The sequence below is a fragment of the Phocoena sinus genome, chromosome X, assembly GCF_008692025.1.
Source record: "Phocoena sinus isolate mPhoSin1 chromosome X, mPhoSin1.pri, whole genome shotgun sequence".
In the NCBI taxonomy this organism is placed as follows: domain Eukaryota; kingdom Metazoa; phylum Chordata; class Mammalia; order Artiodactyla; family Phocoenidae; genus Phocoena; species Phocoena sinus.
The window spans coordinates 130,674,629-131,251,344 of record NC_045784.1 but is presented as its reverse complement, the minus strand read 5'-3'; the positions used below and the strand labels follow the sequence as shown (position 1 = coordinate 131,251,344).

Below are 576,716 nucleotides of genomic sequence, written 5' to 3'. Positions count from 1 at the left end.
CCCCCAGGGCACTCTTTGGATTTAATAGGTACCAAATTATTTGATTCAGAGTTTAAAATTTCTCCTTCATCTTTGAAAGACATTTTTTTCTGGACATAGAACTCATCGTTAAAAGTCTTTTTCTTCTAGCACTTTAAATATGTCATCCCACTGCCTTCTAGCCTCAATGGTTTATGATGGGAAATCAGCTGTTAAAATTATTGAGGATCCTATGTACATTATGAGTCACTTCTCATTTGCAGGTTTCAAGATTCTTTTCATCTTAAACTTTCAACAGTTTTGTTATGATATGTCTAGGTATGAATCTCTGAGTTTTGTAACTTCTTAGAGTTTGGTGAGTTTCTTGGGGGCACTTCCTTTTGTTTAGAAAGCTCTGGCTTTTCCCTTCCTACACTTTAATTCCTATTCTTATGTTTTAAATTCACCAATAAAGAGTGAACCTGTGAAACTCTAGGCACGCTACCTTCAATCCCAATAAAGGCAGAACCCCACATCCTCTCTCTCAGTCTCTACCTGGGACCTCACTGTGTGGCCCCAGGCATGCTGTGTAGCATCCAGGATCTATAAATAATAAAACTTGCTTTGATTTTTCTCAACGTTCCCTGATGTTTGTTGTTGAAGTGTGTCTCTCAATCATAATAACCACAAGGGCTGGTCCAGCCACAACATTGGCTCTGAAAGGGGAAATGTCTTTAGGAGCTCACTACGAATATTACAGGTCCAAGTGAGTGCCTCTAGATATTTCTAGCTGATGACATCACTATCAATAGTCTGAGACCAGCACAAAACATCACCAGATATTCCAGGTTTTTACCATGAATTGCTGCTTCCCATAAAAGCATTATACATCCCTTTCCTATTGAACCCAGCATGGCCATGTGACTTGCTTTGATCAATGAAATGTTCAAAAAATATTTATTACCCACCTCTGATTGCTAGGTACTTTACTGCTGGTGACACAATAAAGATGAATGAAGTCTTTGCCCTCAGAAAGCATACAGTCTCCTCAATAGATGGACCTATGACACTCAGCCTTCTTGCTACCCCATCCCCGAAGATTCTCAGTAAGATGTGTAAAAGAAACACAAATATGTTTCCAATAAAAAGCTCTGAAAAGTTAATCTTTAACAAAGTCCTACAGAAGCTTGAAAAGGAGTTTTAAAGAAACGTTGCTATGGTCTACATATACCCTTTCAAGATATTAAGAAATGAAAGTAAAGAACTTTATCTCTTTTAAAAATATATTCAGCAATTGAACTGTGCTTCTTAGACATGACACTGTTCACAGACTAAAGTACATCAGTTTTATGTGTTACACACCACACAGAACAAAATTTGTTTTAAACCCACTTATGTATCTCTCAGTCTAAAGCTCTAATCATTTCAACAGCTGCTCCCTCAAGTAGCCTTATGCCTTATCTTAGAAGGTGATTGTGATGAAAACTTTACATTAAATTTTTTGCCACTGAGCACAAAAAATTAGAATACACTATAAAAATGGATAATAGAATAGGAATTTTCCTGCCACAGAATTGCTGTTGAGAACAATAGGTCCAAGTACCTCCACATTAAAGAGAGGTAGTTGACCATTTATCTGAGCAGGACTTATAAAGGGCTGACTCCGAAACAGTTTTGTGACTTCTAGCTCGTAATCATCCATCTCCAGGCTATATAAAAGAATGAGAGTGCTTGTGGAAAGAGGCTGGTAGCACAAATTTCTTTGAAGCATCTTCCATCAGGTGAAAGTGTGTGGAGTGCTGTTTCCCCTCCCTGGTTAAGTGCTTTTCATACACTATCCTTTTTCACATGAGGAAATTTTTACCCTCATAAAGTATGGATGTGTCACCTCAAACCCCACATCATCCCTGCTGGATGTGCTGAGATAAAAAGTTTACAGGCCTACCTTCTACTACTACTGAAGTAAAACATTTAAGAGAATTTTGGAGCAAGCTTTATCTGTATCCCCTGGAGTTTGAAGGACACAGAAATTGGTAATGGGCTCTTTTTAAAAAGAAGTCCAGAAACAAGAGGCTAGCTGGAGTTGTTTGAAATAACAAAGCAGAGATACAGTTGGTGATGAGCAGCCTTCAGTGCCCAAGTTTTGGTTGAAAGATAAACTGTATTGCTTCCGTTGGGCCAGAGCGGACATCAGAGAATGTGACTAGGACATAAACAGATGGAGAGGTATACCATGTTCTTGGATTGGAAGAATCAATATTGTGAAAATGACTATACTACCCAAGGCAATCTACAGATTCAATGCAATCTTTATCAAATTACCAATGGCATTTTTCACAGAACTAGAACAAAAATTTTACAAGTTGTATGGAAACACAAATGACCCCAAATAACCAAAGCAATATTGAGAAAGAAAAACGGAGCTGGAGGAATCAGGCTCCCTGACTTCAGACTATACTACAAAGCACAGTAATCAAGACAGTATGGTACTGGCACAAAAACAGAAATATAGATCAATGGAACAGGATAGAAATCCCAAAGATAAACCCACACACGTATGATCACCTAATTTATGACAAAGGAGGCAAGGATATACAATGGAGAAAAGACAGGCTCTTCCATAAGTGGCGCTGGGAAAACTGGACAGCTACATGTAAAAGAATGAAATTAGAACACTACCTAACACCATAGACAAAAATAAACTCAGAATGGATTAAAGACCTAAATGTAAGGCCAGACACTATAAAACTCTTAGAGGAAAACATAGGCAGAACACTCTTTGACATAAATCACAGCAAGATCTTTTTTGACCCACCTCCTACAGTAATGAGAATAAAAAGAAAAATAAACAAATGGGACCTAATGAAACTTAAAAGCTGTGTAGGTTCATGAGAGGTAAGACAAAGAGTACATCATTATGTCCGGAAAGAGTGCAGTATTGAACATCCCAAAAGGATCCCCAAAGGGAAACAACCAACATTAGGACACCTGCCACCTACAGGACACTAATACCATATTACAATAGCACTATTCAGTTAAAACCATTTTGTCTCCTTCTCTCTCATACTCCAACCTACTCCTAATTCCTGAAGGATCCAGAAGCAGTATAGTGATTTGGAGCATAAGGAATTATCAGGAACACTATATAAAATAACATTGTTTAATATATTTTATGTAAATAAGAGATTGAAAATATGCATATAAAGCAAAAACCATAAAAATGACCCAGTAGATTTGAAGAAGAACCAAAAGGAATTCTGTAAATAAAAATATAATAATTTTAATTAAAATTAATCTGATAGGTTTAATGGCAGATCAGATACAGCTGAATTTAGAGCACTGGAAGATAAACCAGAAGAAATTATTTGGAATGCAGCAGAGAGATAAAAATTAAATACAAGAGATAAAAACATGAAGGATAGAGTATGAAACTTTACTATATGATTAATCAGAGGCTTAGAAGGAGAGGAGAGGAAAACTGAGCAGAGGTAATATATGAAGTTATAAAGGCTTACATTTTCTAGAACTGATGAAATCCACAGATTCAGTAATTCCAATGAATGCCAATCAGGGTGAATAAAAAGAAGTCCACATCTAGACACTGCATTTAAAAACCAATGAAAGAAAAAAAAACAATGAAAGTATCTTAATAAATGAGGAGAAAGGAAACCTCTTTTTAAAAATGAATTACAACTGGGCTTCCCTGGTGGCGCAGTGGTTGAGAGTTCGCCTGCCAATGCAGGGGACGCGGGTTCGTGCCCCGGTCCAGGAAGATCCCACATGCTGCAGAGCGGCTGGGCCTGTGAGCCATGGCCGCTGAGCCTGCGCGTCCGGAGCCTGTGCTCCACAACGGGAGAGGCCACAACAGTGAGAGGCCCGCATACCGCAAAAAAAAAAGAATTACAACTAATAAATGTAGAAGAAATGAGAATTGGAAAATCACTATTTTGCAACCAAAATAATAATTCTTTCAGGCAAAAATCACTGATAGTGAGTGAAAGTTTGTTGAGGAACAAGACATTCATATAAAGCATCCCCCTACAAGATATGTACTACTTACAAAGGGAAAATTTATTTACAGTAAAGAAAACTGGGACCCATGACCTTAACCAAGTTTTCAAAGATCAGTAATGGAACAAATACATCACTTCTACGGTATTTCTGCCAAAAGTGCATAACATGAATCTAATCATGAGGAAACACTAGACAAATCTGAACTTATGGACATTCTACAAAACAGTGGGTCTATGCCTCTTCAAAAATGTCAAGATCATGAGAGAAAAGACCAAGGAACTGTTACAGATTGTAAGAGACTACATGAAACTAAAAACATGAAACGTAAATGCAACATATGATCATGTATTGAATCCTAGATCAGAAAAAAAATATAGTTATAAAGAGCATTATTGAAACAACTGGAAATTTTTGAAAAGGGTATCTGGATTAAATGGTGTTTTTTGTCAGTGTTAATTCCCAGATTTCAAGGGTTTTATGGATATACAATTGTTTGTATGTATGTCTTTGTATGGATTAATGGTTATGGTTTTTGCTCCATGCTTATGAATGAGAGATGCTTGTAGTTTTAAAGATATACACTGAACTACTTTAGAATACTGGGACATCAAATCTACAACATATCCTCAATGTGTTCAGAAAAATAGTATTATGGATATATACCCAGAGATAGATGGTTAGGTGATATAATAACAAAGCAAATGTGATTTAAAAAAATTTTTTTTGCCACACAGCCTGTGGGATCTTAGTCCCCTGACCAGGGATTGAACTCATGCCCCCTGCAGTGGAAGCCCAGAGTCTTAACCACTGGACTGTCAGGGAAGTCCCTGCATGATGTACAAAAAATATTTTTAAATGGAGAACCTAGGTGAGTTCTTTGTACTATTCTTAAAAGTTTTCTATATGTTTGAAGTTATTTCAAAATTAAAAGTTTAAAAGTTCTATGTGAGTCTACTTTGCTCAACTCTATGCAAATAAATTTGAAAATCAGAATAAAATGAAAATATGCCAATCCTGAAATGTAGAAAGCAATAGGAACTTTAAAGCTATAACAGGAAAATGCAAACCACAAAATGTTGGTGCAACTATATTAACATCAAACACAATAGACGTTAGGGTAATAAAACTTACTGAAGACTTAAAAGGTCACTACATACAAATAAAAGGTCAATACACCAGGATGATGTAATATCTTAGGCAAGTGATAACATAGCCTCAACGTCCATAATCAAAAACTTACAGGGCTTCCCTGGTGGCGCAGTGGTTGAGGATCTGCCTGCCAATGCAGGGGACACGGGTTCGAGCCCTGCTCCGGGAAGATCCCACATGCCACGGAGCAACTAGGCCCGTGGGCCGCAACTACTGAGCCTGTGCATCTGGAGCCTGTGCTCCACAACAAGAGAGGCCGCGATAGTGAGAGGCCTGCGCACTGCAATGAAGAGTGGCCCCTGCTCGCCACAACTAGAGAAAGCCCTCACACAGAAATGAAGACCCAACATAGCCAAGAATAAATATAAAAATAAATAAATAAATTTAAAAAAAAACTTACAGGAGTAAAGGAGGGATGTGAAAACTCAACACAATTAATAATATTGATCTAGTAGTCACAAACAGAACACTTCACTCATTACTACAGAAAAGAAAATTGTCATCCATGTGCCAGAGATCTCAAGGAATGAAGATGCATGCATGTTTGTGAGAGTAATTTGTATAAGATGGAGCAGGGATACTTCTTTTCCTGACGACCATATAGGAAGTGAGTCAACCCTATGAGAAATGTGTCTCAAGGGAGTGGTAACCTATTCTGTCTCCCCAGTTTGTTGGCCAGCTTTGGGTATGTTGGAGTGGCAGAGTCATCTAGGAGCATCTATAAGGGACCTGCTCAAAAATTCACCCTTCTACATATACTTTCACCAAAAAGGTCTATGGCGTTTGACATCATTTGAAAACTGCATTGGACTGCTAATATATCAGTATTCTTAACTATTTTTGAGTCAATAGGTCTCTTGGGAATCCAATATAAGCTGCTACTGGGTACAGGATTTCTTTTAGGGGTAATAAAATGTTCTAAAATGCGACCGTGGTAATGGTTACACAACTCTGTGCATATACTAAAGATCACTAATTGTATGCTTAATATGGGTGAATTTTATGGTATGTAAATTATACCTCCAAAAATCTGCAAAAAATGAAATAAAAGAAAACTTTTTGGAGGAAGTTTGCCATTTGAGAATGAGTCAAATATTAATGAAGTTTGGACTAATCACCTTAGACTCTGCTATTATATATTAACTCTATAATTTAAATATCTAATTATGATATAACATCTGAGTCCCAGAGATTGTTTGTATGGAAGGGATCTACTGTATGGAAGAAGCTCTCCACTGTCAGACATTCTAGGCAAGATTTCCAATAGTTAGACAATAAAGTACCATTTCAAATATTAAATTCTATTTTTACAAGGCTTTATTTTTGCACTTAAGACTCTAGATTAGATTAAATTCCCATGACTGTGTCAGAATGGAAGAGATATTTTATAGGAAGCCATTCTGCAGAGATCAGTTTGGATCCAAGTTTTTTAAGGGGGGAAAGGATAAAGAAAAGAAAATTTTGTATTAAATAAAACTATTTAGCTATTCCATTTCTAATCATTCACTTGTAGGCAGTCCTACTATGCAGAATGTCTTCTGATACTTACCATATATATAATCAGACAGTGTAAATGGGTCCAGTGAGCTATGGTCCATTTGTTGCAGCAACTTTATAGGCACTGAAATGCAAAACATCAAGGAGTAGAAAATTTGGCATGGGAATTGCAGCTACTGTTCATATAGTGGGGATGGATAGAAAGTTTATATGTGGCAGACATTCATTAAAAAAATAATATATTGTGAGAGACTAAATTAGTGTTAAACCTGAATTTTAAATGACAGCATTAACAAACCTATTTATTTCCATGGAATAAATTCTAAGCATTGAATCAGGTAATAGTCTAGGCATTGTCACAGAACAGAGGAAGAAATAAATGTACTAATGAAATTTCAAAGCACAGAAGTAAGGAGTGTACACTGAGTACTAAGGACTCTTGAACTGGAAAGTAGTGAAGAGTTTGGACTGAAGCAATTTCAAAATGAGGATTTGCCAAAAACCAAAGATGAGGCCATTGTTTTGATGTATGGAATGGCTCCTTCCTCTCAGTTTAGAAAAATGTTGACATATTTTAAATAAAAATTTCTCTGATCTCACATCCCCTTAGAGCTATCTATCTCTAAGTTTTCATCTCACTGTCCCTCTTAACATTATAGGCACAGTTGATTACTTCTTCCTTTCCATCAGTCACCCTTTATGCTTTCACATCACATTCTTCTCATCTTCTTCATACTTTACTTATCTCTTCTTAGACCCCTTTGAAATCTCTTTTTCTCTGCAAATATCTTAAGGCTAATATTCCTTTGGACTTTGTTCTAGCCCCTCTTCTCTTCAAACTATACACAACAGTTATCATGCTAGATCACCTTATTGTTTGGAGATTTCTCCGTTCTATAAATATTAGTAGGATAAATATCATTAACCTTTTAAGGAGAATGTAAGCATATTTTAAGATATATGAGTGATAGCTATGTTAACCGCTTTGGCTACTCAAAGCCTTAACCCCTTTCTATGACTGCAATATTAACTCACATTATGGGTTTTTGTGCAGAGAAAAATCTACCTCCTGTCACAGGAGATGAAAATTCTAGATACTGACTTTCCCAATCTCCCTTACAACTAGGGATTTGTAACATGACCTAGGCTCCCCCAATCAGATGTGTCTATGCCAGATTGACTTGGAAGCTAGAGACATAAGTTTTCTCTCTTTGGTGGCAGCAGCTGTTTAGTGGAATAAGCATCTTTCTTACCAGAAAGTTCCAAAGTACAGTTTGGGGCATTTTTCTTTGGTGTATAGCTGAGCCAGGTTATACATCCTTCTCAATAACTGCTTTGAGACACCCACTGCCCTTTTAATAAACTCTTTTTCTGCTCAATCAGCTTACGTTGACCTCTACCGCTTGTACCTAAGCATCCCCAAAAGATACATCTCCTAATACCTTCAGTACTGGCCTCACCCTCAGATCCATATGCATATATATACCTGCTTACTTATAATTTTCTCCTGAGTATCTCACAGGTACGGAATCAAAGTCACTTAATAACTGTATAACCTTGAACATGTTACTTCTTCTTTCTGAACCTCTGTTTGCTTTTCTATAGAATGGGAATAATACATACCTACCTCACAGGATTATTGTAATGATCAAGTGAGAAACATGGATGTCAAAAAAATTTTAAACTGAAAAGTGCTATACAGATTTTAGCTGTTATTGTAATTGTAAAATATAACTTATAATACTGTAGCTTTCTCACAGTAATTTATTAAGTGATAGAGATACCCTGTTTTTCTTACCACATATGTAGGAAACTTGCAGCTGTTTCTTCACTCCTGGGAAACAAGGTTCACCAAAAGTAGCTGTATCTGCAAACAATGTACAGTTTTCTCTCTTTTGGCACTGTCTCAAGACTCTATGTAGAGCATCAGGAGCTAAGCACTCTGTTGGTTATGATTCAAACAAACAAATAATTTGAGAGTTGGAAAGAAAAAAAGACATAGAATGCATAGGAGAACAAGAATAGGTATTTCTGCAATGCAGGCTTGAGAGTGTTTTTTTTTAAAAACATGCAAAATATTTTGAGGTCTCAAGGAAACAGAACTAAAAGAATGGTCTTGCAGTCAAAACAGTCTATTCAGGATATCACCACTGGGGTAAATGAATCTGGATACTGTTATCCTCTTTGTCACTTTACTTGAGATACAAATGATCATGGAAAGAATATCTACTGGATTGGCCTGACTTGGCTAGCATGCCCACTCCTTGGCTAGCAAATAGTATTGTCCCATTAGACTATAGTCGTTGTTAATAATTTCCTAATAGGAAATTCAGGATGTTGGTAGGACGGGAAAATAGATGCTGGGCAACAGCAACAAATGCCCATTATTCTTGGATGGAAAGAGTAATCTTGATTTTTTTTCTCTGTCACATCATACTGCCAGGCTTTAACACAACACCAGGTCCAGAATTGTCTTTTGGCTTAGAGAGAAGCCAGCATCTTGGCTTATCTTCCCTAGGAAGCAAAACCATAGGACCTCCCAGGTTCTTGGAAAATATCAAATAGTGCCTAGTCTTAGGTTTTCTCTCCTCTGAAATGCATGAAAGAAACTCTTGTGATTTTTGTACTTGAAAACATGCAATACAATTTTTGTTTGCCAAGGGTTTTAAAGATTCTAATTTTCTCCAAGCTCCTACCAGCTCAAATTCTTTTTACTGCTCTGAATATAGAGTTTGCAGTGTATTATTTTAGATTTTCAGTATCTATATGTATTTAGCAATTAAAGATATTAGTACTGACTAGTGACTTGGAAAATGCTTGTGGCTAAAATTTTTAAATATTAATTTTCTTCTGTCTCTTACGGAAGAAGGAATTGAAGTGTAGATGAGGGAGCCAGGTCAGAGGTATCTTATGCTCTATCACTAGAGCAGAGTTTCTCAACCTTGGGACTATTGACTTTTAGGGCTGGATAATTCTTAGTTGTAGGGGGCTGTCTTGTGCATTGTACAATGTTTAACAGCATCCTTGACCTCTACCCACCAGATGTCAGTAACAACTGCCCCCAGTTGTGAGAACCAAACATGTTTCCAGACACAGTGTCTTTGGGAAAGAGGTTAAAATCACCTCTGATTGAGAATCGCTGGACCAGAGGTAAACTAAATAATCCTGTGCATAATCCTGTGTAATAGGGAAAAGGTTTATGAAGATTTTGCCCTGAACTATGCCAAGGTTTATGCAAATCAACAAAGGTTATTCAAAGCTTTTTGACCTGAAGCATTCAAGAAACATGCCTTCTACAGAACCATGAATATACCAGGAAGCAACACAATGCAACAATAATCACAGAGCAGCATCACTGAAAATGAGAGCAGTATAGGCCAAAGACAGAAATTATGGCACTGGAAGTTGCACACAGACCCTATTTATTGATACTAAAGTTTCAGCACACTTCAGCAATAATGTGATACAATGTTGCATTATTAACTGAGAATGTCAATGTAACTGGGCTTTCCAATTAAATTCTTAAGAATGTTAATTTTTTCTATGGCATACACTTCAGAATAAATTGGAGTAGGCAGAGGCTACTGAGTTTGCACATTTTAAAACTAAGCATTGTCTTACACCCACACTGTCTCTGCAAAACATATAAGGCATAGCTTTCAAAACCAACATTTCTGTGGCCCTGAACTAGCTGATCAAGATTATACTCTTGCTCATAATATAGTTTTGAACCAGCTGAGAATGTACATGTTATATATTCAATGCTAGTCTCATAACATTGCTTATATGTTGGATACCGTAGTGATCTGGAATATATTAGTCCATTATTTAAAGTTCAGTAAGTCACTAATGTCGAACAGAGAATTTGGAAAAGTCTGTTGTAGATTTGTGTGTCTTCTATTTCCAACATACCTATGACAGGTCCATTTTTATTCATTACATCACATTCTTGTTTTCCTTCCATGAATTTGCCATAATTTGCAGAGAAAATTGTCAAGACAGATTTATTTCTGCACCAAAGCCTCAGCGTCCCATTCTCACATACTGTCTTTATTCGGTAGTTCACTAGGAAACAAGGTTGATACTTTAGATTCCCTTTCAAATTCAGTATTACATTCCAACATTTATATTTTTAAACTGTTTTGAAGCATTGATAGTTTAAGCCTCCTTAAAATGAGGAGAAATATATAATAGAGTCATCTGAACTTGTAGAAATCAGCTATCAGAAGGATTACAACCCAAATTTGGGATTTCATGAAAAATTTTTAAATAAGAGGAGGGTTAAAGCTCTTACTTTTAGGTAAATTTCAAATCTTTCTTTAATTATAAAATAGAAGTAAGCCTCTGTCACCAAGAAGTATTTTGTGTTTCTGGGTTATACAGCTTAAGGTATTATGCAGTGCTTTTTAAATTGCTAAGCATGAAAACAGAAACTGCACTTAGAAATGAGCCCACAAACTATGTAGGTCCCATCCTTTTTGGTAAATTCCCTCTTGATTTTAAATACCGCTGTGAAACTTGCCTGGTCTACATTTATAAGATACTACAAGATACTTGTATGTGCCAGGACATGGATCTTGTCCAAACATTTGACTATTCACAGATATCTGACACCAGTGTTGGTCTTTGCACTCATCCAGGAGTTTCTTGTGAGGAAGGAAAAGAGAGAGAAATTACTGAATAAAAGTTCACATCAATGTGTTATTTCCACTAATGAATTTTACAAAATTTCAAAAAGTTAAATTCTTTAACTTTCCAATAAAATGTTTCTTCTTCCCCTGACATCTAGACATTCTATTTACTGAACTCTGAGAAGAGAATGTATATATAGTTATGGATTAGACATAAACACTAAGGCCTTGAATTACAGCTCTGTTACTTACTTGTTATGTGATTATCAACAAATTGCCTCTGTGAAATTGTATTTCTTTGTATGTTAAATAGAGATACGAATTCCTGGCACAAGTTAAGCAAAAGGCTATTTTCAGATCTAATTTATACAGAAATGAAAGCTTTTAATATATGGACAAGTTGAATACTCTCTGGTTCTGGAAATGGTTAAAAACACCAGGTAGCCGAACAATTATTGTGGTTAGTTAAAATGGGAATGAGAGAGGCAGCACTTAAAGGTGAGAAAAAAAACAAGAGAGCATGGTATCATGAGAACCAAAGGAACTGAGTGTTTAAAGAAAGGTGGAATGGTAGACTATGTCAAATGACACCAAGAAGTCACATTAGATTAAAACGTAAAAGTATCCATCAAAGGTAACTTCATGAGGATTAATAGTGACTTCAGTGGAGTTAGTGGTGGCAGGAATAAGATTAAGTGAATTGCTACCAAGAAAGTAAAGATGGAGAGTGTATTCTCTCAAGCAGATAAGGATTAAATGATGTCAGTCAGGAAGCTGCTTATATATTAGCCTCTAGGGAGAACTATAATGTTCTCAATTGATTCCAGGTATATTTTAGCTTCTATTAGATACTGCGCTCCTAGGAAGCTTCCCAAATGATAGATACCTTAATCCAGCTCTATCTAGGTCACCAATAACCTCTATCACTGAATAGCTGTGTAACCTTGGGAGAATCAGTTCGCCTATCTGATCATCAGTTTCCTCATCTATAAAATGATATTTAAAGATAGTTCCTACTTCACGTCGTTATGTGTATTAAAGGAGAGAATTCATGTACTGTGCCAAACAACATGCCTAGCACATAGTTAGTACTCAAAAATGTCAGCTATTATTATATGAGAGAGGAAGGGAAATGGTCAAATTAAGATTATGTAACTAAAATCAAAACTCTTCTAATCTAAATGGTGTAGTCAAGCCATCTATGATTAATTTCTTTCTTTTCCATTTTACTCACATTTCCCTGGTAATTACATATCTAATCTACTATTTTCTCAAATAAAATTAGATAGGTTTCCTTTTGCATGCAAAGTTACCGGGGCCCTTGCTTTCTGAGAAGTTGGATCTTACCTGTCTAGCTGTGACTGACTCACAGGTGGCATTTTCACTGGTCTTACCAGTTAGAGTTGGACAAAAGTTTTCACCAGGGACTTTACGACCATAAAAAGCAGAAAGGATGCTGATAGATGTCTTTTGTGGGCAAGTGATTCCCAGTTTCTCTCCTTCACAGGCATGAGCTGTATGGTTCTTCAGGACTTTCTTTAGGTAGCCTGAGGGAACTTTAGAGATATAGACAATGGAGCAAAATACTGTGTAAATCCCAAACGATTTTGTGTAGGGTGAAGGACCTCCAATTTCATCTTGGCTAGCCCGCCACACAGTCCCTGAATATCTTTTACAGAATCCCAGCAATTGGTCCTCTGGCATCTGCTTAAACACCTTTTAGTAACAGGGAATTTGAAACATGGTTGTTGGATAGTTCTGTTAAAGTGTTTTCGCATGTTGACTGAAACCCTGGCCTGCCTGCTGCAACTTCTATTTAATGATCCTACTTCTATTACGTGGAGTTACATAGAACAGGACTGAACCCGCTTTCCCGTGATGCTTCCTTAGATGTTTAAGCACAGTGACTTTCTTGGACTTTCTTGGATCACAAACCAAATTTTCTCAACTTTTCTTCTTTCTAAATGGTTTTCAAACTCCTCACCATACGTGGAAATCTCTTATGAATCCTGTCTAGTTTGACAATAAACTTCTTAAGGTGCTGGAAACAATATCAGATGAGTCTGAACAAAATAGAGTACAATGTAGTTTCTGGCAGTTACTCTTTTCTTCTATTTTGAAACCCAGGATACTATTCCATGATCTCAAGTCTTATCAGCCTGCATCAGACACTTTTAATGAAATACACAGTATTTATTTCTCCCTTTATTTACTAACAGCAGCCCCATTTTTTGTGTGTGAGTGGCAGCAGTTTTCCCAACCCCAAGTGAGATATTTCCATTTCTTTGAATCATCTTCAATTTCCTTTATCAATGTTTTATACTTCTCAGTGTAAAGGTCTTTCACTGCCTTGGTTAGGTTTATTCTTAAGTATTTTATTTTCTTGTACGTGTTTTTTTGGGGGTTTTTTTGTTTGTGTTTGTTTTTGTTTTTTTTTTTGCGGTACATGGACTCTCACTGTTGTGGCCTCTCCCGTTGCGGAGCACAGGCTCCGGACGCACAGGCTCAGCGGCCATGGCTCACGGGCCCAGCCACCCCGCGGCATGTGGGATCTTCCCGGACCGGGGCATGAACTCGTGTCCCCTGCATCGGCAGGCGGACTCAACCACTGCGCCACCAGGGAAGCCCTGTACGTGTTTTTAAATGAAATTGTTTTTTTACTTTTTATTTCTATTTCATTATTAAAGAAATGCAAGAGATTTTTGTACATTAATCTTGTATCCTGCTACCTTGTTGAATTCATTTATTAGTTCTAACAGTTTTTGTGTGGCTACTTCAGGGTTCTCTATATGCAGTATCATGTCATTTGCAAATAATGACATTTTTACTTCTTCCCTTCCAATTTGGATAACTTTAATTTCTTTTTCTTGTCTGATTGCTTGTCTAAGGCTTCAAATGCTATGTTGAATAGAAGTGGTGAGAGTGGGCATCCTTGTCTTATTCCTGAATTTAGCGGGAAGGCTTTCAGCTTTTCCCCATGGAGTATTATGTGGGGCTGTCATAAATGCCTTTTGTTATGTTGAGATATGTTCCCTCTATACCCACTTTGGTGAGAGTTTTTTTTTTTTATCATGAATGGATGTTGAATTTTGTCAAATGCTTTTTCTGGGTCTATTGAGTTGATCGTGTGGCTTTTGTCTTCCCTTTTGTTAATGTGGTGTATCACACTATTTGATTTCTATATGTTGAACCATCCTTGTGACCATGGAATGAATCCAACTTGATCATGTTGTATGATCCTTATATATCTCCTTGGATTCAGTTTGCTAATACTTTGTTGAGGATTTTTGCATCTATATTCATCAAAGATATTTGTCTGTAATTTTCTTATTTGGTAATGCCTTTGTCTGATCTTGGTATCAGGATGATGGTGGCTTCATAGAATGAATTTGGGAGTGTGCCCTACTCTTCCATTTTTTTGGAATAGTTTGAGAAGGATGGGTGTAAATTCTTTGTATGTTTGGTAGAATTCTCCAGTGAAGACATTCGGTCCTGGACTTTTGTCCAGGATAAAGCAGTCATATCAGTAGTGTAGAGTAATGTGAACTGAAAACTGTTAGAATTCTAGTCAAGCTAAAATATCACTGTAGATATCAAAAGTAGAGTAGACTAAGATGCAAGCAGACATAGAGCAGAACTAAAGGTAGTTAACTCACTCTAGCTAAAGACAATCAGGACAAATCTCAATATTTCCTGAAATTGAACAAAGAAAAAAGCAACTAATGTGAAGTTTAAGTTAAAAATTAATGAAGAACAAAGAAAGGAAGAGCAGCTAGTTAACTCAGAAAAAGAGCATATCTTACAAAGTAATCTACATGGGCTTCCCTGGTGGTGCAGTGGTTGAGAGTCCGCCTGCCCATGCGGGGGGGCGCGGGTTCGTGCCCCGGTCCAGGAGGATCCCACGTGCCACGGAGTGGCTGGGCCCGTGGGCCGTGGCTCCTGGGCCTGCGCGTCCGGAGCCTGTGCTCCGTGGCGGGAGAGGCCACAGCAGTGAGAGGCCCGCATACCGCAAAAAAATAATAATAATCTAAAAAATACAGAATAAACTTTCTGAGTTTTTTTTTCCACAAAAGGGTCCTGTTTACAATAGTTGTAGGACATCACAAGGAGAGAACAAAGTTGGGTGGAAAGGAGATTCATAAAATAAGGTTGGTATAATATCTACTTTATGGATGAAAAAAATGAGTCTTAAATAATTCAAGAACAATGCATTGGTGTATAAAATCAAATTGTTGATAAAGATGAACTAGATAATCTTTTGCAGACAATGGTAAGCTAATATGTTGATATTTGATGTTTTTTGAGGAGTAGCCTACTATTGAACAAGCAGAAGAAATAAACAAATTTAAAGCTGGAAGAAAAATGTTCCTGAGCTGATGAAAGACATGCACATGAGAATGCACAAATTAAAAATGGAGCAAATAAGAAAGTTAAGAAACTAAGAAGTAAATGGATTAGGGAGAGAAGGTAAGGAAAGAAGATGATTACAGATTAAACCAACATAAGCAGCAAAGATAAGTCATCATTACAGAAAATCACATATATTACAAGAAGGACTAGTATGAGAAATACTTTCAGAATACAGAGAGAATCAACAGGTGAAATTGATAAGAAATAAAAAAATATGTTATGGAGCTAGAACTCAAATCTAGGCTTTTGACTTTACACTGTTGCCTTCTGCTCTTGGATTCATGCACAACCACTCATCTTCAACTTTTATTGGTACATTTAGCTTATTTTAATTTCCTGTTACACTCTACACACCTATACCCATTCAAATGACCAGAACATAAATACTCTGATGAAGATCAGATCATATAATGTAGGGATCTTAGAATCACCTGTCATTAAAGCCAATTCTGATATATGATCTAATAGGAAAGGTATCAGCCTATGACTTAATGGGAAAGGTATACAAGTTCACAGAATCTCATACCCTACCTAAAATCTGTTCCAGAGTACAATGAAGCCTTTTACTGAGAAAATATGGAAAATAGTTCATCTATGACCTACCCAACAGGGAGGGCCTGAGGGGAGAAGGTGGAATCCCACACAGGCATGGAATCTAACAATCCTGCCCTTGCAAAATGTAAACAACTCCCCAGTCAGAAGAGACAGAAGCTTTCAATTCCTCACATCCTCTTTGGTGAACTGGTACCCTCCATCCTTTGTGCTCTCTACCTTTTGACCAATTTCTGAACTTCTCAGGTGCAGAACCCTCAACTCATCTCTTATTTATACCCTGATGCCCCCTCCTCACATCTGCTACTTGGTACTAGATCTTGAGCACTGACCTCCTCTTTCCTTTCTCCCTCAATTACTTAATCTCTCTCTGTCTGAAGTTACTCTTCTACGAAAAGGTAATAATAAGTATGAGTTTGGCTCTGGATCCTAGTGGCTTTGAGTTACGATCGTATTTTCTAGAGTTGGAACAAGAACCTTATTATACTTTCAATGACAACAAAAATACAATCCTCAAAAATGAAACAAATTTAAAAAGATAGTAGCATTAAATTTGGCATTTAAACTCTTGACTCAACTAAATAATAGTAACAATAAGTTTCCAACATTAAATCATGAGCCACCATCTTGCTTCAGAATAAACTGAAGAACAGTTAACAATTTAGTTATCTCACAAGCTCTAGTGATGCTGTGAATAATACAAATCATCATATTGTTTAAAAGAGTGGATTTGGCTTTTCCACTTACTTGTTCCCAGAGTCAACCACAGTTTCCCTATCTATATAGCAAGGAAAGAATACATTTTCCTGACACTTAGGCCACGGCTGATGTTCACCAGTGTCACTTTATGTAATGTCCCCAAGAGTCCTCTGGAGGGAAGCAGAGGGAAGGGCTGTCAAGAGCTGTGGCTACATAAACCAAATGGAAAGGTATATTTGTAGTGAATTTTGTTAATATAGGCATAAAATCCTCCAAATCTGATACAGTCTGTCTCCCGCTGACAAGACATCTGGCCTAAATCATTAAGGTAATTGTGTTAAGGATCTACTTTGCTCTGCTGGTGAAGAATCCATTTTTCTGTTCTCCAGGAAAGTATTTAATCTTGAACCCATTTCTTTCTCTGAAGTAATTTTTCTATAACCTGGGCTCTGGGGATAGTTTCAGTATCAACAGGAAGAAGCCTAACTCTGAAACATTCACAAAAGCCAAATAATATTCAGACCTCTGCAGAAAAGAGGTATTTGGTATCTCTCTCAGAAGACTTCATAGGCCATTCATTCTTGACTTCCTTTTCTTGCTTTAGCAGTTCCCTGACAGCATACAATTTCCTTCTGCATATAAACACAAGGCTCTCATGTCCGCAGAACAGCAAGAAATGCTTGGGAAAGTGGAGTTTTTTTCAAGTGCATCTCTTGGGTTTATAATGAGGAACATCTCATCTTCTATCTTCTCACATCAATTTTCTTATTCTCCCTTACATTTCACTCCAAAATCAGCTTCATTCTCTGTGCTCTAAGAATACTTTGGCTCAGTGCAGCTCCCTTCCTCTTCACTGGTGCTGATCAGATGATATTAGGATGTATCAACTCACAGATGTTTTCTATACTCATTCCACAACAGTAATGAGTAATACCAAAATAACTAAATGTAATAACTAGTAACAGTAATAACTAAACGTGTGGTGGGTAGGGATGGAGACTGTCCTAGTACCAAAAGAAAAGAGAGCATCAGAAAGTATCAACTCACCTGAAAATTCTGGGACTGCTTCCAGCACAACTGCCAAATAGAGACAACTCAGCACTGATCGAAAATGCAAGCCTGTGCATCTCAGAAATTGTCCTAGAATAGCCATTTGGTGCCGTGTTTCCTCACTTGCCTGCATCTAGCTCACGATGGCACTGGGATTCAGAATCACTAGCCTCAAACTTCTAAAAGACCCTCATTGTCTATAAACAGAGTCCACTCTTTGTCTCTTGTGTGTGTGTGTGTGTGTGTGTGTGTGTGTGTGTGTGTGTGTGTGAGAGAGAGAGAGCGAGAGAGAGATCCATACCCAGAGAGAAAAAAGGAAAGATAAGAAGAAAAAGCAAAAAGAAAGACTATTTCTCACAGTTATGCAAAATGCATCATTTTAACTGATCATCTGAAGGGCCAACAGAGCCTAAGTAGGTATTATGCATTGAACTAGTTTATGGTTTTGGCTTTCACTAGAAAAATGAGGTCAGTTAAGAATATTGTAGTGACTTCCCTGGTGGCGCACTGGTTAAGAATCCGCCTGCCAATGCAGGGGTCACGGGTTCGAGCCCTGGTCCGGGAAGATCCCACATGCCACGGAGCAACTAAGCCCGTGCGCCACAACTACTGAGCCCACACGCCACAACTACTGAAGCCCATGTGCCTAGAGCCCGTGCTCCGCAATGAGAGGCCACCACAACGAAGAGTAGCCCCCGCTCGCAGCAACTAGAGAAAGCCCGCACACAACAACTAAGACCCAATGCAGCCAAAAATAAATAAATTTATATTAAAAATGAATTAACATTGTAGTGACAAAAAAAGGGAAATAATGTACTTCTCTGCCTGCCTTAATCCCATCCACTTAATGTACTATAAGGTAGGTTTGATATGTAATGCAAAATTCTTGTCTATAGCCTAATGTTGTAGTACTGCAGCCGATGAAGTCAAACCATTACCTGTAGAGGGAACATATACACAAAGAATATCCAAGAACTCACCTCCAGTTCAAGGGTCCCATACAAATATTACTTGAGTTTGTATTGCTGTGTGTGAAAATCTTTTTTTATAAAATAGAAACTAGGAAGTTGTTTGTATGTGTATAGATTATTAGTTCCTCATTATAAAATGTCTAAAATGATGATAAAGAAAAGTATTAACTAAAAATGTTAAATATAAATTAGGGGCTGAGGAAAATCCCTGAGTAAAAATAGTCTGTAACGTTAAATAAACATGATCAGAGAAGATAGAGATGGGAAAATATAAGATGTGACCATCTACCCTACTCAGTGAGTATTCAGCAGAAAGACTGATAGTCCAAGCCTCTACATATGACAGTACCAATCTGATGGTCTGAAAACCTTGAGAAAGTTGCTAAAAAAGGAAGCAAATTCTTGGCCTTTTACAAAGAACCCTCATCTCTATCTTTGGCTCTGGAATCCTAGGTAGGCCTGGAGAAACACTGTTAATTTTTTTAAACATTAAAGAGTTTAATTAAGATTTTTAAATTCCATAAATCATTGTACATATAAAAGAAATATATCTGGAGCAAGAAGTGGAATGGGGAATTAGATGCTGAGTTCTCATTCCCAATACATGAGCATGTGGAAACCTATTATACAAAGGCCACCAAGGAAAGAGGAGCAAAGAGTATTTTGAAACTGAATTCCAACTAAAACATGGTTCCAACATCTTTAAAATATTGATAGGACTTACTTTCAGCTCTGGCAACATAGCAGACTAATATGATGATCATACTGTGTATAAAAGCAACACATGACTATATGCTGGCTATAAGAAATGCTCCTTAACAATACAGATGAAGCTTGAGGACATTATGCTAAGTGAAATAAGACAGTCAGAAAGACAAATATGGCATGATTACACTTATACAAGGTATCTAAAGTAGTCAAATTTGTAGAATCAAAGAGTGCAATGGTAGTTGCCAAGTACTAAGGGGAGGGGGATATGGAGAGTTACTAATCAATGGGCATTGTTTCAGATAAGCAAGATGAATTAGTTCAAGATCTGCTGTATAACATTGTATCTATAATCAATGATAATATATTGTACAGTAAAAATGTATTGAGGATAGATCTCATTTTAAGGGTTATCACAATAAAATAAAAATTTAAAAAGAGACGCTTTCTAAATATGAGGACAAAGAAAGACTGAAAGTAAAAGTATAAATATGTACCATACAAACAAGGCCTAAGAAAACTGGGATGGTTATTTAGATATGAGAAAAATTACAATTATGTTGGAGATTTTAATATCTCTCTATTGGCAAATTGAAAATATGCTCAACATCGTTAGTCGTTAGGTAATTGCAACTTAAAGCCACCATGAGATATCACTGTACATCCACCAGAATGGCTGAAACTAACCAGCTGACAACATCAAATTTTGGCAAGGAAAAATGAATGACCGGAACCCTCATACATAGTGAGAGTGTAAAATGGTACAAACACTTTGGAAAATAGCTTATCCGGTTTTTTTTTTACATCTTTATTGGAGTGTAATTGCTTTACAATGGTGTGTTAGTTTCTGCTCTATAACAAAGTGAATCAGTCATACATATGTTCCCATATCTCTTCCCTCTCGGGTCTCCCTCCCTCCCACCCTCCCTATCCCACCCCTCTAGGCGGTCACAAAGCACCGAGTTGATCTCCCTGTGCTATGCGGCTGCTTCCCACTAGCTATCTATTTTACGTTTGGTAGTGTATATATGTCCATGCCTCTCTCTCGCTTTGTCACAGCTTCCCCTTCCCCCTCCCCATATCCTCAAGTCCATTCTCTAGTAGGTCTGTGTCTTTATTCCTGTCTTACCCCTAGGTTCTTCATGACATTTTTTCCCTTAAATTCCACATATATGTGTTAGCATATGGTACTTGTCTTTCTCTTTCTGACTTACTTCACTCTGTATGACAGACTCTAGGTCCATTCACCTCATTACAAATAGCTCAATTTCGTTTCTTTTTCTGGTTGAGTAATATTCCATTGTATATATGTGCCACATCTTCTTTATCCATTCATCCGATGATGGACACTTAGGTTGTTTCCATCTCCTGGCTATTGTAAATAGAGCTGCAATGAACATTGTGGTACATGACTCTTTTTGAATTATGGCTTTCTCAGGGTATATGCCCAGTAGTGGGATTGCTCTGTCATATGGTAGTTCTATTTGTAGTTTTTTAAGGAACCTCCATACTGTTCTCCATAGTGGCTGTACCAATTCACATTCCCACCAGCCGTGCAAGAGGGTTCCCTTTTCTCCACACCCTCTCCAGCATTTATTGTTTCTAGATTTTTTGATGATGGCCATTCTGACTGGTGTGAGATGATATCTCATTGTAGTTTTGATTTGCATTTCTCTAATGATTAATGATGTTGAGCGTTCTTTCAGGTGTTTGTTGGCAGTCTGTATATCTTCTTTGGAGAAATGTCTATTTAGGTCTTCTACCCATTTTTGGATTGGGCTGTTTGTTTTTTTGTTATTGAGCTGCATGAGCTGCTTGTAAATTTTGGAGATTAATCCTTTGTCAGTTGCTTCATTTCCAAATATTTTCTCCAATTCTGAGGGTTGTCTTTTGGTCTTGTTTATGGTTTCCTTTGCCATGCAAAAGCTTGAAGTTTCATTAGGTCCCATTTGTTTATTTTTGTTTTTATTTCCAATTCTCTAGGGGGTGGGTGAAAAAGAATCTTGCTGTGATTTATATCATAGAGTGTTCTGCCTATGTTTTACTCTAAGAGTTTGATAGTTTCTGGTCTTACATTTAGATCTTTAATCCATTTTGAGCTTATTTTTATGTGTGGTGTTAGGGAGCAATCTAATCTCATACTTTTACATGTACCTGTCCAGTTTTCCCAGCACCACTTATTGAAGAGGCTGTCCTTTCTCCAGTGTACATTCCTGCCTCCTTTATCAAAGATAAGGTGACCATATGTGCGTGGGTTTATCTCTGGGCTTTCTATCCTCTTCCATTGATCTATATTTCTGTTTTTGTGCCAGTACATTACTGTCTTGATTACTGTAGCTTTGTAGTATAGTCTGAAGTCAGGGAGCCTGATTCCTCCAGCTTCATTTTTCATTCTTAAGATTGCTTTGGCTATTCGGGGTCTTTTGTGTTTCCGTACAAATTGTGAAATTTTTTGTTCTAGTTCTGTGAAAAATGCCATTGGTAGTTTGATAGGGATTGCATTGAATCTGTAGATTGCTTTGGGTAGTAGAGTCATTTTCACAATGTTGATTCTTCCAATCCAAGAACATGGTATTTCCCTCCATCTATTTGTATCATCTTTAATTTCTTTCATCAGTGTGATAATTTTCTGCATACAGGTCTTTTGTCTCCTTAGGTAGGTTTATTCCTAGATATATTATTCTTTTTGTTGCAGTGGTAAATGGGAGTGTTTTCTTGATTTCAATTTCAGATTTTTCAGCATTAGTGTAAAGGAATGCGAGAAATTTCTGTGCATTAATTTTGTATCCTGCTACTTTACCAAATTCATTGATTAGCTCTAGTAGTTTTCTGGTAGCATCTTTAGGACTCTCTATGTATAGTGTCATGTCATCTGCAAACAGTGACAGCTTTACTTCTTCTTTTCTGATTTGTATTCCTTTTATTTCCTTTTCTTCTCTGATTGCTGTGGCTAAAACTTCCAAAGCTATGTTGAATAAGAGTGCTCAGCGTGGGCAACCTTATCTTCTTCCTGATCTTAGTGGAAAGGCTTTCAGTTTTTCACCATTGAGGACGATGTTGGCTGTGGGTTTGTCATATATGGCTTTTATTACGTTGAGGAAAGTTCCCTCTATGCCTACTTTCCTGCAGCTTTTTTATCATAAATGGGTATTGAATTTTGTCGAAAACTTTCTCTGCATCTATTGAGATGATCATATGGTTTTCCTCCTTCAATCTGTTAATATAGTGTATCACATTGATTGATTTGCATAGATTGAAGAATCCTTGCCTTCCTGGAATAAACCCCACTTGATCATGGTGTATGATCCTTTTAATGTGCTGTTGGATTCTGTTTGCTAGTATTTTGTTGCGGATTTTTGCATCTATGTTCATCAGTGATATTGGTCTGTTGTTTTCTTTCTTTGTGACATCTTTGTCTGGTTTTGGTATCAGAGTGATTGTGGCCTCGTAGAATGAGTTTGGAAGTGTTCCTCTCTCTGCTATATTTTGGAAGAGTTTGAGAAGGATAGGTGTTAGCTCTTCTCTAAATGTTTGATAGAATTCGCCTGTGAAGCCATCTGGTCCTGGGCTTTTGTTTGTTGGAAGATTTTTAATCACAGTTTCAATTTCAGTGCTTGTGATTGGTCTGTTCATATTTTCTATTTCTTCCTGATTCAGTCTTGGTAGTTTGTGCATTTCTAAGAATTTGTCCATTTCTTCCAGGTTGTCCATTTTATTGGCATAGAGTTGCTTGTAGTAATTTCTCTTGATCTTTTGTATTTCTGCAGTGTCAGTTGTTACTTCTCCTTTTTCATTTCTAATTTTATTGATTTGAGTCTTCTCCCTTTTTTTCTTGATGAATCTAGCTAATGGTTTATCAATTTTGTTTATCTTCTCAAAGAACCAGCTTTTAGTTTTATTGATCTTTGTTATCGTTTCCTTCATTTCTTTGTCATTTATTTCTGATCTGATTTTTATGATTTCTTTCCTTCTGCTAACTTTGGTTTTTTTTTGTTCTTCTTTCTCTAATTGCTTTAGGTGCAAGGTTAGGTTGTTTATTCGAGATGTTTCCTGTTTCTTAAAGTAGGATTGTATTGCTATAAACTTCCCTCTTAGAACTGCTTTTGCTGCATCCCATAGGTTTTGGGTTGTCGTGTGTCCATTGTCATTTGTTTCTAGGTATTTTTTGATTTCCTCTTTGATTTCTTCAGTGATCACTTCGTTATTAAGTAGTGTATTGTTTAGTCCCCATGTGTTTGTATTTTTTACAAATCTCTTCCTGTAGCTGATATCTAGTCTCATAGCGTTGTGGTCGGAAAAGATACTTGATACAATTTCAATTTTCTTAAATTTACCAAGGCTTGATTTTTGACCCAAGATATGATCTATCCTAGAGAATGTTCCACGAGAACTTGAGGAAAATGTCTATTCTGTTGTTTTCGGATGGAATGTCCTATAAATATCAATTAAGTCTATTTTGTTTAATGTATCATTTAAAGCTTGTGTTTCCTGATTTATTTTCATTTTGGATAATCTGTCCATTGGTGAAAGTGGGGTGTTAAAGTCCCCTACTATGAATGTGTTACTGTTGATTTCCCCTTTTATGGCTGTTAGTATTTGCCTTATGTATTGAGGTGCTCCTATGTTGGATGCATAAATATTTACAATTGTTATATCCTCTTCTTGGATCGATCCCTTGATCATTATGTAGTGTCCTTCTTTGTCTCTTGTAATAGTCTTTATTTTAAAGTCTATTTTGTCTGATATGAGAATTGCTACTCCAGCTTTCTTTTGGTTTCCATTTGCATGGAATATCTTTTCCCATCCCCTTACTTTCAGTCTGTATGTGTCTCTAGGTCTGAAGTGGGTCTCTTGTAGACAGCATATATATGGGTCTTGTTTTTGTATCCATTCAGCCAATCTGCGTCTTTTGGTGGGAGAATTTAGTCCATTTATATTTAAGGTAATTATCGATATGTATGTTCCCATTCCCATTTTCTTAATTGTTTTGGGTTTGTTATTATAGGTCTTTTCCTTGTCTTGTGTTTCTTGCCTAGAGAAGTTCCTTTAGCATTTGTTGTAAAGCTGGTTTGGTGTTGCTGAACTCTCTCAGCTTTTGCTTGTCTGTAAAGGTTTTAATTTCTCCATCAAATCTGAGTGAGATCCTTGCTGGGTAGAGTAATCTTGGTTGCAGGTTTTTCTCCTTCATCACTTTAAATATGTCCTGCCACTCCCTTCTGGTTTGCAGAGTTTCTGCTCAAAGATCAGCTGTTAACCTTATGCGGATTCCCTTGTGTATTATTTGTTGTTTTTCCCTTGCTGCTTTTAATATGTTTTCTTTGTATTTAAGTTTGATTAATATATGTCTTGGCATATTTCTCCTAGGACTTATCCTGTATGGGACTCTCTGTGCTTCCGGGACTTGATTAACTATTTCCTTTCCCATATTAGGGAAGTTTTCAACTATAATCTCTTCAAATATTTTCTCAGTCCCTTTCTTTTTCTCTTCTTCTTCTGGAACCCCTATAATTCGAATGTTGGTGTGTTTAATGTTGTCCCAGAGGTCTGTGAGACTGTTCTCAGTTCTTTTCATTCTTTTTTCTGTATTCTGCTCTGCAGTAGTTATTCCCGCTCTTTTAACTTCCAGGTCACTTATCCGTTCTTCTGCCTCAGTTATTCTGCTATTGATCCCATCTAAAGTATTTTTAATTCCATTTATTGTGTTGTTCATCGTTGCTTGTTTCATCTTTAGTTCTTCTAGGTCCTTGTTAAACGTTTCTTGCATTTTGTCTATTCTACTTCCAAGATTTTGGATCATCTTTACTATCATTATTCTGAATTCTTTTTCAGGTAGACTGCCTATTTCCTCTTCATTTGTTAGGCCTGGTGGGTTTTTATCTTGCTCCTTCATCTGCTGTGTGTTTTTCTGTCTTCTCATTTTGCTTATCTTACTGTGTTTGGGGTCTCCTTTTTGCAGGCTGCAGGTTCGTAGTTCCGGTTGTTTTTGGTGTCTGTCCCCAGTGGCTAAAGTTTGTTCAGTGGGCTGTGTAGGCTTCCTGGTGGAGGGGACTAGTGCCTGTGTTCTGGTGGATGAGGCTGGATCTTGTCTTTCTGGTGGGCAGGTCCACATCTGGTGGTGTGTTTTGGTGTGTCTGTGGCCTTATTATGATTTTAGGCAGCCTCTCTGCTAATGGGTGGGGTTGTGTTCCTGTCTTGGTAGTTGTTTGGCATAGTGTGTCCAGCACTGTAGCTTGCTGGTCGTTGAGTTAAGCTGTTTGCTGGTGTTGAGATGGAGATCTCTGGGAGATTTTCGCCATTTGATATTACGTGGAGTTGGGAGGTCTCTTGTGGACCAGTGTCCTGAAGTTGGCTCTCCCACCTCAGAGGCAAAGCACTGACTCCTGGCTGCAGTGCCAAGAGCCTTTCATCTACACAGTTCAGATTAAAAGGGAGAAAAAGCAGAAAGAAAGAAAGAAAGAAAGAAAGAAAGAAAGAAAGAAAGAAAGAAAGAAAGAAAGAAAGGAAGGAAGGAAGGAAGGAAGGAAGGAAGGAAGGAAGAAAGGAAAGAAAGAAGGAAGGGAGGGAGGGGGAGGGTGGAGGAAGGAAGGAAGGAAGGAGGGTAGGAAGGAAAGAAAGAAAGAAAGAAGGAAAGAAAGAAGATAAAATAAAGTAAGATAAAATAAATTAAAGTTATTAAAATAAAAAATGATTAAGAAAAAAAAATTTTTTAAAGAAAAGCAAAAACAAAAAACGGATGGATAGAACCCTAGGACAAATGGGGAAAGCAAAGCTATACAGACAAAATCTCACACAGAAGCATACACATACACACTCACAAAGAGGAAAAGGGGAAAATATCATAAATCTTGCTCTCAAAGTCCACCTCCTCAATTTGGGATGATTCGTTGTCTATTCACGTATTCCGCAGATGAAGGGTACATCAAGTTGACTGTGGAGCTTTAATCCACTGCTCCTGAGGCTGCTGGGAGAGATTTCCCTTTCTCTTCTTTGTTCGCACAGCTCCCGGGGCTCAGCTTTGGATATGGCCCCGCCTCTGCATGTAGGTCACCGGAGGGCGTCTGTTCTTTGCTCAGACTGGGTGGGGTTAAAGGAGCCGCTGATTCGGGGACTCTGGCTCACTCAGGCCGGGGGGAGGTAGGGGCACGGAGTGCAGGGCGGGCCTGTGGCGGCAGAGGCCGGCGTGACGTTGCACCAGCCTGAGGCGCGCTGTGCGTTATCCCGGGGGAGTTGTCCCTGGATCCCGGGACCCTGGCTGTGGCGGGCTGCACAGGCTTCCCGGAAGTGGGGTGTGGATAGTGACCTGTGCTCACACACAGGCTTCTTGGTGGCGGCAGCAGCAGCCTTAGCATCTCATGCCCGTCTCTGGGGTCCGCGCTGTTAGCCGCGGCTCGCGCCGTCTCTGGAGCTCCTTTAAGCGGTGCTCTTAATCTCCTCTCCTCACGCACCAGGAAACAGAGAGGGAAGAACAAGTCTCTTGCCTCTTTGGCAGGTGCAGACTTTTCCCTGGACTCCCTGCTGGCTAGCCATGGTGCACTAATCCCCTGCAGGCTGTGTTCACGCCGCCAACCCCAGTCCTCTCCCTGCGCTCCGACCGAAGCCCGAGCCTCAGCTCCCAGACCCGCCCGCCCCAGCGGGGGAGCAGACAAGCCTCTCGGGCTGGTGAGTGCCGGTCGGCACCGATCCTCTGTGCGGGAATCTCTCCGCTTTGCCCCCCGCACCCCTGTGGCTGTGCTCTCCTCCGTGGCTCCGAAGCTTCCCTCCCCGCCACCCGCAGCCTCCGCCTGCGAAGGGGCTTCTAGTGTGTGGAAACCTTTCCTCCACGGCTCCCTCCCAGTGGTGTAGGTGCCGTCCCTATTCTTTTGTCTCTGTTTATTCTTTTTTATTTTGCCCTACCCAGGTACGTGGGGGGTTTCTTGCCTTTTGGGAGGTCTGAGGTCTTCTGCCAGCATTCAGTAGGTGTTCTGTCAGAGCTGTTCCACGTGTAGATGTATTTCTGGTGTATCTGTGGGGAGGAAGGTGATCTCCGCATCTTACTCTTCCGCCATCTTCCCCTCTAGTATCTTTATCAGTTTTTCATAAAGCTAGATATACACCTAACCTATTACACAAACACTTTCACTTTTAGGAATTATCCAAGGAAAATGAAAAGATAAGTGTACACAGTAACATCAACACAGATGCTTATAGCAGCTTCTTTCATAATAATAAAGAACTGAAAACAGGCCAGATGTCCATCAACTGTTGAACGTATAAATCAAGTGTAGTTTACCAATATAGCTAAATAACACTAGGTGATAAAAAGGAATGAATCATTGATGCACACAGCCAACATAAGTGGATCTCAAAAGAGGCTTCATTGAAAGTATTTACATGTATGATTCCATTATTTGAAGTTCTAAAACAGACAAAAGCAATATGTGGTGAAAAAAATAAGAACAGTGGTTGCCCCTAGGGGATGAGGATGAGGCTAATTGGGAAGAGACCTGAGGAGCCTTTTCATATGACCCAGCAGTCCAGCTCCTGGGTATTTACCTGAGAGAAATGAAAATTTAAGTTCATACAAAAACTTATCCATGAATGTTCATATCAGCTTTATTAAAAATTTGCAAAACCTGGAAACAACCAAAATGTCCTACAATAGGCCAACGGGTAAACAAACTGTGGTACATGCACACAATGGAATACTACTCAACAATAGAACATAACTATTGATACACATAACAATCTAGATGAACCTCGAAAGCAGTATGTTTAGTGATAGGAGCCAACCTCAATAGCTGACACACTTTATGGATCCATTTGCAAGACATATGGGAAAGGCAGTTTTTTAGAGATGGAGAACAGAGCAGTGGTTGTCAAGGGTTAGGTCTGAAGAAAGAGTTTGACAACTGTTGAGAGTTTAGTTAAACTACTCCATAATATTGCAGCCTCTGCATTCTTTTTGTGGGGCTAAGGGGCCTGCAGGGGCCTTGGGTGCACTGAAACCTAACCTCAAGGGCATGCCCTGGATGGCAGCCAGCTAAGTCACAAGAAAGTGTAACTGATATGAGTTCCCCAAAGCCCCTGGTGATAAAAGAGTCTCTTCCGCCTCCCAGCTCCTTCCCCTTGTGGGTCCCTTAGATAGGACTCCAACAGAGCTTACGAAAACCCTGCTCTTTTTATGGTTTTGAATTGCCAGTCTGGCCTTATCCAGGGAACCTCAGAAACACATCACCTATGGACCCTAATAAAGGCATAAGCTGCATGTCCTGCTGCTTGCCCTCTGCCTGTACCCTGCCTTGACCGCCTGTGTGGCCCTCCAGGTGTGCTGTGTACCTCATCCAGGACCTGTGAGTACAGTAATAAACTTCTCTATTTCACTTTCCCTTGTGGTCTTTGTTGAATCTTGGCTCACCATCCAACTCCCCACCCAGGACTCTACGTAACAAACGTTATTTTAGCAAAACTCAAGCACTTAAATGGGGCCAGCAGACCAGGGACTTTCCTGGGTTGCTGGAGCTGTTCCATATCCTGAATGTGGTGGTGGATACACACATATATACATGTGCTAAATTCGTAGAACTGGGCTCCAAAAGAGGGTGATATTATTGCATAATATTAAAAAAAAATAACAGAGTGCCATGGACTGCATGCAGTACTATCCCCACTACTTGGTAAATTCTTATTTTAGCACAACTATATTTTTATATATTTTAAAAATATATTTTATGTTATATATTATATATCAGGTTTATATATCAAATATATGTAATTTCTCTCTAACTCTTCTAACCACTATTCTGAAATGGTGGGCAGGTATTACACTCTCATTATTAAAAATGAAGAAATTAAATTTCATTAAAAGGCTAGTACGCTATCAGGGAAGCAGTAGGCATAAAGTTTCTCACTAATCAAAAATACGTAAGGCATAAACATATAGAATTAATTTTAAAACGTGGGTCTCACACGTGGTTACTACTCTAGCTTTCTATGCTAAACCGCCATTTCCACGGTGACATGCAAATTGAGTGATCGGAGGTGGAGCCTGGTCCAGCAAAAGTCACATATGCAAATTGAGATTTTGGGAGAAAAGCCTTTCCAGTGTCAAGATTCATATGCAGGAATCTTGAGGGTAGGGGCTGTGCCTGGTGCAAGCTTCGTATGCAAACAAGGGGTGCTGGGGTGGGGCCTGGCCGGGCGCCCGCCCACTGTTGCTAGGTTACAGCTTGTTCACGCAGGTTGCCAAGCAGGGCATCTCTTGGCATCTCTAGGGGAACACAACCAAAAACTCTTGACCCTGCATGACCCTAATTCCGACTTTGCCTATGTGTTGATTGTGTCCCGCCCACCCCAATCCCGATCACACCTCAATCTTCCCGTCAAAGCCCCTGCCCCATGGGATTCCATGCCAAGTGCTCTGTCCACCCACCCCTGCCTCCCGCACCCAGGGCAGTCAGTCGCCTTGACACCTTCACCCTATCACGACACCGCCCTCGCGGTGTCGAGCGCCGCCGCAAGGAACCCTGTCCCTCTGGGAACTTTGACCTGGCTCCAACTTGCTCAGAGCCAGTGGGGGAGCCTTCTGTTGTCCGGCCTCACCCCAGGCCCCAGTCCGCCCCCAGCCCCGCCGCAGCCAGCCTCTCCCACCCAGGGCCACCCCATACACTGTCACCGTGGGAGACCGCTCCTCTCTGTGATCCCCGACTCCACGGCCCCCACCCCCCAACTCCGGCCAGACCCCCGCCCCCATCCCTCCGACGAGGGGTGTCCCACCACCACCACCTCCCACTCCAAGTGAGTGAAGCATGCACAGGGGGTCTCTTGAAACACTTTATTGACTCGCAGTGACTGTGCCCAAGGCGGCGGGCAGGCCGGGGCCGCCCGGGCTGTGTGGTCGGTCGGTGAGCGGGCCTGGCGCCTGATGGCCGTGCCCCTGGGGGCCGGGGACCCAGGTGTCGTTGGGCAGCTAGGGCTGGGCCGGGGCCACCTGGGAGATGGTGTTATAGTCCTGAACAAGTCGCTGAGCAGCGTATTGCTGTGGGCCGCCAAGTCCACCAGCTCCGGAGTGAGGCGCCTCCTGCCGCTGTTCTGGGCCTCATGGCACACCAGCTCCAGGACCCTGGCCGCCAGGTACTGGATGATGGCCACTAGGTAGACGGGTGCGGACGAGCTCAGGCACTGGGCATAGTGGCCCTCCCGCAGGAGGTGCTCCATGTGGCTCATGGAGAAGGACAGCTCGGCTTGGGCGGTGCAGGAGTGGTGACCGGGTGACCCTCGACGGCCCCTCTTCCCCAGCATGCTGGCCATTGGGTGCGCTTTCTGCGACGGCCTCGCTCTGCGGTGTGCTGGGCGGCAGTGCAGCGGGATGAGGGGCGGTCGGTTGTGCCTGCTGGTCCCAACATCTCAAGACAACCGGTGTTCTCAGGCCCCTCCTCCATCTCGTAGCAACCATAGGCTGGGCCCTCATTGGTCGGGGAGCACCCTGTGAGGTCACTGCTTTCCCATAACCCCTCCCCCACCCCCACCTCACCCCGCCCCCACCCCCTCCACCAGGGTCCTGGGCCTGGAAAGAAATGACGCCGGCAGGATCCTGCTCGCTGTGCTCGCTGGACCCTCTCTTTGGTGGAACTCTCACTGTCCACCAGACGGGAACTTTGTACAGAGAAGGCAGCTAATGGCGACCATCCAGGGGCACCAAGTATACACTGGCGGTGCTGGGCCACCATCACGACTATATATCTGCTTCCAAATGAATAATATTCCTGGCTGAATAATATTCAGCAGGCTGAATAACATTGCAATGCGTGGCTAGACCACACATGTTGTGTATCCGCTCAGCAGCTGATGTACATTTGGGTGACTTCCACCTTGTGCCCGTCGGGCATAGTGCTCTGGTGAACATTCCTGGGCAGGGTTCTGTTTGAACACCTGTTTTCAATTCAGTTGGGTTTACAACCCATGGGATAGATCTATGGGTTTATTTCTGGACTCCACTGATCTATGTGTCTATCCTTATGCTAGTAGCACATAGTTTTGATAACTGAAGCTTTGGACTAAGTTTTGAAATAGGGAAGTGTGAGTCCTCCAACTTTTTTCTTCTTTTCCAAGATTATTTTGGCTATTCAAGGTCACTTGAAATTCCGTATGCATTTAGGATTGGCTTTTACATTTCTGTAAAACAGAGCGTTGTGATTTCCATAGGGATTTCATTAAATCTCTAGACAACTTTGGGTGGGATTGCCATCTTAAAAGTATTAAGTCTTCCCGTCCACAAAATCTGCTGTCTTTCCCCCTTTCTTTTTAAGGTCATCATTAATTTCTTTCAGCAGTGCTTTGTAGTTTTCAGTGCACAAGACTTGTACCTCCTTGGCTAAATTTATCTCTGTGTGTTTTATTCCTTTTGATGTTGTGTGAAATAGAACTGTTGTCAATTTCATTTTGGATTATTTTTTCATTGCTAGGATATGGAAACACAACAGATTTTTGTGTGTTGATCTTGTATACTGCAACTTGGTTGAATTCGTTTGTTAACTCTGATAGTGTTTTGTGGATTCTTTAGGGTTTCCTGTACAGAAGAGCATGTCATCTGAGAATAGAAGTAGTTTAACTTCCTTTCCAACTTCGATGCTTTTCATTTCTTTTTCTTGCCTCATTGCTCTGACTAGGACTTCCGTTACAGTCTTGAGTAGAAGCACTGAAAGCAAGCATTCTTCTCTTGTTCCTAATGTTAGGGGAAATGCTTCCAGTCTTCCACCATTGAGTATGACATTAGCTAGGGTATTTCATAAAAGCCTTTTATTTTGTTGAGGAATTTCCCTTCTATTCTTAGTTTGCTGGGTGTTTTTTGTTTATTTGTGTTTTAATCATGAAAGTTGTTAGATTTTGTTGAATGCTTTTTCTGCATCAACTAAGATGATCATGAGGGTGTTTTCCCCCTTCATTTTATCAATGTGGTTTTGACTAATCAGTTTTCTTATGTTGAGCCATCCTTGCATTCCTGGGATAATTCCTATTTGGACATGGAATGTAATATTTATAATATGCTGCTGGATTCAGCTTGCTAGAATTCTTCCGAGGATTTTTGCATCGATATTCATAAAAGCTATTGGTCTGTAATTTTTCGTATATCTAAGAGTAGAATTGCAGTGTCATATGGTAATTCTATGTTTAACTTATTGAGGAACAACCACCCTACTGATTTCCACAGCAGCTCTACCATTTTTTCATTCCCAACAAGCAGTGTATGTGTGTCCCAATTTCTCCACATCTTCTCCAAAACTTGTTATTTTCTGGGGGTGTTTTTGCTTCGTTTTGCTTGTATTAGCTATCCTAGTGGGTGTGAACTGGTATCTCACAGTGATTTTGATTTGCATTTCTCTAATGGCTAAATACGTTGAGCATCCTTTCCTGTGCCTCTTCGGCATTTGTACATCTGCTTTGGAGGAATGCCTATTCAAGTCCTTTGCCCATTGTTTAACTGGGTTGCTTATCTTTTTGTTGTTGACTTGTAAGGTTTCTTTATGCGTTCTGGAAAATAGACCTTTCTCAGATATATGATTTGCAAATGTTTCTGCCATCCTATGGGTTGGGCTTCAAAGTGGCTCAGTAGTTGTGGTGCACGGGCTTAGTTGCTCCGCGGCATGTGTGATCTTCCCGGACCCGGACCAGGGCTTGAACCCGTGTCTCCTCTGCATTTGCAGGCGGATTCTTAACCACTGTGCCACGAGGGAAGCCCATTTCTTTTTAAACCAACGTTTAGACAGTGTCATTAGATAAACATCCTTTTCAATGCTAAAACCCGAGTCACTTGTGGCCTTTTCCTGGAAGAGATTTTTGCTGCTGTCAGGTTACAAGAACAGCATAAGAGGCCATTTTCTGGGCATGGAGCCCAGGATTCAAAGGGAAGCTCTAGAGAACATCTGGTCTGCTTGATATATCGAAACTGCCTGTGTGTGTTTGTGTGTATGTGTTTCTCTCTGCTGACTCATAGCATTGAAGCCTCTTTGGAAACTTCCCCACCCTTCTAGCCAGCCAGTTTATACACACGCCATCGGCTCCTCCTTGATTCAAATGTTAGGTCAAGAGGAAGAAAGAGAACAAATTCAAGAGTTACTCTCAAGCGTCTAGAATTTTCTGCACCTCTCGAAGAGATACTAGCCCAGCTCTGACTATTACAAGCTGGACTTTCCTCTTAAAGCACAACCTTCATTTAAGCCTTTGGATAAAACTGGAAGAAAAGAATCTGTGAGTACTGTGGACTGCACAGAAGGCAGGGGGCTGAAAACTGGCAATAAAAACAGAAAGATGGCAGACCTGAGGCCCAGCAGTCAAACAGACCCTGAAATTGAGCTTTTTGTGAAGGTAAGTTTTCTAGCTATAATGAGAGCATACAGAATGTATTATTCCTTGACACTGGACCTCAGCTTTTTTTTTTAAGTCAACATTTCAGCTAGAGATAGGAAATAATTTTGTAATTTTATACCTACTCTGAGTCCTAGAAGAATACCTGGGTGTTTGGCTGCTCTTATATAACAATAGAAAAACACCCCATCTGAAAAAAGCAAGAAGATATGGTAGAAAGACAACTAGACTGGCTGGTAGTTAGAACAAGTAAATTGTATTATTAGTGACTTCCTATGTAACCTTGGACAAATCCCTCCCTCCCTCTTTGTTTTTCCATCTGTACAATAAAGGAGCCTGACAAAATGATCCTTAAGGGCTTTCCAGTTCTCATAATCTGTGTTTTATGAGATATGTTTTGGAAGGCCTGAATGTGGGGAGGAGAGGGCCAAGAACGGCCTGAGAGCCTCATTCCCACACATGGTCCAAATAGAGCTTTCAAAAATTCTCCCACAATGGATGAACATCACAGCAGGGTCAAACGGACACTAGAGGAGAAAAAAGCCAGGAGTCTGTGTGCCTGTTATATGAGTAGGAGGTTTTTTGCCTTGGCTTTTTTTTTTTTTTTTTAATGTCTTAACATTTCAGAAAAGCCCTTTGGAAAACCCCTAAAACAGGAGAAAGGAACATGTGTTTCTAAATTAGCTCATCAAGAAAAAGAAACAATTTTGTACGGGTTATTCCAAGTAGAAATTACATAGTTTCCTAAATCCTTGCTTATATTAACTATTTTTCTCTATATTTTCATTGACTATTGGAAGTATTGAGGATGGTAATAATAAAAACAAACTCTTATATCATGCTTAACCTTTTTCTAACACTTTATGTATATTATCTCATTTAGTCCTAACAACTTAGAAGATAGGTTAATAGTAGTAAAGTAGTATCATCAGTAGCAGTGGTGGTAATAGTACTCAAAACTTTAGTAATATTGTCCTCATGATTTCTAGGTAAGTAAGATAAGGAAATAAGGTTTAAGTAACTTGCCTCTAAAACTACATCACCTCTTGATGGCCTACAAAGGCATAAAATAAGGTGTGCTTACCAAATTTTAGGTTAAACATCTGTTGGCCAAAGTAATACTTTTACAATAATTTTAAAATATTTGACAACTGGTCACATATATACATCAAGGACATAATTAACCAGCCTTTACAAAATTATAGGCGACTCTTGAATTCCTGCATAGCAAAACAATCCAAGTAAGTGTTTGCTTGACTGTGGGGCATAAGAGCTACTTCTCCTATCTCTGGATTCTAGCAAAACATGTCACTGCTCAGACGCAACATAAGTAAGCCTTAACTTCCTAACTGACTTTTTATAACTACCAATTCCAAACCAGAGGTAATAAGTCTCTTCATAGGGTAACTAGTTTCTTTTGTCTAAACTTGTTTATTCAATCCAATCAAACTCCTGTAACCAGTTGTTGGCATTGATCTGTGTGTTTATCTTCATAGACTTCCCATAATTTGGATGGTAATCTAGACAGGGGAAGTTAGGAAATCACACGTTGGATGAGAAAATGTTAAATTAAATAATAACTTTCAGGTTAAAAACCTAATCATTTATTGAGTACTTATGGCAGGGGCTGTGCTAAGTGGTTTATTATTAACCCTATTTTATGGTTACAGAAACTAAAGCAAAAAGTAGCTAAGTAGCTTTGCATAAGGTCACATAGCTAGTAAATGGCAGGGTCAAGATTCCAGTCCCTTAAAATAGCTGTGCATAATTTTAATTCATTGTTTTCAACTTGGCACACTTTTTAGTAACATTTCCCAGAATTTCATTAGATGAAATCCTCTAGATGTTAGCTTATCTAATGACATTGATACAAGCCACAGATTTTCTGGAAGAACCTTTAGTATCATCTGATCTGGGTTTTTGTTTTGCTTTGCTTTGAGATGGATTCCAAAGATCTCTAGAAGTTTCATAGAAGAGGGGGAATAGGGGCTGAGAGGGGTGAAAATGTTAATGAGAAAATTTAAAAAGCACTACTGTTTACCAGTTGTATCTCCCTTATAATGTGGTATCTTTCTAAAGATTAAATGAGTCTGTAATTTCCCCAGCTATGTCTGGGGACCCTACCACAATTTCCCAATGCCACTGATGGGATCCCTACAAGAAAGTAAGTCCTTTCCTGACACAATTAAGAATTTATATCACACCCCCCCATGTGTTCCATGGAGTGAGTGAAAACATTGCCTTTCAACTCTGAATGATTTGGGCAAGATTTATATCCAGGAACTAAGAACAAAGGATTTTCTAAAAGAACACATTTTGTTTTCTCTAAATGCAGAGTTTATCTTATTGGTTTGTTGTTCATTGATAAATGGAGTTTTTGTGTTCTCTACCAGTCTAAAATTAAGTTTTCATAGATTTGTACATAACATTATAGACTCTAACATTTGGACCAAAATCCTGAATGTAATATTTTTGTCTTTATTGATAAATGTAAAATAGAAAAAGAGATGATACTCTTCTCTGAATGTTCAGACTATTTTCAAATTATCTTAGAACTATCATAAAGACTATTATAAAGACTGATTAATAAAAAATCCAATAAAACTATTAGATGGGAGAAAGCAGTGTTTAAGGAGTGTGGATTGTGGAGTAGACAGTCCTGGATTAGCTACATGAGAAGAGTGTATGGGTCATCAACTCTTGTCTAGCTGAGTGTACTTGAGCAAGTCAGCTTCTCTGTACTTCAATTTCCTCATCTGTAAAACAAGAGTAATGACAGAACCTACCTCACAGGATCATCTTCATTATAAGCATTAAATAAAATAAATTTTTAAGACACAGTAGTTGTTAACATAGCAAACATTCAATAAATGTCAGATGTTCCAGCCGTTACTATTTTTCATGTTTAGAAACATAGATCACAAACACAAAGAGAAAAAGTTGTTTTGGTGAATGACCACATCGTGGTAGTTTTCACATCCATTTCTCCAGGTGGTGGGTCAAAAAGATCTTGCTGTGATTTTTGTCATAGAGTGTTCTGCCTATGTTTTCCTCTAAGAGTTTTATAGTGTCTGGCCTTACATTTAGGTCTTTAATCCATTTTGAGTTTATTTTTGTGTATGGTGTTAGGGAGTGTTCTAATTTCATTCTTTTACGTGTAGCTGTCCAGTTTTCCCAGCACCACTTATGGAAGAGCCTGTCTTTTTTCCATTGTATATTCATACATTTTGTGTAGTGGCACTTTAAATCAGCATTATTATAAACAGAAAAAAATTCAGTTTTCCTGTAAAATTGTGCTACATTTCCCCCACACCTCACTGTTTCGCTTTTCCTTTTGCCAAAGGCAACCCACCCTTCCTGCTGTATCTATTATCAGACTTCATTCTTCTTCCTGCCTAATCAAGTTTCCATTCACTAACCCCAGTTATGATTGGATCTTTAGCTTGACTTCTGTTACAAAAGAAATTCAGCTGCCAAGGTGGTTGCCTCTTCCCATACCTCTTCACTCCCTGACGCCACAAAAGAGCAACAATAAACATTATTTCCTCTGTTGTACTCACTGCCAGGAAAAGGAAAATTTACCAAAAAATAAGAATTATGTCCAAGATCAAGGTGTCAGTATGGTCAGTTTCTGGTGAGAACTCTCTTCCTGGTTTATTATAGATAGGTGCCTTCTTGCTGTGACCTTATATGCATAGTTGTTGGGGGAAATGAAGAAAGAGAGAAAGAAAAAGGGAGAGAGAGCTCTGGTTTCTTCTTATAAGGGCATTAATCCCATCACAAGGGTTCTACCCTCATGACCTCATCTAAACCAATCACTTCCCAAACACCTCACCTCCAACTACCATCACGTTGGGGGACAGGGATTCGACATTTTAATTTGGGGGGAACACAATTCACAAATCCAAAGTAGATAGCAGTGCACTTCACAGGATTAGGAACTCTAAAGAGTAGGTAAGTGTGTGGAGTAAAGAAAAGGGAAAGAATTCACTTTGGGACATGTTGAGATTGAGGTGTCTAAAACTTGGATCTCCCCTCAGGAGACAACATCAGCTATAGCCTTCTCAAGGAGAGGCTCCCCTTTCTTCCTCATTTCTGTTACCACTGAGGGTGGCGATAAGGTAGATGTCTTTAGATGTCCTTGCTCCTCATTCTTGTTTCCAGACCATTCTATCTCTCCCATCCAGAGAAATATCTCGGTTGTCTCATAATATCAGACTAAACCAACCACTACCCCTCCTTGTTATAGTAGTCTTCCCAATCCCAGGTCACTTTCCCTTACTTCTTAAGGATTTTATTTCCCAGATCATTGTCACACTCTTCAAGACTATGCCTATCATAATTCTTGGTGATTTTAATATCTACACAAATGACCCTTCCAACACTCTGTCCTCTCACATCCTTGGCTTTCTGTCCTCCAGTGACCTTGTTCTTCATAATCTCTCAGGCACTCCCTTCCATGGTTATACCCTTACCTTTGTCATTGCAACGTCTGCAATCGCTAAATAATATCATTTATTTGAGGGGTTTTTTGTTCTTCTTTTTGAACTTTTCCATTTTAATACACTTTATTGAGGTATAATTTACATAAAGTAAGATGTGCTCATTTTTCACTGAAGTGTCTCTGATTTACAATGTTGTGTTAATTTCTGCTGTACAGCAAAGTGATTCAATTACATATATATATATATATATATATATATATATATATATATATATATACATACAAATCCTTTTTCATATTCTTTTCCATTATGGTTTATCACAGGATATTGAATATAGTTCCCTATGCTTTACAGTAGAACCTTGTTGTTTATCCATTCTCTACATACTAGTTTGCATCTGCTAATCCCAAACTCCCAATCCATCCCTCCCCCACCCTCTTTCCCCTTGGCAACCACAAGTCTCTTCTCTATGTCTGTGACTCTGTTTCTGTTTCATAGCTATGTTCATTTGTGTCGTATTTTAGATTCCACATATGAGTGATATCATACGGTATTTGTCTTTCTCTTTCTGACTTACTTTGCTTAGTATGATAATCTCTAGGTCAATCCATGTTGCTGCAAATGGCATTATTTCATTTTTTATGGCTGAGTAGTGTTCCATCATATATATATATATGGTATATACTATATATATACCATTCCATTATATATGTATATTATATATACCATTCCATTATATATATAATGGATATATATATACATATATATATATATATATATCACATCTTCTTAATCCATTCATCTGTCAATGGACACTTAAGTTGCTTCCATGTCTTGGCTATTCTAAATAGTGCTGCTATGAGCATACAGGTGCATTTTCAAATTATAGTTTTGTCTGGATACATGCCCAGGAGTAGGATTGCTGTATCATATGGTAACTCTGTTTAAATTTTTTAAGGAACCTCCATACTGTTCTCCATAGTGACTGCACCAATTTACGTTCCCACCAGCAGTGTAGGAGGGTTCCCTTTTCTCCACACCCTCTCCAGCATTTATTATTTGTAGACTTTTAATGATGGCCATTCTGACCAGTATGAGGTGGTACCTCATTGTAGTTTTGATTTGCCTTTCTCTAACAATTTGCTATGTTGAGCAAAAGATGAATTTTTAAATGAGTGGTGTTAAGACAACTATTAACTATTTGTAAAATAATAAAATAAAAATAATAAATCTGGAGTCCCAATACATTCCTTATGCCAAAATAAATTCTAAATAGATGAAACAAATGCAAAAATGAAACCGTAAAGTTACTAGAAGAAAACATGAGGGAACATCTTTATAGTAAAACAAAATAAGAAAGTAATTTTTTTCTTTGCAATCTTGATGTACATAACAGCTGTGTAAGCAGATCAGGAAAACCAGATTTCATAAAGGAAAACAATATAAGATTTTATGTAAAATTTTAATTTTACATAGGCATTGTTTAAAAATTACATGTAACTTTATCAAAAAGAGTTAGTGGCTTTAGTATACAAGTAATTTTTCCAAAGTAATAAGGAAAAGGTCATCACCTTAATAGATAAATATAAAATTGTCATGAACAAACAAGTCACAGAATAAGGAAATCAAAGTTCCAATGAAAATACTGAATATACCTTTCAAGAAGTAAATTTGGCAGGATCTATGAAAATGGAAAATGAACATAGTCTTTAGTCAGCATTCTGTTGTTATGTACTCATCACTCTGGTAATTTTACATACAATGAAATTATTTGCTTCATTATCTCTCTCTGCCCACAGATGGTAGAATTCATGAGATTAAGGACTACCAACTTTGTCTCTAGCAACTAGTTTATTTCCCAGCAGGCACTCAATACATACTTATTGAGCAAATGAATGAATGAAGCCTTTCTTTATCTTAATAGGCTGGAAGTGATGGGGAGAGTATTGGAAACTGTCCCTTTTGCCAACGCCTTTTTATGATCCTCTGGCTTAAAGGAGTTAAATTCAATGTGACTACTGTTGACATGACCAGGTAAGACAAATCAGGACATGTTTCATTCTGGGGATTAAAATCAGTAGACACCAATACAATGTTGGTGTTTGCATAATGTGTACTTTATCTAGAGGCCTAACTCTGCTTATTTTCAATAATCATAGAAAGCCTGAAGAGCTGAAGGACTTAGCCCCAGGCACAAATCCTCCCTTCCTGATATATAACAAGGAGTTGAAAACAGACTTCATTAAAATTGAGGAGTTCCTAGAGCACACACTGGCTCCTCCAAGGTACAACATTTTTACAGGATATTATTGTTCTTGAGATAATCTATTTTATTGTCTTATTTATTGCAGATTGAGGATTCTTCTAAACATCTAACTCTTTTTCAATTTCAGACTTCTCTTTTGCTATCTTTCTAGAAAAGTTTGCAAAGATCCCCTGATCACTCCATGTATGATTAGAAAACTTTACTACATAATTATTTATTTAACATATGTAAAGCTATTAAAACTTTATGTGATGCAAGTAGTATATCAGGAATGGGCAAAGGATAGACTTGGAAATTTAGGAAGGACAAGTAAATTTAGGCCACATTTAATTTTATCCATGTTATTTGATCCATAATGAAGTTTGGGGACATTTATACTGACAGAAGTCAGACTTATTTTATTGTAGAACCCTCAGAAGATCTACAATTTTGAAACAGCCTTTAATTCAGTCTGATCTCTTAGCTCTACAGGTTGAGAAATATTATGTCTATCACACATAAACTTCCCCCCTTCAACTTCAAATACACAGACAGTCAATATAATATTTCAAATTATTTTTAAAATGCATAGCTTGCTTAAAATAAGAAAGTAAATTCTCTGTAGTCTAGAAATAGAGAAGAAACCTATGGTGGGTTAGCAGCGAGGGCATGGGGTAATAGCACTGTATAGTCCATGAGGACTGGTCAGGACTAGTCCATTATACCACTGATGGCATGAAGATAGAACATACCCAACACAAGAAAACCAAGAAACAGGTCTCTCACAGTTAGCCAGAGGCCATAACTGCACTGACTACACTTGAATGACAGCTGTATGTCTCTGCCCACCCAGGATAGTATTTGGAAACAATAAGCCTACTGTATTCATTTTTTATTTCTGTGCAACAAACTCAGTGTCTTAAAACGTCACTCATTTATTATCCCACAGTTTTCACTGGTCAGAAGTCTGGCTGTAAACTTAAAACTGCTCTAAAAACTAACGTCTTATCATTACACATACATATGATAAATAAAAGGTTCTATCAGTCCAAAATTCTTCCTACCTAAGAAATTAGGGATACTATTTTAGATTCTTTTCTGTGTACCTATACTATGTCTCTTTCATTCATTATTGGTGGCTTCCTATATTTTAAGCACCAGCTCCAAGTGTTGAGTCTTATTTTGTTCTTTTCTCCTCATCCATCCTCCTCTACTACTGCCTCCCCTCAAACCATCTCTCCAACCTTTTCTTGCTCCCAAAGGTTAACTAGTGAAAAAATCTATTGTGTTATCTTTCCATACCCGTTTTTATGTTCATATAAGCACAATAACAAATTCCCTTTCCTTCCAGTTTTTTACCACTACAAACAGTGCTATAAATAACATCCTTGCTCATATGTCCTTATGTACTGGTGTTTTTATTCCCGTGGAATAGATTTCCAGCAGTAAAATTCAAATGGTATATATCTTTTAAAATTTTTACTGCTTTATCCATCAGTGTATAAGTATACACTTTTCCCACATATCTGTAGTATTATGCGTTATCACTCTTTTAAAATTCATGGCAAGCTGACGGGTGTAGTGATATCTCACTGATACTTTAGTTTGCATTTCCCTGAATAATAGGTGAATTAGAACATCTTTACACATGTTGGTTGAGCATTTGGTTTTGTTCTGTGAATTACCTTGTCAAATTCTTCTGATTTTCTCTTAGCTTATGTATCATTTAGGGATTGCATTCAACTCTAACTAGTGGCCCAAAAAGTAGTGGTTTAGATAAATATGGGTTTTATTTTTCTTACATAATAAGACACCAAGAATGAGGCATTGTAAGGATAGAATGACAGCTCCATAATTTCACTGGCGACCCAGGCTCTATCTAATATTTCTTCTCTGCCATTCTTCAGGTGAGTTTTCCAGTCTTAAGTTTAATTCACGGTGACAATATGTCTGCTGGAATTCCAGGCAACAGATCTAACTCCCACACAGGAAGAAGGAGAAGGGCAAAGGGCAAAAGATGCAAGTCAGCTTTAAGGAGCTTTCACAGAAGCCACATTCAACAAGTTCCATTAACATCTCATTATTCAGAAGTAATTCACATAGTCATACCTAAATACAAAGGGAAGCTAGGAAACATAGTTTTCATCCATGTTTATTGCCATCCCTAATAAAATAAGATTCAGTTAATGAGAGACAGAGAGAGAGGGAGAGAGGGAGAGGGAGAAAGTGGTACATAACTGTGTTATCTTCCATATTCTGTCCCTCTGACCATCCAAATAAATGTGTGTATCCTTATTCCCATACGTGGAACACACTTACTCCCAAGAGAGATAACTCCCAAGTCCCCTACAGTTACTGCATCCAGTTCAAAGTCCAGGATCTTTGAGCGATGCGCAACATCTCTCTTAGATATTAATGGTCGAACAGTCAAATAAATTAAAAGACAAGTTCTTTCCACCTTCTGCTTGACACACGCAATAGTCAGTGGTGGAGCAGGAATTGGATAACTGGAATAAAATCTTCCATTTTTAAAAGGAAATATAGGATAACACATAAAAATCCCTGGTTCATAATAGTTACCATTGTTGGAGAAAACAGCTGGAAGATATTTTCCAAGTTTTGGTGTTACAAACAATGCTAAAATGAACTTTCTTTTGACATGGTCCTCCAGAGTGGTTATTTAGTCTGCCACATTGCTGAATACAAGAGCTCTTCCATATAATCTTTGTTTCATCTAAAAATTTAAAACCTGTTAGATACCCACATCAATGAAAATGGTGGAGTAGGGAACTCCAAAATGTCATCCCTCCATAATAACAATTAATAGCCCAGCAAAAGCTGTCAGAATCAACTTTGCCAGAACTCTGGAATCTAACCAAAAATTTACAAGCAGCCTGGGGTTTCTTAATGAAGAATAAAGAAGCAAAATTTCAGTGATAGAGCCCTGTGGCATTTTAGGTTACCCTGTTACCATCCTCAACTACCCAGTTCTTTAGAAGCCTTAAAGAGAGCAGTCCACATTGCAGAAACAGGTTGCTTGTACCAGAGGACAGGATATGGACCTTATTCTCAAATAACTGTGGTTGTGTGGTTTGACCTGGTGGCACCTCGAGGGATTGACTCAAGGGTTTGCCTTTTTTTCACCTACTTTGGAGCTTCCTCAGGGTTGAGGCAGCTTCCCTGTTGGCACTCATGGAAGGCGTTTAGAAGCAAATGTATTAGCCACTGCCACATGGGACAAGGAATAAAACTTGGAGAAAGCAATAGACAAACTGAAAAGTCTGCAAAAAAAAGAGGCTGAGATGGGACTTCCCTGGTGGTGCAGTGGTTAAGAATCTGCCTGCCAATGTAGGGGCCACAGGTTCAAGCCCTGGTCCAGGAAGATTCCACATGCCATGGAGCAACTAAGCCCATGTGCCACAACTACTGAGCCCACGTGCCAAAACTACTGAGCTCGCGAGCCATAACTACTGAAGTCCACGCACCTAGAGCCCATGCTGCACAACAAGAGAAGCCACTACAATGAGAACCCCATGCACCGCAATGAAGAGTAGCCCCCGCTTGCTGCAACTAGAGAAAGCCTGCGTGCAGAAATGAAGACCCAACGCAGCCAAAAATAAATAAATAAATTTATTTTTTTTAAAATAAAGAGGCTGAGACACTTGGAAGATAGTGGAATAAGGGCTTTAAATTAATGTATTCTAGGGAATCTAGAAGTCCAAGCACATGCCCAAGTCTCGACCTATGCGCAGAAAAAACAACCTGAGAAGACTTTAAGCTTTCACTTCTGGCTAAATTCAGGCACCGCATAAGTAGAAAAGTGAAGGCTAAGGCAGAATTATAAACTGCATACCTAAGCATTGAAGGAGTACCCAAACACAGAGCCAGCTTACAAACACCAGGAGAGCTTTTTATCCCTTGGTTTGTTGTTTGTTTGTTTGTATCTTTGTTTGTTTTGCTTCCAGGAGTTTAAGGAAATCTCTGTCAAATCAATAACTGACCAAAGATAATGAGAAAAAGATTTCAGTGGCCACACACAAGAAAGAACAGACTTTACAAAAATACTTCAGAAAATTCACTAAACAAATAAACAACAACACCCAAAAAAAGCAACAACAAACCCTATTTGTTGGAAGCGAAGGGAAGAATCTGTTTTCCAGAGTTTCCACATTATAATATTAAAGTGTCCTGTTTTCAAAATATATATATAAGGTATGTCAAAAAAAAGGGGGGGGGGCTTCCCTGGGGGCACAGTGGTTGAGAATCTGCCTGCTAATTCAGGGGACATGGGTTCGAGCCCTGGTCTGGGAGGATCCCACATGCCGCGGAGCAACTAGACCCATGAGCCACAACTACAGAGCCTGTGCGTCTGGAGCCTGTGCTCTGCAACAAGAAAGGCTGCAATAGTGAGAGGCCCACGCACCACGATGAAGAGTGGCCCCTGCTTGCCACAACTAGAGATAGCCCTCACACAGAAACAAAGACCCAACACAGCAAAAATAAATAAATTAATTAATAAACTCCTACCCCCAACATCTTCTTAAAAAAAAAAAAAACAAGAATGTGTGGCCCATTCACAGAAAAAAAGAAATTAATAGAAATTGTCCCTGAGGAAACCCAGACCCTGATTTAATAGACAGATTTTAAATCAACTGTCTTAAATATGTTTAGGTAGCTAAAGAAAACCATGGACAAAGAATTAAAGGAAATCAAGAAAACAATGTCTCAATAAAGAGAGAATATCAATAAAAAATATAAATAATAAAAAGGAATCAAATAGACATTCTGGAGTTGAAAAGTACAATAACTAAAATGAACAATTCACTAGAGGGTTCAACAGCAGATTTGAACAGACAGAAGAAAGAATCTGCAAAACTGAGCATAAGTTAATTGAGAGTATCCAGTCTAAGGAAAAGGAAGAAAATTAACAGAGCCTAACAGACCTGTTGGATACCATAAGATGTACAAAGATACACATGATAGGGAAGAGATGGCAGAGAGAAAGAGGCAGAAAGAATATCTGAGGAAACAATGGCTGAAGACTTCCCAAGTTTAATGAAAGACACAAACCTATAAATCCAAGAAGGTCAACAAACTCCAAGTGGAATAAACTTAAAGAGATCAACACCAAGATACATTATTATAAAATTATCTAAAGCCAAAGACATAATCTTGAAAGCATCAAGAAATAAATGACTCATCATGTAGAGGGGATTCTCAATAAGATTAACAGATAAGTTTCATCAGAAATCATGGAGGCCAGAAGGCAGAGAGATGATATATATATTTAAAGTGCTGAGAGAGAAAATATCAACCAAGAATTCAATATCTGGCAAAAATATCCTTCAAAAATGAAAGAGAACTTAAGACATTCCACATGAACGAAAACTGAGGGATTTTGTTGCTAGTAGGCCTGCTCTGCAAGAAATGCTATCAGAAGTCCTTCAGGCAGAAATGAGAGGCCATTAGAAAGTAATTCAAAATCATATAAGAAATAAAAGAGCACCAGTAAAGGAAAAATAACACACATGATCATCTCAGTTGACACAGAAAAAGCATTTGACAAAATCCAACACCATGTTATGATAATACTCAACAAACTAGGACTAAAAGGGAGCTTCCTTAACCTGATAAAGGGAATCTATGAAAAACCCATGGATAACATCATACTTAAAAGTGAAGGATTGAAAACTTTCTCCCTAAGATCAGAAACAAGACAAATATGCCATTTTTGCCACTTCTACTCAACATTGTACTGAAAGTTCTAGCCAGAGCAATTATGCAAGAAAAAGAAACAAAAGTCATCCAAATTGGAAAGGAAAAAGTAAAATGATATTGACAGATATGATCTTTTACGTAGAAAATCCTTTAAAGTCCACTGAAATACTATTAGAACTAATAAAAATTCAGCACAGTTGCAAGATACAGATCAAAATACAATAAATAATTTTATTTCTATATACTGTCAATGAATCATCCAAAAAGTAAATTAGGAAAACAATTCCATTTTCAGTAGCATCAAAAATAATAAACTACTTAGAAATAAATTTAACCAAGGAAGAGAAAGACTTGTACATGAAGACTACAAACAATTGCTAAAATAACCTCCTAGCTTCTCATGGTTTTCCAGCAATCATTACCTTATATATACATAACTCCAACCCTCCATCTTCACACAGCATTCTCCCTGTGTCTCTGTCTCTTCATAAAGTGTTCTTTTTTAAGGACACCAGTCATATTGGATTAACGGGCCCACCTTACTCCATATGGCCTCATCTTAACTATTACAGCTGTAACAATCCTATTTCAAAATAAGGTTACATTATGAAGTATTGGAGTTTATGACTTCAACATACCTTTTTGGGGGGACACAATTCAACCTATACAAATATCCCATGTTCATGGATTAGAAGACCTAATATATTAATGTAGAAATATTCCCCAAAGTGATCTATTAATTCAATGCAATACCACCCAAAATTCCAATGGTGTTTTTACAGAAATGAAAAAGCCAATCCTCAAATTCATATGGAATTGCAAGAGATCACAAATAGCTAAAATAGTCTTTGATAAAGACAAAAAATTGGAGGACTCATGCTTCCTGATTTCAAAACTTACTACACAGCTACAGTAATCAAAACAATCAGTACTTGCATAATAATATACCATTGGAATAGAATTGAAAGTCCAAAAATAAACCCATACATCTGTGGTCAATTGATTTTCAAGAGTGCCAAAACCATTCAATGGTGAAAGAATAGTCTCTCCAACAAGTGGTGCTGGGACAGCTAGATATTCACATTGGCATGCCAAAGAATAAAGTTATACCCTTACCTCACATCATATACCAAAATCAACTTAAAATATATCAGACCTAATGTGTGGATTAAAACTATAATACTTTTAGAAGAAAATATAGAGGTAAATCTTCAAGACCTTGTATTCGGCAATGGATTCTTAGATATAACACCAAAAGCACATACAGCAAAAGAAGAAAATAGAAAAGTTAGATGATCTGGAAGATAGAATAATGGAAATAACCCAATCAGAACAGTAGAAAGAATTTTTTTTTTAAATGAGGAACGTTTAAGAGACCTCTGAGACAACATCAAGTGTACTAATATTCACATTATAGGGATCCCCAAAGGAGAAAAGAGAGAAAGGGATAGAAAGGTATTTGATGAAATCATGGCTGAAAATTTCCTAAAGCTGATGAAGGAAAAAGATTTCCAGGTACAGGAAGCACAGAGACTCCCAAACAAGATAAACCCAAAGAGACCCACACCAACACATATCATAGTTAAAATGGCAAAATTTAAAGATAAAGAGAGAATTCTAAAGGCAGCAAGAGAAAAAGAATATTTTTTTTCCACTTAGAAAAGACGCTTTAACACTTCTTTTAGGGTTGGTTTAGTATTGATGAGCTTTTTTAGTTTTTTCTTGTCTGAGAAGTTCTTTACCTCTCCTTCAATTCTGAATGATAACTTTGCTGGGTAGAGTATCCTAGGTTGTAGGTTTTCCCTTTCAGAACTTTAAATATATCATGTCACTCCCTTCTGGCCTGCAAAGTTTCTGCAGAAAAATAAGCTGATAGCCTTATGGCAGTTCCCTTGTATGTGACTAGTATCCAAAATATATAAAAGAACTCTTACAACTCAATAACAGAAAACAAACAACCTAATTTTAAAATGGAAAGAGGATTTGAGTAGACAATTCTCCAGAGAATATATACAAGTGGCTAATAAGTACTTGCAAAGATACTTAATGTCATTAGTCATTATAGAAATGAAAATCAAAACCACAATGCCCATTTTTTTCACACACACACACACACACACACACACTGTATTTTATTTTTACAAGCGATAAATAAACTGACACCAAGCATTGTAAATGGATGACCACAGCGATGATTGCAATTACCAAACACAAAACACACTCATACTATGTCATAATATTGACATTCAGTCCAGTAATCCTCCACTGTAACAACTCCTTTACTTTGCAGTGAAAATTGATTGTTATATTTTTTGCCTCTGAGTCCTTGTGGGATTTTTAAAAATTCAAACAGAAAGTCACAAAAATTATAATCATCCTCATCAGGTCACTCAGTCCCATGTAATTAATTTTTTTTCATCTTGATCTTTTGTTAGCACTTTTATGAATTCACTAGTTTTCCATTAGCGTTCTGAAAATGCTTATTCATTCAGTTCAGCAGTATAGTCAGTTACCAGAAATCTGTACTTGTCAGAGTCTTTTCCATGAATGCCTTGAAGATGAAACCCTTTTATAGGAACATTTCTGCATTTACAGAGAGTACACCCAGAACTGTCTGCAAATGACAAAAGACTTAAAAATTACCACAGTTAAAGATTTGATGATGGACTTCCCTGGTGGCACAGTGGTTGAGAGTCTGCCTCCTGATGCAGGGGACACGGGTTCGTGCACTGGTCTGGAAAGATCCCACATGCCATGGAGCAGCTGGGCCCATGAGCCATGGCCGCTGAGCCTGCACATCCAGAGCCTGTGCTCCACAACGGGAGAGGCCACAACAGTGAGAGGCCCACATACCGCAAAAAAAAAAAAAAAAAGATTTGATGAAAGTTCATAATAATTCAATTGACAAGGACATTTAATTATTTCTGAGATATACATTTTAAAGTCATAACTAGAATTATGACTTATAACATTATACCAGAACATATAAGATTTTTAGAAATTTCATGAAATGTCTAAAATATTTATATTAACATATTTCCATACAAATAACCCAAAAGAAAGTTTAGTATTAGTTGTTTTGTTTGTTTGTTTGTTCGTTTTTTTTTTGTACTGCAGGTTCTTATCAGCCATCAATTTTATACACATCAGTGTATACATGTCAATCCCAATCGCCCAATTCGGCACACCACCATCCCCACCCCACCGCGGTTTTCCCCCCTTGGTGTCCATATGTTTGTTCTCTACATCTGTGTCTCAGCTTCTGCCCTGAAAACTGGTTCATCTGAACCATTTTTCTAGGTTCCACATACATGCATTACTATACGATATTTCTTTTTCTCTTTCTGACTTACTTCACTCTGTATGACAGTCTCTAGATCCATCCACGTCTCAACAAATGACTCAGTTTTGTTCCTTTTTATGGCTGAGTAATATTCCATTGTATATATGTACCACAACTTCTTTATCCATTCATCTGTTGATGGGCATTTAGGTTGCTTCCATGACCTGGCTATTGTAAGTAGTGCTGCAATGAACATTGGGGTGCATGTATCTTTTGGAATTATGGTTTTCTCTGGGTAGATGCTCAGTAGTTGGATTGCTGGATCATATGGTAAATCTATTTTTAGTTTTTTAAGGAACCCCCATACTGTTCTCCATAGTGGCTGTATCAATTTACATTCCCACCAACAGTGCAAGAGGGTTCCCTTTTGTCCACACCCTCTCCAGCATTTGTTGTTTGTATATTTTCTGATGATGCCCATTCTAACTGGTGTGAGGCGATACCTCATTGTAGTTTTGATTTGCATTTCTCTAATAATTAGTGATGTTGAGCAGCTTTTCATGTGCTTCTTGGCCATCTGTATGTCTTCTTTGGAGAAATGTCTATTTAGGTCTGCTGCCCATTTTTGGATTTGGTTGTTTGTTTCTTTAATATTGAGCTGCATGAGCTGTTTATATATTTTGGAGATTAATCCTTTGTCCATTGATTCGTTTGCAAATATTTTCTCCCATTCTGAGGGTTGTCTTTTCGTCTTGTTTATGGTTTCATTTGCTGTGCAAAAGCTTTGAAGTTTCCTTAGGTCCCCTTTGTTTATTTTTGTTTTTATTTCCATTACTCTAGGAGGTGGATCCAAAAAGATCTTGCTGTGATTTATGTCAAAGAGTGTTCTTCCTATATTTTCCTCTAAGAGTTTTATAGTGTCTGGTCTTACATTTAGGTCTCTAATCCATTTTGAGTTTACTGTTGTGTATGCTGTCAGGGAGTGTTCTAATTTCATTCTTTTACATATAGCTGTCCAGTTTCCCAGCACCACTTATTGAAGAGACTGTCTTTTCTCCATTGTGTATCTTTGCATCTTTTGTCATAGATTAGTTGACCATAGGTGCGTGGGTTTACCTCTGGGCTTTCTATCTTGTTCCATTGATCTGTTTCTGTTTTTATGCCAGTACCATATTGCCTTGATTACTGTAGCTTTGTAGTATAGTCTGAAGTCAGGGAGTCTGATTACTCCAGCTCCGTTTTTTTCCCTTAAGACTGCTTTGGCTATTCGGAGTCTTTTGTGTCTCCATACAAATTTTAAGATGATTTGTTCTAGTTCTGTAAAAAAATGCCATTGGTAATTTGATAGGGATTGCATTGAATCTGTAGATTGCTTTGGGTAGTATAGTCATTTTCACAATATTGATTTTTCCAATCCAAGAACATGGTATATCTCTGCATCTATTTGTATCATCTTTAATTTCTTTCATCAGTGTCTTATAATTTTCTGCATACAGGTCTTTTGTCTCCTTAGGTAGGTTTATTCCTAGGTATTTTATTCTTTTTGTTGCAATGGTAAATGGGAGTGTTTTCTTGATTTCACTTTCAGATTTTTCAACATTAGTGTATAGGAATGCCAGGGATTTCTGTGCATTAATTTTGTATCCTGATACTTTACCAAATTTGTTGATTAGCTCTAGTAGTTTTCTGGTAGCATCTTTAGGATTCTCTATGTATAGTATCTTGTCATCTGCAAACAGTGACAGCTTTACTTCTTCTTTTCTGATTTGGATTCCTTTTATTTCTTTTTCTTCTCTGATTGCTGTGGCTAAGACTTCCAAAACTATGTTGAATAATAGTGGTGAGAGTGGGCAACCTTGTCTTGTTCCTGATCTTAGTGGAAATGGTTTCAGTTTTTCACCATTGAGGATGATATTAGCTGTAGGTTTGTCATATATGGCCTTTATCATGTTGAGATAATTTCCCTCTATGTCTACTTTCTGGAGGGTTTTTTATCATAAATGGGTATTGAATTTTGTTGATATATGGCCTTTATCATGTTGAGATAATTTCCCTCTATGTCTACTTTCTGGAGGGTTTTTTATCATAAATGGGTATTGAATTTTGTTGATATATGGCCTTTATCATGTTGAGATAATTTCCCTCTATGTCTACTTTCTGGAGGGTTTTTTATCATAAATGGGTATTGAATTTTGTCAAAAGCTTTCTCTGCATCTATTGAGGTGATCATATGGTTTTTCTCCTTCAATTCGTTAACATGGTGTATCACATTGATTGATTTGTGTGTATTGAAGAATCCTTGCATTCCTGGGATAAACCCCACTTGATCATGGTGTATGATCCTTTTAATGTGCTGTTGGATTCTGTTTGCTAGTATTTTATTGAGGATTTTTGCATCTATGTTCATCAGTGACATTGGCCTGTAGTTTTCTTTCTTTGTGACCACTTATCGAAGACACTGTCTTTTCTCTATTGTATATTTTTGTCTCCTTTGTTGTAGATTATTTGACCATATGTGTGTGGGTTTATTTCTTGGTTCTCTATTCTATTCCACTGATTTATGTCTGTTTTTGTTCCAGTACCACACTGTTTTGATTACTGTAGCTTTGTAGTATAGTCTGATGTCAGAGACTGTGATACCTCCAGCTTTGTTCTTTTCTTTCTCAAGATTGTTTTGGTATTTGGGGGTCTTTTGTGGTTCCATATAAATTTTAGGATTATTTGTTCTTAGTTCTGTGGAAAATGTCAGGGTATTTTGATAGGGATTGCATTAAAACTGTAGATTGCTTGGGTAGTGTGGACATTTTAACAATAGTAATTCTTCCAATCCAAGAACACAAGATGTTTTTCCATTTCTTTGCATCATTTTCAAATTCCCTCATCAATGTTTATAGTTTTTAGAGTATAGGTGTTTCACCTCCTTGGTTAATTTTTTCTGAGGTATTTTATTCTTTTTGACATACCTGTAAGTTGGATTGTTTCCTTAATTTCTCTTTCTAATAGTTCTTTATTAGAGTATAGAAAAGCAACAGATTTCTGTATATTAATCATGTATCCTGCAACTTTAGTGTATTCATTTCTTAGTTCTAATACATATTCAAACAGAAACACATTCACAAATGTTCATAGCAACAGTATTCGCACTAGATAAAAGCTGAAAACAAAACAAATGTCCATCAACTGATTACCAGATAAACAAAATGTGGTATATCCATACAATGAAATATTATTCATCCATAAAAAGGAATGAAGTGCTGATACATACTAGAATAAGGATGAGCCTTGAAGCATTATACTAAGTGAAAGAAGCCAAACACAAAAGGCCATGCATTTTATGATTCCATTTACGTGAAATGTCCAGTATAAACAAGTCCATAGAGACAGAAAGATTAGTGATTCTAGGAGTGAATGGGGAGTAACTGCTTAATGGGGACACAGCTTCCTTTTTGAGTGATGAAAATGTTCTGGAACTAGATAGGGGTGATGGGTGCACAACACTGTGAATGTACTAAAAATCTCAATGAATTGTACACTTTAAAATGGTTTAAATGGTGAGTTTCATGTTATGTGAATTTTACCTCAATTTAAAAAATACTATTGGGTTTTAATTGAAATTACATTTAATTTGTATTACTATTTATACAAATTTCATTTTTATTATGTGACTTCTTCCCATCAGAGGACATGTTTTGAGTATTTGTTTGGGTATCATCTTATGTTCTTTTTTAAAAATCGAGGTATAGGGCTTCCCTGGTGGCACAGTGGTTGAGAGTCCGCCTGCCGATGCAGGGGACACGGGTTCGCACCCCGGTCCAGGAAGATCCCACGTGCCGCGGAGTGGCTGGGCCCGTGAGCCATGGCTGCTGAGCCTGCGCGTCCGGAGCCTGTGCTCCGCAACGGGAGAGGTCACAACAGTGAGAGGCCCGCGTACCGAAAAAAAAATATTGAGGTATAATTGTCATATAACATTGTGTAAGTTTAAGGTATACAACAAATTGATTCGATACATTTATATAGTGCAAAATGATCACCACCATAGCATCAGCTAACACCTCTATTCCATCACATAATTATCATCTATTTTTAGTCGTGATAATGGTTAAGATCTAGTCTATTAGCAACTTTGAAGTTTATAATATAGTATTGTTGACTATAATCACTATGCAGCGGATTCGACTTCTTGGATTTATTTACTAGTTGAAAGTTTTTACTCTTAAATAACATCTCCCCAATTCCTCCAGCCCCCAGCATTCTACTCTCTATATTTATGAGTTTGGCTTTTTTAGAGTGAACATATAAGTGATTCATACAGTATTTGTCTTTCTCTGTCCGACTTCACTTACTACAGTGCTCTCAAGATCCATTCATGTCAGCACAAATGGCAGGATTTCCTTCTTTCTCATGGCTAATATTCCATTTTGTGTGTGTGTGTGTGTGTGTGTGTAAAACCACATCTTCTTTATCTATTCATCCACTGATGGACACTTAGGTTATGAACCTAAATGTCTGTTTTATGTTCTTTGATGAGATTTTGTAGTGTTTTTTTTTATATTGATTCTATACCTTTTGCATTAAATTATTTCTAAATATTTTATACTTCTGTCACTATTGTAAGTGGAATATGCTACTAATATCCATTTCGTTCTGGTTATTGCTAACATAGAAAAGCTATTTCTTTAATGTTTGATTTGTATTTAGCCGTCTTACCAAAATAGCTCATTAATTCTAGTAATTGTTTTTCTATACTTTCTTGGTTTTTCTAAGTATACAATTATATTGTTACTTCTCTTACAATAATTACACTGATTGCTTTATGTTGTTGTCTTCCTCCACTTGCTAAATCCTCAAAAAACTGTCAACTATAATAGTAATTGTAGGCATTTCTGTCTTGTTCCTAAACTTAATGTAAAAACTGTAGAGTCACCATTTAGAATGATGTTTTTTCTTGTCTTACTGATCAGTACATTCAGCACAATGTTGAAGTGCAGTAGTGATCATGATTATCTTCATACTTTACTGATTTTAAAGGAAATAGTGCTAACATTTCACCATTTAAAATGATGCTTGCTGAAAATTTTTGATGGATACTTTTGACCAAGTTAAAGAAATTAATAAATTCATTTAACAAATATTTACTGAATACTTAATAAGTGTCAGGTACTATTCTAGGCACTTGGGACACATCAGTGAATAAAATGGGCAAAAGCTCTCTGCCCTAGCAGAGCTTACATTTTAGTTAAGGAAGACAGCAAATAAGCAAGATAAAAAGCAAAATATAAACTATTTTAGATGATGATAAATACTAAGAAAAAGTAAAGCAAGGGAGGGAAGTAGTGAGTGTTAGGGCCAGGGGAGAGGTTGCAATGTCCGATAAGGTGGCCAGAGAAAGTCCTCACTTAGGAGGATATATCAGATTAAAATACCTGAAAGAAGAGGGGGAGAGGGCCATGTGCATAAATGAGGGAAAGCACTTTATTTAGGGGCAGACCAAGTGAAAAGGACCTGGGGTGGGAGCTTGTCAGGCCTATTTGAAGAAGAGCAAGGAGGTCAGTGTGAAGTGAAGTAAGGAAGAGAGTAGGAAGAGATGAGAGCAGAAGGTAAGCTTGGGTCAGATCACACTGGCCCTTGTAGACCACTGTGAAGACTTGGGCTCTGAGTCTGAATGATATGGAGACATTGCAAGGTAATGAGTAGGAAAGAGACATGATATGACTTAAGTTTTAACGTGACTGCTCTGGCAGCAGGTGGAGAATATCCTGGGAGTGTGAGGGATAAGCATGGGAGAGGGGGAATAATCAAAAAGTGTTGCAGTAATATAGGCTTTGGACCAGGCAGGGAGCAGTGGAGGTGGTGAGTAGTGGACAGATTCTGGATACATTTTGAAAGGTAGTCTGGCTGGAGTTGCTAATGGATCAAATGTGGGCATGGAGAGAAAGAGGGATCAAAGAAGATGGCTAAGTGTTTGGCTCAACCACTTCTAGTTGCTAGTGTGGGGTTTTATGAATAGGAATTGATTTTCACTGAACACTTTTGGGACATCTATTCATGATCATACGGTTTTCCTTATTTAATTTGTGAATGTGGTAAATTACATTATTACATTACTTTAATTTATTATGCTAAATTAACTGTGTATTACTAAGAGGAGGACATCTTGGCTACTTTTCCCCCATCCTCTCCATCCTCTTTATTCTTTTATGTATTTTGTTATTTGAAGCCACGTTTTTTCCTACTACTTATCTTTGAAAATGTATTACCACCATATCTTCTGCCAAACAGGCTTTTAGGAGCAAGTATGGGGACCCAACAGCCATTTGAAACATTGTTTCTATAGATAAATGAGCTTTGAATTCCAAACAGCTGGCTTCCCTGTGAACTTCAGAAGCTAAAGTATTCTCAGAGTGGGAAAAAAACATATTTCCAATGAAAGGTTTCTCAGCACCTTCAGTTTCCGGCACAATTTTCCAAAACTTCTCTCAGTAGAGTGCAACAAAGACACCAGGTCTATGTCTTGTTATGGGTGAATGTTATGTGCAGTGATGTTTCTTTTTAAGGTATCCTCACCTGAGTCCCAAGAACAAGGAGTCTTTTGATGTGGGCTGTAACCTCTTTGCCAAGTTTTCTGCATACATTAAGAACGCACAAAAGGAGGCAAACAAGAGTAAGATACCTTTCTTTAAGTCTTTTCGTTTTTCTCACTCACATGCTCACTCTCATATTCTGCCTCAACTAAAATAGGGCTTTCCTGAATATATAGTATATATTGGGGAATACTCTTCATCTCACTCTCTGTTCTCTCTTCTGAAATTCCTTGCATGAAGTTTTATTGGATTTAGAATCTAATATTCAATATAGGAATCACCAACTTAGCTCTATTAGAACACTGACATGCCAGGGGTGAACTAACTGCTGGACTGTATTTCTTAACCCCCCCAACTTTCTCAGTCTTGTGTACCTTTAAGGTTTCTTAAACCATAGCACCTACCATTTCTCACAAACACTCTCGAATAGGTTTACTATTCTCTGAATCATGAGAGCTATTAGTCTCTGATTCCACTTTCTGACTCTTCTTGAGTGATAATATATATTACCTTTCTTTTTCTTTGACTCTCCTCCCAATTTACCTCCTCAAGAAGAGTCCAAAAATATGTCTACTCACCGTTTGATTAAACATCTGATTCTGTCTTATCAGTGGGTAGTTGAGCATTCTAGTTAAGTATATAGAGATGTCTAAATGTGTGAAAAGCATATTGGGAATGTATTTAGTCATGAAGACTGCACATTTATAAGTAACCCTTTGACTTCATTGCCTCAGATTTTGAAAAATCTCTGCTCAAAGAATTTAAGCGTCTGGATGACTACTTGAACACCCCACTTCTAGATGAAATTGATCCAGACAGTGCTGAGGAACTCACAGTTTCCAGAAGATTGTTCTTGGATGGGGATCAGCTGACACTGGCTGACTGCAGTTTGTTACCCAAACTGAACATTATTAAGGTAAGTCTTCATAGGGCAGGCTGAATGATTGAGAGGAGTTTGGGAGTTGCCAACAGGAAGCACAGTGACCATTCAGTGTGAGTTTTTATATGAGGGCTTTGTCATCATCATTATGCATAGGGTATGTCTCCTTTTTCTCCTCAGAGGAAAAATCCATAATGATCTTCTCTGGGAAGCATAAAAACTTCTTGTTTCTTTCTTCCTAAATCAGAAGGTGTTTCCCACTGTCTTGTCTATAAAACAAGGGTAATAGTACCCATTTCACAGAACTGTTGAGAAAATTAAATTAAGGCATATGGAATATTAGAAAAGTGTCTGGATCATAACAAGTGATAATAAAGTGAGCTATTAATATTATTATTAACTAATCGTTCATTTAACAAGTTTTTATTGAACAGACCTTATTTTATCTCAGGTCCTATGCCAGACACAAAGAATACATAAAGAAGTAAGACACTGTCGAACCCTAAACAGTGAAAAGATCTGTGCTCTTTTTCTGTGCTTCCTTCTTCTAAACATTCATAATTAAATACACCATAAATATAATAAAAATGATTACAAGCACGGAGTTTTGTCTACATTTGTAGACAAAACATTAAAATAGTAAATCCAAGATTCTTTAAGTTTATTTTGTAGTACTTTTTGTGTAGGTAACACGTCCTCAATGATCCTAATTTTTGACATATGTTTTTACACACTAGGCATTTTACTGACGCCCCTCACTACCGATTGCTTTTTCCTCTTTTTTTCCAAAACCCTAGGTTGCTGCAAAGAAATACCGTGATTTTGACATTCCAGGAGAATTCTCAGGAGTCTGGCGCTATCTCCACAATGCCTATGCCCGTGAAGAATTTACCCACACGTGTCCTGAAGACAAAGAAATTGAAAATACCTATGCAAGTGTGGCTAAGCAAAAGAGTTAGGACAGCTCTTTCAGTAGAAAAACCTCTCTTTTCACTTGTTATCATATTAGAAAATCTTTTGGAAATAAGAATATGGAAAATATGGTTTCCTCTATCCAACTTTCTTATGAAAAAGAATGCTATATTTTCTGTATCTAGTTAATCCAAACTATCTGCTCACTGTGTATTTTAAAGGTCTTCATATTTTCATTTCGCCTTTTAATTCCCATGGCACAACCACTGCGATCTTAAGTGATATGGAAAGTATCAATATCTTTTGCTAGAATGCATCATGTGTGCAAGCTCAACAGATGGCTGAAGTTACAAATGACATACAGTCACAGTCTCAAACTGTTCCTTAGAAATATTTACATCTAAATCATTAAAACAATTTTACTAAGAAATTTGACTGACCAAAAGTTCTTGTTGCTGTCCATTAAAGGGTTAAGTAAACCATTCTTAAAGGATAATCACAAATCTTTCTACAGAATTTAAAATGTTCCATTACTATATGTACTCAAATATACATGTTAAAATACAATCAAATCACTCAAATCTGAAAACAAAAACTGAACTTTACTTTAGCTCCTTCAAAAGAGAAACAAAGTTCAGCCTCAAAAAAGAGAGATAGGTGTTTTTAGAGGTCTTGGTGGGATTTACATAAAATTTATTTATTTATTTTCTGGCCATGCTGCGGGGCATGTGGGTTTTAGTTCCCCAACCAGGGATGGAACCCATGCCCCCTGCAGTGGAAGCTCAGAGTCTTAACCACTGGACCACCAGGGAAGTCCCTAGATAAAATTTAAATAAAGCAGTGTTTTCATAGGTTCAAAGAAAAGTAAGGCAATGAGTAAAGAGTTAACAGGCCTGGAACAGGCACACGAAAAAATGCTCATCATCGCTAATTATTAGAGAAATGCAAATCAAAACTACAATGAGGTACCAGCTCACACTGGTCAGAATGGCCATCATTAAAAAGTCTACAAATAAATGCTGGAGAGGGTGTGGAGGAAAGGGAACTCTCCTACACTGTTGGTGGGAATATAAGTTGGTACAGCTACTATGGAAAACAGTATGGAGGTTCCTCAAAAAAACTAAAAACAGAGTTGCCATATGATCCAGCAATCCCATTCCTGGGCATATACCCAGACAGAACTTTAATTTGAAAAGATACATGCACCCCTATTTTCATAGCAACACTATTCACAATAGCCAAGACATGGAAACAACCTAAATGTCCATCAACAGATGAATGGATAAAGAAGATGTGGTGTGTGTGTGTGTATAGATATAGATATAGATAGATAGATATAGTGGAATATTACTCAGCCATAAAAAAGAATGAACTAATGTCACTTGCAGCAATGTGGATGGACCTAGAGATTGTCATACTAAGCGAAGTAAGTCAGAAAGAGAAAGACAAATATCATATGATATCACTTATATGTGGAATCTAAAATACGACATAAATCAACATATCTACGAAACAGACTCACAGACATAGGCAACAGACTTGTGGTTGCCAAAGGGGGGCTTGGGAGGGAATGATTGGGAGTGTGAAATTAGCAGAGGCAAACTATTATATATCAGATGGATGGATAAACAACAAGGTCCTACTGTATATAGCTCAGGGAAGTATATTCAATATCCTTTGATAAACCATAATGCAAAAGAATATGTATATACGTGTATGTATAACTGAGTCACTATGATGTACAGCAGAAATTAGCACAGCATTGTAAATCAACTATACTTCAATAAAATTAAAAAACAAAAAGAGTTAACAGGCCTGGGTATAGAAAGGGCTCAATGCACTGTCCTTGGAGCCAGAGTTAAGATAAATACATAATGTTGTGTCCCCTCTTTGATGGAAGACCCTGATCTGAGACAATTGTACCTGGACGAGATGGCAAGGTTGTGACTTCTCTGAACATCTCAGATCCTTTTATTCTCACTGATAGGATTTCAAAGAGTCAAGTTTTTTGAGATCTATGATTTTAAAGAACAAAGTTTCTCGGGACTTCCCTGGCGGTCCAGTGGTTAAGACTCCCTGCTTCCACTGCAGGGGGCACAGGTTCAACCCTGCTTGGGGAACTAAGATCCCACATGCCCCCCAGTGTGGAAAAAGAAAGAAACAAAGAAAGAAACAAAGTTTCTCAGTACCATGCCCTTAAACTCATTAATAGAAGCAGTGTTTTACAGATTACACCATACTTAAAAGTGTATTCATGTCATTGCAAAGCTGCAAGTAAGTCTTATCCAACTTCATAGGTACTGATACAGCTCAGAATTACCCTCCTAGACGAAAGGATTATTATCTTCTTAGATGACATTAATACAATTCAATTCAGTAACTACTTATTGAATACCTACTATGTTATTATTATTTAGTTATTTAATCTTCACAACAACTTCATGCCAAAGGAACAGTCCCTATTCTCATGAAACACACACTTCAATAATGGAGACAGGCAATTAGACGAGCAATTACAATACGTATGTGTTATGAAAAGAGTAAGCACAAGGCTACATAACAGAAGTACATCCTTATGTGTTCCCCCAGCCTGACCTCAAACAAGTTCCACTTGGTCATATAGCCTTTGCATAGCACAACCTCTGTGAAAATTCTTAGAGATGTGTTTTTATGAGAAGTTAAACTTTTTTCCCACTTGGGCAGACACATGACTCCAAAGCATGGTCCTGGATGAACGTAGCATCAACAACCTGTTCCCCTACTGACGTAAATTACCTAATATGAGAAAGGGAATTTTTATTCATTAGTGTCAAACTTTTAAAAATAAAAAGGAAAATTTTTTCTAATTGTGAAAGCATTACATGTTGGTGCAGACATAGATAGTAGTGGAATAGAGATTCTAAACATAGAGAGATGTATGAAAACTTACTATCTGATAATGTGGCATTTCTGATCAGTGGTGAAACACTAGAACACAATTCAGCTGTGTTTTTTGACACTTTATGAAAAGGATGGCCTTTCCTCCAGTGTCCCATAACATGTTCCTCATTTCTTTGTGAGAGCTCACCAGAAGCACCTTTAGCATTCATATTTCTAGTGACATTCTTGTCACGATGATATGTGTATTCTCCAAGATGACAGAATATTTCTCTACTGCTCTTCTCTCTTCTTTCTGAGCCCAGCCCTCGCCAGAATCACCTATAATGTCCATATTTCTAGCATGCACCTCAAAACTCTTCCAGCCTCTATACATTGCCCACTTACAAAGTTGCTTCCACATGCTTAGCTATTTGTTAGGGCAGCGCCCCACTTCTCAGTACCAAAATTTGTCTTAGTCTGCTCAGGCTGCCATAACAAAATACCATAAACTGGCTGGCTTAAATAACAGACATTTATTTTTCATAATTCTGGAGGCAGAAGTCTGAGATCAGAGTGCCAACATGGTCAGATTCTGGCAAGAACTCTCACCCTGGTTTGCAGACAGCTGCCTTCTCACTGTATCCTCACATGGTGGAGAGAGAGAGGAAGCAAGCTCTCTGTTGTCTCCACCTTCATGACCTCATCTAACCCTAATTATCTCCCAAAGGCCCCATCTCCAGATACAGTCACATTGGGGGGTTAGTGTTTCAACATATGAGTTCTGGTGGAGGGGGCACAATTTTAAAACAAGGCTGCCATTTATAATAAAGAAGTAGTTAAGTGTATAGCAGCCAAGCGTCTGGGGATAGGCTTTCTTTTATACAAGTTACAAACCTAAGATCACCTCCAAGATATGCTTTGTGATCAACACAGCTGGAAGGGCCTTGAGGTAAGGAACAAAATACCTTGTGAATTCAGCAGAGTAGGGGATGGTAGATTTGGTTTTCATAAGTTAGGAAACTTCAAAAAGACTATTCAATAAGACTTCCAGTTGCTGAAGGCAATGGTGGCTGCCTTGGTCTATGTCTCCCAATATTTCCTTCAAAAACAATACAGAATAACAAGAACACATTTTAAAAGGCACTAAAACCACATGGTAAACACAACTTGAAGACAGAAAAATACCCAAACCTCAATATAACTCTAAGTTAAAAGAAAAAAAAAAGAAAAAAATACCAAATCCCAGCAAGGACTTGATTCAGACTTCCAAAAAATTGATTAAAAAATGGAGAAAATTACTCAAACTATGAAAATAAATGGAAGAAAAAGATAAAATTATCTCAGAACTGAGGATAAATTAAAAGGTTCCCAAGCAAAAATGGACTCAAGAAAATTTAATAACATGCATGGAAAAAGGCAGGAAAATAACTGAGAAAATGACATTTAGAACGAAGTAAAAAGGATCAGAAAGACAAGCAAAAAAGGAATAGCAGTTGTAAAATTGGAATCACTGGGAAAGAAAAGCAAAACAATGGAACAGAATTAATATTTAAAAGATTTAAACCTATAATCCAAGAAAACTTTCCAAAATTAAAGACCTCAGTCCACACATTGAAAGGTCTCACTGGGTTCCTAGGAAAATTAAACAAACTGATCAATCCAAGGCATATCCTAGTAAAACTATTAGACATGAAAGATAAAGAAAATATATCCTTAAGACCTCTAAGCAAAAAGATCAAATAACCTGTGAAGGTAAATTAATTAACCTGGTGCCAGGCTTTCCAACACAACATACAAAGCAAGGAAGGCAACAAAGAAGTAGCATTTTCAAGAAACTTAGGAAAGAGAGTGTGAGCCAAGAATTTTATATCCAGTGAAACTAGTCTTTAAATATCAAGGTTACGGAAAAAGAAAAAGTTTTAAACAAACCAGGACTTAGATAATGCTGTGTCAATGTGCCCATAAGCAATTTTTAAAAGGTATAGGTACTAACATTATGCAAACATTACTGTTTAGGGAAGTTATGTGATGGGTAAAATACTGTACTGTTTTTGAAACTTCTTTTGATTCTGTAATTACTTCAAAATAAAAAGTTTCAAAAAGGTATAAGTACAAAGGTACTTGTAGAAAAACTACAAACCTCTTTGAATGCTAAAATAAATAAGTAAATTTAAAAAGTAAGCATAGAAAGCACATCTTGTAGAGAAGGGAACATAAAATATAACATTGTACACATAATTGTAAGTTATGACTAAATTGAGGCAAGCATGTCAGTTAGATCAATAAATGTGAATGGGCTTAATTTATCCATTAAAAGAAGAAACTTTTCAATTTGACTCACAAAGCAAGAACCAATCATATGCTGCAGGCAACAGACCACAGAGAGCAAAATGATTGAAAAAAGCCAAAAATAAAAGAAGGGATAAAGACTTACAAGGCAAATGGAAACAATAAGAAATCGGGAGAGGGGTAGTGTTTCTTATATCAGACAAAGCAGAATTCAAGCCAAACATTGAATGTGACAAAGAAGGGTGCTTTTTGACACTAAAATCTGCAATTCAATATGAATCATATAACATAGTAACTAGATTTATGAAGCAAAAAATATAGAAGATGTATAGAATCAGAGATAAAAACACACTAAAGATAGGAGACTTGAATATACCACTCTAAGTTCAAGTAGGCAAAAATTAAGTAATAACATAGAGGACCTAGACAACATAAAAATGTGGATCTTATGCATTGCATACACAGTATTAAAGAATACATCTTCTCAGGTGTCCACATCACAGAAATTGATTATGTTAGGTCACAAAGATCAATAATTTCATAAAGTACAAATATTGCAAACAACACTGTCTGATCACAATAAAATAAAACTAGAAAGTATTAAAACATTTTTAAAAGGGCCTTCTGCCTGGGAATTTTATTTATTTATTTATTTTGATGTGGACCTTTTTAAAAATTTATTTATTTATTTATGGTTGCGTTGGGTCTTCATTGCTGTGCACAGACTTTCTCTAGTTGCGGTGCACATGCTTCACATTGTGGTGGCTTCTCTTGTTGCAGAGCATGGGCTCTAGGCATACGGGCTCAGTAGTTGTGGCTCGCAGGCTCTAGAGCGCAGGCTCAGTAGTTGTGGTGCACGGGTTTGGTTGCTCCGTGGCATGTGGGATCTTCCCAGACCAGGGCTCGAACCTGTGTCCCTTGCATTGGCAGGCGGATTCTTAACCACTGCACCACCAGGGAAGTCCCTGGGAATTATTTTTAAGACCTTTAGTTAAACAACTCTTGGTTGAAAGAAAAAATGCAAATTAAAATTACAGCATTTCTAAAACAAATGATGATATAAACATATCAGAATCTATGGGATGCATTTAAAGCAGTGATCAGAGGAAATGTTATAGCACTAATCACTGTTATCAGTAAAAAATGGAAGACTGAAAATAAATTATCAGTTCAACCCCCCCAAAATTTGCACAACAATGTGAGTATACTTAATAGCCCTGAACTGTACATTTAAAGATAGTCAAAATGGTGCGTTTTCGGCTTCCCTGGGGGCGCAGTGGTTGAGAGTCCGCCTGCCGATGCAGGGGACACGGGTTCGTGACCCGGTCCGGGAAGATCCCACATGCCGCGGAGTGGCTGGGCCCGTGAGCCATGGCCGCTGAGCCTGCGCGTCTGGAGCCTGTGCTCCGCAGCGGGAGAGGCCACAACAGTGAGAGGCCCGCATACCGCAAAGAAAAAAAAAATGGCACGTGAGGGCAGCGTCGTGATAGGGTGAAGGTGCCAAGGTGACCGACTGCCCTGGGTTTGGGAGGCAGGGGTAGGTGGACAGAGCGCTTGGCATGGACTCCCATGGGGTAGGGGCTTGACGGGAAGATTGAGGCTTGATCCGGATTGGGGTGGGTAGGACACAATCAACACATAGGCAAAGTCGGAATTAGGGTCACGCAGGGTCAAGAGTTTTTGGTTGTGTTCCCCTAGAGATGCCAAGAGATGCCCTGCTTGGCAACCTGCATAAACAAGCTGTCAGCTACCGGTTGGAGCCCAGTTCTGGGTAGATCCCAAATGCCGCGGAGCAAGGTAGGCCGTGCGCCACAACTACTGAGCCTGTGCTCTAGAGCCCGAGAGCCACAACTACTGAAGCCCGCTCACCTAGAAGCCATGATCCACAACAAGAGAAGCCACCGCAATGAGAAGCCCGCGCACCGCAAGGAAGAGTAGCCCCCGCTCGCCGAAACTAGAGAAAGCCCCTACACAGCAACAAAGACCCAACACTGCCAAAAATAAATAAATTAAATACATAAATTTTTTAAAAAATATGTCACCTAGCAACAGGGGGCGCCCAGCCAGGCCCCGCCCCAGCACCATTGGTCCGCTCACAGAACCCCGGACAGCGGGCCAGGCCCCGCCCCAGGGCCCCCGATTTGCATACGCCACCCGCAGCCTGTCCCAGCCGGGCCTCCGTGCTTGCTATTTTGCATATCACCAGGGCGACGAGAGCTCCCGGCGGCCGAGCCGGCGCGGTCGCGTGGTGGGCCGGAGCCCGACGCAGGGCACGTCTCAGCCCGCCGCCGTCGCCCCGCACGTGCGCCCACTTGCGTCAGTGCGCCCGGAAGTGCAGAAGCGGCGATCATGGCGGCTTCCGCGGCCGGCCTGGGTGGCGGTGCGGGCCCCGGGCCTGAGGCCGGGGACTTCCTGGCGCGCTACCGCCAGGTGTGCAACAAGCTGAAGAAGCGGTTCCTGCGGAAGCCGAATGTGGCGGAGGCCGGCGAGCAGTTCGGCCAGCTGGGTCGCGAGCTGCGCGCACAGGAGTGCCTGCCGTACGCGGCCTGGTGCCAGCTGGCCGTGGCCCGCTGCCAGCAGGCGCTCTTCCACGGGCCCGGGGAGGCGCTGGCGCTGACGGAGGCCGCGCGCCTCTTCCTGCGGCAGGAGCGCGACGCGCGCCAGCGCTTGGCCTGCCCCGCCGCCTACGGGGAGCCGCTGCAGGCCGCTGCCGCCGCCCTGGGCGCCGCCGTGCGCCTGCACCTGGAGCTAGGCCAGCCGGCTGCCGCCGCCGCGCTCTGCCTCGAGCTGGCGGCCGCCCTGCGCGACCTGGGCCAGCCGGCCGCCGCCGCCGGCCACTTCCAACGCGCCGCGCAGCTGCAGCTGCCCCAGCTGCCCCTGGCCGCCCTGCAGGCGCTCGGCGACGCCGCGTCCTGCCAGCTGCTGGCGCGCGACTACAGCGGCGCCCTGGCGCTCTTCACGCGCATGCAGCTCCTGGCGCGGGAGCACGGCGGCCACCCGGTGCCGCCGCCGGGGCCGCAGCCCCCGCCGCAGCTGCAGCCCAAGCCGCCGGCGCCGCAGCCCGGGGCCGGCGCGGCCTCCGCCCCACCGCTCGCGCTGCTCCCGCCCGGCGCGGGGTCCACGGCCGCGGCCGCGCCCTCCCCCGCCGCGCTGGGCGCCTTCGCCGACGTGCTGGTCCGCTGCGAGGTGTCCCGCGTGCTGCTGCTGCTGCTGCTGCAGCCGCCGCCCGCCAAGCTCCTGCTGGAGCACGCGCACACCCTGGAGAAGTACTCCTGGGAGGCCTTCGACGGCCACGGGCAGGACAGCAGCGGCCCGCTTCCCGAGGAGCTCTTCCTGCTGCTGCAGTCCTTGGTCATGGCCACCCACGAGAAGGACACGGAAGCCGTCAAGTCGCTGCAGGTGGAGCTGTGGCCCCTGTTGAGCGCCGAGCAGAACCACCTCCTGCACCTCATTCTGCAGGAAACCATCTCCCCGTCGGGCCAGGGGATCTGACGAGTCCCTCCCAGCGACTCTGTGCCTGTCCCCGAGCCTCACGCACCCGCCTGCACGTTTACGGGGACACAAGAGGCGTTGACCCGGCGCTTCTGCCTTTGCAGTGTATCTTACCCCTGTTGCCACCAGGGGAATGTGGTTGACTACAAGTTATGTTGTTTCCACAATAGCGGCAGAAAAAAAACCATATGGTAGAATCGGAGTAGGGTCTCCGATTCTCTTCCCCAGAAACTGCAACAGAACCATGAGAGTCCCTTCCGCCCTCTTTTCTCTTCTGTTTTCACCCAACTGTCCCCACCCACCCCTCTTCCCCCGCAAGGCTCCCCTCCCCCCGCGTCCTTCTTTCCGACTGAGGGCTAATTTGCACAGCTCTGGCTCGCTACTTAAGCTGCATGATTTTTTCATGGTGACTCTGATTGCTTAGCGTATTTCCATGTCCGCCTGCATGATCGCCCAGTTCCCCCTGTGTTTCATGCGCCCCGTACGTGTTCGTGGGAATCATTGGATTCAATACTACGCTGTTGTCGCTACAGCCCTCAGTCCATGATAAAGCCATTCTGACCCTCCTAGCTTGTGGTTCGTATTTACCTTATCTGTAAAGTGGGAATAGCTTATCTACCTGGCAGGAGGCGGCAAGCAGAAGCAGATAGCTCCCTTTTAGCTCCAAGATGGATTCGTTCATTCGAAATGGACAGTGTGCCTGTGAATCTACAGAGATCATTTGCGATGTGGTCCTTTCTCGGCTGCAGTGCGAATGTGTTCGGTGCAGAGCGGGGTGGGAGTGGGGGTGAGGGTGTGGGCGGGGTGGGCTCCAGAGCAGAGGTGTCAGACGTGCATTGGAGTTTTCAGTTCTGGCTCCATTTCGAGAGGTACGGGTAATCCACGTGGCAGCTTTTATTTGTAGTGCGGATCCTTCTACAAATCTCAGTTAACTCAAATATGTAAAATCAGCATGCTGCTTTGGTACTGTGTGATCGTGTGTATGCCAGACTGTGCCCTTGTTCCCCAAAAGCAGGATGGCGTTCCATTTTTAAACACTAAATTTCCAAGGCTTTTTGGTCCAAACGTTGCATGCAAACCGACTTAGCTGTTTTCTCAAATTCAATTTTATTTCCTTTAGTGTTGAGAGTGATGGTAGGAACTCTTCAGAATATAATCTCATTCATTCGGCTTGGGAAAACGCATCCTTTGGGCTGAAGTTGTAGACAGCACTAATCTTTTGAGGTGAGATTTAAGGACACAGTTTGGGAACAGATCTTGGTTTTGCGTGTTTGGGGGGGGAGGGGGAATATGTGGAGTGTTGTCACTATGAGTTAAGTGTCCCAAAGTAGATGGGGCTTTTAGGGTATTCCTTTCTACTTCTATTTCAGCAGTGTGGAAGCAGTGGCTAAGGAAATGTAGGGGAGGCCCATTTGAGACAGATTCAGCCACCCTTCCTGTGCTCTCACTTGGCTGCCCGAAGGGTCTTTCCGAGCCCTAAAAGCCTAGTCCAGCTTGTTGCCAAAGTGGTAAGGGTGCGTGTTCCCTTGTGCTCTTGCTTTTGCTGGTACACTCTTGTCAGCCTGGGCTGCAGCTCTGGCCTCCTTCCTATTGTCCTTATGACAAGAATGCTTAGGAATTATGGACCGTGACTGGTGACAGCATTTGGGTTTGGGCGCAAGGAGAAGCCTCCTTAGACCTCTGGTCTAAACTCCTTGCTTTGAGGAGGTGGGGGGAGGGATTACCAGAGAGCCTGGTATTGGGTATACAAGCAGTATTAGAGTTCTCCAGAGAAACAAAAACAACAGAATCAATCTCTCTCTTTCTCTCTCTGTCTCTCCTCCTTCCTTCCTTTTCTCTCTCTCTCTCTCTCTCTCTCTCCATATATATATATATGTAATCATTCCATGATGTCAGTGTTTAACAATACCTATCTGTTTTAAAAGGTATATTTAAAAAATGAAGTATATAGAATCTCATTACAGATCAGCATTAACAGATGAACATTTGGATTGATTTTAATGGTAGGGAACACTAACTTTGAACCACAGTTAAGTAAAATGTTGTCCCCCCAAAATAACTGTAATCTTCACATGAATAGACCTGTATTACAAAAACATTATTATTATATTTTGAATTTCATCAATTTGTGGAAATTTTTAAATTCTCTTTTTGTATAGATACCTACATGATATTCTCAGTTTTTCCTCTTGGCCCATCAAGTTTTAAATATTTACTTCTTACCTCTTTGCAGAAGATTGCCAACCCTGACAGAATTGGCAACCCCTAGAGAGTGAATACTAAAAATACCTCCAGAAAATCCCAGAATTCAGTAAAGTTACAGGATATAAATCTAACAGAAATCAGTAGCCTTCATATATATACACAATAACCAGTTAGAGGACATGATGGTAGAGAAAATGACCATTTACAATAGCAGCAAGGAAGATGAAATATTTAGGAATAAACAACAAGAAATGTTCAAACCTGTACTAGAAAAAGCTTAAACACTCCTGAAAGACACAGATGAAAACTTCAACATACAGAAAGGCCTCCCTTGTTCTTGTTTAGGATGACTCAACACCATAAACATGTTAGTTCTCCATAAAGTAACTTATAAGTATATTGCAATTCCAGTAAAAGTTCCAACAAGCTTTTTGAGGGACCTAGACATATTGATACTAAGTTCATATGAAAAAGCAAACAAGAAAGAATAGCCAGGAAAACACTAAAAAGGAAAAACTACGAGGGAAGAGTAGACTGACAAGATATTAAAGTATATAATAAAGCATCCTTAAGTAAAACAGTGGGGTAGTGGTGTAGGAATAGGCAAACAGACCTGTGAAGTGAATAAAATGTCCTAAAATAGAGCCAGATAAATATGAAAATTTAGTGTAAGGTAAAGATAGCATCTCAAGTATCTAGAGAAAAGATGGACATTTTAATAAATGGTTCTGGGGGGCTTCCCTGGTGGCGCAATGGTTGAGAGTCCGCCTGCCGATGCAGGGGACACGGGATCGTGCCCCGGTCCGGGAAGACCCCACATGCCACGGAGCGGCTGGGCCCGTGAGCCATGGCCGCTGAGCCTGCGCGTCCGGAGCCTGTGCACCGCAACGGGAGAGGCCACAAGAGTGAGAGGCCCGCGTACCGCAAAAAAAAAAAAAAAAAACCAAACAAACCAATAAATGGTTCTGGGACAACTGGAAAGCTATTGAGAAAAAAAGATCCATATCTCACACCACACACAAAAATAAACTAGATATATAGGGGTCTAAATACTTAAAAATATACCGTACAAGTATCAGAAGGAAATATTACAAAATTTTTCTTTAGCCTTAGTGAAGGGAAATACTTTCTAACTATGACTTAAAATCAGATGCCGCAAAATTAAAAATTGGTAAATTTGACTTCATAAAATTTTTTTTTATGACAAACCTTTACATGGTTAAAAAAACAAAAAAGACAAACTGGGAAAAATATTTACAGCATATATTACAAATTAATAGCTAATATTTCTAATTTATGAATATATATTCATTTATATCTTTTACACATTTTTCCATTAAGATTTTGATCCTTTGTCCCATATATGTATATATGTGTGTGTGTGTGTATATATATATATATATATATACACACACACACACACACACACACACACATATATATGCTTATCTCTACAGAAGAAACACAGAAAGGTAAACAAGAAGCAAATAAAATTGGTTAGCTACAAGGGGTGAAAAGAAATTTTTTATAGTGTTGACTTTTGTAATCATGTTAATGTTCTACATAGTAAAAAGATAAAGTAAAATCAACAATGATAGGAGAACAATAATCGTAAAACAAACCAAAAAGATGAACTCAACTATACTTCAAATAATTAACAAACACTTTCAAGGAAAAAAGAAAAAAAACTCATGCCAGTATTTTTTTAATGCAATTCTTTGCCTATATAGTCTCAACCTGAAAAGAACTCAGAACATCAGTAATATCTTGAACCATTCTTAGCAGGCTTGCTTTATGAAGGGATATGGGAATAGCAATTCTGAAACATTCGTGTTTTTTTTTTAATTGTGAAGAAAAAAAGACTGTACTGATGAACATATTTGAAGTTGGGCACGGTAGTTGCCAAGGGAAAAAAGTGGAAGTGTATAAACAAGTCACAGTATAGTTTTCAAGAGTAATACATTAAAATTTCTTAGTGAGATTTGAAACTTTTAGAATATGTGAAATGAATGTCTACTGCAAACAGAGAAACACCTATCAAGAAAATTATAAAAATTTTATAAAGCAGAAATCTGTAGTATTTGAACCAAGACCACTCCCTCCCTTCCCACCCACCCCCAACCCCACTCATCGCTCCACTCCAGACTGCTGTAGCTTTCTCTTCCCTCCAGAGGGCTTTCTTCCTGGGAGGAGCAGTATATCAACATTTCTCATCCTGACCCCAACTATGTGTTGCTGAGGCTGAATCCCAGGCAAGTGCGGTTGAGAAGTGGCAGTTCTCCTCTTCCACTCAGCCCCCACTTACCAGACTGAGGCTCTACATTGGGTGCAGTGTGCTGAGAAGACTGGGGTCCTGATCATCTTGCTCTCTCCCTGGCTTATGAGTTGGTGGTTCCACTTCAGGCTGATGCCCCCTTCCAAATGTTCAACTCCTAGAGCAGGAGTGTCACTCAGAAAGAAGCTGGCCATTGTCCCCAATCCCAGTTCCAGAGCCCTGGCTCAGAGATTTTGCCCAGAGGGAGGAGCAGACCATAAAACAGCTAGCTCCTAATGTCTTCCCAAAGGAACTGATTTTATTTACAAGAGAGCATGGAGAAGCTCAAACCTAAGGACACCCTCAAGAACAGCGGCGGTTGTAGTGAAAGGCACTGGGTAGAAACTTGTGGATTCAATGAAAATACAGACTATCAGCCAGGTAGGAACCTTCCTGGGGTCAGAACAAATATCAAGCATGAACCTCAGAAACTATTCTTCAAAGGAGCTGCGATGTGATGATTGAATTAGTTTGAAGACCAATTTATGCTCCCAAGGCTTTGATGAAAACAATATATTATCAGCTGGCAATTTGTGGAGTTAAAGAAAGTCCTGCCAAAATCACTGTCATTCCAGGGTAAAACATCATCATGGGGGCGAGGGGACAGACTTCACTAATAATACAGGCCAGCTAGTCACTAAAGAAGAAGAAGAAGAAATTAACAATAACCAACCCTGGGGCGGGGAGTGGACCAACAGTCAGACTTACTACAATATATTGTCTAAAATATCTAGTTTCCAACAAAAAAAATTATGAGACATGCAAAGAAACAAAGTATGATTCATACACTGGGGGCGGGGAAGTAGGCAACAGAAACTGCCTGTGATAGCAAGTAGCTGTCAGATTTAACAGAAAAAGACTTCAAAGTAGTCATTACAAATATGTTCACAGAACTAAAGGAAAGCATGGTTTAAAAAGTAAAGGTCCATACGATGGCAATGTCACATCAAATATAGAATATCAATACAGGGATAGAAAAAAGAACCAAAAGGAAATTCTGGAGTTGAAAAGTACAATAACTGAAATAAATAATTCACTAGAGGGGTTCAACAGATTTCAACTAGCAGAAGAAAGAATTAGCAAATTTGAAGACAGTTCAATAGAGAGTATTGCAAGCTGAAAATGAGACAGAAAAAGAATGAAGAAAAATGAACAGAGTCTCAGAGAAATGTGGGACACCATCAAGTGCACCGACATAGGCGTAATGAGAATACCAGAAGAGAGAGAAGAGTAGAAAAAATGTCCCAAAAAATATCAGAAAACGTCCTAAATTTATTGAAAAACAATAACCCACACATCCCAAGAAACTCAATGAACTTCTAGTAGCATAAAGATAATGAGATTCACAAATAGATACATCATAGTAAAAATTCTGAAAATCAAAGAAATGATTAAAGTCAAAGAGAAAATCTTGAATGTAACAAGAAAAAAAATGACTCATCACTTAAAGGGGAACACCAACAAGATTAACAGTCAAGGACTTCCCTGGTGGTGTAGTGGTTAAGAATCTGCCTGCCAATGCAGGGGACATGGGTTCGATCCCTGGTCCGGGAAGATCCCACATGCCGCAGAGCAACTAAGCCCATGTGCCACAACTACTGAGCCTGCGCTCTAGAGCCTGCGAGCCACAACTACTAAAGCCCACGAGCTCTAAGGCCCGCATGCCACGAGAGAGGCCAACGCAATGAGAAGCCCACGCACCACAACAAAGAGTAGGCCCCGCTCGCCGCAACTAGAGAAAGCCCGTGCACAGCAACGAAGACCCAAAGCAGCCAAAAAATAATAAAATTAATTAATTGATTTTTAAAAAGATTAACAGTCAACTTCTCAAAAGAAATAATGCAGGGGAGGGGCAAGATAGGAGTAGGGGATTAAGAGGTACAAACTACTATGTATAAAATAAGTAAGCTACAAGGATATATTATACAACACAGGGAATATAGCCAAAATTTTATGATAACTATAGATAGAATATAATCTTTAAAAATTGTGAAGCACTGTGTTGTACACCTGGAACTTATATAATACTGTACATCAACTATACCTCAATAAAATAAAGAACAAAAATGGTAAAAGAAGAAAATGCATTGGGATAACATATTCAAAGCGATAAAGAAAAACCATAAACCAAGAATCCTATATTCAGCAAATCTTTCAAAAAAGGAAAGGAGATAAAGACATTACAAGATAAACGAACAAGCAGTGACTGAATTTGTTGCAGACCTGCCTTACAAGAAGTACTGAAGGAAGTTCTTCAAGCTGAAAGCGACTGCAGATGGCAATTCAAACAAACACACACACACAGACACACCCAAAAAAACAGCACCAGTAAAGTGTTTATGTAATTACAAAAGACTGCATAAATGTATATTTTTCTCCTTTTTTTTGAACTGACTTTTTTTAATGTACAAAATAATACGTATATGGTGTGCTGTTGGGCCTATAACATAAAATGTAATATACTTGCCAAAAGTGGTGCAAAAGAAGTGACTGGGAGTCGAGCTATATTGGCCTAAGGAAATGACTACAGATGGCAAAGCAATAATTACAACAATGTATTGTTGGATTTGTAATATTAATGGACATAATAGGTGTAATAGTAATATTAAAAGGGGGAAAAGGGTATGGAGCTCTATAGGAGTAATGTTTCTATATATTATATAGAATATATATATATGGAATAAGGTAGTATACATCTGAAGGTGATTCTGATAAATTAAGAAATATTTGGTAAACCCTAGAGCAACCACCAAAAAAACCCTCAAAAATATATCTTAAAAAATCATTTAAAAACTTCAAATGCCGCATTATAAAATATTCACTTAATGCAAAAATAAGGTAATAAGAAATAGAGGAACAAAAAACCCCATAAGTTATATAAAAAGGAAAGAAATAAAATGGCAGATGTAAATCAACTATAGCAATGATAACAATAATACCAATCCAGGAAAAAAGCAGAGATTCTGAGATTGGATAAAATAACATGATAAACTATATGCTGTCTACAGGAGACATACTTAATATTCCACAATACAAATTGATTGAAAGTAAAAATATGGAAATATATTATGCAAACAGCAACCACAAGAAAGCTGAAGTGGCTATACTAATACCAGACAAAATAGACTTCAAAACAAGAAAAGTTACTGGAGACAAAGAAGAACATTTCATAATGATAAAAGGGTCAATTCATTCTTATTACAAATATATGTGCATTGAAAAACAGAAATCCAAAATATACAGGGCAAAAACTGATAGAATTGAAGTGAGAAATAGTTGTACAATAATAGTTGAAGACTTTATACTACACTTTCATTAATGGATAGGACAACTATACAGAAGATCAACAAGAAAATAGGAGACTTGGACCACACTAAAAACCAACTAGACCTGATACATATATATAGAACACTCCACCCAAAAGCAGAATATACATTTTTCTCAAGTGCACATGGAGCATTCTCCGAAATAGACTATATACTATGCCATAAAGCAAACCTTAAGAATTTTTAAAAGGTACAAATGATACAAAGAAGGCTCTCTGACCACAAGAAATAAAATTACAAGTAAATAGCAGGAAAAATGTGGAAAACTCACAAATATATAGAAATTAAACAAAACACTCCTAAGTAACAAATGGGTCAAAGGAGAAATCATAAAATAATTTGAGGTAAATGAAAATGAAGACCAATATCAAAACTTATGGGATGCAGATAAAGCAGTGCTCAACGTAAATGCCTATATTTAGAGAAAAGGAAGATATCAAATTGATAACCTAACTTTACACCTTAAGGAACTGGAAAAAGATGAACAAACTAAATCATACAGAAGGAATGAAATACTTAAGATTAGAGCAGAGATAAATGGAGAGCAAATAAAAAAATAGAATAAACAAAACCAAAAGTTGGTTCTTTGAAAACAAAATTGACAACTCTTTAGCTAGATTGACCAAGAAGAAAAAGAGAGAAGACTCAAATCACTAGAATCATAAATGAAAGAAGGGACATTACTACTGACCTTACAAAATTTAAAAGGAATTCATAGTATTCCTTTATAAGGAATACTATGAACAATTGTATGCCAACAAATTGGATAACTTAGATGAAATGGAGACATTTCTACCAAGATACAAACTACTGAAACTGACTCAAGAAGAAACAGACAATTTGAATAGAGCTATAACAAGTGAAGAAAGTGAATTAGTAATCAAAACACTACCCACAGAGAAAAGCCCAGACCCAGATGGCTTCACTGCTAAGTTCTAGCAGACATTTAAAGAAGAATTAATACCAGTTCTTCACAAACTCTTACAAAAAGCAGAAAAGGAAGGAATGCTTCTCAGCTCATTTTATGAGGCCAACATTACCCTGATACTAAAACCAGAAGAGGACATTGCAATAAAAGAAAACTATAGACCAATAAATGTCATGCATATGAATGAAAATATCCTCAAAAATACTAGAAATCAAATCCAAAAACATATTTTTAAAATTATACACCATGATCAAGTAGGATTTATATCAGGAATGCAAGGTTAACTCAATATCCAAAAATCAATTAATATAATACATTATACCAAATAGAATAAAAACAAATCACATGATCATCTCGAAGATGCAGAAAAACCATTTGACCAAACCATAAAGAATACACTAAAAAAACTGGGAATTCCCTGGTGGTCCAGTGGTTAGGACTCAGCACTTTCACTTCCAGGGCCCGGGTTTGATCCCTGGTTGGGGAACTAAGATCCTGCAAAGCTGCATGGTGCGGCCAAAAAAAAAAAAAAAGTTGAAAAATATAAAATCAATTATATTTTTATACACTTGCAATGAACAATCTGAAAATGAAATTAAGAAAACAATTCACTCAAAATAGCATCAAAAATAATAAAATATTAGGAGTAACTTAGCTAAAGAAGTGTAAGACTTGTAAACTGAAAACTACAAAGCATTGTTGAAAGAAATTTTAAAAGACCTAAATATATGGAAAGATATTCTATGTTCAAGGATTTGAAGACTTAATTTTGTTCAGATGGCAGTATTCCCCACATTGATCTACAGATTTAATGAAATCTCAATCAACATCATAGCTGCCTTATATGCAGAAATTAACAAGCAGATCTTAAAATTCATATGAAATTGAAAGGGGCCCCAAGTAGCCAAAAACAATCTTGGAAAAAGAGAGCACAGTGGGAGGACTCATGCCTCCCGATTTCTAAACTTACTACAAAGCTACAACAGTCAAGAGAATGTGGTACTGGCAGAAGACTAGACATAGACCAATGGAATAAAATTGAGTCCAGAATTAAACCAGTCTATGGTCAACTGATTTTCAACAAGGGTGCCAAAATCATTCAATGGGGAAAGAGGGACTTCCCTGGTGGTCCGGTCGTTAAGAATCCGCCTTCCAATGCAGGGGATGCAGGTTCGATCCTTGGTCAGGGAACTAAGATCCCACATGCCACGGGGCAACTAAGCCCACCCACCGCAACTACTGAGCACATGGGTCACAACTAGAGAGAAGCCTGCGTGCAGCAAGGAGGAGCCTGCAGGCCGCAACGAAGATCCCGAGTGCCACAACTAAGACCCGACGCAGCCAAAAATAAGATAAATAAATATATTTTTTTTAATGGGAAAAGAATAGTCTCTCCAACAAATGGTGCTTGAACAAGTAGATATCCACATGCAAAAGAAGGCAGCTGGACCCCTACCTCACAGCATATATAAAAATTAACATAAAATGAATCACAGACCTAAATGTATGAGCTAAAACTACAAAACTCTTAGAAGAATGCTTAGGAGTAAATCTTCATGAACTTGAATTTGGCAAAGTATTCTTAGACGTGACACCAGAAGCACAAGCAACAAAAGCAAAAACAGACAATCTTTACTTCATCAAAATTTAAAACTCTGCACTTCAAAGGACACCCTTAAGAAAGTTCAAAAAGGACACACAGAATGGGAGGAAATATTTACAAGCCACATAACTGATAAGAGACTTGCACCTACAATATGTAAAGAACTCTTACAACTCAATAACAAAAGCACAAATAATCCAGTTTTTAAATGGACAAAGGGGGAATTCCCTGGTGATCCAGTGGTTAGAACTCCGAGCTCTCACTGCCAGGGGCCCAGGTTCAATCAATCCCTGGTCGGGGAACTAAGATCCCAAAAGCTGCTCGGGGGGCCAAAAAAAAAGGCAAAGGATCTGAGCCTACCTTTCTCCAAGGAAAATATGCAAATGGCCAAAAAGAATGTGAAAATATGCACATTGTCATTAGTCATCAGGGAAATGCAAATCAAAACCACAGTGAGATACCACTTCATACCCACTAGGATGTCTAGAATCAAAGAGTCAGAAAATAACAAGTGTTGGAAAAGATATGGAGAAATCAGAACCCTCATACACTGCTGGTAGGAATGTAAAATGGTGCAGCCACTGTGGGAAACAGTCTGGAATTTCTTCAAAGGATGTAACATATAGTTACCATAGGTCACAGGAATTCTACTCCTAGGTTTAAACCCAAAAGAGTTTGAACACAAACAAAAACTTGTTCAAACAAAACTTGTACAAACAAAAACTTGTACATGAATGTTCATAGCAGCATTATTCATAATAGCCAAAAGACGGAAACAACCCAAATGTCCATCAACAGATAAATGGATAAACAAAATGTGTCATGTCACCCAATGGAATAGTATTCAGTTATATAAAGGAATGAAGTCCTGATACATGTTACAATGTGGATGAACTCTAAAACATCATGGTAAGTGAAAGAAGCCAGTTACAAAAGTCTACATATTCTATGATTCCATTTATTTTTAATGACATCAGATTGGCAAGATTTAAGAAAGAATATCATATATGATGCTTGAAGTAATGCCAAAAAATGGTCTTTTCACAACTTGCCGACTAGCATTTAAATTGCTCGGTATGTTTGCAAAGTATAATGCCCATATACACAACATTTAAAATATTCATACTCTTTGACTTCCTGGTCTTTCTTATTAAGACTCTATTTCATAGAAATAATGTACGTGTGACTATACTTAAGAGAATATTGAAGCATTGTTATGGCAAAAGGAAAATAGTTAGAAATGGAGAGATGCCAATGATTCTTTATTAATTGCAAAAAGCAAGTGTCAGAGTAATGGTCCAGTTCGATCAAATTTTTGTAAAATCAAACAGCAATAAATATGTATATGTATATATATTTTCATAGAAATACACGTGGAAGAATATATAACAAACTGTTAATATCTTGGGGAAGTAGGGGGCAGTAGACTCCCTTTTTGTATATTTTTGTATTGTTTCGTTAGTTTTAATGAAGAGGTGTTACTTTTGCTATTTGAGAGATAGAGAAAATTTTTAATTAAGAAGAGGAATTAGAAAGGAAGGGAACGAGCTGTTTTCCCGGCCATTTCTGTGTGCGCTCCTCTTACAGACAGTGCGGTCCTGGGCGTCGCCGCTACGTGGAGGATTACAGTAACCCTGTAGTCGGTGATGAGTCAGAGTGCGTGGTGCTGATGCTGCTGCCATTTCATCACCTCTGCGAGCGCAGCATCCATCCCTCCTCTCTCCCTGCGCCTGGGCCTACCTCGCCTCAGGCTGCCAGGCCAACGATGCGCCCGTGGCCGATCTAGATCAGGACCGAGTCGCGCTCTCTGAGGTCTCGGCCGGGCGCCCCCATCTCGCCGCCCACGGCCTGGGCCAAGGAGACCTGCCGAGCCCCGGCCATGGAGGCCATCTGGCTGTACCAGTTCCGGCTCATTGTCATCGGGGATTCCACGGTGGGCAAGTCCTGTCTGATCCGCCGCTTCACCGAGGGCCGCTTTGCCCAGGTTTCGGACCCCACGGTGGGGGTGGATTTTTTCTCCCGTCTGGTGGAGATCGAGCCAGGAAAACGCATCAAGCTCCAGATCTGGGATACCGCGGGTCAAGAGAGGTTCAGGTGGGAGCGCAGCCCGGGCCCGCGAGCAGTGGGAGGGTCTTTGGGGCTTGCACCGTCCCTGGGGAAAGAGGACTTCCTGGTCCTGGTCGCCGCCCTTAGGGAAGGTAGCGAGGGTCTGAGAGTTTCTGCTCAAGCCCACCTTCAGGTAGCTGGGAGTTCAGTGCAGGGAAAGATGCACCCTGGCTGGGAAGGCCAGCCAATAATACATACTGCTCGCACCACAACTGCACCAACCTGCCCCTTGGTGGCTAATAAACTAGAGGGAGTTGATCACTGTAATTCATCAATTTCAGTCCCTATACTACATTTCGAAAATGTTCCCAGGTCATCCTAATGTAACTGACAGATATAGATAGATGATGTAGAGATAGAGATAAAGATAGCTAGATATAGATATAAACATAGATACTATATAGAAATATATATATATATGAAATAGACACTGATGATTGACGCCTCCTTGCAACCAGCAGACATTGAATGATTATCCACTATATGCCAGACACTGCACTGTTTCTGGGAAAACAGCCTGAGGAAACTCCTGCAAGGGGATGCCATGCAAACAAAACAGACATAGGCATTTCCCTCTTAGAATGTCTGTGCTAGCATACTGGGGGCAAAATAGACCAGCAATTACACAAAAGAGTGCCTTGTTCATATTTGTATGCCCACTGCCTACCAGAACGCTTAGCACATATTGAGTACTCAATGAACAGGTTTAATTTTCTCCTACAACCCTTTGGTGGCCCTTGTAGTATGTATCATCTGTAATTGTATGCATGAACACAGATGAGGGAAGGCTAAGTGGAGAAGATGAGGCCTGATGGGTGTGATACCCAAGCAAAACAGGAAAAGCCCAGGGCAAGGAAGCAGTGCGTATGAAGACAGAAGTGAGAGAGAGCAGTGTACACAGAAAACTTTGAGCCACAGTCATGCCGAGCGGCAGGAACTAGATCGAGAGGGCTCGATAGCTCATGTTTAGGATCGTTTCTTCATTTAGCTATCGAACACTAATCAGGCGTAGAAGATGCTGCTTAGGTGGTTGAAGAGGGGTGGGGAGAAGAGAAAATTTCAAATATCCTTGTTCAGGTTCACTTTGAACTTGTGATTGCATTTCTCATATTATAATAGAAGAAAGGTATCTTTTATGCTTATTGGAATTTCTTTCTGCGTGAACATCCTTTTCCTATCCACTGATTATTATTTATTGGGTGATAGTGATTTCTAACAGCTCTTTATATATTAAGAACATTAATCCTTTTCTGTCATGGATATTGTAAACTATTTTCCCAGTTTTTCATTTGTCTTTTAACTTTCTTTAAGAACATTTTTGGATGTATGGGAGGTTTTAATTTTTATGTAGCCTTGTGTTGTATTTATAAAGAAAGGGCTTTGCTACTTTCTAAATAGTCACGAACCATTAATGTAATAATGTACTTTAGAGTTTTGACTACAGCTTGCCTATTGATTACTTGAACCAAGCTGTCCATGAATCACGATCTTTGTTCATGTTGAATTTTCTGGTACACCTACCATTCTCCATGAATCTTCAAACATAAGGGAATTAGAAATGCTTTCAGTCCTTATGGCTGATTTGCCTGGTTCTGGAGGCAAAATCAATTTGTAAGGTTTGTCCTTACCATCCTCTAGCTTGGACTTTAATTCCCTGGAAATTGTTTATTCTGTTACCACTGGGCCATTTGTCCTAAGCCTTAAGCTATTGAGTCCCTCATTGTTTATCTTCATCCAAGGAGACAGAAAAACTAAAAATAAACATAGATCAAAAATCACAGTAGTAAAAAAGAAAAAAAAGCACAGTAGTCTAAAGCAAGTGATTGTACGAGCAAGTAGTTCTACAATGTCTAATACGCTCTGAGAAAAGTACCATAATGCATGTTGAAAATGAAGCTCCTCAAATCAAGAAGCGAAAATGCATGAGGTTTCTTCTGCTGAAGAAGTAAAGAAAATGTATAATAGGTTTTAGAAACATCCTAAAGCATTCTACAACGCTTTAAATAAATCATATTATTTTAAGGGGAAGCTTTGGCTATTTGGGCAGCTTTTCCCAGCTTGTGGCTCCCGAGTCAGCCTCTTCAAAATGTGTCAGGAAGTGGGGCCAGCAGACACTTGGCTCAAGGCCTTTGCAGACCATCCCTCTTTTTCCTATTCCCGCATGGCCTGGAAAATAAAAAACAAAATTATGCTCCTCCTCACAGGAGAGATTGAGGACCCCTGTTAGATTAAAATAAAAATATAATAATAGACAAACATGGTAATGATAAATGGGAAAAAATGGAGTGTATTGTAATATACCTATATACTTATAAGCATCTTCTGTCAACTATCGTAAATTCACTCTTACTTTTTAGAAAATCCTTTTCCAACTACTATAATCTGTCACGAGTTCTCCAGGTCACAGAATACTTTAACACCCATTATTCCATTTGCCTCATGATAACCTGTTACTTAAGTATCCCACTGAACAGAAGAGGAAGCCTCATTCAGCTATTCAGACGTGGGCGTGGAGAGTTCACTGTGGCTCTTGCCTAAACCAAGGGAAAGTGCCTGTATGTCCATGAGCATTCGTTTCTGAAGATTCCATCTCGAAGTTTTGCTCAATTGAGAATTCATATATCGTTATTATTATGGAATGACATTTGTATTGCTTTGTTTAAAAAAAGAGAACAATTTTCACCAAAGGACTGTGTCACTAACCAGAGACAACAGAATACACTGAGTTCATTGAAGTGCAGGAGTTTGGGCATGGCCTTCATTCTTTACTTCTTTCTTGTGTTGTAGATCCATCACTCGTGCCTACTACAGGAACTCAGTAGGTGGTCTGCTCTTATTTGACATTACCAACCGCAGGTCCTTCCAGAATGTCCATGAGTGGTTAGAAGAGACCAAAGTACACGTTCAGCCCTACCAAATTGTATTTGTTCTCGTGGGTCACAAGTGTGACCTGGATACACAGAGGCAAGTGACTCGCCACGAGGCAGAGAAACTGGCTGCTGCATACGGCATGAAGTACATTGAGACGTCAGCCCGAGATGCCATTAATGTGGAGAAAGCCTTCACAGACCTGACAAGAGACATATATGAGCTGGTTAAAAGGGGGGATATTACCATCCAGGAGGGCTGGGAAGGGGTGAAGAGTGGATTTGTACCAAACGTGGTTCACTCTTCAGAAGAGGTTGTCAAATCAGAGAGAAGATGTTTGTGCTAGTCAGCCCTTTTATCTCCAAAACATGCTCTCCCACCTGAACTTAAAAGTGATCAAAATGAATAGAATCATCGAGTGACTGAAGAGAACTTAACCTCCATATTGGATCCCAAGTGAGCCTCCTCCCCAAGGGGCCCTTGGACAGGTGATGGGCGGGCGGGCGGGCGGGTGGGGGAGCCTGGGTGCTGGAACTGGCACTTTTTTGTGGCCCATGCTGGGCAGTGGCCGCTCTGTGTGTCCTTTGTGGACCGCATGTCAAGGAGCTGAGGTCTGGGGAGCTAGGCCCCAGAAAAGTACACCCACAGTCAGGACAACTATTTCTTGGTATTTCAGCTCATTCATAGGTCACGATCATAAAGAAATACGTAAAGGGGAGAAAAGTATCACATTGGGAACAACTAGCCAACCTAAAAAAGAGTATGAGATCCGCTCGATCAGTGAGAATATCCTGCACTAAACATATGTGCTGGGTTTGGTTACAAGGTACCAATTAGCTTCTAAACAGCTCATCTGTAAAATGAGGGGTGTGGACCAGCCTTTTACTGAGACCCTTTCAAGGCCTGGAGTTCTAGTGAAAACGGTGTGAATGTGAAAAAGGGAGGCTATTTACACACTATTACTGTCACACTTGAAAACACGTACAGCCTTGTGAAAGAATAACCAGCTGTGTGTAAGAAATTGCCCCACGCAAATTATCGTGTAAGTAGAAGAGAGAAATACTGTAACTCCAATGCCCTCTTTCCCCTCTGACCACGCCTGGGGTTCACTGCGTCGGCGACTGCAATCTGAAGGTAAACACCTGCTCAACAGGAGGTGCCGTAAGCCTTCCAGACACGTCACAGTTCATTGACTTACTTATTTGAGCATCGTAACAAGCCGTTAGGTTTCTTCCCCAGTTTACGAAAAAATTAACTGAGGGGCAGGAGAGTCACTTGACCCCTGGTTCTTGTTTCACTGCATCATCCTGCTGTCAGATGAATAAACTGTTATTGTTTGCTTTGGAAGAGACATGACTGTAAATAAATATTCTCTACATGTTAGGATATGTTTCCTTATTGATTACAACTCAGCTATAATCCTGAGGGAACCCGGGCATGAGTCAAAGGTAAAGCCCATTCAGGTATTATTGACAAGAGGATTTTACACAAGTGAATAACTGCACAGTGAAAACACGTTAGAACTGTTCGGGCTGTAAATGTTCTTATCACTGAAACACAGTGGATATATTATTGAAAGGAACCAAATACAGCAATGGGGAGTGGGATGGGGATAAAACACTCACCTCACAATGACCTTGGCCACTTGTTTGCCTTATGCCTACCCTGGGTTCCTGTCTACCCTAGAAAGTCAGCTCTCAGTTCTCAGGTGAACAGACAGCTAACTGCATCAGAAACTTGGAATGGTTGACTTGAGGTTCCATTATCTTCTTGCAGAGACGTGATGCTTTAAATGATTTTTTTGAATTGTAGCCAGTTCAGCTAGGCAAAAGCCATACTTTTCACAGTAAGAGAATAATTCTGATTAGACTCACCTTTCTCATATCCATTGTGATAGGAAAGCCTGAGGATGGTAAATTGCTTTGAAATATGGTACTGAACTTCAGGATGGATGTAACCAAATCTGAAATTTGGGGGATTTACTTCAGTCGGAATAAAGAAGTCAAATCATGAAAATCATGGAAACAAACCACCTTGGACCTACGTGCAGCATCAACCCCAAGTGACCCAATCATCATCTCTTCCTTCGTTTAGCATGACCTGGCTTGGGTGGAGTAATTAAGTTGCCAGCTTTGTGGTTGTAGAAGACAAACAAGATAGTAAATTGGGTTAACACAAAGTTTCATCAACTACTATACTTAATTATGTTTAGAAGATTCTGAAAGCAAGATTATCCAGTGGATAGATGAGAGTTGACTGTATTCTGTCAGTTCAAAAAAAAAGGTACAAACAAAACTCTCTACCGTTTTCTTGACTTTAAAACATCATATGTATACTTTTCCCATTCCTTTCATTTTTTAGGCAGGTTTAAAAACTCTCAGCATAGATCCAGCAGAAGTGGCTGAGCTTAATTGCTTAAACAAGTCCTCGAACTTTAAAAATCATTTTAGTAGAATTCAGTGCTGTTGTCACTGCGATAACTGGGTTTTAGAAAATGTGTGAAAAAATCAGGTGTTAACACAATATTAAGGATAAAGCTTTAGAAGCTATTTTATTACATAGGTGAAGACAAGATAAACTAACTTGTAACAAAGACCACAACTGCATGTTGGATTAGATCGTCTCATATTCCAGAATAAAATGTACTGTATACTTTTCTTCACTTTGTTGTGTACTGTAATGAAATGTGAAAAAGATGTTTTCTTTAGCTGTATGTGAATGAAAATATGCTTGTATTTAGTAAAATGGTTGATTATGTGACTGTGGGATTCTAAGTGTGTGTTGTAGCTGTTTCCAGAGGAGTCTGTCACTAGTGTAGCAACCACTACAAAGAACATCAGTTAGCTGTGACATATGCTATGCACGACAGTATCTTAAAGCCAGAAAGTTATATGATCATCACGCTGAAAGTCACAGAGACCTCACTAATGCCTGGAAATCCCATACCACTTTTGGAAACATCAGTTCTGTCAAGCCTAAATCTGAATCGTTGCAATTTTTAGTCAAGGATCTTTTTGTTTAAATTTTAACCATTTTCAAAATTAAATTTATGGATTTATTTATTTTTATTATTTAAAATTTTTGGCAGCGTTGGGTCTTCGTTGCTGCACGCAGGCTTTCTCTAGTTGCAGTGAGCGGGAGCTACTCTTCGTTGCGGTGCGTGGGCTTCTCACTGCGGTGGCTTCTCTTGTTGCAGAGCATGGGCTCTAGGCACGTGGGCTTCAATAGTTGTGGCTCACGGGCTCAGTAGTTGTGGCACGTGGGCTCAGTAGTTGTGGCTCACGGGCTCTAGGCGCACAGGCTTCAGTAGTTGTGGCACGTGGGCCTAGCAGTTGTGGGTCGTGGCTCTAGAGCACAGGCTCAGTAGTTGTGGTGCACGGGCTTAGTTGCTCCGCGGCATGTGGGATCTTCCTGGACCAGGGCTCGAACCTGTGTCCCCTGCACTGGCAGGCAGATTCTTAACCACTGTGCCACCCGGGAAGCCCTTAACCATTTTTATTAAATAGCTCCTAAATTTTTTTTTGTTTCTTAATTGAAGTATAGTTAATTTACAATATACTCATTTCAGATGTACAAAATAGTGATTCAGTATTTTTATAAATTATACTCCATTTAAAGTTATTCCAAAATATTGGCTGTATTCCCTGTGCTGTACAATATATCCTTGTAGCTACTTTATTTTATACATAGTAGTTTGTACCTCTTAATCCTCTACCTCTATCTTGCCCCTCCCCCTTCCCTGTCCTCATTGCTAACCACTGGTTTGTTCTCCATATCTGTGAGTCTGCTTCTGTTTTGTCATATTCAGCAGTTTATTGTATTTCTTAGATTCCATATATAGGTGATGTAATATTTGTCTTTCTCTGTCTGACTTACTTCACTTAGTATGATAATCTCTAGGTCCATCCATGCTCCTGCAAATGACAATATTTCATTTTTTATGGCCAAGTAATATTCCATTATATATATATACATATATATATACATATATATACATTATGTATATACATATATATTCCATTATATATATATACCACATTTTATATATATATATATATATATATATATATATACACACACACACACCCCATTGTATATATACACACACACACACACGCATGCACATCTTTATCCATTCATCTGTTGATGGACTTTTAGGTTGCTTCCATGTTTGACTATTGTAAATAGTGCTGCTGTGAACACTGGGTGCATGTATATTTTTGAATTAGAGTTTTTGTTTTCTTCAGACAGAGGCCAGGTAGCTTATTACAATTGTTGTCTTCCCTGGAAAGTCTTCTTTTCTCCAGGCTAAATTGCCTCAGTCTTTTCAAGTCCTACTAAGGTGTGCTCTTTGTGTCAGGATGACTTGGAGCATATAAACATTGCCTGGGGTTTATAGTACATATTTGGGGGAGGGTAATAAAAAAAGGGGAAGATGTTTGATTCTGAGTCTGGGCATAGGTATGCTGAGTTCTGTGCAGCTTTATCACTTTTATAATCATGGGTGAATGAGGGAGGGAGGGAGGGAGGGAGGGAGGAAGGGAGGGGGGGAAAAAGAGGGAGGGAGGGAAGGAAGGACCGACAATGCAACAGCGTTTAACATAGTTTATCACTCTGCAGGGCTTGATTATCTTTTCTTCAGTTATATTAAGTCCCTTGGTGACCTCATTCAGTCCCATGGCTGTAACTACCAAGGAGTCCTGAATTTCTATCTCCAGCTCGTATCTTTCCCATGGACTCTGGACCTTTAGAAGCAGCTGCGTAGCCAATATCTCCATCTGAGAGTCTATTAGGATCAGAAATGTAACATGTCACACCGTCATTTGTTGCCTGAGTTACTGTGAGAGCTGATTTCACTGCTTCCACTCTTTGCCCCACACTCTATTCTCCACACAGAAGAAGACTAAATAGTCAGACTCTATGTTGAGCTGTCAGGAACAACTTCTGCAGCCACATCTTCTCTAGGATCAGGAAGCTGCTTGCAGATTTTGGAAGCCGTTGGTTTCAGAACTTGATGGAGGTGAGGGAGAAATCCATGCAGACATCTTAAGATAGAGAATTCCAGATTGAGTGAAGGGCAAGTACAAAGGCCCTGAGGTGTGAAGGTGCTGGGTGCGTTTGATGAACAGGAAAGAAAACTGTGTAGCTGGAGTAGAATGATCAACAGGTCAGAAGTAAGAAACAAGGTTACACGGGTGATGGGATGGGGATGGACTTCATTTTTAAGGGTTCTTCCGAAGGCCATTGGAAGGACTTTGGGTTTTCAGCTGACTAAAATGGATAACCACTGGGGAATTATGAGTAGATGATTATTCCCTGGGGAACAACAAAATTTAGGGAAAGGGAACTTAGAAGGAGAGAATGGAAAACCTGGAGAGCACAGTGTCACAGGAAGGAGTAGACAATAGTATCACCATGCAGCAATGGGTTCAGAAAGACGAGGACTAAAATATATCCATAGCATTTGAGGGAGTCATGCACGACCTTTGCCGGCACAGTGCTGGTGGAATGATTTCTGCCTGCACCAAGCCTCTCAGGAAGTCAGTGTTCTTAGTTCTGTGGGAGGCCCAATTCTTTCCTCGTTCTCCATCCTCTCTTCTCCCTAGACAATCTTACCTACTCTCATGACTTCAGTTATTGTCTTTGCATTGAAGACTCCCAAATGAAGGACTTCAGCCCACTGAGCATTGTACCAATACAACCACCTTGCCTACTAAACACATCCACAAATTCCTCAAGTTTCACCTATCCAGTATGAGATCAACATTTATCAAAATGTGCTCCTTCAACCCCAGTCTTTCTTATCTCTATAAATGACACCACCATCTACCCCCTTGTTCAACACAGAAACTTAAGAGTTATTCTTAATTCCTCACTTCCCCTCACCTCCCATATTAAATTAATCATCAAGCCCTATCAGCTCTATCTTCAAAATATATCCAAGTCTGCCATTTTCTCCATCTCCATTGCTATCACGTTTGTCTAAGCCACTATCAACTCTTTGCTGAACTACTTAATATCTTCCTAAGCGGTCTCCCTACTTCTGCTCTTATTCCCATGACACATTCTCAACGTAACGGCTAGAATGATCTTTTCAAAATGCAAGTCAGACCAAGTCATTCACCTGCTTAAAACCCACCAGTGGTTTCTCATCACATTTAGAACAAAATCCAAGCAAACCTTACATTTCTTAACATGGCTACAAGGCCTTGCATGATCTGGCCTCTTGACTACTCTAAATATAAGGTCCATGAAAGTAAGAACCTTATTCATCTTGTTCACCAGTATTTTCACAACCTGTACCATAGATATAGGCTTGAATCATCAATAAATATTTGAATGAATGATATTTTTCTTGCCCTACTTCAATCCAATGACCTTGACTGTTACTTCACTTCCATAAAATACACACATGGCCCCATCCTAAAGCATTACAGAATTTTATACAACCTCTGGAATTCCTCCCCGATTACAAGCTCTGATTGTCCACTCTATCCCTTGAATCCTGTTTTAAACTTCTTTAGAACCTTCAGGCAATCAGTCACTGCCCATTGCCAGTCTATCAATCAAGGTACCCCTTGACTTTGTTTCTCTCCCTCCGTCTCCTGGCTCTTCTGGTCAACTGCATTCAAGTCATCAGTTCCTAAAGAAAATGGTTGTTAAAAGTTTGATCTATTTCCTTCTAGATTTTTTTCATTTTACTTTTCAAAAGGTTATTTAACAGAGTGGTTAAAAGTGTGGATTTTGGAGTAAGACAAACATGGGTTCAAATTCTGACTCTACAAGTCTCGATTTTCACATATATTAAATTGGATAATAATAGTATTTAATCTATAAGGTTGTTGTGAGGATGAAATGAAATGATCTACATAAAATACTTAGCAAAAGCCCTGGCACTTGCTGAACGTCACATAGTAAACATACTCAGTTTATGTATTATGTTTGCACCTAAATGAATCTTTTTCATAAATGGTATCATGCAACACATACTGTGCTGTTACCTTTTTCACATACAGTATATTTTCTGTGAATGCATGATGGCAGTAGCTATTTTTGCTCATATGATAATATTTCTACAGTCAATCAGTGCCTAGTACATTTTTTTTTTTTTTTTTGGCTGTGCTGCGCGGCTTGTGGGATCTTAGTTCCCCGACCAGGGATTGAACCCGGGCACGTGGCAGTGAAAGCATCGAGTCCTAACCACTGGACCGCCAGGGAATTCCCCATATTTGTTGAATGTGATCAGAAGGAATTAGCTGACATATTGAAGATGACGAAGCAGACGTAGAAGAAAGCTGGGTCCTTCATGACGCCACTGAGCTACAGATTTAACTATCCTGAAGCCACTCTATATTAAGACGTCTTATTACAAGAGACAGTAAATCCCCTTTTAGTTTATGCCATTTTTTTCCACTTGTAGCTGAAAGACTCCTAACTAATACAACAGAATTCTATTATACGTATGTACATACAGTAAGTTACTTAATCAATTCTCTTTGGTGAACATTAGGTTATGTACAATGTTTTGCTATTACAAACCAATTCCTCAATACGTACATATCTTTGTGCATCTGACCAATTATGTCCTCAAGTCAAAGGCATAAATGTGACCAATTTATGAATCAAATAATATACACATTTAAAATTTTGATATAATTAACCAGATTGCTCTCCAGAAAGGTTTAACTGAATGCCCATGAACAGTGTATAATAATGCCTATACTGAGTATTATTGTGAATCTTTTAACTCTTTGCAAATCTGAGAGGTGAACATATATAAATATTTTTAAATTTGCATACCTTTGGTTATTCGTTTTCTGTTCCTTGCTGCTGAAAATAGTCCTAACTAATAAAAAACGTGCTTTGGGGCTTCCCTGGTGGCGCAGTGGTTGAGAGTCTGCCGATGCAGGGGACGCGGGTTCGTGCCCCGGTCTGGGAAGGTCACATGCCGCGGAGCGTCTGGGCTCGTGTGCCGTGGCCACTGAGCCCGCGCGTCCACAGCCTGTGCTCCGCAACGGGAGAGGCCACAACAGTGAGAGGCCCGCGTACCGCAAAAAATAAAAATAAAATTAAAAAGGTGCTGGCTTTTATCTTATTAATTAGTAAGATCTTATATATGGAAAACAATTCTTTTTTTTTTTAGAGGTTTTAATTTTTTATATATATATTTATTTATTTATTTTTGGCTGCTTTGGGTCTTTGCTGCTGTGCACGGGCTTTCTCTAGTTGTGGCGAGCGGGGGCTACTCTCCCTTGTGGTGCATGGGCTTCTCATTGCAGTGGCTTCTTGTTGCGGAGCACAGGCTCTAGGTGTGCGGGCTTCAGTAGTTGTGGCTCACGGGCTCTAGAGCGCAAGCTCAGTAGTTGTGGTGCACGGGCTTAGTTGCTCCGCGGCATGTGGGGTCTTCCCGGACTGGGGCTCAAACCCGTGTTCCCTGCATTGGCAGGCGGATTCTTAACCACTACACCACCAGGGAAGTCCTGGAAAACAATTCTTTATCCATCACATATGTTACAATATTTTTTCATGTTTTTCTGACTTTTTACTTATGGTGTTTGGTAATACAGAAGTCTTTAATATTTAATAATAAATAATATCACTTATTATTACTAAATAATTTAATACTAAATAATATTTAGTATTTATTATTTAATAATTATTTAATATGTTGTCTCCAAGAAACTGGAAACAGCTGTCTCAGAGTTGGGGAACTGGGTGGCTGGGGGGCAGTTGTGATTTCTGTACCATGTACCTTGTTATTTTTCTTATATGGCCTCTTTTGTTAATGCTTTCTGGCAGTAATGGTAGATTCAGATAGACCTTCTCCACCCAAATACTAGAAAAACATTTTCCTATGATTTCCTATAATGGATTTAGGGTTCCTTTAGGAATTGACTTATGTATAGAATGTGGAGGTAGGGATAACTATTTTTCCCAAATGCCTAGCTTTTTAACCCATACTATCCACAGAATACTCCATTCTATATTTTACCCCTTTCGAACATTAAGTTTGAATATCAAATATATATATATATGAGGGGGGTCTGTTTTTGGACTCCTGTATTATAGTTCATTAATCTGCCTATTCCTGTCCTAATACTACATTGTTTTAGTTATGATAACTCCATAATATGTATTTATGATCTCTTTTGCCTTCAAAATTTTCTGATATTCTCCTGCAGTATATTAGAACTTAAGAATAAATGTGTCAGTTTCTTTATCTATTCATATGTTGAAAAAGCCAGACACAGAAAGAAAACAAGTACATGATCTCACTTGTATGTGGAATCTGAAAACCTCAAATACATAGAAGCAGGCACAGGGGGGCGGGGGAAATGGGGAGATGCTGGAAAAAGTGTACAAAGCTGTAGTTATGTAAGATGAATAGGTTCTGGACATCTACTGTACTGAACACTGGAAATTTGCTAAGAGACTAGGTTTCAGGTGCTCTCACCACACACACAAAAAACAGTAACTATGTGAGGAGATGGATGTGTTAATTAGCTTGACTGCAGTAATCATTTCACTATGCATATGTATATCAAGCCATCACATTGTACACCTTAAATGTATACAATTTTATTTTAAAAATAAAATAAGTATAAATGTGTCATGACTCCCCTCAGGTAGGGTTAGGATTTTGATTGCATTAATTTACTGACACTGATAGAATATGTCATTCCATTCATTTAATCCTTAATTTAATATTTATATATCATAAATAGGTTTTTTTCTCATTACATGTTCTAGTTGGTTATTTCTACTGTGTAGGAAATCTGTGGATTTGTGTATGCTTACATCTTGTAAACAGACACATTACTAAATTCTCATTAGTTTTTCAATTGATCTCTTCTGTTTTCTAGGTAGACATTATAGTCTACAAATAATGATAATTTTCTCTCTTCCTTTCTAATGTTTACTATTATTATTATTATTTTGGTCTTCTTTCACTGGCCAGAGCCTGGAGCAAAATGATGAATAACAACAGGGATGGTGTGCATCTTTGTCTTGCTCCTGCTAGAAGAATTTTAACTTTAAATTATCTTTATTAGGTTATAGAACTTCTCACTGCGTTCCTATTTTACTAAGAGCTTTGAGAAAGAGTGTATGTTGAGTTTTTCAAATGTCTTTCTTGTACCCATTGAAATAATCAAATGGTTTTCTTCCCTCAGCCTATAATTAGTTGTATTAGTAAATCTGTTAATGTTTAACAATGTTGCTTAACATTCTTAGCATAAACTCTACTTGTTCATGGTGTTATTTTTTAAACACTGCTTGATTTAATTTACTAATATTTTATTAGCATCTTTGCATCTATATTCATGTTTGAGATTGGTTCATAAGAGTATTTCCAAAAAAGTAGTCCGCAGGGATTAAGAAGAATTGGGTTGGGGTGGGGGGAGGAACATACAGTCAAATAAATTTGGAAAATTGTGGATTAAACAAAGCAAAATAGTATTCTGTAGGACTACACTATTACATATAGGGGCTCTCCTCAACCCATATGACAAAAAAATTCACTTTCTCAAGGATTTTAAAGAATTACTATTCAGTGGGAAACACATTGGAAAATGTTGATCTTTGGTGCTGTCAGGTGTGGCATCGTGGTTATTCTGGCCCTATGAATTCATGAAATGGTTGGGAATCTGTCTTTTTGTATACCTTAGAATAGTTTAATCCATCAGCCTGGATTCCAGAGTGAAGTGGCCCCAGGGATTGGGATTGGGATTGGGATTGACTAACGTAGCATCGCACAGCCTGTCCAGATTAACACATGCATCCTTGTGGGTAAATGTTGGTAATTTATATTTTCCTTGAAAGTTGTATTTTCTATCTAGAATTTCAAATGCACTGGCATACAGTTGTGCTTGGTATAATTTAAAATATCTGTATTGGTGGTTAGAAACCTTTCATTTATAATGTTCTATGTTTCTGTGCTTTATTATTCAGAGGAGTTATTAGAGGTTTGTCTATTTTTATCGGTATTTTCAAAGAACCAGTTCTGTTCTTGGTTTTATCAATTTGACCTTTTCTGCATTGTAATATATTAATTTCTATGTTATCTACATAAATCTATACTTTTTGTTTTTTCGGGTGAGTGGATACTTCTCTGGTTCTTGAATGTTATGTGACTCTGGGTCTTGTTTAAATTCTATGGCGAACACAGATATTTTTGTTTTAGCAGACAATTTATCTGGATGGGTTAAGGTCTCACATTCCAAACTGGTCTCTGTGGGCTGTTTTTCCCAATGCCAGTTGTTCTCAAAACTTTTGCTGAGCCACTGAGATCTTTCCTGTGTTCGCACAGCACTCAGCGGACCGTCCAGAAACTGGGCAGTGAACTATCCTTTTGCTCAGTTTTGGAAGTCTCTGGTGTGTTGATTAGGAATACCCATGGAACTCACAGGTTCGCTTTCCTAAGCTCCTCCCTATGTTTCTCACTCCAGGACAATCCAGTTCCCTGGGCCTTCCCTTTTCTGTGCTCCAGTCAGAAATCACAACCAAGCTGAGACAGCATTGAAAGTAGAAGGGGGAGCTAGAAACAGGGTGTTAACTGACTGCTCTACAATAGGTATAAACCAGGGCTGTCCCTAGTAAGCCATGGCATACGCACTAGACTTAAGTACTGATGGGGAAATAGCAAAGAAGAGGGATAAGGACACACTTTTACGTGTTTTGCGGGGGCTACTCATTTCAAATGTGTATATGGTGGCAACATGAAGCTTATTTATGAAGTTATATTTGAGTGGAGGGGTAAGCCACGTAGATATCTGTAGATTCCTGGGGAAGCACTTTTCAGGAAGACAGAACAACAAGCGGAAAAGTCCTGAAGTAGGAACAAAATGAGTCCATTCCAGGAACAGGAAAGAGACAGGTGTGCGAGAGCAGAAGGCACAAGGGGAAGGGTAGGAGGTAAATGAAAAGACAGAGTGGAAGCTAATCTCATGTCAGTGAACTGAGACCACTGTCAGGATGCTGGCTTTGCCCTGAAGAGAGGCAAGGGTGGAAGCAGAGAGTTCACTCCGGAGGCTGTGGCGATGATGCAGATGCTGCCGACTTCGTCCACGTTGGAGATAAAAATCTGAGCATCGCCAGTGCAGAGGCAGTATTTTCCAGCACAAGGCGGAATGAAGTCCAGGCGTCTAGGAGGTAGAAGCATCAGCACATGAAACTGAGAAGCAGCAGGCAGAGAGGGGACGAAGACCAGGCAGGGACCATAGAAACCAGGGAGGGAATGTTCGGAGGAGAGAGGAATCTTCTGTGTCAAATGCACCTGACAGATAACAGCAGAGAAACAACGGAGATTGTGAGTACAGACAACACTTTCGAGACAACACTTTCTGTGAAGGGAAGAGAAATGAGGATGACAACTTGGGGGAAGTCAGGCCAAGAGAGAATTTTTTTTAAGTTAAGAAAGCTTCAGTGGAGAAGACCGAGGATGCAGGAGAGAGGGGAACTGGGGGAGGGGAAGTGCAGCAAGGACAGTTGTCCTGCTGTGGACCACAGTGCAATGCACGCACTCCTGACATTTCAACATTGTGCAAAGCCGCACACCAACAGTTATGGGTTGAATCATGTCCCCCCAAAAAGATATGTTGAGGTTAACACTCAGTACCTGTGAATTTGACCTTATTTGGAGATGGAGTCGTCAGATGCAATTAGTTGAGGTCATCCTGGAAGAGGATGGGCCCCTGATCCAACATGACTGGTGTCCTTATAAAAGGGGGACATTCAGACACAGACATGCACACAGGAAGAATGCCACGTGAAAACTGGAGGGATCCCGCCCCAGTGCCTTCAGAGGGGTGGCAGAGCGCCACAGGCTGGGGCTGCACTCGGGAAGGGGCCTCCCATACAAAAGTTTCTTTTGTCGTTTGGTTTTTCCTTGTTTTTGTTTTTTAGTGAGTGAAGTGACAGCAAAGGCTTATAAATATCGGCAGTTGGTGGGCAGATCCATGTGGGGGGCGGGGGGGCCACGCACCGATCCCTCCCACTATCAGCTGAGATGAAGAACAGGAACGTGGAAGCGTGAACGATGACCGCGCAGCACCACCACCCTCTAAGGCTTGCAGCCACAACTTTAAAGTGCTGGAAACCCGCAGAGTCAGACTGGACAAGACACTGACTTAGCCAGGCCGGGCCAGCAAAGCAGCAGTGGGACAAGAGCATTAGTGGTATGCACAAGGAAGAGAGCAAGACAGACCATGAAAGAAGTCAAGATGTTGCAGGCAGTGTAAACCTCAATGGCTTGAGGTTGAGATTAGGAAGGGGCTGCGGTGATTGGTAATGACAAGGTCCCAGGTGTGACTGTGGCTGAGGGATGGGGAGAAGGTCAAGGTCAAGACCACCAGAGGGAGATGGTCAAGCAGAAGGAGCCGTATTACCTTAAGGGACACATGGAGGCAACAAAAGTTAGTGTGTTGGATATTTATTTTTATTCTTTTGAGTTCATATTTTCATCTGAATCCTCTGTTCCTAAGTGTTCTCACTGCACTAAATTCTACAGGAAGCCCAAAAAATTGATTCTCCAAAACATCCCACTGCCGTCTCATTTGAAGTGTTCAAAACATTTTTTAAAAGTATGTTACTCTGAAAACTTGTATTAATGGCAATTCCATAACCAGTGTTCAGTATACTCCACCACTTCTAAGCTTCATATTAAATATTGGTATCTATTTGCCATTTTCCAGCAATCTGAATAATTCTGTCTCATGACATATGTGGAGTCATACATGAAAAGTCTGAGCTGTACAAAGGCACTCTGACCATATACTCCTTCCCTCTCAAAAACCCTTCCAAGCTTTGTTCTTATTATCTGCTTTTAAAATGTCCCTTTCCTTGGTCTTTACTATGGGTGAACAGTTTTCCCTCCAGTTACTGGTTATACGGATTTCTCCCAGAACCATGTTGGGCCCGATCTGCTTTCAGAAGTTTCAGGTATAACCAACTGAATACCTATGGGATAGGGGGAGGGTCAAGTACAGGGTATGACAGGGAGCCGGGAGGAAGGGAAGGGAGTCCAGGCTTACTTCCCAACTTGCCCACCTCTGTATTGCCAGGGCCAAATTCCCTTGGTCTTCCTGCCCTTCGTCTTCCAGGATCATCTTTGTCTCGGACCAATCCTTCTCTGGGATAAAACTTTTTTTCTCCAGCACCTTCTTTTTCATCTGACCTGCACAGACTCTGTCCAGAAAGCCAAGGTCAGTCCTAGACCTTGGTCATCTCTCAGGCAGCTGCGGACCAATGGAGTAGACAAGTGCGACCACAGCCCACTTTTAACTGAACACTGCAGTCACAGTGTGATGCCAAGTCGATACTGAAAAGCTAACACTGTCACTTTGTGCTGGTATTGCAACCAACAGTGATAGTAAAGTTGAAAATTAAATGTCTAGGGTCAGTTAAAATTTAACTCTTAAGCTGCCTCTGGACCACCTGACTGAGAATAAACTATTGCCCAATCCACTCCGAACAGGGACTTAGTAGGCAAAGATGTTAAGTATTGAGGAAAAGGAAGAGATTGTTATCCCCTGACCTTTTGCTTTTTAAATTTTTGTATATTTCACTCTCTAGAATCCACAGGTCTGATCTGGGGAAAATAAGCTGACTCAGTTTTAGATGGGTTTATTTGGGGAGCTAAAAGATCCAGAAAAACATTCATGGCCTACCTCTGAATAAAGAATCCCCTAAAGGCAAAACAGAGTTGTAACACCATCAACTGAACATAAACCACGGCCAGGAGACATGATCCTTTATACACAAACTGCTCAAATATACTGAGCACACAAGAAAGGGATACAAACAAAAGTAAATTCTTCAGCTGAACTTTGAAGCACCATCCACACCTGAGTTTTCAGCTAGAACCCTGGGCCATGTCCTGCTAATAACTCAAAGAAGAAAAGCAGTTCTGCGCACATAATACACTAACCAACTCTTCCAACACTGGTGCCTTTCAGAACTGGTTGTGTAAACAGTACTCACTGCATACAGAAGAGTATTAATATAGAGAAAACATGGTGAATTAGCAGGCCTGTCTTCTATGATACTGGTTGTGGTTATAGAATTTCAAAATAAAAACTGAAAAAGTCTATCAATGAATTTTGGCCACAAGACTAAAAAGTCACTCTGCGATGAGTGCATAAAGCTTCAATAAATTTATGGCGTCACTTGGGGCAAGGAGAAAAAAGCCCTCCAATCCATCATGCAATCGTAAAACTTCAGACCTCCCACCTGATGCTTCCATCTGGCTCTTTAAAATATTTGAACTATTATTACCTTTTTTGCAGAGGCAGATATTAGCTAAGCAGCCTTATGAAAGGAACTGGAAAAGGAAGTAAGCCATTGTCAAAAACTGGCCATGATCACGCAAGATCCAACAGGCTGAGTGAGGTGTTCAAAACCCCTTTCTCCCTCGAGGTGAGGCACTGACCTTGGATTCACTTTCTAGTTTGGTTGCCCTGGAAACCTGATGAAGGTGGATGGTCAGCTGTGGGATGGGCGGTCCTGCTTCCGGCACAATGTCCCAGGAGGTACCCTGCGCCTGGTCTGGGAGGGCTGCGACTGCACATCAACACCTGCTGGGAGTCACAGCTCAGCGTCCCTGAGTGCAGTGGGCCTATCGTTCCTGGGCCCTGACCCTGGCTGTTACAAGACAGAGTGCTCTCTGATGGCTTCTAAGCCAGGGTGGCTCCTGTGGCCACCTGTGGGGATATTAGAATTGTGCCTAAAGCTGCCCCCTGGCATGGTGCCCACGGTGTCTTGCCTGTCCTGTGTCCTTCAGAGTAAAGTGGTGTCAGACATGGCCTATCCGGGTCTTGTGAGTCTAACGAGCAGTCAAACCCAACACCAGCTATGGTGAGTGCTGTACATGCTATCGGCAGAGTCTGCAGAACCAACCAAGACGAACCTTTAAGAAATGGTTCAATACCCTTAAAGGTATCATGAGGTTTAGGGCAGAGAATAGCAAACACACAAAGAAAGGAAGAGTATGCATTCATTAAGGGACTGAACTTAATGAATTATTAGGTATTTCTAAATAAGAGCAAGGCACCATGGTACAGAGGGAAGGGAATTCACCCGGGAACCAGATCTGGGTTTCACTCTGGCTACGCAGCTGTGGTGGTCAGCGTCTACAGGGGCAGCAAGGATGATCAACTGTGCTTCCCATCATCCCCTGCTGTTGCTACTGACCAAACCACTCTCAGTTAACCCCAGAAAATAAAATGCTATAATCTTTGACTCCATAATTCCATTTTTGGTAATCTAATCTCAGGAAAAATCCTAAATAAAAGAAAAATCCTTCTGTAAACATGCAAACTGCTGAGTTATTTCCTACTTAAGAGAAAAAAATTTTAAAACAACCAATTGTCTGTGAATCACAGTTTACTAGAGTTTACCTATTAGAATACTATGAAACCAGTAAAATAATGTTAATTTAAAAGCAGTATATAATAAGCAAATTCCATAATAAGTAAAGAAAGTAGGATAAAAATTATACAGACAAAATTATTTCAATTGTGTTTTTAAAAAACCTATGCATAGAAAAAGAAATGGAAGCCACAGAACCATTAAGAGGGACTGCAAGTGGAACTTAAATGCCTTTTTTCCTATTTTCTAAACTTTCTCAAATGAACATGTTTACAATGGAAAACTAGTTAAATTTCAGTTGCCTTTCCAACACATTTGTTACTCAGTATCACTTTTTGTAGTCAATCTTGTGCTCATTATCTTTCCGGGTTTACTATCCTAATATTAAGCTTGAGGACTTCCCTGGTGGTGCAGTGGTTGAGAGTCCGCCTGCCGATGCAGGGGACATGGGTTCGTGCCCCGGTCCGGGGGGATCCCACATGCCGCAGAGCGGCTGGGCCCGTGGGCCATGGCCGCTGGGCCTGTGCTCCGCAGCGGGAGAGGCCACAGCAGTGAGAGGCCCGCGTGCCGCAAAAAAAAAAAAAAAAAAAAAAAAAAATTAAGCTTGAAAATGCCATGTCAAATCAGGATGGTTATGTTATTCTGAAAATGTAGACAGCTATAAGAGAAGCTTTCTGGCAAAGGCAAGATTTAAATATCTTTTATTTAATTAACAGAGCCTAATACTGTTTCTGACACATACTGGGTGCTTATGTATATTTGTTGAATAATTAACTTAATTTTTGCTCTTTAATTCACACCTCTAAAGAGCTGTTTCCTCATATTGCCTGGAATACCTAAAAATTCGTATTTAGATTTTTATGGACTTAAATTAAGACAAAATTAAGATCTTCTGAGCAAATCATTCCTATCCTAATATTAACAGGGACATTTTATACCAATTTATTTACCATAATAAAGTTTGGGGAAAAGTAGCACTTAAAATACATCAAGACGATTACAAACCTCAAATTCTAAAATATGGAAATTCAAAAGTATGAAAGAAAAATTGACAAGGAACTCTGCTATCTTTCAGATTTAACTTCTCAATTGTTTGCTTATCTATATTCCTTCCAAAGGGATCTTATGTTGTTTCTACAAACATAAGAGGTTCTTGGGACACGGCTAGTTATGGTGTAAGTAAATAAACTTTACGAGTATGTGAAAAGACCCATGTTAATTTTAGAAAGTATAACATAAAAAAAGGTACTGTGCCACAGTTTTAACTTCACTGTTTTAATATCATGAAATACAAGTACAAAACATTGTACAAGTATACTCTTTACTACATGGAGATGGAATAATACATTTGTGTTTTTACCAGAATCTGTATCACCCAGTACTAGCCACTGTACCAATGGCTTTCCATAGGGATCTTCTAACACTCTTACGAAGTTTTATCATGAATAAAAAAGCTCACAACTCCGTTAAACCATCACAGATTTATATTTATCTTAATATTCCTGTTCAGCTGCTTTGGGGAACCGTTAAGAAGTACAAAATCGCCTCAGGCAAGAGTTTTCAGTGCGTAATTTTGTTATTTCATGTTGGCCAAGATCTCCTTTATGTTAGCATTGCAAAGGCTCTAGGCTCTGTACACTTATATCGGGTTAGAAAGCGTTGTCTCAATAGCCCTCTTACTGTTTAGGAATGCAAATTACCACTTCCTGAAAAGTACAGAATATTATAATAGTTATTGGCTAAGCAGTAATTCATGAAACTGCATTTACATAGGACAAATAACAGCAATAGAGGACCATAAAGCCCCATGTGTGCTAAAGAAAAACAATTTTTCAAATATTCAAACTGTTTTTCCTACCTCTAAACTGGTTTTAACCACATCACAAGTGAGAGTAACACCAGCCAATAAAGAAAAAAGTAAAGTGTGCTAAACTGTCCAAAAAGTCCGCTTCTATAGCATATCTCACAGTTTTCAGCCATTTCAGCTAAGACTTTTCTTATAACAAACAAACAAACAAAATGATGAAAGCAGCATTTACTTTGTTGGAAATGCAAAAAATAAAAATAAAAATACTGCAAATTTTATAAAATATTTGAAATTAATTCTGTTTTTATAAATAAATAAAGTGGTGTTTATCTTTTTTTAAAGTTTTAATCATCATTCTTGCTGTTAAAAATTATTTAAAGTTATGGCAACTTTTAAGGATAAACTTTGGGGTATTTAAAATCCATGTTTGGAAAATTGAACCACATTTTTAATTGCCAGCATTATGCTTTGTTCTTGGTAGAATCATCTTTGTTTCTTCTTTTTACGTCCCAATTATAAACCCTGGCCATATCTGCAAGAATTGTCAAAGAAAATGCAAATGCAATTCTAAAGAGAACATTCAATGACTAAGTATCCATTCACACACTGAATCAAAGACAGAAATCACACACAAAAAATACTAGTGACTATAGCAAGGTGTAGTATCATCTGGCAAAAAAGGGAACAAAATTACACCAAAATCAAGTCAAGGCCTCAAATCAATAATTGTTTAGCATATCTAGTCAACTATGGTATTATATTTAACAAATATGTGCTTGATACTGTCAACAGTTTTACAGAGAGCCCTTCATCCATGATATTTCAAAGGTAGTTCAAAGCATACACTGACATGTAATGTTTAAATTATTACAATTATCAATCACTTTATCTCTTACCCTCTGTTTGGCTAACAGGACACTCACCCAATTTATTAAGCATCTACATCTTTTCCTTTCCACAAACACCACCCTGCGTAGGCCTTCACATATCGATTATTTGTTTCATGGATCATGCCTTTGGTGGTATATCCAAAATGCCACCATTGTACTGAAGGTCATCTAGATTTTCTCCAATGTTATCTTCTGGGAATGTTATAGTTTTGTTTTTTTTGTGTGTGTGAATGAAGTCTCCACATTACCAGTCACGTGCCAACTCCTGCTCTAGGCCTCAAACAGGCCTGCCTTCCCTCACCAACCACTCAACACCTGTCATGTGCTACGTGCTGTGGAGGAGAGAAAGTGGAGCTCCTACACTTGAAGAGCTCCCAGTCTGGAATGAAAAATAAATAAAGCACTACGTGCAAAGTGCACTGGGAGCCACAGAGGAACAACAAAACACCCTGAGAGGACTGGAAAATGTCCAGAAATGTTCTGCTGCTTGAGCCGACATATGATAGACAAAACAGAGGAACCCAGGTAAACAGGGGGAAATGAGTCTAGCTACGAGGAACCAAGTGTGGACAAAGGACACAGCACATATGGGGGCTGAGAAAAACCGATCGGGGTTATTTGGAACTTGGGTGCACTGGGAGAGGGCCAAGGCAGGAAGCAGTCAGTGGCATGAGGTAAGACTGGCAGGAAGCACCTCACAGGGCGCCCACGTGCATACCTTACATGTAACAAAGAACACTGAAGCATTATAACCAGAGGAATAAAAAGAAGTGTGACTCAGTGAATTCATGGTGGAGACAGTGTAAAGGACAGATGTGAGGAAACCAGACTAGAAAACTACTGAGTCTAGCTTCTAGAAGGCCAAAATGAGAGTAACAGCAATGGACAGAGAGATTTACAAGGGAAAGCTGACAAGAATCTGGTGATTAGTCGGCTTCTGGTGATGAAAGAGAGAGGAGCGAAGGTCAACTCCCACGTTTCTGTGCTGGGTGACCGTGCGGGGCTGACGACTAGGCTAGGCGACAGGAGCGCGCGAGCAGCTGGGTCAACATGCGAGCCCTCCCCCTCGAGCAGAATACCTGCCGCCGCCTGTTCTCTCTGCCTTAAATACAGTCTCAGTCCTATCTTCTCAAAGCCTGCTCTGAGCTAATTCCAGCCCACACCTATCTTTCCCTAACTTTAAACTGCCTTGGTGTTGAGTACATGAAGTGAACTCACTTATATTTTGCTGTGAGACGATCATTCAGCAGGTTCACACGCGCAGTTGTAACAGAGCAAGACTTCGCCACTCTTCTTGTCATGCACTGATCCTCTCACCAGCCCATGCCCCATACAGCTTAGCACAGTTGCAGGGACACAGGAGACCCTTAATAAATACACTACTTGACTAGCTATGAAGATGTCTCGGGAAAATATTTGAAAGAAAAATACTCATTTGCTAAATCGACTTGCTGTTTCCACACTTCAAATTCAGATTAGTCTATCTATAAAGTTATTAAATATTAGTTCCAAGTATGTCATTTACTACTCTCATAAAATCTGCAACTTAACATCAGTCTAAGAATAAGGACATTCTTTTCATTAAAGCAATGCATGTAAGAACGTTGAAAGCATCTTTCTCCTTTCCCCCCTTTGCCTTTTTTCAGGAAAGGATACTGACTTCTGTGGTAGTAAACTGATCTCGAAGAAAGTCGAGGTCTTCCTCAAGAGAATCAAGATTCTTTGTGGCAGTCGATAAATTCTTTTCCAACAATGCCTGAGCTTCATCAATATCATATTCAAGCATTACATTTGCCTGAAGAGAGAAAAGCATGACAATGTCCGCACACTTACCCAGTGCTTTACAGGTTAGAACGGGGGCTGGCAAACTACAGCCCTTGGGCCAAATCCGGCCGGCTGCCTTTTGTCCTAAGTTTTATTGAAACCCAGCCATTCTTTATTCACTTAGACTTGCATGCTACAGTGGCAAAGCTAAGTACTACTTGTGACAGAGACCGTGTGGTCTGCAAAACCAAAAATATTTACCCTCTGGCCCTTAACAGAACATTTACTGACCCCTGGGTTAGAGAATATATTCACACACATTTTATCATTTACTCGTCATAACAACCCTGGAGAGGCAAGTTACCTTCTCTACAGTTAAGAAAACAGAGGCTCCGAGAGGTCAGGTTACCTACGCTTTCGGGGATACTACATAAATGGAAGAATTACCATAAGAACCAGTATCTTTAGTTACCAAATCCTATCTTTCTACTAGCTCTATTGTGACACCAAATAGTACTACATTCAGATCAACTGAAATAGTTGTTTCTGAGCTTAAGATACCAAAAGTTTTCAAAAACATACATATTATCTACATTTGATCCACTGAGAGAAACAGCTGGCTTTTACTGCCCCCTTCCTACCTCCAGAGTAAATGCTGACACAGGGGGAACCATACTCCTAGCACCTGACTTAACACCGGGCATTTCCTGAACCACTTTCCTTATCTGGCAAATGGAATTTGAAAATTACCCAAAGGATTGTTGGAAGAATTAAATGAGACAACATGAAAGTGCTTAGCACAAAGTAGGTGCTACATTCTTATTGACTGAATATGCCAATCCATGATAATCAGAAAACTGTATAAAAATTCAGATAGGACTAAAAATATTCAGTGCACAGTAAATGCCTCTCTAAAACCCAGACCCACAATCTCATTTCTCAATGACTGATGCTTCTTATTATTCTTTTCCAGAAAATTTCTAGACTTTGCTTACTTTTAACAAGAGAAAATCGAATACATTTAAAAACACTTCATTCATGTCAAAAAACATCAATCATTCATTCAGGAAGTACCCTGTGCCAAGTATATCTCCTTAGTTGATTCACCTCTCAACTACTGCCTGATCGGCCTCTCTATTTGACGGTCTAATAGTCACCTCAAGACTGACATGCCCAAAACACAACTCCAAGTCGCCCTGCAAACCTGTCAGTCCTTTGCCTGTGATATGAGTTACAAATATTTTTCCTGTTGATTGTCTTTTGACTTTGCTCATGGTTTCTGAATTTTGAGGCCTGAAAAACCATCCTTATTTCAGGGCTCTAAATAAGTTATCTGTGACTTGGCCTACAATTTTGATGGTGTCAGTATTTCATCACACATTTCAAATGTGATCCACTTGGAATTCACCATCGTGTAAGGTGGGCTCCAGCCGTAATTCTCTCTCTTGAGAGAGAGAGAGAGAGAGAGAGAGAGAGAGAGCTCCCTGTTGTCCCAGTCTAGTTTATGAAATCACCTTATCCCCACTTGCTGATTAAATGTGTGCCAAGGGAAAGAGAAACAAAGGACAATAACCCTTAGAATTTGGGCTACTGGGTGGACAGCTGTTCCATTTACAGAACTAAAGCTAAACAAGTACGGGAATTATGCTTGTAGAAATAAATGTACAAACTCTGAAAAGATTACAGCTAACAGAAATCAGGAGGAGGAACTAAGGGACAGAGAAGTGAGTTTCCATGTACGAATCTGCCTATCTTTCATGGCACGAGACTGCCTCTCAGGGATGACTCTACAGGATAGCAAGCGGAAATCCTCCCAGCTGGGAGAGCTGAGAGCAGTATTGACTGGCTGCTTTGTATGGGAACTTGCCTGAGGTAACAAGACCTATGGATAGCTAGCTGGACAGTCAGGAATGGCTTGGCTGGTCGATCATGGGACTGAGAGGAGTAAAATAGGAAAAAATCACAGAGAAGGTCTGTGAAATCATCAAAATTGAAATATATGATTTTTAAAAATGGGTTCTAACCTCAAGGTTTTTGTAATAATCCTTGCCCCCTCAAATTTAGAGAGATCTTTCTAGAACTAACAAAATCTGATGATGAAGAAACATCTATCTAAGGTTCAACAGCACCTTCTGTTACATTTAAGAGCTAAAGCATTAGTTGGAGGGGAAGCAGGGTTTTGGTCCGTTTTGTTTTGATTGAGAGAGACTCGAGCATGTTTCTGCGGCAATCTTCCTCACACTCCCGATCCCCCTGAATGCCACCCCTTCATTCCTTCCACAGCTTCAACAATAATGCTTTACAAATGTCAGCCAAGGAAGTTGTGGCTATTACATTTACTTACCCCCAACCACAAACACACTTTATCGGTAGGAGGAACTGAAGCTTTGCAATACAGGTTATCTGCCAGTAAGAACCTGGTCTCCAGTGAATTGGTGGACTCCTTCAAAAAAAATGACAGTACTGTAAACAGTCCATTTTCACACCAAGGTTATAAGGAAGAGATCACAGAACTGAACCTAAGCCATTTAAAACAGTCCTATCACACAGACTAAGTAGAGTGGTAAAGAAAGGAATGCTGGAGCCAGATGGATGGGCAGGGAGGCTCGTGCATCCTGGCTCAGCTACTTACTATAGCTCTGAAGGCTGTGGCAAGCAGAGTTCTCACACACTCACACCGCCCCCCCCACACACACCCCAGTCTCACACCCCTCCCCGCCCCCACACACACCCCAGTGCCTGGCACAGAGTAAGCACTAGACAAGCGCTATTATTACTTCATCAGTGCTTCGTGCTCAACAACCAATTTTCTGAAGCCTCTTGTTAAGTTCATGACATAAAAAACATACTAGAAACGTAGTTATTCTACCAGTCAAGTAATAAATCATATATACATACACATACTATTTTAAATACAATATACTTATGACATTTAATTTTTACAGCCTGCTTATGTAACAAATATTGGATGAGGACTTGGAAGAGTCTCAAATCCAGTTCTGCCAGGAACTAGCTATGTAACAGTGCTCAAGTGTAGCCTCTTTGCAAATGTTGCCTCAGCTGTGAAATGAGAACCTGAAACGTCATTTCTAAAATTTTTTCCAGCTCTGTAAGTACTGGACTCACTCCTTATTCTTAGAGAGAACAATAACAATAACAACAGAAACTATTAGATGCTGCTCAAAATGACATTTTCTTTTTGTACTTAAAAGAATTTCAAATTGCATTTAAGTTCTGCAGATACTACATATAAGTAAAATACCCCAAGAAGTGTGGGTCCTAGAATTAAACCTGACTTTTGGCGGAAAGCCACATGTCTCACTGTCTGTGATGTCAGTACACATGCTCAGGACTGGTTCAAATACCAGTGACCAAGGAGTCAAGGAACACATGTCTCTGCTGAAGTATCCTGGTTTGCTCCTGTTTACAAAGAAAACTGCACTTACTTTTTTCTTCTGCATGTACTTTAGAATTTCTAAAGTCTGCTTAATTTCAGGAATCTGACCTTTTAGCCTGTGAATAAGAAAAAGGTTAACTTAGTATTTGGCACCAGGACACAGTCTTACTAGCTTTGCATTTTCTACTGATACGTTTTGAGGACAACTTATATATATGAAATATTTAAGATAGTTTATCTGTAAGATATTTAATAAATTTTGTTTATTAAAATATTTAAGATATTTCAGACATAAATATTTATTAAAATATTTAGATATAATAGCAAATATTTACGGAATGACTACTGTGCACAGAGTCCTATTCTATACGTCAAACCCCCCATCATTAGTTAACATTTCTAGAGAAAATCATATTCCACAGAGGTGATTCAGAGGTTCTACATTTAATTAGAATTGCATTTTAAATACTCATTTTTAAAATAACATGCATTCAAATATTATATTCTAAATTGAAAACCACCAACTCCCTCCGTCATAGGCAGCTCAGCACCAGCAAGTGCAGGGACAGCTTCTCAGGGCCTGCGCTTCCCACACTGTAAAAGCACTTGAATGCCTAACACACCACAGTAAGATATAGTACAACTTTGCGATTCTTTTAAGCTTTGGGTAATTTTTCTTTAACTTTTATGTTGAAAAATACTTTCTTTTCAAGTTAGTTAACAACTGTTCTTAAAATTATAAATGGATCACTGTTTGAACACACGAAAAAACTTAAGAAAACGATGGACATGATGAGACTCATCAGACTCAGCAGTAAAGTTATATTACAGCTACTAGAAAAGCAACTAGCCTGGAACAACTGGACATCCACACATAAAAAACATGAATCTAGACACAGACACTACACATTTCACAAAACTTAAGTTCACATGAATCACATACCTAAAGGTACAATGCAAAACTATAAAGCTCCTAGAAGATAACACAGGAGAAAACCTAAATGACCTTGGGTATGGTGATGACTTTTTAGATACAACACCAAAGGCACAATCCATGAAAGAAATAATTGACATGCTGGACTTTATTAAAATTAACAACTTCCACTCTGCACAAGACCCTGTCAAGAGAACAAAAAGACAAGCCACAGACTGTGGGAAAATATTTGCAAAAGACACATTTGATAAAGGACTGGTATCCAAAATACCCAAAGAACTCTCAAAACTCAACAATAAGAAAATGAACAACTGGATTAAAAAAATGGAACAGGGGCTTCCCTGGTGGCGCAGTGGTTGAGAGTCCACCTGCCGATGCAGGGGACACGGGTTCGTGCCCCGGTCTGGGAAGATCCCACATGCGGCGGAGCGGCTGGGGCCGTGAGCCATAGCCGCTGAGCCTGCACGTCCGCAGCCTGTGCTCCGCAATGGGAGAGGCCACAGCGGTGAGAGGCCAGTGTACCGTAAAAAAAAAAAAAAAAAAATGGACCAAAGCCTTTAACAGATACCCTACCAAAGATATACACATAGCAAATAAGCATATGAAAAGATGCTCCACATCATATGTCATCAGAGGATTGCAAATTAAAATAACGAGATACCACTACACACCTATTACAATGGCCAAAATCCAGAATACTGACAAGTCCGGATGTTGGTGAGGAGGTGGAGCAACAGCCCCTTTGGAAGACAGTGTGTCAGGTTCTTACAAAATAAAAGTACTCTTACCATATGATACAGCAATCGTGCTCCTTGGTATTTACCCAAAGGAGCTGAAAACTTAGGTCCACACCAAAACTGCACACAAATGCTTATGGAAGCTTTATTCATAATTGCCCAAACTTGGAAGCAACCAAGATGACCTTGGTAGGCAAATGGAGACATAAACTGTGGTCCATCCAGACAATGGAACAGTATTCACTGCTAACAAGAAATGATCTATCAAGCCACGAAAAGCCATGGGGGAACCTTGAATGCATATGACTAAGTGAAGGACGCCAACCTGAAAAGGCTGCAGACTGTATGATTCCAGCTATAAGACACTCTGGAAAAGACAAAACTATGGAGACAGTAAAAGGATCAGTGGTTGCCAGGGGTTTAGGAGGGGGAGGGAGGGATGAACATGCTGAGCACAGAGCATTCTTAGGGCAGTGAAACTACTCTGTATGATGCTATAATGGTGGATACATCACATGGTGCATGTGTCCAAACCCACAGAATGTACAACACGAGGGTGAACACTAACGCAAACTACGGACTTTAGCTAATAATAACATATCGATCTTGGCTCATCAATTGTAACAAATGTTCCATCCGGTGAAGGGTGTTGATAATGGAGAGGCTATGTGTGTGTGGGGGCAGGGGCTATACAGGAAATCTCTGCATCTTCTGCTCAAGTTTGCTATGAAACTAAAACTGGCCTAAAAAATAAAGCGTATTAAAAATAATTTTTAAAAACTACTAGCAACTAATTCCCAAATGAAATCAATCTCACTGACAAGAAAATAAGAGATAAAAATATGCTGAAAACACTCAAAGTCAAACTTAGAGAAGAAAGAATGAAACATATTTAGCTCTTTTTTTGGATTAAAGCTGCCCAAGGCTTTAAAGTGTTTTGCATGGAAAAATGTGCAAAACAGTTCTGGGAGTCCTGTCAGATCACAATGTAATCTGTAAGAAAACAGACTAAGGATACAAAAACAAAGCTGTGGTTCTTTCAAAATACATTTAACAAAATATTAGAGATCACCATGTAAACAAAATTTAAATATGATAATGAAAATGTACTTCGTGAATTATATAAAGGAAGTCACATCATGTGTGAAGAAGGTTAGCACAGCAAACTTTCTTACAGCGTGTGCTACTGACCCGGCAAATATGTCAGATAAGCCTGCTGCTTAAAAAATAGTATCACTGGGGCTTCCCTGGTGGCGCAGTGGTTGAGAGTCCGCCTGCCGATGCAGGGGACACGGGTTCGTGCCCGGTCCAGGAAGATCCCACATGCCGCGGAGCGGCTGGGCCCGTGAGCCATGGCCGCTGAGCCTGCGCGTCCGGATGTGGTGGTTTCTCTCGTTGCGGAGCACGGGCTCTAGGAGTGCGGGCTCTGTAGCTGGGGCTCGTGGGCTGTAGAGCGCAGGCCACTGTGCAAGTCTGAGCAATACACCCTCCCCACCCTGCTCTGTCCCAAAAGATAGCAGCTCTCCTGAACTGTGTGTTTACAGTCCCTTTTTTACTTTTTCAAATAGTTTCATCACATTTATGTGTATCCCTGAACAATATATTCTTTGCTAGTTTCTTAGCTTAATACAAATGGTCTCATGTTGTATGCATTTTTCTGGGGTTTTGCTTTATAACTCAATTAAGTTCCTAAGATTTGTTCATTCATTTTCACTGCTGTGTAATATCCATTTAAAAATATAACACAACTTGTTTATCCACTTCCTATCAACAGACACTTGGATCAGTTCCAGATCTTTGTTATTCCATGAACAATGGAAATCTCTAGGTTCTGGGAGTGGGTAGGGAAGTGAGAGGGAAGACAGCAGCTTAGAAGGGAAGTGGATCAAGTCTTCAAAGGGGGAATTTAAGGCTAAAGGGTAGGTGTTTTTCCTCCCTCTAAATTGCTGTGGGTGAATCACAGTACCTACCCCATCACTGCTACAGGGCAGAAAAACAGCAGAATTGGCCAAAGGCAGGGAGAAGGTCAGGCTGAGGAGCTGAGAATAGACGTACTGGCCCCCAGCAGTTCCCCTTGCCCACTCCCCCTCCCAGGGGAGATGCCAAAGACAGAGGAATGGAAAGAATGTCCCAGAGGCCCAGAGGCCAAGGCACCTGGTAGGGGAGAAACAGCATTTTTCCAATGGCTGTGCTGCAGAGTGTAAACCCCACCCACCAGGAGGGACCTGAATTACTCCTGTTCCCACACACATTAATGGCCAAAGGAACTGATAACCCTGAGGGAATATGAGCTGATGGGGGAAAAAATGGTAATCTGATAAACTCAGCTACAAAATAAAATAAAGACAATAAATTCGACAACCTGTACCAGATGAAACAAAATCAAATTCTACAAGATTATACAGTAAGTATTTAAAAATACTTCAAAGAGAAAAGACAGAATATTGCTAATATGAAGAAGAAACAAGTAGCTGTAAGAAGGACCAAAAATACTACGTATAAAAAGTGTAATGGTTGAAATAAGGAACTCACAGATATCCATTTAATTGCCAAAAGACAAATTACCAAAATAGCAGAAGACAGGAAATAATAAAGAGACAGGGAAGGCAGAATTAGAAGAGTCAACATCCATATTAACAGGAATCCCAGAAGGAGAGAAGGAAAAAAATTAACAGATGACAGAAAAAAATGAAAAAATGATAATCACAAAATTTCCAGTTAGAGAAAGATAAAGCACATATAATTCATGTGTTAAAGAGTTCACCACAAGACAATGAAATACTAAGTAACTTTTTAATATACCTATCAATAATTACTTTATGTATATATTTTTTAAATAGATCTTTATTGGAGTATAATTGCTTCACAATACCGTGTCAGTTTCTGCTGTACAACAAAGTGAATCAGCCATATGCATACACATGTCCCCATATCCCCTCCCTCTTGAGCCTCACTCCCACCCTCCCTATCCCACCCCTCTAGGTCATGGCCAAGCACCAAGCCAATCTCCCTGTGCTACGCTACTGCTTCCTATACAGCTGAAGGAAAAGGTTAAATGACAGGCTGCAACAAAAGATTTACAACACCTGTAAAGAAAAGGTTAGTATCCAAACTACACAGCCGTCTGCTGCAAAACAACTCAGTCAAGCACAGAAACAGTTTTCGTTGCACAGCTGGTATCACAGAGGTGAGGGAACTTTCAGAAAAAATAAAAGGGGATAAAATTGGAAAAGGCTTTGAGTTGAGCAGTGAGGACTAGAGAAAAGCAGGCATCTCAAGGCAGGTGACAATACCAGCTATAGACCTGAGCCTGGGCCCCCGACACTCGGCTCAACGGGGGAGCTCACATATTAAGTGCAAGAACTTGGAACAGGGCTCAAGCAGTCCAAGGCTGATGAAGACCCACAGCTCCTGCAAAAGCAAAATCGTCTATAGATAAAAGCAATCCACACAGGTATCCATGGTTACAGGAAGCTGACATATAGTCAGTTAAGGAAGAATTTAAGAAAGATATCCTCACAGGGCTTCCCTGGTGGCGCAGTGGTTGAGAATCCGCCTGCTGATGCAGGGGACGTGGGGTCGTGAGCTATGGCCGCTGAGCCTGCGCGTCTGGAGCCTGTGCTCCGCAACGGGAGAGGCCACAACAGTGAGAGGCCTGCGTACCACAAAAAAAAAAAAAAAAAAAAAAAAAGAAAGATATCCTCACAAAGACAAATTATAGTCAGATAAAACAAAAGAGATGACAACCTTGAAAGTATCCAAAAAGAAAAATTAGTTTATCTAAAAAGATTTAAAATAATAACCATATATTGTTTACATGGAACACCCTTAAATATAAATAAGCTGAAAGAAAAGGGATTGGAAAATATACACCAGGAAAATGTTAGCCACCACTCCTGGGTATGTATCTGGAGAAAACTATAATTCGAAAAGATACATGCACCCCACTGTTCATTGTAGCACTATTTACAATAGCCAAGACATGGAAGCAACCTAAATGTCCATCGACAGATGAATCGATAAATAAGACGTGTTACATGTATACAATGGAATATTACTCAGCCATAAAAAAGAACGAAATAATGCCATTTGCAGCAACATGGATGGACCCAGAGATTGTCATATTGAGTGAAGTAACTCAGACGAAAAAGACAAATATCATATGATATTGCTTATATGTGGAAGCTAAAAAAAATGGTACAAATGAACTTATTTAGAAAACAGAAATCGAGTCACAGATGTAGAAAACAAACTTATGGTTACCAAAGGGGGAAGGGGGGAGGGATAAATTGGGAGCTTGGGATTGACATATACATACTATACATAAAATAGATAACTAATAAGAACCTACTGTATAGCACAGGGAACTCTACTCAATACACTGTAATGACCTATATGGGAAAATAATCTAAAAAAGAATGGATATATGTATGTGTATAACTGATTCACTTTACTGTACACCTGAAACCAACACATTGTAAATCAACTGTACTCTAATAAATTTTTTTTTAAATGTTAGCCAAAAGAAAGCCGGAGTAGCTCTAAGTGTCCAACAAAACTGACTAAAACAATAAGCATTATTTTACATAGGGTTAAATTCACCAAGAAGACTTCGTAATTCTCAAATTGCATGCACCTAATAGAATAGACTAAAAAGCTTTAAAAAAAAAAAGGATAGAAAATTGTTTCAGGTTAAGATGGCAGCAGACTAGCACTTGCACCTTTAACTGTTCACGTAGCAGAGAGCTGTTGAGATGATAGGAGCTACAGGGCTATTCCTGCAAGGGAACGAAGTGACAGGTGAGTTGATTTCCTGCAGCCACTTTTTACCAAAGAGTACATGAAGGGACATTTCTCTTTACAGAAATATGCCAGCTTATTAATAAATAAAAAATAAATAACTGAATTAGAACATCATCATTTTGCAACTCATAATTAATGGATCTAGGAATTCAGTATCATTCTAAGAAACAACTAGATACTATCTGCCTCTTAATGGAGAAACAATACACAAACCTATGAAGGAGTGTTGCCAAAAAACAAAAAAAGAAAAAAAAAGAGAAGAAAAACCTGACTATGAACAAGACTGCATATACAACTATCAACTTATAATAAACAGAAAGGGCAAAGAAACATGCTTGAAAATCCCACAACTGCTTTGAAATTTAGCAACATACTTCTGAATAACCCATAGATTATGAATCTAAATGTGAAAGATAAAACAATAAAGCTTTGAGAATAAAACATTAAGAGAATATCTTCATGAACTTGGGATATTTCTTAAATAGGACACAAAAAGTACTAACCACTAAGGAAAAATTCTTAAATCAAACTACATTAAAAATAAAGGGTGATGTATATATGTCCATGCCACAGGTGTGATAGGGAGGGTTGGGTGGGAGGGAGGCAGACACAAGAGGGAAGAGATATGGGAACATATGTATATGTATAACTGATTCACTTTGTTATAAAGCAGAAACTAACACACCATTGTAAAGCAATTATACTCCAATAAGATGTAAAAAAAAAATAAAGGGTGATGACTCAAACAGTATATCCACAGTGCTTCCAATTAAAAAAAGAAATCGGAAGCCTACCATATACCACACATAAAAATAAACTTCTGATGGATTAAGAAGTTAGATATGAAAATGAAAAAAATTAAGACTTTAAGAAGAACACTTAGGAGTATGTCTTTTTGAACATGGAATACAAAATAGGATTTCTTAAACAATACACAAAAAGCACTAACTATTAAGAGAACTTTTGACTTAAAACATTTAAATTAAGAACTACTCATCAAAAGAAATCATAAGGGGGAAAAAAAGAAAAATTACAAAAGCAAGAAAAATTTCTCACATATAACCTAAAAGGACTAGTATCCAATATATAAAGAATTCCTACAAATAAAAAAAGACAACCAACCCATTATTAAATGAATAAAACTCTTCAAAAAAGTTTTCCACATTTGCTGTCTCCATCATTCTCCTTTGAACCACTGGGCCAACACTGTTCCCATCCAGAATACCAATGACTTCCACTTTGCTAAGTCCAAGTCCATTCTCAGTCCTTATCCCACTTGGGTGAGCCATCTGCAGCATTTGACACAGGTGATCATTCCCTCCTCCATGATACATTTTCTTAGCTAGGCTTCCAGAACCCCATGATCTCCCAGTTTTCCTGACCTCACTTAAAGTTTCTTTTCAGCCTTTTTTGCTGGTGTTCCCTCTTCTCCCTAACTTCTTACTGTCGCAATGTCCAGATCTTTGATCTTCTCTTCACTTGCATGCACTCTCTTGGTGATGGACCTCATTCAGTCCCCTGGCTTTAAATGACTCCCAAATTTTTATCTCCAACCCAGATCGCTCCCAAAATTCACATTCATATATTTAACTGTCTACCTAACACCTCCACCTGGATGTCCAAATGATGTCCAAGGCATCTCAAGTGTGTCCAGAATTGAACTCCTCCTGATCTTCCCCCAAACCTGCTCCACCCACAGTCTTCTCAGATGTTGGTAACTCTCCCTTCCAGTTGCTCAGACCTGGGAGCCATCCCACATGCCGCCACAGTACTAGAGTTACCAAGGTAACTATGACACACGGATTCCCTCCGCTTCCCCAAGGCTTGGTCCTGAGGTCCATTTTCTTCTCTATCTGTAACCTCCGTGCAAATGACCTCAAAGCCAATGGCTTTATGCTTCTTTTTCAAATAAAAATAAACTTTTATTATAAAAGCAATAAATGTACATTGCAGAAAATTAAGAATACAGGTAAGCAAAATAAGAAAAATGCTATTTCCCACCACCCAAAGATTACCACTGTCAATATAACATTAGTGTCAATTCTTCCAGGTATTTCTGTGCACATAGTGTTTTCTATCTTTTTTCCTATTAACACCCCTCATCTGTCCATGTTGATGACTTTTCATATCATCTAACACCTAGCCCTATTCAAATTTCCTCAGTTGTCACCAAAATCAAATGAGAAAATATATCTAAAAACAAACTTTTGGTTTGTTTTTTTCTTTTTTTTTTGGTCGTGCCGCATGGCTTGTGGGATCTTAGTTCCCTGACCAGGGATTGAACCCACACCCTCGGCAGTGAAAGCACGGAGTCCTAACCACTGGACCACCAGGGAATTCTCAACTAAAGACAAACTTTCGTATTTTTGCGTAAGTGGTACCCTCACGCCCAGACTACCCTTCCTCACTGGAGCCTGCTTCCAAACTCATAACCAGGCTTCAAAATTCTACATAGCCATCTGCTTCTCTTGGAAGTTTTCCCTGAATCCCTGTATCCCCCTTCAGATCACCCGTTCCCCTATGCTAACTCATTACTGTGCACCATAACTCCTTGACTGCTATACTCTGTACTTATTTAAATATCTATTATGCCCCTAGGCCATAACCCTGTTGAAAGCAGATACTGGACCTTACTTCACCCAAAACAGTATCTGGCACCTATGAGGAATTCCATAAACATTCAACTGACAGAAGAATGCTGTCACATGTGTATAGCAGGTATCCGTAGGTACTTATTACTGTGGATTGATTTTGTAAGCTACTATGAACATACAGGGGAATAAAGGATCGAGAGCAAGAATACTTCTGCCCTATCACTTATGAAGTCCTGGCAAAGTCACAACTTCTGTGGGTTTCTCATCTCATCGGCAAAATGAAAAGAATGAACTAGACATTTAAGATGTTACGATCCTAGAAGCTTTGGAATAAGGACTTCAATATTCATTCTATTACGTTTTCAAAAGCATCTTTAGACTGACAATACCAAAGTGCTGGTGAGTATGAAGAACAACTGGAACTCCCAATACATTGCTGGTGGCAGTGTAATATGCTAAAGCCACCTAGGAGGACTTTTGGCAGTTTCTCATAAAATTAAACATACACTTACCATACAAGTCAGCAATTCTACCCCTTGGATAATTACCCAGGAGAAATGAAAACATGTCCACCCAAAGACTTAAAACCAAATGGGGAAACAAACCAAATGTCCATTGACAAGCAAATAGATAAAAATAGACAAAAACTGTGGTACATCCACATACAATGGAAAATGACTCAGCACTAAAAAGAAACTAATTTACTGATACACACAACACCAGGGATGACTCTCAAAAAGCATTATACTAAGTGTAATAAGCCTGACGTAAAACAGTAGTTACTATATGCTTCCATTTATATGAAGTTCAAGAACAGACAAAACTAATTTATGGTGAAAATAATCAGAACAGTGGCTGTCTCTGGGAGTGTGCAGGGTTGGGCGTAAAGGGGCAGGAGGAAACTTCCTGAGGTAACAGAAATGTTCCATGTATTGATCTGGGCAATGGTTACAGAAGTGGATACATTTATCAAAACTCATCAAACTGAACATTCAACGCATAGACATTTTATCTGTATGCAAATTATGTCTCGATCTTTTAAAAATCTAAGCTATACAATATTAATTTTAAAAACTTAGAAATTTTGCACTTACCTCCTTTTCTTTTGAGCAAGGTTGAGCTCCATAAACTTATACTTCTGGTACTGTTCATCCAGCTTCTTCAGTACTGTATCTGCAGTCTCATTCCCAGGCTGTTTCATGAAGGAATCTACATCTTCCTTTAATATCAAAAAGAATACATTACAAATTTTAGAATTCATACCTCTGATTTTTGACCGCTTTAGCTTTATTTTTAAACATAAAAAGAGCCTGTGTTTCTTTTTCTCCAAAGGCTTGTTTTTAACTAAAAAAGTATTTATAAAAAGTTAGAGACCATTTCAGACAGTGCACATACATTATGTAGCTAATTTATTATTCTTCCACCTTCCTCTTTTTATTTATATATAGGGAAAGAAAGATGACCTTGTCTGCTTTTTTTTTTTAACATCTTTATTGGAGTATAATTGCTTTACAATGGTGTGTTAGTTTCTGCTTTATAACAAAGTGAATCAGCTATACAGATACATATGTCCCCATATCTCTTCCCTCTTGCGTCTCCCTCCCTCCCACCCTCCCTATCCCACCCCTCCAGGCAGTCACAAAGCAGCCAGCTGATCTCCCTGTGCTATGCGGCTGCTTCCCACTAGCTATCTACCTTACCTTTGGTAGTGTATATATGTTCATGCCTCTCTCTCGTTTTGTCACAGCTCACCCTTCCCCCTCCCCATAACCTCAAGTCCATTCTCTAGTAGGTCTGTGTCTTTATTCCTGTCTTACCCCTAGGTTCTTCATGACCATTTTTTTTTAAGATTCCATATGTATGTGTTAGCATACGGTATTTATCTTTCTCTTTCTGACTTACTTCACTCTGTATGACAGACTCTAGGTGTATCCACCTCATTACAAATAGCTCAATTTCGTTTCTTTTTATGGCTGAGTAATATTCCATTGCATATATGTGCCACATCTTCTTTATCCATTCATCTGGTGATGGGCACTTAGGTTGTTTCCATCTCCAGGCTATTGTAAATAGAGCTGCAATGAACTTCAAAGCTTTTGCACAGCAAACGAAACCATAAACAAGACCAAAAGACAACCCTCAGAATGGGAGAAAATATTTGCAAATGAAGCAACTGACAAAGGATTAATTTCCAAAATTTACAGGCAGCTCATGCAGCTCAATAACAAAAAGCAAACAACCCAATCCAAATATGGGCAGAAGATCTAAACAGACATTTCTCCAAAGAAGATATACAGATTGCCAAAAGACACATGAAAGAATGCTCAACATCATTAATCATTAGAGAAATGCAAATCAAAACCACAATGAGATATCATCTCACACCGGTCAGAATGGCCATCATCAAAAAATCTAGAAACAATAAATGCTGGAGAGGGTGTGGAGAAAAGGGAACACTCTTGCACTTCTGGTGGGAATGTGGGTTGGTACAACCACTATGGAGAACAGTATGGAGGTTCCTTAAGAAACTACAAACAGAACTACCATATGACCCAGCAATCCCACTACTGGGCATATACCCTGAGAAAACCATAATTCAAAAAGAGTTATGTGGGCTTCCCTGGTGGCGCAGTGGTTGAGAGTCCGCCTGCCAATGCAGGGGATGCAGGTTCGTGCCCCGGTCTGGGAAGATCTCACATGCCGCGGAGCGGCTGGGCCCGTGAGCCATGGCCGCCGAGCCTGTGCGTCCGGAGCCTGTGCTCCACAACGGGAGAGGCCACAACAGTGAGAGGCCCACGTACAGCGCCAAAAAAAAAAAAAGATTTATGTACCAAAATGTTCATTGCAGACCTTGTCTGCTTTATACATCCGCCATGCAGCACATTGCCTAGTCATGTGCCCTAGCCACAAAACGATTCAACAGGCTGTGTGCCAAAATTATAGATTTTATTACTGAAATTTTTAACTGAACAAGTTCTGCCACAGATATCATGCTAAATATCGCCATTAGGTTCCCAAGACAAGTCACAACTGCTTCCTTGAGTTTCAAGTGGTTGAAATAAAGTAAGCCTAAAAGGCAAACTGAACAATCTTTTGTAACAGGAATAAATAAGCAAAAGAAAAGCAATGAAACTGAACTGCATTTTTTAAAATGTATACTGCACATGCTGGTCCTTTAAGAAAAGCTAGTTAATTAGGTAAGGATCAGGAACTAAGTGAAACTATATGGAAACTTTAAGGAGATTCTGTAACAGCCTTCTAGTAGTTTAAAGAACTTTAGTCCTTCCTTGCAACTAAGTTAAATTCAATTATCTCACAGTTTCTGGGATCTCTACATCATTATTCTTATCCATGCTTACTAGCTATAAGGGAGTATTTTAGCAGAAACGAGGCAAGAAGCAAAAAGAAGAGAAACACAGCAAGGGAGTGAACTATGAAGCCATCAAGCTAGAGACTGTAAAAGAAATTGAAAAGGTGAGGCTGAGGCAATGGCTGAGTTCTGCATGGAGATGAAATGCATGTAGTTAAAATGCAGATAAATGCATTCTGGAGATAAAATGGAGATAGCATCTTCCTAGAAGGCTCACTGTAGGAAGAGAAATGTCAAAGTTTTTAGCACATGTTATTAGCAGCTTAGACTCTAGCAAGGAGAATTAACTACAGCAGCATAGGTTTGTGGTTAAGAGACAGGGGCTGCCTGGTTTGAATGCTGGCTTCATCACATACTAGGTGACCTTGGAAGTTAGTTAACCTTTCTCTTTGGCTCAATTTCCTCATCTGTAAAAAGAAAAAAAGTACCTTTTCCTCACAGGGGATTAAATGAGTTAGCACGTGTAAAATACTTAGAAGAGTACACAACAGCTAGTAAGTGTTCAACATTAGATATGTATAAGTGTACAAAACTACAGGGAGGTCATATCTGAACTAGATGTTGAGAGATGGAGAGGTCAACAAATCGACAAGGGGGGAAAGGGACAATTAAAGCAGAGAAAGAAAACAAATTACTGCATCAACGGCAATGGGGAAAAGGCAAGGTGTGACTTTTAACCACTATCAACACAGAAACTAATATACATTAAGCATTTACTTGCAATACTGAAAGCACAGTCTCTGTTTCTCAGGGCAACTCTAACTACTGTTACTCCTATTTCACTTAAAGAAACGGAGGCTCAGATTGTAAAATAATATGCTCAAGATTAAGCAGCAACTGGGAAGTAGAGGCATGATTCAAACCTTGTTCTATTTAGAAACCATTGTTCTTTCTATAATACCATGTTATTCCAATTAGTTTAGGAACAAATATTTATGTGAATTTGGATTATTTATTATATCATATTGACAGAAATTTTAAGGTCTAGAAAAAATAACTTGTGACATTTTAGGGAAAATGCATTTTAAGATAACAGTTTATAAAGCCCTTTGATAAAGTTTATCCTCCTGAATTAGATTTCTGAAGCCATCTCTTGCTGAGCACCATGGGTGTGGTATTTTAAGGCACTATGGAAATTCAATCAACACTTATTTATGAGCTTATACTGTGTGTCAGGTACTGTGCTAGCGTCAGGAGAAATGACAGGGGGCAAGGTAATGACCTAACCTCCCTCCCAGTGGCAGAGCATGGCGCAGAAGTAGAGCTCTGCAGCCCCACAGATTGCCTAAATTCAAAGCCTGGGTAACTCACTTACACCCTGTGTGACTTGGAGCAAGTTACTCAAGGGCTCTGTGTCTCTGTTCCAACATGTACAAAATGAGAATAACAGTATCTGCCTCTTAGAGTTTTGTAAAAGCATTAGGAAAGTGCCCGGTATTCAACAAATTTTCTCTCTTGTTGACAGTTACCTGGGAGATGAGTGGATAGAAATAAATGGCACGGCTCAGGGAGAAAAAACAAAATAACTGAAGAAAATAGTACAAAACCGAATCATCAAATGCAAATATGCACAGAATGTATATAAACGTGGTGTGAATAAAAGAATAAATAAAAGAAATGGGTCTTTTGAAGGCTGGAAGATACCAAGAACAAAAAGGTAGAGACAAGGCAATATAGGTACAAACCAAAAGGTTGAGAAATTTCCATTAAGATTTTATAGTAGTTCAGGCAAAACTGAGTGGAGAAAGATGGGCGATACCGGCCTGGAAGGCCACTCAGGTTTTCTCTTATTATTCAAATAATATTCAAATACTATTTCGAGAACAGCCTTACGGGGCGGGGACAGGATTGAAAGCACAACTTGTTTCCCTCTGTTTGGCCTTGGGTTGGTCTCCCTGTTCTGTGAAGCCTCCAACAATGCATTCCCTGCTTCCTCTCTCACCTGCACACGATTTATTCTCTAAGTTGTTAAGACCATTTAGCTAAAAGCAAATGTGGTTACACAGGGGCTTCACTTAGACACCTTCTGGTGACTGCCCGTGGCCGGAGGGCTAAAGCCTCAGGGGCCCAGCGGGCCACACAAGGCCTTCAAGGTCTCCCCGGTCCGACGTTCCCCTCCGCCTTCTTCCGAGGCAACTGGCCACCGCAGCCCTTCAACACACTAGGTGCCATTTCCTATGTTCACACCTGAGCTCCTCTGCCTGCTCACTGTACCCCGTCACCATCTACGCATCGGTCTCCCCGGCACCTAGGCTGACTCTCAAGCTTCTCACCGCCTCCGTTTTTCCGGGAAGTAGGGTCGAAATCCCGCGTCGGGGATGGGCTGGGGCGGGGGGGGGGGGGAGGAGGCGGTCCCTCAGAGAGGCCCCGCGCCCCCTCCGGCTCCTGAGTCCTTCGCCCCGCGCCCCCTCCCCCATCTTCTGGGGCCTTCTCAGACCGCGCGCCCCACGGCGGGTCCTGACACAGCTCAGTCGGTCCTGGCGCAGAGCGGGAGAGCGGACGGAGCGCTCTCTCTGCGGTCCTTTAGCTCAATTCCTTCCCCCAACAACCAAGGCCGAGCTGGGGGCCAAGAAGGAAAGGGTAGCCCGCCGCATAGCGTCAAGATACGGAGCACCAGCGTGTCTCTTACCACGAAAACGGCCTCAGGAATCCCCAGATGGAGCCGCCGTCCGTTCCCTCCAGCCACTTCTCCCAAACCACAACCTTCCTTACCGGCCGCCATCTTGGGGAAGCGAGCGCGCGACTAACGGCCTATCGAGCGCCTGTAGCCTGGGGCCTGTGATTGGCTCGCTCACAACGGCAGGCCCGCCCTCCGCTTGTGAGTCTGCACATTCATTGGCTCACAGGAAGTAGCCGCCCCTTACCCGTCGGACGAGTCGCCCAACCTGTGGGTTCTAATTGGTTGCGCGCGGGTGAGTGATAAGCGTGGAAGGACTACTGAGGCGAAGCTGGCTCTGCAGGGAGGACCAATACCTAGTCCTGGGAAAAGGGATTCCGGGGGGTTTGTGGGTGGGCTGGCTGGAAGACCCTGACAATCGGGGACCAAGCCGGAACGGACCCCACTACCACCCCAGAACACGCGGCACTCTCCAGAATAGGCTTCGAAGCGACCCGATCCCTTCTCGGATTCAAGCAAATCCGGGATCTAGACACCACCACAGGGCCTGGGTCTCGGTGTCTTTCTGGGCCCACCATATTCACGAGCTTCCTGGCCCTTGAAGGGGACTTGTTTTGTGCCTACTTCCGGGTGGACCCAGTGGCTTCATCCTAATAAACACTCCGCCCATTTTGTCACAATTTACCGAAAGCCACCTTTGACCAGGCTCTCACCACCCCAGCTCAAACGTTTTCAAAACTTCACAGTGTACATAGAAAATCCTAAGAACTCTTCCGATGCTTCTAGGCCCAACGCATTCCCCAAGATCATCCACCACTACAACCCTTTGAAAGCAAGTAATTATTCTTCGATCTGTTTTCTGACACGTAACCACCGTGTTTGTTCCTGCGTTTGCCTGCACTGTAGTGCTTCACAGTACACCGGTGCTTCATCCACTCACACAAAGCCTACCAACAGACAGGTCCTGTCTGTACAAAGGATAAATGTCAGTTTCCTTACTTAGTGCGGACACATATATAATAATAGTGATTAACATTTAATAAAAACGAACTATGTGCAACTCACTGAGTCATGTTCTTTAAACCCCACAGCTCAGTGTCCCTAATATCACCCCTAGTTTGCAGACAAGTAAAGGGACTTAAAATGAATGATTGGTAAGATAATAGAATCAATATTATAACCGTGACATACGGGGTAGGAAAGAAGCACAGGTGAAGACACTACGTAAGTCATATTTTAAAATGAGAATTACAACGCGTATCAACAAGGCTGTTGTAAAGATTAAATGAGATTATGTATGTAGAATACCTAATAAGTACTTGCCACACAGTAGGGCTAAAGCAATGAGGAAACTAGGCGAGGCTGAAGAAGTGCGAAGAGGGAGCGGATGAAACTGCAAAAGTGGGGGGAGAGGGGTGTGGCAAAAGGGCTGGGGAGCCGGAAGGTCTGGAAAACTTGGGAGATGACAGGGCCTGAGGAATGAGGAGGGAGGTGGGGCCAGAGGTTGGGTAATGAGGAGGGGCTGAAGGAATGAGGGAGGTGGGTGGGACAGAGGACTGAGCTAGAGGACGGGTGCCAGGAGAGGAGAGTACTACAGAAAAGGCTGGAGCTGGAAGAGTAAAACAGTTGGGCGGACCTGTAGAACTGGAGAGATGTGAGGACCCTGGGGACTAGAGAGAAGGTAGGGGGTTGGAGGACTGGGGAGAGGGGCGGGGCAGAGGAATGTGGGCAGGGCTTTGAATTGGACTGAGTGGTGAAGGACTGGCTCCGACAGAGGGTTTAGAGGACTGGAAAGAGGGCTGGACTAGAGGAAGGGGAGGGGTGGGAGCTGTAGAACTGTAGAAGGGGGCAGGGCTAGAGGACTGGGGAGAGGGGAGGGGTTGGAGCGGTGCGGAGATGGCTGGTGCCTGAGGAATGGAGAAATTGGGCAGGGCAGTAGGACCAGAGGGTGCCAGGGCTGAGGCCTTGGAATACGGGCGGTGGATGACAGTGGGAGCCTCTGTATAGTAGTAACAAAAACTTAGAACATGAAATTAAACAATACCATTACGTTAGAATTAAAAAACATGAAATAGTTGGTAGTTATATAATGAAAAGTGCTAGATACTGTTAAAAATCCCAAGTCGATAGAAATTAAAGAATGCCTGAAGAAATTGAGTGTTATACTGTGTTCATGATTTGGAATTACTGATTTTGTTAGGATGTCTTATGTCTATTTTCTCCAAATTTAACTATAGATTCAATGTAGTCCTAATCAGCATAGAAATTGATCAGTTGACTGTCATATTTTATGTAATTCAAAGAAAATGTGAATACCTGAAACAATCTTGAAAAATATGAATAAACATGGAAGACTAATACTACCTGATTTTGAGACCTACAGAAAACTATGATAATCAAGACTGTGTGTTATTGGACTAAGGATAGACCTTTGGATCAACAGAACAAAAAAGAAAAAATAGACCCATAAATACGCTGTCAGTTGGTTTTTGAGAACAGTACCAAGACAGTCCAAGGGAAAAGGAATTTGTCTATCCCAAATGTTGCAAGAACAACTGGATAACTATATAGAAAAAGTAAACCTCTACCCCTACCTGTCACCAAACACAAAAATGTATGGGGGCACGGGTTCAATCCCTGGTGGGACAACTAAGATCCCACATGCCACGTGGCGTGGCCAAAATATATATATATATCAAAACCAAAGAAAAACATCAAAATGGGCAAAATAGTTGGACGCTTCACACACTAAAAGAGATGTTGGAATGGCCAATAAGTGTATGAAAAGTTGCTTAGTCATCAGGGAGAGGTAAATTAAACCACTATGTCATATTACTTACAAACCCACTAGAATGGCCAAAATTTAAAATACGGATTTTGGGCAAGAATTTGGAGCAGCAGAATTCTCATACACTGCTCGTGGAATAAAGTGGTACAGTAATTTTTGGACAACTTTTGGAAGTCTTAATTTTAGATAAACACCTGCTCTGTGACCCAGCCATTCTACTCCTAGGTATCTACCCAAGAGACAGATCCATATTTATCCACAAAAAGATTCAAACAAGAATGTTTATTTGCTGTACAGTAGAAACTAACACAATATTATAAAGCAATTATACTCCAATGAAAATTTAAAAAAATGAAATCAAAGTTAGATTGTAAATCAACTACATTCCAACAAAAATTTTTTAAAAAATAAAAATTGAATTAAAAAAATAAAATAAAATCAAAGTTAGGAGTAATGTAAATAAAATGAATTTTAAAAGTTAAAAAAGAATGTTTATAGAGTTTGTATGTGTATATAAATTTAAATTTTAGTTTAAAAATAATGAGCATGAAGAAATATATCTTCAGATAAAAACTGAGTTTATCGCCAGCATAACTACATTAAATAAACTTCTAAAAGATGTACCTGAAGAAGAGGGGAATGATTCCAATGCAAGAAGAAATGGTGAACAAAGAATTCGTGAACACATTGCTAAGTGTAAGCAAAATCGTTTCTCTCTAACACTTTTAATTTGGGGGGCTAACAAAATGGGACAGGACTAAAATATTGGGTCACTATAGTCCATAAGTTGGGAGGGAATGCCCTTGTAGTTTAAAAGTGTTCTGAGGTCCTTGTGTTATCTGAGAGAGGAGATTAAGATGATATATTTTTTAACATCTTTATTGGAGTATAATTGCTTTACAATGGTGTGTTAGTTTCTGCTTTATAACGAAGTGAATCAGCTATACATATACATATATCCCCATATCCCCTCCCTCTTGTGTCTCCCTCCCACCCTCCCTATCCCACCCCTCTAGGTGGTCACAAAGCACCGAGCTGATCTCCCTGTGCTATGCGGCTGCTTCCCACTAGCTATCTATTTTACGTTTGGTAGTGTATATATGTCCATGCCACTCTCTCACTTCGTCCCAGCTTACCCTTCCCCCTCCCTGTGTCCTCAAGTCCATTCTCTACGTCTGTGTCTTTATTCCCGTCCTGCCCCTAGGTTCTTCAGAACCAATTTTTTTTTTTAGATTCTATATATATGTGTTAGCAAACGGTATTTGTTTTTCTCTTTCTGACTGACTTCACTCTGTATGACAGACTCTAGGTCCATCCACCTCTCTACAAATAACTCAATTTCATTTCTTTTTACGGCTCAGTAATATTCCATTGTGTATATGTGCCACATCTTCTTTATCCCTTCATCTGTCTATGGACACTCAGGTTGCTTCCATGTCCTGGCTATTGTAAATAGTGCTGCAATGAACAATGTGGTACATGTCTCTTTTTGAATTATGGTTTTCTCAGGGTATATGCCCACTAGTGGGATTGCTGGGTCATATGGTAGCTCTATTTTTAGTTTTTTAAGGAACCTCCATACTGTTCTCCATAGTGGCTGTATCAATTTACATTCCCACCAAGAGTGCAGGAGGGTTCCCTTTTCTCCACACCCTCTCCAGCATTTATTGTTTGTAGACTTTTTGATGATGGTCATTCTGACCGGTGTGAGGTGATACTTCATTGTAGTTTTGATTTGCATTTCTCTAATGATTAGTGATGTTGATCAGGAGATTAAGATATTAAGTTTAGTTTTTGATAATTTTGCAGGATAAAGTTTCAAGGCTAACTATTAAAACAAGAGAAAGAGTGCGTCACCTCAAAAACACTAAATGAAGAATCTCAAGAGTACTGAATGTCAAAATGGATGTTTATTTTACTTGGAAGAAGTGGATGATTCAATCAGCATGTAGAGAGATCGTCATTTGTTTTCACCTCTGATTTGGAATCTTTCCGCTTTAGTACTTCATGGATTCTGTCTGTGTGAAAGAAAGACACATGTGTATATCTTTCATTATTTCCACGTATTTTTCCTTGTGGTTATGAAATAAATTACAAATAGTTTTACACAAAACTTTGGTCAGTCTTCTCATTATCTAATACTCGAAGCTTTGTCAGGCCTCCTAAAACAAACATTCAGGAACCAGGGGGCCCCAAGTGCATGGACTGAAGGCAGAAACCTTGTAAAGACTCTTCTAGAAAACAACACTCTGAGGCAATGAACACCTGGATCATGACACTTCCCCATATGCTTCAGCTACACCTCATCCATGTTACCACTGCTTGCTTCCACTTCTGTGCTCAAGCTGTTTCCTCTGCCTCTAATGTCAAACTTCTATCATCTATACACCCACTAGTTGAAATTCTCCTTATCATTTGATACACAATGCCCTGAAACCTTTTATCCCTGAATTAATTGTTCCCTCCTTTGACCTCCCATAGTGCTTTGGCTTTCCTATCTGTTTATATGCTTGTCTGCAATATCGTTTCCCCTCTCCGTTGACTGGCTATCCATTTTTAAATATTAGCATTCAACTTAGGTATCACTTCCTTAGGAAAGCTGTGCCTGCAACCTCCAGACTGAGCTACCCACCTCTCCAGCACTGATCTCAGTTGCGTTTGCTGAATGAATGGATAAAAGGCTTGCTGACTAGGTATCAGAACCCAGCTGATGTTTAACAACACAAGTTTGTAGAGGATTGGCTTTCCACAGTTCTGTGTCTCTTTACAATGCTGAAAATGTTAGAATTCTTTTTTCTTCTATGAGACACCGACAATGCACAAAAGATTATAAAACTCTGTTCTAACATGTGACTGCACATGCCTACCAAGTACCTAAGTAACAACAGGTCAAACATACGTTATTTCTTGTGGATGGAGCAGCAGGCTTGCTGGTCCTTAAGCCTGGTTGGGTATAAATCATGGGTTGAGGTGCCATTAGGGAAGGAGCTCCAATTGGAGTTGGAACCTATGAATTCAAATGCAAAAGAAAACCAAATAAAAACTTAATTAGTATTTTATTGCTCCCCTAAAACAATAGTACCAAGAGGACAAGTAACCACTCTAGAGCAAATATTACATTTAAAGAATGTCAACTGAAAAGATGCCAGCTGAGTAGTGGCAGACCCTGGAGATAAACGTGAATGACAAACTAGAATTTGAAGTATCAATATTTCACTCAGATGCTGCTGGAATATTCTGCATTCAGAGAAAATGAAATATCACTAGTTTACAAACCAACTGCTTTGCAGTTTATGAAGAAGTAACAGCAACTGGCACTGAAGAAGCTGTTGAAAAACCTCCAAAGAAGAGAACAAAAAAGATGACCCAGAGCCATATGAAGTGGAAGGGATATGGTAATATGGGGGTTACTCGTGACTGAGATAAGAACAACGGTGGGCAGGCAGAATCCTTACTGGAAGAGTTTCAAAAGAGAATGAGAGGAAAAAATACAACAAACTAGTAAATATAACAAAAAAGAAGCAAACTCACAGATATAGAGAACAAACTAGTGGTTACCAGTGGGGAGAGGGAAGGGGGAGGGGCAAGAGAGGGGTAGGGGAATAAGAGATACAAACTACTATGTATAAAATAAATTAGCTACAGGGATGTATTGTACAGCACAGGGAATATGCTGTGTATTCACAGCATATTCACAGAATATCCAATATTTTATAATAACTTTAAATAGAGTATAGCTTTTAAAAATTGTGACTCACTATATTGTACACCTGTAACTTGTATAATATTGTACATCAACTGTTCTTCAATTTAAAAATAAACTTCAAAAATCATTCAAAGACAAATATCATATGATATCACTTATATGTGGAATCTTAAAAAAATGATACAAATGAAGTTACCTACAAAACAGAAATAGACTCACAGACATCAAAAACAAACTTATAGTTACCGAAGGGTAAAGGCCAGGAGGAAGGATAAATTGGGAGATTGGGATTGACATATACACACTACTATATATAAAATAGATAACTAATAAGAGCCTACTGTATAGCACAGGGAACTCTACTCAGTACTCCGTAATGGCCTATACAGGAGAAGAATCTAAAAAAGAGCGGTTATATGTATATGTATGACTGATTCACTTTGCTGTACATCTGAAACTAACACAACATTGTAAATCAACTATACTACAGTAAAAAAAATTTTTTTAAACTTCAAAAAAAAAAAAACAGGGAATGAGAGGAAAAGAAGTAGTTACATAGCCTATAGAGAACTATTTTAAGGAATTTTTCAGTAAAGGGATAAAATATACTACTAAATGGTAGTATATTCATATGTGAAATACCACTGAGCCATTATAATTAATGTATTAATTATGTACCAATCTAGACAGATCTCAAAAATATAAAATAATACCAATTATAATCAATTTTTAAAAATCATTTAGAAGAGTACTACATATTTTTCCTTAGTAAAAGTATGAAAATGTTCTAGAAGGCCAGACATAAAATTCACAGTCATTGTCTCTGGAGTGGCAGAGAGTGACTGGGACTAGGGATGACCCAAGGAGACTTTGGTCTTATTTGTAAAATTTCATTAAAAAATGATCTGGAAAAATTATGAAAAAATGTTAACATTTAGTAATTCAGAATGTTGAAGCAAGGACGTTTGTTATCCTCTATACTTTCCCATATTTTAAATGTTTTTCCAAATTGACACCAACAGCAAAAGCATGAGTGAATTGGTGGTGAGGCTAAAGGACTTCAGAGTTTCCATTACTCATATTACATCACGTGAAATTTATACGACGCACTGAGGCTATAAAAACGAGAACTGGTGATTGCAAACAATTTTTAACTAAGTAAAGAAAATTTATAAATCATGAAAACATTGCCAAATAGGCAGAACAGAAATAACAGACTTAACTAAAATGAGTTAGAAAAAGGTTGGATATAAAGCCAGAAAAGTTCCAGAGAGTATTCTACCTGTATTAAAATTTCCTCCCATTGGAAGCCTTGAACAATGAGAACAAATTCAGCCTTATGAAAGTCCACTTCTTTTTTTACATCCTTAAAGCAGAGTGAAAGTGATCCCAAACAGCAGAATGGCAAACAAAACAAAACAAAATGAAACAGCAAAATCCTTGCAGAAAGGGAAGAAAAACAGAAGCAAACAGTAGCTCATTACTCTTGGAATAAACCAATAATGTAAACTAAACTAAATTATAATTGAATCTCTATTATGTGTATATTGATTATTCCTATTTTGGATCATCTATTAATTCTGGAACAGCTTTCCCTTAACTATTCCACTTTCACAATCCCTTCTCCTCCCCATTTCTAGGGTTCCTTTCCCTATTCCTCACAAAGCCTTCGCTATATTATTTCTCAGAGGACTACTGTTTCTTTTTCCAATGCAAGAAAAGGATGTGGGTGGATTACCTTCCATTTAAAATTATCCCTATCACGTTTTATTCTATTAGTGCAAACCATGGGGAGTTTTACGTATATCTCCCACTCTTGAGATCTTAAAACTGTTTTTTTGTTGCCATTCTATACATAGGCACTTGCTGTGAAGTCACTGGATAGGCCACTGGTGTGGAACCTTGAAGAAAAGTGTCAATTACTATATAGCACATTTTCTACTACTATTTAATAAGAAACGTTATAAGATATAGAATACTTTCTGCTATATATTAAATATTGAGAATTAATATAGTGAACCATTTACAGCTGGGACAATGATCTTTCCTTGAACATGACAGATACAGGAGGTTTCAGGACTTCCAACCGAAGAGAAATATGAACTTAGCTAAGCAAGAAAGAGTTATGACTTTGTTTTTATGCTACATAAATAAAATAATAACATTAATAGACAAAATGAAAAAAAGAAAAGTTTCAACCACAATCTCGCTACCTCCAACAAATAAAACTTTAATTTTTCAATTTTCATTTCCAGTCTTTGGTTATGATATTTTTCACGTGTGGGATAATGTGAAAAATGAAGATAATTTGGCTTTCATCGCAATAGATGAACAGAAGAGTAATACATTTAGTGCTATAGGTGTAACATCAAATTATGCCTGGCTCTCAACCTTGATTTAGTCTCTTTGCCTATACAAGTCAGAACTTTAATCCTTGTCTTAGTCTCTTTATTTACTACTAGGTAATATAACATGAGAGACACGTGGCCTTTGACTTTAGACATTTGATGCCAGAGTGTTTAGTGACTGCCCAGAAGGACTTGAAAAAAGAGGCAGAAATACATCTTTAATATCAATGTTTCTGATATTTTCCAAAGTTTTCTTATATCCTAGCTCCCAATTCTGCTATTTAAAAATTCTTCATTCTTTTTTTTTTTTTTTTTTTTGTGGTACGCGGGCCTCTCACTGTTGTGGCCTCTCCCGTTGCAGAGCACAGGCTCCGACGCGCAGGCTCAGCGGCCAAGGCTCACGGGCCCAGCCGCTCCGCGGCATGTGGGCTCTTCCCAGACCGGGGCATGAACCCGTGTCCCCTGCATTGGCAGGCGGACTCTCAACCACTGCGCCACCAAGGAAGCCCCTAAAAATTCTTCATTCTTGTTATATATCATTTGAGCCAAAATTGATAACTATCTCATGAATAATTTCTATTCTTGATGATTGTGCCCTATTACCAGGCACTTACCATTAAGCCTTGATATTCAAAGTCTGATCCTTGGACCGGAATTATCAACATCAGCTGGGAGCTTCCCGGAAATGCAAAATCTCAATCTCCATCCCAGTCCTGTTTCATTTTAACAACACCCCAAGGTGAGACATATGCAGGTTAAAGCTCAAGAATAAGAAAGTGTAGCAAGGGTTTAAAAAGTTCTATCAAGAGAGAAGTATGCCCAGCATGTTCACAATTCCCCCAGCGCATCTTCATTGTTGTTAGGGGGGATGCTTATTCTCCTTGCCTTCCTATTTTCACATCCTTCTCTGAGCACTGAGGGGATTTAATTTAATGGTCTATGTTTCACATACTAGTGGGTGGGAGTACTGTGACACAAAATCACTGGCATCATTATCATCATCACCATCATCATATATCTAACTAATATTTATTGAGTACTTACTGTGACCTAGGCAGTATTCTAAGCAGTTTACCTCATAAATCCATAAGAAAAAGACAAATAACCAAACCAAAAATAGGTGAAAGCTTGAACAGACATTTCACAAAAGAAGAAAACTTAATGGTTAATAAATATATCAAAAGATACTCAACCAGGTTATGAATTAGACAGATACCAAAAGGAAAACATACCATGATACCATTAAACACCAGCAAGAATGGCACATTTTACATTATACTATTTATATTTTAACTTTAGGTAGGTATTCATATTTATATATTAATGGAAAATATACATTACTATTATTTTATATTAATAATAAATAATTTAAATTAATAAAATAATGTCAAGTGTTGATGACATTGATAACACTCTTATTCCACTGGTGGGCATATACACTGTTACAGCCATTTTTGAAAACAGTTTAAAATTACCCAGTAAACCTAAACCCTATGGCCAAGCAGTTACACTCCTAGGCAGATCCCCTGGAGAAGCTCTTGCACATATGTACCAAGAGATAGTCAAAAGAATATACATAGCAACCTTGTTAATAATAGCAAACACCTTGAAACAACATACATGTACATGTCCAACATAAATGTCCATACAATGAAATATTATACAATGGTAAGGATGAATGAATTATACCTGCACACACTAACACAAATGAATCTTACCAACATAATACTGATTGAAATAAGCAGGTCACAAAAGAATATGTACAGTATAATTCCATTTATAAAGTTCAAGATTGGAAAAACCAACAACACAAAAGAGGACTGAGGTGACTATATAAAAGTGAATAGAAATAAGCAAAAAGAGAAATCTCAGTGAACGGAAGAGAACATTAAATATCTAATTATTAGTCTCAGAGTGATATAAAACCATACTATATTTATGAAAATGGACAGAAAGTTACAAAAAAAGCAGATAATGAGAATGTATTCTTAGAAATTAAAAGCATAACTCATTAAATAAAATGTTTAACCGAAGGGTTGAATAATAGGAGTAGTTGCTTGATATGTTCAGTTGGATATGTTCACTTCATGAAAATTCAATAAAATTTACCAAAGCAGAAACAAGCAAACAAACAAACAAAAACACCACACACTCTCAATGGATGGGATATCCCTCTGTTAATGGCAAATTAAACAGAGATGGAGAGAATCTGTAAATTAGAATACAAATTTGGAGAAAGTACCCAGAATGAAGCACATGGAGATAAGGAGATGGGAAACGTGAGAGAGGTGTTAAGAGACAGACCTAGAAACATCAAGGTAAAAGTAGTTAGCAAAAGACAAAATTTTAAATGCAATAAAACAATTCAGATTAATTGCTCTTTTAGTTTTCTACTGAGGTGTCAGCAGGGCTGCATTCCTTCTGGAGGCTCCAGGAGAAAATCAGTTTAATTGCACTTTCCTTGACTTCTGACCCCCTCACTCTATCTTTAAGGCAGCAACATGGCATTGCTCTGACCTTGCTTCCATCATCACATCTTTCCCTGACTCTTTTGCCTCCATTTTCTACTTTTATGAACACCTGTGATTATATTGGGTCCACTTGGATAATTCACACTAATCTCCCACTTTTAAGGTAATCTGATTAACAACATTAATTCCATCTACAAACTTACTTCCCCTTTGCCATGTAACCAAACATAATCACAGGTTCTGTGGATTAGGATATGGAAATCTTTGCGGGGGACATTATTCTGTCTACCATACCTATAAAGGTACAGTAAAATAATTAGACTGAAAGCTGACTTCTCAGTGGTGGTGGTAGAAGCCTGAAGAAAGTAGAGTGATATCTTTAGAATACTAAAAGAAAATAACTGTCAAACTAGAAGGGGATACCCAGACAAACAAAACTGAGTTGGCCACCAATTCAGTCTTATTAAAGGAGATGTTAAAGATGTACTTCAGGTGGTCGCCTACAGAAGGTCTAACATGTAATAAGAAATTATGAGAAAGAAAGTGGCAAATAATGTAGCTAAATCTAAACAAACACTGACTCTGTAAAACAGTGATACTTCTGATTATTTTGTGGTAATTAAAAAAACAAGATACTGACTCATGAAGAAATAGAAAATCTGAATAATAAATCTATAACTAGTAAGGAGATTGAATCACTAATCAAAAACCTCCCAATAAAGAAAAGCCTCAGACCAGATGCCTTCACTGCTGAATTCTACTGAACATTAAAAGAAGAATTAACACCAATTCTTCTCAAACTCTTCCAAAATTTGAAAAGGAGGGAACATTACCTAACTCATTCTATGAGGCCAGCATTACCCTGATACCAAAGCCAAAGACAATACAAAAAATAAAACTATAGACCAATATCCCTTATGAATACTGAGGCAAAAGTCCTCAACAAAATACTAGCAAAACAAATTCAGCAGCACATGAAAAGGATTATATACCATGAACAAGTGGGATTTATTCCTGGAATGCTAGGATAGTTCAACATATGAAAATCAGTGTATCAATAATATGCACCATAAATAGAATGGAGGGAAAAAATAAGATAATATCAATTGATGCAGAAAAGCATTTAATAAAACTCAACACCGTTCCATGATAAAAGCACTCAATAAACTAGGAATAGAAGGGAACTTCCTCAACATAATAAAGATTATATATGAAAAGACCACAGCTAACATCATGCTCAAGGGTGAAAGCCTGAAAGCTTTCCCCCTAAGATCAGGAACATAACAAGAATGCCCACTTCCACCAATTCTATTCAAAGTATAGCTAGAGCTAAAAAAGAAATCAAAGGCATCAAATTGGAAAGGAATAAATAAAATTATCTATTTTTGCAGATGACATGATCTTATATTTAGAAACCCTAAAGATTCCACAAAAAAACTGTTAGCACTCATGAATGAATTCAGCAAAGTTACAGGATACAATATCAACACACAAAAAATCAATCACATTTCTATACACCAGCAATGAACAATCCAAAGAGAAATTAAGAAAACAACTCCACTTACAATAGCAACAAAAGAAGTAAAATACTTGGAATAAATTTAGCCAAGGAGGCAAAAGACTTATACACTGACAACTACAACATATTGCTGAAAATAAATTAAAGAAGAAGACCTAAGCAAGTGGAGAGATAGCCCATGTCCATGGATTGGAAGACTTAGTATTGTTAATTTGACCATACCACCCAAAGTGATCTACAAATTCAATCATATCAAAATCCCAATGAATTTTTTTTTAGAAATAGAAAAACCCAGCCTAAAATTCATACAGAATCTCAAAGGGCCCTAACTAGCCAAAATAATCTTGAAAAATAAGAACAAAGTTGGAAGACTCATACTTCCTGAATTCAAAAGTTATTACAAAGCTACAGTAATCAAAACAGTGTGGTACTGGCATAAGGACAGACATATAGATCAATGAAATAGAAGAGAGAGCCCAGAAAAAAACCCTTCACATATATAGTCAATTGATTTTTTACAAGGGTGCCAAGATCATTCAATGGGGAAAGAATAGTCTTTTCAACAAATGATGCTGGATATTTTTTTTTTTTTTTTTTTGCGGTACGCAGGCCTCTCACTGTCGTGGCCTCTCCCGTTGCGGAGCACAGACTCCAGACGCGCAGGCCCAGCGGCCATGGCCCACGGGCCCAGCCGCTCCGCGGCATGTGGGATCCTCCCGGACCGGGGCACGAACCCGTGTCCCCTGCATCGGCAGGCGGACTCTCAACCACTGCGCCACCAGGGAAGCCCGATGCTGGATATTAATGATGCTGGGACAACTGGATATCCACATGCAAAAGTATGAAGTTGAACCCTTACCTCACAATATATACAAAAATTCAGTCAAAATTGATCAAAGACCTAAACTCAAGAGCTAAAACTGTAAAAATGGAAGAAAACATAGGGGAAAATCTTCATGACATTGCATTTGGTAATGAATTCTTGGATATGATACCCAAAGTATGGACAACAAAAGAAAAAATAGATATATTGGACTTCAGCGAAATTTTAAAAATTTTGTGCATCAAAGGACACTGTCAATGGAGTAAAAAGACAACTCAGAGAATGGGAGAAAATATTTGCTAAGCATGTATCTGATAAGGGATTAATATCCAAAACATATAAAGAGCTTGTACAACTCAACAACAAAACAAACAACCCTATTCAAAAATGGCCAAAGGTTTTGAATAGACATTTCTCCAAAGATGATATACAAATGCAAATAAGCACATGAAAAGATGCTCAACATCACTAATCATTAGAATAAGACTCTACTTCATACCCATCAGGATGACTATTGTAAGTAAAAAAGAAATCCAGAAAATAATAAGTGTTGGTGAGGTTGTTGGGAAGTTGGAACCCTCATGCATTTCTGGTGGGAATATAAAATGGTTTAGCCACTGTGGTAAACAGTATTGTGATTCCTCAAAGAAATAAATATAGAATTACCATATGATGCAGCGATTCTACCTCTGGGTATATGCCCAAAGAATTGAAAGCAGAGGAGACTCAAACAGATATTTGTACTCCGATGTTCATAGAAGCATTATTCACAACAGCCAAAAGTTGGAAACAATCCAAATGTCCATCAATGGATGAATGGATAAACAAAACATGGTAAATATGTATGATGGAATATCATTCAGCCTTAAAAAGTAATGAAATTCTGGGGGCTTCCCTGGTGGTGCAGCGGTTGAGAATCTGCCTGCTAATGCAGGGGACACGGGTTCGAGCCCTGGCCTGGGAGGATCCCACATGCCGCGGAGCAACTAGGCCCCTGAGTCACAACTACTGAGCCTGCACAGACGTCTGGAGCCTGTGCTCCGCAACAAGAGAGGCCTGCGCACCGCGATGAAGAGTGGCCCCCGCTTGCCACAACTAGAGAAAGCCCTCGCACAGAAACGAAGACCCAACACAGCAAAAATAAATTAATTAATTAATAAACAACTTTGAAAAAAAAAGTAAAGAAATTCTGATAAATGCTACAACACGGATGAAGACACTATGCTAAGTGAAATAAGCTAGACACAAAAGGAGACAGAAAATAGAAAAGTGGTAACCAGGGTGGGATGAATGGAAAGTTATTTTTTAATGGGTAGAGTTTCTGTTTGAGATGATGAAAAAGCTCTGAACCTACAAAATGATGATGGATACACAACATTTTGAATGTATTTAATGCCACTGAATTGTACACTTCAAGTAGGATGATAACTTTTCTGTTATGAATATTTTACCACAATAGCATATGAACTCAGCAGGGAGTATGATCAGGGTTAAAGTCTTCTGAAGTCCTTTTGTTGTTTCAGAGGAAAATATTGATTAACTTTAGACCTTGGTAATTTAACTATGTATGTTGTAGTCTCTAGAGTATAACTTCAAAGGGAAAAGGGAAAAAATGAAAGGAGAAAAAAAAGAATTTAATCATGACAAAAGAAAGCAAAAAATAAGAGAGAAAAAAGAAAAATAAGAGAAAAAACAGCTTATATTAGAAACATCCAAATATATCCATAATCACATAAAAACACATTAACTAAACTCAGGTTAAAAGACAAGGATTGGATTCTACTTCCAGTTAAAACTGAGTAAGAACAGAAAATCTTCCTCTCTCACTGAACACCTAACTCTAAAACCTGGATAGGATGCACGGTCGGCTATCCGAAAACTCTGAAAAGTAAGTGTCAGCAGGTAGATCAGGAAAGAACACCAGAATTCAAAGTACCAGTGAATCTGTAATTCTTCCCTTCCAGCATCATGCACACTGGACTCAAATCAGCCTGAAACCTGGAAGAGATCACTGTTGCGCAGATGAGAAAAAACTCCAGAAGTTCTCTAGCTCTGGCTTGAGTAGCTATAAAGAGAACTCCTAAAGCTCAGACAAAGTCAGAAAAAGCCCGCAGTGGTTTTTCTTTTTCTCCTTTTCCTGCAGCAGTGGCTATGGTGGCAGCAAGGGAAAACTGCAAGAGCCAAATATATGAGGGAGAGGAACTTTCTTCTCCATTAGGTGGAGCTGTGGCTTCATGAAGGGAGGGACAAAAAATGTGTTTTAATTCTCTCTGTCCTACCACTACTTGGAAGCTTGACTTGTTTCAATCACAGAAATGTATGGCGTTTTGGGCCAGATGAAAGAGAATGGGAGCCCCAAGAAACTGGAAAATACTGGAGAGACAGCAGAGATAGAGAGGCTCGGGGAAGCTGGCTGTGGACCTCTGGGTTCATCCGCCCCCTCCCCCCACCTGTACACGGGTAGATGGGATCTTAATGAGCATATACCAAAGACTTTGATTACTAAGCCCCTGGAGAGACCACAGCCCAGGTCCCATGATGACCACTAAGAGCAGAGCAAAGACTGTAGAAACTGAGCTGATACTGGGACCACGGGCCAGAGAAGCAGGCTTGAAGTTGTAGCTTAAACTTAACCAGGTCAAGTGTCTGCTACAGCACAGATATCAACATGCTCCATAATTTAACAAGACCTGGCGTCTTTTAAATTAATGGTCAAAATGTCCAAATGGCACATGAAGAACCGTGAAAATCTCAACTTCCATGGAAAAAAGCCATCAACAGACACCAATGATGAGATGACACAGATGTTGGAATTATCTGACAAAGACTTTAAAGTGGTTATTAGACAGATGCCTGAATGAGTCATCACGAACACTCTTGAAACAAGAGTTAAAATAGAAAGCTTCAGCCAAGAAATAGAAGATACAGACTCCATGTCAGAAGGGAGATGACAAAGGAAAGATTCAGTGAACCTTAAGATAGACTAATACATCCCTCCAAACCCTTTCTAGGTTCTTAGTCAGCTATGTCCTCAAATCTACTGCAGCAGCATAGCCGCACGTTTCCTCAGTACATTTCAAAATTATTTCTTCCCAAATCCTATCAGAATTCTCATTCCTAAATGCACCTCTGCTGCATATCAGGAAAGCAAAGTCACTATGTACTCAAGAGTTAATGTGCAGTTTGTTATATCATTGGACCAATGAAGTTTCAAAGCAAAATCATGCAAAAAATTGCAGAGGTGCACATCGTTTAAGTCCTTGGGGCCAGATGTGCTTTGGAATTCAGAATGATTTGTATTTTAGAAAGCTAATTTAGAATTTACACATAGAAGATACTAGTAACACCCCAGGGGGACTGAAATAGCACCCTGTAATGAAACACACTAATATTTCTGCAGCAAAATGCAAATGCAACATTCGTGTATGAACAGTTACACTTAGTAGGATAAATAATGACTATAGCCTCATTATGGTTCAAGTAAAGTTCTGCAGCCAAAAGAGTTTGTTGCAAACTTAACAAAAGAACTTGCTTTCCAGAGCTTTTTGAATTTTATGTTTGCAGATAATTTATCGGGGACACATATTTCAACTTTCAACCTGTCAGCAACTCTCATCAACTCTATCTGCAGATCTATCTCTCGAAACTCTTGCTTTAGATCTACTGCCAACATTCTAGCATTCTAGACCAGAGCAGTCTAGATCTCTTGCCTGGATGACTTGAAGAGACTTCTAATTGACTTCCCCAATTTGTGTCTTATTTCCTTACTAACCATCTTCCACACTCCTCCTGGACTAATCTTTCAAAAATGTAAAAGTGATCGTGTTATAGGTTTGGCTCCCCGCTGCTTATAAGACAAAGCCAAAACTCCTATACAAGTTCCTACAAGATCTGACCTCTCTTTAAGCTCGAGATTTATCTCTTGCTGCACCCATCATACATTACACGATAGCCATGTTAAACTACTTCGAGTTCCCTGAATAACCCACCAAGTTTCCATCTGCCAACCAGTTCTTGTCAATTCACCTCATCTCCTTTTTTACCTCATGTTCAGCTTCTTTATAAAAGTAACCAACACACCCTCTAAAGTATTCATTCCACTTGGAATGTTCAGTTCCTCTATTTGATGACATGTCTGTCTACTGTTGATCTGTCAGCCCAGTGCCTAAATACCTAATAGGTGTTCAATAAATGTGGAGCAAAATGGTGGAACTCTATAGTTCTCTCTCCACCACAGGATCGACCCTTCCACAAATAGAGGAACAGTTAGTTAGCTTAACATGTCTACAACAAATGTTAGCACAATATATTAAAAGTGATTAAAAAGAGAACATTTCTTGGTCTACCTACTTCTCTAATACAAATGTATATGTTATATGTATATATCAAAAAGGAAAACACGTAATAATACATCACAAACGTTACCATGTGGGAAACCGGAGGAATAGAAATTGGGCTCCAGGTGGTTGATACGCAGGTACAGCTATTCAACTGCCAGTTCATTCCACCAGTCATTTCCATCTCTGAGGATTGACACCCCTTCACGTCCGATCTAAAATGAGATGTATAAACCAGCCCATTTGGGGAAATGGCAAATCTACCATTTAAACATCTCGTCAGGATATAGCCTTTGAGACAATGTTTATGGCTATCAATAGGTAAAATATAATAGGAAGGAATCACAAGAAAAGCTTTTAAAAAGACCACTGGCTATTTTCTATATTAAGTTATCATTACAAAACTAAATATTTCAGCTTACTTTTTATAGATAATGCCAAATTTAAATTTCCCACTAACAAAGTTTGAAAGTTCATAGAAGGAATTCAATAGTAGCAGTTGCCCATTTAAAAAAGTGACTTGAACAAATACATTTAACTCTAAACTATTTTAATAGTTTATATAGAAAGGAAGAAAACCTAGTATTCCCCATGGTGGTGGGTCAAAGGGCACTAGAGTAAGAAACAGAAGTATTGCATTCTGAGGTTCACCAGCCTATTAGCTAGCTGTGTAACCTTGACTAAATAACTTAACCTCTTTCCTTATTTGTAAAATTGGGATAAACTATGCTTCACAGAATTAGAGTTATTAAGAGAATAAGTAATACAAGATGCATAATATTTTGTATAAATAAGAAAATAACTAGAAACAAAAGGAAACAAACTCTCATTGAGCATTTATTCTTACTAGGCTCTGTGTTAGGTGTTTTCACAATCTTAAATATCATTTAACTTTCATAGCAACTATGTGAAGTAGGTATTATAAATTCTCATTTTATGGATGAGGAAACAGACTGAGAGAAGGGAAATATCTTGCTCAAGGTCTTACAGTTAATTAATGGCAGGACTAGGAGTCTATATTCTATGCCAGTGGTTAAGATTATTATCCCTGTTTTCTACATCTATTTCAACTCCTCTACCAAATTATGTAATAATCTATTCCACATACACTTTAGTTTTAATTCTAAGAAATGGTTCTTGTATCTAAAAGCTCATATTTATTCTGTATTCATCATTTGACTTATTGAAATTTAGTTTTTATCCACGTGATGCAGAGTTTAAAAAGTCAACCAGTGCTAAAAGATCTAAAACCAAAAATACCAGTCGCCGCTTCTCCTTCGCAAAAGTAGCCACACTTTTCCTTATGGTATTTAATTCCATAATCCCAAAGAATCTCTGTATCTCAATTTTCACATATGTGAAATGTGGATTCATTGCATTCATTCAACAAACATCCATTCAATATCTACTAGATGCCAGGCACCATCCTTGGTGCTTGGAATATATAAAACAGATGAAACTATTTGCTTTCATGGAGCTTGTGATCTAGTGGAAACAATAACTTTCTCAAGTAGAAAGACTGAGTTATTATGTGTAAAATACTTAGAATGAACAGTATGTCTCAGAGTAAACAATAAATGTTAGCACCAGATAACATGTCATTTTGATTTTTTCCAGGAGACATCTCCCCTGGAGCTCTACATCCTTCGGTTCCATTCTAAACTGGCTGCTGTACAAGTAAATGTAACTTCCATTGTTTTTATATTGCAAATTCCCTCCACCTCTCACTTAAGTAGAGTACTGTCTCCCTGAATCCCATGTGCTCCTCTTTCTTAGTTTACTTCTCTGTTTTGTTGGAGCACACCTTGTAGGATCTTCCTAAGCAAAGGTGCATGGCAGGTAATTTTTTTTAAGATTTTGGGTGTCTGGAAACTCTATCCCTTGTATTTCCTCGAGAGCTTGTCTCAGTACAGAATTCCATCCATGCAGTAGCTCAGGCCAAAAACCTAAGCACCATCCCTTGGTCCCGCTTTTCTCCTCACCTCTGACAGCAACTGCTATCAACTCTACCCCAGAACATGTGCCAGGTGCATCCACTTTCCATTATCCTTAACCTCTACTACTACCATGCCAGCCAGACAGGGTGTTTCATATGGCACACTCAAAAAGAAAAGGAACACTCTGTACAGGTAGTGGAATTTTTTAATATATTCCTGGATTTTATTTGTGAATATTTTATTTAGAATTCTGACATCTATAGTGAATATATGAGCTTAGTCAGCACTTTCTTCTATCTTTACTGGGCTTTCATATTAAGGTCATATCACTTCATACACTGAATTGGAGATCTTCCCTTTTTTCTACATAGCCTGGAATTGAAATTTCCTATTCTTTAAGGATAGATAAAGCTCTACTCTACGTGGCAATTGGTCTATGCCTGTTTCTGCTTCTTCTTGGATGAATTTTGTCATTGTATTTTGCTTGGAAATCATCAATTTCCTTTAGATTTTCAAATACGTTGTTACTAAACAGCTGCACAAAGTATTCACTTATAGTTACTTTAATCTCTCCTACGTCTGTGGTTACGTCAGCCTCTCTTATTCCTCATGTTGTATACTTTTACATTCTCTTTTCAGTTGAATCAGAGGACCTCATTTTATTGGACTTTAAAGAAATAAGTTCCAGATTTATTTTTCTTTGCAATTTTATTAATTTAAGCTTTTATCTTTATAAATTTTATCTTCCTAATATATTTTTATTAACTTATATCTATCTTCTTAAGACAAAACTAAATTCTTGTTAATTTATCTTTTTTAACAATGATGAAATCTTTTTCTGTTCAGCTTTCACAGTGCCCCATTAGCTTTGGTATGAAGTTCTCTTTTTCATTACCTTTAGATAGTTAGCTTTCCTTTTGATTTCCTCTTTGGCAAAAGGATGATATTTTTGAATTTATAAGTAGTTAAGATTTTCATGGTGAACTTTTCATTAAGTAGTTATAATTTTGTTGGATTATGAGAGAATGTAGCCCATAAAATTGTTTAGGAGTTTTTAAAGGTTTTCTTTGTGATTGCTTTGAAGAAAATGAACATTCTGTGTGTGTGTGTACACTTAGGTTTATTATTTATTTATTATGTATTATTTAAATTCCTCTGTGTCCTTTCTTGTTTTGTCTACTAAATTTGTCCAACGATGAAAGAGGTGGTTTGAAACTGCCCATTTTAACTGTACTTTTCTCAAGTTCTCCATGCATTTCTAATAGTTTTCACTTTATGTATTCACCTTTGTGCATAAACTGTTAAGACTGTTGTATCTCCCCCTAAATAGTGTCTTATTCTGTTCACTGCTTTTAACCTTACATTCTACATTATTTGTTGTTAATATCGCTTCGGCCTTCCTTTGGTTTCCATTTGCCTGGGTTTTTTTGGTTTGTTTTGGGGGTTTTTTTGGCTGAAAATGTAGGGAAGCACTCAATGAAGTAACATTGATTACCTTACGATGCTGAGGCACTCCAACTGGTAGTTTCATTGTCTTTGTTTAATAAAATAAAAAATTATTACTCATTTAATAGTCTATATCATAAAGTAAGAAAAGAACCAAGAATACAAAGAACTATGAGGAATGCCAACATTTAAGATGTGCTTAGAAAAACATCCTTCAGATGAACCATGAAGGGTTAAACCTACGTTAAAAATAACTCTTTTCAGGTATGAGTCTCATCCGTCCCTTCCTCTAACATGTATTTATTGGCTGTCTTTTTTAAATAATAAAAAACTTACCTGTTGACTGGGCTTTCTCCAAAGTTAAGATCTGTTTTGTAAAACAAACACAAATTTTACATTATTTTTGTATAAATACTTTTTCTTAAAATGCATTTAAAAATATGTATCTCAAATATTAAATTAAAAATAGATGCTTACTTCTTACAGGGCTAACCAGTGAGCCATCCAGGTTGTTTGCTATAACACTTCCACTTTGCTGTCTGGCTGCAATACACTTGGGGACTTGTGAAGGCAATGTCAGTTGTAACATATCACATAGAGGAAACAATCTGAAAATAAGAGACAGAATCAGATGAAAACCTAAACCAAATTTCTATCAATACAGTAATTATATATATATATATATATATATATATATATATATATATATATATGTACCTTCCCATTACAAAGCAACAGGACTTCAATTTATTAGGTTAACTAGTATAAATAAGGTCGTTTAAAATGATTAATTAAATAAATTTTAATTGAGCACTTGTGTGCTAGACACTGTACTAGGTGCTAAAGATACAGTTGTGAATAAAGAAGATAAAAATCTCTGCCTTCATTTAGCTTATGTTCTATTGGAGACAGAAGATAAGCAAGACAAATAAAGTACATAATATGTTAGATCGTGATAAGTGCTAAGGAAAAAATATCAGGGAAAGGATTATGATATGCTGGTGGGAGAGTGGGCACTTAAATGCTAGACAGCAAAGGCTCACTGAGAAGGGAAGTTTTAAGTAAAGAGCTGAAGCATGTAAAAGAGTGAACTGTGTGGATCCAGCAGAAGGAACAGCATGCACAAAGGTCCTGAGGAAAGAGTGTGCTTGGTGTGTTTGAAGAACAGGGAGGAGGCCATGGAGGGTTCGTAAGGAATTGTAAAGACTTTGGTTCGTCCAACTGTTTTACTCTCCCAGCTCCAGCCTTTTCTCTAGTACTCTCCTCTCCTGGCACCCGTCCTCTAGCTCAGTCCTCTGTCCCACCCACCGTCCTCATTCCTTCACATTGGTCCTAGTCACATTCTTCCTAGAAGAAATGAGTTGCTATTTGCCATTAGCTGAGGTGGGGAAAACCATGGATAAAGCAGGTCTGGGGTCAAGTATCAAAAGCTTAGTTTTGGACACACTGAGTTTTGGAACCCTACTAGACATTCAAGTGCTACCACGGAATAGACACTTGGATATACAACCCTTGAGTTCAGGAGGTATGGCTGGAGCTGGAGATAATAATTTGGCAGTTCTTATCATGTAAATGGTATTTAAGGCCATGAGCTTGGATGAGGTCATCTAGGAAATGCGTGCATATAGATAAAGAAGAGAAATGAGGACGAATCAGTGGAAAACAGTCTAAAAAGTAGCCAAGAGTTAGATAAGAAGAAAACCAAGATGCAAACTGAAGAAAGCATATCAAAGAAGAGGGAGTGATGAACCATGTCCAGTAAGATGAAGACTGATGAAATTATCATCGGATTTGCAACCTAGAGGTCACTGGTGACTTTGACTAAAGCAAACGGGCAATGTTAGCACACCTTTCTTAGGAACTGTAAGAACAAGCAGAGAAAATAATCAATGAAGATCTAGAGGATTTGAGCAACAGAATTGAAAACCTCAACAGGATACAGTTTTCAATGGCACATGAAAGTTCTACCAAAAAAAAAAGGTTATATGCTAGGCCATGAAGCAAGTATCAACAAATTCCAAAGGACTGAAATACAGAGAAGGTTCTCTGCCACAGCGCAAGTAAGCACTATGTCAACAACAAAATTCAATAACAAAAGAAAAAGATAATTAGAAGGCCCCCATATACATGAAATTTCAAAAATACACTTCTAAGCAATACATGGGTCAGGTCCTGTTCTAAGCACTCTACATTTCTATTGACTCATTTATCCTGACAGCAACCTTCTGAGGATAAGCAAGCGGAGGCACAGAGAGGTTAAGTGATCTACCCAAAGTCACACAGTCCATGAATGGTAGAGTGAAAATTAACGTCAAGTATTCTGGTTCCATGGCCAGTATTTTTAAATCACAGTGATTGAAGATAAAAAGTGGTTTCAGCTGCCCACAGGATTTTCAACACAACTGGCTCAAGCAATGACTGTTAGGCAACCTAGGCTAAGTCCTCAGGACAGCATGCGCAGACATCACCAGAAGCCAGTTTTGGGCTGTTGGGAACCAGGCCCAGAGGCCTTTATAACACCATAATAGTACTTCCCCTCCTCCCCCTCTACCCTACTTGGGATTCACATTCACATCAGACTGAATCCACAGCATGTCAACCACTACATTTAACCTTATAATGATTCCCAAACCATAGGGCCTCAGAAAAACAGTCCTTCTTTTGGAAATGAAGCAAATGTACAGTTTTTGCTATACATACTGTTTTACTCAAAGGACTTATGTTCATCATAGTTTTGGTCAAACTCACCCGTCGAAAATGCAGAAAGTGTGTCCATTGAGAAAATATGCACAAAAGAAAAAACCTTTTTTTTTTTTTTTTTGCGGTACGCGGACCTCTCACTGTTGTGGCCTCTCCTGTTGCGGAGCACAGGCTCCGGACGCGCAGGCTCAGCGGCCATGGTTCATGGGCCTAGCCGCTCCGCGGCATGTGGGATCTTCCTGGACCGGGGCACGAACTCGCGTCCCCTGCATCGGCAGGCGGACTCTCAACCACTGCGCCACCAGGGAAGCCCCAGAAAAAAACATTTAAAATAGATACAGTTTAAGTCTTCAAGTTAAATTAAGAGCAAACAAATTCTAAGACATATAAACCCTGTGATAGTATAGCTCATTATTATAGGGATTTTCGTCTAGCATAGAGGGTCAAGTAACATCATCACTGAATCAAAATCAACCATTAAAAAACAGAATATGGCTGATTTTGAGCAGTTGCACGCCAGGAAATGTGTAACAGCCAGCTCCCCAGGAAAAGGCCTGTTTTATACTGTTTGTCCATTTTTGTGGTATACATACTTCCATCATAGCCAATTTCAAGTTGCCAATGTGTCATCAACCAGCTTTCAAATTTCCTGACTAAGAGGCAAACTAACCTTAGGAGCTTACCAAGGACTTCCCTGGTAAGCACGACAAGGTCTGTACACAGACATCACTCCGGATTTATGTATGTCTTATTTCTTTTTTGTAAAATTTATCTTTTAAGTAGTAATTATTTGCACATTTTATTCATTTCTCAGATATCCTTCCAGAAGTATTCTTTAAGAAATGAAATAAACATATATATTCTTTCTTTTTGTTTTGAAAAAGAAAAAGTGGTAGCATACTATGCGCTGTTTCCCACCTTGCTCATTTTCTATCTAACAATACACGTTGGAGACCGTTCCATTCTGGTACATTAAAACAAGACTCTTACGAAGAATCATTTTGTTGTTACAATGTTGTAATGTTCAATATGTCATTTCACAACTATGAATATACATACGGGATAAATTCCTAGAAGTGAAGTTGCTGGGTCAAAGACTGCTTTAGGAAGAGGCAGCAGACATAGTAGGTGGTTAGGAAATGTAAGAATTAAAGGTTCTAATCCTGCCCTCAATTATCACATACAGTAGTGTTATATTAGCTTCAAGCCGAGCTCTGCTTGCTGAAGCTTTCACAACTGGACAATTTGGGATGGAGGGAATCAATGCATGCTGCACACTGAAGAGATCACAAGAAATGAACAGAGTCACATATATCCTACCCAGCTGAGCCTGCATTTCTTTCATTCACTCATCTATCCATCCATCTCTCAATCTATCCATCCAACTATATACTAACTACACATCCAGCTACGATAAAGAGATAATTAAGAAATAGTCAACAGGGCTTCCCTGGCGGCACAGTGGTTAAGAATCCGCCTGCCAATGCAGGGGACACGGGTTCGAGCCCTGGTCCGGGAAGATCCCACGTGCCGCGGAGCAACTAAGCCCGTGCGCCACAGCTACTGAGCCTGCGCTCTGGAGCCCGTGTGCCACAACTACTGAACCCAAGTGCCACAACTACTGAGCCTGCGTGCCACAACTACTGAAGCCCACGCGCCTAGAGCCCATACAGCCCAACAAGAGAAGCCACCACCATGAGAAGCCCGTGCACCGCAACAAAGGCCCAATGCAGCCAAAAATAAATAAAATAAATAAATTTATTTTAAAAAAGAGATAGTTAACAGACTTGGCTGGTAGAGATTGATAATATAAATCAATCACAATCAACATAACCGTAAAAAGTGGAGTGAACGAATAATACATGACCCTTATAGAAATTTTCACAATACTGAAAAGTACAAACAGAAAACTGAAATCAACCATAATTTTTCCACTCAGAAATAGCTAATGTGAACATTTTTGAAGTGATATACCTCAAAGTTTATATTATTCAACTTGTGTATGTGTGCACATATAGAGGAGTATGTGTATGTGGGTATGTGTATATGTATGCATACACACACATTCATCTTGAATGTTACTATGCACAACAGTTATTCTCACTAGGGGAGTCCCTAAGGGAAGAAATCAAATTCTTCAAAGAGGGGTTATTCAAGTGCCAACTTCTGACTTTGAGAATCACTCAGTATAACAAAGGATGTTCCTTTGGGAAGCAGACCATGCTGTGAAGTGTATGGAATCCCACAAAAGACTGAAATACTCTATCCCATATTATCATTTAAAATGGCTGTATAGGCTTCCCTGGTGGCGCAGTGGTTGAGAGTCCGCCTGCCGATGCAGGGGACATGGGTTCATGCCCCGGTCCGGGAAGATCCCACATGCCGTGGAGCGGCTGGGCCCGTGGGCCATGGCCGCTGAGCCTGCGCGTCCGGAGCCTGTGCTCCACGGTGGGAGAGGCCACAGCAGTGACAGGCCTGCGTACCGCAAAAAAAAAAAAAAGAAAAAATGGTTGTACAGCACTCCACCATATTCAAAGCCTGTAATTTATTCAGTCACTGTGATGTTGCTAAAATGAGAGAAATTATTTAGATGAAAACAGAATTAACCTATATTAAGACATTTATCAACTTACCTATAAGGGGGTGAAATGTCAATTTTCTCTTCCAAAGAAGCTAAATGCTGTTTTAGTGCTTCAAGTAAACTGCAGGGTACCTAAAAATAAAGTTATTAGGAAAAAAGTTGTTTTTTGATGATAGATAGTTCTTAGCAAATTCATACTCTCCTATATCATAAAAAGATTTTGAAAAATATTAAGACACCTGTATAGCAAATGATTAAAGCTAAATAATTGCTAGAAGTAAATTCATTATTAAAAGTAGCATCTTGGTATCAAATCACATTTTCAAACTATACTTTTACATACATTTTAAAAAAAACAATAAAAGAGCACCTTAAAATGATCAATGGGCTGCTAAAATATGTATTTCCTTTGGAGAAGACATTGGGCTTGAAATCATTCATTACTTATGGTTCCTTCATGAGTCACCAGATTACTGAATAAATTTAAGTAAAACATTAAGTCTACTGGGGAAGAGGGAGAGAGAATCTCACTCACGGTCTCTGGTCTCTCCTGAAATGCCACCTCCTCAACTGGGATTTCCTTGGCTATCCTAGATAAAATAGTACCTACCAACAGTCTCTTTACCCTCACTAAGTTTTCTTTTTCTTCATGGCAATTATCTTCCCTGAGATTATAGGTTTCTTTCCGTGTATGTTTATTATCCGTCTCCTTGCAAGAAAATATAAAACTCCACGAAGACAGAGATTTTGTCTGTATTGTTTACTGTAGACTGGAGCTTCCCAGGTCATGAAGCCTGCAACTAGGTTGGTTGTTTTTGCTTGTGGCTCCAGTCTACAGGTCTGGCAGAGGAGAGGTATCAAATAATCAAACAAATAAATGTAAAATGAAAGTTGTGAAAAGTACTGTGAAAGAGAGGTGCATGATAGGTAGTGTTTAAGTAAGTGAATGTGACCAAGTCAGGGATGTCAGAGAAGCAAGCACTCCTGAACAAAGTAACACCTGAGCTGAGAGCTGAAGGATATCCAGGAGAAAAGTAGGATACTACAAGAGGAATGAGCATGGCAGGAGGGCACATGGCACAGGCCACGAGTAAAGGTGAACCATGCTGCCAAGGGGAGCGTGGAGGAGATGAAGCTGGGAGGGATTTGACGATGCAAGACCTTAAAATCCACGCAATGTTGTGGAGTTTGGACTTTAACTTGAGAATACCGGATGACTCTGAAGTGAGGAGTGATCTGTATTTTGGCAGTTCTCAGATCAGCATTCTGGTTGCATTGCATAAAAGAAACAGCAGGGGGCAGATATATGGGGAAGTGAAAGGATCCGAGTTGAAGCCAGGATGATGGTGTGGTGGCAAAGACAGACACAGATGCTGCTGAACTAGCAGCTGGAGAAGGGTTTAATGAAGGAACTGTTCACAGAGGTGTGGACAGGGCTGAGGGACCATTCTGGGAGGAAAAGGGAGTGCTATGAATGACAACAATGGCACAAGAGGTACACATTCAGAGGAGCCTGGACACCACGCAGTGAGGACGCCTGCCGCGCTGAGGCATCCAAGCAGAAATCTGCTCGGAGGGATTTCCTGCTGGACCACATATGAGGACCAGGAGAAGATCTCCCTAGGGACGCCTCTTGACCATGTGGGCACCCTGAACACAGAGGAATTGGAGAATCTGTTCCTTGCCAGAGCTCACAGGCCCCTCAGCAGCAGGGAGACCAGGAAGTCTGGAGTCCAGAGTGAGCTTCAAAGGTTCAAACATACTAGAGGGAAAGAGGGGTGGAGGGACCCCAAGATGACCAGGGGACTCCCAGCATCACCAGGGCAAACACACAGAGCATTTTTCGTTCATTCATTCAGTCACTCAATAAATATATAACAAAATAATAAATAAATACAAGTTGTCACTACTTGCACAATGTTGGTTGGCAACATTCTTTTTCATCCCATTTGCTTTCAGATAATTCACCGACAGCCATAAATTTGTGGCAATGCTGTCACCCGTGATTAGCAGAACCCCGCTCAGAACGACCGAAACTTAAAAGGCCCCCAAACGGTGCTTCCCAGCGAAAGGGTAGGCGTGAGGCTGTCAGAGCTCTTTCGTGACGCACACAGTGGCCCTCCGCCCACCAAAACCGCAGCTATGCTAAGGCGAAGCTGGTACCCAGCAGGGTGGAACCATCTGGTAGGTCCCCGAGTTTGTGCCCCTGGAGCTCTGATGAGGGGTGTGGCCCAGAGACGTAGGTCTGAACGGCTCTGGTGAAAAATAAAAGTGCATCGAATGGCTGACGGAGCAGACTCTGCTACGCGAGCTTCTGGGAGTCGCACTCAACACGAACGGCAGGCGACGGTGGAAAGAAGAGGCATAGACACAGGCAGACACACCAGACAGCCACTTGCAGAAGGAAGCCCTGTGAGCCCTAGACAGTGTTGAAACCAAGGAGGAAGGACCAGCCAAGGAAAGGAGGGAGACGCCCCTTCAGAAGACACAAGGGTTTGGCAGAGCCTGAAAATGGTGAGCCTGCACCTAACAGTTTAGCAGCTCTTGCTTCACGTAACGATTGTTGCAAGCACGAGAGAAACTGGCCAAGCGACAGTCAGATGTCCCCTAGAGCTCCGGCCACAGGTGCTGAGCACTGAAGGAGGCCAAGGCCAAGATGCCAAGCCCAGGTCAACTGATGCTCCTCTGGGCCCCCATGACAGCCAAGCTGTGGTTCTCAGCACAGGAACCCTTCCCAGCTTCACCACCTCAAGGAAGTGAGGTCTCTTTTGCTGGAACTCAGGGGCTAGGAGTGTACCTCATCCATTATAGCTCCTTCTTCCTGGTAGGGGTCAGGCCTGTGTCTGTGAATGAATGTTGATTGAAATCCACCAATGCCAGTGCCTTTGAGCAATGAAATTCCATCTTCTCCCCTATTAATCCAGATAGTCTCATTTTCTCTCGGCCTGGTTATCTGAATTCTCATTCAGGAAGCTGTGCGTTATTTCATCCAATAATGGTTCCTGTTGTGGACCACTCTGTGGGGTTCAATGTCTGTGCACAAAATAGGTCCCTTTCATAACTATCTGTACGTGAAGGAATGCTTGTGAGGACACATTTCTTTCCTTGAAATATATTTTTTAACATCTTTATTGGAATATAATTGCTTTACAATGGTGTGTTAGTTTCTGCTGTATAACAAAGTGAATCAGCTATACATATATATATATATATTTCCATATCCCCTCCCTCTTGTGTCTCCCTCCCACCCTCCCTATCCCACCCCTCTAGGTGGTCACAAAGCACCGAGCTGATGTCCCTGTGCTATGCGGCTGCTTCCCACTAGCTATCTACCTTACGTTTGGTAATGTATATATGTCCATGCCTCTCTCTCGCTTTATCACAGCTTACCCTTCCCCCTCCCCATATCCTCAAGTCCGTTCTCCAGTAGGTCTGTGTCTTTATTCCTGTCTTACCCCTAGGTTCTTCATGACATTTTTTCCTTAAATTCCATATATATGTGTTAGCATATGGTATTTGTCTTTCTCTTTCTGACTTACTTCACTCTGTATGACAGACTCTAGGTCCATCCACCTCATTACAAATAGCTCAATTTCGTTTCTTTTTATGGCTGAGTAATTCCTCCCAAGTTTGATTGGTCTCAGCACTACCACCACTAGCCATCTACAGCCATTAGTAGGTCTGAAATTTACAAGTGGCTCATGCAGCTCAACATTAAAAAAACAAACACCCCAATCCAAAAATGGGCAGAAGACCTAAATAGACATTTCTCCAAAGAAGATATACAGATTGCCAACAGACACATGAAAGGATGCTCAACATCACTAATCATTAGAGAAATGCAAATCAAAACTACAATGCAGTATCATCTCACACTGGTCAGAATGGCCATCATCAAAAAATATACAAACAACAAATGCTGGAGAGGGTGTGGAGAAAAGGGAACCCTCTTGCACTGTTGGTGGGAATGTAAATTGATACAGCCACTATGGAGAACAGTATGGATGTTCCTTAAAAAACTAAAAATAGAACTACCATACAACGCAGCAATCCCACTACTGGGCATATACCCTGAGAAAACCATAATTCAGAAAGAGTCATGTATCAAAATGTTCATTGCAGCTCTATTTACAATAGCTGGGACACAGAAGCAACCGAAGTGTCCATCAACAGATGAATGGATAAAGAAGATGTGGAAAAAAAAAAAAAAAGAAGATGTGGCACATATATACAATGGAATATTACTCAGCCATAAAAAGGAACAAAACTGAGTTATTTGTCATGAGGTGGATGGACCTCGAGACTGTCATACAGAGTGAAGTAAGTCAGAAAGAGAAAAACAAATACCGTATGCTAACACATATATATGGAATCTTAAAAAAAATGGTCACGAAGAACCTAGGGGCAAGATGGGAATAAAGATGTAGTCCTTGAAAGATTTTTGACAAGACATCAGACAGAAACTCTCTCCTTCTCTGCCCCAAACCCAAGATTTATTTGCAGCTGCAACTACCTTCTCCTCCCAACCTCCTCTACCCTCTCATGTGAGGCCACTGCTGGATGCACCGTGTTCTGGATCCCAAATCCTCTCAATTTCCTCCCCCCACAGCATCACCCTCTCTCTCTTTACAGACTTCTCCCCACACCCACCTGACTACTCCCCATTCCTCCAGTCCCAACCAAGGCAGGTCTGCCACACCACAGTCAGGCACTGGGAAAGAGTAAAAGCCCTGACTCATGGGATGGGGAGATCCAGGGGGATGGCTGTGAATGTCCTGAGTCTCCCCTGTTGGAGATGATATGGAGACCTCTACTCCACCCACCTTCCTACCATCCAGTCAAAACAGTAAAAATAAACAAGATCACCTCCTAGGAAGATGGCAGCAATCAGTGCCAATCTTAAAGATAAAAAGGATGCAGGGGTGATGGTCCCCACCCTATCTCCATATAATTCACCAGTATGGCCCCCAAACCAGTCAGGCCCTGGAGAGTGACATACTACAGCATAATCAATCAAGTAGTAACCCAACTGCAGCCACTATAGTTTCTTTGGTAGAGGTGGGTTAATGTAGTCTCAGGAACATGGTATGTGGCTAACAGTTTGGTGAATGTTCTGCTTTCCATTGCCATCTAAAGTGTGGATCAGTAAGAGTTTGTAGGCACGTGGAATGGGCAATGCTATACATTTATACTCTGACCCAGGCTGTGTTAACTCTCTCAACCCATATGTCAGAATATGGTCAGAAGAAGCCTAGACCATCTGGTCACCCCTCATAAATCGCATTGATCCACTTCTGTTCATGATCTTCATGCTAAATGGATCAGATGGACAGGGAGGTGCCAGTACAGTGGAGACCTTGGAAAGTTATATGCACTCCAGAGGATAGGAGGTAAACCCTACAAACATTCAGGAGCCTTCTGTAACAGTAAAATTTTTAGGGTTTCAGTGGCCAGGGATCTACCAGAAAATCCCACTGAAAACAGAAGACAAACGGTTGCACCTTGCACATCTCATCCCAAAAAAGGAAACACGACTATTGGTAGGTCTCTTTGGGTTCTGGATACCAAGGAAGACTGCTTTGGCCCATATTCCAGGTGATCTAAAGTGGCCTGCCATATTAGTTTGGGCCCAGAGCAGGTCCAGGCTGGGCCAGCAACCCCTGCTGCTCAAGCCCTATGATACACCTGGGATGGAGTGCAGGCTGCCAGACCCTCGCTTCATCCTCACCTGCTGCATGGCCACCTCTGCCTCACATCACACCCACTGGGAAAAGAAAAAGCCTAAGTTCATTTGATTCTCACAACTCTGCCTTGAGGTAGACAATATTATCACACTCACTCTGCATTTGCATAGACGAGGGATGGAGAATGGAAATGAGTTGCTTGAGATTACACACCTGAAAGGTAGGCAAGGTGGCCTCAAGCCTAAATTCATTATTCCCAATAGTCTGCGGTTTCCACCAATCCGTTCTGTCCATTTAAAAGGCATGCTGGCATATCATCACCTTACCTTTGATAAAGGAGGCAAGAAGATACAATGGAGAAAAGACAGCCTCTTCAATAAGTGGTGCTGGGAAAACTGGACAGCTACATGTAAAAGAATGAAATTAGAGCACTCCCTAACACCATACACAAAAATAAACTCAAAATGGATTAAAGACCTAAATGTAAGGCCAGAGACTATCAAATTCTTAGAGGAAAACATAGGCAGAACACTCTGTGACGTAAATCACAGCAAGATCCTTTTTGACCGACCTTCTAGAGAAATGGAAATAAAAACAAAAATAAACAAATGGGACCTAATGAAACTTAAAAGCTTTTGCACAGAAAAGGAAACAATAAACATGATGAAAAGACAACCCTCAGAATGGGAGAAAATATTTGCAAATGAAGCAACTGACAAAGGATTAATCTCCAAAGTTTACAAGTAGCTCATGCAGCTCAATATCAAAAGAAACAAACAACCCAATCCAAAAATGGGCGGAAGACCTAAATAGACATTTCTCCAAAGAAGACATACAGACTGCCAACAAACACATGAAAGAATGCTCAACATCATTAATCATTAGAGAAATGCAAATCAAAACTACAATGCAATATCATCTCACACCAGTCAGAAGGGCCATCATCAAAAAATCTAGAAACAATGCTGGAGAGGGTGTGGAGAAAAGGGAACCCTCATACACTGTTGGTGGGAATGTGAATTGATACAGCCACTATGGAGAACAGTATGGACGTTCCTTAAAAAACTAAAAATAGAACTACCATACAACCCAGCAATCCCACTACTGGGCATATACCCTGAGAAAACCATAATTCAAAAAGAGTCATGTACCACAATGTTCATTGCAGCTGTATTCACAGTAGCCAGGACATGGAAGCAACCTAAGTGTCCATCAACAGATGAATGGATAAAGAAGATGTGGCACATATATACAATGGAATATTACTCAGCCATAAAAAGAAATGAAATTGAGTTATTTGTAGTGAGGTGGATGGACCCAGAGTGAAGTAAGTCAGAAAGAGAAAAACAAATACCGTATGCTAACACATATATTTAGAATCTAAAAAAAAATAAAAGAAAGGTCATGAAGAACCGAGGGGCAAGACGGGAATACGATACAGACCTACTAGAGAATGGACTTGAGGACACGGGGAGTGGGAAGGGTAAGCTGGGACAAAGTGAGAGAGTGGCATGGACATATATACACTACCAAATGTAAAATAGATAGCTAGTGGGAAGCAGTCGCATAGCATAGGGAGATCAGCTCGGTGCTTTGTGACCAGCTAGAAGGGTGGGATAGGGAGGGTGGGAGGGAGGGAGACGCGAGAGGGAAGAGATATGGGGATATATGTATATGTATAACTGATTCACTTTGTTATAAAGCAGAAACTAACACACCATTGTAAAGCAATTATACTCCAATAAAAATATTTTTTGAAAAATAAAAGATAAAAATATAAAGCATGTTGGAGTTGTTAGACTATGAGTCGCCACTTAGCTCTCAGAGGGGAATGCCCTCTTTTATGAGACCTACAGCTCACAGACCTGTTCAGAAGACACAAGCCTATGTATATATAAGTATAAATATAAATGTTACTCGGGAAAATGAAAATACACATGTAAGTATATGGAAAATGATTGAGTCTCGGATGATGATTAATATAATAAACACAACATAAAAACAGAAAGTCACTTAGGGACTTCCCTGGTGGCGCAGTGGTTAAGAATCTGCCTGCCAATGCAGCGGACACAGGTTCGAGCTCTGGTCCAGGAAGATCCCACGTGCCACGGAGCAACTAAGCCCGTGCACCACAACTACTGAACCTGTGCTCTAGAGCCCGTGAGCCACAACTATTGAGCCCACGCACCATAACTACTGAAGCCCACGCGTTAGAGCCTGTGCTCCACAACAAGAGAAGCCACCGTGGTGAGAAGCCCACACACCGCAACGTCGAGTAGCCCCTGCTCGCCGCAACTAGAGAAAGCCCGTGTGCAGCGACGGAGACCCAACGCAGCCAAAAATAAATTAATTAATTAAATTAAAAAGTCACTTAAACACAGATGAGAGATATACTGACCTGATTAATATACGGAATGTCATTCTGGTCAATTCCAACTTGCTGAAATCACAAAAAAGGGGAAAAAAGAAAACATTACAGCCAGGAGCGTTAACAAAGAAAAGTAAGTGTGAGACCAATTTGTACACTAAAGAGAAAATACTCCAAGAGCATGAATGCCTTGCTGGGCTGGTACACACCCTGATCAAGAAAAACATCAGGCTAACGTATACCTTGCACACTTAAGCATAAACTTATATTTGTTCTTAGGATAAAATTAAAAAAGAAAGGACTCACCAGATGTTGAACCTTTGCTGTTTTGGGAAGAGCTAATCTGCATTTTGGATATCATACAAATGTGTTCTAATTTTTCAAGTAGTCAGAATCAGCTATTGGGGCAAACATGCAGCTCGCCTCATATATTTCCTTCTCTCACTGATCACAGACCTGTTCTACCTATTATCCGGTGCCTTAAAAGACTCATGTCATATATCTTTTGGCCTGGTTTTAGAGTTGTTTCTGGTGGGAGGGTAAGCTTGGTATCAGTTATCCTCATGGCCACAAACAGAAATCCTTGTAAGATTGTTTTTGACCACAAGCGCATTGGAAGGTACATCTGAAGTACCTAATTCTAGCTTCTAGCTGTACTGTTTACAAAATAGTTTAAACTACCAATTTCTGTGTGTTTGTGTGGCATGGTGGTGGGTAGATGTATAGTTATACAGGATACTAAACTAATACAGAAAACAGCACAAAAGCCTCGTATACAAATAGATTTCTGTACCTCTGCAACTTTCAGGAACTGTACAAATTTGGTCATTCTTCCAAGGAAGCTGATGTAAATATCCAAACTTTCCTTGCATTGGTTCTTCCTCATGTAAAAATACTTGCCTAAAAATAGAAAAATAAATTACAACAAAGGAGCTAATATCGTAGCAATTCCAAGTTTCACTCCATTCTGATGATTCTGTGTTAAGTTGATTATGGATATGATTGTAACTTGTTGAAAACAATTACAGTTTTAATCCAGTTATTTTCTGCTTTAAGAAGCAACAACACTGCTCATTTAAGTATAATCAACAGATTTTCATAGAGGAACTACTGCATGCTGAACAGTGGTGTTGGTAATATGTATGGCATTTAACAGTGTACACGTGTAATTTAGATAGTTTAATTTCTACAACTTCTAGTCTGGAATCTTTTTGATTAACATCAAGCTCTGATGGTCTCTGACGGAAGGGGCTGTGTTTTCTACCCTTTATAGCTCTACAAATGTATCAGGCACTTCTTCAGTATAAGAAATATCTCAAATTCTCATCAACAAAGTTTGGAGAACCCTTCCTCTGAAATGAATCACTCATTAGGGCTAAATGATGACTGAAATTTCCTGAAAAGCCTAAGAAACATACGCTTGTATATGATCAAAGCAATTACTTATATTATAGGCTATATCTTAGGAAAGTCAGAACTGTATTATCTGACCTTGGTAGAGTGGGACTTAGTGTGTAACGTATAAATATGGCAACCCATGTTGATTTCCTGATAAGTTTCCCAGAAATATCAGTTAGCACTTATATACAAACTGAAAACTTCTGTGGCTGATTAGCCAATTATTTTTAAGAAAAAAAGGAATACGATGTCTCATTATTTAAAAATATGTATGACCCTGCAAGGATCTTCTATTTTGAATCTAAAACACATATGAGTCTAAATGTAGAGATAAAAGATTTTTACAAATAAATTATTTTTACCAGTTTATTTTTTAAAAGTAATGCCTATTCTTTTTTTTTTTTTTTTTTTTTTTTAGTAATGCCTATTCTTTAGCTTACCTAGGAGATTAAGGATCCCCTCATTATAGGCCACAAAGAGGCGAAGAGCATCCTTAAAGAGGAGCATGAAAGCAGCATATATTATACCATTAGTTATTTCATCAGGATTTGCCTGGAAATTAAATAGAAGAGTAATCAATTACCACCACAATTTTAAAAACTTCCCTCTCCCACCTACAGGTAAACAATGCTGTTTACCAGTATTTTTCAAAGGGATTTATAAAGCTCTTACATTAACATTAAGCAGAGCAGTGAACTGAGTTTGAATAACTAGAAGAGCGTTCAGCAGCTCTCTACTGTTCATAGTTCTCATCACACCATTCGTCCTGTGAAACATAAAAGAATCTCATAGCAGCAGTATAACAATTGAGTTTGAGAAGCACTGTGACATTGGCATCTTGAAATAAAGCTGTGTTTTTGACAAACTACATATCAGAGCACGTATGTATTTCAGTACTTCTTGCTTACAAACCAATGATATTTACCTACCCTCTCTTGGCTTTGCTGATGTCACATGCCATCAGTCTGTATGCGAGTGACTTTTCATTCAAGTACCTGCTATATCGTCTGATGAAGGGTGACATAGTATAGCCTAAAAATGAAATATTTTTATTATTTCCAGTTTCACCAATGTTAACCATTTACCATATATGTGAATAAATGCAAAGAGTTACCATTTTACATTCACCCATATAACTCAACAATATCTTTGAAGCACAAAGACTAGAATGGCTTATTAATCATCTGGTACAACATTCCTCAAACTTTCTGTTAAAGATTATTTTTTATTTCCTCAAAGTCTTGATATCACCTCATGATGTAGTATTGATGGGGACATTATTGAACAGGGGAAATAACTGAACTTTATTAGTTCCTTTCACATTTCCAAGGAAACTACTGTAAATTCTTAGCATTTTCCTGACACTCCCTATCCCATTGGTACCATCCCTCCCCCACCCTCCTTCCACTCAACAAATGACCTTGACCCTACTTAATAGACAAAATGGAGAGAGACAGGCCATGATAGAAACTCAGCTCCTCACTAGTCAACCTCCAAACATGCCTTGATTCATTTATTCAATTTATTTTTTCATTCAACAATTGTTCAGTGCTTCCTATGATCTGGGCACTGTCCTAGATGCTGGAGGTTCAGTACTGAACAAAACAGACAAAACTCCATGCCTTCATAGATCTTACACTCTCAATGGTGATTGATAGACAAACAAAAGGAAAGAAAAACACAGAGATGGTTAGGTGCTGAGAAGTGGAAAGAATAAAACTCAGGCAGAGAAAGGAGACTGACCCAGGAAAGCCTCACTAGGTAAAGGCTTGCATATTGTGTTATCCTCAGTAGCTACTCAAGTATGTGTTGGATAAATGAATTTAGAAATTATTTGCCATCATGAAATGTACACCACATCACATCATCCACAATTCAGAGCAACTTTTCTTTAACCACGGATGGTTTTCAGAACACTTCCCTCCTTGCCACAGAGAAATATTTCCATCAAAGAATCATCTTACCTTCTGTGACACTTTTATCCAGGAAGTTGTATAAAATGAACAAAGAGCTTCTAGATGCAAGATGTTGGATAAATCGCTACGAAACAAATGTGCCAAATTCTAAAATTAGTTTCTGTCCACAAAGAGAGTTCACTCATGATTTTGTCATTGTGAATGCATACTTAACGTAATTCTATCATACAGCTTCCATCTATTTCAGGAGCATTGATTAAGGCGAGCACCATCACAGCCGGGCTAGCCAACTTAAGGATAGGCAATGCTGCCTAGTCTGTTTATATACCCGCTAAATAAATGAGGGGTTAAACATGAAAGCTAATGTGAATACACACTTTTCACCCATGACTTTCTATCTAGTTATTTCTCCCTTTTTGAATTTTGAGGAATTTGAAATACAGTTGACCCTTGAACAACTCGGGGGTTAGGGGCGCCAACCCACCATGCAGTCGAAAATCCACATATAATTTATAGTCAGCTCTCTGTAGATGCTGTACCTCTGTAACCATGATTCCACGTCCATGATTCAACCAACCACAGATACTGTAGTGCTATAGTATTTACTATGGAAAAAAGCCACATACAAGTGACCCATGCAGTTCAAACCCATGATGTTCAAGGGTCAACTGTAATTATAGAATTATTTTAATAATTGATGTTAAATTATTTAATAATTAATAGAAAAATAAAAACAACAATCTGGTACATCTGTGTACCCCACTACCCATAAATGACAACTGCTAACTTTTGGACGTATCTACTTCAAGTCTATTTTTAAAATAAGAGGAATAAAGTCTTACAGGTAAAGTTAAAAGTGCCCTTTGCCCCATCCCCAAGTTCAATTTCCTTCTCCTACCTGGAATTAACCATTATCATAATTTTAATGTATTACCTTTACAGCCTATTTTCTTTATAGCTTCATATATATTTGTTCTGTGGACAAATATTAACTGTGAATTTTAAAAATCTATGTAAATGATATTGGACTCTACTAGCATTGTTTTTGAGATCTAGCCTTGTTGGTATACATCCTATTAGTATTTCATTGTATAAACACACTTCATTTTAGTTATCTGTTGCCCACTGATGGAAATTCAGGTGATTTCCAACTTTTAATTATTATAAACATGCTATGAGAAGTGTATTTGCTGGGTCACTGGGCATTTTCAATTTTATTAAACATGTCTCAAGGCACTCCTCTCCAACCCTTCACTCAGCATCAGATACAGAAGTCCACAGAGTTGTTCATAGTATTCCTTTATCATCCTCTTAATACCTGTGGAATCTGTTGTGATGTTACTTCTCTCATTCCTGATATGGAAATGTATGGATGGCATCCACAGGGTATGTGAGTTCCCATTTCCTCAGGGTCCCAGCTCTTGATACTGTCACGCATTTTATTTATTTTATAAACTTATTTATTTTATTTTATTTTGGCTGTGTTGGGTCTCCGTTGCTGTGCGCAGGCTTTCTCTAGTTGTGGCGAGCAGGGGGTACTCTTTGTTGCAGCGCGCGGGCTTCTCATTGCAGTGGCTTCTCTTGTTGTGGAGCACGGGCTCTAGGCACGCGAGCTTCAGCAGTTGTGGTGCATGGGCTCAGTAGTTGTGGCGCACAGACTCTGGAGTGTGTGGCGCACGGGCATAGTTGCTCCGCGGCATGTGGGATCTTCCCAGACCAGGGCTCGAGCCCGTGTCCCCTGCATCGGCAGGCGGATTCTTAACCACTGTGCCACCAGGGAAGCCCTGTCACACATTTTAAATTGTGCTTATCTGAGTATGTTTTCAGATGGTTATCAGCCACTCTGGTTTCCTTTTCTATGTACTGTCTGTTCATTTCTTTTGCTCATTATTCCAGTGTACTGCTTTTTTCTTACTGATAATGTAGTCCGAATATCAATCTTTTGTCTGTAGTATATGTGCTGCAAACATCTTATTGCAACTTTATGGTGTCTTCCCTACTCAAATGTCATAAGCAGGGCTTCTCTGGTGGCGCAGTGGTTGAGAATCTGCCTGCTAATGCAGGGGACACGGGTTCGAGCCCTGGTCTGGGAGGATCCCACATGCTGCAGAGCAACTAGACCCATGAGCCACAACTACTGAGCCTGCGCGTCTGGAGCCCGTGCTCCGCAACGAGAGGCCGCGATAGTGAGAGGCCCGCGCACTGCGATGAAGAGTGGTCCCTGCTTGCCACAACTAGAGAAAGCCCTCGCAGAGAAACGAAGACCCAACACAGCAAAAATAAATAATAAAATTAATTAATAAACTCCTACTCCCAACATCTTCTTTAAAAAATAAAATGTCATAAGCATATTCTCCTACATTTTCTTCAATTTTAAAATTTAGATTTTTGCATTTATAGATATTTCATTCATGTGGAATTTATTTTTTATATGGAGTAATATAAAGATCTCATTCTATTTTTTCCATAGGGATGTTATTTGTACCAAAAGGTTTTATTTTAAATTGCATACTTTCCCCCACGTTTTTAGTGCCAGCAAGCTCCCATATAAGTACAGTTCTACTTCTGATCTATTACATTCCCTTTATATATATATGTTTATTTTTACCAATACCGTACTGTGTAATTACTGTTGCTTCTTAATAAGTTTCAAACCGCAATCAATTTCTAAATCTTATTTTTTTAATGCAAAGGTTACTGAGACAAAAGTTAATTTAAAGTAGAAAATAATAAGTAATTTAATGTTGTAGAACATTTCAGTTGTTCTGTAAAACACAAAAAGTGTGTGTGGGGAGAGCTCTTGAGGTGATGCTGTAATAACTCTGCTTTACTTTACCTGGTAAAGTAAAGCAGTTATGCAGCAATACATTTTTGAGGGTTTTCTCTTTTTTTGGTCTAAATCATCTAAAGAATTGAGAGAAATAGCCACTCTATTATCCACTTTATTATCCAGTGGTTAAAATAATATACTTTAAATACTGATTGCAAAGATATATTCATACGTAAAAATGGAAAAATTTGTTTTTTAATATCTACCGCTACGTACTTCCCCCACTTGTCACTAATGAAAGCAAAAGAGGTAGGATAAAAACCGATAACCATCTTTAAAATAAAAGAGAGCATCAGTTTTCTCCATTTAAAACAAATGTAGTAAGCCCTTGACAAACTAATCATATTCAGCAACTGTGTACTTAAAGTCCTTTGTCATAAAAGTAAGGAAATGACTAGCCTTTGAATAGATGCCATGCTCACCTCATTTCCATGCACCATAAGGTGATGCACAGTAATCAGGGCTTTGAACACCACCACCCAGCTGCTGCTCCCAGTTTTCTCATAAAGAATATCAGCCAGACGTTCCACACTCCTATTTGTTCCATTTATGTACTGGATTAGAGCTAAATTAGAGACAGTGACGAGCATTAAAATACAGACTGAGAAATAACTTTCAAAACCAAAATTGGTAACTTTAACGTAAATACAGATGCAATCAAATCTCAGAGAAGTGACAAAGGGAATAATCCAAAACATTTTCTTCATTACGAGTACTACAATTTGTACTGACATGTTACATGATATTTAATGCCGTCCTAAGGTACATGAGGAACTGGTAGAGTTAGATGCTTGGAGTTAAAGAGGCCAGTGGTTGTGTTCCAGACTCAATCAAAGGCCCCCCGCCACCCCCCCACCCCCCCCCCCGAAGTGCACTGCGGGGGTCGTGGTGGGGGAGGGGCGTGGTGGAGGGGCTGGGAGGCCGCAAGCCGCAGCTGTTAGAGGCGCGGAGACGGTGCCGTAGCGGGGCCTACTCACCTGCTAGGTGTTTCGGCCCGGGCTCGGATGGCTCGTCGGTGGTCGCGCTGAGGGCAGCCTTGGATGCGGACGACCCCATGCGTGCGTCGCCAGCCGCCGGCTACGAGGGTAATGGCCACGAAGGCTGGCCCCTCCTCTTCTGGACCGCGGACTGATCCGGGACCAGCACCGCGGATGATGAAATGGGCGCGTGAGGTAACGGAAGAAAGGCCTGGCCCCGCAGCTGGTGTTAGCCAGGCAACTCTGTCCTCGTGCCGCCTGACGCACGCCTGCATAATTATGAGGTGAGACGTGACGTCACGAGGCGCCAGGGCGGGAGAAGCGGGTTCAGGGGGCAGGATCTCACGTGGGACGGAGCATCTGGGGGGTGGGGCGCTAACGCAGACCCTTGGCATGGTAGACGCTCAGTAAGAAAATAACCACTATTGAATGAATATCATGAGAAAGAGGGACATGTTGGGGACTCCAGGTGAAAGATCTCGAGATCTTCAGGTCTTGGGAAGTCAAGCGGTCCTGTGATAGTGCTTTGGAAATCCTTGACGTGGCCTCGTTAGGGAGGCTTCCGTCACGTGTGATGGGAACTGTATCCTGCCCGAGTCCATGTCCTGCAACCCTTCACCCAGCATCACATACCGAAGTCCATAGACTTGTTCATACTATTCCTTTTATCCCTGGAATCTGCAGTGACGTTATTTCTCTCTTTCCTGGTACTGTTAATGTATGTCTTCTCTCTCTCTCTTTTTTTCTTGGTGTATCTGGCTAGACAGTTATCGATTTTATTGATCCTCTCAAAGAACCACCTTTTGCTTTCACTGATTTTCTCTATATTCTCTTTTCTATGTCACTGATTTCTGCTCGTATCTATCTATATTATTCCATTGCTTCTACTTGCTTGCAGTTTATTTTGCTCTTCACTTTCTGGTTTCTTAAGGACATTGGCTTAACTTATTTAAGATTCTTCTTTTATAATATAGGACTTTAGGGTTAAGTACTGCTTTTGTTGTTATCAAAGAACATGTTTCTTATTATTTAAATCTTTTAAATTTTGTTGAGATTTATTTTATAGAACAGAATATATGCTCTAAAAGGTAAATCTTCTGTGTACCCTTGAAAACCACGTATTTTTCTACTGTTCGATGCAGTGTTCCATTACATGTGTATTACTGTTATTGATATTGTATCACCAGTGACTGAGACTCTGTTCATTTGCATTTTTTTTCCTTTTCTTTTTTTTTTTTTGCGGTACACGGGCCTCTCACTGTTGTGGCCTCTTCCGTTGAGGAGCACAGGCTCCGGACGTGCGGGCTCAGCGGCCATGGCTCACGGGCCCAGCCGCTCCACGGCATGTGGGATCTTCCTGGACTGGGGCACGAACCTGTGTCCCCTGCATTGGCAGGCGGACTCTCAACCACTGCGCCACCAGGGAAGCCCCATTTGCATTTTTAACAGCCTTTCCCCCCCCTGCACTTTACGTTGCAGACTTTCTTTTGCTGTCATCAAGTTCACTGATCTTTTCTTTTGCAGAGTATCTTCTCTTAATCCCATTTAGGACAGTTTGCATTTTCAGTAAGGTATTTTTCATCTCTAGAATTTCTATTTGACTCTTTTTATCTTTCAATGCTCTCCTCATTATGTTCACATTTTCCTTTAAACCCTTGAGGATATCATAATAACTATCAAGAATATATGCTTATCAACCAATTCCTTCTGGCTCTGTTTCTATTGACTTATTTTTCTCTTTGGTATCAGTAACATTTTTCTGCTTCTTCCTGTGTAATTTTGTATAGATGTCAAATATTCTTAATTCACTGAGTGCTGTATGTTTATGTATTACTTTAAAGAACGTTGAAGTTGGTTTAGAAAGGCACATACATTACTTTGATATCACTTCTGTCCTTTCAGAGCATGTTTTCTCAAGTAGCTTTGTTGGTATTTAATTCACATATCATTCCATTCACCCATTTAGTCTACAAGTTGGTAGTTTTTAGCATATTCAGAGTTGTATGACCAGCACCAAGATCAATTTACAACATTTTCACTACCTTAAAAAGAAACCCCACACTCATTAGCCATCACTCTTCATTTCCACCTAAACCTCCCATCCCTAGTCAATCACTATTCTACTTTATGTCTCTGAAGATTTTCCTATTCTGAACATTTCATATAAAAGGACTCAGTCAATATGTGGACTTTGGGGACTGGGCTCCTTCACTTAGCATAATATATGACAGCTTCATTCATGTTGTAGCATGAATCAGTACTTCATTTCTTTTTATGGCCAAATAATATTCCATTGTGTGGATATACTACAGTTCATTTGTTCATTCATGAACACGTGGGCTGTTTCCCTTTTTGAACTATTGTGAATACTGCTTCACATGCAAGTATTTCTTTCAATACCTGTTTTCACTTCTTTTAGGTACATACCTAAGCGTGGAATTGCATGTTCATATGGAAATTCTGTGTTGAACTTTGTAAGGAACTACTAAACTATTTTCCATAGTGGCTGAACCATTTTACAACCCCACCAGCAGTGTATGAGGGTACCAATTTCTACACATCCTTGCCAATATTTGTTTTCCATTTGTTTGATTATAGCCATCTGAGTGGGTTGGAAGTGGTATCTCTTTGTGGTTTTCATTTACATTTCCCTGATGACTAATGACTTAGAAGAATTTTTTTTTTTTTTTTTTTTTCAGTACGCGGGCCTCTCACTGTTGTGGCCTCTCCCGTTGCGGAGCACAGGCTCCGGACGCGCAGGCTCAGCGGCCATGGCTCACAGGCCCAGCCGCTCCGCGGCATGTGGGATCTTCCCGGACCGGGGCACGAACCCGTGTCCCCTGCATCGGCAGGCGGACTCTCAACCACTGCGCCACCAGGGAAGCCCTTAGAAGAATTTTTTCATGTGCTTATTGGCAGTTTGTGTATCTCCTTTGGAGAAATGTCTATTCTGATCCTTTGCTAATTTTTTAATTGAGTTTATCTTTTTCTTCAGCTTTACTGAGATATGATTAACAAATAAAAATTGTATATATTTAGGTTGTACAACATGATGTTTTTTTTAAAGACACATTTTTATTTATTATTATTATTTTAAAATTTTATTTATTTTTGGCTGCGTTGGGTCTTCATTGCTGCACGTGGGCTTTCTCTAGTTGTGGCGAGTGGGGGCTACTCTTCATTGCGGTGTGCTGGCTTCTCATTGCAGTGGTTTCTCTTGTTGCGGAGCACAGGCTCTAGGCACGTGGGCTTCAGTAGTTGCAGTATGCGGACTCAGTAGTTGCAGCAAGTGGGCTCTAGGGCACTCAGGCTTCAGTAGTTGTGGCACACGGGCTTAGTTGCTCCATGGCATGTGGGATCTTCCCGGACCAGGGCTCAAGCCCGTGTCCCCTGCATTAGCAGGTGCGTTCTTAACCACTGTGCCACCAGAGAAGTCCCAACATGATGTTTTCTTTTAAGGTGTACAAGATGAGGATTTAATATATGTATACATTGTGAAATGATCACCACAGTCAACACATCCATCACCTCCATACTTAAAATATTTTCTGTGGTTAGAATACTTGAGATCTATTATTTTAGCAAATTTCAAGTATACAGTATTATTAATTGTGGTCACCATGCTGTATATTAGATCACTAGAACTCATTCATCTTTTTTAAAAATGAATTCATCTTATAACTGAAAATTTGTACCCTTTGACCAACTTCTCCCCATTTCCCCCACCCCCCAGCCCCCAGCAAACATCATTCTACTTTCTGGTTAAATAAGTTCAACATTTTCAGATTTCACATATAAGTGAGATCATACATTATTTGTCCTTCTGTGCTTGGCTTATTTCACTTAGTTAGCATAATATCCTTGAGGTATATCCATGTTGTCACAAATGGCAGAATTTCCTTCTTTTTAATGGCTGCATTTTATATATATATAAAATATATGTTATATATATATATACACACATTTTCTTTATTCATCTGTCAATGGAATTTAGATTGTTTCCATATCTTGACTGTTGTGAATATTGCTGCAATAAACATGGGAATGCATATATCTTTGAGATCCTGACTTCATTTATATGGGTATATACCCAAAAGTTGGATTGTTGGATCATATGGTAGTTCTATTTTTAATTTTTTTGAAGAAACTTCATACTTTTTTACATAATGGCTGTACCAGCTTATATTCCCATCAACACTGCACGAGGGTGCCCTTTTGTCCACATCCTTGCTGACACTTGTTATTTGTTGTCTTTTTGATAATAGCCATCCTGACAGGTGTGAGGTGATAATCTTATTGTGGTTTTGATTTGCATTTCCTTGATGATTTGCAATGTTGAGCATCTCTTTATGTGCCTGTAGGTCATATGTATATCTTCTTTGGAAAAATGTTTATTCAGGTCTCAGACCAATTTTTAAATTAGGTTGTTTGTGGGTTTTTTTGCTATTGTTGTATAAGTTCCTTATATATTTGGGGTACTAAACTCTTAGCAGATATATGGTATAAAAATACCTTCTCACATTCTGTGGGTTGACTTTTCATTTTGGTGATGATTTCCATTGCAGTATAGCTTTTTAGTTTGACGTAGTCCCACTTGTTTATTTTTGCTATTGTTGCTTTTGCTTTTGGTGTCAAATCTAAAAAGTCATTGCCCAGATGGATGTCAAGGAGCATCCACCTAGGTTTAATTCTAGGAGTTTTATGCTTTCAGGTTTTACATTTAAGTATTTAATTCATTTGAGTTAATTTTTGTGTATGGTGTAAGACAGTGGTCCAGTATCATTCATTTGCATGTAGATATCTAGTTTTCTTAGCACCACCTGTGGAAAAGACTATCCTTTCCCCATTGTGCATTCTTGGCTCCCTTGTCAAATATTAGTTGACTGTGTATGTGTGGGTTTATTCCTGTACTCTATTCTACTCCATTGGTCTGTGTGTCTGTTTTCATGCCAGCGCCATAGTGTTTTGATTACTGTGGAATTGTAATATCATTTGAAATCAGGAAGCCCCCAGCTTTGTTCTTGCTCAGGATTACTTTGGCCATTTGGGGTCTTTTGTGGTTCCACATGATTTTTAGGATTGTTTTCTTCTATTTCTGTGGGAAATGCCATTGGAATTTTGATGGGGATTGAATTAAATCTGTACATCACTTTAGGTATTATGATCATTTTAACAACATTCATTCTTCCAATCCATGAACACAGGGTATGATATAATTCTTTTTTTTTTGGCCGCACAACTTGGCTTGCAGGATCTTAGTTCCACCATCAGGGATTGAACCCGGGCCCTTGGCAGTGAAAGTGCAGAGTCCTGTCCACAGGACCGCCAGGGAATTCCTCATGAATACAGGATATGTTTCAAATTATTTGTGTCTTCTTAAAATTCTTTCATCAATATCTTATAGTTTTCAGTGTACAAGATCTTTCATCTCCTTGGCTAAATTTACTCCTCAGTATTTTTTTGATGCTATAGTATATGTGAATGTTTTCTTGATTTCTTTTTCAGATAGTCCATTAGTATATAGAAATACAGCTGAGAGAGGTTCAAGATGGCAGAGTAGAAGGACATGTTCTAACTCCCTCTTTTTTTTTTAGGGTGATTTATATGTTTGTTGTTTTTTAACATCTTTATTGGAATATAATTGCGTTACAATGGTGTGTTAGTTTCTGCTTTATAACAAAATGACTCAGTTATACATATACATATGTTCCCATATCTCTTCCCTCTTGCATCTCCCTCCCTCCCACCCTCCCTATCCCACCCCTCTAGGTGGTCATAAAACACCGAGCTGTTCTCCCTGTGCTATACGGCTGCTTCCCACTAGCTAGCTGTTTTATGTTTGGTAGTGTATACATGTCCATGCCACTCTCTCACTTTGTCACAGCTTACCCTTCCCCCCCCCATATTCTCAAGTCCATTCACTACTAGATCTATGTCTTTATTCTCGTCTTACCCCTAGGTTCTTCATGACCTTTTTTTTCCCCCTTAGATTCCATATATATGTGTTAGCATATGGTATTTGTTTTTCTCTTTCTGACTTACTTCACTCTGTATGACAGACTCTAGGTACATCCGCCTCACTACAAATAACTCAATTTTGTTTCTTTTTATGGCTGAGTACTATTCCATTGTATATATGTGCCACATCTTCTTTATCCGTTCATCTGATGATGGACACTTAGGTTGCTTCCATGTCCTAGCTATTGTAAATAGAGCTGCAATGAACATTGTGGTACACGACTCTTTTTGAATTATGGTTTTCTCAGGGTATATGCCCAGTAGTGGTATTGCTGGGTCATATGGTAGTTCTATTTTTAGTTTTATAAGGAACCTCCATACTGTTCTCCATAGTGGCTGTATCAATTTACATTCCCACCAACAGTGCAAGAGTGTTCCCTTTTCTCCACACCCTCTCCAGCATTTATTGTTTCTAGATTTTTTGATGATGGCCACTCTGACCAGTGTGAGATGATATCGCATTGTAGTTTTGATTTGCATTTCTCTAATGATTAATGATGTTGAGCATTCTTTCATGTGTTTGTTGGCAATCTGTATATCTTCTTTGGAGAAATATCTATTTAGGTCTTCTGCCCATTTTTGGATTGGGTTGTTTGTTTTTTTGTTATTAAGCTGCATGAGCTGCTTGTAAATTTTGGAGATTAATCCTTTGTCAGTTGCTTCATTTGCAAATATTTTCTCCCATTCTGAGGGTTGTCTTTTGGTCTTGTTCATGGTTTCCTTTGCTGTGCAAAAGCTTTTAAGTTTCATTAGGTCCCATTTGTTTATTTTTGTTTTTATTTCCATTTCTCTAGGAGGTGGGTCAAAAAGGATCTTGCTGTGATTTATGTCATAGAGTGTTCTGCCTAGGTTTTCCTCTAAGAGTTTGATAGTCTCTGGCCTTACATTTAGGTCTTTAATCCATTTTGAGTTTACCTTTGTGTATGGTGTTAGGGAGTGTTCTAATTTCATTCCTTTACATGTAGCTGTCCAGTTTTCCCAGCACCACTTATTGAAGAGGCTGTCTTTTCTCCACTGTATATTCTTGCCTCCTTTATCAAAGATAAGGTGACCATATGTGCATGGGTTTATCTCTGGGCTTTCTATCCTGTTCTATTGATCTATATTTCTGTTTTCGTGCCAGTACCATACTGTCTTGATTACTGTAGCTTTGTAGTATAGTGTGAAGTTAGGGAGCCTGATTCCACCAGCTCCATTTTTCATTCTCAAGATTGCTTTGGCTATTCGGGGTCTTTTGTGTTTCCATACAAATTGTAAAATTTTTTGTTCTAGTTCTGTGAAAAATGCCGGTGGTAGTTTGATAGGGATTGCACTGAATCTGTAGATTGCTTTGAGTAGTAGAATCATTTTCACAATGTTGATTCTTCCAATCGAAGAACATGGTATTTCTCTCCATCTATTTGTATCATCTTTAATTTCTTTCATCAGTGTCTTATAATTTTCTGCATACAGGTCTTTTGTCTCCTTAGGTAGGCTTCTTCCTAGATATTTTTTTGTTGTTGTTGCAATGGTAAATGGGAGTGTTATCTTAATTTCACTTCCAGATTTTTCATCATTAGTGTATAGGAATGCCAGAGATTTCTGTGCATTAATTTTGTATCCTGCTACTTTACCACATTCATTGATTCACTCTAGTAGTTTTCTGGTAGCATCTTTAGGATTCTCTATGTATAGTATCATGTCATCTGCAAACAGTGACAGCTTTACTTCTTTTTCTCTGATTTGGATTCCTTTTATTTCTTTTTCTTCTCTGATTGCTGTGGCTAAGACTTCCAAAGCTATGTTGAATAATAGTGGTGAGAGTGGGCAACCTTGTCTTGTTCCTGATCTTAGTGGAAATGGTTTAAGTTTTTCACCATTGAGGATAATGTTGGCTGTGGGTTTGTCATATATGGTCTTTATTGTGTTGAGGAAAGTTCCCTCCATGCCTACTTTCTGCAGGGTTTTTATCATAAATGGGTGTTGAATTTTGTCAAAAGCTTTCTCTGCATCTACTGAGATGATCATACGGTTTTTCTCCTTCAATTTGTTAATATGGTGTATCACGTTGATTGATTTGCATATATTGAAGAATCCTTGCGTTCCTGGAATAAACCCCACTTGATCATGGTGTATGATCCTTTTAATGTGCTGTTGGATTCTGTTTGCTAGTATTTTGTTGAGGATTTCTGCATCTATGTTCACCAGTAATATAGGCCTGTAGTTTTCTTTCTTTGTCTCAGTCCCTCTTTTGAGAACACCAGAATCACAACTAACTGCTGAACTGTCATCAACAGGAAGACACCAAGCTCACCCAGAAAGATACTCCACATGCAAAGATAAAGGAGAAGCCACAATGAGACGGTAGGAGGGGCGCTATCATAATAAAATCAAATCACATAACTGCTGAGTGGGTGACTCACAAACTGGAGAACACTTACACCACAGATGTCCACCCACTGGAGTGAAGGTTCTGAGCCTCACGTCAGGCATCCTAAACTGGGGGTCTGGCAATGGGAGGAGGAATTCCTAGATAATCAGACATTGAAGGCTAGCGGGATTTGATTGCAGGACTTTGGCAGTACTGGAGGAAACAGAGATCCACTCCTGGAGGGCACACACAAAGTAGTGTGTGCATTGGGACCCAGGGGAAGGAGCAGGGATCCCATAGGAGACTGACCAGACCTACCTGCTAGTGTTGGAGGGTCTCCTGCAGAGGCGGGGGGCAGCTGTGGCTCACCAAGGGATAAGGACACTGGCAGCAGAAGTTCTGGGAGGTACTCCTTGGCATGAGCCCTCCCAGCGTCCGCCATTAGCCCCACCAAAGAGCCCAGGTAGGCTCCAGTCTTGGGTCACCTCAGGCCAAACAACCAACAGGGAGGGAACACAGCCCCACCCATCAGCAGAGAAGCAGATGAAAGTTTTATTGAGCTCTGCCCACCAGAGCAACAGCCGACCCTACCCACCACAAGTCCCTCCCATCAGGAAACTTCCACAAGCCTCTTAGATAGCCCCATCCACCACAGGGCACACAGCAGAAGCAAGAAGAACTATAATCCTGCAGCCTGGGGAACAAAAACCACATTCACAGAAAAAGAGACAAGATGAAAAGGCAGAGGACTATGTACCAGATGAAGGAACAAGATAAAACCACAGAAAAACAACTGAATGAAATGGAGATAAGCAATCTTCCAGTAAAAGAATTCAGAATAATGATAGTGAAGATGATCCAGGACCTCGGAAAGAGAATGGAGGCAAACATCAAGAAGATGAAAGAAATGTTTAACAAAGATCTAGAAGAATTAAAGAACAAACAAACAGAGATGAGCAATACAATAACTGAAAGGAAAACTACACTAGAAGGAATCAGTAGCAGAATAACTGAGGCAGAAGAATGGATAAGTGACCTGAGGACAGAATGGTGGAATTCACTGCTGTGGAACAGAATAAAGAAAAAAGAATGAAAAGAAATGAAGACAGCCTAAGAGACCTCTGGGACATTAAACGCAACAACATTCACATTATAGGGGTCCCAGGAGGAGAATAGAGAGAGAAAGAACCCGAGAAAATATTTGAAGAGATTATAGTTGAAAACTTCCCTAACATGGGAAAGGAAATACCCACACAAGTCCAGGAAGTGCAGAGAGTCCATACAGGATAAGCCCAAGGAGAAACACGCCAAGACACATAGTAATCAAATTGGCAAAAATTAAAGACAAAGAAAAATTATTGAAAGCAGCAAGGGAAAAGTGACAACTAACATACAAGGGAACTCCCATAAGGTTAACAGCTGATTTCTCAGCAGAAACTCTACAAGCCAGAAGGAAGTGGCATGATATACTTAAAGTGATGAAAGGGAAGAACCTACAACCAAGATTACTCTACACAGCAAGGATCTCATTCAGATTTGATGGAGAAATCAAAAGCTTTACAAACAAGCAAAAGCTAAGAGAATTCAGCACCACCAAACCAGCTCTACAACAAATGCTAAAGGAACTTCTCTAAGTGGGAAACAAAAGAGAAGAAAAGGACCTACAAAAACAAACCCATAACATTAAGAAAATGGTAATAGGAACTTACATATCGATAATTACCTTAAACATGAATGGATTAAAAGCTCCAACCAAAAGATACAGGCTTGCTGAATGGATATAAAAACAAGGCCCATATATATGCTGTCTACAAGAGACCCACTTCAGACCTAGGGACAAATACAGACTGAAAGTGAGGGGATGGAAAAAGATATTCCATGCAAATGGAAATCAAAAGAAAGCTGGAGTAGCTATACACATATCAGATAAAATAGACTTTAAAATAAAGAATGTTACAAGAGACAAGGAAGGACACTACGTAATAATCAAGGGATCAATCCAAGAGGAAGCTATAACAATTATAAATATATACGCACCCAACATAGGAGCACCTCAGTACATAAGGCAACTGCTAACAGCTCTAAAAGAGGAAATCAACAGCAACACAACAATAGTGGGGGACTTTAACACCTCACTTACACCAATAGACAGAGCATCCAAACAGAAAATTAATAAGGAAACAGAAGCTTTAAATAACATGATAGACCAGATAGATTTAATTGATATTTATAGGACATTCCATCCCAAAACAGCAGATTACACTTTCTTCTCAAGTGCTCATGGACCATTCTCCAGGATAGATCACATCTTGGGTCACAAATCAAGCCTCAGTAAATTTAAGAAAGTTGAAATCATATCAAGCATCTTTTCTGACCACAATGCTATGAGATTAGAAATCAATTAAAGGGGAAAAATGTAAAAAACCCAAGCACATAGAGGCTAAACAATACGTTACTAAACAACCAAGAGACTACTGAAGAAATCAAAGAAGAAATCAAAAAATACCTAGAGACAAATGACAATGAAAACACAATGATCCAAAACCTATGGGATGCAGCAAAAGCAGTTCTAAGAGGGAAGTTTATAGCTCTACAAGCCTACCTCAAGAAACAAGAAAAATCTCCAATAAACAATCTAATGTTACACCTAAAAGAACTAAAGAAAGAAGAACAAACAAAACCCAAAGTTAGCAGAAGGAAAGAAATCATGAAGATCAGAGCAGAAATAAATGAAATAGAAACAAAGAAAACAGTAGCAAAGATCAATAAAACTAAAAGCTGGTTCTTTGAGGAGATAAGCAAAATTGATAAACCATTAGCCAGACTCATCAAGAAAAAGAGGGAGAGGACTCAAATCAATAAAATTAGAAATGAAAAAAGGACAAGTTACAACGGACACAGCAGAAATACAGAGCATCCTAAGAGACTACTACAAGCAATTCTATGCCAATAAAATGGACAACCTGGAAGAAATGGACAAATTCTTAAAAGGGTAAAACCTTCCAAGACTGAACCAGGAAGAAATAGAAAATATGAACAGACCAATCACAAGTAATGGAAATTGAAACTGTGATTAAAAATCTTCCAACAAACAAAAGTCCAGGACCAGATGGCTTCACAGGTGAATTCTATCAAACATTTAGAGAAAAGCTAATACCCATCCTTCTCAAACTCTTCCAAAAATTGCAGAGGAAGGAAAACTCCCAAACTCATTCTATGAGGCCACCATCACCCTGATACCAAAACCAGACAAAGATACTACAAAAAAAAGAAAATTACGGTCCAATAAAACTGGTGAATGTAGATGCAAAAATCCTCAACAAATACAAGCAAACAGAATCCAACAACACATCAAAAGGATCATACACCATGATCAAGTGGGATTTTTCCCAGGGATACAAGGATTCTTCAATATAGGCAAATGAATCAATGTGATACACCATATTAACAAATTTTAGAATAAAAACCATATGATCATCTCAATAGATGCAGAAAAATCTTTTGACAAAATTCAACACCCATTTATGATAAAAACTCTCCAGAAAGTGGGCACAGAGGGAACCTACTTCAACATAATAAAGGCCATATACGACAAACCCACAGCAAACATCATTCTCAATGGTGAAAAACTGAAAGCATTTCCTCCAAGATCAGGAACAAGACAAGGATGTCCACTCTCACCACTATTATTGAACATAGTTTTGGAAGTCCTAGCCATGGCAATCAGGGAAGGAAAAGAAAGGAATACAAATCGGAAAAGAAGAAGTAAAAGTATCAGTGTTTGAAGCTGACATGATACTATACGTAGCGAATCCTAAAGATGCCACCAGAAAACTACTAGAGCTAATCAATGAATTTGGTAAAGTAGCAGGATACAAAATCAATGCAAAGAAATCTCTTGCATTCCTATATACTAATGATGAAAAATCTGAAAGAGAAATTAAGGAAACACTCCCATTTACCATTACAACAAAAAGAATAAAATACCTAGGAATAAACACACCTAGGGAGATAAAAGACCTGTATGCAGAAAACTATAAGACACTGATGAAAGAAATTAAAGATGATACCAACAGATGGAGAGATATACCATGTTCTTGGATTGGAAGAATCAGTATTGTGAAAGTGACTGTACTACTCAAAGCAATCTACAGATTCATGCAATCCCTATCAAATTACCAATGTCATTTTTTACAGAGCTAGAACAAAAAATCTTAAAATATGTATGGAAGCACAAAAGACCCCGAATTTCCAAAGCAGTCTTAAGGGAAGAAAAACAGAGCTGGAGGAATCGGACTCCCTGACTTCAGACTATACTACAAAGCTACAGTAATTGAGACAATATGGTACTGGCACAAACACAGAAATATAGATCATTGGAAGAGGATAGAAAGCCCAGAGATAAACCCATGCACATATGGTCCACTAATCTATGATAAAGGAGGCAAGGATATACAATGGAGAAAAGACAGTCTTTTCAATAAGTGGTGCTGGGAAAACTGGACAGCTACATGTAAAGAAATGAAATTAGAACACTCCCTAACACCATAGACAAAAATAAACTCAAAATGGATTAGAGACCTAAATGTAAGACCAGGCACTATAAATCAATTAGAGGAAAACATAGGAAGAACACTGACATAAATCACAGCAAGATTTTTTTTTTTTTTTTTTTTTTTTTGCAGTACGCAGGCCTCTCACTGTTGTGGCCTCTCCTGTTGAGGAGCACAGGCTCCGGACGCACAGGCTCAGCAGCCATGGCTCACGGGCCCAGCCGCTCTGCGGCATGCAGGATCTTCCCGGACCGGGACACGAACCTGTATCCCCTGCATCGGCAGGCAGACTCTCAACCACTGCGCCATCAGGGAAGCCCAGCAAGATATTTTTTGATCCACCTTCTAGAGTAATGGAAATAAAAACAAAAACAAACAAATTGGACCTAATGAAATTTAAAAGCTTTGCAGAGCAAAGGAAACCATAAACAAGACGAAAAGACAACCCTCAGAATGGGAGAAAATATTTGTAAATGAAGCAACTGACAAAGGATTAATCTCCAAAATATATAAACAGCTCATGCAGCTCAATATTAAAAAAACAAACAACCCAATCCAAAAATGGGCAGACGACCTAAATAGACATTTCTCCAAAGAAGACATACAGATGGCCAGGAAGCACATGAAAAGCTGCTCAGCATCACTAATTATTAGAGAAATGCAAATCAAAACTACAATGAGGCATCACCTCACACCGGCTAGAATGGCCATCATCAGAAAATCTACAAACAACAAATGCTGGAGTGGGTGTGGACAAAAGGGAACCCTCTTGCACAGTTGGTGGGAATGTAAATTGATATAGCCACTATGGAGAACAGTATGGAGCTTCCTTAAAAAACTAAAAATAGAACTACCATATGACCCACCAATCCCACTACTGGGCATATACCCAGAGAAAACCATAATTCAAAAAGACACATGCACCCCAGTGTTCATTGCAGCACTGTTTACAATAGCCAGCACATGAAAACAACCTAAATGTCCATCGACAGATGAATGCATAAAGAAGATGTGGCACATATATACAATGGAGTATTACTCGGCCATAAAAAGGAACGAAAATGGGTCATTTGTAGAGACGTGGATGGATCTAGAGACTGTCATACAGAGTGAAGGAAGTCAGAAAGAGAAAAACAAATATTGTATATTAACGCATATATGTGGAACCTAGAAAAATGGTACAGATGAACTGGTTTGCAGGGCAGAAATCCAGACACAGATGTAGAGAACAAACGTATGGACACCAAGGGGGTAAAGCTGCGGGGGGCTGGGGATGGTGGTGTGATGAATTAGGCGATTGGGATTGACATGTATACACTGATGTGTATAAAATTGATGACTAATAAGAACCTGCTGTATAAAAAAATAAAATTCAAAAAAAAATTTCTTAAACTTCAAAAAGTAGCTTCCCTGGTGGCGCAGTGGTTGAGTCCACCTGCTGATGCAGGGGACACGGGTTCATGCCCCGGTCCAGGAAGATCCCACATGCCACGGAGCGGCTGGGCCCATGAGCCATGGCCACTGAGCCTGCGCGTCCGGAGACTGTGCTCTGCAATGGGAGAGGCCACAACAGTGAGAGGCCCATGTACCACCAAAAAAGAAAATAAAAATAAAAAATAAATAAAAATTCAAAAAGTAATAGAAAGAAAAAAAAGAAGACAGCAACCAAACCAAAAAATAAATTACCAATGATAACAAGCACTAAACACTATACTTAAAAAACAAAACAAAACAAATGGACAGGCAGAAACCTAGGACAAATGGTAAAAGCTAAGCTAAAAGCAAAGCTATACAGACAAAAATCACACACAGAAGCATACACATACACACTCACAAAAAGTGAAAAAGGGGAAAAAATTGTATCATTGTTCCCAAAGTCCACCACCTCAATTTTGGGATGATTCATTGTCTATTCGGGTATTCCACAGATGCAGGGTACGTCAAGTTGATTGTGGGGATTTAATCTGCTGCTCCTGAGGCTGCTGGGAGAGATTTCCCTTTCTCTTCCTTGTTCGCACAGCTCTGGGGATTTAGCTTTGGATTTGGCCCCGCCTCTGCATGTAGGTCGCATGAGGGCATCTGTTCTTTGCTCAGACAGGACGGGGTTAAAGGAGCAGCTGCTTCGGGGGCTCTGGCTCACTCAGGCCAGGGGGAGGGGGAGTACAGATGCGGGGCGGACCTGCGGCGGCAGAGGCCGGCGTGATGTTGCACCAGGCTGAGGCGCACCGTGCGTTCTCTCGGGGAAGTTGTCCCTGGATCCCGGGACCCTGGCAGTGGCGGGCTGCACATGCTCCCAGGACGGGAGGTGTGGAGAGCGACCTGTGCTCATACACAGGCTTCTTGGTGGCGGCAGCAGCAGCCTTAGCGTCTCGTGCTCGTCTCTGGGGTCTGTGCTGATCGCCGTGGCTCACGCCCATCTTGGGCTCATTTAGGCGGTGTTCTGAATCCCCTCTCCTCCCGCACCCCAAAACAATGGCCTCTTTGGCAGTTCCAGACTTTTTCCCGGACTGCCTCCCGGCCGGCTGTGGCACACGATCCCCTTCAGGTTGTGTTCACGCAGCCAACCCCAGTCCTCTCCCTGGGATCCGACCTCCAAAGCCCGAGCCTCAGCTCCCAGCCCCGCCCCCACCCCGGCAGGTGAGCAGACAAGCCTCTCAGGCTGGTGAGTGCTGGTCGGCCCTGATCCTCTGTGCGGGAATCTCTCCACTTTGCCCTCCGCACCCCTGTTGCTGTGCTCTCCTCCGTGGCTCCGAAGTTCCTCCCCCTCCGCCACCCACAGTCTCTGCCCACGAAGGCGCTTCCTAGTGTGTGGAAACCTATCCTCCTTCATGGCTCCCTCCCACTGGTGCAGGTCCCGTCCCTATTCTTTTGTCTCTGTTTTTCCTTTTCTCTTTTGCCCTACCCAGGTACGTGGGGAGATTCTTGCCTTTTGGGAGGTCTGAGTTCTTCTGCCAGCATTTAGTACATGTTCTGTAGGGGTTGTTCCACATTTAGCTGTATTTCTTATGTATTTGTGGGGAGGAAGGTGATCTCCACGTCTTACTCTTCTGCCATCTTGAAGCTCCTCCCCTTTTCATGTTTATAGGTAATTTCTCTGACACTGACAAACCTAGCTTCCACTTTCCTCAATACATTTACTTATTTGCTCCATCAGTTGACTTACTTGTTTAATGTACCTGATTGCTGGCTGCACAACAGTTTCCACTAGATATCCCCCACCAAGGCACTCATGCAGTAATCCCAGCCCTGCTTCCTCAGCCACCAGGTACTTTGACACTTCCATGTACCTGCCTCCTCTCCCCACATCCTATTTTACAGATTACAACTCGAATTATCAGGTTAGAAAAAGAATTTCAAATTGCCATAACTCTGTCAATGTAAATAGCTTAGAAGGGACATGTGCAGAAGGTTTGTCTGTAAAAATATTCAAATCATTTTATTCCCCCTCAGATTTTATCACTCTTTTCTTATTTCACAAAATACGTACCATACCTCCTAGTTCCTTATTTAATACTTACAACTTTTTATTTTGCAATAATTATAGATTAACAGGAAGTTGCAAAAATAGTACAGGGAGTCCCATGTGCCCTTCACCCAGTTTCCTCCAGTGGTAAGATCTTACACATAACTATTGTACATCTTCAAAACCAACATATTGACAATGGTAGAATACAGCTAACTAGACTATAGACCTTATTTGGTTTCACCAAATTTTACATGCATTCATTTGTGGGTGTGTGTAGGCCCATGTAGTTTTAGCACAGATATCGATTCATGTAATAAACACCACAATCAAGATACAGAACTGTTCCATCAGCACAAAGGAATTCATTGTGTTACCCCTTTATAGTCACCCATATCCCATACCCCCTCCAGTCCCTATCCCTGTCAACCATTAATCTGTTCTTCACTTCTATAATTTTGTCATTTCAAGAATTCATACAAACGCAGTCATACAGTATGTGAGCTTTTAAGACTGGCTGTTTTTCATTCATCATTATACTCTTGAGGTCCATCCAAGTCGTGTGTATCAACAGTCTGTTCCTTTTCATTGCAGCGTAGTATTGCATGGTGTGGTTTAACCACACACTCAACTGCAGGTCATCTGGGTTGTTTTCAGTTTGGGGCTATTACAAATGAAACTGCCAAGAATGTCTGTATAGAAGTTTCTGTGCCAAAATAGGTTTCATTTCTTTGGGATAAATGTCCAGGACAACAATTGCTGGGTAATAAAGTATATGTATGTTTAACTTTATTAGAAATTTTTAAACTCTTTTTTTCAGAGTGGCTTACCATTTTACATTCTGTTCAGCAGTGTATGAGAGATCCAGTTTGTATGCTCAACAGCATCTGGTATTTTCGCTGTTTTTTCTTTAGCCATTCTGATAAGTATGTAGTTATAATTCACTGTGGTTTTAATTTGCATTCCCTGATGACTAATGAAGTTCAACATCTTTTCCTGTGCTTGCTTGCCTTCAGTACACCCTCTTTAGTGCTATGTCTATTCATGTCTTCTGCTCATTTTCTAATTGGATTGTTTGTTTTTTACTCTTGACTTTATTCTAGATAAATGGTTTGCAAGTAATTTCTCTCAATAATTTCCTCCTCTTAAATTTTTGACAGAGCAAAAGGTTTTCATTTTGATGAAGTCCAATATACAGTATCAACTTTTTCCTTTCATGATTGTGCTTCTGGGATGAAGGCCAAGAAGAACCTGTTGCCTAGCCCACGATCCTAAAGATCTTTCTATGATTTTTTTTCCTGAAAGTTTTACATCTTACATCTAAGTTCATGATACATTTTCGATTAATTTTTGTATAATGTATGCAGTTTAGGTCAAAGTTCATTTTCTTTGCCACTGCACCAGCATCATTTGTTGAAAAGACTATCCTTCCTCCACTGAATTGCTTTTGTACCTTTGTCAAAATCAGTTGCGCATATACCACACTGTCTTCATTACTGTAGGTTTATAGTAAGTCTTGAAGTCAGGTAATGTGAGTCTTCCAAATTTTTCTTCTTCAAAATTGATTTGGCTTAATTAATTTTACACCTGGATATTTTCATCCTTCCTACAGGGAAAGAAAAGAATAGAGAAGAACTGTGGCTGTGGGAAATTAGGGAAAATACAACATTTACACTACATATGCCCTAGGGGAGTTCATGAACATTTCTGGGTTCCACTCCCAGAGTTGAAGTTTGGCCTCCAAATGATTATGGTGCATGTAGTTCTGGACTGTACTTTGAAATTTGAAAAACAATAATTTAGGGAGAAACAAGAAGAAAAAACAAAAACAAAACCAACCCTTTGTCACTGTTGTTGGGATTGGGGCTTTCTTTGTTTTCTTTCTTTCTAACTCCTCCAATTCCCACTTTAATTTCTGGTCTGCAGTAGGCTTAGCTCTTTTCTAAAGACACACTTAGAATTTGTGGTTACACATGGTAAGAAACTTGCAACAGAGCTTTTTAAAGCATGATTTTTGTTACATCCTAAGTCCTGAATGTTTCTGGAAAAACACATTTATATTATACTGGAAATTCTTAGGGAAATAGGATCTGCTCAGTAGGAATTATATGCTAGAACTCATGTTTTTGGTTACAAAGAGCATCCACATAGATTCAACCTTTGCTAGGTATCTCAGAATACCTATTTTAGAGATCAAGGAGAAGACATAAGACATATGCCTCTCAATGGGGGTAAAGAATAGAGGTGGGGTGCTGATGAGTCACCTTCACTTCATCCCACTAACCCTTGTGTACTCATTTATTTGTCCAACATCAGCATCATAACTACAAAACTGAACATGAAATACTCTTATTCCTTTAGCTTATTCTAGAGAAAAAATAAACACTTGAAATATGCTCCCCAGACATTTTATTACAGGATATCCTTGCCAATGTAACTTGCATAGCCTTTAAAAAAAACCTTTCATATTCTACTTAAATCACCCTGCATATCCTCTTTGTAGGTCGGTTCCAGGTAGGAGGGTTCATTAGGCCCTAATGAAACTTTTAGGAAGACATCTTATGTTTGTTTATCGTATGCATAAAACGCACCCATGGGGATATAAAAAGATCTGCTCCATCGTCTGCCTACACATCTCCTGTATATGAATTTTCAGACCATGTTTAACACACAAATTGGAAAACAAAAGTTTTTTACCCCATTTTGTCTCCTGCTTTATTCTAAAGAAGAAAGTTCTTGCATAAGCTCTTCCTTTTCTTGTTGCAACTCCTGCAAATGCTGTTGGTTTTGCTCCAGTCTGTCCTCCAGCCACTGCAGTAGAGGCCCGCTGACTGCCGACATCTGACTGCACAGGTTCTTGGTAAACACTTCAATAGGAAAAACACAGAGATAACAATCCACCACCAGTAGCGCCCAACAATGAGTACAGAAAGAGGGGGAAGGAGGAGAACACAGAAAAAGTGCAGAAGTAGAACTGGCAGACAACTTTGTATGGGCAGCCAGGGGAAAGGCAGGAGAGCTGAGCAAAGAGGATACCTATTCGGAGGCCATCCTGAACATCCCTGGATCCGTAAGCCAGACGGAAGCCTTGCTATGCAGAGAGCAGAAAGATATCCAGCTTTTTACTTCCATAGCAAAAGGGTAAGAGCTACAGAAGAGTCTCTTTCCCCAGCTCTCAGACCTTCTCACTGTGAATGAACATAGCTTCCCAGTGAGCTAGAACTCTGTCTTCTGCAACTTAATTTTTCACGAGTTCAGAAAGAAAATTGCTTACCAAGTGTTACATACATTGAAGAATACATTAATGCAACTCACCTGAAAGCTTCTCTTTTAAAATGAGGAAAAAGCAGAGAGATGAAAGGAGTGATCACCTTTCACGTCTTCCTAGGAATGTTCAGCTTCACGGTAAGACAGAGATTCTGTGGCCCTCGTTTTAAAACAAATTCTGCCTAATGGAAATATCTTTTTCTCTCTTATGATACATGACTTATTAAAATGACCACTGTAAAATTGTGGAGTATACCTTCCAAGATACATGTATATGTGTGTGAACCTGTGTGCATATGTATATATACTTTTGAATAAAAATGGTTCTGATGAAACTAGGGGCAGGACAGGAATAAAGACACAGGTGTAGAGAGTGGACTTGAGGACACGGGCAGGGGGAAGGTTAAGCTGGGACGAAGAGAGAGAGTGGCATGGACATACATACACTCCCAAATGTAAAACAGATAGCTAGTGGGAAGCAGCCACATAGCACAGGGAGATCAGCTCGGTGCTTTGTGACCACCTAGAGGGGTGGGATAAGGGAGGGCGGGAGGGAGAAGCAAGAGGGAAGAGATATGGGGATATATGTATATATATAGCTGATTCACTTTGTTATACAGCAGAAACTAACACAACATTTGTAAAGCAGTTATACTCCAATAAAGATGTTAAAAATTTTTTTTTTAAAAACAGATTTTGGGGCTCCACTTTCACATCACTGAATTACAAACTCTCTTAAGGCAGGCCTTGGAATCTGTGGTGGGTTTTTTTTTTTTGTTATTATCGACCTCAGAGTGCTACATATATATATAATTTTTTAATAAATTTATATATTTATTTTTGGCTGTGTTGGGTCTTCGTTTCTGTGTGAGGGCGTTCTCTAGTTGCGGCGAGCGGGGGCCGCTCTTCATCGCGGTGCGCGGGCCTCTCACTATCGTGGCCTCTCTTGTTGCGGAGCACGGGCTCCAGATGCGCAGGCTCAGTAGCTCTGGCTCACGGGCCTAGTTGCTAGCGGCATGTGGGACCTTCCCAGACCAGGGGTCGAACCCGTGTCCGCTACACTGGCAGGCAGATTCTCAACCACTGCGCCACCAGGGAAGCCCAATTTTTTTAAAATAAAGTTAAAAAAACTGTATGATTTTGGACGTTACTTTTACCTCACATAACAATAAGCCATAGACACCTTCCTGTGTTGATAAAGATCTATCTTTCCTTCTTAACGGCTGTACAGTATTCATCAGAATGGATGTACCAATTTAATAAGTCTTCTATTGATGGACCTTTCAGTGGCATCCAATTTTTTGCTATTATAAAGACTGCGATTAATATCCCTTTATTTTTGCACACTTTTCCTACAAATTTTTGAAGGATACATTTTTCGAAGTGGAATTGCTAGATTCAAGTTCACATATATTTAAAAATTATACCTCCAGGAACAGTATATGGGAGTGTTCACTTCCCTCACATCCTCATCTAATTCTCTGTCAAATTAATATTTGTTGAAAGAAAAGGAGAAAACCTGATGACTTTATCTTAATCCATACTTCTTTTATGTATTATTATGAACAATTTGATTTTTCTGGAGGGCTCTATAAAAGTCTTTAATTCTTATTTAGTCAGTCTTTTGTGACTTCCTTATATTTTCCTCCTGTATTTTTTTTAACTTTTTTTTTTTTTTTTTTTTTTTTGAAGTACGCGGGCCTCTCACTGTTGTGGCCTCTCCCATTGCGGAGCACAGGCTCTGGACGCGCAGGCTCAACGGCCATGGCTCACGGGCCCAGCCACTCTGCGACATGTGGGATCTTCCCGGACCGGGGCACGAACCCGTGTCCTCTGCATCAGCAGGCAGACTCTCAACCACTGCGCCACCAGGGAAGCCCTTTTTTTTTAACTTTTAATGAGCTTTATTGGGGTATAATTTACAGACAATAAATGACCCCACTTTAAGGGTACAGTTCAGTGAGTTTTGACAAATGCATACCCCTTTTAACCACCCTCCAGTCAAGATACAGGCCATTTCCATCAGCCCAGAGGCCCCTCTGGGTTCCCTCTGCAGCCGGTGCCCCTTCACCTTGGGCCACAGCAGCTACTGACCCATTTGCTGTCACCATAGGTTAGTTTAGCCTATTCTTAAATTTCATATAAATGGAACTATAGAGTATGTAGCACTTTTGTGTGATGCTTCTTTCAGTTGGCATAATGAGATTCATCCAGGTTGTTCATGTATCAGTAGTGTGTTCTTTCCATTGCTGAGCAATACCTTGTTATATGGATGGATCACACTTTGTTTATCCATTCACCCACTGACAGACAATTGGGTGTTCCCACTTTTTGGCTATTGTGAATAATGCTGCTACAAACATTCCTATACAAGTTTTTGTTTGAACACCTGTTTTCAACTCTTTGGGGTATATGCCTAGGAGAGGAACTGGTGGGACATTTGGTAGTTGTAATTGCCAATCTCTTTCCAAAGTGGTTGTACTATATTTAATAGTAGAAGTTTAAATATATCTGGAATTTATTTTTTGTGTAGGGCATTAAGTAGGAATTTATCTTCTTCCCATATGGAAATAGAAGTATAAACTAAGAAACAAATGAACTGTCCCCACACTATTTCGTGAACAATCCATCCTTTTCAAAATTGATTTGAAGTAACATCTTTCTTAGATATAAATTCTTAAATATGTATACATGGGCTGTATTCAGTTCTACTGATTTATCTGTCCATGTTTGAATTATCAATATATATTTTTTAATTGCTGTGGCTTTAGAGTATGGCTACATATCATATATTACCTTATATTATTAACTCTTTGCCATGTTTTACCTCCAGATAAAAATGATGGGACAGATAAACCAAGCCATCTCTGTCTTTTTCTCTCAAAGTACTTGCCTATAATACTTGGAAGCCTCCTTTTCTTCCTTCCTAGTGACTTTGCCAGAATGGCCTGGGAGTCAGGGTTAGTCAGAAGGTGTGGGTGGGTAGGTGTATATGTTGGGAAAAGTGATTTAGTGTGTATATTGTATTGAGCAGAAATCCTTGGCCTTGTATAGGAATTCCTTATATATTTATTTACATGAAAAGATCTCCCTCATGCGCTCCCTTTTATGTCTGTCTGTCTGTCTAGCCATCTCTTTCAACTCCCACTACAATAGGCTGGTACTGATATGCTGGAAACCGGCTCACAAGAGCCAACTGTTGAAATTTCAGGAAGTTTGCAAACTGGTTACGGCCATGTTAGTTGTTTGAAATCAGCCACAGTAGGCGTGTTACACTATGGAAACTTGCAAACAAATCGGGGCCCTCCCTGTCTCCCTGAGAACTGGTGTGAAACGTGTCCAGTCATGTATAGTATTCAGTGGTCCACAGGATTCAATAGAAAAGCTGGGAGCAGGATTAGTGAATGGCAAAGCTCTTGGGAAAGAAAACTCATGGGTAATTTGTACTCATCACTTCAGTCACTCCAACTAAATCTGCTTCTGTCATGTGAGTATTTCACTGCCTGTACTCGAGAAAAAAAATCTTACCTGAGCCATTATGGATCTTGGTTACTGAGTCCAGATGTGTAAGGCTAAAGGGATAAAATAGTTTAGGTTAGTAGCAAAGCAGCAGTTCATCTAATCCGTTTGGCAGTGGTCTGCTACAGACCTCTGCCAACCAGATTAGATAAATATGTATCATTGAACTTCCCATTATTGTTCCATTTTTCATGATTTGGGGGGATATAATTTTATTCAGAACGTTGAGATAATTCAAAGAAATAATTTTGAAATTATTGTCTCTCGCTGAAGCCTTCCTATAGTACACAGTACTTGGCAACAGGGCTACTAAGATGTTATTTTTAACAACTAAAAAAAGTGTCTTTGCCCCAGAAGGATCCAAAGTGCACCAGGAGAGAAACAAGTGTTAAAGAGATTGTTATCATACAGGGTGAGACATGTGATGACTTTCTCACAGAGAGCGGAAAGGAAAGGGGGCTCACAGCTTGAGCTACTAAAGATGAAAGGACAGGAGAGGAGAACAGGGACCAGGCCCGAGAATTGGGAAGAGGAGCAGTGAGGCTCTCTACCTGTGGATCCTCCTATATGCATCCTGCTCCTCTTGGCACAGGATCTTGGGCAGCTCAACTGCTGACTCAAGGCACACTTTCCCAATGGTTACATGAGGTACAATATGAATTGGAATTTCAATTCTCTCATACCTGTAAGACAGTCAGTTCAGGTCAGTTTTTGTTTGTTTGTTTCCAGCTTTACTGAGGTATAATTGACAAATAGGAATTATACGTATATATTTAAGGTGCACAAATTGATATTACGATATATATACACATTCAGAAATGATCACCACACTCAAGCTAATTAACATATCCATCACCTCACATAATTACCATTTTTTGTGGCGATTTAACATTTAAGATCTACCTTTTTAACAAATTTCAAGTACAAAATCACCAAGTTGTACATCAAATCGCCAGAACTCATTTATCCTAAAACTTTGTACCCTTAGACCAGGGGTCCCCAACCCCCGGGCCGTGGACCAGTACCGATCTGTGGAGGAGGAGGTGAGTGGTGGACGAGTGAAGGAAGCTTCATCTGCCACTCCCCGTTGCTCCCCAATGCTCACATTCCTGCCTGAACCATCCCCCCTCCGTCCACACCTGTGGAAAAATTGTCTTCCATGAAACCGGTTCCTGATGCCAAAAAGCTTGGGGGGCATTGCCTTAGACCAATACTTCCTCATTCTCCCCTCTACCCCCTGTGCCACAGCACCACCATTCTACTCTCTGGGTCTATTAGTTTGACTCTTAGATTCCACATATAAGTGAGAGCACACATTGCATTATTTGTCTTTCTTGGGCTTATTTCACTCAGCATAATGTCCAGGTTGATCCATGTTTTTGCAAATGGTATGTATATATACATACGTATACACATACCACATTTTCTTTATCCATTCATCCACGGACAGACATTTAGGTTTTCATTCCTTGTGAATAACAAGGAATGTGATGAACATGGGAGCACAGATATCATTTTGAGACACTGATTTCATTTCCTTTGGATATATACCAAGAAGTTGGTAAGTTTTGAATACTGACTTGTCATAATCAGAAGTTTTCTATAGTTTTAATAGAAATTTTGGGACACAGTATGCTTCAAAGATTAAATATTCCTGTTACTTATTTAGTAACTCAACTCCAAAGGGGGCAGAGTTCAAACTGAGCTCATGTGGGGAGCAAATTGGAAGTACATACATTTGCAGAGCCAATATTCTCATAGAAAATCTGAGGCCACTTTGTAAACTTAACAGAAGCCTTGGGGGTGCAAGGTCCTTATGCTCATTCCCCAGAAAAGGGAAATAGCTAATTAATACTGTTTTCAGTCAAAAAGTTGCCAGTGAGGTTGAACACATTAATCACAAAGCCTGGGGAAGAGGAAATGTAGACTCTTCAGTGACTCCATCAGATTCATTATGTGGAAGGGATTACTCATATAAATACTCACTTGTTCTAACTCAGTGTTCACCAGTGGCCCTCACTTCCCATTTTCTCCCCTGGAGGGAAATAGGTAAGTAATTTACAAATACTTCCATTTTCATGCTAGAGTGAGGTCAACCAATCTACCTCTAAATACTTCTCACCCCAAATCCACCTAACAGTGGGTTCAGTGGAGCAACCAGGTTGAGGGTCCCTGGCACTGTGTGACCTCATTGGCACATGGTGGTATATCAGCATAAGATCTAGCTCCCTCCTCTCTCTTTCCCACCCAGCAGAATGTGTCTGGCCCCCTCACCACTTCTATTCAAAATAATATTAGAAGTCCTAGCCAAAGAAATTAGGCAAGTAAAACAAAGGTATCTAAATTGGAAAGGATGAAGTAAAATTATCTGTTTGCAGATGACTTAATCTTATAGATAGAAAACCCAAAATACTCCTCCAACCCCCCCAAAACCGATTAGAACTAATAAATTCAGCAAGGTTGCAGGTGTCATCAGGGCCCCACATCTGAAAGCTCTACAGGGGAAATCGTGCCTTGCCACTTGCAGATTCTCGTGGCTTGTGGAGATTCTTTGCTTGTGGCAGCATAACTCCTATCTCTGTCTCCATCTGTGCATTTGCGAGGTGATCAGGTAATGAGGTTGGAGCCCTCATGAATGGGATCTTTATAAAAGTGTCTTTATAAAAGAGGGTATATTTCTGTAATCTCTCTTCTGTTCTATTGAACTCTGATCCTTTCACCAGTACCACCTGTCTTGATCATTATAGCTTAATAGCAACTCAGTATCTGGTAATGTGATTCCTCCCAATTTATTCTTGTTTCCCCAGATCTTTTTTTTTTTTTTTTTTTTTGCGGTACGCGGGCCTCTCACTGTTGTGGCCTCTCCCATTGTGGAGCACAGGCTCCGGACGCGCAGGCTCAGCAGCCACGGCTCACGGGCCCAGCCGCTCCACGGCATGTGGGATCCTCCCGGACCGGGGCACGAACCCATGTCCCCTGCATCAGCAGGCGGACTCTCAACCACTGCACCACCAGGGAAGCCCTCCCCAGATCTTTTTGGCTATTAAGGTTCTTTTGCCATTTCATAAAATTTTAGAATCTAGTCCCTCAAAAAATTCTGCTGGGAATTTGATTGCTATTAAATCTATAGATTTGGGGAGAGTTGACATATTTGCTACTCTGACCTAATCCATGAACATGACATGTCTCTCCATTTATTTACTTATTTTTTATTTCTTATTTATTTTATTTTACATTTTTGGGTGCACCGGCCCTTCATTGCTGCACGTGGCCTTTCTCTAGTTGCGACAAGCAGGGGCTATGCTTTGCTGCCGTGCGCGGGCTTCTCGTTGCAGTGGCTTCTCTTGTTGCGGAGCACGGGCTCTAGGCGTGCGGGCTTCAGTAGTTGTGGCTCACGGGCTCTAGAGTGCAGGCTCAGTAGTTGTGGCGCACGGGTTTAGTTGCTCTGTGGCATGAGGGATCTTCCTGGACCAGGGCTCAAACCCGTGTCCCCTGCATTGGCAGGCGGATTCTTAACCACTGCGCCACCAGGGAAGCCCCTCTCCATTTATTTAGATCTTTGATTTTATTCATGAGTTCTGAATTATTCAACATACAAATCCTGTATGTGTTCCTTCTATTTGCACACAACATGATTGTCTATATGAGGTTAGCAAGGTCATAAAGTACAAGATTAACACAGACACACAAATCAGTTCTGTTTCTATATTCCAGCAATGAACACTTGTAAATGAAAGCTTTTTAAAAATGCCACTCAAAATAGCTCCCCCCAAAATGAAGTACATTTAGGTTGTTTCCACATCTTGGCTATTGTGAATAATGCTGTAATAAACATGGGTGTGCAAATCTCTTTGAGATCCTGTTCTCAATTCTGTTGGATATACATAGAGATTGCTGGATCATATGGTAATTTTAGTTTTAATTTTCTGAGGAACCTCCGTATTGTTTTCCATACAGACTACACCATTTTACATTCCCAGGGCACAAGGGTTCCAACTTCTTCACATGCTTACCAAACATTTGTTCTTTTCTGTGTTTTTGATAATGGCCATCCTAGTGGGTGTGAATTGATATCTCACTGTGGTTTTGATTTGCATATTTTTAATGATTAGTGATGTTGAGCATCTTCTCATGTTTGCTGGCCATTTGTGTATCTTCTTTGGAGAAATGTCTGCTAAAGTCCTTTGCCCATTTTTAAATTGGGTTATTTTGTTGTTGAGTTGTAGGAATTCTCTTTATATTCTGGCTATTAACTCCTTATCAGATGTATAATGGGCAGATATTTTCTCCCATGATGTAGGCTGCCTTTTCACTCTGTTAATTATTTCCTTTGATGATCAAAAAGTTTTTAAGTTTAATGTAGTGCATTTGTCTATTTTTGCTTTTGTTGCCTGTGCTTTTGGTGTAATATCCGAGAAGTCATTGCCAAATTCGATCTCATGAGCTTTTCCATTTTCTTCTGTGACTTTTATAGTTTTAGGTCTTACATTTAGGTTTTTATTCCACTTTGAGTTAGTTTTTGCATATTGTGTAAGGTAAGGGCCCAACTTTATTCTTTTGCATGTGACCATCCAGTTTTCCTAGCATCATTTATTGAAGAGAATGTCCTTTTCCCATCAATTGTTTTGGAACCTTGGTCAAAGATCATTTGACTACATATGTCAGAGTTTAATTTGGGACTCATTCTGCTCCACCGGTTTTAATGTCCGTTTTTATGCTAGTACCACACTGTTTTGATTACTGTGGCTTTTTAGTAAGCTTTGAAATGAGGAAGTGTGAGACTTCCAATTTTGTTCTTCTTTTTCAAAATTGTTTTGGCTATTCAGGGTCCCTTGAGATTCCACATGAATTTTAGGATAGATTTTTCTATTTCTGTAGACAAACAAAACACAACGCTGTTGGGATTTTGATATGGACTGCATTAATTATGTAAATCGCTTTGAGTAGTATTGACATCTTAACAATATTAAGTTATTCAGTCCATGTACATGGGATGTCTATTTATTTGTGTCTTCTTTTATTTCTTTCAGCAGCACTTTGCAGTTTTCACTGTACAAGTCTTTCACTTTTTGGCTAGGTTTATTCCTAAGTATTTTATTCATTTTGATGCTATTGTAAATGGATTGTCCTCTTAATTTCCTTTTTGGATTGTTCATTGTTAGTGTGTACAAACACAACTGATTTTTTGGCACTGATTTAGTATCCTGGAACTTTGCTGAATTCATTCGTTCCAGTAGTTTTTTTTAGTGGAGTCTTTGGGGCTTTCTATGTATAAGATTATGTCATCTGTAAACAGAGATAATTTTACTTCCTCCTTTCCAATTTGGATGCTTTTTATTTCTTTTTCTTGCCTAATTGCTTCCAGTTCCATGTTGAATGCCCATTTTTAAATTGAGTTGCTTGTCTTTTTATTGTTTAGCGTAAGAGTTCTTTACATAGTCTGGATGCTATACCATAATCAATTGGGAGAAGCCACAATGGGGGCTTCTGGAAGGATAGTAAGTTTCATTTCTTGATATGTGCTGCAGTTTCATAGACACATTTCACTTTGTGAAAATTCATGGAGGTGGTGATCTGTGTTGAGGTTGTGTGGGTATGTTTATGAAAGCTGATTGAGCTGGACACATAATTAGTGTGCTCTTCTGTATGTGTGTTATACTTCAACTGAAAAGCTAAAATCAACAAACCAAACTAAGGTAATGAAGAAGCTCTAGAGTTTGCTAGAACTCACAGGTCAGAATACTAGTTTTGAAGTCTATAGCTGAAGGAATATTCAACAATTATTTATTGAGCACCAGGGATACAGTGATAAAAGGGAAGCATTTGTTTCAAGAATCTTACAATGTTAATAGAGAGACAAAATATTAAAATATACTGTTACAAGTATTATGACAAAGGAAATATAGGATTCTATTTAGTTCTCAGAAGGAGTACTAACTGGGTTGGTATTGGAGGTTGAGGGGTATCAGAGAAGAATTCCTAAAGTTGAGCTTAGTCTTCAAAAACGAGTATTAGCCAGGCAATGGCTGGAGAAACAGGCCAACTATGAAGGGCTTCAGGTTTGTTTTCTGTTTCTTTTCTGAGGATGTTATGGAGCAGGACCATTTCGGAAAAGCTACAGCATAGATACCAGATAGAAGGGAAGGAAGACAGGAACACAATGGGTGGGTGAAATGGAAACCAAAATTAAACGACTTTTTAAAAAATATTGAAAGTGAAAAGACTGCTACTATCCTAGCATCTATGAAATATAAAGCAGAGATCAGCAGAAATTCATAGCCTTAAGCACTTATATCAATAAAAATAAAAGACAAAAAATATATTAAATGAATTCCAAACTCCAAATGCTAAGATAAAGCACAAGAAAATAACCAAAATAAAACATAAGGAAGGAAATAATGAAAGATAAAATAAAAATTAATGAGGGTGGGAGTAGGAAAAAACAATCAAATTAATAAAAATAATTGTCTTTGGGGAAATTAACAAAATACACTACTAGCTAACATAATCAAGGCGGGAAAGGGACAAAGCACAAATATACAAAATACGAAATGACTAGGGGGAGATAACTGTGGAAATAGAAGAGATTTAAAATACCATAAGAGACTCTCTGGCAGATAGATCTCTATGCAAATAAATTTGAAAATGAGACAAAATGGATAATTTCTTAAGAAAATGCAGTTTACCAAAATTGACCTCATTAGGAAAAAAAAGCATAAATAGATCAATTACCATAAAAGAAACAGAAGAATACATCAAGGAACTATCCCCTGCCCCCCAAATAAAAGGCCCTATTGCTTTCATAGAGGAATTGTCAAAGAATACATTGTCCCCAATGTTACATACATTGTACCAGAGCCTAGAAAATGAAAGAAAACTTCAAACAACTCTTATGAATCAAGTATAATATGGAAACCTAAACCTGATAAAAACAATACAAAAAAATTCCAAAAAGTTATCACTTATGACTGTTGATGCCAAAGTACTAAATATTAGCAAAAATAGCCCAATATCATATTAAGAAAACCCAGTAGGATGTTTTTCCAGGAAGGCAAGCTTGGTTCAATAGTTGGAAATCTATTAATATAATACATCATATTAATAGATCTAAAGAAAAAATTATGTTCATAGGTCCTGAAAAATTAACAAAATTCAACAGTCATTCCTGATTAAACACAGAACAAAAGAGGTAATTATGGATTTATGGATATTTTCTTAATAGGAAAAAGTATGTATACCTTAGTCCTGAATACAACCTTACTTAATAGTGAAATGCTACAGGAATTTCACAAGGATCAGAAACAAAGTTAAGACTGCCTACTATTTTCCACTGTTATTTAAATATAAAGGAGATACTAGGCAATGCACTTACACATAAGAAATCAATTAGAGGCACAGGAACTGGAGAAGTAAAACTATTTCTATTTATGGATAAGACATAATATTTATCTGGAAAGTGCTAGAGAATCAAAGGTAAAATTAATGCAAGGAATAAAATCATTCTGGAAGGTAAAAACGTTAATACAGGTATAATAGCCTTCAAATATACAAACAATAAAAAGAGTCACAATGGAAAAAAAAAACCATTCAAAATGCAAACAAAGAATCCCATGTGCAGCAAAGTTTGAGAACCACTGTGTTAGAACACACAACCTCCTCCCCTGTCAGGCCTTCCAACATGCTGTTTCCTCTGCCTGGGGTTTCTCCCTATTTTTACTTGACTAATTTCTACTCACCCCTCAGAAGCCAGCTTAAGAATGCTTTCTTCAGCAAAGACTTCCCTGATTACCTTACAGCACTTATCACAGCTGCAACGAATTAGTTGTGTAACTAACTTTTAAATTTATTTTCCCCTATTCTTTTTTCCAGCTTTTTTGAGATATAATTGACATATAAATTGTGTAAGTTTAAGGTGTACAACGTGTTGATTTGATACTTACATATAGCAAAATGATTGCTACCATAGTAATAGCTAAGCCTCCATCAGGTCACATAATTTCCACTTCTTTTTTTGTGGTGAGAACATTAAAGATCTCTCTTTTGTAAGTCCTGACACTCAGGCCTCAACCTTTACCCCATTATAAAAATCACCATCTCTGGAGGAGGGACCCACACAGAATAATTTCACTGCCCTAAAAATTCTCTAAGCTCTGCCTATTCATCCCTCCCTCCTGTCAAACCCCTGGGAACCACTGATCCTTTTACTGTCTTTCCTTTTACAGCATGTCATTTTGTTGGAATCATACACTAGATAGCCTTTTCAGATTGGCTAGGTATAGTTTTTAAACTGCTTAAGTGATTCCAATATTCAGCCAAGTTTGAGAATGAATGGTCTAACTCACGTTTCTTCCTCCACATCTTCCAATATACTCAGGTCAAACCTTCCCTAACTTTTGGTGACAAAATATTCCCTAGAGTTGCAGAAGTAAAGCTTATTAGCCATTCTTTGGAAAGAAAAAATAAGGTCAGGTACATGAGTTTTCTAACAGTAAATGAAAGCTTCTGATTAGCAAAGTGCTTTCTGGCTACATGTGAAACACCAAAGAGACTTGTAGTTCCATTACTCCCTAAGTCACAGACTTTCAGGGGGAGAAGGTGAGAACTCTGCTAGCTCTAACAAGCTAGTTTGTTTACTTTCCTGTGACACTCATTTATATGGCTTATTCTTTCAAAATTGTGAGATAGGTTTTAGAGAAATTATGTCATAAAAAGATGGCTATTGTAAACATTCAGTTGATTTAAACATTGTATTAGTTATATAAATGATTTGATAATGAGCTTGCTCTGCTTTCTGCAAGATAATTTTTATTCAAATTTATACAATTCTCTCATTGTGAATATGATGGTAAAGGACCAATCACATTATTCTCTTCCCATTTGTACAGAATTTTAAGAAATGAAGTGATTTTGAATTTTAAAAAAGGAAGGTAAAATAGGAATAAACCTAAACAAAACATGCACAAAATCTATATGAGAAAAACTTAACACTTTCTTGAAAGACACAAAAGTAGACTACAGCAAATGGAAAGACATCCAGTGTTCTTAAAAGGGATGATGCAAACATCATAAAGATTCATTATAAATTAATTTATAAATTTAACACAATCACAATAACAATACCAAAATTTTTTGCTGGAGCTAGCCAAGTTGACAGTAAAGTTCACATGGAAAACTAAACATGTAAGAATAGGGAAACACAGAGAAAGAAAACTTAATGAGGACTGGCTGTAGCAGACAGTAAAACATACAATAATTATGTGCCGATACACAAATAGACAGCCAGACAGAACAGAAAGTCTAGAAATTGATCTAAACAAATAGGGAATTATTGAATGTGATAAAAGGAAGCATCTAAAATAACTGGGGTAAAGAATAGCTTTTTAGTAAGCGGTTTTGGGACAAGTGGATAGCCATTTAGAAAGACATAAAATCAGATCCACATCTCATGATACACAAAATAAACTCTAAACTATATAGTTCTGACTTTTGACTTTTAGAACCATGTTGATATTTCACATACCCCAAAGGGAAAAAAATGTATGGGTTTAAAAAATTCTAAAATGGAAAATAACCAGGAAAAAGCCCTCTCTTTCAAAAGAATAATAATAACCACAGGGAAGCGGTGGAGGGCAAAAAGACAAAACTCAAGTAACTTTTGAACACATCTGAGTATGTACTCTCAGCAAGAAGACATAAAGAACTTCAAACAAATTTCAATCTTCAGTTAGTAGGTTAGTACTTGGTTCAGGTTGCTACAACAAAAATACCAGAGACTGGGTGGCTTCAACAACAGGATCTTATTTCTCATAGTCCTGGAGGCTAGGAAGTGCAAGATCAAGGTGCCAGCTGATTTGGTTTTTGGTAAAGGCACTCTTTCTGGTTTTTAGATACCTTCTTGCTGTGTCCACACATGGTGGAGAGAGTGATCATCTCTTGTGTCTCTTCTTAAAAGGGCAGTAATCCCATTCATGAGGGCTCCACCCTCATGACCTAATTATCTTCCAAATGCTCCACCTCCAAATACCATCACATTAGGGATTAGGGCTTCTATACAACATATGAATTTGGGGGTAGGTGGGGGGCCACAGACATTGAGTCCACAGCAGTTTGTATAGGTTAGCAATTCTGAAACTACTTTCCGTATATTCTAGGATTGAGCAATAAGTTAACATATTATGGATAGCAGGAACAAAGTTTCTCTAGGTCAGAGAAGAGAGTTGTAAGTATAGAAAGGGAGAATACTAGAATGAACCCTAAGATGTGGGAAAGGATTGGAGTTATTGGTTTGAACTCATGGGGTGTGTGTGTGTGTGTGTACATGAATATGCACACATACATACTTCTTCCTAGCTCTATCTACTGAGAGATTCTAGAAGCAATGACACTAAGAGTAATGAGTATACCTAGCACCCAGACCTTGGTTTCTAAATAGCATTGTTAACTTAAAAGAACCACAGTACAGGCTAAGATGGAGGGATGGGGACCAGACTTACCCCCTTCTTGAAACAACTAAAAAAGTGTAAAAAGAAGAATAAAAAAGTGAAACAATGACTCACAAGACCTTGGAAAACAGGCAGTGAAGGACAGTGAAACCTGGGAGATGAGAAGCAAGATGAGTCTCAGCTTACTACATGAAGAAAGTTTCCAGGCTGCAGCAAAGGAAAGGGAACCCCATCTAGAGCTTGAAGGTCTCCTTGAGTTGAGAAGAGAGAGCTGAGGCTCTGGGAGAGCCAAGGAGGCTTGATTTTGCAGGGCAAAGGACTGTGGAGGAGAAAGCAGCAAAGAGAATTCCAGAGATCTTTAGAGGGTCACCTTCAAGTGTTCAGTTGAGTAGTGATCAGAGCACATATGTGAGGAAACTACATAAGGCCAGGGGAACAATAACCCAGAAGGATTAAAGGGAACTATCCTCAAAGTATATCCAGGGCCAGAAATACTGCCTGTCCCCAAAAGCCTTAATGGGAAATCTCATAATTCAGAAGACAACAGAGTACTAAAAAGGGTCTAGCCTCAGGACTAGAGAAAATGAACCTTACATTAAAGACTGCATTGTTTTTGCCTAATAAAGCTTAAAAGCAAGACCCAAAAGGATCAAACTATTTCTATTAACAGTATCTCAAAGCAAAGCTCAAGAATATTTTTAGGAATATAAATATATCTAACACCCAATAAGGTAAAATTCAAAATGTCTGCATTCAATCAAAAGTTGCCAGGCACGCAAAGCAGCAGAAAAATCCAACCCATAATGAGGAGAGAAAATCAAATGAAATTGACCCAGAAATGATGCATATCTAGCAACAGTAATTAGCAAACACATACATTAAAACAGATATTATAACTATTCTATATTTTCAAGAAGCTAGAGCAAAGATTAACATGTTAAGTAGAGACAGAAAGAAATAAAGACCCAAGTCAGACTTCTGGAAATGAAAATTACAACACATGAGATAAAAAGTACACTGGATAGGGTTAACAGAAAATTAAACATTACAGAAAAAAGATCAGTGAACTTGAAGACACAGCAGTTGAGACTCTACAAAATAAATCACAGATTTATTTTCTATCAAAAAAATGATTAAAAGCAACGAATCATGAGACAATATCAAGTAGCCAAATGTATGTGTAATTGGACTATCCAAAGAAGAGAAGTAGAACAGAAAACATTTTGTAGAAATAATGGCTTAGATTTTTCTAAATTTCTGATGAAATTTTCCTAAATTTGATGAAAAATGTAAATCCACAGGTCTAAGAAGCTCAATGAAACCCAAGCACAGGACACATGAAAACAATTACACCATGGTACACTATAATCAAATAGTTTTAAACCAGTGATAAAGAGAATCTTAAAAGAAATCAGGAATTATTAAAGAAATGCAAATCAAAACTACAATGAGGTATCACCTCACACCAGTTAGAATGGGCATCATCAAAAAATCTACAAACAATAAATGCTGGAGAGGGTGTGGAGAAAAGGGAACCCTCCTACACTGTTGGTGGGAATGTAAATTGATACAGCCACTATGGAGAACAGTATGCAGGTTCCTTAAAAAACTAAAAATAGAACTACCCTACAACCCAGCAATCCCACTACGGGGTATATACCCAGAGAAAACCATAATTCAAAAAGACACATGCACCCCAGTGTTCATTGCAGCACTGTTTACAATAGCCAGGTCATGGAAGCAACCTAAATGTCCATCCACAGACGAATGGATAAAGAAGATGTGGTGGTACATATATACAATGGAATATTACTCAGCCATAAAAAGGAAAGAAATTGGGTCACTTGTAGGGACGTGGATGGACCTGGAGACTGTCATACAGAGTGAAATCAGAGAGAACAAATGTTGTATATTAATGAATATTTGTGGAATCTAGAAAAATAGTACTGATGAACCAGTTTCCAAGGCAGAAACAGAGACACAGATATAGAGAACAAAAGTATGGACACCAAAGGGGGAAAGGGGGGTCTGGGATGAATTGGGAGATTGGGATTAACATATATACACTAATATGTATAAAATAGATGATCATCTGCTGTATAGCACAGGGAACTCCATTGTACAGTAGAAACTAACACAACATTGTAAAACAACTATACCCCAATTAAAAAAAAGAAATCAGGAAAAGAAGACAAATTAAGTAGACAGGAAAAAGGTAAAGATGATAGTCACTTTCTTGTTGGACAGTGGAGAAATATCTTTATAGTTCTGAAAGAAAAAAAAGTCAACCTACAGTTCTTTACCCATCAAAAACATGTTTTAAAACTGGAGTTGAAGTAAAGACGTTTTTCAGACATATAAAAGTTGAAAGAATATATTGCCAGAAGACTTGCATTATCAGAAATATTAAATGACATTCTTCAAGAAGAAAGAAAATGATGCCAGATGGAAACAAAGAAATGAAGAGCACTGGAAACTGGGTAAATACAGACATTTTTTTCTTAATTTAAGTTGCTTGGAAAGATAATCAACTATTTAAAGTAAAACTAATAACAACATACTATGGGTTTATAGCATACACACAAGTAAAATGTATGACAGTATTAGCACAAAAACCAGGAGGAGAGAAATGGAAGTACCGTGGTGCAAGGTTCTTAATACTGCATGTGAACTAGTATAATATTACTTCAAGGCAAACTGTGATAAGTAAAAAAACACATACATACATATATATATATATATATATATATACACACACACACACACCAGTGCTTTTCAACCAGGTGTGATTACACCCTTCAGGGAACATTTGGCACTGTCTGGAGACATTTTTGACTGTCACAACTAAGGAAGCGCTACTGGCATCTAGTGGGTGGAGGCCACAGATGCTGCTTAATATCCTACAATGCACAGGACTTCTCCTTGCTACTACAGTTGTCTGGCCTATGATGTCAATAGTGACAATGTTGAGAAAGCCTACTAAAGTAATATAACAAAAGATTATCGCTAATAAACCTACAAAGGAGGTAAAATTAAATCATAAAAATCACTCAATCCAAAAGAAGGCATAAGAAAGAGAAAAAAGTGAACAGAAATTAGATGAGACAAATATAGAAAACGAAGACAATAGAAGCAAGATGGTAGATTTTAAACCTAACCTCATTAATAATCACATTAAATGTAAAGGATCCAAATATGTCAATTAAATGGCAGAGATTGTCAGATTGGATAATTCCTAGACCCAACTATATGCTAACTACAAAAATCACACTTTAAATTTAAAGACACAAATAAGTTAAAAGATACAACATGCTAACAAAACTCAAAAGAGAGTAAGTGTGGTTATACTAATATCAAAGTTAATTTCAGAGAGAAGAATATTAACAGAGATGAAGATAATTTCCTAATGATAAAAAGGTTAATTCATAAAAAATACATAGGGCTTCCCTGGTGGCACAGTGGTTGAGAGTCCGCCTGCCGATGCAGGGGACACCAGGGTTCGTGCCCCAGTCTGGGAAGATCTCACATGTCATGGAGCGGCTGGGCCCATGAGCCATGGCCGCTGAGCCTGCGCGTCCGGAGCCTGTGCTCCGCAACGGGAGAGGCCACAACAGTGAGAGGCCCGCGTACCTCAAAAAAAAAAAACAAAAAAAACCCATAAAAAATACATAACAGGGGCTTCCCTGGTGGCGCAGTGGTTGAGAGTCCGCCTGCCGATGCAGGGGACGCGGGTTCGTGCCCCAGTCCGGGAAGATCCCACATGCCGCGGAGCGGCTGGGCCCGTGAGCCATGGCCGCTGAGCCTGCGCGTGCGGAGCCTGTGCTCTGCAACTGGAGAGGCCACAACAGGGAGAGGCCCGCGTACCGCAAAAAAAAAAAAAAAAAAAAAAAAAAAAAAAAACATAACAGTCCTAAACATGTAGACACACAATAACAGAGCTTCAGAAGCTATAAATAAAAAACTGATAGAATCATGAGAAAAATAGACAAATCTACAATTATAGAGATGTCAATACCCTTCCTTCAAAAATTGATAGAACAGTGCACACAAATGCCAGTAAAAGTAAAGACTTGAACTACATTATAAAACATCTTGATTTATATGAGTCTCCTTATTCCTAGTCATTGATTTTTTTCAAGGTTCAGGCCAGTCATCTTGTAGAATGTGCCACATTTTGGATTTGAATATTTTATTATTACACCCAGGTTTGGCAAGAATACTACATAGGTATTGTTGTACCTAGGTTTGTTGTATACATGAAGTTTTAAAAACTCATTCTTATAGAAAAATTATTAGTAAAAACAAAAATATAAAGCATGAGATTAAAAAAAGAAACATTCTAGCTTGGTTTAAAATAAAATTTCCACTCTTTTCTTTTTCCTTGTGCCTAAGAAATGAGCACAATGTTCACATTTGCACCTGTATATTTGCTGGCATTCTGTCACCTGTGTATGTGTTGTATTTTAACAACAACAACAAAAAATGTCTTAAGGGCAAAGCTTTTCTCTTCCTTTATTTTTCACAAAATGTGTATTCCAGTCTGCTAAGTCTTCTTATTACCACAGAGTAAACTATATTTAAGGAATGAGCTGGGGAGGGAAAAATCTGTACTGGAAATATTTAAGGGATGAATTGGAAGGGAAAAAAATCAGTATTGAAGAGAAAAGGGCAATTACTATCTTAGGCAGCCTTCTGAGTAATTAGTGCTATACAATCTCAGACTGCATACCAGCTGTTAAGTTGAGTAAATGTCTTTATTTTTATTGGTTTTGCCCTTTATATCTCTAAATGAGAAACAATAAAGAGATTTTGATTAACTTAAAAAAAACTTAACCTAATTGATATTTCTAAGCATACTCTACCCAACAGCAAAATACATATCCTTTTCAGGTGTACACAGAAAAGTTACCTATATAGACCACATTCTGGGTCATAAAACATTCTCAATGTATGGCATGGGGAACACAATCAATAATATTATAATAACTTTGTATAGTGACAGATGGTAACTTGACTTATCGTGGTGATTGTTTTGTAAGGTATAGAATTATTGAATCACTGTGTTGTGCACCTGGAACTAACATAGTATTGTAGGTCAATTATACTTCAATTTTAAAAATTAGGACTTCCCTGGTGGCACAGTGGTTAAGAACCCACCTGCCAATGCAGGGGACATGGGTTCGAGCCCTGGTCCGGGAAGACCCCACATGCTGCAGAGCAACTAAGCCCAGGTGCCACAACTACTGAGCCTGTGCTCTAGAGCCCATGAGCTGCAACTACTGAGCCCACGTGCCACAACTACTGAAGCCCGCATGCCTAGAGCCCATGCTCTGCAACAACAGAGGCCACCACAATGAGAAGCCCACGCACCGCAACAAAGAGTAGCCCCCACTCACTGCAACTAGAGAAAGCCTGTGTGCAGCAAGGAAGACCCAGTGTGGCCAAAAATAAGTAAAGAAATTTATATAAAAATTAAATAAACAAAATATAATTAAACAAAACGTTTAAAATAATTTTAATAGGATTCAAGCCACAAAAAGTATTTTTTCTGACCACAATGGAATTAAATTAAACATCAATAACAGAAAGATATCATGAAAACCCCAAGTATTTAGAAACTAAATAACATACTTTTAAATACTTGTGGATCAATGAGGAAGTCAAAAGAAAAATTAGAAAGTATTTTGAACTTAATAAAAATGAAAGCATACCAAAATTTGTGGGATACAACTAAAACAGTACGTAGAGAAGGAAATTTATAGCGCTCAACATTTATATGAAAAGATAGGCCTCAAATAATGGATCTCAGCTTCCATCCACCTTTTAAAAAACTAGAAAAAGAAGACTGAAGGAAGTTCAAAGTAAGCAAAAGGAAGGAAATAACACAGATCAGAGTTGACATAAATGGAAAAAGAGAGAAAATGAGTGAAACCAAAGATGATTCTTTGAGATATTCAGTAAAACTGTTACACCTCTAGCCAGACTTATCAGAAGAGACACAAATTACCAATATAGAAATGAGAAAGAAGATGCAAATTACCAACATAGGAGTCAGAGATGACATTACTATAGATTTTACATATAATAAAGGATAAAATATTATGAACAACTTTATGCCAGTATATTCAACTACTTAGATAAAATGAGTAAGTACCTTAAAAGACACAAATTACCAAAGCTCACTCAAGAAGAAATAGATAACATGAATAGCCCTATATCTATTAAATAAATAAAAAGGTTCCCACAAAGAAGCCTCCAGGCCCAGAAAGCTTGAATGGTGAATTCTACCAAATACTTAAGGAAGAAAGAATATCAATTCTACCCAAACTCTCCCATTAAATTGAAAAGAAGGCTATACTATCTAACTCATTTTCTGAAGCCTGCATTTCTCTGACACCAAAGCCATAGAAAGACTTTCCAAAATTGAAAACCACAAACTAATATCCCTTGTGTATACAGATGCAAAAATTCTTAATAAATTTTTAGCAAATCAAATCCAGCAATACATAAAATGGATAATTCATCATTATTCATGGGGTTTATTCCAGGAATGCAAGGTTGGTTTAGCAATCAAAAAATCAGTGTAATTCATCAATATTAACAGACTGAAAAAGAAAAAAAACTATATGATCATCTAAATAGATTTTTATAGAATAAGCATTTGATAAAATACAACATCTATGATTGATGAAATAGAAAACACTCAGCAAACTAGGAATAGAAGGAAACTTCCTCAAACTGATGAGAGAATCTATGAAAAACCTTCAGGTAACATCATACTTAATGGTGAAAAATTGAATGATATCTCCAAAGATCAAGAACAAGCCTACCGTGACTGCTCTCACTGTCATTAAACTGTATTCAACAGCTTATTAGAGGTTTCAATGAATGTGGTAAGGTGACAAAAATAAACATAAGCATCCAGATTGGAAAGAAAGAAGTAAAACTGCCTCTATTTACAGATGATGACCTATGTAGGTAATCCAATGGACTCTTCAAAAAAACTACTAAAATTAACAAGTGAATCTATCAAAGTTGTAGGATACAAACTCAATATATAAAAATCAAATGTATTTTTATATAGCAGCAATGAACAGTAGGAAAATGAAATTAAAACAATAGAACAGTAGGCTAAACATATGAAATGTGTGGGGATAAGTCTGACAAAAGATATGCAAGACCCGTATACCGAAAACTACAAAAACTTGTTGAGAGAATTAAAGACCTAAATAAATGGAGAGATATACCATGTTCATGGACTGGAAGACTCAATATTTTTAAGATGTCAATTCTCCCCAAAATGATCAATAGAGTCAATATAATCCCAATAAAAAATCCCAGCAGGCTGTTTTGGAAAACAGCCCCTGGTAATTTCTTAAAAAGTTAAATATACACCTACCATATGATTCAGCCAGTCTGCTCCTAGGTATTTCTCCAAGGGAAGAGAGAGCATATATCCAATACAAAGACTTGTACACAAATGTTCAAAGCAGCTTTATTTGTAGTAGACAAAAACTGCAAGTAACTCAAATGTCTATCAACAGGTGAATGGATAAAAAAATTGTGGTAATAATTATATCATTTAATACTACTCTGTAATAAAAATAATGATACATGCTATAACTTGGATGAATCTCAAAATAATTCTGTTGTTTGAAAGGTAACAAAGAGTACATATTCTATATATATATATATATATGTATATATATACATATATATTTCTAGAAAATGCAGAGTAATCTATATTGACAGGAGGTCAGGGTTTCCTGGGGTTAAGGAAGGGATATGAAGTGGCAAGGGGGAGGAATTACAAAGGGGCACAAAGAAAACTTGAGGGGTGAAGGATATGTTCATTATCTTGATTGTGGTGATGGTGTATATAGGTGTGTATTTGTCAAAACTTATCAAATTGTATACTTTAAACATGTAGTTTATTGTATGTCAATTATACCTCAATAGAACTGTTAAAAAAAGTAAGGGAACCAGGGATCCTTGAAGAAATGCTGAACCCAGGGCTGAATGCAGGAAAGGAGGAGATGAAACTGAAACATCTTCCTGTGCCAGAAAATCAGGTAGTACTCAAAAAATGATGGGAACATGTCAATAGAACATGGGAGGGGCTTCCACTGTGTGTGCCTACTATGTGTCTCAAAGTAGCTAATGACAATAATGGGTTAGAACATATGGGCAAAATAAGAATCCAGGTGTCCACACTAATATAAATAAATGAATGAAAAAATAAACAAATGGGAAGAAGGAAAAGCCCTTCCCTGGAGTAGAATGCTAACTAGTAAATGTAGACGGAATGATGGAATTAGACCATTGCCTTTGATAACCATCTTAATAATAAATAATTAGGAAAGGATCATTGATGAATGCTAAAACTCCCCACAAGATACTTACTAATTTCAAAGGGAAAAATTTATAGTGGAAAACCTCACAGACACTTCCTTAAGGGCATGGTCAAAGTTGCAATCACATATGAAGGGACAAATTGATATCATGTGCCTCCTAAAACAAATCACTGAGAAGAACACAACATCACTTTTGTGGTGTTATTGCCAAAGTATATAATCTCCATATAATTATGATAAAACATAAACAAATCCAAAACGAGGGACATTTTTCCAAAATAACTGGCCTGTAGTCTTCAAAAATACTAAGGTCACAAAAGACACAGGAACTGTTTCCAATCAAAGGAGACTAAAACGTCATGACAATTATGTGCAATGTGTGAACCTGGTCTGCATCCTGGACCAGGATAAAGGGTTTTTTGTTTTGTTTTTCGTACGGTAAGGGATGTTATTAGGAAAACTGATGAAATTAGAATACCATCTATGGATCAGATACAGTATTATATGAATTTTAATTTCCTGATATTATTTTATTATTGTCATGTAAGAGAATGTCCTTGTTCTTTAGGAAATATCCACTGAAGGGACATCATTTGTGTAACTTATCCTCAAATGGTTCAGGAAAAATTATCCAGAAATATGATAAAATTCTGACATTTGGGGGATCTGGGTGAAGGGTACACAGGAATCCTATGTACTATTCTTGCAACTTTTCTGTAAATCTGAAATTATTTCAAAACAATGTTGTGAAACATTAAGAGTATTATCTAAAAGAATCAAGACAGTAAGGACAATGTCTAAAATTGAAAAAACAGGTAATGGAAAACTCAATCAGAGTAACAAATGGAAGGAGAGGTAAAAAGAATTAAACAGAAAGTATGACACAAAGAAAGCAGAAAAAAAATAATGGCAGGAATACTGCCACATATACCAGCAATGATAATAAAATGAATGCATTACACTCACCTATTAATAGACAGATGTTCTGATTGTTTAAAACCAAGTAACTCAAGATCTTGCTATATTCTATTTAAAAGAGACATACCTGAAACAAAATAACTGAGGAAGGTTGAGAATAAAGGGATGGAGAAAGTTATAACAGGAAAATGATATTAACAAGAACTACAACATGCAACAAACAGGGAGTGGCAGAAGTTGCTAGCTGTCCTAATCCAAATGTCCTTGGTAACAATGCCAATTTTTAGCAGACAGAGCTATCTGATAGGCCTCCCTGGAAGCTTAGGTGTGGCCACTTGACTAAATTCTGCCAATGAGATAAAAATTGAATTGTTTTCTGGGGCTTTCTGGGAAGGTCACTTATTAGAAATTGGCAGAGCTGGGACCAGCCCATTTTTGTCCTCCTACCTTTCCTCTTCCTTCTGGCCCTCAATGGAGATGTGCTGGCTGGAGCTCCAGAAGTCTCGTGGACCATGAGGGGACCTTAGGATGGAAACCATACACCGAGATGGTGAAGCAGAAGATAGGAGCCTGGGTCCCTGATAGTATCGCAGAGCCCTTGAATACCTATCTCCAGACTTCTTCTACCCAAGAAAAAATCTTTCTTCTTTAAACTAATTTTATTTATTATTTTTTCCTAATATATGTAGTTGAACCTAATCCAAACAGGAATAGTAACATGCTTTACAAAGAAAGAATTCAAGGCATGTATAAATATATGCATAAATAAATGGGACAAAGAGGGCTACTTCATATTTTATGAAGGAAAAATATACCAGGACAATATAAAAGTTATGGACCTTTATACATTCTTTATGCACTAACAATACAGCTTCAAAATATATAAGGCTAACCCTGACTAAAATATAGGAAATAGACAAATTTAGTTATGACGGGAGGTTTATACATATCTCTCTCAATGAGGAAGGATATAAGGATCAGTATAACACAACTTAACAAGCTTATTCTAACAAGGCTATAAGGGACTTTTACTCAAGAGACAATATACGTATTTTTCAATTCATATGAAAAAGTTACAAAAATTGACCATGTTTGAAGTCAGGGGTCAGCAACCTTTTTAATGGAAAGGCCAAACAGTATATGTTTTAAGCTGTATGGGCCACAGAGTCTCTATTACAGCCACTCAGCTTTGCAGTTGTAGCTGGAAAGCAGTCATAGGTAGTATGTAAACAAATGGGTGTGGCTGTGTTCCAATAAAACTTGATTTCCAAAATAGGCACCAGGCCCATGTAGCCTACAAGCTGTAGTTTGTGGATCCCCGTTCTAGGTAACAGAGGAAGTATCAAAAAATTTCCATAAAGCTGATATCACACAGGCCACAATTACCATAATGTAGTGTTAAAAATGAACATAATAGCAAAAAATATCCCCCCCAACCTGGCCCAGATCTACACACATGGACATTTTAAATGCATTTCTAAATAACTCTTGAGTTGAAGAGAAAATAAAAACAGAAAACACAAATGAGTTAGAACTTAAAAAAAAAACACTGGAACTACTATACAACAAAACCTATGTAATGGAGCCAAAGTGAAGAAGAAAATATATGGCCTTAAATGTATTTGTTAGAAAGCAAGGAAGACAGAAAGTAAATTAGTTTTCATCTCAAGAATTTAGAATAAGGATAACAATAAGAAGAACAATGCAGCAATAATAAAACATACAGAAAATACAATGAAGAAATTAATAAAGGGAAAAGCAGACTATTTTTAAAAAAGAAAACAAAGAAATTGAGTTGATCAAGAGAACCTAAAGTGGGTCCTTTGAAAAGACCAACAAAATAGATAAGCCTCTGGAAAGAGAATCAAGAAAAAAGAGAAAAAACAAGTAAACAGCATTAGCAATGGAAAAGGGGACATACTTAAAGAGAGATCACACAATCATCCACTCAAGAAATATTTACTGAATGGCTACTATGTGGCAGGCCATGACACAGTCCCCACAGTCATAGAGACAACAATATAGTGGAGAGACCATAAATGAATGAAAAATTAAATTACATTAGTGATAAATGCTACAAAGAAAATAAAACATTTAAAAAATAAAACTACATATTTCCTCAAGTCAAAAAAAAATGGAAAACTTAGATGAAACCGACAATTTTCTAGGAAATATAAATTACCATAATTGACTCAAGGAGAAGTAGAAAACCTGAAAAAAAACAGAAACCAAAGAAGAGATTTAAATAGTGAGGAAAGATCTGCACCCTCAGAAGGCATGAGGCCAAGATGGTTAAGGAAGAGAAATTCCAGTCTGATATAGCCTGTCCCAGAGCATACAACTAGTACAATAATAAAATAAAACATAGCTAAAATATAGCTAAGAGAGGAATTTTCTTAAACAGATAAAGAATATCTGTCAAAAATCTACAATAAACATCACTTATTGGTGAATTATTAAAAACTGTCTCTCTGAACTTGGGAATAAAAAAGGATGCCTAATATCATCCCTGAAAGTCCTAGCAAATTTAGTAAGGCAATAAAAGAAAAGGCATGCAGATTAAAAAGGAAGAAATAAAATTGTGATTATTCAAAAATGACCTGACTGTGTTTGTAGAAGATTATAAAAACCCACACACTATTAGAATTAATAAGTAAATTAGCAAGGTCACTGGGCATAAGACCAACATAAACAAATCCATTTAATTCATATATACTAGCAAAAAATAGGAAATGAACTTTAAAAAAATAGTCCATTTATAATAGCTTTACAGTATTTTTAAAATAAAGATGAAATAGCTAGGAAAAAATCCAACAAGAGGTACAAGGCCTCTATACTGAAAATTATAACATATCACTGAGAGAAATTAAAGACCCACACAAAAGGAGGGATATAACATGCTCATGGAGTGGAAGACCTCACTTAAAAAAATGTCATTTTTCCCTGAATTGAGCTATAGACTTAAAGCAATCCAAATCAAAACCCCAGCAGGTCTTTTTCCTGTGGATACTGAGAAGACAAATTCTGCAATTTATGTAGAAATGCAAAGGGCTAAGAATAGCTAAGGCAACATTTGAGAATTACACAGCTGGAGGACTCATGTATTGGGTTGGCCAAAAAGTTCCTTCCATTTTTAAAGTTAAAAATAAAAGACACATTTTTCATTTTCACCAAGAACTTTATTGAACAACATAGTCACCGTTTTGTTCCACTACCTTCTGCCATTTTTCAGGCAACTTCATAACTCCATCTTCCCAAAACTTTTTATCTTTTTGAGCGAAGAACTGTTCCAGGTGCCTTTTACAGTCTTCCAGAGAACTGAAATTTTTTCCATTAAGAGAATTTTTGTAAAGACTGAAACAAATGGAAATCCAAAGGTGCAATGTCTGGTGAATACGGCAGATGAATCAGAACTTCCCAGCCAAGCTGTAATAGTTTTTGCCTGGTCATCAAAGAAACACGTGGTCTTGCATTACCCTGATGGAAGATTATGCATTTTCTGTTTAATAATTCTGGACACTTTTCCTCGAGTGCTGCTTTCAGTGGTCTAATTGGGAGCAGTACTTGTTGGAATTAATTGTTTGGTTTTCCAGAAGGAGCTCATAATAGAGGACTCCCTTCCAATCCCACCATATACACAACATCACCTTCTTTGGATGAAGACCGGCCTTTGGTGTGGTTGATGGTGGTTCATTTCACTTGCCCCACGATCTTTTCCATTCCACATTATTGTACAGTATCCACTTTTCATCACCCATCACAATTTGTTTTAAAAACGGAACGTTTTCATTACGTTTCAGTAGAGAATCGCATGTGGAAATATGGTCAAGGTTTTTTCTGCTTAACTTATGTGGAACCCAAACATCAAAGCGATTCACATGACCAAACTGGTGCAAATGATTTTCAACACTTGATTTGGACATTTTGAGTACGTTGGCTATCTACTGCATGGGTGTAACGTTGACTGTTCTCAATTAATGTCTCGATTTGATGGCTATCAACTTCAACTGGTCTACCTGACTGTGGAGCATCATCCAGTGAGAAACCTCCAGCACGAAACTTCGCAAACCACTTTTGACACGTTTGATCAGTCACAGCACCTTCTCCATACACTGCACAAATCTTTTTTTGCATTTCCATTGCATTTTTACCTTTCTTGAAATAGTAAAGCATAATATGCTGAAAATATTGCTTCTTTCTTCCATCTTCAATATTAAAGTGGCTACACAAAAATTCACCAATTTTGATAAAATTTTTTTAATGCATGCTGATATGACAGCTGTCACAATGCAATCTAACAAAATTGTATCGAATGAAGTTAAAGACAACTAAACGCTACTAGAGCCATCTTATGGAAAAAAAACCGAATGAACATTTTGGCCAACCCAATATTACCACATGTCAAGACCTGTTGTAAAGCTACAATATCAAGACAGTGTAGTACTGGTACAAGGATAGACAACAAACCAAGGATAGACCAAGTAAAGAATCCAGAAACATCAACACATAAACAAATGCCTGATTGATGACAAAAAAATGGTCTTTTCTATTAACGATTCTGACTCAATGGACATCCATGTGAAAAAGAAAATGAATCTTGACCCCCTGCTTCAGACCATACACAAAAAGCAAATCCAGGTGTATTATAGATATAAATGTGAAAGGTAAAATAATGAAACTTTTAGGTAAAAAGTAGAACATCTGAATGAGCTTCGGGTAGGAAACATTTTCTTAAACAGAACACAAAGAGCTCCAAAATGGGAAAAAATTATACATATTAAAATTAAGAACTGGTATCAAATATTTGCAAACCATATATCTAATAGAGTTAATATCCAAAATACATAAGGAACTCCTAAACAGAAATAGAGTCACAGATGTAGGAAACAAACTTATGGTTACCAGGGGGGAAAGGGGGGAGGGATAAATTGGGAGATTGGGATTGACATATACACATGATGCTTACTTATATGATGAAACTAAAATAGTCAAACTCAAAGAAGCAGACCATATGATAGTGGTTGCCAGTGGATGTGGGTAGGGGAAAGAGGAGTAGTTATTCAATGGGCATACAGTATTGTGCATTTCAAAATTTGCTGAGGGTAGATCTCACATTGTCTTCTTACCACAAAAACAAAATTATATGAAACAAAACAAAGACAACACAAGGAAACTTTGGAGGTGTTGGATATGTCTATTACCTTGATTGTGGTGATGTCAGCCCTATGCCTGATTTATATGTAGGTTCTAGATCCTATGTAACCCAATAAAGGCAGAAACAAAAAATTAAAAGCAGAGTGCAGATAAAGCAAGGATAAGGCTCAGGAATTCAAACAGTGCTTCTAGTGAGGACTTTGGTAATCTTGTCCATGACTTCTTAAGTTAAATAGATTCGGGATTTGACATTCTTAAAAGGGGACACAGAATGAGCACTGGCCTTGCTCTTGCCCAGCCACGTGGTCTTGGATGAGCCCCTTTATTTCTACAGACTCAAGTTTCTAAAGGACACTCAATGACCTTTTAAAGTACTTTAGGCTGTAATGACTGAGAATTCAATTATTCTCTTTTCTTGCATTCTGATAGCATTTTTCTTTTACAAGATCAGCACCATTTATTGAGAATGCAATGAGAAACACAGTCTAAAACTTGTAGAACACGGAGAATAAGTTTCCAGCTAAAAATAGATTTTTTCAGGTCTCTAATCTTCACCATGTTACAAAAATAAATTTGTTCTTCATACTTAAAATGTTTCCCTTACAGCATTCTGGAGTTCAGAGAAAAGCAGTGCTCTGTACTTCAATTAACAGTAATCACCAATCATCCATAAAGAATAATATCATCAACAAGAACAGATAGTTACCTAGAGGAATTAATAAGCAGTTGTAGACACTTTCAAAAACGAGAACACGAGATGCAGTATCCCACTTTTGCAGTTCCCGTATTTGCTTTTCATCTAGTGAAACAGCTACTGTTTTTTTCTCTTCCTGGAAGAATGGAGACTGAAAAAACAAAGAGGCTTTCACATCCTAATTCTGCTTCTGTTACCTTTTATTTATGTTTGAGCTCTCATCTTGCATGTAATTTTTTTTCAGATTTACTGAGGTATAATTGACAAATGAAAATTGTATATAATTAAGGTATACTACTTAATGTTTTGATATATATTGTGAAATAATCACCACAATCAAACTAATATATCCATCCCCTCACATAGTTACCATTTTTGGTGGGGAGGGGCACGGTGGTGAGAACACTTAAGATTTACCCTCTTAGCAAATTTCAAGTACACAATACAGTATTGTTAACTACAGTCACACTGCTGTATATTAGATGTCTAGAACTTACTCATCCTGAATAACTGAAACTTTTACCATCATCTCCCCATTTCTCCCTCCCCTCAGCCCCTGGCAACCACCATTCTACTTTCTGGTTCTATGTGTTTGACTATTTTAGATTCCTCATATACGTGGAATCATGCAGTATTTATCCTTCTGTGACTGGCTTATTTCACTCCAGGTTAACCCATGTTGTCACAAATGGTAGGATTTCCTTCTTTTGGGGGCTGAATATTCCACTGTGTGTTTGTTTGTGTGTGTTTGCACACATCCCTGATGACTGATGATGTTGAGTACCTTTTCATATACCTGTTGGCCATTTGTATGGCTGGGTTTTTTTTTTGAGAAACGTCTATTCAGGTCCTTTGCCCACTTCTTAATAGAGTTATTTGGGTTTTTTGTTACTGAGTTCCTTGTATATTTTAGATATTCACTCCTTATCAGATACACGGTTTGCAAATATTTTCTCCCATTCCATAGGCTGCCTGTTTACTCTGTTGATGTTTCCTTCGCTGTGCAGAAGCTTTTTATTTATTTTTGGCTGTGTTGGGTCTTCCTTGCTGTGCACGGGCTTTCTCTAGTTGCAGTGAGCAGGGGCTACTCTTCGTTGCGGTGCATGGGCTTCTCATTGCGGTGGCTTCTCTTGTTGCAGAGCACAGGCTCTAGGTGCATGGGATTCAGTAGTTGTGGCACACGGGCTCCAGAGCACAGGCTCAGTAGTTGTGGTGCATGGGCCTAGTTGCTCCGCGGCATGTGGGATCTTCCCAGACCAGGGCTTGAACCCGTGTCCCCTGCATTGGCAGGCGGATTCTTAACCACTGTGCCATGAGGGAAGTCCCAGAGCTTTTTAGTTTGATGCAATCCTACTTGTCTATGTTTGCTTTTGTTGCCATATCAAATAAAAATTCATTGCCAAAACCAGTGCCAAAAAGCTTTTTCCCTATGTTGTCTTCTAGGAGTTTTATGGGTTTAGATCTTACATTTAAGTCTTTAATCCATTTTGAGTTGACTTTTTGTATATGGTGTGAGTAAAAGGTCCAATTTCATTTTTCTTGAAGTGGATACAAAGTCCCCCCAAAATCATTTCTTGGTTTTATTGTGTATTCTTGGCACTCTTGTCAAAGATCAGTTGACCATGGGTGTATGGGTTCATTTCTGGGTTCTCTATTCTGTTCCATTGATCTATGTGTCTGTTTCTTGTGCCAATACCATGATATTTTGAATACTGTAGCTTTGTAATATCATTTGAAATCAGGAAATGTGATGCCTCCATCTTCATTCTTCTTCCTCAGGATTGCTTTGGCTATTCGGGATCTTTTGTGATCCCATATGAATTTTAGGAGTTATTCTTATTTCTGTAAAAAAATAATGCCATTGACATTTTGATAGGGAATGCATTGACTCTTCAGATCACTTTAGGTAGAATGGGCATTTTAACAATATTATTTCTTTTAATCCATGAACACAAGATGTCTTTCCATTTATCTGTGTCCTCTTTAATTTCATTCATGAATGTTTTTATAATTTTCAGTGGGTATATATGTCTTTGACTTTACTCATAAGCATTTTATTATTTTTGTTGCTATTGTGAACAGGATTGCTTTCTTAATTTCCTTTTTGGATAGTTCATTGTGTATAGAAACAAGACTAATTTTTGTACGTTGATTTTGTATTCTTCAACTTTACCAAATTTATTAGTTCTAACAGCTTTTTTGTTGAGTCTTTAGGGTTATCTGCACATATTATCATGTCATCTGCAAGCAGAGATAAATTTTACTTCTGATTTGGATGCCTTTTATTTATTTTCCTTGACTAACTGCTCTGGCTAAGATTTCCAGTATTATGTTGAATAGAAGTGGAAAGAGTGGGTATCTTTGCCTTGTACTGGATCTTGGAGGGAAAGCTTTCATTTTTCCCCCCACTGATTATGATGTTAGCTGTGGACTTTTCATATATGGTCTTTATTGCATTGAGGTAAGTTCCTCCTATACCTGTTTTGTTGAGAGTTTTTACAGTGCTTTCTCTGCATCAATTGAGATGATCATGTGGTTTTTATCTTTCATTCTATTAATGTGGTGTATCATATTGATTGATTTGCATATGTTGAAACATCCTTATATCCCAGGGATAAATCCCAGTTGTTCATGGTGTATAATCCTTTCAATGTGCTGTTGAATTCAGTTTGCTAGTATTTTATTAAAGATTTTTGCATTTCTGTTCATTAGGGATATTGGCCTGTAGTACTCTTTTCTTGTGGTATCCTTGTCAGGCTTTCATATCAGAGTGATGCTGGCCTCATAAAATGAGTTTGGAAGTGCTCCCTCTTCTGTGTTTTGGAAGCGCCTAAGAAAGATTGGTATTAATTTTTCTCTGAGTGGTAGAATTCATCCATGCAGCCATCTGGTCCTGGACTTTTCCTCCTCGTCCATCTTGCATATGTCGCCCTTCATATAATTTATAGTTTATGCCAGTAGTTACTTCCCTCCTGGATATATCACAAAGATGAATAGGTGTTGTTTTTAAAGTCATTTTTCATTATTATCTTTCTGCATGGTGGGAGGTTGGCCTTATCTGTAAATACACAATACCTATAAGCTTTGGAAATGTTGTTGCATTTAGGGAAGGGGGGATTTTGCGCAATTGGAATATTTTTTAATTATCTAATGCCTCGCAACATCCGTAAGATACTGGAAACATTCTACTTTTATCCCTTTTGAAAAAGACAGGAGTACAAACTTCAAAAAGAATGTTTATTAATACAAGGTGTAAAATTGATTATATATATGTTATTGCACTAATCCCCCAAAGTATAACCCGTCATTATAAGCAATTAAATGTTAAAGTATCTCCCTCACAGTACTGTGTGATTTTCAGTTGTTCTCAACTGAAAAATAAATTAGCCAAATGCTCATTTACTCTTTCAATTACCTATTCATTCATTCAATTAATGTCTATTCTGTGCCTATGTTATATTTTCTGTTTCTGTCCAGGTTGCCCCTTTCATGAGTTCCTAGGTCCCTTAAATTTCCTATCACAATGTTTATTCTTTGTACTTTCTGGTTGAATCTTACATTAGAGTCTTTACTACTCAATACATTTGAAATTCTCTTATGAATAGGGACTGCGGCTTTTACTTCTTTGAGTTCTCTCTACCACTTCCTGTATGAAAGATGCTGCTCTCAATATCCTTTAAGTATCTTTCTTAGTAAACAGAAGCTAACTTTTAGCTGGTAGGTTGCCTGTAAGCTAAAATATTTCTTAGTAGCTCTTGCAGCTAGTTGTTACCATATAATTGCTAGCCAATAAGACATTTATGAAAAGGTTATATGTACAACCAGGGAGATTCCTTAAAAGGAAGGTTTTGGGTTTTTTTAACTTCCTTCCATTTGCTGTTTAGAATATCATTGTATGCCTGAAATTTTAACATCCATCTTGGACTATTTGGAGACCCTGTAAATGGAGCAATAAGATATAAGATACCTATTTCCCTAATAACAGCCATTTACTGTCTACCCATTTACTATTTTTCCATGATGGAGAATCAAACTTTAACTTTGCTGAAGGCATTATTTTTAGAGTTTTTGCTTGGCTCTCAACCAAGTGTAATTTTAACTAATACAACCTAATAAATTGTTATGCACATGTTATGGACCTAAATAAAAACATCCTGATTATTTGACTTTAATTTTGGGGCTATGAACATAGGGTTTAATCCACGGACTATATCCATGTATAATACGGATACTATTCGTATAATAATAACATGCTAGAACTAAAAAAAATATGAAAAGGTTTTCAACTTTATTAGTGGTCAACAAAATGGAAATTAAAGTCACAATGCAATACCACTACACACTTACCAGAATGGCAAAAATGAACAAGGCAGACATTATTAAGTATTGGCAAGGATGTGGAGTGAGAGGCAGTAAAGACACTTTAGGAAAATTGTTGGCATTATCTATTAAAGCTGAACATATATACATACGTATTCCACCCCCAGGTATGTATCCAACAAATGTACATATGTTCACAACAACAAGAATATTCATAGCAGCACAATTTGTAAAAGCCTTTTAAAAACTGAAATTATCTCTTAATAGTAGAATGAATAAACAAACTGTGGTATATTCAGACAATGGAATACTATACAGCAATGAGAATTTCTAAACTATTGCTTCATGTAACCACACGGATGAACCTCACAAACATAATACTGATTGAAAGAAACTAGACCCAAAAGAGTACATACTATATGGCTCCATTTATATATGGTTCAAAAATAGGTGAAAGTAACTGATAGTGCTAGACATCAGGATAGTGGCAAATCAGGATTCCAACCAAAGCATCTGGCTACAGAGCCATGTTCTTAATTATTATGCTATATTGTCTTTCCAAAAAAAGAGAAAAAAATCCAACTCATTTTATAACTTAATAAAATAATCCTGATACCAAAATTAGACAAGAGGAGCCCAAGACAAGAAGAACACTTTAGACTAATCTCACTTATGAACATAGATGTAACAATCTTAGGCCAAATTTTAGCAACTAGAATCTACTTTGTATTAAAAGAACAATAATACATCATGGCAAAGTAGGGTTTATCTGAGGAATGAAACATCAGTTCACTGTTTTAAAAGCTTTCAATGTTGGAAACTTTTAAAACAATGAAACAACCACATTATCATCTCAGAAAATGACAAACAGGCATTTGATAAAACATGAGACACTCATGATTAAAAACTCTCAGTAAACTAGAATTAGAAAGAAACTTCCTTAACTTAATAAAGGAATAGAGGGTATCTACCACAAAATCATAACAAACTCATACTTAATGATGGACAGAAGTATTCCCATTAGAGTCAGAAAGAATGGTATTTGCCACCCAACTCTGCTATTCAACTTTTATAAGTCCATACCAATGAAATAAGAATGCTCCTGAAAAAAAGGATACACACACACACACACACACACACACACACAAATATTGGAAAGAGTCAAACCTGTCATTTGCAGATGATATGATCATCTACCTAGAAAAAACCAACATAACCCACTGACTCTACTATTACTATTTAGAATGTTCAGCACTATGAACAGAAGAACAAAAACTATGAATCTAATGAGAAATACTATAGTAAATATCTGTTGGTTTTGCTGCTATGTATTCTGTCCTCCTTCTGGAAATAGTACCTCTGAAAGTAGGATTACCAAAACCCTTTCTCCCTCGAGGTGAGGCACTGACCTTGGATTCACTTTCTAGTTTGGTTGCCCTGGAAACCTGATGAAGGTGGATGGTCACCTGTGGGATGGGCGGGCCTGCTTCCGGCACAATGTCCCAGGAGGTACCCTGAGCCTGGTCTGGGAGGGCTGGGACTGCACATCAACACCTGCTGGGAGTCACAGCTCAGGGTCCCTGAGTGCAGTGGGCCTATCGTTCCTGGGCCCTGACCCTGGCTGGGACCGAGGCTACACACAGGGAACAAAGACAGAGTGGTCCCTAATTTGGGACATGGGGCTTCTAAGCCATAGTGGCTCCTGTTCTCCCCCATCCCCCCCCATATGCTCTCATTTCTTCACACCTGAGCTGTTAATGGGGGCAGAGACAAGCCCTAGACAGCTGAGAATGCTTGCTGATGCCAGTCTTCTGGCAGGCTGGGTTTCTTGTTCTGCGGTCTGCAAAGTTGAATACTTATGGGTGCCAGGATGGCCTATTTGGGTTTTGTGAGTGTGAACCATCTAGCTGAACCTGCTGATTGAGCAGAGTGGATGTGGCAATATGCCAGTTTTTACTGTGAAGAAAATGTCAATATATTTCTGAAAAAGATAAAATGACATGAATGTAGGGAGGGACATACACCAAGTTCATGGATGGAAAGACCCAATGCTGTACAGGTGTATGTTCCTCCCTAAATTAGTCTATAAATTCAAAGCAATCCTAATATATAATTGCTGACTACGAGATACTTTTGAGGAAGTAGAATGGCCTGTGTGGGGAGTAAGTGCCCTACCAAGTCCAAATTCCGGAATAGGTTGCATTTACTGAGTCTTCCCCTTTGCCATACATTATCCTAAGTGCTTTATTTCCATTAATTCATCTTATCCTCACAATAACTCTAAGAGATGAGCAGTGAATTAATATCTCCATTTTACATATAAGGAAACTAACGTAAAGAGAGCTTGAGTTATTTGCCCAAAGTCACATACCTAGTTAAAGGTAGTCTCAGGACTCAAACCAGGCTACCTGGCTCAAAGCCCCATGCTCTCAGGCTCTGTATACACTGCCTTTCTGTTTCTATGCTAAAACCCCCTAGTAACTAAAGTACGGTATTAGCAAAGGAACAAACAGATCAAGGGAATGAAGGAGAAAACAGAAATGGGCTCATGTATATATAAAGAAACTTAATATATGATCAAAGTGGCCTTTCAAACCAATGGGTGTGCAGGCAACTGCTCAAAAAGTGGTGCAGGGACAACTAGTGATCCAGTTGGGATAAAATGAAGTTAAACTCCAACTGCAAGGAGTTAACACCATAAGTTCCAGATGACCTAAGTTTCTAAATGCAAAAACCAAAATTATAAAAGAAGAAAGTACATAAAACTATTATTTATGGTCTTGAGGAAATGAAAGGTCTTTGAAAGAAGAAAGGCAAAGGCATAAAATGAAAGATAACATTGATATATTGTTTTAAAGCTTTTGTCTGGCATGACACAATAAACTAAGTCAGCCTGGGACTAAATATTTGCAACATACCAGACAAAAGATGAAATTTCCAGAACATACAAAGAAATTATGCAAATCAGCAGGAAAAAAAGACAAATAACTCTATAGAAAATAAAGCAAAGAATATGAATGGGCAATTCAGGACTGACAGACATGAGGAGATGGGCACCCTCACTAAAACCACTTTACTGGCTGGCATACTGTTGTTCATCTGTCAGATTGATAAAAATTAATGTTTGACATTGAAAATGGCCCTCTACACCAACTCTGTGACTTTGAGCAAGCCTCTTAACCTCTGAGCTCCAGTTTCCACATTAGTAAAAGGGTTGTTAGGAAAATTAAATGAGAGGATGCACATCAAGTACCTGACAGTTTCCACTAGCATGACTTTTATCAGATGTCTTCCCAGGTTCTTCTCCTTCAACTGGTTGATGTAAAGAATTATATTACATTCTGAATTACATTTAACCTTCCTGAAGCTGAATGAACTTTATATTTCTGGATTAAACTGAATTTGTTCCTTGTATATTATCCCCTAATACAGTTATATTTGATTTGTTGATATTTCAAATTTTTGTATCTATAGCTGAGATTGGTCAATAGTTTTCTTATTCTTTGCTATCTCTATGCAGGTTTTGGTGTTAAAATTATTTTAGCTATTTAAAAAATTGAGGAGCTTTTAACCTTTTTGTATAGTCTGGAAAAATGTATAAATTGAATTAGAGCCACCCATCCTTCAAAGGTTAGAATTCAGCTGCAAAACCACGTAAACTCACTATCTTTTAAAATCATAGATCCTTAATCACCATTTTCAGTCTCTGCTTTGATAACCGCACTGAATAAGTTTTCTATTCTTAATTTTGACATATCTTCCTAAGAAATCAACCATTTCCTTTAGATTCTCAAATTATTTGTTACAGAGGTCATGTACTAATGACTTATAACTTAATTTTTTTTTACTTTTGTCATACAAACTGACTTATGGAGTACAGTTCAATGAATTTTACATGTACAGATTCCTGTAACTACTTTAATGAGGATACATATTTTCCATCACCCACCCTAAAAAACTCCCTCATGCTGTCCCTTTATACTCACACCCTTCCCCTAATCCATAAGCCCTAGCAACCACTGACCTGATCTCTATTCCTATAATTTTGTCTTTCTGAGACTATCATATAAAAGCAGTCATACAGCATATAGCCTTTTGAGACTGACTTCTTTCACTCAGACTCTGAAATCAAAAGTTCATTCCTTTTTATTGCTGAGTAGTTCTCCAATGTATGGCTGTCTTAGAGTTTGATAATCAATTCACTTATTGAAGGAATCTGGGTTGTTTCCACTTTGTGGCAATTCTGTGTGTGTGTGTGTGTGTGTGTGTGTATAAACATATACAAACAGGGTTAGTGTGAAATTAGTGTTCAATTCTCTTTGGAGTAAGACTGCTGGATCACATATTAAGTGTATGTTTAACTTTATACAAAACTGTCAAATAGTTTTCTAAAGTGACTGTACCATTGTGCATTTCCACCAGCATCATGAGAGTTCCAGTCTTCATCCCTGCCAGCATTTGGTACTGTTAGTATGCTTTATTTTAGTGACTCTAATAGGTATGTAGGGGTATCTCACTGCAGTTTCAATTTTCACTATTAGCTAGTGATATTCAGCATCTTTTTATGTGCTTATTTTCCATTCTTTTTTTTAAATAAGTAAATAAATATTTATTTTTAAAAAATAGGTGCAAGGAAGTAGTCTGATAAAGAAGAGCTAGAGACCTTAAATCCTACAGACGTAAATTTTGCCAAGCAGATAATACTTACAGAAAATGCAGAAAATCAATGATAATAGTAATTGCTGTCTATTAGTTCCAGCCTTCTGTTTAATTCCACTCACCATTTCGCCCTTACTCCATAAAGGTAAAAAATATGTAGTACCAATGACATAATACAGGTTCTTAACTAACTTGGAATTACAATCTTTGCCTTAATGCATATTTCATTTTAAAAATTTTAAGATATTTATTTTCTTTGTTACCTCATATACAATTATTTTTATTATATTAAGTAGATATAGATTCTCCTGAATTCATGAGCATTGAAAAATTAACAAATACTACAGTGAAGTGAAAATCCCCCATAATCTCATCTCACTTATTTTTCCAGATTTTTATATGCCAATATAAGCTCTCTTTTCTTTACACAAATATTTATTTATTTTAATGTTATTCTATAATCTGCTTTCTAAAAACTTAACAATAGATCAGGAGCACTTATCAATGTAAAAATACTGACTACTTAATATTCCATTATATGGATATTCCATAATTTAGGTAGCCACTACAAATTTAGCTTGTTTCCAATTTAAGCTATTGTATCAATTTAACTATTAGTACACCATTATACACAATTTTGTGAATTTGTCTAAGTAAATTCTTTTTTTAAAAAAATCTTTATTGGAGTATAATTGCTTTACAATGGTGTGTTAGTTTCTGCTTTATAACAAAGTGAATCAGTTATACATATACATATGTTCCCATATCTCTTCCCTCTTGCATCTTCCTCCCTCCCGCCCTCCCTATCCCACCCCGCTAGGTATTCACAAAGCACTGAGCTGATCTCCCTGTGCTATGCGGCTGCTTCCCACTAGCTATCTATTCTACGTTTGGTAGTGTATATATGTCCATGCCACTCTCTCACTATGTAACAGCCTACACTTCCCCCTCCCCACATCCTCAAGTCCATTCTCTAGAACATCTGCATCTCCATTCCCGTCTTACTCCTAGGTTCTTCATGACATTTTTTTTCTTAGATTCCACATATATGTGTTAGCATACAGTATTTGTCTTCCTCTTTCTGACTTACTTCACTCTGTATGACAGACTCTAGGTCCATCCACCTCACTACAAATAACTCAATTTCGTTTCTTTTTATGGCTGAGTAATATTCCATTGTATATATGTGCCACATCTTCTTTATCCATTCATCCAATGATGGACACTTAGGTTGCTTTCATCTCCTGGCTATTGTAAACAGAGCTGCAATGAACATTTTGGTACATGACTCTTTTTCAATTATGGTTTTCTCAGGGTATATGCCCAGTAGTGGGATTGCTGGGTCATACGGTAGTTCTATTTTTAGTTTTTTAAGGAACCTCCATACTGTTCTCCATATTGGATGTATCAATTTACATTCAAACCAACAGTGCAAGAGTGTTCCCTTTTCTCCACACCCTCTCCAGCATTTATTGTTTCTAGAGTTTTTGATGATGGCCATTCTAACTGATGTGAGATGACATCTCATTGTAGTTTTGATTTGCAATTCTCTAATGATTAATGATGTTGAGAATTCTTTCATGTTTGTTGGCAATCTGTATAACTTCTTTGGAGAAATGTCTATTTAGGTCTTCTGCCCATTTTTTGGATTGGGTTGTTTGTTGTTTTGATATTGAGCTGCATGAGCTGCTTGTAAATTTTGGAGATTAACCCTTTGTCAGTTGCTTCACTTGCAAATATTTTCTCCCATTCTGAGGGTTGTCTTTGGTCTTGTTTATAGTTTCCTTTGCTGTGCAAAAACTTTGAAGTTTCATTAGGTCCTATTTGTTTATTTTTGTTTTTATTTCCATTTCTCTAGGAGGTGGGTCAAAAAGGATCTTGCTGTGATTTATGTCATAGAGTGCTCTGCCTAGGTTTTCCTCTAAGAGTTTGATAGTTTCTGGCCTTACATTTACGTCTTTAATCCATTTTGAGCTTATTTTTGTGTATGGTGTTAGGGAGTGTTCTAATCTCATACTTTTACATGTACCTGGGCAGTTTCTCCAGCACCACTTACTGAAGCAGCAGTCTTTCCTCCACTATATATTCTTGCCTCTGTTATCAAAGATAAGGTGACCATATGTGCGTGGGTTTATCTCTGGGCTTCCTATCCTGTTCCATTGATCTATCTTTCTGTTTTTGTGCCAGTACCATACTGTCTTGATTACTGTAGCTTTGTAGTATAGTCTGAAGTCAGGGAGCCTGATTCTTCCAGCTCTGTTTTTCGTTCTCAAGATTGCTTTGGCTATTTGGGGTCTTCTGTGTTTCCATACAAATTGTGAAATTTTTTGTTCTAGTTCTGTGAAAAATGCCAGTGGTAGTTTGATAGGGATTGCATTGAATCTGTAGATTGCTTTAGGTAGTAGAGTCATTTTCGCAATGTTGATTCTTCCAATCCAAGAACAGGGTATATCTCTGCATCTATTTGTATCATCTTTAATTTTTTTCATCAGTGTCTTATAATGTTCTGCATACAGGTGTTTTGTCTCCTTAGGTAGGTTTATTCCTAGATATTTTATTCTTTTTGTTGCAATGGTAAATGGGAGTGTTTTCTTAATTTCACTTCCAGATTTTTCATCATTAGTGTATAGGAATGCCAGAGATTTCTGTGCAATAATTTTGTATCCTGCTACTTTACCAAATCCATTGATTAGCTCTAGTAGTTTTCTGGTAGCATCTTTAGGATTCTCTATGTATAGTATCATGTCATCTGCAAACAGTGACAGCTTTACTTCTTCTTTTCTGACTTGGATTCCTTTTATTTCCTTTTCTTCTCTGATTGCTGTGGCTAAAACTTCCAAAACTATGTTGAATAAGAGTGGTGAGAGTGGGAAACCTTGTCTTGTTCCTGATCTTAGTGGAAATGCTTTCAGTTTTTCACCCTTGAGGACGATGTTGGCTGTGGGTTTGTCATATACCGCCTTTATTATGTTGAGGAAAGTTCCCTCTATGCCTACTTTCTGCAGGGTTTTTATCATAAATGGGTGTTGAATTTTGTCAGAGGCTTTCTCTGCATCTATTGAGATGATCATATGGTTTTTCTCCTTCAGTTTGTTAATATGGTCTATCACGTTGATTGATTTGCATATATTGAAGAATCCTTGCATTCCTGGAATAAACACCACTTGATCCTGGTGTATGCTCCTTTTAATGTGCTGTTGGATTCTGTTTGCTAGTATTTTGTTGAGGATTTTTGCATCTATGTTCATCAGAATCTGAAATTTTCTTTCTTTGTGACATCTTTGTCTGGTTTTGGTATCAGGGTGATGGCGGCCTCGTAGAATGAGTTTGGGAGTGTTCCTCCCCCTGCTATATTTTGGAAGAGTTTGAGAAGGACAGGTGTTAGCTCTTCTCTAAATGTTTGATAGAATTCGCCTGTGAAGCCATCTGGTCCTGGGCTTTTGTTTGTTGGAAGATTTTTAATCACAGTTTCAATTTCAGTGCTTGTGACTGGTCTTCATATTTTCTATTTCTTCCTGATTCAGTCTTGGCAGGTTGTGCATTTCTAAGAATTTGTCCATTTCTTCCAGGTTGTCCATTTTATTGGCATAGAGTTGCTTGTAGTAATCTCTCATGACCTTTTGTATTTCTGCAGTGTCAGCTGTTACCTCTCCTTTTTCATTTCTAATTCTATTGATTTTTCTCCCCTTTTTTCTTGATGAGTCTGGCTAATGGTTTATTAATTTTGTTTATCTTCTCAAAGAACCAGCTTTGGGCTTCCCTGGGGGCGCAGTGGTTGAGAGTCCACCTGCTGACGCAGGGAACATGGGTTCGTGCTCCGGTCCAGGAAGATCCCGCATGCTGCGGAGCGGCTGGGCCCGTGAGCCATGGTTGCTGAGCCTGAGCGTCCGGAGCCTGTGCTCCGCAGCGGGAGAGGACACAACAGTGAGAGGCCCGCATACCGAACAACAACAAAAAAAGAACCAGCTTTTAGTTTTCTTGATCTTTGGTATCGTTTCCTTCATTTCTTTTTCATTTATTTCTGATCTGATCGTTATGATTTCTTTCCTTCTGCTAACTTTGGGGTTTTTCTTATTCTTCTTTCTCTAATTTCTTTAGGTGCAAGGTTAGGTTGTTTATTTGAGATGTTTCCTGTTTCTTAAGATAGGATTGTATTGCTATAAACTTCCCTCTTAGAACTGCTTTTGCTGCATCCCATAGGTTTTGGGTCGTCGTGTCTCCATTGTCATTTGTTTCTAGGTATTTTTTGATTCCTCTTTGATTTCTTCAGTGATCACTTCGTTATTAAGTAGTGTATTGTTTAGCCTCCATGTGTTTGTATTGTTTACAGATCTTTTCCTGTAATTGATATCTAGTCTCATAGCATTGTGGTCGGAAAAGATACCTGATACAATTTCAATTTTCTTAAATTTACCGAGGCTTGATTTGTGACCCAAGATATGATCTATCCTGGAGAATGTTCCATGAGCACTTGAGAAAAATGTGTATTCTGTTGTTTTTGGATGAATGTCCTATAAATATCAATTAAGTCTATCTTGTTTAATGTATCATTTAAAGCTTGTGTTTCCTTATTTATTTTCATTTTGGATAATCTCTCCATTGGTGAAAGTGGGGTGTTAAAATCCCCTACTATGAATGTGTTACTGTCGATCGATCTCCCCTTTTATAGCTGTTAGTATTTGCCTTATGTACTGAGGTGCTCCTATGTTGGGTGCATAAATATTTACAACTGTTATATCTTCTGCTTGGATCGATCCCTTGATCATTATGTAGTGTCCTTCTTTGTCTCTTGTAATAGTCTTTTTTTAAAGTCTATTTTGTCTGATATGAGAATTGCTACTCCAGCTTTCTTTTGATTTCCATTTGCATGGAATATCTTTTTCCATCCCCTCACTTTCAGTCTGTATGTGTCCCTAGGTCTGAAGTGGGTCTCTTGTAGACAGCATATATATGGGTCTTGATTTTGTATCCATTCAGCCAGTCTGTGTCTTTTGGTGGGAGCATTTAATCCATTTACATTTAAGGTAATTATCGATATGTATGTTCTTATTCCCATTTTCTTAATTGTTTTGGGTTTGTTATTGTAGGTTTTTTCCTTCTCTTGTGTTTCTTGCCTAGAGAAGTTCCTTTAGCATTTGTTGTAAAGCTGGTTTGGTGGTGCTGAACTCTCTCAGCTTTTGCTTGTCTGTAAAGGTTTTAATTTCTCCATCAAATCTGAATGAGATCCTTGCTGGGTAGAGTAATCTTGGTTGTAAGATTTTCTCTTTCATCACGTTAAATATGCCCTGCCACTCCCTTCTGGCTTGCAGAGTTTCTGCTCAAAGATCAGCTGTTAACCTTATGGGGGTTCCCTTGTGTGGTATTTGTTGTTTTTTCCTTGCTGCTTTTAATATCTTTTCTTTGTATTTAATTTCTGACAGTTTGATTAATATGTGTCTTGGCGTGTTTCTCCTTGGATTTATCCTCTATGGGATCTATCCTCTGTGCTTCCTGGACTTGATTAACTATTTCCTTTCCCATATTAGGGAAGTTTTTAACTATAATCTCTTCAAATATTTTCTCAGTCCCTTTCTTTTTCTCTTCTTCTTCTTCTGCGACCCCTATAATTCGAATGTTGGTGTGTTTAATGTTGTCCCAGAGGTCTCTGAGACTGTCCTCAGTTTTTTTCATTCTTTTTTCTGTATTCTGCTCTGCAGTAGCTATTTACACTATTTTATCTTCCAGGTCACTTATCTGTTCTTCTGCCTCAGTTATTCTGCTATTGATCCCTTCTAGAGTATTTTTAATTTCATTTATTGTGTTGTTCATTGTTGCTTGTTTCCTCTTTAGTTCTTCTAGGTCCTTGTTAAATGTTTCTTGCACTTTCCCTGTTCTACTTCCAAGATTTTGGATCATCTTTACTATCATTATTCTGAATTCTTTTCCAGGTAGACTGCCTATTTCCTCTTCATTTGTTAGGTCTGATGGGTTTTTACCTTGCTCCTTCATCTGCTGTGTGTTTTTCTGTCTTCTCATTTTGCTTATCTTACTGTGCTTGGGGTCTCCTTTTTGCAGGCTGCAGGTTCATAGTTCCTGTTGGTTTTGGTGTCTGTTTCCAGTGGCTACGGTTGGTTTAGTGGGTTGTGTAGGCTTGCTGGTGGAGGGGACTAGTAACTGTGTTCTGGTGGATGAGGCTGGATCCTGTCTTTCTGGTGGGCAGGTCCACGTCTGGTGGTTTTGGGGTGTCTGTGGACTTATGATTTTAGGCAGCCTCTGTGCTAATGGGTGAGGTTGTGTTCCTGTCTTGCTAGTTTTTTGGCATAGGGTGTCCAGCACTGTAGCTTGCTGGTCGTTGAGTGAAGCTGGGTCTTGGCGTTGAGATGGAGATCTCTGGGAGATTTTCGCCATTTGATATTACGTGGAGCTGGGTGGTCTCTTGTGGACCAGTGTCCTGAAGTTGGCTCTCCCACCTCAGAGGCACAGCACTGACTCCTGGCTGGATCACCAAGAGCCTTTCATCCACACGGCTTTTGGGAGGTCTGAGGTCTTCTTCCAGCGATCAATGGGTGTTCTATAGGAGCAGTTCCACGTGTAGATGTATTTCTGATGTATCTGTGGGGAGGAAGGTGATGTCCGCGTCTTACTCTTCTGCCATCTTCCCCTAATTAAAAATCTATTTGCCATTCTTACATACTTGTTGGTGAAGCATCTGCTCATGTCTTTTGCCCATTTTTAATTGGCTTGTGTACTTTTATTATTGTTGAGTTTTGAGAGTTGTTTGTATGTTATAGATACAAGTCTATTTTCAGACATTTGATTTGAAATATTTTCACTCCCACTGTAGCTAGTCTTTTCATTTTCTTAAGTTTCTTTCACTCAGTAAAGTTTTTAATTTTGATGAAGTCTTGTTATCAAATGTCTTTTATGGAAAATGCTTTTTAAAATTTGTATTGGAGTATAGCTGATTTACAGTGTTGTATTAGTTTCTGCTGTACAATAAAGTGAGTCAGTTATACACATATATATATCCATTCTGTTTTAGATTCTTTTCCCATATAGGTCATTACAGACTATTGAGTAGAGGTCCCTGTGCTATACAGTAGGTCCTTATTAGTTATCTATTTTTTCATATATATATATATAGTAGTCTGTATATGTCAATCCCAATCTCCCAATTTATCCCTCCCATCCCCCTTTCCCCACCGGTAACCATAAGTTTGTTTTCTATGTCTGTGACTCTATTTCTGTCTTGTAAATAAGTTACTGGAAAAATGCTTTTGGTTCCAAGAATAAGAACTTGTTGGCAAGCCCAATATCATACAGATTTTCTACCTTTTCCTCTAAGACTTCTCACACTCTTATTTCTATTTGGACCTATGATCCCTTTTAATGTTTTTTTTTGGTATGAGGTTTTGAATGACGTTTATTTTGTATATGGTAGTCTTACTGTTAGACTATTCCTCCAAATTTTATTCTTCCTTTTCAAAATTGTTTAAGGTATTCAAGTTCCTTGCCTTTTCATATAAATTTTAGAATCAGTTTGTCTGTATCTACAAAAAAAGTCTTGCTGAAATTTTGACTGCTATTGCTCTAAACCCATAGATTAATTTGAGGAGAACTGAAATTTTTACTATGTTGAGTCTTCCAATCCATAAACATGGTATGTCTTTCCATTTAATTAGGTTTTCTTTGATTTCTTTCATCAATGTTCTGTGGTTTTCAGCATATAGATTTGATAGATTTTGATAAATCTACACCTGTTTCATTTTTTGTAGTACTGCGTTAAAATTTTGTTTCCAATTTTCTATTGCTGGCATTTAGAAATATTGCTTTTTTAAAAACATCTTTATTGGAGTATAATTGCTTTACAATGTTGTGTTAGTTTCTGCTGTATAACAAAGTGAATCAGCTTTATTTATACATATATCCCCATATCCCCTCCCTCTTGCGTTTCCCTCCCACCCTCCCTACCCCACCCCTCTACGTGGTCACAAAGGACCGAGCTGATCTCCCTGTGCTATGCGGCTGCTTCCCACTAGCTATCTATTTTACATTTAGCAGTGTACATATGTCCATGCTACTCTCTCCCTTCGTCCCAGCTTGCCCTTCCCCCTCACCATGTCCTCAAGTCCATTCTCTACATCTGCATCTTTATTCCTGTCCTGCCCCTAGGTTCTTCAGAACCTTTTTTTTTAGATTCCATATATATGTGTTAGCATACGGTATTTGTTTTTCTCTTTCTGACTTACTTCACTCTGTGTGACAGACTCTAGGTCCATCCACTTCACTACAAATAACTCAGTTTGGTTTCTTTTTATGGCTGAGTAATATTGCATTGCATATATGTGCCACATCTTTATCCATTCATCTGTAGATGGACACTTAGGTTGCTTCCATGTCCTGGCTATTGTAAATAGTCCTACAATGAACATTGTGGTACATGACTCTTTTTGAATTATGGTTTTCTCGGGGTATATGCCCACTAGTAGGATTGCTGGGTCGTATGGTAGTTCTCTTTTTAGTTTTTTAAGGAACCTCCATACTGTTCTCCAACAAGACAGTATGGTACTGGCACAAAAACAGAAATATAGATCAGTGGAACAGGATAGAAAGCCCAGAGATAAACCCACGCACATATGGTCACCTTATCTTTGATAAAGGAGGCAAGAATATACAATGGAGAAAAGACAGCCTCTTCCATAAGTGGTGCTGGGAAAACTGGACAGCTACATGTAAAAGAATGAAATTAGAACACTCCCTAACACCATACACAAAAATAAACTCAAAATGGATTAAAGACCTAAATGTAAGGCCAGACACTATAAAACTCTTAGAGGAAAAAACATAGGCAGAACACTCTATGACGTAAATCACAGCAAGATCCTTTTTGACCCACCTCCTAGAGAAATGGAAATAAAAACAAAAATAAACAAATGGGACCTAATGAAACTTAAAAGCTTTTGCACAGCAAAGGAAACCATAAACAAGACCAAAGGACAACGCTTAGAATGGGAGAAAATATTTGCAAGCGAAGCAACTGACAAAGGATTAATCTCCAAAATTTACAAGCAGCTCATGCAGCTCAATATCAAAAAAACAAACAACCCAATCCAAAAATGAGCAGAAGACCTAAATAGACATTTCTCCAAAGAAGATATACAGATTGCCAACAAACACATGAAAGGACGCTCAACATCACTCTCATTAGAGAAATGCAAGACAAAACTACAATCAGGTATCATCTCACACGGGTCAGAATGGCCATCATCAAAAAATCTACAAGCAAGAAATATTGCTTTTTCGTGTTGACATTGCATCCTGTGACATCACTTAGCTCACTTATTAGTTCTAGGAATTTCTTTATAGATTCCTTGGGATCGTCTGTGCAGATAACCATGTCTTATGCAAATGGGGATTAGTTTTTTTCCAGTCTATATGCCTTTTTTTTCTTGTTTTATTGAACTAAGACTTCCAGCACAAAGTTAGAAGTGGGGAGAGGGGACTTTTCAGCACCAAGCTCTACTTCTAAGGACTTCTTTTTGAGGTAAAATTCAGAGAACGTAAAATTCACCACTTTAACCATTTTAAAGTGTGTGATTCAGGGACTTGTACATTCACAATATTGTGCAACCATTACTGTTACCTAATACTGTAATATTTTCATCACCCCAAAAAGAAAGCCCATACCTATTAAGCAGTCGCTTCCTGTTATGGTCTGAATTGTGTCCCCACCCCCCAAATTCGTATGTTGAAACCCTAAGCCCCAGTACCTCAGAATGTGACTGCATTTGGAGACAGGGCCTTTGAAGAGGTGATTAAAGTAAAATGAGGCTGTTAAGGTTGGACGCAAGTCCAATCTGACTGATGCCCTTATAAGAAGGAGAAATTTGGACATGCAAAATGACCCCAGGAATGCACATGTAGAGAGGAAAGTCCACGTGAGGACACAGTGAGAAGGCAGCCATCTGCAAGCCAGGAAGAGGTCTCAGAAAAAACCAAATCTGCTGGCACCTTGATCTTGGACTTACTGCATCCAGAACTGTGAGAAGATAAATTTCTGTTGTTTAAGCCACTTGGTGATATTTTTTATGGCAGCCCTAGCAAACTAATATACTCCCAGTTTACCTCTCTCCTCTAATTTTTGTCTCTACAGACTTGTCTGTCCTGGACATTTCATACCACATGTGGCCTTTTGCATCAGGCTTCTTTCACTTAGCATGTATTCAGGATTATAGCGGTTATCAGTACTTCATTTCCCTTTATGACAGAAAATTCCATTGTATGGCTACATACACTACATCTTGTTTATTCACTTATCAGCTGATGGTCATTTGGGTTAGTTCTGCTCTTTGTCTATTTATGGACAATGCTGGTATGAATATTCAAGTACACGTTTTTGTTTGAACACCTGTTTTCAACTGTCTCTGCTACATACCTAGGAGTGGAATTGCTAGGTCATATGGTAATTCAATGTATACATTTCTGAGGAATCACCAAACATTTTCACAGCATCTGAACCATTCTAGATTCCCCCCTACAATGGGTCAAGGTTCCTTTTCTCCACATCCTCAGCAACACATTATTTTCCTTTAAAAAAAAATTACAGCCATCCTAGTTGGTGAGAAACAGTATCTCATTACGTTTTTATTTGCATTTCCCTAAAGACTACTGATGTTGGGCAGCTGTTTTTGTGTTTATTGGCCATTTGTATATCTTCCTTGGAGAAATGTCTACTCAAGTCTTTTGCCCATTTTAAAAAATTGAGGTGAAATTCACATAAAATAAAATTAACCATTTTAACTAGGGAACAATTCAGTAGAATTTAGTACATTTACAATGTTGTAGGACCACAACCCCTATCTAGTTCTAAAACATTTTCATCACCCCAAAGTAAAACCCCATATCAATTAAAGCAGCTGCTCCCCATCCTGCTCCCCATTTCTGGCCAAACCATGCCAACCTCCAATCTGCTTTCTGTCTCTATTCTGGATACTTCATATAAATGAAATCATACAATATGTGACCTGTTGTTTTGTTTGGCTTCTTTTACTTAGTATAATGTTTTCAAGATTCCTCCACATCATAGTATGTTTCAGTACCTCATTCGTTTTTTATGAATGATAGTCCAATTCAATGGATATACTAAACTTTGTTTATCCATTCATCAGTTGATGGACATTTGGGTTGTTTCCAACTCTTGGCTACCGTGAACAGTGCTGCTATGAATATTCATGTACAAGTGTTTGAGTACCTGTTTTCAATTCTTTTTGGTATATACCTAGGAATAGAGTTGCTAGGTCATATGAATTCTCATATGAAAAACCTCCCCCCAAAAAACTGTTTTCCACAGCAGTCTCACCATTTTACATTCCCCACCAACAATGTCTGTAGGTTCCAATTTCTCCACATCTTTGTAAACACTTGTTATTCTCCATTTTTAAAATTATGGTCAGCTCAGTGAATATAAGGTGGTATCTTGTTACAGTTTTGATTTGCATTTTCCAAATGACGAATGATGTTGAGCATCTTTTCGTGTGCTTGTTGGCCTTTTGTACATCTTCTTTGGAGAAATGTCTATTCAAGTACTGTGCCCATTTTTAAATTGAGTTGTCATTTAGTTGCTGAGCTGCAAGAGATCCTTATATATTCTGGATACTAGACCCATTCAGATATTAAGATTTGCATATATTTTCTCCTATTCTGTAGGTTGTCCTTGCACTTTCTTGGTAATGTCTTTTGATGCAGAAAAGATTTTAGTGTCTGGTTTTTTAAAAAATACATTTACTTATTTATTTTTGGCTGTGTTGGGTCTTTGTTGCTGCGCACGGGCTTTCTCTAGTTGCAGCAAGTGGGGGCTACTCTTCCTTGTGGTGCCAGGCTTCTCACTGCGGTGGTTTCTCTTGTTGTGGAGCATGGGCTCTAGGCGCATGGGCTTCAGGAGCTGTGGTTCGCGGGCTCTAGAGCACAGGCTCCGTGGTTGTGGCTCATGGGCTTAGTTGCCCCGCAGCATGTGGGATCTTCCCGGACCAGTGCTTGAACCTGTGTCGCCACATTGGCAGGCGGATTCTTAACCACTGAGCCCCCAGGGAAGCCCAAAAGATTTTAGTTTTCATGAAATCCAATTTATCTGCTTTCTTTTGTTATTCATGCTTTTGGTGTCATATCTAAGATTCCATTACCAAATCCAACATCATGAAGATTTACCCCTATGTTTTCTTATAAGCATTTTATAGTTTTAGCTCTTCTATTTAGGTCATTGATCTATTTTGAGTTAATTTTTATGTATAGTGTATGTGGATAACCAGTTGTCCCAGCACCAGTTGTTGAACAGACTCTTCTTTCCTCATTGAATGACCTCAGCACCCTTGTTGAAAATCAGTTGGCCACAGATATGCAGGTTTATTTGTGGACTCTCAATTTTATTCCATTGGTCTCTGTGTCTCTGCTTATGCCAGGTCCACAAAGTTTTGGTTAGTGAAGATTTGTAGTAAGTTCTGAAATCTGGAAGCATGATTCCTCCAACTTTATTCTTCTTTCTCGATATTATTTTCACTATTCAGGGCACCTTGCAATTCCTTATGAATTTTAGGATCATCTTTTCCATTTTTGTAAAAAGGGCCATTGGAATTTTAATACAGATTTTATTGAATCTTTGGGGAGTACTGTCATCTTAACAATATTGGGTCTTCCAATCCATGAGCAAGGGATATCTTTTGATTTATTTAGGTGTTTTTTCTTTCACCAATGTATTCTAGTTTTAACTTTACAAGTCTTTCCCATTCTTGGTTAAATTTTTTCCTAGGTATTTTATTATTTTGTATGCTGTCGTAATTGGATTTTTTAGTTTTATTTTTTACGTTGTTCATTGCTGGTGTGTAGAAATACACACCGATTTTGTGCACTAATTTTGAACACTGCAACCTTGCTGAGCTCATTTATCAACTCTAGTAGCTTTGGGGGCTTTCTTTCAGATTGTCTATATATAGGAACACATGATCTGCAAATACAGTTTTACTTCTTACTTTCCAATTTGGATGCCTTTTATTTCTTTTTTTGCCTAATTGTTTTGGCTAGAACCACCAGTAACATATTGAATAACAGTGGTAAAAGTGGGCATCCTTGTCTTGTTCCTCATCTTATGGGAGAAAGCTTTTCACCATTGAGTAAAATGTTAGCTGTGGGTTTTCATAAAAGCCCAAAAATGTTCAGGAATGTTCCCTAGATTCCTGGTTTTCTGAGTATTTTTATTATGGAAGGATGTTGAAATTTTGCTTTTTGTGCATCAGTTGTGGGTTTTTTCCTTCATTCTGTTAATGTGGAATATTAATCAATTGATTTTCTTATGTTGAACCTCACTTCTATGCCAGGGATAAATCCCACTTGATCATAGTGTATAATCCTTTTAATGTGCTATTGGATTCAGTATGGTAGGATTTTGTTGAGGATTTTTGCATCTGTATTCATAGTGAATATCACTTTGTAATATTTTTTTTGGTGATATCTTTGTCTGGCTTTGGTATCAGGGTAATACTGGCCTCAAAGATGAGTTAGAAGTGCTCCATTCTCTTCTATTTTTGGAGAGTTTTGAGAAGGATTAGTGTTAATCCTTCTGTAAATGTGTGGCAGAATTAACCAGTGTGGTCATCTGGTCTTGGAGTTTTCTTTGTTGAGATGTTTTTGCATACTGATTCAATCTATTTAATTTTTATAGGTCTGTTCAGGTTTTCTATTTCTTTTTGAGCCAGTTTCGGCAATTTGTGTATTTCTAGGAATTTGTCCACTTCATTTAGGTTATCTAACAATTGTTTGGTTTTACCTTATAATCATTTCTTATTTCTGTAAAGTTGGTAGTAATGTCCCTACTTTTAATTCAGGTTTTAGTTATTTGGTTCTTCTCTCATCTTTTTGTCAGTCTAGCTAGATATGTCAATTTTGTTGATCTTTTTAAAGAACTAACTTTTGGTTTCTTTGATTCTATTGTTTCTGTATTCCCTATTTTGTTTGTCTTCACTCTATTATTTCCTTCCTTCTAACGGCTTTGAATTTAGTTTGCATTTCTTTTTCTAGTTCCTTCAAGCATAGAGTTAGAAATACCTTAAAGACTGATTTGAGGTATTTCTTTTTTAAAGTAGGCATGTATAGCTATAAATTCCCCTCTGAGCACTGCTTTTGCTGCATCCCATAAATCTTGGTATGTTGTGTTTTCATTGTCATTAGTCTCAAAGTATTTTCTAATTTATCTTGTAATTTCTTCTTTCTCTTAAACACTGGCTATTTAAGAGCATGTTTTTAAATTTCCACATATTTGTGAATTTTCCAGATTTCTTTCTGTAACTGATTTCAGATTCCATTCCATCTTTGTAGAAGATGCTTTGTATGATCCCAGTCTTCAAAAATTGAGACCTGTTTTGTGAACTAACATGTGGTTTATCCTGGAGAATGTTTTATGTGCACTTGGGAAGGAAGTGTATTCAGCTATTGTTGGGTGGAGAATTTTGTATGTGTCTATTAGGTATAGTTTGTTTATAGTGTTGTTCAAGTCTTCTGTTTCATTACTTTTTTTCTAATTGTTCTATCCTTTAAGGAAAGTGGGGTGTTGAAGTCTCCCACTAGTACTGTTGAACTGTCTACCTCTCCCTTCAGTTCTGTCAATTTTTGTGTGATATATTTTGGGGTCCTTTTGTTAGGTGCATATATGTTTATAATTGTTATGTCTTATATCATTTTTTGTTCCTCAATTCTTCCTTACCGCCTTTTGTATTAGAAAGACATTTTCTAGTACACTGTTTTGCTTCCTTCCTTTCTCTCTCTCTACTATATATCTCTATTTTCTTAACGGTTTCCCTGGAATTACAATTAACACTTTAGTTCAAATTAGCTCCTCAGACTGGGTGAATTGACATTACCCAGTCTGAGGAGCAGAAAGAAAGAAAGAATGAAGAAAAATAAAGACATCTTAAAACACTGTGGGACATCTTAAAACACTCTAAGTGTACTCATAATAGGAGTCCCAGTAGAGGATGAGATAGAGAAAGGGGCAGAAAATGTATACAAATCACCTTTCTTGAAGTTTGGCGATTCTTTCTTTCGTCTTCTCAAACCTGCTGTTGAACCTATCTAGTGAATTTTTCACTTCCCTTATTGTACTTCTCAGTTCTAGAATTCCTATTTGGTTCCTTTTTATAATTTCTCTCTTTATTGATATTTTCTATTAGGTATTCTCTATCATCCTCATGGTTTTCTTTAGTTCTTTGTATATCATTTCCTTTAGCTTTTTGAGAATATTTTAAATAGTTGATTGAAAGTCTTTGTCTAGTAAGCCCAACCTCTTGGCTTCCTCCAGGAATGTTTTTATTAATTTATTTTTCATGCTTTCAGCCCATAATTTGTTTCTATGAATGCCCTTTTTGTTGTTGTTGAAAACTGGACATTTCGAATATTATAACTATGGAAATCGTATTCTACCCCCTCCCCAGGGTTTATTGGTGCCGCTTGTTTTAGCTGATTTTGTTTGTGTGCTTAGTGACTTTCCTGAACTAATTTTTTATAGTCTATATTCTTTGTTATATGTGGCCACTGAGGTCCTTGTCCTGTTAGCTTAGTAGCCATCTAGTGACTTGACAGAGATTTACTTAAATGCTGAGATTCTGGTGTTTTTTTTTCTGGATTTAGTATTTGCCAGGTTGCTATAAAATACTGATTAGTTTCTAGAGTTCCAATAAAGTTGATTCTGACAGTTTGTGCCAGATTATTCACTGCTTTTGTGGAGGACTTTTTTTTTTTTTTTTTTAACGGTACGCGGGCCTCTCACTGTTGTGGCCTCTCCTGTTGCGGAGCACAGGCTCCGGACACGCAGGCTCAGTGGCCATGGCTCACGGGCCCAGCCGCTCCGCGGCATGTGGGATCTTCCTGGACCGGGGCACAAACCCGTGTCCCCTGCATCGGCAGGTGGACTCTCAACCACTGCGCCACCAGGGAAGCCCTGTGGAGGACTTTTGAAGTTTCCTACTCTGCCATTTTTGTTGATGTCACTCTCTCTTTTGTCACTTTCTCTCTTGATGTCACTTTTTCAATTTTAATGTTCTGAGGGGGAAAATGTCAATTTAGAATTCTTTATCCATTAGGGTTATTAATGAAGAATAAAAACATTTTCAGGCAAGCACAGATGCAGAAGCTTTAGCTCAAATGCACACCTTTCTTAGGAAGTTACTAGAGGGCCTTTAACAGCAAAATGACAGAGTGAACCAAGAAAAATGACATGAAATCCAGACAACAATGGATCCAACCCAGGAGAATAATGAAGGAAAGCCCCAAGACATCAGCTGAGACCTGATTAGCATAGGAAGATGGAAGGCTTTAGGGAGCGATCCTAGGAATCTGGAACTCAGGGAGGTGATAAAGTCAGAGAAATAAGGGAGAAAAAAGCCATTCAAAACCCCATGAAAAAGCAAAAAGCTATACAGGAAAGGAAATGGAATCATAGTGTACTACTTTATAGTGCTTGGTTGTACATGGAATAATATTAATATAATCATAACAATATAAACATTTTGTTTTCTATTCTTAGAATCAACTAGTACACAAAGCACAGAAAACACAATTGTGATTACAACATAGAACACAGGTTTTTGCAACTGTGAAAATATAATGGTTTATGGTAAAACTGCAAGTAACACTAGGGAGCCAAGAGATGTTGTCTATTGTCTGTTGTTGATAGAATAAATAAAGGGGCAAACTTTAAGATTAGAAAAGTAACAACAGAAGAACAAAAAGTAGTAATATAACTACATTGGGCAGAATGGAGATGGGGCGGTGTGAACTAAATCCTCATTTGTGAGACCAAGATAACATAATAAGAAGAATAATTAATATCTAAAATTAGTAAATCAAGAAAGAGTATCAAAAGTATATTATTTAGAGATATCAAAGTAAACAACAGAAGAACTAAAAACAAAATTGGGAGAAAGAAGTGGTTCCCCCTGAGGAGTGACAGTATTTCTCATAAATTCTGTGCCACCTGATATTTTTATGCACGTGCATCTATTACTTTGATGAAAAATTTAAAAATTAACACTTGTGTATGGTTCAACATTCCAAAGCTATGTAAAGGTACAATTAAGTCTCCACACCTCCTTCCTACTTCCTCTCTGCTGAGGTGACTGATGTTTCCTTCCAGATATGCTGTGTATTTCCAAGCAAGTACACTGGTATGTCATGAGTAGATTTCTCTTCCATATCCTTATATGAATGGTAGCATTCTATACAGACTGTTCTTGTACCTTGCCTTTTTTACTTAACAGTGTATCTTGGAGATATTTATGTATCACTACTGAGCATCCTTATTTTTTTTGGTCACGCCATGCGGCATGTGGGATCTTAGTTCCCCGACCAGGGATTGAACCTGGCCCCGTTGCAGTGGAAGCACAGAGTCTTAACCACTGGACCGCCAGAGAATTCCCCTCATATTTTTAATAGCTGAATATTATTCCATCATTTAGATGCATCATAATTTATTTAATCAGTTCTGTACTGACAGACATCTGTCATTTTCCCCAATTCTTTGCTGTTTCAAACAATGCTATCATAATAAATTGACAAATATTATAAGAAAAAAATTTAAGGCATTCTTTGTTTCTGTCACCCAATTAGATAATGAACTTGGCTTTCTCTCTGCCTCCTTGGTGCCTACCATGGAGTAGTTACTGTATTTGCTAATTTAGGTTGAAGTGAAATTAAATGAGGAAACTAAGCTATGCAAACATTTAAATGAGATACTGTAATTCTAAAATCAAGTTTATGGCACAACAAAGACAAGAGCTTATACAAATCTATAAGACTCTGCACACTCAGCCTTTGTTTTACAATTCATCAGAGACAGGGAAAGTAACAGTGCAACTCAGTTTAGAATAATGCAGGAAAGGAAATGTGGGACAGGGCTGTGGTGATGTAACTGCAATGAACAGACTCCTTGCTTGTATGATCCTAGCTTTCTAGATCCCTGATATCCAAGATGCTAAAGAGATTCTAATTCCTCACAGAGATGTTCACATGTATAAGCAAGACTATAGAATTCTTAGTGTCTTACTAATGAGAAAAATAAAATGAAATAAAACAATCAATTCCCTGGAATGGAGATTAACCCACCAATACATACATATATCTCTGTCATACTTACTCTGAGCTCTTTTGGGCCTGTATGGACTGAAAGCAAGTGTAGAGTACCCGTCCAGTCTAAAAAAAGAAAGGAAAAAGAAAAAAAGAAAGGTCACACAGAGGGTTAATATTGAAAGAGGTATAGCAATTTAGTGGACTCTAACCTAAAACTCAAAGGCCCCTCTGGGAGTGGAAGGTTAGAAGAGACTCCAAAGATAGACTATGCATAAATCAGTTTCTGTAAGGAGGATCAAATACTCAGTCAAGGGCTTCCCTGGTGGCGCAGTGGTTGAGAGTCTGCCTGCCGATGCAGGGGACACGGGTTCATGACCCGGTCCGGGAAGATCCCACATGCCACAGAGCGGCTGGGCCCGTGAGCCATGGCCGCTGAGCCTGCGCGTCCAGAGCCTGTGCTCCGCAACAGGAGAGGCCACAACAGTGAGAGGCCCGCATACCGCAAAAAAAAAAAAAAAAAAAAAAAAAAACTCAGTCAACATGAGATGGCCACAATCAAACATCCACTCATGTGACAGCAGAGAATTGCTCACAAACATGAGAACCAAGAAACTAAGAATGAGACCATTCAAACTCCTTTTTTGGAAGCTGACAAACTCATGCAACAACTATTTATCATGACAATAAATTTATGATGACAAAGCCAGAAGCATTTCAAATGAAGTATGAAGTTCAAGAGAGTAAACTTTAATGTTTTCAGAAAAGAGTGATTTTATGAAGAATATTCATTATTAACACGGATTCTGAGAATATAACTAATGTACTAAACAATAGGAGGACACACTTGGTAAATCGGCAAAATTCATACTTGCAGTGTTAAATTTTCTTTTTGTTTGAAGTGACACATAGTGAAACCTCTTGATCTGAACGTAAAATTCAAACAGAAGCACTCTAAATATAGAATAGCAAGACTAGCCATTGATTGAGCTGCTTAGCTTCTCTGAGTTTCGGTTTGCTTATCCATAAAAATTGATAATAATAATCCTCACAGGTTGTTGTCAGGGTTCGAGTATATTTATGTAAAACACCTAAAGAGTAAGTGCCATACAATACGTGATAAATGGCAGCACTTGTTACTGTTATTAGCCTCCACTCCTACCACCGTGGTCAAACATCCATCATCTCTTTCCTAGATTACTACAGTTGCTTCCTAACTGGTTTCACGGATGCCATGGACGCTGCACCCCCTCCCTCCCTGTCCCCCCAGCCCCACCCCCAGTTATCTTCCAGACCTCACTGTAGGATGACCACATGATTTACCATGCAAAGAGTTACCATGGTACCATGGTACCATGGTACCGTGTCCTGGTTACCATGTTACCAGGACACTTCCAAGAAGGAAAGGTGCTAACTGAATAGGAGACTGGGACAATGGGTGGAACTGGGACTGACAGAGGCAAGCTGGGACATGTAGTCATGTTCTGCCTCACTCTGCTGCAGCCACACTGACTTCCTCGATGTCCCCTAAACATGCCACACTCACCTCAGGGTCTTTTCACTGGCTATTTCCTCTGCCTGGAACGCTCTTCCCCCAAGAAATCCACAAGACTTGCTCCCTCACTTTCTTCAGGTCCTGACTCAATGACCCTCCTGATTGAAACCTTCCCTGGCCACCCTATTAAAATTGCAAAAAGATTTTTCTCTATTCTCTGTGTCTGTGTGTTTATACACACACGCATGCGCATGTGCACACACACACACATGGACACACACATACACACACAATACCTTTGTATTTTTATCTTCTATGAAACAGGAAAATATAAGTCCTACAAAGCCTTGATCCATCATCTGGTACATGGCTTGTGTACGAACATCTGCAAATAAACAAAAATAAAAATCTACTGTTAAACTGTATCTCCCAGACGTGAAAATATAAAGATAACAGCAGCATACAATCCTCGCGGGATTCAGATTCTAAAGGCAGAACAGGGGTACATCCTAATGACAATATTATTGTCAAAGTATAAACATTTTACTAGGTTAGTGAAATACTACAGGAGTCGGCAATTAAATAATAAAATTTGTTACTAATTCTAGGCTGCCTAGCCCACAACTAGCCCTGCTATGAAATGTAGCATAGAAAGAAAAAAATGGAAAGCCTATTATCCCAAAAACATCTGATAATTTCTTCCAGGAGGACTCCAAAAGAAAGGAAGGCATTTGAAGGAGACAGCAAGATTTCTTAGAATAAGCCTTTTGATGGACAGCTTCTAGGGAAGTGAATATATTAGACTTGATACTAAAGAATGGCAGTGTAGAACTATTACAGAGGAAACTATTGTATACAAGTGACTACAATAGAATTAAATACTACATTCCAGGGAACAGAAACAAAATCTCACTAAATGGTTACACAGTTTTTGAAAAGGAAATCATAGACAAGCACCAAGTAACATTTGAAAGGATTAGTTAAAAGATTACCAAAAACTGAACAGAGGCAAAGTTTAAAGATATGAAGTACTCAGACCATTATTTATGGATACAAAAGATCTGGTATTACAACAAAACAGTGCACAGCATGGTTTGGTCTGGTGACTTATGCCTAGTTAGCTTGTTCTATATGTTCTTAAATATACTTCGCATTGATCTGGATTGGGACTTCTACCCAATATATTCCTAAGTAAAGAGTAAGGCCCAACAGTACCCAGCAAAGAGTATGAGAAAAATACTGGCTGAAACAGTTGGTGAAAATGAACAGCACTGTTTGAATGATCTCTGTACCTGCTATATGACCTTGGTAAAATTTTTAATACCTCTAAGCCTATTTCCTCATCAGTTAAGTAAGGATAAACATCATCCGTACTTTTTCAGGGTTTTGTATTTTAAAAGTTGCCAGATGTTTTTTTTTTTTTTTTTTTTTTTTGCGGTATGCAGGCCTCTCACTGTTGTGGTCTCTCCCATCACGGAGCACAGGCTCCGGACGCGCAGGCTCAGCGGCCATGGCTCACGGGCCCAGCCGCTCCGCGGCATGTGGGATCCTCCCAGACCGGGGCACAAACCCGCGTCCCCTGCATCGGCAGGCAGACCCTCAACCACTGCGCCACCAGGGAAGCCCTGCCAGATGTTTTTAGCACAATGCCTAGCACATCAGAGGTACTTCATAATAATTCATTACATTTCGTTCCATCCACAACCATTGTTGATGAACTGCTGAATCTGAAATGGATTAGTATCCATACTGTGCCACCCAAAGTGCTTCTGTCAAGATCACCAATGATGCATTTTTGGTTCTCAATTTACCCGATTGCTCCCTCTTTGAAACACTATCTTCACTTGGCCTCACATTCCCACTCTTCTCATCTCTGTCCTCTTAACTTCCTGGCTGTTCTTTTCCAGTCTCTGGCTGGATCCTTCCCATCTTTCCATCCTCGAAATATTGGCATGCCCAGGGCTCTGTCTTCAGCCACCTTCTCTTCTCCATCTACACTTACTCCCTGGGGGAGTTCATTTAGTTCCACGGCTTCAAATCTCATCTCTATACTGGCCACTCCCAACTCCTACTCAATAAACTCTAGTTCCGGTCTTCTACCCAAACTGCCGAATCATATATCCAATTGTGTACCTGACACTGAGACTTGGTTGTCTTAATACTGTGCTCCTCAGGGTAGTAGGTCCATGAACTATTTGTTACCCGTTCACAAGGAGACAAGAGCTTGAGCTGGAATGGAAATTAATGCTCTGCTTCCTTCATTGACAAAGTCTTAAGAAAAATGTAAGCTGAACTAAACAATATGCTAAGTTGACATAGATGATTTTTTTTTGTTTTTGGCCATGCCAAGCTGCTTGCAGGATCTCAGTTCCCTGACTAGGGACTGAACCCGGGCCACAGCAGTGAAGGCCCAGAATCCTAACCACTAGGCCACCAGGGGACTCCCGACATAGAGGATTTCTGTTTGGTGTAGGCTCCTTATCGAACTGGTCACAGACCAAAGCCAGGCTAGGTGAGCATCACTTGCTTACCAGACATTTGAAACTCAACATGTCCAAAAGCACACACTTGATTTCCTCCACAAAATCTGCTACTCCCAAAGCCACACTGGCTCTCCTGCTTTTCCTCAAATATTCCAGGCATGCTCCTCCTCAGGGCCTTTGCACTGCCTTTTCCTCTCTGCCTGGGATGCTCTTCCGCAAGATATTTGCACGGCCAACTCTCACTTCCTTCAGGTTTTTGCTCAACTGTTACCTTCTCCATGAGGCCTAATCACGTTACTTAAAATACAAACCCTATGCCCCTTACCCTGATTTACATTTTTCCCTGAGGTAACTTAATTACTTCCAAATTACCTCCTAAATGCCAAATCCAAAAGATACACTTTAGTCTAAATGAGGACCATCCAAGAGACCTTCTCGCAACTGTGCCAATTTTTCTTTCAGCATCAGACAGTCTGAAGGGACAAAAGAATCACACCTCCCGTTTCCTGGTGTAAAAGTAGAACAGTCTGAGCACCATATTCTTTCATTTACTCTTGACTCAAAATTTTCCTGAAACAGAAACCACAGACCCCAGTTCATAATAAAGGATTTTAAAAGAATGAGAGACTATATATACAAGTGTTTTTAGAATATGAGCCCTGAGATAGTCATCACATTACAATAAAATTTTGGTTCAGCCTTCACTTATTCTATCCCTGGTCCTAACAGAGCTTCCATCTATGTCAGTTTGCTAAAGAAGGGCATAGAAATGTATTGTAATATCAAAAAAATTTTGTTTGTAATGATTCTAAGGAGTATTGACATGTAACTTCTAGAAGAGAATGTTTGGGGAAATGTACTTTTTAAAAATGACTGGTTATAGAAAACTGCTTAATTAAAACTACAGCCTATATTTGTCATGGGAGGTTGATCTGACCCACCAACTTTGGTAATAAATTAACACACCATGACACCACCATAGCAGTGCTTCCCTTCTTATAAAAGGATCAAGCAGATCTTATAATTAGGAACATAACTACAGGCGCATGTCTCCTTTTACTATGCACTTACAAAGACAGGAAAGTTAATGTAAGAGTAACTGAAAAACAGTGCCAAGTCACATGCGATTTACAAAATAGGCTGTGCTTTTTAAATTGCTTCCCTTTTTCTTTTGCAAGCCATGTCCTATAGGTAAAATTTGGGTAAGTTCGTTGCATGGGTATGACATAACTCAACTATGTATCTTTTTCCCCACCACCAAACCTATGCTTCCTCCTCCATTTCCTGTTTTCATAAATAGCATTCCCACTTAACCAGACAAAGCAGACGCTGGAGAATGCCAAGGCCCCTGATTCACAGAAACCTCCACTGAGATACTGACTCTGCCACTTATTAGCTGACTGGTTTTGCACAAAGTATTTCAGCTGGAACCTCAGCTTAGTTTCTTAGGAGCCACACACTCCTCATGATTATTTGGGAAGTGTTTCAAGAAGTAGAGAGTGGTTGCAGTATCAAATGCTACAGACGTGGGAGACAGATATGGTTCAGACCTCAGCACTGCCACTTACTCAACACATGGGAGCCTGTTTCCTCCTCACTGCCATGAGGCGGAAGGTCTCTAAGTCACGGGTTAGACGAGGAAACATTCATTTCCGCAAGTAAAGTTATTCTAATTCTTTCAAAAGAGTCAGATAGAGACAAAAAGTGACCATGATTAGAGAAAAAGGGTAAAGATAAAGAGAAAGAAAACAGGGCTTCCCTGGTGGCGCAATTGTTAGGAATCTGCCTGCCACTGCAGGGGACACGGGTTCCAGCCTTTGTCTGGGAAGATCCCACATGCCGTGGAGCAACTAAGCCTGTGCACAACTACTGAGCCTGTGCTCTAGAGCCCATAAGCCACAAGTACTGAGCCCACGAGCCTCAACTACTGAAGCCCACGCACCTAGAGCCCGTGCTCCACAACGAGAGAAGCCACCACAATGAAAAGCCTGCGCACTGCAATGAAGAGCAGCCCCCACTCGCCGCAACTAGAGAAAGCCCGCACGCAGCAATGAAGACCCAACGCAGCCAAAAAAAAAAAAAAGAGAGAGAGAAAACAATCTTGTTACATTATACTGATTAGAGGGCCGAGGAGGTAGGTTGACAGCCCCAAGAGCTAGGATGATCCATGTGTCAAACAGAGATTGTAAACATCAGTTTTATAAATTTCACCCTTCACACCTTTGATTCTTCCAAATGGTAGTGTACTAGACAGTGATAGTCACAATCGGCAATTTTCAGTTATAGTTTATTTATTATTATTATCATTATTTTGGATACCAGCCAATTGTCAGGGTTTAGTCTTGATTTCCTGAATACTGTCAAAATGGAGTGCCAAAATTTTATCTCTATTAAAAATAATCAATATGACATAAATCAGTACTTTTAAAACAGCGAAATAAAAATAAGGACGTTTGCTTAAGTAAGGATACTTAAATTTTGATTTAAAATAACCACAGCCCATGTAATGGAGAAGGAAAAATGATATTCATTTCTAAGAACAAAAAACATTGCAATCCCATAATACTTACCGACATGTGAAGGCCAAACAGTTATATGGGGATGGGAATGATACCAGCCCACAACTCTCATGGGGCGACCAGTTAGTTCAGCCAACCTGTGTGTCTGTCAAGGTATTTTCAACTTGTGGGAACACAATTTGTGATGCTAATAAAGGCTCAGAAAGCAACCTGAAGTTTAAAATAAACCTATCACAATTTAATGTCAACAAAAGAATGAAAAAAGGTCAATGCCCAGAATTTCCCAGACTTCCCTTCTAAAGCCAAAAGTATTTCTTTTTTTTAAATAGAATCCATTTGGTTTCCATTATTGTATATAGTTATATGCTCTTAATCCAATTTAGCTAATACTTGATCACTCAAATACTCATCACTGTGCTATCTGAAAAGAAGCTTCTAAATCTTTGGATGTCACATTATTAACTTGAGTAATCTTCTGTCCTCTAGCCCAACCTACCCTCATTCCTGAAAAAGTACAAAATTTAAAAAATTCATTTCATTTCTCTCTGGCAGGCTGCCAGTGTCAACAATAGCAAGTAGGGTGGTTTCAGAGACCAAATGAACAAAGACCCCCAGTTTAGTCTCCCCATTTGTCTAGAAATATCCCCCAAAAGAACATTTTCTCCTTTGTTCTGGAAATAAAAATTTACCGTAACTGTCTGAGACTCTGACTTGAGATAAGAACTCGGTTGGAGATAAGAAGCTGTCCCCTTCTGTTGCTACTCACTGTAAAGTGCTGGTTCATTTTCCTGTGAATTACTTGCATTGAAACCCAATAGTCCTATCTGTATAGCTAAGTGTAAGAATACTTTTTAGGGACTTCCCTGGCGGTTCAGTGGTTAGGACTCCACACTTCCACGGCAGGAGGCACAGGTTCCATCCCTGGTTGGGGAACTAAGACCCTATATGCTGCGTGGCACAGCCAACAACAACAACAAAAACTTTTTAAATATATATTTTTTTAATTTCAAATGCCAAGAGAAGTTACTTAACTTCCCTAAGCCCATTTCTTCAGCTAAGGCGAGGGAAAGGACCACCCGAAAGGATGGAAGGTAACTCTGCCCAGCACTCAAGCAGGACAGGGACTGGGGGCTGGCCACTGGCCAGAATGCAAATCTAATAATTTCAGGCGGCCTTGGGCAGGAGGCTCAGAAGGCACTCGCCTCAGCAGTGTGGGGAAAAAATGACTCCTACACTGAAAGCTCCTCCGGTCCCACGCAGCAAACCTTCAAACAAGTATCAATAGGATCTAACTGTCCCTGGTAACCTAACAGCATCCCAGAACAAAGCTAAAAAAATATGTCTAGGAATACAAAGATATCCAGCCCCCAGGGGAAAATCATAATGCTGGCATCCAATCTAAAATTACCAGGTGTGCAGAGAATTGGGAAAATCCAACCTATAGTGAGGAGACAGAGAACAGATTCATGGCTCCCATGGTTTGAGGTGTGCAGGGTGAGGGTGACTATCCAGGGGAAGCTTGAGGCAGACCTTTACGGTAATGGAACAGTTCTGCACCTTGACTGCTGTGGTGTTTTTTTATATATATATCTCTACACATATGACAAAATGGCATAGAACTACACACATTAATGTCAATTTCCTGGTTTCCATATTGAACCGTAAGTTATGTAACATGTAACCTTTGGGGGAAACTGTGTAAAGGTACAGGGACCTTCCCATACTATTTTTGCAACTTTCAATGAATCTATAATTATTTCAAACTAAAGAGTTTAAAAAAAGATGCAAAAGGTACACATCATAAGAGGAGACTGATATATATGATTATATAAAAGTGCAACAAGAACAATTTGATTGGGGAAAAACACACACATACCGTGAAAAAGCTGACAAAAATCACTATCCTTATCACAAAAGGCTAGCTTTCTTAACATAAACTATAAATTATTAAGAAAAATATTTCCAAATCAATAGAAAAACGGGCAAAGGAAATAACCATATAATTCAGAGAAAAATACAAATGACTCCTAAAAATTAAAAGCTGATCAAATTTACTCACAAGAAAAATGCTAATTAAAATTGCAAGAAAGAAGATACAATTTTTTTGCCAATCAGGTTGGCAACAACCAAAAACTTTGATTTACCAGGGCCTCGCAGCACAAAAGCAAAACTTTGATAACATACAACGTTTAGAAGGGTGTGGGGAAACAGATACTCTTGCACATGGCTAGAGGGTAAACTGGTCAAACTGCTACAGGCGCAAGTCCATATAACCTTTGCCCCGGCAATTTCACATCTAGGAATTGATTCTACAGATACACGCACACATTTGTGAAATGCAACGTCCAAGGTTATTTGCTGCAGCACTGTCAGTAAAAGACTGCAAATAACCTAAACATCTGCATGAGGACAGCACAGCCATCCAGGGCTGTATTATGTAGTCATAAGAATGAGACATCTCTATATAGTAATGTGGACAAATCTCTAGATACACTGTTAGGTAATGTCATAGCTACCATATGTATTAAATACTTTTTAAAAAAGAAAATATTCTTATATGTTTCCATATGCACAGAATTCATCCATAAGGACACATGAAAACCTGATACCCCTGGTTATGTCCAGGGAGGGATGGTGGGGGAATTGGGGCACAGAGGCTAGAGAGAAATACTTACTTTGTATACTTTTTTGTACCTTTTAAAGTTTGTACCATGCATGTTTTCTACTTTTAAAAGTTACTTTTTAATTGACTACAAGATTAACTTAATCTGAAAGGATGATAAATTACTAAAACCGCTGATGCAAGTTTAATTTGTTACAGTTGAGGTATGGAGTCCAGATCATAGGAAGCAAATGTCCCAACTGATCGCTCTTTGGTTATATTTAACATGGAATATTACATTCAGTTCTCAGCACTGCATTTTTTTGAGAGGCAGCCTCAAAAGAGAATCTCCAAAGGAGAGAGACCAAGATAGTGAAAGGCCTAGAAGCTAAATGATATTACAAAAACTGTGGGGGCGGGGGGATGGGATAGACGGGGCAGAGGGGAGTGGAGAGGAAGGAGACAGGGACTCCCCAGAGAGTTCACTGTCATAGTATTGGACCCTGGGATCTTTTGGCATTTAAGAGCAGAAATGTTAGAAATGTCCAGTTCTTCCAATAAAAGCCACTCAAAAAGAGAAATGGAGAGAAATGCTGATTAACCAAGCAACTGGATCTAAGGGGTAAATACGAAAACTGGGAAAGAGTCACTAGGAAGAAAAGCTGTGAAATCTGCTTAAGCAGCAAACGGAGGAACCTGGAAGCCTCAAAGCACATAAAAGCTTCTCATCGACCAGTAAGGATATCTCTGCCTCTGTCGAGGCTGCAGACAGCTGCTCTGGAGAAATTTCCACTCGATCCTTCCTCTTATCAGAACGCCGCAAGATGATGACAGAATGAATGTGAACAATTCTGACGGTGTCAACCTAAAGGAAAATCCACAGAAACGTTTACTTCTGTCTCTCTCGAATAACATCTCTCCCTGCAATTACGGGACTGCATCGTATTACATTATCAGGTTAAAGTTTCCATCTTAGAAAACAGGCATTTTTTCTCATGAATAACAGAACGTTTCAAATAAAAGACATCCGACCTCAGTATATACATTTCAAAACAAAAATATAAAGGCTAATGTTTAGATCAAGGGAGGACTTTTGCAATGATCAACTAACAATCATTTGATTTCCAACTATGTGCAGGAATACAAGTCAGAGTGCTGACAATCCAAGTGCTCAAAATGCTAACGTGTGGTTGCACAGCAAGAATCATACACGAAACTACACTAAAATAACGCAGTAAATAAATGCTGCAGGAGCCCAGAGGAAAGGAGTCTCTTAGATTGGAAAAAAATCTTTACAGAAAAGGCAGACGAGTGTTATCTATTTCCTGATCGTCGTGTGTGTGTGTGTGTGTGTGTGTGTGTGTGTGTGTGTGTGTACGCACACACGCACACATAGATAGAATTTCTGTAGATGCCAAATAGATGCGAATGACGTGTTTGGGAGACAAATTGGCCAACTCATTTAGGTAGTACAGAACTTGAGGTGGAATGGCAGGCAGTAAGGCTAAGAAAGAAGGTTAGAGTGAAAACATGCAAGGTCTCAAATGCCAAGCCACGATCTGCAGGATGACCTAGAAGGAAGGACATTATTTCAGAGAGCTTGACCATGAAGCGCTGGACTAAGTGTATGTCAGAGATGGAAGAAACAGACTTGAGATTCATTAAGAAGCAAGGATCCACGAGATTTGGTAGCTTACAGACCATGGGTGATACAGGACAGGAAACTGTCAAGGATGACTCTGAAGTTTCAGGGTTGAAACTAGGTAGAACAGAGGAGGCAGATCCAAGTTTAGAAAGGATCAAGAAGGAGGAAAGATGAGGGTGTTTTCAGATGAGCTGAACTGAGATGAGAGGATGTAAATAAAGGCAAGGAATAGTGTGGGGAGGGGGAGCAGAGGTCCAGGGTGAATCCAGGGGGATACCCATGGTATAGGATGGGGTACAGTAAGAGGAGCCAGGAAGGAAGACAGCAGTCAAAACCAGAATAATGAAGTTGTTCAAGAGTTTCAGGAGAAAAGGTGGGTATGGCATTGCCAGACGTTACCCGGACAAGGGTGAGATCTGAGACGAGATTTTGAAGTAACCTATAGACCTACGCTGTGCAACACAGCAGCCATGAGGCACATGTGGCTGCTGAGCTTCAAATGTGCTTCCCTTTCATGCCTTTTTCACCTCATGAACTCTTTCATAGACTTTGAATTCCTTGCTCATCCTGTAAAGAATGAATCATTCTACCCTCACATACAGCTTTTCTTATAATACACACACGTGTCTGGCAGGCACAGAGTATACAATAAGGAAAATCAAAAGCAGACAGAAAGACACTTGACCTTCCAAGGAGCAACAAGACAAAGAGCTGACTTTTGAACAGAAACAATCAAAGCATAAAGAGAATGGGTGACGTGTCAGAGTGCAAAAAGAAAAGATCTGCCAACCAAGAATTCTATGAAGAGTTCTTTGAATGAGAACACATCCCTCAAAAATGAAAGTAAAATAAAGACGTTTTCACATGCAAAAAATTGAGAGATCATTATCAGCACAGAAAATACTAAAAAGAGAAAGGAAAATCCCAGATATGAAAGAAGGAATGAAGAACACTGTAAAGGGTAAAATATGTGAGTAAATACAAATGTAATGCTAACTGTACAAAACAGTAATAACAATGTCATGTGGGGGGACTTCCCTAGTGGTCCAGTGGTTAAGAATCTGCCTTCCGGTGCAGGGGAAGCAGGTTCCATCTCTGGTTGGGAAACTAAGATCCCACGTGCCGCAGGGCAACTAAGCCCGCACACCACAACTACTGACCCCGTGTGCCACAACTAGACAGCCAGCATGCCGAAATGAAGAACTCACGTGCCGCAACTAAGGCCCGATGCAGCCAAAAATAAATAAATAAAAAGTCACTCTGCCCTTTAAGAAAGAAAACAAAAACAAAAAAACCCCCAAAAAACAATGTCATGTGGGGCTTAAAATATCCAAATAATTAAAATGCATGAAAACAATAATCCAAAAGGTGGGAGGATGCAAATGAAATTTAAATGTTCTAAAGTTCTAGTACTATCAGTGAAATGGTAAAAATAGTAATTTGTATTAGACTAACAAATTAAGAATGCATATTGTAATATGTAGGATAACGACTAAAAGGAGAGTAAAAAATGTTATAACTGATTAATGGAGGATCAAAGGAGAATAATAAAATATACTGATGAGTCCAAAAGAAGTCAAGAAAGGAGAAAAAGACAAAACAGAGAAGTGGGTCAAATAGAAAGCAAAAATATGACAGCTATAACATATATATGTATATGTGTGGGGGATATATACATATATAATTACATTAAATGTAATTGGACTAAATAGTCCAATTAAAAAGGTTATCAGATTGGATTTTTTAAACTATATGCTGCTAATAAGAGACACCCTTGAAAATATTAGTACACAGAAAGGCTAAAAATAAAAGGATGGAAAAAGATATGGCATGCCAACATTAATTAGAAGATAAGGCTGCTGAACTCATGAAGTTTAATATCTAATTTGCAGGTACAAATTGACATAGAATTCAAGATGAGGACATGGACTCTTGAAAAATAAAATTACATCATTAAGACTGGGAATGTACTTTAGTAGGAGTTGATGCCCAGCATGAATTTTCTCTTTCTCAGAGAAAGTTTCAGTGCCTAAGAGGAATGCGTAAAAGAAGTTCAGGATAGGGTGGTGAGACGAGCCCAGGAACAGATCATAAACAAAATGAAACAAGCATAAATAAAAGTCACAAAGGACTGATGGATGTCCCTGAAAGTCACAGGTAGCTGAAGGGTTTGAGGAACAGACTGGTATGGTCATAGTCAAACTAGAAGTTAGATATTACAGCTGAGCTAGATTGGTCCCTACGCTTTTCCAGTCTTGGAATTAAGGTACTAAAGCCCAGTTCCTTTGGCTCTTCTGCCTTGGTGCAGATCAAAGGTCAGCAAACTATGGCCTGCTTGGCCTCCCTCAGGTCAAATCTGGCCACGTTCATTCATTTATGTTCCAGTAGCTGCTGTTGCACTACACTGGCAGAGCTGAGGAACTGCAGTAGAAACTGTATGGCCCGCGAAGCTAAACATTTACCATCTTGCCCTTTACAGAAAGTCTGTGCCCCCTGGCATGGCCCTCCATGGATCACAGGCAGGTAACACTCATTTCCTCCTGTAGGGGATGTATGTTAATCATACAACATGTATTTATCAAGTATGTACTATATGTGAGGCACTACATGAGGGCCTGAGTATACAAAGATAAACAGGATACAGTAGTCACATCCAGGAAGACAGACAGGTAAACAACTCTAAGACAACATATATGCACTGCAATAGATATGCTCAAGGAGCTAGCCTACAGGTCAGGACAGGTTCCTTCAAGGAGGCAGGTGGCACCTGGGCTGAACTGCAAGGAATAAGGAGTTAGCCAAGCAGACTTATGTTCTCAAAAGGTCACATCCTAAGTAGTCAGAAGAAAAGACTAGAGGTGAGACAGACTCACGGCAAGGAGACCAGTGGAGAGGCTGATGCAGTATTCCATAAAGGAAGTGATAAGGACCTCAACTAGGGTAGCAATTGTTGGGATGGTGCATTGGAAACAAACGGGAAAGCAATCTACATTAATGGTTCTGAATGGCAGGCAGTGGTTCCCAAACCTGGCTGCACATTAGAATCACCTGGGGAGCTTTGTAAACTCCTGCCACACAGGTCTCACCAAATACCAACTGAGTCAGTATCAGGATTTTGTAAAGATTACTGGGTGATTCCAAGGTGCAGCCAGGTATGGGAACTACTATGGCAGGAAAAATGCTGGAGGAGAGGGTTTGAGGAAGAGGAAAGGTTCAGTTTTGAACACGTTAGTTTAAGATACCCGTGTCTGGATAAACGTGGATGTCCAGAAGGCAGTGGAGTATGAAGTTCTGGAGCTTTGGGATAACTCATACTAACCATCACCTACTGGCCATTAACAACAAGTCAGAATGGCCAATGTCATGCGTCAGGCACTTGGAAAGTGCTTTTCGTGTATTAATTTAATTAACTCTCCCCATGACCCAGTGAGGTTGGTACTACTGTTATGCCCATTCTACAGATGAGTGTTTTACACACATTACCCAGATCCAACTCTCCCAACAATTCTATGAAACTGGTGGCTGTCATTATCCCTGTTTTGCAGATAAAGAAAGCAAAGCTCACAGATGTTAAGTAACATGTCCTAAGTCACACAAGTATCAGAGAAAGTATTTGAAGACAGACCTGTCTAACCTCAATGTCTGCTGCAGGTAAAGCCATAGGGGAGGTAAGGCTGGCCAGGAAGACATTCTGGGAAGAGGAGGAGGTGAAGGCAGAAACTTGGAGAATCCCAATATTTGATGCATAGGCAGAGGAGGAAGATTCCATAAAGGATGAGAGAGAGGGGGGAGGAATGCTAGACACAGCAAAAACAAAACAAATAAAACACCCTGTGAGAGTTCAGAGTTCTGAGGACAAAGATTAAGTAAGATAAGCACCAAGGAATAATCCACTGATGGAGCAATGAGGAGGTGGCTGGAGAGGTAGAACTGCAAACTACAGGGTGGTTGCTTTCACTGGAGAAGGTAAGTAAGGAATGATTGCAGCCTATTCTTTTAAGAGGTCTGACTATTAAAGGAAGGATACAAGAGCAGTTCACTACAGGAAGGTACAGGATTGAGAAGTTATTTTTCTTTCCTTTCTGAAAGTGAGAGTAATTTAAGCACAGTTGTATCTTAAGGGAAAAAAGCCAGATGACAGGAATAGGTTGAAGACTCAGAAGAGAGACAAGGTATTTGATAAGCAAGGTCTTTGAAGAAGCTGCAGCTCTGGATGGGAAGTAGACTTCTTTCCTTGATTTGGGAAGACTGTACATGGGGGTAATAATTAGATGGAGTTGTTGCCTGATAGCTTTTATCACCTCCATTGTCTGCTCGGTAGGAGAAGAGGACATAATTTATTTTTATTGTATTTTACAAAACCATTGGTCTGCAACAGGTTGGGAAAAAATTAACTGGTCCTACACCACAATTAGGTTGAGAAGCATTATACTCGACCATAAAAGCTCGAGCATGCCAGAAAAGGCAGGGCAGGGGGACTTCCCTGGTGGTCCAGTGGTTAAGACTCTGCACTCCCAATGCAGGGGGCCCGGGTTCGATCCCTGGTCAGGGAACTAGGTCCCACATGCCGCAACTAAAGATCCCACACGCAGCAACGAAGATCATGCGTGCCACAACTAAGACCCGTGCAGCCAAATAAATAAATACATATTAAAGAAATAAAAAGGAAAGAAAAGGCAGGGCGGGAGTGCAGACAGGTTGCCTATAAGCAGAGAGGGGTTGCCTGAGTAGATACTGGGACTTGGGATAAAAAGATAACAATGATGTGAACCAGATCTCAAGGATGTGAACCAGCAAGGTCTCAAGGAAGATGAGAGAAGGGCCAGAAACCCCGCAGAGGACAGCAAGGAGGAGAGCTGACAGTGGTTACTCATCCTGACCAAGTAGTAATAATTTGCTAGAAAGAATAGAAAATTAGGTCCCATTCCTGCTGAGTAGATTCTTCATCTGCTTTTCCTAGAGAGAACACCCCACCCAGCCAAACGTGGGTCTGCATGAACTGGGTTAACCCTGGCTGAGATCATCAAACAGAATACAGAAATCCCTCCCCAAGTGCAAGTTTTCATCATGCAAAATTATAGCTATAGCACACGTACCTTTTCAGCAACTGTGCGCATATCAGTTCCAGTATATGTAAATTTGGGGTCACTCCTTTTGGGGATAAATTAGAAAAAAAGGGAACTGAGGTTTGGAATATAAAAAGGTATTAAAGCAAAGTAACAGGAATAGCAGTTTTTGCAATGAAACAGCAGAGACAAAGGAAGAGGAGGGAAAGTAAACTGAGGCTAGAGCTGTGCTCATATGTCTGTTAGAAGGACTCTGAGACATATGTGGCGAGTGCATAGTTTTCATGGACAAAGCTAAAGTCCTATAATCCTGGGTATTAAGGAGGTGAGTTTGACAAGGAGAAACTGCTGTGCTCTGACGTTTAAATAAAGGTAGACCAAAGCTTTCACCGCCTCAAGCATTCAAGCCGCTGTGGATCTCTGAGATCACTGTAGGGTCCACCAGGGGGAGGCAGAAAGCCATTGACAATTTAGATAGAGAAATGGATTAATAGGGGGAAATGTCTCCTCATATGCACATCATCTGCCACAGAGAGCTTTCACAGGTTCACTTATGATCTTGGCTCCCCCAAACATATTTTTCACATAGGATCATACATATCTCAACTGAAAATCCTCCTACTAGAAAGCAAGGTGGAAAGCAACTTTCAGGGTTGGGGTGGAATTGAAACTGTGTTCTTGAGGGAGCTCCACAGTCATAATGGTAACTTAAAATACCACCTGTACAAAACATTGCGAAAGTTGTGATAATTTTGAGTTAACAATGACAAAGAGATCAAAAGATAGGAGTAAAGAAATATAGTCTTACCTTGGGTCATCATTCAACTAGAGTGGGAAAGAGCAGAAAACATTATTGATCACATTAAGTGTATTAGATGTACATGGATGCAGATAATATGAAAATTAGGTTATGTGTTCCTGTACACCGGCATGAAAGACTGGAGAATTCTTACTTCGGATTGCCAACAAGTAAGCTCTATTTCCTCATCCTCTTTCACCCCTCTGCAATATTTAACGCAGTGGAAACTTGGGATTCTTGGAAACCCTCACCTGTCTTGGGTTATTTGGAACCTAACCCTCAAAATGATTCCTAGAGGGAAGAGCGGAGGCGAGGCTAGGGGCCCTAATCGTGGTCAGCTGCTTCCTGATACACTGATGTCCTCATTATAAAAGATCGTCTTTCTGATCTGACTTGCAGTTTTGGTCAATGGGTTTATAACTCCAGATCTAAAGAAAAGCCACAGACTACAAGAAAAAGTGAGCCTTCCATCCCTCCCCCCCACTCCCCGAGGCTTAGGAGGATCGCTGGTGGCTTGCGGAAGGGTAAAGAAGCCTTAAGTGACGCGAGGAAACGGGGGCCAGGCGACAGGACCATCCAAAGGATACGTCCAAGGATCTGAGTCAGGAGTGCCTGTGGCCTCCGCAGCCCTGGGCGCTGGCAACACCCAACCAGGGGACACGGTGGGACTGCTCAGCAGGGTTCCGGCCGGGCTTACTGGATGACTTACCTCCCCTATGCACAGCCCCATCACCTCCTCCTTCTCTGTGCTCAGAGCGTGGTTGAGACAAACTAGGAAAGCATCCGACTCCAGATGAACCGCCTGCACCGCCTGCACCACCTGCACCGCCATCTTGATCTGGCCCTGCTCACGTCCGCCTCGGGCCCACTCGGGCCTGGCCAACCGGCTGCTCCGGCGCTTGGGTTTCCGTGGGGGCGGGGCCTGGGGCGCGGGGCGGGGCGGGCGGGCGCGCGGGGGCGGAGCTTGGGACGCGGGGGCGGGGCCGGCCCGGCGGCACCTGGGAAACGCCCGCGCCGGTTGGGGCAGGCGTGGCCGTCGGGGCAGAGGGCGGTGGCCGGTCGCGGTCTGGACGTCGGGCCGGGCGCGGGGGGCGGCAGGGAGGCGGCGCTCTCGGGCCGCGGGCGGACGTGGTCTGTGAGGAGCGCCCGGACGGCCGGGCCGGCGCCTCCTGAGCGCCGGCGCCCATTTTGCCCGCCCGCCGAGAAGAGCCGTGCGCGGCCTACACGCTCCGGGGACCTCCCTCAGGCGGCATCGCCGCGCGCGCCGGCCTTTCGAGCCCAAGGGACGCTCTTTTGAAATTCGGTCCTGAGTTAAGGTTTTCTTTTATTTTGTTTTGTTTCCAAGTTAGGGGCCCTGAATTTGGGACCACTCTCTTTCCCTGGACCACTTCCGGTGGCCGGCCCGCGCCCCGTAACTTCGGTTCGGTGACCTCGGCCCGGAATGCCCCTCGGCTCGCCCCGGGCTCACGTCCCGATCCCGGCTTGAGTGGCCCGGGGTGGGTGACCTGAAGTTGTAGCCTCGCTGCTCTCGAGGCGGATAATTAGCCCAAGAAACACTATATTCATGTGAGTAACCTCTTGGCAGAAACAGTGTTATACTGTGTCTGAAAAAGTATCACTCCTAAGCTTGGCGGCTGCTACTTTCTCCAAAGGCTTTTAGGTATTTATTTGTTCGATACAGGGAAGGGGAAAGGGGAACTGAAGTTTCTGTTCGAGGTCGGATGTATCGCAGATCGCAGCAGATATGCACAAGTTTCCTCAGCTCGCCTTGTCTCGGTGATATCAGACCTGGTGAAATTATATGTAAAAGTAATTTTCTTTTGAGGTGTGATAAACGTGCAATAGGGGACAGTACACATCTCCCACTCCCGAGGCTAGGAATTACACGCGGATTCTGGGAACGATTCAAAACCAAAGAAAAATCTATGCCGTGCTGCCGCCACGGCCAGTCAGTGCCTCTGTGGGTTTGATCTGCTTCTCTGTTCCATGTGTAGTTGGGAGACAGGCGGACAGGGCAGTACTGGAAAGGGAACATGCCCAGGGTGCTGCTGGAGGAGGTGTTGATGCTTTGCTCTTTTCTCCCAAGTCAGTTCCAACCCCGATCTCCCCACAAATAGGGCCCACGTCCAGTGGAACTATCTGGAACATCCATGCCAGCAACCTCCATTTTTACCTAATGTTTAAGAATCATATTGCACATCCTTCCATGATTAATTTTGATAATGATGAAGCTGGGGCGAAATTTCATGTGTGCAATTACACTGGACCCATCTAATTTTTCTCTTAAGCTTCAATTTTACAGCATATATTGTTTTCAATGGCTATTCGCGGCTAGTATGCCCTGCGCTGATGGTGCAAGTATGGCTGTTGTTATTTTTATGTTTTGTGATGGGACATCTTGCGTTTATAAGCACTTTTAGGCAGCTTCGAGAAGAAAAACACCTTTTGTCTATGGTTGGTGTTAGTCAATCTCATATCCCACAATGATATTCTCTACCTTTTATAATGCTCATGGCTGCATTTTACAGCTCTAAAGTTTAATTGGAGTAGAAAAAAAACTATTAACATTTATGGCAAGCTTATCATGTGCTAGACACTCTACTAAGCATTTGTATACCTTGTGTGTGTAAACTGCCCCAATTGGAATCAGCCTCTGCAACTTCCTAGCTGTGTTACCTCATGCAAGTTAGCTAACTTCTCTGTGCCTTACTTCCCTCATCTTTAAGTGGGGGTAATAATAGTATCCATCTAATGGGTGACTGTGAAGATTAAAAGAGTCAATATATAAACATGTAGGAAGTGCTAGGTAAGTGCTGACAGTTATAATTAATTTGTTCTTTAATTCTCATTTGACATCTTAGAAAACTGGAGTGTAGAGAGTGTAACTTATCCGAGGTCACAGAGCTAGTAAGTGGCAAAATCAGCATTCATACACAGGCCGGGCTGACTCCAGGGCTTGGTAACTTCACCCATTGTAAGTAGATGAGTTTATTAATCGACTTCAAATAAAGTAAGTGTATTCAACTGATTCATGTTTAAAAACTGTTCAAACACCTGGAAATTAAACCAAATTATACTTCTTTTAAAAGACAAAAATGATTCATTCTGTAAATGAAAAATAATGGTTTTACTTGCATTACCTACCTAAGCAAGCCCTTCTGTGTGGTCTATCCTACTTAAGACATAGTTCACAAACTGCCTTATTAAGAAATATTCTGTCTAGGCCAGTGTGGTCCCTGGCCGTGGCATCAAGGTAACCCCCACGGGGACAATCTTTTTTAGTGCATTCATGGGTAATAAAGGTATATAAATACTTCTTTTTTTTTGGCCGCGCCGTGCGGCGTGCAGGATCTAGTTCCCCGACCAGGGATCGAACCTGTGCCCCCTGCATTGGGACCACGGAGTCCTAACCACTGGACCACCAGGGAATTCCCTATAAACACTTTTTTGAATCCATTTGAATTTGCAGCTGGCAGTATTCCTTCAGTTGAGTGGAACAGGTTTATGTTCTGTGTTTTGTATTGCACATTGTACCTAAGTTTATCTCGAGGTTTTCAGAGATTCATCATGGTTCAAGGGGTCCTGAATTTTGTGCACAACTGTCATATGGAGGAGAATGTTCTCTAGTCAAATAAATTTGGGGAATGTTAAAATAAAGTTTCTTTACTGCATAACTTGCCAGAGGTTTTACTGTACTTATGTTCTTTACGATTCTACAAGATTCCCAAACTTATTTGACCAAGGAAAAAGTAGGGGCAAGTGTTCCAAGGATCACTTTTAGGGAAACTGTATTCCATTCATACAACCTGCGATTTTGTGGCTTTGATCTTAATCCCTCTCACTGAGCCTTGGCTTTTCTCTGCTGAGGCTCTTGATTCGTGCTCACAGGGCAGCTTCTCAGTCCCTTGATCACTGCAGTTGCCTTTCGCTGGGCCTTCATGCTGTCTCTGGTAGCGCATGCAAGTCCAGGGTTGTGTGCTGGCGTTTGTCCCAGGTTCATCCTGCTGATGCCCAGCATGTTGTCCTTCAGGTCACAGCAGCACACCACGCTGCCTTTCTTCTGAGAATATTTTGTAGTGACTCATAGGCCTCTTTGTAGTGATTCTTACTAACTCAGAGCATCCAATTTGTTTGCCCTCTATGCCAGTGGAATTATTTCCTTTTAATGTCGATGTAACCAGTAAAATTTTGCTTTTCATTCAAAACAGATTTAAATGTCAATGTGTCAACGTATTAGTTGTTGCTAGGACCTATCTGTGAAGTTGAGATGGTCCTAAAACCTTTAACATTTGGTTTCTACTTTGAGGGGGGGCACGTGTTTCTTTTGTACTCAAAATTCAGACTTTAATATATTTTATTTTGACATTAGTATTTATTGGGTTTTATTTTTATCTCTCCTTTCCAAAATCTTGGGGAGAAAGAGAGGCAGAACAGTTGTATCTGCTAAATGGAAAAAAATGGCTTTGAACAAAATAATGTATAGCTATATAACAGACCCAGAGGGTCACTCCCTACCCACGCTCGTGTGGCCTTTGCCTCCCCTCTCTACTCAGCATACGTATCCATCCACTCACAGGAACACTGTTTGACTAGTATTTGAGGCTTAGGGTGTCCAGTGCTGTATTATTCCTTCTGTTGAGGTGCTTATAACACTGTACTGGGGTGGGGGGGGCGCAGAGCAGAATGCGAAGCAATTTATAATTAGCGGTCAAATCTGAGTTTTAGTTTAGACATAAATGCTACAGTATTCATAAGAGGCAGGAAGTTTTCATCAAGAAGGCAGGCACCTGCCCTCTGTGGTAATAGTACTGAGATAGGCAGAGAGGCCCGGGGAGGAGCATTAGGCGAGCGGAAAGCGAGAGCAAGGGTACGGCGCTAGACATGATGAACCTGGTATCGGGGGAAAGTTGGTCTCAAGTACAGTGGTAGTGGTGCTTGCTGGAAATGGTGACAGGTGGGACGCACCAACTGAAGAAGAGGAAGAAGTCCACGATAACTCACAAGTTTTGAGTCCGCGGGATCAGGAGAGGCTGTGTTGCCACTGCGAGAAATCAGGATTTGGTTTAGGAGAAGGTGTTCTGCTTTAGGTGAGTTTGAAATGAGAGAGCCCTGTAAGACAAAAGCTACGATGGGCTCAGAGTCAGGTCCGCTCAGGGTGCAATGGGCGAGGCAAGTGTGATGCTCATAAATTATTCGCTACAATCAGACCATTTCCTAAGTCTATAGAAGATATTTTCCACTTACCTTTTAGGGAAGGTAAACCAGCAATGTTAAAGAAAAATAACAACAAATCAGACTCAGATTGTTGTTCTTGAAAAGAAGGCTTGGTTCAGCTCAATTAGTTCTTTCTGGCATCATCCTGTGTTCTGGCATCTCGTTTCCTCTTGACAATCTCATTTGAGGGTTTAACAACCTCCCAAGTTGTGCTGCAGTCCCTCTCTTACCTAAAGGCCGCCTAACGGGAATAGGAGGCCTCTGTTTTTTGGAGCAGATCCCCCAATGCCGTGTCTGCACTCTGCCCAACATAGACACCCAGTGAAAGCACGCTGCGACGCTGTAAGCTGGCTCCAAAAGGTTCATTCCTGTAAAATGCAGCTCAAGTTGTTGTGAGGCCCTGAATGAGACCCAGACCTGGGCAGAGGATCCTTATGGGGTCGGAGCTGAGTCTGCGTTATGGAAAGAGTTTGCCCAGAGGTGTGCTTCCTTTACACCTCCCAAAGGGCAGATGGGCTTTTCTGACCTTCTGACTTGGGAAAACAGAATTTAAACCCACGCGTCTATGGAAAAATGGGCTCCTGTGACATCCTGAAGCATTATTAAAGTGAAACAAGGACCCAGATGGGTGACTATCACTTGCTGTCTCTCAGCTCTGAATCATCATGATCCCCAGGGTCTGTTGCAACGATGCGACCATAAGTATTTTCCCTAAAATGAAAACTCCCTTCTGGAAACGCCTAGCCATTATAAGTAGCCTTTCTAAGCAAACTGATAAATAGGTCGTTTGCCCTTAAAACAAACTTCTAATTTCAATTTAGAAAGCCATGCACATTACATGATTTGACCTTCACAGTCTTACCTTTTAAAATGGAAACTGCTTGGAAGGGGCTTTTACCTGGAGAATATGGCATGCATGTGTCTGTTATACTGCTTTCCTGCCCAAATAAGTGTGCCCTTATGCGCACTCCTGTGCATATTCCGTTGCTCACTGCATTTTGTCAGATGCTGCTTGCTGAATGCAAAGACTGTGAGACCACTGCCCGGCTTCCTGTAGCGCTAGGCCCACATTTCCACGGAACCCCTCACCTAGCAGAATTCTTGAGTGCTTCGCAGTCAGCAGCATCACCCAGGGTTCTGCCTGAGTGTCACTTCAGTGTCTGCCAGGGAGCTTCAGACATCCTCAGTTCTGTTTAGGCTGTGCAGATAGACATAGGTGAGGTTTGCTTCTAGTTGGTGGTTGCTAGTACCAGGTCACCTTGCTCATTGGTGAGTTCATTCCAACCCAAAAAGTCACACCTGTGTCCTGTGCGCGGGTGCTGCAGGCTTAGGTGGAGAAAAGCAGGGCTAGAATTGGAATCCAAAGCCCAGGATGGCAGGAGAGGATGTGGGGGCTCCACCCGATCACCTCTGGGTTCACCAAGAGGGTATCTACCGCGACGAACACCAGCGCACGTGGGTGGCCGTCCTGGAAGAGGTAACTGTTTACATTTTGTTTATTTCTTTCTTGATTTTTGCTTTCAAGCAACTTGGTTTCTAACCAGTCTCAATATCCTGAAGTCTTTGGTTTTATTTTTGATCGTTTCTTTCCATTAGGAGACGAGTTTCCTAAGGGCACGAGTTCAGCAAGTTCAGGTTCCTTTAGGTGACGCAGCCAGGCCAAGTCACCTTCTCACCTCCCAGCTACCTCTCATGTGGCAACTCTACCCCGAGGAGCGCTACATGGATAACAACTCTCGCTTGTGGCAGATCCAGCATCATTTAATGGTACACATGTTGCTTAATAATTTTTCATTGTACTGGGACTCTTATAACAGAGTACTCTATAAACTTTTCTTTTTCTGACAGGTCAGGGGAGTACAGGAGCTGTTGCTTAAGCTTTTGCCTGATGATTAATCTGGTATGTATTTCTTTTTCTCCCCTGTCCCCACCCACCTTCTTCTTTTTCACCCTATTCGATTGTGGTGATTTTAATGATCTTTTTTTTCCAGGTGCTGGGATTCTAGGAAGATATGCCCCTCTGTTCTGTTCAGTATATGGCAATCACGTCATCCACCACTGCAGTGCACCCACCTGTGGGCCTGTGGGGAGGGAGTGGGTTGAAAAACTGCTCAAGAACACAGAAGTTTAGGAAGGGTCATGAAGAACACCGAAAGTGGAACTGCAGAGAAAGGGTTATGCAGGCAGAAAGCAAGTCAACAAAAGCACTTAGTTAGGATACGTAACTTGAAATTGACTCCTTTGGAAATTGCCATAGAACCGTTAATGGACATCATCAGCTGGAACTGGGATCTGATGAATCCCACAAAAGTCAGCACCTGCTACAGAACAGATGCCCTGATCACCAAGGACTTGGTACTGATTTAGAGAGAAGAGAGCAGCTCCTAGCAGCATCAACATCTATTTGTCGCTTATTTGCCCTGCAGCAATTCACCTGCCTTTCCTTCTCCCATCCTGTAAATATCCTAGGTTTTGCTCCAGTGTTTCCCATCCCAGTACTGACCTAACTTGGATCTACTAAGAACTTAGGGGGCTCTGAGGAAAAAAAAAAAAAAAAAAGGGGGAGATCATTTGCATTAATGAAATTAGCTACAAAGGCTCCTGGGCCTTTTTCCTTTCTGAAATTGTGTCTTCAAATTTTTAGAAGTTGCTGATCAGAATCGTGGGCACTTAAATTTATCCTCTGGTTACAAATATTTTAAATAAGTTGGTTTCTGTAAGAACTCCAAAAAACGTTTTAGCTGCTTACCTAGCACCTTTCTCAGGAAGTAATAATAGCACCAAATATTGCTGATTCACTACCTGATAAAGATTATTTCCTGAGTTAAAATACTCATAGCAGTTTGTATACATTAAAAGAAGGGTTTTACTTTTTTAAAAATCTTGGGAATAATAGCTATCACGTGTTGAGTCCTTACTGCCTTCCAGGCACTGTTCTATGCACTTTATATACTGTATCACGTTTAATCCTTCCATCAATGCTTTCAGGTAGGTATGATCTCTATTTTACACACAAGTAATAAGGAAAAAGGCTCAAGGAGTTAAATCATTTATCGAGCGTGGTTCTCTGAGTGACAGAGCCGGGCAGTGGGCCGACTTGTCAGGCTGCAGCGCCGGCTCCTCTAGCCCAACGTTGGTTTACAATAGTCAAGATGAGTTGAAGTCAAGGGATTTTTTTCCCTATGTAAAGCTATTTATATCTTCCAAGCCAAATGGAATATTATAAAAATACAGTTAATTCATCCTATGAGCAGGAAGAATATTTTTTAGTGTAATTGTTTTCCAGCAATTGTAAGAGCATACTGCTTGTCTCAGAAGAAAATTCCATCGAGGGGCTTTAAAGTCTTTATGTATAAAAGACAAAATAAAAATCATTTTTCTTATTTTAGTTTTCTGGATATGCCGCAGAAGGATCCGTGCCAGAAACAAGCCTGTGAAATACAGAAATGTTTACAAGGTAGTATGTTAAATGCTTTTCTATATTTTTCAACTTTATCTGTGAACTAACCAGAGAACAATTTTTCTTTTTATCAGCAGACTATATTAACTCCTCTCAGAATGTAATATTTCTATAATTATCCTAAAGATTTTCCTCACTGTGTCATCAAGGATGGCAGAAAATAAAAAGTGGTATGACCTAAGCTTGGGGTTTACAATCCTGGTTGTACATTCAGAATCACCTGGAGGGCTTCGAACACTTGCCTAGCACAGTTAAATCAGACTCTGGGGGTGGGGTCTGGGCAGGAATCAGTCTAAAAAGCTAACCAGGTGATTTTGATGTGCAGCCAGAGTTGAGAATTACTAAGCTGAGCAAAGTCCTTTTTAAAAAAGACTAGTTTTAAGTGGGTTGGTTAGACTGCACTGTGGCTGACAACTCACTTTTTAAAAGCAGTCAGGTTAGAAGGGGTGGGGGTGAAAATACACTTGGGATTCAGGCAACTAACTCTTGAAGGCAAAAGTAAATCAGCTAAAGCGTATCGGATGTAAGTGATTTGTCCATTTTGTTTTAAATAAGCCGATAAATTTGACCATATGCTAGAGGATTTTACATTTTTTTTTTTTTTTTTTTTTTTTTTTTTTGCGGTACGCGGGCCTCTCACTGTTGTGGCCTCTCCCGTTGCGGAGCACAGGCTCCGGACGCGCAGGCTCAGCGGCCATGGCTCACGAGCCTAGCCGCTCCGCGGCACGTGGGACCTTCCCAGACCGGGGCACGAACCCGCGTCCCCTGCATCGGCAGGCGGACTCTCAACCACTGTGCCACCACGGAAGCCCGGATTTTACTTTTTTAAATCAGCAAATGATTACTAGCAGAACAAACAGAAAAGGCTACAGGGCTATCTGAATTTGAAAGCTGACTTTTTGGATAATTTTTTCCCATTACTAAAGTAATAGATAGAGATGGATGCCCATGAAAATATAGAAAGGGAGGATGGAAAAATGTTCAGAGTTCACCCAAAGACTCACCACCAAAGAAAACCCTTGTTTGTATATTTCCTTTGACTTTTAACTTTCATTCTTGGACTTTTCATTTTATGGTGTAAGCAATCTTTTTAAAATCTTTTAATCTGAAATGTTAATGTATAATAATAATGCCATTTTATTCATCCTTTTCTTCCCTTCCTCCAAATTTAAGAAAAAGGAAGGGGAATTCCCTGGAGGTCCAGGGGTTAGGACTCAGCACTTTCACTGCCGTGGGCCCGGGTTCAAGCCCTGGTCAGGGAACTAAGATCCCGCAAGCCTCGAAGCGTGGCACCCCCGCCAAAAAGAAAAGAATGTTCTTCCCAATTTCTTCTCCCAAATAAATTCTTACCTGATTCTATCTGATTCTTACCTGATTTGAATTAGCAACATACAGCTAAAGGAGAACACAAATCAAGTTAGAACTGGATACACCCCCCTCACTACAATGTGGGTGGATTGAGAGCTAGAAGGGCTAAGAGTGAGCGTTAAGTACTCCCTGGATGACAAGCTCAGTTGTAAGGGCTTTAAATAATATTAAGCTTTAATCCTTTCACCCATGAGGTAGATACTACTGTGACCCATTTTTATAGATAGGGAAATCAACACAGAAGTTATGTAACTTGTCTAGGGTCACAGAACTATTAAGGGGCACAGTGATGGTTTGAACCCATTTGGTCTGGGTCCAAACCTGGACTTAGCCACCCAACCATACTCTCTTTCTAATCAGAATTGTCTTTCCTATCCCAGGCTAACTCCCATGCACCCCATTTTAGTACTGGGGGACTCATCACCTGCAGTTGACCTAGGACCTTTAGGTCAAGTCCTCGTTGACTTAGGGTCTATGTATAGCAGGGATCTGCAAATGTTTTATGTAAAGGACCAAACAGGAAATATTTTAGGATTTGGAAGTCAGGAGGTCTTTGGTGTGTGTGTGTGTGTGTTTCCAACCTTTTGCAAAACCCATTCTTAGCTCAGCTGTAAAAAAGAGTGGAATTCAACCCTGAGGCTGCAGTTTGCCAACCCCTAATGCGCAGACTTGGTAGGGAAGGTCCAGCAACCACCTTAAACTGAGGGCAAAATAATGTGCACGGTTCCTGCATTTCTCTAATTCACCAAATTAACAAAAGGGGTTAGTGCCAAACACACACACACACACACACACACACACAAAAGGTTAAAAACCACTGCCCTGGAAAAAGGCATGTAAGGAATCAGCGTTAAAGAAAAGGAAATTATATGTAAAAATACCTTTCGACCACTTTGTACATCATACTTCCTTATTAACCTGTTGATGGGTCTCTAAATCAGAAAGAATTCAGTGGACTTGGGTGCATCCTCTTTCCTCCAGGTCTGTAGATACAATAAAGTGAAAAGGACTGGGAAGCTCAGATCTAAACCTCCCTGTGCCCTAGTCCTATGAGATCATGACTAGGGTCTGTCTGTCTGTCTTTCAGCCAACAACTACATGGAATCTAAGTGTCAGGCTGTCATCCAAGAACTGCGTAAGTGTTGTGCTCGATATCCCAAGGGAAGATCTCTCGTCTGTTCAGGATTTGAGAAAGAAGAGGAAGAGAAGCTGACGCTGAAGCCCACATGACAGTAAAGTTCTGCTGAGAAGCAAACTGCTGCCCCACATTGCCACCACGCGGGTTTTATCTATCCTCCTGACTCTTTCTTCAGGCCAGGTAGCAGCAAATATCAAATGAAAAAGTCAACTATAAAAGTTAATATGCCATCTATGCAGAACAAATATAAATATATTAAATAAATAAGTAGAATGTGATAAAACTGAGCTGCTAAAATAAACCTTTTAAGTGAAACTTTTTGGTTTGGTATATGTGATATGTTGACTTATTGTTACCGAAGTCAGATTTGGCTGCTTGCCACTCAAAAGCCAATAATGGAGAGGCAAGTGTCAGTGGAAAAGGTGCTTTAATCAGAAAACCTGGCAATCTGGGGAGAAGGTGGGTTTGTGTCCAGAGACCAACCCCAAAGATTCTGCTCAGCCATGACAGTTTTTTATGTTTTATTAAAAAATTTATTTATTTTTGGCTGCATTGCGGCGAGCGGGGGCTACTCCTCGTTGCGGTGCGCGGGCTTCTCATTGCAGTGGCTTCTCTTGTTGCGGAACACGGGCTCTAGGCACGGGGGCTCAGGAGTTGCGGCATGTGGGCTCAGTAGTTGTGGCTTGCGGGCTCTATAGCACAGGCTCAGCAGTTGTGGCACATGGGCTTAGTTGCTCCGTGGCATGTGGCATCTTCCCCGACCAGGGCTCAAACCTGTGTCCCCTGCATTGGCAGGCAGATTCTTAACCACTGCCCCACCAGGGAAACCCCACCATGACAGTTTTTAAAGGGAAAAAGGGGGTAAGAATCTCAGTGAATCATCAAGGAAGGAGGTTGGATTCTGCATTGTTCTCCTTTGCATGCAGACTGGCTGACTTTCTTCAGATGTTTTCTTGCCCATGTGATCTGTGTGCAGGATTGCTTAGGGGGGCTATTGGGGGTAGAGAGCTAACTACTTCTATCTAGGAAAAGAATCAACAGGTTAGACAAGGCATGGTGTGCATTCAGGAGAGTATAAGTCAGGAGTTAGGTTAAACTGCCTGCTGATCTCATTCCTATAACTAGGTTCTTTTAAGGTTACAGGGGAACAGAAATGGGCAAACAGGAAAGGGGTAAAAGAGCTGCTTTCATTATAACAAAATATATATTTGGTTTTTGTCTCCATTCCTGGCACTGTGGTCCTAAAACCCTTGGAATTTCCTAAGTGATAAGTGCAATAAAGGTGGCTTCTGTTATGTTAATGAGACTTTTGAAAGTCCCTAGGTAACCTTAGGATGGGGGCTGGTTGTCAGGGGAACGGCCTTGCAGGGTTAGAGGGTTAGAACTTTCAGTTCCCACCCCCACCATGACCCCCGGGGAGGGGAGAGGGGCGAGAGGCTGGAGAATATTGGAGTTCAGTCACCAACGGCCAGTGATTTAATCAATTGTGACTTGTCAAACGATCACAGAAAAATAACAGAAAGCCAATGAATCATCAAAGTAGTAATTAGTGAAACTCTATTGTGCGCACACCAAAAGGACAGTTTGTGAACACAGAGCACACAGACCGACACGTGGAATGAGGCCGGGGGGGGTGGGGGGGGTGGGGGGTGGGGGGACTGTTATAAAGCAGCTTACACAGCATGAGGGCAGTGACTGCTTATTCTTCACAGTGATTGGTTATAATATTCGAATTTTATTAAATGGTCGGGAATTGGTCAGTGGTTAACCTCATATCAGCCTTAGGAAACAGTTTAGCTTATGCTTTCCAGAAGCATAAGCGAGAAATGACCCAGGTCAGGTTAGTCTCCTAAAATAAGCTAAATTAAGCCTTGCTTGCGTGACTAAACTGGTTTTGTCTGTTCATGGGGTTTTCAAGGCTGGTCTCAGTTTTTTATTTTTTTAAATTTTATTGGAGTATAGTTCATTTACAATGTTAATTACTGCTGTACAGCAAAGTGATTCAGTTATACATGTATATATTCTTTTTCATATTCTTTTCATTATGGTTTATCACAGGATATTGAATATAGTTCCCTGTGCTATACAGTAGGTAGGGCCTTCTTGTTTATCCATTCTATATATAATAGTTTGCATCTACTAATCCCAAACTCCCAATCCTTCCTTCCCCCACTTCTCCCCCTTGGCAACCACAAGTCTGTTCTCTGTCTGTGAGTCTGTTTCTGTTTCGTAGATATGTTCATTTGTGTCATATTTTAGATTCCACATATAAGTGATATCATGTGGTATTTGTCTTTCTCTTTCTGACTTACTTGACTTAGTATGATAATCTCTAGGTCCATCCATGTTGCTGCAAATGACAAAATTTCCTTCTTTTATATGGCTGAGTAGTATTCTGTTACATATATGTACCACATCTTCTTTATCCATTCATCTGTCAATGGACATTTAGGTTGCATCCATGTCTTGGCTATTGTAAACAGTGCTGCTGGGAACATAGGGGTGCATGTATCTTTTTGAATTAGAGTTTTCTCCGGATATATGCCCAGGAGTGGGATTGCTGGATCATATGGTAGCTCTACTTTTAGTTTTTTTGAGGAACCTCCATACTGGCTGCACCAATTTACATTCCCACCAACAGTGTAGGAGGGTTCCCTTTTCTCCACACCGCCTCCAGCATTTGTTATTTGTAGCCTTTTTTTTTTTTTTTTTTTTGGCTGCACTTTGCGGCTTGCAGGGTGTTAGTTCCCCAACCAGGGATCAAACCTATGCCCTCGGCAGTGAAAGCTTGGAGTCCTAACCACTGGACTGCCGGGGATTTCCCTGTTATTTGTAGACTTTTTAATGATGGTCATTCTGACCAGTGTGAGCTGGTACCTCATTGTAGTTTTGATTTGCATTTTTCTAATAATTAACGGTGTTGAGCATCTTTTCATGTGCCTATTGGCCATTTATATCTTCTTTGGAGAAATGTCTATTTAGATCTTCTGTCCATTTTTCAATTAGGTTCGTTTTTTTTGTTATTGGGTTGCATGAGCTGTTTGTATATTTTGGAAATTAAGCCCTTGTCAGTCGCATCATTTGCAAATATTTTTCTCAGTCCAAAGGTTGTATTTCATTTTGTTTATGGTTTCCTTTGCTGTACAAAAGCTTATAAGTTTGATTAGGTCCCATTTGTTTATTTTTGCTTTTATTTCTATTGCCTTGGGAGACTAACCTAAGAAAACATTGGTACAATTTATGTCAGAATGTTTTGCCTATGATCTCTTCTAGGGGTTTTATGGTATCATGTCTTATGTTTAAGCCATTTTGAGTTTATTTTTGTGTATGGTGTGAAGGTGTGTTCTAACTTCATTCATTTACATGCAGCTGTCCAGCTTTCCCAAAACCACTTGCTGAAGAGACTGTCTTTTTCCCATTGTATATTCTTGCCTCCTTTGTCAAAGATTAATTGACTGTAGGTATGTTTGTTCATTTATGGGGTCTCTGTTCTGTTCCATTGATCCATATGTCTGTTTTGTGCCAATACCACACTGTTTTGATTACTGTAGCTTTGTAGTATTGTCTGAAGTCTGGAGGCTTATGCCTCCTGCTTTGTTCTTTTTCCTCAGGATTGCTTTGACAATTCTGGGTCTTTTGTGCTTCCGTATAAATTTTAGGATTATTTGTTCTAGTTCTGTGAAAAATGTAATGGGCAATTTGATAGGGATCACGTTAAATCTATAGATTGCTTCAGGTAGTATGGCCACTTTAACAATATTAATTCTTCCCATCCAAGAGTATGGGATATCTTTCCATTTCTTTGAATCATCTTCAATTTCCTTTATTAATGTTTTGTAGTTCTCAGCATATGTCTTTCACCTCCTTGGTCAGGTTTATTCCTAAGTATTGTTTTTTGATGTAATTTTAAAATGGATTGATTGTTTACATTCCCTTTCTGATATTTCATTGTTAGTGTTAAGAAATGCAATTTCTTTTTTTTTTCCTGCTCCCTCCTCCACCCCTCTGCCCCTGCAACCAACTTCTGTATGTTAATCTTGTATCCTGCTACCTTGCTGAATTCATTGATTAGTTCTAGTAGTTTTTGTGTGGAGTCTTTAGGGTTTTCTATATATGGTATCACATCATCTGCATATAATGACAGTTTTACCTCTTCCCTACCAATTTGAATAACTTCTATTTATTTTTTTCTTGTCTGGTTGCTGTGGCTAGGACTTCCAATACTATGTTGAAGAGAAGTAAGAGTGGGCTTCCTTGTCTTGTTCCAGATTTTAATGGGAAGGCTTTCAGCTTTTCACCGTTGAGTATTGGATTGGCTGTGTGTGGGTTTGTCATAAATAGCTTTTCTTATGTTGAGATATGTTCCCTCTATACCCACTTTGGTAGGAGTTTTAATCATGAATGGATGTAGAATTTTATTGCATGTTTTTTTCTGCATCTATTGAGATGATTATGGGTTTTTTTTCTTTTGTTGATGTGGTGTATCACATTGATTGATTTGCACATATCAGACCATCCTTGTGACTGTGGGATGAATCCAACTCGGTCGTGGTGTATGCTCTTTTCTATGTGTTGTTGGATTCAGTTTGCTAATATTCTGTTGAGAATTTTTGCATCTATATTCATCAAAGATATTGGCCTGTAATTTTCTTTTTTGGTAGTGTCTTTGTCTAGTTTCAGTATCAGGGTAATGGTGGCTTCATAGAATGTCTTTGGGAGTGTTCCTTCCTCTTCAGTCTTTTGGAAGAATTTGAAAAGGATCAGTATAAGTTCTTCTTTGTATGTTTTGTAGAATTTTCCTGTGAAGCCATCTGGCCCTGGACTTCTGTTTGTAGGGAGTTGGGATTTTTGTTTGTTTGTTTTATTACAGATTCTATTTCACTTCTAGTGATTGGTCTGTTCAACTTATCTGTTTCTTCTTGATTCCGTTTTTTTGGGCTGTATGTTTCTAGAAAATTGTCCATTTCTTCTGGGTTGTCAAATTTGTTGGCATATAATTGTTCATAGTATACTCATGGTTTTTTGTATTTCTGAGTTATGAGTTGTGATTTCTCCTCTTTCATTTCTTATTTTGTTTGAGTCTTCTGTCTTTTCTTCTTGGTGAGCCTGGCCAGAGGTTTGTCAATTTTCTTTACCTTTTCAAAGAACCAGCTCTTGGTTTTATTGATTTTTTTCTATTGTTTTTTAAATCTCTGTTTTATTTATTTCCTCTCTGATCTTTAGTAAATCCTTCCTTCTGCTGACTTTAGGTTTTGTTTGTTCTTTTTCTGATTTTTTTAGGTTGTGGGTTAGGTTATTTGAGATTTTTCTTGTTTCTTAAAGGCCTGTATTGCTGTGAACTTCCCCCTAAGAACTGCTTTTGCTGCATCCCATAGATTTTGTATGGTTGTGTTTTCATAGTCATTTGCCTTAAGGTATTTTTTAATTTCTTCTTTGATTTCATTGTTGACCCATTGGTTTTTTAGTAGCATGTTGTTTAGTCTCCATGTAATTGTTTTTTTCTCGTTTCTTTTTCTGTGGTTGATTTCTAGTTTCATGCTGTTGTGGTCAGAAAAGATACTTGAAATATTTTCTACATTCTTAAATTTGTTGAGGCTTGTTTTGTGCCCTAGTATGTAGTCAATCCTAGAGAATGTTCCATGTGCACTTGAAAAGAATGTGTAGTCTGCTTTTTTTGGACATAATGTCCTGAAAATATTAAGTCTGTTCTGTTGTATCATTTAGGATCTCTCTTGCCTTATTGATTTTTCTGTCTCAAAGATCTGTCACAGATGTGAGTGGGGTGTTAAAGTCTCCTACTATTATTGTATACCCATCAATTTCTCCCTTTATGTCTGCTAGTATTTGCTTTATGTATCTGGGTGTTCCTATATTGGGTGCATATATGTTAACAAGTATAATATCCTGTTCTTCTGTTGATCCTTTTATAATTATATAGTGTCTTTCCTTATCTTTCATCGTGGGCTTTTGGGTGATCCTATATTGGGTGCATACATGAGTTTTTATTTTAACACTGTGTAATGAAGCCTCCATAAAAACCCAAAAGGATGGGGTTCAGAGAGCTTCCAGGTTGGTGAACCAGAATGCATCCACATGTCAGGAGTGGATACACTCCAGCTCCATGGGGACAGAAGCTCCTGTGTGTCAGGCCCTGCTGGACCTCACCCTGTGCATTCTTCATCTGGCTGTTCTCCATCTATATCATCCTTTATAATACCCTATATAATAAACTGGTAAACATTTAAGTGAATGTTCCTCTGAGTTCTATGAGCTGCACTAGTAAATCAGTTGAACCCGAGGAGGTGTCGTTGGGAAACTCAGATTTAAAGCCAGTTGGTCAGAAGCACAGATTAACAACCTGGACTTGGAACAGGTGTCTGAACAAGTGGGTGCAGTCTTTTTTTTTTTTTTTTTTTTTGTAAAATTCAACCTTTCCTCAAATTGCCACTTTTGGATGATTTCTGTATTGACCAACTTTACCCACACAACAAATAACCTCACATCTCAGTGACTTACAGAAACAAACAGTAATTTATTTTTAAAAAAATATTTATTTATTTGGCTGCATCGGGTCTTAGTTGCAGCATGAGGGATCTTCGTTGCAGCACGCAGGCTCTAGAGCGCACAAAGTCATTAGTTGAGGCCTGCGGGCTCCCTAGATGTGGTGCACGAGCTCTGGAGCATGCAGGCTCAGTAGTTGCAGCACACAGTCTTAGTTCCCCCAGGGATCGAATCTGCATCCCTTGCATTGGAAGGCGGGTTCTTAACCACTGGACCACCAGGGAAGTCCCAAGTGGGTGCAGTCTTGTGGGACTGAGCCCTTCACCTGTGTGACCCAGTCAGTGTCCAATAATTTGGAGCAAAGTGTCCTTCCAGATGCCAGTAAGAATATTTCTTTCCACTTTTGCATCCCCCACCATAGTGCGTAGCTCAGAAGCCACTTAATATTTGTTCAGTGAGTGGCAGGAAAGGCATGGAAATGATTCTTGGAATGTTTAATGACTCTTAATTTATCATCAGGAGAGAACTGGGGAAAAAAATTCTTTGGAAGTTAGGCAGCAAGAGAACTAGAATTCTTAAGTGGTTTATCTACACTTTATAGCCTCATAATCAAAACCTATTCCAGTGGATCCTGATGGTGCTAACACAAGGCTGCTGAAGCTGTGTGACTTCACATAGTGGTTGAGGGGGGGACAGTATTGAAGGGGCCATTTGTTTTCCTCAAATAGGTGCCAGAACCACCATCCCTCTACCCTCCCCCACAAATAAAGAAAAAAGATGAGTTCTTAAGCAAGAGCTGAAACAAATTCTGATGGGTCCTTGTCTCAGTCCATTCGGCTTGCTATGACAAAAAGATCATAGACCAGGTGGCTTCAACAACAGACATTTATTTCTCAAAGTTCTGGAGGCAGCAAGTCCAAGATTAAGGTGCTGGTGGATTCAGTGTCTGGTGAGGGCCCTCTTCCTGGTTCATAAATGGCTGTCTTCTTGCCATGTCCTCACATGGAAGAAGGGACAAGGGAGCTCTCTGGGTTCTATTTTATGAGGCCACTAATCCCATTCACGAAGGGATCAGTGCCCTCATAAAACAGACTCATGACTTCATCACCTCCAAAGACCCCACCTCCAAATGCCGTCACCTTAGGGGTTAGGATTTCAACATGAAATTTGAGGAACCACATTCAATCCATAACAGGGAGGATCCCTCCTTCCCTCTGCCAGCATGCTAGAGAGAAGCTACATTGCTGTGAACAAACTAAGATAGTCCCTGATATTCAAATACCATTACTGTTTTGGGACCACGTGTTCTTTTAAAGCAGCATTTCTAGGAATTGCTGTAACAGGTGGAAAAAAGGCTTGCCTGGTAAGGTAAGTTTGGGAATGCTAGGTTACACAGAAGTAAACAGGTTTCTTTCCTGTGAAGACTTCAAAGCTTTTCATATGCTCATGTGAAGTATGATTCTTTGGAAAGGACTACTGTATGCAATACTTGCCAACTTGTACCAGCAAACCCATTTTGCAGATAGCATCTCTCGGGAGGGGAACATTCTCCAGAGACTTGGAGAAATGCTGCCTTAAGAGATGTTTGGTCCACAAACTAGGGAAAGAGTGCTATATTCTCATAAAATCGTTTGAAGTCTTGTGTTAATAGTTTAATGAAACATTTTATAACTACATTTACATCATATACAACTCTAAATTACATTTAAAAGTATCAATTGATAGCGGTGTTGGATTCACATTAGCAATCACTGCATGATCAAAGAGACTGCTCTCCTGTGCTTTATTCCAAAAGTATTTTTATTGAGTTAACTACTCAAGTTTCAGACTTTTAATTTTTTCCCCAAGTATACTCCTTTCTTTAGGGCTCCTAAAGCTTCAAACAATTATTCCTTCCTATCTTTAAACTCAGTACTGTCTCAGTTTCATTCAACATCTATTAGCAGACATTGATTTCAATCTTCTGCTTAGCTATTACTATGACATACAGGGAAATAAAAGAGACATCAAAGAAGCTTACCACTTACCAACTGTTTTTTATTTATTAGGGACCATGATTAGCACTGAATCTCAGTCTTCAGGGAAGAGCTGGGAAGGTGAGAAATACGATCTCATCCTCCACTTAGAGACTTCTTAAAAGCCTGCTGTAAGTGGGCTCTGAGTGATGCTAAGTTTCATCACTTGGTTAACTAATGACTGGGACAGACCTCTCCACTGGAAAGGTAGTTTTCCCTTGGTCATGGGAGGTCATTTGTGGGGTGATATGTTGGCACCATATGAACACTCCATTACCCCACAACCTTCTGTCCAAGAGCTTTACATCTACTGATGACAGAAGGCCCTGGTCAGCCATCATGCTACTCGTGCATCCACTCCACACAATTCCTGTAACATTTAATAAGCTAATATTATACTCTGTTCAGTACTTGGAAGGCATCTGAAATTGTATGGCACTTAATTTAAAAGGTATTAAAGGCCTGTTCAGCAGAACTGTAACGTTATTACGCCAGCTCCCAAGTCTGTAGTTCAGTGGTTCCCAACTTTAGATGCTCCTCAAACATCTGAGGCTGCCCCGCCGCTACCAGTGCAACCAGAGTCTCCAGGACGGCAGGCAGGCAAGCAAGGATGCGAACCACTGCTCTCAATCATCACAATGGCATTTTTGACCATTTCAAATTCAGGACGGTAGTTTTGGTGTTTCAATAAGCTGACTTTACAGTTTTCTAAAAACGTGAAGAAAGTGCGACACTCAGTTTTCGCTAGAAAAATAGTGCTCTTGAAATTCATGATTCCTTAAGTATCAAATGTCAGAGACATAAGCCACACTGTATGACTTCTGGGAAATCAGGTCCAGAATAAGGTACGTTTTCTGCCCAGTTCTCCAAGAGATCACACTACTATTGCGTAAGTGATTAAGAAGCCCCCAGACCTAGAAATGACAAAGAAATGAAGCCGGTAAGCTGGTGGAGGGAGCAGAGAGGGCAGCAGTCTAATTTCGCCTGCAGGGTCCAAAACTGGCCGTAAGTAAATTTCCCTGAGAGAAGAGACTAGTGTTTCATCGTGAAACATCAATGATTCTCAGATATTTAAAATCTATCCCTACACCATTTTTTTCAATCAGAAACTTATTACATCTCCCAAACGACACAAAAGTAGGTTTCCAAATAAGAGTTCAGCCATTAGTCACGTCCATCTTTCCGGCAAAAGTCAAACAAAAGGATGATGGGGAGAACATTTTCACGGTAGTTAAGCATTTCAAAACCATGAGCACCCACCCCAAGAGTATGTTAGCTAGAATTATGTAAGATTCATTCCTTTAGTCATGTCCTGTGTTCTGCCAGGTCCAGCAGGGGGGAATGTCAGCCTGTTAATGAGCGTCCTGAGGCTGAGGGGCGGGAGCAGAGAAGTGGCCCGGATGGGCAGCGGGAGGAAAGTCAATGACAGTGACACTCATGACAATGGGGCCACTCAGGCGGAGGTGTCCCCACGCTCAAACCGTGTTAGCAGTGAGGATACCGAGCCTTAGCAAGACTGAAGACACGGGGGTCTACTTGTTGGACCTGATCCCTCTCCCCCTCCTTTGCTTATAGCTCCCCATCCCACCTGGTCCATTACAAGGAGGGACGCTGGGTCAAAGGGTGGTCCAGAGTGGCAGAGATGCCAGGAGGGGACAGAAGGAGCACATGGGGGCTCTGGGGTGAGCAGCAAAAAGGGAGAAGACCCTCATAGGCACTCTGGCCACCAGCTGTCAGAGGTTCTCCAGTCCAGGCCCAACTACAGGCAGGGAAGCCCCGAACAAGGGGAGCCAAAACCCAAACACGGTCAAAGTGACGACTGAAAACGCTTAATCCCTCCGTCAGTCAAAGAAAATCTGCCATCTCTTCAGCCCCCATCACTAGGGAGGCACAGCATGTTACTGGATTCTGGGTCCTGGAGAAAAATGCATCATGAAACAGGCCTTGCCAGTCACATGGAAACAGAGTATCCATGGGTGAAGTTGCCTGGTCCTGGTGTCTCAGTTTTGCGTGAAGGGGTGGCAGCTGTTCTTTGAGAGGAAACCTCTCACTTCGCCACCTGAAGCAAAGCTGCTGACAACAGGGCCTCCATTTAGAGGCTCCCCTAACTGCCTGAGGGAGCTCTCCTAAATGCCACCAGTGATGATCAGAGCGCCACCACTGTTCAGCCTCAGCACCCACTCTGCCCGTCCACCTGTGGTGGCCCCACTCAGCGGGCAGAACTCAGGGCCATCCTGATTGCAATAGGATGAGGCCAACCCGTAACACTGACCTCAACCGTGTCCGTCAGGTGGAAGCCAGAATCTGACTTCAGTCTATTATCTATTATAACCCGCTCATAGCCGCTTAGAGCAACCTGCTAATCTTTGTCATCACCAATAATCACAGGAAAAAGAGATGGAAAAAGGCCACCCCACCCCACTACCTGCAGCCCCCATTCCACTGGTCTGGGTGGGGTCAGATGGGTATAATAATAGGGTATTGCATTTATGATTTTTAAGATGAGTTCTTACCTTTTACAGACACATACCAAAATATAATAAAATGACACATTTGGTATTTGTTTCAAAACAATTGATAAAACAAGATATAATTTGATGATCATTATAGGTGGTTGATGGACACATGGGGGTCACTGTACTATTTTCTGTATTTTTATATATGTTTGAATGTTTCCATAATAAAAAGTGAAAAAAATTTGAGTTCTTCTACAAAAATATGGAACAATGTGGCTCATACCATTATGATTTGTATATAATTCATACATGTTACAAGCAAAACTTAATGTTGCCTTAAAATACTACCATAACATAAGGAGAAAAATGCAAATGGATGAATTCTAAAAAATTCCACACATCCACTAGTAGCTACAATTTCCAAATTCAATACATCATTCCCAAGGTAAGTAAAAAGGCGAACATTTTAAAAGGAAGGCCTTAAGAACATACATTTTGCAAGGGATCACCTGCAAGTTTAAGAAGTTAATTCCAAGTTTTCCAAATTTTCAGAACTCATAAAGTCTCACAAATCCTGTGGATCAGTGCCTTTTCCAGATACTTTTCTATGAGCTCATTATTCATATATTCAACAGATACTGGGTACTTATTAAGTGCTTGGCTCCATGGATATAATGGTGAAGACACAAGCCTTGCCTTCCTGCAGTGGGTATTCTAGATGGTACAATAGAAGGCCAGTACAGAAAAATGTGTTAAGTTTCTAAGCATGGATATATCTATAAACTTTTATTTTAAAGAAAAATTCTAAGAGTTGGGGTCATCCTGAGACAGATTACCTTTGATGATAGAAATAATTTATTTCACATGTGCTGTCGCTACTGTTCTCCATGCTTAATGCTTGGAATGCCACCATTTAAAAACTCTGGTTCAAATGTTATATATTTCATACTAACCGGATAAATAGTAGAACTGGCACAGAGGAGCTACGGCTACCCCTGATGTTTGACAAGAGGTAAAGAATATTTCACATTTCAAAGCTTAAAACCTTTTCTATTAAATAAAAATCCAAGAGCTTCTTCCCTCTTCCACCTAAAGTCACTTATTTTGCCATAAATAAATCCTTTGGAAACCAGCATGAGATACATTATCCTGTATGATGGAAAACATCTGTAGATAATACCTCAATGCCTCTAAGTGATTCACTAAGTCTGACCATCCTAAATGTATCTATTGGTTGCTTTCCCTAAAGACCTTCCCACCAAACACAATACCTTCAGCTCAGCATATGTATCTTTAGCACAAGTTCATTCCATATGCAGATTTTTTCAACTGTAGTGCGCATGCTCCCATTCTGTCAGGATAATTAGAGCCAGTACAAGTAGTTCTCATTCTGTAACCTAAAATCTACTACAAAAGAAAGTAGACACCAAGATACCAAAATCTTTCATGCTTACAGGCAAATGTATTCAGTTCCTTTCCAGGCAGGACATAGTAAGGTATCTTATATGCTTGCTATTTCTTTTCCTAATCAAGTTTGGGACAACCTCTGAGGGTCCACTCACGCTCCACGGTGAGCCATCTTGTACCACGTTCTGGTAAGTATCTTCCATAGGGGACAAAGGAATATTCTTGCTGACCTAGAGATTAGTCAAGGGGGGAGTGTGGTGGGAGAAGAGTTAATGTCTACTGTCTCTTCCGTTGCCGCTTTGCCGTCAAGGTCATGGTGGGGCCATTATCCACTTGTACCAACAGATGCCTACAGAAGCCATTCAGATACGCCACGGCAGGGAGGAAGGCGAGGGAGAGGAGGACGAAGAGGAGAGGCTTTGCTATCCTATGACGGAGTGAAGAGGCCGCTGGCTGGAAAAACCAGGAATAAGGAAGTGAAGTCATCCTCTTTAGGATGCCATACCAAGCAGAAAGCCTCCGAAAAATCCACCAGTCACTAGAACATTCTTCTTCACAAACGACACCACCTAGGAACAGAAGATAGCACAGTGGATTACTTTGCTGAGGATATTATTAGGAAGCAGGACGCAGATCAGAAGGTGAGATGACGCGTCTTTGGATAAGGTAGTGGCGGGGTGCTAGCGCACAGTGATCACATTCAAGGGATGCTTTTCAGACGGGACTTTGCAAAGAGAGAAGGCACCACATTCAGTAAACTGGTGTCTCCTCCAAACCTGTCCACACGTTCCTCCCGCCCACGCGTCTGTCCATCTACCCATACACCCTCCTCTGAAACCTTATTTTCTCACATTCCTACAGCTTCCCATGCATGTGCTCTATCGACCTCCATCCCAGAGGGAACTTTCTCCCAAGTGCTACCATAGAAAAGTATTCACGAGGGGAATACACCCTGTAGCCTGGCCTACTGGTTTCCTGAACTTACGTACAGGGGTTCATCTCCCTAACCCCACCCCGACCTTTCACACGCCACCACCCAGCGTCCTGGGACCCTCGAGCCCCCTCATTCCCACTGTCCCTGTGTCTTCACTCCTCCCCGACTTGGCTGGAACTATATTTCCCTATTTGACGCATTGTCTCTTGCCATCTGCCCTCAGGGGGAGTGACAAAAATCATACAATTTCCTGACATAACTTCTTTCATTCATCTTCACTCGTTCCTCAACTTGCTACACCTTGGCTCTCAACTCCACCAGCCGACTGTAACTGTTCTCGCAGAAATCACCAATGGTCTCCTTGCTGCTAAACACTAACCCGAACATTTTCATTTCCTGCTCCCCAAATATGAATACGGGCTCTCAGGGGGAACCAGCCACTCTCCCTGGGGCCTGTGAGAGGGCCAGGCCACAAAGAGGGATACCACAAACATTTGTGGCCAACCAAACATTTGTGGCCAACCAAACCTTCTGGTTACTTTATATAAGTGCACACTGTAAGGCAACAGTTGGTTCTAATCAAACATTAACCTTATACTTTTTATTATATATATTCCTGTATCATTAAAGAAGTTTTCAACAATCATGTATTACTTTTGTAAATGTCTGAAAAATAAAAAAATTTTTGAAGTGAAAAAAGTGTAAGTTTCATAACCTTGAGCTTGAGGAGGGATGGAAGGGAGGAAGGAGGAAGGACTTATCTAAGTGCACAAATGTCACGTTCCACTCTGGGCAATGGACAGCTTTTTTTATAAAAAATTTATTTGCGGGGTTTTTTGTTCTTCTTTTTGAACTTTTCCATCTTACTACACTTTATTGAGGTATAATTTACATAAAGTAAGATGTGCTCATTTTTTCCTTGAAATGTAGTTGATTTACAATGTTGTGTTTATTTCTGCTGTGCAGCAAGGTGATTCCATTGTACATATATATGCGTTCTTTTTCCTATTCTTTCCCATTCTGGTTTATCCCAGGATACTGAAGAGTTCCCTGTGCTCTACAGTAGGACCCTGTTGTGTATCCATCCTATAGATACTAGTTTGCATCTGCTGACCCCACACTCCCAGTCCCTCCCTCCCTCCCCCTTGGCAACCACAACTCTGTTCTCTATGTCTGTGAGTCTGCTTCTGTTTCATAGATTCATTTGTGTCATATTTTAGATTCCACATATAAGTGATGTCATATGATATTTGTCTTTCTCTGTCTGACTTATTTCACTCAGTATGACAATCTCTATGTCCATCCATGTTGCTGCAAATGGCAAAATTTCATACTTTTATATGGCTGAGTAGTATTCTGGCAATGGACACCTTTGGCTGAACACTCGCCACCACAAAGAATCATCTTTTTCTTTTTTTTCTTCTTTAAAGGGAATGTCATTTTTTTAAAAACAATATTTATTTATTTGGCTGCACCAGGTGTTAGTTGTGGCATGTGGAATCTTTTTTTTTTTAGGTGCGGCATGTGGGATCTTTAGTTGCGGCATGCAGGATCTAGTTCCCTGACCAGGGATTGAACCCAGGTCCCTGGCACTGGAAGCACAGAGTCTTAGCCACCGGACCAGGGAAGTTCCTCTGCTAAGTTATCTACCACTCGTCAATGTGCTTTCCAACTTTCAAACATTTGCTAATATTTCTTGTCTCCTGGTATTCCCTTCCTGTTCTCTTGGTCCTTGTAGGTTTAACCAGGCACCTTCCTGACACCTTGATCCTGATTTATTTCTCCCTGGTTAAGTGCACTTATATCTTTGGGACATTTGACATTTTTCCAAAGGTAATAAAGAAGTAACAAAATACATCCTTTTAAGAAAGAAGCCCTTCTCCTGTCCCTCCAGTATAATCTGGCCTGATTTCATGCCTTAGATCAGAGGTTAGCAAACTATAGCCCATGGGCCAAATCCAGCCAGTCGGCCTCTCCCGTTGCGGAGCACAGGCTCAGCGGCCATGGCTCACGGGCCCAGCCGCTCCGTGGCATGTGGGATCTTCCCGGACCGGGGCACGAACCCGTGTCCCCTGCATCAGCAGGCGGACTCTCAACCACTGCGCCACCAGGGAAGCCCGTCACCTATTTTTAAATAAACTTTCATTGCAACGCAGCCACACCCACCTGCGTACCCATCGTCTATGGCTGTTTTCACGCTACACAGTGGAGTTCAGTAGTGACAGAGATCACAATGCCTACAAAGCTGAAAACATGTACCATCTGGCCCTTTACAAAAAAAGCTCGTCAACCCCTGGGCTACACATTCTGGACGTTTCAGCGATGTGTGTGTATGGAGACAAAAATGTGACTCACTCAAAGTGATCAGAGTGGCTGTACAAGGTACATCTTCCCCACCACCCCTCATGTGCCGCTCCAATCCCAACAAGAACTTCTTCAAGGGATGCTCGATCCACATATGTGCCTGTAGCACTTTGCACTCTCGCTCAGCAATAAAAGTCACCAAACCTACTGGTCCTTGGTCCTTGTAGGTTTAACCTTTTAAATTGCCACCTAGGTGAGGATATTCCATCTGAGGCTGACATATTGGTGTGTCTACCCCATTTTTTACACACAAAGTTGTCTGCACCCTTCACACACTGCACAGGAACAAAACAAGTCTCACCTCGTCTGCTTTGCTTTTGACCTCCGCAGGTGTCTGGCTGCCCTTGCGGACCTTCAGCTGCTCCTTGGCTTTCTTCATGTCCCGCTCTACCCGCTTCCAGTCCACTTTGATGTAGCCAGTATGGTTTGCAAGCTTTAGTTTAAAAAATGACAGCAATAAAGGAGAAACACAGGATAAATCACTGAAATATGTTACCAAAAATCCTTCTGAGTTTCTATCTTTGGAGATATTTGCCGTCCAGTTTTTTGTATTTCAACAACATTCACTCCACATCTACTGAGCATCCACCCTATGTGCGAGGCCCTATGCCTGTCAACGGAAATCCACACACTGGCCTTCAGTGACTGCTGGCAATTCTTTTACTTTATTTATTCTCTTACCCATCTCTATAAAATTTCAAGTTAGCTTAAAAAAATTAAATGGTAAATGAAAATCAGAACTGGAAGTCAAGATGTAAGGTAAAGAAACCTTAAAGGCGACATAAGCCTGAGTTTCTCAACAATGTGAACAGGGCAAGGATGTCACGTAGTAATCACTGATGCTCAGAAAGAAATCACAGAGGTTTCTCATGAGCGATTTCTTGTAAGGGAGAAGCACATCCAAATATACCTACAGAACATGCCTACTTCCCTTGCTCAAGACAGCAGGTGCGCACCCACACACCTCAGTGAGAAGCATTTCATAAAGAATGTGCGAACAGGATAAAACTCGTTCACACATGGAGTTTCCTGATGGATTAGTGTTACCCAGGGAACGAAGAGACTGAACAGGCCATCAGTCAGTTCTCCCTGTGTATCACTTCTCTCCTCCAAATTTCTGATATGATAAATCATAACTCCCTGGATAGCTCAAAATATCTAAAACTGAAATTCTTCTCCACTGTCTAGTCAGTTGCTCTCCCTCTAGTCTCTCTTTTAGTTAACAGCACCAACCAACTAATCAGTCACCCAAACCAGGCTGGAGAAAATATCTGCAATATATCTAACAAACAAAACATTAATACTTATAAAAAGTGAAATTCTTCTGGAGATCAGTAAGGAAAAAACCCCATTTGAAAAACGGGTAAAGGCAACTCACAAAACAACGTGGCCAACAAAAGGGAAAAGTTCAACTTCACAAGTAATCCAGGAAATTAACACTAAAATTACTGAGTTGCTATACTTTTTTTTATCAGATTGGAGATGAGTAAAATACTGAAAATATACAGTGTTGATGAGGATGTGGGAAATGGACACTCCTATCACACCCTTACTGAGAGTGTTTACCAGCAGCCTTTTAGGAGAGCGGTTTGGCATCATCCGCCAACACTGAAACTGCACGTGCCATTATGCTATACCCAGAATGGCAGCTCGTCACAGCAGCTTTACTGGAAATAAAGCAAATGTCCATCCGCACATGAATGAATAAGCAAGTTGTGTCGTGTTTACACAAGATGTTGCTCAGTACTAAAAAGAACAGACTACTTGTAGCAGCAATATAGCTGCATCTCAAAAATCGTACACTACATTCAAGTTCCGATTCTGTTACTCCACCGTCTCTCCCACACGACGAAGTACATTGAACAGCTACTTGGGGGCTCTGAAGGAAACAAGAGCATCTGACTGGAGAAGCCCAGAGCCGTGTATTTCCCATATTTGCTAAGGTATCACCTGGCCTAGACTTCAGGCAGGACTCAGAAACATTCTGACAAAATTCCACACACATTCCTGTAAAGGCTCTTGGAAAAACAGAAACAGGGAGAACTTCCTCAACTTGCTAAAGAGCATCTACAAACATACAGCTAACGTCAATCATACTTACTGGTGAAAGACTGAATACTTTCATCCAATGTTAACAAAAAGGCAAGGATGTCTACTGTCTCTATTCCTATTCAACGCTGTGCTGGAAATGAAGTCATAGTGCAACAAGGAAGAACATAAGGTAAGAGGCGTCCAGATCAGAAAGGAAGATGTCAAAATGTCACTATTTGTAGACATGTTTGTCTACATAATTTCAAAGAATCCAACAAAAATCAAAAACTCCTACACACAAAAAGCGAGTTTAGCAAGACTGTACACTACAAGATAAACACACAAAATAAATTGTATTTCTATATGCTAGCAATTTGAATTGGAAATGGAAATGAAATTTATGGTTTTACAATAGCTGCAAAATAATCGAACACTAGGTACAAATCTAAACAAAAATCATATAGGATCTGTACACTGAAAACTATAAAATGTCTGTTGAAGAAAGAACTCAAAGAGAAATGATTAAGCCAGAGTTATTGCAATCCCAATCCCAGCAAGATGTTTTACAGATATGTAAACAAGCTGGTTCTAAAATGTGTATGAAAAGACAAAGGAACTAGAACAGCCAAAACGATTTTGAAAAAGAACAGAGTTGGAGGAATCACACTACCTGATTTTACAGCAATCAAGACAGTGTGGTATTGGAGAAGACACACAGATTAACAGGACAGAATGAAAAGTACAGAAACAGACAATCCAATTTAAAAGCGGACAAAAGACCTGAATAGATGCTTCAGCAAAAAGGAGATCTGGACAGTAAATAAACACATGAAAAGATGTTCTACATCAGTAGTTGTATCACTCGGAGTCCAACTGGGAGACAGCTTTAGGGCTCAGGGTAAGTGCCTGGGGAAAAGCAGAAGAGCAACTAAAGCTCGCATAACGTATCTAGGAATAAAACTGAACCACAGATGGACAAGATCTATATGGAAAAAATAAGAGAAGTCTAGACAAAGACATTAAAGAAGACCTAAATAAATGGAGACAAAGCCTGTGTTCACAGCTAGATGATACAATATCATAAAAGATATTAATTCTCCCCCAATTTATCTATATGGTTCCCATGCAATTCCAGTCAAACATTTTTCTTCTTAGTCTTTTTTTCCCCTCTTTTTGGGTGCACCGTGCGGCACACGGGATCTTAGTTCCCCAACCAGGGATCGAACCCACGCCCCCTGCAATAGCAGCGCGGACAGAGTCTTAACCACTGGACTGCGAGGGAAGTCCCCCAATGAAAATTTAAACAGAATCTTTGAAAGGAACTGACAAGCCTGTTGTAAAATTTAGATGGAGAAGCAAAAGTACGAAAGCAGCCACAACGATCCTGAAGAATATGTGGAGGAACTTGTCTTGCCCACTGTCAAGGCTCAGTAGGTACAGAAAGGAGAGTCAGAGCCACACATATATGAACTTTGATATATGATAAAGGCAATGGTACAAATAACGAGAAAAGGAAGACTTATTCACTAAGTGCTGCTGGGACAACAACCCGGATGAAAGGAAACTGGATCCTTACGTCAAACCACACCCCTGATCTCCCAACATCGTGACTACCCTGGTGACAGGGCACATGCGTGCACAGCACAGACCCCCATGTCTTACCTGCACTGCACTCCTTGCACATCTGACCCAAGCAATACCAGAATCCCAGTGCGAGGGTCCTTCCTGGAGATTATTCTAATGCCCATTACTTCTGTCAGTCAGAACCCCCAAAAGAAACAGAGGGTGCACTCAGATTAAGGCATTTCAAAGCAATATGAAGATACTCAGGGAAACCACAGGGACAGAACAGGATTGTGGGTCTAGCGTAAGAGAGCTGTCACTGCACTTGCATCTGAAGGGGTGCGAGGAAGGAAAGATGACTGCAACCCAGAAGGCAACAGGAGGGGCCTGTCTGCTAACAGCCACAGGGAGGGAGCCAAGAAGCTACGCAGGGAACGGGTCCGGGGGCAGCTGCTGGTGCCTTGCTAGTCACAAGCAGGATGCTGCCAGAGTGATGCTATGGAGTTCCCAGGCTTGGGCAGAAAAGGGCGGGCAGCTTTCACCATGTTTCTGAAACAAGGGCGCTTGGAGAACTGAGGCCGCAGGAGGAGCTGAGACCCGAGTGAGGGAGGGGAGGGAGAGGCCTGGACCCGCCCCAGCTCCCTGCTCTGGCTAGAACCCCTTGAGGCTGCCAGCCCAAGCGCCCACCCTCCCCTCCCCGAATTGCTGATGCACAGAAACTGAGATGATAAAAAGATGGTCATTTCAAGCATTGGGTTTTGAGGGCATCTGTGATGCAGTGATGCTGTACCACACCCGCCCCGGCCCACCAGTCATGAGCGGGCCTCTTCTGGCCTCTTCCACACACTTCATTTTCACCTGACGCGTCTGGAAAACTCACTCAAATTGTGATTCTAACGTGGGACGACCTCACTAAAATGAGGGCTGCTACCTTCGAGAGAAGACAAAGAGCTGTGGATCCGGACACTTCAGCTTGACTGCACCTCAGAATCACCTGCAACTTTAAAAATACTCCGATATACAAGCAGGCCTACTGCCCGTGAAATCAGACGGAGGTGAGGGGCAGGCCCCAAGCATCAGTGTTCTATAAAATTCCCAGGTGATTCCAATGTGGAGTCAGGTTTGCAAACCAACTGTACACACACAGCCTCAGGGAGCCAGCAGCCAGTGGTTCAAAACAAACTCCACGCCACGGGCCAGCAGAGGCCATCTGACCAGTGTCATTTAGCCCTCATGTCTCTCATCGACTTTGTGTCTAAGAATAAATCGTATCACAGGGCACTGCATCACACCTGGGATTTCTGAAATCACACTTGCTTCATATTTCAAGTGGTCTTGAAAACCCTGGAAGGGAGCTCTGATAAGGAATATGCACGTGTCCCCGTGTTATAAATGACAAAATGTAATCCACCTAGTAATTGAAGAAGTCTGACTCAAAAGGTTACTAGCATTTTAAATGGTACGTGAAACCAGGGAAAGACTCCACATACAGACCTGAAGCAGGAAAAATCCACCTCCCAGAGCTGTGGCAGCCAACCTTCCAACCTTCTGGAATATGAAACCAGTGCACCTACAAAAATCAAGTTAACAAGCTGTCAGACAAACACAAGCATGGACTTCTAACAACATTCAGAGCCTGCTCACCTTGGGATGGCCCAGCTCCTTCCTACTCCAGGCATAAAGCCCGTCCCCTCCAGAACGAGGGAACGGCAGAGGCTCCAACCTCACAAAGACCCTGACTCGGATCTTGGCGCTACTACTCACTTCATTTTGTGGCCTTGAGAAAATCCCTTAAACTCCCAAGCCGTGTTTTTAAAAGATGACTCTGGCTACACTGTGGAGAATGGATCAACATAGGAAAGGATAAGGCAGAGACTCCAGTCAGCAATATGGAAGAGAAATGGCGGCAGGGAGGGAGCAGCCCTGAAGCGAGTAAACACATGACTGTGTATGAGGCCAGAGTGGTCGCATGGGATAAGGGACAGGCTCTCAGTGCCATCTTCTCTGGTCGGCACATGGCTCTTGACAGAAAACTCTGCCCTGAAGATGGCTTATAAAGCCCTACACTTACATCCAGTCTCCCTTTACCTCTCTGCCCTCATTTTCTACCACCTACTGCTTGGTACACTTCAGTAGGAGAAAAAATATATCAATATCAATAAAACATTGCATGGAGGACCTCACAAGGATTTTAAATGTTTTTAAACAAAAGCTAGGTATATCTCAGAAGGGACTCCTAAACTGGAGGAATGATAGGACTAGTAAATAACCCGTTAGGACTCATCTCAGTTCTTAAATGTGATTATAAGCTGAAGTAAACTGCCTGTACCCTGTATCCACTGGCCCTAAGTCCCTGACGTGAAGGCATTAACTGACATTTTGCAGCTAAGATTCACTCATGATAAAGGCAACCAACTGGATCGTCAACTAGCTCTTATTTCTCTGATCGTCTTCTCAAAAACCTAACATGGATAAAGGTGCTTTTCCCCTCCAAAGAAATTTGGGAGAAAAAAATGAAGTATATATAAATTCCAGCAATTTTCTTCTCAGTCTCTTTTATCTTTAAAATTAGTTCTATAGAGTAAGGTACAGAACACATGTGGAATTTTTTTAAAGCCATGTGTAAATGTGTCCCAGAACAAGAATCAAGACTCAATTATATAAGAATAAAAAAGATATCTAGCACCCAATAAGGTAAAATTCACAATACTGCCATCCCATTAAAAACTACCAGGCAGGGGCTTCCCTGGTGGCGCAGTGGTTGAGAGTCCGCCTGCCGATGCAGGGGACACGGGTTCGTGCCCCGGTCCGGGAGGATCCCACATGCCGCGGAGCGGCTGGGCCCATGAGCCATGGCCGCTGAGCCTGCGCGTCCGGAGCCTGTGCTCCGCAACGGGAGAGGCCACAACAGTGAGAGGCCCGCGTACCGCAAAAAAAAAAAAAAAAAAAAAAAAAAAAAAAAAAAAAAAAACTGCCAGGCAGGCAAAGCAGGAAAACAGACCCATAATGATAAAAAACGAAATCAACTGAAAGCAACCTAGAAATGGCACAAATGACAGAATGCTGACAAAAACATCAGAAGTGATTATGATTGTATTCCATGTTCAAGAAGCTGGAGGAAAGATTCCACATAATAAGTAGGGACAAGGAACATATTTTAAAAGGATACAAACCAAACTTCTACAGATGAAAACTATGTCTGAGATGAACACTGTACTTGATGGAACTAACAGCAGTTTAGATACTGTAGAAGTAAAGATTAGTAAACATGACATAGCAATAAAAACTATCAAAATGAAACAGAAAAATACATGAACATGGCTGTAATATTGAACTATAGTTATACACTGGGGAAAACTGAAGGATGGGCTCTCTGGATTTTTTTTTTTGCATTTTAAAAATTTTTTTTATTTTTATTTATTTTTGGCTGTGTTAGGTCTTCGTCACTGCGCACGGGCTTTCTCTAGTGGTGGTAAGCAGGGGCTACTCTTTGCTGGGGTGCAGGCTTCTCACTGCAGTGGCTTCTCTTGTTGCAGAGCACAGGCTCTAAGCACGCAGGCTTCAGTAGTTGTGGCATGAGGGCTCTAGAGTGCAGGCTCAGTATCTGTGGTGCAGAGACTCTCTGGATTATTTTTAACAAGCACCTGTGAATCTATAGTTATCTCAAAATAAAAAGTTAAAAAAAATAAACAGTGTCAGTGAACTACAGGAAAATTTCAAGCAGTGTAATAATATGTCTAACTAGAACTGTTGAAGGATAGAAAATATTTGAATAAATAATGAGAAAATATTCTAAATTTGATGAAAACTGTAAATTGATAGATCTAAACAGCTTAATGAACTCAAAGCACAAAACAAATGATAAATATTTTAAAAGCAGCCTGAAAGGCGGGGGGAGGGACATATTAGGTACAGAGGAATAAAATTCAGAGACAGCACATTTCTCATAGAAAATAATGCAAGACAAAAGATAATGGAACATTCTTAAAGTACTGGGGGAAGAAACAACCCTGTCAATCTAGAATTCTATACCCAGTAAAAATATCTTTCAAAAAAACAAAGATGAAATGAAGACCTTTCTCAGATATACAAAAGCTGAAAAATAAATCATCACCAGCAGCCCAAAAGTACAAAGAATGTTAAAAGTGGAGGAAAATGATACCAGATGGAAATCTGGATACACACAAAAGCATGATGAGCACAAGAAATAAACTATACGGATAAATACAAAAGGTTTCATTTTCATTATTTAAAAATATAAGAAATCAATATTCAATGAAAAAATGTAAAAGTTAAATGTATGATAATGAAAACCAAGGGTAAAAGGGTAAAATGGAAGTATACTGTTTTATTTTTTTTTTAAGATTTTTTTCATATGGACCATTCTTTTTTTTTTTTTTCTGGACATGCAGGCTCAGCGGCCATGGCTCACAGGCCCAGCCGCTCCGCGGCACGTGGGATCCTCCCAGACCAGGGCACGAACCCGTGCCCCTGCATCGGCAGGCGGACTCTCAACCACTGTGCCACCAGGGAAGCCCTGATGTGGACCATTCTTGAAGTCATTATTGAATTTGTTACAATACTGCTTCTGTTTTATGTTTCTGTTTTTTTGACTGTGAGGCATGTGGGATCCTAGCTCCCTGACCAGGGACTGTACCTACACCCCCTGCATTGGAAGGCAGAGTCTTAACCACTGGACCACCAGGGAAGTCCCGGAAGTATACTATTGTAAGAGCATTACACTCTACATGAAGTGGTATATCTATTGATGATAGACTGTGGTAAGTAAAAGATACATCCTATAAACCCTAAAGCAACCATTAAAATTACACAATTAAGAGACACAGGTAATAAACCAAGAAGGGGCATAAACAGAATTATGAAAAATATGTGATTCAAGCAACAAAAGAACAAAAAAGAACGAATAAACTGGACTTCATAAAAATTAAAAACTTTTGTCCATCAAAGGACATTATCAAGAAAGTGGAAAGACAACTTAAAGAATAGAAGAAAATATCTGCAATCATGTCTGGTAAGAATCTAGTATCAAAAACATATAAAAAATTCTTACAACTCAAGAACAGAAAGACAAACAACTCAATTTCTCCAAAGCAGATGTACAGATGGCCAACAAACACATGAAAAGATGCTCAACATCGTTAGTCACCACTTCACACCCGTGTCATGCCCACTAGGGTGGCTATATTAAAATGGTTTTTTTTAATGAAAATAATAAGTGTTGGCGAGATGTAGCCATAACAAGGAAAGAAGTCCTGACACACACTGCAACGTGAATGAACATCAAAAACACGATGCTCAGGGGGCTTCCCTGGCGGTCCAGTGGTTAAGACACCCTGCTTCCACTGCAGGGGGCACAGGTTCAATCCCAGGTCGGGGAACTAAGTTCCTGCATGCCACTCGGTGCGGTCCCAAAAAAAAACAGAACAAAACAAAACAAAACATGATACTCAGTGAAAGAAGCCAGACATACAAGGTCACATATTGTATGATTCTATTTATATAAAATATTCAGAATAGGTAAATCCATAGAAACAGAAAGCAGACAGATGGTTGCCAGGGGCTGGGGAGAGGGAAGAATGGGGAGTAACTGCTCAGCAGGGATGGGGTTTTATTTTGGAGTGATGAAAATGTTTTGAACCTAGAGAGAGGCAGTGGTTACACAAAGGTGTGAATGTACTAAATGCCACTTTCATGTTACATAAATTTCACCTTAATTTAAATATATACATATATATATATATACACACACATACACAGTATACCTATTTTTATTACACACACGTATATTTGATCCAAAAGAAAATAAAGAACAGAACACCAAGATGGTAAATTTAAACCCAATGATAACAAAAATAAACTTAAAGGTAAATAGTCTAAGCACCCTAATTAAAATGAAAAGATTGTAAAATTGGATTAAAAAAAGGAAGACCCACCTATATGCTGCCTATAAGAAACTCATTTTAAAGAACTGTTTTTAAAAAAATATTTATGTATGTACATTATGTATTTATCTTGGCTGTGCCAGGTCTTAGTTGCAGCACTGGGAATCTTCGTTGCAGCATGTTTAGTTGCAGCACGTGGGATCTTTAGTTGTGGCATGCAGACTTCTTAGTTGCAGCATGTGGGCTCTTAGTTGCAGCATGCGGTGCGAACTTCTTAGCTGTGACATGCATGCAGGATCTAGCTCCCCGATCAGGGGTCAAACCCGGGCCCCCTGCATTGGGAACGCAGAGTCTTACCCACCGGACCACCAGGGAAGTCCCAAGAAACCCATTTTAAACATACAGACTCCACTTTCCTGAACTTTGCCCCATGTGCCTCTTCCTTTGGCTGATTTTGTTTTTAATATTTATTTATTTATGGTTGTGTTGGGTCTCAGCTGCAGCCCTTGGGATCTTTCATTGCGGCCCTTGGGATCTTTCATTGCAGCACGCGGGCTTCTCTCTAGTAGTTGCGGTGCACAGGCTTAGTTGCTCCACGGCATGTGGGATCTTCCCAGACCAGGGCTCAAACCCATGTCCCCTGCATTGGAAGGCAGATTCTTAACCACTGTGCCACCAGGGAAGCCCTTGGCTGATTTTAATCTGTATCCTTTTGCTGTAAAAAATCGTGACCATGAGTATACCAGCTCTCAGTGAGTTCTGTGGATTCTCCTAGGGAATTATCAAACATGAGGGTAGTCTTAGGGACCCCCAAACTCTGCAAACTAGTAAGTGACTTTGGCAAGATTGCAGTATACAGGATCAATATACAAAAATCAATTGCATTTCTATAATATAAGCAATGCACGATGAGAAAGTGAAATTTTAAAAGTAATAGCATTTACAATAACATCAAAAATATGAAATATTTAGCGAATAAACTGATATAAGATGTGAAAGACCTACCTACAAAGCATTGTTGAGAGAAATTAAAAGAAACCGAAACAGGGAATTCCCTGGCAGTCCAGTGGTTAGGACTCAGAGCTTTCACTGTTGAGGGTGTGGGTTCAATCCCTAGTCGGGGAACTAAGATCCTGTAAGCTGCACAGCACAGTCAAATGGAGAGATAAGCCATGTTTATGGATCAATGCAATCCCAGTCAAAATCTCACCAGGCTTTTTGTAGATATCGGCAGCAAGCTGATTCTAAAATTCATATGAAAATGCTAAGTACCTAGAACAGTCAAATCAACTCTGAAAAGCAACAGAGTTGTAAGATTTACACTGCCTGATTCATGACTTATTATAAAGTTACAGTAATCAAAACAGTGTGATATTAGCACCAAGACAGACAAATCAGTTTAACAAAGAAGACATATAGTCAATTGATTTTCAGCATAAGTACAAAGGCAATTCAGTGTAGAGGAGTACAGTCTTTCAACATATCATGTGGGTACAATCAGATATCCATATGCAAAAAGAAAGACCTTGGATTCCTACCTTACAACATATACAATAAGTAAATCAAAATGGATCATGGAACTAAATGAAAAATCTGAACCTATATATCATATAGAAGAAAACATAGAAGAAAATCTTGGTGACCCTGGATTAGGCAAATATTGTCAGATATGACTCCAAAAGCTAGAGACATAAAACAGAGTTGATAAATTGTATGTCAAGATTAAGAACTTCTGTTCTTCGAAAGACATTGTCAAGATAATAAGCTACAGAGTAGAAGATTATATTTGCAAATCACATATCTAAGACTTGTATCCAGAATACATAAAGAACTCTCACAACTCAGCAGTGAGAGAAAACCAACTCCCCAATAAAAATATGCAGAAAATATCTAAACAGATACCTCACCAAAGACATATGGATAGCAAAAAATAAGCTCATGAAAAGATACTCAACATCATTATTCATCAGGAAAATGTAAATTAAAACCACAATGAGGGCTTCCCTGGTGGCGCAGTGGTTGAGAGTCCACCTGCCGATGCAGGGGACACAGGTTCGTGCCCCGGTCCGGGAGGGTCCCACAGGCAGCGGAGCGGCTGGGCCCGTGAGCCGTGGCCGCTGGCCCTGCGCATCCTAGAGCCTGTGCTCCGCGGCGGGAGAGGCCACAGCAGTGAGAAGCCCGCGTACCGCAATAAAAAAACAAAAAAGCAAAAACAAAAAAATACAATGAGATATCACTTCACAGCCACTAGGATGGTTGTAATCAAAAAGACATTATGCCAGAAACAGACTGAAAGATATATAAAACAAACTAGTGTTTACCAGTGGGCAGAGGGAAGTGGGGAGGGGCAAGATAGGGGTAGGGGATTAAGAACTATAAACTACTATGTATAAAATAGATAAGCAACAAGGATATGCTGTATAGCACAGGGAAGTATAGCCATTATCTTATAATAACTTTTAATGGAGTATAATCTGCAAAAATACTGAATCACTACACTGCAATCTGAAACTAATATAACACTGTAAATCAATTATACTTCAAAAAAAAAGACATTATGCCAAGTGTTAGTGAGGAGGTAGAGAAACTGGAACCCTCATACACTGCTAGGGGAGATGTAAGATGTAAGACAATACTTTAGAAAACTGCTTGGCAGGTTCTTAAAAAGTTAAGACATTCACCTACTATGACTCAGCCTAACTCTTTCTAGATATTTACCCAAAAGAAATGAAAGCATATGTTCATACAAAGACTTGTACACAAATGTTAACAGCATTTTAGCCCAAAAGTGCAAACAAACCAATATTGATCAAAGGGGAATGGATAAACAAACTAGTTCATCCATACAGTGGAATGAACTAGTGATACATACAACAGCACAGATGAACCTCGAAATTAGTGTGCTCAGTGAAAGAAGCCAAACAAAAAAGAATACATACTGTATAATTCCATTTATATATAATTCTAGAAGATGCAAAGTGATCTATAGTGATAGAAAGCACTTACTATGTGGCCCTGGTCAAGTAAACCTTTCTAAGCCTTAGTTTCTATTAAATGAGGATAGAAAATAACAATAACAATTTCATAGCTGTGAGAAGGAAATGAGATACCTATATAAATATCTAGAATGGTACCTGACATGTAGTAAATACTCACTATGTGTAACCATTAAATAGCACTTTAACGTTATGTTTAGATGTATACTATTTATTAAATGATCAATTTCACAAGTCAATGTATTTTCATTGGTTAAAAGAGATGGTTCCTATAACCCCAACACCGAGTCATGCAAAAAAAGATACTGGACATTTTTTACATCACTTACCATCCAGTGACACCTCCAATTAACAGCTGGGTTGCCACGCTATACTTTTCAGCTGAAGGCCCAGATTCCTGCCCAAACAGCTTGCGCCACCATGGCTGCTTTTTAGCAAGTTCTGCAAGATCCAGTGACTCAAATTTTCCCTCAAAGTTTCCTACAAGAATTAAGATACTGAATAAGAAAAGTTACTTTTACAATAAATCACTAACATTCCTAACCTAGATTAAGAGATTTTTAAGGAAACAGAGACAGTTGTAATAAGGACATCTAAATATTAATCTATTTTAAAGAGTAAACTGACTCTGCAATTCTGACCAGCAACTTTTGAAAATCAGACTAAAATCAACAAATATCTCAGAGGAAAAAAACCTACACAATTTAGAACCAGTACTCTAGTTTTTCCCCTGAAATTTAAAAACAGCCAAAAGGACCTAGGAAAAACTGGTAGTAATACTTAATAATGCATCCTAAATGAAATGGGTTTTCTTCATTTGCCTCTCCTTTTCAGGAGTAACTCAATACTATTCAATAGCCCACAAATTCACAAATTCTCAGTACTATGTGTATCTCCAGTGGTAATAAAGATAGGAGGTAACCCTGAGAAAACCATAATTCAAAAAGAGACATGTACCACAATGTTCACTGCAGCACTATTTACAATAGCCAGGACATGGAAGCAACCTAAGTGTCCATCAACAGATGAAGGGATAAAGAAGATGTGGCACATATACACAATGGAATATTACTCAGCCATAAAAAGAAACGAAATTGAGTTATTTGTAGTGAGGTGGATGGACCTAGAGTCTGTCATACAGAGTGAAGTAAGTCAGAAAGAGAAAAACAAATACCGTATGCTAACTCACATATATGGAGTCTTAAAAAATGGTACTGATGAACCTAGTGGCAGGGCAGGATAGAGAAGAAAAAAAAATGTCATGAAGAACCTAGGGATAAGACAGGAATAAAGACACAGACCTACTAGAGAATGGACTCGAGGACACGGGAAGGGGGAAGGGTAAGCTGGGATAAGTGAGAGAGTGGCATGGACATATATACACTACCAAACGTAAGGTAGATAGCTAGTGGGAAGCAGCCGCATAGCACAGGGACATCAGCTCGGTGCTTTGTGACCGCCTGGAGGGGTGGCATAGGGAGGGTGGGAGGGAGGGAGACGCAAGAGGGAAGAGATATGGGAACATATGTATATGTATAACTGATTCACTTTGTTATAAAGCAGAAACTAACACACCATTGTAAAGCAATTAGACTCCAATAAAGACATTAAGAAAAAGAGGTAACATTTAATTGAGCTGTTACTATTTACCAGGCAATGTGCTAAGGAATAAACATGTATATATAATTAAATCCACAGAACAAAGTAGGTACAGAACAAGGTACTATTTATTAACTCCATTTTGTAATTAAGAAGTAGAGGCTCAGAGGGTGATTTATTTGCCCAAAAAGGGAAAGAGTTAACAAAATGTCTAATCCCTCTCTCTGTGGGAAAATAAATTTAGTGAAAGAGGCAAAGAACTCTACACTGTAAATGAGGAAACACTGCAGAGTTGCAATCTCAATCAAAAAGCAAGTTTTTATCTAGAAATTGAGAAGCTGGCTCTAAGATTTATATGGAAGTATAAAGGACCTAGAGTAGTATTCCAGTTACTATGGCTGTACAACAAATTACCCCAAAACTTCATTCACAGAGCAAAACAATCACTTTTATACTCCCAGACTCTATGGATCAGGAATTCAGACAGGATACAGCTCATCTCTGTTCCATATGTCTGTGGCTTCAGCTGGAAGAATTACAGGCAGGCGTCTGGAATCATCTACTACATTCACACATACAGGCTGCCTTGCTCTGGGTTAGTTTGGGCTTCCTTACAGCATGGTGGCTAGGGTCAAGGCTGCCTGTCCCAAGAAAGGGAGTAAGAGAGTAAGGAAACTCAAGGGCTCAGCAGAAGCTATATTACCATTTAAGACCTAGCCTCCAAAGCCATGCAGTGTTACTTCCACTGTATTCTGCTGCAGCAGTCACAAACTTCCACTCAGATTCGAGAGGGAATATAGACCCCAGTACTCAGCAGGAGGAGTGTCAAAGTCACACAGAAAAAAACAGCATGTGGAATGGGGAGATATTGCTGCAACCACTTAGGAAAAATACAGTGTGCCACCAGTGGCCAAAACAATTGTGGGGAAAAAAGCAACAAAGTTCAAAGAATTTCAAGACTTCTTATAAAACTACAGTAACACACAGGTAACTAATTTCAAGACTTATAAAAGTACCCTATTTGACACAGTGTAGAACTGACCTAAGCATATAAAAATATATCAGTGGAAGAGAATATAGAGTCTAGAAGTAGATCTACACATACAGTCATTTGATTTTCACATGGCACCAAAGTTATTCAATAGGGAAAGAAAGTCCTTTCAACAAATTGTGTTAGAACTATTAGGTATGTGTATTAAACAAACAAAAAAACCCTCAATCCCTACTTTACACAATCACAAAATATAATTGAAGAATTAATTCAAGATGGACCATAGATACCAATTTAGCAAAGCCAAAATATGGATGTTTAAGGAACTGGGCCTTCTATGGCCTCACAAGTAGTTAAATGAAAATTTTTGTTCTAACGTAACCACAAAACATTACTGCTGTGTTGAAGAAGAAACTCTCTCCCTGGGTTAAAGAACATCACTGAAAACAAGAATGAGTTTTGAGTTTTGTTTTAATGTCATTTTAACAAGCTCCTTAGCTCAATAGAGGGCTCCAGCCAAAAGGGATCAAATCACAGACACTGAGTTCACCCAAAGTCACTCAGTCATTCAACACACACTGCTAAGCACTATACCGACCAGTCAGCAGCCTTGCTTGTGAGCCCAGGAAAGCAATGATTACAGTATTATGTGATCATCAATATGATAAAGGTTGAAATTCCTAATGTCAGCCTCAAAGTTTCTCCCACCAATTTCCTAGGTGCAAATATCTGAGCAAACTATACATTTTAACTAAATAAGGGCAGTCTGCTCTGCTGGAAAATAATTCCATTGTGCATTCCAACACCTTTGAGTCACCTCAATTCAGGTGTGCTGGTAAACGGTTTGGTTTGTTTTAGATTTTTTTTTTAATCTGGACCATTTTCAAAGTTTTTATTGAATTTGTTACAATATTGCTTCTGTTTTATGCCTTGGCTTTTTGGCTAGGAGGTACGTGGGACCTTAGTTCCCCCATCAGGGATGGAACCTGCACCCCCTGCACTGGAAGGTGAAGGCGTAACCACTGGACCGCCAGTGAAGTCCCCAGGTAAACGTTTCACAAGCGCGCTGGGGTGGGGGGAGGGCTGACTAGTAATGTATACCAACATCCAGGGTGTGACGTCACTGAAGTGTGACAGCGCTGAATGCGGAGCTAGCTGGCAAGAGACGCGGCTTCTCACGCTACGTTATTTCCACCACACAGACACAACAGATGTCCATAACCTCAAGAGTACTGATAATAACTAAACAGGGCAAACAATAAGGAAGTAATGAATTTTGGGTATTTTCACCCTGTTTTTAACATAATTTATGTAATCTTAAATTTATATAATTGAGTTTTTGATAATGGTTCTGTGAGCCAGTACTGAACTGAACATAGCCTGAAGCATTCAAAGAAGAAGGATAAGAAGCACAACTGAAGACGTGGTCCACTGTGTATTTTATTACAGGCTTTTTTTTTCACGGACTCTCCCCTTCAGTACGCGGACTAAACAGGCGATTTCCAAGAACCATACCACGTGTACTCTTTCAAAACCATCAATAGCACAAGTAGAGGCGGCCTGCACACGGAAAGACGCCGGCCCGGTGTTTGAAAAGTCACTCCACAGGGACAAATAAGCTGCCTTAGTCTCAAGGTGCCTGAGTGCTTCCGGGAACAGGGACAAAATGTCTCCAGGCCGAGGCTGTCGGGGGCGGGGCCGGAAGGCGGAGGAGCCCGGCCGGAGACAACAGCGAGGGCAAATTCGGCTCCAGCCCGGCCACTGACCTTGGCCGGACCTCGGGAGCGGCCGGGCCACAGAGGAGCTCCGGGCGCCCGCCCCGCCCCTGCGGCGCTCGGGCCCCCCCCCAGGGGCACTGCTGGGCCTGGGAGGCGCGGAGCCCGTCCCTTCCGGAGCCCGGGAAGTCGGCTCCTCGCGGCGCCACCGGCGAGCGCCCGTCCTTACCTTGACTGGCTGCGGCCATTTCGGCGAGCTCGTCTCGCGATGACACCTGTAGGGGCTCGGCTCCGTAAGGCGCGGAGTGGCGCGCCACCGTCGGCGCTAGCTGGCTTCCGGCACGTGGGGTAGATGTTTCCATTCCCATGGCGGCGGCGGAAGAGGCGGGACGGGGCGGGGCACGGGGCGGCTAGTCCCCTTCCCCGGGCGCAGCAGCTTCACAAGGCGCCAAGGGCGGTGTCACAAGTCCCGCGGCGCCGACCCCCAGGTGCGTCGGAACACGCGTGCGCGGAAGGCCTCTCACGGAGGAGTTATGCCGCAGAACGTAGTCTAGCTCGCAGCTGGCCTGGAAGGGGGTTCCCCGTGCGCGACCGCAGTGCGGCCTTTCGACAGTGAAGACTGCTTCACTCCTTAACTTTACTAAAAATAAAGAAAGCGGGCTTGTAGTGGTTGCTCATGTTAACATTGAGCACGTATTTATCAGTGCCTGCTCTGTGTCCGACGCTGTGCTACTGGAAGAAGACAGACATTTAAGAAACATTGCAGTCCCAGTGACCGAGACGGGCTCAGAAAGGAAAGCCCTCGCTGCCCGCAGCGCCCGCCGAGCCATTTTAACCACGTGCCGCGGCGCACCTCCCCGCCCCAGCCCCAAGCGACAGCTTTCGCTGTTACTCTGTCTCAGTTCACGGCAACGCCACCTTTGCAAAACCCTTGCTGTTATTCTGAACACCTGTTTCTAGAAGCCCACAAACCCAGTTCATCAGCAACCAGCAGAAGCGCCACTTTCACAATGAATCCAGCCCTGCTCGCCCCTCCACTGCTTCCGTCCCAGCCCAAATCACAGTCGTTTCTCTCCGTCAGTTAACAGGTCACCTGCTCCTCAGGCACGCCTTCCATGACCATCCTCATTTAAAATTGCAGCCTAGTACACCCCTCCTTCCCCTTCTACTTACTTTCCTTTTGGGCACAGTACTTACTTCACCTTCTAACATACGTAAGGTATTCCTGTCTTTCAGGTATTGCTTACCGTTTCTCAGTTGTTTCTTTTTCACTGCTCTGCACCCAGTGCCTAAGACACTGTCTGGTTAGGACAGATGGGTAGTTGTGTGCTCTTTGGCAAGCCATTAACCTCTCTGCCCCTCAGATGGTTCATCTGTACTCACATTGCAGTCTTATTGTGAGGATTAAATCACATAATGTGTAAAGCTTATGACAGAATTATCACTCTGTATTGTGACTATGTATCTACCTTTTTGTCCCCGCTGCTGCAGCATGACTCCCAGAAGACAGGAACTGGATTTTGTTCGTCTCTGAAGCATGGACGTATAGTAAAAGGGTTAGGAGCAAGACTCCTGGAGCCAAATTAAATGGGTATGAATGCTACAATTTACAAACTGTGTGACCATGGCCAAGTTGCCTAACGTCTCTGTGCTTCAGTTTCATCACCTGTACAATGAAGACAAGAATGCTTGCTGCATTAGAAAGCACTTAGAACAGTTCCTGGAATATATTACATGCCAGCTATTATCTCTGCAAACTTGTGCCTGGCAGAGAGAAGGTCTCAGCAGATGTTTACCCAAGGGGCTTCTTCCTAATTGTTTCCAAGCTGGACAATACCTTGCCAATGGCTCCCAAACACATGCCTACCCGTGCAGAAGTGGGCTCTCCGTGATAACACTTCTTATAGAAACCCTGATCAAGATTCTTATTAGCTCCTGTACTTTGAGGCCCTTGGGAGGCTCTCATGCCTCCTACTATACATTAAACTGAGTAGGTTCTCTGCTTGAGCTCAGCATGGCTTTATTTTGATGTAAGGAGATATAGCCTATACTCAGGCCAAATGTAAACAACCTTAAGAAGCATCAGGTAGCAACGATGCAAGGGAAATAGATACGTGGATGCTGGGTGGTTATGAGTGCTCTGTAAGCAAATGAAGCCAAGAGAGATATCGGTAGTGCCGGTGGGGCTAGAGAACTTACAGTGTCGAGGCGCTGGTCCAGATCTGAGCTCATTAGAAGGTGAGATTTGAGCCAAGACTTGCAGGAGATGTGGGAGTGGAAACGTGTGGCTATCTGGGAAAAGGGGTTTCGGGTAGAGGAAACAGCAGATGCTAAGGTCCAGGTGCAAGGGTGTGCTCGGTGTTTTAAGGAAGAGCAAGGAGGCCAGTAGCTGGAGTGAGATGAAACCTTGGAGGTGAGGGGAAGGAACATGCAGATCATGGGGAAGACTCTAGGCCATGGTCAAAATGTAGGATTATACTCTGAGTGAGGCCAGAAGCCAGTGGAGGTTTCTGGGCAAAGAAGTAACTGGATCCGCTTTATGGTTTTAAAGGTCATTCATTGGTGTCTGTGAGGGGCAAGGGGGGAAGCAGGGAGACTGTTAGAATATTACTCTTGCTGGTGCAGGTGGATTCCAGAATCTTCAACAACATCAGCCCCCTCTTTCCTTTCCTCAAAGGTTCTGAGCAAAGCAGCATTCTTGTGCCCCTGCTGCTTTCAGAGGTGAACGGGTTAAGCTTTAGCTCAGCCTCCCTTTTCCTACTCAGTTCTTCCTGTGGCTGCTTCCCACTGCCAAAAAGGAAGCAATCCTATCCGTCACTGCTGAGCGCTAATGCTGCTGTCACTCCAGCCAGTCAAGTTCCCTAAAGTCCTTTGAGAAAATTTTGGGACTTTTCACTAAATCATACAAAATTTACCTTTTTTTCTCCTGGGAGCCAAAGATATTTTTAGAGAAGAATTAATCTTTCGTTTCTCCAGTCGAACATTTTCTAGCAATCAGCCATGCAAATTGAGCTCTCCACCTGCTTCTTTCTGTGCCTTTTGCCTTTCAGCTTTGGTGCCATCAGAAGATACTACCTGGGCGCGGTGGAACTGTCCTGGGACTATATGCAAAGTGAACTGCTCAGTGAGCTGCACGTGGACACAAGGTAAAGGCCTGTTCTAGATGGGCCGGCCAGGATGGTGGGGCTGTGACTCTGGCTGTTTTGTCCATTGCTTCTCTCTGTCACATGCTGCCACACTGGAAACTAGAGAGTGGAGTAGAGTGAGGGCGAAGAGGCAAGCAGCATAGGAGACAGAACGAAACGTCCCTCAGCCTACCCCACAGCTTCCACAGGGAGAAGAGCCCTAAGACCCATCAATATTACACGGAATTTTGCTGTGAGGATAGTATTAGCCATGAGTTCAGAAACTTTTCATCTTTTCTGGGTTCTGGTGCATTTGGGGAGAGTAGTATTAAATAATCTTTCCAATATTATCTATGGCCGTTGATTTATTCAGATTTTTCTACCTCTTCTTCAGTCAATATTGGTTATATACATTTTCCTAGGAAGCAATCGGTTATCCCTAGATTTGATAATGTATTGGTATCAAGTTACATAATAGTCTTGTGATATTGTTAAACTGTTCTGTGTCTGTAGTTATATCTCCATTCTTAGTTTGTGTATGTTCTCTTTACCTCTCATAAATAATATTTCCAAGAAGTTTCTCGATTTTATTGCTTTTGTCAGGACCCATCTTTTGGTTCTATCAATTTCTGTTTTTACTTTCATCAATTCATTTCTTCTTCCTAGCTTCCTTTGGTTCATTTAGTTGATCTAACTTTTTGCTTATTGAGTTGAATGCTGAAGTCATTTGTTTTAAATTTTGTTTTGTTTTCTTTAAATGTGTATTATAAAGATTTAAACCCAATACATATATAATGGTAATGTAAATATTAAATATGGTCATGTCACACATACGTTACAATCTTTTCTGTTCTTTTTGCTTTGCTCCCCACTCTCCTTCTACTTGAGCCGCCTTCTTGGTTATCCCCAATCAGGTAACCCTAGTATGGTAATATATATTCATGTACACGCATGTATGCACATATATGCAAATAAAGGTTTTCTTGGTCATTGTTTTACAAAAATGGGCTATTATATACTATTCTCACTCACTAACACCTAATAGAATTCTGTCCAAGTCAGTTGGCATAACTTCAGTCTTTTTAATGGCTAAATAAAATTCCCTATTATTCCAGGTTTTGGGCCATTATATCCTATATCATTACATACTGTTGCTTTTATTCCTATAGGACAGATTCTCAAGAGGGATATTGCTGGGATGAAGGGAATATTTCCTTTTTAGTTTTAATTTCCAAAAAGGCTAGAACTCTTCAAACATTTCTACCATCAACATATAGGAGTGCCCTTCTCCCTGCGTTCACATCAGCAATAAGTTTTACCTTGTTTTTTAATCTTTGCCAATCTAGTAGGTATGGAGTGATATTTCGTCATTACAATAATCACATTCCTTTTATTTCTAATGAGGCTGAACATCTTTTTAAATGCTTGTTGACTACTGCATTTATATTTTGAGATTTGACTATTCACATGTTTTGCCCATTCTTCTTTGGGCTCTTTCACTTCTTTTTAGATTATGAGAACTATTTTATTCTTACAAGTATTAATAGCCTATCGCAAGGCACTGTTTATCAAACAATACATCTTTTGTCACTGATTTGAATAAAAGCATTCATCATATAAAATTCTCATATATATTAGTATCTATTTCATTAAATTTATACATAAATTTTATTAATATAAATGTAAGTGATTTATTATGACATTTATCCCTATGCATTTTATAAATATGTTGTTATTGGTTTGTGTATATTCATCTCAAATCTAGCTACCTTACTGAATTCTCATATAAATTCTAATAATTTTACATGGCAGTCTCTATGGGTATTGAATCATATTCAAAATAAGACAGATTCTAGCTCTTTTCCAATGTTTAATCAGTTATTTCTTTTTCTTATCTTATTGATTTTACTTGAAACAGTCCTCATATTTTGCTTTTCAGAATAACATTTGCTGTTTGTTCTTGATAAGTGGTCTTTGTCACTCCTTGCCATAAAATTTTCATTAGTAATGGCTTTTCGGCATTCTAGCATCATATGAATTTTGGCCTTTAATATGTTGAGGACAAATAGATTATGTCAGTAGACTTCCTGACATTGAATATCCTTACATTCTTGGAGTAAAATCTAATGTTCATGCAATTTGATTATTGTTGGGTTCTATGTGCTAATATATTTTTAGACACTGTGTGCCTTTATTATGTGGGATTGATCTATAGCTTTATTTTTTAATTGAAGTAGAGTTGATTTATAATATTGTGTTAGTTTGAAGTGAGGAGCATAGTGAGTCAGTATTTTTACATATTATATTACATCATAGGTTTTTAGAAGATAATGGTTACAGTTCCCTGTGCTATACTGTATATCCTTGTTGCTTACCTATGTTATATATAGTAGTTTGTGTCTGTTAATCCCATACCCTTAATTTGTCTCTCCCCCCTTCCCTCTCCCCTTTGATAACCATGTTTGTTTTCTATATCTGTGAGTCTGTTTCTGTTTTGCATATACATTCATTTGTATTATTTTTTAGATTCCACATATGAGTGAAATATATAGTATTTGTCTTTCTGTATCTGACTTATTTCACTAAGCATAATATTCTCTAGGTCCTACGCATAATATTCTCTAGGTCCATCCATGTTGCTACAGATGGCAAGATTTCATCCTTTTTTATGGCTGAGTAGTAGTCCATTGTGTGTGTGTGTGTGTGTGTGTGTGTGTGTGTGTGTGTGTGTGTGTGTGTAAAACACATCTTCTTAAGTCAGTTGTCTGTTGATGGGCACTTGGGTTGTTTCCATGCCTTGGCTATTGTAAATAGTGCTGCTATGAACATTGGGGTACATGTATCTTTTCAAATTACTGTTTTCATTTTTTTCTGGATATATAACTTTATTTTTTACTATTATTATTAGATTTTGGTATTCAAGTTTTATTGGCTTTATCAGATGAATTGGTGAGTGTTCTATCCTTTTCTATTGCCTAAAGTAGCTCAAATAACATTAGAGTTATCTGTTGTTTTAAAGTTAGATAAGACTCACAGATGAATCCATTTGGTCCAAGTGACATTTGCAATATCTTTAATCATCTCTTCAGGCTCTTCTATGTTAACTAGTCAAATCAAAATTCAACTTATTTTTGGAGTCAGCTTTAATAATTTTATACCTTTCTAGGAAATCATTTCCTTTATTTTTTCAATTTTGTTGCCACTGTGTTGCATATAGCACTCTCTCATGATTCTTTTACTCCACATCATCTGTAGCTATTTGCCCTTTCTCATTCTTAAATTCCTAAATTTTTGTTATTTATCTTTTCTACATGAACAAGTTTGTAACGGATTTCTCTTTGGTTGTTGTTGGGGGGTGGTCTTTTCAAATAATGAGCTTTTGGCTTTTTTTGTTCTTCTTCGTTATTTTTTTAAAATTAATTAATTTATTTTTGGCTGCATTGGGTCTTTGTTGCTGTGCACGGGCTTCTTCTAGTTGCGGTGAGCGGGGGCTACTCTTCGTAGCGTTGCCCGGGCTTCTCATTGCGGTGGCTTCTCTTGTTGCGGAGCATGGGCTCTGGAGCACGGGCTCAGTAGTTGTGGCTCAAGGGCTCTAGAGTGCAGACTCAGTAGTCGTGGTGCACGGGCTTCGTTGCTCCACGGCATGTGGGATCTTCCCAGACCAGGACTCAAACCTGTGTCCCCTGCATTGCCAGGCGGACTCTTAACCACTGCGCCACCAGGGAAGTCCCTGGTTATTTTTTATATTTAATTTATTTTCATATTTTATCTTTATCAATGATAGTTTCTTTTGGCTTGTCATGCTATATTTTTTCTAATATCTTAGGGAAAATAATATGTTCTTTTCTCTTTCTTTTGTCCTTTGTTTTTAACAGTGAAGGCATTTAAAGCTATACATTTTTCTCTGAGAACAGTTTTTCCATATCCCATAGGTTATGTTATGAAGTGTTTTCTTTTCATTGTTTTCAGTAGAGTCTGTAATATCCTCTTTGATTTCATTTAGAAGCATGATTTTTAATCACATTTTTAATTTGGTTGTCAATTATTTTTTTGGTATTTGGATCAGCTTTGAGCATCCTGTTAGTTTCCTACTGCTGTGTAACAAAGTACCTCGAACTTAGCAGTTTGCAACAACATCCATTTATTATCTCACATTTTCAGTGGGTCAGAAGTCCAGGTGGGCTCAACTAGATACTCTGCTCAGGATCATACAAGGCCAAAATCAAGGTGTTGACAGGGCTTTGCTCCTTACTGGAGACTCTGTGGGGGAATCCACTTCCAGGCTGAATTGGAATTTAGTCCCTTCTCTCAGTTTCCATGCGGCACCCTCCATCTTCATGCTAGCAAGAGTGATCAAGTCTGTTTCATGCTTCGGATCTGTCTAACAGAACATATTCATGAGCATAACACCAAACGGCAAAGGTCACGAGGGACAACATTTTGCCTACCACAGCTGTAGTTTACATACAATGAAACACACAGATATTCAAATGTACAGTTTGGTAAGCTTTGGCAAATGCATACAAGTTACATAACCACCACCCTAGTCAACGCTCCTGCAACTTTTCAGTGAGTCTCTCCACCCTTACCTGGCACCAGGCAATAAGCTCCTTTCTGGAATTACAGATTCGCTTTTGGAGTTACAAGACTTTTATATCAGTAGATTCATACAGTATGCATTCTTCAGTGTCTGGCTTTTTATCTTAAGCATTGTGATTTGGAAATTCACCTAGATTGTTGCATGAAGTTGTTCTGTCCTTTTTATTGCTGATTACTACTCGATTATGGGAATATATCACAATGTGTATATCTTTTCCCTGCCACATGGACCTTTGGATTGTTTCCAGGGGCTAATATAAATAAACCTGCTATGAACATGCCTGTACAAGTTTTTGTGTGGCCATCTGCCTTCCTTTATCTTACATAAATATCTAGGAGTGAAATTGCTGGATCATGCTGAAATGCATGTTTAACTTTATAAGAAACTACCAACAGATTTCTGGAATGGTTGTACCATTTTGTACTCTCACCAACAATGCATGAAAGTGCCAGTGGCAACACGTACTGGACAATATTTGATGTCACCAGTATTTAATTTTAGTCCTTTTAATGACTATGTGGTGGTATCTTACTGTATGTTTAATTTACATTCTCTGATAACTAAAGATGCTGAGCATCTTTGCATGTGTAATTGACCATTCCTGTATCTTATTTAATAAAATGTTTATTCACATCTTCGGCCCAGTTTTAAATTGGGTTGTCTTATTATTGTTGAGTTTTGAGAATTCTTTGTATATTCTGGATAGAAGTGAATTTTCAGATATACCTGTTTTCAATATTTTCTCCCAGCACAAAGAGTTTCATTTTAATGAACTCCAATTTATCTATTCTTTTTTCCACTGGTTGCTTGTGGTTTTGGTGTCATATCTAAAAAGCCATTGCCAAGTCCAAAGTCACAAAGATTTACACCTGTTCTCTCCTAAGAGGTTTATAGTTTTAGCTCTTATATTTAGTTCTTTGATACACTGAGTTAACTTTTGTGTATGGTTTAAGGAAGCGATCCAAGCCTGTGGTTGTGCAGTGTTAATGATCCTGAAGTAGAGGCCCAGATGGTCAGTAGCCTGGTATCTAAATGAACCATTGACCATTTATCCATTAATGTTGGTCTTTTTGAAAATTAATATTGAAGTATTTGTACTTAATACATTGTGCTTGTATTATAGTTTTCATCTAACATGCAGGCTGAGGTATAGTGAATAATAGACTGAGTGTAAAATTGAATTGAATGGAGAAGATGATTTATTATCTAGCTTTCTGTTGTTTTATAGGCAGTCACATGTATTTACCAGGAAAAAGTTGATAGAATTTTTATTTTGATGACACCATTTTATAGTCTAGATTATTTTGATACTGATTAACAGGATAAGCTGACTCTGGACACATCCTGACAACCTCTGCCAAGGTCTGAAACAAACATCTGGGAAAATTCAGTTTTGTATTATCTATTCCTGCAGCTGCTCAACTTCTTCTAAGCAAGGGTCAGGGAATATAATAGGTTTTCCGATTGGTTTTAGATAAAATGTGAAAGAACAGTTCAGGTCAAGGACATTGTTGCCAAATATATTTGGCAAGATTTATATATCAAACCTCAAGGGAAATACACAAACAAAAAACCCACATAAGTTAGGAAGGAGTAAAATCTGTGAACCCGGGAACATTTTGTCACTTACTGTGCAGATTACCCTGAATCTGAGACATAAATCACGTCCCACTTGACTAGGGCCTAGGCCTTCTGTTTCTGTCTCACAATCTTGATCTTTTATCTGGCTTTTGGTTTTCGCTCTTCCCTCAGAGAGAGAAAAATTTGTTTTCTGTGTGCTCGTGATCCTGTTCCTTCTCTGCTCGTCCAAGCTCTTGATCTAGTAAACATTTTTTATGTCTTATATTTTCATTTTATTCATAAATATTAAAGTGAAAGTACTGTGCTAGTGTATGTCAAAATACCTATCTCTGGACATGGGTCTGAGTCTTGTTAGAAACCAATGGAAACTTTGGAGAAACTGAGTAGGGTAGACTCAGGAGAACCAAGGATATGGAGTGGGAAAAGGGGAAGGGAACAAACTAGGGATGAGTTGATGACTGTGGAAGGGCATAGTCTCAAAGTGGCCAGGAGATGGGACAAATGAACCGAAGGGAGGAGTATACTCAATGATGTAGGCATCAAATAATGTTAAATGACTAAAAGCCATGTAGGTCTATGCCTAGGCTAATGCCATGGAAATTTCTAGAGATGGATGAAATTACAGCACATTTAAATATGAATTAATATCACCATTTGGGTTCCCCAGAAGCGGACTGTGAGATGGATATCAACGTGCAGGAATTTTATTTAGAGTGTTCTTGGGATCAATACCTGGGAAAGCAGGGGAGGGCGGAGGGAGAAGCTGGGCCGCAGTGCAGGCCAGCCCTACAAGGAGCTCTGGAGCGGGAATGACCCTTCTGCGTTGTCCCACTTGGGCCAACGCGGCCAGGCCCCTGTGTCTCCGTCCTGATCAGTCATTAAGCACTGGCTATCCTAGGAAGGGGCGTGGCTATCCTGGGGAGGGGGCGTGACCTGCTCCAGAAAGGGGCTGTGGTCTGCTCTGGGAATGGGCGTGGCCTCCCTGAGAAGGGCCAGTGGGCTGCTTTGGAAAAGGGGCGTCCAGGCCCTGTGGGCGGGGCATGAGCCCGGCGGGCCGCTCCTCGAAGATACCGGAGCTGAGGGCTGTCCTCCAGCAGCACCCACCCCGCAGGTGGCCGGGTTCGAGTACCTTCCGGGCCGCCCCCTCCCCATCGCCATCACAACCCCCACTCACTCACTGTCCATGTCCTCACCTGCATCGGGGACAGCTTCTCCAGGCCCCAGGGGCCGTCTCATCGCGCCCCTCACCTGGTGTGGCTGCCCTGGGGTGTGACCCACTCCTGCCTGCTTCGCGTGAGACAGCCCTCCCCCCTTGGTGGTCGTGCCCCGGGGGCTCCTCGTCTGGCGTGCCGCTCCTTGGGTACGGTAGCACCAGGTGCCCAGGCGGCGCCCCTGCTTCTCACTCAGTGAGACTCTTGTGTTTTGTGCTGTGAGGACCTTCTACACTGCCGAGCCCAGAGCTGCAGGTGGAGATGGGCGGCACAGACTCCCCGGGTGGGTCACGGGGGAAGAGAGGTTCTTTTGCTGCCATTCTTTGGTTCCTAAACCCGTGTGTTCTCATTGGGGCCACAGAACCATCTCTGAATCAATGCATATCCAGCACCTTGGAGGTTGACCCTCTATCCTTATGGAGCCCTGCCTCCAAGCTGGAGCTTTAGCTGTGCCTTTAAGAAGTCATTCCATTGCTCTCTCTGTCTGGCAGCTTCTGCATGGGGTGGCATCTGATAAAGCCAGTGGATGCCATGGTCATGGGCTCACTCCAGCACCTCCTTTGCTGTACAGTGGTCTCCTGGTCTGATATGATATCATATGGGATCCTACATCAGTGAATCAAACCCTCTGTGAGCCCTCAGACAGTGGTGCTGGCTGAGGCCCTGCAGGCAGGAAAGCTAACATATCCCTGAAATACATGTCTCTTCTCATCAGAATGAAGAGCCAGCCCTTCTAGGGTGGAAGGGATCCAATGCAATTTGCCACCGAATCGCTGGCTGGTCTCCATGATGGACAGTGCCCAGTTAGGAACTCAGCATTGGTTTCTGTTGCTGGCAGGTTGGATTTGGGGAGGCAACACAAGTTAAATCAGCCTTAGTCAGTGGGAACCCTTGCTTTTGGGTCCATGCATTAATTCTCTCCACGCCTCCACAGCCACTTGGCTCATATCTTGCCAGCACTGAGATGGCCCATGTAGAGGCTGGCTAATGGTAATTGTCAGTCATTTTGTCTGTTACTGTTTTGCACTTCTTCCACAGTAGCTATTCTCTGATGGCATTAACATATGACATGAAGGTTTTTTTATTTTGTACCCACTCACTAATATGCCTTCGCCCCAGACATCCTTGTCCTTGACCTTCCAGTCCTTTTCTTTCTAGGCCCTTGAACAGCCAGCCAAGCCATTTGCTGCTGTCCATTAGTCTGTATATATTTGAACCTTGGGCGGTTTTCTCTTTCTGCTCAAAGCGAACAACCAACATTAGCCAAAATTTGGCCCACCGGGAGATTATCCTTCACCATTGTCTATTGAATCCACCCGAGTGGGGCTGTAATACAACAGCAGTCAATTTTTGGCTCGTACCTGAATACCAAGCTGACCCAACTGTACATAATCTCAGGCTTCTTCCCCCCCAGCAACTGGTCGTCAGGGACCCCCCCACATGGCAATGGGTGTGACTTGAGGTAAAGGTGGCTGTGTAGCACGAGTAGATGAGATGGGCCTCTGACAATCTGCTCATTCAGCCTGCTCGTGCACTCTGGTCCATGCAGATCCCCACGCCTGCCTCCGTAAATCAGCTCCTTTTACTGGAAGGGCTTCCTTATCAGTACGCTGGCTTCTGGCCCTCAGCCAGTACATAGAGTCACTTGTCCTGGCCTTGGGCTGGCCGACCTGCTCCCGGTACGTGCTTTCTCGGGTGTCCTGGAAACCCTGGGATTGAGTGAGCTGCAAGGCTCCCTGGGAGGGGAGGGCTGTCAGGGAGGAGAGAATTAAGTCAATCTCATCTTTGCCTCCTCCTTGAGAGAGGTGTACGCAAAACAGTGCACACTTGGAAGGAGTGTCTTCAGTCCATCTGCTGCTCCATCCCCCCGAGGCTGCTGAGGTCTTCCTCTGTGACTGTCGCTTGGCCAGTTTCTCTCGTGCTTGCAACAATCGTTACGTGAAGCAAGAGCTGCTAAACTGTTAGGTGCAGGCTCACCATTTTCAGGCTCTGCCAAACCCTTGTGTCTTCTGAAGGGGCGTCTCCCTCCTTTCCTTGGCTGGTCCTTCCTCCTTGGTTTCAACACTGTCTAGGGCTCACAGGGCTTCCTTCTGCAAGTGGCTGTCTGGTGTGTCTGCCTGTGTCTATGCCTCTTCTTTCCACCGTCGCCTGCCGTTCGTGTTGAGTGCGACTCCCAGAAGCTCGCGTAGCAGAGTCTGCTCCGTCAGCCATTCGATGCACTTTTATTTTTCACCAGAGCCGTTCAGACCTACGTCTCTGGGCCACACCCCTCATCAGAGCTCCAGGGGCACAAACTCGGGGACCTACCAGATGGTTCCACCCTGCTGGGTACCAGCTTCGCCTTAGCATAGCTGCGGTTTTGGTGGGCGGAGGGCCACTGTGTGCGTCACGAAAGAGCTCTGACAGCCTCACGCCTACCCTTTCGCTGGGAAGCACCGTTTGGGGGCCTTTTAAGTTTCGGTCGTTCTGAGCGGGGTTCTGCTAATCACGGGTGACAGCATTGCCACAAATTTATGGCTGTCGGTGAATTATCTGAAAGCAAATGGGATGAAAAAGAATGTTGCCAACCAACATTGTGCAAGTAGTGACAACTTCTGTTTCCTTGGGTGATTTTATAGCTTTTTAAGCACACAAATTTCAAAAAAAATAAAAGAGGATTGTCTGCTTTTTTTCTTTTGTGTATGTATGTGTGCAGGAAGTTTATTGGGAGGAGTTCATTGGGGCTTAGCTTACTGAGGCTCACCAAGTGTCTGGATAGTTTCCTTGAGGAATGATGACACATCGGGGCCTTAGTGTTGGTCTCTGTTCCTGGCAAGCTGGACATTTACAGCAGCAGTAGCTAGATCAGCCTTGGTGAGTCCATGATGTTGAACCCATGCATAGTCACCATCATGGCTCCTCCATTTATATGTCCATTTTGGCAGCATTGGGGTGCCAACGACTGAGGCTGGCTAACATCAACTGGCTAAGTCATTCAGTTTACTTGGTTGTTTGGTGCAGTTTCCTTGGCAGAAAGTGCAGCATTTATTGCAAGACGCCCAACCTGGGGCCAAGCAAGAATGGGCAGCTCATATGCTCAAAAGACCCAAACACCCCGATGGCTTTCGGGGAAGGGCTTTTGAAGGCAAGGTGAGGGAGGGGGTGGCGGGATACCTGATCAGCTTATGGACGTTCTTCTGACTGGTTGGTGGTGAGGTAACCAGGTGGTATTTCGGGAGGGAGTCAACATCATCAGCCTTCTGGTTCCAGTGGTCTGGGGTCTACACGCCGGTGGTCAGCGCGCCCTTACCTTCTTCCGCCCGGTGGGGGTCTTAGTATCTGCAAAACAACTCAGGGATATGACCCAGGGTATGATCTATAGCCCTTGAGGAGCAACTTTCTCTCTCCGTTTCAGTGTTGGAAGTTTCTGTTGTCATACGCTCAAGCTCAGAGATTTTTTCCTAACAATATCCAGTTTACTAAGGAGCCTATCAAAGGCACTCTTCATTTCCATTACAGTGTTTTTGATCTCTACCATTTCTTCTTGATTTTTCTTAGAATTTCCATCTTTCTGTTTCTATTATCCATCTGTTCTTACATGTTGTCTACTTTTTACATTAAAATATTTAACATATTAGTCATAGTTTTTTTTTAAATTTCTGGTCTAATACTTCCAACATTCTTGTCATATCTGACTCTAGTTCTGCTGCTTGCTCAGTCTCTATGAACTGTGGGGTTCTTTTTTAATGCCTTTTAGTGTGCCTTGTAAGTTTTTGTTGAATGATGGACGTGATGTACTGGATAAAAGGAACTTTGGTAAATTAGGCCTTTAGTGATGTGGTGGTGAGGTGTGGGGAAGTGCTCTATAGCCCTGTGATTAGGTCTCAGTCTTTTAGTGAGCCTGTGCCCCCGGACTGTGGACTTCACCACTGCTTCTCAGTCTCACCCCTTGACACAGGCTGGCTAGAGTTGGGTATTTTCTTTCCTCTACATGGAAGGAGAAGCAGGATGACGTTGGGTATCTTCCTTCTTCCAGGTAGATGAAGCTGTGATTAAAATCCCAGAATGATAAGCTCTGGTAAAATAATTTCTCACGAGGGCAGGCATAAGAACAGAATGCTCTGGCATATTTTAACTTTTTTTATTTTTATTATTTTTTAAAATTTATTTATTTTATTTCCTACTACAGCACTGGTTCCCACAGGCATTTCTACTTGAAGGTTTCTGTTCTAGTAAGTTGTGATTCTCTGCATTCACCTGTCTGTCTAATTTTGGGGGCAGCAGTTTTCTCTGTGACTTCATATACAGCTTCCAATCTGCCTTGTTAACAGTAGAGGAGAGTGGGATGGAAGCATTACTTCCAGCTGTTTTTTAAATTATGTTTTATTTTTTTGGCCACACCACACGGCTTGCGGGATCTTAGTTCCCCGACCAGGGATCGAACCTGAACCCACTGCACTGGAAGCGTGGAGTCTTAACTACTGGACCACCAGGGAAGTCCCTCAGCTGTTTTTTAAAGTGGGTTCAAAGAAGGGTCAACCAAAATGAACGACCTTTTCCTTTTTTCACACAGGTTTTCTCCTAGAGTGCCAAGATCTTTTCCATTCAACACCTCAGTCATGTACAAAAAGACTGTGTTTGTAGAGTTCATGGATCAGCATTTCAACATTGCCAAGCCCAGGCCACCATGGATGGGTAATGCAAACAATATTGACTCATTGTTATGAAACTGGGTATCTTATTTCCTTGCAAGGATTCCCCAGTCTTGGGGCTGCAGTTTTCTTGGCCAGGCTTCCCTTATTACCACCTCTCGGGGAAATACACTGGCTGAATGGTCTCAGTCTTCTTACTGGGCCCTCTTCCTCTGCTTGAGTGCCCTTTATCTTGGACCTGGGTTCATTTTATTTTCTCTCTGCTTCCAATCCCTAGCTGATCTTATCCAGTCTCATGGCTTGAAAATATCATACATGCCAATAAGTCCCAAGTTTATATCTCTAGTTCAGACTGCTTGCTTGATACCTCCACTTAGGTGTCAAATAAGCATGTAACAAGATGTTAAGATGAGACATTTCCTACCTTAGAATGATTGCTCAGAATTATAGGTGACAAGTACCCCCAAATTCTAAAGAGTGATATCAGGCCACCTATTCAGGACTTGGTCAGGTAGTGGTCCAAAATTGGTTCAGCAACCTTTAGCCCATCATATACCTCCAGCCTATATAAAAGAAGGTTAGGAACTTATGAAAGAGTTTAGATTTGAATATTTCTTTTTTTAAAAATGTAATTAATTTTTTGGCTGCCTTGTGTCTTTGTTGCTGTGTGCCGGCTTTCTCCAGTTGCCTCGAGCAGGGGCTACTCTTCATTGCGGTGCGCGGGCTTCTCACTGCGGTGGCTTCTCTTGTTGCAGAGTATGGTCTTTAGGTATGTGGGCTTCAGTAGTTGTGGCTCGCGGGCTCTAGAGCACAGGCTCAGTAGTTGTGGTGCACGGGCTTAGTTGCTCCGTGGTATGTGGGATCTTCCTGGACCAGGGCTCGAACCCATGTCCCCTGCACTGGCAGGCGGATTCTTAATCACTGCGCCACCAGGGAAGTCCCCTTGAGGATTTCTTTTGAAAGCATTTTGGTGTTTTGTATATTCCCATGGGGGGAGGGCGGCCTCTCCCTCATATCAAGCTGCAGTGAGGGAGGCTTCAGTAGAATCATTTAGAAAACTTGACATAGTTCTTCTGGAGCTTGGAAGATACTGACTAGTGCCTGATTTTTATCTAGAAAAACTTTCAATGCCAGAGTGTTGGGGAGCTTCCCCTGATGGCATAATAAGGAGAGTGGGCTATAGCAGAGGCTAACTGCACTGCAACTGTTACGTGTGAGACCAGGAAGGTCATAGGACAAGACTTGCCTCAAGAAGACCCTGCCTGAGAGGACTTCCTGCCAGGGCTAGGTGATCCCAACAGAAAAGGTCTATGTGATTGTACTGTCAGAAGCAGAAACTGAGAGGAGAGATAAAGTGACAGCTGGAGAGGGCGTATCCCATGCCAGGGGGAGGTGGAGTAGGGCGTCCCCATATTGAGAGGGAGAGAGTCTCTAAAGAACTCATGTAAGTTCTCTAAGAAAGAAAGACCCAGAATTTTGGCATGTGCCACATCCAGGGGGTACCAAAGCCAAGAAAGATCTTGTCAGCATGTCTCTTTTTGCACTCTTGTCCTTTGTCCACTAGCTCCAACTTTAGAAAGTCCAGAGGCAGTAAAATGAGAAAGCGGTGAAGCTACCAACCAAACTTCCTTTTCCCATTACAGGTTTCTGAGCCTGTTTCAGAACTGAACTGGAGGAGGGAGGGACCCTTAAATTGCAGGTGACATCAAAAATTTGATATTAGACCAGACTGGATTTATTAGTACCTAAAAATGATACTCTTAATATGCGAAGGTTACTGGAAAAAAAGTGGGACTGTTCAAAATGCAACAAAGGGAAATTCCACATACAATTAAAAACTATGAAAAATAAGCCTATTTCATATTTTCATCCCGTTGAATCCAGTCCATTCAATAAAACCATTTGTAGGCATCTTATACTTAGTATGTATATAAGTCAGAAGTCTTGATTTTCCTCTAAATTTTCTGTGCCATGGCCTGACTACCACCCACTTGCACAAACCACAATCACAGGAGTCATTCCTGGCTCTCTCACTTTTTTCCCCCCTATCTTCAATATCCAACCCATGAGCAAGTCTTGTTGACTTGTTGACCTTGTTGAAATAAATAGACTACCAGATATTTCTCCAGAAAAGATGGGTTTATTCAGGATCAGCAGAGAATTGCGATCTGGGATCTGCAACCATGGCAAGCTACAAACAAGTCCCTGAATAGCAAAGGGAGAGGAACACAGTTTATAGAGGGGAAAAGGAAGTTGGAAGGGCTAGAGTAAACAAAGAGTCTGTGGCTGCTCATTGGCTGAGCCCTTGCCAGGAAAGATGAGGAGTCTTCTTCCCCTTGGCTTCTGCTATTGTCACAGGGTGTGAGAGCGCCCCCTTCTGGTCTCCCAACACTATTTAATTGATGTTTCTGTTTATTAATATTTTTCCACTCTTCCTCCAAAACAAGTCCCAAGTCTGCTTCTTCTAAATTCCAAATTCATCCAAACTGCTGTAGCCTACAAAGTCCTACGTGTTATGTTCCCTGCCTGCCTCGATAACCTTATTTTCTACTCTTCCCTTGCTCATTCACTTTGCTTCAACCACGTTAGTTTACCATACTTAAAGTGTCCTCTACTTCCTGCCTCATCATTTTCTAGCACGCCATCATCATTTATAGCATTTATAACAACATACAATTTTCTTCTTTCTTTATTTACATGCTTAATGCTCTAGAATGTGATCTCCATGATCTGTCTTGTTAACTACTGCATCTCTAGTGCCTAGGGCAGTTTCTAGAATATAGTAGGAACTCAGTTATTAGTTGAATGAATAAATGCATTGAATGAATTGCCAGAAATCTGTCTTCAGAACAACTATGAGGCTGAGCTGGTTATAGCAGTTCATGTATTCGTGCATTCAGCTACTACTTTTTATCAATAACCATAGGGGCGTGCTCCTCTACTGTGACTTTGACCATCAGTTTTGTGATAACAGGTTTTCTGGAGTGCCACCCTCCAAATGACCTTTGGGGGACATCTCATTCTTGCAGGTCTGCTGGGTCCTACCATCCAGGCTGAGGTTTATGACACGGTGGTCATTACACTTAAGAATATGGCTTCTCATCCTGTTAGTCTTCATGCTATCGGCGTATCCTACTGGAAGTCTTCTGAAGGTGAGTCAAATGCCCTCCTATTGTCCTGTCATCCTAGGGACAGAAGAGTATTGAGTATAAGGGCATACAGCTACCGAAAGGTGGATTCGGGATTCAAACCTAGGCCCATTTCATGAAGTCAAGAACCTTGTCATTTCAGTCTAAACCCTAAAGTTTGTTGCTGTCCCCTGTTCTCCCTTGGGGAGCCAGGCCGCGGATGTTAAAAATCCCACTGTAGGGGCTTCCCTGATGGCGCAGTGGTTGAGAGTCCGCCTGCCGATGCAGGGGACGCAGGTTCGTGCCCCGGTCTGGGAAGATCTCACATGCCGCGGAGCGGCTGGGCCCGTGAGCCGTGGCCGCTGAGCCTGCGCGTCTGGAGCCTGTGCTTCGCAACGGGAGAGGCCACAACAGTGAGAGGCCTGCATAAAGCAAAAAAAAAAAAAAAAAAAAAAAAAAAAAAAATCCCACTGTATCTGCCTTCCTATGCCCAGAAAACTTCCTAGGGAGGATCAAGGCCCATGGTATAGAAATGAAACAGAATTCTCCTTCTCCTTCCTTAGATTCATACTTTCCAGATATTTCCTCTGCCTCCCCTCCCCGCAATTTCTAAATATGTGATTAGGGCCAACTAGCAGAAGCACAAGCTGACCTCATTACAGCAAGCAACCTGTTTGGCCACAGTCCCCACCCCAACTAGCTTCTCCTTAACCTTCGCAGTGCAGGAAGGGAGTGAAGGGAGAGCCACAACAGACTGTGATATTGCCCATATAGACTATGGCATATACAGATCAAGAAGATTCAAGTAAATCATTAAGAAATTATTGGAGCACATGCCCTGTATTGTACGGTCTAACTATGCTTATGCATTGACTAATTTCTCATTCTGAAATTGGAAAGCATTAGTTTTCTAGGTTGCACTCGTTAGGTCAGGGCAGACCTGGACTGGGGGAAGGTGAAAGACAGGAGGGGGCAGGTGCTATAGAGGAAAAGTCATCCCAGGTTCTGACTTGTGCCTGGCAGGCTATTTCCATGAGGTTTATCTACTTGGAAGCTTCCAGAACTAATCTAGGGGCATTTTAGAGAGACCAGGGTTCCCACAATTCTGCAGCTGGGAGCTGACCATAGAGATGACTCTTTTGCACCCTAAGCCTGGTGAGTTCTGGGAAAATAGACTATCATCTCTCACACATACAGCTACAGTGGTTCTTCCCAGGAACAACACAGTGAGTCAATGGCCTAATGCCCATGCGATTTACGATCCTAGCACGAGCCTGTGTATTTATATGTTATGATCCACAGGCTCCTGGCCCTCTTAGACTAACCTGGGGGCCCCAGGATGTAAGTTAAATCTGTGACGATGTTGAGTATCACTTCATATGCTTGTTGACCTTTCTGATATCCTTTTGTAAAGTATCTGATCAACGGTTTAAATGTTTTCCCGTTGAAAAAAAAATGAGTTGTTTATCTTTTTCTTATTGATTTGTAGAGGTACTTTATATATTCTGAATACAAATCCTTTGACAGATATAAATATTTGCATATCTTCCTCCAGTCTGTAGCTTGAATTTTAATTTTACTCTCTTAATAGTTTTCTTTTTTGGTAAACAGAAGTTCTTAAAGTTAATTAAGCCTGAAAATTCAACAGTTAATGAAGCACAAAAAAGGTATCACATTTTTTTCCTTTTATGTTAGAGCTTTGTGTCTTATTTAAGACATTTGCCTATCCCAAGGTCATGAAGAATTTCTTCTGTGCTTTCCTCTAGAAGTTTTATTCTTTTCCCTTTCATACTTATGTCTGTGACCCATCTTAAATTAATTTTTGTGTATGGCTTCCCTATAGCATCTTTAAACAGCTTTGTTGAGGTATAATTTACATACCACAAAATTCACTCATCTAAAGTAGTTTGATGACTTTTACTAAATTTAGACAGTTATGCAGTCATCAACACAATCCATGTCAAGAAGTTCTGTCTTTGCAGTTCAAGCCCCATTCCCACTCTCAGTCCCAGACAACTTCTGATCTGATTTATATCTCTATAGCTTTGCAAGCCTGTCATTTTTATCTCCCAAACCAACTCTGGTAAATTATATTTCAGTTCACCAAATAGTCCTCTCCTCCCCCAGAGTGGCAAGAGTACATTTCCCTGCCATATTGTTGTTGGATGTGGCCATATGCTGTATGCCAAGATAGCTAGTTCACATGGAGTGCCCGTCAAAGGAAGTATCAAGTTTGGTCCTGAGCTGAAAATGGAAACCCAGTACTAGAGAAAGGCTTTTAATTTCTTCTCTGAACAAGTGGCGTTCTAAGACACCAACCTAGGCTGTAAGTAGGTCCACAAAATGAGGCTCTGAGTAGGAATGAGATGAGGTTGGCCATGAGCTGCCAAACTTTGAGGGAGCTGTGAAAGACAGTATGGGGGCATACGAGTTAAGAAGTACCAACCTGAAGCTGCTGAGCAGACATCAGGCAAAGGAAAAATAGCTGAAGGCACCAGAGAGTGAAGTGGAGTAGCCTCTGAAACACAGCATTTGTCCTGTGGTAGAGTAGTCATGCCCAGGGGTCACTGAGCTATGGCCCTTCACGACTGAGACCAACAAAAATTCTTGGCATGGGGAGTCAGAATGTGGGTCTCAACTCCTGCTGGACACCCAGGAATTTGAGATGTCTCAGCAAGGTAGCTTCTGGGGGCCTAGGCCAGACCTGGGGCAAGGCTGACCCAGCAGCAGCAGGGGGTGGACTAGAGGGCTAACCAGGACACTGGGAGCAGACAGGCAGACTTTCTGAACTCTCAAATGTCCCAACAGTGTTCTTCCTCATATAATAGAAGATAAAAATTACACAAAACACATTCTGCTTAGAATATTTGTGGTGGCTGATATATAAGCTCAGGTAAGACTCTGATGGAGACATTAGTAGATATGTGAACTTTAAGGGCTGTGCACAATGCTTTTTCCCAGGCACCGCCTACTTCACTTGGTCTTGACAAATCAACTTTGTCTTCACCAAAGGATAGACCTTGTTATTAGCAACCTGAGAAGAACCCAAAATCTCAGGTTCAAGCTTTCAACATTCTGAACATCACTTCCTACTTTTCCAGCTGTCATTCTCTCACTGCCCACTCCTACAATTCTTCATTCTCATTGGGATCCACCATGTACTGACCCTACAATTTTTCACCGTCTACCTTGCCAAGACAGGTATAATTTTCACGCATTCTTGGCTTCTCATCAACCCCCCAACCCCAACCTTAGTATTAGGAAAAAGGACATTCTTTTCCTAATGAAATATTTCAAACAAAAAAAGGTACAGGAAATAATAGAGCAAACAAACATGTACCCATTACCTCACTTTGGCAAATCTTAACATTTTGCCATGTTTGCTTACTTTATTTTAAGAAATTAAACATTATAGATATAGTTGAAGCCCCTTCTTTACCCGTCCATGATCCCCTCCCTCCCTATGCAAATGTATTCACTATTCAGAATATTATACCAACCCACAATCACACAGACACCTGAACCACACTCTCCAACCTGAGGTACAACTCACGTTTTTCTAAATGTCCCCCAGGATCTGCCAAGCACAGGTATTGGTCTGCTGTTGCTTCTGGATGAAGCCAATTGTCCGTAGTGCTCACTGGAGGAGCACCCCTTTACCAAAGAGGCTGACTTTATAGCGGGCCAGTGCAGGGGGTCTCTTGTACAGCTCTGCTGGAGAGGTCCCTCTATTAGATGTATAGCTGTTGTGGGGTACTATGGGGTATAGATGAGGAGCACCCTGAATGCCTTGGGAGGCTCTGGAGTCTCAGAGACCCTGATGAATCCGAGAAGCTAAGGTGAGTTGCTAGAAAAATAGTTCAATAGAAGTATAAGTGTTACGGTCAGTGAGTTTCAATATTTTCTACTTCAGTCCACTGAAATGATGTAGAAGCAATGACACGTCACTAACAATGAAAACATATAGTGCTCAGTGTAGAATAAAGGTATCAGTGTAGGGCGCGGCCGGATAGCCATTACGCATGCACTAAGTATGCCGCTAGGGCGTATGCACCTAATATGCTAATCAGGTTTTGAAGCAGTGGCCTATCCAAAGTCCGGCTTGCGAAATGCGATAACCATACGGACGAATCAGGGACTTACACGAGTCCTTAAGCCCTTATATAAGCAGACAGGCTCGAGCGTACGGGGTCTTCCTTCCATCCGCCCGAAACCAAGCTGTACTCCAATAAAGTGTGATGCGAGAAGAATCTAGCGTGTGGTGATTCGTCATTCTGCTGGTCAGAAGCGGCTCGCCGCAAGTGGTGCCGAAACCCGGGAACCTGCGCGCCCCGCATGGAGGACCGATTCAGAACTCGACACACGGAGTGAACCGCCGTTAAGTAGTCCAGTTTAGGTATGTTTTTTGCTGCAATAGAGCCCGAGATTTTTATTTTCGCTTTCGTTCTCTTCGTAGCTGTTGCACTTTTTGTCTGCGTGTGGCTACGGTGCCATCAGCCCGACCGAGTGTGTCTCCCCTGGCCATTAGATAGGTCAGAGATCTTCCCGCTTTAGCAAGTTGCTCATATATGAGAGTGAACTATGGGGAATAGTTCATCCGCGGAACCAACCGTTGGATTCCATGAGCCCATCCAAGCCCTTCTGAACGATCGAGGACTTAAGATTTCACATAAAACTATTAGTAAACTGTTGCAGGATATTGATGGTGCCGCCCCATGGTTTGCGGTGTCTGGAAGCCTGACTGTTCCATCTTGGGAAAAACTGGGGAAGGACTTGGCTGATCGTCACAAAATGGGGGAGCTCTCTCGAGGCACGTTTCCGTTATGGAGAATGATACATTCGTGCTTAAGAGAAGGGAAATGCGAAGATATTGTACAGATGGGCCGTAAAGCTCTTAGCATACATCAAGATAGTGCGTCAGAAAGTGAAAATGTAGGGACTACGGTAGATAGGCCTAAGAATCCTAGGAAAAAGAGAGAAAAACAAATAGAAAAATCGGATGCAACGCCAGGATTGTATCCACTTTTAGATGAATTTAAAGCGCTTTATTTGTCTCAAGATGAGTTGAATCCCAAGGAGGAGGCGGATCTGGAAGAAGCAGCTGCCGAATATGAAAGAGGACGATATGGCAGTTCCCCATGTGCTCGTCCGCCATTTTGTGCCTCTGCGGGTGCTCGTCCGCCATTTTGTGCTTCTGCTAAATCAAAAGCTTTAACATGTACTCAGACTTCCGCTTTTATTGCTAGCGCCCCCCCTGGCGCTGCGGTTCGGGAACCGCCAAAGTGTACATTCATACCCAGAGAAGTCTGGTCTCAGGTACCCACAGCTTTTCCGGTGTTTGAAGACCCAGCCACGCGTCAAAGATATTATGAGATGGTGGATTATAAAATACTTAAGGATCTTGCAGAGGCTGCCAGGGGATATTTAAGCAGAAGTTGAATATCCTGCAGCTGAATGCAACCAGAGTGGATCCAGTGACTCTTGGAGAATTTACCGCATGGCTAGCTAGAGCATTTTCCTTTTTTAAGGAATGGGTGGGTGTGGGACTGTTCGCAGCCTGCTGTTTGTTTGGGATAGTGTTGTGTCTCTGGTTGGTCTGTCGTATTCGCATTCGAACCCGGCGAGATAGGATAATGCTCACTCAGGCGCTTGTGGCCATCAGTGAAGGCGAGTCCCCCGCAGCCTGGCTCTCCACCCTAAAAAACATATGATCGCCCTTGCACAGAGGGGCCTTGCCGCCATTGCACCTCTATAGGGGATCGGCCCTAGGGGCTGCCTCTGCACGGAGAGGTCTCGTTACCATTGCACCTCCATGAGGAGCCCATGCCACGTGAAGACAGCCCTTGCACCCTGCAGTTCGATTGCGAGCATTGCACGCAGGAGGGTGTCTGCGAATGCAAGTGGAAACTACCGGTACACCGTGTACATACCCCGGTATGAGCACTGGTACAGGTCAATGTCCGCTGCAATGGTCGAAAAGAAAAAAGGGGGAGATGTAGGGCGCGGCCGGATAGCCATTACGCATGCACTAAGTATGCCGCTAGGGCGTATGCACCTAATATGCTAATCAGGTTTTGAAGCAGTGGCCTATCCAAAGTCCGGCTTGCGAAATGCGATAACCATACGGACGAATCAGGGACTTACACGAGTCCTTAAGCCCTTATATAAGCAGACAGGCTCGAGCGTACGAGGTCTTCCTTCCATCCGCCCGAAACCAAGCTGTACTCCAATAAAGTGTGATGCGAGAAGAATCTAGCGTGTGGTGATTCGTCATTCTGCTGGTCAGAAGCGGCTCGCCGCATATCAGGATAATCCAGGGGTCAATTTTAACATCACTAAGGATGGGACAGCCAGAAAATATCTGCCCCTGATATGGTCTGGCCCGCCAGAGAAGAACCAAGTTAAAAACAACATTTAAAAAAATCTCTGTGTCTCACCCTTCCCTGACCCTCACCAGTGCTCAGTAAAGAGTCTGGGACAAGAGTACATACCCATGTATGTCTACTGAATTGAACTGACTTGAATTAGGTAAAAAGATGCAATAATGAAAGCAGTATTATTGTTACAATCTGGAGGTCTCAGAGGACCATTCAACCGCTCATGTTTGCATTAGTGGTCAAGAACTCGTCTGCAACATATAAGGCTTCTCCCCATGTATAGCTGCCACTTGTTAGTATTCCAAATTAAGTTTCAGGAACACTGTTTCTTGTGTAGCGTCTACTGGTGACAATAAACTTGATGTTTCCTTGAGTGGGCAATGGGCATAGGAAGGACAATTTTATCCCTCCTTGATTTAGGTGCTGAATATGAGGATAAAACCAGCCAAAGGGAGAAGGACGATGATAAAGTCATTCCTGGTAAAAGTCATACCTACGTCTGGCAGGTCCTGAAAGAAAATGGTCCAACGGCCTCTGACCCACCATGTCTCACCTACTCATATCTTTCTCATGTGGACCTGGTGAAAGACGTGAACTCAGGCCTCATTGGAGCCCTGCTGGTTTGTAGAGAAGGTAAGTAAAGAAAGAGTAGGATTGAGATGAAATAAGCCGGCAAGTACAAACATCTGAAAGAGGTTTCCTTTCCCTAGTATCCTGCCATGGAAAGGAGAATAATGTAGTCTCCGAGAAGAACAGATGCCCATCCTATGTAGCCAGAATGCACTCTAATGTTCAAGAAAAGCCAAGTTCTGGAATTAGGTCTCTCTTCTCTTCTTCTACTTTCTACTTCAGATATCCTATGGGCTGTCTCAGCAGTGCCTTTTATAGTTTTGTGTTAGGTGCCTTGAAACCTCCATGAAGGTAAATACATCCAAGAGTGTGATCAATGGCGTATAGACCACTTCAGAAGGTTAGTCATCTGTAACCCAAAAACATAAAAATCTGAGAAAAGCAAGCATTTATACATGTTTATAAGTTCTCATTCTAAAAATCATAGTAATTTAAGTTAAACCTTTTATAAAAATTTTTTTTCCCGGGAATTCCCCGGCGGTCCAGTGGTTAGGACTCTTCACTCTCACTGCTGAGGGCCCGGGTTCAATCCCTGGTCATGGAACTAAGATCCCACAAGCTGCACGGTGCAGCCAAAAAAAAAAAGTAAAAAAAAAATTATTGAAGTATAATTGACCTACAACACTATTATAGTTCTAAGTGCACAACATAGTGCCAAGTGAATGAACAAATGAAAAGATGCTCAACATTGCTAATCATCAGGGCAATACAAATCAAAACCTTGAGCTATCACTTCACACATATCAGAATGGCTATTATCAAAAAGACCACAAATAACAAGTGTTGGCAAGGATGTGGAGAAAAGGGAACCCTTGTGCACTGTTGGTGGGAATGTAAATTGGCACAGTCATTATGGAAAACAGTATGGAGGGTTCTCAAAAAATTAAAAATAGAGCTACCATATGATCCAGCAATTCCACTTCTGGGTATTTTTCAGAAGAAAATGAAAGCTCTAATTCGAAAAGATGTATGCACCCCAATGTTCATTGCAGCACTATTTACAACAGCCAAGATATGGAAGCAACCTACGTGTCCATCAACAGATGAATGGATAAAGAAGATGTGGGGAATATTACTCAGCCATGGAAAAGAATGAAATCTTGCCATTTGTGACAACATGGATGGACCAGAGGGCATTATCCTAAGTGAAATAAGTCAGAGGGAGAAAGAAGATACTGTATGATTTCACTTATATATGGAATCTAAAAAACAAAATAAATGAGGGACTTCCCTGGTGGTCCAGTGGTTAAGAATCCATGCTCCCAATGCAGTGAGCATGGGTTCAATCCTGGGTTGGGGAATTAAGATCCCACATGCTGCACAGCATGGCCAAATAATAATAATAATAACAAAACAGAAACAAATTCATAGATAAAGAGAACAAACAGGTGGTTACCAGAGGGGGGAGAGGTGGAGGGATGAGTGAAATAGATGAGGGAGACTAAGAGGTACAAACCTCCAGTTACAAAATAAATTTGTCACAGGGATGAAATGTACAGCATGGGGAATATAGTCAGTAACACTGTAATAACTTTGTATGGTGACAGATGGCAACTAGACTTATTGTGGTGATCTCTTGTATAGAAACATGGAATCACTATGTTGTGGACTTGGATTATATGTATAATGACATGTGTCCATTATATTAGTATCATACAGTATCATATATGTCATATAGTATCATATAGTATGATATATATGTCATATATAGTATCATATCACTGCCCTAAAAATCCTCTGTGCCCTGCCTATTCATCCTTCCCTCTCCTACCCTCTGGCAACCACTGTTCTTTAAATTGTCTCCATAGTTTTGCCTTTTCCGTATGTAGCCTTTTCATATTGGCTTCTTCCACCTAGTAACATGCATTTAAGGTTCCTCCATGTTTTTCATGGCTTGATAGCTTGTTTCTTTTTAGTGCTGAATAATATTCTGTTGTCTGAATGGACCAGTTTATTTATCCATTCACCTACTGAAAGACATCAATTTCACTACTTGATAATTTTAAAAATATATAATAAAAAAATTAAAATCTTTTCAGACAGCTTTACCTGTATTTTAAATTTGTATGGGTGAGTTAGTTTCTTTGTCCAATTTAACTTTTACTTTCCAAGCATTAAGTGTACAAGAGAGGACTTCTCTGGTGGCACAGTGGTTAAGAATCCACCTGCCAATGCAAGGGACACGGGTTCGAGCCCTGGTCCGGGAAGATCCCACATGCCGCGGAGCAACTAAGTCCATGCGTCACAACTACTGAGCCTGCACTCTAGAGCCCACGAGCCACAACTACTGAGCCTGTGTGCCACAACTTCTGAAGCCCACATGCCTAGAGCCCACGCTCCACAACAAGAGAAGCCACCACAATGAGAAGCCCGTGCACTGCAACAAAGAGTAGCACCCGCTCGCTGCAACTAGAGAAAGCTGGTGCACATCAATGAAGACCCAATGCAGGCAAAAATAAATTAATTAATTTTAAAAAAAGAGTACAAGAGAGGAAAGAACATTATAAACAAAAATCTTCCTACTCAAAATAAACCTGCAAAGAAAACTTCCCAATCAAGTGAAAAAGTATAATAAGAAAGCTAACAAATTCAACAGTTAAAGCATGAAGCAAGCTTATTTGTAACATTGATAACTTTAAATATTGATATACATGGTGTTCATTTAAAGTGTGAGTATGTGTTTAATATAGACAGTAGTTATTTTGCTCATAACTTTTTTTTTTTTTTGCGGTACGCGGGCCTCTCACTGCTGTGGCCTCTCCCGTCGTGGAGCACAGGCTCCGGACGTGCAGGCTCAGTGGCCATGGCTCACGGGCCCAGCCGCTCCACGGCATGTGGGATCCTCCCGGACCGGGGCACGAACCCGCGTCCCCTGCATTGGCAGGCGGACTCTCAACCACTGCGCCACCAGGGAAGCCCTCTTTTTCTGTTTTCTGTTTGTTCTGAATATATACACATATATGAAATATGGTTATATGAACTTGTAGTTTGTATGTCTTTTTAATTTCTTTTTTAGTAATTAATTTTTAGTGTATTTGATAAAAGTAAGGGTCTGCAACAAATCTGAAATTTTTTAAAAAGTCCTTTACCCCGAATAATTTTAGAATTACTGGCATAGGAGATGTGACACCAAGGAAATAATGTTATGGTAAAGTTAATAAGAGACCAAGAGACAAAGCAGTTGATGAAGTAATGTATCCTCGTAGTGTCATTTTCCTATGAGAGGATTTTCAATAGAAGATAAGTGCTCTCACTTCTTTTTCAGGGAGTCTGACCAAAGAAAGGACACAGACCTTGCACGAATTTGTACTACTTTTTGCTGTATTTGATGAAGGTTAGTGAGCTGCAGTCTGAATTTTGGTCTCCTGAAAGAAATGAAATATATTAATTTAATGTGGTACTTGAGCATGAGGGCTGTTAATGTCCAAAGGAAGTGATTACAGAAAGATCATAAACGACATTATCATTCAGGAATGATGCAGACGGGGATGAAAATGAATTCCAAGGAAAAAATGCAAGCTGAGTTCCACTGGCAGCTATGAAGTAAGAAGATAGAGTAGCTGGGTAACCTTGTCCCTCTTATTAAATCCATCAACAAAGACTTTTTGCTTTACTTTCTCTTTTATATTACGGTTTGAAGCAAAGGAAAGTTTTATTCTTTGTGCAAAGAACGGAGAAGTGCGAGCTTGGACTCTAGAGCAAACGCCCTTCCGACAGGCCGTAGGCGGGGCTACTTTATAGGGACGAGGGAAGGGGCGGAGCTCTCCCGGCAGGCGCAGCTGCAGACGCAGTGCGTGCACAGCGTCTCTGCACACGGCCTGCTGCGGCTGTCTGGCCTTGAGCGTCGTGGTCAGCTTCTGCTCCCAGCAGCGGAGCTGACGTGTCAAACCAGGAGGTCTGGTCTGAAGGGCTAGGGGCAAGACCTGTACCCGCGACGTTTCATGTATGTAATTTTGTTTTGTTTGGTTGTTTGTTAGTTTTGGTTAAACGTGGGAGACATTTATTTACTTTCCCACATCGCCAATCATGGATACGAGTGGCTAAGGTTTCTATCTCCTCAGGAAAACACAGCCCAGTTGAGTGACTATCACATCCTTTGGAGAATTTCAGTCTTTGGTCACAGCATTTAAGAGCTCCTGGTTTTGGTCCCACAAGCCCTTTTTGAAGTGACTTATTGCTTTACTTTCTAAATGCCCCCTGTTATCTTTTAAAGAAATTTTTACTAAAAATCATATATATTTAAGGTATACATCATGATGATTTTAGATAAATAGATACAGATAGAGAAATGATTACTACAGTCAAACTAACATATCTCCTCACAGAGTTATTTCTTGTGTGTGGTGAGAGCACCCGAAATCTACGCCCTTAGCATATTTCCAGTGTTCAATGTAGTATGATTAACTATAGTCATCACGCTGCACATTAGATCCCCAGAACCTGTTCATCTTAAAACCGAAAGCTTGTACCATTTGACCAACACTTCCCCATTTCCCCAGACCCTGGCAGCCCCTCTTGTGTTCTATGTTTCTATGAGTGTACTTTTTCTTATCTTCATCTCTTACTTTTAAGTAACTTGGGCAAGTTACTTAACCCTTACTCTGTGTCTCAGTTTTATCCAGTTGAAAAGTGAAATAATAAGTACTATTTCATAGGATGGTTGTAAGGATTAAGCGGGTGATTTCTTCCTCGTCGCCATCATGATCACCTTCTGAAGTGAGACACCCGCCATCGTCTCTCTCCTGACTAGTCTCCTTGTCTTTTTGTGCCCCCTGACACTTCATTATTACTGTAGCAGCCAAAGGGAGCCTACCAAAATGTGAATCTGATCTTGTCACCCCAGCCCTTAAAATCCTTCAATTTTACATCAAGGCAAAATGTAAACGCCTTAACACACTGATACATGACCTAGTCTTTGACGACCTGTCTAGCCTCATTGTGCTTCTCTTCCTGCCTCACCGTTCATCACCGTTCAAGTTGCAGCCACACCGAACACCTTTTGTGTAACACCCAAAACACGCCATGCTTTTTCTTGTATCTGGACCTTTGCTTATGCTGTTTCTTCTGCCTGGAAAGCCTGTCTCCAGCTTCACACCAAGTTTCTCCTCCTTCTGGTCCAGGTTAGTTGCCTCTTTATATATTTCCACATTACCTTGAGCTTCCTCCTTATGACACTAAATCATCATTGCTGGCTTTATTAAATATTTATCTTCTTTGACCTCGTATTCCTTTCTCTTCAGGCAAAGTGAGGTTCCTTCTCCTCTCTGCTCCCATAATATCCTGTTCTTATCTCTCTTACATCACTCTTCACTCTGTATTATAATTGTCTGCTTCTCTGTCTATTCGAGCTAAATTGTAAGCGCCTAGAAGGTAGAGGCTGTGTCTTCTTTGTCATCAGTGCCTAGTGCTCAGTAGTGTTCAGTAAATATGTTTAACTGAATGAACAAATGAGTGGATCAAGGGATAAATGAACTTATGAGAGTTCCCCAAAGGCTGGGTGCCTCAGAAAGTTTCAGTCCTTTGCACAAGGAGCTGCTAATAATAATATTTATAGTGCCTTTCACTCTTGTTAATTTCAGGGACGAGGTTGGAAAGCTTTCGGGTTCTTGGGCTTTCATTATTGCAAACTGGATGAAGCAGTTAGGACAGGGACAGGTACTGGCAGCCTTTTCCTAGGATGCTTTTCATGTGCCTCCTTTTAAATAAGTGAGCTAATGAATAGAATGAAATCATGGTGCAAATTAACCGATATTCTCCCTTCCACTAGTTATCATCTGTCATTATTCCTTTCCAAGTAGTGTCATGGATAAATATAGGGAGAGATCATTACTTTGAGCAAGAAATATCTGCCTTTTGGTACTGTCTTCTCCCTTTTTCTTACTGACTTTGAGGGCAAATCATCTGTGCCTACTGTGCTGACATGAGACAGACACTTAGCTGGCCCTCTATTGGCATCCTCTCTCAACAGGGAAAAGTTGGCACTCAGGAAAAAATGAGTCCTTGACACAGGCTGTGGATCCTGCATCTGCAATGCACACAATCAATGGCTATATAAACAGGTCTCTGCCAGGTATGTACAGCCTGCTCAAGAATCCTCAAGAGCTTCTGCATTCACCACAGAGCTCTCTTCTCCAGTTCTCCTCAGTTATCTGAAAATTAAGGTTTCTTTTGCTTAAATGTAAATGGGCATCCAAGGATGAACAGATATTTAAGGAAAGCCTGAAACACGAAGACAATATGCAAAGATAAAGAAAAGTAGTATGCCTTGCCTTATCATCCCTTCCATCTGGATGTTCCTGAGTTACATCCTTATATAATAAATATAATAAACAGGTTTCTAGTAAGTAAAAAAATGTAATAATAGGATTATATGAAAAAGAAACAATCAAAACAAGAATATGCTCACAAAATTAGGAATATGATTGTCAAAATACAAACTTGATAGAAAGTGGTATAAAGCAAACCTCCCAGAAAGCAAAACAAAAAGAGATTGAGAAAGCAAATCTCCCAGAAAGAAAAAGAAAAAGAGATTTTTAAAACCAAAGAAATGATAGAATGAAGTGTTAAGAAAAGAAAAGAGTTGAGTCTTTATATAAAAATTTCTCAGCAGGATAAATTAAAAAGTATCCCCACACAAAATTAGGTTTGTGGAATTTCAAAGAACAAAGAGAAGATACATAAGCTTCCCCTGGGAGAAACAGGTCACATACAAAGGCATGAGAATTAGACTGGCAATATAATAAACCAATACCTTAAAAGTTCTAAAGGAAAAGTTATTTTCAACCTAGAATTCATAGCCAAACTATAACTTAACTTTGGGGGAAGAATAAAGACATTTTCAGAAATGGTAGCCCTTAGAAGCCACTGAATATGTGCTACAATAAAACTAGAGAGTAAACCAAGAAAGAGGGAGTTGGAAAATTCAGACACCCAAGAAAATAATGAAGGACGAGGAAGGATATTTTCTTAACTCTTTTCTATATTTTTCAAGAATTCTATAATTAATATGCATGATTTCAGAATTAGAAAAGAAATTAGCTTTCAAAACATGCAAGTCCCTGCTCTCACATATCAAGTTAATTAACCTCTCTGGGCATCAGTTTCCTCGCCTCTAAGTGAGGGATGATAACTATAGTTTCTACATTCGTAGGGTTATTGGGAGTTAAAACTTGTAAAATACTTTGGACAGTGCTTGATGTTACACGAGTGCTCAGTAAACATTACTGTTATTAATTATATTGCCATCATTAGCGTTAGATTGGATGTGAGAAGTGAGAGTGGGGACAAGAATAACTCTCACTTGCATAATTGAATTCAGGATGGTACCATTCACTGAAATAAAGAAGTCTGGAATAAGATGAGGTGATAAAGATTGAAAATTTGGTTTTGTACCTGTGGGTTTTATGAGATATCCAGGTGAAGATATTGAGAAGGTATCAGTCTGGAGTTAATACCATGAGAATGAATGATATTATTCAGGGAGAAAATTTGATTAACGAGAGAATAAGGCCTAGGGATGAGCCCTGGGGTGGTCCATCATTTAATGGATGGGTAAAGAAGGAGCAGTCACAAAATGAGACAGAAGAAGGAGCAGTCTAAGCCTTAAGGGAACAAAACTCTGTTGAAACAGAGGCCAGGGGAGGAGAGAATTTCAAGAAGAAACGAATGGTCAACAGATGCAGATGAAGACTGAAAAATACCCATTGGACTTAGCATCAAGATAGTCATTGATGACTTTGGCAAGAGCTGTTAGTTTGACAGTACCCCAGTGTCCTTGGAAAGTTTGGTTCCAAGTCAAGATAATAAAATTTGTAAGGACAATTTGTTCATCCTATCCTAGAAAGTGTTTTCCATTTCAAATTCTCTACTTCTTGCTTATAGCTGTGTTATTCTTACTTTACAGGTCTGATTGGATGTCATAAGAAATCAGTCTATTGGCATGTGATTGGGATGGGCACCACCCCTGAAGTGCACTCAGTTTTCCTTGAAGGGCACACATTTCTTGTGAGGAACCATCGCCAGGCTTCTTTGGAGATCTCACCAATAACATTCCTTACTGCTCAGACACTCCTGATGGACCTTGGCCAGTTTCTACTGTTTTGTCATATCTCTTCCCACCAACATGGTAATATCTGTGGATCTTAAAAATAAGTATTATAAATATCCAGCTCTTCTTTTAATAGAATTTACTGTCCACTGTCCAGTATAGGATTATGTTAGTTAGACCTCAACTGAGATTCCCTAGTTGCCAGTTTTCAGAGCAAATAGTTCACCTTGAGTATAAGAGGGCTTGATTATTAGTAGTACTTGTGAATGTACTGGTGAATCTACCTGTGATATAGGGAGGGGAAAATGAGGTGGCAAGAGTGAGGAGGACAGTGTATCATTGTTTTCCTAGCCTGATCACATTAAATAGGCTTCAGTACTATGGAGAGAGGGATTTTGGGTCATAGCTGAAGAGATGTTTTATGAGAAATTTAGGGAAAAGGAAAAAAGTGCACTGTCTAGGTTGTAATCATAAGGGCTCCAGGATATCAGTAGTGATGCCCAGAGCATTATATAGCAAATACAAATGGATATTCTGAGCAAATGAGTGAGTCTTGAAAAAGGGGTAAAACATATATTGGAGGAGAGTCAGGCAGAAGGGAAATGGTGAGTGCAAAGACCACAGGAAGAAACCAGAAAGTACCAGATAATGGGGAAGGTAATACATATAGGACAATGGCAAGAAAGGATATTGGTGTGGAGAAGGGAACACTTAAGAGAAGGCCTTGAAGGCCTAACAAGAAAGAACAAAGTCATAAGAGTTAAGGCAAGAAAGTCTCATTGGAACCTGACATTCGTTTGTCTGACTCCAGATGGTATGGAAGCTTATGTCACAGTAGATAGCTGCCCAGAAGAACCCCGCAAATGGATGAAGAGTAATGAAGAAGAAGATTATGATGATTTTTATGACTCTGACATGGATGTGGTCAGATTTGATGGTGACAGCGCTCCTCCCTTTATCCAAATCCGCTCAGTTGCGAAGAAGCATCCTAAAACCTGGGTCCACTACATTGCTGCTGAAGAGGACGACTGGGACTATGCTCCCTCAGTCCTTACCTCCAATGACAGGCAAGTACCTTTTGACTCTTGGTGCTATCTCTTCCCCATAATCAAAAATTCTTCCCAGTTATTCAAAACAACAAATCCTTAAGCCATATTTAAGGTTAGGTACAGGTATAGAATCAAATGGCAAGGGCATTAATATGTTTGGTAAATTAACATAGCTAAACATCAGGGATGCTTATATTTTTCTCACTCCTTTCCTTGATTAAATCATATGGGCTATTTTAGAGTGGATTTTAGCAACCTGTCCTTTACCTAGAATTCTCCATTCCAACCTCTCATCTTTTTGTGTCTCACACAGAAGTTATAAAAGTCTGTATTTGAACAATGGTCCTCAGCGGATTGGTAGGAAGTACAAAAAAGTCCGATTTATAGCTTACACAGATGAAACATTTAAGACTCGTGAAGCTATTCAGTATGAATCAGGAATCCTGGGACCTTTACTTTATGGAGAAGTTGGAGACACACTTTTGGTAAGTTGAGGAAAAGATATAAGGTTGGGTAAGAAGACAAAGTCTGGAGGGTTTTGAGTTTTTTAAACCTTCATAATTCAGCCTTGTCTCCAATGGGCAGGATCTTTTAAAAATTATAAATGTTACACAAACGTGGATTATAAATTTGTTTTAAAATATTATAGAACAAAATATTTAATGCCACCCATTAAACCTGACACTCATTTGAAATACTCATTGCTTAGACTTTCATACATATCCTTCTACGACTTTTAGAAGGATTTTACATTTGACTTGTAAGGAAAAGAACAAGAAGAATATGTGACAGAGAGTAGATATAGCCCACAAAGCCTAGAGCATTTACTATCTGTCCCTTTCCAGAAAATGTTTCCTGACCCTTGATATAGCATATTAACAATACTTATGCTTCAAATAACAGTGGCTTTAAAAAATAGGGAGTTATGTTTTCACAATCACTTTAGAGATAGGTAGATGGCATGTCAACCGTAAAAAAATGCACAACCTGAAAGTTGAGAGTTATGTTTTATTTGGCGGACATTCTTAGGACTTCAAGCCCGGGAGACAGCGTCTCAAGTAACCCTGAGAGAACTGCTCCAAGGAGGCAAGGGGGGAGCCAGGGTATATAGGAGTTTTGCAACAAATGGCAGGTAGTAGGAACAAAAGATTACTGTTAATTAAAGAAAACCAGGTATCCCGAGTTAAGGAATTTAGTACTTTTCTATGTATGGGAAGATGCAAGAGTCTGGGCTTATTGAAATCATTCCTTTGAACTGCACCTCAGCTATCTGGGGCCAGTATCCTGTGCTTTCTCATCCTGCGTTTCCTTAAGCTGCACCATTGGGTGTGGCTGCAGTCTGATGACTGCTAGACAGCCGGGCATTCTTCGTTTCCTCTCCTGAGTTACCTCAGGGCTCACTGATGGCTGCGACATCCTTTGTTTACTGATATGGCAGGCAGGTTCTTAACATGGCTGTATTTTGCTTATATATTTGTAAAAGGTTTTATGCATTATAAATATTAACACATTGTTATTTGTCTTTCAAATATTTTTCTCAGTCTGTCACTTGTACTTTAACTCCTTTGTGATGTCTTTTGTCCTATAAAAATTTTCAGTCTTTATGTAGTCAAGATCTTTTCTCAATCTTTAAATTTATATTTTTCTGGATATTTTTCATTTATGTTTTCGGCCTAGGAACATCTTCACTACCTCTAAGAGATTATAAATATGGTCTACTATATTTTATTCTTTTACATTTACAGTTTTATTTTTACAATAAGCATTTTAATTGCTCTGGAAGTTACTTTTGGGTATAGAGCATCGTGTCAAATAGGGATTTCCCCAAGTGACAGCCAATTGGTCCAATCAATCCTTTCTTCACTAATTTTAAAATGCCTTTTTTATTATATACTAAAATGATAAAATCTGTTCTGTTTAACTGATCTGTTACCACACTGTTTTAATGACTGCAACCTTGTGATATGTTTTGATATTTGTAGGACATGTCTACCTTCATTTTACTTCTTTAAAATTTTAATTAACTGTTAATGTACAGTTTTTCTTCATGAATTTTATTTACCTATTTTTGAATTAGCCAGTATAAATAACTCAAAAGGCAAAGAAAAGGCAAGCTTTCCTTCCTCGCAGACTTCCAGTCCCATAGTCTGATCAGCTATCGTTGCTCTCAGTTTTTTATATTCCCTTTCAGAAACAGTATATACATATACAAGTGTATGTGCACATATTTCACACAAAAATAGAAGCACTATGTAGATTTTAACAATATATCTTGGATATCATTTCATATCAATATATGTAGGTCTACCTCATTCTTTCATGTTTGTAAGTTATGCTCTTATATATGCTGAATCCTATAAGGCTTTTCTGTTAATGTGAGAACTTGAGGACTATTTTTTACTTTTTATACGGAAATTATCAAACATACCCAGAAGTAGAAAGAATAGTAAAATAAACTTCTTTGAACCCATCACTCAGCTTCAACAGTTATCAACAAATGGCTAATCTCATTTTGTCTATAAACCAACTAGGCCTAACAGACATCTACAGACCAGGCCACCCAACTCCAATAGAATACATATTCTTCTCAAATGCACAAGAAACATTCTCCAGGATAGATTATACATTAGGCCACAAACCAAGTCTCAAAAAATTTTAAAGAAAACTATAGTTCAAAATTCCTTGTGGATATAGATGCAAAAATCCTCCACGTTATTAAGCCAGATCTAGCAACATTTTAAAAAGATCATATACTATAATCAAGTGAGATTTATCTCAGGAATGTAGGGATGGTTCAACATATGAAAATTAATGCAATACAACATATTACTTGAATAAAGGACAAAAGCACATGATCGTGTAATATGTGAAGAAAAAGGGCTTGACAAAATCCATTACCCATTCGTGATAGAAAAAACTCAATGAACTAGCAGCACAATGCAAGGTCCTTAACTTGATGAAGAACATCTAAGAAAAACTTATAATACGCTGAAAGACTAAATGTTTTCCCCCTGAGATTAGGAGCAAGTTAAGATGTCCACTCTTGGCGGGGCAGGGGCAGGGGCGGCAGCTCCGGGGACGCCGAGGCCCCACTCGACCCATCACGCCGTTGCTGCCCAGACGCCGTGACCCCCCGTCCACCCTGCTGCACCTGCGGAGACTCAGCAAAGTGCTGGGTGGGCACGGGGCAGTCTCCACGTCCTCGAATCTGCCCTTTCAGTTGTTTTCTTGACATGACCTTAAGTCACCCAGAACTAACTGGGACGCCCGGTCCAGCAGTCGAAGGGGAACCGGAGGGTCTCTGCCTGACCGAAATGGTAACCTGGCAGAAGGGGAAGCTGGCGAGAGGTTCTAGAAGTTGCTTGAGAACTTTGTGCCATCGGCAGCTCCTGCCTAAAATCGTCGGGAGCTGCTAAAATCGTCTTTAGGAAGGCTGGCAGCCAAGTTTGACACCCCAGCGTTCCATACAAGGATAGACGGTGACTTGGGAGGTAATTTCCACATCCTGCTATTTGTGTTCAGGGTCGAGGCTTATGGACGACACGAAGGGAAGACGAGGGAAGGACGATGGATGCGAACACGTCCACGGAAGCATCGCCCCAGCTCTGAACTGGGTCGGCCTACTGTTGGCATCGCAGCAAAGGGTCAAGGCCAGGCCAGGCCTGCAGAGGGTGCCTCCTAACTTCACTGTTGACCCCAAGTGCAGACTGTCCTACAAACGAGTTAAAAAGGATGATTTGGGTTCCTAGTCATTAGAAGTTTTTTGAGGTTTCTGTTTAAAATTTTAAAAGAGATTTAGAAACACTAGGCATATTTTGGAAGGAAAGCAGATGAAAGAAAAGCATTTTCCTTCTGCGTATAAAAACCTAAATATAAAGGTATGGCTTATACTAGGTGGGAATGCCCACCTACAAGGGTCAAATTCAGAATAAAATTGAAGAGTGTTTGAAAATCAACTCAATCAATGCCAAGTATGGAGGATGCAAAAACGAACTGGACAATGTCTTTTTTCATAAGAAGTTTACAATTTAGTAAGGAAAAAAGAGAACAGGACTTGTGGAGAGAACATATTTCAAGAAGAGTGAATGTGATATGTAGTCTGGTTTGGCAAGAAAATAATGCTGCTATAGAAGGGCGTGGTGAGTGATAAGCTCAATGGATGCGGTTAAAGATGTTGTGAAAGGCCCTACATACTCAGCTGGTTTTGAACACAACTGAACAGATGAGGAACCTTTGATAAGAAAATATAGGAGTGTGGACTTCCCTGGTGGTGCAGTGGTTAAGAATCCGCCTGCCAATGCAGGGGACACGGCTTCGAGCCCTGGGCCAGGAAGATCCCACATGCCACGGAGCAACTAAGCCCGTGCGCCACAACTACTGAGCCTACACGCGGCAACTACTGAAGCCCGTGTGCCTAGAGCCCGTGCTCTGCAACAAGAGAAGCCACCACAATGAGAAGCCCATGCACCGCAACGAAGAGTAGCCCCCACTCACCGCAACTAGAGAAAGCCCAGGCACAGCAATGAAGACCCAACGCAGCCCAAAATAAATTAATTAATAACTTAAGAAAAATAAGAAATAACAGATAAGTTATGCCAAGGTCCATAGAATATCATCTACCTGGACCGAAATCTGTCCATACATCTTAAAAAAAAAAACCATGAGGTGTACAAGGAGTACAAATAAAGTTACACATGATTCGTACAATACTAGGAAATGGAAGGTACCACAAACATCAAATTACCAGAAAATTGGTAAGTAGCAAACTCCAGCAAGAGCAACCTTCCTCCACTGCTGCAAGACTCTAGACTGATACTGGAGTTAGAAGAAAAGGCTTCTATTTTATTTTTGTATTGCAATATAGTTGATATACAATATTATGTTCGTTTTAGCTGTGCTACATAGTTATTTGATATTTGCATACATTATGAAATGTTCACCACAGTAAGTCTAGTAACCATCTGTCTCCATACAGATTTATTGCAATATTATTACTTAGGCTGTATATGACATCTCCATGGCATATTTCTTATTTAAGTGGAGGTTTGTACCTCTTAACCCCCTTCACCTATTTTGCCCTTCCACCACCCTCCCCTCTGACAACCATTGGCTTGTTTTCTGTTTCTGTTGAGTATGTTTTGTTTGTTTTGTATTTTAGATTCAACATATAAGTGAGATCATACAGTAGAAAAAAAGGATGTCCACTCTTGTTACTTTTATTTAATACTGAACTGGAAGCCAATGCAATAAGGCAAAAAAAAAAAAAAGGAATTAGAGGCATTTGGATTGGAAAGAAAGAAATAATACTGTCTTTATTTGCTGATGATATGATCTTTTCTGCAGAAAATCCTAAGGCATCTACTAAAAAGCTATTAGAACTAATAAACAAGTACAGCAAGTTTGCAAGATTCAAGATCAATACTAAAAAATAAGTTGTATTTCTATACACTTCAATGAAAAATCTGCAAATGAAATTAAGAAAACAGTTTCATTCATGATAACATAAAAAAAGAATGAAATAATGGGAAAAATATAACAAAAAAGGTGCAACACTTGTACAGTGAAAACAACTAATTGTTACTGAGATAATTTTTTAAATATCTAAATAAATGGAAAAACATATATTTATGGATTGGAAGAGTCACTTACTGTTAAGACTCTTCCAAATTTGTCTATAGATACAAATTGAATCCCTATCAAAATCCCAACTGCCTTTTTTGCAGAAATTGACAAGCTGATCCTAAAATACAGATGGAATTGCATAGGACCCTTAATAAACAAATGAATCTTAGGGGAAAACAAACAAAGTTTGAGGACTCACACATCAATTTCAAAAATTACCACAAACTATAGTAATCATGACAGTGTGGTACTGGCATAAGGATAGATATATAGATCAATGGAAAACAATTGAGAGTCCAGAAATAAACCTACATATCTATGAACACTTGACTTATTTATTTTTTTTTTTGACTTATTTTTTCAATTGAAGTATAGTTGATTTACAGTACTGTGTTAGTTTCAAGTGTACAGCATGGTGATTCTGTATTTTTGCAGATTATACTCCATTATAGGTTATTATAAATATTCGGTATAATTCCCTGTGCTATACAGTATATCCTTGTTGCTTATCTATTTTATGTATAGTAGTTTGTATCTGTTAATCCCATACTCCTAATTTGACACCCCCCCGTTTTCCCTTTGGTAACTATAGGTTCGTTTTCTATGTCTGTGTGTCTGTTTCTGTTTTGTAAATAAGCTCATTTGTATCATTTTTTTAGATTCCACATGTAAGTGATATCATATGAAATTAGTCTCTCTTTGACTGACTTTACTTATTATGATAAGTTCTAGGTTCATGTTGCTGCAAATGGAATTATTTTGTTCTTTTTTATGGCTGAGTAGTATTCCTTTGCATGTATATACAATGTCTTCTTTATCCATTCATCTGTAGATGGACATTTAGGTTGCTTCCATGTCTTGGCTATTGTAAATAGTGCTGCTATGAACATAGGGGTACATGTATCTTTTAGAATTGGAGTTTTCATCTTTTCTGGATATATGCCTAGGAGTGGGATTGCTGGATCATATGGTAGCTCTATTTTTAGTTTTTTCAAAGGAACCTCCATACTGTTTTCCACAGTGACTGCAACAATTTATATTCCCACCAGCAGTGTAGGAGGTGAACACTTGACTTTTCACAAATGTCCTAAGACCAATCAATGGGGAAAGAATAGTATTTTTAACAAATAGTACTGGGACAACTGGATACCCACATGAAAAAGAAAGAAGTTTGACCCCTTCCTTATACCATACACAAATTGACGGTGGATCAAAGATATAAATGTTAGAGCTAAAACTAAAACCCTTAGAAGAATATACAGGAGTAAATCTTTGTGACCTTGGATTATACAATGGTTTCTTAGATATGACATCAAAAGCAACAAGCAACAAAAGATAAAATAGATTGGACTTCATCACAATTAAAAACTTTTGTGCCTCAAAGGATACCAACCAGAAAGTGAAAAGACAACCCATGGAATGGGAGAAAATAAATTGCAAATCATATATCTGATGCGGGAATAGTATCCAGAATTTATAAAGGACTCTTACTCAATAATAAAAAAAACTCAATAATAAAAAGGCAAATAGGGACTTCCCTGGTGGTCCAGTGCGTAAGACTCTGTGCTCCCAATACAGGGGGCCTGGGTTCGAGCTCTGGTCGGGGAAGTAGATCCCGCATGCATGCCACAACATGTAGTCCGCATGCCACAACTAAAGATCCCGCATGCCACAATGAATATCCCACGTGCCGCAACTAAGACCTGGCACAGCCAAAACAAACAAATAAATAAATAAATGTTTTAAAAATAAGTTTAAAAGGCAAATAATCCAACCGAAAAATAAGCAAAGGATTTCTATAGACACTTCTCCAGGGATGATATATAAAGGAGTGACCAATAAGCACATGAAAAGATGCTGAACATTATTAGCTATTGGGGAAATGCAAATCAAAATTGCAATGAGATACCATTTCACACCCACTAAAATAGCTATAATCAACAAGGCAGATAATAACAAGCATTGGTGAGGATGCGGAGAAATTGGAAGTTTCATAAACTACTGATGGGAATGTAAAAATTTGCAGCCACTTTGGAAAACAGTTTATCCATTCCTCAGAATGTTAAAAATGGAATTACCGTGTGATCCAGCAATTTATTCTAGGCATATACTCAAGAGAAGGGAAAACATAGGTCCACACAGACTTGTATGTGAATGTTCATAGCAACACTATTCATAATAGCCCCAAATTGGAAGCCATTCAAATGTTCACCAATTGGTGAATGAATAAACAAAATGTAGTGTACCCATATAATTGGAACACTAGTCAGCAATTAAAAGAAATGAACTACTCATACGTGATACAACATGGATAAAACTCAAAACATTATGATAAGTTAAAGAAGTCAAGCAAAAAAGACGTATTACATGATTTAATTTATGTGAAATATCTTAAAAAGGCCAATTTATAAAGCAGAAAGCGTATTAGCAGTTCAGGACTCCAACTGTGTGTGTTCCACTAAACCAGTCAGAAAGTGCCTCACCTTTAATGACCCAGCATCAGCAATCACACAGCATTTCATGGCATAATCTGAGTAAAAGCAGTCAAAGCCCACCCAGAATCAAGGAGAGGGAAACTTTGGCCTACCTCTTGTTGGGAGGAGTGTCAAAGAATTTGGGAACCACGTTTGAAAACTGCCACGTAAATTGACAGCTTACTTCTCAAAAGCAACAAAGGAAGCCAGAAGACAATGAAATTATGTCTCTAATGTGTTGAAAGAAAATCGCTATCAACCTAGCAAGAATTACCATTTTATTGGCAATTTATACCAATATTCAAGGAATATATAATTTTATATTAAAATTTTAAATGTAGAGTATAAGAAAAAAGTAAAGACCCACCAGTTCTTTATTAGGCTAGCATAACCTTAGTTGTAAACCTGAGCAGGACAGTATGAGAAAGGAAAATTAAAATTACAGACCAATTGCATTATAAACATGGATTCAAAAAATCCTAAACAAAAATTAATAAACCCAATGGAGCAATATATTAAAAAGATAATACATTATGACCTGGTTGATTTATCGGAGGAGTACTAGATGAATTTAACATTAGAAAATCAAATATGGTAATCCACCATATTAACACATAAAAGGGTAAAATATAATTTGAAAATCTCAATAGTTTCATACAAATATTTATCAAAATTCAACATCCATCCATAATAAAAAGTCATAGGAAATTGAGATCACAAGGGACATCCTTATCCTGATAAAGATCTGAAGAAAATCTGTAGGCACCAATCATACTTGGTGGTGAAACTGAGAAATCCTTCTGTTTAAGATCAGATCAGGACAAGAAACAGTTAACAAGTATCACAACCTCTATTTAATATTTTACTAGAAATCCTAGCCAGTATTCTTAGGAGAAAAAAAGTTTTAAGATTGGAAATGAATAAACAAAACTGTTATTATTTGAAGATTAAGTAAATGAATGACAGTGGGAGCTATGTTTGTCATTGTTGAAGAGGGTAATTATAAATAAACAAAAAGGAAAGGCTAGAATAAATCATGTGATACTGGATTACAGTTGGAGACATTACTATGAGTTCATGTTTGCCAAATATAGATACAGATGGATGCATACAGAAATAATTACATATGTGTGTGTATGTTTAGGTTAGTATATTTCCTAGCGCTGTCCACTGAGAGGATCTAGAAGCAATGACATCCCAGTAGCAATGAGCACACCCAGATCTTGGTTTCTAATACCATTCTCTGATGAAAGGAACCAAGGCCATTTGGAGAATCGATGATTCTAGGGCTGGGCCAGGGAAAATATAAGATGAGCCTGGAGAATCTTGTGGTTCCAGAAAGTAAGAAAGTGCTCAAAAAATAAAAGGATGGGACAATGTTAAAGAAATATAGGAGCTTCTAACAGCCAAGGTGGAAGAATATGAGCAATAAAATAAAGTATAAAATAAATATCCACTGCACCACCAGGGAAGCCCAGAAGTTGGTTTTTTATCTTCATATCATAGAACCTCAGACATAGAGCCCAGTTGATATGTTCAGAGTTCTTAATGCTGCTTCCATGTTATCACTCTTCTATCCTACCTCTCTTTTAAAGCTCATGCAATCAGACAATTCCAACTGCCACCCTTGCTTAATGCTGTAATCAGCAGTCCTCCTGGTCATGCCTGCGCATCCAGTGAAGATTTTATCACTTGAACCAGTTTTCCCTTCCACTGTTGGGGAATTCAGGGCCCAAATGGTGGGCAAGGCTGAGGGGAAGCAGTGCCCTCAGCAGACATCCAAATTTCAGTTACTAATGTCAGAAGGTGCAAGGAATTCTTCCTGAAGTGATTAAAATAATTTTAAATAAATGGAAAGGAACCTTTAGTGAGAAACCTAAGTAACTGTCTGAGCAATTTTATGAAAAGAACAAACATTTTGAGCTTTATCTAGGCTCAAAGCCCCATACTATAGATACAAGGCAGCTTTTGTTTTCTGGAGGTAGGCCACACTTTTCTTGTTGATCCTAATTGTCTTGTACCTAATCTTATATCTCATTTATACTTTCAGATTATATTTAAGAATAAAGCAAGCCGACCATATAACATCTACCCTCATGGAATCACTGATGTCAGTCCTTTGCACCCAGGGAGATTTCCAAAAGGTAAGTGTTACCTCAATTTTATAGGTCTTCCTTACCTGTAGATACAGATGAGGGCACAGCCGCAATAACAACTAAAACCATGCACATTTATCACCCCACCATCCTTATTCTCTTAAGTTTTATTTTATTTGAAAATATGTCTTTATTTTGCCTTCACTTTTGAAGGATAATTTTGCTGGACATAGAATTCTGGGTTGAGGGGCTTCCCTGGTGGCGCAGTGGTTGAGAGTCCGCCTGCCGATGCAGGGGACACGGGTTCGTGCCCCGGTCCGGGAGGATCCCACATGCAGCGGAGCGGCTGGGCCCGTGAGCCATGGCCGCTGAGCCTGAGCATCCAGAGCCTGTGCTCCGCAACGGGAGAGGCCACAACAGGGAGAGGCCCGCGTATCGCAAAAAAAAAAAAAAAAAAAAAAAAAAAAGAATTCTGGGTTGAGAGGGTTTCTTTTTCCTTTTAGCACATTCAAAATATTGTTTTACTATCTTCTTGCCTTTATAATAGCTAAATTCTATTCCGTCATTCTTCCCCTGTATGTCATTTTTCTCTGGCTGTGATTTTCTTCATATCTATCCTACTTGGGGTTCACTGATCTTCCTGTGAGTCACAATATTTGTATTTTTGTTTTTAATAGCCAGGCCTTTGTCCCCAAATGAAGTAATAAGTTGCACTTCTACTAGTCATGTGTGAAAATATAATTTCCCACATTCTTGATAGCTAGAAGATAATAGTCTTTTAAAATCCTGCTAATCTGGTGGGTGAAAAGTGGTATTTCATTGTTGCTTTAAGTTTACTTGGGGATGAATATTTATTTTATCAAAATAATACATGCTTAAAATATTGAAAGGCTGTAAGTTCCACTCCCTAGAGGCATCCATTTTTAAGCATTTCTGTTTTAGATTTTTGGTAGTTACCGCTATAGCTCTAAAAAATCATTTATATGCTACTCCTTTGTTTTTCAGCTTTAGACATTATAGGTTTATTTTGTGTTAAATGAGGATTTAGCATTGTGCTTCTTCCATTCCAGTTGTTTTAGACTTTCATCAGTGCTTTTAGTTCCTCAACTGGCTATCATTAGGATTTTAAAAAACATGCTAAATACCTACGTTTTGTATACATTAAGGTACTGACAACAGTTTCCCATTTCTTGTCCTCTATTCTTCCATTCCCCCACTGCTGCCAGCTATACCTTTACTTTTATAAAACTAAAGTTGATAACATTTACATTTTGCACTGTAATTTCAAATAACTCCTTGCTTTTTCTATATATTTATTCTAAACTTTAAAAGTCAAAAAACCAGCATTTATATTATTTTAGTATGTTTCTTATTATAAGTATATGAGTTTACTGCAGGACTAGGTGATACGCTATGATTATTCTTTTGTCTACAGTTCCAATGATTTTACTGTTAAGGTCAAATGGATTATCCTTCTTTATTCTCTACCAGTAGTTCAAAATCATGGTAAATTTTAGTTTGCTTTATATTAGGACCATGCTGATCTTGGAATTTTTGTGTTTGTAATCCTGAAAAAAGACTTTTTTTTCTTTTTTTTTAATATTTTGTTGCAGTGTTTTTCTTTTAAATACATCTATTTTATTTTTGGCTGCATTGGGTCTTTGTTGCTGCACGCGGGCCCCCTCTAGTTGTGGTGAGCGGGGGCTACTTCTCATTGCAGTGTCTTCTCTTGTTGCGGAGCATGGGCTCTAAGTGCACAGGCTTCAGTAGTTGTGGCTCGTGGGCTCAGTAGTTGTGGCTCGTGGGCTCAGTAGCTGTGGCTCGTGGGCTCTAGAGCGCAGGCCCAGCAGCTGCGGCGCACAGGTTTAGCTGCTCCGCGGCATGTGGGATCTTCCCGGACCAGGGCTCGAACCTGTGTCTCCCACATTGGCAGGTGGACTCCTAACCACTGCGCCACCAGGGAAGCCCCGACTTTCTTTTCTTTTATCAGGAGAAGAAATGTATGCCTTTTCACCATATCCCTTAGGTCTTCCAGCTTCTTAATCATGCTGTTTATTGGTATCTGATCCTTTTTTCTTCTAAAGATGTTCTTGTAGTTCACCAGCTTACTATTCTAATTTGGATTATATGCTTTCTAGGCCTGCTACAAAGCTGCCATCTTTGGATTTTTTTTTATTTGGACTTGTAGGCTAGTGCCATTACTGCTCCTATCTTGTACATTTCTGGTTTTTGATTTCTTTTGTTTTTCTGGAAGTATACCTTCAATATACTTCTGAATACATTTAGTATATAGGGGGAAAACTTTATGAGTCCTTCAGTATTATATGATGTATAGATAGGCTGGTTATAAATAGTTTTCAATCCACTGTTTTCTGATACTCATTGTTGCTGGTGAAAATTCTAATGCTAAATTGATTTGCAGTTCCTTTATGGGAGAAGGGCAATGTAACAGAATTCTGGAGAGATATTGAATGTGTGCCCTGAAATTTGGAGGCATACGCAAATACAATTCCCGGTAACTTGCTTTTTATGTGGAAAACTCCGAAGGCTTTACTGCTTATAACTAGCAGATAAGAAGAGAGGGTAAGAGTGGAGCAGTCTGTCCTTCTGCTGTTTGGCCTGGCTAGGATGCATGAGTTTTCTCCGTAAAAAGTAGATACTGTTGCAAGTAGCTGGCTTGCTCTCTTTTGAAGATACCCTGCCTAAGAAGGCAGCCTGACGGGGTGAGGGATGCCAGAAATAACAACAGGCTCTTACATACATCACTAGACATAAGAAGAGCTGGGGAGGGAGGAGGGCTGCGGAAGGATAACTGAAGTAAGCATCTCTCATGTATATGGTGCTGAGGTCCCGAAGGTTACTCCAAGGAAACCATACATGTACCCTAAGAAAAGACCAGCATCTCAGCACCTGCCACACAGAAAGCATTGGTGACCAAACAGTGTAGTCAGAGAGAGAGCGCTCACACAGCAGGACCTACTAAGCAAAACTCTACTTGCCCTTTCCTCTAATACCCATCTACCCTCACTCCCTATTACGTTAACCCTGACCTATGGTTAGGGAATGGATATAGACTGGATCTTTAGGTATTAAACATACACAAAAGTGAGTTTTAATTACTAAAATCAGACAGTTCTTGTCCTGAGGACCCTTTAGCCCAAGGGCAGGTTTTAATTCTTGCTTCCATTCCTCACAGAGGCCAGATACCACAAGTCTTGATACCACATGTGAGTTAAAACTTCAGTGTGCAGTATTTCAGCATCTATTCAGGCCACTCTGGCTTTGTTGTGTCTTTCTTTTTGGCACTTGGGTTTTTTTTTTCTTCTTTATACATTTTCAGTTATGTATTTAAAATGTTTAAAAATATTATTATCTATTATTTCTATTAGTGGGTAGACCTGCTCATTTCAACTCAAATGAACATGCTAGCAGAAATCTCCTGAACCTTTTTTTTTTTTTTTTTTTTTTTTTGCGGTACGCGGGCCTCTCACTGTTGTGGCCTCTCCGGTTGCGGAGCACAGGCTCCGGACGCGCAGGCTCAGCGGCCATGGCTCACGGGCCCAGCCGCTCTGCGGCATGTGGGATCTTCCCGGACCGGCATGTGGGATCTTCCCGGACCGGGGCATGAACCCCGTGTCCCCTGCATCGGCAGGCGGACTCTCAACCACTGCGCCACCAGGGAAGCCCTCCTGAACCTATTTTTATTGTAAAAAATTGTGTGAATCTTAAACTTATAAGAGGTGCAAATTTAGTTTTCGCTTATTGAGAAACTTTATATGTACATATAAATTTGTAGAGCCATTGTAATAACGACACGATTACCAATATGTGCCTTGTTATACTTCTAATCAAGCTATTTTGGGGTTTGGGTGTGGGTAGGTGTGAAACATTTGAAAGATATGCCCATTCTGCCAGGAGAGATATTCAAATATAAATGGACAGTGACTGTAGAAGATGGGCCAACTAAATCAGACCCTCGGTGCCTGACCCGATATTACTCAAGCTTCGTTAATCTAGAGAGAGATCTAGCTTCAGGACTCATTGGCCCTCTCCTCATCTGCTACAAAGAATCTGTAGATCAAAGAGGAAACCAGGTGAGTTCATCTCTTTCCAAGTGCTGGGTCTGAAGCTAAAATGGAATGATGATGCCCATGAACTTGCAGATAGTATTTCCTATATTCTCTCAGCGTACATCCACCTACAGCCTGCAGAAAATATAGTAGTCTGCAATATTGAGCAAAAAAAGAAATGAGCTGGGCTTCTCACTGCTTTTATTGAATTTGACTTTGGTGTAATAAATTCGCCTGCTGGATGGATAGGAGAGCCTGGACCCTAGATTATTTCTATAATACTCATTCTCAGTCTAAAATTCCTCTCTCTGTAAGTGATCTTGCCCATTTTTACATGATCAATTACCACCTATTTTCAGATGACCCACAAATGTATACGATAGCTTAGACGTCTCCCCTGGACGTCTCACTGTGGGAGATTCAAAGACACCTCAAAATGAACACATGTGCAGCATCTAGCGTAGTGTGCGGTATTTTAGTAGGAGTTCAGTAAATATTTGTTGAGCAAAATTCAAGGCAATATGTAAAATATTTCAGAATATGGTTAGAATTTGGACCACTTCTGCCATTTTAGAAAAAAATTAAGTTAAGTACTCTGAATTTAAAAAGCTTGATTCTTCACAAAAACTCATTGCTTGGCTGCAAAATAACTCATTGCCATATTGCTGAGGCTTGACTACATGTCCATTTGGTTATTTATGATATATAGGATTCCTAGTAGTCTGAAAACATTTTATGAACTTTAATGGAGGTAAAACACGTGGCACACAAACCCAGAGAGGCATCAGTTTGGCCAAGTATCTTTCCTAATTTTTCCTAATTGTAGTTTTCCATCAGTTTTTGGAAGAGGACTGAAATGTACCTATATTCTCCAATCTCCTCCCCTCAGCATTTTAATTTCTGTAGTAATAGTTTATACAAGATGAAATTTATACATATTAGTGAAGTTTATACATTAATTCTTAGCGGATTCAATTAGCAAGTGACTAACTCAAAACTTCGGTTCATATACAAACAGCTTCTCCCCCCCAAAAAACTTTCAACTTTGTAAACATAAAACTTAAAAGTGTTCATGTTAGTAAACATTTTATGGTTCATCTTAGCTTTGTTATTTTACTTCTATTTTGTATTTTTAATTTTTCACAGATTGGTAGGCTTGTGGAAGGGCATTTGCTAGATGAAAGTTTAGGGAAGGCATTCACCTTACTTGATTTGACTAAATTGTTTAAGAAAGACATTGAATAATCACTTGGGTCTTTAAAGAGTGAAAATTCTCTAATCTAAACATGGAGAGAATGAGGCTACAGACTCTACCAAAACAATCAGCCAGCATAGCCTTGGGTCCAGAAGAAACTAAGTTTAATGGGTCCAGTTACCCTCTTGCCCTGAGGACACATTTGCTCTAAACATATACTCACTGCTCCCAGGCCCTGGGACATGCCATAATAGTGACCCTAGGGAGAAATGGCATTGAACCAGAGGATTGTAGATACATCATATGCATGCCATCACTTCCATCATAGACTGCTAATTTCTACCTGACAATACTAGTAGCATTTCTTTCTTCCTTTCATTCCATGTAATTAATAGATGATGTCAGACAAGAGAAATGTCATCCTGTTTTCTGTATTTGATGAGAATCAAAGCTGGTACCTCACAGAGAATATTCAGCGCTTCCTCCCCAATGCAGATGGAGTGCAGCCCCAGGATCCAGAGTTCCAAGTCTCCAACATCATGCACAGTAAGTAAAGCAGCACTTGAGTCCAGTGGGTAATGGATAAAGGGAAACTGAAGACACCAAATTGATGTGCAGTTAATTTATATGCCACATAAGAGTCATATTTCCTTAAACATTATTACATATGAGCATATGCAATTTTATATAAATGCATAAATATGATCATATAATGCATATATTTTCTTTTAGAAGGCATCAAATATTCAGTGAAGTTTATTTTTAAAGGATAAATCAGACACACAGTTTTCATTTACCCAAACATACATAAGCCATCCTTAATATGAAATGTGCTCAATCAGTAAATTACACATGAAATACAAAGGGAATGCAATTTTACGTATGTAAAAAAATTGCCAGCTATAACAATTTAACAGTCAAATTAATCACGACATTGTACATTTAAAAAAACCCAACATCTTTTTTTTGCAGCTTTATTGAGGTATAATTGACAAATAAAAATTGTACATATTTAAAGTGTACGACATGATCTTTTTGATATTTATTTGGCTTCCCCTTCCCTCTTATCTTCCCTCCTCCTTCCGTATTATACCTTTCCACTAATCATTTTGTGTCCAGTAGCCCATGTTAAAACATATTTTTCTATGATTATATAAGAATATATAAACACATATACGGGGCTTCCCTGGTGGCACAGTGGTTGAGAGTCCGCCTGCCCGTGCAGTGGACACGGGTTCGTGCCCCGGTCCGGGAAGATCCCACATGCCGCGGAGTGGCTGGGCCCGTGAGCCATGGCCGCTGAGCCTGCGCGTCCGGAGTCTGTGCTCCGCAATGGGAGAGGCCACAACAGTGAGAGGCCCACACACCGCAAAAAAAAAAACCAAAAATAAAACAAAAACATATACATTGTATTAGTCTGCTAGGCTTGCCATAACAGAGTCCCAGAGACTGGGTGGCTTCAACAGTAGACATTTATTTCCTCATAAGTCTAGAGGCCAGAAGTCCGAGATCAAGGTGTCAACAGGATTGGTTTCTTCTGAGGTCCCTCTCCTTGGCTTATGGGTGGTCTTTCCTTTGTGTGTGCACATGTCTGTGTACAAATTTCCTCTTATAAGGACACAAATCATATAGGATTAGGACCCACCCTAATGACCTCATTTTAAAGAATTACCTGTCTAAAGACCCTATCTCTGAATGCAGTCACATTCTGAGGTACTAGGGGTTAGAACCTTCAACATATGAATTTGGGTGGGAGCACATATGTGTATGTGTATATATACACAAGTCAGAATGGTCAAAAATTTGATTAAAAATGTCAGTCTCACTACAGAGAAATGCAAAATAGAATACCATTGCGATAACAATTAATACCTGTCAGACTGGCAAAATTAGAATATAATTATTACTAGTGGGCTTGTGAGTAAAAGGGTATTAGCATACAATGCTAGTGGATAACTAGCACAGTCTTTTTGAAACCAATCTGATTGAAACCGTTAAAATTAAAAATATATGCGTTTTGCAGTTCTGGTTCTGTTTAAGATGGAATCACCCTGTCTATCCTACTGAATGATAGTTAAGGATTGTTCCATACAAAATGCATGGAGCAGCTATCTGAGAACCCTGAAAAGTAGTTGGCAGCAGGTAAATTGGGGAAGGAAACTAGAAAGATTTAAAAGCATGCAGATTGGAAGTAAATAAATAAAACTGAATATGACATGATTATCTACATAGAAAATCTCAAGATCACCACAAAAAAGCTCCTAGAACTAATAAGTGAGTTTAGTCTGATTGCAGAATACAAAGTTGACATACCAAAGTCAGTCATATCTCTATGTAACAATAGCCAACTATTGGAAACTTAAATTACAAAAATAATACCATTTATAATAGCTCAAAAAATGAAATACTTAGGCCTAAATCTAACAAAACATGCAGGATCTGTACACTGAAAATTAGAAAACACTGATGAAAGGAATTTTAAAAGACCTAAATAAGTGGAGAGACATGCAACATTCATGGATTGGAAGACTCAATAGAGTGAAGATGTCAGCTATTCCCAAATTCATCTATAGATTTAATGCAATTCCTATTAAAATCCCAGGAGGATTTTTTTTGTTGGTAGGGAAAAGTGTATTGTAAAATTTATATGGAAAGCCAAAGGCATTAGAATAGCCAAAACAATTTTGAAAAAGAAAAATGGAGTTGGAGGACTCATATTACCTGATTTTAAGACTTACTATAAAGCTACAGTAACCAAGGTAGCATTGTATTGACAAAGATGAATGACATAGTATATATAGTGCAGAAATAGACCCACACATATATGACTAATTGATTTTTGATGAAGATGGAAATGCAATTCAATGGAGAAAGAATAGTCTTTTCAACAGATAGTGTTGGAACAATTAGTCACCCATATACAAAAAGATGAACCTCAACCTAAATCTCACACTTAAAGATTAACTTAAAATGGATCATAGATCTAAATGTATAATGTAAGGGCTTCCCTGGTGGTGCAGTGGTTAAGAATCCGCCTGCCAATGCAGGGGACATGGGTTCGAGCCCTGGTCCGGGAAGATCCCACAGGCTGTGGAGCAACTAAGCCCGTGCACCACAACTACTGAGTCTGTGCTCTAGAGCCCGTGAGCCACAGCTACTGAGCCCGTGTGCCACAACTACTGAAGCCCACGCACCTAGAGCCCGTGCTTCGCGACAAGAGGAGCCACCGCAATGAGAAGCCCACGCACCGCAACAAAGAGTAGCCCCCACTCGCCACAACTAGAGAAAGCCCGTGCACAGCAACAAAGACCCAACACAGCCATAAATAAATAAATAAATAAATTTATATTTAAAAATATAAATGTATAATGTAAAACGACAAAAAGTTTCAAAGAAAACATAGAAGGAAATTTTCATGACCTGGAGTTAGGCAAAGGGTTCTGATAAATGACACCAAAATCAAAATTAATAGAAGGAAAAACTTGATAAATTGGATTTCATCAAATGAAAAACTTTTGCTCTACACAGGATATTGTTAAAGAGAATGAAAAGACAAGCCACAGATTGGTAGAAAATATTTGCAAATCACATATCCATATGTAAACTCTCAGACTCAGCAGTAAGAAAACAAACAGATGCCTAAAAATGTGCAAAAGATTTGAACAGACACATTACCAGAGAAGATATATGGAAGGCACACAAGCATATGAAAAAATACTCACATCATTGGCCATTAAGGAAATGCATATTAAAACCATAGTGAGATACTGCTACATGTCTATTTTAACAGCTAAAATAAAACAAAACGGACAGTATTAAATATGCTGGCAAGAGTGCAGAGCAACAGGAGCCCTCATGCATTGCTGGTGGGCATGTACAATGGTTTAGTCACTCTGGAAGACAGTTTGGCAAATGCAAATCAAAACCACAATGAAATATCACCTCACACCTGTTAGAATGCCTGTTATCAAAATCACAAAAGATTACAAGTGTTGGCAAGGATGTGCAGAATGGGAACCCTTGTATATTGTTGGTGGCTATGTAAGTTGGCACAGCCATTATGGAAAACAGTATGGAGGTTCCTCAAAAATTAAACATAGAACTACCATATGATCCAGCAATCCCACTCCTGGGTATTTACCCTAGAGAAATAAAAACTTAGGTTCACACAAAAACCTGTCCATGAATGTATACAGCAGCTCTATCCATAATTGCTAAAACTTGGAAATAATCAGAGAACCTGGAGCCAGCTCCAAACCCCTGAGCCTTGAGCCAGGGACTCTCTGCCAAGCAACCCCAGGAAGGAAAGCCATATGAATAGAGGAGAAACCCCCCAAGGATGACTCTGCCAATCAGGAGGAGCCAATGGCCAGAGCAAATCTGTGCGGAGACGCTGGGAGAATCTGTGCTGAGGACGAGATCCCATTAGACCATCTCTCTCTCTCTCTCTCTCTCTCTCTCTCTCTCTCTCTCTCTCTCTCTCTCTCTCTCACTCTCGCTCTCTCTCTCCTCTTTCTTTTGGCTGCGCCGCCTGGCATGCAGGATCTTAGTTCCCCTGAACAGGGATTGAACCTGTGCCCACTGCAGTGGAAGCGCAGAGTCTTAACCACTGGACCACCAGGGAAGTCCTAGACCATCTCCCTCTTAAATGGGGAGTTTATCCTATCTACGTGGGATTTATTTATAGTAAGTTGTGTTTCCTTTTTTTCTAAATTTTTAGCATTTTCTCCTTTATTTTTTGATCAATTGTTTTTAAATTCCGATTTTTCTTTACTATTTTGGGAGTTATGCACACGTCTTTTCCCATTGCGGGGGTAATACCTTTGAAATTTTACCCTTTATACACAGACTGTTGTTGTTTGTTTTGTTTTGTTTCCAGCATTATTAATATAAAATTGTCATATAAAATTGTATAAAAGTTTAAGGTGTATAACACATAGTGTTAGCTAACACCTCCACCAGATCACATGATTACCATTTCTTTTTTGTGGTGAGAACATTTCATATCTACTCTCTTAGCAAGTTTCAAGTATATAATACAGTATTATTAACAAAATCACCATGCTGATCCCCAGAACTTATTCCTCTTACATAGCTGAAAGTTTGTATCCTTTGACCAACATCTGTCCATTTCCCACACACACACCCCAGCCCCTCGTAACCACAATTCTACTCTCTGTTTCTATGAGTTCATATTTTTTAGATTCCACATATAAGTGGAATCATACAGTATTTCTCTTTGTCTGACTTATTTCACTGAGGATCACATTTCCCTGATGATTAGTGATGTTGAGCATCTTTTCATGTACCAGTTGACCATTTGTATGTCTTCTTTGGGAAAATGTCTATTCAGTTCCCCTGCCCATTTTTAAAATCAAATTGTTTTTGCTTGTTTGTTTGTTTTGTTATTAAGTTGTATGAGTTCTTTATATATTTTGGACATTAATCCCTTATCAGATACATGCTTTGCAAATATTTTCTCCCATTCCATAGGTGGTTGCCTTTTCATTCTGTTGATCGTTTCTTTTGCTGTGCAGAAGAGTTTTAGTTTGATGTAGTCCCACTTATTAATTTTTACTTTTGTTGCTTGTGCTTTAGGTGTCACATCTAAAAAATCATTGCAAAGACAAGTTTCCCTATGTTTTCTAGGAGTTTTACAATTTCAGGTCTTATGCTTGTCTTTAATCCATTTCAAGTTAATTTTTGTGTATCATGTAATGTAAAGGTCCAAATTCATTCTTCAGCATGTGGCTATTCAGTTTTCCCAGCACCACTTATTAAAGAGACTATCCTTTCCCCATTGAGTATTCTTGGCTCTCTTGTCATTTATCAGTTGGCCATATATGTGAGAGTTTACTTCTGGGCTCTTGATTCTTTTCCATTAATTTATGTGTCTATTTTTATGCGAGTGCCATACTATTTTGATCACTACAAAGGTAGTGTAGTTTGAAATCAGGAAGTGTGAGGCCTCCAGCTTTGTTATTCTTTCTCAGGATTGCTTTGGCTATTCAGGGTCTTTTGTGGTTCCATATGAATAGTCATATTTTCCATCAGCGTTTACCAAATAGTTCATTCTTTCTGCTACTGTTTTGAGATGCTCCCTTTGTCATATATTAAATTTCCATTTATATCTGTGTCTGTTTCTGGACTCTATATTCTGATTGACATAATCATCTATACCTGCATTCAGACCATGCTTTTAATTACAATAGCTTTAAAATATCTTTTAACACTTTGTAGAGCAAGGAACTTTGATTCTCAATTAGTTGCACTAAGCTAGTGTCTGAGCATTGCTTAGTGGATTTGTGGGCCTCCACCTTGCAGAGTAAACAAATGTTTATTGAATGGATGGACAGATAGATGTATGGAAGAGGCTTTCAGAAACAATTCTGTTTATAAATTGAAATCTGTGTTACTTTTACTTACTTTTTATTTAGAAATAATTTCAAACTTTCAGAAATGCTGCAAGAATAGGTATATATATAGGTATATAGGTATATATATATATATACCCTTAATGGGTATATATATATACCCTTTATCCAGATTCACTCATTTTTAAGATTTTGCTATTTTTGCTTTATCATTCTCTCTTTCTTCTATATATACTTTTTTATTACTTATTTTCAACTTGAGAATAGGTTGTAGATATTGTGCCCCTTTATCTCTTAATACTTCATTGTGTATTTCCTATGAATAAAGACATTTGCTCATATAACCAAAGTGCAGTTATGAAATCCAGAAAATTTAACAGCGCTAGAATACATTATCTAACACATTTATACAATAAACTTACCTGATTGGTAGTCAATATTCCAGTTGTATCCATCAGTGCTCTATTTTGTAGCATTTCCTCTCTCTGTTTCAGGGTCTAGTCATGGATCTAGTAGTCCTGCTTCTTTGAAGCCTGTTTCCTTGAATTTGGAACACTAGCAGATACTAATTTTGATCACCAGATCAAGAGGTTTTTTTCTGGTTTTTTCCTCCGTGTAGCTATTATTTTTCTCCTTGCAGCTAATAAGCAGTGTATAGGGAGATACTCTGAGAGCATGCAAACGTCCTGCTGCTCATCAGCCTGCCGACCACCATACAGCACCTAAATCCATCAGTACTGTGATGGTCTGTGACTCTCCGCACTTTGACATTGGAACCTAGCTGATCAAGTATTAACAATTTACTTTTTTGAAAGGTATAATGTTATCTCTTCTTGGGAATAAGGTAACGGGCATAACATATAATCATTTCTAATCAGATCATGACAGTCCAAAGTAATACATGCAGGTACTGCTAAAATCTTTTATTCTCCATTCTCTTTACAGGCATCAATGGCTATGTTTTTGATAGCTTGCAGCTGTCGGTTTGTTTGCATGAGGTGGCATACTGGTACATTCTAAGTATTGGAGCACAGACTGACTTCCTGTCTGTCTTTTTCTCTGGATATACCTTCAAACACAAAATGGTCTATGAAGACACACTTACCCTATTCCCCTTCTCAGGAGAAACTGTCTTCATGTCAATGGAAAACCCAGGTTAGTTATTTATATTATTCTTTTACTAACAGTGGTGTTTGCTTCACTAGCCATTCACATGTTCTTTTGCCCACCAGCTTACATTTGGGTAGATACTAAATGGTTCAAGTGATTTTGGTAATCACAAGGCATTTTAAAGACAACACCACATCAAGTATTTAAGTTAAAAGTCTTTGTTCTAAAAAGTGCTTTTACTTGCCATCGGCCAAAAGTTTAAGTGTGTTTACTAAACTGTAGCGGTGAATATACATGCAGTTAACACACAGGGACTAAACGTGTTTCCGTGTGCCTTGTGGACGTTGCTATTGCTGGGAAGTACATCATTATCTCCTTCTGCACACATAACATCAAACCACTGTGCAGCCTTCTGGACGAATGTGGCTGTCAGCTTCTCGCCCTCTCTCTCCATAACTACCGCAAGGCTTTTTGTTTTTTTTTAACATCTTTATTGGGGTATAATTGCTTTACAATGGTGTGTTAGTTTCTGCTTTATAACAAAGTGAATCAGTTATACATATACATATGTTCCCATATCTCTTCCCTCTTGCGTCTCCCTCCCTCCCACCCTCCCTATCCCACCCCTCTAGGTGGTCACAAAGCACTGAGCTGATCTCCCTGTGCTATGCGGCTGCTTCCCACTAGCTATCTGTTTTACGTTTGGTAGTGTATATATGTCCATGCCACTCTCTCGCTTTGTCACAGCTCACCCTTCCCCCTCTCCATATCCTCAAGTCCATTCTCTAGTAGGTCTGTGTCTTTATTCCTGTCTTACCCCTAGGTTCTTCATGACATTTTTTTTCTTAAATTCCATATATATGTGTTAGCATATGGTATTTGTCTCTCTCTTTCTGACTTCACTCTGTATGACAGACTCTAGGTCTATCCACCTCATTACAAATAGCTCAATTTCGTTTCTTTTTATGGCTGACTAATATTCCATTGTATATATGTGCCACATCTTCTTTATCCATTCATCCGATGATGGACACTTAGGTTGTTTCCATCTCCTGGCTATTGTAAAGAGAGCTGCAATGAACATTTTGGTACATGACTCTTTTAGAATTATGGTTTTCTCAGGGTATATGCCCAGTAGTGGGATTTCTGGGTCGTATGGTAGTTCTATTTGTAGTTTTTTAAGGAACCTCCATACTGTTCTCCATAGTGGCTGTACCGATTCACATTCCCACCAGCAGTGCAAGGGTGTTCCCTTTTCTCCACACCCTCTCCAGCATTTATTGTTTCTAGATTTTTTGATGATGGCCATTCTGACTGGTGTGAGATGATATCTCATTGCTTTTGAGAGCACCAGCCCAGTGTACAGGAGGAACAGAGGCCCGGCCTAAATCTAAGACACACTGTTGCAGCTGAGTAACAAGGGCTCCTTGTCCCTCCCACCCCCATCATCTGCAGAGGGAAGTACATAAAACTACCTACATACTGTAGTTATTCTCTTACACTTATGGCTTTTCTGGAGATAAATTCTCATGGGGAAATTTCTTGGGAATAAAAACCAATCTCAGCATATAAAAATATAGATTCACCTTCATACCCAGAAATTTATCTTACTTCAAGAAATGCAGTTTTGTAAGAAGTGAGTGAAGAACCTGACAAAACTCCAATAACACCTCTGAAAGTATCTTGTTTATTCGTGTTTATGTCTTTGTTATCTGTTTTCCAGCTAAGTTGTAAGGTCTCTAAGGACAGGGACCTTGTTATCTTGCTCATCACTGAATCCCGAATGTTTACAGTGCCTGGCCTATAGTAGACGCTTAATAAACGTTTTTTTTGATGAATGAATGAATTAAATACCTGCAAAAATATTATAAAACAGTATGCATAATATGGTTGTAATTGTCGAACCCAAAGAAAGAAAGTGTGTGTGTGTGTGTGTGTGTGTGTGTGTGTGTGTCTGTGTGTAGTCAGAGAAAGATATTTAAAATATCAATATTTTGAGAAGCTTTTAAACTACTTTGGTGATCACTTAAATTCTAAAGACAAATTAAAACTCTGCTTTATGTGTCTTGAGGGAAAAGTCTGATCCCTTTTATTTGTCCTTTTGTGTCTGGCTTATTTCACTTGGCATAATTTTCACTCAGCCAGAGTCATCCACGTTGTGATATGTGTCAGTGCATCATTCTTTTTTTTAAATTTTATTTATTTATTTTTAAAAATTTATTTATTTTCAGCTGCATTGGGTCTTTCATTGCTGCATGCGGGCTTTCTCTAGTTGCAGCGAACGGGGACTACTCTTCGTTGCGGTGTGCGGGGTTCTCATTGCGGTGGCTTCTCTTGTTGCAGAGCATGGGCTCCAGGTGCGCGGGCTTCAGTAGTTGTGGCGCACGGGCTTAGTTGCTCCGTGGCATGTGGGGTCTTCCCGGACCAGGGCTCAAACCCGTGTCCCTGGCATTGGCAGGTGGATTCTTAACCAATGCACTGCCAGGGAATTCCCTATCAGTACATCATTCTTGCAGCTCACTTTACACCCTGCTTTAACCGCATATCACCACAAAAAGATGATAATTATGTGATGTGATAAAGGCACATAGCTACCACTATGATGGTAATCCATGTTGCAGTATATAAATGTATCAAATCAATACACTGTAAAGGTTAAACTTACACAGTGGTATCTATCAATTATATCTCAATAAAAAAAGAAACTAGTGAGCAGGTTGGTCACCTGTTTCTGTAAATAACGTTTTGCTGGAACATATACGCAAAAGATATACAATTAATTGTTGTATATTGACCTTGTATCTTGCAGCCTTGCTAAATTCACTGTAAGACCTGGCAATTATTTTATAGAGTCCCATAAGATTTTCTTGTACACAATCAAATTGTTGCAAATATTGACAGTTTCAGCTTTTCCTTTCCAACACTTATGCCTTTTATTTCTTTTTTTCTGTGCCTTAATTTTGAATAAAACTGGTAAGAGCAGGGAAAAACCCCACATATCAGAAGTTTTGATGGGTCATTTTTGTTATCAATTATATTAAAATATTAGAAATTTTTTCTAATATCCATTGTGACTTCTTTTATTCATAATTATTAAAACTGGTTTACTAAATTCCTAAACATATGGATATTTTCTAGTTTTCTGTTGCTCATTTCATATTTTTACTTCACTGTGGTCATATAATATACTCTACATGATTTGAGTTCTTTGAAGTGTGGTGAGACTTGCTTTATGCCCAGCATATGGTTTACTTTGGCTAATGGCCCGTTGGAACTTAAGATGAATGTGTCTTTGCAGTTGTTAGGTGAACTGTTCCATGTATGTCAAGTTGCTTTATCATTTTGTTAAAATCCTTATAAGTTTACTGATGTTTTGTCTGCTTCTTACAGTTACTGAGAGAACTATGCTAAGAGCTCTACCTGTAATTGTTGGGTTTGTTGTTTCAAAATAAGTGAGGCAAAATAAAATCAGGTGCTTACAAATTTAAGATTGTTATGTACTCTTGTTAAATTAACCATGTTATCATTGTGAAATGTCCTTCTTTTTCTGAAGTAGTACTTGTTGCCATAATATCTGCTTTTTCTGAAATTTATGTGCCTCAGTCACCTTTATTTTGGTTAATGTTTGTGTGGTGTATACTTTTTCCATTCTGGTACTTTCAACCTATCTATGCGCTTACATTTATAGTGTATCATCTCCTTAACATTTCTTATAGTGCACGTCTGCTGGTTAATTAATTTTATCAGGTTTTGCTTGTCTAAAAAGTCTTCATTTCTCCTGAAATTGTGAATACTATTTGCACTGTGTACATACCAATGAAAATAGCTCTTGGACAAATTTAGAACAGAATGAAGAAGTATCAGAAACACTGTGGAGCACAAAGATGAGGATGGCCAAATAGAAGAGCGTATCAAAAATTTTACTTGTGTCATTCTGTCCCTCAGTCTGAAGCAGCTTGGTGCCAAAGGGGATCCCCTCTAAGGGATTTCTTCCCATGGGGAAAGGACAACAGGAGAACTGTAACACCTCTTGTCACCACCAGGAACACCAGCAGCCTTCACCACCTGATGGACCTGCTCAGAGTCCAAGCCGCTGCACTCCCCCCAGAGGAGGAGCTGCATCCTCCCCTCAGGGCTTAGGCCTCCCCCAGCACCCACCATCTTCAGGGCTTGAGTTGCTGGTGTGCTTGCAACTCAGAGCCTGAGGACCCCATCATCCCTGGGGCCCATGTTGCTGCTCTACCTTGCCCCTCCAAGCACCAAGACACCACTGCACCCCACCCACCAGGACCTGAGCTGATGTGGCATGCCCTAAGAGAATGTGGACCCCAGCTTCATTGGCGATCTGTGCATGCCTGTGCCTTTGAAACTGGCACCACTACAGCAGATGTGCTCACACTCCAAGCTCAGGAACCATGAACTACACTGTCACTCTGAGCACCTGCACCCCAAACACTGGCACCACCATCAATGCATGTACATCTCTGTCCCAGAACCCAGCACTGCCATCAAGGCCTGTGTGCTCACATGCCAGACACAGCACCAAGAAGAATCCCCTCAGCTAGGACCTCAGTCTGTGGGTGAAAAGATGATCAAGAGGACCCCAGCATCCTTTGCCATCTAGGAGGCCAACAACCCTCACCACTACTTCCATCACAGACACTCACAGCCTTGACCATCAAGGACCCTCCACAGTCTTCACTGACATTGACCTCAACTGACAGAACTGCATGGAGACTATGCTGTTGTGCCCTCCCTGGAACTGGAGCTGCTGAACTGCAGAAGAAAGAAAGAGAGAAAGAGGGAGGGAGGCAGGAAATTATCCAGTCAAGAGGAGGAAAAAAAGGAATGAAGAAAGCCTACAGGATTTATGGAATACCATTAAATTTTTCCAGAGAAGACATACAAGTGACCAACAGGTATATGAAAATGTTCTCAACATCACTAATCATCAGGGAAATGCAAATCAAAACCACAGTGAGATATCAGCTCAGACCTGTCAAAATGGCTATTATCAAAAAAATCACATGATAATAAGTGTTGGCAAAGGTGTGGAGAAGGGGGAATCCTTGGTACTTGCCTGGTGGTCCAGTGGTTAAGACTCCATGCTCCCAATGCAGGGGGCCTGGGTTCAATCCCTGGTCAGGGAACTAGATCCTGCATGCCACAACTAAAGATCCCGCATGTCACAATGAAGATCCTGTGTGCCGCAACTAAGACCCAGCACAGCCAAATACATAAATGAATATTTTTTTAAAAAGAAAGAAAGAGAGAAAAGGGCATCCTTGTGCATTGTTGGTGGGAATATAAATTGGTGCAGCCATTATGGAGAACAGTATGGAGGTTCCTCAAAAAATTAAAAATAGAACTACCATATGATCCAGCAATCCCACTTCTGGTATACATACAAGGGAAATGAAATCAGGATCTTGAAGAGATATCTGCACTCCCATGTTTATTGCAACATTATTCACAATAGCCAAAACGTGGAAACAACCTAAGTGTCCATTGATGAATGAATGGAAGAGTAGAAAGACCCTGAGCTCACCTGCTCTCACAGGCACACCGAATCACAACTATTTTCAGAACAACCATCAGTGGAAAAGACTGGAACCTACCAGAAAAGATTGTCTACAACTAAAGATATAAAGAAGGAACCACAATAAGATGGGTAGGAGGGGCATCATCATGATATAGTCAAATCCCATACCCCTGGGTGGACAATTCACAAACGGGAGGATAAGTACCATTGCAGAGGTTCTCCCCAATGAGAGAGGGGTCTGACCCTATGTTGGGCTCCATAGCCTGTGGGTCATATACTGGGAAAACGAGCCCCCAGAGCATTTGGCTTTGAAGACCAGCAGGGCTCACTCTTGAGAGTCCCAGAGAGCTGTGGAAAGTAGAAACTGTACTCTTAAAGGGCGCACACAAACTCTCACATGCTCTGGGATCCAGGGCAGAAGCAGTAATAGGAGCCTGGGTCAGAGCTACCTGCTGATCTGGAGAGTCTCCCAGAGAGGTAGGAGGCAACTGCAGCTCACCCTGGGGACACAGACACTGGTGGCAGCCATTTGGGGAGCTGATTCTACCAGGAGGACACTGGTGCTGGTAAGCACCATTGTGAAATCCTCCCTCTAGCTTATAAGCCTCAGGACCCATCCCTGCCTGTAGGCAAAAGTGCTGAGACACCTCATGCCAAGCAACTAACTGGGCATGGGCACAGCCCCACCCACCAACAGGCAGGCTGCCTTAAGACCCCCTGAGCCCACAGCTGCCCCTGGACATGGCCCTGTCCACCAGAGGGCACGGGATCTGCCCCACAAACCAGTGTGCAGGCACCAGACCCGGGACCCCCAGCGACCTCCAGCCAGAGACCCTGGGACCCAGCTTCACCCACCAGTGGGCAGGCACCAGCCCCAGAATCCCCTGGACTCTGGCCCTGTCCTCCAGTGAGCCTGCTCTAGCCTTGGGACCAGCTTCACCCACCAACAGGTGTCACTCTTTGTCACTATTTGCTATCACTATTTGCAGATGACACGACACTATACGTAGAAAATCCTAAAGACACCACCAAAAAACTACTAGAGCTCATCAATTAATTCAGTAAAGTTGTAGGGTCCAAAAATAATATACAGAAAATCTGTTGCATTTCTATACACTAACAACAAACTATCAGAAAGAGAAATTAAGGAAACAATCCCATTTACAATCACATAATAAAGAATAAAATACCTAGGAATAAACCTGCTTAAGGAGGCAAAAGACCTGTACTCAGAAATCTATAAGATGCTGATGAAAGAAATCAAAGGTGACACAAACAGATGGAAAGATATACCATGTTCTTGGATTAGAAGAATCAACATTGTGAAAATGACTATACTACCCAAGGCAATCTACAGATCCAATGCAATCCCTATCAAATTACCAATAGCATTTTTCACAGAACTAGAACAAAAAATTTTTAAATTTATATGTAAACACAAAAGATAATGAATAGCCAAAACAAAAAACAGAAATATAGATCAATGGAACACGATAGAGAGCGCAGAAATAAACCCACACACTTCTGGTCAATCTACAACGAAGGGTGCAAGAATATACAATGGAGAAAAGACCGTCCCTTCAATGAGTAGAGCTGGGAAAACTGGACAGATACATGTAAGAGAACGATATTAGAAATTCTCTAAGACCATATACGAAAATAAACTCAAAATAAATTAAAGACCTAAATGTGAGACCAGATACGATAAAACTCCTAGAAAAAAAACATAGATGAGACACTCTACGACATAAATAGTAGCACTATTGTTTTGGATCTGTCTCTTAAAGGAGATAAAAGCAAAAATAAACAAATGGGACCTAATTAAACTTAAAGCTTTTGCACAGCAAAGGAAACCATCGACAAAACAAAAACAAAAAGACCACCTACTGGGACTTCCCTGGTGGTCCAGTGGTTAAGAATCCGCCTTCCAATGCAGGGGATGTGGGTTCGATCCCTGGTCAGGGAACTAAGATCCCACATGCCACGGGGCAACTAAGCCGATGTGCGCTCTAGAGCCCATGCGCCACAACTAGAGAGAAGCCCGCCTGCCACCACAAAAGATCCCACATGCTGAAACTAAGACCCAATGCAGCCAAATAAATAAATATTTTTTTAAAAAGACAACTTACTGAATGGGAGAAAATATTTGCAAATGATATGACCAACAAGGGGTTAATATCCAAAATATGTAAACAGCTCACACAACTCAACATCAAAAAAACAAACAACCCAATTTAAAGAATGGTCAGAAAGCCTGAATAGACATTTTTCCAAGGAAGACTTACAGATGGCTGAGAGGCACATGAAAAGGTGCTCACCATCATTAATCATCAGAGGAATGCAAATCAAAACCACAATAAGATATCACCTCACACTTGTCAGAACGGCCATCATCAAAAAGACAAGAAATAGCAAATGTTGGCAAGGAAGTGGAAAAATGAAAGGCTAACACAATATTGGTGGGAATGCAAATTGGTGCAGCCACCATGGAAAACAGTATGCAGAGTTCTCAAAGAACTAAAAATAGAACTACTGTATGACCCAGCAATTCCACTCCTGGGTATATATCCAAAAAAAAAAAAAAGAAAACTCTAATTGAAAAAAAAGATGGGTACCCCAATGTTCATAACAGCATTATTTACAATTGCCAACCTAAGTGTCCATCAACAGATGGATATATATATATATATATACACACACATACATACATATACACAATGGAATATATATATATATGTGTGTATATATATATATATATATATATATATATATATATATATATACACACACAATGGAATACTACTCAGTCATTGAAAAATGAAGTTTTGCCCTTTGCAGCAACATGCATGGAGTTGGAGGGTATTATGCTAAGTGAAATATGTGAGACAGAGAAAGACAAATACTGTATGATATCACTTATATGTGGAATCTAAAAAATATGACAAACTAGTGAAGATAACAAAAAAGCAGCGGACTCACAGATATAGAGAACAAACTAGTGGTTACCAGTGGAGAGAGGGAAGGGGGGAGGGGCACGATAGGGAAAGGGGATTAAGAGGTACAAACTACGATGTATAAAATAAATAAGCTACAAGGATATATACTGTGACAGAGGGAATATAGCCAATATTTTGTAATAATGATAAATGGAGGGCATTATGCTAAGTGAAATAAGCCAGACCAAGACAAATATTGTATGGAATCACTACTATGGGAAATCTTTTTGAAAAAAAGAAAAAGTAGAACTCACAGAAACAGATAGCAGAATGGTGATTATATCATGTTTTGTAATCTTTTTTTCCCCTCACTTAATAATGTATTTGATGTTTTTCTATATCACTAAATATAGATGAACATCATCATTTTAAAAAATTGGTTAATATTCCATGCTAGGGATATTGCACTATCATTAAAGAGCTCTTGCCTAATGAAGCCTGAGGTGTGCTCCTACCCACTTGTGATCAGCTGGGCTCTGTCTCTCTAGGTTATTTTGATAGGAACTAGCTCCAGGATTGAATATCAGCCTAAAAAATTAATTAGTTCATTGAAAGCCCCAGTTATATCACTGAGGTTGGAGGCAGGTCCGTATAGTTGTAGTGCTGACCAAATCTCAAACTTGGCCAGGCATCTTATGCCTGTTGTTTCAGAAGTTGGAGTGGGAGATTGGCAGCTGAGGTGTCTCCAAGGGAAATATAAGTTAATTTTCTTTGCATCTGTGGTTATATCTCCTTCCTTATTTCAAATTTTATATGTGTGGAATTTCTTATTTTTATTTGGTTATTTATTTTATTGAGTTTTAATCAGAATCAACTCTTCTTTAAGCTCTTGGATTGAAATTTATTAATTAATTACTATAATGTTTTAATTTATTTTTATTCACACATGTAATATAAAAATATGTTCTCATTAAAAATTCAACCAGTACAGATATAACTAAAGTTCCTCTTAATCACTATTCCCAATCCCAGGCCCTTCTCAGAGTATGGCGGATGTCATTCTAGACCTGTTTATGGAGTTTCATTTCCCCTTTTCTCACCCAATTACTGTCTTCCTCAGGAAAAGGAAGTATTAGATTTATCTAAGTTATAACAGTGGAATTTTTAAAGTGAAAAACCTTATTTAAATTACTCATTTCAGCTCCAGTCCTGGTCTACTCTGACCCAACATGGTTTTATACCATCAAAAATATGCTTTAAATATCATGAAATTGGGTTTTTGTATCCCATGTCTTCGTATTTTTTAATATACTCCTTTATTTTGGTAGAAGACATTCTCTAATCACTTCCTGAAAATGGCTGAATTAGAGGTAGATATTCTGAATCCTTGTATATTAGAAAATCTCTTTATTCTCATTTCCCATTCGAGTGATTATCTGGCTGCACATAGATTGCAGTGTGCATTAATTCCAGAATGTTTGACCACAGGAACCTTTTCCATGGGCATCCCATTGTCTCATAGGGCTCTGTGGAAATATACTTTGAGAAAAGTTTTCTCTTTGAGGAAAAGCTGTATTCAGTTAAGATTTTGCTTGCAAATATTGTGACTTGATGAGACTGTTCAGGTACCTGATGGATAGCTTAGTAAAGGTGTATTTGTTTTCATTTATGTTTATGCATATACTTTACCACCATGAAATTCTTTTACTCAGATAATCCTGTTCATAGTAGAAATTAATATTGCTAGAACTGTGGTGGGATTTTATGTTATTTGTATCCTAAACCTAAGTCCTGCTCCCTTGTCACCAAAGAGTTCTGTGTGACTAGTAAGACTCTCCACTATTGTGTATAATTACACTTCTCCATTTTTATCCATATATATATATATATATATATTCATTTTAAATCACAGCCCTTTCTTGTGGTCACAAACAGATATACCACAACAGCAGCAATGCAAAACCACTTTTACTACCATTGTTGTACTACTGTTCCATGTGTCAGGGACTTAACCTAACAACCTGCAATATAATGGTACTGAGTAGTATTTTTTCATTTATCTGGGAATAGAAGAGAACCTCTAACACAGATCTTGCTTGGGACCTGGGTTATGAGTAACCAGAGTCTTATTCTTCCTCATCTCCAGGTCTGTGGGTTCTGGGGTGCCACAACTCAGACTTTCGGAACAGAGGCATGACAGCCTTACTGAAGGTTTATAGTTGTGACAGAAACACTGGTGATTATTATGAGGACACATATGAAGATATTCCAACCTTCTTGCTGAATGAAAACAATGTCATTGAACCCAGAAGCTTCTCCCAGAATTCAAGGCACCCTAGCACTAGGCAAATGCAATTCAAAGCCACCACAACTCCAGAAAATGATGTAGAGAAGACTGACCCTCAGTCTGGAGAGAGGATGCAGCTGCTTAAAGAACAAAGTGTCCTCTCTAGTGATTTGTTGGTGCTCTTGGGACAGAATCCTACTCCACATGGATTATCCTTATCTGATCTCCAAGAAGCCAGAAATAAGGCTAATGATCATTTACCTAGAGCAATAGAAAGAAACAATCGCCCGTCTGAAGTGGTACATCTCACACCAGAGCTCCACCACAGTGGGAAAAGAGTATCTACGCCTGAGCCAGAGCTGCCGTTAAGATTGAATGAGAATTTGGGGACAACTATAACAGTAGAGTTGAAGAAACTTGACTTTAAAATTTCTAGTTCATCGAACAACCTAATGACTCCACCAACAATTCCATCAGACAAGTTGTCAGCAGGTACTGAAAAGACAGGTTCCTTAGGACCCCCAAATATGCCAGTTAATTTTAGTAGTCAATTAGGTGCCATTGTATTTGGCAAAAATTCATCTCACTTTATTGGGTCTGGTGTACCTTTGGGCTTGAGTAAAGAAGATAATGATTCCAAGTCATTAGAAGCAGTTTTAACAAATAGTCAAGAAAGTTCACTGGGAGAAAATGTATTATCAGTGGAGAGTGATAGGTTATTTAAAAAGGAAAGAGTTCGTGGACCTGCTTCATTGACCAAAGATGATGCTTTATTTCAAGTTAATGTCTCTTTAGTAAAGACAAACAAGGCACCAGTTAACTCAACAACTAATACAAAGACTCACATTGATGACCCAGCATTATTAATTGAGAATAGTACATCAGCTTGGCAAGATATTATGTTAGAAAGTAATACTGAGTTTCAAGAAGTAACTTCCTTAATTCATGATGAAATGTTTATGGACAAAAATACTACAGCTTTGGGACTAAATCATGTGTCAAATAAAACTACTTCGTCAAAAAATATGGAAATGGTCCACCAAAACAAAGAAGGCTCTGTGCCACTAGATGCGGAATATCCAGATACATCGTTCTTCAAGACTCTGTTCTTGCCAGATTCAACAGATTGGATAAAAAGGACCCATGGCAAGAACTCCCTAAGTTCTGGGCAAAGGCCCAATCCAAAGCAATTAACATCATCGGGATCAGAAAAACCTGTGAAAGATCAGAATTTCTTGTCAGAGAAGAATAAGGTGTTAGTAGGAGAGGATGAATTTAGCAAGGGCACAGGTCTTAAAGCGATGATTTTTCCAAATAGCAAGAACGTATCTCTCACTAACTTGGCTAATGTCCAAGAAAATGATACACAGAATCAAGAAAAAAAGTCTCAGGAAGAGATAGAAAGGAAAGAAAAATCAATCCAAGAGAATGTAGTTCTGCCTCAGGTGTATACAGTGACTGGAACTAAGAATTTTCTGAAGAACCTTTTTTCACTAAGCACTAAGCAAAATGTAGAAGGTTTAGATGAGGAGACATATTCTCCAGTACTTCAAGACACCAGGTCATTGAATGGCTCAGCAAAAAGAGCAGGGATTCACATGGCCCATTTCTCAAAAATAACGGAGGAAGCAAACTTGGAAGACTTGGGAAATCAAACAAAGAAAATGCTAGATAAATATCCAAGCACCACAAAGATGTCTCCTATTCCAAGTCAGCAGAAGGCTATACCTCAACGTGATAAGCGGGATTTGAAGCAATTCAGACTCCCACTGGAAGAAATAAAGTTTGAAAGGGGGGTAATTTTGAATGACACCTCAACTCAGTGGTCCAAAAACATGAAATATTTGACCCAGGGCACCGTCACACAGATAGAGTACAACAGGAAGGAGAAAAGGGCCATTATTCAGTCATTCTTATCAGATTGTTCTGTGAGGAGTCATGACATTCAAACAAATGGCTCTGCATTACCCATTGCACAGGTCTCAGTATTCCCATCAATTAGACCTACAGATGTGACCAAGATTCCATCCCAAGACAACTCTTCTCATCCTCCAGCATCCGCCTGTAGTTATAGCTTTGTGGAAAGGAGTTCTGGGGTCCAAGAAAGCAGTCATTTCTTACAAGGAGCCAAGAGAAATAACCTTTCTTTAGCCTTCCTAACCTTGGAAGTGATTGGAGGTCAAAGAAATATCAGCGCCCTAGGGAAACGGGCCACAAACTTACTCATGTACAAGAAACTTGAGAACTCTGTTCTCTTGAAACCAGAATTGCCTGAAGCATCTGGCAAAGTTGTTCATCAGGAAGACTTTTTCCATACAAAAACTAGCAATGGTTCTCCTGCCCACCTGGATCTCAGGGAAGAGATATTCCTTCAGAAAACACAGGGACTTGTTAAATTGAATAAAGTAAATAGACCTGGAAAAGTGCCCTTTCTGAAATGGGCAACAGAAAGCTCTGAAAATACTCCCCCCAAGCTGCTGGGTCCCCTTGCTTGGGATAACCAATATGCTACCCTGATACCAAGAGAAGAGAAATCCCTAGAGAAGTCACAAAAACACAGAGCTTTTAAGACAAAAGACATCATTTTGCCCCTGGACCCTTGTGAAAACAATCATTCAATAGCAGCAATAAATGAAGTACAAGATAAGACCCAAAGAGAAGCCACCTGGGTAAAGCAAGGAGGGACTGGAAGGTTGTGGTCTCAAAATCCACCAGTCTTGAAACGCCATCAAAGGGAAATAACCCTTACTACTTTTCAGCCAGAGGAAGACAAAATTGACTATGATGATACTTTCTCACTTGATACGAAGAGAGAAGATTTTGACATTTATGATGAGGGTGAAAATCAGGACCCCCGCAGCTTTCAAAAGAGAACGCGACACTATTTTATTGCTGCAGTGGAGCGGCTCTGGGATTATGGGATGAATAGATCCCCCCATGCACTAAGAAACAGGTATGGGTACATTGATTATTCCTTTGTCCTACTGTTGTGACCTTTGACTTTACCAGGTGCTGAAACAATAGGAAAGGCACAACCAGCAGTGAGACTCCAAAGATTGAGGAAACTGAGAACCAGATGGCAAAGTCTAGATGAAGCTGAGGAGCAAATGGGAGATTAGATGATGACACTAACAATGAGAGTTACGGGATGGTAAACCCAGATGGCATGAAACTCACTCTGGTGGGATGGTGAAGAAGAGGCATCTACAAAAGGGTAGGGGGGTCAAAAGCAGCCATGGGGAGCAGGAAGAAAGTCAGCCTCACCTATCAGCCCTATGAGCTGCAGGGTAAGGTTTAGTCTCCTGAGAGCCCTGATAGAGGCAGGAGGAAGCAGTGAAGTGTGTGGTAAAGAGATTGAGGATGCAGGGAAAGTTGTTTTCCATAGTACTGGGGATCCAGAGGACAAAGTGGGAGGATTTGATTGTTAGGGGAGCAGAGGGAGGTTGGGCAGGGGAAAGAAAGCACAGAGACATTTGGAAGATAAACATAAGGAGAGTCAATCAGTCAACCAATATTTATTGAGCACCTATTATATGCCAGACACTTGCATAGACACTGGAGTGCAGCAAAGTAGGAGCCTACATTCTACTTGGGAGAGCAAGGGACAATAAATTAGCAGAAAACTAAATAGGGGAATCTTGGTGCCGTTCAAAAGGTAGACTTGAATAATATGGTAGAGTGACGGGGGTGTTACTTTAGCTGTAACGGTCAGAGAAATTCTCTTTGTGGAGTTGAGGCCTAAATGATGACAAGAGGTCAGCTAACAGAGGTCTGAGAGAAGACATTTCCAGCAGAGGGAACAGGAAATGCAAAGGCCCTGAGAATGAAACAAGTTTAGCATGTTTGAGGAACAAAAAAGGACCAACATGAATGTAGTACAGTAAGGAAGTGTGTGCAGGGGTAGGGAGATGAGTTGGCAGAGATGAGCAGTGGTCAGATAATATAGGACCTAGAGGAAGGGTAGATGCTATCCCTCTTCATTAGTCATTGTCACTTCCCAGCCTTGCTTTCTACCTCAAATGAGCCCTTATTGCTGCACAGCAACCGTAGAATATTTCCTGCTCTCCTGGACCTCTATCTTACATTTTCTGCTTTTTCCCTAAGTCTCCAACACGTTTTGCCCATTCTCCAGCACCCCTTCTCACTCCTAGCTGATGCTTTGCACTGAACTCCACAGACTTCCAACACCACATTTACTGACATCTGTACCAATATACTGTCCAGTTTTGCACTCGATCCCATTCTTTCTCCCTTCATAAAAAACGTTGCTTCAGCAAGTCCCTTGTTCTCTCTTACATCATCAGTTTCTCACTCTCCACCGGATTAGTCTCACCAGCATCGATCAAGCTATTGATTAGAACAGGGTAGTGGTGGTGAAAATCAAAAGGAATGTAAGGATGTTGATTATAATTTAAAGATAAGCAGAGAGGGCTTGCTGTTAGATTGAGTATGGAGAGGAATGGTGAGAGAAGACTCAAAGATTTTCGGGTTTTGTCCTGAGCAACTAGGTGGATGATAGTGACATTTAATGAGATGTGGAAGGCTTGAAGCAGAACAGATTTATTTGAGGAAACACTCAAGGGTCTGTTTTGTACATATTTAACTTGAGATGCCTATTAGAGATCCAAGTTGAGTTTTTAAAAAATTTCTTTTAATTTTTTTTGGCTGCATTGGGTCTTAGTTGCGGCACGCAGGATCTTCATTGAGGCATGCAGGATCTTTTCATTACAGCGCACAGGCTCTTCGTTGTGGCGTGCGGGCTTCTCTCTAGTTGTGGCATGCTGGCTCCAGGGCACGTGGGCTCTGTAGTTTGTGGCACATGGGGTCTCTAGTTGAGGCTTGCGAGCTCAGTAGTTGTGGCACATGGGCTTAGTTGCCCCGTGGCATGTGGGATCTTAGTTCCCCGACCAGGGATCGAACCCACGTCCCCTGCAGTGGAAGGTGGATTCTTTACCACTGGACCACCAGGGAAGTCCCCAAGTTGAGATGTTGAGTAGGCAGTTAGATATATGAGTCTGGAATCCAAGGAAGAGGTCTGTGCTAAAGATATAAATTTAGGAGTTATTAGCTTATTAATAGCATTCAAATAAGACTTGATGGGATGATAAGGGAGTAAAAGTAGATGTAAACCGTGCCCACTTTACGCTAGGTCCCCAAAGGGCTACATCCTCAAAGTAATGGTAAACCAGTTAACTTGCACTTCATTGACTTACAGCCCAGTTTTTTGTCATCTGTGTTGTCCATGAAATCTCTATTCTTGATCAAAATTTAAGCATGTCTTGGATTGGCAGTGCCTGCAGACATCTGGCTGAAGAATACATAAAACCTCTCTAGTATAAGAAACCAACATTCTAGGCCTCAAGTTATTTTCACAAATATTCCAGATACAACTTCTAGCACACAAAGATACTGGGTATGAAATAAAACAAGAAAAATAAGCAAGAAACCACAACTAAGGAGTCCACATCCCGCAACTAAGGAGCCGGCGAACTGCAACTAAGACCCAGTGCAACCAAATAAATAAATAAATATTTTTTAAAAATCTAAGTACTCAGTTAAGTAGAAAGGAAACTTTAAAGCAAGAGGTTTGTAGAGATAAGGAGGAAATGTTATAATAATAAAACAGTCAATTCAATAGGCAGCCATACATTCCTAAATTACTATGAACCTAATAATATAGTTTTAAAATACATAAAGCAAAACTTGACAGACTTAAATAGAGAAATAGATAAATTCTCAATCATTATCATCACTTCTATTCAATACTGTACTGAACACTCAAGCAGTAAACACATATAAAAGGTATAAAGGTTGAAAAGAAAGAAATAAAACTGTCCTTGAGTACGGATGATATGATTTTATACATATAAAAAATGTTTACAAATAAGTGATTAGAATTAACTAGGAAGGTTAGCAGGTTTGTAGAATTGAAAATCAATATACAAAATCTATTATATATCGATATAGTAGCAGCAGACAGGTAGAAAATGAAATTAAAAGAACATGTCATTTACAATGGAATGAAATAGTAACAAGTACGTAGAAATAAGTATGACAAAAATTTTTCAAGACCTCTATGGAAAAACCTATGGAAATTTATTGGGAAACTTTAAAGAAGACCTAAGTAGATGCCAAGATATACCATGTACATGTACTGGAAAATACGATATTATGAAAATGTAAACTATCCCCAAACCGATCTATAGATTCGGCACAACCTATGTGAAAATCTCAACAAGTATTTTCTCTTGCAGAACTCAACAAGCCTGATTTTAAAGTTACTAAGAAAATGCAAAGCACCAAGAATAGCCAAGACCCTCTTGAGGAAAAGGAACAAGATAGGAGGAATTGCTGTATAACATATTGAGACTTATTTTAAAGCTATAGTAATGTGATAATTGGCTTAGGAGTAAACAAATAGGTCAGTGAAAGAGAACAGAAAATCCAAAACTAGAGTCACACATTTATAGGCATTTGATTTATGGAAAAGGTGTCACAGAAGAGCAGTTTTCAATAAATGTGCTGAAATTTTTTGATATCCATATGGAAATACATTAAACTGGATCCCTAACTCGCACTATACACAAAAATCCACTAACAGTGGGTTACAAGTCTAAACATAAATATAAAACCTTAAATCTCTTAGAAAGAAAAAAAGTAAAAGAATATCTTAATAACTTCAGGGTAGGAAAAGAAAGAGAATTGATATTAAGATACAAAAAGCACTAACCATGAAGAATTTTTAAATAAATTTCACTACATTAAAATTATGACTTTATGCTCATCCAAAGGTAACAAAAAGAGAATGAAAAAATAGCCACAGAAGGGAAGATGTTTGCAGCACAAAAGGCCAACGAAGACTTATATCAAGAATATATAGAGTACTCCTTTGAATTAATAAGAAAAAAAGGCTGACTATCCAATAGAAAAATTGGTACAAAAAAGAAGAAAACAAACTTGGATAGGCAATTCCACAAGAGGAAATCCAAATGGCTACTACCTATAAGAAATTAACCTAATTATTAATCAGGGAAATGCAAAATAAAACCACAGAGACACTGCTATGCAACCACTAGAATGGCCAAAAATGTAAAAACACAGTCAATGTCAAGTGTTTGTGAAGATTTGGAGCAAATGGAACTCTCATACATTGCTGATGAAAATGGAAAATGGTGCAGTTCCACTACTAGATATGTGCCCAGCAGAAATTCATACGAAGGTTCATAGCAGGACTATGTATAAGCACCAAAAATTACTCAAATGCACATGATTGCGTTATATTCACACAGTGGAATACTATACAGCAATAGGAATGAACAAACTATAGCTACACACAACAACATAGACGAATCACAACCATAATGCTGAGTAAAAAATATCACAAGAGAATGTATGCAGTATGGTTCCATTTGCATACTTCAAAAATAGGCAAAACTAAGCTATATTCTTTAGGTATGTATACATAAGTGGTACAGTTATGAACAAAATCAAATAAATAGTTATAAACATCAGAATGGGGGTTACACTTAGTGGGAAGGGAGAGGATGTGATTGAAAAGGCAGATAACAGTGAGTCTTCTGGGCTGCTGGCAAAGTTCTTGATCTTAGTGGTGGTTGCATTTTTTGTATCAAAAGCATTTATGTTTTATGCACTTTATTGTATAGTTTTAGTTCACAGTTTTTACAGAATTTTTAAAAAGCAAAGAAAAGTGGTCCAAGGACTGAACACTGAGGCTCTCATATTTAGAGTATGTTTATAAACCCTACATCCATTCAACGTTCAACACCTACTATTTGAGCACCTACTATGTGGCAGGCACTTGTTCCAGCTGCTGGGAGTACAACAGTGGACAAAACAGACAAATCCCCCTGCTTTCATGGATCTTATATACTAGAGAAGCCTGGAAAGAGTATGTCAAGGAGGATGGAGTGGTTAACTATGCAAAATGTTGCTTAGATGTTGAGTAAGATGAGGACAGAAAATTGACTATTGGCTTTGATAAGCCACTTGCATGATTTTGTTACCACCTAAATATAGATGATCTTCATCTAGACCTCTTTTGTGAACTGCCAGTCTCCATGTATTTCCCAATATAATTCCCATAGATACCCCATGTGTCCAAAACTGTATACAGCAACCTACCCTTCTAGGGTTCTCCATCTCAGTGAACTGCATCACCATCCATCCATTTGCCCAAATCAGAAACCGGGAGGTTATATCTAATCCCTCTTTCTCCCTCCCTTCTCCATTACATTTCCAATTCATCATCAGTTCTACCAAATGCATCTCAAATACAGGGAACACAACAATGTGAGGCATTTCTACCCACCTGGTCCATGAGGATATTGCTTTTCCTCTGCTTTTTTCTCCAGAGCTGAGAATGGAGGTGTCCCTCAGTTCAAAAAGGTGGTATTTGAGGAATATGCTGATGGCTCCTTTACTCAGCCCTTATACCGCGGAGAACTAAATGAACATTTGGGACTCTTGGGACCATATATAAGAGCAGAAGTTGAAGACAACATCATGGTAAGTTGAGGACAATGAAATTACAAGAAAATTAATCCCATGTGTGTATTTTAGATTTCTGATTCTAAAAATAATGGCCATAAAAAAGAATGAAATAATGCCATTTGTAGCAACATGGATGGACCTAGACATTGTCATACTGAGTGAAGTCAGACAGAGAAAGAGAAATATCATAAGATGTTGCTTATATATGGAATCTTTAAAAAGGGTACAAATGAATTTATTTACAAAACAAATAGAGTCACAGTTGTAGAAAACAAAACTTATGGTTACCAAGGGGGAAGCGGGGAGGGAGGGATACATTGGGAGATCAGGATTGACATATACACACTACTATATATAAAACAGATAACTAGTAAGAACCTGCTGTATAGCACGGGGAACTCCACTCAATACTCTGTAATGACCTATATGGGAAAAGAATCTAAAAAAGAGTGGATAGGGCTTCCCTGGTGGCGCAGTGGTTGAGAGTCCGCCTGCCGATGAAGGGGACGCGGGTTCGTGCCCCGGTCCGGGAGGATCCCACGTGCCGCGGAGCGGCTGGGCCCGTGAGCCATGGCCACTGAGCCTGCGTGTCTGGAGCCTGTACTCCGCAACGGGAGAGGCCACAACAGTGAGAGGCCCGCGTACAGAAAAAAAAAAAAAAAAGAGTGGATACATGTATATGTATAACTGATTCACTTTGCTGTACACCTGAAACGAACACAACATTGTAAATCAACTATACTCCAATAATTTTTTTAAATAAAAATAATGTATTCTCACTTTTGAAAAAGTTTAAAGTATAGAAAATAAGGAAGTTGAAAAATAATACCATAATTATCATTTTGCTGTATGTTCTTATGTTTTTCCTATGTATTCTCTTTATGTATTCAAAATTACACAATGGATCATCCTTCTTTTTTAAATAAATACGTCATAAATATTTCTTATGTCATTAAAAACACTTCCTACATATTTTTTTTTTTAATTTTTTTTTGCGGTACACGGGCCTCTCACTGTTATGGCCTCTCCCGATGCGGAGTACAGGCTCCGGACGCGCAGGCTCAGCGGCCGTGGCTCATGGGACCAGCCGCTCCGCGGCATGTGGGATCTTCCCGGAACGGGGCACGAACCCGTGTCCCCTGCATCGGCAGGCAGACTCTCAACCACTGCGCCACCAGGGAAGCCCCCTACATATATATATTTTTAACGTCTTTATTGGAGTATAATTGCTTTACAATGGTGTGTTTCTGCTTTACAACAAAATGAATCAGTTATATATATACATATGTTCCCATATCTCTTCCCTCTTGCATCTCCCTCCCTCCCACCCTCCCTATGCCACCCCTCCAGGCGGTCACAAAGCACCGAGCTGATGTCCCTGTGCTATGCGGCTGCTTCCCACTAGCTATCTACCTTACGTTTGGTAGTGTATATATGTCCATGCCACTCTCTCACTTTGTCACAGCTTACCCTTCCCCCTCCCCATATCCTCAAGTCCATTCTTTAGTAGGTCTGTGTCTTTATTCCTGTCTTACCCCTAGGTTCTTCGTGACATTTTTTTCTTAAATTCCATATATATGTGTTAGCATATGGTATTTGTCTCTCTCCTTCTGACTTACTTCACTCTGTATGACAGACTCTAGGTCTATCCACCTCATTACAAATAGCTCAATTTCGTTTCTTTTTATGGCTGACTAATATTCCATTGTATATATGTGCCACATCTTCTTTATCCATTCATCCGATGATGGACACTTAGGTTGTTTCCATCTCCTGGCTATTGTAAAGAGAGCTGCAATGAACATTTTGGTACATGACTCTTTTAGAATTATGGTTTTCTCAGGGTATATGCCCAGTAGTGGGATTGCTGGGTCATATGGTAGTTCTATTTGTAGTTTTTTAAGGAACCTCCATACTGTTCTCCACAGTGGCTGTATCAATTTACATTCCCACCAACAGTGCAAGAGGGTTCTCTTTTCTCCACATCCTCTCTAGCATTTACTGTTTGTAGATTTTTTGATGATGGCCATTCTGACTGGTGTGAGATGATATCTCATTGTAGTTTTGATTTGCATTTCTCTAATGATTAGTGATGTTGAGCATTCTTTCATGTGTTTGTTGGCAGTCTGTATATCTTCTTCGGAGAAATGTCTATTTAGGTCTTCTGCCCATTTTTGGATTGGATTGTTTGTTTTTTTGTTATTAAGCTGCATGATCTGCTTATAAATTTTGGAGATTAATCCTTTGTCAGTTGCTTCATTTGCAAATATTTTCTCCCATTCTGAGGGTTGTCTTTGGGTCTTTTTTTTTTTTTTTTTTTAATTTTATTTATTCATTTATTTATTTTTGGCTGTGTTGGGTCTTCGTTTCTGTGCGAGGGCTTTCTCTAGTTGTGGCAAGCGGGGGTCACTCTTCATCGCGGTGCGCGGGCCTCTCACTGTCGCGGCCTCTCTTGCTGCGGAGCACAGGCTCCAGACGCGCAGAGCTCAGTATTTGTAGCTCACGGGCCCAGCTGCTCCATGGCACGTGGGATCTTCCCAGACCAGGGCTTGAACCCGTGTCCCCTGCATTGGCAGGCAGACTCTCAACCACTGCGCCACCAGGGAAGCCCTGTCTTTGGGTCTTGTTTATGGTTTCCTTTGCTGTGCAAAAGCTTTGAAGTTTCATTAGGTTCCCATTTGTTTATTTTTGTTTTTATTTCCATTTCTCTAGGAGGTGGGTCAGAAAGGATCTTGCTGTGATTTATGTCATAGAGTATTCTGCCTATATTTTCCTCTAAGAGTTTGATAGTTTCTGGCCTTACATTTAGGTCTTTAATCCATTTTGAGCTTATTTTTGTGTATGCTGTTAGGGAGTGATCTAGTCTCATACTTTTACATGTACCTGTCCAGTTTTCCCAGCACCACTTATTGAAGAGGCTGTCCTTTCCCCACTATATATTCCTGCCTCCTTTATCAAAGATAAGGTGACCATATGTGCGTGGGTTTATCTCTGGGCTTCCTATCCTGTTCCATTGATCTATCTTTCTGTTTTTGTGCCAGTACCATACTGTCTTGATTCCTGTAGCTTTGTAGTATAGTCTGAAGTCCGGGAGCCAGATTCCTCCAGCTCCGTTTTTCGTTCTCAAGATTCCCTTGGCTATTTGGGGTCTTTTGTGTTTCCATACAAATTCTGAAATTTTTTGTTCTAGTTCTGTGAAAAATGCCATTGGTAGTTTGATAGGGATTGCATTGAATCTGTAGATTGCTTTGGGTAGTAGAGTCATTTTCACAATGTTGATTCTTCCAATCCAAGAACATGGTATATCTCTCCATCTATTTGTATCATCTTTAATTTCTTTCATCAGTGTCTTATAATTTTCTGCATACAGGTCTTTTGTCTCCTTAGGTAGGTTTATTCCTAGATATTTTATTCTTTTTGTTGCAGTGGTAAATGGGAGTATTTTCTTGATTTCACTTTCAGATTTTTCATCATTAGTGTATAGGAATGCCAGAGATTTCTGTGCATTAATTTTGTATCCTGCTACTTTACCAAATTCATTGATTAGCTCTAGTAGTTTTCTGGTACCATCTTTAGGATTCTCTATGTATAGTATCATGTCATCTGCAAACAGTGACAGCTTTACTTCTTCTTTTCCAATTTGGATTCCTTTTATTTCCTTTTCTTCTCTGATTGCTGTAGCTAAAACTTCCAAAAATATGTTGAATAATAGTGGTGAGAGTGGGCAACCTTGTCTTCTTCCTGATCTTAGTGGAAATGCTTTCAGTTTTTCACCCTTGAGGACGATGTTGGCTGTGGGTTTGTCATATATGGCTTTTATTACGTTGAGGAAAGTTCCCTGTATGCCTACTTTCCTGCAGCTTTTTTATCATAAATGGGTATTGAATTTTGTCGAAAGCTTTCTCTGCCTCTACTGAGATGATCATATGGTTTTTCTCCTTCAATTTGTTAATATGGTGTATCACGTTGATTGATTTGCGTATACTGAAGAATCCTTGCATTCCTGGAATAAACCCCACTTGATCATGGTGTATGCTCCTTTTAATGTGCTGTTCAATTCTGTTTGCTAGTATTTTGTTGACGATTTTTGCATCTATGTTCATCAGTGATATTGGCCTGTAGTTTTCTTTCTTTGTGATATCTTTGTCTGGTTTTGGTATCAGGGTGATGGTGGCCTCGTAGAATTAGTTTGGGAGTGTTCCTCCCTCTGGTATATTTTGGAAGAGTTTGAGAAGGATAGGTGTTAGCTCTTCTCTAAATGTTTGATAGAATTTGCCTGTGAAGCCATCTGGTCCTGGGCTTTTGTTTGTTGGAAGATTTTTTTTTTTTTTTTTTTTTTTTTTTTTTTTTTTTTTTTTTTTGCGGTATGCGGGCCTCTCACAGTTGTGGCCTCTCCCGTTGCGGAGCACTGGCTCCGGACACGCAGGCTCAGCGGCCATGGCTCACGGGCCCAGCCGCTCCACGGCATGTGGGATCTTCCCAGACCGGGGCATGAACCCGTGTCCCCTGCATCGGCAGGCGGACTCCCAACCACAGCGCCACCAGGGAAGCCCTGTTGGAAGATTTTTAATCACAGTTTCAATTTCAGTGCTTGTGATTGGTCTGTTCATATTTTCTATTTCTTCCTGATTCAGTCTTGGAAGGTTGTGCTTTTCTAAGAATGTGTCCATTTCTTCCAGGTTGTCCATTTTATTGGCATAGAGTTGCTTGTAGTAATCTCTCATGATCTTTTGTATTTCTGCAGTGTCAGTTGTTACTTCTCCTTTTTCATTTCTAATTCTGTTGATTTGAGTCTTCTCCCTTTTTTTCTTGATGAGTCTGGCTAATGGTTTATCAATTTTGTTTATCTTCTCAAAGAACCAGCTTTTAGTTTTATTGATCTTTGCTATCGTTTCCTTCATTTCTTTTTCATTTATTTCTGATCTGATTTTTATGATTTCTTTCCTTCTGCTAACTTTGGGGGTTTTTTGTTCTTCTTTCTCTAATTGCTTTAGGTGCAAGGTTAGGTTGTTTATTCGAGATGTTTCCTGTTTCTTAAGGTAGGATTCTATTGCTATAAGCTTCCCGCTTAGAACTGCTTTTGCTGCATCCCATAGATTTTGGGTCGTCGTGTCTCCATTGTCATTTGTTTCTAGGTATTTTTTGATTTCCTCTTTGATTTCTTCAGTGATCACTTCGTTATTAAGTAGTGTATTGTTTAGCCTCCATGTGTTTGTATTTTTTACAGATCTTTTCCTGTAATTGATATCTAGTCTCATAGCATTGTGGTCGGAAAAGATACTTGATACAATTTCAGTTTTCTTATATTTACCAAGGCTTGATTTGTGACCCAAGATATGATCTATCCTGGAGAATGTTCCATGAGCACTTGAGAAAAATGTGTATTCTGTTGTTTTTGGATGGAATGTCCTATAAATATCAATTAAGTCCATCTTGTTTAATGTATCATTTAAAGCTTGTGTTTCCTTATTTATTTATTTTCATTTTGGATGATCTTTCCATTGGTGATAGTGGGGTGTTAAAGTCCCCTACTATGAATGTGTTACTGTCGATGTCCCCTTTTATGGCTGTTAGTATTTGCCTTATGTACTGAGGTGCGCCTATGTTGGGTGCATAAATATTTACAGTTGTTATATCTTCTTCTTGGATCCCTTGATCATTATGTAGTGTCCTTCTTTGTCTCTTCTAATAGTGTTTATTTTTTTTTTTTTTTTTAATTTATTTATTTATTTATTTATTTGCGGTACGCGGGCCTTCTCACTGCTGTGGCCTCTCCCGTTGCGGAGCACAGGTTCAGGACGCGCAGGCCCAGCGGGCCATGGCTCGTGGGCCCAGCCACTCCGCAGTACGTGGGATCTTCCCGGACCGGGGCACGAACCCGTGTCCCCTGCATCGGCAGGCGGACTCCCAACCACTGCGCCACCAGGGAAGCCCTAGTGTTTATTTTTAAGCCTATTTTGTCTGATATGAGAATTGCTACTCCAGCTTTCTTTTGGTTTCCATTTGCATGAAATATCTTTTTCCATCCCCTTACTTTCAGTCTGTATATGTCTCTAGGTCTGAAGTGGGTCTCTTGTAGACAGCAAATATATGGGTCTTGTTTTTGTATCCATTCAGCCAGTCTGTGTCTTTTGGTGGGAGCATTTAATCCATTTACATTTAAGGTAATTATCGATATGTATGTTCTTATTCCCATTTTCTTAATTTTTTGGGGTTCTTTATTGTAGGTCTTTTCCTTTTCTTGTGTTTCTTGCCTAGAGAAGTTCCTTTAGCAGTTGTTGTAGAGCTGGTTTGGTGGTGCTGAACTCTCTCAGCTTTTGCTTGTCTGTAAAGGTTTTAATTTCTCCATCAAATCTGAATGAGATCCTTGCTGGGTACAGTAATCTTGGTTGCAGGTTTTTCTCCTTCATCACTTTAAATATGTCCTGCCACTCCCTTCTGGCTTGCAGAGTTTCTGCTCAAAGATCAGCTGTTAACCTTATGGGGATTCCCTTGTGTATTATTTATTGTTTTTCCCTTGCTGCTTTTAATATGTTTTCTTTGTATTTAATTTTTGACAGTTTGATTAATATGTGTCTTGGCATATTTTTCCTTGGATTTATCCTGTATGGGACTCTCTGTGCTTCCTGGACTTGATTAACTATTTCCTTTCCCATATTAGGGAAGTTTTCAACTATAATCTCTTCAAATATTTTCTCAGTCCCTTTCTTTTTCTCTTCTTCTTCTGCGACCCCTATAATTCGAATGTTGGTGTGTTTAATGTTGTCCCAGAGGTCTCTAAGACTGTTCTCAGTTCTTTTCATTCTTTTTTCTTTATTCTGCTCTGCAGTAGTTATTTCCACTATTTTATCTTCCAGGTCACTTATCCGTTCTTCTGCCTCAGTTATTCTGCTATTGATCCCATCTAGAGTATTTTTAATTTCATTTATTGTGATGTTCATCGTTGTTTGTTTCATCTTTAGTTCTTCTAGGTCCTTGTTAAATGTTTCTTGCATTTTGTCTATTCTAGTTCCAAGATTTTGGATCATCTTTACTATCATTATTCTGAATTCTTTTTCAGGTAGACTGCCTATTTCCTCTTCATTTGTTAGGTCTGGTGGGTTTTTACCTTGCTCCTTCATCTGCTGTGTGTTTTTCTGTCTTCCCATTTTGCTTGTCTTACTGTGTTTGGGGTCTCCTCTTTGCAGGCTGCAGGTTCGTAGTTCCCGTTGTTTTTGGTGTCTGTCCCCAGTGGCTAAGGTTGGTTCAGTGGGTTGTGTAGGCTTCCTGGTGGAGGGGACTAGTGCCTGTGTTCTGGTGGATGAGGCTGGATCTTGTCTTTCTGGTGGGCAGGTCCATGTCTGATGGTGTGTTTTGGGGTGTCTGTGGACTTATTATGATTTTAGGCAGCCTCTCTGCTAATGGGTGGGGTTGTGTTCCTGTCTTGCTAGTTGTTTGGCATAGGATGTCCAGCACTGTAGCTTGCTGGTCGTTGAGTGAAGCTGGGTGCTGGTGTTGAGATGGAGATCTCTGGGAGATTTTAGCCGTTTGATATTATGTGGGGCTGGGAGGTCTCTTGTGGACCAGTGTCCTGAAGTTGGCTGTCCCACCTCAGAGGCACAGCACTGACTGCTGACTGCAGCACCAAGAGCCTTTCATCCACACGGCTCAGAATAAAAGGGAGAAAAGTAGAAAGAAAGAATTAGTAGAAGCAGAAAGAAAGAAAGAAACAAAGGGAGGGAGGGAGGGAGGAAGGAAGGAAGGTAGGAGGGAAGGAAGGAAGGAAAAGAAGAAAGAAAGAAGATAAAGTAAAATAAAATAAAGTAAGATAAAATATAATAAAGTTATTAAAGTAAAAAAAAAATTATTAAGAGAAAAAAAAAAAAGGACGGATAGAACCCTAGGATAAATGGGGAAAGCAAAGCTATACAGACAAGATCTCACACAGAAGCATACACATACACACAAAAAGAGGAAAAGGGGGAAAAATCATAAATCTTGCTGTCATAGTCCACCTCCTCAATTTGGGATGAGTCATTGTCTATTCATGGATTCCGCAGCTGCAGGGTACATCAAGTTGACTGTGGAGCTTTAATCCGCTGCTTCTGAGGCTGCTGGGAGAGATTTCCCTTTCTCTTCCTTGTTCGCACAGCTCCCAGGGGCTCAACTTTGGATTTGGCCCCGCCTCTGCGTGTAGGTCGCTGGAGGGCGTCTGTTCTTCGCTCAGACAGAGCGGGGTTAAAGGAGCCGCTGATTTGGGGGCTCTGGTTCACTCAGGCCGGGGGGGAGGGAGGGGCGCAGAGTGCGGGACGGGCCTGCGGCGGCAGAGGCCGGCGTGACGTTGCACCAGCCTGAGGCGCGCCGTGCGTTCTCCCGGGGGAGTTGTCCCTGGATCCCGGGACCCTGGCAGTGGCGGGCTGCACAGGCTCCCCGGAAGGGGGGTGTGGAGAGTGACCTGTGCTCACACACAGGCTTCTTGGTGGCGGCAGCAGCAGCCTTAGCGTCTCCTGCCCGTCTCTGGGGTCCGCGCTTTTAGCCGCGGCTCGCGCCCGTCTCTGGAGCTCCTTTAAGCAGCGCTCTTAATCCCCTCTCCTCGCGCACCAGGAAACAAAAACCCTACGTATATTTTTAAATGATGGAATATTAGTCCATTATATGATTTTATGGTTTACTTAACCATCTACTTTGAACAACGTTTTAGATAGTTTCTTTTTTTTTTTTTTTTTTTTACTATTTAAGTAATGCTGCAGCCACAACCTTTTTCCTAGGATAAAATTCCAGGAGTGCAATGTACATGAACATTTTAAGACTTTCTCTAATGAATTATCTATTAATGTTCTTTGCATAGTTGAAATTTTTGGAGGGAGTGCTTTTCTTGTTCATTTATATTACCTTGTATATTATAGATCATTGATATATTAATGATCATTGATCATTTTAGTGAATAATATTTTTCCAAGTTTGTTTTCTCTTAATTTTGTATATAATGGTTTTTAAAATAAAACAGGTTTGAAATTTTAGGTAGTAACCCATAAATCTTTCCTTTATGACACTTTCATAGCTTTTTTGTTTATTAAAATCCTTCCCTATACAGAGATTTTTTTTCTTAAAATCACCTATACTTTTTTCAACTTTCTTTTACAGTTTAATTTCTTAACATTTAATTTTTTAATCCATCAATAATTGCTGTAGACTGGAATTTGTTTTTGGTGTGAGCCAAAGATCAGGGTAGTTTTATTTTTTCCAGAAACAGTCATCCATTGTCCCAATTGATTGTTTACATGAAGGATATAGGAGGATCTAAAATTATGGGATTGTGAGTGAATTTTTTTCTGACTTCAATTTTATTTTACTTTCCATATGTCGCATGAAAATGTATAATTTTTTTAATTTGAAAAACAAGTCTTCTTTAAATATCATAAGTATTCATCCTGGTATTTGTCATGAAGAACCTTAATTTAAGAGTATCAGTTCCTGGAGTTAGGGTCTCTTAAAACCCCTGTGGTGATATTTTCCCTTTTACTTTGGAATTGCCTTTAAGTATTTAGAAATTTTCTCCTTTGCAACTTTGAGTTCATCCCATAAAGATTTTGGAATTCAAAAATGTCTGTTTCTTTTGTAGATCTTTAGGTTTGGGTTCTAACAACATCCATACTCTGTACTATTTCCTCCAGCTACTAAAAACCTGGATAAAAACCCCCCAAATTGGCATTGCTATTAGGGATATAAACCCTAACCTAAGAACTTTACAAGATCTTAAAACATAACACTTGCTTTTTTTATTTCTTTTCTTTTTTTTTTCTTGCTCTGCAGGTAACATTTAAAAACCAGGCATCTCGTCCCTACTCCTTCTATTCTAGCCTTATTTCTTATGAGGAAGATCAGAGGCAAGGAGCAGAACTTAGAAAAAAGTTTGTCAAGCCTAATGAAACCAAAACTTACTTTTGGAAAGTGCAGCATCATATGGCACCAACTAAAGATGAGTTTGACTGCAAAGCCTGGGCTTATTTTTCTGATGTTGATCTGGTAAGCAGGTCTATGTTGTGCTGGCCTCTTTCTGGTTTAAAAGAAAGAGGTCTTTGTGTTATGTTTGAAGTTTGGTATTTATCCTAAGCATAATGGGAAGCCTTAAATAGGGGAGGTGTCATCATATTTATGGCTTAGACATATCGCTCTGGAATCTACTAAAGAGGAAGAAATTGTACTGTGGGAAGATGGGGAGTGGGTTGGAGTGGCATAAAAGTTGACGAGAAATCCACTCTGGTTCATGGGTGAGAGAACTTTTGCTCATAGGACTGGTGTCTTTCAGGAAAAAGATGTGCACTCAGGCTTGATTGGACCCCTTCTGATCTGCCGCACAAACACTCTGAGCGCTGCCCATGGGAGACAAGTGACAGTGCAGGAATTTGCTCTGTTTTTCACTATTTTTGATGAGACCAAGAGCTGGTACTTCACTGAAAACATGGAAAGGAACTGCAGGGCTCCCTGCAACATCCAGATGGAGGACCCCACTTTTAGAGAAAAGTATCGCTTCCATGGTAATATATTCCACACCCAAATATTACTCGCTGTGAAATGAACCTTGAGCCTGAGGTTTCGACATTGTATGATTTGAGACTATATGTACGGGAGTGGAATCCTCATAGGGATCAATATTTTTTGACTGGAGTGGAGGGAAAGACACTTATACAATAGATTTTAACAGCTTTCTCTGTGTTCTTTCTCCAGCAATCAATGGCTATGTGATGGATACGCTACCTGGTTTAGCAATGGCTCAGGATCAAAAGATCCGATGGTATCTGCTCAGCATGGGCAGCAATGAAAATATCCATTCTATTCATTTCAGTGGACATGTGTTCACTGTACGGAAAAAGGAGGAGTATAAAATGGCAGTCTACAACCTTTACCCGGGTACGAGCCACTTTGTGCTCTTTCTTCAACTTACTGTGCTTGCTGAAAACCTACTTTAAAGGTCTGTGCCCTGGGGGTATGTCCAGTGAACAAAGCAGACCAACTCCCTGCTCTCGGGTAGCTTACTCTTTCAAGTAACTTACCCTACAGAGAGATACTAAATAAATTAGCAAGTGAACATGATAATTTCAGATACAGATAATGTGCTATAAAGGAAATAGAACAGAATAAATGGATAATTGATGTCACAGCACTTTCCTAGGAAAAAGGGATTTTTCTACCACCTCAAATCCCACATGGCACCAGTAGTTTCCCAAAGACTGATTTGTTTATGTATGAAAGCAGTATATTGATTAAGCACTCCTCACAATGCTGATCAAAACATAATTTCATCTTAGTCTCCAGTGTCCCTTTAAAACAGCTTTAATAGTGGAAGTAAACTTCCCCTGTTTCTGTGTAAAAATTCTGATAGGCCCAGTGACTTTAAGCTCACTTTTTTTTTAAACATCTTTATTGGAGTAGAGTTCCTTTACAGTGGTGTGTTAGTTGCTGCTGTATAACAAAGTGAATCAGCTATACGTATACTTATATCCTCATATCCCCTCCCTCTTGCGTCTCCTTCCCACCCTCCCTATCCCACCCCTCTAGGTGGTCACAAAGCACCGAGCTGATCTCCCTGTGCTATGCAGCTGCTTCCCACTAGCTATCTATTTTACGTTTGGTAGTGTATATATGTCCATGCCACTCTCTCACTTCGTCCCAGCTTACCCTTCCCCCTCCCTGTGTCCTCAAGTCCATTCTCTGTGTCGCTTCTTTATTCCTGTCCTGCCCCTAGGTTCTTCAGGACCTTTTTTTTTTTTAACTCTATATATATGTGTTAGCATATGGTATTTGTTTTTCTCTTTCGGACTTACTTCACTCTGTACGACTGACTCTGGGTCCATCCACCTCACTACAAATAACTCAATTTCATTTCTTTTTATGGCTGACTAATATTCCATTGTATATATGTGCCACATCTTCTTTATACATTCCTCTGTCGATGAACACTTAGGTTGCTTCCATGTCGTGGCTATTGTAAATAGTGCTTCAGTGAACATTGTGGTACATGACTCATTTTGAATTATGGTTTTCTCAGGGTATATGCCCAGTAGTGGGATTGCTGGATCATATGGTAGTTCTACTTTTAGTTTTTTAAGGAACCTCCATACTGTTCTCCATAGTGGCTATATCAATTTATATTCCCACCAACAGTGCAAGAGGGTTCCTTTTCTCCACACCCTCTCCAGCATTTATTGTTTCTAGACTTTGATGATGGCCATTCTGACTAGTGTGAGGTGATACCACATTGTAGTTTTAATATGCATTTCTCTAATGATTAGTGATGTTGAGCATCCTTTCATGTGCTTGTTGGCAATCTGTATATCTTTGGAGAAATGTCTGTTTAGGTCTTCTGCCCATTTTTGGGTTGAGTTGGTTTATTTTTGATATTGAGCTGCATGAGCTGCTTCTATATTTGAGAGATTAATCCTTTGTCAGTTGCTTCGCTGGCAAATATTTTCTCCCAATCTGAGGGTTGTCTTCTCGTCTTGTTTATGGTTGCCTTGGCTATGCAAAAGCTTTGAAGTTTCATTAGGTCCCATTTGTTTATTTTTGTTTTTATTTCCATTTCTCTAGGAGGTGGGTCAAAAAGGAACTTGCTGTGATTTATGTCATAAGGTGTTCTGCCTATGTTTTCTTCTAAGAGTTTTATAGTGTCTGGCCTTACATTTAGGTCTTTAACGCATTTTGAATTTATTTTTGTGTATGGTGTTAGGAAGTAGTTTTTTTGTTTGTTTTTGCGGTACGCGGGCCTCTCACTATTGTGGCCTCTCCCGTTGTGGAGCACAGGCTCCAGACACGCAGGCTTAGCGGCCATGGCTCACGGGCCCAGCCGCTCTGCAGCATGTGGGATCTTCCCAGACCGGGGCACGAACCCGTGTCCCCTGCATCGGCAGGCGGACTCTCAACCACCGCACCACCAGGGAAGCCCAGAAAGTGTTTTAATTTCATTCTTTTACATGTAGCTGTCCAGTTTTCCCAGCACCACTTATTGAAGAGGCTCTCTTTTCTCCATTGTCTATTCTTGTCTCCTTTTTCAAAGGTAAGGTGACTATATGTGCGTGGGTTTATCTCTGGGCTTTCTATCATGTTCCATTGATCTATATTTCTGTTTTTGTGCCAGTACCATACTGTCTTGATGACTGTAGCTTTGTAGTATAGTCTGAAGTCAGGGAGTCTGATTCCTCCACCTCCGTATTTCTTTCTCAAGATTGCTTTGGCTATTCGGGGTCTTTTGTGTCTCCATACAAACTTTAAGACTTTTTGTTCTAGTTCTGTGAAAAATGCCATTGGTAGTTTGATAGGGATTGCATTGAATTTGTAGATTGCTTTGGGTAGTATAGTCATTTTCACAATGTTGATTCTTCCAATCCAAGAACATGGTATATCTCTCTGTTTGTATCATCTTTAATTTCTTTCATCAGTGTCTTACAGTTTTCTGCATACAGGTCTTTTGTTTCCTTAAGTAGGTTTATTCCTAGGTATTTTATTCTTTTTGTTGCAATGGTAAATGGAAGTGTTTCCGTAATTTCTCTTCAGATATTTTTGTCATTAGTGTATAGGAATGCAAGAGATTTCTGTGCATTAATTTTGTATCCTGCTACTTTACCCAATTCATTGATTAGCTCTAGTAGTTTTCTGGTGGCATCTTTAGGATTCTCTGTGTATAGTATCATGTCATCTGCAAACAGTGACAGTTTTACTTCTTCTTTTCAGTTTGGATTCCTTTTATTTCCTTTTCTTCTCTGATTGCCGTGGCTAAAACTTCCAAAACTATGTTGAATAATAGTGGTGAGAGTGGGCAGCCTTGTCTTGTTCTTGATCTTAGTGGAAATGGTTTCAAATTTTCACCATTAAAAATGATGTTGGCTGTGGGTTTGTTATATATGGCCATATATTGCCATATATGGCCCACATATGATTGAGGTAAGTTCCCTCTGTGCCTACTTTCTGGAGCATTTTTATCATAAATTGGTGTTGAATTTTGTCAAAAGCTTTTTCTGCATCTATTGAGACGATCATATGGTTTTTATCCTTCAATTTGTCAATATGGATTATCACGTTGATTGATTTGCGTATATTGAAGAATCCTTGCATTCCTGGAATAAACCCCACTTAATCATGGTGTATGATCCTTTTAATGTGCTGTTGGATTCTGTTTGCTAGTATTTTTTTGAGGATTTTTTCATCTATGTTCATCAGTGATATTGGCCTGTAGTTTTCTTTCTTTGTGACATCCTTGGCTGGTTTTGGTATCAGGGTGATGGTGGCCTCGTAGAATTAGTTTGGGAGTGTTCCTCACTCTGGTATATTTTGGAAGAGTTTGAGAAGGATAGGTGTTAGCTCTTTTCTAAATGTTTGATAGAATTCGCCTGTGAACCCATCTGGTTCCGGGCATTTGTTTGTTGGAAGATTTTTAATCACAGTTTCAATTTCAGTGCTTGTGATTGGTTTGTTTATATTTTCTATTTCTTCCTGGTTCAGTCTCGGAAGGTTGTGCATTTCTAAGAATTTGTCCATTTCTTCCAGGTTGTCCATTTTATTGGCATAGAGTTGCTTGTAGTAGTTTCTCATGATCCTTTGTATTTCTGCAGTGTCAGTTGTTACTTCTCCTTTTTCATTTCTAATTCTATTGATTTGAGTCTTCTCCCTTTTTTTCTTGATGAGTCTGGCTAATGGTTTATCAATATTTGTTTATCTTCTCAAAGAACCAGCTTTTAGTTTTATTGATCTTTGCTATAGTTTCCTTCATTTCCTTTTCATTTATTTCTGATATGATCTTTATGGTTTCTTCCCTTCTGCTAATGTTGGGGTTTTTTGTTCTTCTTTTTCTAATTGATTTAGGTGTAATGTGTGGGGTTGTGTTCCTGTCTCGCTAGTTGTTTGGCGTGGGGCATCCAGCACTGGAGCTTGCTGGTCATTGAGTGGAGCTGGGTCTTAGCGTTGAGATGGAGATCTCTGGGAGAGCTCTTGCCATATGATATTACATGGGCCCAGGAGGTCTCTGGTGGTCCAATGTCCTGAACTCGTCTCTCCTACTTCAGAGGCTCAGGCCTGACACCCAGCGGGAGCACCAAGACCCTGTCAGCAACACGGCTCAGAAGAAAAGGGAGAAGCTCCTCCTACCATACTCTGCTCACTCTTAAGTAATAAACAGTCCTGCAGTCACTTTACATCACAAATGTAGTTCAGGTCACAAATTACAATGTCTACTCCAGGATATTAATCAAAATTCTGAACTTGATTTAAGTTCAGTATCTCCTCCTCCAAGTTGGTTGAGTTTTCTGTTTCTCTACCTTATGCTTCCCCCTCCACTCCTGGCTGGTTGCTGATCTGAACCGCAGCGTGGCAAGGGTAGAGGTGAGGGATGGCACCACTGTCTGCACCAGGCAGATATTTCAATCTGACTCTTTTTTTGGTGGGGTACTTTCAGGGGCTCTTCAGAGACTCCCTTTTGGGACCGTCCCTCATGAAATCCCCTTGACCTGGTTGTTTCCACCTTTATTCTGGGTGGTCACTGTGACTGATTCCTCAGCCCCTCATCATTCACCCTCTAGCTTCTTGCTCCTGGAGTTACTTTACCCCTCAAGGCAGGGAGCCCACATCTCGTCAATGAGAAATACACCTCTGGCTTCGAAAAGCACTGAGTGCAGGCCCATCTTTCTCCTGTCTCCACCACCAAAGCATCCCGTCACCCAGTCTCTCCCATTTCCTGGGGTCAGCACTCAATTTCCAGGGCCTCCACCTGTAGGGGTCACATGCCAAGCACTCTGGGTTTGAGGGGTCCAAGAATGGTGCAACTGACTTGGGTAGATCTCCTGTGATATTCTGCATAAGCCAGTGTATCTTATGCCCATTTGTGTGAAAAGAAATAATTTTTGTTCCTTTTGGTTTTGATAAGGTGTTTTTGAGACAGTGGAAATGCTACCATCCAAAGTTGGAATTTGGCGGATAGAATGTCTTATTGGCGAACACCTGCAAGCTGGGATGAGCACTCTCTTCCTGGTGTACAACAAGAGTGAGTGGCACCTACCTCTGTACCTCTTTCCCCCTTCCTAGGGCGGTTGCTTTTGTCAGGAAATGAATACCAGCTCTCAGTCATTTCCAAATCTAAACTTAATATTGCTGGTAGAAATCATCAGAGTCCTCAGAGGAGGGCAGCTATGCTTGGAGCTTTGAACACTTCGACCCTGAAGCTCCAAGAGCAAATTTTGAAGCTTAGTTTTGGTTCAGTTACCAAAGATAAGTTACAAATATCATTTGGAAGAATTTGAGTCTTCACCCTAAACAAGTAGGAGAACCGCTGGTCTACTTACGTGTGGACCTAGTTTCCTCGGCTGTACAATGTGAGTAGCGGTAGCGCCTGCCTGTTGGAGTGAATTAAATGATATAGTGCAGAAGAATATTTAGTACAGCTCTTGGCACATAGTAAACACTAAAAAGTATGAGCATTTGTTGGTGTCCTCATTGACTTGCATTTGTGCAGCTATACTTTCTGCACTTCTAACTATTGTGCTCCCTTCATGTGATTTCAGAATGTCAGACTCCACTGGGAATGGCTTCTGGACGCATTAGAGATTTTCAGATTACAGCTTCAGGACAATATGGTAAATACTATTCCTTTCTCTTAAAGCACTGGGCTGATTATATCTTTTTTATTTCTATTGGAAAGATTCAGATAACCAATCCATCTCCATAGGTGCCTTTCAAATCTATTTTCTCTTCTCCATTTCCCAGTGTGAGCATCTTAATTCAGGCCATCATCACTTCTCACCTGAGTAATGCCACTGCCTCCTTAAATGTCCTGCCTGCCTTCCATATGGCTTCCCTTGAGTCCATTCTCTTCACTGTAGCAAGAAGCTACATTTTTCTGTGAGCAGTGATAGAAAGCTTGAACTGGATCTAGAGAGAGTTCTCAAACTACAGCCCGCAGGCCACATCCAGCCCATCACTTGATTTTGTATGGCCTTCAAGCTAAGAATCACTTTTCTATTCTTAAATTATTGGGGGGAAAAAACGAAAGAAGAATAGTATTTCATGACATGTGAAAATTATATGAAATTCTAATTTCACTGTCCATAAAGAAGCCACACCCTTTCATTTACAATCATCTGTGGCCGCTTTTGCTCTACAACAGCATTTAAGTAATTGCAACAAGACCAGATGATCTGCAAAGGTTAAATTATTTACAGAAAAAAGTTGGCCAAACTCTGTTTTAGAGGGAAAAAATTGCATTCGAAAAAGAGGCTTGAAAAACAAACAAACAAATTGCTGGAGGAATTACCAAATTGTAGGCCACTTTGAAAAAAAAAAAAGAAAAAGAGGGCTCCCCTGGTGGCGCAGTGGCTGAGAGTCCACCTGCCGATGCAGGGGACACGAGTTCGTGCCCCCGTCCGGGAGGATCCCACATGCTGCAGAGCGGCTGGGCCCGTGAGCCATGGCCGCTGAGCCTGCGTGTCCGGAGCCTGTGCTCCGCAACGGGAGAGGCCGCAACAGTGAGAGGCCCACGTACCGCAAAAAAAAAAAAAAAAAAAAAAGAAAAAAGAAAAAGAGGCTTGAAAGTTATATACTAAAATAGTGTTATTTTTCTCTGGGTGGAAGTATGGTGTTTTTTACTTCTTTTATTTTTATTTTTACTTACGTTTTATATTTTATTTTCTAATTTTTCTCTAGTGAACATACATTAGGTAATAAAGAAATAATAATATTATTTGATAGTGATGGTAACACATTCCAGTATTAGCTAACTAGAGGTACTAACAATCAACAAAATTATTAAATTTTAGAAGATACAATGGACAACAAGGACAGGCCTGGTAGTAGTCACTGATGAGAGTTCTCAATCTATAGCCCGCAGGCCACATTGGTAGTCATTGATACTAATATGCTTTATGCCTTTAACGTCTCCACAGCTAGCATTAACCTTTCTCAAGAGAGTAATTTTATTCCTAAGTGACTAGGACCAACCCAGCTGAATCTAATCTCTCTCCCCTTTCTTGGGCAAAGGACAGTGGGCCCCAAAGCTGGCCAGACTTCATTATTCTGGATCAATCAATGCCTGGAGCACCAAGGACCCCTTTTCCTGGATCAAGGTTAGAAAATGCATCGCATTCCATCACATCACACATTCCTCTTGCAAGCTCAAAGCGTTTTATAGTTTTATATCTCCTTTATACCAAAGTCATTTTCATCAAACTCCATGTAATAGACGAGGAAAGAACTGAAGAATAGAGTGGCTTATGATTTGTACCAAAAGAGTCAGAAATGAAAGACTCAGGAATAGAATTGAGTACACTGTGTTTTTAATCTTTCTGTTGCGATTAGAATCTCTGAATATTTTCTATAACATTGAACTTACCACCTCCCAAGACTGTATTCTATCTTTAGATGCCTTCAACTGCCTAGATGTCCTTGAGTCCTCCAGTCCCTTCATTTTAATACAAAAAAAAATGGCTCAATCCCCCATCCCACAAGCCAAGAAAATGTGGCTTCTTCATTTTCTAAAACTGAATCTTTCTTCTTCACAATTTCTACACCACCCAGTAGTAAGAAACACCTACTGAAGTTAGTCCAATCTGATAAACCAACTTGGAGCCATAACTGAAAGTGTCCTAGATTAACTCAATTTCTTTTTAAATGACCCAGTCTTTCATATTTTCTCACTTCCCCATTTCCTCTGGAGCAGTGCTGTCCAATAGAAATGTAACGTGACCCACAAATGCAAACCACACATGTAATTTTACATTTTCTAGTAGCTGCATTAAAAAAAGGAACATCATTAAAATTTTAATGATTTTCATTAAAATGAAAATCATTTTAATAATACATTTTCTTGGGAATTCCCTGGTGGTCCAGTGGTTAGGACTCTGTGCTTTCAGTGCTGAGGGCCTGGGTTCAATCCCTGGTTGGGGAACTAAGATCCTACAAGCTACACAGCACAGCCAAAAAAATAACAATAATAATACTACATTTTCTTTAACCCGAAATATCCAAAAATATTTTCACATCAACATGTGATCAGTCAGGACTAATTTACACACGTTTTACCACCTACTTCCCCCACCTGCATCCTCTTCTAGTCCGTTAGCTTTCATCTTTTTCTCAGTCAGCTGAGGAAATTCCCCTACATACTTTACTCCTTTGCAAGATTGCATCTGCTCTCCTATTTTCCCTGAGGTTAAAAAGATAAGTAGGGGACTTCCCTGGTGGCGCAGTGGTTAAACATCCGCCTGCCAATGAAGGGGACACAGGTTTGAGCCCTGGTCCGGGAAGATCCCACATGCCGCGGAGCAGCTAAGCCAGTGTGCCACAACTACTGAGCCTGCGTTCTAGAGTCTGCGAGCCACACCTAATGAGCTCACGTGCCACAACTACTGAAGCCCACGCGCCTAGAGCCCGTGCTCCGCAACAAGAACCCACCGCAGTGAGAAGCCTGCGCACCGCAACGAAGAGTAGCCCCCGCTCGCTGCAACTAGAGAAAGCCCGCACGCAGGAACGAAGACCAGCCAAAGATAAATAAATTAATTAATTTAAAAAAATAAAATAAAATAATAAATAGGGATCAGGGAAAGATGAGCTAGCTTACCAGCAAGCAGACACAAAGAGTACATCTGTTAATGCCACATCAGCTCATTTTTTTTTGTTTTGTAGGCACTGCCAATTATGACTCAATTTGAGCTGACTGTTCGCTAATTCCTAAGCATTTTTTTTTGTTTGTGAAGCTGCCAAACCAGATGTTCCCACCTTGTATTTCTGTGGTTATCACTTTCAACTTTATATGTATCACCGCATAGTGGACATTTTAATCTATTTGGCTGCCCTGCATCTGTTCTATGTATTTCCTTTTTGTAACAGCATCCTCATTTCTATTTGGGGAAATCTGTCTGCCTCACTGGATACAGTCTGATGAGACTAGTAAACAGAGCACCTTTTCCAAGCATAGCCAAAGAACCCTGAGTGATACAGCCTATCAAATTTCCACTTCTTAGATTTGGCCTTTGTTCCAGCTTGCCAAGCTCTGTCTCCCAAAGTATTCTCTAGTCTTCCCAGTTTCACACAGTTTACTGACTTGATCAGTAAACTTTTTTATACTTTATCAAAATCATGATCAAAATATTAAAGTGTACAGGGCTTCCTTACTATGTACTGAAAACAAATCAAGTGACTAAATCCCTACCACAACAATCTTCATTTCAGATAAGGAAGGTGAAGCACAGAAAAGTTAAATAACTTGTCCCATGTCACACAGCCAATAAGTGGCATAAGCAACTGAAAGTACCGGGTACAAAATCATGACTTATGTTGAACTGTACTGTTTCTTTGTGTAGCTGTAAACAAATAAAACATATATATAATATATAGTCTGTTTCCCCAACTCAAATTTAAGTTCCATGAGGGCAGGACTCTTTTTTTTTTAACATCTTTATTTGGGTATAATTGCTTTACAATGGTGTGTTAGGACTCTTTTTTTTTTTAATTGTTCACGACTCTATTCCCAGTACCTAGAACAGTGCTTGGCACATAACAAATGCTAAAAATATATTCTTTGAATGAATGAGTGTATGTATAGATGGAGCTTACAGTCAACTGAAAAAGATAGTCATTAAGCACAAGAGTCATGACCAGTCCAATCTGAGTGTGCCAGGCATCTGGGAGAAGTTAAGTTTGACTGGCTTGTTAGGGCAGTAACAGATGTCAAAATTCCTGTAATAGCTACTGCCTTGTAATGCTTGCATGACCCATGCCCGCCTCTTTAAGACCCACTGTTATTCACTCATTCATTCCAAAACATGTGCTAAGCATCAGTATTACGTCAGATGCTACGTTAGGTGCTGGAGCTAGAGAGAATATAAAAGCTAACAGGTAGTAACTGTTCCGTATGTGCCAGCAGTGAGCTCAGCACATGTAATGTACTAACTCTTTAATCCTCTGGTAACCTTTTGCCATAAATGCCATCATTCCCTCCACTTTACAGATAAAGAGATTGAGGCGTAGAGAGGTTAGGTGACTCAGACAGGTTCACTGCATTAAGGATCTCAGTCTAACAAGGAAGGCAAAAAGCATGAAAACTTTACAATGTGGTGCAATGATTTACTCCTGGAAACAGAGAAGCCGCACTAAATTTGTGCAGCGTAAAGGATGTGCAGAGGAGACTGGAGCTCAATGATGTGGAAGTGATTTCCTTTGTCAGGAAGTAGTCTGGGAACTCAATGAGCACATTTCCTACACGTTCCCATCATTTATTCCACAGCTTCACGTGCATCCACATTTCAGCATTGTTTTCTGCTTCACCTGCACCTCCAAGGTAATACTGGGTGTATCTGTATCCATGTAGATTCTTCTTAAGCTGATAAATGGTTTCAGAAGGTGGTACATACATTTAAAATAAAGGGTTGTTTTCATCTGTAGGTGGATCTGTTGACACCAATGATTATTCACAGCATCATGACCCAGGGCGCCCGTCAGAAGTTGTCCAGCCTCTACATCTCTCAATTTATCATCATGTATAGCCTTGATGGAAAGCAGTGGCGGAGTTATCGAGGGAATTCCACTGGGACCTTAATGGTATGTAATTAGTCCTTTTAAGAGAATGCATGAATCTTTTAAAGAGCTTTTGACAGATTTCAGGTATGGAACAAACAGTCATAGCTTCTACAAATTTAACCCCCCAAAAAAGAATTTTCCACTCATGGGCAATAGGAGTGATTATGGACATATGGACAAAAAAGTGGTAGCATCAGGATCTCATAGGTAATAGAAATGAACAGGTGCTCTATTGAGAGAAACATGTGATTCCTGACTGGGTAGATTGGTAAGATTGTCAGTTTGCTTATGGATATTCTAGGTTTGAAGTGACAAAAGGGCAAGCGGGCTCAAAACCGTAGCTTCATCATCTACTTTTCCCTCATTCTTGTACCCCCTGATGAACAGCCACACATCCAGCCAACTCTTCCTTGGTAACACCTCTCCCGTCTCTTCTGTTTCATTTATACAGTTGTTACTACAGCCCGAGGCCCCATCACCTCACACTTGACGTATTATGTTACATTCCTAACTAGTCTTCTTCTGTTTCTAGTCTCTTCTCTAATAAAAGCTGCACATCATTTGGGGGATCATACTATCAGTCCCCTGCCTAAGCCTTTCAATGTCTCCCTCTTGTCTTCAGAATAAGGTTCAAATCCTAAAATGGCCCCATGCAAGATGACTTCTGTTTGCCCCTTCAGATCCGTTTTCCTGCTTCGCTACCGCGCCTCTTCTTCTGTGAGCCTGGCATGTGTGGAATATCAGGGTATTTCTTCCCTTGGCTGTAACTCTCCACTGAAGGCCACTGCTCCCCTCAAAGTGGTTTTCTCTACATGTCCCAGTTACTATCGCTGAGTTGCCGATGACCCCAAAACTTAGCGTCATAAGAAAAGCCCATTTCGTTTTGTTCTTGGATTCTGTGGGTCAGGACTTTGGACAGGGCACAGCAGGGATGGCCTGTCTCTCTGCTCCATAGTATCTGGGGCCTCAGCTGGGAAGATGTGACAGCTAGGGGCTGGAATCATTTGGAAGCATCTCTACTTGTATGTCTGGTGGTTGGTGTTAAGCGACCTCTGGGGCTGTTGACTGAAGTAGCTTCTCCCAGCATGACTGGCCCAACTAGCAAGGTGGAGATGACGTCACCTTTTCTAATTTAGTCTTTTAAGTCATGTAGTATCACTTGCAATACATTCTGTTGGTTATAAGCAGGTCACACATCCGCCCACGTTCAAGGGGAAGGGACCTAGACCCCACTTCTCAATGGGAGGAATGCACAGAATTTCTGCTCATTTTGTCTACCTAATCTTCTTCTCAGCCTTCCAGGCCTAGGGATGGCAGCACCCTGCCCCCGCCTCCTTAACTAGTACCTTTATTAACCTTTCCTCAAATTATACGAATTTTAGTGTTCCGTGTTTCTTGCTGGAACCCTGCCTCGTACAGTAATTGCTGCCAAAAGTAGCCCCAGGAAACAGACCTTCAAAATGGAATTCTAGGATTATGTTGCTAATATATTCAAGGAACACAGGTATAATTCCTTGCTTGGGGAGAAGACTGGATGCTGAGTAACCTATGACATGCGGTGGCATCACAATTTATCAGATTATCACCAGTGAGTGATACAATGGGATGAGCTACAGATGGTGAGGAAGACATTGGGAGATTAAATTGACAGTGGCATTTAGTTGCTATGGCAACAAGTTTAGCATACCTGATTGTAGAGTGACCTGTCTTCTTTTTATGGCCCTTCCTTTTACGGCATACATAGGGAAAAAAGAAATTAAAAGTTGTGAATATATGCAAAGAACACCCATGAACGTACATAGAGAATCAGGATGCATCCATGGAGCTCTGGAGGAGCCTTCCATGTCCTGTGGTTATAGGCAGATACTTGGACTTGATACCAAATCTAGTAGCTGAGCATGTGAAATACAGAGTCACAGTGACAATTAAATGGTCAGTCCCACCAGGCCTATTATGCTAAGGTGAGGGCACTGGTGGAAAGGAATGGAACTCTGAGACCAGGGATGGGTACATTTGTTTTTAATTGGCCGTGCTGCACAGCATGCAGGATGTTAGCTCCCTGACCAGGGATCCAACCCGTGCCTCCTGTAGCGGAAGCCTGGAGTCTTAACCCCTAAACCACCAGGGAAGTCCCGGGGTGGGTACATGTAGGCAGACATGCATGAGGCTGAGAACTGCAAACCTCCAAACTGCCCTGAACCTCCTTTGCCTCAAGAGGCAACCCTTCCCCAGTCTCTGAAGCAGTCATCCATGCTCTGCATACAAGTCTCTCAGTGACTACACCTTGAATAGTTGCTTCCCAAGCCAGTGGCTAGTCTCCTTAGGGCCCTTGTTTGGCCACTACAAAAGCCAGACGAGTCATGGAAAAATGACAGATCATCACAAATTTAATCAGGTGGTGATGACAAAAACCCTGCAATTCCAGGTGTAGTATCTCCTCTGGAGCACATGAACACAGCCTCAGGTACCTAATATGGAACTACAGACCTGGAAAATGCTTTCTTCTTCATTTCCATTGACAACCAAAATCAGAATAGATTTGCATTTATGAAGTGGGAACAAAAGTATTAACTTTACTGTCCATGCCTCAAGGCAATGCCACTTCCCTTGTTCCTTATCATAATATAGACCCTAGGGACCCCAAACATCTCGACATCCCACAGAACACCATACTGGTCCATTACATGGATGACATTATGCTGACAGGACCTGGTAAACAGGAAATAGTAATCACTCTAAATGCCTCTGTGATTAATACACGCACACACAGACACATACACAAACACATAAACATTATATATTGTGTTGTCAACTAAAAGAAAAATACACAACGTGAGAGTTGTGAATCAAGCTTTATTCAGGGTCTTACTGATGACTATAGCCTGGGAGGCGGCCTCTCAGATAGCTCTGAGGAACTGCTCCAAAGGGGCTGGGGGGAGGCTAGTTTACATATGATTTTTTTGTTAAGGAATACATGCAGTCAAGCATAAATCTTGGTAAAATATTACTACTATTCACAAAGAACAGATACCTCAAGTTCACGATTATAGTGTTTTTCTATGTATGGGAAGATGCAAGAAGCAGGGTTCATTAAAATTCTTCCTGAAATGCATATTAACTACCTTACGGCCTGTTCGTCCAAAGCACAGAGCATCCTGTTATCATCGTTAATTTCCTGTCTAAAGCACAGAGTGCCTCATCCTGTTATCCCATTCATCTCTTCCTCTGAACACCAAGTGCACTGTCCATCAGCGGCTGCAGCAGATATTAGTCTTTGTAGACTTGGATGGTGACCAAAATGCTCTTTGCTCTTCTTTTGTTTTCAGTGTGATATATATGTATAGATATAGATATATTAGCATATGCTTATTAAATATTAGCAGATCTTGCTTCTGACTTTAATGGGAATGGATCCTATATTTTGCTGTTTAACATGCTGTTAATTTCAAATATTTTTATATTTAAAGTTTCTTGCTACTCCTACCTTATTTGGAATGGCTGTAGAATTTCATCAAATGCTTTCTCAGCATCTTGGATAGGATCACATTTCTTCTCTTTGCTATTGTCAGATTATACTCACACTCAATGGTGGGCTGGCAAATGTTTAACAACCAGCTCTGGGGCAAAGTGGGGGGCAGTCAGCACAAAGGCCTTTATTTGTAGTGTTTGCTGATTTCCATGATGTAAATATTCCCATCACACCTGATTTCAAGCTGCTGACACAGTGTCATTGAATGCAGAGTTGGGAGCAGACACCCACAATTGGCTCTCACAAGCCAGTCCTAGCTGGGGCTCCAGCACAAGGCAGTGCTGCATTCCTGGGAAAACTGCCCTTAAGTCATAGTGTATCAGTCATTTAAAGTTTAGCTGGATCCAATTTGCTAACATTTTGTTTAGAATTTTTCTATCTGTACCAATCAATAAAGTTGTTTTACCTCTTTGGGGGGCTGTATTTATCAGGCTTTGGCATTAGAGTTATACTAACCTTGAAAACAGTGTAAAAGCTTCCATCTTTTTCCATTAAACTATTGCTCTAGAATAGTTTAATTAATGTAGTAATCATCTGTTTAATGAAAATTGGATGGAAAAGCCACTGTGCCTCGTTTAGTGGTAGATACTTGAACTACCTTTTCCGTACCTTATCTGATTACTGGCATTCTCATTTTCTGTTACCTATAGTTAATTGCTGTAAATGTGTACATTAAAGTTCTATCTCCCTTCCCATGCCATATATCTTTCCTTACCTGATTACTGGCATTCTCATTTTCTGTTACCTAGTTAATTGCTGTAAATGTGTACATTAAAGTTCTATCTCCCTTCCCATGCCATATATCTTTACCTACATGCACACATGTATCTCTCTTTTTCCCCCTTTATCAGAGTTGGTGTTTATCTATTCTATTGGATTTTAAAAGAATCAACTCTTGGTCTTAAAATCAAACATAGATTTGAAGGTGTTGTTTTCTAATTAATTAATTTGTTTAAAATTTTAAAAATTCACTTTCATTTATCTTCTTGTTTCTTAGAATCTGGAGTTAAATGACTAGTTCATTTATTTTCAACCTTTCTTGTTCAATGACAAAGATAAAATAGTTATTAACTGTACTCATGAGGGTCATTCCTTGAACAGTTATTGAGTAACTACTATGTTCTAGGTTCTAGTGAAGGGCTGCACAAGCTAGAGCCCATGGACTTGGAATACAACCTGCTTTTGCATATGGACTGTGAGTTAAGAATGGTTTTTACATGTTTAAAGTTTCAAAAACAAACAAACAAGGAAGATTATGTGGTATGAAAAGACTGAAATATTTCTCTCTCCTCCTTTACAGAAAGTGTTTGTGGACTGGTGGTCTAGTCTAATGGCAGTAGAGATGCCTAGACAGTTCACATTAACCAGAACCCTTCTATCCCAGAGCTTTTTGCCCAATTTACAAATTTCAGTCTTAGTCGTCTTCCTCCAGTATAGTGGTTCTCAAATGACTTAATATCTTTGTACCATTTACATACAAAATATTTTTTCATAAGCAACATTTCTCATCATAGAAGTCCCTTATAAAGGGGAGCCCAAGCACCCTTTCAGGATCACTGCTTCACTGCCACTATTTTCAATATTTCATAATATTTTGAATGTTAATTTTGAATTGTCAATGAACATTTCAGTGATGCAGATCTTTCCCTCTGGTTTTCAAGTTAAAAAGAACACTAACCATGTCCTGTCAACATAAGTTGATATATAGCAAGATTTCTGTCAAAATCACTGAAATCTGGCCTTGGCCCAGCTCTCCGTGCTATGAAGTTTCTGAGGGAGATACATAAATGAACCAATGGCAAATGGAAAAAAATCTTTAGCGTTTTCTATAGTTATGCTTGCATACCCAATACCAGGCTCTCTGGTAATCCCTCCCCCCACCTCCTCAAAGCAAGGAGTTTAGACCAGAGGTCTAAGGAGGCTTCTCCTTGCGCCCAAACCCAAATGCTGTCACCAGTCACGGTCCATAATTCCTAAGCATTCTTGTCATAAGGACAATAGGAAGGAGGCCAGAGCTGCAGCCCAGGCTGACAAGAGTGTACCAGCAAAAGCAAGAGCACAAGGGAGCACGCACCCTTACCACTTTGGCAACAAGCTGGACTAGGCTTTTAGGGCTCGGAAAGACCCTTCGGGCAGCCAAGTGAGAGCACAGGAAGGGTGGCTGAATCTGCCTCAAATGGGCCTCCCCTACATTTCCTTAGCCACTGCTTCCACACTGCTGAAATAGAAGTAGAAAGGAATACCCTAAAAGCCCCATCCACTTTGGGACACTTAACTCATAGTGACAACACTCCACATATTCCCGCTCCCCCCGCAAACATGCAAAACCAAGATCTGTTCCCAAACTGTGTCCTTAAATCTCACCTCAAAAGATTAGTGCTGTCTACAACTTCAGCCCAAAGGATGCGTTTTCCCAAGCCGAATGAATGAGATTATATTCTGAAGAGTTCCTACCATCACTCTCAACACTAAAGGAAATAGAATTGAATTTGAGAAAACAGCTAAGTCGGTTTGCAAGCAACGTTTGGACCAAAAAGCCTTGGAAATTTAGTGTTTAAAAATGGAACGCCATCCTGCTTTTGGGGAACAAGGGCACAGTCTGGCATACACACGATCACACAGTACCAAAGCAGCATGCTGATTTTACATATTTGAGTTAACTGAGATTTGTAGAAGGATCCGCACTACAAATAAAAGCTGCCACGTGGATTACCCGTACCTCTCGAAATGGAGCCAGAACTGAAAACTCCAATGCACGTCTGACACCTCTGCTCTGGAGCCCACCCCGCCCTCACCCTCATCCCCACTCCCACCCCGCTCTGCACCGAACACATTCGCACTGCAGCTGAGAAAGGACCACATCGCAAATGATCTCTGTAGATTCACAGGCACACTGTCCATTTCGAATGAACGAATCCATCTTGGAGCTAAAAGGGAGCTATCTGCTTCTGCTTGCCGCCTCCTGCCAGGTAGATAAGCTATTCCCACTTTACAGATAAGGTAAATACGAACCACAAGCTAGGAGGGTCAGAATGGCTTTATCATGGACTGAGGGCTGTAGCGACAACAGCGTAGTATTGAATCCAATGATTCCCACGAACATGTACGGGGCGCATGAAACACAGGGGGAACTGGGCGATCATGCAGGCGGACATGGAAATACGCTAAGCAATCAGAGTCACCGTGAAAAAATCATGCAGCTTAAGTAGCGAGCCAGAGCTGTGCAAATTAGCCCTCAGTCGGAAAGAAGGACGCGGGGGGAGGGGAGCCTTGCGGGGGAAGAGGGGTGGGTGGGGACAGTTGGGTGAAAACAGAAGAGGAAAGAGGGCGGAAGGGACTCTCATGGTTCTGTTGCAGTTTCTGGGGAAGAGAATCGGAGACTCTACTCCGATTCTACCATATGGTTTTTTTTCTGCCGCTATTGTGGAAACAACATAACTTGTAGTCAACCACATTCCCCTGGTGGCAACAGGGGTAAGATACACTGCAAAGGCAGAAGCGCCGGGTCAACGCCTCTTGTGTCCCCGTAAACGTGCAGGCGGGTGCGTGAGGCTCGGGGATAGGCACAGAGTCGCTGGGAGGGACTCGTCAGATCCCCTGGCCCGACGGAGAGATGGTTTCCTGCAGAACGAGGTGCAGGAGGTGGTTCTGCTCGGCGCTCAACAGGGGCCACAGCTCCACCTGCAGCGACTTGACGGCTTCCGTGTCCTTCTCGTGGGTGGCCATGACCAAGGACTGCAGCAGCAGGAAGAGCTCCTCGGGAAGCGGGCCGCTGCTGTCCTGCCCGTGGCCGTCGAAGGCCTCCCAGGAGTACTTCTCCAGGGTGTGCGCGTGCTCCGGCAGGAGCTTGGCGGGCGGCGGCTGCAGCAGCAGCAGCAGCAGCACGCGGGACACCTCGCAGCGGACCAGCACGTCGGCGAAGGCGCCCAGCGCGGCAGGGGAGGGCGCGGCCGCGGCCGTGGACCCCGCGCCGAGCGGGAGCAGCGCGAGCGGTGGGGCGGAGGCCGCGCCGGCCCCGGGCTGCGGCGCCGGCGGCTTGGGCTGCAGCTGCGGCGGGGGCTGCGGCCCCGGCGGCGGCACCGGGTGGCCGCCGTGCTCCCGCGCCAGGAGCTGCATGCGCGTGAAGAGCGCCAGGGCGCCGCTGTAGTCGCGCGCCAGCAGCTGGCAGGACGCGGCGTCGCCGAGCGCCTGCAGGGCGGCCAGGGGCAGCTGGGGCAGCTGCAGCTGCGCGGCGCGTTGGAAGTGGCCGGCGGCGGCGGCCGGCTGGCCCAGGTCGCGCAGGGCGGCCGCCAGCTCGAGGCAGAGCGCGGCGGCGGCAGCCGGCTGGCCTAGCTCCAGGTGCAGGCGCACGGCGGCGCCCAGGGCGGCGGCAGCGGCCTGCAGCGGCTCCCCGTAGGCGGCGGGGCAGGCCAAGCGCTGGCGCGCGTCGCGCTCCTGCCGCAGGAAGAGGCGCGCGGCCTCCGTCAGCGCCAGCGCCTCCCCGGGCCCGTGGAAGAGCGCCTGCTGGCAGCGGGCCACGGCCAGCTGGCACCAGGCCGCGTACGGCAGGCACTCCTGTGCGCGCAGCTCGCGACCCAGCTGGCCGAACTGCTCGCCGGCCTCCGCCACATTCGGCTTCCGCAGGAACCGCTTCTTCAGCTTGTTGCACACCTGGCGGTAGCGCGCCAGGAAGTCCCCGGCCTCAGGCCCGGGGCCCGCACCGCCACCCAGGCCGGCCGCGGAAGCCGCCATGATCGCCGCTTCTGCACTTCCGGGCGCACTGACGCAAGTGGGCGCACGTGCGGGGCGACGGCGGCGGGCTGAGACGTGCCCTGCGTCGGGCTCCGGCCCACCACGCGACCGCGCCGGCTCGGCCGCCGGGAGCTCTCGTCGCCCTGGTGATATGCAAAATAGCAAGCACGGAGGCCCGGCTGGGACAGGCTGCGGGTGGCGTATGCAAATCGGGGGCCCTGGGGCGGGGCCTGGCCCGCTGTCCGGGGTTCTGTGAGCGGACCAATGGTGCTGGGGCGGGGCCTGGCTGGGCGCCCCCTGTTGCTAGGTGACATATTTTTTTAAAAATTTTATTTAATTTATTTATTTTTGGCAGTGTTGGGTCTTTGTTGCTGTGCAGGGGCTTTCTCTAGTTTCGGCAAGCGGGGGCTACTCTTCCTTGCGGTGCGCGGGCTTCTCATTGCGGTGGCTTCTCTTGTTGTGGATCATGGCTTCTAGGCGCGCGGGTGTCAGTAGTTGTGGCACATGGGCTCAGTAGTTGTGGCTCTCGGGCTCTGGAGCACAGGCTCAGTAGTTGTGGCGCACGACCTTCTTTGCTCCGCGGCATGTGGGATCTTCCCAGACCAGGGCTCCAACCGGTAGGTGACAGCTTGTTTACGCAGGTTGCCAAGAAGGGCGTCTCTTGGCATCGCTAGGGGAACACAACCAAAAACTTTTGACCCCACGTGGCCCTAATTCCGACTTTGCCTATGTGTTTGTTCATTGTGTCCTGCCCACCCCAATCCCGATCACGCCTCAATCTTCCCGTCAAAGCCCCTGCCCCATGGGAGTCCATGCCAAGCGCTCTGTCCACCCACCCCTGCCTCCCGAACCCAGGGCGGTCGGTCGCCTTGGCACCTTCACCCTATCACGACACCGCCCTCGCGGTGTCGAGCGCCGCCGCAAGGAACCCCGTCCCTCTGGGGACTTTGGCCTGCCTCCGACTTGCTCAGAGCCAGCGGGGGAGCCTTCTGTTGTCCGGCCTCACCCCAGGCCCCAGTCCGCCCCCAGCCCCGCCGCAGCCAGCCTCTCCCACCCAGGGCCACCCCATGCACTGTCACCGTGGGAGACCGCTCCTCTCTGTCTGTGATTCCCGACTCCACGCCCCCCACCCCCCAACTCCGGCCAGACCCCCGCCCCCATCCCTCCGACGAGGGGTGTCCCACCACCACCACCTCCCACTCCAAGTGAGTGAAGCATGCACAGGGGGTCTCTTGAAACACTTTATTGACTCGCAGTGACTGTGCCCAAGGCGGCGGGCAGGCCGGGGCCGCCCGGGTTGTGTGGTCGGTCGGTGAGCGGGCCTGGCGCCTGACGGCCGCGCCCCTGAGGGCCGGGGACCCAGGTGTCGTTGGGCAGCTAGGGCTGGGCCGGGGCCACCTGGGAGATGGTGTTATAGTCCTGAACAAGTCGCTGAGCAGCGTATTGCTGTGGGCCGCCAAGTCCACCAGCTCCGGAGTGAGGCGCCTCCTGCCGCTGTTCTGGGCCTCATGGCGCACCAGCTCCAGGACCCTGGCCGCCAGGTACTGGATGATGGCCACTAGGTAGACGGGTGCGGACGAGCTCAGGCACTGGGCATAGTGGCCCTCCCGCAGGAGGTGCTCCATGTGGCTCACGGAGAAGGACAGCTCGGCTCGGGCGGTGTGGGAGCGGCGACCGGGTGACCCTCGATGGCCCCTCTTCCCTGGCATGCTGGCCGTTGGGCGTGCTTTCTGCGACGGCCTCGCTCTGCGGTCCACTGGGATGAGGTGCGGCGGGATGAGGGGCAGTCGGTTGTGCCTGCTGGTCCCAACATCTCAAGACAACCGGTGTTCTCAGGCCCCTCCTCCGTATCGTAGCGACCATAGTCCGGGCTCTCATTGGTCGGGGAGCACCCTGTGAGGTCACTGCTTTCCCATAACCCCTCCCCCACCCCCACCTCACCCCGCCCCCACCCCCTCCACCGGGGTCCTGGGCCTGCAAAGAAATGGCGCCGGCAGGATCCTGCTCGCTGTGCTCGCTGGACCCTCTCTTTGGTGGAACTCTCACTGTCCACCAGACGGGAACTTTGTACAGAGAAGGCAGCTAATGGCGACCATCCAGGGGCACCAAGTATACACTGGCGGTGCTGGGCCACCATCACGACTATATATCTGCTTCCAAATGAATAATATTCCTGGCTGAATAATATTCAGCAGGCTGAATAACATTGCAATGCGTGGCTAGACCACACATGTTGTGTATCCGCTCAGCAGCTGATGTACATTTGGGTGACTTCCACCTTGTGCCCGTCGGGCATAGTGCTCTGGTGAACATTCCTGGGCAGGGTTCTGTTTGAACACCTGTTTTCAACTCAGTTGGGTTTACAACCCATGGGATAGATCTATGGGTTTATTTCTGGACTCCACTGATCTATGTGTCTATCCTTATGCTAGTAGCACATAGTTTTGATAACTGAAGCTTTGGACTAAGTTTTGAAATAGGGAAGTGTGAGTCCTCCAACTTTTTTCTTCTTTTCCAAGATTATTTTGGCTATTCAAGGTCACTTGAAATTCCATATGCATGTAGGATTGGCTTTTACATTTCTGTAAAACAGAGCGTTGTGATTTCCATAGGGATTTCATTAAATCTCTAGACGACTTTGGGTGGGATTGCCATCTTAAAAGTATTAAGTCTTCCAGTCCACAAAATCTGCTGTCTTTCCCCTTTCTTTTTTTTTTTTTTTTTTTTTTTTTTTTTTTTTTTTTTTTTTGCGGTATGCGGGCCTCTCTGTTGTGGCCTCTCCCGTTGCGGAGCACAGGCTCCAGACGCGCAGGCTCAGCGGCCATGGCTCACTGGGCTCACATGGGCCCAGCCACTCCGCGGCATGTGGGATCTTCCCGGACCGGGGCACGAACCCGTGTCCCCTGCATCGGCAGGCGGACTCTCAACCACTGCGCCACCAGGGAAGCCCTCCCCTTTCTTTTTAAGGTCATCATTAATTTCTTTCAGCAGTGCTTTGTAGTTTTCAGTGCACAAGACTTGCACCTCCTTGGCTAAATTTATCCCTGTGTATTTTATTTCTTTTGATGTTGTGTGAAATAGAACTGTTGTCAATTTCATTTTGGATTATTTTTTCATCGCTAGGATATGGAAACACAACAGATTTTTGTGTGTTGATCTTGTATACTGCAACTTGGTTGAATTCGTTTGTTAACTCTGATAGTGTTTTGTGGATTCTTTAGGGTTTCCTGTACAGAAGAGCATGTCATCTGAGAATAGAAGTAGTTTAACTTCCTTTCCAACTTCGATGCTTTTCATTTCTTTTTCTTGCCTCATTGCTCTGACTAGGACTTCCGTTACAGTCTTGAGTAGAAGCACTGAAAGCAAGCATTCTTCTCTTGTTCCTGATGTTAGGGGAAATGCTTCCAGTCTTCCACCATTGAGTATGACATTAGCTAGGGTATTTCATAAAAGCCTTTTATTTTGTTGAGGAATTTCCCTTCTATTCTTAGTTCGCTGGGTGTTTTTTGTTTGTTTGTGTTTTAATCATGAAAGTTGTTAGATTTTGTTGAATGCTTTTTCTGCATCAACTAAGATGATCATGAGGGTGTTTTCCCCCTTCATTTTATCAATGTGGTTTTGACTAATCAGTTTTCTTATGTTGAGCCATCCTTGCATTCCTGGGATAATTCCTATTTGGACATGGAATGTAATATTTATAATATGCTGCTGGATTCAGCTTGCTAGAATTCTTCTGAGGATTTTTGCATCGATATTCATAAAGGCTATTGGTCTGTAATTTTCTTTCTTCTGGTATATATGTCTGGCTTTGGTATCAAGGTAATGCTGGCCCTATAGTATGAGTTAGGATGTTTTTCCTCCTTTTCTATCTTTTGGAAGAGTTTGGGAAAGGATTGGCATTAATTCTTTAAACATTTATTAGAATTCACCAGTGAAGCCACCTAGCACATAGTTTCTGGCACATAATACATGGAATCTAGGATTTCTGTAGTCATTAACTCTTTGTTGAATTAATACATTGTCTTCCTAAGAAGGTATCTAATCAAGACACAATAATTGAGTTAAAAATGAAGCAGATCTATTTATCAAAAATAATGCTGTGCCTACAGATTGTCATACTGAGTGAAGTAAGTCAGACAGAGAAAGACAAATACATGATATCACTTATATGTGAAATCGAAAAAAAAGTGTACAAATGAACTTATGTACAAAACAGAAGTAGAGTCACAGATGTGGAAAACAAACTTATGGTTACCACAGGGGTAAGGGGGGGATAAATTGGGAGATTGGGACAGACATATACACACTACTATATAGAAAATAGATAACTAATAAGGACCTACTATATAGCACATGGAACTCTACTCAATACTCTGTAATGACCTGTGTGGGAAAAGAATCTAAAAAAGCATGGATAAATGTATGTGTATAACTGATTCACTTTGCAGTACAGCAGAAACTAACACAACATTGTAAATCAACTATACTCCAATAAAAATATTTTTTAAATGCTGTGATTTCTGGGGCAATGCTATACATTTATTAACATTTTTATCCCATAGGAAGAAAAAATTGTTACATGGAAGAACAATTTTTTAAATTCCCCATAATACTATAACTCTGATGGCTTATTATATAACAGCCATACATTGATTCCTGTTTTAGTGTATTCAAGCAGATAGAGAATCCCAGGTGTTTTATGAGAGAGGATTTTCAACTTTCTTTTTTCTATATACCATGATTTAAATCTAGGCCTTTTGAATTGGAATTACTACCATATTTCTCAAACTGTTCCTTATTCCTTAAATATGTCATGTACTTTTCTGTAGAACCTAGACATGTCAAGTTCCTAAACCCCAGAAGTTGGATATTAACATGTGTCTCATGAATTCATACACAAGGGATCGTTAATTAACGCCCCACAGCGCACACACACACACACACACACACACACACACATTATTGGAAGATCATCCTGAGACCATATGGCAGGCCGCCTACTCCAAGTCCCCTTTCACAGCTGCAGCCGACTCTGCCCTAAGCCAGTGTTTCTCAAACTGTATGGTTTGATTCAGTAGATCTGGAATAGGGCTCAAGGTGTTGCATGTCTAATTGCTCCCAGGTGATTCTAATGCAGCTGGTCTGTGGCCCACACTGGATTAGCAAAGGCCTAAATGGCTTCCACAACTTTGATGAATGACCGTTTTACAGGACCCCAAAGTAGACACTTAACCTGCTCAGACCTAATCTCCCTTGTTCCATTCTTCTCCCTGTGATTTTCTCCTTCGCATATTACATTCTAACATCTGGCTAGCCAGAATGGTTTTATTTGGGTGTTCGGTGCTGTTGAGAAATGCACAGAGCAAATTAGAAGAAAGATATGATTGGGAGGAATTGCTTCTTATTTTTTCTTCATTTTACATGTATCTGTGCTAATACCTCCCTACAGGTCTTCTTTGGCAATGTGGATTCATCTGGGATAAAACACAATATTTTTAACCCTCCAATTATTGCTCGGTATGTCCGTTTGCACCCAACGCATTACAGCATCCGCAGCACTCTTCGCATGGAGTTGATGGGCTGTGATTTAAACAGTAAGTGTCAAGTCATCCCATGTCCTTACCTCTCCCAACCATGAGTAGGATGGCTAACCATCCTAGCTTTCCCGAGACTGGGGGGATTTCCCAGGACACAGAACTATCAATGCTAAAACCAGTACAGCCCTGGGCAAACCCATGACTTGGTCATCCTAACCATGGGATTCCCCAGGGGCAGCCACCTCCTACACTGCTATTAACGAGGCAAATCAAAGTCCAACAGAGCTGAGCAGAGCTGACAAGGAAATAGGGGGCATCTTAACAGTAGCAGGCAAAAGTTAGTGCCTGGAAAATGACTTCGTGATGACGATAGCCCTAGAACGTATCAGTGGAGACGGGCCAGCAGGACCTCAGCCGCAACTTGTTCTTGTGATTACATTCTCCTTTCATTTCTCCGAGGTTGCAACATGGCACTGGGAATGCAGAGTAAAGCAATATCAGACGCACAGATTACTGCCTCATCCCACTTAAGCAATCTGTTTGCCACCTGGTCTCCTTCACAAGCCCGACTTCACCTCCAAGGGAGGACTAATGCCTGGAGACCCCGGGTAAGAGAGAACAAATTTGCCGTATAACTGATGCAGAAGAAGGAGTAGTGGTTGGGAAAGGATAGGGTAAGCTCTTGACTGTTTCTTCAGTTACTTCTATCACCTGCTTGTTCCCACAAAGAGTGTCAAGGAAAGTTGACTATACACAGAAAACCCCACAGATATTTATTTAGTGGGTGTGCCATGTGAGTTCACACAGCATTCATTGGGGGAAAATGATCCCTAATTGAACCTCCTAGAAACAGAATATCTATATGTAGTACTGGGCTAATATTTGTCAAAGAATTGGAGTGGCTGAAATCCAGTTTTACAGAGAAATATCAACAAAGCAAAGGGTCATAGTTATGTACAGTTCATTGGGCACAGTTCTTTTCTGGAACCACTCAGTTTGTGATTTTCAATCACTGACTAGCTTGGGGAAATGGATGGAGTTAATGGTCTCTGTTCCCCCAGGGGCTTATTTTAAACAAAATAGGTTGTATAACACATTGCCAAACTTTTAATACTCTAGTCAGTCTGTATATTACTCATATATGCATTCAGCAAACCTTTACTGGGCCCCTATTAAGTGGCTAACCCTGGGGATACAGAGATGAATCATGAAAAATTTCAGCCCTCAATTTGCTTCGAGTCTAATAAGGGAGACTGACAAACAGATAATTAATATGCAGAGTGATAAGTCTGTGATATGATTAAGAAGGGATTTGGGGATTTCTGGGAGCAAATAGTGACCAAAAAGATACTACTCTAATGCACCTGGTGCATTCCCCAGGCAAATAATCAAAAAGAGTGGCTGCAAGTGGACTTCCAGAAGACAATGAAAGTCACAGGAATAACCACCCAGGGGGTGAAATCTCTGCTCACCAGCATGTATGTGAAGGAGTTCCTCATATCCAGTAGTCAAGATGGCCATAACTGGACTCTGTTTCTTCAGAATGGCAAAGTAAAGGTACGCTATCTCACAGGAAAGGCACAAAGCCTGTCTTAGAACTTGACATTTAGAAACAGAACAAGGTTGATATGACCAGACTTTCAGGATAAACTTTACCGAGTATCTATAGTAATAGGACACTATGAAAAGCATTCTGGGAGGACACAGTGACTCCAAGCAAGAATGTATCATCCCAGGAAAGAGCAGAGTAGGGCCAAAAGCTGCTTATCCTCATAGATGTTGGTGTCATTCAGGATGGTGGCCCTTACCGACCTCTCTAGCATAGTCTGTCTCTTTTTTTTTTTTTTTCCGGTATGCGGGCCTCTCACTGTGGTGGCCTCTCCCATGCGGAGCACAGGCTCCGGACACGCAGGCCCAGCGGCCATGGCTCACGGGCCCAGCCGCTCCGCGGCATATGGGATCTTCCCAGACCGGGGCATGAACCTGTGTCCCCTACGTCGGCAGGTGGACTCTGAACCACTGTGCCACCAGGGAAGCCCTAGCATAGTCTCTTGCTACTTGCTCCTTGGCTTTCTAAGCTTCACCCATACTAAGGAACCCTCAAGTCCCTAAAAACAGCATGTTTTTTCTCACACTAGGCTTTTATATGTACTGTTTCTTCTACCTAGAACATTTTTTCTAGGTACTTATTATTGACCCTTTCACCTGGTGCATTCTTCAAGTCTCAGATAAACATCATCTCCTCCAAGAAGAATTCCTTGTTCCCTCAAGGCTGCATTAAACATTTTTGCTTCTGGCAGTTTAGTGAACCAGGGTACTGATAATGTATGTTCTAGAGGACATTCCCATTTTAAAAAGGGCATATCTCTGATACATGCTATAACATGCATGGCTAAATTAATTAGAGCAGACACAAAAGGACAAATATTATATAATTCCACTTATATATTAGTCAGGGTTCTCCAGAGAAACAGAACCAATTGACTCACGTGATTATGGAGGCTGACAAGTCTCAAGATCTGCAGGGTGAGTCAGCAAGCTGGAGACCCAGGAGAGCCAATGGCATAAGTTTCAGTCTGAGTGTGAAGGTCTGGAAACGAGGAGAGCCAGTGGTGTAGTTCCTGTCTGAACCCAGGAAGTGCCAATATTTGAGTTTGAGCCCAAAGGCTGGAAAAAACCCAATGTCCCAATTCAAATGGGCCATGCAAAAAGAATTCTCTCTTACTCAGACGAGGGTCAGCCTTTTTGTTCTATTCAGACCTTCAACTGATTGCGTAACGCACACCCGCTTGGGGTGGGGGGGACAGCAATCTGCTCTACTCACTCTACTATTTAAATGTTAATCTCATCCAAAAACATCCTCACCAACACACCCAGGATAATGTTTGACCAAATATCTGGACACCGTATGGCCTAGACAAGTTGACATGTAAAATTAACAATTACAGTGAGACTGAAAGTCGAATAGAGGTTACCAGAGGCTGGGAGCTGGGGAGGATGGAGAGTTATTGTTTGATGGAGACAGAGTTTCAGTTTTGTTTTTGTTTTTATTTTTTGGTTTTTTGTTTTGTTTTGGCCGTGCTGCGCGGCTTGTTGGATGTGGGATCTTCGTTCCCTGACCAGTGATTGAACCCGTGTCCTCAGCAGTGAGAGCACAGAGACCGAACCACCGGAGCACCAGGGAATTCCCCAGAGTTTCAGTTTTGCAGGATGAAGTATTTTGGAGATGGTTGGTGGTGATAGTTGCACAAAATTGTGAATGTACATGTTATGTACTTGTTGTCAAACGTACTTGTACGCTTAAAAACAGTTAAAATATATGTTATGTATATATTACCAAAATTTTAAAAAGGCTATAGCACTGATAGTACATACTTCTTTTTTTTTTTTTTTTTCGGTACGCGGGCCTCTCACTGTTGTGGCCTCTCCCGTTGTGGAGCACAGGCTCCAGACGCGCAGGCTCAGCAGCCATGGCTCACGGGCCCAGCCGCTTCGCGGCATGTGGGATCTTCCCGGACCGGGGCACGAACCCGTGTCCCCTGCATCGGCAGGTGGACTCTCAACCACTGTGCCACCAGGGAAGGCCTACAGTACATACTTCTTAATGCACTGCTACACTCAATGAAGAAAGGGGACTCTCCAGCCTCCTCACCACCAACAGCAAAAAACAAAACAAACAAAAAAAAAGAGCTTTTATTTTAAAATAATGAGCTTAAATCAGAGCAGAGAGGTGAAAAATGAGAAAATGTAAAATGGAGGAACTTTCCTAAAGGGAAATGCTTATATTAGTGTTGTTCTCAGGAGACCAAGCTTCGAGCAAAATGCAAGAATGGAATGTGAGACTTCTGCATTAAGTAATGAAACCCAGAAAGTAGCAGAACTCGTTGCAGATAAGTAGCATCTCCTGGCTTCTGGAAGAATGATTTCTCTAGAGAAAAAGCATTCCCAGTTTAGGTCTCCAGGATTCCTACATATTAAAATGATAAGATCATAAACATAGATCAGCAAACATACAAGATAACAAGCCAACTTGACTACAAATGGGCAGAAACAATCAATACAAATTTAGAATCTGAAGAATACCAGATATTGACATTATCAGATATATATCATAAAGTAATTATGCACAAAATATTTAAAGCAATGAGCTATAGAAACATAAAAATAAATGACAAATTATTAGGCAGTTTTGGAAAAAACAGTACTTTTAGAAATTAAAAAACGTCATTGTTGAAGTTTAAAAATCAAAGAAAGACTTAATAGGGCTTCCCTGGTGGCGCAGTGGTTGAGAGTCTGCCTGCCGATGCAGGGGACACGGGTTCGTGCCCCGGTCCGGGAAGATCCCACATGCCGCGAAGCGGCTGGGCCCGTGAGCCATGGCCGCTGAGCCCGCGCATCTGGAGCCTGTGCTCCGCAACGGGAGAGGCCACAACAGTGAGAGGCCCGCGTACTGCAAAAAAGAAAAAAAAAAAAAAGAAAAAAGAAAGACTTAATAGTGAATTGGGCACAGCCAAAGAGAATTTAGTCACTGGAACATATATCTGAAGAAATTACCCAGAATGGAGCACAGAAGGTGAAACATATGAAAAAGAAATTGAGACATATGCTATACAGAGAAAGCCATATATATATAAGTGGAATCCAGAATGAATGAAAGAAATAGTTGAGAAGTGGCAAACAAACAAGGATGACCACTTTCACCACTTCTGTTCAACACTGTACTGGAAGTTATAGCCAGAGAAATTACAAAAAAAATAAAAATAAACAAAAGGCATTCAGATTGGAAAGGAAGAAGTAAAACTGTCTCTCTTCACCAATGATATGATTTTAATCATAGAAAATCCTAAAGAACCCACAAAAAGCTACTAGAACTAATAGATGAGTTCAGTAAAGTTGTAGGATACGTGATCAACACACAAAAATCTGTTGTGTTTCCATACACTAGTAGTGAAAAATCTGAAAAGAAAATTAAGAAAAACATTTCATTTACAATATCATCCAAAAGAATAAAATATTTAGGAATAAACTTAACCAAGGAGGTACAAGACTTATACACTCAAAACTATAAAACATTGCTTGAAAAATTAAAGAAGACCTAAATGAATGGAGAGACATCCTGGGTTAATGGATTGGAACACATTATTAAGATGGCACTACTAACCAAAGCTTTCTACAGATTCAGTGCAATCCCTATCAAAATCCCAATGGCCATTTTTGCAGAAATGGCCAAGCTGATCTTAAAATTCATCTGTAATTGCAAGGGACCCAAAATAGCAAAAACAATATCTTGAAGAAACAGTTACAGGATTCACACTTCCCAATTTCAAAACTTACTACAAAGCTACAGTAATCAAAACACCGTGGTAGTGACGTAAAGATAGAATTCAAGTCCAGAAATAACGCTATACATCTATAGTAAATTGATTTTCGATAAGGGTGCCAAGACCATTCAATGGGAAAAGAATAGTCTCTTCAACAAATAATGCTGGGAAAACTGGATAGCCACATGCAAAAGAATGAAGTCACCACACACCATATACAAAAATTAATTCAAAACAGATCAAATACCTAAATATAAGAACTAAAACTTTAAAACTCTTGGAAGAAAATATAGAGGTAAATCTTCATGACCTTGGATTTTACAAATGGTTTTTTAGATGTGAACCATAATCACAAACAACAGAAGAAAAATAGATACGAAAAGAATTCTTAAACTCAACAAAAAGACAACCAAATTTAAAAATAGGCAAAGGACTTCAATAGGCATTTCTCCAAAGAAGATATACAAATGGCCAACAAGCACATCAACACCAACATCATTAGTCACTAGAAAAATGCAAATCAAAACCACAGTGAGATATTACTTCACACTTACTAGGATGGCTATAATTTTTTTTAATACAGAAAGTAAGAAGTGTTAGCAAGGATGTAGAAAAATTGGAACCCATACCGCTGATGGCAATCCGAAATAGGCAGCAACTGTAGAAACCATAGAATTACCTTATGATCTCAGCAATTCTGCTACTGGGTATGTACCCAAAAGAACTGAAAATAGGCAATTAACAAAAACTTGCAGGCAAATGCTCATAGTCGTACTATTCACAATAGCCAATGGGTGAAAATGACACAAATGTCCATCAACTGGTGGATAAACAAATTCTGGTCTATCCATACAGCTGAATATTATTCAGCCATTAAAAAACATAGACATGCTGATGCATGCTACAATATGGATGAACCTTGAAAATATGCTAAGTGAAAGAAGTCAGACACAAAAGACTACATATTGTATGACTCCATTTATATGAAATATCCAGAATAGGAAAATATAGAGAGACAGAAAACAGATTAGTGATTACCAGAGATTGGAGAGAAGGGTAAATGGGGAGTGGCTTCCTGATGGGTACTGGATTTCCTTTTGGAGTGATAGAAATATTCTGGAACTAGATAATGGTGAATGTACTAAATGCCACTGAATTTTACAATTTAAAATGGTTAAGATGATAAGTTTTATGTTATGTACATTTTACCACAATAAAAAGGAACCAGAAGACACATACATTACCATAATAAGAGTGACAAGCTGACAGGCGATTTCTAAGCAATAATGAAAATCAGAAGATAATTAATGATATCCATGTGATGCTAAAAGGAAAAATCTGAAACCTGCCCCCAAAAGAAAGAAAATCTGGTGAAATATTTTTCATGCATTCAAGCAAAAACTAAAAAAATTTTTCAGGGACTTCCCTGGCAGTCCAGTGGTTAAGACTCTGAGCTTCCACTGCAGGGGACCTGGGTTCAATCCCTGGTGGGGGAACTAAGATCCCGCAAGCTGTGCAGCCACAGCCAAAAAAAAAAAAATTTCCAACTTGCATGACTGATTTTACCACCCAGTAAAATCCTGCCAACATAAAAAAATGAGGATATTTATTAACCTTATGACAGTAAATTTGGAAAATTAGGTGAAATGGATAATTTCTAGTAAATATAACTTACTCAAGAAGGAATCAAAAACCCTGAAACTCCTACAACCATTTTTTTTTAATTGGCCACGCCCCACAACTTCCTGGATCTTAGTTCCCCGACCAGGGATGGAACCTGGGCCCCCTGCAGTGGAAGTGCGGAAACTCCTACAACCTTTGAAAAATTGAATTGGTGTTCAAAAATCTTCCTACAAAGAAACCTCCAGATTCAGATGGCTATACTAAATACTCTACCAAATTATCAAGGGAGAAATAATACCATTATTACAAAGATTCTTCCAGAAAAATGGAAGAAGCTTGTATTTACATTATCCAACTCTTTAAATGATGACAAAAAATCACAACAAAGACAATTTTATTAGAAAAGAAAATAATAGGCCAACTTTACTCATGAACATAGATCCGAAACAAAATATTAGCAATATGTATGTGTTAGATTTATCCTAGGAATGCAAGGTTGGCTTAACATTAGAAAATTAATGCAATCCATCACATTAATGAACTTCAGGATTATACAGCCAATAAATGCTGAGAAAAAGATTCATAAAATTCAATATCTATTCTTAATGGGAAAATTTGGCAAACTAAGACTAGTAGGGAAACTACGCAATCTGATAAAGGATATTCACAAAAATTTTACAGCAAATATTTTAGGTGAAACACAGAAAGGTTTCCCTTTGAGATTAAAAATTAGATACCATTTATCCATTGCTGCATCACAAACTACCCTGAAACTTGGCCACAATCTTGTGGATCGGGAATTTAGGTTGATCTGTCCGTCTGGTTTGTCTGTGATCCATGGGGTTTCAGTGGGTATGGACGGATGGATCTACTTCCTAGATGGCTTCTTTGCTCACCTACCTGGTATCTTGGTTCTCCTTGACCTTTTCATCCACTGGTGTCTCTTCAGGGCCTCTCAGCATGCTGGTCTTAGGATAGTCACTCTTCTTACATAAAAGCTAGATTCCAAGAAACCAAGGTGGAAGCTGTCAGTCCTCTTGAACTTGGCACAGCATCACCTCTGCCGCCATACTCTATCAGCCTACAGAATCAATTGCCCACCGCAACTTAAAACAAATCAAAAGACACATGCGCCCCAATGTTCACTGCAGCACTATTTACAATAGCCAGGACATGGAAGCAACCTGAGTGTCCAAGGACAGAGGAATGGATAAAGATGATGTGGTACATATATACAATGCAATACTACTCAGCCATAAAAAGGAATGAAACAATGCCATTTGCAGCAACATGGATGGACCTAGAGATTATCATATAAGTGAAGTAAGCCAGACACAGAAAGACAAATATCATATGATATCACTTATATGTGGAATCTAAAAGAAATGATACAAAAGAACTCATTTACAAAACAGAAATAGACTCACAGACATAGAAAACAAACTGATGGTTACCAAAGGGGAAGGGTGGGGGGAAGAGAGATAAATTAGGAGTTCGGATTAACAGATATACACTACTATACATAAAATAGATAAGCAACAAGGATTTACTGTATAGCACAGGGAACTATATTCAATATCTTGTAATAACCTATAATGGAAAAGAATCTGGAAAAAAAGTATATATAACTGAATCACTTTACTGTATATCTGAAACTAACACAATATTGTAAATCAACTATACTTCAATTTAAAAATAAAAAAGGGCATTCCCTGGAGGTCCAGTGGTTAGGACTCTGTGCTTTCACTGCAATGGCCTGGGTTCAATCCCTGGCCGGTAAACTAAGATCCCGCAAGCTGCGTGGCACGGCCAAAAATAAAAAAGTCTAAATACACCTACCTCTCCATGGGAGGAGTATCAAAAAATTCATAGCCATCTTTAATCTGCCCCATCCACTTTTATTAAAAACTGTATTGGAGGTCCTAAGCCATGCAGTAAGGTAAGAAAAAGAAATAAAATGTGTTAGGATTGGGAAAAAAAACCCTCTCATAATATGTGGAAGATACGATGGCATACATAGAAAATCCAAAAGAATCTATCTAAATTATTAGAATTACTAAGATAAGTTTGCAAGCTTGCTGAAAACAAAATCAATAGAAAATTTTATTGTATTTCTACATGCCAGAAACAAATAGAAAAATAATTTAAAATAGCATTTTAAAATTCCAAATACTGAGTTGTGCATTCTCATCAAATAATGGCAGCTGCCTAAATCTCTCCATACAGCCTTCAAAAACCATCTCTCTATCTCTCTCTCTGTAGATATATTTTAAAATTGCAAATAAAACCACCCATAACTCACAGAATAACTAGAAGACAAAGAATACCATAAGTTTCAGTGGTGGAAATTAAGTGTTCTGGAAAAGCAAAAATGAGTCACAAAAATCACAAGACATATCTTCCTATCCCATCTGTTACAGAAATTGCGCTTCTCTTTATCAACAGTAGAGGGTGCTTGTGGACTAAGAAACCTAACAAGCCACCCAAACCTCTTATCTCTGACTACATATTGTACAGCCACCTCATTGCTGTGGCGAATGAACAGGAAAGAGCAGATGAGGTAAAAGGTGTCATTCTTTTACTTTATTTATTCATTTATTTACTTATTCATTTATTTTGGGCTGCGTTGGGTCTTCGTTGCTGCGCGCGGGCTTTCTATAGTTGCGGCGAGCAGGGGCTACTCTTCATTGAAGTGCGCGGGCTTCTCATCGCGGTGGCCTCTCTTGTTGCCCGGCACGGGCTCGAGGCACACGGGCTCGGTAGCTGTGGCTCGTGGGCTCTACAGCGCAGGCTCAGTAGTTGTGGCGCACGGGCTTCGTTGCTCCGCGGCATGTGGGATCTTCCCGGACCAGGGATCGAACCCGTGTCCCCTGCATTGGCAGGTGGAGTCTTAACCACTGTGCCACCAGGGAAGTCACAAAGGTATTATTCTTGATTTTTCACTTCCTCCTTTTTTGAAAACTCCATTGACTTTGGGCTTCATAGTGGGACTCATGCTGACCAATGCAGTGTAAGTAGACATGATATAAACCACTTTCCAACAGAAGCTTTCAATGTGACCCTGTGTTTGGCTCAGTCTCTGGTGCCTCTGCTCTCTGCCATGAGATAAAAATGTCCAAGCTGAGAAGGCATGGTGTACGTGAGCCTTGGCCTGGAGCAGAGCCTAAGCCAACCCAGAACAGTCTTGGTTTCCAAATACCATTTCCTAGTAAAGGAACCTGGGCTCCTTAGAGATTCCAAGACCAGAGCCAGGAAACTGCTAGGTGTTACCGGAACATCTTGGAGTCCATTATCATCATCAAAATATAAAGGGAGAGGAGACGTTCTTCTCCACAGAAGAATTCCAGCTAATAAATGTAGAAGACATGACAAAATTAAGAAACCAATCATCAATACAGTATATAATACTTGTAAGGGACTTCAGTAGATATTAAAACCATTGGATGAAAGCTTAATGTGGAACAGAATGTTTACACAGTCTCAAAGTCTAACCCCACAGATTGTTAGGTAAGGGAAGTTATTACCTTTATAAAAGAGAGATCTGGTGGACATCACCTTAACTAAGGGTCAAACTCTGGAGGAATCGGCATCACGTGTCCTCTGATGTGATATGGTGGGAAAGGCACATCACCTAGTTAATATTCTCACTAACGATGTTGAACTGAAATCTAATAATAAGAAAACAGTCACACAAATTTAGAACGTGGGACATTCTACAACGCAATGGTCCTAGACTTTTTAAAATGTCAACACCATGAAGGACAAAAAAAGACCAGAGACTAGGAGTCTGTTGTAGATTAAAGGAGATTTAAGCGTTCCTTGTATTATTCTTTCAGTTTCTTGAGGGAAAAGATCAAGGAATAAGTCTAACAGAAGATGTACAAGCCTCCAAAGTATGCCACAAATATTTATCCAAGAATCTCTTTTGTTTCCCGAAAGTTTTATCAAACACACAAACTTTAACAAATGTTTATAGTATGTTTGCTACGTATATACTATATATATTGTACGTGTGGAAGGTCAGTGACCAAGGTCTCTGCTGTCATGGAACCAACATTTGGTGGTGGAAACAAATGAAATGGTCAATAAGCAGGTAAACAGATAAATGAGAAGATTCTGAATGGTGTGAAGGAAATGAACAAGAGGAGATTCAGAGTCAACAAGAGTCCTGTTTCAGAGATAACATTTAAACTGAGACCCAAAGGCTTGGCAGGTTGAAGTATTTGGGAGTAAAATATCATGACGTTTACAACTTCCTTGAATTAGTTGGGAACGTGGGTGAGAAGATTCCAGAGGGAAGCCATAGCTGGAAGCACGGCCTCCACAGGAGGTTAGCAAGGATGCTCTTAATTCTAGATGTCACAACCACTTTCCCAGGTACAGAGGCAGGGGACCGAGTCATCCAGTCACCTCCCAGGGTTCAATCCGGGACTACCGGAAGCGTGGATCCCTCAATTGGAAGTGAAAACAAGCGTGCGTGCTGGGCGATGGGCATTGGAGTGGGTGCCCATGAGGGGGCGGAGCTTAGGGAGAGTTACAGACCAAGCAGGAGGCCAATGGACTCGGGGAGCCTCTCGGGGGTGTGTGTGTGTAAACATTATAACTCTTTTCCTGTCAACCAACAAATGCTATCTCTCCTCTTTCAGATTTTTCAGGGAAATCAAGACTCCTTCACACCCGTGGTGAACGCTCTAGACCCCCCGCTGTTTACCCGCTTCCTTCGAATTCACCCGCAGAGCTGGGCGCGCCACATCGCCTTGAGGCTGGAGCTTCTGGGCTGCGAGGCGCAGCAGCAGTACTGAGGCCCGGTCCTTCCTTCCTGGCCCCGGGCCCTTTCCTGATTCGGGTCCAGCATCCCTCTGAGCCCGCCCTCCGGGTCACTTCCTGCCCCACGCTGCCCACGGTGCCATCGTTTTTCTATGTATTTCAATTCCTCAGTCCCGGCAGATATGCCCTGAAGCCTCCCAAATCAATCGTCATGTGTCCTGCGTTCTCTGGGGCTGTCGCATCCAATTTACCTCTTGCGCATTTGCTGCGGCCGCTCCCAGATTGGTCCTTCCTTCCAAGGTACTCAGGCAAAAAGCACTGAGGAAACTCAGCTGGAAAGCATTCTCCTCTGGACACGGCCACCACTTCCTCCTCTGTGGTGACCAAGAAAGGTCATGATCATACCGGGCTTCTAAGGACATATTTTTAATATTTCCACAGAAAAATGAGGAAAATCCACGGCTCTAATCACGCACTCAGTTTACTCCCTCCTCAGCTAATTTCCTGCTGAAACGACACAACCAAATGTACCAGGAAATTCTGTACCCTAACTGCCCAAGAGGAACCCCCACCTCGCCCCATCCCTGACAGATAAGGTTGGGAATGGCTTACCGTCCTGTAAAAGTCCATTAAGGTTAGAGGTTAATTTACAGAAATCAATAAGGTGATATGGTTCGACTCCCTGTAAAAGGTTAACCACTTTTATGTCTAACTTACTCATCTTGTTTTGGCATTCTTTTCCCATTGACCGCATACATCTTTATTTTTCAAATGCTCTTGGAACCAGCTCTTTTGTCTTCCCGCTGGTTCCCTCAATAATCAGTTAAACAAAACATTGATGTGTGAAAACAAATGCCTTTGAGAGTTGTGCTTTTATACTGGAAATAAAAATGTGAACAATGAAATTTTATAATTTATGAGGTGAAGCTAACATTTAAAAAATTAGAAATGGAGCCTTGATCCAGTAGCAGAGAGAGAGATTCTTAACCTTGACATCCATTAGCACTAGAAGGAGTAAAGGCAGTAGTCTGGCCTCTGGCCCATCCCACAAACCCCCCTTTTATAAGTTTTCTAGAGGTTGTGACCAACCAGAATCCGGGAGAGGCTGCAGCAGAACGTAGTGAACCTAATGTGAGAAATGCTGTACTTGCATCGCCCAGATCTCCCGGGATCACTTTTACGAGTTGAGTGTTTGCAATCATACTCCAGCTGATTTGGCTAATGGGGGGGGCCTGTACTCAGAAACCTACAAGACCCTGACGAAGATGACACAGATGGACAAATATACTGTGTTCATGGACTGGAAAAATTAATATTGTTAAAATGACAATGCTACCCAAGGCAATCTACAGATTTAATGCAATCTTTATCAAAATACCAATGGCATTTTTCCAGAACCAGAACAAACAATTCTAAAATTTATATGGAAATACAGAAGACCCTGAACAGCCAAAACATCTTCAGAAACAAGAACAAAACTGGAGGAATCATGCTCCCTGACTTCAGACTGTATTACAAAGCTACAGTCATCAAAACAGTATGGTAATGGCTCAAAAACAGACACATAAACCAATGGAACAGGATACAGAGCCCAGAAATAAACCCACACACCTATGGTCAATTAATCTATGACAAGGGGACAAGAATATACAATGAAGAAAAGACAGTCTCTTCAATATGTGGTGCTGGGAAAACTGGACAGTTACACGTAAAAGAATGAAATTAGAACATTTCCTCATACCGTATACAAAAATAAACTCAAAGTGGTATAATTATTTTGGAAAACAATCTGGCATTATCTACAAAAGTTGAGCATAAAGATAGCCTGTGGCAATTCTGTCGGGTAATGACCTAGACCCAGAACTGCCATGTGAACCAAGAGACAGGGCAAAACTACCCATAACACTTCCCACCTGGAAACAACCCTTATTGCATATATTTCCTAGTGGCTCACTTTAATTGCAGTAGATTAATCCATTATATAATATATATCACAATTTATTTATCCATTGCTTTTCTGACTGATTCATTTATGCCAGTTCTTCTATGGAGCTGATCATCCTTTTTAAAAAATTGATTTGTAAGAGTTCTTTGTATGTTAAGGACATTAACCTATTATCTGTCATATATGTTGTGGAATTTTGCACCTAGTTTGTCATTAATCTTTTACCTTTCCTTACAATGTTTTGCTGTATGAAAGCTTTACATTTTTATGCAATAAATTTATCATTATTTTCACCTATGGCTTTGGGGTTTTATGACATATTCAAAGTAGCTTTTTTCACCCCAAGATTACAAAAAACTCCACTCATGTTTTATCCCGATATGTATATGGTTTTATTTTTGTTTAGTCCTTGATCCATCTAGAGTTTATTTTTGTGTGTATGGCTGTCACTTCAGTCAGTGCATCCGAATGAATAGCCAGTCGTCACATTAAACCATCTCTTTTTCCCCACTGAAATGAAATGCCACCTTTATCATCTATTAAAATCCCATACCTACACTATTTGAAGGTGCAGTAGACACCATGTGGCAAACAAAATATCTTAGAAAGCTTCAAGCCCAAGAGGATATGGCTACCATGAGGATGGGTTTCAGTATCAACACAAACGTTTATGCATAGACAGAAGAAAACATCTGTATGTTTAGCTGTCAAATAGAGGGAGACTGGGGGCAGGTCAAATGCAGTAGATGACATCACAAGGAGGTGTAGAATTCTATCTGGAACTTCAGAAACCTTAAAGGAAGACTCTGGCCAGCTTCTTCTTAAGACGGAGGCCTGATTCACTGGCTTCTTTGCCACCTTACCTGACACGGGTCTCAGCAGTGGATGAGAATGTCAGTTCTAAATGTCTTAAGTAATAGAAAGCTCAAATAGGGGTTTATTTTTCTCAGACCTAGTAGTTGAGAGGTGGGCAGATAGAGGTGTTGGTTTAGTGGCTTAAAATTGTCAGAGCCAGAATAGATGTCATTTTCTTGGCCTTTTCCTTGTGTCCATTGCCTGATGGTCACAGGATGGCTCCTCCAACCCCAGGTAACACTTGAAGAATGTTCAAGGCAACACAAAGGGGAAATGGTAGCGCCATTACTTTTATCAAGACAGCAGAAAGCCTTCCCGGAAGCCACCCATCAGATCTCCATTATGCCTCAGTGTCCAAAACTATGTCCCACAGCCATTGCTAGCAGCAAGGCTGGCTGGGAGAAAGCGGATTCCGCTTTTCTAGCCTCTCTGGTTGCACGTAATAAGTGAAGAGGGGGTGGTGATGCCTGGCGATGAACAATATCTGCCCGAAGTCACCACCCACTCATTCATTCAAAAAATATTTATTGAGCACCTGAATAGCCTATGTGAACAAAACAGAGAGGAGCACGTGGGGCTTGTTCCAGAGGAAATGAGGCTGAGGTGGAGTGATCAAGAGTAGATAACAGGCCACGAGGTCAGGGAAGTCAGTAGGATACTACCTGACTTACAACAAAGTGAGATCTCTTTGGCTGTTCAGTGGCAGCAAGCAGGAAGCTACGAACTCCTGTGACTGCAGAACTTCTGGGCCACCGCCACCCCCATGATGGACTGTGCCCCCTTATCCACTGAAATTCATACCTGGTTAACCATTTATACTGCTAATTTGCTGATTCAGTAATAAACCCAACTCCAAACAAAACAAAATGAAAAGGATGTGGGACTGAAAAAGTGGAGTCAAAGATGACACCACAGGGTTTGGCCTGGACAACTTAAGAGTTCTCACTAATTGAGCTGGAAAATCCCAAAGGGACATGTGGTTTAGGAGGGGATGTCAGATACCTGATCCGATGGAGCACAGTCAACTTCTGTCTTGTGTTGTTTTGTTTCTTGAAGGCGGGTTGGTTTTTGCCTTGGAAACTGACTGTATTCAGGATTCGACAGTGTCAGCAAGTGAATTTTTCTTGTGTTCATAACAGCTTTAGGTTTGCAATAAAATCTAAACCACCATTTTCTGACTTTTCAGACAGAGCTGCCTCGGGACGAGCCAAGGGAAAAGCCATCTCCCCTCGGTGCAGGCCCTCGGGAGGGCCCATGGAACCCCCAAAACTGCTGAGCATTGGATTTCTGCTGTGCTCTCTGACTTGCCTCTTGTTGGAAACTGTCGCTTTGTCTCTGTCACCTTTATCTGCCTTCGGAATACAAGACCAGGATGGATTGGAACCACGCTCAAGGGGTGTGTTTGCTGTTACGATGAATGTTCCTATCTTCATAGGACGTAAGATTCCTGTCTCAGGTCAGGAAAGAGTGATTCTGTATTTTTAAAAAAATGTTCACAGGAAAGCAAAGTATTTCTGGTTTGGTTCAACAAGCATGAACCCACTAAGCCAAAGCCATAGGTGTCAACCTTCCATAAAATATGACAAATGCTCCCTGAGGACAAAGGGATAATTAAAGTTGTTTGGGGGGAGGGGTCAAGAAGGACTTCAGAAAGGAAGCGAAATTTAAGCTAAAGCTGATGAGCCACTGACCCATGGCTTAGCTGCTCCCAAAGCCCAGCGTGGTGCTGAGTCCCTTCCCATCTCTGGAAAGGGTATCGTTGTGAGTGGTGAACCCTCCTGACGTCACACCACAGACACTTTTGTTTGCCCTACCTCTTCCCCTGATCAGCAGACCCTGAACCTCCTTCTGCCAGCCGCCCCGGCCTCCTCCTGTCGGTGCCACTGGGCAGGCGGCCGTCTCCTTTCTCCTCACGGGACGCTCAGGGCCCTCAGCCCCCCGAACACCCTCTAGGCAACAGCATGGTGTCTATTGAGTCGTGCTCCTCGCTCACAGTGTACCCCATTGATTCACAGACACCTCCAAACAACCTTTAAGCGATCTGGGGCGGAGATCATTGCTCCTATTTCACATACAAGGAGGAAAAGATGATATCTATCTGAGGATACCTTTGTTTTCCCAAAAGTGTATTCCTTTAATCTCTTAGCACAGCAAAGTTGTTCGGAATATGGGCCCTGGGCAACTATAAGAACCTGAGATCTGGGACAACTATTTGAACTTGAACCAGGTTTCGAATCCCAGCTTCATCACTTACTCGGGCTCTCTTCAGTGACTGTCTTTGTTCTTCCTGCAGAAACTTCCAGGTCCTGGCTGAGCAACTTCAGTGATTACCTGTGGGATCTCATCAGGAGCTCCATCCCTACAGCTGCCATTTTTGCTTTTCTGATCATCTCAGCAATCATGTGGACCCTCTGTTGCCTTACGTAAGCTGCTGTGGGGAGGAGAGGGGGAACCGAGGGAGAGGCAGGAACAGCCAAGTTCCACACCAGCCTGCGCATCTGTAACTAAGGAAAAGTTTTGAGGAAGGTGATTGTGGGAACACCGCTCTGAAAGTCCATGTGTCCCCCTTTGAAAAAGTCTCCTGCACTTTCTCTTTGTTTCTCTAACCCACTCCCTACGTTTCCAACCACTGACGTGTGACGTTTAAAGACCAGTGTTTGCAATTGATCTTTTTTTTTCTTATACTAACTTCATTAACTCCTAATTATCCTTCCCTTTAGTTTAGGACCTATACATGGAAAACATGTGATTAACTTTTCAACTGCCTGAAAATTTGCCGAAATATTTATTATTAAATCATATGAAGCCAAAGAGATTCCTGAAATAGCTAACAAAATACTTAAGCTTAGCTAGCAAAGCCTGAATTTCATTAATTCAATCAGTATTTACTAAGACATGACCACTTGCCTGTCTCTGTCCTGATTACTAGAGACAGAGAAATAAGACAACTGAATTATTACAACCTGGTGGCTCAGGGCTGTTCAAACTGCGGAATCTAATAAAGTGGCTGAGGTCAAAGATCAGGTGAAGGGTGTGGCATCCCCACCTAAGGCTCCTGATAACCTCAGAACGACCACAGATCAAGAACCATGTCTAGGAAACAAACTTGGATATGGTTCCTGGCACCTAGAACTCACAGGAGCCAAACAGAACTAAATGAGCTATTCATTGTTTGAGCCGTACAGCAGTACTCGGACCTCGGATCGGCCATGAGAAGGACACTTGCTTCAGGCACAGCCACAGATAATAGTGGACCGGGGGAGCGTCCTGGAGGATGGGCCACGGGCCAGGGAGCTCCCCCTTCTAGGAGGAAGAGCTGGGTCTGATCAATGTCTGACCATCGGGATTCCAGAATGACTACAGAGCAGGGACTGCTGTAGGCCTCCCGGTCTTCCTCTTTTCAAAGGGAAGGGTTTACAGCCGTTGCCCTCTTCCTGCATCATCACTGTATGGGCCAGGGGTGGGGGTGGAAGCTGGAGACCAGGGGCACATGGTCTACTTCAGTTCAAAGCTCTCTTAACCAAGAAGAGCCACACCCAGACTTGAGAGAACCAGATACTCTGGAAGCAGACTGTGTGGCGGGAGTGTGGTGTGCAGGGTATTATCAGGGATCAACGCCTGCAGGGGGCAGGGTCAGGGAGAAGCTGAACTGCCTTGCAAGCCCTGCAAGGCCTCCGGTGACCCCCTTCAGAGTTGTCCTTCCCCCGCCGCAGGAAGTACAGGCTCTGTGTTCACCAACCCTGTTCCTTCTTCCCAAGCACAGAGGAAGACTGCATTTCACAACTAAAGAAGCCAGGACTCAAGTCAACATACATTTGATTCTCTATCTTTTAAATCACTGTTGCTCAAACTCTGGCCAACAGGCCGGCTGCATCAGAAACATCTGAGGCTTTACTGAAACACGCACACACAGAGGGACTTCTGTGAAGACAGGCAGGCAACATGCCGAGAGAAATATTTCCTTTTTTGAAGTAAATGGCTCAGCCTGGGGAGAGAAACCAGTAAACCCTTGCTTGCTGGGAACAAACAAGGACAGTAAGAACAAAACAAAAGAAGACATGGATGACAAAATATAAAAGGATCCAAAAAGCTGGATAAACAAAGACCTTAGTGAAAGTAAGATTAGAGAAAAAAATGATAGATGCAGGAGACATAATTAATTTTTTGGTAGAAAACAACCAAAATAATTCAACAGAAGAAAACACTTCAAGGCATATTTTTTTTTTATATTGCAAAATTAAAGGAAGGTTTGAGTCTCTAGTCATACGGGGTGCATCAAGTCCCAGGAAAAATTGGCACTTGGGACCGGGCACATACTAGACGCCGAATAATACTTGATTTTTTATGGATACGTTTCACAGTCAGGATTGCAAACAGTTTCTCTGTGCCTCTCTATTCACCCTCTATAACCATTAGCGGTGGCTGTAAAGAAGGCTTAGGCTTGCTGCTTGCTACCTGAGGAAATCAGCATGGAAGCCTGGCTAACCTCTCGGGGCCCTGGCAAGTACGCAAAAATACACGTATTCAATCTAACGAATTTTTAGTACGGTTTATACTAGTGAAAAAATAGAACCAACTTAAATGATTCTTGGCTGGTTAAAGAAAGCAGTGGACATTCATACAATGAGTACTGTACAGTCACCAAAACGTCGCTGTAGAAGGGTAATTACATGGAATCAGATTCATGAAATATTGTTGAGTGGAAAAAAGCAGATTATAACAGAGGATATACAATTTCACCCAATTTGTTGTGAAAAACTATACGTACAGGGAAAAAATCTTTTAAGGACCTAACGAAAGATTTAGACATTGGCCATCTCCTTGTGATAGTGAATAGGTGACTTTAATTATCACTATTGTTGTTGTTATGTAGTTTCATGTTTATTTTTGTGTGTCTGCACTTTCCAATCCTTCCACAACAAAACGTATTGTTTAATTAGTACGTTTTTTAAGAGAAACTTTAAAAACAAAAGAAGAAAAACTATCTGATCACACTCCGATACCACACACTTACTCTTACTTTCTCAAGTCATGAATGCAGTTTTTGCAATATGAAATTACTTGGTTCATGATAAGAAAAGAAGCTGTCCAAAATCTTATCTTGGAAAAGGTGATGTAACTACAAAGTAGCTCTGTGCAGACCAAGACAGTGTACTGGAATTTAAACTCAGTTCAGCAGTCATTTTCTCTTCCTTTCCCAGTGTCCTCATAGGTGAACCAGTCCAATGAAGTACTAGAAGATTCCAAGAGAGTGCAGAGTGTGCTATTTGTGTGCATTAAGGAAGTATGTATCAGGTAAAATTAAATTGTCGGGCTTCCCTGGTAGCGCAGTGGTTGAGAGTCCACCTGCCGATGCAGGGGACACGGGTTCGTGCCCCGGTCCGGGAGGATCCCACATGCCACGGAGCGGCTGGGCCCGTGAGCCATGGCCGCTGAGCCTGCACATCCGGAGCCTGTGCTCCACAACGGGAGAGGCCACAACAGTGAGAGGCCCACGTACCACAAAACAAACAAAGAAACAAACAAAAAAGTTACGACACAATAGGGCTTTGTGGCCAATTAAGTTGGAGAGGTGCTGAAACAAATTTAAACATATTTCCTTCACTGTATGACGTATCGTGGCTATCTTTCCATATCAGAAAGTGTTGCATAGTATTCCTTGCAGTGGATTCGACAGAAGTCGTTTAACCACCCCCCATATAATAATAATTTAGGGTGTTTGTACTTGTTCACTATTGCAAATGTAATGCAGGTGATAGTTTTACACATTATTCATTTGCTTTCCCCTTTGCTGTTCTGAGTTGGAAATAATTCACTCCGTGGGCACTATTGAACACCTCCTGTTCTGGGAAGGTGACAAAACAAACACCAAGCCTGGCTCGGGTGGAAGGCACAGCAGGGCCAGGGGCTGGGATGAGAGTAAGGTCTGGTGGACCTCAGAAAGCATCTGGGCTCTACTGGGAGCCAACAGAAAGCAGGGAGCAGAGAAGGGACGTCATTTGATGGGTGTCTTTAAAGGGTCATCTCAGTTGCCACGTAGAGAAGGTCAGAAGCAGGGAGACCCAGCGGGGAGGTTTACCGAAATCCAGGTGAGAGACAGTTTCGTTGGGACCAGGGTGGGAATCGGCGGAGTTGCAGGAAGAGTCGGAATCCAGACAGAGGGTGAAGGAGCATCAGGGTTTGATTATGGGTCAGGTGAGGGGTGGGAAAGAGGGAGGCTCCGAGGATGCCTCCCAGACTTTGGGCCTAAGCACGGGCACGGACGGGGTTAGGAATTTACTCCTGAAAAATGCGAAGAGAAAGAAAGACCGAATGGATGTTCTCATTGATGTGGAGGTGAGATCCAGCCACACACCCTTTGTCCCACACTCCACACAGCAGGAGGAGACCATCCTCTGATCAAACTTGAAGTGACAGTTTAACTTATCAGCTTGCACTAACCTTTAAATCAGATTGGATGTTTACTTAAATTCTCCCCCGCTACTCAGCACATGGGAGCCGGGGACGGAAGTCTAAGTAGTAATGAAAAGAAGAGCTGCATCCTTACACACATCTTTATAGTCTTTATATCTTGCCCAGCTTGTTCCTTAAGACAAACTGCTGAACGTGCAGTCGTTGGGTCACAGGCCATGAGCATGTTAAAGCCTTACGCTGGTCCACGTAGCGCTTGTACGAGTTTCCAGGTTCCGCCTCTCTTGAACATTGCGTTGTTTCCTTGGTTTTCTTTACATTTTTGCCAGTTATGTTTGGCAATATATTATTTAATTTTGCTTGTATTTTAAAAATTCCTGAAGTACCCCTAGGCTTGGTGCCCCAGAATTTTTAAGCTGCTTTTTCTTTTTATAAATGTATTTATTTATTTATTTTTGGCTGCATTGGGTCTGTAATCCCCATCCTGTCTCCTCACGCCAGAGCCCTGCCTCTTTTTAAACTATAAAAACTAAATCATAGGCATGCATTCTCCTGTGATTTTCTGTTTTGAGATTCATCCACGTCGATGCCTGTAGCCCATTTCCACCCAGTTGTAAGAAAAGACCTCTAATCATTTACACCATCGACTGTAGACGGACATCTGTATTGTTTCTGTCTTTTTTATTCTAAATATTAATGCATGTCTTGTAGTGTACAAGTGCAAGAGTTCCTCTGAGGACTATCACACTGTGATTGACTATATCCGCATCCTTGAGAAGATGCAACACCACCAGCCTTTTAAATTTTTGCCAATCTGGCGGATAAGTAATGGTATCTTATTGTTTTCTTACTTTGCATTCCCCCGATAACTGATGAGATGGAAGACCTTTTCATGTGTTTATAGGACATTTGTCTTGCTCTTCTATGAATTTTGCCCATTTTTCTAATTTTAGGTTCATTTATTCCTTATTGATCAGTAGGAATTCTTTCTATACTCTGTATACTAATATTTTGTAGGCTATAGCTGTGGAAAATGTCTTCCCTCAGTTTGAGGATTGTATTTTCATTCTCGATATGACATATTTTGATCAGCAGAAGTGCTTATTTTAATGTAGTGCGAGTTGGCAATCATTTTCCTCTGCGTAAGTGCTTTTCTACCCCTAAGTCATAAAGGATGTCTCCTATATTGTCTTCTAAAAGTTTTATAGTTTTGCCTTTCACCTTTAAGTCCTTCAGCTACTCGGAATACATTTTTGTGTGGTGTGAGGTAAAGTCTAATTTCATTTTTTAAAAACATTGTGAGAAACTATATTTTTCCAGTCATGAACTTTGAACTGAATTTGTGTGCCTCAAGGCAGTTCTAGGAATTGAGAAAAGCAGATAGCTGCAATAAATTCCAAGGAGCAAAGCCTGATTCTGAGCACTGAGCACCCTGAACTGGAACCAGCCGACCAGAAAAAGGCATGGGAATGTTGAAAAAAAGACCAGCTGTATGACCACGCATCCTCTGAGTCAGCCGACTTGCCCTCCCAGTACTTTTCCACCCTGAGCTTTGCCTCAACAAAAACTTTTAACTACATTTTGCTCGAGGATTCACTCCCTCTGAAGTCCTCCGACTGCAATAGTTTAGATAGCGTGTTTGCCTTCACCTGTAACCAGTCTCGGTTTCTGTTTTGATCCTATGGATCCCCAGTCGCCCTTACTGCAAGCGTGTCCTTTCCCTACTGCTCTACAGTGCCTCTTGTCATGTCACCATTTCTCGTCTCTCTTCTGTTCCAGTGGTCTATTTGTCTATTTCTGTGCCCATACCATGCTCTCCTAATTAGCATAGCTTTGTTATAAGTCTTGCAATCTAGAAGGCAGTTCCCCCACATTGTTCTTCTAGGGTGCTTTGGCAATTCTTGTTCTTTACAAGTCCACACATATTTTAAAATTAGTTTATCAAGTTTCACAAAACCTATCCCAGAAGTGGGATTCCTGGCTCAGAAGGTACCGTTCAGTTTTATGGGATAATGCAAAACTGTTCTCCTAAATAGTACTGCCAACAGCAGTACTCCCAGCAGCAATATTCAAGAACTCATATGGATTCACATCTTCTCCAACACTTGATATTGTTAGACATTTAAATTTTTGATAATTGAATGGAGGTGCAGTGGTATTTCATTGCGGTCTGATCACTAATGAGGTTGAACATCTGTTCATATGTTTATTGTTCACGTGGGTTTCTCCATCTGTGAAATGCTTATTCGTGGTTTTTACTCATTTATCTGCTGGATTGTTTGTGTTTTCCTTATTGATTTGTAGACCTTTATATGTTCATAGTAGGAATTCTTCGTCAGTTGTGTGTATTGAAAATATTTTCTGCAAAAGCACAACTGATCTTTTTTGCTTTTTAGCTTGTCTTTTGATGAGTAAAAGTTCTTAATGCAAAAGTCAAACTGATCAATATTGTTTTATAGTCAATGGTTTGTCACTATCCCAAAGTCTAAAAGTTCTTCGCTGATGTTTTCTGTCAAGAGCTTTAAAGTTGTGTTTTTGACACAGAAGTCCTTAATCCATCTGGAATAGATTTTTTTCTGCATATAGCATGGAGGAGGGTTCCAGCTTCATCTCTTTCAATATAAATAATCATTTTCCAGCTTTGGTTAATGAAAAGTCCCTCTTTACTTACCTAACATGGCACCTGTATCGTATACACAGTTATACACATGACTGGGTGCGTTTCTGCGTTTTCTAATCTATCTCATTGCTCCATTAATCTATCCCTGCACTGGTATCGCACTGTCTTAATTTCAATAGCTCTCTCTCCTCTCTCTCTCTCTCTCTGTGTCTGTGTCTCTGCCTCTGTGTGTATGTGTGTGTGTGTGTATCTCAGCCTTCTATAGTTCCTTCAGGGTAATCTTGGGGAAGGGAGCCAGCAATCACGTGAGCTCAGCCTCTTAGCAGAGAAAACTGGATGATCTGGCTGCAAACTCTTGCCCCTGGATTTGCCCTTCTTGTCTATGAGGTACTGGAAGGTCCAAATAAGATTACATAGAGTAATGAACTGCTTATAATACTGCGAGGTTACTCCCTTGGGGTCAAGGGGCCAGGTGTTTATCAGGCAAAGGTGTGTACAGATCGTGGACAGCCCTGAGCTCTGTAAGCACAGGAAATGTTTGTTTTGTTCAGAAAGTCTGTCGTCTAGGCTGCTGTTTTAACGCCACGAAGGCGTTAGGGTATAAGGATTCGGAAGGAATGTTGGCTTTCTTCGCTTCCACTGATCCCTCCATTTTCTGTGGCATTAGCAGTAGGAGCTGTAGCCTAAGACAAATAACAGCAGCACAGGAGCCTTAAAAGGCCTTTCCTCAAAGTCCTGTGCCCACATCGGTTTCTGGGTGGAGCCTGGAGTCGGAGGGGCGGCCGTCGCAGCCCTCGGATGCTCCCCTGCCGTCCCCACGAATTCGGCCCGGGTGTAGGTCGAGCACTCAACCCGCCCCAGGCTGTGGGTCCTCTGCGGTTTGAGAGCGGTGTGCTTTTTCCTATGACCCCTCTGGGATTCAGCTGCAGGGGCCTCGGCGGGAACAGCGCCTCCTTCCGGCCCTCAGGTGCGTAGCGCGCCAGGGGCCCGCGGGGCCCAGGGCGAGGGGGGAGACGGGAGGCGGGGGCAGGGGCGTGGCGAGGGTGGGGCGTGGGCGGAGCTCCTCCCCCGCGCTCTCGGCGCACAGCCTGCGGGGTGGTGACTGACCAGCCGCGCCGCTTCCCAGTCGCCTTCGCCGCCTCTGCCGCCTCCGCGCCGCAGGCCCGCGGCCCTGCCGCTCCAGGCTCTGTCCGGCCCCGTGTCCCCGCGTCCCCGCGTCCCCGCGTCCCAGCGCCCGGCGTCCCAGGTCCCGCAAGATGACGCTGAAGGCGAGCGAGGGCGAGAGCGGGGGCGCCATGCGCACGGCGCTCTCCGACCTCTACCTGGAGCACTTGCTGCAGAAGCGCAGCCGGCCCGAGGTGAGCTGCCCCCGGGGCCCGGCGCGGGATGCGGGCCGGTCCTCGTCTCTAGGCCGCGCCTCCGGCCGCGGTCCCTCCCCGCCCGCCGCCCTGCCCTCGGGGGTCTTGCCCCCGGGGTGGAGGCCGCGGCGGGTGGCGGGGTTCGGGCGGGACTCCGGGCGCGGTGGCTGGTGGCCCCCAGTAGCGCCTCAAGGCGAGAATCGGGAGAGGCCGCGGCCTCGACCGAGAGCTGATTAAGGTCAAGGGAAACTTCTTCGTGGACGGAAGTCAGGGTCACAGAAAGACTGTAAGGAACAGATCCGAGAGTAGGACTGCTTGGTGGTTGTGTCAGCAGAAAGGGTTGTAAAAGCCAACGCTGGCCCCAAAAGTGTTCACTCACCGTCCCTGTGCATTTAGGCAGGGCGCCTGGTGCTGGGGTGCAGATGGGTGGACCCCTGTGTCTGTCTGTGGGCAGTCATCTCACAGGTAATTCTGCCCCCCAGATTCCTATGATGGCCCATAAATAGCTCATCACCTCCATCCCAAAGATTCCCAGAGGGCAGGGTTGATAATTTTCTTGTTATCTCTCATTCTTCTGGGTGTTGTCACTCAGGGTCTCTCCACAAGGGCACGGCCACCAGGATGCTCGCTCACTCACTCTTCTGAAGGCCGACGCTCTGTCGCACTGTCAGCCATCAGCAGCACCGACCAGCAGCCCTTCCATGTCCCCTGGCCTTCTCACAACACAGTGGCCAGGTTCCAAGAAAGGATGTCCACAGAGACACACAGACAGAGATAGAGGGCCAGGCAGAAGCTATCTTGCCTTTGATAACTCAGCCTCAGAACTCACAGTGTGAATCTTTTTCCTAGACTACAAGATCTTCCAGGGCAGGGCCGTTTCACACTCACTTTTTACATTTTAAATGCCTGGTAAGTGGGTCCTCAGAAATGTTTGCTGAATTAATAAGTGACTTAAGAGGTGGACATGCGATTCAGCATAGCCATCCACTTTCACTCATGAGGAAACTGAAGATCCACAAAGTAAAGCAGACTGTAGAGCTGTGGACTCTGGGCTGGGTGGCATCAGCTCAGGTCTCTGCATTCACACCTGTCTGTCATTGCAAATCAGGATGAACCCGTGGGGAAGACCTTGGTTATTCAGCTGACAAGACAAAATTGGAAGTTACGCAGCAGCATGTACCCTAGGAGGGGCTCAGGCTCTAAAACTACTTGATTCCTCATAAGTTTGGACATGGGATTTTTTTTCCTTCCCCACAATCAGCTCACTTGGCTGAGCCTTAACTCACTCCCCCCCCAAAAAAAACCACCTCTCTTTATTAAATTTTCTTTTGGAAACTTCATTGAGGTTTACATTAGCATATCTAATTCACGGATTTGATTGTGCAGTTCAATGACATCTGACAGATGCGTCCCATCATGTGGCCATCACCGTAATCATAATGTAGAACATTTGTGTCACTCCAGAAAGTTCCCTGATGGTCCTTTAGGTTCATTTCCCCGGAAACCTGGAAGCCACCCTGGCAACTTCTGGAAAACACTACCACTTTGCCTTTTTTAGACTGTCTTATAAATAGACTCCAAACATATGCAGGCTTTTCTTTCTGGCTCTTTTCACTTAGCAAAACCTGAGTGTCACCTGTAACTCAGTGCCCAGACCCTGTGTAGACCTGTCTGCTCCTGGTGGGGAGGCTGGAGAAGTCGTGTGCGGTTTTGAAAAGAGGCCCTTTCACTGCCCTCTGAGTCATGAGCAGTTTTTGTGGAGCTGTGAGTTGATCCTGCAAAAGTACCAGATACAGTCTATTGCTTAGTTTGCTTGAGTGTATGAAAGGGTTTGAACATGAAATAAGAAAACTTGGTGAAGCACTGAATGCAAAGCATACAGACCTGCCAAGCTGTGGAGACTGGAAGAAGAATCTCCACACGATGAAAGGTGGCCTGACCCCACAAACCTGCTGACTCTTACTTCCTGAGGTTCACCCTCCCTCTGGGGCTCTTAGCAGTCTCTGCTGCCAACCGCGGGCTCTGCCTGTGCCTTTGATTTCTCTTCTCTGTAAAATGGACCTGCTTAGAGGGTTGCGGTGATGTTGACCTGACGTAACGCCTGTCCAGCAGCAGTAGCACGTTTTGCTGTCCTAGCAAGAACCAAGAAAAGTTGTAAGGAAGTTGTTGGCTTTAAAGGAGTTCATAAACTCATGTTGCCAAAGGCTTCATTTAGGGAGATTGCTGTCCATAAAAGTTCTAAAGACTGGAAGCCCAAAGTTTCACCTCTGATTATAGTCGACATTTTGTATTGAAAAAGTATTGTCGGGCTTCCCCGGTGGCGCAGTGGTTGAGAGTCCACCTGCCGATGCAGGGGACACGGGTTCGTGCCCCGGTCCGGGAAGATCCCACATGCCGCGGAGCGGCTGAGCCCGTGAGCCGTGGCCGCTGGGCCTGCGCATCCAGAGCCTGTGCTCTGCAACGGGAGAGGCCACAATGGTGAGAGGCCCGTGTACCACAAAAAAAAAAAAAAAGTATTGTCAAAATATAATTTTGCAGTAGGTTTGAAGTGTAGCCTGTCTCCCATATTTAAGTACATGTTTCCTTCCTTGGAGAAACGTTTTATGAGCTCTCTCTGACCTTGTTCTTTTTTGTAATCCCTTAGTGCACATAAGATTGGTTGTAAAATTCCTACTTTTCTCTTCAGTCCTGTTTGAAGTAGCCCTTCTCCCATGAACTGAAGCAATACGTTGAAAGTCCCTGAAAGTTCACTTGGGCCTGTCCCACATGGGAAATGACCTAAGAAATGTCAGGCTGCAGGTGAGTTTCCACTCAGAAGAGCTGTCTGTGGGCTCCTGGGCGGGGAGACGCAGCATAACCTGCTGTGCAGGGGCCAGGGCGTCACTGGCGAATAGCGCTCCAGGCAGGGGACGTTCAGGGTTGACGGGGGTCTTGAGACACTGCTACCAAATGTCCCCTGGGGCAAAGGGAGATGAAATCATTTGACATTTCATTGACTGCAGAGATTTTTTCCCCCTAAGCAGTGAGTTGCTCAAATCTTTCACTGTTGCTAAAAAAGGAGGGGAAGTGACCCCAGGGGTGGGAAATGGGAAGAAATGCTCTGAATTAGGGAACCAGAATACAACTTTTGTAACATGACATTTTCTTTTCTGAGTCTTCACTTTTCCGTTTTTCCTTCCCATAGAGAAATATACGAGCAAAGTACATACGCAGTTGCCGCTGGAACGGCTCCTCTGTGACCACAACTCCCATCCGCGGAGGCCAAGCTCGGATTGTGTAGCACTGCAGTGTTTACTATGGGGAAAATCCGCGTGTCAGTGGACCCGTGCAGCTCAAACCCGTCATTGCTCAAGGGTCGTCTGTATAGGTTTTTGCTCAGAAGTCACTTGCCAGAAAATTCTGGCTCAGAGGCGCTCCTCTTTCCCCAACTCTTCCCCAGCTCTTGTCATTTGTGGTGAAACAGTGCTCAGCTGTTTCTGGTACCTTGAGCCCTCTCGGTTTTCTCATAGTTTTTGTTTTCTTTCCCAAAGTGGAGCCTGACCTTGCCTGCCGTCTGCGGCGATCACTTGCCTTCTTGGCCTGGGCCTTCTTCTAAGTCTCCACATGGAAACAGTTGGCAAAGAGCCTAACAGTAGGCTGAACAAATGTTTGTTCTTTCCTCCATTCACTGTCACCGGCTCTTAATCCGACTGTTTGGGTGGGAAAGCCACCCGCCGCCAAGTTTGTTTTTCATCTCTTTTTTAATCCCAACTTCCTTTGAGCCACTGCCTCTGCCCTTTGAACCCGCTGCAGATGTTTCCTCCGAAGGGGGTTTCAGCGCACAGGCGTTGCCACCCCAGCAGTGTGTGTGATTAAAGGCCGAGAGGCTGCAGAGCTGCCCCCGTCCTGCCGGGGCGGCGGGGAAGAAGGCTGGTCTCAAAGTTGTGAAGTGAACTCTGCAAAATGCCATCTAGTACCTTTGACCACATTGTTCAGCATCACTTGGTGGTCGTGGGGCTGGTAAGGATTGAAAAACGGCTCAGCTTTGGGGCGACAAAGTAAACAAACGAAATATTTGTAGCACGTTGGAATGAATGTATTACCAGCTATGGAAACAAGAAAAGTTAGAGCAGTTCAGGGGCAGGACAGGTGCCCGGCACGTGGCCAGTGGACGGATGGACAGATGGGGGACAGGGGACAGACTGCAGTCTAAGTTGTCAACCTGGACAAGTTAGTTACCCTGAGTGGCAGGCGGGTAACCTTCCCATTTCTTCAAAGCTGGGTCTGGGCCAGCTGAACTCTGTGGACGTGTCCTGCCTTTGGTGTGGTCTCAGACCCACGGCTGGGGTCAAGGAAGCACCTTGGCTCTGTGCACATCTGTCTGTCTGTCTAGCCCTGCTCCTGGGATTGTCTGTGGTGAGGGGTGCAGGGGGCTGGCTGAGGGAGCTTCCTGCATGTCAGGTGCTGTTGAGGAGAGGCTGGCCCCCTCTTGCTGAGCAGTCAGGGAAGCCTCACTGTTGCTAGTTGGCTCTTTGGTCGCCACGTCGGAGGGTTCCGTTTATCTTACTCATCATTTGCAGCTTCTGGGTGAGCATGATAGTGGCTCTGAGTCATCTCGAAGGGGGACGTCTTGATGAATAAGCACATTTAAAAGACCAGCCTTTGAGATAGCAAGTCTTGAACTTTCCTGGGTGCTGAGTCCTTAATTTAAAGGCTGATGTGTTAAAAGCAATCTGTGTCATGGAGCCGAATGAGAAGGCAATGAGCGGAGGGTGCCGCTTTATCTGCCTGTTCCAGGCGCACAATCACGTAGGCGTCGGCCCCTTGCAAAGGTCATTTTGTCTTCCGTGGACTGAGACTTTCGAACCTGTCACTGTAGACGGGCCCAGAGCGTCTCGAAACACAGGTGAATCATCATAAATGGTTTATTGACGGCACTTTACGGCACATGATACAATAATCTGATCTATGTTTTCAGATTTTATGGCCACCAGTACCTGCTTTGGTTGCTGACACAGATAAATGGTAGATGCTGATAGAGCCATAGGATTAATTTCTGAGTTTGGTTTTCAGCTTTCTCAGCCCCACAACTACTAGTGAAAAAGGATTTGTAAGTCAGGATCAAGGAAAGTCCTAAGTTTTATTTCATGCTTTGAGGCCAGAGGTTTGAGATTTGAGCTCTTTGTGTATTCACAGCAGTCATTCAGTCAGCAATCCTTGAATTCCTCATTCTGTACATTCAGTCTCTTAACACATGTGCATGGTAAAAATATACAACTAGTACAGATGCTTAATTTGAGAGAAAGAATTCTTCCTTCCAGCTTGACGCTGCTTTTCCTTTGGTTTTCTTGAGTCTACTTAGGGAGCTGTTTGATCTCATTCTCTTTAAATGGGTCTGTGGCAATAGCTACCTAGCTTTGAAGAGTTTTAACCACATGGTTCCAGGTCGCCATGGGCAATGCTTTGAGGAACTATTTGGTCACTGTGTGTTGTGGCCTCTTACTTACCCATCCCAGAGTCTGGAAACTGATCCTGTACCCTGCAGATGTCTCAAGGATTTGTTGTTGCCTCTGTCCGTTCTTTGGTACTGTGCTCTCTTAGTTATAGCTCTTCGGTTGCAAACAAGCGCGACTTGCCAGCCACTTTGCTAGTTCTTTTACGCAAAAACTTCACGTCTGTCTACTACAAGCTCAAAAATAGTACCCCGTCAAAACCATGGACTTGACATTGGTATGACGTGTGAGTGTAGTTCTGTGCCATTTTGTCACATGTCTGAATATATGTAACCACCACCACAATCAAGATATGGAACTGTTCCATCAGCACAGAGACCTCCCTGGTGCCACCCCTTTACAGTCACATCTCCCCGTGTCCCCTTGGCAACCACTAATCTGTTCTCCTCCTCTATAATTTTGCCATCTCTAGAATGTTATATAACTGGAATCATATTGTATGCAATTTTTTATTGCTGGGAAGCGTCCCGAGGTATGGATAGACCACAGTCTGTTGAACTGCTCACCTATTATAGGCTGTTCTCCTTGTCTCCAGGTTTGAGTTACTACAAATAAAGCTGTTATGAGCCTTCATGTACACATTTTGCACAAACTTTTGTCTTGTGCCATTGCTGGGTTGTAAAGCAGTCATTTAGTTTTTTAAGAAAGTTCCCAACTCTCTTCCCAAATGGCTGTAACATTTTACATTCCCACCAGCCATGAATGAGAGGTTCAGTTTCTTTGCACCCTCACCAGCATTTAGTCTTGTCACCAGTTTTTATCTTAGCTGTTCTGATAGGTGTGTAGTGGTATATTTCATTATGGTTTTAATCTGCATTTCTCCCTGATAGCTAATGACATGGAACGTCTTTTCATGTCGTCATTTGCCATCCTTCCTTTTACATATCCTCTTTAGTGAAATATCTGTTCATGTCTTTTGCCCGTTTTCTAATTAGATTGTTTTTATTGTTGCATATGGAGCATTCTTTATGTACTCTAGATGTTAGAATTTTTCAGTGGATGTGGGGTTTGTGAATGTTTTCTCTCAATCCACATCTTGTCTTTTCATCATCTTCACATAGGCTGTTACAGGGGTAACGTTTTTCATTTTTAAGAGGCCCAATTTATCAGTTTTTCCTTTTATGGATCCCGCTGTTGGTGCCAAGTCTAAGAACTCTTGTCTAGCCCTAAACCCTGATGACTGTCTATGTTTTTTTCTAAAAGTTTTGTAGTTTTACATTTTACATTTAAGTCCATGATCCATTTTAAAGGTCTAGTTCAGTGTTTCTATTTTCGCCTATGGGTGTGCAATTGCTGCAGCATCATTTGTTGAAAAGACCACCCTTCCTCCGTTGAATCGCCTTTGCACCTTGTCAAAATCAACTGGACGTATCTGTGTGGGTCTATTTCTGGGCTCTCTCTCCTGTTCCATTGATCTTTATGTCTGTCCCTCTACCAGACCACACCGTCTTGATTATTTGTAACCATATAAATCTTGAAACCAGGTAGACTGATTCCTTCTACTGTCTTCCTTTTCAAAATTGTCTTAGCTGTTCAAGGGCCTGTGCCTTTACATCACGTACATTACATGTTGTCCAGAGGTACTTTTTTCATGTAACCTGCAGGGATCGGGTGAGTGAAGCCACTTGTGGGTAAAAAATAACATCCCAGGTGCAGGAGGATCCACAGCTCATGCTTAGCTTTCCTCCCAGGGTGCCGTCGAGAGTGAGCTAGAGAGCGTGTGCCCATCTGCAGGGGGGCAGGTTCCACAGGGACGGGTCTTCTGATTGTTACTAAACGAAACAAAATAAAGCAGAACCTTAAATTCTACATTCATTCCTTCATCAACTTTCCCTCTCACTGTAGTCACAGGATCGGTAGCCCTTCCCTTTATCTCTTCTCTGTCATGTGTGTGTGGACCTTGATGTCGTTTCGTGACTTGCTGTAGGTAGATTGTAAAAAGGGAAAGTTAGTGAAGGCTTTTGTATTATTCTGACCGGTTGCTGACCCAACAGCTTTAGTCCACTTCTTGCTGACCCAGCTCCTCCCTGATCTTGTTCGGGGCGGCAAGATGCCCAACTCAGTTCTTATTTTCTCAGCCCCTTTTGCAGCCTGGGATGGCCACGCTGTGTGCTGCAGTTCTGGCTGATGAGCCATGAGCAGATATCCACTGGGGAAGTTCTGGGACAGATGCCAGTGGCCTGGCCCTTCTTCCTTCTTCCTGCCTTGAAAGTGGAGCCGTAGGTTGGGTGGGCAGCTTTTCAGGAGACGTTTTCTCAGAAGCCCGAGCCCCAGCCCGTTGTGCCCCGGCCAATTCCTCCTGTGTGCACGTTCCAGGCTCTGCTGTCTTCTGGAAAAATTTTTGAAATCTCTCATCCCTGATGACTTCCTGTTTTTTGTCTGTGGGTTTCTATTTACCCTCCTCCCTTTGGTCTCATTTAAACAGGGTCCAGGCTACACACGAGTACTTAGGCTGCCAACTTGAACCTAAATCACAATCACTTAGGAAAATTCTATCTTGCAAGAATAGAAAGCATTGTACTTTGTAGGGCTTTAGGAATAATAGGCTTTCATTTGCCTGTTTGGAAATTAATTTGAAATGAAACGAATACAGTTTACTTCTCACCTCCTTCTCTAGTCACCCAGTTCCTCCCTGTTGTTCATGTCTCTTTCCAGAGGGAGATGATGCATTTACAAGCAAATATGAAGATATTCTTATCTTTCACTGTTTATGCTGATGATAACATACCTTTCCTCACTCTTTTTTTTTTCCCACTTAATATGTCTTCCAGATTAACCTCTGAACCTCCTTTTCAGGGCTACCTGGTGTCTGTGTGCCAGGATGCCCCCGCACAGATGCAGTGGTAACTGTATTAATGGCTTATCTACTGTAGACGACCTTGAAGTTCTGTGTGGTTCTGGGCTCCCAGGTCTCATAAGTCACTTTTCTAAATATAGCCCTTTGTTAGACAATTCTGCTTTAATAGCAGTGCCGTGGAACTCAACGTCACGAGAGGTTTTTGAAGTTCTAGTTGCCACACAAGGCAGTTTCTCTTTGTCAGTACTTCCCTCGTTCTGTAGACAGACAGATAGGTCTAGCTGTTCCCACCTGGGGATATTCCCGCTTCTCCTTTGCCACCACGTGGCTGACGAGGTGTCCTGCTCACCGCTCCACCCATTGGGAAGATCTTCCCTCCCCACGGTCTCTGAGGGGCACCCCCAGGTGGTCTCAGAGCGACGCTGTTCTTAAAAGCCCAAACCTGGAAGCACCCCAAAGTCCATCCACAGTAGAACACCACACGAGGGTTCCAGTTCCCTGCTCCATGGCCTTTTCACTGTCTTAGTGCCATTCCCTTCCAATGTTTTATCTGAAAATTTTCAATCTCACTGAAAAGATGAAACAATTTTATAGCAACTTCCATTAGCCATACCTCCTAGATTCTACCATTAACATTCTGCCACGTTTGCTTTATCACATATCCATCCCCAAACCATCCATTCACCTTTTTTTTTGTTTTGCACTTCAAAATAAGTTGCAAAGATCAGAACACTTCACCCCTAAAAGCTTCAGCATGCATATCATCGGCTAGGGTTCAGTATTTATGGTTCTTTTTTAAATTTTGTGGTTAAGTTTACATACAGTGAAATGCACTGGATGAGTTTTAACAAATGCATACACCTGTGCAACGCAACCTGGTCACAGTTTGGAACATCACCGCTCCAGAAGGTCTGTCACGCCCTTACCCAGCCTACCCCTTCCCATCCTATGAGAGGCAACCACTGTCTTAAATTTTTTTTACTGTAGTTTTTTTTGCTTGTTCTAAAACCGCATGAATGGTCTCCTCCTGCAGGTGGACTTTTCAGCTATAGTGAATAAAGCTGCTGTGAACTTCTGTGTGCAAGCCTTTCTGTGGGTGAACACCTAGGAGTGGGGTTGCCAGGGCATAGGGTCAACGAATGCTTAACTTGATATAAGAAATCGCCACACTCTTTTTCCACGGGGCTGCGCCATTTAGCGTTCCCACCGGCGATGTCTGGGCGGTTCCAACATCTGTCCTTTTCACTGTAGGCTCCCTACTGGCTGTGGAGTGGTATCACGGTGATGTTGGCTCTTCGTAGGCCTTTAGTGAAGAGTCTGTTCAGACGTTTCGTCCATCTTTTCATTGCTCATCATCCTGTTATTGAGTGAGAAGAATTCTTTACACGTCGTAGGTATAAGTCTTTGTACTCTCGGGCTGAGAGTTTTGGTGAGAAGTTTTTAGTTTTGATGAGATCAATTGTATGCTTTTTGATTATTGCTCTCTGTGTCTACTAAACCTTTGCCTGTCTCAGTGGAGTTTCTCCACGAACAGATATTCTTAACTTTAAAGTATTTGTAGTTTTAGTTTTCATTTTTTTACAGTTTTCTGCCTCCTCCCAGGTTTTGAAGATGTATTGTGCTTTCTTCTCAAAGCTTGGTGGTTTTACCTTTCACGTTTGGAACTGGTTCTGTATATAAAGTGATGTGGGGACCAACGTGCCCTTGGCCTGTGCGGGGTTGACCCAACACCATGGATTACAAAATCCATCCCTCTGTGTGCCCTCCTGCCAAGGCCACGGGCCTTAAATTACTTCAGATTTATACTAAAGACATCTTTCTAGAGTGTAATCCATCCAGCATTGCTGTCTTCATGGTCGGGGTCAAGGGGTCACAGTTGATGTGTCGTCTCGGGCTGATGGCAGGGGTAGCCACTTGGATAAATAATGCTTCACGTCAAGTCTAATGCAACTGGCCACCAGCCTTAGGAGATAAGCGTTGGTTTGCTGAGCCTTTGGGGTTTTAGACGCGCAACAATGACCCGACGGCTGCTTGCTTCATACATTTCTCTGCTGTTCTGACCCGACAGACTGTGTCACCCCAGCTGAGCGCCGTGACGGAGGACATGTACACCAACGGGCCTGCCGCCCCGGGGAGCCCCACCCGGGCCCAGGGCCAGGAGGCTCGGAAGGTGCGGCTCATCCAGTTCGAGAAGGTCACCGCGGAGCCCATGGTAATCCCTCTTCCTCCCCACCCCAGGCCCCTCATGGCAGGCTTCTTGCCCCTGCCAACTGATGACACCTCGTGTGCAGACAGAAAATATTTCTCCCAAGCAGTTGACTTAAGTTGTCTTAAAGATCAACTCAGAAAGAGCTTGCAGTTAAACTTGCTGTGCCCTCGTCTGTCTTCCAGGGAATCACGCTGAAGCTGAATGAGAAGCAGTCCTGCACGGTGGCCAGAATCCTCCACGGCGGCATGATTCACAGACAAGGTACAGGCGTGTTTTGTTCAGGGATTCATCCTTTACTCCCTGTTCAGGGCTGAGGGGCACGAAGCTTATAGCGTTCAAAACAGGGGGCGTTTGTGTGCACGCCAAGAGATTTTTTGTACCGTAATGACTGGCTCTTTCGAATGATGAATCATCCAGCGCCACTGCCGCTCCCTCTGAGCATTCTCGTACACTTATTTATGCCGATACTTTTGCAGTTAGTTAACATCTGAGCAGCTACTATATGCAGCCCCTTGCACTAGACTGTGAACACATAGCAGTGAAGAAAACAGACCATCTCTACCTCCTGAGGCTACCAGTTAAACTGAGAAAATAGGGAATTCCCTGGCGGTCCAGTGGTCAGGACTCCGCGCTTTCACTGCCGAGGGTGCGGGTTCCATCCCTGGTCGGGGACCTAAGATCCCACAAGCCACGTGGCACGGCCAAAAAGAAAAGAAAAAAAAATAAACTGAGAAAATAGATATTAACAAATAACGACAGGTAACTGTTGTATCTCCACGTGAAGCTGCCGTCAATTTGCAGATGCATCATTTAGTAAAAGTGCTTTTCTGTGTATCAAGGGTAGCACAGGTATTGATACCCATTCTTCACATAGAATCTAAACAGTGATTAACTTTACCACCTGGTAGCATTTGGAGGTCTTAGCTAAACAACAGAGAAACATTGAGCTTTCTTGTTCCTTGGAGTGTGTTCAGCTGTGTCATAGCCCCCTGACGTCAGGGGGACTCTAGTTCCAGGACACTTTCAGGACCAAGTGCTTTTATTTTGCAGTTGGAGTCCCGAGGTCAAGGAGGATGACATAATCTTAAACCGTCGAGTGCCTGTCTTGCTAGGTCCCTGAAGGCCATGAACAGAACATTCCCATCTCTCATGGTTGAATGGTTTCAACCCTGTGTGTTCTACAGTCTGTCGTACAACATGCTCTAGATCATGGTTTCTTCTCTGTGGCGTTTTGACTTCTGTTGACACCTCTTTCGTCTGAACGTTTGTTCTTCTGTTGGTAGGCTCCCTTCACGTCGGAGATGAGATCCTAGAAATCAACGGCACGAACGTGACTAATCACTCAGTAGATCAGCTGCAGAAGGCAATGGTGGGTATTCACTATGCCCTTGTCTTCGTGAAGCATCGATCCGCATTGGTGTCTGTGTACCTCATTTTTCTGTGAAAGTGTTTATACCTCATTGAAGGGCCTCTTACCACTGCTAGTCTCCATTCTGTGCAAGAAATGACAGCTCTCTGTCTTCATTGAGTAAACTTCTAAAACAAGGCAAAAGACCCAGAGTGTCTGTCTAGAAAGAGTGTTGGACTGCAATGGCAGCTCTGAATCCCGCTCTCCTTTACTCCAGCCCTGTGATTTGGAGCAGGTGAATTCACTTCTCTAGGTCATCTGTAAAATGAAGATGGTAGTAATTGCTGTTCTTATGTCATAGATTTGTTACAGAGAACAGCTGAGCTGTAATAGGTGAAACGTTGAATGTGCTCTTTAGACGCAGTTGTGCCGGGCATCGTGCTGGGTGTTTGCCTCTCGAGATTCTTCACCATCCCTGTCCGCCCCTGAACACAGCAGAGACCCTTCCTGTAACCAAAGCAGGAAAACACACATAGGGTAGTCGGGTGTAATTGGTCACGGCTGGTAGGAAGCACCCCTCAGGCACTCAGCAAGGAGATGCCGGGGTACCAGCCAGGGAATGAAGCAGAAAATAGCAACTTAGGGAAAAGTTTACTTTGAACCAGAGCTGAGGAAACTGAACCTTAGAGAGCTCTGAAGCATGGCTGTTTAAGGATAGACCTCACCTCTGACCCAGATGAAATAACAGGGACCAGGTTTACCCTGCTTCTTGAAATGCCTCACGTCCTAAGTATTCATGTACCTGATGACAGAGGATTCAGAATACTTGAAGCAAACACTGTCAGGACTGCCACATCCTGCAGGATAGACTGTGTACCCTCTGCCACACGACAGCCTCAACAGCTTTAAAGGATTCAGACCATACAAAAATGTACCGTCCACCCACAATGAAATGAAATTAGAAATAAAAAACAGAAAGATACCTGGAAATCCCTAAATATTTGGAAGTTAACACCCCTCTAAAGAAGTCACAGGCCATAGGAGAAATCGCAAGGCAAATTAGACACTGTCTTTAAATGAACAGAAATGAAAGCACAGTGTATCAGATTTTGTGGAATGCCACTGAACTCGGACCAAGGTGGAAACGCCTGGATTATAAAACGAGAAAGGTTTCAGTCAACAGCCTCAGCTTCTACCCACAGAAACTAGAAGAAGGAAAACAAATGAAACCCAAAACAAGCAGAAGAAAAGAAGCAAACAACCAGAAATAGAACGGACAGGACCTTGGTAAATGAATGTGGAGGGTGAAGGGGTTTGTAAGATATAACTCTGAAGTAGGCATAACCCACCTATGAGCAACTCTATAGGACCAACGACCCAGTTCCTTCCACAAAGAAAAGACTAGAAAAGAAAACACTGCAGGGAGAACAGGTAGATGAAAATTCGACTCTTACAAGACATATCCACCAATTGCAAACAGTGTCGGACCACGTGCCCCAGACCCTTCATTCAGCGTCTTCCCACCCTCTGGAGTGGGCCACCTGTTTCCCACTGGGACACTGGCTGGATCGTTTCATGGTCACCAACACGAGGAGCAGTTTGGCCTAATGGTTACTTCTCAATAGAACGTGATGCACGTGTTTCCTCTGAGCCGATGGCACAGCTGTAGCCCTTCGTCTTGCGTAAAAACCATTTCAAGTATGCGAACATTCAACATTTGTGCTTCTTTTTGATTTACGTAAATAAAATCAACTACGTAAAAGGTAATTTGTGTCGTGGCAAAAGTTACCATGAACAATACACTTGGAGAAATACTTGTTGTGCATATAATAGGTAGACAGTTAACAACTCTAATATTTAAAGCGCTTCTAAACTTTGTATAAAAAGGCAAATAACTAGGGAGTTCCCTGGCTGTCCAGTGGTTAGGACTCTGGGCTTTCACAAGACAAACAACCAACTAGACAACCGGGCAAAAGATATAAGAAGAAAAAGCATATGGCCAATGAGCTCTTGAAAAGTGCTCAATTTTGGTTATGGTAATAAAATGACAAAATAAAGCAACCGTGAAATAATTTCCACCCGTCAGATTGGCAGAAATTTAAAACGAACGTTAACATGTAATTCTGGCAAGAATTTCAGGGGAAAGGGAATCTCATATGCTCCTGGTGAGGGTGGAATTTTTATAGTTTTTTAGAAAAGTAATTTGAGGATAGCTGTGAAATTGTTTTTATCCTTTGACTCTGCATTTCCATCATGGGGTTCTATTCTGTATAAATCAAATGCAAATATATAAGGACACGCGTTAAAGGGTGTCTACTGCAGCAGATTGTAATAAAAAAAAAAAAACTGGCAACAGTGGACACGCCCAGTAATGGGGATGGTGGCTGAGCAAGGGATGCGGCAGAGCCATGAGACAGAGTGAGTGAGGTCTTCATGTATCAACCTGGAAGCAAGTCACAGAGTAATGCATATAGTATAATCCCATTTTTGTTAAAAACAACCAGCAAAAATACACGTCTGAATATGTGTGTAAGTATTTAGACACATGACTGACCCTTTATTGGTGTGGAGAAATGTGTGGCTATTTGTGTGCCAGGGCTCATTTTAAGTACTTCTGGGGACCTGTTGGGGGTCGACTGTGCAGAGGAGGGAAAACTATTAGCCTTTGTTCGTTATTCTTTGTTATGCTGGTTTATGGGGCACATGACACTTCTGTCTTGGAGGAAGCATTGTGCTACAAGATTTCAAAGTGTACAGTAAAGATGGCTATCGGGAAAAAAATGCCCAGGACTTTGGGAGGCGAAAAATGACTTAATGAAACCCCCAGTCACCCCGGTTCGTTTTACACGACAATTTTATTTCACCTTTCTTTTTTAATAGAAAGAAACCAAAGGAATGATCTCATTAAAAGTAATTCCCAACCAGCAAAATCGGCTTCCTGCACTGCAGGTAGGTGGCACCATCTTCTCTGTTGTGATGATGGCGGGATTCAGGCCCCGTGTGTATTCTCCGAATTCGATTGAAATGATGTGATTGTAAATATCTCAACAGGCATAGCTGCCTGGTACTCTCTGAACCAAACTAACATGTGTTACAAACTGGCAGGCGTTTCTCTGACCGTGGGCACGACTGGCCCTTTGCAGCTCATTGGGGCTGCGGGGCCCTGACAGATAAATGTGGAAGAAGGAAGTTTTAAGAAAATAACTCTGAAGTTTCTGTCACAGGTCACTTATCATATGATGGTATAATTTTCTTTTTTAAAAATCTTGTTTTAAATTGAAGGTTCGGTATATATGGGCACATATACAATAAAGGACACAAATCATAAGTGTAAAAGTAGATGAATTTTCACAAACTGAACACACCCATGTGACCAGCACCGTAAGAGTCCCCATGCCCATTTCCAGTCCCGCCAGCCCTGACTTCTGACTCCAGAGACGAGTTTTGCCCCTTTTTGAAGTTTGTGTAAATTGACTCATGCAGTATGAATCCTTCAGTGTCTCATTTTGTTCACTCGGTGTGAAGCCTGTGCTGTAGCAACAGGTGATTCCTTCTTATTCATTTGTTGTATGACTATGCTCTGGAGGGCCTTCTGTGATTCCAGCATTTTAGTTCTTACAAAACTTAGTGCTGCCATGAACCTCTTTATACCTGAGTTTTTGGTGCATTTCTGACGAGCTGTAGGCTGCGTGCCTCTTTCATGATGTTGCCGAGCTACTTTCCAGGGTTTTCCATTCGCGGCTGCAAGTCCCAGCTCTTCCACGTGGTCACTGTAGCACTTAGAATTATCTGGGCTTTTTTCCTTCATCTTGGCCGTTGTGATAGTGGTGTTACGTTGTGCTCTCTACTGGGAAATGGTGCCTTCTCTAGTTTGTTAATCAGCCTTAATTTCATGAATCTTCAGAGAACCAATGTTGCCTTTCTTGATCCTTTCAACTCTATTTTGTGTTTCACTGGTTTCTGCTCTTTATTATTTCTTTATTTCTTTGGGTTGGATTTTTACCCCTAATCTTCCTAGCAGAGGTAACTGGTATTAAATTCTGATATAGCTTCTTTCGGTCTTTGTTTCTATGTATAAAGAAATACTCTTAAAATTTCAAGCATACTAGGTATTGTTTTTATTTAATGATATTCTCATTTAATGTTATATCAGCAGCATTTTCCCAGGACATTAAATATTCTTCTACAAATTGATCTTTATAGTTGCATGGTAATATATTCTGTAGATGGCCGTATTTAATTAATTCCCCATTCTTGGAAAATCAGATTGTTTCTAACATTTCGCTCTAATAGATAATGCTATGGTGAGCACGTGTATCCATGTATTGTAACTGACAAGCTTCCGTGTAGAAGTAGATCGTGGGGTCAGGACTTTGGGCGCGTTCACAAGGAAACAAGTGCATTTCAGATAGTAGCCTTCTTTTTCAGATGTTCATGAGAGCACAGTTTGACTATGATCCCAAAAAGGACAACCTGATCCCTTGCAAGGAGGCGGGGCTGAAGTTCGTCACCGGGGACATCATCCAGATCATCAACAAGGATGACAGCAACTGGTGGCAGGGACGGGTGGAAGGCTCCTCCCAGGGGTCGGCGGGCCTGATCCCCTCCCCCGAGCTGCAGGAGTGGTGAGCTGCCAATGGCGGGGACCCATGGCCGCCACGCTGCTCAGCTACCGACTGAAATCTGTCATCCCGTGTGTAGTTTCTGTTTCTCAACCGGGCCAACCTTCCGCTTTTCCTGGAAGAATGGGCGGGGTGGGGGGGGGGGCAATGATGCCTTGATGAGCCTGACTGGCCCTTATGGGTGAAGGAGGATGACTGGCTCTCCCTTCATCCGTGGATCTGTGTTGCCACAAATGCTTTCCCTAAGCTTTAGGTCCCTAAGCCCGCGTTGGGACTGCAGCCCCCTCTTTCTCTGCTGGAGGAGGACGGGGTCTGGGATGACACAAAGGGCAGGAGGCACATGGGTCTGGGGGTTTTGTGTAGAAGGGACGGCACAGGCTTTTACACCAGGAAGCCACCAATGTCCTCGGTCATCTCTTCCCTCCAGGCGAGTGGCGAGCGGGGCTCAGTCTGCTCCGAGTGAGGCTCCGAGCTGCAGTCCCTTCGGGAAGAAGAAAAAGTACAAAGACAAGTACCTGGCCAAGCACAGCGCAAGTAGGCTCCCCAGCCTCCCCGCTGCCCGGCACATCGTTCTCACCCCCAGGGAGCCAACCCAGCAGTCTTCCAGACCCTTCTCAGTACATCAGTGCCATCAGTGTGGCCAACTGCAGGGTCTGAGCAGCCCCAGACAGTGGCCTGTTTTCCTTAGAACTAATTCACACTTTGTCCCTTAGCTGCCATGGTTGGAAATATATGAACATTATAAATGCGTTTGAGAGGATTGTAGATAGCAAGTGAAGAATAATCTACGATTGCGCCACTATTTATTGAATGCCTCCTTCCTGCCGGGAGCATTCTAGAGAAAGACAGGAGCAAAGCACAGGGCCTAAAAGCTATGTCAGGGGCCTCCAGTGAGGCAGATGTGGCCGGAGCATTGTGCTGGTGGCAGAGAGGAAGGGACAGCAGCGCGAGCTGGAGATAAGGGGAGATGACAGGCGCGTCGGGTAACGAACTGTGGAGAAGAAGTGGAGAGGGTGGGGGCCAAAAGATTAGAGAAAATCCGAGTCCAGAGGACTGACCAACAGCCGTGCTGAGTTTATATGGTGCGGGGGTTGGGAAAACCAAAAAATAGACCCCAAGGAAGGGCATCCCCGATCCAGGTCGTCCCTGATGCTGTCCGAGCCCGTATAGCCGGTCGCAGCGTTCGCTGTGTGCCCAGCTCTGGCATGAACACGGCTTGCTTTTCTTTGTCTCTAGTTTTTGATCGGTTGGATGTTGTTTCTTACGAGGAAGTTGTTCGGCTCCCTGCGTTCAAGAGGAAGACCCTCGTGCTCATCGGTATCTTCTCATTGCTTTGCCACTTAGAGTACATCTCTGCATCTCTGTTCTTATTTCCCTGCCTGCAGTACCGTAACCTCCCTCACTCCCTCTCTCAAACAAACAAACAAACAAACAAAAAAACAAGGGCCGTGAGGAAGAAAAGGAAACGGGAAGGCAGGTGTCTTGGGTCCTCCACGTGGAGCAGATATAAGGAGTTTTCTGAGTCCTTACCGGGTTCACGTTACAACATAGGGTAAACCTCACGTGGTTTTCAGCAACTAACTCTTTCGGGCTGTCTGTCCGTCTGGCGGCAGTAGGGGTGCTCCAGGCCTATGCTTCTGGGTCCTCCCCACCTTTGGAGTGAAAACATGAGTTGGTTAGAGGACCTGTATGAGGGTTCTGTTTAAATTTCCAGTAAAAGTCAGTTCCATTCAGAGTCCAGTAAGGCAAATATACTTCAAAAATAAACAGAAAATGCCATGTGGTAGCTGGCTCCTCTGCGGAAATGCCAGTTGTCTTCGGAATCCTAACTGGGACCCCAGCGCCTGGAGCCCCCGGCCCTCCTGACACCAGCCCAGAAGCCACGCAACTCGCTTTGACCTGTGGCTCATCTCGGGGTCTGAGAGATGAAAACCCCTATCCCATTCCTCTTCCTAGCCCCACCTCTGTGCCTGGGGCAAGAAATGGAAGCCTTTATCTCCTCTGTCTGTGCAGGAGCCAGCGGCGTGGGCCGCAGCCACATCAAGAGCGCCCTGCTCAGCCAGAGCCCGGACAAGTTCGCGTACCCCGCCCCATGTGAGTAGCTCGGGGGCCTCGAGGACACGATGCCGTGGTCATCTGTCTTTTCCTTTGTGATTTGTTTTTCTTCAGCTGCACCGCGCCGCTTGCAAGGTCTTAGTTCCCTGACCAGGGATGGCACCCAGGCCCCAGCAGTGAGAGCGCTGAGTCCTAACCACTGGACCGCCAGGGAAGTCCCTCCTTTGTGATTTTTTTTTTTTTAAATGTTTGATTATGAAAAGAAAAGCCAATTCGGAAAGATACAAATTTGTGCCCATAGTTGCTCCCACTAAAAAAGTAGCTGTGCTGTTTGTCTACATAAGAGAAGCAGCGGTCAACATTTTTATACTGCTTTAAAAGATTAAACAAATAATATGTTATTAAAAACTTATGTTACTTTCTTTCATTTTAATTTATATTATAAACACTTTCTCATATGCCTAAATCACTCTGAGAGCTCTCTTCCGGTCCATTGAGTGGCTAAGGAAATTACAGGACAGCCACCAATTTTCATGAAATGTTTTCTCAAAGTAGCGCTCAGTAAGGCCCCCGTAACCCCAGCAGCTGCTGTAGGAGAAGGGTCAGGCCAGCAGTCAGGCGGACGCTTAGATTAGTTGCATTCCCAGGAGCGAATCTGTGTAGAAAACTGGATTCTAAACCTGTTATTAGTATTTTTTTTTTATTCCTTGCTTCTCCGTTTTGCCTTTGAGGACAGAGTGACACACTGGGGTCAGAAAGCAGAAGGCCTTGGAGGTAGAAATAACCACGACAGTTCCATCATTCAATAAGTTAGAATGAGAAGTGAGTTAGAAAGGGTAAGAGGTGAGGATAACTCAGGTCAAAGAAGAGTCATCGTTTTATAAGATGGAAAGAAAGACGCGCGGCAGTTGTGGATTGAGAAGGTGCCCATTGAGACAGACCAGAGGATGACGCAGGCGACCAGGGGCTCGCGTCTCAAGCTGCAGCATCTGTAGCACGTTTTACTCAGAGGATCACTTACATGAGTAATCGTAAACGTTGTGACTTAAGGACATTCCAGCATTTAACAGTGTGAGTTGAAAGCAAACCAGAGTATTCTTCTTTCCAAACAACGAAAAGGAGACTTTCAGTGTACTTCCCAGAAATCCTGACTGTAGCCCGGAGATCTGTTTCTAAAATATTTTCAGCTGTCATTTCTTCATTTCTGAGCTTCCGTGTCCCTGGGGTTCGTGTTTGAGAGATGCTTCTTCGTAAAGGGAGGAGGATGGTACTCTGGCTCTTGACAGTTAAACGTGTTCTGGGCGGATGGGGGACTTCCTGGTCCTCTTCGTTTCCCAAAGTCAGCCCCTCGGGGTCCTGTGTGAGGCACCCCTCCAGGAAACTCCGTGCGCTAAACGCAGCTGGGGTGGCGGTGGCGACGCCAGCGTCCGAGCCCTCGGGAGCCCAGGAGGCCCTGAGTTGCTCAGGGATTTGGGTTCTCGTGCACAGATACGACACGGCCGGCCAAGAAGAGTGAAGAAGACGGGAAGGAGTACCACTTCGTCTCCACAGCGGAGATGACGCGGAGCATCGCTGCCAACGAGTTCTTGGAGTTTGGCAGCTACCAGGGCAACATGTTTGGCACCAAATTTGAAACAGTGCACCAGATCCACGAGCAGGACAAGATCGCCATCCTTGACATTGAGCCCCAGGTGGGTAGGCATGGAAGGCGGGAGCGGATGGGAAAAGGGTGCTGAAGGGCACAGCTCGTGGGACCCTCCCGCGAGTGCAGATCTGTGCCCCGAGCTTTCCCTGGGATCACCTGGAGGAAGAACAGCAGGACCAGAAGTGCTGGAGACGGTGCGGGGGTTGGCGAGGCCCGAAGATGCCAATCGCAAAGGTCCGTCACGACAGCTAACTCCTTTTCTTCCCCTCTCTTCTTCCTCCACTCCCTTTTTCCAGACCCTGAAGATTGTTCGGACGGCAGAACTTTCACCCTTCATTGTGTTCATCGCACCCACTGACCAGGGCACTCAGGTGGGACTGAAGGGTCTGTGCTGGGTGGTGGTGGGGGCCGCTCTCCAGGCCCGTGAGGACCGGGGCATCGGTCCGGATCGTTGGCCAGAGCGCCAGCAGAGCTCAGCTTCCCGACCCTAAACCTAACCCTGCCTGCTGCTGTCCCCTTCCCGCCCGGCCAGGGGCCAGAGCACGCGCGCCTGTCCCGTCTGTTGAGCACAGTGTAAATGCACTAGCCAGGCCACTGTTCCAGAAGAGCAGACCCTGACACTGGTGCGACACGGGCTTAAGAGGGGCACCTGGGGGCAGGGCAGGGACTGTGAAGAACAGAGGCGGCCCTGGGCCCACGCGGTGCGTGCTGTGCGGGGAGGGGCAGGAAGGAGGCCAGGACCGTGTTGAAAGGCCTCCCCGCTCCCCAGAGCCGAGCTGCCCCAAACCCACCCCGCAGGCGCTTTGCTTTGCACTGAACCTGTGCGTGGGGACCTCCCTGGGTCTTTCTCAGTAGCTGTGTGGTCTCCCATCGTGTGGATGTAGCAGACCCATTTAGTCTCCTCATTGCCTTCTTGATGGCTATTTAGGTTTAAAACTTACTATAAATAATACGACGGTCGATGGCCCTGTGCGTACGGCGTTTGACTCGTGCAAATGTATCTGTAGGAGAGATTCCAGGCAGGATTGTGTTGGGAACGGGGAGAGAGGTCGTCCCTATGCCAGGGGCATGTTATGCAGTTTCATCTTCGGTGAAATCTGCTAGAGGGGAAGCACAATCTCACTGTACTTGTACGTTTTACTGGAATCGGTGGCGCTGGGGTGCAGACGGGTGGATCTGCTCCATCCATGGCGCCCTCTCTCCCCCTCCCTCCCTTTCTCTGTCTCCTCCACAGACGGAAGCCCTGCAGCAGCTGCAGAAGGACTCCGAGGCCATCCGTGGCCAGTATGCTCACTACTTTGACCTCTCACTGGTCAATAACAGCGTCGATGAAACCCTTAAGAAATTGCAAGAAGCCTTTGACCGGGCATGCAGTTCCCCGCAGTGGGTGCCCGTCTCCTGGGTTTACTAAGCTTGCAGAACAGGGGGAACGACTATGGGCCCCTGTCGAGCCTTAGGAACTCCATTCCCCTTGCTTTAAGACAAACAGGATCGCCCCAGCTAGCTCTGTGTCAGCTTCCAGCTCTCTGCAACTATCCTCATGACCAGTGGGTATCCATCTTGTTCAGGTTTCTGAAGGGCTGGGCTCTGACTTCCCTGATAGATGGGGCCCCGTGGATCAGGATTTCAAAAGGATCTCTGGAAATTGGGGTCCGGAAGTACTATCCAAACACAGCTGCTGATCAAAGATGGTACACGCGGGGAGGAAAAGCAATGGACCCTGTCCCTCTGAAGCCTGCACTCCTTTACCTTCAATCACACTGGGCATTTCATTTGTCTTTGCTTTGAAGAAAGCTTTAACTGCAATTTTCTAAACTGCCAAATGAAACAGCTGTGCAATAGGATGAGGTCTGCTCTAGCGAAACCCTCAAAAGCAATAAAAGTGTTGCTGTGTTAAAATAAAACGCCAATGACCTTGTACCTTTTAACTCTCTGGGTTTGGACCTGTGCCCCAAGCCTCTGGGAGCAGCTGCTGGAGGATGGTACCAACACCACACGCCTCTGCTGGGTTCACAAGTCTCCCTCAGGCTTGTGAGGACCTTAAGCCTAGAGGTCAGTCAGGCTAAAAGCCTACATGCACGTGGCTGGTGCCTGTGTGCTGGGCCAGGCACGTGCATGTGAAAACATACGTGTGTGTAACATATGAAAACATTTTGGGGGCCTCCCTGGTGGTGCAGTGGTTGAGAGTCCGCCTGCCGATGCAGGGGACACGGGTTCGTGCCCCGGTCCGGGAAGATCCCACGTGCCACGGAGCGGCTGGGCCCGTGAGCCATGGCCACTGAGCCTGCACGTCCGGAGCCTGTGCTCCACAATGGGAGAGGCCACAACAGTGAGAGGCCCGCGTACCGCAAAAAACAAAACAAACAAACAAACAAAAAACACTTTGGGAGCAAAGGTGTAAGGGGACCGTCCAGTTTCTGCTCCAGTGGGGAGAGTGCTCTGAAGTCCTTTGCTTCCACTTGCATTGGCCTTGCTTTCGACATGTCTACCAGATCTATCTTTCCTCCTAATAACCACTCCTTTTAGCTTTCTCTTCTATTCTCAACATGGTTTTCAGAGCACCCCAGACTTGCTGCCCAGATTTAAACTAATGTGTCCAGAACAAAATACTCTGCTCCGTTGTTCACACAGCTGAGAGTCACATTAGCCCCAAAGAACTAAGATGCAGTTGTGCCCTCAAAAGTCACACTGCGGGTCTCCTGAAGCTAGCGCCCACGTGAGACAAGCACCCCAGAGCATCTTACCCCAGATGGGAACCCACCGTGGACACACACTGAACTTCCCGGAGGCGTACATCCTGGCACGTCTAGGGCCCAGGTGTGCAACTTGCGCTCAGGGTCCCGGGCAGCAGAGGCCGTGACAAGGCAGCAGTGCAGCACTTCCCCACAAACTGCTCTAGACCTCTCACCAAGGCCTTCAGATTCCTAAACATCCTCCGCCACTGCGCCCTCTCTCGTCACTCACCCGGCCTCCAGCCCAAGCAAAAGCTTCAGTGGCTCCCTTCGTCGAGTTTGCGCCCAGATGTGTCTCTGCAGATACTTAAGGGCTGTCAACGGACACAGTCACTGGCACCTCCTGCCCTGTACACCCACCATGTAATACTGAGAACCTTTCTCCTCTCAAGTAGTTTGGACATCACTTAATTTGTGATGAGTCCCCTCTTATCTCGTCAGTGTCTTGATGAAGATTCCAGAGTATCCGATCTCATGCCAGATGACGGGCCCAAAGGGAAGTGTTACAAGACGCAGAACCAGAGAAAGAAAAGTAACCAAACATAAAGGAAAAGCATCAAATTTCAACTAGGACATAAAGGTCCCTACTTTTTTTTTTTTTTTTTTTGCCTCTCACTGTCATGGCCTCTCCCGTTGCGGAGCACAGGCTCCGGACGCGCAGGCTCAGCGGCCGTGGCTCACGGGCCCAGCCGCTCCGCGGCATGTGGGATCTTCCCGGACCGGGGCACGAACCCGCGTCCCCTGCGTCGGCAGGCGGACTCTCAACCACTGCGCCACCAGGGAAGCCCAACATTTTTAATCAAAATGTATTTTCTGTCCTCCTAGTTTGAGATCAACAATCAGAAAATCCAACAGGAATACTTTAAAAATTTTGTAAGTAAACTTTAATAAGTAAAAATTACAACCTTCTCCCAGCAATGAAACTAACTGAGGATTAAACCAAAGAATGGAGACATGGTTTTTTGGGGATTCTCTCACAAACAGCCAGGTGGATTTAGGTGCCTGAAGTGGTGCCTATATACACAAGCAGTGAAGAAGTGACTGGAAATAACTCATGAGATGGAACGACAGAGCCCTTGGCCAGGCCTCCATCTAGAAGGGAAATACGGGGTGACAGAGGAGACTGACGCTAGAGTCCTCACAGGACACTGGAAAAATGATTACCCCTCAATTAATAACATGATTCAGTTATATTTTTTTTACTTGCCCTATACCATTTTGCTGAGCAGACTTAATTTTTATAAACTTCTTTGATGAGGGAAGGGGGAAGCAAACTAGGAGAGGCCCATGATGTGAAAACGGCCCCCAGGAAACAGCTGCAGATGCTCACCGGGCAGTGCCGGGTCTGAAGGGGAGACACCCGCCCCCTTCACCAGTGTCCTTAAAACAGGACAAGATGGGACGACCGCGCCGGGGGACGTCAGCAAGGTCGCAGCAGCTGCTCCAACGCGCCGGACTCTCCGCCCTTTCTGGGATCTCAGGTTCATTCCCTCAAGAACAAATGTGGTTATGTTTTCTCAATAAGGCTTTAATTCCTCCTCCCACCTGGACACAGTGCTTCAAGTGGCGTCCACTAGTCAGCAAAGATTTCCACTTTTATTTTCTTCTTCTTCTTCTTCTTTTTGGTGGTGTCACTGTCCTGGGGGAAAGAGAAAGCAAGCGTCTGTTAAGCACTGCCACTCTCCCCAAAGGAAATCAGGGAAGTTCCACACAGTCAACTAAGCCTTTTCAGGATCCGTAAGGATATCCTGCAATACGTAAATTTTGCACATAACACAAATCCCGCGTTTTCCACGGATGCCCCTGCATTTAGATCCCCCAGCTATGCACCCTCCCCACCCACCATCAACACAACCCTAACTCTGAGCCATTACTATAAAAAAGCTGGGCCCGGCCCCGTCCTTCCCACAGGGCAGCTCCCCGAGTAACCAAGCCGGCACCAGCGGGCAATTCCTTCCCCTTCAAGGACAAAGAGAGCCCTGGGCCCTGGACGTGTTTGTACACACCCCATCTCCCGGCTCGTCCACACTCTCCAGAGCAGCTTTGGCCTTCTTGTCTTTCTTCTTCTTCTTTTCCTTCTTGACCAACTGGGGAGCCACTGAAGAGGTTTCATCACTTTCACTCTCTCGCTTCCGCTAAGGTGGAGACAATTGATCAAATGTTAAGATCTTGGGCAAATGCTGATGAGAAAGTTTCAGTAAGTCAAAAGGGGAGGAGCCAGCAGAGAAGATGCTGATTGATTGGATCCAACAGGAAGTTTTCAAAGACCCCAACAGGGCCTTGTTTACCAAGGGTTCAAAGACCAGGAAGCCAGGGGCACAGCAGGAGCGCCAGGGCAGCAACACAGGGCCGGGCCAGAAAGGCCACGTCCTCACTGAAGCCAAAGGCAGGACCGCATGCCCCCCAGGGGCGCTCCCACGAGTGCTCAGAGAAGACAGGCAAGCGCAGGCCCCAAGCAGGGCACAAGCAGCTCTTCTCAGGACACTCTGTGCCACCCGAGGCACAGACAAGCCATCCAGCAGTCTAACACCAACAGCCCGCAGCCCCTGAGCCGAGCAGCCACCGCGTGCTTCCCGCAGACGGTCGCAGCACTGAGCTGGTGCCGTCCGGAGGGGTTTGTCCGGTCCCGAGCGTCACGGCCTCTACTTCAACATGCCTGTGCCGCCCCTTGACCCAACCCTGTTCCGGGGTCACGGCCTCAGCTGAGCCCACACCCCTGCCAGCAGACACGACAGGGAACGTGAACTGGAGCCTGCAGAGCCCGAGGGGGGCAGGAAGGCCCACCCCGCTGAGCCAGCACGTGTGGCTGGACGGCACATGGCGAAGCCCTCAGAGCACGCCACTCACCTTTGGGGCTTTGACTGCTTCGGCAACTACCTGGGGGGCTTTGACGTCTTTCCTGGCAGAATCGCTGAAAGAGGAGCGACAGGTGAGAGTCGTTCCCAGCAGATCCGGCAAGCCTAAGGCCACCATCAACATCCTGATGCTGGACAGAACAACTCACCACTTGCTGTCGCAGACTGACTCCTGCTGGAGTGCCACGAGCCAGACTAGAAAGGGTTAACTGTCTGTCGTGCTGCCCAACGCCCCAAGCAGCTACTCCACACGCCCCAAGGCCAGTCCCCTCAGGTCCTACACGCTTCCCCCAAACTAAATCCACCCCTTTCCCACGTCTGGGCTCCCCGCCTTCCCCCCCTCCCCTGCGGTCACTATAGCACTGCAGCCAGCGTGCCCTCTGCCCACCACACGGCTGGGAAACATCCCGCCCTTACCTGTAGTCCACGTACTCCTGTGTCCAGGCGGCAGGCGTGTTGTCCGTGGGCTTGCCGTGCTTGTCCAAAAGGCCCTGCTTGATCATCAGCCTCTTCTGACTTGCCTGGTGGACCGTCAGGGTCTCAACGTTAGAACAGTGTCAACACATAAAGCATGTACCACGACCACACACACACACAGCAAATAAGGTGCCCCCCTTGGGTGTTCTCAGCAGAGTGCTCCAAACTCACCCTCCCTCTAATAGGCGCAAACATGGGACTTATCAAAGGTTGCAAACCTTTTTGTACCAGTGGGAGCCTCTGCAGTGTCATTTTGACCACAGGGCCTTTGCACATGCTATTCCAGCGGCCCTGGACTCTTCCCTCCCCCCTTCACCTCAACATCTAACACTACGTACCTCACATTGGCGTGGCTCAAGACCCCTCACCCCGACTCCCCGACCAGGCCAAAGCCTTCATCGTGGACTGTTGATTGACGTGTTAGGCACCTCTCCACACCCCTTCATAAGGCCCTCACCACGCCACTGTGCAATTTGAGCATTGCCTATCTACTGTCCCCCTTAGACTGAAATCTCTAAGGTCTGAGACAGGCCCGTTTCTACTTACCACTGACTCCCCAGAGCCCAGCACGAGGCAAGGACGTGGCAGTGGACACACAGTGGGGGCTGCCCGAGTGAGGATTCAACAAGGCAAAACAGAATAAGGCAGCAGGGCATACGCCCAGTCCCACTTACTTTTGGACCTAAACCCCACTTCCGAGGGTAAGTGTCTCTCTCCATGATCACTCTCTTGATCTTGGCTACGATACCGTGGTCACAGGTGGAGATCACTGCCGTGGTCATTAATGCAATAGCTGCAGGCGTTGGAAAGAGATAAAAGAACGATTTGAAGGGGAAAGACTTCATAATCAATGAGCCACTGTTTTACACAACTTTTAAAAACCTATTTCAAAACCTATTTAAAACTCTTAAGCTCTCCTGCCTTGAGGTTTCCTTTGCTGAGCGTTGCATATGGAGGAAATCCACCATTAGGGGAAGAAAGGCTGTGAAATCACATTACTTATCGAGTTCAAAAAATACTGACACTAATCACACTCATAAAAATCAATGCTTCCTAGGTCCTCAGAAGGGACCTCTTAATAAGTAAATCACAGCTACTTAACCTGTGGAATTTGCACAAGAAATAAAGCATGTCATCAGAATTCCTTTTCAGCTGTGAGCAAGCAGCCAGAGGGGAAGGGACACCTCAATAAGGACCCCCAAAGACACGCGTGTCCTGCCTGGAGCTCAGGCCACACACGGACAATCCGACAGTAGCTAAACTTTCACAAGGTAGTGCTGCAAGCAGACAAGGAGTGGACTGAAGGCTCTTTAACTACCACAGCCATTCACCCCCACTTCGCTGATGATTTCCTCCTTTCACTGGAGAGCCGAGGAGAGCCCAACTGCTGAGACACAGCTCCTAACAGCAGCCAGTGGGGCGAGAGGAAACCCCACTTACCTCCCTGCTGCCTATGCCTGTCTGACATGGCCCTTTGCTGTGAGCACCCCGACAGAACCCGAGTGACACAGCGATCAGATGAGCCCGAGGGGCCAGGCCCGGGGGACCCCGTTAGTGAGCCTGGCTGCAGCGGCGCAGGAGGGCCAAGGGCGCCTTCACCTCTTACCCATACAGACAGCTTCCCCTTTGGTGGTGATGACCGCCACCTCCTGGTTGACCTCGATCCCGTCCTCATACCGGAGGACGCCTGGGAGCATGATCTTCGCGCCATAGCAGATGGCGTTCACCTGCGGGGTGGTGTCCCTGGTGAGCGCCGCGGCCCCAGGCGGCCGCCGCCCCGCACCCCACCCCCACCCGTGACGGAGGACCAATGACACCCACGGCCACTGGCCGCGGTCTAGCTTATGAAGGGACTCAGGCTCACGGCAACCACCCAGCACGGGCCAGGCGCTTCACGCATGTCGACTCAGAAATGTTAGCGGGGGCCGTAAATAGCCACTCCTACCCACGGCACTTAGAGCTGCCTTCATACTAAACCAAAACCCAGCCTCAGTTTTCTTTAATTGCTCTTCTCTATGCCTCTAATCATTAAGGGAAAAACCTCTGACAGAGCTGGGAGGTGTATCGGCTTTATTGGGAAATCTGGATAATAACAGGTTCCCAAAGTTAACTCACAAGCAAGACTGCCGAGGCCAACTCTCCCCGAGTTCGACAGCACTCCATGCGTCCAACCCGCCTCGTGCCACCTTGTCTTCACTCAGCATATTCCACCCTCCCTTGAAATTCACCCAGAAGCGACCAGTTTGACTCCAGCGCAAAGGGGGATCACATTTATGTTGTTCTGTTTTACGTGATTAAGTTTTTTCAGTCGCTATAGGGGCATGTTTTGGTATGCCTCATTAGTTTTTCTGTCTTTTACTACAAACTATAACATCTATACAGTCATCAAACATCTATATAATTTAAGATCTAAATATGAACGAGCAAGCTCAAGTTATTAAATATATACAAAAATTTATGTCTTTAAAAGTTAGAAAAAATTTTTATTGCTACTTGTTTAACAATGATTGATTACGCGCACTAGGCCACAAAGCATCTTAACTTATAGAAGGCCGTGTTCTCTGACCATAATACCATGAAAAATAAGGCTATTTACAGTTCTGGGCTACTCAACCTTAAATAACTACTAAAGAGGAAACCCAAAGCAACACAAATAACTGCAGATTTCCTTTCATCATTAAGATTACTCTAAGGTTATTTAGTAAGTATACTAAGAAAAAAAGCTTGATAATCTCTGTGACGTTTAGGTTTTATGACCTCAAACTAGGATTTATTTAAACAAAACAACGCCTTTAATGGAGAACTAACTTACCGTATCTCTGAAACTCGCTAGTCTCAACCTTTTATCCCCATCAAAACAACCTTCTCTAGCAATAATTTCAATAAACCAAGGTGTCTTAGGCACATGCAGAACTACCAGTTTACAAGAGGGCAAAGTTTATGTGCCACTGATAGTCTATTTCTTGAACCAAGTTACTTACTCTTAAAGTATTTGCCTTATTTCGAAATGAAATTACCCCTAGCATTAAACTTCTACTTTAATTTATATTTGTTTTTGATTTAATACGAAGTTAATCATAAATGCTTCCAAGAACAAAAAAACGAATAAATGAATCCAGTGTCCAATCTACGAAACCAGAAAATAAACCAAGGGAAGATAATAGCTACAAGTTCACAAAGCCCAATTTCATCTCTTTAAATAGAATGAAGTGTTCAGGACACGGACCATATCTCATCTCTCGAGGTCACATTTGGTCCAAACAGAACTTACCGCACTGTCCTTCATGACCAGCCGTTTATGAGAACAAAAAAACAAATAAATGAATCCAGTGTCCAATCTACGAAACCAGAAAATAAACCAAGGGAAGATAATAGCTACAAGTTCACAAAGCCCAATTTCATCTCTTTAAATAGAATGAAGTGTTCAGGACACGGACCATATCTCACCTCTCGAGGTCACATTTGGTCCAAACAGAACTTACCGCACTGTCTTTCATGACCAGCCGTTTATGAGATGTCAACAGCTTTTCCAAAGGGTAAACAACTCGCCGCAGGTAACTCTCATCTTTGTGGTTGTCATACAGCCACTGGGCATCCAGCACATCGTGCATCGTCACCATGTGGTCCTGGAAAGCAGCCACATACGAAAATTACTCGAGTGCCATTGTATCCCCCACAGGCGAATGGACCTCACACTTCCAAACACGGAACGAATTTAGTCCCGTCTGCTAGTCCAAGCTCATTAGTCTTCGGTCTCTTCGGAGTCAACTCTTTACCTGTTGGTCTATTAAACCTAAGCAGGCATATCTGTAGGCTAGGAGGTAAATGAATAGAGTAATGCTATCCATCCAGTCATTCCCCCCGCCAGCCTGTGTTTCAATGTCCCAAAGTTTAATTAACAGAACAGGGAAGCTGCCCTGAACTGAACTCAACACTTTGGAAACTGCCTTTTCTTGGATGTGAAGCAGGTAGAGTTCCACCAAGGGCTGGAGGACCCAAGTACCAGCCGGCTCTAAAACTCTTAGCCCCGCGATGACGTACCTTTTCACTCATGACTCCGGAACGAACCCGCCGGAGTTCCTGCATCTGACCACCAACTCCCAATAACAAACCAAGGTGTACACACAGCGTCCGAATGTAAGTGCCGGCCTCACAACTCACCCAGAAGATTCCTAAGACACATGCAAAAGTAGTACATATTTTCCCAAGTAAACACATCACTGGTTGAGAAACCCAGAGTTATTCTCTATCTGCACCAGCAAAACTAGAGACAACAGACACAGGCCACGACTACACCACATACTAAAGGCATCTACTTTTAAGAGACTAATTCTCAAGAATTCATTCCTATGCACGTGTGCTCTACGTCGGCCCAGTGGCTCACAGGCCTACGGACCCACCTAATCTCCTTTCAGGATCATACTCGATCATCTTGCTCTCGTAGATGGTCCGCACTCGGAGCTGCCTCTTTACTGCAGCGATGAGCGGGGGTCGCTGGAACAAGGCACCTGTCAAGGTCTCTAGGGCCTGAGAATAAGCACAAACCCAAACTCAAATAAGGTCAAAGGGCAGATTTGGGGAGTTTAAGGGCACACCTGAAACACAAAAGGTCTCTTTCAGTCATTTAGGATCTAAAAGGGCCTTTCAATTTTTGACTCTTTCTTCAACTACATAGGGATGGCTCAGTGCTGAGCAGAAGCCTCTCCTCAGAAAGGACATGAGCAGGTTGGCCACGGCAGCCCACTGACAAGGGCAAGGGCCTCAGAGTCCCCAGTTGCTAACAGGTGCCTTCCCTACAATTACAGACTTACCCTAGAAAGCTGAGTCCCCCCTTCGATAGCATTGTGCAGCCGGACAATTCCCACATACTCTTTGCCTGTAAAATGACAAAAGAGTAGTCAGGTGTGGCCACTGAGTTTTCTGTGTTTTCTATATGCTTATATCACTCCCATTTTGTACAGCCAGAAAAAGCAGGCAATTTGAACTCCTGTTTCTATAAAATTTGCATTAAGACAGATTTCATGGTGCAGATGTGGGAAAGGAATGAAGACGCTATCTCATCGAGAGCTCAACTTTCAACATGCTGACAGGGACAGCCGGAGCACCCGTGGAGAGCCTGACTGGAGACCACCTTAGAAGGTCAAGTAGAATTCTCCCCAATGCCAATGAAGGAGAGGCACTCTAGGCAGAAGCAGCAGGGCGGTTAGAGGAGTGTGGAGTGACAGGCCTGGAGCTGGGCTCAACGCGTGCATAAAAAGCACCTAGAACTCCAAACAAGGCAGCGCCACCAGGGTCTGGCTGAGGACAGAAGGCACATACACACCAAGAACATCCCTTCCTTCTGTTTTCTGTTTTTGTTTTATGATTTTACTAATGAAGAAATCATTTCTGAGAGCCAAAATGTAGAAAGGAAAGGAAACACAGAAAGCCTTCCAATCTCAAAGTAGCCCCGTCTTCCCTCCCTCTCCCACATACCTGCGCTCTGCTGGGATTTCACCAAGCGAGTGGCTCGTTCAATGCACACTATTAAACAACCAGTCACCTTGGGATCCAGGGTACCACTGTGTCCTGTCTTCTCTACCCGGAGTATTCGCCGAATCCAGGCTACCACCTCATGGGAAGAGGGGTTGGAAGGCTTGTCAAGATTAATGAAACCTGTCCTAGAATGGGAAAGAAATTACTGTGTCATCGGCTCTGGTCCTCTAATGAAAACTAAATCTGAAGAGTAAAAAAGAAGAGTTTACCATGGGTACAGGATATCATATTTAGGGCAATGCCACCGCTACCTCCGTGAATAACTGATGTGAAAGGGTCATTTTGAAAAGAACGGAAGTCTGGACAGTGCTGTTTCCAACACACTTACCTGATATAATCCCCAATCTCCCTCTTCAGAGGATTTGAACCACAAGGAAGAGGTGTATAATGTGTTGTCCTTACATTTAGCTTATCAAAATTCTAGAAAGCAACGATACAACACAAAACAAACAATAAATCATTAACATGTGGGAAACAAGAGTCAGGACCACCATGAACCATGATATGGTGACGCTTCAGGTTCTTGTTTTAGATCTTACTTCTATATTTCCATTACGTGCTGTGACAGACTGCTAAGCCTCCCCACATGCTGGAAAAATTACCTATATGAGTAAGAATACGACAAATTTGATCCCTCCTCCAGAAAGACCTCTTGGGGTACTACAGAACAAACTGGGCTTCACTGTGCAGGCTTATGAGTAAAATATGGACTAGCTTTGATTTTCTCTGGGACCAAATGGAGGGGGACTGGCAACACGGCTCCGCACACCTGACTGGCCTGCAATGGCCCCAGGCACTCCTACCCCACTTTCCTCATGTCTGCTCCTTCTCACTCTCCTTTCCAGGGCTCCACCACCAGCCTGAAAGGGCTCCCATCAATGGAAGCCCCTTAGCTTCATCTTGGTACTTTCCACAAGCAGCAATGATTTTTTTAACTGTTATCTCCCACCCCTGGATTTTAAGTTCCATGACAGTAGGGACATTGCCAACCTGGTTTACCAGCAGGTAAAAATAGAGAACCAGATGCTGTCTAAATGGCAGACACATCTGGCCAAGCAGAAACTCAACTGTATTGAATTCTATATGCAAATCTCTCTTTTACCTCATATTTAGTGATTTATTCAAACAGTCTGTCAAGGAGTCTTTCAATAAATTTACGTCCTAATCTCGTAGCTGGCGCCCATTATGTCATTTGTGAAACTTGTAATTTAACTCATCACCGAAGTACCCTAGTTAAAACCCAACACGATAGCCAGTAACTTCTAGGGAGCAAGTTAACATGCCAGGCACTGGTCGTATGCTCTCAAGCATGTTCTACTCCACAAACCAGGACAGGTCTGTAAGGTGAGGCTAAGTACAGAAACTGAGAATTGTTTATAAAATGTGATAGCAGTGTGACACTGTTGTAAAATTTACCTGTATTCTACAAGTGTTGGGTACATTGGAAATGAAGGGGAAAAAAACCCAAACAAACCCTGGGTCCTTCATCTCAGACACCTTGAGGAACAGTGTTTTAGACGGCCTCATCTAGCATTTCCTAAGTCCAGGATGCACTCTCAATCAACTGTTTAATACTCAAAAACAATGTAAAAGCCAAGCGTTGACCTGATGCGAAACACATACCTTTAGCAACAGGGGCCACTGAGATGTGTCCAACTGAGCCACTCTGGATTCAGGTTTGATGAGAAATTCTTCAGCGTGTTGTATTTCCTTCCACAGGACAGAAACACAGCCTGTTAGACTTGCCATCTGACTTTGAACAATTCCACTACTACCACAGAAGTCTATACCTTTGAAATAAAAAACAAGGTAGTCTATGCCTTTTCCCTGGGACCTCCAAAGGAAAAAGAAATGAACAAAGAACTGAGAAGCGTAAGTGAAGTGCCACCAAGACGGGCACAGCAATTTTAAGAGAAAGGGGGGTAGTGAGTCTGATAAGAGAATTTCAGGGAGAGCACTTGGTGTGGCCAGCAACATTTAGCAGGGTGTGCCTGACAGCAAAGACCCAGGTTGGCGGGCGTTGTGTACTTTCTACACAACGACCACTCAATTACAGCCCATTCCTCCAAAGCCTTTAAAAACAGTTCTTTTCTGTAATCTGTCAGCTAAGAAACCTTTCTTTTCAGTCAAAGCAAAGTACAACATATTCGTACTCACTGCTACATCTTCTTCTGGTAAGGATTTCCGCTCCTTTTTCTTCTTATGCTTCTTCGGTAAAATAAGTACTTAAAAAACACACACACACAAGAATTAGGAGTTTTCCCCGAAAATAAAGACAATGAAGTTTAAAACAAGGGTAGGTAGAAAACGGATGCTTGTCTAGGATCACAGGGGAAGCCGCCGGTGTCGGGCCGAGTGCGCGGGCTGCACGGCGGGCTCCAGACAGCAGCCGCACGTGTCGCCCTCCATCCCGGCTCACCACGTGGCCGCGCGGGGCTGAAACGCCCACGGCGCTCTGGCCGCGGGCCCGTAAGTTCCGTAAGCGACCGTCCCCGAGGGCTGGTGGCCCCTAGAACTTTTTTTCGACTTAGCGCTCCGCGCACGCCCGAGCCCCTCGGCCCCTTTGCTTCCCATCATCGCGCGGCGCTGACCGTGGCGTCCGAGCTGGCGGCGGCGGCCCGGGCCCTAAGGGGACTGTACCGTCGGTGGGAGGCCCGGGCTGGTGGCGTCACGTCACCGCGGGGGCCTCTCGCTCTCTCGCCCTCACCCGTGGAGCCAAGGCCAAGCGACAAGGTCGGCAGGAGGCCCGGCAACTGGAGCTAGCGGAAAGCTCGGGCCTCGAAGTTGTCCCCCCACCCCCGGCTCCCCTAGCCGAAGGATCTGGCCCCGGCCCGCGGCAACCCGCCGGGCCACCCGCGAGAGAACCACCCGTACCTTCCGCGTCCGCCATGTTGCCCCGCTGAGCGTGCGAGCCGCGTGGGCTAGCGCCGAGGAAGCTACCGCGGACTCCCGCCGCCGTCAGGCCGCGCCACTAGGGCCCGCCCACCTGTGCACCGCCCCGTACGTGTCGTGCAGCGGGGCGGGGCGAGGCGGGGCCGGGCTCGCGGGGCAGAGCCCCAAGCGCGCGCGGGACGGCTGCACACTCTCATTGGTGGACGCGGCCGGGACGCTGGCGCGTCCGCGCGTGCGCCTTGGGCCTCTCCCCGCCTTCGGCGGCCAGGTCTAGGAGCGCCTGCGCAGCTCGCCGGGGCGCCTCGTAGTCTGTGGGCACGGCCCGGCAGCGGTTCACTGTCCTTCGTTGAGGTTTTACCCGGACAGGAGCACACGGGCACCCGCCTGAGCGCACCTTGCTTCCTCACCGACCCTTGAAGGTGGCTGTCGGATCAGTCCCGATGGCAAAATGAAGACGTTGAGGCGCATAGCGTCCTTTGCCGCTTGTAATTCCCATCCAGCTAAAGTGGCACTGGCGATAGAAACAAGAGTGCGAGCCACTTGTGGACTTTTAAATTCTCCAGCAGCCATTTGGAAAAGAAAGTACAACGTTAAAAGTTAAATCGATTTTAATAACAAACTTTATTTAACGCAGCGATCCACAATATTATAATTTCAACATATAAGCAATACACAGCATTGTGAATGGCACATTTTACGCTCTTTTTGTGGTTTTTTTCTGTACCAAGTCTTTCTGGTGTACGCTTTACGGTTACAGCACAGCTAGATTTCAGCTCCACGACAGGGCTCCATGTGAACTGCTGGACAGTCAAAGCGGGTTCGTGGCTGTGGTACTGAATGGCCAAGCAAGTAGCTGCTCCAGGTTCAAGCCCTCTTCCCTCCTGTAGTAATAATATTAATGCTCTAACTTGATTTTTTATACATAGCCAAAGTCCTCAATATCAACCAATCCACGAGCAGTTAATTACACTCCCCATCCCATAATTTTATAATGCTCCGTTGGTATATATTTGGCTAAATTTCAGGTACTCACTAATGGTTCTCCAATACTCCTCATCTGATCTGTTAGCAAATCCTCTCGGCTTTGCTTTCAAAAGATCCAGAATCTGGTAGTTTTTCACCACCCTCAATACTGTCACTGGAGTCCATGTCATCACCATGGCTCTCCTACATTTTTCCACTTGCCTCCTGCACTTCCCCCCTCTTTCTGTTTTTTCCAACTATATTGTCTTCTCAACACAGCCCCTGGAAAGAGCCATTAAATTGTGAGTCAGGCCATGTCCCTCCTCTGCTCAAAGCCCTTCAATGGCTTCACATCTATAGTGGGATGAAGACTGGCCCCCCACTTCGGACCTAACCCCTGGACTCTATGAAAACGAACTTACTTGAAAAAAGGGTCTTTGTAGAGGTACTGAAGTTAAGGATCTACAGATGAGGTCATCCTGGATGACTCAGGTGGGCCCCAAATCCAACAACAAGTATCCTTAGAAGAGAAGAAGGACACAGAAGAGGATAAGACCATGTAAAGATGGCAAGAATGTTTTATCCCCAAGGATCTTCAGGGTGATGAATCATGGAATCCTGTTAAAAGGCCACCTGTAGTAGACCACCACCAACAAAAACTCTAGATCTGGTGAACGGCAGCCTGCCTTGAATCACCACGATGGAAAATCATGGCCCCTCATCTAATTCCCGGACCCCATCAATTCACAGACTCAGCCCTCAAGCGAAGGTGAGGCCAGGTACACATAACACAACTGTGTACTTTAAACCTTCCTCCGACTTTCCACTGTGGTCCACTGGTCAGAAATGGAGTCTTTAGTCTGCGTCTTTCTCCCTGTGGACCCCCTGTGGCTCTTTCCCCAGTTCCTGATCGCATAATTGGCAGCTGGATGAATTCCCACAGAGGCTTCCTGAAGGACTGAGCACAATTATGGAAAGAGGGTCAAAAGAAAGCCCCGGTCACTGTCCCTTCAATTATCGGGTACATTACCATAATGAAGTCCCTGGGCATTGACGTGATCATCTCATTGTCCCCCAAACCATCATACTGGTCTGCCACGTTAATGACGTCACGCTGACTGGACCTAGTGCACGGGCAGTAGCAAATATTTCACCACAGAATGAAAGATAAGCCCCATAAAAACTCAGGGGCCCAAAACGTTCATGAAGTTTCTGGGCACCAGTGGACTGAAGCATATTGGCATTGTCCCTCCAAAGAGAAAAACAAGTTGCTGTACCTCGAACCCACTGTCACGAAGAAAGTACGATGCTCCTTTCTGGGAGTGGCATACCCCATGTGGATGCTTTTATACCTTGGTCAAAAAACAGTTGGGTAAATGTATGTGGGTCTATTTCTGGGTTCTCTACTCCGTTCCATTTATCTATGTGTTTATTCCTCTACCAATATCACACAATCTTGATCACTGTAGTTATATAATGAGCCTTGAAATTGTGTACAGAGATTTATGTGTTGATCTTGTATCCTGCAACCCTGTAAAGCTCACTTATTAGTTATGGGAATTTTTCATGTAGATTCCTTTGGATTTTCTATGAAGACAATTATATCATCTGCAAATGAAGACACTTTTAATTCTTCTTCCCAGTCTGTGTGCCTTTCGTTTCTTTCTTTCTTTTTCTTTTTTTTCCTTATTGCACTGGCTAGAACTTCCAACACTACGTTAAATAAGAGTAGTGAGAGCACATAGCCTTGCCTTGTTCCCAACCATTAGGGGAAAGTGCCCAGTTTTTCACCATTTAAGTATGAAGTTAGTCATATGATGTTAGTCATATGTCTTCCATAGATGTTCTTTAACAAGTTGAGGAAATTCCCCCATTCCTAGTTTTGTGAGAGTTTTTGTCATGAATTGATATTGGGCTTGTTCTGCATCAATTGATATAATCATGTGACTTTTCCTCTTTTGCTCGTCAATATGGTGGATATCACTGATTTTCATATACTGAATGAGCCTTGCGTCTCTGGGATAAACCCCACCTGGTCGTGGTGTATAATTCTTTTTGTTTGCAGGTTTTACTTGAGGATTTTACATTATTGGCCTTTCACACACACGTATAGCTATCTCCTCATGTTTGTCCCTCATCCAGAAATTGGAGAAGAATTTTCTTTTCAAATTTTCTCTCTTTTCACAGAGAATAAGTTAGATGCATGGCCACTTTGCCCCACATAACACAATTAAAATAGAAACTCTTCCTTAATAGTGGACATTTATTTTCATAAGTCCTCCTAGTTACAAGATTTACAGTACTTAAAGAACTACCAAACTAAACCTTTTTTTTTTTTTTTTGGTTGGGGAGCCTTGCTCTTTTTTGTTTTTTAAAAAAATGTTATTTATTCATTTATTTTATTGAAGTATAGTTGATGTACAATATCGTGTTAGTTTCAGATGTACAGCACAGTGATTCAGTTATATATATATATATATATATATTCTTTTTCAGATTCTTTTCCATTATAGGTTAATACAAGATATTGAATATAGTTCCCTGTGCTATACAGTAGATCCTTGTTGGTTATCTATTTCAAACTAAACCTATTTTATTTTTTTAACATCTTTATTGGAGTATAATTGCTTTACAATGGTGTGTTAGTTTCTGCTTTATAACAAAGTGAATCAGTTATACATATACATATGTCCCCATATCTCTTCCCTCTTGCGTCTCCCTCCCTCCCACCCTCCCTATCCCACCGCTCCAGGCGGTCACAAAGCACCGAGCTGATCTCCCTGTGCTATGCGGCTGCTTCCCACTAGGTATCTGTTTTACGTTTGGTAGTGTATATATGTGCATGCCACTCTCTCACTTTGTCCCAGCTTACCCTTCCCCCTCCGCTTGTCCTCAAGTCCATTCTCTATGTCTGTATCTTTATTCCTGTCCTGCCCCTAGGTTCTTCAGAGCCCCTTTTTTTTAGATTCCATATATATGTGTTAGCGTACAGTATTTGTTTTTCCTAAACCTAATTTAAATAAATGAGAAATGGGTAAGCCACAAAGGGAATCCAGGTTCTAAAAAACCACTTGCTATTCAAATTATCTAGTCTCCCCAGGCTGGAGTGCAAACAAGCCATCCTGTGACTCTCTGTCATCATCTCGGATGAATGGAACTTGATTGTTTCAACAATCACGGTGAACATCATGCTGGGCCATTACACTGAAGACATCACGCTTACTGCACCTGGTGGACAAGAGGTAGCAGAGATGCTTCATTAGGACACCTGTATGCCAGAGTGTGGGAGATAAAGCCCATGAAAACTCAAGAGACTGACCCTCAGTGATGTTTTGAGATGGTCTGGACCATACTGGATATTCAGTAAGTTGCTGCACTGCGTACCACCTACCACTCAGAAAGGGGCACCGCATTTGCTGGGGCTCTTCAGATTCTGTAGGCAACATATACGACATGAAATTGTGCCACCAGTGCTTCAGCAAGTAATCTGTAAGGTGACGTGTTTTTAGTGGAACCCCAGGCAAGGAAAGTCTCTGCAGCAGGTACCAGCCACTCGATGCACTGCAACGTTACATGGAGCTTTGGCAAGTCCTAAAAGGAGAAACAGACTGTGGATTCCTGGAGTTTTGAAGGAAATCATGCCCCCTACTGCTATCGTATTTTCCTTTTGATCAACCTCTGTGGCCCCTGCTGTGGGTGACACGCTTTCCCTTGACTCCCACGTGTAACCTCATAGGTCTGTTGGTCAGGGTCTCTGAAGGAAGCAAATGAGAGGCTCTATGGGTTGAACTGAGGAGAATCTAATGGGGAGATTGTTTACAGAGGTTAAAGGAATCAGCAGGGGTGAGGCTCCCCTCCCAGGAACTGCCATCAGTTGATGTGGTCATGGCCACTGTCACTGCTGCTGCTAAGTACTCTGCCTGTCCACAGCAGAGACCCACACCGAGTTCCCAATAAGGTAGCCTTCCCTGGGGGACGAGCCCACCACCTTGTGGCGATTGATGAAATCAGACCACATCTGTGGGGAAGGGGCCACAATTTGTCATCACTTGAATAGGTACTTGTCATGGGCCACCTTTCTGCTAGCATGGCCACCCGTAGACTTACTGTCCTGCATTCAGTTTCACAATATTTCACACAACAGTGCTTCCGACCAAGGCAATCACTATAAGACACAAGACGTGTGCTACGTGCTGACACTGAGAGATTGCTCTGAAACCCCTGGCCTGAAAGGATCTGTGCTGGCCAGTCTAGTGAAGGCTCACTTCCTACGCTAGGTGGGTGAAAAGACACTGAAAGGGGGAGGTGAGCTGGTGGCCACTATGTGGTGCTGTTTCTCCTTAGCCAGAATCCACGGGCCCACAATCAAGAAGTGGGAAGGACTCCTCTCACCATCACACCTACTCATCTACTCCCAGCATGGAGCAGCTTAGAGCTCTGTTGGTTTCCAAGGTAGGAATGCTTCAACCAGGACCCAAACGCTGGTTCCATCATATTGCCATTTAGGGTTCTTTATGCCACTGAACCACAGGTCTCCTGAGCAGGCTTGGATGGTTGACATTGATTGCCAAGTTGAAACAGGGTCACTGTTATAGCATGGGATTGGGAAGGACTATGTCTTAAATCCAAGGGATCCTCTGGGGCATCTCCTACTACTGTCACATCCAGGCAGGACCACTAAGGATTCAGGCTCAGTGGGAATAAAGATTTGGTTGACTTACCAGGTAAAGAATTCTGACCAGCTGAGGCTGGAGAGCAAAAGGAGGACAGGGACTGTAGTGAAGAAGGAAGTTATAAAGACCAATGAAATTATGATCTCAAGATCAGTTATAGAAAGGAGAACTGTAGTAGCTGGGTGTGCACGTCTCTGTCTGTGTGTGTGTGTGTGTGTGTGTGGTGAACATATAAACTTTTCCCATATTCCTTCTCTCCAGATTTTATGTATGCCAAATAAAGGCTGATAGAGGTTAGCTTTATGTTTTTCTTTAGGTTTTAGGATATTGAAGTGAGGTGGTGTCTGAACTAGAGATGGCTACAGTGACGGATGGGCCTTTTGGTGTCCTGTTTTAGGGAGTGCTTTTTAGTTTTGTAGGAGGGATAGGATAGCAGTATTATTTTGCCAAGAGTGAGTTGTTGTTGCTTTCAGCGCCCACAGGCTCCCAATGCTCCAGCACTCCATTGATTTTATAAGCACCTTCTTCCCTAAATTAAATCCCTTTCTGCTTGAAACAGCTAGAGCAAACTCTGTTCCCTCCACTGAACCCTGACTGATTACAGAACAACACATGAACCCTACCATACAAGAGTCATCACTGTGGAAATTTCAGATGTATGGTAGGAGGCTGAGAAGTCTTTTTGTAAGTCAAAGAAATGATGTGGCATTTGTTTCTTCCAAGTGTCACTTCTAAGGGAGAGGTGTCACGCTGAGGGAAAAGAGCACTACAGGTCAGGGAGCTGGCCAGGGGACGCCACACTAATCACTCGGATTAGCATTGTGGATGCGGCCCCGAAATTTGGTATCCGTGCTTTTCTGTTTATGAAGTGTGTTCATAAAGGGCAGAGTGTGCCTCGAAGGGCAGCACAGACAGGCCTGGCTGCCTCTCAGCTGAGTTCCTACTTGTGCGACTTTGGAGGGTGATATGATCCTGTTTCTCATTTTACTCACCCGCACAACTGAGACCATGATCAAGCCCACTTGATAATGTGCATGGATCCAGGGAGCTAACGCCTGTCCAGGGGTGTGCACACTCACCGGCCCTGCAGCCGCATGTCTGTGTAAGTGTCGTGTGCGTGGCTGTTACTTACCGGGCTCAGCACACCGCCTGCACCATCATTCTTGGATCCATGTTTTAAAGCCTTCGGGTCAAAGAGACTGCAAACAGCACTTCCAGTTTTGAACCTTTTGATTACGGATGATTTGGATTTAGTTTTGCTGCAGAGCTCATCACCGGATAAAGAGATCTTTGGGGGAGGGGCACAGCAGAAGCAGTAATTTGCAAACCACCAAGTGGAAACGGGAAGTCGAGGGGCAGTCAGGCTTTTCTTCATCCCTAAGCATTGACATCGCAGGTGCGGGGTCTAGATTTCGGCTCTCGTGACCCCGAGGCCCGGGCACTAGCCCTTCAGACGCGGCTGACCGCGGGCGGGGGCGAGGGCGGCGGGGGACTGGCTCTGGCTCGCAGGGCTTTCCTGCCCGAGGCCGGGGGTGGCGCCCGTCCCCTCCGGACGGGGGTCGCGGGGCCGCGGGGGCGGCGCTGGGAGCGCGGGCGGGCGGGCGGGCGGGAGGCGCTGGGCCCGCCCCGCCGGCATCCCCGCCGACTTCCTCCCGCCGCGGACGCCGGCCCAGCCGGAGGAAGCGCGGCACGATGAGCGCGGGCGACGCCGTGTGCACGGGCTGGCTCGTCAAGTCGCCCCCCGAGAGGAAGCTGCAGCGCTACGTGAGTAGGGGCGTCGCCGCGCGTCCTCGGGGCCCCAGGTGGCCGCAGGGTGGCCTCGGAGTGGCCCGGGAGCCCCGCGCTCGGGCTGCGGGCGAGGCCGGCGGACGGAAAGCGAGATCGCACGTCGAGCCAGAGCGCGCCGAGCCGACGGGAGGGAGGCGGGTGGGGCGAGCCCGGGCGCCCGTCTCGGTGCGGGGGCGGCCGGCGGAACCTCCCGAAAGAGCGGCCCTGTCGCCGTGCCGCGGTGGGGGAGAGGGACGGGGACCCCGGGACGTGCCGCCTGCACGGGGCGGGTGCGGAGGCTCCGCTTTCCCCCGGCGTCGCGAGCACCGTCTTCCCGCGGAGCTGTCGTCGGACACGACCGTCCGCAGCCTTCCTCAGGGTGTCGCTTCTCAGCTTCTCTTTTCTGCGGACACTGCGCTTTTCGAGAACCTCGGGTAACCATGGACTTTTGCTAGGATGAGACAAGGGGCACTCGGGAGAGCACACCTTAAATGTACGAGCCACAGATCGAACATTCATTATGTCCACCCGCGTCCTCGGGACAAGCAACGTACAGCTGCTCAGACCCCTTTCTCCATAGTGTCCGTCTCTTGCGACTCTTTGCGAAGTTTTTTTCTTTTTTAAATTAATTAATTAATTAATTTATGGCAGTGTTGGGTCTTCGTTTCTGTGCGAGGGCTTTCTCTAGTTGCGGCGAGCGGGGGCCGCTCTTCATCGCGGTGCGCGGGCCTCTCACTATCGCGGCCTCTCTTGTTGCGGAGCACGGGCTCCAGACGCACAGGCTCAGTAATTTTGGCTCACAGGCCCAGTTGCTCCGCGGCATGTGGGATTTTCCCAGACCAGGGCTCGAACCCCGTGTCCCCTGCATTGGCAGGCAGATTCTCAACCACTGTGGCACCAGGGAAGCCCTCTTTAAGAAGTTTTTTGCCGTTTGTTCTGCTGAGCAGCGTTTTAGAGGCATGTTCCACTTAGCGTGTAGATGCCATAGATGTAGACACACCTAGATTCTTCTGATTACTACCACTGTTTACCTTCATCATTCTTTTTGAGTCCCCGAGTCTATAGACACGAGGTCCACTATTACTCAGCCTCTAAGGCACCCAGCTGCTTCGCTAACGGTGCATCTGCTTTGAAGACTCACGATATTCAGGTGAGGGTCTGTCACAGAGCGCAGCACTTACAAAGCCAGCTCGAGGTGGCTTTCCTTGTTGCCCTTCGGAATGTGAGACATCTTAAATGTTTACGGCAAATTGTCAGATGATGCAGGAAGGTGCTGAACCTGGACTGCAAAGTTCGTGGCAGATTTTTTTCCAATCCTGTTTTCTATCTTGTCCTGACCAGACTGGCTTAGGAAACTTTATTAGTACTTCATCCACCTCGGGAAGGCATGGGTGTCCGTACCTCTTATTACATGTGCTTCGTTCTCTTGAGGTGCAGTGGAGGTGTGGCAGGCGTGGACTTTGCACAGCTTATAGGCATGTGGGGCATGTGATGGGGTGGTGAAGGAGGAGACTTAGGACACAAGACTACCTAGATGTCATCTTACCAACACTCCAAGACATAAACCTGGGCCTCTCAGGCTATGGTTGGGAACTTTTTATAATGAGGGACATAGTCGTTTCGACAGTCGATGCTCTTTGGTTGAAAGGAGTCCCTGAAACACACCCCATAGTCAGTTTCCGCTTGTCTCTAAGTTCTGCAGGAATCCCGTACTGCCACTAGATGGCGATCATTTGTCAGTGCTCACAAGCCGCTTTTCACGCAGATCCTGTCGGGAGTGCTCATTCCGTCTTCCTTTTAATTGAGCACCAACTCTGAACCAGGCCCTATGCCATTGGCTAGAGAGAGCAAAAGAGACTTTACCCCTGTCCTCCAGAAGTCCAGAGTCTCACATGTGTTACACAATGACATAACGAAGCTACTTAGTGGCACAACTAGGGCAATAACTTAGTTCTTTGCGCTGCCAGCCAAGTAGCTCTCTGTTAATGTTTGTAAACCACAGATGGAAGCTAAGTCTGTATTTAGGTAAGTCCTTCAGTCCGAGGTAAGCTGGTGTTTCATTCTCGAATCTATGAAAGATAGTTTTATCACTGCTCTTTACATTTCAAATTTAACTATAGTTAATTTACAATATTGTGTTACTTTCAGCTGTACACCTTCAGATTTTCTTCACTATAGGTTATTACAAGATATTGAATATAGTTCCCTGTGCCATACAGTAGGTCTTTGTTGTTTATCTATTTTATATATAGTGGTGTGTATTTACTAATCCTGAACTAACTTATCCCCTACCCTTCCCCTTTGGTAATCATAAGTTTGTTTTCTACGTCTGTGAGTCTATTTCTGTTTTGTAAGTTCATTGGTATTTTTTTTTTAGATTCCACATATAAGTGAAATCATATGGTATTTGTCCTTCTCTGACTTACTGCACTTAGTATGATAATCTCTAGGTCCATCCATGTTGCTGCAAATATTTCATTCTTTCTTATGGCCGAGTAATATTCTGTTGTAGATATACGTACCACATCTTCTTTATCCATTCGTCTGTCAACAGACATTGAGGTTGTTTCCATGTGTTGGCTACTGTGAATAGTGCTGCTATGAACATTGGGGCGCATGTATCTTTTTGAATTAGACTTTTCATCTTTTCCAGATATATGCCTAGGAGTGGGATTGCTGGATCATATGGTAGCTCTATTTCTACTTTCTTAAGGAGCCTCCATACTGTTCTCCATAGTGGCTGCACCAGTCTACATTCCCACCAACAGCGTAGGAGGGTTCCCTTTTCTCCACACCCTCCCCAGCATTTATTGTTTGTAGACTTTTTGCCATTCTGACAGGTGAATTACTGCTCTTTTAAAAGATGGTTGATTCTTTTCTGTTTTTTCTTTCACAAATATACAAACTTATTCTTATAAACAGCCAAATGATCTAGGAATAAATACAGTAAAAAGTGAAAGACCCTCTTTAATTTTCCCCACATCCTACCCTTCCTGTGCATCCCTCCTCATTCCCTTCCATGCCCCTGCCTAGGGATGACAACTGTTAGAAGTTTGGTTAGTGTTATTCTTTAAAAATTTCGAAGAAGATACAATTTTCTTTTTGCACAAATGAGATCATACTATACAAACTGTCCTGCGATTTTCTTTTTTCACAACAATCCTGGACATCTTTCCAAGTTAGTACGTATAGATTTGCTTCATTCTTTTAAACCATTGCGTAACATTCCTGGTCATAGACATAATATATTTTAACAATTTCTCTGTTGATGAACAGTTATCTTGCTTTTATTTTCTCAACTTTAAAGAATGCTGTAACAATGATGATAATAAAATTATAATAATTCACATTTATTGAGTGGTTGTATGTGCCAGACACTACACTAAAGACTTTACTTGAATTATCTCATTTAATCTTCAAAACAACACTAAGATCCAGGTACTACTTTTATCTCTGAATACAAGTTCTTTGTTGGGTATATAATTTGCAAATATTTTCTACCAGGCTATAGTTTGTCTTTTCTTTCTCTTTACAGTATCTTTTATAGAACAAAGATTTTAAAGTTTTGATTAAGTCCAATTTGTCGGTTTTTCTTTTATGGATCACGTTTACCGTCAAATCTAAGAATTCTTGCCTAACCCTAGATCCTGAAGGTTTTCTCTTATGTTTTTTCTCCTAAAAACTTTATAGTTTTACACTTTAGACCAATGATTCATTTCAGTTAAAAATTTGGTACAAGGTGTAACATTCATGTTGTGATTCATTTTCTTGCAAACCAATTACACTTATTGAACAAACTGTCTTTATTCCATTGAATTACTTTTGCAACTTGAATGGACCTAGAGTCTGTCATACAGAGTGAAGTAAGTCAGAAAGAGAAAACAAATACCGTATGCTAACACATATATATGGAATCTAAGAAAAATATAAAAAAGGTCATGAAGAACCTAGGGGTAAGATGGGAATAAAGACACAGACCTACTAGAGAATGGACTTGAGGATATGGGGAGGGGGAAGGGTAAGCTGTGACAAAGTGAGAGAGTGGCATGGACATATATACACTACCAAACGTAAAATAGATAGCTAGTGGGAAGCAGCCGCATAGCACAGGGAGATCAGCTCAGTGCTTTGTGACCACCTAGAGGGGTGGGATAGGGAGGGTGGAAGGGAGGGAGACGCAAGAGGGAAGAGATATGGGGACATATGTATATGTATAACTGATTCACTTTATTATGAAGCAGAAACTAACACACCATTGTAAAGCAATTATACTCCAATAAAGATGTTAAAAAAATTTTTAAATCAATTGGTCATATTTATGTAAGTATTTTTGTGTTCTCTAGTCTGTTCCCTTTATGTCTTTGTTCATCATTATGCTAACACCATGCTGTTTTGATGACAAGAACTTTATAGTAATTCTTGAAAGCAGGCAATTTTAGCCCTCCAACTTAGTTTTTCTTTTCAGAGTTGTTTTGGCTATTGTTGGTCGTTTGCTTTTCCATACCAGTTTTAGAATTCGTTTGTCAGTTGATTTTTGTTTATGAACCTTGTATTCTGCAACCTTGCTAAACTCACTTATTTATAGTTTGAACTTTCAATACTATCAATATTGTATAAAAATGATGAGAACAGACATCCTTGATTTTTCTTGATCTAAGGGGGAAAGCATTTAGTCTTTCACCTTTTAAGTACCTTAGCCGTAGGCTTTTTGTGGGTGCCTTTTCTCAGGCTGAACTTCCCTTGTATTGCTAGCTTGCTGAAACTTTTTATCGTGAATTGGATTTGTTAAGTGCCTTTCTTGCATGTGTAAAAATAATAATATGCATTTTCTTTTTTTTTTTTTTTTGTCTGTTACTATGGTGAATTATTCTGATGGATTTTTGTATCTGGAGCCAGCTTTGAGTTCCTGGGATAAACTTCACTTGGTTGTGATGTTTTATCCTTTTCATGTTTTTGTTTTTTTAAAATAAATTTATTTTATTTTATTTTGGGCTGCATTGGGTCTTAGTTGCTGCACGCGGGCTTTTCTCTGGTTGCGGCCAGCGGGGGCTACTCTTCGTTGCGGTGCACGGGCTTCTCATTGCGGTGGCTTCTCTTGTTGGGAGCACGGGCTCTAGGCGCGCAGGCTTCAGTAGTTGTGGCACATGGGCTCAGTAGCTGTGGCTTGCGGGCTCTAGAGCACAGGCTCAGTAGTTGTGCCACATGGGCTTAGCTTAGTTGCTCCACAGCATGTGGGATCTTCCCGGATCAGGGCTCAAACCTGTGTCTCCTGCATTGGCAGGCGGATTCTTAACCACTGCGCCACCAGGGAAGCCCCTTTTCATGTATTGCTGGATTTAATTTGCTAATATTTTACTGAGGGTATTTGTGACTTTGTTCATGAAGGATATTGATCTGTAGTTTTTCTCTTTTGTACTATCTTTCTCTGATTTTGACATTAGCATAATGCTGGTAACCACTACTCTCTTCTCTGTATCTATGTGTTTGTTTTTGTATGTTTTGTTTGATTTGTTTATTGTATTCCACATATGAGTGAAATCATATGGTATTTGGTATTTGTCTTTCACTTATTTCACTTAGCATAATACCCTCTAGGGCCATCCGTGTTGTTGCAAATGGCAAGATTTCAGTCTTTTTCATGGCTGAGTAATATTCCATTGTGTATGTATACACATCTTTATCCATTCATCCATCAGTGGGCACTTAGGTTGTTTCCAAATCTTGCCTGTTGTAAAGAATGCTGCAATGAATATAGGGGTGCAGATACCTTTTCTAACTAGTGTTTTCATGTTCTTCAGTTAGTATTTATTGTACTCACTGTATTTTACAAATAGTTAATCAACTGATTCAACACCATTTGTTGAAGAGTCCTTCCTCTCTATATATTTTCATTATATGTTGCCAGAGAGAGTGTATTTTTAAGGAATATATGCATATGATTCAAAATCAAAGCATATCAAAGTATATACAGTGAAAAGTAAGTTTCCCCCTCCAGCTGCAAGCATTGCGGATTTTCCTTCCAGATATATTCCATGCATATACAAGCATATTTTTTGAACAAATGGTAGTATACTATATTCACTATTTTATAACCCTCTTTCTTAGTATATTTTGGGGATTGTTCCATATCAGCACATAGAGATCTTTCTCATTATCTTTAACAACTTCATAATATTTCACTGTATGGAGCTACTATGATAGACCTTTTCTTGTGTCCAGTCCCATGCTACTATAAACAATGCTGCCATGAATATCTTTGTACATTGGTCTGTGTAGTCATATGCAATTAATTCTGCTTGTAAAAAAATGCTTAGAAGTGGAATTTCTTAGTCAAAGTGTATGTGAATGTAAAATGCCAATAGATATCAAAGTGCTTGTCTCTCTGCAATGCCCCAAATATAGTGTATTATCAAACGTTTTGATCTTTGTAAAGTCAATAGTTGATAAATGGTATTTTATTTTAACTGAATTTCTTTATGAGTGAGGTTGGGCGTCTTTTCATATATAAAGGACATTTGTATTTATGTTTGTACAGCATGATTTTAATTGCAACCTAAGTCTTAAATCCTTTCATGGGTCTTTTTTGGGGCAATTTTGTTCAGTTGCTTCTTCTGCTTTTATCTCAGCTTTTAAACTGTTATTGAATAAGTATCACACTTACATGATTCAAAAATGAAAAATCTCACCCTCACCTCTGTCTTCATCCATCTTAATTGCCCTTAGCCTTCAAGTAACCATTTTTCTTAGTTTTTTCCTTCACACTTCCAGTATTTCTTTCTATAAATACGAGGACATATGTACATAGCTTCTTTTTTAAATTTTTAAATTTTATCTGCGGTACGCGGGCCTCTCACTGCTGTGGCCTCTCCCGTTGCAGAGCACAGGCTCCGGACACGCAGGCTCAGCGGCCACGGCTCACGGGCCCGGCCACTCCGCGGCATGTGGGATCTTCCCGGACTGGGGCACAAACCCATGTCCCCTGCATCAGCAGGCGGACTCTCAACCGCTGCGCCACCAGGGAAGCCCTGTACATAGCTTCTTATGCCCCACTTTCTTACACAGTATCCCATTCTATATCTTAGTCTGTTCATTTAAGAAGACATACAGACAAGCACAGGGAGCTCTACTCAGAGATCTGTGGTGACCTAAATGGGAAGTAAATCTAAAAAAGAGGGGACATATGTATACATATAGCTGATTCACTTTGCTGTACAGCAGAAGATAACACAAAATTGTAAAGCAATCATACTCCAATAAAAAAAAAAAGAAGAAGACATACAGTCAACAAGCACATGAGAAGATGCTCAACATCACTAATCATCAGGGAAAAGCAAATCAAAACTGCAGTGAGATGTCCCCTCACCCCCGTGAGAATGGCCACCATCACGAAGGCCACAAATAACAGATGCTGGAGAGGGTGTGGAGAAAAGGGAAGCCTCCTGCACTGCGGGTGAGAATGTAAATTGGTGCAGCCACTACGGAGAACAGTATGGAGATTCCCCCCCAAATTAAAAATAGAACTACCATGTGATCAACCAGTTCCACTTCTGGATATTTATCCAAGGAAAACGAAAACACTAACTTGAAAAGATATCTGCACCCCCATGTTCATTGCAGCATTATTTACAATATTCAAGGTGGGTGTGGAAGCAACCTAAGTGCCCATCAACAGATGAATGGATAAAGATGTGGTACAGGGCTTCCCTGGTGGCGCAGTGGTTGAGTCCGCCTGCCGATGCAGGGGACACGGGTTCGTGCCCCGGTCCGGGAGGATCCCACATGCTGCGGAGCGGCTGGGCCTGTGGGCCATGGCCGCTGAGCCTGCGCGTCCGGAGCCTGTGCTCTGCAGTGGGAGAGGCCACAGCAATGACAGGCCTGTGTACCGCAAAAAAAAAAAAAAAAAAAGATGTGGTGCATACATATACATACAGTGGGATATTACTCAGCCATAAGAAAGAATGACATCTTGCCCTTTGCAGCAACATGGATGGAACTTGAGGGCATTATGCTAAGTGAAGTAAGTCAGACAGGGAAAAAGACAAATGCCGTGTGATCTCACTTTTATGTAAAATCTTAAAAAACAAAAAAGTTGAACAGGAACTCAAAGATACAGAGGAAAGATTGGTGGGGGATGGCGGTTGGGGGGTGAAATGGAAGAAGGTGGTCCAAAGGTCCAGGCTTGCAGTTATAAAATAAATAAGTCCTAAGGATATAATATACAGCATCTCGACTATAGCTAGTAACACCGAATTGTATATATGAAAGTTGCTAAGAGAGTAGATCTTGAAAATTCTCAAAAAAAAATTTTGTTCTAGAATTCTGCCCATGTCAGTGACCAGAGATCTTCACTATTTTTTGACAGCTGTACAATGTCCTGCTGTGTGGCTGTAGCATGTTTATTCAACCAGTTCCCTATTTTGGACACCTGAGTTGTTTCTGCTCTTTTGATTTTGCATCCATTGCCACAACTAGTCGCATGGTATATGTGACATTTTGTACTTGTGCAGGTATATCTGTATGATTCCCAGAGCTGGGATTGCTGGGGCTATGAATCTATACACATAGTAGACATTAACGAATGTTCCATTTTGCATTCCTTCCAGCATGTGTTGTTCAACTTGGGGATTTTTGCCATCTGATAGGTGAGAAATGGTATTTCTGCGTCGTTTCAATTTGCAGTTCTTTTATTCGGAGGGAGGTTGAACATTTCTTGACATGTTGGTCTTTTTAGTCGCAGTTTCTGAGGGGTGATAAGTCCTTTGTGAGAAGAGATTTGTATACGTTTCCCCAGTTTGTCACTTGTATTTTGACTCTGCTTATGTTGTGTGTGTGTGTGTGCGCAAAGGGAAAAAGTGTATGTAGTAGAATGTGTCAGTATTTTCTTTTACAGCTTCTGGATTCTCAGTCAGATTTAGGAAGGCCTTTTCCCCCTCCCTGGTTTTAAAGGAATTCACCTGTGGTTTCTTCTGGTGCTTGTATGGTTTTGTTTGTTTGTTTTTAATTAATTTATTTTATTTATCTATTTTTTGGCTGCGTTGGGTCTTCATTGCTGCGCGTGGGCTTTCTCTAGTTGCAGTGAGCGGGGGCTACCCTTTGTTGTGGTGCACAGGCTTCTCACTGTGGTGGCTTCTCTTGTTCGGAGCACGGGCTCTAGAACACAGGCTTCAGTAGTTGTGGCACGCAGGCTCAGTAGTAGTGGCACACGGGCATAGTTGCTCCACGGCATGTGGGATCTTCCCAGATCAGGGCTCAAACCCGTGGCCCCTGCATTGGCAGGCGGATTCTTAACCTCTGTGCCACGAGGGAAGCCCCTTGTTTTGTTTTATTCATTTTCTTCCCTGAGTGTTCAGGTTTATTGAGGGCATGGGGGTCTACAGGGGAGACCCAAGTGCCTGCACGTGGCCGGGGATGGGGTCTCCAAAACCTGGGTTGACTTGAAAGTGTGACCCTCAGCTCCATCCCACCAAAGGCTTGGGACTCCAGTGTGGCTGCACTGCGGGGGTGGTTGCCTTTGGGTGTGGCCCCATCAGGGCAGCGACTTGGCACATTTCTCGCCCTTCAGGCAAGGCCCACGGCCATTCTTCCCCAGGGAGGTCACCTACTCAGCGCTTAGGGCACTTGGGTGCCGAGTCTGGGGCAGGCAGCTGGATGGCAGCAGAAAAGAGCCCTGGACTGTGTGTTTTGTTTTGTTTTTTGCATTGAGATTTGGGATCCATTTGGAGTTTATCCTGGTGCAGATGTAAGGAATGGATCCGACTTTATTTTTTTCCAAATGGCTGTACAGTTTTGCCTGCACTACTTATTAAAAAGTTCATCTGTATCCCCACTGATTTGAGATACTGTCCTTCCTTATTATATATGAAATTCCCACATTTATTTATTTATTTTACATCTTTATTGGAGTATAACTGCTTTACAATGGTGTGTTAGTTTCTGCTTTATAATAAAGTGAATCAGTTATACATATACATATGTTCCCATATCTCTTTCCTCTTGCATCTCCCTCCCTCCCACCCTTCTTATCCCAACCCTCTAAGTGGTCACAAAGCACTGAGCTGATCTCCCTGTGCTATGCGGCTGCTTCCCACTAGGTATCTGTTATACGTTTGGTAGTGTATATATGTGCATGCCACTCTCTCACTTTGTCACAGCTCACCCTTCCCCCTCCCCGTATCCTCAAGTCCATTCTCTAGTAGGTCTGTGTCTTTATTCGTCTTACCCCTAGGTTCTTCGTGACCTTTTTTTTTCTTAAATTCCATATATATGTGTTAGCATACAGTATTTGTAATGAGGTGGATAGACCTAGAGTCTGTCATACAGAGTGAAGTAAGTCAGAAAGAGAAAGACAAATACCACATTTATTTTTGTTTCAGTTTCTGGTTCAACTTCCATTGCTCCCTCTGTCAATTCATGTGCCATTATTAAGCTGTTTTCATTATAGAGGTTTTACAGTTGATTTGACTAGTGATATGGCTAGTCCCCCTTTATTGTTCTTTTTTTGGAGTTTTTAGAGTTATAGAGTTTTAAGAGTTTTTAGAGTTTAGTTTGGCTAGTTTTGATTTAATTTTCCCACATGAACTTGAGAATCGGCTTGCTTAATTTCAAAACAAAACCTGTTATTACTGGGGAGGAGAGTTAAGTTAGATTTTTAAATTAACTTAGAACTGACATTATGGTGTGGAGCCTTTCTATCCAAGTCAGCTTTTATGTTTTTTTCACATTGGTCTTTACACAATTCTTATTAGGCTTATGCCTGTTTGGGGTTTTTTGTTTGTTTGTTTGTTTGTATTCACAGGGCTGTTGGTTTCTGTCTTCACCTGAATTCCTTAGAAAACAGAACTTGCGCCAAGGCTTCTTTGCCAAGGCTTTGTTGGGGTTGTAATCTCAGTGCAGTGAGAGTGATGGGAAAAAGGAAGAAAGGAAAGAATGTGCAAATTCGTGTGTTACTGAGTTGGCCATAGCTTCGTGAGAAAACACAGCCACTGGTTGGGATATTTGGATGGATTTGGACAGGCTCTGTAGAACCGATTCACCTTGAAACCGTCTTTTGCAACAAAGAAGGGAGATAAATGTATCTTCCAGTTCCCTTACGGCTCCTGTCTCTCAGTGCCTTTTGGGGCAGCCACTGGGAAAGCCAGTGTTTTTTGACCTGGTGTCTCATCTGAATCCAGAAGTGGTGGAAGGAACTGGAGTATTTGAGGGTTCACTGGCTCGGGCCTGGGAAGGGTGGGAGGGTCTCTCAGCAGAGGCCATGGCTCCCCACTGAGTGAGCAGCTGGGCCTGGAAGGCAGGTGGCGCCAAGATGCACAAAATTGGGTCCAATATAATTCCAACATATTAATATTCTATCCTCTTACCTTTGAATTCTCTTACTTTTTGTAGTAGTTTTTCAGTTGATTCTTCTTTGGGGATTTCATGTCATCCAAAAAAGAAAGAGTTTTTTTTTTTTTAATTTATTTGCCTGCGCCAGGTCTTAGTTGTGGCATGCAGGATCTAGTTCTCCGACTGGGGATGGAACCTGGGCCCCGTGCATCAGGAGCTTGGAGCTTAGCCACTGGACCACCAGGGAAGTCCCCAAAATAGAAAGAGTTTTACCACTTCCTTTTTCAATTCTTATGTATCTTGATTTTTTTCCTCTTGTCCAAATGTGTTGGTTAACACCCCAATGTGAAACAGTAGTATTGACAATGGGCAAGCTTATTTTGATCTTGACTTTTATAGGCATGCCTTCAATGTTTTCCTGTTAAGAAAAATATTAGAAGTTTATACCAATTGAACAACAAATCCCCATTTCCTTCTCCCCCTGTCCCCCAGTGACCACCATCCAGTTCTCTGCTTCTATGAGTTTGACTGTTCTAGGGACCTCATATAAGTGGAATCATGCAGTATTTGTCCATTTTTGTCTGGCTTATCTCACTTAACATAATGTCCTCCAGGTTTATCCATATGTCACAAATGGCAGGATTGCCTTTTTTAAGGCTTAATAATATTCCATTGTATGGACATACCACATTTTCTTTATGCATTCATCCAACACAGATTGTTTCCATGTCTTGGCTTTGTAAACAATGTTCTGATGGATGAACATGGGAGGACAGATATCTCTTTGAGATCCTGATTTCAATTCTTTTGAGCATATACCCACCAGTGGAATTGCTGGCCTGTATTGGTATAAAGTTTCAGTTATACAAGATAAATTATTTCTAGAGATCTGCTGTACAGCATAAAGCCAACAGCCAACAATACTATATTATGCACTTAAAAGTTGTTAGAGGGGTAGATGTCATGTATGTGTTCTTACTGCACACACATTGACACACACACAAAGGAACACAGGAAGACTTTGGGAGGTGATGGATATGTCTACTACTTTGACTGTGGTGATGATTTCACAGGTGTCTACATATGTCAAACTCATCAAATTGTACACATTAGTTATGTACAGTTCTTTGTGTGCCAATTATACTTTAAAAAAGCTGCTCTTTAAAAAAAGAAAGAGGGCTTCCCTGATGGCGCAGTGGTTAAGAATCCGCCTGCCAATGCAGGGGACGCGGGTTCGAGCCGTGGTCTGGGAAGATCCCACATGCCGCAGAGCAATGAAGCCCATGCACCACAACTACTGAGCCTGTGCTGTAGAACCCACGAGCCACAGCTACTGAGCCTGCGAGCCACAACTACTGAAGCCCGCGCACCTAGAGCCCAGGCTCCACAACAAGAGAAGCCACCACAATGAGAAGCCCAAGCACCGCAACAAAGAGTAGCCCCCGCTCTCCACAACTAAAGAGAAAGCCCATGTGCAGCAATGAAGACCCAACACAGCCGAAGAATAATTTTTTAAAAAAATCTTAAAACAATTTTCTTTTTAAATACCTTAAAAAAAAAGAAAGAAAAATATTGACTTTGGGGCTAGGAGAATATATTTTCTTTATGTTAGTGAAATATTCTACAATTCCTGTATTACTGAGTTTTTTTTAAATCAGAAGTCATTGTTGAATTTTATTAAGAAGTTTTTCAGCATTTCTAGTGATGGTCATATGACTTTTTCATTAAATCTAGCAAAGCAATGAATTCTATTAATAGATTATCTAATATTAGACCACCTTTACATTTCTGGAATAAGCCCCAGTTGGACAAGGTGTATTTTTCATTGTGTTGTTGGATTATTCATACTAATATTTTATATTGGATATTTGCATCAACATTCATAAGTGAGATTGGTCTTTGGCTTTAAATTTGGCTTTATTTATTTCTGTACAATCTTTAGCAGATTTTGGCATAAATGTTATACTTGGGTCATATAAAAATTTGGAAGTTTGCCATATTCTAGAATATTTTAAGTAGAGTTGGAATTAACAGCCCTTTAAAATTTTGGCAGAATTCCCCTCTAAACTGTATCTGTTGCTTTTTTGTGTGTGTTTAGATCTTTGTCAACTCTATTTCTTTTATGGAAATTGGTCTGTTTAGTCTGTCTCTCCCTGAGTCAGTTTTATAAATTATACTTTTCCTGGAAAAGTGTCTGTTTCATCCAGGCCATCAAATTCATCACATATAATTTTATGAAATGCTTTTATGATTTTTTAAATTGTCTTTACTCTTCTCAGGTATTGCTTCCTTGCCATTGTGAATTTGTGCTCTGTTCCTTTTTCCCCTGTTGGTTAGGTTAGTTGGTTTTCTGTTTTATTGATTTTTGTTTTGGCAGTGAACCCGTTTTTTGATTATTAATAAGTCCTACTTTTTAATTTTTCTAACTTTAATTTCTCCTTTTATATTTGTTATTTCTTCATTCAGTTTTGGCGTGTTTTAGAGATGAGGAAACTTGGACTGACCACACACTCTTTGTAGATGTTGTACTAGTCAGGGTTTTAATTTGCAAGCAACAGAAGCTGATCCTGACTGATTTAAGCAGAAAAAGAGCTGATCAGGATGATATTGGGTCTCTGACAGAAATGGTGAGAGGGCTGGAGAACCAGCTTTGAGGTTAAACAGCCAGGAAAAAACACCCCAAACCACAACTCAGAACTAGTTCTGGTGAGAAACCTGCTATCACTACTGCGGGTGCCTGACAGGCTGAACGATGCCACTTAGCTCGAGTTCACTGCCACCAACCCATCCTACAGAAAACAGTAGGGAAAAGAAAGGGGAAAGACAATGCCTTAGCTGATCAGCATTGTTGGCCTGGTGAGGTGATCGAAACCTTCCTTCCCGAGGAGTCTGACTCCTTGGTGGTCCTCCCAGTGGGGCTCAGATTCAGCCAAACGCCATCAAATGTCCCCGTTCCAACCCTCCAGGTCCAGTCTTTTCGAAGCGTGCCCTTTGTTTCACTTATAAGACCCGGTGGAATAAGTCAGCAACTTGCAGTGTTAAGCCCAGGGTCGTTGTGGGTGACCTCAGCCTGCGCACGTAAGCTAGAAGAGAGTCTTAGCACTATCATAGAAAGCCTAGTTTTCCAACCGTGCTTCGAGCCAAGAATTTAAGTCTTGGAGCTTGTCATCCTTTTGCTTTACGATCTGGCAGGAGAGACCATCGGAGTCTGTATTCCAGCTGTGAGGGAGACTGGAAAACAAAGGGTATTAATGGGAGGGCAGCAAAAAGGAAGAATATGAGAATGATTTTAGAGAAATAACCACTGGGGCTTCTCGACTGCTTGATTAAAACGTCTGAGAGAGACAGGGGCCGTTGAGCAGGGTGGTCTGTAAGCCTGATCGCAGTGCAGTTCCGTAAACTTCAGTGATTGGAAAGGGTGTCAGTGGTCATCTCGTTACATACTGGCCACGTTTTTGAGCGATCACTTGTTATCCGGACAGTTCCAGCAACAGGAAACCGGTTACATAAACACAATTCCCAAAGAATCGTGTGACAGCTCCGACTGGGAGAATCCAGCCCGGTGTTGTTACCTCTTGAGATTACACGGAACACACCTCGCTCTGTTCACCTGGGAGCCCCGCTGGCGTCCGGTGTGAGGGTGGCCGGTCGATGCCGCCATTCCTTCCAGGTTCTCAGGCCATCCATCCACCTCCTCCGAGCTGCTACCAGGACTGAGTGCACTCCTGGGATCAGAGCGCCAGGCCGAGCGGAGCCAGCTGCCCCCTCCCCGCCTGGAGGCTGGGGGTCCCCCTGGCTCGGGGCTGGCGGCCACCCCACCGCTGACTCACACCCGCCTGGCTTCCTGTCGAGAGAACTGCGTTTTCCTCTGTGCTCTTGCTGAGATCTCTTTCCTCCAGTCTCTGCTTGTGCTGTCGATGTTTTGCTTTGTTGAGGCCCGGGGACTGGACCTTACTTTTCTTACTGGTAAATTTCACCTTTTTGTTTGCAATTTGTCCTTCAGCCAATCTGTCATGATCTTTGGGTAGCTGAAAGCAAAGGAGAGGGAAGCATTTTATTGATTTGCAGTGTAAGGTCACCAGGAATCAAGTGACACCCACCTCCAGATTTGGGCCTGACAGGGAAGGAAATAAGTTCCCACCTTTCCTCAGGTCCTTCTCAGGATGTAAGTTCCCACCTGTTCAGAACCTAGAGCCAGAGTGGAGAAAGAAAGCCATTGTGGCATCTTGTTCTTTTTTCATTGGAAGCTGGTAGCTGCTACCACCCCCCTGTCTATGGACCCACCTGCCTCTAGATTGTAACAGTCAACACTCATATGTTTTCATTTTCTGAGAGAAAATAAGCATTTCATAGAAGAAGAAACTAATGGCCCCAAGTCATATAACCAAAAATTGCTAATTAACAATGTGATACCTTTGCCCATCAGATTAGCACAAAATTTTCAAACCTTTGCACAAGGATGTATGTTCATGGATGTTAACATCACTATGTATAATGGCTAAAAATCAGAAAGGAAGAAAGTAAATCTCCATCCAAAGGTACTTTGTTGTGATTCTTTGAGTTCCATTTCCCTCATCTCATTTACAAGTCTGAGTGAAATGAAGGGTAAAGTTTATCATTCTCCAAAATAAAAGCACACTCACAGCAACAAGAGAGAGCGGAGGCCTCAGGGCAATGTAGTCTCCCTAAATCTGCTCCTTCCAGGGGCTTCCAAATCTCAGAGTGTGGAAGTGTCATCCTCCAGGTGGTCAGGTCATTTACATTTATCGGAGTGTTTTCACAGAAGCTCTTTATGTATTTTGTTTATCCAGTTGTAGCTGCCTACAAATTCATCATCTCAACTTTGTTCAGGGGGTCTCTTGCCACGCAGATATTTTTTATCTTTTGTAAGCAAATCTGGAAATTGGTTCCTTTATAGTTTTTGTGAGTTGTTTGGCTTCTCGCAATTATATGCATGGAATAATTCAACATAAAAGATTAAAAGAAAATGTAGGAAAATACTTCTTTATTATCTTGTGTCAGGCTGGATGAGCCCAGAGGCCCTGTGTAGCCAAGCCCCAAGGCATGCTGGGCAGCCCTGGCCGGCGGGCCTCCACACCTGTTGTATCCTGCCAGGGACCAAAGTCGCGTTCCTTCTGCAATGGAGCACCCTATTTTCTTGTCTGTCTCCCTCCAGGTAGAGCCTCACGATGCATCCCGCTGTGCTTACTTTGCCTTCTTTCCACATGAGAACTGAGCCTGCTTTATACCAGCACGCCAGCTAGGTCCCCTCGTGGGCTGCTTTGCTGTCCCCTCCCAGGCCTCCTTTTCCGTGGTTGTTTCGGTTTATCACCACCAGTTCCTATTTCACAAGAAGCAAGTCTGTTACACTGTGGCTTTTAGTGCTGACGAGAAATCTGTGGTTTGGGGTCTTGAGCCCTGAGCATGGTGCAACTAGAAATTAAACTGAAGTTTAAACTGTAATTTAACTCCACCGAAATTTTCACACCAAAGGAGAACTCTCACATGGCCTTGCTGGAAAGAAGTACACACTTCACAGTCTTACACCCTAAAATGTTATTTTGGTCAATATTATGAGGTAAATATGAAAGAAGTGAAATTACCTCCGAGACAGATGCTTGACTCAGAATGTTTTAATATTTGAGATCTTTTGAACTTGAAAGAACAGATCACTCTCACACTCTTTAAACTATTTAGGCACAGAAAAAGATGCAAGCTTCTTCAGGAATCCTGATAGCAAATTCATAAAACTACAGATCAATCCCACTTCATAGAGACATGACAAACGAATTCCAGATGCGTTGTTTAAATGGAAGACAATGAAATATAATTTCTACAAGAAGATGTTGTAGGATCTCAATCTGATCTGGGGGTGGGGAAAACCTTTCTAAACATGATAGAAAAACTATAAAGGGAAAGATAGATTTTTGCTATATGAGAATAAAACACTTCCATTCATTCATTTATTCATTCCTTCAGTCCTTCAGCAGATATTTACTGAGCATCTCCCACATGCTGAGCACAATTTTAGGCACTGGCCCTTCAAAAACAACATAAACCTATAAGGCAAATGAGTTTATATCCTTAACTTCTAGGAAATAATCCTTGTAAATCATTAGGGAAAGGATCGGCATTGCAATGGAAAAATGGGCATAGAAGAAGGTCTACAAAGGGACGTGACACATAAGAAATAATATACAACCTCCTGAGACACCAGACAAATACACATTTAAACAACAAGGTGCTCTTTTTGCTTTCGCCTATGTGACTGCTGGATCTTTCGAAGAGGTTTCTGAGAAAGAAAGTAACTTATTTCTGAATACATGTTTATGTAATTCCCCTCTGTGAAACTCATTGAAAAGAGTCCAAAATAGAGCAGGAAAATCTAACCAAGTCATGGAGAGCCCTGAGATCGGTTAGACGTCTCATCTCCTCCTGGAAGGGTATAGCTTTGACGAGATAGGAGAAAGATTTGTGGAGGATGCCAGTGAAAGATCCTTAACTGAGGAACGAGAGGACAATGGTGTGGGCTTCTCCTCCACCCAGACCCTCAGGCTTTAGGAGCTGAGAGGGACCGTGAGGCGGACAGGACGAAAGCCAGACGCAGCAGGCAGCGCTCATCACTTCGCCCAGCAAACGTTTCTGCATCCTGATTGGCACGTGCGTTCCCGGCATGCAGAAATGCACTGGGGTCAGCAGGGAGGAGGCCCAGGGAATTGGCCTTGAACTGTAAGCAATAAAGGGGTCTTCCTTCTAACAGATGTCTGTCCTTTGAGCCCAGCAAGTCGTGAAACCAAGCTGAAAGCTAGGCTGTTCTTTTCCTCTCTAGGTACCTGGGGACGAGTCTGCCGCCGGCAGGTGCCCTCTGGGAGCTCAGCTTCTCCCAGGCCGAAACTCGAGCTTAAGTCAACACTGGCATCCTGTGGGCTCCCCGGCGGAACCGCTTCTCTTGAGTCACAGTTTTGTGCTGGCCAGAGGCTGGGAGGCGGTTTTGGCAACTTCCTGCAGCCAGAACAGTGTTTCGTGCTGATGAGCTGCCCCGTAACCATCACTCTGGGGCCGTTAGCTGCCTGCCAGCTGGGACCCGTCTCCTGCCCGCTGTCTCCTCTTTCCGTCCCTCCTGCCCTCCGGCAGCTGAGTCACGGGTAGCACGAGTGTTAACAGCACTGACGGCTCCACTTCTGAGGAATGAATGTGTGGCTGTCGTGTCATGTTTTTGGAAAGCCTTCCCAGAGGCCGGTGTTAGGTCAATGCCCACCTCTATTTTTTCAGTCCTGTTATCATTTCCTTATTTAAATGTGAATATTTAATTCAGGCAGAATTTATTTGGATTACAGGTGGAATGAGCTAGACATTCATTAATTTGTTCAACAAGATTGACTGAGCTTGCTCTTGGCACCAGGCACCGGGGGGAACATTTTAGAGAGATTTTTCTCAGCATTAAACCTCAGTTACCTTACATCTAATAACACAAGAGACCGGGTTTTCTGAATGCCTTCCAAATTCACATATTTCAGGAGAAAGAAGCGGCGGGCCTCCTGCTGGAGTGTGAGCTCATTTGTATAAGATAGGGCCAGATTTTCTCCTTTCCAAGACCTTTTGTCCTAGACTTGGTAACCAAGTCTACACTCTCATTCTATCCCAGTTGGTTCACATCATGCCTTTCCTCCTGTGTAGAGAATGCTGTAAGGACCTGTGTGCAGGTTAAATAATTTCATTTAATCCATCCAAAGCACTTCGACCAGTTCCCGGGACGTGCGTGTTACCTATTATTATTACTATCGTGCATTTCAAGGGATCGGCGTCACCTCATGGTTCATGGACTCCTTCGGAGATGGTCCCAGGAGCCCTCACCCCTGTGTGCTCAGCTTGAGCAGTGGCAAAGGAACGTCCCAAGGGGACACCCTTGGGTGTGAGGGTCATATTATTTCATTTGTAAGTGTCCAGTTCAGAAATGATGAGAAACCACCGAGGACATTGAGTGGCGCTTAGGTCTCAGTACACGAGGAAGGTCAAGTCCACATCACGTAGAGTGGCACACTTATCTCTGCCGAACAGTCCTCCTCAGGGTTCCTCCTTCCACATCGCAGAGATCCAGGACTTGTCTGCCTCTCTTGACAAGGCCTGGAAGCGGAACCCGTGGGCCAGGCCGTCTCCAGGACAATCACAGGAAGCTATTCCACGCCTGCGACAAGTCCCGGCTCTATGTGGTGGCAGGCAGAAGGTTACAGGCCATCAGGCTGAAGGGTCACCAGCAATCCCGGCTCCTGGAAATTCCCGACCCACCGCCCTCGGGTCCCCTGGCTTTTGTGGTCCCCCTTGGCGAGGAAGTGGAAGGCGGAGAGAAGGGGCCCCCTTGAGTAAAGCACAGCAGAAAATAGAACATTAACCAGGACTTTGTTTCACTTTGTTTCTTTGTTTTTTCAATGATGTTCGCCTTTTGCAACACATAACCACACCCCAAACTTCCTGAGTGTTTTCAAGGTGACACCACTGGGAAGAAAATGGGAGCTGAGCTTAAAGGAGTGGGTCTTGGGGAGTTACTATAAACCTCCAAGTTGTTACCAAACGCTTTCTTTCATCTCGTGTTCTGGGACCACATCCAAGATTCCTGGGGGCCTTACAAATGGCAGTCCGTGATGGAGTTGTTAGGTTTTCTAAACACTCACTAACATTTACCAAGTGTCCGTTAATAGCAGCACAAGGAGAAGAAAAACACAGTGGGGGGGAATGTGCTCCAGTCAGAAGGTTTTCTGAACAGGCACTGACATTTACCAAGTATGTTAATAGCAGCACAAGGAGAAGAAAAACACAGTGGGGGGGAATGTGTTCCAGTCAGAAGATGGGGGATGAAGAAAGATGTAAAAGGAAATGAAAAGTCAGTCAATGAGACAAGAGCCAGGCTTCAGTCCTCTTGCCTCTTTCCCTCCCTGTCTTCTGGACTCCAGCGAAGAATGTTTGTGTGTGAGGGGACAGAAAGATTCCACTTTGGAGCTAGATCGGGGAAACAGCTTTGACAGTTCCATGAGACAGGACAGTCTGCGGAAAGCTAACACTCCATCTCTCTGAGGACCAGCTTCTTTTTCTGGAAAATTAGCTGCCTTGATCACTTCACAAGATTATAAATACAAGTTGTTCCATTCGGGGGACATGACACAATAATAGTACCTGCCAGGTCATAAAGCAGCCTCTGATTCAGCTTCGACCCCTCCCCTCCCTCAGGCCCACTGTGTCTTCCACCATTTGGCCACCACCCCCTCTTTAGCTTCATCCTCTGTCACTCTAACCTTCCCGGCATCCACAAATTCGTCCACGTGGTATATTCTGTCATAGCACATGGCCCTCGAGACCGTCATGTGCATCCTGCGAGCAGGGCCTGGTAATGCTCATCTCGGCATCCCCTGCATGCAAACCATTCCATGAACATCTTTGTGCCAGAGTACTGAGTCCATTTCCACTGGATGTAATGATTGATGCATTTAGATTGAAATCGAGCATCTTACTTGTACTTTTGATGTGCTCCCCACTTCCTGTAGGTTTCCTTTTCTGTACTTTCTTGAGTTCTTTTGGATTGAGCATCTTTTTGTAAACTTATTTAGAAACTTAACTAGATCCCCAGGAGTTTGTAAACAAACAGGAGCTGCTGTAGGTTTCACCTGTTGTATGTGCCTGTGTCTGTGTGTCTCAGTGCAGTTTCATTGCACGTGTAGATTCCTGTGGCCACCACTGCAGTCAATATACAGATCTGTTCCAACATGAGGATTCCTCCTGTTAAGCTTTTCCAGCCAGCCCTCCCCCCAGTCCTGCCCTCACAGAGCACACAGGCTAGATGGGCACAGGCTAGAGTCCCAGGGCGAGCTGGAGACCAGCTGATGTTCACTGGCCAGGTCTTGGTTTCTAAAGTTCCTCCTGCAGCCTGACAGAAAAGGCCCCTGCAAGAACAGCTCAGAAGTCAGGACAGCACGGAGCACATCCACAGGTCCAAAGGGGAAGAGGCCTGCACAGTTCCTTGGGCAGGTTGAGTCGAAAACTGCCCTGGCTCAGGTGACAGTAATATTGAAGGATCAAAACCCACAGTTCCAAGTGCAGCTCAATGGAGGTTTCATTCCCTCAGCCCGAGTTGGAAAGCTGGGCGATGCCGGCAGCTTGCGGATGGGTCCTGTGCACATGCGGAGGAAATGATTTCATAGCTTTGGGATTTCACCGCTGCAGAGGGGTCAGGGGGCCAATTCCGCTGAAACAAAGGGACAGTAATCACTCTGGCCAGAAGAGCAGTTTAAGAGGTGTCTCTTTCCAGCCTCAGAGACTTGCAGGACGTTTCTCAGTTCACTTCAGTGTCTTTCGATGATGGACACAATCCAGACAGGGCACTTCACTTTTATTGGAGTGAATTCTGGAGCCCAAGAAGTGAAACTTGTTTAACCCAGCCAGGTTTATTTTATTGTGCAAATAGAACTGAGTGTAGGAATAAAGTGCTCCAACTTTGAACCTTTGTCCATGGTAATCTGCAGCCTCAATAGCCTGTGTTATGAACTGACAAAGGCTCATCTTAGAAATGTGTAGCTAGGGCTTCCCTGGTCGCGCACTGGTTAAGAATCTGCCTGCCAACGCAGGGGACATGGGTTCAATCCCTGGTCCAGGAAGATCCCACATACCACGGAGCAACTAAGCCCGTGCGCCACAACTACGGAGCCTGTGCTCTAGAGCCCGCGAACCACAACTACTCAGCCCATGTGCCACAACTACGGAAGCCCGCAAGCCTAGAGCCCGTGCTCTGCAACAAGAGAAGCCACCGCACTGAGAAGCCCGCGCACCGCAACAAAGAGTAGGCCCCGCTCGACGCAACTAGAGAAAGCCGGTGTGCAGCAATGAAGATGCAACGCAGCCAAAAATAAATAAAATAAATTAATTAAGAAAAAGAAATGTGTAGCTGACACCCCAGTGTACTCAGTGTGTGGATGGAGCATTTACTGTGTTTGAGTTAAAAGGCTTGGACCAAGCCTTGCCTGACTGCCTTATGTCCAGCTTCAAGAACTTGTCTGTCTGGTTCCCCATCACATCCCCAGTTCCTAGCACGTAAATATGTGATGAGTAAATCGTGGTGATGAGGTTCGTTATGAACCCACAAAGCTAGTCATATTTCTCAAGAGTTGTGTTTTAAACCTAGGTCCAGGGCACTGTGAAGTCATGTGGAATTAGTTCACTCAACAAGTATGAGCATAGTCTCGAAGCTGGACCTTAGGCATGAGTCTGAAGTTTCTGGGAAAGATCTAGGCTGGAAACATAATTTTGTAAATCATCAGAAAATAGATGGTTGTTAAGAGAAATGATACTGGGTGAGGCCATGAGGGAGAGTGTGTGAAGTTCAATAAGGGAAAGCCATCCAGAACAGTGTGTGTATGTGTGTGTGTATGCACACACGTGCACACGTTTCTTTTTTTTTAATTAATTAATTTTATTTTGGCTGCACTGGGTCTTAGTTGCGGCATGCATGTGGGATCTAGTTCCCTGACCAGGGATCGAACCTGGGCCCCCTCCGTTGGGAGTGTGAAGTCTTAACCACTGGACCACCAGCGAAGTCCCTGCACACATGTTTGTGATGAGAGAAGGTCCATGAATTTCATCATGTTTTCTAAGGGGTTCACAACCCATAAAAGGATAGGAATTCAGTGTTGAAATGGTCCATCTTGAACTCCCTTTGCATCCTTGGCCAGTCAGGTACCTTTAGAAAGGGCACTGCTTCTATGCATCACGATCTGTAGAGATGCTTGTTAAAAATGCACATTCCTGGGCCCCAAGCCAGACCTGGTGAGTAAGCCTTTCTGGATGTGAGGTCCAGGAATGTGCATTTTTAGCAGCTCCCTGGGGAGTCTGTTCATTTCTCCCCCGGGAGCTGCTAAAAATGCACTTCCGGTTCACTGAGCACTTCTTCGATGCTTAAGGTGTTGTTCTACACATCCAGTGAATTTTTCATTTCAGATATTGTACATTTACCTCCACAAGTTCCATTTTGTTCTTGTCTATATCTTCTATCTCTGTCCTCGTTATCACATTTTCCTTTAAATGTCATACATTATAAGAGCTGTTTTAAAAATACTGTGTGCTTATTCCATCACCTCTGTCATTTTTTTTTTTTTTTTTTTTTTTTTGGGGTACGCGGGCCTCTCACTGCTGTGACCTCTCGCGTTGCAGAGCACAGGCTCCGGACGCGCAGGCTCAGCGGCCATGGCTCACGGGCCCAGCCGCTCTGCAGCATGTGGGATCTTCCCAGACCGGGGCACGAACCCGTGTCCCCTGCATCGGCAGCCGGACTCTCAACCACTGTGCCACTAGGGAAACCCATCTCTGTCATTTTTAGGTCTCTGTCTATTGTATGATTTTTCTCCTGATTATGAACCACATTTTTGTGCTTCTTTGCATTTCTGGTAATTTGGGGAAAATGCTCTACATCATAAACATTATATTGTTGAGTGTCTGGGTTTCATTGTCTTCCTTTAAAAAGTGTTGAGCTGTCTTTGTCAGGTAATTCACTAACTTGAAAGCTTCTGAGGTGTGGCCTTTCTAGAGTCTCTACTGAATGTTTCAGGTTTCTCCACTTGAGCTGGTCTGAATATCTCCCAGCCCTGTGTGAGCTCGGGTAGTCATTCACTTTGTGGGTGTCCAGGAGTTGTTTTTGGATTCACCTCATGGGGTTTCACCCAACACATGTGGGTGTTAGTATTCAGCCGAAGTCCCGTGAGGGAATTCCCAGGTAGCTTTCTGCAGCTCTTTCTTTACCCTCTTTTCAGCACCCTCCTCTTTGGTGCCTTTCCCTACGAATTCCAGCTGCCTCAGCCATCCAGAATGCTGATCTGTCTTGGCAACTCTGCCAGTCATATTACATTAGGGCCCCCACCCTAGTGACCTTATTTTAACTTGATACCTCTGTAAAGATCCTGTCTCCAAATCAGGTTACCTTCTGAGGTATTGAGGGTTAGGACTTCAACATAGGAAGTTTGGGGGTGGGGGGGGAAACACTTCAGTCCATAACAGGGAAACTCAGAATCAAGTCTCAGTCCCTCTCCCCTGGATGGGAAGCCCGCCATTGCACAGCAGCCACCTCAGCCTTGCAAGGAACCAACCAGGAGGTGTTTGTAAACACAGAATCAGCAACAGGCCTGGGATCTCAACACACCTTCCTAGAGGAGTTCAGTTATACCTTCTTCATATTTGAGAAATGAGCACAAACACCTTTCCACAAGGTTACAGGATGTTGCAGGGTTTTGTTGCTGGAGTTGATACTGGTGGGCTGGCTGAAAAGGCTTATGGGAAACATCTTTCTATGGTCAGAGCTAGAAGAGCCCTCAGGGCCCATCGGTGTGCAGTGGGAGAAGCGATTTGCCCAGGGCAAACTGACAGTGTTTTGCTGTGGAATCCCGCAATCCTGCCCTTGTGAAATGTGAACATCTCCCCAGTTGGAAGAGCCAGCAGCCCCTGGGTCCCGCCGTGCTCAGTGCCTGGCCCATAGTGAATGCAGCATGAACATGTCCTATCCAGAGAAATCTCTTCTTTGCGTTTTTAAATGTTTTTATCACTCAAAAGAGCATCCCCTAGACACTATAATACAGTGGAATGTCACTCAGCCATAAAAAAGAGTGAAATAATGCCACCTGCAGCAACAGGGTGATCATACTGGGTGAAGTCAGTCAGACAGAGAAAGACAAATACGGTATGATATCACTTCTATGTGGAATCTAAAAAAGCGATACAGATGAGCTTATTTACAAAACAGATACAGACTCACAGACATAGAAGAGAAACTTATAGTCACCAAAGGGGATGGGGGAGGGATAAATTAGGAGTTTGGGATTAACATACACACACTATTATATATAAAATAACCAACAAGGACCTACCGTATAGCACAGGGAACTATATTCAGTATCTATCTCATAATAACCTATGATGGAAAAGAATCTGAAAAAGAATATATGTATAACTGAATTGCTGTGCTGTACACCTGAAACTAACACAACCCTGGAAATCAACTATACTTCAATAAAAAATAATCCCACAGAAAATTTCTCATACATCTTTTAAGACTCATTTACTCCATGGATCACCTCTGTCCTTTCTTTTTCTTGTCATTTATCTGTTGAAGAACCTGGGCCTTTGATCACAGAATTTCCCACTGTCTGGCTTTGCGGGTGGAACTTTCACGTCTGCTGGTTCCTCTTCATAAGTTAGCAACTGTTGAGGCTGAACACCTCTACCTATGATTTCACTGTGGACAGCAGAATGGCGAGATTCTAATTCTATCATTGGTTTTCCTTTGTTAAGCAGAATACATTTATGAAAAGATAATGAAGTGGTTCCATCACAGCCTCTGAGGATGACAAATTCTTTTTTCTCTTTTAATATCATGATGAACTCCCAGATTTAAACATATCTGATGGATTTCAAGCCACCGTAATGATTATATTTATTAAAGCTCGAATTGTTCCATCTTCGACCAGTGGGAGTATCTTCAGGTTGGCTCCTGAGTCCTTTTGATAACTTCCTTGTGGAACAGTGTCACTACGAAGAGCTTCGCTTTGGTGCTGGCTGCTTGCTTTCAAGGGTCTTTGTCACATGTCTCTCACTTCCAGAAGCCCAGAAGCGTGGTTTCACCTACTTAGCAAAGAGCTCCAAGAACACGTTATTTCTGCTTTTCTTTTCTTTTCTTTTTTTAACATCTTTATTGGGGTATAATTGCTTTACAACGGTGTGTTAGTTTCTGCTTTATAACAAAGTGAATCAGTTATACATATACATATGTTCCCATATCTCTTCCCTCTTGCGTCTCCCTCCCTCCCACCCTCCCTATCCCACCCCTCCAGGCGGTCACAAAGCACGGAGCTATCTCCCTGCGCTATGCGGCTGCTTCCCACTAGCTATCTGTTTTACATTTGGTAGTGTATATATGTCCATGCCTCTCTCTCGCTTTGTCACAGCTCACCCTTCCCCCTCCCCATATCCTCAAGTCCATTCTCTAGTAGGTCTGTGTCTTTATTCCTGTCTTACCTCTAGGTTCTTCATGACATTTTTTTTCTTAAATTCCATATATATGTGTTAGCATATGGTATTTGTCTTTCTCTTTCTGACTTACTTCACTCTGTATGACAGACTCTAGGCCCACCTCATTACAAATAGCTCAATTTCGTTTCTTTTTATGGCTGAGTAGTATTCCATTCTATATATGTGCCACATCTTCTTTATCCATTCATCAGATGATGGACACTTAGGTTGTTTCCATCTCTGGGCTGTTGTAAATAGAGCTGCAATGAACATTGTGGTACATAACTCTTTTTGAATTATGCTTTTCTCAGGGTATATGCCCAGTAGTGGGATTGCTGGGTCGTATGGTAGTTCTATTTGTAGTTTTTTAAGGAACCTCCAAAACCTGAGGGAGGGCGTGCTGGCGAGTTTTGCATGCAGACTGTGCTAGATGCTGCTGCTTCCTTGGCCCTTCTTCAGTGTCAGCTTGGCTACCACGTCATCCCAGAGGATGTCTCTTGTGTATGCCCATAGCATTTTGGCTCTCCCTTATTGTAGCACTGATCTCGCTGACTGCAGTTGTCTGTTTATCCATGTGCCCACTTCCCCTGCTGCCCACGAGACTGAGTGGCAGGGCCCGTGGCTTGTTGACCAGTGGCTAGCATATTAGGGTGCCAACAGATAATTGCTGAATGAATGTCTGTGTCATTCTTCTCCTACCAGGGCGCTCCTTACCCGGGGTTGAAATCTATCCATTTCATATTTCCATGCCTCTCGGCATCCCAGCTACATGGTGAGCTCTTTCAGGGACCAGTTCTAACCCCCTTCCCCATCTCCACCATCTGGCAGGATGCATTGTGGACCCCTCCCCCCCTGCCCACCAACACTGTTATTAAAGGATAAGAAATGTGTTTCTATAAAACTAAGAGCAGTTAACTTGAAACTTGTTTCAGCATCCAATTTGACTTCCTCTTTTAGAATCATTTTTGGGAAGTACAACAAAGTTCCTCTTCACATTTCCCTACCAAAGTGACCTTTGGAAAGTTTGGGGTACCCCGGGCACCCCAGGGTGTTCTCTCATCCTGACGGTGATGCGGGAGCTCCTTCCACCCCATCCAGTACCATGTTTTTGTGACAGGAATTTATTGAATGATTAATGCTTCTCTCCCTCGTCCATCACTCCCAGGAGCCTACAAACATGCTGTTATTTCTCTTTTCTTAAAAACAAGGACTTAATTACACTGCTTTGTCCCTCTTCCAAGTGGCCAGATCTCTCCTTAGAGCTTTACACCATTATTGAAGGCACGGTTTCCTCCTCTCTGTCCCAACCCCATGTGGGGTGACCGCCACCCTTCTGATGCTGCCTCTTGCCATGGCCTCAAAGCAGCTTTCAATTCTGAGCCATGATTGCAGGTCAGGTGTGAGAGCCCCCTCTCCCTCTTCATGGCCTCATCAGATGGTCTGCTGCCTCAGATCTCCCAGCCCCTGGGCAGGAAGGGAGCTGAGAACACTGCACACGGTGCCCTTTCCCTTTTCTCCCGGCCTCTGGATGAAAGCTGGTGGGCATATAAACATGTCAGGCACACCTGAAGCTGCAGTGGCGCGCAGAGCATCATTCTCTTCTCTTTTTTGGTCATGGTAAGCTTTGCCAGACCATCTGACCTCAAGGTCTGGCTCTCCCATATCCTGCAGCACTAAAGGCAGCTCTCTCCTATTGTTACGGTGCTTCTCCGCAGGGAACAGAGGATCCTTTAGGCCAGACAGTGCCTGCCCCACGCCCCGGCCCCCAGCCCTTATGACGGGCTGACCTAGGGGGGTGGATGCAGAAGTGTCTTCCATCTTTACAAAAAACTCCCTGGACCCCAGAGCTCTCCCCCTTTACAGTCAGACATCTCTAAAGAATTGCCCACAGTCCCCTCTATTTTTTTTACTTCATATTTAGTGAACCTTCCACCCTCACTTGAGTTCAAATCTATTCGTACAGCTTCTTAGCTGTGTGACCTTGGGCTCATGAATTTCTCTGAACCTCAATGTTTTCATACATAAAATGGACATAAAAATAGTTACCTGTCCCATGGGATAGTTTTGGAGATGAAATAGGTTGTGGTAAAGCCCTTAGAAAACAGTCTGTCACATAGGAAACAGAACCAGCACGTTACTTAATTCTCTGAGAATTGTACTTGTATTTTAATCTTCATTTTGGGGATTTTACAGAAAGACAATCACATCAACTTCAGCTAATGGTAACCCTCTTTCCTCTCCAATGTACACTATTCTTCTTTTCTTGTTGAGCAATTCTCTACAAGTCAAATGACCACGTTAGATGGCACTGATTGGAGTGTATGATACTGGCTTTTGGCCTGAGGTAGACAGTGATAAGAAAGCTTCCTTCTTGTTCTGCATTATTGTTGTTGTTTTTTAAAAAAAGCATGGGCACACATAAATTTGTACTGCACGCCTTTGCTGCATCACTTGTGATGACTGCATAGCTCTCATCGACCTGGGGGTGTGAGTCCCATCACTACGCTACCCAGTGATGACCGATCATTAAAATCACTGGTGAAAGGCGACTTGAAGAGGCTGCGTGGGTCCTTTCAGACAACGCCGCCGGCTGGGCCTCGCACCTCACTGTTACGGTGGGCAGTGTCCTCGTCCGGCCGGCGGAGTCTGAGAAGCCGTGTCCTCTTGCCTCCCCGCAGGCCTGGCGCAGGCGCTGGTTCGTGCTGCGGCGGGGCCGCCTGAGCGGCGACCGCGACGTCCTGGAGTACTACCGCAGCCAGCGCGCCCGCAAGCCCATCCGCACCATCGACCTCAGCGAGTGCGCCGTCTGGAAGCACGCGGGCCCGGGCTTCGTTCGTAAGGAATTCCAGAACCATTTCGTGTTCGTTGTCAAGACTGCATCTCGCACGTTCTATCTGGTGGCCAAGACGGAGGAAGAAATGCAGGTGTGGGTGCACAGCATCAGTCAGGTCTGCAACCTCAGCCACCTGGATGACAGTGCAGGTAAGAGTGGACAGGGGGCTCCTGAGGCTAAGGGCGGGCGGGGGCCGCTGCGCTTGTGCCAAGGAGCTCCGGAAAGGACCCGGCGGCCGAGCCACGTGCGCTGCCCCTGGAGCGTGACGGGCCACTTCGGTGGCTTCAAAGCCTCACCTTGGCTTTGCTCTCGTGAGCTACAGGGAGCGCATGCAGTGAAAGCAAAACGTGGGTGGGGACGTCCTGTACAGCTCTGATTTTCCCCATGCTGCTGCTGCCGGTTTTTCTAGAAATATCAAATATCGCTGTCTTTAAAAAATTCTAGGAACTCCAGCTTTTCTGTTGCCTACCGGGTTGTTCAGTACTAGAAGGTAGAAAGACAGAACTAAGCTACGTGTCGTGGGCAGGTAACGTTTCCTCTTATCTCCAAGTGGCTCAAGGTCTCTGCAACGGAAATGAGCTCTAAGTTTGCTGTGAGCCATTTCTGGGCAGTGGAAGCAAATGACCCATGAGGCTCTTTTTCTCTCACTCTTGCTCTCTCTCTTTTACACACACACGTGCGCACGCACACACACACACACACACACACACACACACACACACACACTGCCCTTTCTATATAATGTACTGGGTATAAAGCACTTGGGGTTACAGTGAACTCTCCTTCATGGATTTTGTTCTTGAGGCCCTGGCACTATGCCCTGATCTTCAAACTATGAGACTTCGAGTCTGCTTTCTTTTAGTCTCTTAGTCTAGCCGGCAGAACCTTGCCCCTAAATCCCATGGTCTACAGTTGCTTCAGCATTTCCGTCCTTACTGGTGCTTATCATCTTCCACTGAAATACCCACATTCTAACGCTAGGTGGCGCAGAAGAGTCAGAGTTGCATCTCTCTTTAGACAGACGTGAGGGTGTGTGTGCTTCCTGCCAGCAAAGTCCTTTTCTTTTCATGACCCAGGGAAGCTTACTAAGTGAAGCTACTCAGTCACACCGCTGCTCACTCTTCACCCCAGTCCATACATTCTGCCCACACCAGATACATAATTTTGTGTCATGTTATGTGTCTCCTCTGTTTGTTTCCTCATCTGGGAGTTATGCTAAAATATAGATACATAACGTGTGTCCCAATATCCTAAGGGGAACAGAAACAAGTAAGGCACCAGGCAGAAAACAGAAAGCTCTGGCCTGAAGTTGGAGGAAGCCGGAACCCCCCATGACCTCTTCTGTTCCCTGTAGCCCCCCTCAGTTTTGACGAGGATGTAGGGGCTAACTGGTCATCTGAGAACCAAGCCTGTATTAGCTCGTCTCATCCCCAGACCGATTCTGTGGCATATGTAGCATGAACATAAGCACTTTACAGATAAGGAAGCTTGGAGCAAGCGGGTAACTTGCCCAAGGTCAGGACAGCTATACACTAGAGCCTGGACTTGAACCCAGGCAGTTCTGGACGACTCTGACTCAGGAATCCTGCATTCCTGCCAACTTGGTTCAAAAGGGGAATAGAAGCAGGCCTTTCATTGGGAGTTTATGAATGTGGGCTTTCCAGCCATCACAACTCTTTATTTCTTTCATTCCTTTTCTTAGACATCACTAACAGTCAATCATTAACGCTGTGAGGGCAGAGTTAGAACGGTTCCAGGCACACAGTAGGTGGAAGAGTAGGTATCTATATAGACATAGACATATATCTACATATGCATGTCTGCATATGTGCACAAATGCTTATGTAAGTCTATGTACATATATTTGTTATGCATAAATGTGTGTATATATATATATATATATATATATATATATATATATATATATAAAATGTGAGTATATTTGTTGAGTGAGTAAACAGTGATGCAGAGCTGTGGCCGAGGGCCATGAAGAGGCTGTGTGAAGACTATCTAACTGCAGAGTTTTAGGCCAAGAGCCCTTGGGTTTTTTGCTCTTAATTGATTCAGCACTTCACTCTTGGAACATTGGCCTTCTTCCCCAGACATTGTTTATAGCTTGGGGAAACGGTCTCCATCAGTACAAACACCAGCTGTGATTTGCATCTTCTCTTTGGCCTCTTAGATGCCATTTGAGAAACTGTGTTCTAGCCATTCTTGAACATTCAGCTGGGAAATGATTTCTCCTGCAGATTGTGTGGAGAGTGGCTCTCACACGCCTTCCTGCGTGCAGCCCTCTGCCGCCAGCTCCCTTTGCACCGCCCCTGCTGTCAGCTCCCTGCCAAGAGATGACCCAAGCACTAGTACTGTAGCCACTGAGGAAACCGGAAGTGAGTCAGAGTTTCTCTTCCTTCCTGATTATCTGATTCTATCCAACTGCGAGACGGGAAGACTGCACCACGCCAGGTACGCCTCCAGCCGTTTAGCTGTAGCATCTTCTAGTGGGTGTATGTGCACTCCCCTCTCTTCCTGCTGCCGTCAGGGCAGGGACAGATCCCTATCAACCACTACCGAGGCCGAAGCTTGTGGCACACCAAGCAGAATGACTCATGCATTTCAGCACTGTGGCTTTCCTTTCCAACCTTGCATTTTCAGACGTACCTTACACTTAGAGGATGAAAAAAATCAACGAGCCATTTTTTTCCCCCTGCATCAAGGGGTTGGTGTCACCGAGTGTTGTAGAGGCGACATTAGAGGCATGGATGGGTGGGTGCCAAGGATGTAGCAGTATCAACTACCGCCGCCGGGGACTTGCTGCCTGTCAGTCAAATGTATGTGCTTTTCTTCCCTCAGTCTCCCCACCAGATGTGACAGCTGGTCAAACTCGGAGCGCTCACTGGAACAGGTGTCCTTCGACGACGTTTTTGTGGACGGCCTGCAGCCACTGCCCTCCGGGAGCCTGGCCTGCCCCTCACGCCCTGGGAACAGTTCTCAAGAGGCCCCTTCCACGAGGCCCCCGGCTGCCCTGATCTGCACGAGACATGTCAATGGCCCGTCCAGGGACCACTTTTCTTTACCAGTGCTGGAAAGTTCCTTAAACTCCACCGTCCAGGTAGATCAAAACCAAGCTTCCTTGCCCTATGGGGTAAAAGAACTAGATGTTATGTCCAACACGCCACCTCCCCGCCCCCCTAAGCCAAGCCATCTCTCTGAACGGCGCCACGAGGAGCAGCTCCTGTGCGGTGGGCCCAGTAGCATCAAGAAGCCAGGAGGCACTGCGGTACCGAGAAGAATCTCTCTCTCTGGTTTAGATAACATGAGAACCTGGAAAGGTAAGTGTCAGATGCTAAGCTTCGGTACCGAGAGAAGCCTGGCTTCTCTTTCCTCCTTGTGTCCACATGGGGACGTTGTCCAGCATCCTTTGCTCAGGCCAGTCCAGTGTCCCGGCAGGGTCAGGCTCTGGGTGGAAGCGCACACCCCGAGCAGCAGCCCTCACTCCCAGGCTCCCCACCCGCCCCACCGGGAGAGGTATACGTGGGTCCCTGTAGATGCTGAAAGAAGTCAGATCCCTGGTCCCCTAGTCATGCCCTTGCCCACACGAGACCACGCTCCTGGTGTTTGTTTGGAGCCACTCCGGGATCCACTTGGTACAGAAGGCGGTGTCTTTTGCCAAAGCTGGGCCCAGTTCCATCCGTTTCCTTTCACATGCAGACTGAGCACTGAGGTGGGAAACCATACCTCTTGTCTCTATTTTTCAACAATCCAATCCGCTTCATCCATCATCCCACCTGACATGTTCTTTCCAAATTCTACCTGGCTGAAGTGATGTGACTTTTTGCCAAGCTATCACCACCAAGGTAATGCTAACCTAGCCCTATCGGCTTGGTCCCTGTTTGGCCTTTTTCTGGAACTCTGTTGCTTCTCACAGGGCTGCCTTGCATGCACACACTCTCTCTCTCCCTCCCTCTCTCTCCCTCTCTCCCCTCTCCTCTTCTCTATCTCCATCCAAACATTGGATTCTTTCACACGAAGGTAAACAAAGGCTAAAACTCATTGAAATGGAGGTTTTGACCATGAAACAAAGACCAAAACAACAGTGCTGGATGGAAGCCAAATGGCGCTGATAAGGCAGAGGGGACACGTCCCATGGATTGTTGTGCCTTCCACATGGAGCTCCCCCAGGAACCGATGTCTGTACGTGGCGGCAGAGTGGGGTCAGGTTCGTTATCATCCTCGTGGGGCTCCAGTGACCTGGCAGCCTTGATTGTCCCCGAGGCTCTCCAGCCCTCCTCTGCCATCGGTGAAGTGCCCGTGGCGGGGTGTCTGCATCTCAGCTCTGCTGTCTCCCATCGGGGCCCCTGCTCCAGCCTGCACCACTGCCACTCTCTTTTTTTGGGGGGGAGGGGCTACTAAATTATTTTATTGGAAGGAATAGTAGAAATGAAAGAACTTAAGTGGGTGTTTTGGTACAACTTACAGAAAAGGTAAAGGTAACCACGACATTCATGCCCCGCCTTGGCAACCAGGGAAGTCACCCGCCGAGGCTGGCTCATTGTCACCGTGTTCCAAGGTGTGCTTGTCAAAGAGACACAAGCTGGTGTCGTGGCCACCCAATTCGTTGATGGATCTCACCTCTTATTCAGGTGATGAGTCTCAGTGAAATGACGCAAGCGGGGGGTCGTGTTGTCAGTCGTCACTTTTTTCCACGTGCAACACATTCTGTTGCATTCAGCTGCTTGCTCTCCAAGTCGTCATGGTGTAATTTCTTGATTTCATGACGATTTTGGGATTCAGCCGCCTTGCTGGTTCTGCCCAAACAGTGTCGAACAGGAAGAATTTCTGGAAACGATTAAACAATACAGAAATACATACTATCTCTTCTTTTTAAAGCATAAATGAAATCTGAATCTATTTACTGTAATACAACTCGTTATCCTGAGGTCACACCACCACCATTCTTGCCTGCCTCTAATCTGTTTTCCACACGCAGTCAAGTGGTCTCTTAAAAAATGTAAATCAGATAGTCAGTTCCTTGCTAAAATCCAATCTAGGGCTTCCCTGGTGGCGCAGTGGTTGAGAGTCCGCCTGCTGGTGCAGGGGGCGCGGGTTCATGCCCCGGTCCGGGAGGATCCCGCGTGCCGCGGAGCGGCTGGGCCCGTGGGCCATGGCTGCTGGGCCTGCGCGTCTGGAGCCTGTGCTCCGCAATGGGAGAGGCCACAACGGTGAGAGGCCCGTGTACCGCAAAAAAAAAACAAAAACAAAAACAACAACAAAAAAACCAATCTAACGACTTCTCTTTGCACTTGGGATAAAATCTAAATTTCTTAGCATAGCATGCAAGGCCCACTGGGATCTATCATGCCTACATCCCTTATCCTTCTTTTATTTTTCTTCCGGTTTTATTGAGATGTAATTGATGTACAGCACTGTATGAGTTTAAGGAATACAGAATGATCTGACTTATATACATCGTGAAATGATGACCACAGTAAGTTTTGTGAGCATCTATCATCTCATGTAGATACAACATTAAACAAATAGAAAAAAAAAATTCCTTCTGATGAGAACTCTTAGGAGTTACTCTTTTTGTGGTACGCGGACCCCTCACTGTTGTGGCCTCTCCCGTTGTGGAGCACAGGCTCCGGACGCACAGGCTCAGTAGTTGTGGCTCACGGGCCCAGCCGCTCCGCGGCATGTGGGATCCTCCCGGACCGGGGCACGAACCCGTGTCCCCTGCATCGGCAGGCGGACTCTCAACCACTGTGTCACCAGGGAAGCCCAGGAGTTGCTCTTGTTAACAGCTTTCATGTATGACATGCAGCACTGTTATTTATATTTATCTTGTCCTGCATTCCATCCCTAGTATTTATTTATCTTAGAACTGGAGGTTTGTACTTTTTGACCACCTTCAGACCTTCATCCAATTCCCCCTCCCCCAATACCATCCTCTCAACTAGGAGTGAAAGCGCAGAGTCCTAACCACTGAACCACCAGGGAATTCCCCTTCTTATTTTATTTCTGTCTGTAATTTATATGGTTTTTAGTGAAGTCTTGCATATCTCATTAATGTATTCCCATGCATTTGTTATTTTTACGTGATTGCGAATGGTATTTTACTTTAAATAATTTCTTTGCTGTTGCATGCAAATAAATAAGCTTTATATTTTGTATCTACCTTTCCTAAACTATATATTTATTTGCATTTTCTTTGTATACAAACATATCACATGCAAATACTAATAACTTTGTTGTTTCTTTTATAACATATCTTTCATTTTCTTTTTCTTATGTCAGTGCTTGGGCTAGGAAGGCCAGGACATCTTTGAATAGTAGTATTAATTACAGGGATCCTTGCCTTATTCCCAATCTCACATGGAAAGCTTCCAGTGTCTCACCATTCTAATGTGGTTTGCAGCAGACTTTTGTAGACACCATTCATTAGATTAAGGACATTCTCTGATATTCCTACTTTGCCAAATGTTATTTTTAAAAATCATGAAAGGGTATTGAATTTATTGAAACACTTTATGATCATGTGATTTTTTTTCCTTCATCCTGTTAACGTGAAGAACTTCACTGGCCAATTATTTTCTGCAGTATAGTTGGTTAACAATATTATATTAGTTTCAGGTGTCTAGCATAGTGATTCAGTATTTTTACAGATTATACTCCATTAAAAGTTATTACAGGGAATTCCCTGGCATCCCAGTGGTTAGAACTCAGTGCTGTCACTGCCGGGGCCCGGGTTCAGTCCCCGGTTGGGGAACTGAGATCCTGCAATCTGTGCAGCATGGCCAAAAAAAAAAAGTTATTCCAAAGTAATGGCTATAATTCCCTGTGCTGTACAATATATCCTTGTTGCTTATCTATTTTATGCATAGTAGTTTGTACCTCTTAATCCCCTACCTTATCTTGCCCCTCCCCCTTTCCCTCTCCCCACTGGTAAACACTAGTTTCTTCTCTATATCTATGAGTCTGCTTCCGTTTGGCTATAATACATTTATTTGTTTTGAGTCTGCTTCCGCTTTGCTATAATACATTATTTGTTTTATTTTTTAGATTCCACATACAAATGATATCATAAAGTATTTGTCTTTCTCTGTCTGACTTACTTATTTCACTAAGCATAAGAGCCATCCACATTACTGCAAATGGTAGAATTTCATTCATTTTTATGGCTGAGTAATATTCCATTGTATATATGTACCACATTTTCTTTATCCATTCCTCTGTTGATGGACACTTAGGTTGCTTCCATGTCTTGGCTATTTTAAATACTGCTGCTATGAACATTGGGGTGTATGTGTCTTTTCGAATTAGAGTTTTCATTTTTTCCTGATATTTGCCCAGCAGTGGGATTGCTGGATCATATGGTAGCTCTAGTTTTAGTTTTCTGAGGAACCTTCATGCTATTTTCCATAGTGACTACACCAATTTACATTTCCACCAACAGTGTACAAGGGTTCCCTTCTATCCACATCCTCACCAGCCTTTGTTATTTGTTGCCTTTTTTTTTTTTGCTGTACGCGGGCCTCTCACTGCTGTGGCCTCTCCCATTGCGGAGCACAGGCTCTGGACGCACAGGCTCAGCGGCCATGGCTCACGGGCCCAGCCGCTGCGCGGCATGTGGGATCTTCCCAGACCGGGGCACAAACCCATGTCCCCTGCATCGGCAGGCGGACTCTCAACCACTGCACCATCAGGGAAGCCCTTGTTGCCTTTTGATGATAGCCATTCTGACAGGTATGACGTGATACCTCATTGTGGTTTTGATTTGCATTTCTCTAATAATTAGAAATTTGGAGCATCTTTTCATGTGCCTGTTGGCTATCTGTATGTTTTCTTTGGAAAAATGTCTATTCCCTTCTTTTGCCCATTCTTAAATCAGGTTGTTTGTTTTTTTGACATTGAGTTTTATGAGCTGTTTATATATTTTGAATATTAAACCCTTGTTGGTCATATCATGTGCAAATATTTTCTCTCATTCTGCAGGTTGCTTTTTGTTTTGTTGGTGGTTTCCTTTGCTGTGCAAAAGCTTTTTAAGTTTAATTAGGTCCTGTTTGTTTATTTTGCCTTTATTTCTTTTCCTTAGAAGTTAGATCCAAAAAATATTGCTATGATTTATGGCAAAGAGTGTTCTATGTTCTCTTCTAGGAGTTTTATGGTTTCAGGTCTTGCAGTTAGGTCTTTAATCCATTTTGAGTTTATTTTTGTATATGGTGTGAGGAAATGTTCTAATCTCACTGTTTTACATGTAGCTGTCCAGCTTTCCCAGCACCACTTATTGAAGAGACTGTCTTTTCTCCACTGTATATTCTTGCCTCCTTTGTTGTAGATTAATTGACCATAGGTGTGTGGGTTTATTTCTGAGCTCTCTATTCTGTTGCATTGATCTATGTGTCTGTTTTTGTGGCAGTATCATTCTGTTTTGATTAATGCAGCTTTGTAGTATTGTGTTAAGTCTGGGAGGGTTATGCCTCCTGCTTTGTTCTTTTCCCTCCGATTGCTTTGGCATTTCAGGGTCTTTCATAGTTTCATTCAGGGTCAAGATCCGTATGAATTTGGGGATTATTTGTTCCAGTTCTGTGAAAAATATGGGTATTTTGATAGGGATTGCATTAAATCTGTAGATTGCTTTGGGTCGTATGGACACTTTAACAATATTAATTTTTCCAATCCAAGAGCGCAAGATGTCTTTTCATTAGTTTGTATCACCTTCAGTTTCCCTCATCAGTGTTGCATAGCTTTCAGAGTATAGGTCTTTCACCTCCTTGGTTAAGTTTATTCTTTTTGATGCGATTTTAAACAGGACCATTTTCTTGCTTTCTCTTTCTGATAGTTCATTATTAGTGTATAGAAATATGACAGATTTCTGTATATTAATCTTGTATGCTGCAACTTTGCTGAATTCATTTATCAGTTCTAATAGATTTTGTGGAGACTTTAGGGTTTTCTATATAAAGTATCATGTCATCAGCAAATACTGACTGTTTTACTTTCCAATTTGGTTGCTTTTTATTTCTATTTCTCGTCTGACTGCTGTGGCTAGGACTTCCAATACTATGTTAAATAGAAGTGGCAAGAGTGGGCATCCTTGTCTTGTTCCTGAATTTAGAGGAAAGGTTTTCAGCTTTTCACTGTTAAGTATACTGTTAGCTGTGGGTTTGTCATAAATTCCCTTTACTGTGTTGAGATACGTTCCCTCTATACCCACCTTGAAGAGAGTTTTTATCATGAATGGATGTTGAATTTTATCAAATGATTTTTCTGCATCTGTTGAGATGATCATGTGATTTTTATCCTTCCTTTTGTTAATGTGGTGTATCACATTGATTGATTTGTGAAAATTGAAGCATCCTTGTGTTTCTGGAATAAATCCAACTTGATTCTTTGATGGTATATGATCCTTTTTATATATTGTTGGATTTAGTTTGCTAATATTTATTAAGGATTTTTGCATCTATATTCATCAAAGATATTGACCTGTAATTTTCTTTTTCTGTAGTGTCTTTGTTTGGTTTTGGTATCAAGGTAATGGTGGCCTTGTAGAATGAACTGGGGAGTGTTCCGTCCTCTTCAATTATTTGGAATAGTTTGAGAAGGATAAGTATTAGTTCTTCTTTATATGTTTGTTAGAATTCTCCTGTGAAGCCATTTGGCCTTGGGGTTTTATTTTCTGGGAGTTTTTTTTTTTTAATACAAATTCATTTTCACTACTAGTGATTGGTCTGTTCAAATTATGTGTTTCTTCTTGTTTCAGTCTTGGCAGGTTGTATATTTCTAGAAATTTGTTCATTTCTTCTAGGTTTTCCAATTCTTTGGCATGTAACTATTTGTACTATTCTTTTATGATTTTTTTAATCTCTGTGGTATCAGTTGTTATTTCTCTTGTTTCATTTATTTTGTTAATTTGGGCCCTCTCTCTTTACTTCTTGGTGAGCCTGGCTAAAGGTTTATGAATTTTGTTTATCTTTTCAAAAAAGCAGCTTTTGGTTTCATTGATCTTTTCTATTGTTTTTTTTATCTCTATTTTATTTATTTCCTCTCTGATCTTTATTATTTCCTTTCTTCTGCTGACTTTGGCCTTTGTTTGTTCTTCTTTTTCTAATTCTTTTAGGTGGTAGGTTAGGTTGTTTATTTGAGATTTTTCTTGTTTCTTGAGGAAGGCCTGTATTGCTGTAAACTTCCCTCTTAGAACTGCTTTTGCTGCATTCCATAGATTTTGGAGTATTGTGTTTCCATTTTAACTTGTCTCGAGTTATTTTCTGATTTCCTCTTTGACTTCTTCATTGACCCATTGATCCTTATTAGCATACTGGTTAGTCTCCACACATTTGTGCTTTTCCTATTTTTCTTTCTATAATTGATTTCTAGTTTCATACTGTTGTTGGAAAAATACTTGATATAATTTCTATCCTCTTAAATGTGTTGAGACTTGTTCTGTGGCCTAGCATGTGATTTATCCTGGAGAACATTCCATGTGCACTTGAAAAAAAATGTGTATTCTGCTGTTTTGGGATTGAATGTCCTGTAGATATCTATTAAGTCCAACCAGTCTATTGTGTCATTTAAGACCACTGTTGCCTTACTGAGTTTCTGTCTGGATGATCTGTCCATTGATGTCAGTGGGATGTAAAAATCCCCTACTATTATTGTGTTACTGTCAATTTCTTCCTTTATGTCTGTTAGTATTTGCTTTATATATTTAGGGGCTCCTGTATTGGGTGCATATTTGTTAATGAGTGTAATATCCTCTTTTTTATCGATCCCTTTATCATTATATAGTGTCCTTCTTTGTCTTTTGTTATAGCTTTTGTTTTAAAGTCTGTTTTGTCTGATAGAAGTATTGCTACTCACATTTTTTCTGTTATTTCTGTTGGCATGAAATATTTTTTTCCACCCCTTCACATTCAGTCTTTGTGTGTCTTTAGCCCTGAAGTGAGTCTCTTGTAGGTAGCATATTGAAGAATCTTGTTTTTAATCTGATCAGCCCACCTATGTCTTTTGATTGGAGCATTTAGCCCATTGACATTTAAAGTAATTATTGATAGATATGTATTTATTTCCATTTTATTGCTTGTTTTCTTGTTGTTTTTGTAGGTCTTCTCTGTTCATTTCTTCTTCTTTTTGTGTCTTCCCTTGTGGTTTGGTGATTTTCTTTAGTGTTATGTTTGTGTTCCTTTCTTTTTAGTCTTTGTGTATCTATTGTAGGTTTTTCATTTGTGGTTATCATTGGGTTCATATATGTTGACCTATAACTGTATCTACTTGGTTTTTTTCTTTTTTTTTTTGTGGTACACGGGCCCCTCACTGTTGTGGCCTCTCCTGTTGCAGAGCACAGGCTCCGGACGCGCAGGCTTAGCAGCCATGGCTCACAGGCCCAGCCGCTCCGTGGCACGTGGGATCTTCCCGGACCGGGGTATGAACCCGTGTCCCCTGCATCGGCAGGCGGACTCTCAACCACTGCGCCACCAGGGAAGCCCTATCTACTTGTTTTAAACTGATAGTCATTTAAGTTCAAACAAATTCTAGAAGATCTACATTTTTTACTTCCTTCCCCCACATTTTGCGTTTTTGATGTCATATTTTACATCTTCATGTCTATACCTTAACTCTTTATTGTAGTTATAGTTGATTTTATAATTTTTTGTATTGTAATATTTGTACTGGCTTATTTAAGTGGTTGATCCTCAGTCATTACTATATATTTGCCTTTCCTAGTGGGATTTCCCTTTTCCTATAGATTTTTCCTTCTTTTCTGCTTAGAGAAGACCTTTTAACATTTCTTTTAAGGTAGGTTTAGTATTGATGAACTCTTTTAGTTTTTGCTTGTCTGAGAAGCTCTTTATCTCTCCTTCGATTCTGAATGATGATCTTGCTGGGTAGATTATCCTAGGTTGCAGGTTTTTCCCTTTTAGGACTTTGAATCAATCACTCCACTCTCTTCTGGCCTGCAAAGTTTCTGCAGAGAAATCAGCTGATAGCCTTATGGGGATTTCCTTGTAAATGACTATTTTTCTCTTGCTGCTTTTAGAATTCTCTCTTTATCTTTAACTTTTGCCATTTTAATTATGATGTGTCTTGGTGTGAGTCTTTGGGTTCATTTTGTTTGGAACCCCCTGTGCCTCCTGTACCTGGATATCTGTTTCCTTCTTTAGGTTTGGGAAGTTTTCAGCCATATGTTCTGCAAATACATTTTCAATGCTTTTCTCTCTCTTTTCTCCTGGAACCCCAATGAAATGAATTGTTGGAATGCTTTTGATAGTACCTAGAGGAATGGAGTTTTTTATATGCTTTGATCCAAATCAAATTAGATCCCTTTGGCAAAGAAGCTTCTGGTCTTCACGACTTGCCTTGCCCTGGTAGAACTACTTCTGAGTGAGCTGGTGAGGGGTATGGGAGCACCCCAAGCTAAAATGCCACAGATTCTCAGTGTTCTTACCAGATGTCCAGTGGTTGTTTTTTTTTTTCCAATAAATCCTTCCCAATATAATATACAACAATTTTGTTGTATGCTTTTGGTAAATTTTCAGAGTCCCCAAATAGTTGTGCTTGACTTTTTAAAAATAGTTTTGTACACTTGTATCATTGTTTTTTGGAGAATGGCTTTTCTGAGCTCCTCATTCAGCCATTCCAGTAATACCACCTTCCTCTGTTTGCTAATATTTTTTGCAGGGTGAAGTAGAAAAGAATAGCTTTATTGCTTTGCCAGGCAAAGGGGGCCGCAGCAGGCGAATACCCTTAAAACTGTGTGTCCCAACTTGGAGAGGGTAGTGAGAAGTTTTACAGTAATGGTTCAAAGAGGGTGTGACGTTTGCTAATATTTTATTTAGGATTTTTGCATTGTTAATCATAAGTGATATTAGTCTGTACTTTTCTGATATATTTTATGTTTATCAGGTTTAGCTACCAAAGTTATACTTGCTTCATAAAAAGAATTAGAAATATTCCTTGATTTTCTAAACTCTTGACCAAATTTGTGAAGCACTGGGACTGTCTGGTCTTTGAAGTTTTGGTAAAATTGTCTGTTGAAACCATCTGATCTTCGTAACTTTGTCTATTTTAGTCTTTGGAAATTTTTTGTGTCAATTTTGCTGTGGTGTATGTTTTTGAAAATTATCCATTTCATCTAGATTTTAAAATTTATTTGTGTAAAGGCATGCAGAATTGTCTCTTTTTAAAAAAGTTTCCTCTGTTTCAATGATGATTTTTTCCTTGTCAATTCTTATTTTGCATATTTGTGCCCTCCTCTTTTATTGATTAGATTGGCTAGTCGGTTGCCTTTAGGTTATATTTTTTCCCCAGGAAACCAAGATTTTGATTTTTAAAAATTAATTCCAGGGCTTCCCTGGGGGCGCAGTGGTTGAGAGTCCACCTGCCGATGCAGGGGACACGGGTTTGTGCTCCAGTCCGGGAAGATCCCACATGCTGCGGAGTGGCTGGGCCCGTGAGCCATGGCCGTTGAGCCTGCGTGTCCGGAGCCCGTGCTCCGCAACGGGAGAGGCCACAGCAGTGAGAGGCCTGCAAAAAAAAAAAAAAAAAAAAAAAATTAATTCCACTATTTCTCTGTACTCTATTATTTTTTGCTTTTATCTTTATTTTATAATTTCTTTTCATTTTCTCTATTGTTCTTTTTTAGCTTTGAACTGGTTATTTAATTCATCTGTTTCATTCTGTCATTTTTATTGATATAATGTTTTAATAGATTTTACATTCTGGGTAGAATTGACCATTTATTTATTCCAGGTACTTGATGGGCCCTTTCAATATTAGATTCAAGTGTTACTTTATTTGTAGACCTTTTCTTGGATTATGATTTCAATATTTTATAAAATTAATTTTTATTGGAGAATAGTTCTTTACAATGTTGTGTTAGTTTCTACTGTACAGCAAAATGAACCAGCCGTATACATATACATATGCCCCCTCCCTTTTGGACTCCCTTCCCGTTCACGTCACCACAGTGCATTGAGTAGGTTACCCTGTGCTATACGGTAGGTTCTCATTAGTTATCTATTTTACACATAACATCAATAGTGTATATATGTCAATCCCAATCTCCCAGTTCATCCCACACCCCCCTTCCCCCTTGGTGTCTATACGTTTCTTCTCTACATGTGTGTCTGTATTTCTGCTTTGCAAATAGGATAATATATACCATTTTTCTAGTTTCCACATATATGGGTTAATATGTGATATTTGTTTTTCTCTTTCTGACTTACTTCACTCTGTGTATGACACTGTCTAGGTCCATCCATGTCTCTACAAATGGCCCAATTTCATTCCTTTTTATGGCTAATATTCCATTGTATATATGTACCACATCTTCTTTATCCATTCCTCTGTCGATGGGCATGTAGGTTGCTTCCATGTCCTGGCTATTGTAACTAGTGCTGCAATGAACATTGGGGTGTATGTATCTTTTTGAGTTGTTTTTCTCTGTGTATGCGCCCAGGTGTGGGATTGCTGAGTCACAGCTCTATTTTTAGTTTTTTAAGTAACATTCATACTGTTTTCCATAGTGGCTGTATCAATTTACACTCCCACCAACTGTGCATAAGGGTTCCCTTTTCTCCACACCCTCTCCAGCATTTGTTATTTGTAGACTTTTTAATGATGGCCATTCTGACCGGTGTGAGGTGATAACTCATTGTAGTTTTGATTTGCATTTCTCTAATAATTAGTGATGTTGAGCATCTTTTCATGTTTGTTGGCCATCTGTATGTCTTATTTGGAGAAATGTCTATTTAGGTCTTCCACCCATTTTTTTGATTGTTTTTTATTTTTGCTACTGAGCTGCATGAGCTGCTTGTAAATTTTTGAGATTAATCCTTTGTCAGTTGCTTCGTTTGCAAATATTTTCTCCCATTCTGAGGGTTGTCTTTTGATCTTGTTTATGGTTGCCTTTGCTGTGCAAAAGCTTTGAAGTTTCATTAGGTTCCATTTGTTTGTTTTTATTTCCATTTCTCTAGGAGGTGGGTCAGAAAGAATCTTGCTGCGATTTATGTCAGAGAGTGTTCTACCTAAGTTTTCCTCTGAGAGTTTGATAGTGTCTGGTCTTAATTCCATCAATCTCCATCACATCATTCTGAGCTGGGAGTTATTCTCTTGCTTTAAGATGATGTTGACTCTTCAGTTTATTTCTCAGAGGCAGCCTGGCTTTTCCACATGTCCAAGTTCTAGGGAGACACTTTGCTCCGGTGCCCACGTGCTGAGGGCCCTTTTTGGCGGTGTTCCCCGCCACCGGCCGCCGTCTCCTCCCATGGGCTCTCGCAGTTCAGGGCCCCTGCCTTTCCTCCTCCTCCACTTGCTCTCTCTCAGCATGAGCCAGTGCTCATCTTCCTACGCTTTGAATATTGAGAGTCTCTAGGATTTTATATTTAACCTTTTCTCAACATCTACAGCCTAGATCATGTCCTCTCCTCTGAGGTTTTGACTGCCATCTCTGAGCAGGTCTCATTTGCATCTAGGCCCATATATCTTGCTACCTTCTGGACATCTCCTATTTCAGTTCAACAGCTATTCTAAATGTTTACGTCACACTGTTTATGTCACATCCGTCTCACAAATGTCTGATCCTGGATTCATCCAGCTCTCCTCTCTCTCCGGATCTGTACCTGAGGTGCTGACTCTTGCTTCAGAAATTCATGGTCACCGATTCACGCTGCTGCTCATCACAAGGACTATTTCACGCCTGCTGCCCTCTCCTCAGACCTCCAGCTCTGTCTCTACCATCTCTAAGTGCAGAAAATTCATGTAACAAATGCAACGAGCATTTGTTAATTACTGGCTCTGACTCTCCCCAGTTCACAGAGAGAACTGAAGCCATCATACAGCAACCTCTTCAAAATCTGGTCCGCTTTCCATCTGTGGGGGGAAGGTGTTCTGACTGCCCAGCTAGACTCAATAGCAAGTCTCTCTCCCTCCCTGGAGCTGCACACAGGGCCCTGAGGTGCATAGGTACTTGGAGCCTAGTGTCAATTGATGTTGTCCGCATTTTTCACCACACTGCTTGTTTCTTGCAGGTGATGTAGAAGGCCAATCTTTAAGACACCGAGATAAGCGGCTAAGTTTAAATTTGGTAAGTTTGGTACTTGAGTTTCTTTAAGCCTCAATTTTTACCAGAAAAATAGCCTGACCTATTTATGTTCCCATGATGTCTTTTAAGACAGCACTGTGAATCTCTGAGGACCCCTCCAGTCTCCCATTAAGGCTTAAACTTGTCGGGAGCTACTGGACTTTGTGTGCTCTGAGGACCCTGCCAGTTCTAATGGTCCAGACGCTTCCCCAAACTTGGGGTACCTGCTGAAGTCATCACATGATACTTAAAGCATTTGCATAAATTCATTAACCTCTGTCTTCTAGCATGAGATCTAGGCGAGTCATCACCTACCTCACACGATAAATCCAGAGGCAGAGCTTGAGTTAGAGGCTTGTCTGACTTTCCTAAGGAAGTTCAAAGTTATTCTTGGAAAATCTGCAACTGGAATGCCATGTGCAGCCGAGGCTGCCCACTGGAAGCAGTTTCCATGGCTATTCTGTGCTTTCCCTTGCAGCCGTGCAGGTTCTTCCCAATGTCCCCTCCAGCTTCCGCCAGCACTGAGGACAGCTACGTGCTCATGAGCCCCCAGGCCGCCGCCTCTGCTCTCGGACCCCACTGCAGCCCTGACGACTACATCCCAATGAGCTCAGGAAGCATCTCCAGCCCATTGCCCAAGCTCCCGGCGGACCTGGAGCCTCCCCCCGTGAATAGAGATCTCAAGCCTCAGAGGAAACGTAAGTTACTTCCCCAGGCCTGCTGTGTGGGACTGGGGAGCAAGGTCTGGTGGCTGTGTGGCAAAGCTTCCCTCCTGACCATCTCTGGGAAGGGGACACTAGAGAAACCAGCCCAGAGGCCTGGGAAGCACAAGGGCAGGGAGAAATGGCTGGGATTGAGTGGGGAGGATCCTAAGGATGAACTTGGAGCCAAGTTCACTCCAGAGGACTCATCTTTGGCTGCTTCCCTAACAAAGGCGTCCACCTTGTGTAAGGCAGCCAAGAATGGCCTTTGACACTGATTCCTGATACACACCTGGTCGCATGCCACATCACTCAGTGCCCTGCTAGCGCCCGGCAGAAGAGGTGTGTGGGGCGGGGGCACGTAGAGGTGAGTGGCCGGAACAGGCAGGGAGGAGGGCGAAGAGGGAACGAGCAAAAGCAGGTCAGGGTAACTTGCCAACTTCCTTTTTCGCTCGTCGTCACCTGCCCAGTAGGGCTGGGCGATTCCAAGGAAATACCTGGTACCGTGACCGCGACCCCTGACACTCCATTGGCTCCATCGCCGGCTCTGCTGCTTCAGGTGGCCCCGCCCAGAGCTGGAACTAAGTCGTCTGCTTATGCCCGGTCCTCTCCAGGCTCCCCCTCTTCAATTCGAGTCAAATCACATTTCTGGGAGAGGCACAGATGAGCGAGCAAGCAGGGAGAAAGATATGTCCAAACCACCTGGAAGAAAAAGTAGAGTTATTCAATAGGTACTAAATAGGAGAACAGACCCTGTCTCGTGAGCTTTAGAGGAAGTAGCCATTCAGGCTGGCCAGAAACCATTTCACAGGGACCTGTAACTTTGAGGTAGATACTGTTGTTTCGCTCAGTGACTTTTCTGTAGCAACGCTGTGCAACAGAACTTTCTGTAACGAGGAAAATGTGGCTGTTGAACAAGTGAAACGTGGCCAGTGCAACTGAGGAACTGAAGTTTTAAATTTTATTTAATTTTAATGCATTTAAATTTCAATAGCCACATGAGGCTAGTGGCTACCACGTTGGATGTTAGAGCTCTAAAAGACCTAGTGATGGAGGCGCAGAGATTTTGGTTGGACGTGTGGTTGTGGATTAATTGGGACGCCTGGGCCAGGAGGGGCTGGTTCTTAAACGTGTGGCTCCGGGGTTGGACCCTGCGGCCCAAGCAGGAGAGGCAGGGGGTGAAGCCAGGAGGCGGCTGGTCAGTGAAGCCGAGACCAGGGTGCATCACAGCCAGGAGAGACCTTCTCCCCGGGGACTACACGACGCATATGTCCTTTTCAGCTCAGCACCTGGCAGGTCTGAGGCTCCCGGGCAACTGATTGAGCAGCACGAAAGTCACTGGCAATATGGAGCGGAGTTAAACACTCTCCACCTGTGTGGCTTAGTGGAGGAAAGAGCTAGAAAACCAAGCTGGTCAAGGCAGCAATAGAGGAATACGCTCACGACCAACTCAGCAAGTCGGGCAGCTGAGGGGGAATGGGATGCCAAGGCTACTGCAGTGAACAAGCCAGAAAACCCTGTGCTCCCAGAACGCGGTCAGTCTAGAGCCGAATCAGATCATCACAGCTGAATGTATCGTCACGAAGTGGGCGAGTGCTGTGAAGGGTAAGCACAGGAACTCATGACAGCCCATGAGCTGGGCCTTATCTTGCCTGGAGGTCAAAGAAGGCTTTCCTCCTAAGCAGGACCTGTTGAGCTGAGATCCGAAGATGACTCTAACTAAGGCAGAGAGATGGGGAAGAAAGGTACAGTTTCAGTTTGGGACACCTAGAACCATGCCTGACAGTGAGTTCTCGGTAAGTGTGTAGTGACTGGATGTAAGCCCAGCTGATCATGTGGCCACTGGCTCGGTGGTTGTCCCCTCTACCCCCAGTGAGGCAGGGAAGAGTAGGACAGCAAAAAGCACGCTCACCATTGGCACTGCTTGTAAGTAAATGTGGATCTGATGGAATGTCATTGTTTTATAGTCTTCAGTTCCTGGCCTTGAACCCCTGAGAACTTACCATGTTGGTTGTCATGTGTTATCTTGTAGCACGGTCACCTCCCCTGGACCTGAAAAGCCTCTCCACCATCCGGGAACACACGTCTCTCACCAGGACCAGCACTGTGCCTTGGTGAGTCTGATTGCTCATAGGGGCCTCATCCGGTGCACTCCCAGCATTACTCAGGCCTCGGTGGTTAAAGGTAGTCAAAGCCCACTCGATCTAGCTTAAGTCGAATGAGGGATGGGATTTATTATCCCGAGCTGGAAGTGTTTTGTAGGTCACAGAGGAAGGACCATAAGTCAATCTCCCAGGACAATGGAATCGGGAACAAGAGTGCTGCTGGGAACCTGTCTCTCACATCTGCTTCTCTGTTGTGCAATCCTCACGGCCTGAGATGGCTGTCCCTTAGATCCTTACTTACATGCTACAACCCTAGTACCAACAGAGAAAGGTTCTTTTTCAATCCCAATTCACATGGGCTCAGGAGACAAACCCCAAAACGTATCTGCACCCTTTCATCTCACCTTGTAGCAATTTCAGAGTCCTTGTAGGAATTTCAGAGTCCTGAGCCTGGCCTGGGAGTTTCTTAGTTCACCCTATATGCCGCAGGACACAACGGCTCTGTAAAGCAGAATTCTGCAGTGAACTGCATTCCCAGACAGAACTGCAGAGCCTTGGATGAAAGTGGATTCCTACCAAAGGAATGACCACACTTCCTTACTTTTCCTGGTTACTTTGAATGGAAACAAGAGAGCCTCAAAGGAGCGTTTTTGTTTTGTTTTGTTTTGTTTTGTTTTGTTTTTCTCTAAATGATATGATGCCTTGGTCTCTTTCTAGAAAGCTCATGAGCTGTGTCACATGGAGGGCCTGGAAAAAAAATAGCCTTTGAGAATTGGGAACCCTTTTCCCCATAGCAGGACGGCAGCTGCGGGGTAGTCTCTCTCCTGGTTCAGGAATTGCTTTGGCCAGAAGGAAGTTGCATGGGGAAGCGGGGGCGAGGGCCAAAAGCCCAGAGGGGCCATGTCAGTTCTTGGCTGGCTTTCAGAGCAGCTGTAAGACATTGCCTTGACCTCACCTATATTTCTGTTCTTAGCAATCGAACCAGCTTTCTCTCTCCAGAAAGAAATGGTATTAATCCTGCAAGATTTTTTGCCAATTCTGTTTCCAGAGAAGAGGAACAAAGCTACATGCAAATGGTAATCCTATATTTTTCACACTCTTCTTATTCTTCACCCCAATCTATATTATCAGTTCACTGTAAAGGAAACATAGCATTCAGAAAGTCCTGTGCAATCTTAAAACAATTACTTGACTGTAATACCAGCTTACAATGTTTTCCAGACTGGGAACAAGTTGTTATGAAGTCGGTTTTCTTTCCTGCAATATTCAGCTCCTCGTACCACTTTGAGGCCACAGTTTTAAGTGTACCCAGGGCTGCAACGTGTAATGGGAAAATGGAAATGCTAGCAACTCTTTTCACCATGGCTGGGATATTGTGTTTGACTCCAGTAGGTTTGTAGCTTCCTGGATGTCCAGAGTCTAAGCTGTGAAAACTCACACATTGGATGTCCCCTTCCACCACACCACCGGGTAGCCCTGCCCTGACTGCCTCCGAACCTTTACCAAAGATGAATCACTTAGAGTCCCATTGGGACGGTGGCCCGGTGTCCCGGGTCATGGATGGGTCTAGTCTCTGGAGACTCCTGGTAGAGTCTTTCTGTGGCCCAGAGTGCACAGAGACCCGACATCTCGATCCTTTGATGAACGATTTATGGTTCAATCTCTCCTCCTGCCCTCTGTTGTCCCTTCCATTCTCTCTACTTTGGATTCTGTTGAGAATGGGTTACTGAAGAGAAAGGGGGTCTTTTAGCACCTCTGGCAATTATCAGGCCCTTTAGCCAGAACTTTAAAATGTAGGGAACTCTAGAGAGAATCTCTGTTTATGAAATTTTGAAAAAGAGATCTTAGAAGGACAGTGTTCAAGGCACTGAGACTATATACTTTTGAGAAGAGAAATCTGCCTTCCTATACGTGACAGTAACAGGCATTTAAAATTCTCAAAACAGTCATCTCCAGTGAAGCAGCAATTAAATGCTTCATTTTGCCTTTCTATTTGAGAGATTGTTCTGTGAGTACCCATATGCAGGTGGAAAGTGACTCATATCCAGTCTGCTGTGGTATTCCCAATATTTTTCACACTTAGTAATGGCCCTTGGGAAACCTCTAGAAGAAAACACTCTTATAAAAGATACTGCCCAGCTGTGCTTTGTCTCCAGAGAACAGAGAAGGGAAGCGAATCTATAGCCTCATAGAAGCAAGTGCAGAATCATTCCAGACACTAGCAGTTATTTCTGATCTTTGAGGTTGTGAGAAAGACCACTGTTTCATTAACAGCGTAATTCAGGATTGGTCTCTTGCCTGTATATAATCATTGATTAATGACTGTCTCTGTACATTACTAGGCAATATGACACAGTAGATTAAGAGCCCAGAAAACTGGCTGAAGGAAGGTAGCTCTGAGGGAACCACCACATAAATGAATTTAAAGCCTATCCCATCTCATTCAGTTGTGTGTTTTAAATTTAGTAATATGATATTTTCAAATGACTTTGATTTACATTATTTCACTTGTTCCACAAAACAACCCATTTGGTAGACAGAACTAATATAATTCAGTTTCAATTTTGCACATAATCATATGCATAATTTTTTTCTCTTTGAGGACAAGTTCTTATCTGAATGTAAAAATTTAAGCTAGGGGCTGAAATACAAGTTTTCTTTTATTAAAGTCACCTATCCTTCTTTAGCTACTTTATTTTTTAATGAAATATAGTTGATGTTCAACATTTTGTTCGTCTCAGGTGTACTACGTAATGATTGACATGTGCATACATGAATGAAATGATCACCGTGATAAGTCTAGTAAGCATTTGTCCCTCTATGACTTACTACAATGTTATTGATCCTGTTCCTTACGCTGTAGAGTACATTCCCATGGGTTATATAATGGAGGTGTGTGCCTCCAAATCCCCTTCACTTATTCCGCCCACTCCTCACCCCCTCCCTTATGGCAGCCACCCATTTGTTCTCTGTATCTGTGAGTCTGTTTTCATTTTTTGTTTTCGTTTTTGTTTTTGTTTTTGGCTGCGTTGGGTCTTCATTGCTGCATGCGGGCTTTCTCTAGTTGCGGCGAGCAGGGGCTACTCTTCGTTGTGGTGTGCTGGCTTCTCATTGTGGTGGCTTCTCTTGTTGTGGAGCACGGGCTCTAGGTGCATGGGCTTCAGTAGTTGTGGCTCGTGGGCTCAGTAGTTGTGGCTCACAGGCTCAGTAGTTGTGGCTCGCGGGCTCTAGAGCGCAGGCTCAGTAGTTGCAGTGCATGGGCTTAGTGGCTCCGCAGCATGTGGGATCTTCCCAGACCAGGGCTCGAGCCCATGTTCCCTGCATTGGCAGGCAGATTCTTAACCACTGCGCCACCAAGGAAACCCCTGCTTTTTGGTTTTTGTTTTGTTTAGATTCTACGTATGAGTAAGATCATGTAGCGTTTGTCTTTCTCTGACTTATTTCACTTTGGCATAACAGCCTCTAGATGCACCCATGTTGTCATAATGGCAAGATTTCTTTGTCTTTTTTTTGGCTGGGTAACATTCCATTGTGTGTGTGTCTATATATATATATATATATATATATATATATATATATATATATACACACATGTACATACACACACACACACACACACATATATATACACATCCGTATACCACATCTTTATCCATTCATCTATTGATGGACACTGAGGTTGCTTCCATGTCTTGGCTATTGTAAATACTGCTGCACTGAACATGGGAGTGCATGTATCTTTTCGAATTAGTGTTTTTGTATTTGGGGGGTGATAAATACCCAGAAATGAAATTACTGAATCATATTTTTAATTTTTGAGGAGCCTCCATATTGTTTTCCATAGCAGCTGCACCAATTTACATTCCCACCAACAGTGTACGAGGGCTCCCTTTTCTCCACATCCTCACCAAATTTGTTACTTGTGTTCTTTTGATGATGGCCATTCTGACAGGTGTGAGGTGATGTCTCATCGTGGTATTGATTTGCATTTACTTGCTGATTAGTGATGTTGAGCATCTTTTCATCTATCTGTTGGGCACCTGTATGTCTTCTTTGGGAAAATGTCTATTCAGGTCCTCTGCCCATTTTCTAATCAGGTTGTTTGTTTTTTTGATGTTGAGTTGTATTTGTTATTTGTATATTTTGGATATGAACCTTTTGTCAGATGTATCATTTGAAAATATCTTCTCCCATTCAGTAGGCTGCCCTTTTGTTTTATTGATAGTTCCCTTTGCTGTGCAAAAGCTTTTTAGTTTGATGTGGTCCCTTTTATTTACTTTTTGTTTTTCTTTCTCTTGCCTGAGGAGACATAACCAAAAAATATTGTTAAGACCCATGTCAAAGAATATACTGTTTATGTTTTCTTCAGGGAGTTTTATGGTTTCAGGTCTGGTATTTGTCTTTCATCCATTTTGAATTTGTTTTTGTATATGGTGTGAGAAAGTAGTCCTGTTTGATTCTTTTGCATGTAGCTGTCCAGTTCTCCCAACATTTATTGAAGAAGCTGTCTTTTCTCTGTTGTATATTCTTGCCTCCTTTGTCGTAGATTAATCAACCATACAAGTATGGATTTATTTGTGGGGTATATTCTGTTCCATTAATCTATGCATCTGTTTTTTTGCCACTACCACACTACTTTGATTATAGTATAGTTTGAAATCAGGGAGTGTGATTCCTCCAGCTTTGTTCTTCTTTTTCTTTCTTTCTATTTTTTTTTTTTTTTTTTTTTTGCTGCGCGCTGGCTTTCTCTAGTTGCGGCGAGCGGGGGCTACTCTTTGTTGCGGTGCGCGGGCTTCTCATTGCGGTGGTTTCTCTTGTTGTGGAGCACGGGCTCTAGGCGCAAGGGCTTCAGTAGTTGTGGCTCACGGGCTCTAGAGCGCAGGCTCAGTAGCTGTGGCGCACGGGCTTAGTTGCTCCATGGCACGTGGGATCTTCCCGGACCAGGGCTCGAACCCGTGTCCCCTGCATTGGCAGGTGGATTCTTAACCACTGCACCACCAGGGAAGTCCCTGTTCTATTTTTTTAAATTTGATGAAGCACTTCAGTAGGCAAGGTACCGTGAAAACCGCATGACCATCATATAAAAATAATCTTAAAATGGTAGAGAATATAGTTTTAAATTGTATTTTGTAAATCCAAAACTCAACTGCCAAGAAAGGAAAGGGGATCTCTCGGGCCAAAGGTATTGAGAACTTGCAAATCCTGAAAATCAATAGAAATTACAAAAAATAAAATCACCTAGGGAAGTAAGTCATTATTAGAAATATTAGATTTCACATATAAAAAAACTATGTTTCATATATTTAAAAAATAAGATGAGGAGTTGAAAGTTGGACTGAGCCAAAAGATACTATTTAAAAACGACCAGGTGGGGGTTCCCTAGTGGCGTAGTGGTTGAGAGTCCACCTGCCAATGCAGGGGACACGGGTTCGTGCCCCGGTCCGGGAAGATCCCACGTGCCACGGAGCGGCTGGGCCTGTGAGCCATGGCTGCTGAGCCTGCGCGCGTCTGGAGCCTGTGCTCCACAACGGGAGAGTCCACAACAGTGAGAGGCCCGTGTACCGCAAAAAAAAAAAAAAAAAAAAAAAGGTCAGGTGGATTAGAAAAGACCATTTAGAACTTCTAGACATAAAAATAGGGATGAAACTAGAAACTCAATGGGTGAGTTAAACAGACTGAACCCAAAGAGTAATTTAGTGAACTAGAATATAGTTTTGAAGTTACTGATAAGTCAGGACAAGGAGATAAAAACATAAACAAAGTTGAGAAATGGAAGATAGTACGAGAAGGTCAAACATTTGTCCAGTCAGCGTTACAGGAGGAGATAATAGGAAAAAAAATAGAGAAGCAATATGTAAAGGGATAATGTCAGTTTCTCACAGTTCATGAAAGACATCAATCCTCAGTCCAAAGACTCACAAATAGGTCATTGTAGTCAAATGTTAGTGGTAGAATGTGGATGGTAGGTGTATGGCATATTTTCTTCAATTTGGCTGATTATTAGAAATTTTTCATAGTAATAAATTGAAGAAATAAACCCCATGAAAGGAAAATGAATAAAGGTGAAAACAGAAATTAACAAAATAAACCACAAAATTAGAATCAACAGCGACCTAATTTGCTCTTTTAAGAGATTAAAATTGAACGCAACCAATCAAGAGAAAGCAATGCATGCAAATAAACAATATTAAGAATGCAAAGGAAGGAGGTAATAATTGCAAATACATCAGAGATTAATGATGTGAGAATACTATGAACAACTTCATATTGAGTGAATTTCAAAACTTTAGTGAAAATAGGCAAATTCTCAGAAAAATATTATTAAAAACTGACTCAAGTAAAAACAGAAAACACAAATTATTAGAGAAACTGAATACGTAGGGAAATTTTTACTACATAGGATCACGAGGCCCCCAAAACTTTACAGAAACTTTCTATCAAAAGGAAGCGATCATTGCAGTCTTATATAAGCACCTCCAGGGAATGGCAAAAAGAGGAAATATTACCCACCTTATTTTATAAAGCTAAAATAACTTGATACCAAAACAAATAGCACTAACATGAGTAGAAAATTATATATCAATCTCACTAAGCAAGAATAAGTCCAACCAAATCGTGCACATGAATGTTCATAGCATCATTTTTCATAATGGCCAACAAGTGAAAGCAACCGAAATGTTCACCAAATGATGAATGGGAAATTAAAATGTGGTATGGCTACACAGTGGAATGTTATGCATCCATACAATGAAATCAGATCCATGAAACAACAAGGATGAACCTTGAAAACAATATGCTGAGTGAAAGAAGCCAGTCACAAAAGACCACTCTTTGGGATTTCTGGACCCCATTCCAGGATGTGTGCGTGTTGGTTGGGGTGGGTTCCCACATAACACCAAGCAATTCTCGGACACTGGCAGGGCGTCCAAGGATTCAACTCAATTCTGACACTTTCTACCGGGAGATAGCGTCAGATTCCACAGGTTAAGGGTTCAGTCCTACAAGACTGCCCACCCCTTCCAACTTCAGCTGCTGGTCACAATCCCAGGTTGTTATCTGTGCTTCTGACTTGACTGGCTACAGATTGGAGGTTCCCACATCCCCCTCCTTGGGTTTGGCTCATTTGCTAGGGCAGCTCACAGGATTCAGGGAAGTACTTACTTACGTTTACTAGTTTATTATAAAAGGATATGATAAAGGATACAGATGAACATCCAGATAGAAGAGAGGCACAGGGCGAGGCATGAGGAAAGGGCCCAGAGCTTCCACACCGTCACCAGGGGCCACTCTCCCAGCACCTCCAGCTGTTCACCAACCGAGAAGCTCTCTGAACCCAGTCCTCTTGGGTTTTATGGAGGCTTCATTATACAGTATGACTGGTTAAATCATTGGCCGTTGGTGACTGAGTCAAGCTCCAGCACCTCCCCACTCCCCGGAGATCGGGTGGGAGCCGGGAAGTGGGACTGAAAGTTCCAAGCTTCTGATCACATGGTTGGTTCTCCTCGCAAGTAGGAGGCACGTTGTCAGGTGCCACCTCATTCCTATAATAAGAGACATCTCTGTCATTCTCAACACTTAGGAAATTCGAAGGGTTTTGGGAGCTGTGACCCAGGAATCGTGGACTGAAGACCAACTATATATGAGAAATAAATATTTGGTCATCTGAATGACCAAATATATATTTCTTGTAAATCACAGTATCACAACCACATATTGTATGATTCCATTTCTATGACATGTCTAGAATAGCAAATCTATAGAGACAGAAATTAGATTAGTGGTGGTTGCCTAGAGCTTGGGGAGATAGTGGGACTAGGGGATGATGGCTACGGGGTGCAGGATTTCGTTTTGGGGTGATGAAAATATTCTAAAATTGAGGTGATGATTGCACAAATATGTGAATAGCCTAAGCACCACCGAATTGTACACTTTAAGTGAGAGAATTGCGTGGTATGGAACTATATCTCAGTAAAGCTGTTTACAAAAGAAATCCTAAAGATTTTAGTAAAATAAGTTCAGTACTTTATAAAACTGAAAATATGCATGAACGGGCTTCCCTGGTGGCGCAGTGGTTAAGAATCTGCCTGCCAATGCAGGGGACACGGGTTCGAGCAGATTGAGCTCGACCAGATTCGACCTGGTCCGGGAAGATCCCACATGCTGTGGAGAAATGAAGCCCGTGCGCCACAACTACTGAGCCTGTGCTCTAGAGCCCGCGAGCCACAACTACACAGCCCGCAAGCCACAACTTCTGATCCCACGTGCCACAACTACTGAGCCGGTGTGCCACAACTACTGAAGCCCACGCTCCTATAGCCTGTGATCCGCAACAAGAGAAGCCACCGCAATGAGAAGCCCACGCACTGCAACGAAGAGTAGCCCCCGCTCGCCTCAACTGGAGAAAGCCCACACGCAGCAATGGAGACCCAATGCAGCCAAAAATAAATAAGTTAATTAATTAATTTTAAAAATATGCACGAACAAGTCGGAATTATTCCAGGTATGCAAAGTAGTTTTAACATTTGAGAATCTGTTCATGGGCATCTCAGTAAAAATGGCAGATTGACCACAGACTTCTGTTTTCCCTCCGTCCCAAACCATCCTCTAAAATCACAGTAAGGGATTTGTTAAAGGCATAAACCCACACGGCTGTGAAGCACTGAAGAAGACAACACGGTAACGCATTGGAAAACTGGAAAGCAGGTGGATTTGTAGTGAATGACTGATCAGACCCAAGAGGGAAGCTCTAGCATAAAGACAGAAACCAAACAAACTATGCCAGAAGGAGAAACAGTTTCTTTTAAATCTATTGTTACAGATATTCCCTGAGAGATGAGCTGTTACAACCATAAATTAAAGGAATCTATCAAGTCAGTCAAGCACATTAACATGTTAAAGGAGAAAAGCAAAAATATTCAGTAGAACTGACCAGCTATTCACATATGGGAACGTGATATGTGAACAGAGGCTGCATTACTGGGAAAAGGAGGGTTGCCTATGTGGGGTGCGAACAGAACAAAAGGGAATTAATTGTGTCCCTGGGTGACCACCACATGTTAAAATCAGTTGAGGCTAGGTTATTACTTAAATGTAAAGGACAAAACTTGATAACTTAGAAGAAGATGTGGGAAAACAAATTACAACCTCAGCATAGGAAGAATTCTTTAAACAAAATACAAGAGCAAACTACTCAGGAAAATATTGATATATTACATTGAAAGCGAGAACAGTTCTTCATTTAAAAAATACCAAGAAAAACCCACTGTAGACTGTGATGGGCTATTAGCAACACACATAACCAACAAATTGTTAGTCTCTTAGATATGTGAGGCAAATCAGAAAAATACAAGCACTTCAGTATAAAAATTAGCAAAACAAAAACAAACCTAAACAGATAATTCACAGAAGAGAAAAAAATAAATGACCCGTAGACATATGAAAGGATGGCCAATTAATTAAATTATCAAGGGTGTGGAAAATCAAATCACAGTAAAATACCATGTTCCTCATATCAGGCTGGTGATAGTCAAGTTGAAGGGGCCCACATCCCAGGGACACACCCTAGAAATTCTTCCACAGGTGCGTGAATGCTCACAGGAGCATTGCTTGTAAGAGCCTCCAAACTGGAAACAACTCAAATGTCTGTTGTTGGTGGAACAGTTAAATAAATTACGTAATGGAATCATGTATGCTAATGAAAATGAATGAAATGGGGCATTGACATGGGTGAATGTGAAGTATGTAAATGGAGCGCAAATTGAAGTCACCACAAATGCACACAATACGGTTCTATTGAGAAAAGTTCAAAACAGTCAAAACAAAACAGTATGTCACTTAAGGACACTCACACGTTCATAAAGCCATCTTTAAAAAGAAAAGTGGTAAACACCAAGTTTAAGGTAGCACTCACCCCCTTGGGGGGCAAGAAGGCAGCAGTAGGGCTTCCCTGGTGGCGCAGTGGCTGAGAGTCCGCCTGCCGATGCAGGAGACACGGGTTCGTGCCCTGGTCCGGGAGGATCCCACATGCCGCAGAGCGGCAGGGCCTGTGAGCCATGGCTGCTGAGCCTGCGCGTCCGGAGCCTGTGCTCCGCAATGGGAGAGGCCGCAGCAGTGAGAGGCCCGTGTACCGAAAAAAAAAAAAAAAACAAAAAAAACAAACCAAGAAGGCAGCAGTAGAACGCAGCCCTCGGCATGTGCCGTGTGTGTCATGTAGTGGTGGTATACTCCGAAGCTGGATGGTGATGCCATGGGTGTGTGTTGCACACGTTATCACTGTTTGTATTGTATAAAGTATCTTTAAATGCATTTGGGATGTCTTCACTAAAGCTTTCATAAGTGTGATTGACCTTTTCAGGATTTAAAGTCTCTAAGGTATCATGGGCCTGTCAGATCCGTAAAATGATTCCTTCTTGGGGGAGATTTTGGCCAACTGCTTCAATGGTGAATGAAGGCATAGCTTCGTGTGAAGGCCAAATGGGCTGTATTGTATTTCAAAGCCAGCTCTCCTTCCGAGGTGCAGGCTGAGCTGCACAGGACTCATCGGGCCGCTGTTGTCCAATGGTAGCTGCTCGTCCCCTGGGCAGCCCGGCCAGAAGTCGGTAACCCGCATCCTGTGACGCTGATTTCTAGGAGGAGCACGGAGAAGCCAACTTGCTGAGCAGTGGAGCTCTGACGTGGACGAGGAAATTCAGCCTGGACTATTTAGCCCTGGACTTCAACTCAGCATCACCAGCCCCTGTGCAGCAGGTAGGAAGTACTCTGCGTCTGAGAATTCCCAGGAGATTCCATTTCGGTATGGATTTTGTTTTGGGTGCTTCCACCGTGGATGTTCTCTTTGCAAAGTCTTAAACCTACAGACACGTACAGTGAAGAATCTTAAAGTCAGCCCTAACTCTGCCTCCCAGAAGCCCTGGTGTATTTCCCTCGGGGCTGTGTTCTTTGCATGTCTACGTGTGTAAATGTATGTAGTATTCGTGCTCTTCAAAGCTTGGACTGTAACGTTTGTTGAGAAATTGCTCTGGCAGAGATGAGGGTGGCGTAAAGTGTAGTCCAGGCATAGGAAGGGCCTGCTGAGGGAAGAAGTAACAGCCCCGCTTGGCTAGACTCTGGGGAGTGGTGACGGGAGCTCTCAGTTGGCTTTGAAGCAGCTCCGTAAAGGGCCTCAAGTGCCAGGTTGGGCAGTTTTGACTCCCTTGAGTAGTATTCTTGTCTGTAGAGTGGTCAGCAGAAATAACGCCTATGTTGAAGCCTGTCGTGAGGATTAAGTGAGTTAATCCATGTAAGGGACCTTAGCCATTGACTGTTGTCACTCACTGCCCGGGGAAGCCATGGAATGAATGGCTGGTGAGCAGTGGACAACAGCTGAATAGTTTTTAGCACGGGATGGTCATAGTCTAGACTGCGCTAACAATATATTGTTTGATGAGAAAAATCACTTGCTGAACAGAATATACAGTATAATTTCATTTTGTGTGTGTGGAGAAAAAAACAGTCTGGGAGGCTTCCCTTCCCTTTTGCTGAATGAGCTCCCACTTCTCCTTTACCTTTCATTTCATCCCAGAAACCTAAAAGGATACTCCAGCAAAGCTGGTCAGCAGGATAGACAGATAAGCCCAGACGGTGCATGAGCCAGTTCTGGTCGGCTGTGCAGTGAAGACAAGCCCCGAATCTCTGTGGCTTTTGACCGCAAAGGCTTCTCAGTTGTTGCCTGTGGGACAGTCCATCACGGTCCCCACGTGAGGCATGCCGGTGTCCTGGCAGGAGAAAAAGGGAGAGTGCAGGATCACAGGACGCCTCTCTCCTCTTTAGGAGGGGCACCCGTCACCCCACTCATATTATATTGGCCAAGGCGAGTCAGCTGGCTAGAGCTAAGTTGAAGGGAGCAGACGTGAGGAGAGATTTACACACATTCACACGCAGCGTGACATTTCTGCAAGTGATGACCCAGGAGGGAGGGCCAGCCAATACTTGACACTGTAATCCACCAGAGACTGACTGACATTGTGCTGAATTTTTAAATTTGATGGAATGAAACCCTTTTTCTTCTCCCCCTTCAGAAACTTCTCTTTTCAGAGGAGCAAAGAGTAGACTATGTCCAAGTGGATGAGCAGAAGACGCAAGCTCTCCAGAGCACAAAGCAGGAGTGGACGGACGAGAGGCAATCCAAAGTGTGACGGGGCTGGGCTGTGGGCAGGGGGCTCTGACGGAGGCCAGCCCTTGTCACCGGCCACACTTGCCCCTGCCAAGCCTCAGGCTGGTGGACCGGGATGTAGAAAACTCCATTCGGGCAGGGTAGGAACAATCAAAGCAAAAGTTGCGTTAGAAATCTTCTCCAGTGGAGCCTTTGGCATGCAGATTGGAGCCAACAGGATGACATCTCTTGACTCCAATGCCTGAAGTTTCGATCTCTCTCCTGTGCTTCCACTGGAATCATAAATGATCCTAGGAGAGACGCGCCTGGGCACCATCTTGTCCCCACCCCTGAAGGCACAGTGCAAGACATCAAGCCTAGTGATGGTGGCAGAAGGACAATGCGAGTGACAGGAGCCTTGAGTCCCGAGGTCCGCGATGAGCATATCATATGACGCTGGTGGCTCTAAGGACAGCGTGCCTAAGCAGCCACCTGTGGCTGGGTGTCCCATTGCTGTTGGCTTTCTCCCGGCATGCTTTCACACGCATCGTCTCATCTCTTCCCCTCAAAGACCTCGGAAGCTAGGCTTGGCGGAGATCACTGCTCCCACTTTGAGGGAAACAATACCAAGAACCAGAGAGGGGAACGCTTGACCCAAGACGACTCATGGAGTGAGACAGCAAGTCAGGCTCCTTCCACCGTCTAATGCTGCCTCAATCACTTAGGATGACTTCAGAGACACATGGGAAACACATGCAGACACGGGATGGCTCATCCTCTCCTCTCCCTTTCATAGGATCTTGAGCAGGTGCTTTTACACTTGAAAGGTATGCCTGTCGAGCCAGGGTTTCTTTGTATGGTGCTCAAACAGGGCACTCTAACACAATCAGCGGTTACCATTAGAGACACCTCCCAACAGTCAGTGTGAAATGTGTTCTTGGTTCACACGGTCCCCTGGCCACCTCGGGGAAAGCTGTCCCTGGCCATCCTGTGCTGGACTCAAGCTTCTGAGTGATATAGTTCTGATCCAAAACAAAACCAAAGAACAAACCAAACACCGGTGACTTCAAGTCTCAGGTTTCCTGGCTACTTTCCCCTTCTGCTTTCGTGGCGACTAGCCCCTGAGACCGCACACATTCCCAGCATGCCATGAGGGCATCTTGTCACCCCTTCCTCTGTGGGGCACTGGGGTTCAGGGGACGCAGACAACAGGCTCGACTGGGCTCGGAGTTTTACATAACGCCCTTTGCCGATCCTTCTGAGTGCCTGCGGCCAGAAGACAAACCTCAACAACCGGGTAGTAAGCAGGTTCCGGCCCACTGTTCTGCCACGGTGTCTTATATACGAGGATGGACCAAATAGGCGGGCAGGTCTGCGGCAGCCAGGGTGAGGCAGGGCAACTGTAGGCTTTGCTGCAGGGTTTCGGGGTTTCGAACTGCTCCGAAGGTAAGTACCAAAATCTTGGTTTTTCAGACCATAAGAGAAGTAATTTTGATGTTCAAAGCAGCATGGTCTGGTGACATCATTTTCTTCCCAGAGCAAGATGGGGGCCAATTGCCAAGGACTTTAACTAAGTCCTTAGTGAGTCTGGACGGAGCCACGGGAGGGCTCCCTGAGCCCACGGCCTGCTCCATGGCCAGAGCCTGTAAGGGGCTGCCTTCTGCCTTCTGTGACTTGCAGGGAGTCACAGAGCCTCAGGCAAGAATCCAGGGCTACAGACTGCCAGTTCCCATAGATGGTGGCTTCCTTATGTGTGGGCCACCTGTGTTTAGCTCACTGATTGCCTGACAAAGGCCAGTGCAGAAAAATTGTACGTCCAAGTGTCAAGAAGCTCACCAGATTGAAGATAGATTGGAATAGTAAATGCAGCTGAAACTTTGTCGGCGGTGAAATGTCATCCAGTTGACCAAAACACAAAAATCTGTTTCTACAAGACATTTCCAGGGACATACTTACTGCACGAAACAATAGACACTTGTGCGGTGTGACCTGTCTGGAAGTGATTAGGGATGTAAAGAAATATGGCTTCACCCTCATGTCCAGGGTGTGTGCGGTGATGTCTTGCTTTGATAAAACTGCTAATGGGTGGCTACACAAAGGCATAATGATTCAGGGACACAAAATGCAGGTAGTTTTTGAGCTGACGGCAGCATATGCTCCTGAGAAGGGTACTGCAAATCACAGTGATGCCGGCCAAATCTTGTTTTCCGGCAGAGATAATCCACGTGTAATAGAGGGCTATGATTCTGATGGGGTCTGAGGGATTTTTGTGTTTTTTTTTAACAGAGATGATCCCAGATACCACTCCAAGTCAAGTACACATGGCATGTCTGTACACTGTGCAGAGTACACCTTTCTAGAAGATTTGGGAATCAACATAACAGGACAGTGCAGCAATTAATCTCGCATTATTTTCTGTATCTCCTTTTTGCTTCGTTTCCTTCCGTCTCCTTTCATGAGGAAATGCTTCCAGATCAGGCGTTTTGTCATGCAGAAAGGGGGACCGAAGGGTCTCAAGCCTAAGTCCACAGGCCCAGGAACGTTGGGAGTTAAGTTTTCCTTGGGGAGGGAGGAGCCCTGAGGCCCAGCACACAGCCTGGCTACAAGGGCATGGTGTGACCCTGGGGACTCAATGTCCAGGCCACTTCGCCACGCAGCGCGCAGCAGCTGAATCGTGGCCATTGGGTCCGGGTCAAGACTGATGGCTCCCCTTAGGCCTGGCTTCCCCCTCTCAAGGCCTCCTCCTAGGTCCCCGTTCAAACCACCTTTGTATCCACAACCGTGCAGATTTTTAACAATTCACTATGTTTTTACTGTTTCATGTCTGGCATTAATAAAAGTCTTATAAGGAGAGGAATCGTGACCTAAGTGCCCTCTTATTTAAGTGATGACATCTGAAAAACTACGGGACACGTTTTGAAACCTGAATAAGTGGAAATAGACTTCATTGCCATTTTCAAATACAACAGACTTAACCTGACTCAACATGGAATGACCTACATCCATGTTACTTCGCTGCAAACAGTGGAGCAAGTGGCTGTAAGAAGTACTGCTTCTGCTCAGCCAAACCACATCCTTGACATCTGGGTCAGCAGCTAGCTTCAATAATTGGCGGTAAAATTACCGGCTCTGCCAGATACCACGTATAACACAACCTTTGTCATTACTGACACTAAAAAGCAACAGCGCCCAGCTTGCTTCTCCCCAGAGGGGGTCTCTTGTGCCACCACCTCCCTTTTCCCTATGGCTGAGACTCCCAGTTGCCCTGGATGCCAGGTCAGCAGCATCTCTAGGCCACAATGTGAGGCAGAGACAACCAGAATAGCAGGGGCTCAGGTCTGGGGGAAACAGGCCAAAAGTAGAGACCCTCCAGCCAACGGGAGTCCTGGTGCTGAGAGAAAGGAGGAGAAGCCACGTGAAATTCCTCACCCTGGTCAAGTACGAGGCTGATTACCATGAACGCTTTTTCCTGACACACACTCCAGGCTGAGCCCTTGACCTAAAGGAGAGTAGGTCGGCCCACAAGGCTAACCTCAGAAGCAGGGGCTGGGAAACCTGACCTAAAGGTCTCTGAGCCCCAGGCCTCTCATGCTCTGGCCCCTTTACTTCACCAGACAGCTCCCTAAGTTTCCAACTTTCTACTTCTTTATTTTCCTTGATCTTAAATTGCATTTATTGTTATCATTTCCTTATTTTAATTGTCATTTGTTTTTATAAATTTAGTTTTTATTTTCTGCAACTGAGAGAGAGTGGCAGTGGTGCAGGCTGGAGCAGGGGCCCCGATGGGAGACAGCAGAGCTGAGATGCAGACACCCCGCCACGGGCACTTCACCGATGGCAGAGGGGGGCTGGAGAGCCTCGGGGACAATCAAGGCTGCCAGGTCACTGGAGCCCCACGAGGATGAAAACGAACCTGACCCCACTCTGCCGCCACGTACAGACATCGGTTCCTGGGGGAGCTCCATGTGGAAGGCACAACAATCCATGGGACGTGTCCCCTCTGCCTTATCAGCGCCATTTGGCTTCCATCCAGCACTGTTGTTTTGGTCTTTGTTTCATGGTCAAAACCTCCATTTCAGTGAGTTTTATCTTTTGTTTACCTTTGTATAAACAAATGCATCCTCCCTGTTTTACATCTGTCTTGAAATTTTAAATCATTTCCATGTTTTTGTTCTTCAACGTGAGACTTAATTCACTTTCATACTCTATGGCAGTAGAAGTCAGAATAGTGGTTTACCTCTATCAGGAAGAGGCAGGAAATAAAAAGTCAATTTGTAAATTATACTGTATCATAGAAGGTGATGAGTGGTATGGAAAAGAACAGCAGGAAGAGGATTGGCTGTGCACTGGGCTGTTGGTGGCCACAGGAAGAAGCATAGTGAGAAGATGAGATCTGGGCAGACTCGAAGGAGATGAGAGAGTCAGCCAGGTGCTGTATTTGAGAGCACATTCAAGGCAGGGAGAACAGACTGTGCAAAAAGCCCCAAGTCAGTAGAAAACCTGTAATATTGAGGGCACAGGCAAGAGGCCAGCGTGGCTGGCGTGGAGTGAGCAAGAGAGAGCAGAGGAGGTAAGAGAGGCAATGGGGGATTCACAGATTAGAATATGGGGACTTGCTGGCCATTACAAGGACCTCTGGCTTATATTCTGCATGAGAATGGAGCCTGTGAAGGGAATTAGGCAGGGGAGACATGATCTGACATATTTTGAAAGGCAGTATCACTGTAGCCACCAGAGCTGCTGCGTGCTGGCGGGGGAGATGCTCCATCATCACCGTCTTCGCCACGCCCACCGCCACCACCCCCAGCACCAGCATCTCCCTCCCTCCAGCCCACACTGCCAGAGCTCTCTGGGTTCTGTGCCGGCAGACTCCGTTCACGCACATGCAGGAACAGGGACCGGATCTCCCCCGCACTGGCTTGAAAGAATCCCCTAAATGCAGCCAAAATATATGAAACACAGGCTGTGAAGAAACTGGGCCTCAGGTGAGGGAGGACCGTCAGGGATCTCTGGGAGCTGAGACCCCGAAGAGGTGAGCCGTGCAGCTGCCCCAGCTTGCTGTCTACACGGACTGTCCGGACCGACTCCAGCCGCCTCCCCGGGTCTCGGGGGTGGATCGCAGAGCGCACGCAGCCGGAGTTGGCGGGTGGAGGACCCGAGGGGACACAGCGGCACAGGGAGAGAACCGTGCCCAAGGGCGCAGGGTCCATTGGAGTGCGCCGAGGACCACTGAGCGGCATCAGTGTGGAAGGGAACTCTGCGAGGCGGGGGACAGGGCCACCCAAAGGATGGAAGGTAAGTCTGCCCAGCGCTCGAGCAGGACAGGGACTGGGGGCTGTCCGCACCGGCCAGAATGCAAACCTCGTAACTGGGGAGGCATCCTGAAGGGGGCTCAGAAGGCCCGCGCCTCAGTAGTGTGGGAAAAAAATGAATCCTATGGGACTTGCCCGGCGGTCCGGTGGTTAGGACTCCGCACTTCCAATGCAGGAGGTGCGGGTTCGACCCCTGGTCGGGGAACTGAGATTCCACATGCCACGGGGTGTGGCCAAAAACTTAAAAAAAAAAAAAAAAAGTGAACCCTACACTGAAAGCTGCTCTGGTCCCACACAGCAAATCTTCAAAGCAAGACTCAAAAGGATCTGTCCCCAGTAACCTGACAGCATCCCAGAACAGAGCTCAAAAAATATGTCTAGGAATACAAAGATACCCAGCACCCAGGGAAAAAAAGGCCCAACGTCTGACACTGAAGAAGAAACTACCAGGGATACAGAGCAGCCAAATCCAATCCTTAACCAGGAGAAAAATTCATCACTGGAAGGCACGCAGATTGGAAAGGAAGAAGCAAAACTGCCTTTATTCTGAGAAAACGTGATCAATGATGAAAATCCAACGGCATCTACCAAAGAGCTACTAGAATATAAGTGAGCTTATTTGAAAGGCTGCAGGATACAACACCTTTTACAGGAAGCTAACTCCTTCTAACTGAAGGCTCAAATGACTGTCCTAGCACTTTTTCTTCACTGATCTGAGACAAGGCCAGTAAGCCACAAAGCTCCTATTCGAGTGTTTCTCGGTTGTCTGCTCTTGTCATACAAACCCAGTTTTTAAAAAAATTTTACCGAGGAGACCCAGTAGTGACAAGGATGTGAGAAGCCAGCATTCTGGTGGGAGGGTACACTTTCTGTACAATTTGGAGAGCAATTTCACACACTGCAGTGTGAGAGCTTTACATATTTAACCAATTTACCTCTTGTAGTCTATCTTAAGAAAACAATCACTCAGGCAAAGCTCTACGTACAAGCATTCCACTGAATCATTACCTATATAATAAGGCAAAAATTGAAAAGAATTTAAACATTCAATAATGTATCTTTTATGCATCCATTCAATAATGCTTTTGGAGAATTTTTAGAAAAAGGTTCATGTTAGATGAAAAATATGAGGAAAAATGCTAAACTTGCAAAATATTATTACTGTTACACATTTACTACATAAATACCACTATAAAACTAAGAAAATATTCCAAAATGTTGACAGTAGTTAATACTGAATGACAGACAGGACCTATCCTCTTCCATTTCTTAAACTGTCTTCAGTTGCGTTGTACTACTTGAATATCTGCATCACAGAACCTCCCCTCCAATTTAAGGACAGAGGCAAGAAGATTTAAAGGTGCTGTAGTTGAAAATCAAGTCAGACATAGCATCGTAGCTCAGTTTTTGTTTTTGTTTTTTAAAGATGTTGGGGGTAGGAGTTTTATTAATTAATTAATTTATTTTTGCTTTGTTGGGTCTTCGTTTCTGTGCCAGGGCTTTCTCTAGTTGTGGCGAGCGGGGGCCACTCTTCAACGCGGTGCGCGGGCCTCTCACTATCGCGGCCTCTCTTGTTGCGGAGCACAGGCTCCAGACGTGCAGGCTCAGTAGTTGTGGCTCACGGGCCCAGTCACTCCGAGGCATGTGGGATCTTCCCAGACCAGGGCTGGAACCCGTGTCCCCTGCATTAGCAGGCAGATTCTCAACCACTGCGCCACCAGGGAAGCCCCATAGCTCAGTTTTATTTCCAGTAGTTAAGAAACATTTAAGCACCAAACAAAGTAAGTGAACCCTCAGCACCCAAGGGCCAGTAGAGGCAAAAGATGAGGCCCCCATAATAAAGTGGCAACTACTACAGAAATCACTGCCCTAGGAGGGATGCACTGTCTAGGAAGGGGCACAAGTTTAGACCTTAATCCCCTTCTCTAGCCCTGGCTTAGCGTGCAACGGGGGGCCCAAAGCGCTGCATGGTCCGTATCACCAGAGAAAGCTGGTCAAGAAAGTTGACGATGGAAATTTGGAGGAGGTGGGAATCTTCAGCTCTCCAGTGGCTAAAAGTGATGGAAAAAGAAAATCAAGGTGATGGTAGCAACCCCTCCAGTCCCTCTCTGGCTCTGCCCCTCTGTGACACCGAAGCCGCTGCCATCTCCATCGGGTCCAGTGCACCGCGTCACCTCCCTAGATCCAACCCTGGAGTATCTCCGAGTCTCCAATAGAGCGCCCTTGGGGGAGTCTGGCCCGGCCACCTGCTGCCACTCCCAAGCAGCCCCTTCTAGAACTTACACCGCCAGGACGCTGCCGCTTACTGTGAGCTCCTTCCCAACAGCCCCATGGTGCAGTTCGGCATCTGGGGCCAGGGACCCATGGGCGATCTCCGCCTCCAAGGTGGACGGGAAAGGCACACTTAGGGCGCTGATGGAGATTCGGTTAAGGCAACATTCACACGGATCTGGTGCTTTGGGCCCTGTCTCAGGGCACCCTGACCAGCCTCACCCCTTTCAGAACTGCTTCCAGCCCCCCAGACCACGCCCGGCCCTAATCCACCCCAGCCGCCCCGCTGCCCCGTGCTCTCATTTCTTCGCCCCCAGGCGCCCCGGGTTTCCTTCTGCTCTTATTTCTCCCCCTCAAGACCACCCCGCTGCAGCCCCTGACTCCCCCTTCTCCCCTTCGCTCCCAGGCTGCCCCTGACTCGTGCGTCCCTCTGTCCCACCTCCCACTGCACGCAGTCTGCAGCCTATTCCCCACTCCGCCGTCGGGTAGGATACAATACGTGTGGCCGGCTTCCCGGCCTTCTGGCTGTGGACGCGGGGTGTCCGCCCGGCCCCGGAGAGTGCTGTGCCGGCGCGGCACACAGAGCTCCGTCGTTTGCAGCGGCAGCAGCACCCCCGCTGCGAGGGCCGCCCCGGCACCCCCTGCCCCCGCTGCCCCCCTGGCTGTCCAGGCCTTCAGCGCCGCCCGCCATCCTGCCTGCGCCTGCTTCCGCCTCTGCCGCCTGCATGGCTGCAGCGCGCTCTGCCTCCGACTCTGTCTTCGGGCCGCTGGTCTCCCCATCCGCTCTCTCCGCGGTCGGCTGAGAGACAAGGGCTCCTTCCTGAAGCTCCGCCCCCTCGCGCTGACTCCGCCCCGTGCGCCTGCGCAAACAGGCCCCGCTGAGGCCGACGGGGTGCGTGGTGGCTTCCCGCGGAACCGGCCTGGCTGGGCGTTCTCCAAGACTCCCTTGGCCGCAGAGAAACTGAGGCTCCCTCCCAAAGCCCTGGCCCTTCGCAAACTGTGTGACGCGATTTTAACTTCCTTTTTCTGTTTTCCTGCAAGTTTTTGACAGTGCCCTTATACGACTTTTTTTTTTTTTTTTTTTTTTTTGCGGTACGCGGGCCTCTCAGTGCTGTGGCCTCTCCCGTTGCGGAGCACAGGCTCCGGACGCGCAGGCTCAGCGGCCATGGCTCACGGGCCCAGCCGCTCCGCGGCATGGGGGATCCTCCCAGACCGGGGCACGAACCCGTGTCCCCTGCATCGGCAGGTGGACTCTCAGCCGCTGCGCCACCAGTGAAGCCCTTATACGACATTTTTAATCAAAAATAAGTTTTTAAACTGACGTGAAATTTCCGATGGTGATAGTCCTGTTAGTTTTCTATTTTCCTACTTTGTAATCATAAGGAAGGGCAAAAAGCTGAACTGGATCACCGAAGCCTGTTGGATCTCCCCGAAAATAAATCCTAAATCACCCCACTTCTCTCCACACAGTAGAATCAGTTCTTAATTTTTGATATAAATCACATCATATCATGTCCTTGCTTAAAATCCTGAAACAGTTTCCCATTGCCTTTGGAATCAAAACCAAACTCCTTCCTGTGTGACCTGGCTCCCGGCTCCTCCACTCTCTGCCCCCACCTGCCCACTTCCTCACTCTGTGCAGCCTCTAGGGTCTTTCTTTTCTCTGCTCCTGACCAAGGGTGGCCTGCCCCCGTCCCCCTTTGCACTTACTCTTCCTCTTTGGAAGACTCTGTCCCCAGACTCCCGTGGCTGGCTCCTTCTTGTCGTTAAGATGTTAAGATCTTCGCTCCAGTGTCACCTCTGAGAGGCCTTCGGGATCACCAATCTAACATACTACCTCCAGGCACCCTTCATCACATTTGCCCATTTCAGTCCGTTGCCTTTCTAATAATCTGAAATCGTAACTTTGTTTTGTTCACTTCTGTTGATGTACTGTCTCTGGTACCCTTTCACTGCAGTTTATGCAGTAGGTGCTTTGCTGCTTGTCGGATGAAACAGTGTATTTAAACAAGTACAAAACTCAGTGTCTTGGGCCTAGCAATGCCACATGTAGGAAGTTACTTCACAAATATGAAACAACATATTTATAAAATTACTCACTGTAATATAACTGGTAATAGAAAACTATTGGACACAACGCACATATCCATCAGCAGGGAACTGGTGAAATCAATTGTGGTTCATTCATACAATAGGCCTTTTTTCTGTTTGTTTTGTTTCTAATTTAATTTTATTTATTTATTTTTTACATCTTTATTGGAGTATAATTGCTTTACAATGGTGTGTTAGTTTCTGCTTTATAACAAAGTGAATCAGTTATACATATACATATGTTCCCATATCTCTTCCCTCTTGCGTCTCCCTCCCTCCCACCCTCCCTGTCCCACCCCTCTAGGTGGTCACAAAGCACCGGTCTGACCTCCCTGTGCCATGCGGCTGCTTCCCACTAGCTATCTATTTTATGTTTGGTAGTGTATATATGTCCACGCCACTCTCTCGCTTTGTCGCAGCTTACCCTTCCCCCTCCCCGTATCCTCAGGTCCATTCTCTAGTAGGTCTGTGTCTTTATTCCCGTCTTAACCCTAGGTCTTCACACAATAGTCCTAAGCAGCAGTAAAAAGAATGAAAATCTCTAATGAAAAATGAAATGATTTCCAGGATATATTGTTATATGAAAATATGTAAAAAGCAGGGTGCAAATGACAACTGCACACACGCTCACAGACACACATGCTTATTGGGGAAAAAAAATATAAGGAGGATGGAAAACCCTGAAACTAGTGAAAATTATCACCTATAGGGGGTTGAGATGGGTATGAGATTTCTTGTAATATATCCTTTTGTATAGCTTTGACTTTGAACCATGCAAATATTTTATATGTTCAAAAATACATTTGAGGGACTTCTCTGGTGGTCCAGTGGTTAAGACTCTGCGCTCCCAATGCAGGGAGCCGGGGTTCGATCCCTGGTCAGGGAACTAGATCCTGCACGCTGCAGCTGAGACCCAGCACAGCCAAATAAATAAATAAATAAATAAATAAATAAATAAAATAGATATATATTTGAAAGAGTGAAAAAAAAGCCAAAATTGAATATAAACAAAAGCAAATAAGCCTAACTGCATATCCAGTTGATAACAGAACCACACAGAGAAAATAAGTCAGGTACCTTCCAAATTCAGCCCTCTGACTGTGCTCCCTTCATGGGATATATTCTAAGGACAGAAAGACTCCGCTTTATTCCCAGTATGTATGTTGTTGGCAATGATGGTGTCGAGGTGATTGTGGAGCCTATGGTAGACTGTATCTGGTAGAGGACATGAGTAAATATATCCATACATGGATGTTGACAGGAGCATCGCTGTGGAATGAGGGAAAAGAACTGTACTGCCAGATTGGAATTGGGGACTGCGGTATGAACTCTTAAAAAATAGATTTCCTACTTTTGTCCAGTGAAAGAGTCTAGAAGCAGTGAAACTCCAGTAGCAATGAACACACCCTGTACCCAGACCTTGGTTTCTCAATACCATTCTCCACTAAAAGGAACCAGAGGTCCTTGGAGAGGTGGAAGATTCTAGGTATGGGGCAGGAAAAAATACAAGATGAGCCTGGAGCAACTTGTGGTGCCAGAAAGTAAGGACATGCTTGAAAAGCAGAAGGAAGAGGCATGTCAAAAGGACATGGGAGCCAACCAGAAAGAACCAAAGCTAGAATATCTGAGCATCCAAAAGGCTATTAAACCTTTTGGAGGAGGCACCAGGGAAGGTAGCATATGTGTATTCACTTTAAAATTCCATTGAGCTGTACATTGACGATTTATGCACATTGCTCTATGCATGCTATAGTCCAAAAAAAAAAACAAAACAATGCAGGGACTTCCCTGGTGGCGCAGTGGTTAAGAATCCGGCTGCCAACGCAGGGGACACGGGTTTGAGCCCTGGTCCGGGAAGATCCCACGTGCTGCGGAGCGGCTGGGCCCGTGAGCCATGGCCGCTGAGCCTGCGCGTCCGGAGCCTGTGCTCCGCAACGGGAGAGGCCGCAACAGAGAGAGGCCCGCGAACCGCAAAAAAAAAAAAAAAAAAAAACCCCAATAAACTTACTTGAGGCAGGAGCCAGCCTGGCATGCTTTTTTTTTTTTTTTTTAAATAAACTTATTTATTTATATTTTTGGCTGCGTTGGGTCTTTGTTGCTGCGCACGGGCTTTCTCTAGTTGCGGCGAGCGGGGGCTACTCTTCCTTGCGGTGTGCAGGCTTCTCATTGCGGTGGCTTCTCTTGTTGCGGAGCACAGGCTCTAGGCACGCGGGCTTCAGTAGTTGTGGCTCGCAGGCTCTAGAGCGCAGGCTCAGTAGCTGCGGCGCACGGGCTTAGTTGCTCCGCGGCACGTGCGATCTTCCCGGACCAGGGCTCGAACCCATGTCCCCGGCATTGGCAGGCGGATTCTTAACCACTGAGCCACCAGGGAAGCCCCCGGCCTGGCATTTTTGAACGGCTAAGGAAGCCAGTGGGGCTGAACCACGATGAGCAAGCGAAAGGGTGGGAGTGGAGAATATTGGAGAGGAAACGGGCTGGATCACATCTGGCTTTTTTTTTTTTTGGCTGCACTGGGTCCTCATTGTTGGATCTTCGTTGCTGCGCGCAGGCTTTCTCTAGTTGTGGCGAGGGGAAACTACTCTTCGTTGCAGTGCATGGGCTTTTCATTGCGGTGGCTTCTCTTGCAGAGCTTGGGCTCTAGGCGCGCAGACTTCAGTAGTTGTGGCGCACGGGCTCAGTAGTTGTGGCACATGGGCTTAGCTGCTCCGTGGCATGCGGGATGTTCCCGGACCACGGATCGAACCCGTGTCCCCTGCATTGGCAGGTGGATTCTCAACCACTGCGCCACCAGGGAAGTCCCTCACATCTGGCTTTTCAGGCCACTGTAAGTTCTTTGGCTTTGTCCCTAAGAGTCCCTTTTGGAGATTCTTTCTAACAGAAGAGTGACGCAATCTGACTTATGTTTTAAACCAACCTGGCAGCTTCACCAGTTCACCTGTCAGGCCAAGGCAGTAGGCTGATTCTGGGCTTTGCTGGGTGAGGGAGGGAGAATCAGATTGACGTCGGGCCCTGGAGCCTGGGGTACTGTAGCTCGGGAGCTGCCGGCAGAGAGGATCCTGGGGATCTGCAGAGGGTCCCCCTGGAGTATCACGGGGTGCTGATCGGCTCAAGTGTGTGAGGAAACCGCCCCGGGCCTGGGAAAGGGCTGCCAGGAAGGATTACAGGGAACTATGCTCAGGGCTCAAGCAGGCCCTAGATGAGCACCTGTCCCCACTGGCCAGAATGGAAACCTCGGAATTCAAGAGGCCTGAGGGAGGGCACTCAGAAGGGTCTTGCCTCAGTAGCGGGAAAATAATTAATTCTACAGTAGAAGCTGCTCTAGCGCCACGTAGCAAATCTTAGAAGCAAGATTCTAAAGAATCAAATTGTCTCCAAGTAACCGCAGCACCTAAGAACAAAGTTCGAGTATGTTTACGGACACAAAAGTAGCCAGCACCCAAGGGAAAACATACAAGGTCTGCTATCCAAGCAAAAACACTGGGCATGAAAATAGTAAGTAAAGACCAGCCCACTAGAAGGGGATAGATAGAGCAATCAATAAAAGGCAACCAGATTGGAGAGGAAGAAGTAAAACTTCCATGATCGCAGGGTATTTTAGAGGGAGCTAACTGCCCCTGCCCAGACCCTGAGCCAGGTGCGCCAGCAGTTTTCTTCACTGATCTGGAACAAAGCCAGTAAACTACAAAATTCCTAGCCTAGTGCTTCTGGGTTGTTTGCTCTTTTCACACACACTCAGTTTTTTATTTTTGCGGGACGCTAACCTAATGGTGACATAGATGTGGGGAAACCAGAATTGTGGTGGGAGGGCACAGTTTCTGGAGTGAGTAGAATAGAACCATTTGGGGAGGAGGCAGAGGGACAGTGGCGTGAAAGTGCTCAATTCTCATCTCCCCATCGATAATTAAAGTCTTAAAAACGGTTTTTAAAAAGGGAAGAAAGAAAAAGACCCTTGCCGTAGCCACCAGAGCTGCTGCGTGCTGGCGGGGGAGATGCTCCATCATCACCGTCTTCGCCACGCCCACCGCCACCACCCCCAGCACCAGCATCTCCCTCCCTCCAGCCCACACTGCCAGAGCTCTCTGGGTTCTGTGCCGGCAGACTCCGTTCACGCACATGCAGGAACAGGGACCGGATCTCCCCCGCACTGGCTTGAAAGAATCCCCTAAATGCAGCCAAAATATATGAAACACAGGCTGTGAAGAAACTGGGCCTCAGGTGAGGGAGGACCGTCAGGGATCTCTGGGAGCTGAGACCCCGAAGAGGTGAGCCGTGCAGCTGCCCCAGCTTGCTGTCTACACGGACTGTCCGGACCGACTCCAGCCGCCTCCCCGGGTCTCGGGGGTGGATCGCAGAGCGCACGCAGCCGGAGTTGGCGGGTGGAGGACCGGAGGGGACACAGTGGCACAGGGAGAGAACCGTGCCCAAGGACGGAGGGTCTGCTAGTGGAAACTCCGAATTCGGGTGACATCATATACAGTACTCAGAGGGATCTTATCTCAATAGTGTGGAGGACTAAAAGCTGCTCTGCTTCCACCGATAAAGTCTCAAGGCAAGACTCCAAAGGATCAAACTGTCTCCAAGTAAGTTAACAATATGAGAGTTTTTGAAGTTCTGGAATATACTTAGGAAAAAAAATACCCAGCACCCAAGGAAAAGGGTATGCTAAGCTTCAGAAGAATCCAACCCATTATGAGGAGACAGATCAATTGATAAAAGACATCCCAATTGGAAAGGAAGAAGTAAAACTATGTGCAGACAACATGACTGTCTATGTAGAAAACCGAATGCAATGGACAAGAGTGAGGAGAACTAGTCAGTGAGTTCAGCAAGATCACAGGATAAAAGATGTGGGAGGGAGCGAACTCCGCCGGCCCGAGCGCTCACCACACTGTGCTTGTCCCAGCGCTTTTCTGCACTGATCTGAAACAAGCCCAGTCAGCCACAACATTGTTATTGCACTGGGCCTAGGGTTTTGCTCTTCTTGTGCAAACTAAGTTTTTAATTTTAGTAGGAAACCAAGCCAATTGTGACAAGGATGTTGGGAAACCAGAAATCTGGTAGTAGGTGTATCTTCTGAAGAGAGATTGTGATAGAGTCTTTTTTCTGTTTTTTAAGACAGTCTGTTTCCTCTCTCTCTCTCTCTCTCTCTCTCTCTCTCCCTCTCTCTCTCTCTCTCTCTCTCTCTCTCTCTCTCTCTCTCTCTCTCTCTCTCTCTCTCTCTCTTTATTTTCCATGCCGTGTGGCTTACAGGATCTTAGTTCCCCAACCAGGGATGGAACCCGTGCCCCCTGCAGTGGAAGCATGGAGTCCTAACCACTGGACTGCCAGGGAATTCCCTGTGATCAAGAGTCTCAAAAAAGAAATAGAAAAGTATTTCTAACTTTTGGAATATACTTTAAGGAAATAACCATTCATGGAAAGAATTATATGCATGAATTCCATTGAATCGTTAACCATAGTAATGAAAAAATTGAAAACAACTTAAATGTTCAATGATTACATTATGATGCATCTTATATACCTCCACTCAGTAACATATTTTTGAAGAGTTTTTAGAAGGTGGAAAAGCTAGTATGTTAAATGAAAGAAAGTCAGGAAAAAATTTAATGCTAAACTGGATAACTTCTACATTGCATACCGTTATACATTTACTGTGCAAGTACAACTAAAAAAATAGTTCTAAAATGTTGACAGTATTTAGTGCTGAACATCGGGCTTGATTTTCATTTTCCTAAACTGTCTTCAATTACCTTGTACTACTGAAATATCTGAATTCCAGAACCTTCCCTCCAACACGAGGACAAAGATAAAAAAATCCAGAAATGCATTAGCTGAAAAGAAACTGTGACACAAAACAGTGGCCTAGTTTTATTTTCTGCAGTAATACACATTGAAGCATCCCACTCCACGAGCCGCAGGGAAACAAAACAAGTGAACCAAGAGATACCAAGGGCCAGTACTGGCAAAAAATTAAACCCAAATAACAAAGTGGTGATTACTCAAGTTTGAATTCCCTAAGCCTTGCCTAGTAGGCGACACAAGGTTAGGCCTCAGCCCCCTTTCCTTCGCGTAGCCTTTAGGGAGGCGGGGGCCCAGGGCGCTGAATATTCTGAATCACCAGGGAAAGCTGATCGCGGAAGAAGCTGATGGAAATCCGGCAGAGAACAAGGTCTTCAGCAGTCCATGTACTACAAGTGAGGGAAAAGGAAAATCAGGTTAAAGGGGAGATCGCTCATGTAGGTCCAGGGCACCAGCCCCCAGCCCCCTCCTTATACCAAGCCCGTCAGCGCCCCCATCACAGCACTCAAGACAGAGATCAGATCCCAGCACCTGCCACCGACCCCACCCCCACGGCAGACTCTTCTAGAACTCACATAGCTAGGGCACTGCCATTCACTCTAAGTTCCTCCTGAATCACGCCTTGGTCACGCTGGGCATCTGGGATCAGAGCTCTGTGGGCCATGTGTGCCTCCAGGGGGGATCGGAAAAGCACTATGAGCTTGCTGGGGGAGACGTGGTTAAGGCACCATCCGTCACTGAATTTGCTGGTATCTCGGGCTTGCCCACACCGCAGAGGCCCGTTTTTACTCCAGGATGAGACCGCCCGGAGCCGCCTCCCTAACCCTTTGGTCCTTCCCCACCCTCCAGGCTCCTCAGGCATTGACAATCCCCTTTCCTGCCAGGCTGCCCGCCCCTGCTGCCCCTGACTGCGCCCTGTGCTCCCCTCCGTCCCCTCCGCAGGCGGCCGCCATGTACCCTGCCACCGCACCGCTGCCACAGCCCAGGGAGGCTCCACGGAAAGGATACAACACCAGCCGTCTGCTTCCAGGCCCTACAGCCGCGAGCGCTGCATCTCCACCAGCTCTTAGGGCACGTGGTTCCCGCCCACCCTGGGGACCTGCAGCAGCTGCTCCCGTCGCTGCTCCTCCTCTGCTGGGCCCACGCCGGGCTTCCGGGTGCCGGGGACCACCCTCGCCTTCAGGGCTACCTGTTCCACTCTGGCAACCAGGAGTTCCGGAGCTTTGCTGGCCAACTCGGCCCCTTGCACCTACCGCGCTGCCGTCCCCTGGGGCCTGCATGGCCGCGGCGTGTCCCTCTAAGAGCTGACGAGGGAGCGCCTGAGCGCCTCACGAGGCCCCGCCCCTTCCACCCAAGGACGCCCAGGGCGCCTGCACAGACACCCCTGAGGTCGCCTCCCGGCACCGGATTGGCTGCCGCCCTGCCCCCCACGGGCCGCCCCGAAGACCCCGTTGGGCTGCACAGACTCGGTTCCGCCGTGAAGCCCCGCTCCTTTCGCATGCCCCAGATGCGCCTGCACAGACCGGCCCCTCCTGTCTGGGGCCTGGCGGCGTGGAGCCGGTGCCGAGTGCCCACGGAGTCACCACCGAGACAGGAGCGACGCCTTTCCACTCCCAAGGCCTTGACCCGTCTCCCAAACCATCTGCTCCAGGCAATAAGGGCCACCCACCCACCCCCAAAGCCCTCCGACCCTCCCCCCAGTAAAGCCCAGAGTAAACCACAAACAGCAGGGGAAGTGTAGGACCTCCAAGCAGCGGGGTCTCCGCCGAGTGGGGAGGTCAGGGCTGGTAGGTGTGTTCACTGACCCCATCATGGAGGCGCCAGCCGCATGACCTCGTCCAGACCCTATTACCTCCCAAAGGCCCGCCTCCGAAGTCCATCCTGTGGGGGGGTTAGGGCTTCCATGGGTGAACCGAGGGAGGGGGAGGGACTCGATGCTCAGGCCATAGGTCAGCGCTGCTCAGCTAACCCGGGCTAGGTTCCCGTGAGTATTCTTAGCGGGGAGCCACTGACTTACCTAACTGAACACAGAAACAGCAACTTTCCTGACAGAGAGATGATCCACCTCAGCTGTCCTGAGAGATGCGCCAGCCAAGGCCTCACAGGCCCCCCAGCTGCGGAGCGGGATGGAAACGGGGAAATGAAGATTCTGTGCTAGAACAGGGTTAACGCCAGTCAACCCCAAGCGCCCTAAGGACGTGCCTGGAATCAAAGGAGCTGTGGCGGTGACACCAGCTGTGGTGACGGATGCTGATTCTACTTTCTCTCCACCTCCTCTCAGGTGCCCCTCGTCCTCCTCGTGCTCCCTGCTGTCCTTGCCAGTGATGTGGACCCTCCTGCTCCTGGGCCAGCCTGGCCCCTCACGTCCCAGGGCCAGGAGGTGACACGAGCCGGTCTGGCTTCCTCTCGGCTGTTTCCAGGCCACTCGTCCACCTGCTGGGCTGGTTACCATCCTTCCGCAGCCCTGGCCTCGGCCCCAGAGGCTAACCCGAGGTGGACGCTCACTCAGCAGGCGCCCTCACCTGGGCAGCCAGTGCTGCACTGGTGAAGCTTTAACAAAGGCTCTCCAGATGCAGCAGGGGCCCTGCATCTGCTGATCTCCACGCTGTACCCACTCCCACCACAGCTGACTGACTGCAGGCCGCCGACACGACGTCACTGAGTGCCTGGCCGCAAAGAGACGCTCCCGCTTGGCTGTCGCCAGCAGGTCCAAGGTGGCCCAGCACACCCCCAGGGCTGCACTGTGCGTCCCAGCACACATGGACACTCTGCTAGTACTCACACAGAAACCGCGTCCCTGTGACTCACAGGAAGGGCACCCAGAAGTGGACTTCCATCTTGCTTTGCCCCCTGCATCGCACGTGAGGGCAACTAGCTGGCCACGCCTGGACCTCGCCCAGGATGCTAGTTCCAAAGGGGGCTGGGGAAACGCAGCTCTTATTTCTCCAGCGTGTGCGGTAGAAGAGGCCTCACCGGACCGAGGTTGGAGTACATGGTGAGCGGCCAAGCCACAGAACCCACCAGAGTCCTCCCTTTGGCTACTCGACATCTAGACCAGGTCTAGATGTTTTTTTTTTCTGTTAGCTTGTTTATTTCTTTATTTATTTATTGGCTGCATTGGGTCTTCGTTGCTGCATGCGGGCTCAGTAGTTGTGGCTCGTGGGCTCTAGCACACAGGCTCAGCAGTTGTGGCGCATGGGCTTAGTTGCTCCGCGGTATGTGGGACTTAGTTGCAGTGTGCAGACTCCTTAGTTGTGGCACACGAACTCCTCAGTTGCGGCATGTGGGATCCAGTTCCCCGAACAGGGATGGAACTGCATTGGGAAATCGGAGTCTTACCCACTGGACCACCAGGGAAGTACCCCCAATCAGTTAGTTTTTGTTGTTGTTTTTTTTAATGTATTTATTTATTTATTTGGTTGTGCTGGGTCTTAGTTGTGGCTTGCGGGTTCCTTGGTTGCAGCAGGTGGGCTCCATAGTTGTGGCATGTGGGCTCCTTAGTTGTGGCAGGCAGGCTCCTTAGTTGCAGCTCACAGGCTTCTTAGTTGTGGCATGCGAACTGTTAGTTGTGGCACGCACATGGGATCTTGTTCCCTGACCAGGGATCAAACCCAGGCCCCCTGCATTGGGAGGATGGAGTCTTAACCACTGCATCACCAGGGAAGTCCCCCAATCAGTTTTATCAGTAATAAAGCTGGTATTTAGGTTGAAAAACATGTCAAGGGAGATGTGTCAAAGGCTGCAGATGGTAAACTAGAGCTATTTGAAAGGAGTGGAAAAGGACAGGTGGGAGGTGGGAGTGGATGGTGTCAGTGAACTCCTTGCAGAGGAAATGATTCGCGTGGTCCAATTTGTAAAGCCACATACTTTTTTCAGGAGAAAGCAGAGGGTACAGAAGTGATTACAATTCAGGCCAGACTAACATATAAACACGAGGAAAGGAGAGCAGGCCATCTTCTCTGAATAATGGGCAGTAGGGAGCTGGACTAGGGAGGCCGAGCTGTGGTCTTGTATGAAAGCCAGGTGGGAATTAAAGCCTCACAGTCACTTACGGAAGACTCAATGAGCTCTGTGTCCCAGGTTCCCCTGTGGGAGTTGCAAAGGGGGAGCCGTGAGCAGACATTCTTATAGTTTTTTAGTTTTAGGTTTAGCAAAGAGGTTTGAATCATCATCACTGGGAAAAAAAAAAAAAACACATCAGTGCAGAATCGGACTCACACGGGTAGGTAGTGAGTAGGCGTGGACACTGGTTGGACATGTGCGGGAAAAGCCCAGAGAATGTACTGAGCAAGGGTCTAGCATGTTGGCTTCTGCTGTCATCCATATCACAAGAGGAAACTCATGAATTAACCAGACCCACCTGAGGGTCTGAAATAAGGTCAGAAGGAGGGTCAGTGGGACGTCTAGGGGTCTCTGACTCCCGCCTCTGTGAAAAGTACCTGATGGACATCCTCATACATACCCATTAAGGGGACCAGTGGCAAGTTCCCAGGAGCAGAATTGCTGGGCTTTAGGGATGGGAAGACGTCATTGGATTCAGTCGTGCCACGCTGCTCTCTGCTATGGCTGTACCCGTCTCCACTCCTACTATATCCTTGCGGCTTTTGGGGGTTTCCTTTTCTGTAACTAGCCTATTCATATCTTTCCCTCATTTCCAAAAAAATTGGAATTGCTGTTATCTTCTTGATGACCAGCAGGATATTTAAAAAATATATTCTTTTTTTAAAATTAATTAATTTATTTATTTTTGGCTGCGTTGGGTCTTCGTTGCTGCGCACGGGCTTTCTCTAGTTGTGGCGAGCGGGGGCTACTCTTCATTGTGGTGCACGGACTTCTCATTGCAGTGGTTTCTCCTGTTGCAGAGAACGGGCTCTAGGCACAAGGGCTTCAGTAGTTGTGGCTCGTGGGCTTCAGTAGTTGTGACACGCAGGCTCAGTAGTTGTGGCGCACGGGCTTAGTTGCTCCGCAGCACGTGGGATCTTCCCAGACCAGGGCTCGAACCCGTGTCCCCTGCATTGGCTGGCGGATTCTTAACCACTGCGCCACCAGGGAAGCCCCCCAAATTTCTTCTTAATACTTGCATCTTCGTTCCTTTGTGGTATCCTTTTCCTAATATATACTCGTACTTCCTGGGCCTGGGTTTAATATTTCTGATCCTTCATCCTCATATATATCTGAGGATGTCAGATAACACCCAGTAACTGATACTGTGGGGCACCTTGGCAAGATTGAATATGGAATTATTTCTGTCCACTGTGGGAGGAGAAGGAGACAAAGCTGTAGATGCTGTGTTACAGGATGTCCAGTATCACATGCAATAGATGTATGTTTCTTTTCAAATGTATTGCAAATTGTTTGCCAAAAAGAATTACATCAATTCACACTGTCACCAATATAGTATACCCATTGACTACAACCTAGTCAGCACTGGCTGTTAATTTTAGTACATCTAATTTATTAGTTATAAATTGGTATTCACTTGCTATTTTAATTACCATTTTATAAGTAACTTGTGGGATTGAATATTTTGCCATATGTACTACTTTTCTTTCCTCTGCTAACAAATTTTCTATTTGTTTACTTTCCTAATTTTTGTCTATGTGTAATCTTGCTTTGTGATGGAAATCTTCAAACGTTAAATTTTTGTGACTAAAAATAAAAAATACTGGGTCTTCCAATCCATGAACGTGATACATTTCTCCATTACTATAGGTCTTAAGTTCTCTTATTAATAGGTTTTAGTTTTCACTGTAAATGTTTTACACGTATTTTATTAAATGCATCACTAAGTATTTCATGTTTTAGGATACTATTATAAATTATAGTGATTTTTAAATTTCATGTTTCTTTCTTTGTAGATTGCTTAGGATTTTCTACATACACAAACATTTCATCTCTGAATAAAGATAATTCTATTTTTTCCAATCTGTATAACTTCTATTTTTCTTTCTTGTCTAGTGCACTGCCTAGGATTTCCAGGACAATACTTAATAAAAGTGGTGAACATCCATGCCTTATTCTCAAATTCAGGGGTGGGGAATTATATTTTCCTCCATTATCATTTTAGCTGTAGGATTTTTGTAGACTGCCTTTATCAGATTAAGAAAGTTTCTTTCTAGTCCTAGTTTTCTGAGAGTTTTTATCATAGTGATTGTTGAATGTTGTCAAATGCTTTTTCTGCATCTATTGAAATGATTACATGGTTTTTCTCCTTTATTTTGTTAATATGATGAATAACTCTGATTTTTCAATGCAAAACCAATCTTTCATTCTTGGGATAAATCTCACTTGGTTGTAATGTATTGTCCTCTTTATGTATTGCTGGATTAAACTTGCTAATATTTAAGTTTTTTATGTGTAAGTTAATGAAGGATATTGGTCTATGGTTTTCTTTTCTTGCAATGTCTTCATCTGGTTTGGGTATTTTGTAATGCTGGCCTCATAAAATGATTTGAGAGGTGTTTCCCCTCCTCTACTTTCTGAAAGAGTTTGTATAGGATTGGTAATATTTCTTCTCTAAGTATTTCATAGTATCCACTAGTAGAGTCATATGGGCCTGGAGTTTTCTGTTCCATTTCTTTCATAGATTTAGGGATATTCAGGTTTTCCACTTCTTGAGTTAGTTTTGGTGATTTGCGTCATTCAAGGAATTTGTCCATCTCATCTAAATTGGAAAATTTATTCACAAACATTTTTCCTAACATTCCCTGGTTACAGTTTTTATCAGTTTTATTGGTATTTTTAAAAGCTTTCAGTTTCATGGATTTTTCTCTATCATTTATTTGCTCATTTTACATTCTATTCATATCTGCTCTTATCGTCATTATTTCTTTCCTACTGCTTATTTAGGTTAAATTTAAAATTAAAATTTGCTCTTCTATGTCTGATTTTCTGCAATATCGTTCTGTTACTTAAGATAAGTTTCCTCTTGATTGCTACTTTACTTCTTTCGTTTCTGTGAGTTTTGTTTCATACATTTTGAAGCTTTGTTATTATGACTTCTTCATGAAATAACCCCTTTATCATTAGCAAATGTCCTCCATCCCATCATATTCCTTATCGTAAAGTCTACTCTGCCTGCTATTAATATAGCTACTCAAACTTTCTTATTATTCGAGTTTGCATGGTATGTCTTCATCCATCTTTTTACTGTTACCAGACCTATATCTTTATGTTTTAAAGTGGGTTTCTTATGCTTAGCATATGTTTTGTTTTGCCCTTTTATCCACTTTGACAATCTCTGCTTTTTAACTGAAGCATTTTTTTTAACTGAAGACCATTTACCATTAATGTAATTAGTGATATGGCTCAGTTTAAGTCTACCATCCTGTACTTTATTTTCTGTTTGTCCCATGTGTTCTATGTTCCTCGTTCTATCTTTTCATGACTTCTTTTAGATTGAATAAGTTTTAGAATTCCATTTTATCCTCACTGTATCTTTTTTTAGATCTAGGGTTTCTAATAGACATTTTACCTTATTATTGACTACCTTCAAATGGTTGAAAATCATTCCACATATCATGTAAGAACATTACAATATACTTCCAATTACCCACTCATGTCCTTTGTACTATTGTTGTCATACATTTTATTTCTACATTGGTTATAAACCGCACACTATGCTGTTAATATTTTTGCTTAAACAGTTTGCTATGATTGAAAGAGATATTAAAATGAGAAAAATTTATGTTTACCTACATAGTTTCCATTTCTGGAACTCGTCATTCATTCACATAAGTCCAAAATTCCATCTGGTGTCATCCTTCCTTGAAGAGAACTGTCTTTCACATTTCTTGTAGTGCAGGTTTTCTGCTGACAATAATTCAGCTTTTATATGTCTGAAGAAAGTCTTTAATTTGCTTTCTTCTCTATTGTGGCAAAATTGACATACCATAAAATAAAGCATTTTAAAGTAAACAACTGAGTGGCCTTTAGTACATTCACATGTAAAAGGATTGCCAAGTACTGAGATGAAGAGCAGCTGGAGAAGTTAGCCTTGGATAGAAGGGCAGAGCCCTCTTCCTCCAAGGCAGGAAATAGGCAAGGATGTTTGCTGCTGTAGGTAGGTCTGAAGATGTGACATGGGACAAGATGCTGACGAAACTCTTGTCTGATGACCAGAGAGGAAAGGAGAGGGCATATCACAGAGGGTCTGCTAGCCCACGAGGAGGACATTGGCTTTGACTCTGAGTGAGATGGGAGGCACTGAAAGGTTCAGCGCAAGAGAAGGAGGGACCTGATCTCATCACTGATCCTGAGTAGGGGTTCTGTTGGGTTGGTGATGGGACAATTTCAGGTAATTACAAGGTGCAGGGCCACTTACTCAGGTAGAAGTTTCTGAGGGACTGCCTTTGATATTCTCATAGAATGTGCATGTACTGTGACTTCAAGGTCTGTGCACCTCCTCTTGGTGTGAGGACTGATGGGGTTTCCATTCTGCTGGCCTCTCCTTTACTGCTGGTCTCCTGAGCCTAATTGCATTCTTCCAATTCTGAGTTTTATTCCCTTAAGCCTGAAACCAGTCTTCTTTGTCTCTTCCCTCACCACCACTCCCTTTTGTAAATTGAAACTCCAAACTTAAACCCTCATGTGACTCTGAGTTGGACTCCACAGGTGCGAGTTTCCATGCGTGGTTTCACGCAGCTGGGGAACGGGACACAGGAGTTGAGGCTTTGCTCTTTGCCAGCTTTCTGCTGCTCTACATAGTGGCTGCGGCTGGGAACTTCTGACTCCACACTCCCATGTATTTCTTCCTGGCCAACCTCTCGCTGCTGGATACTGCCTATATCTCCACCACGGTGCCCCAGATTCTAGTACATCTGCTGGCACCAGTGTGGGTCATGCCCCATCATGCTTGTCTCACCCAGATATTCTTTCTCCACTTCCTGGCTCCCTGGGAGTGCTGCCTGCGCACAGCCACGGCCTATGACCACTACGCAGCCATCTGCCAGCCACTGTGCTACCTAGTCCTCATGGGCCAAAGGACCCGGACAGGACTGGCTTCAATCTCCTGCCTGCTTGCTTTGACCAGTGCCCTCACCCACACCATCCTTGCGGCTCTCCTCAAGTTCTGTGGACCCCGCCTTATCACCCACTTCTCTTGTGACCTCCCTCCACTGCTCAAACTCTCTTGCTCCACCACGTGGGCCAATGAACTTGCCCTGCTCTTCTTCAGTTTTCTGGTGGCTCTTGCACCCTGTGCCCTGGTTGTGAGCTTCTATATACATGTTGTCGCTGCAGTTTTCAGGACTCACTCTGCCGAGGGCCAAAGAAAAGCCTTTTCTACCCGTGGTGCTCACATCACCATGGTCTGTATTTTCTACATCACTTCAGTCCTCCACTGCATCCTTCCCAGCTCTGCACACTCTGGCTTGAGAGACCGGGTTCTTTCTGTGCTGTATGTGGGCCTCGCTCCCATGCTCAACCCCATCGTCTATGGCACATGCGAAACAAGGCCACACTCTTCCACAGTGCGGCTGGCACATACCTGATGCTTTGGGACTTAATCCAACTACATAGGAGTCTGAAATTTAGTGTAGATGGTCCATCTGGTGAATCTTATTTTGTGTGCCAGGTTTTCCTCCATTCTAGCAAAGATCAAATATCTCTGTTGCATTTTTTATTCTAAAACATTGTTTTTTGTATTGATAGAAATAAAACATTGTCACTGAATAAGTTGTGCAGTTACAGAAGTTCATAAAATGACAAAAAAATACCCTTCACAATCTCACCACCTACAGAGAACCACTGTGAACATTTTCATGGTTTCCTTCAGGTGTATTTTTGAACTGCAAATGTATGTGCATGTGTATATAAAGCAGGGAAACAAAACTGGAATCACTGTGTATTTACAGTTCTGGACGCTTAGAGATTTTTTATTTTTTTCAACTACAATATATACTTATTATAAAATCATTTAGGCAGACATTTCTCCAAAGAAGACAGGCAGATGGCCAACAGGCACATGAAAAGATTATCAATATCGCTAATTACTAGAGAAATGCAAATCAAAACTACAGTGAGGTATCACCTCACAGCGGTCAGAATGCCAATCATTAAAAAGTCTACAAATAATAGGGACTTCCCCAGTGGCGCAGTGGTTGAGAATTCGTCTGCCGATGCAGGGGACACAGATTCAATCACTGGTCCGGAAAGATCCCACATGACACAGAGCAACCAAGCCCGCGAACCACAACTACTGAGCCCGCATGCCACAACTACTGAAGCCTGTGTGCCTAGAGCCTGTGCTCCACAACAAGAGAAGCCCCTGCAATAAGAAGCCCACGCACTGCAAAGAAGAGTAGCCCCCGACAGCCGCAACTAGAGAAAGCCCGCGCACAGCAATGGAGACCCAACGCAGCAAAAAAAAAAAAAAGTCTACAAATAATAAATGCTGGAGAGGGTGTGGAGAAAAAGGAAGCCTCCTACAGTGCTGGTGGGCATGTATATTGGTGCAGCCACGATGGAGAACAGTATGGAAGTTCCTTAAAAACCTAAAAATTGAACTACCATATGATCCAGCAATCCCACTCCTAGGCATATGTCCAGGCAAAACTATGATTCAATAAGACACATGCACCCTTATGTTCAGAGCAGCACTGTTCACAGTAGCCAAGACATGGAAACAACCTAAATATCCATTGACAGATAAACAGATAAAGAAGATGTGGGAATATATACAACGGAATATTACTCAGCCATAAAAAATGAAACAGTGCCATTTGCAGCAACATGGAAGGACCTACAGATTAGCATACTAAGTGAAGTAAAACAGAGAAAGACAAATATCATATGATATCACTTATATGTGGAATCTTTAAAAAATGATATAAATGAACTTATTTAGAAAACGGAAATGGACTCACAGCCATAAAAAACAAACTTACGGTTACCACAGAGGATAGCAGAGGGAGAGGGGGAGAGATAAGTTAGGAGTTTGGGATTAACATATACACACTACTATATATAAAATAGATAAACAACAAGGACCTACTCTATAGCACAGGGAACTATATTCAATATCTTGTAATAACCTATAGTGGAAAAGAATCTGAAAAAGAATATATATATATTTAAAACAATATGTGTGTGTGTGTGTAATGGAATCACTTTGCTATACACCTGAAACTAACACAACACTGTAAACGAACTGTACTTCAATTCTTTAAATGGTTAAAAAAAATTTAATGAAATAAATAAAATCATTTATGCTTTACATAAAGGTGCACTCATAGAAAGTTAAAATTTCTCATAGGGGGCTTCCCTGGTGACACAGTGGTTGAGAGTCCCCCTGCCAATGCAGGGGACACCGGTTCGAGTCCTGGTATGGGAAGATCCCACAAGCCGCGGAACAACTAAGCCCGTGTGCCACAACTGCTGAGCCTGCGCTCTAGAGCTCACGAGCCACAAGTACTGAGCCCACGCACCTAGAGCCCATGCTCTGCAACAAGAGAAGCCACCGCAATAAGCCCGTGCACCGCAACGAAGAGTGGTCCCTGCTTGCGCAAAGTGCAGCAACAAAGACCAAAGGCAGCCAAAAATAAATAAATAAATAAATAAATGAATAAAAACATTTTTTTCTCATAATGTGTCTGCACTAACGACTACGAGCAGTTTTATGTGTATTCGTCCAGATTTTTTCCTGGGATATGCTAACCTGCATTTACAATATTTGTTTTACATTAATAAGATCATATCAAGCACCAATTTGGCTGTTTATAATTCTTATTCCATGAATGCCATGTTCTTGTCATTTGTACAGTTCCATATTGGATTGTTTGTCTTTTATGTACTGATTTCTAAGAGATTTTTCGGGATTTTTTCCCACATTTTAAAGATATTTTCTTTAGTTTACTATTTGTATCACTGATTTTTTCCTAACTCGTTTCTCTTTTCATCTTATTTATGGTGTTTTGTTCATAACAGAGTTTAACATTTTTGTATAATCAGACATTCATTTTATTTTATTTTTTTGCCTTCTGCACTTTGTATCCTGCATTTAAAAAAAATTTTTTTTAAGATGTTGGGTGTAGGAGTTTATTAATTAATTAATTTTATTTTTTTGCTGTGTTGGGTCTTCGTTTCTGTGCGAGGGCTTTCTCTAGTTGTGGCAAGTGGGGGCCACTCTTCATCGCACTGCGCGGGCCTCTCGCTATCACGGCCTCTCTTGTTGCGGAGCACAAGCTCCAGACGCACAGGCGCAGTAGCTCTGGCTCACGGGCCTAGTTGCTAGCGGCATGTGGGATCTTCCCGGACCAGGGCTCGAACCTGTGTCCCCTGCATCGGCAGGTGGACTCTCAATCGCTGCGCCACCAGGGAAGCCCTCCTGCATTTTTTATTATCTGGTTGGTAAAGAATTATCCCAATTGATTCCCAATTTGATGCTTTCACGGTGTTTTCTGCCATAAATACGTTTCACATTTCTTTGTGTTCAGACATTGATTCATATTTACTCATGCATGGCTTCTGGGTTTTGTATTATGCATTAATGACTTCATCAATGTTTTCTCCTTTCATTTTTATGGTTTCATATTTTCTATTTAATTGTATGCTTTCATTTATTCCCATTTCAAGTTTAATTCTTTCGGAAATTAATTTTTCTGTAAAAAGTAAAATCTAGACCAGCTTTCTTCGGACTTGTGTAATCCAAGTAATTTCACCATTGCTTTTTATGTACTCTTCAATTTCGGTTTCACTCTGACTTCTGACTTAATTTTACATTTTCTCTCCAGTCACATCTCTGGCTTGGTCCCTTAGACACAACTGCTGGCATCCTGGCTGATAAACCCTACCTTCCCGTGAGAATATGGAACTTGTTTTTTATTTTGGACGTCAATTTTGCAGACACACATCTTGGCCTTTCTCCACCTATCCTTCACCCTACTACATGGTAGAGTAATGTTCCCTCATTCCCTAACCAGGTAATATGCTATAATTACAGAGACCTGGATAAATATGTCATGTGGGAATGCATAGTTCTTGCAAAATTATGAACTCCACCTGAAAACTCTCTCATCACTAAACCTCAGACTGTGTATATTTGCACATGTGTGTATGCAACCCTTTTAAACAAAATATTCACAACAACATTATTTATAATAGTAAAAAATAGAAAAACTCAAATGTTCAAGTATCCCCAACTCAACAGTCCTCTAATCCATTGATGCCTTAATCTCCTCTCTCTCATCCCCTTCTTGTCCTCACGTTATTCCCTGCATTCTTGGGAAGGCAACTTAAGCTGAACCAATCAAATGTCTGTCTGTCTTTCTCTGTCTCTTTCTTCTCCCTCCCCAATCCCAACTTTCTGTACTGAATCCTTCAGGTCACTTCCTCAGAGAGGCCATCCCAGACCACTCAAGCCAAATTAGCTAGAAGAACAAATTGCAAGAATAAACAAAGGTGGGGGTTAAACTTTGGTGACGATGACATTTCAACTCAGTCGAGAAATACGGATTATAAACGTTATAAATAGATAACGTTCCAGGGCTCCTCTGGTGGCGCAGTGGTTGAGAGTCCGCCCGCCGATGCAGGGGACACGGGTTCGTGCCCCGGTCCGGGAAGATCCCACATGCCGCAGAGCGGCTGGGCCCGTGAGCCATGGCCGCTGAGCCTGGGCGACCGGAGCCTGTGCTCCGCAACGGAGGAGGCTACAGCAGTGAGAGACCTGCGTACTGCAAACACTAAAGATAAATAAATAAATAACGTTCCAACACCTGACTAACCTTTGGGGGCAAAACAAAATTAGATCAATGTCATTTTTTGCACCCAAATAAATTCCTAGTGGATTAAAATTTTAAAGTACTAGAAGACGTTATGAGTGACAGATTTTACAGTTTTACAGTGGGTAAGGCTTTCTATTGGACATAAACTACAGAAATCATAATGAAAAGATCGATGACTTAAATACATTATAAAAGTTTTTAAAAACCTTCTATATAGAAAAGAACTATGACCAAAGTTAAAATGAAGCAATGAGGAAGGAAAGCGTTTTCAAATTACAGCAAAGATTTGATATCTTTAACATATAAAGAGCACTCTCAAATCAATAACGGAAATATGACTATTACAATTAAAAAATAGAAGAAAAGGATATGAAAAGGCAGTTCTCAGAAGAGGAGTTACCAGTGGCCAGGTGTCATATGAATATTGTTAAACCAGTTTAGAAATCAAAAGAAAGTGAAACACTATTGAGATATGATTTTGGTTACTCTATGGGCAAAGATTTAAAGGATTGAAAATGTCCTGCTTGGTGTGCATTATGGGCTGAATTGTATCCCCCCTTAATTCGTATGTTGAAATCCTATTGTCTAATGTGACAGTATTTGGCGATAGGGACTTTAAAGAGGTAATTAAGGTTATATTTATCAGGTCATAAGTGTGGGTACCTAATCCAAAAGGTCTGGTGTCCTTATAAGAAGAGGAACAAGACACCAAAGAGCTCTTTCTCTCACTACACACAAACACACACACACACACAAAGGACATGTGAGGACACAGCGAGAAGGTGTCTGTCTATAACTCAAGGAGGAGGCCTCACCAGAAACCAACGTGCTGGCGGGTGGCACCACCACAGAACCACCCCCAGTCTCCTGGCCGTTTGGTGGCACAGCCCTCATGGGCTTTCCCTCCCCCAGGAACAAAGTCCGGGGGCCTGGAGGTTCCGGGGGCCCTCAGCTGGGAGGTGACCCTGTGTCTCCTGGCCTGCTGGGTGATGGTCTACTTCTGTGTCTGGAAGGGGGTCAAGACAACAGGAAAGGTACAGCCGGCGTGATGGCAGGGCTAGGGGCAGCACTGCCTGGGGGGGTGTAGCTGTCTGCCAGCGACCACTGCTGCCAGGGGAGGAGACGGCACCAGGGCCACAGCCCGAGGCGGGGCAGGGACTTTATTCTGGGTCACTTGATCCCTACCCCCTGGCTGGAGTGTCCTCCCCACACCCTGCGCCTCCAGGCCCAGCAGCTTTCCATCCCGAGTGGAGGTGGAGTGGCCCCGGCAGCGGCTGCCCTTCCCTGGGGTGGGGGGCATCCCTGGCTCGCCTTCCCTCCCTTCCAGTTCCTCTCTGTTCTGGCTCTGAGTCAGCTTTTGACCTTCTCGGTCTGTCTCTCTCACCTGCCTGTCGGCCCTCGGGGACCCAGCGGGGAGCCTGGACACATCCCTCGCTCAGGGGCTCCCTGTCAGGTTGTGGGGACAACTGTGTGAACAGACACACAATAAGACAGCGTGCCGGCGGGAGGGAGGGAGACACAAGAGGGAAGAGATATGGGAACATATGTATATGTATAACTGATTCACCTTGTTATACAGCAGAAAATAACACACCATTGTAAAGCAATTATGCTCCAATAAGATGTAAAAAAAAAAATACGCAAGGGGAAAGGGGAACGGGAAGGGACGAAGCCAGCGAGGATACAGGCTGGATCACGTAGGACTTTTCAGGCCACCGTAAGGCTGTGTTTTCAACTCTGACAGGGAGCCCCTTGGAGGGTTTGGAACCGAGTTGAACAGAAACAATCAAAAATATCCACATTGGCTTAAGCCAAAGGGAGAATTTCTGGGTCTGTGTAACTGAAATGTACAGAGGTAGTTCCTGTCTTCGAGCATGGCTGGATCCAGGACTCGGTTCTCTGAGATCTGTCTTCTTGCTCTAGCTTCCCCTCTGTCCATTGCCAGCCTGCCTCCCCAGCAGCCCCAAAAGTGTCACTGGTTGGATGGGATCACCGCGGCCGGAGGAAAGCAGTGCTCCGATTGGCCAGGCCTGAGCCACATGCCCACCCTTGGAATCAGAGGTGACGTCAACTCTATCAGAAGCATAATGGCCGAGAGAAAAAGAAAGGGGAGATTTTCGAGGGTGACATGAGGATACCGGTACCAAGACAAGGGACACGGATGCTGGGTGACAAAACCCATAGATGTCCTCTACAGTGGTGCAGACTTTATATAAAATTGAAAATCCATTTCTAATGTTTTTTTTTTTTAAAAAAAACCAAGACTACGAAACATTCTTCTCGTAATAGACCATGTGCCCTGTTACTGGCCCTCCCATCAGCTCCCATCCCCTGACTCTGGGCTTCCACATCCACTTCAGGGGGGTGTCCTCTGCCTAATCCTCCCACACAGAACTTTGCTGAATTTAAGTTTCTTAAGTAAGTGCTTTTAAAGGGAAAAGAATGGAGCAGACTACTGTTTTCCAAAGGAAAAACATTTCAAGACTAATAATTCCTTAGGAAAATATTTAAACAACATGGAAATCTAAAATCTAAATAGTGAAAGCTTTCTTCCCTAATGCCCAGTGATGACATGGAAAGCAGGGTGGCTACGTGTGGGAGACCAGAGGGATGGCCGGGCCTGGCCCACAGGTGCCCGACTCCCTTCCAGACCTCGATGACAGGGACCTGCGCTCAGCAGGCTGGTCACATGTGAAGTTGGCCAGTCTGGCACTGACACAGACTTCGAAGTGCACGGGGCTCGCCTGGGGTTTGCAGGCTTGGCAGGGAAACTAACGTTCTCAGAGGCCTTAGGAGGTGGGGCGGGGCTCTGTTTGCACATGCGCACTGGGGAGCTCCAGCCACACTACTGCGAGGAGCGTCACCTGGAGGCCTCATGGCTAAGCCGCTCACGGGGAGCCTGGGCCCGAGGTAGGCCGGTTAGAGGGACCGGAAGATGTGGGCTTCTGTCTGCCAAGGCTCTTTGGGGTTACGAAGCTCTCTGCGGTGAGAAGCTTCGTAAGGGGGCGACCATTGGCTGGAGAGCCTGCAGGCTCTGTCGTGGGAACCAATCACGAGTCAGGAGGCATTACCAAGGGTCTGTTTGCGCAGGCGCTCTAGGAAACCCCACCTGAGTGGCCGTTAGAAGGTCGGTTTTGTGAGGGACCGTTTTTTTCTTCCCCCGCTCGTAGGGAGGGTGGAAGCGGTTCTAGATGGAGTCTGAGGCAGATGGTGAAGGAGCCGTGAGGGCAGCAGACGAAGGCGGAGGTGCCGCGTCCGCTGCAGTGGGAGCAGCACGTGGTCGCCAGAGTGACCCCGGTGACCCGGTTGTTCCTGGCGACCCTGGAAACCCTGGCAACCCTGGCGTCGCTGGAGAGGCAGGTGGCGCAGCCGGTGGCCTTGTGCAGATCCAGTGGGCAGCCCACGCAGCAGGGCCACGTGGAGATGCAGGTCCCGGGGCCGGAGGTCCTGGTCCGCAGGCACTACAGTGGTATCCTTTTGAAGGAGCCCCCGTAGGCCGGGCGGCCAGGGGCTGGGCTGCAGGTGGTTTGTGGGGAGGGGCTGCAGGCGGTGGGGCCTGAAGTGTAGAAGGAGGGAACTCTGGGCGGCTGGAGGGTATGGGCCAAAGGTGGTCTGGGCTGACGGGATGGTGGTGGGGCAAACCAACCTGAGGGAAACCAGAGGGTAGGGGTGGTGATGTCCAGGGTGGCCTCAGTGTATAGGGTGGGAGGTTGTGGACGGCCTAAGGGGTGGTCTGGCAGGGAAGCCGGTGGGTGGGGAGGTGAAGGAGGGTCTCAGTGAGGAGGAAGCCTGAGGCACAGGCGAAATCAGTAGTGTGGGTGGTGCCTTAACCATATCTCCTCCAGCACCCTTACTGTGCATTTCCCATCGCCCATGGACGCGGAGATCGCCCACCAGTTGCTGACTGTATATTTTCTAGTCCCAGAGCCCATTCAGAAGGAGCTCATTGTGGAGGGCCGCGTCCTGGTCATGTGGGTTCTAGAGGGGTCAAGGGAGGGCCTGGTGGCAGGTGGCCAGAGCCAGGCTCAGGCCAGGTGGAGCTGTAAGGGAGGGTTAAGCCTAAAGAAGAAGTGTGCTGCCCTGGGACTGTCGTTGTGGGGGGACAGGGAGGGACGTGTGCCTCCCCAAACTTGAATTTTATTTTTCTCTCCCTTTTAGCCGATTCACTGCTGAAGACTTTGGCCAACTCCGAAGTTCCATCATGTTCTGTGTGAACCAGCTTTCCTGGGTGGTTCACATCTTGCAGTACATTTTTACCCAGTTTTTCGTTTAGCGTCAGCAGGCCCCAGGGCGCTAACCCTACCTTATGTGTCGTGTCCTTGGCGTGCTTCCCTAGGGCATTGCTTTCTTTAGTGGTAACCACTTGTTGCGTCCTCGTCTTATGCCTGTATTGGCCCTTGGGCGCTCAGGGTCCACGTATTTTGTTTGGTGATTAAATGTTAACTGCAGAAAATACAACTGAGCTGCTGTTCTGTGTCTGAGTTTAGTTTTAGCTTCTGCACCTCCTAATATTCTTGCATTTGTGCTCAGGTTGGAGGGGAGGTCTGGGATTCAGCTATTCAAGTAGCACACCTAATTGAAGACAATGTCAGAAGTGGGACAAAAAGAAAATTGTGTCCTGCCATTCAGTGTTAATTTTGGAATATTTTCTTAGTTCTATAGTTACATTTTTATATTAACGTATAACGCCAGAATACTAAGTAAGAGATTGTCGCTTACCGACCTTGTTTCAGGTCTGCAAAGAAAAGTGCTGGGACAGTTGGTTAAGTGTTTGGGGTGAGGTGATAAGCTCCCTCTAAAACAGCTTGTATTCTGCAACCTTGCTAAACTCACTAGTTGATAGTAATAGCTCTTTTTATAAATCCCATGGGCCTTTCTACATATACAGTCATTTTGTCTGTAAATAAAGGCACATTTACTTCTTCCTTCCCAATCGATGCATTTTAACTGATTTCTGTCATAACGGTTTGGATGTTCCTGCTTCTTTGCATGCCCGGTAAGTTTAGATTGGGTGCTAGGCATTATAAGATTTCCCTTGGGTGCTGGATGTGTTTCTATTCCTAAACTTATTCTTAAGCTTTGTTCTGGGATCCTATTAAGTGACTTGGAAACACTTTGAACCTCTTGAGTCTTAGTTTTTCTTTTTTGTTTTTTTCTTTCGCAGTACGCGGGCCTCTCACTGTTGTGGCCCCTCCCGTTGCAGAGCACAAACTCTGGACGCGCAGTCTCAGTGGCCATGGCTCACGGGGCCAGCCGCTCCGCGGCATGTGGTATCCTCCCAGACCGGGACACGAACCCGTGTCCCGTGCATCGGCAGGCGGACTCTCAACCAGTGCGCCACCAGGGAAGCCCCTGAGTCTTAGTTTTATAAGATTTGCTTTTTGGGACCAGAGCAGGTCTCACTGTAGGATTAATACATTTTAACATCTTTTTTGAAGTATAATTGCTTTACAATGGTGTGTTAGTTTCTGCTTTATAACCAAGTGAATCAGTCACACATATACATATGTTCCCATATCTCTTCCCTCTTGCTTCCCCCTCCCTCCCACCCTCCCTATCCCACCCCTCTAGGTGGTCACAAAGCACTGAGCTGATCTCCCTGTGCTATGCGGCTGCTTCCCACTAGGTATCTGTTTTACGTTTGGTAGTGTATATATGTGCATGCCACTCTCTCACTTTGTCACAGCTTATCCTTCCCCCTTCCCATATCCTCAAGTCCATTCTCTAGTAGGTCTGTGTCTTTATTCCCGTCTTACCCCTAGGTTCTTCATGACCTTTTTTGTTTCTTAGATTCCATATTTATGTGTTAGCATACTGTATTTGTTTTTCTCTTTCTGACTTACTTCACTTTATATGACAGACTGTAGATCCATCCACTTCACTACAAATAACTCAGTTTCGTTTCTCTTTATGAGTGAGTAATATTCCATTGTATATATGTGCCACATCTTTTTGGATTAATTTAATTAACTGAAATCTTCTGTGTTTGAGAAGACTATAGTTAGAAACAAACACTGATACACTATCAGAGTGGTGGTAAAATCTATCTGGACACTTGATTGGCATTTCCTCTTAAATATTAAGATATGCATATCCTTTGACCCACCTTTGGGAATCTATCACAGAAAAACTCTTCTGTATGTGAACAAGGCAGCATTGACCACAGTGTTATTTACAGCATTGTTTGTCATTGTGAAAAATCGGTAGAATGTACATCAACAGCGGAAATGTTCAGTAAATCACAGCAATTCCGTCCTGGTGTAGTACCATACGGCAATCAGAGCAAAGTAGGTAGCTGGGAACTAATATGGAAAGAGATGAAAGCAAATTGCAGAATTCTGGGTATGGCATATTCGTGTATTTGAATACATTCTGACCATATGACCATGTGGGGAAAGGAAGAGTCACCACCTGGAATGAGCCACCCTGCTTTCCATGTCATCACTGGGCATTAGGGAAGAAAGCTTTCTGTATTTAGATTTTAGATTTCCATGTTCTTTAAATATTTTCCTAAGGAATTATTAGTTTTGAAATGTTTTTCCTTTGGAAAACAATAGTCTGCTCCATTCTTTTCCCTTTAAAAGCACTTACTTAACAAACTTAAATTCAGCAAAGTTCTGTGTGGGAGGATTAGGCAGAGGACACCCCCCTGAAGTGGATGTGGAAGCCCAGAGTCAGGGGATGGGAGCTGATGGGAGGGCCAGTAACAGGGCACATGGTCTATTACGAGAAGAATGTTTCGTAGTCTTGGTTTTTTAAAAAAAACCATTAGTAATGGATTTTGAATTTGATGAAAAGTCTGCACCACTGTAGAGGACATCTATGGGTTTTCTCACCCGGCATCCGTGTCCGTTCTCTTGGTACTGGTGTCGTCATGTCACGCTATAAATTCTCCCCTTTTCTTTTCTCTCGGCCATTATCTTTCTGATAGAGTTGACGTCACCTCTGATTCCAGGGCTGGGCATGTGGATCAGGCCTGGCCAATCGGAGCACTGCTTTCCTCTGGCTCTGGTGATCCCATCCAACCAATGACACTTTTGGGGCTGCAGGGGAGGCAGGCTGGCAATGGACAGAGCGGAAGCTAGAGCAAGAAGAAGACACATCTCAGAAAACCAAATGCTGGATCCAGCCATGCCTGAAGACAGGAACTACCTCTGTACCTTTCGGTTATACAGACCCAGAAATTCTCCGTTTCGCTTAAGCCATGGGAATATTTTAGATTGTTTCTGTTCTACTTTTTTTCACTTGCAATAGCAAAGTCTTGACTATTAATGAATTGAGGGAATCATAATTTTATTTAATCATAAATTTATTTTCATAATTATAATCATACTTATTTATAATTGAGGGAATATTTTTGATTGTTTCTGTTCTACTTTTTTTCACTTGCAATAGCAAAGTCTTGACTATTAATGAATTGAGGGAATCATAATTTTATTTATTTAACTACTGTGGTCTGATTACTTGGCCCTCGTTTATTACTTCAAGGGAGAAATAGGCCTCTTTTCTTCTTAAGGGATTAGCTCCTTGCTGATCAACTCATATTGTGGTAGAAAAGGAGACAAATGAGTCAAAGGTGGGGAGGGACTGCAAGGGGCAGCTGGAGGAAAGGGACAAGGAGAAGGACCTTCCCTTTCCAGACAGGGCACCCAAAATTGGCCCAGAAGTGGGCCACATAGTGGATATGGAGAAGCCTGTGCCTTCCACATTATTTTCAATAGCTGTATAATATTCCACAGAATGTGTATACCATAGTTATTTTAACCAATCTCTTGTACATAGGCCTTTAGGCTACTTATAATTTTTCAGTATTATGAACCATGCTGAAATTAATACCCTGGTACATTTGTTTTTGTGTAACACATTATGTACAATAGGATTTTAGAAGGAGGCTTGTTGGGTCAAAGAGTAATCTCTTTTTAAAGTGCTTGATATGTATTACCAAGTTGCCCTCCAAAACGTTTGCATCAATTTAACTCCAACCAACTCTGTATGAAAGTGTCCATTTTCTTACTTCCTACCCTCTATTTGTCAGCTTAGCCCGCCATAATACAATAATAATAAAATACCACAGACTAGGTGTCTTAAACAGCAGAAATTTATTTTCTCATAGTTCTGGAGACTTGAAGTCCAAGATGAAGGTGCCAGCAGGTTGGTTTCTGGTGAGGCCTCCTCCTTGAGTTATAGACAGACACCTTCTCGCTGTGTCCTCACATGTCCTTTGTGTGTGTGTGTGTGTGTGTGTAGTGAGAGAAGGAGCTCTTTGGTGTCTTGTTCCTCTTCTTGTAAGGACACCAGACCTGTTGGATTAGGTACCCACACTTATGACCTGATAAATATAACCTTAATTACCTCTTTAAAGTCCCTATCGCCAAATACTGTCACATTAGACAATAGGATTTCAACATACGAATTAAGGGGGGATACAATTCAGCCCATAATGCACACCAAGCAGGACATTTTCAATCCTTTAAATCTTTGCCCATAGAGTAACCAAAATCATATCTCAATAGTGTTTCACTTTCTTTGATTTCTAAACTGGTTTAACAATATTCATATGACACCTGGCCACTGGTAACTCCTCTTCTGAGAACTGCCTTTTCATATCCTTTTTTTCTATTTTTTAATTGTAATAGTCATATTTCTCTTATTGATTTGAGAGTGCTCTTTATATGTTAAAGATATCAAATCTTTGCTGTAATTTGAAAACGCTTTCCTTCCTCATTGCTTCATTTTAACTTTGGTCATAGTTCTTTTCTATATAGAAGGTTTTTTAAAACTTTTATAATGTATTTAAGTCATCAATCTTTTCATTATGATTTCTTTAGTTTATGTCCAATAGAAAGCCTTACCCACTGTAAAACTGTAAAATTTATCACTCATAACGTCTTCTAGTACTTTAAAATTTTAATCCACTAGGAAGTTATTTGGGTGCAAAAAATGACATTGATCTAATTTTGTTTTGCCCCCAAAGGTTAGTCAGGTGTTGGAACGTTATTTATTTATTTATCTTTAGTTTTTGCAGTATGCGGGCCTCTCACTGCTGTGGCCTCCTCCGTCGTGGAGCACAGGCTCCAGTCGCCCAGGCTCAGCGGCCATGGCTCACGGGCCCAGCCACTCCACGGCATGTGGGATCTTCCCAGACCAGGGCACGAACCCGTGTCCCCTGCATCGGCGGGCAGACTCTCAACCACTGCACCACCAGGGAAGCCCTGGAACGTTAGCTATTTAT

General features: G+C 41.6%; 16 protein-coding genes and 4 non-coding genes across 32 annotated transcripts; 11 read left to right on the top strand and 9 right to left on the bottom strand.

Moving 5' to 3' along the window:
- Nucleotides 1-33,614: 33,614 nt before the first annotated feature.
- On the top strand, nucleotides 33,615-58,473 carry CLIC2 (chloride intracellular channel 2). The gene is made up of 6 exons (XM_032620945.1): nucleotides 33,615-33,979; nucleotides 40,349-40,458; nucleotides 40,584-40,709; nucleotides 56,225-56,331; nucleotides 56,986-57,167; nucleotides 57,929-58,473. Exons 1-6 carry the CDS (start codon nucleotides 33,923-33,925, stop codon nucleotides 58,088-58,090), a joined length of 744 nt encoding a protein of 247 aa, XP_032476836.1. The 5' UTR covers nucleotides 33,615-33,922; the 3' UTR covers nucleotides 58,091-58,473.
- Nucleotides 58,474-65,341: 6,868 nt separating this feature from the next.
- LOC116747507 (40-kDa huntingtin-associated protein-like) lies at nucleotides 65,342-66,770 on the top strand. The gene has a single exon (XM_032619800.1). It carries the CDS (start codon nucleotides 65,541-65,543, stop codon nucleotides 66,681-66,683), a length of 1,143 nt encoding a protein of 380 aa, XP_032475691.1. The 5' UTR covers nucleotides 65,342-65,540; the 3' UTR covers nucleotides 66,684-66,770.
- An 11,980-nt stretch (nucleotides 66,771-78,750) lies between these two features.
- RAB39B (RAB39B, member RAS oncogene family) lies at nucleotides 78,751-83,416 on the top strand. Its single transcript, XM_032618717.1, has 2 exons — nucleotides 78,751-79,153; nucleotides 81,953-83,416. Exons 1-2 carry the CDS (start codon nucleotides 78,939-78,941, stop codon nucleotides 82,377-82,379), a joined length of 642 nt encoding a protein of 213 aa, XP_032474608.1. The 5' UTR covers nucleotides 78,751-78,938; the 3' UTR covers nucleotides 82,380-83,416.
- Nucleotides 83,417-99,662: 16,246 nt separating this feature from the next.
- Nucleotides 99,663-121,460, bottom strand: VBP1 (VHL binding protein 1). Its single transcript, XM_032620726.1, has 6 exons — nucleotides 121,324-121,460; nucleotides 116,419-116,543; nucleotides 106,306-106,372; nucleotides 105,204-105,302; nucleotides 102,752-102,890; nucleotides 99,663-100,737 (listed from the first exon to the last, which is right to left on the bottom strand). Exons 1-6 carry the CDS (start codon nucleotides 121,414-121,416, stop codon nucleotides 100,667-100,669), a joined length of 594 nt encoding a protein of 197 aa, XP_032476617.1. The 5' UTR covers nucleotides 121,417-121,460; the 3' UTR covers nucleotides 99,663-100,666.
- Nucleotides 121,461-179,479: 58,019 nt separating this feature from the next.
- BRCC3 (BRCA1/BRCA2-containing complex subunit 3) lies at nucleotides 179,480-256,423 on the bottom strand. 3 transcript variants are annotated; one of them, XM_032619641.1, is made up of 12 exons: nucleotides 256,254-256,422; nucleotides 255,554-255,570; nucleotides 254,776-254,830; nucleotides 248,780-248,899; nucleotides 245,484-245,571; nucleotides 240,727-240,815; nucleotides 239,006-239,061; nucleotides 206,472-206,546; nucleotides 186,862-186,993; nucleotides 186,320-186,363; nucleotides 182,222-182,391; nucleotides 179,480-181,130 (listed from the first exon to the last, which is right to left on the bottom strand). In XM_032619641.1, exons 1-11 carry the CDS (start codon nucleotides 256,374-256,376, stop codon nucleotides 182,240-182,242), a joined length of 951 nt encoding a protein of 316 aa, XP_032475532.1. In that variant the 5' UTR covers nucleotides 256,377-256,422; the 3' UTR covers nucleotides 179,480-181,130; nucleotides 182,222-182,239. The 3 variants fall into 3 exon arrangements, with proteins under 3 accessions (XP_032475532.1, XP_032475534.1, XP_032475533.1); XM_032619643.1 differs by lacking the exon at nucleotides 206,472-206,546 and having other exon boundaries at nucleotides 256,254-256,421; XM_032619642.1 differs by lacking the exons at nucleotides 254,776-254,830; nucleotides 255,554-255,570 and having other exon boundaries at nucleotides 256,254-256,423.
- On the top strand, nucleotides 254,160-254,232 carry TRNAG-CCC. The gene has a single exon. It is a non-coding gene; the product is annotated as a tRNA-Gly (tRNA).
- Nucleotides 256,424-256,676: 253 nt separating the features above from the next.
- On the top strand, nucleotides 256,677-267,039 carry MTCP1 (mature T cell proliferation 1). Its single transcript, XM_032620403.1, has 6 exons — nucleotides 256,677-257,110; nucleotides 262,084-262,235; nucleotides 262,355-262,525; nucleotides 262,607-262,658; nucleotides 262,750-264,215; nucleotides 266,674-267,039. The coding sequence occupies exons 2-4, from the start codon at nucleotides 262,131-262,133 to the stop codon at nucleotides 262,652-262,654; spliced, it is 324 nt and encodes a 107-aa protein (XP_032476294.1). The 5' UTR covers nucleotides 256,677-257,110; nucleotides 262,084-262,130; the 3' UTR covers nucleotides 262,655-262,658; nucleotides 262,750-264,215; nucleotides 266,674-267,039.
- CMC4 (C-X9-C motif containing 4) lies at nucleotides 256,975-267,039 on the top strand. Of its 3 annotated transcripts, none has more exons than XM_032620406.1 (3): nucleotides 256,975-257,110; nucleotides 264,148-264,215; nucleotides 266,674-267,039. In XM_032620406.1, the coding sequence occupies exons 2-3, from the start codon at nucleotides 264,158-264,160 to the stop codon at nucleotides 266,814-266,816; spliced, it is 201 nt and encodes a 66-aa protein (XP_032476297.1). In that variant the 5' UTR covers nucleotides 256,975-257,110; nucleotides 264,148-264,157; the 3' UTR covers nucleotides 266,817-267,039. The 3 variants fall into 3 exon arrangements, with proteins under 3 accessions (XP_032476297.1, XP_032476296.1, XP_032476295.1); XM_032620405.1 differs by lacking the exon at nucleotides 256,975-257,110 and adding an exon at nucleotides 263,080-263,214; XM_032620404.1 differs by lacking the exon at nucleotides 256,975-257,110 and having other exon boundaries at nucleotides 264,082-264,215.
- Nucleotides 267,040-274,852: 7,813 nt separating this feature from the next.
- Nucleotides 274,853-299,581, bottom strand: FUNDC2 (FUN14 domain containing 2). The gene is made up of 5 exons (XM_032620054.1): nucleotides 299,429-299,581; nucleotides 295,224-295,374; nucleotides 287,490-287,565; nucleotides 282,703-282,834; nucleotides 274,853-279,672 (listed from the first exon to the last, which is right to left on the bottom strand). Exons 1-5 carry the CDS (start codon nucleotides 299,565-299,567, stop codon nucleotides 279,595-279,597), a joined length of 576 nt encoding a protein of 191 aa, XP_032475945.1. The 5' UTR covers nucleotides 299,568-299,581; the 3' UTR covers nucleotides 274,853-279,594.
- Nucleotides 299,582-302,199: 2,618 nt separating this feature from the next.
- Nucleotides 302,200-424,174, top strand: F8 (coagulation factor VIII). 2 transcript variants are annotated; one of them, XM_032620283.1, is made up of 27 exons: nucleotides 302,200-302,345; nucleotides 314,269-314,390; nucleotides 317,377-317,499; nucleotides 324,273-324,485; nucleotides 327,748-327,816; nucleotides 330,451-330,552; nucleotides 332,386-332,607; nucleotides 333,341-333,596; nucleotides 333,892-334,063; nucleotides 343,725-343,818; nucleotides 347,650-347,864; nucleotides 349,431-349,581; nucleotides 356,355-356,564; nucleotides 367,144-370,237; nucleotides 375,657-375,810; nucleotides 385,588-385,800; nucleotides 386,084-386,312; nucleotides 386,503-386,685; nucleotides 391,688-391,804; nucleotides 392,322-392,393; nucleotides 393,793-393,878; nucleotides 397,195-397,350; nucleotides 411,039-411,183; nucleotides 411,586-411,734; nucleotides 412,507-412,683; nucleotides 420,491-420,630; nucleotides 422,717-422,887. In XM_032620283.1, exons 1-27 carry the CDS (start codon nucleotides 302,200-302,202, stop codon nucleotides 422,754-422,756), a joined length of 7,050 nt encoding a protein of 2,349 aa, XP_032476174.1. In that variant the 3' UTR covers nucleotides 422,757-422,887. The 2 variants fall into 2 exon arrangements, with proteins under 2 accessions (XP_032476174.1, XP_032476175.1); XM_032620284.1 differs by lacking the exon at nucleotides 420,491-420,630 and having other exon boundaries at nucleotides 422,717-424,174.
- LOC116748183 lies at nucleotides 328,528-328,655 on the bottom strand. Its single transcript, XR_004348195.1, has one exon. It is a non-coding gene; the product is annotated as a small nucleolar RNA SNORA25 (small nucleolar RNA).
- Nucleotides 404,337-405,862, bottom strand: F8A1 (coagulation factor VIII associated 1). The gene has a single exon (XM_032620286.1). It carries the CDS (start codon nucleotides 405,587-405,589, stop codon nucleotides 404,447-404,449), a length of 1,143 nt encoding a protein of 380 aa, XP_032476177.1. The 5' UTR covers nucleotides 405,590-405,862; the 3' UTR covers nucleotides 404,337-404,446.
- A 2,717-nt stretch (nucleotides 424,175-426,891) lies between the features above and the next one.
- SMIM9 (small integral membrane protein 9) lies at nucleotides 426,892-435,643 on the top strand. Its single transcript, XM_032619049.1, has 3 exons — nucleotides 426,892-427,033; nucleotides 427,931-428,060; nucleotides 435,592-435,643. The coding sequence occupies exons 1-3, from the start codon at nucleotides 426,892-426,894 to the stop codon at nucleotides 435,641-435,643; spliced, it is 324 nt and encodes a 107-aa protein (XP_032474940.1).
- MPP1 (membrane palmitoylated protein 1) lies at nucleotides 435,438-458,114 on the top strand. 2 transcript variants are annotated; one of them, XM_032619968.1, is made up of 12 exons: nucleotides 435,438-435,635; nucleotides 446,384-446,527; nucleotides 446,707-446,785; nucleotides 447,808-447,893; nucleotides 450,753-450,821; nucleotides 452,301-452,497; nucleotides 452,922-453,028; nucleotides 453,731-453,811; nucleotides 454,508-454,588; nucleotides 456,038-456,240; nucleotides 456,491-456,565; nucleotides 457,429-458,114. In XM_032619968.1, exons 2-12 carry the CDS (start codon nucleotides 446,420-446,422, stop codon nucleotides 457,603-457,605), a joined length of 1,263 nt encoding a protein of 420 aa, XP_032475859.1. In that variant the 5' UTR covers nucleotides 435,438-435,635; nucleotides 446,384-446,419; the 3' UTR covers nucleotides 457,606-458,114. The 2 variants fall into 2 exon arrangements, with proteins under 2 accessions (XP_032475859.1, XP_032475858.1); XM_032619967.1 differs by lacking the exon at nucleotides 435,438-435,635 and adding an exon at nucleotides 435,757-436,026.
- Nucleotides 458,115-459,791: 1,677 nt separating this feature from the next.
- On the bottom strand, nucleotides 459,792-470,764 carry DKC1 (dyskerin pseudouridine synthase 1). The gene is made up of 15 exons (XM_032618853.1): nucleotides 470,668-470,764; nucleotides 469,951-470,018; nucleotides 469,417-469,503; nucleotides 468,122-468,213; nucleotides 467,734-467,918; nucleotides 467,070-467,134; nucleotides 466,659-466,785; nucleotides 466,300-466,430; nucleotides 465,741-465,884; nucleotides 463,865-463,985; nucleotides 462,933-463,051; nucleotides 462,199-462,302; nucleotides 461,774-461,837; nucleotides 460,933-461,061; nucleotides 459,792-460,565 (listed from the first exon to the last, which is right to left on the bottom strand). The coding sequence occupies exons 1-15, from the start codon at nucleotides 470,681-470,683 to the stop codon at nucleotides 460,500-460,502; spliced, it is 1,518 nt and encodes a 505-aa protein (XP_032474744.1). The 5' UTR covers nucleotides 470,684-470,764; the 3' UTR covers nucleotides 459,792-460,499.
- Nucleotides 461,872-462,000, bottom strand: LOC116748184. Its single transcript, XR_004348196.1, has one exon. It is a non-coding gene; the product is annotated as a small nucleolar RNA SNORA56 (small nucleolar RNA).
- On the bottom strand, nucleotides 466,064-466,200 carry LOC116748182. The gene has a single exon (XR_004348194.1). It is a non-coding gene; the product is annotated as a small nucleolar RNA SNORA36 family (small nucleolar RNA).
- Nucleotides 470,765-477,951: 7,187 nt separating the features above from the next.
- Nucleotides 477,952-556,946, top strand: GAB3 (GRB2 associated binding protein 3). 7 transcript variants are annotated; one of them, XR_004347957.1, is made up of 11 exons: nucleotides 477,952-478,085; nucleotides 507,125-507,428; nucleotides 509,529-509,742; nucleotides 510,130-510,608; nucleotides 523,302-523,357; nucleotides 523,833-524,052; nucleotides 526,088-526,169; nucleotides 527,134-527,236; nucleotides 536,790-536,906; nucleotides 538,217-542,368; nucleotides 556,045-556,946. XR_004347957.1 is itself a non-coding variant. In XM_032618850.1 (10 exons), the coding sequence occupies exons 1-10, from the start codon at nucleotides 478,014-478,016 to the stop codon at nucleotides 538,331-538,333; spliced, it is 1,764 nt and encodes a 587-aa protein (XP_032474741.1). In that variant the 5' UTR covers nucleotides 477,952-478,013; the 3' UTR covers nucleotides 538,334-543,424. The 7 variants fall into 7 exon arrangements, 2 of the variants coding, with proteins under 2 accessions (XP_032474741.1, XP_032474743.1); XR_004347958.1 differs by lacking the exon at nucleotides 556,045-556,946 and adding an exon at nucleotides 554,706-554,840; XR_004347961.1 differs by lacking the exon at nucleotides 556,045-556,946 and having other exon boundaries at nucleotides 538,217-539,117; nucleotides 542,014-543,425.
- LOC116747274 (translation initiation factor IF-2-like) lies at nucleotides 544,118-552,079 on the bottom strand. The gene is made up of 5 exons (XM_032619047.1): nucleotides 551,918-552,079; nucleotides 550,879-550,936; nucleotides 546,368-546,818; nucleotides 545,886-546,014; nucleotides 544,118-545,653 (listed from the first exon to the last, which is right to left on the bottom strand). Exons 1-5 carry the CDS (start codon nucleotides 552,077-552,079, stop codon nucleotides 545,539-545,541), a joined length of 915 nt encoding a protein of 304 aa, XP_032474938.1. The 3' UTR covers nucleotides 544,118-545,538.
- Nucleotides 556,947-562,498: 5,552 nt separating the features above from the next.
- Nucleotides 562,499-563,579, top strand: LOC116747523 (olfactory receptor 3A3-like; the record flags this gene model as incomplete). Its single annotated transcript, XM_032619832.1, has 1 exon — nucleotides 562,499-563,579. A coding segment is annotated over one exon (756 nt), but the record flags the coding sequence as incomplete, so codon positions are not given.
- Between the last annotated feature and the right edge of the window lie 13,137 nt (nucleotides 563,580-576,716).

What these genes read in the sequence shown, in the direction of transcription:
- CLIC2 (XM_032620945.1), top strand. Translation starts at nt 33,923, where the DNA reads ATGGCAGACCTGAGGCCCAGCAGTCAAACAGACCCTGAAATTGAGCTT. An exon ending in CACACACTGGCTCCTCCAAG is followed by an intron (nt 40,710 to 56,224) that starts GTACAACATTTT and finishes TTTCTTTTTAAG; the next exon opens with GTATCCTCACCTGAGTCCCA. An exon ending in ACAAAAGGAGGCAAACAAGA is followed by an intron (nt 56,332 to 56,985) that starts GTAAGATACCTT and finishes TCATTGCCTCAG; the next exon opens with ATTTTGAAAAATCTCTGCTC.
- LOC116747507 (XM_032619800.1), top strand. Translation starts at nt 65,541, where the DNA reads ATGGCGGCTTCCGCGGCCGGCCTGGGTGGCGGTGCGGGCCCCGGGCCT.
- RAB39B (XM_032618717.1), top strand. Translation starts at nt 78,939, where the DNA reads ATGGAGGCCATCTGGCTGTACCAGTTCCGGCTCATTGTCATCGGGGAT. An exon ending in GCGGGTCAAGAGAGGTTCAG is followed by an intron (nt 79,154 to 81,952) that starts GTGGGAGCGCAG and finishes CTTGTGTTGTAG; the next exon opens with ATCCATCACTCGTGCCTACT.
- VBP1 (XM_032620726.1), bottom strand. Translation starts at nt 121,416, where the DNA reads ATGGCGGCCGGTAAGGAAGGTTGTGGTTTGGGAGAAGTGGCTGGAGGG. An exon ending in TTCCTGAGGCCGTTTTCGTG is followed by an intron (nt 116,544 to 121,323) that starts GTAAGAGACACG and finishes TTGATATTAAAG; the next exon opens with GAAGATGTAGATTCCTTCAT. An exon ending in GTTTACTACCACAGAAGTCA is followed by an intron (nt 100,738 to 102,751) that starts GTATCCTTTCCT and finishes CAATTCTTGCAG; the next exon opens with ATATGGCCAGGGTTTATAAT.
- BRCC3 (XM_032619641.1), bottom strand. Translation starts at nt 256,376, where the DNA reads ATGGCGGTGCAGGTGGTGCAGGCGGTGCAGGCGGTTCATCTGGAGTCG. An exon ending in GCATATAGGAGGATCCACAG is followed by an intron (nt 186,364 to 186,861) that starts GTAGAGAGCCTC and finishes TTATCCCTTTAG; the next exon opens with CCTTACACATCTGGACTCAG. An exon ending in CAAGATCCATAATGGCTCAG is followed by an intron (nt 182,392 to 186,319) that starts GTAAGATTTTTT and finishes TTCCTATTGAAG; the next exon opens with TGTTTACCAAGAACCTGTGC.
- MTCP1 (XM_032620403.1), top strand. Translation starts at nt 262,131, where the DNA reads ATGGCAGGAGAGGATGTGGGGGCTCCACCCGATCACCTCTGGGTTCAC. An exon ending in GGGTGGCCGTCCTGGAAGAG is followed by an intron (nt 262,236 to 262,354) that starts GTAACTGTTTAC and finishes TCTTTCCATTAG; the next exon opens with GAGACGAGTTTCCTAAGGGC. An exon ending in AGATCCAGCATCATTTAATG is followed by an intron (nt 262,526 to 262,606) that starts GTACACATGTTG and finishes TTTTTCTGACAG; the next exon opens with GTCAGGGGAGTACAGGAGCT.
- CMC4 (XM_032620404.1), top strand. Translation starts at nt 264,107, where the DNA reads ATGTATAAAAGACAAAATAAAAATCATTTTTCTTATTTTAGTTTTCTG. An exon ending in AATACAGAAATGTTTACAAG is followed by an intron (nt 264,216 to 266,673) that starts GTAGTATGTTAA and finishes TCTGTCTTTCAG; the next exon opens with CCAACAACTACATGGAATCT.
- FUNDC2 (XM_032620054.1), bottom strand. Translation starts at nt 299,567, where the DNA reads ATGGGAATGGAAACATCTACCCCACGTGCCGGAAGCCAGCTAGCGCCG. An exon ending in GTGGATTTTTCCTGCTTCAG is followed by an intron (nt 282,835 to 287,489) that starts GTCTGTATGTGG and finishes TTTAAACTAAAG; the next exon opens with CTTGCAAACCATACTGGCTA. An exon ending in TCAAAAGCAAAGCAGACGAG is followed by an intron (nt 279,673 to 282,702) that starts GTGAGACTTGTT and finishes TTCTGTTCCTAG; the next exon opens with GTGGTGTCGTTTGTGAAGAA.
- F8 (XM_032620283.1), top strand. Translation starts at nt 302,200, where the DNA reads ATGCAAATTGAGCTCTCCACCTGCTTCTTTCTGTGCCTTTTGCCTTTC. An exon ending in GTCCTTACCTCCAATGACAG is followed by an intron (nt 333,597 to 333,891) that starts GCAAGTACCTTT and finishes TGTCTCACACAG; the next exon opens with AAGTTATAAAAGTCTGTATT. An exon ending in ATTCCACTGGGACCTTAATG is followed by an intron (nt 397,351 to 411,038) that starts GTATGTAATTAG and finishes ACCTCCCTACAG; the next exon opens with GTCTTCTTTGGCAATGTGGA.
- F8A1 (XM_032620286.1), bottom strand. Translation starts at nt 405,589, where the DNA reads ATGGCGGCTTCCGCGGCCGGCCTGGGTGGCGGTGCGGGCCCCGGGCCT.
- SMIM9 (XM_032619049.1), top strand. Translation starts at nt 426,892, where the DNA reads ATGGAACCCCCAAAACTGCTGAGCATTGGATTTCTGCTGTGCTCTCTG. An exon ending in ATTGGAACCACGCTCAAGGG is followed by an intron (nt 427,034 to 427,930) that starts GTGTGTTTGCTG and finishes TTCTTCCTGCAG; the next exon opens with AAACTTCCAGGTCCTGGCTG. An exon ending in TGGACCCTCTGTTGCCTTAC is followed by an intron (nt 428,061 to 435,591) that starts GTAAGCTGCTGT and finishes TCTGGGATTCAG; the next exon opens with CTGCAGGGGCCTCGGCGGGA.
- MPP1 (XM_032619967.1), top strand. Translation starts at nt 435,925, where the DNA reads ATGACGCTGAAGGCGAGCGAGGGCGAGAGCGGGGGCGCCATGCGCACG. An exon ending in AGGTCACCGCGGAGCCCATG is followed by an intron (nt 446,528 to 446,706) that starts GTAATCCCTCTT and finishes TCTGTCTTCCAG; the next exon opens with GGAATCACGCTGAAGCTGAA. An exon ending in TCCCCCGAGCTGCAGGAGTG is followed by an intron (nt 452,498 to 452,921) that starts GTGAGCTGCCAA and finishes TCTTCCCTCCAG; the next exon opens with GCGAGTGGCGAGCGGGGCTC.
- DKC1 (XM_032618853.1), bottom strand. An exon ending in CCGGAGTCATGAGTGAAAAG is followed by an intron (nt 465,885 to 466,299) that starts GTACGTCATCGC and finishes GCTGCTTTCCAG; the next exon opens with GACCACATGGTGACGATGCA. An exon ending in TGGACGAGCCGGGAGATGGG is followed by an intron (nt 460,566 to 460,932) that starts GTGTGTACAAAC and finishes TCTTTCCCCCAG; the next exon opens with GACAGTGACACCACCAAAAA.
- GAB3 (XM_032618850.1), top strand. Translation starts at nt 478,014, where the DNA reads ATGAGCGCGGGCGACGCCGTGTGCACGGGCTGGCTCGTCAAGTCGCCC. An exon ending in TCTCAAGCCTCAGAGGAAAC is followed by an intron (nt 524,053 to 526,087) that starts GTAAGTTACTTC and finishes GTTATCTTGTAG; the next exon opens with CACGGTCACCTCCCCTGGAC. An exon ending in CACCAGCCCCTGTGCAGCAG is followed by an intron (nt 536,907 to 538,216) that starts GTAGGAAGTACT and finishes CTCCCCCTTCAG; the next exon opens with AAACTTCTCTTTTCAGAGGA.
- LOC116747274 (XM_032619047.1), bottom strand. Translation starts at nt 552,079, where the DNA reads ATGTGCGTGAACGGAGTCTGCCGGCACAGAACCCAGAGAGCTCTGGCA. An exon ending in CAGCAGCTCTGGTGGCTACG is followed by an intron (nt 550,937 to 551,917) that starts GCAAGGGTCTTT and finishes TCCCTCACCCAG; the next exon opens with CAAAGCCCAGAATCAGCCTA. An exon ending in GGAAGCCGGCCACACGTATT is followed by an intron (nt 546,015 to 546,367) that starts GTATCCTACCCG and finishes AATCTCCATCAG; the next exon opens with CGCCCTAAGTGTGCCTTTCC.